The sequence below is a fragment of the Diabrotica undecimpunctata genome, chromosome 3, assembly GCF_040954645.1.
Source record: "Diabrotica undecimpunctata isolate CICGRU chromosome 3, icDiaUnde3, whole genome shotgun sequence".
Classification (NCBI taxonomy): Eukaryota; Metazoa; Arthropoda; class Insecta; order Coleoptera; family Chrysomelidae; genus Diabrotica; species Diabrotica undecimpunctata.
This window is the reverse complement of record NC_092805.1, coordinates 110,521,086-111,097,801: the sequence shown is the minus strand read 5'-3', so window position 1 is coordinate 111,097,801 and position 576,716 is coordinate 110,521,086. Positions and strand designations below refer to the sequence as shown.

Below are 576,716 nucleotides of genomic sequence, written 5' to 3'. Positions count from 1 at the left end.
TTAAAATATACCTCGAAAGTGCTTTAAAAAGATGGAAACAAAAATGCAGGACAATGGGGATACCGCTCACCAATACTATGGTATATACGCTTAACTTTGCAGACGATCAAGTAATAATGGCTCAAGATTATGACGATTTAAACTATATGGCACGAAAATTAATTGAAGAGTATGATATATGGGGTCTAGAAGTAAATAAAAAGAAAACCGAATACCTGTGCATTGGAGCAGAACAAAAAGATCTCATATTAGACGATAACACTACGATAAAGCACTGCTGTGACTACAAATACCTAGGTATCACTATTTCACAAGATGGAACATTAGACAAAGCCATAAGAGAGAGAAATACGTCAGGGAGAAAAGCCATCACAATGTTAAACACCATTTTATGGGACCAATCCATCAGCAAAGAAAATAAAAAGAGGATATATGAGACTATAGTAAAAAGTATCACTTTATACAGCTGTGAGGTATGGCCACTGAAAGAAAGAACACTGTCAACGCTGAAAGCGACGGAAATGGATTTTTGGAGAAGAGCCGCAGGAAGATCTAGAAGAGAAAGGATTACCAACGAACGCATTAGAGAAAGAATGGGAATCAAACGAACAATCACAGATGACCTAACAACAAAACAACTTATCTGGTTCGGACACTTACAAAGAATGGACGAACAACGAATGCCAAAAGAAATACTAAAGTAGCAACCAGAAGGAAAGAGAAAACGAGGTAGACCGAGGAAAAGTTGGAGCGAAGGAATAAATAAAGAACTGAGAGAGAGGGCCATAGAAGAAGATCTATGGAACAACCGGTCTAAGTGGCGATTGGAAGTCGGAAAACGGCGGAGAACGTTATAAACCGACAAGTAGTAGTAGTAGTAGTAAGTTGCCCTATACCTCTTAAGAACTTCCAAAAGTTCTATTTTTAAATAGTTTTCTTCAAAAAATATATGTTACGATAAAAGCCATGTTTTTATTTCTTCTTTACTGGAAGCAGTGTTAGGAGCTTTCTCCGATTTCCTGCTATGATAAGGATTATTATCCATCACCACAACTGTTTTTTCTGGCAAATTAGAAATTGGGTTATGTTTGAACTAATTTTCAAAGCTACTGCAACTCTACAGATTTTAACACTAATCAGATCATTATGTGAAACGTTAATAAATAATATGTTTTCTATTCCTAATAAGTAATTATGTACCTATTTAAATTCCATTATTCATTATAGCAGTCATTAAAAATAAACTGTTTACTAAAAATCTAATTTTAGGACGAAATTGTTGAACATCTTTGATTGTATGTTGTTCATACGGTTGCTGCCATGAAGAGCGGCAACGTTGTCAAGAAAATTCTCATTTAGTTTGCATGGCCGTATTCTTTGTACACTGCATCGCATGTCTGAAGTACGCTTTTTTTAAAGGCAAAAACCCCTCGCGGTAGTAGGTACCTACTCATATTGTGTGAGTAAATAAAAAACACGAAAGACAGTGAAAAATTATCTCAATACAGAGCACCAGCTTCGTTGATTTCGAACGAAGTTCAATTGGTTTTTAATAGATGTCGCTGTAGCGTCTGGTGCACATTATTTTTAAAATGATTGCTAATATGACAGAAAGATTGTGTTTTATTCAGAGAGCTACAAAAGTTCAGTCTGAGGAGTTCAAAAGGACGAAATAAGTATAAGCTAATGGTGGTGCCCTGTATTGAAATTAACTGTCTTTCGTATTTTTTATTTACTCGCGCAATATTAGTACTAGAAATAAGTTCGAGATGGGTTTTTGCCTAGATAAGGTGACATGTTATGGAATGCAATTTTTAGATTCCTTATGACAGTTTACTATTTATCGTCGGTTTGCTTTGTAAATTGTAAAAAGCACATACTTGGCATTTTCAGTTGAAGTAATTTCTGCAGAAGATCTACAGCAAATACTAAATTAGACAGGAATTCCCAGTGAGTATGTGAATATTGTGAGCGATATATATGAAGAGTTGCTACTAGTGGTAGAACTTACATAAAAATGGAGATACATGCAGTAATCATTAAAACAGAATAGATGAAATGTACAGAAGGGAATGCTGGATTAGTATTACAGAAATATTTCAATAAGGCTAACAGGAAAATTCTGTAAGACCACCATAAAACCAGCTATATCGTTTGACACTGAAGGTTTGGCAATTAAAAAGAAAGTAAAACACGAATGTATGTTACCGAAATTATAATATTTAGACGGATAAGTACCTACATTGACAAGAAATATTAAATGTCTTTAGATTATGTCTGTAGCCTTATTTCTTAATTTATAGAATTTTATAGACACAGTTTTACTTCTAAAATAAGTGTTTTAATAACAACCTGAAATGTTTCACAGTTGTCCCACCAATGAAAGTTGTTTACTCTCTAGGATCGATGTTTTCCTTTAACATCCCTAATTATTGTACTGATATCCTGTTTCTACTACTGGACCTGATGATGTGGAATATGGGGTAAAACCCTTTGTTACCATCAAAAAAATGTATATACAAATTTGGATTATGAATACTTGTCACGATTCTTGCACACATATAGCTAATGGGCTCACATCAGCAACTCTTCCATCATTCTCAATTTATTATATAAAAAATATTAGTAAATATCGATAGGGCTTTAAGAAGTCGTAAAATATTAGTCAGTATAATTTATAATACAAATTCTTCATTATTATACATTTTTTTTGTCGTAGCAGTTCTTCGTAATATATCTCTGAACAGATAAATTATAACAATTGGATCTTTACTTAATTGTATATTTTATATTTTATATTTTTTACATTCTCTATTATGCCGACAATACGGTTACTCTGCGAAAATGTTAACGTCAAATTTGGATGGCGTAGTACTCATAACTTAAAGTTTTACAACGAAATGCTCTTTAGATACAGGGTGTTAATAGCATTATTTACACGATATTTATGAAAATTGACTAATAGAAATTACAAGCTATGGCAAACTTAAAGAAAATCTTTTGCCATGTTTGTATTACAATTTTAATTAGTATTACTAATACTAATTAAAATTGTAATACAAACATGGCAAAAGATTTTCTTTAGCATGTCATTTAGCATGTCATTTAAATTCTTCTTCCTCTTTAGTTTACTGGCCTAAAACTATTTGGGTATTTGTCCAGTCATTTAAATTCTAATTGACAGTTCTCAATTTGCTTCAATTATACACAGATTAATAGACATTATACATCATAAGCATACAAAAATATAAAAAATAAATAAAAAATAATAAAATACTTTATTTAATTTTAAATACGTTATTTAAATTTTAAAAATACTGGAAACATAGTATGAGGCTTTGCGCTAGTCTACAGTACCTCTTACTATTCCACTTTTTTTCCTAATGCTTCTGTGAAAATCCATGTCTCAAGGTCGTAAAAGATTGGAGAAACACACAAAAAGCAAAACAGCATATAACAACTCTTGCATTATGTAGAACATAGTTTTTATTTTTTTGATCCGTGATTTGACATCCATTGAGTAGTCTCAACCTTTATTTAGATTACTGGTAAGTAGAAACCATATTTTGGCTCTTCGTTCTTATCTTATTATTTAAGATTACTAACTGGAATGATCTGTGTTGCAATTATCAGGAGATGGCATGATTTTTTCATGATTAAACCAAGTATTAAAGCAATGGTTAAAATACGGACCAAAGACATAACCAAAATACTCATATCTCATATAATCTGTACGCCGATTTTGGCCAGAAACCATATTTTGGCTCTTCGTTGTTATCTTATATTTAAGATTAGTAACTGGAATGATCTGTGTTGCAATTATCAGGAGATGGCATGACTTTTTCATCATTAAACCAAGTGTTAAAGTAATGGTTAAAATACGGACCAAACACATAACCAAAATACTCATATCATTATGTCGAAGCTCTTAATGGATTTACACAAGAAAAACGAAAAAATGTGTACTTCTAAATATATTCATTTGAATATGTATGTATCTAAAAGAAATTCTTAAATAGGAAAAGCTAAAAATGATATTATTGAATAAAGAAAACCATAATTAAGATTTATAATATCGATACATGCTCACAATCAGAAATTTTATTCCATAAAGAGGACACATGTGCACATATCTAATAATAATATTACCTGTAAGTAAATTATTCTTATTTTTAAAATTCATTATCAAGTATCATTAATAAACTTCTCATACTTGCCAATTTCAACAATATTTATGTAAGACAAATTATTTTTCTTGGTGTAATGAATTTTTTGGGAACTACTGAGAAACAAAAATTACTTAATTCATAAGTTTTTACTCGGAGTAAGTTGTCAAAAACAAACAGCATTTATTTATATCTGCTCCAATTTAAAATCTTGAATTAAAACCTGCCATTCTATATCCACCCCAACCCTTCACCCTAAAATCTCACCCTCACTCTTGCTCCGACCAACCGTTCGGTCCTTGACCGCCGGCACGCACCCCTGGCCAGTGTCCGGCATTGTGAGTGTCCTCCACAACGCATGCGTATTTACCCTAATCGATAACACGAGAGGAGAGTGGGTGTCTTTGGGCCGCTATTGGTCCGGGCGTGGTCTCGCGTAATTACCCTGGACCAGGGACACACGATTCCCCTTCCCACGTAGTAAAATGTTGATACGTGCGAGAGATCTCTTCCCCTGACACCCCCTAGATGCTTGTCTACGTGATAAATAACCCCCAACGACAGGAAAACGCTCTCAATACCGAGAAATGATTAATTAGCAACGCCGGGCTATGTTCGCCTGTTCAGATGCAACTCTCTTGTTGTTCTAACCGAGATGTTCGACGTGGGGTTTTATATTACATAGGTAATATGTACCTTAAAATGAAATTAATCTCGCTGAAGCTTTTAAAAAGTTTCACTCTTACTTCAGTGCACTTTGATTATTTAACTTGAACTTAACATTTATCCTACATCTCTAGAAATTTACAAAAGCAAATAGATCCACATCAGAATATTTTTGTAACGTAACTTTACCTATAAACTTTCAATGGTGGATCTTAAAGGTTTATATTACTTACTATTATTATAAGCTTATGTTATATTGATTTATGATATTTGGTAGAATAGTTATTCACGTGAGATTAAGTAATTAAAAAGACTTATTACTATTACTTCTTTTTTAGCATTAAATATTTTAATACTTTGTACTTTCATCGATGATTTACAAAAAAAGTGACATGGACACAGCAGATGTTACTACTGTAGGTCACTTAAACACTTTGTTGTATATCTTATTTGTTTTCTTTTATAATATATTTTTTATCGTGTTGTCGTGTGTGACAATATCTATTATAGATATTTTATACAGCCTACTGTGTTACTGAGTAGCTGTTTCTTGTTAAACACAGGGGACTTCGGATTGTTAATTTAATTTTGTTAGTACGTACATTTTACCTGATAAGTAAACATAAGTAGACAGTTCGCTTATTATACATCTTTCGTTCCTTCATGATACCAATTTAATGTCTCTGCTTGTAAATGCCTAGTTAATGAGTACCATATGTTTTTGGAGTCACTTGGTAGTCTCCAAAAAGTTTTCGCCTTGATTGACAGTTTCAGGTTTTTTAAAGTACGTCCGGGAGAGATGGTCCCTAGGGAGAGAAAACCAATCAGTATATTTTGCAAAGTAGCCGCTAGTGTCATGAGTCGTGACTGACTACTCTGTGTTCTGTGCCGTTGATTGTTCTCGCTTCTATTGAACATTTAAAGATTTATTGAAGACAATACTTTTCAGTTAAGTGAAAAATTTTGTCGTATCGTAGTTTAGTTGCCGATATATTATGGCTAATAAATCATAATAATTGACATATTATGTCAAAAGCACTGTTGCAGTGATACTATAGAGTATAGTCGTTGTTCTAGGCTGACAGAGCTCAATATGGCGGACTGGTTCATCTCTTCCATACAATGAGTAACTAGATCAGATTTTTCTGGCAGAAAAATCTTCATTTTGACTTTCAACTAAAGTCTCTTATTTTCAATGGCGCTACAGCCCAAATCAGGCCTTGGCCTCCTCCAAACTATGCCTCCAACCTTGTCGGTCCCGCGCCGATCTTCTCCAGGTTCTCACGTCTAGCAAATTTTGCGCGTCCGCTGCCACTTCATCTTCCCATCTTTTCCGTGGCCTTCGTTTTGGTCTTGCGCCCTGCATTTTACTATCTATTGCTCTTTTTGGCAATCTTTCTGTCTCCATTCTTACTAAATGACCAGCCCAGCGAAGTCTCTGAAATTTAACGAATTCTGAGATCGGTGTCTCTTTTCTTTCGAAGACTTCTAGTTTTCTTTTTGTCTCTTCTGTCATCACCCATGTCTCGCATCCATAACATACTATTGGTCTGATAATAGTTTTGTAGACCCTGATTTTCGATCTCCAGTATGTGTTTTTGGAGCGAAACACATGATCGAGTGAAAAATAAGCTTTGTTTCCCTTTACTATTTTTCTTTGGATTTTTGGTTCTTCTGTTCAACTAAAGTACTTTACAAAAATAGATCTTCTTCTTTTTATGTAGACATGACTCTGTTTTTCGATGTAATTCCAGTAAATTGTCGTTCCATCGTTTTTGTGGTCTTACTTCTGATCATTTTCCTATTGCGGAACCGTCTCTTTCCGTCTTTGCTACTCTATTTGCTGTCATTCGTTACATGAAAAAAATAGATAAAATAATAATATAAATTGAACAAGGGTTTTATAAATAATTACTGATTACTAGATTTCATGAATTCTCTTGGTATTTTGACTGAAAAGGTTTACTCGGCTTTCATTTTTACCTATACATTTTCTTTTTTTTTTTTCAGAAATATGTATCAACTAGATACGTACGTAAAGCAGTCTCCAGTTGGGCCGAAGATGACATGTACAAGGAAATACAAGTTGTGTAAGAGAAAGTACTTAGTATCAACGAGGCGTCCAGGTATTTTAGGCTAGTATCACACATTAAGATCTGGCTAACAAAATTTTGTCTAATCGTGGTGAGAGTAATACTGCGGAAAAATATTGTCACGAAGAAAAAATGATAGAAAAGATTTAAGTCAAAGGCCAACTTCGCCAGTTTCGGGACCATCCCTCAGAACTTCAGGCAATTCCAATGAAAATTCTAAACGAAATCTCACCGATACCATTGCTGAAGAAAAAAATTATTTTACGCAATGTTAATGCTAGTACTTCAAAGTTATTAAATTCTAAAAATAATATACAAAATACAATTAGGGCTAAGGGAGAAAAGCAAATAAATTAATTTTGAAATAAAATTAAAATAAAATGTTAAAATTGAAAAAGGCAAGAAAAAAAATATATAAACTGTTGCCGATTTTCAAGGGTGCTTCTCAGAAAACAAGAATGTAGATAGGGTTGTCTACGATGATAGTGTTGTCTACGATAATAGTAGTGAAGGGGAAAGTGAGTAGGATGAAGATAGATGTGTAGGTTGTCTCGATAACGCAACTACAAGTAAAGATGACTGGGTTCAATATTAAATATGTTTAAGATGGTCTCATGAAAACTGTACAAAATACGGGGATCTGTGTGATTTTTGTTTGAGCAAACGAAATTTAAATATAAAAAAGTGTATTAACTATGTACTTTAATTAACAACGTACAACAATACACATGCATTTTTATTTTTATGTTATATCAGTAGAACTTTATTTTGTATCCTTGTATACATGGTTCATCTCTCCCATATGCCCGTGGTCCATCTCACTCTTATATAAGGCTAAGATAGACTGCAGTATACATAGACATTATAAATTTGCAGTATAAATATTTGTGCCCCATTACTTGTTCTTTTAGCGAAATTAAATGTTCGTCTGACTTTTGTCCTCCGAACGCTGACATGACAATCTTTTGAAATTATTCGGCGACCATATCTAGGTCCAACGTATGCTTGATTGTCCCTTTAAATCTGCCCAAACACTATTTAAGGTCTGCTTGATATGCCTCCTAGTTTGTTTTATGAGAGTTACGATAAGTTTCCATCATAGGCTTATTATTGCATGTAATTTTAAAACATATCTGTCAATGGTCTGAATAAGACATCTCAACTAATACATCTAATTTTTTAATAGTTCTAACCAAGTGGGTAATGGTCAGTGTTATATCAATTACCTCCTTTCTTTGTGAAGTTACAGAAATTGGTTTATTATGTCCAAAATATGTTTCATAAAAAACTGTAGTACGACACACCTCTTTTATTGGTGTGTGTATATATACTGCCTAGGTCAGATGGTGGCATTCGTCCCACAGCCGATGATTAATTGCAGTCCAATTTTCCTGCAATCTCTCACTACCTGTTTTATCTCCCTTGGTGGTAATTGTTCGGAAGCATCATATGGGAGGTACGCTGATCCAAGAATTATCTCCTTCATACTTCCTCCTTTTATGATCTTAATCTTTACCGTCATTAAATCACTAGCACAAAGATTCACCAACGGCGTTGTTTTGATATGATAACAGTTGTTTGACTATTATACAGGTCCTTAAGACGTCATCAGATGGGCTATATATAACCTCTTCACCAATGTTCGAGGGACCTTTTATTTTGCATTTGTAAACCAAGGCTCTTGTATAAAAGCTATATCGAACTTTCTTATAGCAACAGTTAGTTACGCCAAACCTGCTTTACTCTCCTGGAGCTTCGCCTGCAGGACTCTGATGGTTATGAAGTATGTAACTCTTTTATGTAAGTATGTAACACGTCTTGAAATAAGCAGCTATTAATGCTTTGTTGGAGTTAACATATCGATTTTTTAACAACCAGTTTTCCGTCTTAAGGTTATGATTTTGTTTCCTTAGTAGATTCCTGATAGTTGCTTTATCAACCTTTTTCACGGAAACGCGAGTAAGACCTATTTAGTGCTTGGGATGCTAAAGTGCTTACACTTAATTGAATCCATTACATTTAAGTCTGCTCTCTACCACAGGTTTTCGATAGATAGATCATCTCAATAGTGCATTTTTCTGTATACTCGTTAGCACAGTTCACCCACACGGTCCCTTCATTAAACGATGTTTTATGAATCTGCAGAAGTTGATTCTGACTTCCGATAGGTGCCTTATCCTTAAGCACTGCTCATTCCAGTTTGTTGATGATCAGGTATGCTTGACTCTAATCTAGTTGAGTATCTCGATAGTGTCTGTATGCCACCGCCTTCGTTCTTTTTTTTTTTTCTCCATTTGCTTCTTTTTCTTGTCTGTTCCTTTGATGACTATTGATGCATCTTTCCATTGTACTCTGTGCTCATTGTCCCAGGCATGTTTGCGTATCTGTGATTTGTTAAAGTCTCTGTTGTTAATATATGTTTTATGTTTTATGGAAAACAATAATCGTCAAACAACTATCGGTTATAAATAACAGCTCACTATTTTAAAATAATCGAAATCTCAAATATCAATTATAAAATATAATTATAATCACAATCGATTTCAGCTTAATCCCATATAAACATAATATCTAGACATTTTACAAGAAAGCAGTTTTAGAACTATTAATCTTGGTATTTTAACCATGGATTTTTTTAATCCATGGTTAAAGACGTAACAGCCCTAAATCGCTTCTCAACTGGTAGCGACTATAGACGCGACCATAGTCCGAGCCAAGCTGATCATTGATAGTAGATTTAAAGCAAGAAAGAAAATGGAAAACAATCAGAAATTAGACATGGAAAAACTAAAACAAGAAAAACAGACGTACGAAGAGAGAATAAAGGAAATATTGCAGACCAAGGAAGATATAGATATAGGGTATCCTTCGGAAAACTTTCCTATATACTAAAAAATAGAAAATACCCCCAATATTTAAAAAAAAGAGTCTTCAACTAATGTATACTTCCTGGTTTCACCTGCGGTTTTCAAACTTAGACGTTTACAAAGGAAAACATGGAAAAAATAGCAAAGACCTAAAGAGCCACGGAAAGGCAAATGCTGAACATCAGGCTATCAGACAAGAAAGGAAATACTTGAATCCGCAACAAAACAAAAGTGACCGATGTATTAACGCAGATAGCAAAACTTAAGTGGAAGTTCGCTGGGCATACCATAAGACAGAAAGACGACAGATGAAATAAGATGATTATACACTGGAGACCATATAGTTACAAACGAAAAAGAGGAAGGCCACAAATGAGATGGTCAGATGACTTGAAGAAACACGCAAGCCCGAAGTGGATACACACTGCCTACAATAGAGAGACGTGGAAAAAGAAAGAGGAGGTCTATGTCCAAAATTGGACAGCAAGGGCTGTATAGATAGATATAAAGATCTTGGTATTTTAGGAGCAGTTAATCGGATTATAGTCCCATAATATAAGGGATGTTATAGTCAGTATATTCGTAATAGGTACAACCTTTCTAAGTCTATTACATCAGGTTAAGAATTAATTACATATTAGTGATCAGTTTTGTAAATCATTTTTGTTCTGATATTGCTTTTTAACACTGTCAGTCAAACGTGTATAAAGGATAAAGAGGTATCAATGAATATGAGAAAAGTATATTCTTTATTTTGGGGCAAAACTGTAAATTTAAGTATTAATGTAATAATATATTAATGTACTTAATATATTATATTATTTAAAATTATATTTGAAATATGTCAATTATTGCATAAAGAAAAATTAATAAAACTAGTCTAATACCTAATATATATTATACTCGTTTGTTATATTTTTATCATACAATAAATATTATAACTACTGTAGAAGTGCTAATATTTGAAATGGAACTTTTTTTTTATTTTTTAGCTATTTTAAGAGTATAAAGAAATGAAACTATAGATATTTATATTTTTATTCCAAGTTGCATGAAAATGAATTTCAGATAGATCAAAATTTCAGAACCGCGCCACATCTAGCAATTGAAGAAGAAAACTCAAATGAAGTTGAAATAAAATGAAGAGACTCTTTCATGAAGAATGTCTCAAAAAAATTATGAAGTATTTCTAACTATTTAAAGCTAGTGTTTATTTAAATGGATAATAAAACTTTTAATAAACACTTGTGCCGTACATTATTGTCTTCAAATTGTACTGCAAATGTGCAGTTAAAATTATCTAATGAAAATGTAACTTATTTAAAAAAATTTGCAAATTTGGAATTAGGTACATATTGTAAATTCAGTATTCCTAGAGAGCGGACTCTAAGTAGAAATACTGTCAAATTTAACATTTTTTAAACTGTGTCATAATTACGTGGCATATATTATTCTGGTTCTGATGGATAACTAGATGCTTTTATAAAAGCATTTTCGAACCCTTTTTCCACAATTATGGATTGGAACACTTAATAATAAGTAATATTGTCATATACGTCTATTATTATCCACCGACTAGCAGCCTTAAGAAAAATGATTTCAAAGTAAAGTAATTATCTAATATCTATGTACTTATTACTATAAATAAATATATACTCTATATTTATTATATATACTAAATATTTATACTCTATAATCTATAAACTAATAAAAAATTTTAACTTTTCCAATTTGTTTACTTTGCTATTTCAAAAACAACAGTATGTACCAAACTTTATTTATAATTTTAAATATTGATTTTTTAAATGAGAAAATCACATGTTTAGAAAATTTTTGTTATACTTTTTGTCATTTTTAAAATATGGTAAAGTGTTTATTGTGATCTACTTTGACTCTATTGATGTTTATAGAGGTAATTATTTACTTCACTTAATTAATCAATTAATTATTTTATTAATTAAACAAATCAAAACATAAATAACAAATAAAACTCAGGGCTGAATGATCCTATAAATACTTACTTTTGTGGCTTCAAATCTTTCTCAGTGGTTTCCTTATAGGGATAGACAAAAGGGAATCAGAATAATACGCATATGGATTTCAATTAGAATTATTGAAAAATTGAAATTATAAAAATCGTTTATTTTATCAAAAACGGAAATCGATATTCAATATTGCAAATTTTATTTATTCTCCTATCTTTATTTCATATAACAATTACAAAAAAAAACCTTATTTCTTTTTGTCTCCATTTTTTTAAAATTAATAACTGTGAATCTCTCTACTTCTGCTTTACAGAATGTTCTCGATGTTCAATTTTCTTGATATAAAAACAAGTTTTATTTATCAATATTATTGTATCATAAAGGAAGTCAACTACAATGATTTACAATAAACAAATCTGATTGAAATTTGATGATTTTATAATAGTGAAATATGCAGTTCCATATGCCCTGTGGTGTTTAACACGAAAAACAGTACATTCATATCATAATAGAAAACAACTGAACTTTGCTGATGATTATACACTGTCTTCACCCATAACACGTTTTCTTACTTGCTGGTGTTTCGATCAAAGGAAACTCGTCCACGTCCCCCAAGAATGTCTCTGCCCCTCTGCTAAATTTTGTTCTCATTTCTTTTCACTGCTTCGTACCGTACTCGTTCCGGCCTTCTCCTGATGCAATCTTTCAAATTTTTGAATCACTTAACACAATACTGGATACTTTAGACTCAAGAATTTATATCATCGCTCGACTTTTCCTATTACTCATTCCACGATTTTTTTGATGAAGCTTGTAACTTTTTAAACACAAACCGGCCTTTTTCATTTTTAGTACACTGCACTCAAAACTGGACTTTTCCTTTCAATCGAACAAAACACACTGCCACACTCTCCTCATTCATTCTCCGACTTCCAAATCGTTCCCCCACAATTAATTTTCCATCCAATCAAAACCAACTTTCAATCATGTCGCATTATTTACCCAAAACTACCTCTCTCCTTAATCTAAACAAATTTTCAAATTTACGTATCTTTTTGTCTGTATGGAGTTCCATCAAAGAAATAAAATTCCGTATCCCTATTCTACTTTCTACAACTAATCAAATAAGCGAATAAAGCAAATATTAATTGTGAATAAATTACAAGAATTTAGCTGGCTTTACTCACTACTGTTATCTGTACAAAGATCTTACCTCTGAAATATTGGTGTATTAATCGTAGCCAGTGGAATAGAGTTGTATTTCCCGTCGCGAGGCTTGGCCGAGGCACAAAAAAGGACGTAACCGATCAACTGGATGCGTTTCGTTCGCTGTCTCAATAAGAAGTGTTTGCATTTGTAAGGATAAAAGATCTGCACCTACAACTTCTACGGGGTGGTCAAAGGTTTGTGAGGCAAGTGCATCACATAAATGAACTCTATTGTAGGGCGCTTTTGAATGGCGATAATTTAACTTAATGGTCTAAGTAATATGATACTTTACAGCGTTTTCTGAAGGAATTAACCCAAAATAACAAAGAAAAGTCGAATCTTTGAACTTAAAAACAGACTGTGTTTAAGCCAGTTTAACAATGAGATTTTACTGAATAGCAGAAAATAATATATTTTAGAGCAAAAATAAGTAGTTAGAACATTATGGTGTGGAATGTTTGGAATATGTTTGGAAAGCAGATGACCTCTAGTTACTATAAACGGCATTCTTAGAGCTCGACGATGTATTGGTTGTTGTTTTTGGTAAATAAAAATATCCAGTCAAAAGCTCTCTTAAAGGGAGGGGATGTCGCCAGAGTAAACCAATTAGAACATATATTGTCACTCTGGTCAATTATAATAAAGATAATTATCTTTAATTTCATTGGTCTCTCGACGGAGAAATCACTGAGCTCATGCAAATACTAAATGCATAAAAGCAGTGTATTTTTCGGTCGAGAGACTAGTTCTTAATCTTGAACAAGACCTGATTAAACAAGATTTTTTTCTGAAAAGCTTACTTAAAAAAAATCTGCGTTTTATTTTCTCACCTGTTCCAATCATCGGACTTTCTGGACTTCGTCAACGAAATTCTTGCTGCTCAAAAAGTCTAATAACTTTGGCATTATTTCGCAAGTGAGGATCCAGTACTTTGCTGTTAAGTATTATTTGTTTGAAATAAATCAGTCTAAAAGGGACTTATTATTTCACGAATAATAAACAATTCGAAGTGAGCACTTTGCTGTTACGTGATCATTTGTTTTAAATAAATCAAAATCTGAAAGATTTGGAATTATTTAACAAATTATCAAACGGTCGAAAGATGCTAAATTACCAAAGGTTAGAAATAAATAAAAGTCTGAAAAAACTAACTAAAAAGTTATTTCCCGAATTAGTGAACGAGCTGAAGTAACGTATGGTCCTAAAGTTTTGGGAAAAATTTCAAAAGCATATAACTCTGACCACAATAATCTTATATTTTTATTAAATTATTCAATAATTTAACTTAACTATCCTTATTATAAATCAAAATTTAAATGACAGACAAGGGACCATTATTTTCGATTTGCCTAATAATTCCCCTGACACGTTGCATCATCCTTTGGACGACCTCGGCGTCAGTTTCTCTAATTTTTGTATATATGCGGCGTATTAACTGTTCCTGATTTTGTGCTTCCCATCCGTTATTATAGACTTTCCGACTTAATATTGCCCATAACTCTTCAATTGGACGAGCCTGAGGTAGGTTGGGGGGATTGTCTGCTTTCGGTACAAAGGTACAATGTTGTTGTTGTTGTAATGTTGTTAGTTTCGTACCAGTCCCTTGTGATCTTCGCTTAAAATGACATGAAGCAAGATCTGGCCAAAAGACTATTTGATCATTTGCATGATGTGTGTTCACAAACTGAAGCAATTTAGAGAGACATCTTTGAATATAAATATTTGCGTTTAAGGCTTCGCCTCGAACAACACCAATGTAGGGCTGTGGGATAAAGCCAGCCTCAGAAATTGCACACCATACCAAAATTTTGTCCTCAAATTTTTTCTTACTTTTGAATTTTATTTCATCAGGTACATTTTCGTAATCGTTCGTGTAAAACCCATCGTTACCCTTCATCTCAGAGTTGGACAAAGTAAAATATTTTTCATCGTCCATCACGATCAACTTGTTGACGAAATGCACTCGCCTTAACGCGCGGCAACATCTCGGAATTCTCTCTAATTGATCCTCTGTGTATTTTGGAGCTTTCCTTCTTTTCCGGTAGATAATATTGTTACTCGATAGGGTCCTGTATACTGTAGTCTTTCCAACATGAAATCTTCTGGCAAGTTTTCGCTGTGAGACCCCAATTTTGTCCTTAGCTGCTTCAATCAGTCTTGCCTCTCTTATATGGTTCAAAATCCGCGGTCGGCCACTTTTACGCAAGTTAACACATGGTATCCCTTCTTCATATTCTCTGATTGTGCGATAAATTGTCGATTTGCTTATGTTTTGATCTCGATAAATATTAACAATATCTCGTTTCGACATTAGCCCAACCATATTATAAAAACCTCGACGAATATCAATTTTATAAGACATTTTGCAGAGTATAAACCAAAATATTCTGCTTTGTTTAATAAATGTCAATAACTAATGACATTTCAATTCCATGGCCTTCTTTGTTAAATGCATTTTGCTTCTCAATCAAACCAGGTGAAATTTTTCCCAAAACTTTAGGACCATACGTTAACACTTTGCTATCAACTCATTCGTCCGAAATAAGTAAAAATCTGTAAAGACTTATTAGAAAAGAATTATTTCAAGTAGAATAAACAAGCCGATGTAAGTACTTTACTGTTAAATCATTATTGTTCGAAATAAATAAGTATGAAGACGACTTGGAATTATTTTGCAAATCGTGAAACAGTCGAAATCTTGCTCTTTGCCGATATTCCTCGAGATAGATAGCGTTGATTGCACATTATGACTAGAGGAACCGACATTTCTGTTTAACAATCGAGGTGCCTTCTGAGCTTAGAGTACCCTTTAAGCTTTATTTAAGTAAGATATATGATATGTATGAAATTTCGAACTCCTAAAGTGCTATATATTGCTAGTAGCTCCTCATTGACGTCAGAGCTCCGGTAAATTCCCATTAGTTACGATCTGAACTGTATCAAATTCTTAAATAATAAAAAGATGGAATCGAAAAACCTTCTTTCCTCTTCTTGAGCGCCGCTGGTAACTACCCAGAAATCCAAGATACTATATAGGTTGAACTAACCGTACGACACAATCGGTTTTATATCCCTACCTACAGACCATTTCAAATACAATCTGTCAACAGGATAACTCAAGATCTCATATTGCCCGTGAAACCAAGGAGTTCATACAACAATCTTTCATAGAGTCGCTGAAGTGGCCACCAAGATCAGCTGATTTGTCACCCATCAAACATGTGCGGGATATGGTAGGTCGAAACCTAAATCGATTGCCTCATCCTCCAGCAAACTTGAAAGACCTGTGGTATTCCATAAGAGGAATCTGGATAAGTATTCCTCATTATGATATAGACCACTTAATTCGATCAATGCCCCATAGACTAACTGAGTTTATAGAAAATCAAGGAGGAGACACACATTATTATTTTTTGACAAAAATGACGTTGCAATTTTGTTTATAATTTACCAAACAATAAGAAAATGATAATGTATACTGTCTTATAAATACTAAAAAAATATATTTGTCTCCCTCATTTTCTTGGCCAATTGTATATGTTGCTTCATGCGGTGAAAGTAATATACAAACTTTATCAAGAAACTCTCTTAATTTGTGCATGTACTTATTTCGACTTTTGTCAAATTAATATTCTTGTTCCGTTTGGAAATCATATTTGCACAAATCCTTATTCCCAATTAAGATTTGAAAACAATCCTTTTGTTCTTTCATAAAATCGTATACTTTTGTAAAACATTTAAGAGTAAGATAAACGTGTTCATATACACTATACAGTACAAAAAAAGTATAAAACAGACGACGGTTTTTTTTTGTTTTTTGATTTGACCTTTTTAGCTAGAATTAATTTCTTATTCAAAGTTAAACTCTCTTTTATTTCGTCTTCACGTCAATGCAAAAAAGAGGAATGAACCGCTACTAAAAAGTGTGCTAATTATGAATGAGAATCTCCTCGTAGCGTATCGTAAAGTAAGGTCATGGTTCCTTGCAGCTTTTTCTTATTTCCTTTTTGAAAAAACTCCGCCAGAGTTGAAGGCGTAGAGATGTTATAACCAGAGGCAAACTCGCTCTTTAAAATATTTCATTAAATTAACAAGTATAATTTTATGGATAGCGAATTCGACATTTCAGTCACTTATATTGATTTTATAAATAGAAATTAAATTAGCAATAGGTATATAAAGTTGCTAAAAGTATTTTCAAGATATGTTTTGATAAAATGTAATAACTGTTAAATTTCATATTTCATTTAATAGTATTAGCAGTTAATTGTAAGTAATCAAAATCAAAAGTGACGGACAGAATAGAAATGATGAAAAACAATAAAGTCAAAATTTGTGAGTCATATTGAAAGACGAAAAGAACAGATTGAATACAAAAATTATTCAAGAAAAAGAAATCTGGAAAAAACACAAACCAGCTAGTATATTGACCTAAAATGACTGTGGGTTTAAATTGGACAAGAGAAGTAAAGGGGGAGAATCAAGTGGACAATCACAAAGTAGACCTGTGCCGAATTTTAGACGCATGTCATCTAAGAAATATATGTATTTATGTAGGTACCCATAGTATTTTTTCTGTACCTTTTTGTAGCATAAATGTATTTAAGGCAGTATATGCGTCAGGAAAACAATGATCTGTCAGTCTTTGTATTGTTATTAATACACCAGTAGGTATCGCGATTTCAAGGTTAATGCCTATCTTCAGGTTTTTTCAGGTGTGTACAAACTCAAATTCCGAGGTTAACACAACGTATCTGCAAATTTTTCCACTTAGTGGCAGCGTACAAATGTGCCATCTGATCTGGCGACAACTTCTTCTTCTTCAGGTGCCATCTCCGCTACGAAGGTTGGCAATCATCATAGCTATTTTAATTTTTGAGGCAGTAGCTCTAAAAAATTGTTTTGAGCTGCATCCAAACCATTCTCTTAGGTTCTTGAGCCATCAAATTCGTCCTCTTCCGATGCTTCTTCTGCCATCTATCTTTCCTTGCATTATGAGTCGCAGGATGCCATACTTCTCGCCCCGCATCACATGTCCGAGATACTGTAGCTTTCTTTCTTTAATTGTAAGTTCAACTTCCTTCTCTTTACCTATTCTTCTCAGTACTTCATTGTTCGTAACTCTATCTACCCAGGAAACCCTCATAATTCTCCTATAGGTCCACATTTCAAAGGCGTTAAGTCGTCTCATTTTGTCTAGATTTAACGTCCATGATTCCACTCCATAGTATACGTAACATTTTGTTAGGCGTACTTTAAGAGTTAATGTTAAATCTTTGCCACATAGGACCTTTTTCATTTTCATAAAATTAGAACGTACTTTTTCCATTATTCTGACTTTGATTTCTGCAGTGTAGTTATTATTTTCTGTTATAAGTGTTCCTAGGTAAGTGTAATTTTTTACTCTTTCGATCTTCTGGACTTCTACTGTCAAGATTTCGTTAGTATTATGGTTGTTTTTACAAATTTTCATAAACTTCGTCTTCTTGATATTGAGCGAGAGTCCATACTCCCTACTACACATTACTATTTTACTTATGAGTCTTTTCAGGTTTTGTAAACTATCGGCTATTATTACTGTATCATCTGCATTTCTGATGTTGTTAACTAACACTCCATTTACTCTTATGCCGACTGTTTCATCTTCCAGAGTTTCTCGAATTACCTCTTCAGAATAAGCGTTAAATAATAGAGGTGATAGTATGCAGCCTTGCCTGACTCCTCTCTTTATTTCCATTTCTTCAGATGTCTCTTTTTCAATTCGTACTATTGCTCGCTAATTGTAATAAAGGTTTGTTATTAGCCTTAAATCTCTTTCATCTAGGTTTTTATTTTTTAGAATTTCCATGAGTCGGCCATGTTTTACTTGATCAAACGCTTTATTGTAGTCTATAAAACAGACGTAAAGAGGACGGTTAACATCCAAACATCTCTGCGTCAGCACATTGAAGAAGAATAGTGCCTCTCTGGTACCCATACCATTGCGGAACCCATATTTTGTGTCAATAATATCCAGCTCTAGTTTACTGTGAATTCTGGCGTGGATAATTTTAAACAGAATTTTCAATGTATGTGACATTAAGCTTATGGTTCGATAGTCACTGCACTCTTTGGCATTCACTTTCTTTGGCAAACACACAAATGCTGATGTCAACATTTCTCTAGGGATGATTCCCGTAGTATAAATAGCGTTGAACAGTTCTACTATTATGTCTAGGTTTTTCTCGTTCACCAACTAACTACTGGCGACAACTAACAAATAAATATTAGTGACTATTATTTTCTGTGCTTTCCGCTAGATGAAACGTGCAAAACCTTCCCTAGTAAGCTAATTAAATAGGTATATGTGAGGATATGTCTTATTTATTCTTGGTACTTGAGTTTGTACATATCTGCACAAATCTGTCGATAACCTTAATATCTAAATAACATACGGGTGTTTTCGAATTCAAATAAAAAGATGCAAAGTCTCTGCGAATGACTGACGAGAGACAAAACCTTAAAATCGGAATAACTTACTGGTGTTCATGAATTGAAATATGAAGACAGTTTTAATTACTTAACTGTATAAAACTAATTTAGTATTTTAACTTTTCAATTTTTTTTAATTATGGTAATATATCTTCGCATTAAGGTGAAAAGTTATAACCATAATAGTTTTTCCCCAAAATTTGAAACTCTTTTAGAAAATACCTAATAAAAAAAATATTTGCATTTATTTCGATAGCAACAAAAAGAGTATAGAACTAAGTTTAATCTACACCTATAATGAACTTAAAAAAAATTATAAAGTTTTAAATGAGTTTTTGAAGCGAAGCTTCTATAATGGCGTTGTATTTTACTTTTTTTCTACAGTAAAATTTTGAGGCTAACGTCACAGAAATAGCGTCACAAAATGGCATCATATATTTACTTAATCAAACATATGGTATCAGCTCGGCACCAGCTATTTTTCAGTCGGGGATGGAGAGCATTTTGGCAGGGTTACAAAATAATAAATATTACTTAGATGATATTTTAGTATATGGTGAGTCGCTTATGGATTGTTACGAGAATGTCAGAAAAGTGTTAAAACGTTTACATGACTCTGATGTAAAAATTAATGTAAATAAATGTAAGTTTTACGAAGCTAAAGTAGAATTTTTGGGTCATATCATAGATGCCAAGGAAATATATCCTACTGAAGAAAAGATCGTAGCAATTAATTTAGCCCCAACATCAAAAAATATAAACTAAATTAAAGTCATATTTAGGTTTACTAAATTACCACGGAAAGTTTATTCCGATGATGTCTTCAAAATTAAAACCATTATATGAACTGTGTCAAAATAATATTGATTTTAATAATCACTAGTCACCTTAATGTGATTTAAGCGGGCTAAATTAAAAAGCATGAAAAATTACTAACAAAATACAGACATTAAGCGAAAAGTAAAAAATTAAAAGTATATAAATGTCAATAAAAGATAGTAAAACAAAGAGAAAAATAACATATTGATACTAAAATTCGATTCTTAACGATTCTCGATCCTATCCAACTAATAACAATATATAATCGGCTGTTTAATAACGTCCGATATCATAATCAATTTAAAGTGAACAGTAAATAAATTAAGTGTCCACTTTAAGTGTAACTTTCAGTTTCATAATACCTACTACGGCTCAACTTTAACTTAAATGGTAGAAATCTGTCGACTATACGTTATAACCTTAAAATTGTGACAATCTCCTTTATTTTAAATTTGTTTAAAATGATTTTTTTTTTATTTAAAATGATGCTGGTAATTTCTTTAAATTTGAATTAATCTAAAAATAAATTTATATATGTACGCCACCCAAAAGTTTACAGCTTATAAAAGTTTTTAAAATTTATTATCACATTAACATTGGTGGATAAAAAATCATTAAAAAGTCAAACCAACCAACATTAATGTTCTAGTGTATACAGAAAAAATACTAATCAGCACATATTTGTAGGAAAGAAGCTGTTATGGCAGTCCAACAGTTACTTTTAACATTAATATTTTTTGCTTCTGGAAAATGCAAATACAGTAGCAGTTCAAGTTGAAGAAGAGTTTTATGCCATTCTATTTTTCCAAGATACATAGCTGCAGTTATTTTTACTTTAATACGAATTGATTCTTATGGAGGTGCAAATGCAAAAATATTTCGTTTAAAAAAAGAGTTTTTCCATTAAATGTCCAAAAAATTAGTTTAAAAATTAGAAATATTGTTGCAAAATAGCTGGGTTCGGTACATGATCAAACAACATTTAATACTAGTGACATACAAAGATTTGATGCTGGAGACTTTGTTAGGTTTGTAGTATGTTTTATAGTTGGTTAGTTTGAAATTATATTTGACGACACGGCTAGACAAGATGCTAGAACAGAAGCAGGGAATCTTTATAATGAATCTCCCATACGAACTAGCAATAAAAGGCAATACATCAATGTTTCATAACATCGCCATAGATAATGGAGTCTTGTTTCCTGTAGATCATAATCTAGATCAACAAAAGAACTATTTATTTGAGGTCATAAAAAGGAAAAAAAGAAGACCATTTTCTTCAATGTTCAGGTGAATTATTAAGAATTATGTATTAGACAATATTTTGCAGAACTAGATTCACAATTTCCAAAAAAAATATTTTCTCTCAAACCAATTGTTTTGCTTCTGAAGTAATTTACAATGTGTAAGTTTTACACTTACTTTCACCTTTGTTAAGATAAATTTTATAGGATATTTTGATGCTTATATTGCATTAATTTGTATTTTTATAATTGTACATGTATTAATCATAAATATATTAATTCAGAAATTTCTGTACCTACTGTATTCTTAAAATTTGTGTATAGTTTAAATTTACTTATTTAATATAAATGACATTAAAAGACAACATTTTTTGTGCAGTACCTACTTATATTTATCATAAAGTTTCTTGAGCAAATTTTTGTTTTATTTTAATTCAATTAACATTTTGATTTTTAATTCTTGTTTCTTAATATCTTTCATGAATAGCGTTTCTATCTCTTCTTTGTTCTCTTATCGATCATTCTCCTTATTTAAAACTTCCCGTTTTATTAAAGAAAGCAAAGGAATTATTAAAGTTTATGAGAAGATTCAGGTTTTTTCAATTGAATGTCATTCAAGACATCTTCAATCAACGTAATATATTCTAAATAATTTTCACACTTATTACTTACTCAGTAAGTATTTTACAATACGGACATTTTAAATTTAGGGTAACATAAACAAAATATTTATCTATACAATATATTTGTATATAATACACAGTATTGACGGAAATAAAGTTTATTTTATATTAACCTGCTTTTAAATGCATTTTCTATTTTGTTAATTTTCCTGGAAATATACTGCTCATAGAACCTAGTTCATCACACCACAAGGTATTTAAATGTTTAAATAGATTTCCTAATGCTTATTTAGCTATTGCATATTTTTTTGCAATATCTTCAATACGGATCTGATCGACGCTCGTTCACTCTGCTTTTAAATTGCTCGTTAAAATTCAAACTTTGTTTGGAGGTTCTAGTACACTTTTACAAATGCAGAATATCTTTTTTAGAAGTACAACCACGAAACACATTCAGTAAATTGGGTCATTCCGATTAATTTGTTTTTATTAAATAAATAAAAAGAATTAATTTGAAACGATGTAGTAATTATAATGAATAACTACAAATTAAGTTTATAGCATAGTTTAGGAAAAAAATCTACAGAATAAAACCTTATTTTAAAACATTAATCATTTTGCAAATGCATTTAAAAAAACTGAAAATAATGGAATTCAGTATATTGGATTCAACATAACTTTAGTGCCTTGAGTGTCTTCTTTTAAAATCTCTTCTCTTCTGTAATAGTTACTGGATTTCTATACACTGAAGTATTGTTAATTAAGTTTTCCGTGGTAATGAAGAATTTTCAAAAATATTCTAACTTTTTTTAAAACATGGTGACATAAATGATAAATGTAGTTAAAGTCAAGGTCATGTATCTTATATGGCTTTTCTATTGTTAATCTATTAAGAAAGTTTTGAGTGTATTATGACACGAGAAAATAAGTATTGTGTTTCATGAATAAATCATTTGAACCTACAGGATTCCTGAACAGGAACACATTTTCAATTAAGACTTTTTCATATATTTAGATTCATATATTTCACATATATAATAATCACCTTCAAATCGGAGTCAAATTAGATTCCCAAAAATCAAACACGACCTTAAAAATGTAACTTGCAAATTTCTCTTCTGATGTGAAGTATGTTCGACAACCGGATATTCGGACAATCTTATCAACCTAGCCTTTCACGACTGGCGCGCGGAAAAAATCTCGGAACCGATCTAAACTTCTCAATTTTTCAAAAACTACCTACCCTTTGCGTCAGACGTTCTTTGACTTAAAGGTATTAAGCCGCATTTACACGATGGCAATTGGCAAGACAATTGTCAGAAGACAACTGACTGGCATGAAATTATTGTCTTCGTCTTAACAGTTCAGGCCAATTGCCTTGCCAACTGCCCTCACAATTGGCCCAAAATTCAGTTATCTCCGGGAGTAGACTGAGGACAATGAGCTGCGCCCAGTGAGCCCCCCCACCACACGAAATCTCAATTTTCGCGACAATTGGCGCCGTGTGAACGGTGTAGGCCAGTAGTGCTGTCTTGTTTTTTGCGAATTCCCTCACCGGACACAACAGATGACGAGCAGTCGGCCATGTTTTAACTGCCTACTGCCATGGCAATATTTGGCCCCGTATAAACATCTTCTCGTTCAACTGGACTGGCCTCCGACAATCCGCAACCACGTGATGACAATTGTCCAATGACAATTGTCTCGCCAATTGTCAACGTGCAAACGCGGCTTTAGTGATTGCGAACAAATTGTCCGCTCGCCAGCCGTGTTGTTTTGAAATTTTGAACGTTTGTCAGTTATTGTGAATTTTAAAATGTATGCGTATGAGACAGAACAAGAATGTTTGCAACGTCTAAAGGACGAATTCCTTCGATACGACGACGAGAATGAAAATATTGCGTACGACGATGACGAAGAAGAAGACGGAGAAGAAAATAACATGGAATAAATGAATGGAAATAGTGATAGAGAACAAGAAATTTCTGATACGGAAGATGCTCAAATGATGGTCTGTGGTGGATATTTTCTTCTTGGTAAAGACACAATTACTAAATGGATGAAACATATTCCTCAAAGAAATGTTAGAACAAGTTCAGAAAACTTAATTACACATTTGTCAGGTGCTAAATGGGTTACCAAGAATTTAAAAGGTGAACTAGATATTTTGAAATATTTTTAACGACACAATGATAACCATTATTGTTAAATCTACAAATAAACATACCATACACTCCTAAGAAAACTATAATCGAGAGAGGAACGCAAAGGAAACCGATGCTTTATAAATTTCTGCTTGTATTGGTTAACTTTATTTGGCAGTTATATTGAAAAGTGGCAGGTTAAGCACAGACGCACTTTGGAATAAAAACGGTATAGGAGTTGAGATGTTTAGACTAACAATGTCCAGGTACCAATTTAAATTTTTACTACAACACCTAAGGTTTGATGTTATAGATTCACGTAAGGAAATAAAATGATTAGATAAATTTTGTCCAATACGAGGGATTTTTGAAATTTTTACTTTTAATTGCAAAAACGGTTACACGCTGTTTGAATATATCACCATAGATGAAAAATTGGAAAATTTAGAGGTCGATGCAGTTTTAAACAGTATACAACAGTAAACCAAATTAATAAGGATTAAAAATATTTGCGCTTGCAGCTTCCAAGACCTTTTATACCCGCAATTTGTTATCCAATTTTTGGGCAACAACTACCAGGTGCTTTTGTTGTAAGTAATTCTCCATCGAAAGTGGTAAAGAGATTATGTGAACCTTTAAAAGGAAGAAAACGGAACACTACATTTCAAGGAATGTGTCAGTAGAAGGTAAGCCACTTCACCCCACTTTGCCGTTTGATCCCATTTTTTGGTGGAGGCGTGTATTATGTCACGTTAGGTGTACGTCAGATTACGTTAGGTGTGCGTCAGATGACGTTAGGTGTACGTCAGGTCACGTTAGGTGTACATCAGGTAACATTTTATGTCGAATTACGTCACATTTAACATCGTACGTGACCTGATGTACACTTTAATTGCCTGATGTACTGTCGCCACAGATTCACGACACAGATTGTCACTCTGGCCAGCCAATCATACAGCTCGTTATTAACTGCTTTGTAGAAGATTAACGCGAATTCTCACATACTAAGTGTATAAAAAACAGCACATCTTCCGATCGGGAAGATGTGCTGTTCAGCCGTCATATACTACTTGCCCCGCTAGACATTGTTGGCCCGGTGTGCTATCACGCTACTTTGAGTTTTATTATTTATCCAATAACCTAATATCGTCGAAAATGTCGAATACAAGAAGACTTTATCCAATTTAGAAGATAAATCTTCGATGCACGAGAATCGGCGTGTCGACTACGAACGCTCCCAGGTAGTAAAACACGGCTTTTTAATTGGTTGGACATTGGTCTTAGAACTATTTTAAATTGTGTCGAACTGACCACATCGTTCTTTGGGACCTGTCACGGTAAAGAGCGAATAAAAGCCCCGACGGGGACTTGTAATTGCTTTTCTGATCAGGGTCAAGCTGCGATAGCGCTTCGTCACCAGGAACCTTATGCAAATAGTACTATCGAAAATACTGTTTACGAAAGGTAGTGACACGAAGCGACGGGCAGTAGGAAGAGTCGACACTGCCTGGCATTCTTGTACCTCTCTCGAGGAGAGGGAACGTGGCTACACGAGGTGAGAAGATCGGCATCTCTGTGGAACTTAAGGCATATACCACGTAACAAAATACTGACACACATATTAAGTCGTTGTAAGAAAGAGTCATTGTAAGAAAGTTCGAACTGTTAAAGTATTCTGATTGCCGATGTCCCCTCACCTACCACAGAGACCCGGTGACACTTCTCATACGTAGAAGCCGGAATCCCGGTTTAACTTCACGAACACGAGGATGGAATCGATGAATTTGAGATCCTCCTCAAGAGCGGCGGTCGTAGAGCGTCCAGAGACCCCAGAGAACCTGGTGGACGCAACGACCGTACGACAGTACACTTGACGTGACCTCGCGTACACCTAACGTCATCTGACGTACACCTAACGTAATTCGACGTACACCTAACGTGACATACAAAGTGGAGTGAATTGGCTTACCATGTCGCAAAAATAAAAAGGAATTACCCCATGAATTTTCTAAACCCATAAGCAGATCTATTCGGTCCAAAATGTTTTCTTTTCATGATGATATTACCTTGGTGTCATATGTACCAAGAAGAAATAAAAATAGGACTTCCCCTATCCAGTTTACCTACATCATGACAACGCAATTGATGAGGATTTCATAAAACCCAAAATGATTCTTGACTACAATTCTACAAAGGGGGGAGTTGACAGAGTAAACAAGTTATGTGCTGCTTACGACTGCACTAGGAATACTTGACGATGGCCAATGGTGATATTTTATGTGTAAAATGTAGCCAGTGTAAACTTTGGTCTTTTTCTATTATAACAATAAAGAGATTCGTTTGCCATGAAGACAGTTTTTGCACAATTTAGCATTCGCACTGATTGAACTGCAACTTAACGTTCGTACTTGTCAACAAAATATACCACGTATCATGTCAGCGAGAATAAAAAAAATGACTAAGATAGATCCTTATTTTCCTTATTTTAGATTCCAAAAAAGGTGGACAATTTGTGTGTGGTGAACATACTCTCTATGCTTGCTCAGATTGTTTTGAGAATAATTTTTTTGAATAGATTTAAAATAGGTAATGTATTTTCTTAGTAAACATTAAAAAACTTTTATATGATAATCAGTTTTTTTGATTTTCAATACATTTTCTTCCGACTGTATTTCCGATATTACATATTTTGAAATTTTATAACATTATACTCAGAGTAAATGCTCTAGTTGTAGTTTATCATTTTCAAATAGATGATTAATATCTACTTAAATCATTTCGGAAGTTAGTACAATAAATTTTAGCCAGTAGCTTTAACAAAAATATAAGCAAAAAAAGGAAAGAATTTTTGAAGTGTGTAAACAATTTAAGTTCTAGCCGAGCGCTTTCCGCTTACAAAGCCATCTTCAGAGCTATGATCAAACATTTAAGTATCACTAATAGTAGAGATCATTTATCAAGAAAATTACAAAAAATTATTTTTATTAAGCTAGTTCTATTTATTTTTCGTTGCAAAAACACAAAAAGGACTGTACTGGACACACATTAAAAAATTTGGTTATGGTACGGTTTTTAGAACCCGACCATTTATTGAAGTTGAAGCAGCAAACTATATTCTTAAATGAACCAAAAAAATCCTTTAAAACAACCACAAGAAATCGCAGATTAATGGGGTTTTTAAGAGAATTTTCTTATCTTAAGATATAAGGGTAGGATAACTGAAATACTAAGACATTTTTAATATAGAATTTCGTTCCCTTCCGTACTCCATAATAATCTAGTTATCATTCTGCCAAGCAGACCGATCGAGAATATTTTTTAAAAACCGTTTAGTTTGTCCCATCGACGAGAATATATATATATATATATATATATATATATATATATATATATATATATATAATCAATAACCCTTCTACCCTAAGGTGTTGGGTGTAAAGTCTCTTTTTAGGTTTCATATACAAACTTCCTCCAATTCTTCTTGTTGCTTGCCAATTTCTTCGCTTGCTCCTTGGTGACTCCTCTCCTGTCTAGGATGGCGGCAATTTCATCGTCCCAAGTCTTCATGGGTCTGCCCCTCGGTCTTTTCAAGGTTCTTCTCGCTTCCCACACTTGTTTCATTTGGCTTTTTTTATCCATCCTTACCATGTGGCCGTACCATCTCAGTTGGGCTTCTTCGATTTTCTTCTCTATTGATTGGACTTTAAGGCGTTCTCTTATTTCATCGTTCCGTATCCTGTCCATTCTGGTCACCCCTAGTACTCTTCTTAGATACTTCATTGAAATACTTTGCAGTTTATTTTTTAGTCTGGTGGTGAGCGTCCAGCTTTCACATCCAAATGTTAAGATAGGTACAAAAACTGTGTTGTAGATAGCTATCTTTGGTTTTTGGGATACTTCTTTTTTCGATAGGAATGTGCTCTTAATTGCGTGGTATATCCGGGAAGCGTTTGCTATTCGATTGTATATCTGCTTCTTGTGTACCCCTACTCTCTAGTTGCACTCCCAGGTATTTGAAGGTTTCGACTTGTTCTAAAGTATGGTTATTGATTTTAATGTTTGTATGTTGGTCTGTTTTCCCACATACCATGACCTTGGTTTTACTTTTATTAGTTCTCAGGTTACGTTTTTCAAGTTTACCTCTCCATATCTGGAGGTTTCTCTTAAGTGCGTTCTCGTTTCTTCCAAATACGACGAGGTCATCTGCAAATGCGCACTCCGATATCTGTATCATTTCCAGGTTTCTACGTCCAACAAATATTCTCGATGTTTCTTCTCTAGTTTCCTTCATTACATCATCTAGTACAATATTGAACAGGATGGGGCCTAGTACACCTCCTTGTCGTAAGCCATCATTGACTCTAAACTCTTCTGATTCCATATTATCTGTTCTTACTCTGTTTCTTGTATTCTTGTATAGGCTCATAATAGCTTTTCTGAGTTTGCTGTCTACTTCTCTGTTTCTTAAGCTTTTGTCTATTTCGGTTCGCGGGGTTCTATCAAATGCTTTTTCGAGGTCTATGAAGGCTTGGTATAGTTCCGTGCTTGTATTTCGTGCATTTTGTATTAGATGCTTGAGTGTAAAAACATGGTCACGGATGCTTCTTCCCTTCCTGAAACCGCTCTGTGACTGCTCCAGCTTATGGTCTACTTTTTGTAGTAGTCTTTTCTCCAGTACTCCTTCGTAAACTTTGGAAGGGATACTCAGGAGAGTTATATCTCTGTAGTTGCTGCATTCTCGTCTGTCACCTTTTTTGAAAATGGGTAGAATAACGCCCACTTCCCAGTCTTTTGGGATCTTGTTCTCATTCAATGCTTTATTGCAAACTTTAAAAGCATTTCATTTCCATTTTCTCCCATATTTTTTAGCATTTCCGCAGTTATCTTATCATAGCCAGCTGCCTTTTCTCTTTTGAGCCTGAGTATTATTTCTCTTATTTCTTTTATTTTTATTTCGTTTTGGTTTGGGTTCTCATATAAGTTTTCTTCAGTGTTGTCTATTTCATTATTATAGTTTTTTTGAGTCAGAAGGTCTTCGAAATATTCTCTCCACCTGTTCATAATATTTTCGTTCTCGCAGAGGATGTGGCCATCTTTGTTTTTAATTTGTTTTGGTGTTTGTTGTCTGTTCTCTGTTCTTAGGCTTCTCAGAGTTTTGTAAAATAGTTTTTGGTTAGTGTGGTAGTCCTTCTCCAGCTTATTCCCAAAATCCACCCAGCTCTTCTTTTTTGCTTTAATCACCATGTCTTTTACTTTTGCACCTCTGTTGCTTATATTTTTGATAGCTTTCTGCATTCTGGTTCCCTAGATATTTCTTCCACGCTAACTTCTTGGATTTGACCTCTTCTTTTATTTCATTACTCCACCAATTCGTACATTGTCTGTTTTTATTGATTTTAGCTATTCCGCAGATTTGCTGGCCTCCATCTAGGAGGGATTCTTTAAGTTTTTGCCAAGTTTCTTCTAAGCCATAGTTCTGGTTTAAGTGCTTTTGTAGACTATTGTTCACATAGCTTTTGTATTTCTGTGCTATTTTCTTATCTGCTAACTTGTATGACCTAATAACTGAGTTGGTGAGTTTCTTGGGGTTCTGTCTCTTTTTCTTGGTACCTTCTGCGTGCGTTTTTGTTCCACACCGATATTAGTTCGGGATACTACCAGATAATGGTCGCTATATATTTCTGCTCCCCTTCTGACTCTGACATCTTTAATACATTGTCTTAAGGGTCTGTTTACCAATACATAGTCAATAATGGACTTTTCTCCTCTACTCTTAACTTCTCTGGTATATTTGTGCACATCTTTGTGTTGAAAAAGCGAATTCATAATTATCAGGTCATTCTCTCTACAAAAGTCTACTTCTCTCTTAGACGAGAATAATAATATTTAAATAATAATTCTAAATAATATTTTTAAAATTGAATAATGTAATTTTATTTTATTTATTTTTTTTATAGATTTTAATAAAAATTAAAAAGTTTACATATGTTGTTTAACAGACTTCCCTCTTGGCGAAAAAGGACTAAAGGACTCTTCACTGTGACTGCGAAAAACGAACAGCTATTTTGTTTCGTGGTGCTACTTCCGTGACGCTCGCCTCAGCATTTTACTATAGAAAAAAAGTAAAGTAACATCAGTACCTATAGAAACTTAGCTTAAAAAAACGACTCATTCTGCTCTTTTATTAATGAAATTTCGACTTTAGATAAAATTTTGGACAAAGTGGGAAATCCACAAGTAAACTAAGTTCGTATAGCTGTATGTATACCATGTATCACAAAAACGTATCATTTAAAAATCCTTTGTAAAAGGTATATAATTAAATGCTGTACTGTTTACAAATCTCCTTTTTCAAAATATTTAGTTGGAAGGTGTTCTTTAAGGTGACTGGAACATTTCCTGGAGTTTTCATCTTACAAAAAGTAGGGAAGACCTAATATTTATACATAGGGAGATGAACCAAATATCTAGCTCCAAAGTGCATCTTTTAGTGGCTAAGCACATGTACTGAAGAGCCAAGTTGACCATACCGTCAAATTAAAATCCACAAGAAAACTAAGTTCCTGTAGCTGGCTGTATACCATTTATCACAAAAAATTTATTTAAAAATCCTTTATAAAAGATATATAATTAAATTTTAATTATATGCCTTTTATAAAGGATTTTTAAATAATTTTTTTTAAGTGAGAAATATTCGTGAAATAATAAGAAGGCAAACGTTACATGGGAATTAAACAGAATGTAGGAAAATGTTATCGGGAGTCTCAATTAATCGAAAAAGAAGAAATTGGCGAAAATATTTTCGAATACCCAAGAGGTTTCCGAAACTACAATAAGAAATAATACTATCTGGGCAAAGCGTGACATAAATGGCAGAAAAGTATAAAATATACAGTTTCTATCAATATTTGTATTTTTTGTTGTATTAGGACCGTTTACAAGCCTAGGAAGGCAAATAAAGAACGCTTGGGTAGAAATTTAATATACATTTACCACATTAAGTGTACGTAATATAAATAAAATATGTTTTCATAAAATTTTTACATATTACTTAGTTTCAAAACATTTCTTCCATTTATATTATTTTCAAGTAGGTATTTCACTAATTGGAATTTTTAATTCTAAACTCTAAGATTTTAATACCTACCATCACTTTCGAAAACGATCGGAAATTGTTACCCTTATAAATTAGTTCTCCTAGCTTTAGCGTCATCTATTATCGAGTAACTACAACCCCAACAAAACAATATTGAAAAACAAATTCGACAGAAACCGCGTTTGTAAAAAAAGGTTTCATTTTTTCTCACAAAACTTAATGGTTTGGAAAATACCTATTTACTTGTAATTCTCAAATTATATAATATAAGTTTCGGATGTATTCTTTATGGCATTTTGACATAAATATATTTTATACATATTAATTACAAAAAACAACGATTACTATGTATGTACTGTTCTGTACATTGTAAAATTATAATAAACATAAAAGTTTTTTTATTTTTGAAAAGTGCAATTCTTATAATATAAACTAATGTTTGAAATTAATTTATTTACCTCTTTTAAAATAGAGACATCGTGCGGCCAATGTAGGTATACACTTTGCTAATGATTGAAAACATCTATCCAGTGTTTCAAATACTGTTGTGGCTAATGACGTATCTTGTGGCGGTTTGAAATCAATATATTAAAAATTATGTACATATCAATTACAAGGAATAGCGTGTTCTATATTTATAGTTCGATCACTTTGTAAAATTATAATAATGTTTTAAATTAATTTATTTACCTATTTCGACAGAGTGACATCGTGTGGCCAATGTATATACTTTGCTAAATGTCGAAAACATCTACTTAGTGTTTCAAGTCTTCTTGTATAGATGGCGCTATAAAGGATCTTCTGACAAAATTATGGGATAGACTGGAAACTTTCTCAGTATTAAAATGAATTGATTTGTTCACTAAATTCTAAATATCACACATTTGAAAACATATTTATTAGCAGTTTTTTGTTTTGTATCGTTACAAGGTATATAAAATTTCTTTGTAAGAATAAATAATAGTAAATAATGGTCTAGCTTCTTTATCAATTATATAAACAATTCAATTTGTTTCTCACTTGTGGTTTAAATTTTCCACGAACACGAATTACAAGTTCATGGTCAGTGGTCATAGCCACCTTAAATGTGATGTCGACCATGGGCTTATAGAAAAGCAAAAAAAAGCTGCATATGCAGATATCTATTCCGCAAGATTGGTACCAGCTAGTCAGAATGGTAAGGAAAAAAAAAACAAAAATTTTACAGTGGTGGAATTAAACCACAAAGATTTTTTGAACCGTTATAAAACTTCTCTTTCATTCAAAAAGAAAGACAGACAAGGAAATGTATTTAAATGAACAGAACTGCAGTGGCTTAGGTATGTTAGCGGTAAAGGGAAAAAAAAATTTCTAAGTGTACTCTTAACGAAAAGGAGCCGTTTCGATGTATGGACTTGAAAAAAAGAAATTCCGAAGAAAATCTTAGGCCAGAGCAATGCTATAAATCTTCATTACCAATTTCGACTGAAAAAAAGAAGGACGTTATGGCATTATTGCCATTAATAAGTACGGATTTTCATGAATTTTATAAAAAAAAATTAAAAAAAAACTCGGCAGTGAAGACAACTTTACCAGACTTAAATGAGGAAGATGAGGATTAATCATTATTTTTTTCGATAAAATAAAATTATACTTCATAGTTAATATGTATGTAATTAACTTTTTTTTTAATTAAAATAATTTTAATAGAGTTAATTTTAATAAATATGTCACATAAGTATATGTTAGTATATGTCACATTTAAGCAATTGTTCTGTGACAAAAATCTGAATACTGCGCTGAGACTGAGGTTTGTTGAATATTACGTCTGGTCCCAACTATTGTACGGGGTAGAAACATGGACGTTAAAAGCGCAAATAGTTAAGAAGCTTGTAGCCTTGGAACTTTGGATATACCGGAGAATGTTGAGAATTCCATGGACCGCCAGGATCACCAATGAGGAAGTGCTGAGAAGGATGGGTCGAGACAAAAAATTGTTGAGAACAATAAAAGTACGCAAGGCTACATACCTTGGACACATACTGAGGAATGATAAATATAGTCTTCTGCATCATGCAGGGTAGAGTCGATGGCAAAAAGGGAATAGGTAGAAAGAGGAAGTCATGGTTGCGAAATATTCGAGACTGAACAAACATGACTAGACGAATTATTTCAAGTTGCAAAAGACAGAGAAACTTTTAGAAATGTGGTCTAAATGTCAAAAATATACATTTAGATTTCTTTTTATATGATTTTTATTTTGTTTTAGACAATGAGCGCAGTAAAGAGGAAGAGGGTTCGTCCCACAAGTGAAACCATTGACCTGGCGGTAAAAGAGGTCCTAGAAAAAAGCAATCAATTAGATCAACGGCGGCCGCACATGGTATTTCAAAGTCATATTTGGCAGAAATTTGTAAAACTGATAAGAAAAATGAAGGTAAATATCATCATCAGCCGGACATTGGTAATAAACGTATATTCTCTGTTTTGCAAGAAAACATGCTAGCTGACTATTTAAAAACGTGTTCCAAGATGTGCTATGGATTAACTACCGTACAAACTAGGAAGTTGGCTTTTCAGTACGCTAAAGTAAATAATGTGGCACCTATTATTTGGAATCAACGTGAAAAGGCCACTAAGGATTGGTTACGTGGTTTTATAAAAAGAAATCCTACTCTTTCTATCAGAAAGGCCGAGAATACTTCTTTATCACGAACTACATTTTTTAATTATGAAAATGTAGCTAGGTTTTATGATAATTTAGAAACGGTTGGCCAAGTAACATCGGCCGAAAGAGGCAATTTAGTGACTATGGTAGGTTTTGTGAATGCTTCTGGGGGCACAATTCCTCCAGCATTTGTGTTCCCAAGAGTTCATTATAAAGATTTTATGCTAAAAGATGGTCCAAAAGAGGCTTTAGGTTTAGATAATCCAAGCGGTTGGATAACAGGAGAATGATTTCTATTAGCAATTAAACATTTTATCAAGTATAACAGTCCATCCAAAGAGAAACCATGTCTTATTCTCATGGATAATCACAAAACACATATAATTTGGAGACAGTAATGTTAGCACGGGAAAATAATATCATTATTCTGACATTTTCACCACATTGCAGCCATCGTCTACAACCAGCAGACGTTTCCGTCTTTGGTCCTTTTAAAACAAGATTTAGAATTTCTATGAACGCATGGATGTTGTCTAATCCTGGCAAGACAGTCACAATATATGAAATAGCGTCATTTGCTAATGAGGCCTTTGCTCATGCTTTTTCTATGGAAAATATAATAAAAGGATTTGCTAAGACAGGTATTCATCCATTTAATAGAAAAATATGATGATTTTTTACCATGTTTTGTTACGGATAGACCGAATCCATGCTCATCAACCGATGAAATTGCTGATGCACAATCTTCATTGACATTAAATGAAAGTAATGGTCTTGTCTTCTACTTTAAGAGATGTTTCATTTACTTCAACAGATGTTCCATCTACTTCAAGAGATGTTCCATTATGTATATCCGCAACAAATAAGACCGTATCCCAAAGCTAGGAGTGCCCAGAAAAGGTAAAACTACAATTATCACAGACACCTCCGAGAAGGATAGACTCATGGAGGAAAAAGAAGTAGCTGCTCGTAAAACACGGAAAATATCAAAAGTCATAAAAAAACGCATTCAAAACTTATGTCAAGAATCAAGTTCTGATGACTCAAGTTCAAATATATCGTCACACGACTCAAGCGATGACGACATTTCTCTTAAATTTAACAAAACCAAAGATAAAAATATAATACCAAAAAGAAAATTAAAAATAGTTCTTGAAAAAAACGTAGAACAAACGACAAGCATTGAAGAGGACTTACATCTTGTTGAATTTAAGAAAGCAAAAAATACAAAGAAGGAAACAAATAAAAATCAGACAAAATTCGCTAATGAAAAAAATGAAGAAGATGAGACATGCAGAGTGTGTAATAGAAACTACATTCAAAGTAAGATAGACTGGCTGCAATGTTATATGTGCAAGAGGTGGAGTCACGAATCTTGTGGCCTACAAGGAGTTCGCCATTTCTTTTGTAACAATTGTAATTAATGTTTTATATTTTATTTAATGCTTTTAAGTTGTTAATAATGTTGTTTTTTCATATTTGTTGATAAGGTTAATGAATATTACCTTAGTAATTGGGAAAAGTAAACTGATGTCCTTTTAAAAGCACCATATGTCCGTTTCAATACAACGAAGTAGTGAAACGGACAAATTAACTACTTAGTTTTATGTTCTGTAATGTCAAGATGTTTTAGTTTTAGAAAACCCATTTTTATTATTATTATTAATAGGTTAAGGATGTACTTTTTACTGCCAATTTATTTTTGTATTTGAAACCTCTGCAATAAATATAAGCCCATTAACCAAATCTGCGGTTGTGTTCATCCTCCGTAGTACTTCTTCATTGGTGACTTTGTCTGCCCATGGTGTCTTCAGGATCCTTCTGTATGACCATAGCTCAAATGTATGAAGTTTTGATAGAGTTTCTGCCTTTAATGTCTACGTTTCTACTCCGTACAGAAGCACTGAGTACACGTAACATTTAAGGAGCCTTATTTTTGTTTCTAGGGTGAGGTCATGGCTCTTGAACACAGAGCTCATAGTCAAGAATGCACTTTTTGCCTTTTTGATGCGACATTTAATCTCTTGTGTATTGCCCCAGGACTCATTGAGTATAGTTCCCAAGTAGTTGTACTATGAGACACGTTCAATTCTCATTTGTTTCAGTTATGTTTTCCTTGCTGATGATAATTAGCATTATGGTTTTTCTGGTGTTTAGTGTTTATATCCAGTTCATATGTTCTACTTGTTTCCGTTATTTTGTTCATTAAGTTTTGCAGCCCTTTTACGGTATTGGAAAACACTATTGTATCATCTGCAAACCGCAGGTTATTGAGCTTGAACCTATTTATTGATATGCCTTCATCAATATCTTTTAGAGCCTCTTTAAAAATGTGCTCTGACTACAGATTGAATATCAGTGATGAAATTATGCACCCCTGTCTCACTCTCCTTTTGATGTGATCTGTATATTCTCTTCAGGTCTCTTCCGTTAATCCCTGTCCTCTTCAGCATTTCCATCATTTGTTCATGCCTGACTCTATCGAAAGCCTTCTTGTAGTCAATCAGGCATGCAAAAATATCACAGCTGAATCTCTATATTTCTGAAACAACATCTGCACGCTAAATAAAGCTTCCCTCGTACTAACGGCGTTCACAAATCCAAATTGATTGGGCGCAATTTGTCCCTCGCATTTCAGTTAAATTCTTTTGATGATGACTTTTAAAAACAGCTTCAGCAGATGGCTCATTAGGATTATGATCCTAAACTCTTCACAAACTTTTGCTCTTGGTCTCTTGGCACTCTACTGATATTTTTCCTGCCTTGTATTCGCTGTACCTATCTGTATTTCAATCTACTATCTTTATACTCGTTAAGTCTTTAAGTCTTTATACTCTTTTTAACAATATTACTCGATTTTTGCTATGGTCTTTCTTATCTTTGCTTCTCGACTGGTTTCCTATGCAGTACCAATTTTGGTGCAAAAAAAAATAAATGATGCTCGCATTCAAAGAAATTAGTCATAGAATATGCTACTTAAATATACTTACGTGGGACATTCTTCAATTTAAGCAGAATTAATATACATGTCCTAACCGAGGATAAAAGTAATGAAAAAAAAGTACATTTCTATGAAAAACTTGAAAGAATCTACAGAAACGATGTCTTGGAAATGTAAAGAAATAAATTAGACATAGACAAAAAGTATATAAAAATCAATAAATAAAAAATACTTCTTTTACGAAATATCAAGTAATACAAAGTTTTGACATATATTTTTTATAGATACATATATAAATACATATATATATATATATATATATATATATACATATATATATATATATATATATATATATATATATATATATATATATATATATATATATATATATATATATATTGTTGTACTTTTGAATGTCCATAAGCAATAAAAAACCGATATACAAATTTTATTACTTAAATAAAAATTAAAATTATTGATTTGAATGAAATTTCTTCGCATTGCAACGGATGGTCAACATCGGCGATGGGACAGAAAATTGGGAGAAATAGAGATGTACCTAAATTCCATGCCAAGTACAGTAACAAAAGAAACACCAGAATACATCATGAAAGGCGTCATGCCGATAAGACCGTGGGAAGATCCAGAACAAAGAGAGTATCGACAGGTTATAGAAACGGTTCAGAGGAGATTAAGAAGAAGCAATGAGAAATACATCCAGAGACAGGGTCATAATAGGAAACGAAGACCAGTAACTTTCCAAAAGGGTGACAAAGTAATGCTAAGAGAATTAAGAGTGTCAAATCTTCAGAGCGGTATTTGCGCAAAATTGATGCCTGTTTTCGAAGGGCCATACATAGTAAACAACGAAGATGGAGTAAACAGCTATGAGTTGAAACATATGGATTCTGAAAAGATCAGAGGTATTTATAATATCCATGATGTATATAAATATCACGAATGAAGATTTAAATTTGTATAAAGTAGATAGTAGGATAGGATAATACGTAGCATAAGTACAGCTAGCATACAGGAAGTGCGTTTTAGTTTGCCTCGAGAAAATTTAGTTGCATAGATTGATAAATTTTATCGATTACAAAGGCGGGGATTTGTTGTACTTTTGAATGTCCATAAGCAATAAAAAACCGATATACAAATTTTATTACTTAAATAAAAATTAAAATTATTGATATTTCATAAAGACACGGGCATATAAATTTTCAAACATCCTGTATAAGACAAAATATGTATTTTAAGTTGTTCGAAGAATTGTTCATTAGGCCTCAGAGACAAGACTTTCAAATATTATCAATAAGAAATTTAAATAAGTCGGTTATTGTGGAATGGATTTACCCGGAATAAAAGTGTATATAGAAAGTGTTTAAACAATAGACCGGGATTTGCGGTGGTTTTTCTCCCCGAAAGATTATATCGGTAAAAGTTTATTAACAAAAGACATTGAATTGAGAAACAGGTATCGTTTGTAGCTATTAGTAAGAAATATTTGTAAAGCAGATAGATTTAGTTAGAATAATTAAAGAATGTTGTTTTCTGGAATTACCCGAATGACGTTTTATAGAGAGAGTTGGTTGGTAACGATATACGTCACAGAGGTGGATGATTTTTATTGGTCAAATTTTGGAATGCAAGGAGGTGGTGGTTTTGGCTATGAGATAGGAGAGAGGAAAAAAGTTAGGTAGTCAGTTTTCGTCGTCCAAGAAGGAAGGAGCTTTGTGATTTGTGTTTGTTTGAAGTCCCGAAGACGTAATTTACCGGGTGTGTTTATTTGCTGTGTAAAAGCTGACCAGTGTGAGGAACGGGGTACAGAGAGATAGAAAAACCAAAGGGTATAAGAATATTAATATCAGACGAAGCCGGAAACATTTGGAGTTATAAACAGGCGCGGAGATTGGCTCAAAAGGAGGCTGCATCGACTAACACGAGTTGTTGGGTTGCAGATACAAGGACAGATAGGAGAAAGGTGTACGTCATCTGGACCACAATAGGAGCAGAAGCAGAGAAAGGATTTTTTTTTGTGGCGTGGCCATAGAATTGCAACGGCAGAGAAGGAAAGGTCAGTCAATTTTCATTAGAGCAGGAGTGTGGTTTTCATTTATTAATTAAATAAATTGAATAAATAATAGAGACAGTTAATTTTGCGATCATTTAAAAAAAAAATTATAAAAAGAGCTTATTTATAACACATATTAAAAATCAATGTAAAATAACATTTGGGTCCATGATAGAAAACAACTTCTCATATATTTAAAGTTAGTATATTGCAAATATTACAGGATTGATTGTTATATAAAATTTCATTAAAATAAAGGACATCTCACATATAGTTCAGTTGAAATTCTATGTATTTTATTCAGGTCATATTACCTATCCCAATTAGGAAGCCAATTGGAAAATATTTTGAATCCACGGTCAAAGGTCAATAGTACAAGTTAAATAGCCTGAGATTGTAATTAATTAATGCTGATTTATTGTGATTAATTGGAGATTAGATCTTTTAATAAATATAGACAGGATTTTTTCTAAATAAGCAATATAATACAATTTAAATAGCATAACAAAATGGCCCCCAACGTGTAAAGCTTTGAAAAATATTTCTAGTTGGCAAATTTGAAAGGATAGGAGTAGACGAGCAGATATTTGAAAGTTTATATGCCGTGGATAAAGTGAAATATTATGTAAAATTTGAGGACATAAAGATTTATATATTTTTTTTAAGATACAATTTACCATAATTGATTTATTCGTGATATTGACAATTTATAGGTTACCATAATTGATTTATTTGTGTGATATTTACATTTGATAATTTTACCATACTTGATTTATTTGATTGATTTTGACATTTGATATTTTACCATTTGATTTATTTGTGGGATATTGAAATTTGATACTCGTACTCAAGAGTTATTACATTTGAACAAGAAAAGTCCCGTTTGTTGCAACAGACCAGTAGAATTTTATATTTGGCGGGGATAAAAACATAATAAATGCCAAACACAAGAAACAAGAGCAAAGAGAACAAAAAACAAGAACATAAATCAGAACAGGAAGAATATTCAGACCAGGAAGACGTATTAGACACAACAGTAATGGAGACAGAAAAACAAGAATCGGGAATAGAAAAATTAATACAGATGATGCAACTCCAATCACAGAAGATGGATGAATCACAACAAAGAACGGAACAAAAATTGGACAATTTGGAAGAAAACCAAAGAAAAATGGAACAAAAAATGGAAACGCGTATGGACAAATATGAAAACGAAATAAAAGTCTGTTTAGAAAGAAGCAGGGAAGAAACAGAGAGGAAACTAGAATTGCAGAGAGAAGAAATCGAAACTAAAATGAAGGATATTCAGAGTATGCAAGAAAGGGAATTAGAACAGATAGAAATAAAATTTGAAAATGCGCTACAAGAAGACCGGAAAGAAACGGAAAGGAGATTTAAACAAATTGCAGAGATGGAGATAAGAGGAGTAGAAAGAAAGGAAGTCATCGTACATAGCACAGAAGACGTAAAAGTACGATTTGGCGGGGATATAAGGAAACTACACCCAGTGCCTTTTATAAATAACCTAAAGGAAAAAGTCAAATACATAGGACCGTTTGCAACAGCAAAGGAAACCATCAGAAACCATCTCAAAAAAGAGGCAAATCTTTGGTTTGTCAGCAAGGAAGAAGAATTTGACAATTGGCAAGATTTTGAGAGAAGATTCTTAAATTATTTCTGGGGAAAAATCCAGCAACTACAAGTAAATAAAGAGTTACAAAATGGAAAATACCATGAGAGGATGGGCGTATCAGAAAAGATGTATGCATTACAACTCTATAATAATGCAAAACATTTGTAATATAATTATTCATCAGAACAATTGGTAGAGTTGATATCGCGACACTTTGAAGATACCTTGGAAGACCACATAAATCTCCAAAATTACAAGGACATTGACAGCTTATGTCAATTTTTGCAAATGAGAGAATCACGTAGGCATGAAAGAAGAGAAAGAAGACCGCAAGAAAATTATAGACAAAGAGAAAACCAAGAATATAGAGATAGAGGTCAAAATTTTAGAAGAGATTATACAAGACGAGAATTCATACCTAGACGGGGATACGAAAATAGACCGAACGGAAGAGAGAATTATGAACCCAGAACCCAGAGATGGAATGAAAACAGGGATCGGGAAAATCAGAGTAGAAATAACCGCCCATACCAAGGAAACAGATACAATAACCCACGGAATGAACAGGAATCTCGCGGTAACCGATACGGGAATGATAGACCAAAAGAGAACAGAAGAGAAATAAATAATATGCAAAGAGAAGAAAATGAATATGAGAGAGAAGATGACGGGCGAGAAAACACAGAAGAACAACAGGCGTGTTTTCAAGAAGGCGCTCACTAAAAACGAAGAAACAAACAGGAATTTTTTGTCACCCCAAGGAATTTATTAAACTGGCAGGAAACAATGAAAAGAGAAATGGAGTTAATTTAAAATTTGTGGATGGATTTATAAATGAGAAACCAATTAAAATTATGATAGACACAGGCTCTGAAATAACACTGGTCAACAGAAAATTAATCGAAGAAGTAAATTTAACAAGTCTAATTTATAAAATACCTAGGGTGAATTTAGTGGGCGCAAATAAACGGACATTGGCAACAATAAATGAAGGTATACGAGTAATGGTACGATTGAAAAAAAATATGTATGCACTTCAATGTGTAATAATGCCGAATATGTCACATGACATGATTGTAGGCGTTGACGAATTAACGGAAAAACATGTAGTGATCGACTTCAAAACCAATACGATGAAAATAACAAAGGAAAAAGAAGAAGAACAGGATAAGGAATAAGAGAAACAAATTACGGACGAATCAGAGAAAGAACAAACGGTGGAAATGAACCTGGTGACGAAGAAAGGAAAAGGAAGAAAGAGGGGAAAAGGTCAGAAAAAGATCCAAGAAAAAAAAACCTGGGATTCCTCAAAAGATGAGACGAGCTCAGGAGAAGAAGATGGAAAGATTTTGACAAGAAATGAAAGCAAAACTTGGGATTCCTCAAAAGAAGAGACGAGCCCAACAAAAAAAAAAAACAAAGGAAAATGAAGAGGACACAATGGAGACAGTGGTGTTTGAAGAAGACACAGAGTACACGGTGAATATGTGCGAAAAATTTGATGGGAGAGACAAAAAATTGATATGTGGAGAAGGCAAAGAAAATGATTTGCGTATAATTTAAAGAGACTATGAAACGCTGATAAATGAGGAAAACCGAGTGGCCACAAAATACGAGCACTCATTTGAGGTGAAAAACTTGGGAAATTTTCGATCGAAGACTTATCTAATTCCTTATAAGTATCGGCAAGAAGTAAAGCAAGAAATCAAAAAAATGTTGGAAGATCAAATCATTGAGAGATGTGACTCACCCTATATTAACCCAATTGTGATAGTGAAGAAGAGCAGTGGAGAGTTAAGACTCTGTTTAGATGCCCGAAATATCAACCAACACACAGTATCACAATATGAATCACCGTTAAATATCGAGGCCATTTTTGGAAGAATCACGGGATCACATATTTTCTCAAAAATTGATCTAAAGCATAGTTTTTGGTTAATACCTTTGGCTGAAAAGTATAGAAACTACACTGCCTTTTCAATTGATGGTATAGTATACCGATTTAAGGTAGTTCCGTTTGGATTACAAAGCGCCTGTGCAGCACTTGTACGAGCTTTGCATACCATTTTGAATCACCATGAAGAGTTCATCGTCCATTACATCGACGATTTATTAATTTTTTCACAAGATATGCAGAGTCATGTGGAACATATCAAAATAATTTTGAAAGAATTGGACACAGCGGGATTAAAACTAAACATTGAAAAATGTCAATTTTTTCAAAAGGAAGTGATTTATTTGGGTTTCAAACTTGACACCGAAACTGTAAGTCTAGCCGAGGACAGAGTAAAGCTCATCGACGAATACCCAAGACCAACAAATCTAAAAACATTGCGAGGGTTTCTCGGTACGATAAATTATTTCAAGAAATTAATTCCCGATTTAAGCCAAAAAGAAATTCCTTTAATAAAATTGTTAAAGAAAGGGACAAAATGGAATTGGAAAGAAGAACAGGAGGAAGCTTTCAAAATATTAAAACAAGAATTTGCTAAAGGAACGAAAATATATCACCCTATTTACAATTTGCCGTTTATACTCCGTACGGATGCGTCGATACAGAAATTTGCAGGAGTGTTGTCGCAAATACAAAACGGCAAAGAGGTTCCGATATGTTTTATATCTCGAGTGACTAAAACACATGAGAGAAAATACAGTGTCACCGAGTTGGAATTCGCCAGTGTACTATTTTGCGTAAACAAATTAAGGTTTTACTTATTGGGAGCTAAATTCACCATCGAAACGGATCATGCAGCATTGATACACATCATGAAGAATCGATTGGTAAATAACAGAATACACAGAGGCATTCTGCTCTTACAAGAGTATGATTTTCAATTTCGATACATCAAAGGGAAAGACAACATAATAGCTGACGCTTTAACACGGGACGAAGATACAGGAAAAAAGGAGACAATTACATTACATGTGGGATTGAATATATTGACACAAGACGAAGGGATATTTTCGTTAAATGAGATAAGGACCGACCAGGAAGGCCTAGAAGAAAGAGAAAAGAGAAGAGCAGAGCTAGAAAACGAGATATTTTTTAAAAGAATAGACGGAAAGGAATTATATTTAGTGACACCGACATTGGCAGAAAGAATCATAAAGAAACTACACGAGGAAAATGGACATATTGGCAGTAGAAAGGTATGGCTTGTGTTTAGGGAAAACTACATCAGTCGACAAGATTACCGCATTGCAAAAGAGATCACACAGAAATGCGAAGTATGCCAGAAATACAAGAGCAGGAATTTTAAAAACGAAAATATTGCAAAGAGCATTGTATCCCGGAACAACCTGGACATTATAGCCATCGACATGTTAAGCGATCTAATTGTGACCACGCAAAGGAACAAGCATATTCTGGTGATGGTGGATGTGTTCTCAAAATACGTGAAATTATATAGTTGCCGCACCACAAAAGGGGAAGAAATATTGAGAAAAATAGACAATTTCATCGCTACGGTAGGAACCCCAAGAAAAATTTTACTAGACAATGCAACGTACTTCCGAAATGATCGTTTCAAGGGACAGCTTAGAGAACGGGGAATCGAGACGAACTTTGTAAGCATCAGGCATCCCCAAAGTAATCCTTCTGAGCGATTTATACAAGAGGCAACGAAATTTCTTCGCATTGCAACGGATGGTCAACATCGGCGATGGGACAGAAAATTGGGAGAAATAGAGATGTACCTAAATTCCATGCCAAGTACAGTAACGAAAGAAACACCAGAATACATCATGAAAGGCGTCATGCCGATAAGACCGTGGGAAGATCCAGAACAAAGAGAGTATCGACAGGTTATAGAAACGGTTCAGAGGAGATTAAGAAGAAGCAATGAGAAATACATCCAGAGACAGGGTCATAATAGGAAACGAAGACCAGTAACTTTCCAAAAGGGTGACAAAGTAATGGTAAGAGCATTAAGAGTGTCAAATCTTCAGAGCGGTATTTGCGCAAAATTGATGCCTGTTTTCGAAGGGCCATACATAGTAAACAACGAAGATGAAGTAAACAGCTATGAGTTGAAACATATGGATTCTGAAAAGATCAGAGGTATTTATAATATCCATGATGTATATAAATATCACGAATGAAGATTTAAATTTGTATAAAGTAGATAGTAGGATAGGATAATACGTAGCATAAGTACAGCTAGCATACAGGAAGTGCGTTTTAGTTTGCCTCGAGAAAATTTAGTTGCATAGATTGATAAATTTTATCGATTACAAAGGCGGGGATTTGTTGTACTTTTGAATGTCCATAAGCAATAAAAAACCGATATACAAATTTTATTACTTAAATAAAAATTAAAATTATTGATATTTCATAAAGACACGGGCATATAAATTTTCAAACATCCTGTATAAGACAAAATATGTATTTTAAGTTGTTCGAAGAATTGTTCATTAGGCCTCAGAGACAAGACTTTCAAATATTATCAATAAGAAATTTAAATAAGTCGGTTATTGTGGATGGATTTCCCCGGAATAAAAGTGTATATAGAAAGTGTTTAAACAATAGACCGGGATTTGCGGTGGTTTTTCTCCCCGAAAGATTATATCGGTAAAAGTTTATTAACAAAAGACATTGAATTGAGAAACAGGTATCGTTTGTAGCTATTAGTAAGAAATATTTGTAAAGCAGATAGATTTAGTTAGAATAATTAAAGAATGTTGTTTTCTGGAATTACCCGAATGACGTTTTATAGAGAGAGTTGGTTGGTAACGATATACGTCACAGAGGTGGATGATTTTTATTGGTCAAATTTTGGAATGCAAGGAGGTGGTGGTTTTGGCTATGAGATAGGAGAGAGGAAAAAAGTTAGGTAGTCAGTTTTCGTCGTCCAAGAAGGAAGGAGCTTTGTGATTTGTGTTTGTTTGAAGTCCCGAAGACGTAATTTACCGGGTGTGTTTATTTGCTGTGTAAAAGCTGACCAGTGTGAGGAACGGGGTACAGAGAGATAGAAAAACCAAAGGGTATAAGAATATTAATATCAGACGAAGCCGGAAACATTTGGAGTTATAAACAGGCGCGGAGATTGGCTCAAAAGGAGGCTGCATCGACTAACACGAGTTGTTGGGTTGCAGATACAAGGACAGATAGGAGAAAGGTGTACGTCATCTGGACCACAATAGGAGCAGAAGCAGAGAAAGGATTTTTTTTTGTGGCGTGGCCATAGAATTGCAACGGCAGAGAAGGAAAGGTCAGTCAATTTTCATTAGAGCAGGAGTGTGGTTTTCATTTATTAATTAAATAAATTGAATAAATAATAGAGACAGTTAATTTTGCGATCATTTAAAAAAAAATTATAAAAAGAGCTTATTTATAACACATATTAAAAATCAATGTAAAATAACATTTGGGTCCATGATAGAAAACAACTTCTCATATATTTAAAGTTAGTATATTGCAAATATTACAGGATTGATTGTTATATAAAATTTCATTAAAATAAAGGACATCTCACATATAGTTCAGTTGAAATTCTATGTATTTTATTCAGGTCATATTACCTATCCCAATTAGGAAGCCAATTGGAAAATATTTTGAATCCACGATCAAAGGTCAATAGTACAAGTTAAATAGCCTGAGATTGTAATTAATTAATGCTGATTTATTGTGATTAATTGGAGATTAGATCTTTTAATAAATATAGACAGGATTTTTTCTAAATAAGCAATATAATACAATTTAAATAGCATAACAATATATATATGTATATATATATATATATATATATATATATATATATATATATATATATATATATATAAAAGTAAAAAGTAATGGCATGTCTCGCAAAACAGAAAACCAAAAATGGTATATCGATGGAAGGCAACCCTATATACGTATTTCTGACTATTGGTCGTCTTCAGTACGGTGCAGCCAAGTTAGAACAGGAGCATATTAACTTGGGAAAGGATCACTACAGGAGCAATGCAACCAATTTGTGGCATTAGAGTTAGAAGACCCTGATGGTTTCCAGGGCAACAACTAACACCAACCACGGAGGAATTCATTACATTCGAATGCCATTAATTTTTACTTTTATTATTCACTCGCATTATCCTTTTCCATTTGTTTTAAACGTTTCAACGTTTGGCATTCCTTTCCCCAGGAAGCTGTAGCTTCCTCCGTGGTTGGTGTTAGTTGTTGCCATGGAAACCTTAGAGTCTTCTAACTCTAATGCCACAAATTGGTTGCATTGCTAATGTAGTGATCCTTTTCCAAGTTAATATGCTAGTTTTCTAACTTAGCTGCACCGTACTGAAGACGACCAATAGTCAGAAATACGTATATACGGTTGCCTTCCATCGGTATACCATTTTTAGTTTTCTGTTTTGCGAGACATGCCATTACTTTTTACTTTTATTATTCACTTGCATTATCCTTTTCCATTTTCTATATATACAGTATACTCACTTTATAACGAACACGGTTATTACGACGTTTCGCATATAACGAGGTACATTAGATGTCCCGTGAAATTTCTATTGAACTATAACCCTTTATAGCGAGGTAAATTTGCTTATAACGAGAGAAAATAAGATTGAAAAACGTGTTTTTTACGATTTGGCCCGGCCGTAGCTATAAATAAATACCCTTTTTAACTGCGGGCCGCCCGCAATAAACTTCTTACAATTTATGATTCTTAGTCGGAAATGTAAAATTTATGATTCACAAGTGTCATTGTATTGAGTTGACCATTCACACCTAATAATGTGGGTCCTAATAGACAAGATGTGGAAAGTGTTTTAAAGGTTGTCAGAAACTTTATCCAAGGACAAAACGCAAATGAAGAAGCATAAAACTGTTTCACATCGTTAGAAAATATGATGGATAGAATACTGGACAATTTAAAGCAGTCAAAAATGACAAAATAACTTTATACGCTTTATACATATTTACAGAATACAGATTTTTTGTTTTAACGTATATCATTGACAGTAAAAGTAAACAACTCTTTTTTGTTTTAATGCATTTCATTGTCAATAAAAGTAAACAACTTTGTTTTAAAAACACCATTCAAACAATATTTATTAGCATCTTATATTGCTCCGTATGGCTTCACTATAGAAAGTTAATGTTTTAGAAAACTACATATTCATATGTATGCACAATATTATTGTTGTTGGATATAACGAGATCCGCTTATAACGAGGTAATTAGTCTGCCATTTCAGTTCTCGTTATAGAGGGAGTCTACTGTATATATATATATATATATATATATATACAAATATGTATATATATACATATATGTAATTAAAAATACAAGAATTAGTTAAAAATTTAATTATTGGTATTAATGTATAAATGAGAAGTGCCGATTGACACAGAATCTAATTAAACTGATAGCTTGACCTCAATAAATGTCCTAAACACGACGAAATTTGAAATGTTTAATTCATTTTGCAGAAATATTCTCATCATAATCACAGTGTATTTGCAAAATTATTTCTGATATTTGTATGAGTATATCGGCCAACAGCTGTACTAGGATGTATAAGAGGATACTTTTAGTAAGTGCTTTATTTTCACAATGTTACAGCGAAGTAATGTCAAGGGGTAAGTCCAATTGATATGAATAAATATTTTTAATTTATTAAATAAATTTAAAATAGGTACTTTAGTTTAATTCCAAATTTTGTAAAACTTAAACTATAAAAGTCCAGTACATAAGCAGAAAAAACAGTGTTTTTATATTTAGAAAAAGTTTTTCAACTAATTTTGCCGATTGATTGGCATGTAGGTAAGGTTTTTGTTGGGATAACTTGCCCTACATCTACAGAAACTACTGAACTACTTTTTAGTAATATATTTTTGGAAATTTCTGCCTATCTACATATGTGGCCCTTAAGATATATATCATAGGTGATTGGATAATACCATCTTTGGTTTCTATCTTTGTATCTTTATATACAGTGAGGAACAACATTATAGAATAAATTCATTTTTTCACGAAAAGGTAACTTTGCAGACAAATCCCGAAAGAGGTCGATTTTTATTTATTTTTGGCATATAAATTATACTAAAGTGTATTTTAAACATAAAATAGAGTAGCTTCTAAGAATTTTTATCTTCTAAACCCAAAATAGATACGCGAGTTTAACCTTCTGTGACTGGCGCTCGTTTTCTATGCACTGATAGTGGCGGTGGCCTATGAGTCCGCATACCTTTTTTGCACGTGAAAAGCATGATAAATAGTACATGTAACCTTTACATGTACAACAAAAAACTCTAAAGTACATTTTGGCTTAAAATTCACTATTCTATCGACTGAAATAGTTTTTTCGATAAAATTTTTCAACCCCCGAGTTGGGGTGGTAGCCACCTCTAGAGATAAAACACATGTTGGAATAGGGTAGATTTTGATTTGATCTTATTGATTTTCTACCTAATTGTTTTACAGTTTACTCCTGATGAAGCTATCAAATAAATAGCGAAATATTTATCGTTGGAATTATTGGGTAAAGTAGAGACCACTTTACTCGATGATTAATTCCAACGTATATATATATATATATATATATATATATATATATATATATATATATATATATGTATATATAGCCTAGGCGGACAAACTCGTTAAATTTCCCGTGCTCGAATCGGTATCAAATCAATAAAGTGTTATGAATCACTTCAGCATATACCTGCCTCATCAGACACTTCTTGGGCCGATACAGATTTAAACTCGGAAAGTCCAACGAATCTCTTCTAAAACTTGACCACTGCAGTGGTTAGCGTACAGAGGTGCCACCTGCTTTGGCAGCCATGAACGAAAACGATTTAATAATGTTTTCTGAATAATGTTTTCTTTCCTCTGTGCTATACGAAATGTGTAAAAGATTAAGTTTTTTAGCAAAAGCTGCTATCTCTTTGTTGAATTAAATGGCCAAATATATGGCCTAGGAGGACAAATTTGTTAAACTTCCCGTACTCGAATCGGTATCAATAAAGTAAGCTAACCAGTGCAGTGGTTAAGTTTTAGGAGACATTCGTTGGACTTTCCGAGTTTGAATTTGTATCAGCCCAAGTGTTGATGAAGCAGGGATATGCTGAAATAATTCATAATACTTTATTGATACCGATTCGAGCACAAGAAGTTTAGCGAATTTGTTCTCATAGGCCATATCTATATTTAGCCATTTAATTCAACAAAGCAATAGCAGCTTTTGCTAAAAAACCTAATTTTATATATATATATATATATATATATATATATATATATATATATATATATATATATATATATATATATATATATATATCCCTTTCCAAGTTAACGTGCTTCTTTTCTAAATTGTTGGCTGCACCGTACTGGAGACGACCAATAGTCAGAAATACGTATATATGGTTGCCTTCCATCGATAAACCTTTTTTGGTTTTCTGTTTTGCGAGACATGCCACTACATTTTACTTTCGGAAGAAGCTGAAGCTGTTTGCAATTGAAGATCCTTTTTATGTGAGGGATTGTCCCATTCTTGGATTGGTTTTACAGTTTCTGGTGTGACTTCGCTGTTTTCACTACTTTTCTACATTCTTATCTCTCTTTGATTGTCCTTCATATATTTCTAATTTTCCTTAGGTCGTCTTTCACTTGTTGTCTCTGGTCCTTTTGAATGGGGGCATCCACTCCGTTCTAACTTTTAACGCATTGCTCTTCTCATTATGTGGCCATATCATCTATTGTCTGTGGTTTTATTGCTCTTACTATGTTCTCTTACCCCATAAATTCTTATATTTCGTGATTCATGCATTGTCTTGCATCTTCTTCGTTTTCCCTCTTTGGTCTCAGTATTTTTCTCATAATCTTTATCTCAAAAACTTTCAGTTGCTCTTCTTTTCTTGCTGTTAATGTAAATGTCTCTGTAGCATATACTATCATTTATCTTATGGTCGTTAGGAAAAATATAAATTATATAAATAATTATAAATGTTAATATTGCTTTTTAGGAATTTACATTGAAATGCGCCATTTTTCAAAAACTTACATTGAACCACAATAAGTAAATATTTTTAAAGAAATACCCATGTTTTATGATCTTATCATAGTAACAAATTCATTGTCTTTCAAATAGTACTGGAGTTGCCGATCTCTAAACTTAGTGCTTTTACAGTTTTTTGTGGTTTAATGTTGCCAAACTCCAATGCCAAATGCCAAATGTATGCCAAAATGTTGCCATAACAAAATATATGCATATTGAAGCCGAAAATTCTACTTCAACAATATTGGTGAGAAGTTTCGCGCTAACCTAGTAAAACTGATTTTGTTTGAAAGGTTAAAGCCACCCATACTAAAATTTACCACTAATGTTTGAAAATATTTGGCAATTTATTTGTCTATTTTTCGTAATACTCTTTTAACTTTTTTTACATTAATTGGAAAATTACTGATCGAAAGTTTATCTGTATAATATAGCAACAAAATTAATTGGGTAATATGACTAGAACTGATAGCCTTGGTCCCCCTTGACATAAAATAATTGTCTAAGTCATCAATATAACATGAAAATAAAAACGGACTTTGTGAGTCTTCTTGTAAAACTAGTTTAATAAGGTCATTCATGTTATTTTATTTAATGATAATTTTATTTAAAAATAGGTATATGTTTATTTTCACGTTTCGACTTCCTTTTCGGAGATAGAAACATTAAAATAAACTTTAAAAAAGATCAAAACAAAATTAAATAATGATGATACATTGACAATAATTAAAAGTATCAGTACAAAAGTAAATGTATCAGCTACAATGGAGTTAATAACATTATACAATAAACATTTTCAACTAAATAATGATGTTTTTAAACAACATTTTGGTCAAGTATTGGGCTATTTTTTATCTTCAATATATGCGAATACATTTATTGAAGACTTTTGACAACAATTTTCAAACTAAGCAAACTAAACAAAATTTAAAATGCACAGTATGGAGATATATACAATTGTGTTCTCTATAAACCTTATGGATAAGAGTAATTGGACACATTCCTAATGAATATAAACGATAAAGAAGAGCTAATAAAATTTACCATGGAAAATAAATATAACATTAACTTTCCTGGATGTTTTATTCTAAAAGGTGCAAGCATCCTGAATATAAGACTCCAGTATGTACAAAATTGACATACACCAACAGATATCTGAGTTCAAAATCAAACTAAAGTACCAGTGGCGCACCTAGAATATTCCTGGTGGGGGGTTAGTTGGACACCAAAATTTTTTTTTGCTACCTCTGTTAGTTTAATTTAAAGTACTAAAGATAGCAGTGCCAAAGATTCAGGTATCTGTTATCCTGCCTACCAACTAAAACCACCCTCTCCTACTTGTGCGAAATTGACTGTCGTACGTACCGTACTCCGAAAGTGGGATGGCCGCTGTGAGGCTGACAATACAAGTTAATTCGTACTATGTTAGTACGAATCAACTTGTTGATGTTAGTGTGCAGACTTTATTTACAAATTTTGTGAGAAGCGAGTATTAGGTGGTAAGTAAATATTTTATGGTATGCAGGATTTTTAACAACTACATTACGTTGTATGTATTAAACAAATTGCCAATTTTAATTTTTAACTGAATTATGACTTAGGTCACACTTACCTCGTTTATATTGCCTACTGGGGTAAATATGACTACGTGCACTGAGCCAACTGTGAACTTGCAAAACTATCTTTTAATTTTTAAGATTGAACATGGTGAGAAACTATAAATGGAAGTCGGTTCGAGCAACCAAATATACCCAGAATGATTTAAATCACGCAGTGGCATAGATAAACAGAGGGGTTTGTTCGATATACCGGGCACATAAATTGTATAATATTTCTAAAACAACATTGTTCTATAATGTGACTGGTGCTCGATGAGTTAAAAGCAAATCGCAAGGGAGGGCTCCAGTGATTCCACTCCAAGATGAGACTAGATTGGCCCAAGGACTAAAAACTATGGAGCAGTGGGGATTTGGAATATCCAGATTGGAACTACTAGAGATTGTTCGCGAATTTGTTACCAAAAATGACATAAAGACTACATTTAAGGATAACACTCCTGGAGATGAGTGGTTCTGGAGTTTTAAAAGACGTTACCAACTTAGCATAAAAAACCCCAAGCTGTGGAGTACTCCAGAAAAAAAAATTACAGATGCTTTCATCATCCAAGAATATTTTGATATTCTCAAAAAAACTTTAGTTTAACTAAACTTAGAGGACAAGCCGCAACTCGTGTGGAATATGGACGAAACATCCATTTCTCACGACCCCAAAAAAAACCAAAGTTGTAGGAGCTAAAGGTAAACCAAGTTCCAGAACTACTTCCGGTCCGGGAAGAGAAAACATAACGGTTCTTTCAGCAGTGTCTGCATCAGGGACAAAGGCACCAACACTAAACGTATTCAAGGGAAAAAATATTTGGGACTCCTGGCTACCAGATAACAAGAACTCATTTCCGGAAACTGCTTATGCAGCCGGTCCCAATGGATGGATGAAGAATGACGTATTTTTTAATTATTAAAACAAAGTTTATTCCCGCATTCGGAGAAAATAGGCCGGTACTGTTGATATATGACGATCATAGTACCCATACTAGTATTAAACTAGTTGAATTAGCACGACAGAATGATATTACAATCATCAAACTTCCTCCTCATACCAGCCACCTTCTGCAGCCTTTGGATTTAGCCGTATTTAAGTCTCTATAAGACGCTTAAGATCAACAACTTGTAACCTGACAGAGACATAATACTGGCCTTAAAATTGTAAAAAAAGAGTTTTCTCTGACGATAGGCACTACATGGAAAAACGTAAGCGTAGAAATTATCAAAATTGGTTTTAGAAAAGCTGGTATATATCCATTTAACCGTCATGTAATTTTAGAGGAAAAATATCACCCTAAAAGCTTAAAAAAATGGAAAGAATAAAAGAGTTTAAAAGACCAAACAGTAGTTGTAGCTGAAACCGCAAATACTAATATGGATGCTATTACCGCCTGTAATATTGATCAGTCGGCAAATAAAGACCAGATTGTGAAAAACCATACAACCAATATTTCTGATGCATGCATGTATAATGTAACTTTAAGTAGTAGTTCTTCAACAATAAGTTTTAAGGAGCTGCTATTAAACACTGTTAAACAGACAAATAAGCAAAGTCCTTCGGGCTCAAAAAGAAAAAAAGTAGCTGCAAGGGCAGAAGTCGTTTCTTCCGAAGAAGTTCTGAATAAACTTACAGAAGAAAATAGATTAAAGAACATGAAAGAAATAAAAAAACAAACAAAATAAGAAGACGCAGAAAGAAAAAAGAAGCAAATATTCAAAAACCGAAGAGGATTCAGAAACGAGAAGAAACTTTTAGTAGCTCAGCTTCCGATTCTGGTAGAATATGTTGACTCTGAAGATGATTTAGATCCTGAAATATTTGAAGAAAACGAGCAAATAATTGAGAAAGAAGTGCCAACAGTTGGAGAGTTGGGAAAGACCCAAATCGCGCTGGGTATTTGGGTTGTTGTACACATCTAAAAAACATATTAAACATTTTATTGGAAGAATTGATAACAAGATTGAAAATGAATGAAAAATTTGCTTTTTAAGATATAAAAAGAGTAGTAACACCTTTTTTGACCTGATATAGAAGACACGGATATGATAGTTGAAGACGATATCGTAAAAACTTTACCAGAACCCGTTAAAGACAGAAGAAATCATTTTATCGGGTTGAACCTTTAAATCTTAAAAAGCTTTTAACTTGCTTAAAAATAAATAAATTAAAATTTTTCAAACACTAAAAAATTCTCTTGCAATTTTAAATTATTTACACTTGCCCCAAAAATAACACAAGCTGCTGTAAGCTAAAGTCCATCATCACACTTACCCCAAATTGACGGGAAAGTGTGAACCATAGATACTTAAAAAAAATTTAACATAATTTCCACATCTGATGTTACGAACGTGCCCAAATTTAAGTATATGTTGTAAAGTCCATAAGCTTTCTAGGAAAAAAATATCAGGACTTAAAACATCTCTTAAATCATGCAAAATATGTCATTAAACTCATCTAACTGAAAACTATTTCACACTTCGACGGGTTCACCTTATATGAGGGGTTGGAATTTCTTGCTAATGTTTAAATGGACACAACAGATCAGCATGTAGATGTAATTGATTCGTGGTGTAAAAAAGATGCTAATGATATTAAAAAACTTCTAGACTGGTTTTCATCATATGATCCCTTTCCTAAAATTAATAAAATCGTATCTATTGCTTCTGGAGTTATTGGTGACGATAAGATTAAGTGCCATAAAGCTCGTGAAGTTGGGATTGCTTCCACGTCTAGAATGGCAGGTGAAACATTTATCAATATAATATTAAAATGTTATGAAAAAGTACTCCCACTTTTAGTTGTGAGTAGCACCGTGAAAGTTCACGAAGAAGAAGTAACTATAGACCCTGTATTATTATTTAAACGCATGAGTATCACTAAAGCCTTTGAGAATGAGATTGAAAAATTTTTTGAGCATGAATTAGCCTCTTACCCCTATCTTATCACTTTTCGATGCAACTGGAATGCGTAAAACAACATTTATCAAGTTCAAACATGGCTAAGCAATCAACTGAATCCAGAAGACTGGGGTTGGAAATTGATAGATAATACTCTGGAACCGATTAAAACTTTACTCTCACCTGCTCCAGTCCTGCTCACTCTTGCTCAAATGTCCAATTGAGTACAATGACTCAGCCATATTTGAACAATGTATGAACATCCAGCAAGAGAAAGAAGAAGAAATCAAAGACGACTTGACTGTTGAAGTAGACTTTCAGGAGTATGTATCTGATTAAAATATCTAAAGAAATCAAAACAATAGTTAACCTAATATTCAATAGCAATATCAATAATCAATATCGATAATAAGGTAATATCTGCAACTTGAAGGGTATCATCATCATCATTGGCTCCTCAACCCATGGTGGGTCTTGGCCTGTTCAAGGATAAGTCTCCATTCTCTCCCATTCTTCGCCTTGGCTTTCCAGTTTGGTACTCCCAACATTCTCAAGTCTTCCTCCACCTGATCGTTAAATCGTGCTCTTGGTATGCTTCTTCTTCTCACTCCATCTATTCTTTGGTTATAAATATGTTTTGGCGGCGCCATCTCATTCATTCTCTCTAAGGGACCTAACCACCGCAGCCGGTTTATTTTGATGGACCTAATAATACCTGGTTTGTCAACAGGCAATAAAGTACGAAATTATAGCGTCTACGCCATAATCCGCCCTCCTGTACTCCTCCATAGATATGCCGGAGGATTTTACGTTCAAAGCATCTTAAACGTTCTTTATCGCTCTTTGTCATCGTCCATGTTTTCGGCACGTAGGTGAGGATGGGCTTGATAAGAGTTCTGTATATCACTAGTTTCGTTCTTTTTGTAACGGCATGTTGTTTAAAAAATTTTTAATTCCTAACAGGCTCTATTTGTCAGGTATATTCGTCTGTTAATTTCTGCACTTACTGTATTATTCGGATTAATTTGTGAGCCTAGGTATATAAACTCTCTTACTCCTTCGAAAGTATATGTTCCGATCGTTAGAGATCTTCGGGTTGTGCTGCTTGTATATAATTTGATACTTTCATATACTTCGTCTTACTAGTGTTAACCTCTATAGTCCCATTCTTTTTGTTGCTGCTTCAAGCGCCTTGAATGATTCGACCACGTCCGCCTTTCTTCTTGCAATAATGTCTCTTATCGCTTTCTCTAGTGCAATATTGAATAGAAGGCATGACAGGCAGTCTCCTTGTCTAAGTCCTATCGGAGACTGGAACGTTCTGGAAACTCCGTTTTGCACTCTAACTTTACACTCGACTCTTGAGAGGTTCGCTTTCACCAATTTTACTAAGTGTACTGGTATGCTGAATTCTATCATGGCCTTGTACAGTGCGTTTCTTTCAATACTATCATAGGCACATCTAAAATCAACAAACAGGTGATGAGTATCAATGCCATACTCATATGTTTTTTCCAGAGCTTGCCTTAGGAGGAATACTTGATCGGTCGTTGATCTTTCTTTACGAAACCAACACTGATATTTACCTATTATGTCTTCACAATATCACGATAGTCGGTCGTAAAGAATATATGCCAATATTTTGTGTTACGTTTAGGAGGATTATTCCTCTGTAGTTACTTGACGGGTATTGTTCCCTTAAATTATCCTAAAATTGTCATGACAGTTACTGAGTAGGCCTACAGGGAAAATCACAGTAAAAAAAACGCACCGAGTACACTACCTAGCAGGCGGAGTGGAAATGTATGCATATAATGTATAATGTGACTCTTAAGAATCGCAATATCTCAGGAATGATGACCACTTTTGTAGAGAATTTTAAGATCTACAACTTTGCTTTAAGGTTTTTTGATAAAACTTACCGTTTTCGAGAAACATAAAAAAACCTCAAATTTTGTTGACGTCGAATAACTTTTGTAGCACATATACGATCAATGGGGGTTTTTAAAATTTTATTTGTAATGGTAAACCTAAACTCTAAATTAATATTTGGTTTTCCGGGAGTTTTTGTTATTTTAAATGTCTATATTGACCGGAGTAGTAATTGAAATTACACACCATGATATTTAGAAGTTTTATTTATAAAAACCACTTATATTAATTCACTTTTACATTATAATTACATATATTGCACAATTAATACATATATTGTACGTATATTAAAAGACATTTCTTCATTAATTTAAATTAAATTAACTTAAATTAAAACTATATTTAGATAATTTTTGACACTGGAATCTATATTTACCGATTTAGTTTGTATTTTAGAGGAACTCATCGAAGAATACGCAGAGATAAGTGCTATAAACTACACACTTGCCAATGCACAGCGCGATGATGTTAGCTTCCTATACGCAAATGGATTATCTGGACTTGTTGAATTAACTTCATCTAATGCATCTTATGTGATAAACTTGGCTCATCCAGTTGTTTTCCTTACTCACGGCTATCAACAAAATATATCTCTCCCATGGTTTAATATAATCAGAGATAATTACCTTAAGAGAACATCTGGAAAAGTTAATATTATTTTTTTAAATTGGTGTGAGGCTGCTTCGAATTCATTGGATGTTTCTTTTGCAAATGTCTATCCCATCGGATACTATATCAGTGAATTCGTTGTAGCTACTAAAATTCGTCTAGAGAGTATTCACTTCATAGGTAAGTTAAATGTTTGTTTGTAATTAATACTGAATTCTTATACAGGGTGTCCCCGAAAATAGTGCGTTTCTTTAAAGTATGGATATAATACGCAATTTGGTACTATAATAATATTGTTTATTCTTATAATGTTTATGGGATTGTTTCCATGAAGAGTTCCATATAGTAGAATAGGGGTAGTTTACCCCCTGCCTGGGGTTGATTAACTAGAACTCACTGGATACTCATAATTACTTTATTGGTTCTCTAAGTACAATAATAGAGAGAGTACCCAGTTTTACGGATGATAACACTAGCTTCGACTGTTCACTCTTAATTCTTAATTCTTAATAATAATTAATAATATTGATCTACTCCCGTTATTTTCCAGCTATTTAACTCATGTGTAACTCAATTATTTTTCTTCAGTATGTTATATTTACTGACAGTAAAAGCGTGGTCGACAGATTTAACAATATTCAAACAGTCAAACACATAAACCACATTGAACTGAAAATTCTTAAAATTCTTTATGAAACTATACAATTAGGATTAAATGTAATAATTACATGGATCAAGGGCCATTCGGGAATAAAAGGCAATGAGATCGTTGACAATTTGGCTAAATCAACATATATGCTTGGAGAAAAAGTAAACAGAAATTTAATTCCAGCGACAGATATTGACACCGTTAGTAGACAAAAACTTAAAAATAATTGGCATTTACATTACAGAGAATGTAAGACTGGCTTAAACTTTTATCATTGTAACACTAGGATACCCTCAATAAGATGGTTCTACACAGAATCTAATCAACATTTTATAAAGACCATTAATCGGCTGAGAGCAAATCATGCTCTTACTCCATCTTACATGCATGGAATCGACTTATCAAATAGTCCCAATTGTACTTGTGGTAAAATAGGCGATCTAACACATATTATATTAGAATGTGATTTACAAGTTATTGATATAAACGAACTTTATAAGGAATTAATAAATTCTAAGTGTTGTTTTCCAACAAACCTTAATCTTTTAATATTTTCAAATAATATGGAAATTCTTCATTGCATTTACAAACATGTTAAAATATGTAAATATAAGTTGTAAATAGTATATAGGCATAATCTGTTAATATGATTTGAAAAAAAAAAACAAAAAAAAAGTATACCACAAAGTAAAAAAAAACATAAAAGAAATAAGAAAATAGGAAAAGAACAAAAAAAAGCAAAAAACAAAAAGCAACAAAACAAAAAAAAAAGAAAACAAAAAAAAAACAAGAAAATAATAAAAGAATAAAAAAATAAAAATAAAAATAAAAATATATTAAAACAAAATTTATGTATCCATAAAAATATTAGGTATATGTAGTACTAACATTTGACTATGAATCTGCAATCAATAATGAATAAAAATTCAGTCGATTTTAACAATAAACACAAATAAGTCTGGCTAATTGGCTCTGCCAAAGCGATTTTTCAGAAAAAAAAACTCACGTGCGTTTGTTTATCTAATAATGTTTTACTAATATAATTTGTACACAATATCAACCAAGCTTTTGATTACATTGCAAATTTCACTAGGTCAGCGCGTGTTCCAGTTACACCGATATTTTCAATGTCATAAACAAACAATCGCGTTTGGCAATAAGCAATTACTATTAAAAGGGTTTTAAATTTTTAAACTGAATTGGGTTACTTAGATCTAATGCTTAATTAAATCCCGTTACATCCCTATCCCTCAAAAGCAAAATTTTCCGAGTGCTGTTCGTTTTCAATCAATTAAACTATTTTTACTCTTTCTTTTCGAAAGAAGAAAATTTTTCGTGTCATCATCAACTGATTACTGTACATACATACATACATACATTATTTACATTCACTATTTACATATACATATTTATAGAATTATATACAAATTTTTGGTATATATTTCCTTATATTTAGTAACAAAAAAAACCTCGAACCATCGAACAAAGAAATGAAATTAAAGGTCAATAAACTTTGCTTTCATTTTCTGTGTCCTTTTGATTACCTTAACATCAGCATATTATAAGGTTACCCTGATTGTTCCCTTGTAATATGCTATTTATTATCCTTCATTATGCCTTATGTTATTTATTAGCTTAATATTTTACGTACGTTATTTTACCTTGTGATTTGGCTACTGTTTCGGCTTCTTTATTCTGTATTACGTATCCTTCTATGTATTTGCTTATTTCGCATTATACGTCAATATATCTGTTCCCATTTTCATCCATCTCAAATAGGCTCACCAGGTCTATGAATATCGTATCAAATGCGCTGGTGGCTGTCGATGTGATAATGGGTTCCTTGTTTATGATTAAGTGCTTATGCCTTTGGCAGTCGTCGCATCGCTTCACATATTTCTCAACATTTCTCCGTAATCCATTCCAGAAATAGTATTTTCTTATATTTCTGCACTATACATATACATCCTATTTATTCTTCCATATAATATATATCTATTTTTCCCAGTTTTGTATCTTCGGAATAAAACTTGTAATTTATATTTCTGGATTATTTACATTTATGATTCCTATATGTAACATAATCTTAATCGGTTTATCTATTAATCCTGCTGTAAATTCCTTCGCAACTTCTTTTTCTCTATTATTGTAACTGTTTATTCTATTTTCGGTTCGATCTCCAAATTAATTTCGCCAAATATGTAATAATATTGACATATAGTTTTCAAAATAATCTGATTCATCATTTTTTCGCCTGTGTGCGTACTTAATTTACTCAACATATTTTCTTCTCTTGCATATAAATACAATAATTGTAGGGAATCGTTCTTCATTGTGACAAACTTTTCCAATATTTTTTTAATTTAGTCCATTAAAAAAAATCATAATTCTTATCATTAAGTAATTATTGTCGTGCTAAAGCCGCAGGACTCTTAGCGGGTTGGGATTCAAGTACCACCCTAGGTTATCCCCTTAGCAGCCTCCTGCTTGACGTAGATTTTAATCCTTAAGGTCGAACCATATCAAGTTTGCCTACATTCCTGATAAAAAGATCTACTTCAGGTACTAGATTCGTATTCGCATCGTTACGAAATATGCTCCCTCTGTGCCTCTATTTCTGTGGCATCTCACCTGTGTCCATTGATTATTCTTTCTTCTTTGTTGTGATTGCCATTTTTCTCTGTTTCTGTAAAATCTATTACGATATATCCTCGTATCCTGTCTTTCATATTCACTTATATTTCTATAATTTTTGTTCTTATATTCTTTTCTTCCTTCGAATTTATTTTTATAATATCCATATATTACATTCTTACCTTCTTTCCCTAAATTAAAATCGTATTTGTTCCCGTAATTTTACACTCTTCCTTGTGTGCTATCTTTTGTCGCGTCGATCGATAAAAATTTGGACATTACTTCGTGCGTGGTTGTGAAGTTACATGCTTGCAATATTAATTTAGCTTTTTCTGTGTTGACGTTGCGTTTCATTGTTGCAACTACAGTTTCCGCTGTTCTTTTAGCTGTTCTGCTAATTCTTCAACTTCAGATGCATCGACCTCTCCATCTTTATGTCATTGTCTTTTCTTCGCCAATTTAGCTATTACCGTCTTCGAACCGTCGCCTCTTAGTTATCTCTTCAGTGCCGCTTCTATTCTTGGGATTATATCCTCTGTAATTATGACGTTTCTGGCCTTATTGGTTAATCTTGTCTTTATTAATTTAATCGCTGTTTCCTCGTGTCCTATCGCTATTTTCTCAAGGAGTTCTAGTGCATCTAAAAATGACTGCAGTTTACCTGCGCTTCCATCAAACTCTCAGGGCAACACCTTGCTTGCGACATTTAAAAATTCGTTGATTGTAAGAGCCATACTTATTTCTTGCTCTGTGTCGCTATGTTCTTCCTTCTTTATAGGTTGTTTTTTCTTTGTCACAGGTAAAGAAACTGGCTTAAAATCTTCTACATTTTGAGTATATCCTACATCCGAAATTTCCATGATATTATTATCGTTTAAAACTTTTCTCCATCTCCAGTTAGTCCTTGTATTTGCAACGATTCGGCCGTTTCGATGAAGGTATTTAAATCCTCTTGTCTAATTTGTACTTCTCCATGGTATATACATTGTAACAAGTCTCTTAGTGCTTCGTAAGTCACGTTTGTCAAAATTACTATAGGATGTTGACAGAGATTTGACTTAAAAATTTCCTTAAAATATGGGCTACAAACTGAAAGAACCATTTTATGTGCTTTTATGCATTTTCCTTGCGCTGCAAGCGTTACATCTTCAAAATCTTGATTCTCCCACAATGAATTTATTCCTGAACTCATATTTTCGTGGAAATTGTTCCAACATAATGAAAATTTTTCTGACGCCATGGTCAATTATCTTTAAAACTGTTTATTTTCCTTCCTTAGTTACCTATTATGTTAGAATACCTTATGTGTAACGATAATTGTAAATATCGTAATTTATTGTAGCTAAATAATTAAATAAAAAGTCATATCCGATTTCTTCGTCTATATTATTTGAACAGTTTGTCACCTAAGCAATTTCATGTCGCAATTTAATATTTTCCGACCTGTCACAGTGTATTTTCACGGTCAAATATAAATATTTTTAAAAATATACCTTAAGTAAATAAAATTATATGGCACATTTGTTTCAATAAAAAATATATAATTTGATATATAAACAGTTATTTAGTGTAATTACTATTTAAATGGGAATAAGCCACAATTAAAGGTTAAAATACGTTTATTGACGTTTCAATTTCCACTTCGGAAATCGTTCTCAACATAATTGGTATTTTGAGAACGATTTCCGAAGTGGAAATTGAAACGTCAATAAACGTATTTTAACCTTTAATTGTGGCTTATTCCCATTTAAATAGTAATTAATTTAAAATGCCACAAGAAAATAGCTTCAGAACAATATTAAGAAACAGTTATTTAGTGATAATTTTAAAAATAAATATTCTGTACTTTTAAAAGCAATAAAAAAGTTGGGTAATCAACATTCTGAACTTGACCTACTTAAATTCTTATATTCAACTAATAGGTAATAATTTCTATCTGTTAAACTGTATAATTTATATAAGGGATAAAATAAATTAACTCACATAATATATTTCACATATGGTTTTTGTTAATTCACTTTTGTCCATTTATCCATTCCATTTATTGCCCATTGTCATGAGCTGGGTTCAAAGATGCTTTCGTGAACCTCCTGGCGGGTTTGGTCCGGAATTTGGCGGGAATTTTTTTAATCGCCGATGCATTACTCCATTTTCCATTTAAATTTCTAGTTTATAGTTGCCATTTTTCATTTGTTTCTTCGGATCAGAAGATTCTTTATTCAAAAGGCAGGATCGCCATATAATAATGTTTATTCTTATACTGTTTATGGGATTGCTTCCATCAAGAGTTCCATATAGTACTTAGAACTCTATGGGTAGTTTATCCCCTGCCCGGGGTTGATTAACTAGAACTAACTGGATACTCATAATTACTTTATTGGTTCTCTAAGTCAATAAAAGAGGGAGTACCCAGTTGATGGATGACAACACTAACTTAGACTGTTCACTCTTAATTCTTAAATCCTAATAATAATTAATAATAATGATCCACTTCCGTTATTTTCCAGCTATTTAACTCACGTGCGTTTGTTTATATAATAATGTTTTACTAATGTAATTTGTACACAATATCAACCAAGCTTTTGTTTACATTGCAAATTCCACTAGGTCAGCGCGTGTTCCAGTTACACCGATATTTTCAATGTCATAAACAAACAATCGCGTTTGGCAATAAGCAATTATTATTATTAAAAGGGTTTTAAATTTTTAAACTGAATTGTGTTACTTAGATCTGATGCTTAATTAAATCCCGTTAGAGAAAAAAAATCCTCTAACATTTTTTTAAACTTAACCGTTTCAAAAAAATACATTGTTTTCCATATACCTACATACATTTTTATTTTCAGAAAATTAAATAATCTGGCAACGTCATACGTAGTGAAAGCGCTTCTGAATAAATTCGTTTATGACTTAGGAGATTTAACATAATACAACCCTTGTTTATTTACTATTCAAGGTTGTTCAAAATAATTATTGCTTGTTTTAATAATGTGGTGTTTGCTATTATCTGAATTAATTAAGGTTCTAAATAAATTATTTTTTTACTTAAGTAATCAAGTACTAGAGTTCAACTCCTAAAAAGTAATTAATGCAACTAATAAAAATGATTTGCAATGTTTTTCTAAAATGTATTGAAGTATGGCATAATTTTAAACAAGTTATTAAAATGTCAATTACTTACAATAAAAAACACTTTATCTTTTAACTGAACTGAAAAATGTGTTGAATGCCGAGGGATATAACTGAATTACATAGTTTACAGTGGAAATTAAAAACAACAGACAACGTTTAATGATTCTAATTTTTTTACACTATGCTCGGACTATCAGTAATTTGTTAACTTGTGAACTTAAATAAATTAGATACCTGTACTTACTTGAGAATAAATTATTAAAATAAATGTTTAAAGTGACCTCCACCTTGCATTGATACGACGAATACAATTATTAGTAATGCCATAGTTAACTAAATTATATCGGATAGTGGATTTCATCTTGGTTATCATAAACTAACGATTTTAGATGTCCCCAAAAATAAAAATCCAGTACATTGCAGTCGACATTTCGTGGTGGCACAGAATGGGTCCATTCCTACCAATCCAACGACGAGGATAAGTGGTATCAAGAAGATTTTTAACAGCTCAGGTAAAATATGCTAAGGCTTCGTCGTAAAGGAACCACATTTCACGACGTGTTTGCAAAGGCACGTCTTCAAGAAGTACCGGCAAAACATTTTGTAAGAAATTATAGTAGTCCTCTCCATTTAGTGTTCTGGACAATTCATATGGTCCTATCAAACGATTGTTAATTAATACAGCTCTTAAATTTATGCTAAATTTTAATAAATTAATTAAATAATGGTTCTCGTCACCCCATATGTGGCAATTATAAAAATTATGTTTCTAGTGAAATATGCTTCATGCGCACATAACACTTTAGATGAATTCACGTTTTCTGACGAGTGTATCTTGAACCACCAACAAAATGTTAATTTTAGAGGAAGATCACCGTGTTGTAAATCTTGTACTCTTTGATAGTGGTATGGATGTAGAAGTTGTTTCCTAGATGTTCTATGAACAACGTTTTTTAACATTCCAATATACATAAATTCCCGACATAAATTTGGACAGCTAAATTACTGTTATACCGCGCTTCTCCATAAATTGTAACGATTATTTTGCCTTCCATCTAGGGTATTACTATGGGAGGTTGAAAATTGGGGACATAAATTACGGGGCTAGAGATGGAGTAAGCAAAACAAACCGAAACGTCTGCAAACGGCTACGCAGGGTTTATTTGGAGAACTGGGTCGTGGATAAGTGAACGACAAGGGGACTGGATTGGGGTAACTACAAGAAATAAACAAAAAAGGGTACTTACATAAGTCTCTTGGACAAACAAAACACAAGAAGGTTCTGAAGCTATTTAAAATATGGAAGCCGCTTAGAAGAATCTTCCCGCTGGATGAAAGAAATGGCTCTTCCTTCCTAAATAATACAAAAGTGGTTAGAAACTTTTTTAAAAGAAATAATACTCTTTTTTTAGGTAAACAATTACACATTTATTGTTGTCTCACCACAAACAGTTACAAATATAAATCATCATCATCATTTAACCCGGATCTATCCACTGCTGGATATAGGTCTCCCTCAGTATTTTCCATGTATTTCTGTTTTGTGCTGTTTGCATCCAATTTTTGTCGATCCGTTTTATGTCATCAGACCATCTTGTTGGTGGACGACCTCTACTTCGATGTGCTTCTTGTCTCGGTCTCCACTGTATTATTCGCTGTGTCCATCTGTTATCCGACATTCTAGTTATGTGCCCCGCCCAGTTCCACTTAAGGGTCATAATTCTTTTTATGGCATCTGTCACTCCTGTGTCTCTCCGTCTTATTTCCTTGTTCGTGATCCGATCCCTACGAGAAATGCCTAACATCGATCGTTCCATGGCTCTTTGGGTAACACAAATTTTATTTCTTACTTTCTTGGTTAGTGTTAATGTCTCTGCACCATATGTAAGTACTGGCAACACGCACTGATTAAAGACTTTTCTTTTAAGACACATAGGCAGTTCTGATTTAAGAACATAGCTTAGCTTGAAGAATGCCACCCAAGTGAGTCCTATGCGGCGGCTTAGTTCGCACGTTTGATTATCTCTTCCTATGCGTATCTCATGTCCTAAGTACTTATATGAGGTGGTTTCTTCAATATGCATGCCATTTACTGAAATCTTTTCGCTTAACACAAGATTTGTGATGATGTGTGTTTTTGTGTGGTTGATTTTTAATCCTACTTGTAGGCTAGGTATAGTTTCTCCAGTTGCGATACTGCAGTATCGCAACTGGAGAAATATAAATAATAACAATTAAATACAAAATATCAAAAACAAACTTACTATGTTCTATACGTTTACAAACTCTAGAAGTTGGAGATACTACAAGAACTTACAATTGTTACTGGGCGATAATTGTAGCAGAAATAAATTACTACAAATGAAAAAATATCTTTTTAAGTGAAACTATGCATAGAGGTTAAATTTTTTCTAAAAGAAAAACAAAGCAAAACAAGATCTGTTATAAATAGGTATTTACCAAATGTCAAAAAAATAAAGCTAGCTGTCAGATGTCAATATTAAATTTTAAAATTGAGAACAATTAATATGACAGGTAGGCTACACCCTAACATCTACAATTTTGATTATTATAATTTCTTAAACTGTTATGAAAGCAATTATTATTAGAAAATGTTAATTTTTCCTTTAAAAGTTCAACAAAAAAAAGTTACCTGCATTTCACTAAAATTTCTGGGGTTAGGATCTGGACTTACACTGCATACCAAACAAATGCACCTCCAAACTGCGGAAATATTCTGAAACGGCTTAAGACAAACAAAATAAGGCTAGAAGTTAGGAACTGGACGCAAACTTTGAAACTCCGCTTCTTAAAAAACTGGAACACAGGTGGATATCTTTCAAAGGTATTGTAAAAGCCACAAATATCTTAGATACTCAGAAACAGTGATTACTCTTTCAAAACTGACACATTACATTGAGTATAAATCACTTTTTCAGAACAAATTAGCCGGTTCTTAACGCCGACACTCGCCTGCGTCTTTTCTATTCAAAGATTCTGCCAAACCTGGCTTTACTTCACAATAAGAAGTATGCAACTTCCTTTTCAACCGCTCACTAACTAGATCCCGATAAAAAAAACGAATAACTAAAAAACATTTGCGAATTTGAAGAAAATTCGGACTAACACGGACACCATCTGCCTTTGACAGTGGCTCCAGCGAGAGTGATGTAATTCTCTTCCGCATAAAACCTTCTCAGCGATCTAAGTGGATGTTTATTTCAGGCACAATATTAATCGGAAACGATAAAAGAAAATACCAGAGAAATACGCGTCTGTGATATATAAACAAACTTTAAAATGTATTTATTATCAACTCGTCGAAGCAAAAGGGATTGAAAATACTTTTTTGGCGTTTTAACATATACGAGGTGATTTCAATATATCATCATCATAAGTGGCTCGACAATCCGTTGTGGATCTTGGCCTGCTCACAAAGAAGTCCCCACTCCTGTCGATTCCTGGCAACTTCCCTTCATCTTCTAACCCCTAGAATCTGTAGGTCTTCTTCCACATCATCAATCCATCTCATTCGTGGTCGTCCTCTGCTTCTTGTGCCCTCTGGTTTTGAAAATGTTAATCTCTTCGTGTATTCGTGATCTGACATCCTAGCAATGTGTCCAGCCCATCTAAGTCTCTGCACTTTAACGAATTTCACAATATCTGGATCGGTGTATAACTGATACAGTTCAAAGTTGTATCTTCGACGCCATAGCCCATTTTCATTTACGGCCCAAAAATCTTTCTAAGAATTTTTCTCTCAAAAATACCAAGAAGTCTTTTATCATTTTGAGATAAGATCCACGTTTCAGCCCCATATATCAAAACTGGTCTTATTAAGGTCCTGTATATATTAAGCTTTAGTGCACGTTTTATATTTTTATTTTTTAAATATCTCTGGAGGCCGTGAACAGTTCTGTTTGCTATTGCTATGCGTCTTTTTATTTCGTCGCTTGTCGTGTTTGTTGCGTTTACTAGCGATCCAAGATATGTAAATTCTTTGACTTGCTCAAAGGTATGGTTGTTATTTTGAATTCTTTGTTGGATATTTCGAGGGTTTTTAGAAACCAACATATATTTGGTTTTTTCCTCGTTTACCACAAGTCCTAATTCACTTGCTGCGTCCGCAAGCCTTGTAAAACACTGCACCATGTCTCTCATACTTCTGCCCACTATAACTATATCGTCAGCGAATGCGAGAATTTGCGTCGATCTATTAAAAATAGTTCCATTCATTCTAATATTTAATTGTCTGATTGCCTTTTCCAAGGCAATATTAAAGAGGAGACACGCCAACGCGTCCCCCTGTCTTAGACCATTATTAATGTCAAAGAACGTAGAGTTTTCTCCTTCAATTCTAACGCATGAGCTTACGTTTTGCATTGTTAGTTGGGACAACTTAACTAACTTAGGTGGGATCCCAAAGTCTATCATTGCATTATATAATGCAGTTCTTTTCACACTGTCATAGGCTGCTTTGAAGTCAATGAAGAGATGGTGTGTTTCTATATTATATTCTAATGACTTTTTAGAATCTGCCTATGTGCTTGAATTTGATGTGTAGTTGACTTTCCAGCAGTAAATCCTCATTGATATTGACCAACAATATCCTTTGTAAAATGTTTAAGTCTTTCAGATAATACATTGCCGAAGATCTTATACGCAGATGCTAACAGAGTAATGCCTCTATAGTTCTTACACTCCAGTTGATCCCCCTTTTTATGCAATGGACATATTATTCCCTTCAGCCACTCTTCTGGTACCCATTCATTCTGCCATATAAGTACTATTAGTTTATGGATTGCTGCAAAAAGTTGATCACCACCTTTTTTATACATTTCCGAACAGATGTCATCGATTCCTGGGGCTTTATTGTCTTTGAGTTTTAGGATCGCATCTGACACTTCTCTTCTTGTTGGGTCTTCACTGTGTAGTTGACGTTGTATATTTTGTTCATTTTCTATATTGTACTCTCCTTCAATATCGTTTATATTTAGATGTTCGCTGAAATGTTGTGCCCATCTGTTAAGAACTGAGTTTTTATCATGTAGAATTTCACCGTTAGTGTCTTTACAAATTTTTAATCGTGGTTTAAATTCTCGACGGCTAATATTTAAAGATTTGTAATATTTCCTCGTTTCATTTTTTTCGAATAAACTTTGTATCTCACTGAGAGTGTTCTGTTCGTATTCCCTCTTCTTACGTCGATGGATACGTTTTTCCTCTCTTCTAAGACGTCTATACTCTTCTTTTTTTCTCCGTTTACAACCTGCGTCAATGGTTTTTTGATATGTTGCGTTCTTTCTATTTGTGGCCATTTCGCACTCATGATCAAACCAATGATTTCTTTTTTCTGACTTGGTTTTGCCCAATATTTCAACGGATTTCTGTAACACAATATCTCGTATATTTGCCCATAGTTGGTTAATATCTTCTTCTTCTTCTAAGTTTTTTGTCCTTATTTGGTCTTCTATTTGCTGTCTGTATACATTTGCAATGTCGGGATCTTTTAGTTTATTAATGTCGATTTTTTCTCTCCTTCTTCCCATCTCCTTTTTTAAATTGGATATTCTCTCTTTAAATCGTGTTTTAACTAGATAATGATTACTATCTATGTTTGCTCCTCTAAAAGACCTAACATCTAATAAGTTAGAGCAGTGTCTTGCATCGATGATGATATGATCTATTTGGTTAATCGTTTCATTATCAGAAGATTTCCAAGTTCCCTTATGTATATCTTTATGGGGAAATCTTGTCCCAGCTATAACCATGTTCTTAGACATCGCAAAGTTTATGATTCTGAGACCGTTATCATTAGATTCTACGTGTAGGCTCTCTTTTCCGATGGTGGGCGAAAATATATTCTCTCTTCCGACTTTGGCATTAAAGTCTCCTGCTATTATTTTGATGTTATTTTTTGGGCACTGATCGTACTCTCGGTCTAGTGCCTCATAGAACATGTCTTTTTCATTATCCTCTTTTTCTTCCGTTGGAGCATGGATGCTAATAATGCTAATATTAGCGAACTTCCCGATTTCAATACATACGAAAGAATATAAAAATGCTACAAAATAATCAACATATCCTGGTACTCAGGAATCGAAAACATTTTCGCGGTGACACTTAACACGATTGTTTCAAAATATCTGTTTACTAAAGCTGTGATTGTCTACGTTTAGATTTTCGTACTGCACGAAGTTGACAGATTTCTTTTTACATGCTAAAATGTATTTTCGTTTTTTGGTCAATAGTTATTACATTAAAATCATGAATGTGTTGCTTGTGTGAGTCCATTTCAAAAGGTAAAAGAAATAATAAGTTAGACTTACTCACAATCAATTTAATTTAACTAATCGGACGACCGGTTTCGCTTTCTATAATATGCAAAGCATCTTCAGGTCACGATACAAAGTTAAAATGATGCCGGTACAAAGAGTACCGGCATCATTTTAACTTTGTATCGTGACCTGAAGATGCTTTGCATATTATAGAAAGCGAAACCGGTCGTCCGATTAGTTAAATTAAATTGATTGTGAGTAAGTCTAACTTATTATTTCTTTTACCTTTAGTTATTACATTAATTTACAATTTCAGTTTTCTTACAATAAAATAAACGTAACAAAGTCTTAAAAGCATAAACATGCTTGTTAACTTAATCTGTCTAGTATTGACAGATTTATGTTTATTGTTTTTTTTTTTCAAATAATTATTATACTTTTACAGTTTCTAATCCAATTTCTATATTTTTTTATCTAGTATAATTTAAATTTATTAAATTGTTACATAACTCCCTTTTTTTACCTAAGCAGTAACTAATTTTTTATACAAATAAAAATTTCTGATATTTTTATAATTTATGTTCAGTTGATTGTATATTCTCGGAGCAAAATATTCAATTGAAAGTTGCGTGATTGTTTTTAAAGTGTGAAGACATTCGACAATAAATTTTCTTCTTGTTTCATAATTTGCCACTTTTACTGTAAGAGGAATTTTATCTTTATGAATATTTTTAAGTAGCTCTAAGCAGTACAATTGCCAAACATCAAGAACCTGAGTTTCATGAAAAAGTTGGTCTGAAGGATATGTTTTTCGTTTTCCATGTATTAGTTTAAGAAACCATTTCTGAGTAGCTACTCCACCCCATCCTAAACTCCCATATACAAGATGAGATTGTACTAGAGATAGGTAAAGCATTTTAAGTTGTTCAACATCCAAAAACTCTTTTAAATAGCGGAATTTTGGTAGTAGTCCTCATATTTTTCTTTTAATATTTTTTATTTAAAATTATTTTATGTACTCTGCTTTAAATATTTTTTTGTTGTTTTTTATTTATTTTTAATGAATTAAAAGTTGGCAGAGAATTTTTATATATTGTAAAGCGTATATTTAGTTTTTTCATAATTTAATGTGAGTTTGTTTATTTGCAACCATGTTTTTATAATTTTGAAGTCTTCTTCTGCTATAATTTTAAGATCTTGCCAATTATCGGCCTTATAAAAAATTGCGGTGTCATTAGCAAAACTAATTATGTTTCCAACAGTTTTTAGTTTGAGCATGTCATTAACATAGAGTGTAAAAAGTAGAGGGCCTAAAACAATCCCTTGCGGTAAGCCATAAAATTAATTACTTCAGGATCACTTTTGACACCATCAATTTCTACAAATTGTTTTCTGTCAGTTAAGTAACTTTTTAGGTCAAAACCCATTCTCTCAGACCATACTTCTCAAGTTTTTTCAACAAGATCTCGTGAGATATAGTGTCAAACGCCTTAGAGAGATCGACAAATATGCATTAGTTTATGCATATTCGTATTCGCATAAACGTAGTTTCGTTTACTAGACTCAAAAGCTTCTGATATTGGTAATGTTAGTTTACAAATAGCATCTTGTGTCGATACTCTTTCTCTAAAACCACATTGGTAATCCGATACTATAATAATCCTATCCAAAAAACTTACTTATCTATTTTTTTAAATTTTTTCAAATATTTTGGAAAAAACATACAACAAAGAGACTGGTCTGTAGTTAATCACGTCTTCTTTATTTCCTGTTTTAAACAGAGGTTTGATTTTGCCTATTTTCAGACATTCTGGAAAACAACCATCCTGATTACATGCATTAATAAGAAAAGTTAAAGGAGTAATAATTTCTTTCTTAATTTGTTTGATGGTTTCTGTCTTGATACCATCTCAGCCAGGAGATTTTTTGTGTTTTAAAAATTGTATTGTATTAACCACTTCCTTTTGGTCAACGAGATACAAGTGTACATGTCGCTTAGGATCTATTTCCTCAATCTGGTCATTACAAATGGGTATTTTTGTGCACACCTTTGTCCTAATGTACTGTAATGTGTATTAAATTCATTTGCAATTTCTTTTCTGTCGGTTATTGTTTCTCCTGTTTTGGGTTTAACCGATTCAATTTTTGTATTTCCTTTTATTTTTCCGCACAATAAATTAATTACATTCCAAAGTGATGAAGAAGAGGTCTTATTTTTTTCAATTCGATGTTTTGTATAATTTCTTTTTGCAGTTTTAACTAAAAGTCTTAATTTATTTTTATAATCTGTATATCGTTGTTTTTTTTTAAGTTATCTTAGGGATCTTGGATTAGCTGATCATACAATCTATGTTTTCCATGTACAGACTTTGAAAGTCCGTCTTTCATCCAATCTTTGTTAAAAACGGTTTTTACATCATTTCTTTTTAAAATAATTGTATTTTTGTTTATTAAATTTAAAATTTTGTCGATTAAAAGTTTTACCGCTTCATTTTTATTTGTTTTATTGTAAATATCCAACCATTTTTCCTGCTTCAAATTGTTTTTTAGATTCTTGTAGTTGATGTACTTCTTTATTGTTATTTTGTTTTCTTTGGTTTTGGTTAGACTAGAGATGGAAACTGCGATTGGATAATGATCTGAAGTAGTATTATTTTCAAATACAAATGAAGTAATGTTAGTGTAACCAGCAGGTCTTTTTAATAAATAATATTGTATTTTTCAATTAACTACAACAGCAAAATCCTCATAACGAATGATTTTTGTTTTAAGATGCACATCCATTGGAGAAGATATGAATATATTCTGTTACGATAGAGAGTTTTAAGATATTTAGTTCTAATTATAAATGCACTTACCTATTACTTAAAATTAACCTGTTTGTTAATTTCAGGTTTCGACTTAGGAGCCCATATTGGCGGATTCCTTGGAAAGATATTGTATCTACACACATCCACAAAGATAGGCCGAATTACTGCTTTAGATCCAACTGGCCCTAAGTTCGATCGTGCAAACGTTCCTATTAATTCAAGACTTGACAAATCTGATGCCAACTATGTTGAAGTACATCATTGCGATGTACAAGCACTGGGGGTTACTAAACCATACGGTCATGTTGATTATTATATTAATGGTGGATATAACCAGCCTGGATGTTCTACTGATATAGTTGAAAACAGTAAGTTAAATATTTCTATTATTAAAGCGAAGCTTCTATACTGGCGTTGTATTACTTTTTTCTCTATAGTAAAATGCTGAAGCGATTCTACTCATCATAATATTTATTCTAAGCAAGTTTATATTAAAAACTGCATAAAAAATAACTAACAAAATACAGACATTAAATAAAAAGTAAAAAATTAAAAGAATACCTGTCAATAAAAGATGTAAAACAAGCAGAAAAAATAAAAAATCGATACTAGAATTCGATTCGCAACGATTAAATAATTTCATATAAATACAATATCAGATTTTTACACTTAAATCGGCGAGAAGGGAAAGCGGATAATATGTCTATAAACAGGCATTTTGACATTTTGACAGAAATCCATTATAAGTATGAAAACGCGCCGTTTTGTATAGAAACCGGACATATACTCATACTAATAATGCTTTTATGTGTATTAGAAATTACGGTTTTGTGGAAAAACCGGATATGTACTGGACATGTCCACTTTTTCTACAAAAGCTACAACGCATGTCTATTCGTCTAAATATACATATGTCATTCGGCACTATGCAAGGTGTACAAGATGATAATCTCGAATTAAGAATTAAAAAAAGGCGAAATCCAGAGTGTGGGAAGGCTGTTATCAATAAAAAAGCAGGACAATCTGGACAACAGTATACTGATTATGAAAGTCGTATTATTCCAAGCAAAACGATTGGAGAACCCTGCAGGTATGTTGTTATAACCTCTAATTTTGTTAAATATTTAATTCTTACTAGACGTATTACATTGTAGATGTAAAAAGCAATGCTTTCTTTTTCCCAATGTAGGGAAGAGATTTTCACAAAATTTTCTAAAATAAGACCACAAATAAAATAAATTAGAACACAAAAATGCTCAAGACGCTTATCTTAAGTCCCTTATTGAAATTTTGACAGTTGCCCGACGGCGTCCTAAACAAAACACTGAAGATAACAGAAGAAAACCACATGAACACTCATTTTCGTACAGAGTGACAAGTACAGGAGTTTATTCTGTTTGTAAATCTGTATTTTTAAGTCTGCATGCTATAACGAAACACAGAGTAGATCGAAACACACACACATATTAAGTAATGTCCTTTCAAACTAGCATACTACACTGGACGCGAAGTGAAATATTTGAACGAAAAACTTAATATAAAAATAATGCATTCGTTATTTTCGGAAAAATTTCCAGATGTTCCAGTTAAATATGTATTTTATAGAGCTGTTTTTACAGACATCTATCAGTTATGCTTCGGCAGGCCTAAGATTGACACCTGCAGCAAATGCGAAGAACTAGATTTAAAAATAAAGTCCCAATATTTGAATGATAATACTAACAGGGTAGCAATAGCTGAAAAGATGGTGCATGTACGTCGATCAAAAAATTTTATTTATATGGCCTACTGCAGAAGGTGAAGGTGAATCCGCAGAACTTCGATTAATTCCTTTTTATCTTGGTATTTTGTGTTGTATTGTTTATATCATAATTCATAATAAATAATCCTAAAACAATGTTTTCTAAAAACCGGATGTGTCCAATTGGCCAATAAATAAATATTTATATTCTGTCCCCTGATAATTATTGCCTTCATTAAATTTTGTATCAATATTTATCAGTGATGGATTGCTCTATACAGTGGTACTAATTGTAATTAAAAAAAATTAAAATTGTAATTCAAATTTTGTTAAATACTGGATAGTTCTCAATGGAGGAAGTTTTTTCTTATTTACCGCTAACTTGATTTTTGTGACATGTCCACTTTCTCTTCCCACTGATTTAATTATCACTATTATATTGAAGTGCAACAAAAATAGTTATTAGTACAGTATCAGTATAAAATACCTACTGGAAATTCGTACTTCACCGTTGTCTCGTTCACCGAGAATATCATATTTATTATACAATCACGTTTTGTGAGACGGTGACGAAATTAGTAGCAGATATTTCTGGTCACTGATCACGGTTATCGAAGTTAGCAAGGAATGGTAGTTGCCGGTGATTTCTAAATCACCGATAATGAAATCACGTCCCATTACTAGATCACGTTGTCATATATGTAGCCTAGACTTGGACGATTAGAGTGTTCATATCGTAGTTTATAATTTCTCTAACATCATCTCAACATTCCGACTGTGAAAGACTATACTTCTTTATTGACCATTTTTTAAAAATCTATTTGCATGCCTATTGACTATTTTTTAAATGTCATCTATTATTTAAAATATATATATTCATATATTATTTTAGGCGACTGTAGTCATTTGAGGTGTCCATATGTTTACGCAGAGTCACTAGACATCAATATACTGGTTAAAAAAGGCACGTTTGTAAGTGATGGCGTTTTAATTTATGTACGTCCCAATATCTTCAGCATACCAACTTTCTATGGGGGTTCTGCATGGGCTATTCCAAGGTTTCAAAATGGAATTTATTTTGTCAAAACGTCGCATAGAGCACCTTACCTAAGTTTTTTTTAATAATTTTTATAATGTATTTATTATTTATTTTGATACATGGTGTATTAGACAAAAATTAGCAGACTGAAATTTGACTGCGTTTAATATACTTAGAGTGAAACTTATGTTAAAAAGAATATTATTTAAGTTAATGTAATTAATATATAAGATAAAAATAAACTATTACTTGAATTTGTGTTCTTTTATTTATTGCAATATATTCTAATCTATGCGATAGCACATATAATAATTATGTGGTCGGCGGACAAAAGCAGACAAGTCAATTTTTGAGGAAAAATTTTTATTTAAAAACATCTAAAAAATTATATTTGCAGCTGAAATAAAACAGACATATCAAATAGAGATCTTTGTCATACTCACAATTTTATTCAGTTTAGGGAAGATCTCAACCAGCCAAGTCCTTTTATCTGATTTAGATCGGCCTATACCTAACCAAAACGTTTGACTTAACTGATTAGGGATTAGGTTCCAGGTGCATTTGTCCAGTTTCCAGTTATCAGTGGAATGCTTGCTACAGAGTAGTTTGACGGAATCATGAGACAATGGTATTATGTAAACGATAGTTTTATTTAATTTTTAATGTGGGTATTCATTGCATTGTCTTTTTCTCGTTTCATATCTCTTTCTAATGTTTTCATTATTGGTATAACGTGTGACATGTGGTATGTACATGTCATCAAAATCTACATTCAAAGCTAAATACATACATGAAATGATTAGCTATTGTGAGTCTAAAAGTAACTGATTTGAAAAAATGAAACCAGTTAGGGGTAATAAAATGTTCAAAAAAACGCTTTTAAAAGAAGGTGAGTGATATTTTTTCGTACTCAAAGAGCGCAACAGACATGGCATCTCTTATTCAAGTGAAAGGAACTACTTCACGTCGCTCAAGAACAATAGATCTGTACCAGATTAACCCGGCAGTAGACGGGTGGTCTGAAAATCTCACCAGTGTATGGGTGGGGTCTATCAGGACCAAAATTTAAATTTTTCACAAATCTCAGATAACATTCACATAATGTTTTAAAGTATTTTTTCGGTTTACATGTCTCTTATTTATTGACATTGTGGCATCGTATTTTCGTTTTGTTTTATTTTTCAAAAAATGTAGCAATTAATCTAAAACCTTGCATTTTCTGCTTTGTTTAACTTTTATTAGCACTGATACAAATAAACGTTTTCCAAAATTCCTACATGTTTTTATTAATATACAAATATTAAGCTTCATAAATTTGGTTATAACAAACAATAGAAAAATTCTCTGCACAAAATACAAAAGTTTGAATTTTACCCTAAATTGTTCTCTCTGTACTCTCTAAATATAGTAAACCCAATAATGCTTTTATTTCACACTCATCAGTGTCTTTGGTGTCATATTTATTAGCATACTTGTGTGCGTTAGCTCGAATGAATATGTTAGTATTTTCTATGATGATGGGAAGAATATCACCAAAAAACATCATAAAACATTCAAAAGGTGTAGAAGCATGTCTACCCATTCCTGTAACTCCTGGCAAATGTGTAATTATATTCCTCGCTCGAGTAGGAAAATTTAGGGGTGAAGCTTCTTTTCTCCATTTTGTCAATTCGCATTCGTATTACAAGTATATGAATCTTAACCTCCATAATAATAAGCTGATCTACCCTGTTCTGAAACAGATTCTTCTTCTCTTGATTCTTGGTCTGTAGTTACTTGTTCTGTATCTGTGGCATGATCGCTTTCCAAAACAAAATTTTCGTCTGCAATCGAATCGTCGTCGCTTTCTGCCATATTGTCCACTTCTTTATTATCAGTTTCTACTTCTTCATAGAGTTGTATCAATTTTTCAATTTCTCTTTCATACGGATCCATAATTAACTATAAAAATACTGCTATGAAACACTTACTTGTTTTGATTCTTGATAAATCCAAATACCTAAATACCACCACAAACTTTACACATCACACACCAGTTAACGAATTTGGAATCAATCATTGTTGTCCTCTTAATATAAAAGACGAAAGTAAAGTACTTGTTTAAATTCAAATATGGTTGTATAAATTAATCAATACATTTGTCCTCTCTGTTTTCCTTCTTCTTCTTCTTAAGGTGACGTGCATTTCTGCGTAGGCGTCCACCGTACATCGTCTTGTCAGGTGAGATGTTAAATAGTCAGGATTAAATAATTCTGTCTTTAGCAGCATTGCGAATCATTTCATAGCTGTGGATTCTTGTCCATTGTCGAATGGACCCTGTTTTCCTACGATCCCTATAAGTACCGCTCGGGCTCGTGGAATGCATCCCGCGAGAGACAAGAGTGTAAGTCGTTAAGAGGGAAAAACGCAACCCGACAGTGAACCAATGCACTCGTATTGAGTTCGTTTTGTTCGTTGTTTCGTAAAGTAGTGTAAATCATGGTAATTGGTGGTAAGTTCGCCTAGTTTTACATGTACCTATAAATTGTTTTTGATTGTTTATTGCAACCATTTAAATTTTGATAATTAGTTGCACCTATGAGTAAAAGTTCATTCATCTCGCCAGGGCTATCGAAGGAAATATAGTTGGTGTTAATTTAATTATTATTATTTCTCGTAATAATTAATTGTTTGTTAATTCGACACAGTACTTGATTCAAAAATTCGGGATTTCACGGAGGGGTATTCGTTATTTACATCCAAGGAGTCCCTGAAAGTTATATTGTATCGGGAAGAACTTATTTTTCTAAGTTGCTGAAATTTTTAACAAAATGAGGGTTTTACAAAATACATGTGAAAAATACTAGTAAAATGTACACATACAGAGCAAACAAAAATTTAATAAATCTATTAAAAACCACAAACAAATTATATTTTAGGTCAAAAACCGAAAAGATTGCATCACAAGTATATGAATCTTAACCTCCAAAAGTAACACGAGTGGAGTCTGTCAGGACATATTTTCAAATATCTCAAAACCGAAAAATAAATTTGTTCCAAAAATATCGCCAGTAGTTGGAGTGAGCAACTATTGAAAGGTACTGAAAAGGTCATTTGTATAATATAAATAACAGTTTAAATACAATCATTTTTCAATCTTGCATGGATCAATAGACCACACTCGTCCACTCCCGGGTTAAATGCAGGACATGAACTTTGGTTTATTTTATTTTATAAACGAAAACAATGAACATATCTGCCATGGCTGTCTTCTTAACTTTTTTGATAAAAAAAACACTTCATTTTAACTATCGCCAGTAAAATACAATCTACCATCGTAGGTACTGATGTAGAAGATAAGAGAGGAAAGACTGTACAAAAAAATAAAATTAGTGATAAGAAACGAATAGAAATAAAAAAATCATATACTTTCATTTGCACTATATGAAAGTCACTATTCACGAAAGCACACTTCGAAAAAGTACCTACTTACCGTCTCACATAACTTTACAAAATATGTACGAATACAATTATTCAAACAACCCTCACTTGCACCTCCTATATTAAAAAATATTCGCAGGTATTCAAAAAGCTTAATTTCGGATTTAAAAAACCAATACTTGATACATGATATGTAATTAAAATTTTTTACAGATAACTCGAATGAAAAATAGACCACAGGCCCTACCAAATAAGAGTTGATCAAACATACGAGGTAAAAAGAAAAAAAGTGGAAACTGTCAAAACTGGTCCGCATTTAAGTACATACACTTTCGACCTACAACGGTGCTTCAACTCGATTTAAAATAATCGTAGCATGTGATAAGACGGCTGTGAAGGTTTAATTTGTTGGTTCATGATAACAGCACAGATAAAGCTATTTATTACATGCAGAATTAATATATTGCAGGTAAAGGAGCTACTCAGAGCCTGAGGCAGAACATGTAATTTTTTATTCAGACCCATATGGGGAACAAAATCGTAACTCTCATGTGTCTGACATGTTAACGTGGGCCTTGAACAGATTCTCTTGAAATATTACGGTGGTTTAAGTTTATCGTACTTAAATATGGTAATTAAAAAAAAAAGAGTACATTCAAGCAGTTCTAAATTCACTATTATAGAAATGGCACAAACAGACTTCTTCAATTTCTAATTGTTACTTAAAGGTTGCATGGTATGAAGAAAGGAACTGATGGTTTTCTATTCCAGTGACTGGAAAAAAGAAGGCTTAGATACATGAAAGACTTTGCAATCCTTCAATTCAAAGACAACCTTAATAGAAAGGACTGTTGATTTCAAGAGAAGAGGGGCCAACTACCTTTGGAAGTTCCCATTATAACAAATCAATCACTTTCTGTTTCTAGAGAAATCAAAGAAATAAATTAATTAAAATTTCATGTTTGTTGTTTTATAATTATATTCTTTAATTTTTATTTCATAAATAATATTTGTCTTTTTTTAATTTAAAATGGTAATATTTATGTTTTTTTTTTTATTAAAATGTGCATTTCATTTGTGCCTTATAGGATACGTTAATAAAGAAAGACGTAACTGGACAAAGTAATCAAAATATTTAATATTTATGTTTTTTATTCATTTTGTATTGTATTAAATGTATCTTATATACATAACTGTAATTTATAAAAGCTACATTTTTACTTATGCGTTCAAATTTCAAATGGTTTTTTTTTCACTTAATGAAAAAACTCAAATATTGACTTGTCTGCTTTCATCCGCCGACCTCACAATTAGTAAAGGTATTATAAGAAGAAGGCCTTGTAGTAGACAACATCTATCAGCTGTCCATTGTTAACTGTTAAGTATTCTTACCATATTTGTTAACATTTCTTTCCATTGCTTGGTGAAAGATTTCTGTTATCACACGATTGTAACATATTGGTATATGGACCCTACATTACATAATTTGAGTAACTAACATTATAATTAGTCAGAGAGGTTGTTTTTAATAGCAATGTGCAAAATTTACGTTTTTTTTCTTGGTATGACACATCATCCATACAAATTTCGTCAGCAACATGTTTTGAAGATTATGGACGTACTCCACGTAGTGTTGGAATATCTGGAGCTGTCAGCGGGGCCTCCAAAATTTGCCTGTAAAATTCTAATAAAGAAATTGCCTCAATGTTGCGGTAAAGAAGCCACATGTTTACTATTGCCCCATTCAAGCAAAATCTAAATATCGCCCAATGCCACTTTTAAGATCGAATTCGAATCCTACATACACTTCTTAGCTTATCGAATAAGTCTACACCACCGATTACTTTGTTATACATTTGCATAACGTTTGGTTGAGGAACCACTATATTTTTTCTGATAATTCTGGACCATCTGTTACACTTTCCTGTGGTAAATATTTCTGGAGTTGAAATATTAGTTGCCATAGTAACTTCATTATTGTCATTCCAGCGAACAAGAGTAAGCTGATGTTCTTTGCTATGTAGAGCGTAGGAAGTTACACGAATTTTTTTTTTTTATTTCTTTGAGTGGGACTCTTTTAATCCTGTCATTTGCAATTGTGCCGATACAGTGTATCTTTTGATCTATCAACCTTGTCCATAAAGGTAAAGATGTAACAAAATTATCAATATAGATAACGGATTCTTATGGTAAAAACCCTGTACACAGTTACGGAACTTCCTAACGAGTTACCCTGTAGTTTATCTCCACTTCCAGTATACGGATGAAATTTTGCGAGGTAACCTTTATTGGTCGCAACGCACCAGAATTTATATCCGTAACGGATGGGTTTTCCTCGAATTAACTGCTTCATTGAAGTCCATTATACGGCTCCGTGGCTTTGTCCACTGAGAAACTTCCGTTCACTGGCTGGAGGTAATGATGAAAACGTTCATTTAGATGGTCAATTAGGGGTTGAACTTTGAACGCTTTATTGATTTCTTGGTACAACGTATTATCGTTAAAGTGTAAAAATCTATAAATCTGTTCAAATCTGTTTCGACTCATAGTCTTGCTAACTAGATGTGAGTGAGAGTCCTCTCGACAATCTTAATACATTCTCCTAGAAGGCATTGGGCAGTATCCAGAGAGAATAAGGATGCCAAAATATTTATATAAATCATCAATGGACAAAGCGAAAGGGCAGAATTTTTGTGATTATCAAAAAATAATTTAAACATCGATTGGCTTCAAATTTTGTTGTTTCCATTTATTTAGTATATGGGGTTCCCTATTGTTTTTGAAAATATCATTTATGACTTCTTTTTCCAATTTTGTTCTTCCCACTTACGATGGATTCTTTTCACAGATTTTTTTCTGTTTTCAGAATCTTGTGAAATTTCTGCAACCTGCCTTTTTCTTTTTGTTACCTGATTCCTGAGTTTCAGTCACAGTTATATTTGACAAAACAGTTTTCTCAATTGCTGTATTTTTTCGAGAAACAGCTGGAATATCCATGCTTTGAGATAGTGTACCTCGGCCAATACTTTGAAAAGTGTAATTGAACTCATCACTTCCGGCATCATCTCTGTCAGAATAATGTCCGTCATTTGGATAATGCAACGTGAGTTGAACTTCGTTACACTGGTTAATTTCCTGAGCCAAAGTATCGTCATCTTCTAAACTCTCATATATTTTTAACAATTCCTCTGCATCTTTGAGATTATTAGGATCTTACTTTTTTCGTAATTTTTTTCTAAAACAGAAACAATATTGATTAGTTACCAGGATTGCCCAGCGTATTATGTACCATATGCAATCAAACACCTTCAAAATACTCACCAGTATAAATTTCAATACTATTTATGTCACTATTTGATATTTAGAAACCGTACAAAAGATTTTTCAAAATAAGTCGAAAAAGTCCTAAAATGCAACCAATGAACTATAATATAACCTAAGAAAACTAAGCACCAAACTAATCACTAGACTTAGGCAAATATGCAAATAAAAAAGTATGAAATATGCGCATAAATATGCAGTATTTTATGCAAAAATATGCAGTGTTTTATGCAAAATATGCATATTTATCTAGAATATATGCATGTAATAAAAAATATTTACAATATTTTTTTATTTACAAAATACTTAAATATTATAAATACATAACATATACAATTATTTTAACATATAAATATTATTTTGAATTGTGGTAACAATAGATTATTAAATGATGTTCAAAATTTTCTAATAAAAACTTATAGCTTCTATCTGAATACATATATTTGTAAATAGAAAAACTTCTTTCGACATCAACTGATGTAACTGGGGCATTTTTCAAATTTACTCTAATAGATGGTTCTAAATTAAGTGGTTCGGAAAATGTCCCAGCTAGTACTTGAACTACTTCAGAAAGAACCTGGTAACCACTATGTTTTTCCATGGTTACTTTAAATTTTTGAAAAATTTCCTTTCCTATAGTACCTTTAACGTTTTGACACAAAGACTCAAATTCTTTTATTAAAACTACTCTCTAACAATGATAATTTTGAGGATTCTAATTGAGTTATAGTTTTCTGGACAAAACTATAATTTGATTTTATGAATGACAGTTGCTGTTAGAGGATGTTATTTTGAAAGGCTTGCTTAGCTTCCAATAAAGATTGGCAACTATCATCCGTAAAATGGTTAATTATTTTTTTTTAATCAACAAAATGATCAGCATAGAAATTAGCTTGCTTCCAACCATATTCCCCAACGTGTTAAAATGGGTTGCGGTGGCAGTGGAACAGCAGGAAGCATATCTCTGTACATTGTATTCTTACAGGTGATTTCAGGAATACCTTTTTGACGCTCACTATTAAACTGTTAACTAGTGGAAATTATTTTCTTACTTCCTCCGCAACTCTGTTTATTCCATGCGCTAAACAAGTGACATGTATTAAGTTTGGATAAAAATAAAATATTTTTAAATTTTGTCCTGCTTTCACCACATATGGTGCGGCATCAGATAAAATAAGGAATAATTTATCATTAGGCACAGCAGCAGGAAGAAAAAAGTTTGCTAATGCTTCTTGTAGAAACCGTGATATTGTTAAAGCGTTGGTTTTTTCCACTTGCTTACAGGAAATTAAATACGATTTTGGAAAGGTTTCATCGCTAAGTACACTAATAAAAAAGTGCACAATGTATCTTCCTGACGAGTCAGTGGTCTCGTCCACACATATGTAAAAGTAATTATTACCTATTTCGGCTTTTATGTTGTGGATAACTGAGGAGTATAACAACTTGACATTATTTCTCTTTAGAGTTCGTTCACTGGGAATGTTTTGTTTGCAATAATTTTTTAAAAAAGAACTAAAGTTTTCATTAGATAATTTTGAAAGCGGTATATTAGAAGATACTAATACACGACACAAGTCTTTGTTAAAAATTTCTTGTTTGGTTTGTTTTTTGGAACTTGACTGAAAGCACTTGGACACTGAAGGTTGATATTTTTCACCGGCTGTGGTTTTTACTTTTTTAGTTAAATGTTTCGCGGTTCTGAGATGATGATCTATTTGAAATTTTTTTTTCAGATAAAATATAAAAAAGAATATAAATATTCTATAGTTGTACCCATTTTTAAAATCTAAGATTGTAGAAATAAACTAAAAATGAACCGTTTTTGCATAACAATTAAAATATTTAAATGAAATCAAATAAAAATCGGTGTAGTAATCTGGAAAATGTCAAGAAATGTATGTACAAGAAAGAAGAACCCCCAAATATTTACAAGAGGCTCTTGGTCTTTTCTGTTTACATTTAAAGAAAAAATACTGTGAGCATAAATTAAAAGCACCTAATTAAGTCCAATATATATTGTTACGAACATGCTTTCGGCATGGCCCATGTAACGGTTGCATCTCGAAAACGCTTCGAGAACTTTCGCGATGTATCGAGTGCGAGAGAGAACAACCGGTCACGTAGGCGAATTAGAGGTGGGGCTACTTTGGATTATTCTAGAATAATACTTTTGGTATATATATGTAACGAAGTTATGAGTTAGTTTTAGTTGTTAAGATATTACCGAACTGTAACTGTAAACTTATAAATAAATATATTTATATAAATTCGAACCGCTCGTTTTATTTAAAAACGGTACAATATGTTTTTTTTTTAGCAAAATTAAAGCAAACTATGCTATTGTTAGAAAAAAAAATGTTAGCGACCTTTCAGTAGACTATTGAATGATTTGAATTTTAAATAGGTATCCTATTTTTTATCGCAAGGAGTTTAAAAAATGCTTGAAAAAAGAAAAAATACATCGATTTATTGCGAACTAGCGTTGTGTCGGTACTTTTCTTAAACATAATCTCCAATTTTAAAATCTTTGTTTGTACCACCGTGTAAATTTTTAAAATAAAATAAAAAATAATACGTATGTACTTACAGTTTTGCCACAACATGAGCAATAAACTTTATCCATATCCATAGATAGCTCTTTGTAAGGTTTTATCCAAGTTGAAACATTGCTTATTTTCGGCATTTTCAAAGCTCAATAATTATTCACAATTAAAAATACACATTGTTTACGCCTCCAATTTTACAACAAAAGTGAAACCAAGTGAAACTGACCGTCAAAATAAAAATTTTTACCTAGAGACATAAACTGGCAAACACAAACCCTTAATTCCAGGACAAAACGTGACAAAACTATAAGCTGCTGTCTTTTATTAGTTACTATATCAAGAACTTGAATACCAAGTGATTATAAAACAAAATTAAATATTTGCATTTTCATGCTATCTGTAAGTTTGAATATAAAAATATATAGTTAACACCAAATTTTCAAATTATATGCACTTTATGCTCACTTTTATAAAAATATGCAAAATTGGACATTTTTGCATTTTTTATGCATTATATGCAAAATATGCAAGCGGCTATAAATCTCTAATGTTATGATAAACAGTTACCTTCTATTACTCTGTAACTATATTGGGAAAACGACTAATGTTACTTTTTTTTCCGACTAGTAGATGGCGAAATATGTAGCAGTGTCTCGTGTATTACATAAAATACGGTGGGCATTATTGAGTTAATAGTATTGACACAAATATAAAGGTTTTAAGCAGTGGAAACATGAACATAGCTCTGAATGGGTATACTACATCAGTGGTCTTAGATAGCACAGGAATAAAGCGCCTTACACTAGCTTGCATTGATCGCTTAAGGAATTATGTTGAAGTTGTTGAACCCAGGACTCCCACATGAAGAACATTTGTCTTATAGTGTGCAACTATCGCGCACCAGAGTGTTATAGAGGAGAAAGGGATGGTCTTGAGCATTGAAGCGCGGTGGACTGATTCCTGTTCTTACACGAACTAATATAATTCGTTTCAATGATTGACACCTGAATGTCATTTCAAGGGGTGTAAAGTCTCTTAGGCTGCGGTCAATTAAATTGCCTTGCTCTCATATACTAAACAATTGAGAAGGTGTCACGACGTGACCCGTTTGTGTAAGTAAACTTCTCCATAGTAATCGTGAGCGAAGCATTAGTTGCGAGAATAATTTCAGATGTAGAGTGCTTCATTCTATTTTGCTCATTATATTTCTTCGGCTTTATAAGGTTCCTTTAATCTGTTACTCGAGAAATAGAAACACGTATATTATCAACGACCTTTATTGTAAATTAAATAACCTTTGTATTTAAAAATATATACGTAAACTATTTTTTCAAAATTTTGTAACCCTAGTCTTGGCTAGAAGAATAAATAAATATATCAATAAATTACTTTATATTATAGTGTCATAATAAATATTTCATACATTTATAAATATTAAATACTACATATCTATTCAAAATACACTTTTTAAACATTTTAAAAGCTTTTTTGATATTCATTTCAGGTTAATTGTTGTCAATGTATTAAGTCAGTAAGTATCAGTTTTTAAATAAGTAACTGTACAAAAATCAAGCTTAATCTTTCATAAATACAAATTATATTGGCAATAAAACTATTTACAATAAAGTGGATGATAGCATGATAAAATCAAAAATTAATATTTTAGTAACTTTACAGTCGATTAATGCCAAAGAACAGCACCCGTTAAGATGGTTACAACAACACGCAACACCAAAAATACTTGAGTATCAACTTTCTGCTACTATTAGCAGAATGATATCAAAATCGTCCATGAAATTATTGGAACTAGTGATTGGCATTAACCAATCATAAATATATATTCGTTTCGGATGTTGGCGACCAACATGACCTTCTGTATTTGCACACTGCTGCTCTGAAAAGATTTGTGGTTGTTGTGTTGAACCACGTACATAGATTTTTCAGCCAGAAAATCTTTCGCCTTCCTGGTCCTTGTTTTCGTTCTCCTTTTCCCAGTATAATTAATTGTAGCAACCCATCCTCAAGTTAATTTTACGTAATTAAATGAACTATCATCCAATAAAGTCGTTCCAAGAACGCACCTCAAAAATATTGACAATGCTAATGAAGCAGATATAATTAAATTATGAAAATATTTTTTATTACAAAGTAACAAACAAAGTAATTTGTTTAATTTGTATTTTGAGAACGATTTCCGAAGTGGAAATCGAAACGTCAAAATGAATGTACATATTTAACCGTGGTTAATCCCCACCAAAGACAGTAAATAACATTAAAATGCTACAAGAAAATAGCTTTATATATACTAAAATATTCCTGAAATGATTATCAAATATACACTATTAAAAAATATACCATCTTTTTCAAAAGGCACTTATTTAAGGCAAGATACTTATATAAAGGCAGTAATGCAAATTGGTAAATACTTGATATACTATCGTTGCATATAAATAATGCGCATCTACTCAAATGTTCATGCATGAATTTGTACCATAAATAGCTTTATAAATGTAAGAGATTACGCACGAGATAATGCACGTCAAAAGTGAGATTTGACTACAGTTTTTTTTGCTGAATCAACTATGAAATTCATAATATACTTAAATACCAGCAATATAGTTTATCTGGAGGTATAGTACAGTAAGACATTTTGAAGCGGAAATAATATTAACTATCAAAAGGCAAAAACTTGAGTAATTAGTACATATGATGAGAGGGCAGAAATACTCATTATTACAACTTATTATACAAGGTGGGATTTGAGGAAAGATAAATGTGGGAAGATGAAGAATATTCTAGCTTAAGAACTGTTTAGAGAGGCAGTCAACAGGGCCCGCGTAGCCATGATGGTTTCCAACCGCTTCGATAGAAGATGGAACTTAAAGAAGAAGACAAGCTTTCAGACAGGAAGGCTACCATACCCCAAATATTTCTTGTTAAATATACTCTTTGTATGTTTCAGACATACTTATGTTTATAGAACTTATAAACTACTGCACTGTTATTGGAAAAATAATACTATGTATCACCAAGATTTTTTTCATTGAATTTCTGTACAGTGATATCGATTTCCATTAGTGTTAAAATATTGGCATTTTGAAAACATAACAGTGCCATTATCGCTAAGCTGGGTCGCTTTTTAAAAGTCGCACCTTTGTTGTATTTTATTAAAAACAACATAAAAAATATTTATTCTTTTAGTAATATATTACCAAAGGACAAAATGTTTTGTTGATTTGGAGAAGGCCTTCGATAAACTCAACCACGGCAAACTTTTACAACTAATAAAGGGTATGGAATTAGACAATAAAGACGTAAGGCTAATTAAAAACCTGACTAGCAGCAACCAGCAAAAATCACAATTGATAACAACCTGTCAAAATAAATAGCTATAAATAGAATAATACGATAGATCTGTGTGTTGATGCCTTTAAATTCGTATTCTGAAGCAATATTCGGCAAAGCATTTGAAAACATAAACGTATAAAAATTAATGGAGTTACAATATCAGATATGCGGATGATACAATTTTGATGTCAAACTCAGGCTTATCGACAGATTCAATCTTACTATAGCAGAATTTAACATGAAAATAAACAGTGATAAGATCGAAGTGGTAACCTTTCCTAGATCTCAGAATGTCCACTGTATATTACAATGAACGGTAAAATCTTGTAAGAAGTAAACAAAATAAGTACCTGAAATGCTGGATATACAACCAACTGGATCCGAATCTTAAAATTAAATGCAAAATTGAATAAGCAAGAGTTGTATTCATACAAATGAAAGGACTACTGTGTGACCCACACATCAACTTAGGTCTTAGGATATGACTAATTAAATGCTATGTTTGGTTAACTATGCTATAAGGAGCAGAATCATATACGCTTACAATTCCAGGCATGAACAAAAGAGAGGCATTTTAGACGGGGACTCCTCAATCGATAAGGCAAAGAAACAGAGCTACTCTACACCATCAAAGTCTGCAAATCATCATATCTTGGACACCTAGTAACGAGTCAGAAATATTTCTTTTCTTAATTCGTAATAACGGGCAAAATAAAAGAAAAACGTGGAATCGGGAGGATAAAGCTCTCTTCGATCTGAAATATACTCCATTGCATCTGTAGAGAATAGAGAAAAAATTGCCGAAGTAATCACCAACATTCATTAATTGAATAGGGCATCATAAGAAAAATTCTATATTGGCTTTTCTATGTAGAAAGGCATATAGGAAGAAACTGCATAGATGTAGTATCAATATTTTCAAAATGTACTCTCGACGTAGACATGCTTGGAATTTTAAAATTTACAAATAACAAAATAAGAAACATCAAGAAAGTCCAGATCAATCCAGGCTAAGTCTTTAGGAGAGAATGTGGCACATCCCAAGGGCGAAATATATCGTTTGAAAATTCGCTTGATATGTGTCTAATGATAAACATTTTTAATAAACAATGACTCAAAGAACGGAACTAAATATACCTTTACATAGATATATAACGCTCAAATAATTTTACAATTTATTGTTGGTAAAACAATTGCTGTTTTATCTAGAATTCATGATCATATAACATGTATTATTCACTTATGTTTATTTTCAACACAACTAAAATCATATGCAAATACTCGAAAAAAATGTATATTTATCTTACTTTTAGTCTCAGTTTTGGCGTTTTAAATACTCCAATTTAAATCTTTAAAGGTACAATTTCATACATAATATTACTAATCACACTGATATGTTGAAATAAATATAGGTTTTTAGAAGTGAAAATTGGCACTTACAGGTTCTAAGAACGCAATAAAGGTATTATAATACAAAATACACTTTACTCATCTTTCAGTCTTTAATATACCAGTACGTATTATGTAGGTTAGCAACAAAATAAAAAAATATATTGAGATCAAAAATATTTTAACCATTAATGGAGGGTGAGGTCTGTCATTTCAAACCGTATCTAAATGAATCACATTTCTAAATAAAAATATCCATATAGATTCAATGTAGCAGAAAAATATAGCATTTAGGTATTTATTCAAATATAATAAGAGCAATAAAACATGATCATAAGTAATACTTTTATATGGCTTATGTAAATTGACACAATAAATACTCTTAAGACATACTCATAAGTAGAAGATTAATTAATATGTATTTAATAATACTTAGGCTCTAAATAAAAATATCCATATAGATTCAATGTAGCAGAAAAATATAGCATTTAGGTATTTATTCAAATATAATAAGAGCAATAAAACATGATCATAAGCAATACTTTTATGTGGCTTATGTAAATTGACACAATAAATACTCTTAAGACATACTCATACGTAGAAGATTAATTAATATGTATTTAATAATACTTAGGCTGAACCAATTTAAACCCAATGTACTACTTTCAACATCATCATCATCATGCAACCTCTTCTGTCCACTGCTGGGCATAGGTCTCTCCCATTTTTCGCCATTCTTCACGGTTCTGTGCTTCTTGTTGCCATATATGTACTACTTTGGGTACATCAAATTTAAGGATACCCTCTCTGTTACAATTTACCTGAATCATAACCTTGAAAAAAGGATGTTTAGTCATGGAAGTGACTATAGTGAGAATATTTAGGTAGTGTTTCAAAATTGCACTCCTAACACTGTCAGTTAAATGTTATGCACAACAGATAAACAGATGATACAACGATTATCGGCGAATCCTTCTAAGAATTGACGGAACTGTTGGGAGTGTATGAAGAAACACTTTTAGGCAGCGCCACTAAGTGCCGACAGGTCAATTAAAGTCAATAAGTTTGCGGAATTGATATCAGCTGTACGACTTCGGAGAATGCACGTGTTGTTTGTACATTGTTTTTCTTCGAATATGACTGTTCTGTTTTTCAAAAATCTTTCATTAGTGTACAGTTGTTGAAAGAGTGAACTTGTGCAATTTTTAAATTTAAAAGTATGGCTGAGAGATTTGCTAGATCTGTTCAAATTGTTACTTTGATTGATAATGGAATGAGTTAAAGAGAAATGGCCAGATAGCTTGGAGTCAGTCGTTGTATGGTCCAAGAAACATACCAACCATTCGTAGATCTCAGGAACGACGACCAGGATAAGGCGCGAGAAGAATCACGACGGCCAGAGAATACCGTTCTTTACAACGCACTTATTTGCAAAATTGGTTCTTTACGGCTAGAGCAATCCAAAACCGTTTTTAATATGCTCACTTTTGGGATTAAGCACTCTATAGTGAGATGAAGGCTGAGGAAATTCGGTCTAAGGGCTCGCTGCCCAGCAACAGGACATTAGTTAACAGCAGCATATCGAAAAAACCGACTTGGATTTGCTAGAGACCACGAGCATTGAACGATAGAAGATTGGAAAGATGTTTTGTTTAGTGATGAGTCCTGGTTGGTTCTTGATGGCTCAGAAGGTCGCATCAAAACATACAGAAGACATTTCATTCGAAGGCCGTACTGACCTCGTGTTTATTGATAGAAGAGCGTTGAATGCTCACCGATAAATTACCGAAATTCTAGACGAGCACGTAATGCCTTTGCTGGGTTTGTGGGCGAAAACTTTATTTTCATGTTAACGCGCAGCCACACGTATCCAGAGTGGTAACGCAATACCTGGAAACCGTCGGTGTGCCAAAAATGAATTTGCCGGCGCAAAGCCCAGATTTCAACCAGAAACAGAAAAATAAGAAACAGAATACCTGCTACAATAAATCTTGACCATCTGCAGTTGGTACTCATATAAGAATGGGAAGCTTTTTCTCAAGACAACATCCAGAATTTGATCAATTTAATTCAAGTCGAATGAGGAGTGTAATTCAAAATAAAGGTGGTAATACAGAATATTAAAAATCACTTTGTAATTTTTATAAAGAAAACTGCAAAAATTACAATGTTAATTTTTGAAATTTTCCATTAAAATCTTCATTTTGGGAGAAGTATTTTTTTTTGACATTTGTTACTTAAGAAATGGTTGCATACTGCGATATTTGCTATATTTTTTAGATGTGATACTGAAGGCTGAATTAGTTTTAGACATTTTGATTAAGTCACATAGCCAGTGGATGATGATAAAAGGAAAACTGGAATTATCGTTTTACGAAATAAATAGAACGAAAAATGGTCCGTTAGAGGAAAAAAACTTAGGGATAAGATATTTGTAGTTTTTACGATGAAACAGACACGTTACAAGAACCGCAAACAAGATTCATGTAACAATGATTACGAACCTCGATAATGCAGAAATGTTTTGGAAAATTTGGTCGTGGAAGAAAATCGCAAAGTAAATTGATTAAGAGAGAAAAAAAATGGATTTGGCAACTGCTGTTGACTTAGCATTGCGACTGTAAATGCTTGTAAATTATACTTGTACTCCAAAAATAAAAAACATCGATCTAATGTTGTCAAAAAATATTGCTATTGCTAACTAAAATATTGTTCCAGTGACTTGTGTGCTTCCAATCACATTTAAGTCAAACCAGTATAACTATATTTCGAAAACATTCCAATTAACTAATATCCAACTCTATAGCTAAAGCTCTCATTAAAACTCTTTTTTGAAAACAAGTAATTGTGTTAAGTTGCATGGAAGGTAGAAATAAATAAATAATCCTATAATTATATAGAAGGCACAGCAGAAATCTTCTAGCCAATCTCAGAGGGGAACGAATTTTAGAGAATTTAAAAGAAATATGTTGAAAGAAGCATTGGTCAGTATTGGTGTCTATTTAGAAACCGAAATTAACACCATAATTGGTCAAGAAACGCTTAGCTTAGCATTTTATCAAAAGCTTTAGCTTTTAGTAAAAAGTAAGTTAATAGAAATCATTTTGATTTCATACTTTACAATTTTTATTCACGTTTGCAGGTTTGCTTTAGTGATGGAGCAACATTTCAAATTATGGATTGATAAGGCCCAATTTTTTCGAATATGTCTAAGGGAAAATATGAGAGGAGATGAGTAATAAAAACAATTAAACATCCCACCTCAGGAATGATCTGGTCGGTAATGAGTAGTTTATATGCGGTAGAAGGAACCATGCTACAGGACCGGTATAAAAGAGTTTTGCACACTAGATTGGTTCCACAAATGAATGAATGGTTTAGTAATGGTCGCAAGGTCTTTATGCAGGATGGAGATTTTGTAACACGGCTAAAAGCATTTAAAACAATTTTTGATAGGAAATTAATCTATTCCCATGCCCCGGCAGCTCACCAGACATGAAAGCCCATCTAAAATATCTGAGGGTGCCTACAAAGAAAATTGGCCGAGGGAGTAATAACAAACAAGCTTCAGTTGATACAGAGAATCATTTTTCATTGGCACCATAATGACAATTTGAAGAAATAGCAGCAAGATATATAAATAGCATGCCTAAGAGAATGGCTGCAGTATATATATATATATATATATATATATATATATATATATATATATATATATATATATATATACACATATGTAACTCATACTCATCATTAGTATTAGTCGTGGTATTAGTTTATTTTGCAGGTACGTCTAAAAGATACATATTATTTTAAAATAATAACTTATCAACGACTTTTTTAGTTGTTATAAGTATTATTTTAAAGGGCATATTTTTAAATTTATAATTATAGTACTGTCCTAGCAAATAGGTGGAACTGTGAATAACAATTACAACGTTCATAATCTTATCTGTTATAATTAATAATTTACCTTGAAATATAAATTTATTAGGAACTCATAAATACGTTCTGTTTTTAAATTTCATATTTGTTTCCCCAAATTGTAGAAAATGCCAAACAAATATAATGGAAATAAGTATTTGATAGACAGTTGTGATTATTTAAAGACATTTACGATGCTTTTAAATAACACAGCGAAACTAATATTTAAGCATATCTATGGGATAGGTAGACAGAAAACTAGACAATGAATAGGTAGAAAGAACAAACGAGATTAAATGTCTCAAAAGATAGCAAAGAAAACAAAGTTGTATCGAACTAAAACAAGAAACATCAAAAAAGCAATTACCCAAAAAGTGGTAATAACACGATTTCATAAAAAATTAACGTTAGATGATGTGATTGATGAATTCCACCGTTACTTGATGAAAATTTATTTTATGTAACAATAAAACACTGAAAACTTTGTTTTCAAAACTTCCACAAAATTTATTATAAAATCTTATCACTACAGCTGTTTGGTAGAGTAGCAGTGTTGGTAGAGTCTCAACTTGAGAAAGGCACTCTGCCGAAACAGCTTAGTGATAATATTTTATGGTTCGAACGATTATATATTATTAAAAAGGGTTCTTCAAAAAGGGGAAACTTTTAGGAAACATTAACTAAAGCTGGGAAAAGAAATCGTCAAATCAAAGAAAGGGAGGAAAGCATTTAATGAAATTATAACTAGGAAAAGCATTTAATGAAATTATAACTATGGTTATTGTTAAAATAGTCGCTCAAGGTCAAAATACTTGGGTGTCAAATTAAAAATCTCAATTAGAAGATCAACTTGAGCTTATCTTCAAAATTTGCTAAAGAACGGTTTCCAAGATAATCGGAAAAACCACTTAGGTCATTAATCTAAAAAATAATATGCCTGTACATTTACATTCATTTGCTTGCCATTTGTAGGTACTTGTCCATTCCATAATAAAAGAATTATCTTAGAAACAATCTTAACCAACTTTTTAAAACAGAAACAGTTAAAATATGTTTTTTGATCGTTTATGATACCTACCTGGACAACTTCGAAAGCGACAATTTAACCCTCTCCATTTTAAAAAAGTTAAAAAAGATGGTTTCTAAATAAATTCCCTTATTAAGGAATTGGCAACTAAGTAGCAAAGAAATTGCGTTTTTTTTTCGATTATTTCTAAATTATATAATAAACATAAAATTGGAGGACACGTCTAACTTGATCCACTAACTGAGGGCTTTCATTTAACATATACCTAGACCTTGAATGACCATTATATATATTTTATCTAAAAATATAGTAATCCTGATATCTTTTGTTTTTCCATGCTTCCTTACGTATTTTCAATAGCCATTCCGTTCTTTCTCATCCCAAGTATTTTCACATCCTAAGCATTTTATTAAATCTGGCGACATCTCGTCTTCCTCACATATTTCAAAAAAAAATTATATATAATAAAAAAAAAGGAAGATTTTGCAGACATATTTGTTGCAAAAAATGTCTGCACAACCTTTTGTTTCCTCTAATAGAAACCACTGTGTCAGTTATCCGAGTAGCATATAATTAACTAACATAACAGTATGTCTCCTGATTAAAAACGATAATACTGATTATTTCATGTGCAAATTTCAGGAAGAAAAAAATGCTAGCAAAATAAAATTATTGAAAAAGACTGATATGGTTTTGTACACACTTATGACAAATGGAAGAGTGGAAGAAAAGTATTTTTGAGGTGTGTAAAATATTTTTAATTCCTAACTGAACGCTTTCGCCTTACAAAGCCATCCTTTTTGGAAAAAATTTTGTTTTTACACAAGTTAAAAATACTTTTCTTTTTCATTCTTTCAAAATAAAATTATCTACGAGCCCCTTCCCATATCAGTTGGCCCAGCTATGGAATTTGCAGTTTAAGTTGATTATCATAAACAAATTTTACTCTGCATGTTTTTATGAGTTCCTGTATTAATTAATATGGTATTTTTATTTATTAAAAACAATACCCTCATGGTTTTTTTTATTTATTTTCAAAAATAAAAAAAAATCCACAAAACCTTGGCTATGCATTCACTTATGTCAAAATACGTTAATTCTTTCATAATTACGTTCAATCCACAGGTAACTATGGAAAAATGACATCAAAACAATAATATTGTCAGTTGTTGTCAAATGTATTTTGTGGTATTGTAAAGCTTTTTGCCGTTTGTGGATTGTACAATGTGGATTTTTTAATTCTGGAAAATCCAATTCGGAAAGCGAATATGTTGCAATTGTCACGCTATAGTGTAATAAATATAGTCAGATACAAAACTACAGGTTCGGTCGTCACAAAACCTAGAAATGTATGAAAAAGTAAAATAACCGAAGAAGATCGAAGGACATTAAGACGCATTATAGTGAAAAATCGACGAGCAAATTATATGGAGTTAAGCGTTTTATGTAGTGACGTTATTGGAAGACATGTTTCTAGATCAATATGTCACCGAGAGGCCAACAAATTAGGATTTGGCACTTAAAAAGTAAGTTTTATAATTGAAAAAATTAGTACGAATAATAAATTTCATTTTATTTTAGGCTAAGGAAAAGTCACTCTTAACATTACAACAAAAGAAAAACAGACTAAGATGGTAAAAAGAGCATAACGATTGGATTCAGTCGCAATGGGATTCAATACAATGAAGTGATGAGTCCAGATTTGAAGTGTGTGTTGGAGACTGTAGGAGTCGCGTCATTCGCAGGAAAAATGAAGCTTTCCACCCCGACTGTCTGAAGAGAAAAGTCAAATTTCCTGCATCTGTTATGATCTAGGCCAGCATGTCGTCTAAAGGTGTGGGAAAGTTACATTTTATCGATGGAATTGTAAACACGGACAAATATTTGAATATTTTAGAAGAATCTCTTTTACCGATTATGGAACACCGTTTAACATTAGCAGAAGATTTTATCTTCCAACAGGACGGCGCAGGTTCTCATACCTCAAAAAAAGTTTAAAATGGATTGAAGACAATGGCATACCACTTCTGGAATTGATTTCTAACAGTCCCAAATTGTCCCCGATAAAGACTTTGTGGCGCGAAATGAAAAAAGCTTTGAGAAAACATCCTGCCAGGTCCGTCAACGAATTGAAGGAAAAATTGCAAGAAATATGGGGTTCGTTTACATTAGAATTTTGTCAGAACTTAGTAAAAACTATGCCTCGAAGAATTGTGAATGTCATTAAAAATAAAGGGGATGTAACTCAGTGGTAATCTATCACATTTTTTTTGTTAATATAACATATTCTATGTGTTTTTTAAAATTTATTATTATTTTGTTTAATCAATAGTTTTCATTCCGTTATAAAATATTTTCTATAATTAGGAAATTCAAAAATGTTCGATGATGCATTAAAACTTCTAATCTTTTCTTATCAATTTAACGTTGGGCCAACTGATATGGGAAGGGGCTCGTAAGATTAGGAATTGTTAAACAAATTCTAAATGTAATAATGAGAATAAATACTCATTATACTTTTAAATAACTAATATTTGAAACATAAAATTTTTTATTGATACATATTTTCTATAAATAAATTTTGTAAATAGGTTAATAGTGCCAATGTTCACTTCACATGAATCCTTTTATTTGAATTTCGTTTTTTGACATATTTCGTAACAATTACTCAGTTATAATGTTGGTTTTTATACATTAAGTTACATATTTTACAGAAATACAAAAATTAAACGATATAGTACAATAAATATTCAAATTTTGTTATTAAAACTATTTTTTTTGCACTATTAAGGATAAATTAACGATAAAAAACATCTTACCGATTTTTGGATCTCATAGTATATACAACAGATCTCTCAGATCGCAATATAGAAAAGTTTAAAAGCCAAACAACCACCTTGAAATTTACGATACTTCAAAATCAAATACAGGATATCATACATAAAGGATATTAAATTATTATTATACTATTACTATAAATTATTATATCGAGATAACCTATCTAGATTACTAAATACCTCTTGGACACTTCACATATCGTCGGCTGTATGTAATAGTGGCTTAACTCAGAAATCGACAAAATTCACACGCTAAAAATTCAAATTCAAGACAAAAACCAGAGGGCTTGAAATAGCCTTATTTATTACCTCCAAAACTGACACAATAATAATAGCAAAAATGTCTGCTAGACGTCACTAGTCTCGCTATGACATATTGTCGATTGAGATAAATTGTTTTTGCAGTACTGGCCCTTTTTAGTTGTACAGTGGAAGTCGCACCTTGTCGATATTAAGTTTCTAAGCAATACTGGCACTTTTGAGTTGTGCCACTATAGCAGACAATTGTAGATATTTTCAAACTGTATCAGTGAGAATTTTGGAGTTGTGTCACATTAAATAAAAGGAATAAATTTATTGTTTTAAAAATGTCAGATTCAAAGGGTTATCACAAAAGAAGAAAAATTAATCCTATCTCAACAGTAGTAACTTAAGTAATAATATCAATATTATTTTAATGTATAATTCCAAATAATCGATTAAGTAGAAAACTTTAGACGATTTTTTGAATAAGTACATCTACCGGTTTAAACAAAAAATCAACCGATTTTAGTACTGATGCGGACCCTCATTACGTGAATGATGATGATGTATCGTCTACATTTACAGAAGTCTCTGATGAAAATGTAGAGACTAAATTAGTAGAAGTCGTGACGATCAATAAACCTAAAAGTAGGAAAAGGAAGGCTTGTCCGGACCAATCGAAAAGAAATGTCAGAAACTTTCTTAGAAATGCAGGCCAAAAATACACCAATTTTAACGGTAATTTTGTACAAGCTCGCAGTTTAGGTCCATCTTGCAATCCATGTAGACAGAAATGTGATGAAACATTCACGTTACAAGAAAGAACACAGATCTTTGAAAACTATTGGTCAATCGGAAACACAAATTAACAACGAAGTTAAATTGTCAGATCCATCTCTATAATTAAACCAACATATCGATATGCGGATAAAGGTAACAAATCAAGCCGTGGTTATAATCATGCATTTTATTTGCAAAACCGTGATCAGAAAAAAAAAGAGTGCAAAAGATTTTTTATATCTACCATTGGAGTTACTAATAGATGTATTCGAACTGTTATTAGAAAGACGAATTATAAGCAACGATCAAAGAGGTAAACATAGCATGCATAAAACATTTTGTAACGAAACTATGAATAGGGTATGTAAACACCTTTCTTTAATTCCGACAATGGAGAGTCACTATTGTCGAAGTAGCACCTCAAAAAATATATAGAAAGAGACAAACCATTAACAGATCTGTACAATGATTATAAAGCTAATTGTCAAAGAGACAATGACGAATTTGTAAAAATTGGTTTATATCGTAAACTTGTTAATTATATATTTAACTACGCATTAATTTCTCCTAAAAAAGATCAATGTCAGTATTGTGAAAAATACAAAAATTCTAGCAGTGAAGAACAAATAGCCCTAGAAGATGCTTATATCAACCATCATAAGGAGAAAAGCCTAAGCCAGGAGCTAAAAACACTTGATACAGAAAATGTATGTAACTAACTTACAAAAAGTTCTTGTTTTGACCTACAAGCTACTCTATCGCCACCAAAAGGAGACGTTTCCGTTTTCTATTATAAATCTAAGCTAACATATCATTTCCCTATATATGAACTTCAGAAAAAGGCACTGGGAAATGTGAACTGCTATGTTTGGCACGAAGGAGAAGGCAGTAAAGGTGCCACAGAAATTGGTTCGTGCCTGCTGATGTATTTGGAACAAACATCTATAAAAACGGATTCTGACAATTTGAAATTCATATTTTACTCAGACAATTGTGGTGGCCAAGGAAAAAACAAGTACCTAATTTCAATGTATCAGTACGCTGTAAACCATTTCAAAATTTCTTCTATAACTCATCGCTATTTAGTTGTCAACCATACTCAAAATGAGGGTAACAGCTGCCACTCTTTAATAGAAAGAAATATCACTAAAGCTTTAAAAAGAATGCCTATTTATCTACCGACTCATTACGCTATGCTAATCCGAACTGCTCGTTGCAAACATCCATTCGAAGTACACGAATTATGTCATAATGATTTTTTGACCAGAAAAAGTTAAATACTAAAACAGCGACAATTTTCAATGAATATGTCTAAGTAAATACTTTTCATTTCAACGATATTTGTGAAATTTATGTAAAAAAAGCTCTGATATTCACCACTATTTTAAAACTTCATTTGCATAAGAGGAGTACAGATCAGATGATACCATCAAGAAAAAAACAAGAAAAGGTTTAGAAAGCATGGATATTATAGAACTAGAAAATGCTTACACTGGCAGCCTGCCAATAACTGAAAAAAAGAAAAAAGAACTTGCTAGCCTTGTCACTCTTGTCTTGTGAAGACAAGAGTGTTCCACCAACTCATGCTGATTTCTACCGACATTTAAAGCATTGTTAGTCATAACTTGTCCTATTATTATTAATATCTACTTTTTTTTATTTCGTTCTTCTTATAGTTGTTAATAAATACATTTTCTCATTCAAGTAACTTGTAGTATTCTTTATTGAACCTTTATTTCAGTTGATATTAATAACAAGAAAAATTACTTTTGTCTTTGCCTTAATTAGTCTTGAAAGACAAAATGTTGATGAGCAATAGCGGCACCACTCAAAATAAGGGTTGAATTAAAAAGTCTGTATTACAATTCATTAAATGCTACCTAACGCTACCTACCCAAATAAACCAAATTTTTTTTTTCAAGACAAAATTATTGGCACACAAACTTTAAACCCTTGGTTTGAAGAATTACCAGTTTTCCGTTGTGTCACTATTGCATACAGCCGACGATATGTTTTTCCGAGTTTTAGAGAGAATACAGAATAGAAGGGACTTTTTATAACTTAACTATAATATTTCAGTCAAATGAATGATGGGATATAGATATTCCGTTTATATGAAAAGATACAGGTTGTACTTGGCCATCAAAGAGAAGTTAAATAGAAAGAAGGTGAGAACGGGTTGCATGAGATACATATATTCCCTGCTTTAACATTTTATAATACTATAACATTAAGACTGTTCCTTAATAAGTATATAATGACAATTTTACATAAATTATTAAAAAAAAAACAAATGTTTTTGTTATTATCTCCGGCTTATTGTATTTGTAATAAATATTATAAATTTAGTTAATAAATTGATAATTTAACTACTTTTCACAATAATTATTAATAAAATGCTAAAACTGTCTACTTTTTCATATATAAAAACCAACTTTAAATCATTTTTAACTAAATACTACCCTAAATTCAGTGATACTCAATTGCGAGTTGCGTGTATAATAAAAATAATAACAGTCGATTTAATTTTTTATCCAAACAGCCATCGACACCAAGAATTTTACAAGTAAAGAAAGATCCATAACAGAACCTAAATGTGTTTATCCAGATTGACTTGATTTACGATTTTATAGATTCAATCATAATTAAATACCTATATCCAGCAACTGAATATCATCGAGAAAAAATTTCACGCAACCACGTATCAGCAATGTAAGCTCACTGAAGAAAATATAATCTCCTAACTAAACTTCAAATTCTATAAATAAATAAAATAAATACAATGCATTATGTAAAATTAACCATATATAGCAGATTTGGTTTTGCATTGAACTGATATTAAATTTAACACCTAACTAACCACTTTGGAAGAAATAAAAAAAATAGCTGATATGTAATTCGTTTTCCATGGACGGATGCTACCTGAAAAATTTTAAAATAAAGGAATTAAAAAAGGAACAACAAATGCTAGAAAAAACTAAATGTGTGTGCAATAATTTCAAAAATAGCATTACGAGTATACCAAATTTTCAAAATCAAGAAAAAAATGTACAAAATATTTTCTTTCTCCTTGTATTTATATCAAAGTATATATTATTTTGTATTGTTAATCATCCACAACCATGCAGTGTTAAAGTTTAAAAGAGGGATTAAGCGAGTACGTTATTGATCTATGTTTTTTTAACAGACATCTGAATTGAGGAAATTTTTTAATCTTATCAAACAATACTTTAAATGCTTCTCGAAAGCATTGAGCATCCAAACGAAAATACGGCTTCTATTGGACAGAGTAGGTACCTGCTCTTTTTTTAGAATTTCGAAACTCCAAAGATATTATAAACAGAAAATTCATGTCCATGTCCATATAATTGGTTGCCTAGGTCACTATTAAAGGACCAAGGACCTAGTAAAAATCGACCAAGATTTAGAAATCTTTTACATGTAGCTATATAAAAAATTCCAGACGATATGAAATTAAGAATTTTGAATCTTTTCGTTTCTAGGACATGTGTTGACTTAGATCAAGTTTTTGCTTGTGATGGATGCAGAACTGTACTTTGTATGGGATTTCAGAAGGTACCGGCTCTGTTAAAAGAACTTAGTGAGCTTAAGGAAAGTATAAATAAAATTCTACATAAGGAAAATGTCGCATCTGTTGAACCAGATATGCAGGATATTATTTCCGAAATGCTGGAGAGGCAAAATAGGGCTTCCAATTTAATTATATTTAATGTTAATGAATCTGTTAAAAATAATCAATGGGAACGTAATGCAGAAGACAAACAAACGGTACTAAATATTTTGACTGATTTTAATATTAGCAAAAATAATATTAAACTATTTAGATTGGGAAAATTTGCTAACAGAACGAGACCAATTAAAGTAGTATTAAATACAGCTGAAGATGCTAAAACTGTTGTCAAAAATAAAAGATTACTTAAAGTGCCGGATGTCAGAATTTCCCTGGATCAAACAAAAGCCCAGCAAGAGTATTTCAAGAAAATCAAATTACAGTTAGATGATATGGTCAAGAAAGGTGATAATTCTAAAACAATAAAATTTATTAATAATAAGCCTACAATAGTGAAAAAAGACATAATTTTATCTCAAAAAACTCGTAAGTAGCGCTAGTATATTACAATTTGTATTTTGTATTTGTATTTGTATATTTGTATTTGTATTTGTATTTGTATTGTATTTAATATTGATGTTTTATATTTAAATGCACAGATCTTGCAAAAGAAAATGGACCAAATCAAGTTAAGTCTGCTGTGTTATTGTCCTAAAATAATAGTGGTTAGCGAAGATCGAAGTTGAAATTGAAGATTCTGAAATTGCTTTGTGTGGGTATAAGGTGATACGCTGCAATTGATCTAAACGATCTACAGGGGGTTTTGTACTAGTTGTACTATATGTTCAGGATAACCTTAAGTGTACTGCCGCTACAACTTTTGTTAAAGAAGATAATTTGTGGTATAAATTTATTAAAATAGATATTGGTTCTTACAAGATTATTTTGGGCGGCATGTATCATTCACCTTCTAGTTTTGATGCAGTATTTTTATAGAACTTAGAGCATATTTTTGATGAATTATTTAAAAGTAATGTCAATTTGTATTTTACTTGGCGATTTTAATTTGGATTTTTTAAGTACTAGCTTCTACACCCAGAAAATTAAAGCAATGTTTTTACAATGTGCCATTAAGCAGTTAGTAACTAAACCTACTAGAATTACGAATTTTATTCGTATATATATATTCGATTCGATAGGTATAAAAATAACTCTAGACGTATGTGGAAAACGCTAAAAACACTAATTAACAATAATTGTCAAAAATTCCCTTTTGGCATTGAATTTAAGGTTCAGAATCAGTAATGCATTCTGAGTGACAAAGTATCACTGACTAACTGAGCAGTCATAGTTAAGTCGTTAGATAATAGGAGTAACATTAATGAAATACTAAACTCCAAAATATTAAAAGAGTTTTTTGAGCTTGTGGTCACATTATCTTAAATTTTATAAATACTTGTCTTAGATCATCTAAATTTCCAGATATTAAAAATCAGTACAGTTGTTCCAATACCAAAAGTTAATAATACTATTAAGGCGGATGAATTTAGACTTTTAAATATACTTCCGCCCATTGATAAAAATGAGATCTTAATGAATACTCAGTCAGGTTTTCGTAAAAGTATTCCTGCGAAACTGCACTGCAACTTTCACTTTGTAAATTCAGGTCTGAATTGGACAATGATATAATTATTTAGTAGTAGTATTCCTTGATTTAAAAAGGGCTTTTGAAACTATTGATCGTAATATGCTTCTCACTAAATTAGAAGGCTATGGAGGAAATGTTCTTGAATGGTTTAAAGATTACTTATTGGATAGACAGCAACAAGTGAGGATTGATGATATTGCTTCTTCTGCAATTAGTGTTAATATTGGGGTACCTCAAGGTAGTGTCTTAGGACCCCTTTTGTTCATATTGTATTTAAATGATATAAACTTGTTTGTTAAATGTGATTTATTTAATTTGTATGCAGATGACACCCTACTTGCATGTTTTGATTCAAACTTAGAAAATGCTGTATCTAAAATGAATTCAGCATTGCAGTCTGTTAATAAATATTTAAAGATCAACAAACTAAAGTTAAATGTGTTAAAGATGGAGGCTATGATAATAACAACTAAAAACCAATAATCAAATATTGATATAAATACTATTAATCTTCAAATTGACAATGATAAAATAGAAATCATCACAACAATTAAGTACCTTGGTTTTCAATTGGATAATTTATTGTCTTTTAATGACCATTTTAATTACATATTAAAAAAGATTTCTAAAAAATTATACTTTTTTTCAAGAATATCTAAAAATTTTTCAACTTCAACTAAAATCGGCCCAGTTGCAAAAATTACAAAATCGTGGAATTAGAATCATTCTTGGTGGAAGCAGATATACACCTATAGCAACAATGCTTAGCATGCTGCAGTGGGTTTTAGTTTAACAAAGGGTCTTTTACCTTACAACAGTGTTCATTTATAAAATTTTAAATAATTTGGCCCCCGCTTACTTTTATGAGTTTATTACGCGAAATTGTGATATTCACAATTACCCTACTCGAAGTAATTGCAATTTACACATTGTGACAACAAACGGACGGCTTCAAGAAACTCTTTATTTCTTGATTTCCTGATCGCTGAAAAATTTAAAATTTCTTTAAAATTACCCATATTTAAAGAATTATGGCTCTAGCTTTGCTCTATTACGTTCTAGCTTTGCTAAAATAATCTTTGTAATGCTGTCAATAGTTTGCTTATATTTTCTAACCTTTTTACACCTAAACATTTGTTTAAATATTCTTTCGAAGATTCATGTTTTTTGATACTAGCTGATAAATTTTTCAAATCTGAATATCTCTGACTCACCGAAACATTTTGCTCCAAATTTGAAAGCAGTAGACAAAACCAACAAAAAATTGAATTTCTAAAATGACTACCGCATAACAATTTATGGTTTTCATTAAACGTATTGCTTTAAACGATCTCGAAAATGGTCAATTATCCTTCTTATCTGTGGATAAAATTTAGAATTTGGCAAAGGCCGGCCCACTACAGTAACTTTTAAATCTTTCTTGATTTTGGCGCTTTGAAAAAGGCATTTCAAACTGTATATTAAGTATATATTTAATACCCCGAAGCCAGAATGAAGCCGAAGACGTGCGATTTTATCGCCTTTCGAAAGATCTGACTAGCCGTGCTGTTCGGGTTGCTCCTGCCTAAGTGTAAGACAGAGAGAAATATAGATGTTTATTCTATTCTAAATTACTTCGGAGAGAATAAACTAAAATTTCGGAGAGAATATAAAAAATAGCTTTTTTATTTTAAATAGGTATTCATAAATCACAATTTTCAAATAAGCAATTTATAATAATAAATAATTTATTATTATACATTTAAAGAGGTTAGGCGGCGCATAGGTACCTTGTCTTCCCCGACACTGGATTCTGGGTTTCAATCCAACTGTTAACAGATAACTGCATTTGACTCTCTGGGTTGATAAGCAGTCAGAATTAACAGGCTTCAAAGGAAGCCTTACTATATTTTCCAGAGAGCTAGAATTATCTCGGTAGAAGAAGGCAAAACTACAGCCTACACCCACTACTTTAAAACCATATGAGGCTGAAGGGAAAGGATGCAGGCGGAAGAAAGTACAAAAGGTCCAAAAATGAATAAACTGAAAATTCAAGATCATATAGATCAATTTGCAGAACAACAAAACAGCGTCGGCACTATTGTGCCAAAAAATAGCCAAAATGAGAAGAACATTGACATGGCGTTTATTCAAGAACAGTACTTATACTTTAAATGTTGGGGTTAAATGTTGATTTGAAAAGTGAAAATATGTGTATGATGTAGTAACTAAGTACTATAACTACTACTTGCAACTAAAACGCTTCTAGTAAACAAACACGGACGAGACAAATGATGTCACCTAAAGTATGCTCTAAATGACAGCCTTTGAATAGCTCAAATTTATTCAAGGTTTTAAATTTCACTTTAAAAAATAGTTTTAATGTTTTTAAGTCTATTTATATTTTTTCTATGTTATAAAGATCTAAATTATTAATTTAAGACATAAAAAAACCATCCATATTCATTCGACTAAGTAAACACCAAGAAAAAAAAATACAGATACATGCAAGAGGACAATATTTTAGATATATTTTATTATTATTATATATTTACTAATATTTAATGGTATTTATTAATTAAATTCTAACCTCCAAATTGTACTTGAGTTAAGATTTGACAGTTTTAGATTAATAAAATTTATTATTAAAATTGAATATATATTTACCGTTTTTTCAGATTCTGCTCAAGAAAATGTAACAAACCGAGAGGATGTTGCAAATGATTTGTAAAATGTTGAAGAAAATGGGCAAGATACAGGTCAAGTAAGAAAGCGTAAGCGGAATGAAAATGAATGGAAAAGGACAATTAATAAATCTAAACAAAGTTGTGGCACACAGTATGTAAATAAAAAAAGAAATATTGTCTGTGCCAAGATATTCAAAAACATGGATTGTAACTCTGCAAGGTGTTGTTTTTAAAATGTTAACTCAAAAGAGGGGGATATTATTTTAAAGTCATTTTATGGATTAAATCATAATGTTAAACAAAACATTTCCCTTCAGGGACTTGTTTACACTATGAATATCAAACACTGCTTTGCAATGAATTTCTTAAGGGTGCAAAAAGCAAAATCATATAAATATTTCTTAACAACAAACATATTATATGTGTCGGCAAAAGGTTCCTTATGGACACATTTCAAGTTAGTGATCATTGAATATATAAAGTATCTAGCTGTTCAGAATCATCAGCGTGTATTGACAAGAGGACACCAAGCAATAAAATTGATGTGTCAAAAGTAAAAGAGCATATAGAGTTATTTGCGGAATACCAGAGCCATCACACAAGATACGATACACCTAACAGGAGATACCTACAACCTGACTTAACCATTAAAAAAATGTATAATATGTATGTAGAAAAGTGTGTACAAGAAAACATAGTTCCTGTGAAAGAGAAGATGTACTCTACTCAGTTCAATTTATGATTTAAACCACCATCAAAAATTATGTGAGCTGTGTGATTCACTTCAGAATAAGTTAACTTTTGGGCAGACTGATGAAGAAAGAAAAACGGCAAAATTAGATAAAGAACTACATTTGTGGAAGGCAGGCAGTGCAAGAAAGTGGAGATAAATTGAAGGCAAATGAAGAAAGGTACGTTTTTACATTTGATCTAGAAAAAGCACTTCCTTTCCCAAAATTGATGAGTGCATCAGTGGCTTATTACAAACTGAATGTTTATTTTTAAAACCTGGGCATTCATAGTTTTAATGACAATAGGTTTTATGAACAAATGGAATGAAACTAAGGAGTCTAGAGGGTCCCAGGAAATAGCAGCATGACTTGTAAAGCACCTTAAGCAATATTCTTCTAAACATAAACACATAATCATGTATTCCAACTGTTGAACAGGACAGAATCGAAATATAAAGTTATCCTTAGCCCTCCAGAATCTTGTACAAGACCCTAATATGAAAGTTGATTATATTGATCCCAAATTTCTTGTATCAGGACATAGCTATCTTCCAAATGTTGCTGATTTTGGTGTCATTGAGAAAAAAAACCGAAAAAGAAAGAATTTATTTATGATCCACATGACTGGGCTGATATTGTAAACAATGCTGTGAAAACTTAAAGTAAATTGCCAAAAAGTGAACTGTTTACAAATGAAATAGTTACGGTACAGCAAACATAAGCCAAACTCTATATTTTATAAACAAACATTACAAAGTGAAGATCTCAAATTTTGTCTAATGTAGTTCAAGATCCTTTGTATTCTTAGCAGTGTTCTAGACCAGTGAAGCTAATTAAAAAGAAACACATGTTTGATCTAATGAAATTTATTCTACTGCGGCATCACTCATTCTACAGAAACAATGCCAACAATAAATCAAAAAAGAGCTGCAGCAGCAAGAGAAAAGGATTCAGAATTAATTAATTAATCTGTACACAGTCATGTTGTTCTATTACATGTGGTTGTTTAACTTAAGTCATAAAGATATCCAATTATGTTTTTTATTTTCGGTTGACATTTAATATAAGTCAATACTTTTGGAAAAAAAAGTCATTATTTTGAATAGTCAGTATTTATGAATATAATACTTATGTTCAATAAAGACGCCTCCTCATTTTTCTGCAACTATTTTCACAAACGTCTTATTATCTCATTTCAAACATTTATTGACTTACATGGATTTACTTCTGAGGCATCCATATAAGAAAAAAAAAACAATCATACACATGTACAAGTTATTCATGTCTAGTGCCTCAAACATTCGAAAGGCTAAAATTAATCAAGTTTTTAAAGAGATTTTTTAATAAGAATTAACAAATTCCAGAACACAAGACTCTGAGATAGACGAAACAGAAAAAGGAGTGCCTCTTTTCTTTCTATTGTTCTGTGAAGCAAATTTAAAACTTTTAAAAACGTTTAAAACATTTTAAAACTAAAGAATAAGACTAGAAAATCTGTATAACCATTGACTATTCATAAGAAAATTAAATGCAAAAAGAAACACAACATAGTTTTGCCATAATCATTCATTTCAGCATGTGCTAATATTTCAGAATCAATGAAGATTGATTGAAGAACCGGGTTTTGACTTTAATAATTAGTTCTAGAAACAACAAAAATGGATACATATATGCATTATTTAAATTAATTTATTAAAACATATCAATTTAGAAACTCAAACTTACCTAAATGTTGCTCTTAGCCTAGAGATCACAATACTGCAAGGGAAGTATATTTTAATTGGACTCATTCACACTTTTTGTAGTATTGCTTATTTGATATAAATTAGACAAAGATTTGGCTGATTTCAAAATACTACTATTACTATTGCCATTTTTCATTTGATTTTCTTCTAGCTCTAAAGCTCTCATTAAATCTGGCTGAGACTTTCTACGTTCCTCTCTTAATTCTGTTTCACGTTTTTGAAAATCTAACAATTCTTTAACTATTTTTTCTTCTGCAGACACATAGCCATTTCTAAGGTTTTCACCTTTTTTAATTGTAATTTTTGCAGGTTCAAAAGAATTTTGTAGATCTACAGCATTTATAGTTGAATTATTAAATTTACCTCTGCTTTTAAAAAATTTTTGCATTACACCTCTGGCATTGGTATTTGGAATGAATCTTCTAGTAAATCCATTGGTTTTTGGTAAAGTGCCGTTAGCTGCAGTTGCTGAAATATCTCCCTGTGAATAACTAACCCCATTTAAGCTGGTATGTCCAGTTTTCAGTTCTTTTTCACGTTCTAAGTTTTCTCTGATTTCGTTTTGAATTCTTTCAAAAGTATTGCTAGTAGAACTCATTTCGAAATTTTTTATTAAATGTCTTTCATTCACCAAAATTAGGGTAAAAACATTTAAATATACTTCCGGCACTTTGACATTTCACCTCTAACGGTACGTCAACGAATGTCACCACCACAAATGCAAATAAAAACACAAAAATAAGCTACAGCTGTCATCATAATCTACCAATAGAATTGCGTACTACCTACCTTCAAATGTATGCAACATATTATACGCTCTTGTACAGAAGATTGCAGAAGATTGTAACATTCCACCTTTACTGGATAATTTAAAAATGAATAACGCAAATAATGCAACAAATAAAAAATATTGTCATAATTAAATTACAAATAAAGGTGTACGTATAATGCAAAATATTATTATTGTATTTAAAGCTATTATATGATTTTTACTACTTACCCTTTTTGAAACCTGAAAGCTCCCCTCTTTCATATATCTTTTTAGCATCAGGTCATCAGTTTCTCATATATTGTGTTAGCTTCTTGGTCAGTTATTATTAACCCGTAACCGCTACCCCCGGGTCCTGTGGTCCATCGTCATGTTGATTATTGTTAAAACAATATAAATCTTTGTAGAAATCGCTCGTGTTTCTACTGTTGAGTATTCCGTAAAACTAATGCAATTGAACGGCCAACGAGTGCGCATTGCTTTTTAAAGGCATTTGAACGAATTTGAACTTATTTTGGGTCCGCGGGACCTGTGGGTAGTTTTACCGTTATTGTTTCTGTATAATTTCATAAACAGTAAAGAAGCATTTTAATTTTTATTATTAATTTTTAACTAACAGAAAGTAATTTTTTAGATACAATGGTTAACAGACTGTTACCTATAGGATGATCAGGTAATGAAAATAGTAAAGGATGATAAATTTTGGAGCGATCTTAATAACAAAGATGAAGTTTCGAATGATGAAGGACATTGGTTGCATGCTATTGAAGAGTTAGTTAATTATGTGGAGATGCAAAAGTGATGCTGAAGAAACAGATTTTGAGGAAACAATAACGACACGGACTAGAATTCCTACCACCGAGGAAAAGATCCGTAAAACTATCTATTTTTGGATTTCAATCACAGTTAACCTTAGCATAGTGTGTATATACATCATCATCATCATTAGTCCGTTTTAAGACCATTGCAGGACATAAGCGTCCAATTTTTCCGCAATTTTTCGTCATCTCTCGCAGATCATTTTGCCATTGTGTATGTGGTCTTCCTCTGTTTTGTTTATCTGTTCTTGGTCTTCATTCGGCTAACTTGGGTGTTCACCTTCCATCCTTCATCTTTGTCACGTGGTGAGCTCATTTTCATTAGAATCTTCAAGCTCTCTCCACAAAATATGTACCTCTGGTTCTGTTTCTTAGGTCTTCGTTTGTGATTTTGTCTTTCATTATTACTTATATCAGTGAACGCTCCATCCTCCTTTCTCCTTAGTTTTAAAGCATTGTTTTTTGTACGGACAGTGTTCATTTGGGAAAATCCCAATCTGTCCTATAACTGAAACATTTACTTACACAGTTTTTTATGTGTCTAGTTTGTAGTAGTCTATTAATATAAAACAAAATATTGTCATAAAACCTGGTAAAGACATATTCTATAGTTTGCCATCTACTAGTAAAAGTATAGGTGACTACCTAATAGTCGCAGAAAAATCAATAAGAAAGAATAAACGTAATACCATAATAGTTTCCTTTGCTATAACATCAAGACAGTATCAAGAGAGTTTCAAAAAGAAACGTGCCTTAAAGTTAAACCTGGCCACACCCATATGGAGGCCGACACAATTCATGCGGCCATAGAGGCAGCTAAGAAGAAGACAACATCTGAAATTGAAGTTTCACATGATTGGAGTAATTTCATAAAAAGTGTATGGAAGACTCCTACCCTTCAAGTTGTAGAGATGGAACAAAAAGATTTTTTAAATTTTAGTAGGAAGTTGTACCGTGGATGCAAATAAAGTGGTTAAAATACAACCAAGAAGATGAGTTCCAATGCTTTTACAAAAAAAGTTTTGCAGATGATGAAGCTTTTAAAAAAATTGATTTAAGGAGGGGTTCTACTAGAAATCGAAAAAACGAAATGTAAATTGAGCAATCAGAACAGATTAATTCAGAACCTTTGCCTCTAGCCAAAATTAAAGTAAAAAATTTGTTGGATTTACTACCTTACATTAGTGAATACAACAGGCCATTTTATCAAAAATCAAATTACGTCGATGCTGACACTATTTCAGTTCCAGACACCAACGACGAAGATAGGGTTTAATTTAATTTCTTTCGTATTTTGTATGTTAAAAAATAAAGAATTTTCTTCTAAATCATGTTATTTTACTGCTCTGTTGCAGGACCAATGTTCCTATTCGGCAAAATCTGCACAGGGCCAATGTCCATGTTTTTCTAGGTATAAAGAAAAATAATAAAATAGTATTCAGTGCAATGGAGCTTGGCATTATGTTAATACATATTTAAAAAACACCACAATATTTTATAAACTGATTAGATATTTAAATAAACAACATACTCCAAACCTGTTAACCCAATTTTCTACAAACAGTAAAAATAGACATTGGCCCTTTTTCTATTAAGGTACAGATATATAGTATGTAAAAATACATTTCACGAATAACCAAAAGTAACAATATATTTTCTGTAATATACGAGAACTATCAACTAAATGATCGGACAAACGAAAATTTGTTGAAAACGTTCATCTTCACAACTTTGCTTATTAAACCAAAGAACGAGATCAACAATATATTAAACTCTATCATTAATAACAAAGTATTGAAATGGTTTAGTCTCTATAAATTTTGAATTGCAGTCTTGGCGGCAACTTAAACGAAAATGTTGCATAACATCGTGACAATTAAATGTTCAAGAAATTACTATTTTAATATGGGGTTACATCGTCACGCGCCTTTACAAACGCAGCAATTATGTCTGGTATTGTTCGTACTAAGGATTTACACAAGTCAGGCTCAAAACTATCCCATAATTCACCTAATTTACTCATCAAATCGGCGACGATTCTCTGGGGATCATTACGCAATTTCTGTTTCATCTTATATCACAATGTCTCAATAAAATTAAGGTCTGAACTGTGCGAAGGCCATGAGAACACTAATGTTATTTTCTCCAAATTTATTTTATTTATTTTTTAATTGTTTAAGCTGGAAGGCATGCAGTACCGTCCAGCTGGAATATAAAATTCTATTCCGGGTAGAGATCGTGAGCACTTGGTACAATATGTTTATTTTTATTCATTTTTCAAAATTTTCTGATAATTTAATGGCTGCGTTAATTGTGCCTTCCACCACCTTATATCTTTCTACACTAGGTGATGATATGCACCCCCAAATCACAATTCCTTTGGAAAACTTCAAACAGTTCATATGAGGTAATCTTTATGGAATTTTTGCAGCACTTTTAGGTAAATTCTTTGATATGTATTGAAATTACCCCGTATATGTTAAAACACCGAAGAATATTTTCCATACATTTCTGTTTCCTATCGTACAAGTTAAAACATTAAAAAGTATTTTCAATCCATTTGCGTCGCCGAGGTCTATAATAAACACATTTTAGAGTTTGTTTATATATCACAGATGCATATTTCTTCGGTATTCTTTGATCGAGAGCCACTTTAGGATACTGCGCGGTAAATAAATATTCTTGTTTATACGTTTGGTTTTTACCGAGTTGGGCGAATGAATTTTAAAGAGAATTACATCACTCTTCGTAAAGCCGCTGTCTTATAGAATATAGAATATAGATAGAAAAAAAAACTAGAAACAAATTACCAAAAAAAAAACGACTATGTATTAGAGATCAATACTACTTAGTAATAGATTTAGGATAAGATTGTATAAGAAACAATGACTAATGAAAAATGAGTAAAAATTGTAAGATTGGCGAATGGATTTAGTGTCCGCAGTCATATAAACCCAAACAAACAACAACAACAGATCTTTGTTTTGCTTTGTTTTTTTTAGAAAAAGGTTAACCTCTATGCATAGTTTCACTTAAAAGATATTTTTTCATTTGTAATAATTTATTTCTCTACAAATTATCGCCCAGTAACGATTGTAAGTTCTTGTAGCATCTCCAACTTCAAGAGTTTGTAAACAAATAGAACATAGTAAGTTTGTTTTTGATATTTTGTATTTTATTGTTATTATTTATATTTGTAACTGTTTGTGGTGAGACAGTAATAAATATTTAATTTTTTCCCTTAACCAATTTGTTTATTTAAAAAAAAATTCTAACCCCTTTTTGTGTTTTTAGGAAGAAAGAACCTTTTCTTTCATCCAGCAGGAAGATTCTTCAAAGCGGCGTTCATTTTAAATAGCTTTGAGAACCTTCTTGTGTTTTGCTTATCCAGGAGACTCATGTAAGCACACCTTTTGTTTCATTTTGGTAGTTAGTTCCATTTCAGTCCCCTTGTCGTTCACTTATCCACAACCCAGTTCTCCAAATAAACCCTGAGTGGCCGTTTCGATTTATTTTACTTGCCCTATCTCTGTAATTTCTGTCCCCAATTTTCAACCCCCCATAATAATACCCTATGTGGTAGGCAAAATAATCGTTAGATGCTTTATTTTTACTTCTGTTAACCCGTTTTCGAAAGTCTCCCACGCAAACATTAAATTTCGATTCGTCACGGAATATGACTCTGGATCAGTCATCAATGGTCCATGAAATCTTCGATCTTGCCCAATTGAAGCGGTTGCTTCAATTGCTGAAGTTTTCATGGACCGTTGATGACTGATTCAGAGTGATATTTATGAATCGAAATGTTATGTTTGCGTGGGAGAATTTCGAAAACGGGTTAACAGAAGTCAAAATGAAGCATTCCATTAAGATTGCCTCAAAAGAACTATGAAGTTTCCCAAAGGAATTATGATTTGCGGCTGCATGTAGGAAGATATGAGATGGTAGAAGGCACAATTAACGCAGCAAAGTATCGTAAAGATCATCGTTTTCGATAAATTTTCGTTTGTCTGAACATTGAGTTGCTCGGGCTCGTATAGATAAAATAATAGTACCATTTCACAAACATTTTAATGAATTGTAAAATGTAATATAAAACATATTATTTGATTAAGAAACTGTTTATTTAGTCTAACGTTAATAATCAGAAATTATTCCTATATGAGAATCATGAGAAAAATTAGTGACAATCAAAAAATATGAACATAAAGTTTATATACTTGTAGTTTATAAACATAAAAATTAACAAAAATAATGGGAGTATCAACAAATACATGTTTACAAAATAGATTATTTACTTTAAAAATATCATTTCTTTATGGTCTTTAAACACTACCTACACCTTATATAAATGGTTATAATCTAATCACTTAAGCCAACACATTTCAAAATAGACAATAGAGATCTCTACGTTCAACTTTTTCTTAGTAGGTTATCAGATAGGGGTAGAACATTTCTATTAAATGAAATAATTAGTAGCTCAGTTCTTAGATTTTTTTGTGTAGAATATAATATGGCTTGGTATAAAAAAGTTACTATAGAAGTTCCAGTGGTATTGTGTTTTTTCAGCATGCTGCTAGTATGTGAGTATTGTAAAGAATGTATTAAACTATATATATAGTAAAATTAAAAATAAATTAACTATTTCTAAAATAATGAAGTATATTGTATAGTTTATGAACTTTATCGTAACTGCTACTGACTATCAACTATCTTCTTCTCTATGCTCCAAGAAGGTGGGTATCATAACAATTTACACTTTAGATCTAAGTACAGTAAAGAGATCAGCAGAAGTGCAGTTAAACCTAGCTCTCAAATTCTTTATCCACTAGATGCCTTTTCTTCCACGACTACTTCTATCCTGTATTCTGAAGGATTCCCTGTATCTTCCATGATATGACATGTCTTCCATGACATTCATGACATGTCCCAGATATTGCAATTTTCAAATTTTAATAGTATTTAAATTCTTTTCCTCTGTTCCCATTCTTCCTAACACCTCGACATTCGTGGCTCTATCCACCCAACTTCTTTGTAATATTCTTCTGTATGTCTATAATTTAAAGGTTTCTAATACGTTTAAAACATTTTTCTTTATTGTCTAAGCCTTCAACTCATAAAATTAAATGGAGAATACGTAGCGTCTCTTAAGACTTATCTTTAAAAGGAATTGTAGTGTCCCTGCTACAAAATTCTTTTTTTTTTAGTTTGTGCATTTCTTGTCTGTTCTATTCTTGCTTTGAGTGCTTCTCTGTACTCATATTTTTATTAGTTATTGTTCCCACATATGTATATTTTTGAATTTTTCATGTTTGTTCCCCATGAATGGCTCTCTTGGTGCTGTTGGGCTTTTGTAATCACTATAAATTGTGAATTTTTATGTTTTGGGGACAACACACTTTCTTCACTGATTTCTACCACCCTGTCAACCATTTTTTGCAAGTCCTTAAGACATTTTGCTATTAGAATTGTGTCGTCTGCGAACCGTATACTATTGATTGGTATCACACTATCTTCATTGATTTTTACCATCCTGTCAACCATTTTTTGCAAGTCCTCAAGACATGTTGCTATTAAAATTATACTATTGATTGGTCGACCATTTACTTTTACCATAGTTAGTTCTAGTGATTCCTGGATTATTTCTTGTGAGTATACATTGCACAGAGTAGGTGACAGGATACATTCCAGCCTCACATCTTTCTCAATCTGTATTGCTTCTAAAAAAAAATGTTTTCCTTTACCACAGCTATCTGAATTTAATAGAGAGCGCTAAGAAATCTTGCTGATGTCAATCACGTATACATTTTTCTTTTCAGGTAATTTGGTAAGGTTTCGTAAGAAACTTCTTTTATATGTGATCTCACGTTACGGGAATTGTTTCTACGAAGACGGCATTAGGTAGAATTTGTAGCTAAAGGTCATTTGTATTGTAAATGTTTAAATTCAGTTTTTTAGGAATATTTACAATGCCTCATATTTGTTGCCAAAACCTAAAATCGAAAGTTTTGAAGATTAGGCTCTAATAATGGAAATTCCATAGTGATGGGTCAATGGAATTCATAAGTTTTATTAATCTCATGACATTTCACGCGGGTAACCGTCATTCAAAATCGCCGGTCGCTTCAAGCAATGTTTCTGAGAGAACGGTTCATTTTACAGAAAAATGATAATGAACATTTTTGTTTACAATTATCTCAGCTACAGTTTTTATTTGAAACATTTTTTCTACAGCGTACATCTTAATAAATCGATGATTCCCGTTTTCCCCCGAGGCGGTTGTTTTAGGGGAAAGCCCGAGGGCCGGAGTGGCAAACTTTTTTGCTTGTTTTTTTGTGTCCCAAAATTGACATTCTCAGCAAAATTCAGCTTGTTCGTATGATGTTAAAAGGTTTAGTGGCATTTTTTTTCTGAAGACTGGAGTATTTTATCAAGTATTAGAGTGACCACAAAATGAGCCAAAAATGACCAGAATGAACGTTAGAATTTCTTATGGAGAATTACATGGGAAATGACCTGTTTTGTGCTCCTAACCCTGCTGCCCTTTTACTTAAATAATAGTAAATAACCATACACTGTGTCCGTAAAGTATGGAACAAATTCTTTTTTAGCTAAACAGAGCTAATATACAGGGTGAATTACTTTCGAGTAATGACTTCACCGTCATTTTTTTTAAATGGAACACCCCCATTTTGTCTCAATTTTCGGATTACTCTAGCTGAGCTGATTCCAAAAATGTATCACATGTTGATTCAAATTGGTACAGGGTGGACAAAAATACAATAGTTTTGTGTGTGTTCATAAAGTAACGCGTTAGTTAAATTAACAATATTATCAAAAATACTTCTTGTCTAGCGGACAGAATATGATGAAATACATGACTTTATAAATGTTCGAATTGCAGCCCTTGCTGTATTTGACAGTAACCCAAACGTTGTACAAATTCTTGTTGAACCTTGTTTATTGTGTCTTGAGAAATATTGTTTATTGCTGTCCGAATTCTCTGTTGTAATTCTTGAATATTTGCTGGTTTCGTTTGATATACAACATTCTTCAGATGGCCCCACATAAAATAATCCAAAGGATTGAAATCTGGTGACCTCGCTGGCCATTTAATAGTTCCACGTCTACCAATCCACCTGTTCGGAAAAATTTCATCTAGGTACCTTCTAACATCTACAGCATAATGTGGAGGTGCACCATCCTGTTGAAACCATAAACTTTCATCAAAACCTCCAGGATTACGTCTGCTGGGAAACAAATTACGTAAAGTAGGTACGAGATACCCCCTTTAAAACTCAAGGTACGTTGCCCCGTTTAAATTACCTTCGAAAAAGTATGGTCCGATGAATCGATTTCTTACAATTGCAGCCCATACATTTACCTTTTGCGAGTATTGTGTATGATGCTCACGCATCCAGTGGGGGTTTTCTTTTGCTCAGTATCTACAATTCTGACGGTTAACCTCGCCATTTAACGTGAAAGTGGCCTCATCACAAAAAATAATGTTTTGTACCAAGAGAGGGTCTCGGTGGCCGTTATCCATCATTGCTTCGAAAAATTGTATTCTTCTATGGGGATCATCTTCGTTTAATTCCTGCACAAGTTTGATTTTATAAGGATGCCATTTCAGAAGCTTTAATGGCGTGTCTTACATATCTAAAGTGCGCATCTTCTTCAAAACTAAGTAAAACATCTAATGCTGTATCAGCATTTGCAGAGGGACAACCTGATTTCCGTGCATTTTCAACCGTACCAGTTTCTCGAAATTTCTTTTCAATCTTACTGACTGTTGAACGCGTTATAGGTCTTTCTGGATATTTATCATTAAACAAATTGCACACTTCCATCTGAGTTCGTGATCTGTTTCCATACCCAATCATCATAAGTATTTCAATTTTTGCTTTACACTTAACTCCATTTCTACTTCAAATTAAATCTAAGCAATAATTAAAACATTCACAAATACAGAAAATATTGTAGTACTAAACTGTCACTAAACATCAATAAATTATTAAACAAAAAATAATGACATTTAACAAAAACATAGCCTACTATGTTTCTTTTAAATTGATAAGAAATAATTTCTTTCATATTCTGTCCGCTAGACAATAACTATTTTTGATATTGGTAATTTAACTAACTCGTTACTTTATGAGCACACACAAAACTATTGTATTTTTGTCCACCCTGTACCAATTTGAATCAAGATGTGATACATTTTTGGAATCAGCTCAACTAGAGTAATTCGAAAATTGAGACAAAATGGGGATGTTCCATTTAAAAAAAATGACGGTGACGTCATTACTCGAAAGTAATTCACCCTGTATATTAGAATATTATTTTAACATACGGTAAATTAAAATCAAAAATCGACTGGTTTCAGGATTATTTCTTAAAATGCTCTGTTTAGCTAAAAAAGAATTTGTTCCATACTTTACGGACACAGTGTATATATACAAGCTTTATATCTTTTAAATCGTTTTTTTGTATTATGTTAACATATAACGAACATTTTATTTAATTCTAGCGTAACTTGTCAATAAAGTTTTAGAGTTAATAAGCAGATAAGCTTCGTATGCTATTCACATCACTTAACAGATGACGTAAGAAGTAAAACTGACACTATAAAAATAATTTGTTAAAAATAAACCCAAATTTATTTTATTTAGTTTTTTTCTACTTCAGGATTGGCTCACTAGAAAAATTGAAGGATGCTTATTGATGTACAGTGTCGGCAAAAAAAATCTTTACACAGTGAATAAAACACATAAATCAGGATATATTTATTTTAATTTTACAACTTAATTTTAGTTTGTCATATCACCCTTGTAGTCGATGACAAGCTTAATTCGTTTGGACATGGATTGAGCAAAGTTCAAGAAATATTTTTCTTCCATGGTCACCCAGAATCTCTTCAACTCCTTTTTCAGCTGATTTATGTTACTTGATCGACACTTTTGAACCTTATTTTTCATCATATTCCAAGGGTTCTCGATGGGATTAAGATCAAGCGAGCTACCTGGCCATTCCAATACGTTGATATTGTGATCATTCAAGAACTTTGACACTGTCTTGACCTTGTGAGCAGGAGCACCATCGTGCATAAAGAAGTCACATTCGTAAATTTCCCACAAGTTCAATAAATGTTGTTCTAGAACTGTCACATAGTTACTTGGCCTCATTGTAACATTCTTTGGCAAGAAATACAACCCTGCCCTTCCTTTATTTTCACTAAACGCACCCCTTATTAATACACTTTCAGGATGTTTAACGGTTTTAACTGTGAACTTTGGATCGCACCTTCACGCGGTGTTTAGACGACGAACAAATTTGGAGCTTCCCATTACTAACCTGAACGTACTTTGGTCACTAAACATGACTTTTTTCCATTGCTCAGGTGTCCAATGCTGATACCTTTTACAAGTATCTAATCTTTTTTCTTTATTGCTTTTGTTAGCAAGGGCTTCTTTGCAGCACTTCGAACTTCTGAAGGAGATCAGCATGTTTATTTTTGAGTTCTGTGGTAGTTATGGAAGAATTCAACATTACTTCACGCCTGATGATGGTGTTAGTCCTGAATGATGTTTTTTAGGAGGTCCAGAACCAGGTTTTCTTTCCGGAAGAGTCCCTGAGGTCAACGACGCAGCCGACCGTTTCAATTGATAGATTGCCTCTCTTGAAACACCATTCTCACGTGATACGGTAATTACAGAGTCCACTTTCTTAAGTAACGTTAAAGCACGAACTTTTTCCTGTTGCGTGAGTTTCCTTCGACCCATATTTTCACTTCAATTTAGAATTTAACGATCCCAAACTGTACTCAGTAAATAAAAAGAAGTTTAACACTGACTACTCGCACAAATCCAACTGTGTACAGTACAAACACGCAGAATAAACTAAAGAAACTAAGCGGTCTATGTTACCCCCTCATCCCTCAAATGCTAAACAAGCGCATACAGAATGCATGCAATTTTTCTTTGAATTTAGTGATTTATTTGGCAATGTAAAGATTTTTTTTACATTTGACATATAACGTTACCTTCAGTGACGACTGTATATATTTTTCTATAAGTACATATTTTCAGTTCACAAGTTCACATTTTCACATCGCAATCTATTCACAAAATAAGCAGTTTTTTATTAAGGGAACTGAATTATGTTAAGAGGACTGGATTTCTGTTACAAAAATTATATTTTGAAATTGACGATCAAAAGATAAAAAAAATATTTTTGATTAAAAGATCATTTCATATTTGATTTTTAAAAATTATTACAAATCTTCTAATCTAAATCATATTTCAGCTTCCATTACAACAAACTTCATCTACTATAGAACTTGTTACACAATTTTGGGTTACAACGAAACAGACTGCAGGAATTTAGGAAAGGTAACTGAAAAAGGAGAAACCAGTGAGTTGGAATTTAAAGTTCAAAGAGCAGCCAATATTATTGTAATGGTTACAGAACTACCTCCAGCACTTATTCCTGTATTTATAAATATGCTGGCTGGTGCATGGTCCGATATTAACGGAAGAAAACCAGTATTATTAATGGTTATGGGAGGTAAATATAAATTGGCTTTAGTCTTGTTATCACCCCTTTATGACTTTTCGAGCATTAGGTTAAAAGTTTATATAAACTGTTAACTATGGTTTTTGATTTCATTTTGTTATATCTTTGTTCGTAAAAGAAAATGCTGCTTATTGATAGTTACATAAATTCTGAAACGTCAATGAAATTGCTTTCGTAATATGTCTTTTAAATAATGTATTAGGTATCGATAATTGCGTTGACAAATTATTCTTAATTGCTATTAATTTTCTTTAAAAGTTTATACAGATCATTAGGATCCGAATAATTATGCATTTACATACTTGTATATTATTTGGAAAAGTATTTAGTGCTTACTTACATATGTTATTTTTCATTATTGTTAATATTTTTAACATATTCTAAGAAGTTGATTATGATCGAGAAGGAGTCGATATGGGATGAAGAAAAACAGCAATGATAAGAAAATATCAGAGTAAAATTGACAAAAAACTAGTAGAAAATGGCAATTGAGGAGGTATGAAACCGAAACGGCGAGGAAAAGAAATACGACTATGGAAAACGGAAAAATAAGCAAAAAAGAAAGGCAACAATCCAAGGAAATAATACAAATTGGGACATTTAATGTAAGAAGTACTTATGAGCAGGGATCTCAACAAGCCTCTGTGCTACACTTTATCGAATGCTTTTGCTATGTTTGGAAAATAGCTAAGCATATTTTAGTCTCTTCTAGAGATTTCTCTATAATATTTGTTATGGAATGTATTTGGTTGTTGTTGAGCGTTTATTACGGAATCCAAATGGATGGCAGGAAATAATTTCTCCTTGGTGAAGTATAGGTTGTATTGTAGTAATATCTTCTCAAATAATTTGAAGATAATTGGGAGCAACGATATTAATCTGTAAGATTCTAATTAATTTACTGATTTCTCTGGTTTGGGAATCATAATTAGTTCAGCTGTTTTTTACATTATTAATATATATGCTATAATTTAAATGCTGGTTTGTAGATTTATAAGGTTTGTGAGTTTCATGATAGGTAATTGTTATAGTATCTCTCCTGGTTTCAAGTCAAATCCCGTAGCCTTTTTGGGTTTGATGATATTTTTGATTACTTTAGTTAAGTACTACTTTTTTAAGTACTGAAGTACTCGTATTTAATTATTCAGTACTCTCATCATCATCGTTTTCAGCTTGATCATTATTTTCCATTTCGTGATTTTGGAATACGTTTTCTAAGTATGAAGCGAACAGATTTGTTTTTTGTTTTCCGTTACGTCCCCATGTTTCTATTCTGTTTTCTAATATGTTGTGTTGGTCTATTTATTATTTTTTTGGACATTTTCACAACGAGTAGTCAATGGTTTGGACATCTGTCAGATCGTTTAGGTATTATTTTGTTAACTCGTTTTTAATTATATCTATTTTTTTTACTGTTGGGCGAGGTCGTTTAATATATTCTTATTTTCTACAGTTCTCTTCTTTGCCAAGTTTTCCTGGCTTTTATTTTTCATTGTACTAGTTCTCGACTTTATTTGTGATAATTTTGACTTTTAGTTTTTCTTATAATTTGTTTGGTATTGTTCCATGCAGATTGTTGTATATTTATAGTTAGTTTCACTGCTTCTTCGCGAGTTGTTCATTAGTTTTGATTGTTAGAGATAGTGCAAACACTCCTGACCATGGAGCTGCGCGAAGGCGAGGTCAAAATTCACGTAAAGGCAGAAAGGTTCTATTGTAAACCAAATTTCGTCTACTGCGCCGTGGTCAGGAGTGTTTGCACGATCTCTACGTTTAGGTCAATTCTGTCACTTAACTCCTATCTAAAATTGTTCCAGTAAGTTTTGTTATTAGTAAAACTAAGGTTATTTTTAAGGTTTAAGGTCTGTTATTTTCTCTTAGTATAATATGCCTACCGATTATTAGTAGTATTAGAACCGTTCTTCTATTTTCATAAAATTTGTTGCAACTTTTTTTGAAACGAAAAAGTCATTCAATCAGGGTGTTTTAAGTTTATCAGTTGGCCGATATGTAGGTTTTCCAGTTGAGTTCCATTCCAGTTCCATTTAGCATTTATATTGTCTATTGCTGCATGTAATTATTTACCGTTTGCATTGGTTAACCTTAAACTTCATACATTGTTTTTTAGTATTAAAATCTGCCATATGCGGTCTGCTAGATATGAACGGTATTTGGAGCGTTTTTTTGTAATTTTAAAAATATGCGTCAGACATATTTTCTTGTCAGTCTTTATACAGTTTTCGGTACTATTTTTTTACTATTTTTGGACTTCGTTTCACCATCACTAGGTCTAATTATCAATAAATGACGCCATCACATTTTCTGGAATTGGCATGAGAGAATTAGGAATATTTTCTCTCGTGCTGTCACCCACAATGTAGTTTCTAAATAATTATAAACTGTTTGCCCTTTATCTAGTGGTAGTTTTATGTAAATATATTATTTAATGTATATAACATTTATCGACGTGCTGGATAGCCTACATTTTTGATGAAATGCCCCTGAAGATGCTCTGAGAGCGAAAGGAGCAAGATTTAATAAAAAAACTGTGCTTGATATCTGCCTTTTATTTGATTAAATTTATAGATGTGTTGATAACTGATAATGAACACATGAGAGAATAAAAAACTAATTTTGATGTAATTTCCGTAGAAATTTAGGAATGAGTTAAAGATTTGTGAGTTCGTCAATGTTGAGAAAATTATTATCAAAAGACAAAATTACAAAATTACAACGAACATAGAAACATAGAAAAATAGAGAAAAAGCAGTCACACACAATTTAAGTGAGAAAGAGAGACTTTCTTATAACTAGAACTGTACCATTTTTTGTGTAAACCTCATTAAAAGTGGATGTATTTCAAATGTATATTAAGACAGTTTAGAAAAACTCTGAGTGTTGTCTTCCTAACCTGTCTTAACCTAAGTAACGCGAGAGTAAGTCTGTGAATAATCCTTCAGGGCAAAGTATTCGGAAAGCGAGGAATTGGCAGAAGAAGAATATCATGGTTAAAAAATACTGAGGAAATGGTTCTACACAACAACTAGTCTATTTAAAGCATCAGTTAATAAAATAATTATAGCCAGAATGATCGCCATATTCGAAAAGAGTAGGCACTAAAAGAAGAACAAGAAGCTAGTTTGAAATGGACTCACACGAGCAACCTTAATACTTAATACTTAATAGTCTAAAACACGTTTAAATATAGGTACTGTCATCAGTTATTACAAAGTTAAAGGGAAAAATCCCAGTGGTTGGTTGAATACCATAATATGGTATACAGCCAACCACTGGGGTTTTACATTTTAACACTTTTGCTACTTTTGTAACGTATATAGTTATTTGTGGTCGATATTCATTAATAATTACTGTATTTATTACCATTTTTATTTAATTTTACCAAAAATATTTGTTTACGTATAGACCTAACCAAACTTAACACTGGTAATGTCAAACCATAATTTTTACGTCATTCAGCATGAGCTCTAGGCTACTGCCGAGCCGTGTATTTATATGATTCCACGGCTTATAATAATTAAGATTTTTTTCGACACATCTATATATTTCTACATATAGTAGTTTATGTTTTTATTGTTGCGGTTTTTTTAAATTGGCCTTTATTTGTAATAATTTAGAGATTTTTATTTATTATAATTACATTTTTTGTTATAGGACAAATGTTAAGTTTTATGGTATTTGGAATTTTGACATTTTTCCGAAATTTAACCCAGTGGGCATTTTTATCTGCTTCGATTCCTTCAATGTTTACTGGGGGATTTACAACGTATTTTACAATAACTTTGGCGTACCTTAATGATATATCCACGCCAGAAACGAGAGGAATACGGTAATTAACAAAATTTGTTTATATGTTTAATTTAATTTAGATATTTTAAATAGATTATACATGTTGAATTTTTTTTGCCCAATTAAATTATCTTGATTTCCATTTATATCGACGGTAACTGCGAAAACCAGATAAGTGCCAGAATGCATAAATTGGTTGCTCCCGATATTCTCAAATAAACTATATTATTAAATACCTAAAGCAACTTATGTCACCGCTACTGTACAGAATATACAGCGCAGATGTTCCAAGAACACCAGAAACACTACTCAGCCTTTATGCAGACGACACAGTAATTGTGGCCAAACACAGAAACTTAGAAGTAGCGGTCAACAATCTACAGACAGCATTGGATAATATTGAAGAATGGTGTGTATCCAATCAAAAATAGCAATCAATTCATAGATTGATTGCTGTTGATTGTTTGATTGATTGATTGATTGATTATCTATCAATCAATAGAGAAGACACAAACAATCATATTCTAAAAGAAAAGAAAGGAACTGCAAAGCCAGATAAAGCAAACAGCATAAAGACGAAAATAAGACTGATAAACAGCATCATACTTCCAATAATCACAAGGCTTCGGCCACAAAAAAAAAATTAAAAAATACTAACAAAAATGCGATAGCCACCCAAAAAATTAACATAACCCCAAAATCTGGCACGAAGGGCCCATATCCTCGGGCACTGAGTTGCCGAACTTGGTGCAGTTTGGAGCGAAGACTCGAGGCCCGAAAAAGCAATTTCAGTTCGATGATACATCACTAGAGAAATCAGAAAAAGGGCGCCTTACGCTAGCCTTAATTGATCGGGTTAGGATATCGTGTTGGAATTCTTGTACCCAAGACTTCCAATCGCAGACTTCCAAAGCGCATCAAAGTGCTATAGAGGGGGAAGGGATTGCCTGGAGCATTGGAGCGCGTTTATAGTGGTTCCTGATGTAGTTTATAGTCATCATTCAATCTTCGCTTATCCACTGCTGGACATAAATCTCCCTCATAATTTTCCATCTATTTCGATCTTGTGCCTCTTGCATCCAATTCCTATGACAACGTTTTAGATCGTCAGTCCAACGTGTTGGTGGACGACCTCTGCTTTGGTAGGCATCATCTCTTGGTCTCCATTCCAGTATCCGCTTTGTCCATCTATTATCTGTCATTCGAGCCACGTGACCTGCCCAGTTCCATTTCAGTGTTGCTACTCTCTCTACTGCATCAGCCACTCCTGTTCTTTGTCGTAGCTGGCGATTTGGGATCTTGTCTCGTAGTGAAACGCCCAACATAGCACGCTCCATCGCCCTTTGACACATACGGATCTTTTGAACTGTTCTCCTTGTCATGGTCAACGTTTCGGCACCGTAAGTTAACACTGGCAAAACACACTGATTAAACGTTTTTCTTTTAAGGCATATTGGTATATCAGACGATTTGAAAATATGGTTCAGCTTGCCGAAGGCTGCCCAAGTCAGTCTTATACGACGGAGAAGCTCAACGGTTTGGTTATCTTTTCCTATGCGAATCTCATGACCTAGGTATTTATAGGCCATTACCTGGTCTATGGATCTTGTTCCTACGCATATATCTTCGCTGACTACAAGATTTGTCATCATCTGGGTTTTAGATATATTTATTTTCAATCCCCCTTCTAGCGAGGAAAGGTAGAGCTGATTTAAAAGTTCTTTGGCCTCATCTATCCTATCAGCTATTAGTACAATATCATCTGCAAACCTTAGATGGCTAATCTTTTCTCCGTTTATGTTTATGCCCTTGTCGGTCAGTTTTGCCCTTTTACATATATATTCCAAAAGCGTAGTGAACAGTTTCGGCGATATGGTGTCCCCCTGGCGTACTCCACGTTGTATCGGGAATTTCTGGGTTTGACGATCACCCACTCTAACACTGGCTGTTGCGTTTTGGTATATATGTTTAATTATATTTATATACCGATAGTCAATTCGGCATTCTGTCAAGGCTTCCAACATTTTTTGTTGATTTACGGTGTCGAATGCCTTTTCATAGTCGACAAATATTAAAGCTAGTGGTTTATTATATTCAGTGCATTTTTCTATAAGATTTTTTATTACCAGTAGGTGATCGTTTGTTCCATAGCCTTTTCTAAAACCCGCCTGTTCTATGGGCTGATAAAATTCCAATTTATTTTCTAGTCGTTTCGTAATTATTTTTGTAAATAGTTTATAAATATGTGAAAGTAGACTTATGGGCCTGTAATTCCTGAGGTCGGTAGCATCCCCTTTTTTATGAAGTATGATAATTTCTGCGTTATACCACTGGGTTGGTGTTATTGCTTCCTGCAAACATCTAGTGAATAGTTTGGCAAGGACCTGCCATAATCTTTTTCCAGCCACCTTCAAGGCATCTGCCACTATTTCATCGCCTCCGGGGGACTTATTGTTTTTCATTTCTTGCACTGACCTTCGAACTTCATTGGGTGTTACGTCCGGTAAAATTTCAGATCCCTGATTGATTATCTTTGGTAATGATCCACTCCGGTTACATTGCTGTTCTTTGTATAGTTGTCTATAAAAACTCTCTATCGTATTCATAATTTGAATTCTATCCTCAATGATTTGCCCCTGTTCATTTCTTAATTTGTGGACGTTTTTTCTTCCAATGGACATGCTCTGTCTGAGTACTTTCAAGCTTTTGTTTTCTTCTATTACTCTAGTTATTTCCATCGTATTGTATCGTCTCAGATCTTTTCTAACTTCCTTTTTAATTGTCTTATTAAAAATTCTTAGTTCATTTTGGTTATGATCCTGATTTTCCCTAAGTTTTCTTCTTTCCTCTAGAAGATGTTTTGTGTTGTGGCTTAATTTTTTGTTATTATTTTCAGGACGAGGACAGTATTTCTTTTCAGCTTCTTTCAATATTTGAGTAATATTATTGTTCATTTCATTGATGCTGATATTCTCTAAGTCGTGTGTATCCAAACTAGTCTTAATATTTTCTTCGTAAAGTGTTATATCTTCTGGGAACAGCCACCTTCCACTTTTATTTTTGAGGATCATTTTTGTTCTTTCAACTTCAGTGTTAAAAGTGGTTTTTGCTCTAACTAGTCTATGGTCGCTCCCTGTTAAAAATTTATTCAATACTGTTACATCCTGAACAATATCTTTCCGATTTGATATTATGAAATCAATCTCATTTTTTGTTCTTTGGTTCGGACTCTTCCATGTCCACTTACGTTGGGGTTTCTTTCCGAAGAATGAGTTCATCACAAAGAGATTTTCCTGATGTAAGAAGTCAAGAAGCCTGTTACCTCTCTCATTTCTCTCACCAAATCCAAAGTTTCCCATAGCAGATTCTGCATCATCTTGTTTGAATCCCAATTTGGCGTTAAAATCTCCAATTATCAATGTGTAATGTGTTTTTGAAGTTTGTATAGCTTCTCTGATATCTTCATAAAATTGGTCAACTTCCTCATCCGGGTGACTCGTAGTTGGTGCGTAAGCCTGTATAATTTTAAGTTTGTATCTTGGGTTTAATTTAAAAATAAGATAAATGACTCTGGTACATATACTTTTTATTGTGATTATGTTTGGTACCCATTTTTTATGGATTAAAAAACCCACTCCTCCAACAGATGAATCTTCGTTTCCTCTGAAATGAAACATATTTCCAGACTTAAGTATTATTTGATCTTCTTTTCGACGTCGAACTTCACTTATACCGATTATATCCCATTTTATGTGTTGTAGTTTATTCTCCAGTTCTATCATTGATGCTTCTGTTGATAAAGTTTGTACATTGTAGGCACATATATGCATTTGTCGTTTGTTTTGGTGGCCTGATCTCTTCCGGTGATTCTTAGCACCCTCTGCTCCAACACTATTCTGACCGCCACCTTGGTCAGGGAAATTGGAACCGCCGGGGACTGAGGGCTGTACACTTGATGTATCCATCATGAGGGGAAATTTGGCCTTGAAACGCCGCGCTTTTATAGTAGTTCCTGATTAATACAAATTAATACACCTCGCTCCAATGAATTCCTGAATGTCATTCTAAGGGGTGTGCAAGTCTCTTAGACTGAGTTAATCAAATTGCTTGTTGTCAGCGGTATAACATTTAGTGTGCCTACATACCCACCTATAAATATTAAGAAAAAAAAAAAACAAAATAAAACGACATATTTAATATACTATAAAACGTGCCAAAATACATGTGAACAGTTGAGAAGAGAAAATTACATATCAAAACTATTCTCTTTTTCTGTTCTCAATAATAGGAAAATACAACAAACATACAACATTTTGTTACTTATTTCTCAGTCCAAACATTAAAAATTCGAATACTAATAAGATACTCTACGAAAAATCATACATTTGATAATTTCTTTGGTTTACTTTAAATTTACTTTTATCAATTCTTATCGGTAGGTATAGGTGAGTTACAGATCAGATAAACTTACTACTGAAGGGTGGGTGTGACTTTTTGAACAAACGTAACTGACGGAATTTATAACTTAATGACCTCTGACCTAATGCCGTAAAAAATATTATTACCAAGAACAGGGAAATTTTTTTTGTTTTCGGAAAACTTGTCCCTCACTTTCGGCAATATGGCATTGATACATAAAATTTCAGATCGGTATATGGATTATTTTTTTTTGGAACGCCTTACATTTAGGCTAGAACAGGGGTGAGAAATCTAAGCCGCAACCTTTAATTTGTACAGCCATCCTTTATGTACCAATAAGAATTGGCGGCATAGTTTCTAAAGTTGTAAATTAGTTGTAATGTAAAATATTGTAGGATTGATTTATATGTGATTCATGCTAGGTCATATGACCCCCTTAAAAATTTCCCGTGGACTTGTAGTCTAATAGGTAACTATATTATAGAACTATGACGTCTGGATTAGGCAGATAAATAGTATTGCATTTTAAAGTCTTTCTTTTTTAAGGGAAATCGTAAAATGAATATAACCACAAAATTATATTATGAACTTACAACAACAAGCATCCTTGTTCACTATGGATACGATTAGTTTACCTATCAAGTTCATAGTCTATTATAAGAACTAACTAATAATAACAAAAACGCTGCCACTATACTTTTAAAACATGTGGAGATACTTCACTAACCTAATTTCAATAACCCAATAAGTACACTGAAGTACGCCTTTTACACGGCGGGCGAACTTTCGACACCAAATTGTCTTTGTACCTGGGGTAATCGAAGGGTCAAATTTTATTATAGGAAATTTTGACACCGCGGCGTAAAGCAGGTAGGTAGGTAATTAGCGGCTTAGTATGGCTACTCTAACTTCTTTTGAAGGTGTGAAATCTTGGTGAAATGTTTACCATAAATCAAGATGAACGCCTCAGAGGTCACCAGTTTAATCTTAAAAAGGAGAGCTTCTCTACAAGATCAAGACAGAACTTTACACCAAATAAAATTTGTTAGTGCTAAAATAATGGATTATGGATAATGGATTCAGACCAAATAGAGCCACTACAGATAACATATTCATACTAAGAACGATACAAGAAAAAGCTTATGAATACGACATAGACCTAGATAATATGTATATAGACTTTAAACAAGCTTTTGATAGTGTGAAAAGAGACAGAATGCTGGAAGACCTTTGTAATCTAGGTATACCTAAGAAATACATCAGCCTCATAAAAATGACGTTGCAGGTTTCAAAAGTCGCAGTCAGAGTAGATGGAGAACTGACTCCCCTGTTTAACATCAACATGGGAGTAAGACAGGGAGATGCCCTATCAACCATGCTATTCAACCTAGTTCTTGAGGCAGTCATCAGAAAAACCAATATAACCGGCCATATAAACACCAAATCAGTACAAATTACTGCATATGCAGACGATGTAGCCATCATTAGTAGGAATAAGCCACGACTAATGGAAGTGTTCAAACAAATTGATCCTGAAGCAAGAAAAAGAGGTCTCAAAATAAACGAAGCAAAAACGAAGTATATGACAGTCAAAAGAATAACTGACAATGAAAATAATATCACAATAGACAACTATACTATCGAACGAGTGGATGCCTTTACATATCTCGGCACAGAAATCAATCAGAAGAACTCCGTAAGTAGCGAAATTAATGCACGTATTTCCAGCGGGAATCGTACATACTATGCTAATAAAAGATTGATGACATCGAAATTATTAGACAAAAGAACCAAAATGACTATCTACAGAACACTGATTAGACCCGTAGTAACCTATGGATGTGAAACTTGGGTAATGACGAAAAAAGATGAAGCCCAACTCAGGACATTCGAGAGAAAAGTACTGAGGAAAGTATATGGCCCGGTACAAGAGGAAGATGGCACATGGAGAATCAGGAGAAACGACGAGGTTAATGAGTTAAATGAAGGTTATGACATTGTAAGATTTGTGAAAAGTCAAAGACTGTCATGGCTGGGACATGTGCAGAGACAAAGCGATGCAAAAACAACTAAGAAAATGTTACAATGGAAGCCCATTGGAAGGCGAAAAAAAGGAAGACCCAGAACGAGATGGTTGGATGACGTGGAAGACGACCTGAAAACAATGAACATAAGACAATGGAGAAGAAGGGCACAAGAGAGATCTGAATGGAAGGACATAGCCAGACAGGCAAAGACCCATCCAGGGTTATGACGCCAAAAGAAGAAGAAGAAGAAGTGCTAAAATAACCTTAATGATAACATTGTCTCTGTTTCCTCTACCAACGAGTTCAAAAACAAACTTGACTATTTTATATTATAGTTTAAATATTGTTTTTACTTTTAACCAAAAATTGTAATTTTGTAATTTTTTTTTTGTTATTTAAAAGTAATAGGGACTTTTTCCTCTGTCTTTGCTTATGTATAGTAATAAATAATATATATATATATATATATATATATATATATATATATATATATATATACATATACATATATATATATATATATATATATTTATATATATATATATATATATATATATATATATATATATATATATATACAAATTTTGTTTTAGAATGGCTACTTATGAATCAGTAATGATAATTGGCACCTTCCTAGGAACATTTTGTAGTTCTTACCTGCTATATGCAACTAGTTACGAGACCTGTTACTTATTAGCAGCTGGATTGTTTAGTCTAGCAATACTTTATGTAATATTTCTCTTACCAGAATCGTTACCTTTAAAGATTCGAGAAGTGAAAGGGGTAAGTAAAACATATATTTAAATAATTACTAGTAAGTTAGCATTATATAAAACTATAACACAAATAAACGCAGATATTTGTATTATACTAAAAGTAGTAGAAACCAGTAAGTTTAAAATTAATAACAAAATTCAATCCAAAAAGAGGTTTAAATCTTTGTATGTAGGCATATTTAAACAACCCTTAAAAGGGCTACATTAAAAAAACAAACGTTTTCGGAATAATAATTCCATCATCAGGTTAAAAGCAGGTGAACATGCCTGAGCCACCAAATCTTAGGGTAAAACCCTTTACAAAAATTGAAGTTACCAAAAATGTACATGTTGTTGTTAAAAATGAATGATGTTTAATATTTTATTAGATTTAACTTCAGGCAACATATAACCATGCCTCACGTGAGTACCAGCGTCCGGAGGGTACTTGTAAACCTCTTCAAACGGACTTCAGCTGGTAACATGGTATACAGCCAGCTGCGGGAATTTATTTTCCTTGTGTATTTTGTAAAATTCAATCCCTGTTGTTAATTTTTTATTTTATTGCTATATAGTGTGTGATTTTTCTCTTTTTATCTATTTAGTTCTTTGAAATAGGATTTCCTTAAAATCTTCCTGTAACGTTTTGATCTACGGCTTACTTTCGTCTGTATCTTGATCTTCTCATGAAATGCCCAAAATATTTCATTTTTATTAACTCTGCGTATGACTTCAATATTGGTAACTCTGTCTATCCGCAATATACGCAGCACTCTACGATAGCACCAGCGTTTAAATACCTTCAGTATTTTAATATCTCATTGTTTCTTTATAGCCTCTTCTAGAGTCTCTTTGTAAATGGCTTCATTGTTTATGTTTAATAGCAGCAGTGACAATATACACCAATATAATATGGTGATTTCTTGATTCCAATATAAATTTGTTAGTATTCTGATGTCACCAGCACCAATGTTCTTTGTTTTTAGAATGTTAATTAATTAGTAGTGTTGGATACTATCTAAAGCCTTTTTAAAATCAATGGAATCCTAGCATGTGTTGACATTTAAAGCCTAGTTGGTTATAAATAAATAGTGGGAATGACATGGAAAATACGATCATTCATCTGCTACATAAACTAATTTGTAAGTTAAGAATTAAAATACAAATCCTACAGGAAAATAATGGGAAAGCTGCTATGGGAAAAAATGGAAAGTATAAAGTAAAAGTTACCAAAAATTTCCATGGAGGTAAAAAATGCCGCAAATACTAACAATAAAAATCCATTCATTTTATACATAAGAAATTTTCAACAATCGACCAAATAGAACAAAACAACTTGGAACGTGATCCTACAGCATACATAAGGAATAATACTGTAACATTTACCGTGCTACAATAATATACACAAGGCCTGAATCGCTCACTGTCGAAGAGAATTGGGCGGGGTTTTCTTAAACATATAGATAATATGAAATTATAATTTATTATTGGACGCCACCCCTGGTTTATCCTCAAAGGGGAAGAGCAAAAAAAAAATTAAGATTTATTGAAAGTTTACAAGAAAACTATTCTTTATTATTTCTTAGTAATGAACAAAAAGAAAACATTAAAAGTTACGTTATCCCAAAGGGATTCCAAAATATTATTTTATGTTAACATTATCATAAACAAAAAATCTTTGTATCGTATTAAATTAAGAATTGGTTATAAAGAAAATGAATGTATATATATATTAACCCCAAATTTCGAAATTTGTTTACATTGAAAATAATATAGTTATTTATCAACTAGGAACAATGAAGAAAATAAACCTTTAAATTAAATTAGAACACTTCACTATATTTTCATTTTTTTTTGAGTTCATAATCATTTCTGTTGTCTTGAAAGTAGGTATAATAAAAATTGGTACAACCTTAATCTGCTCTGTTTCTCTTCTTATTTAATCAGTCACCAAATTGATTCAGCTACATACTATATCAAATCACCACCATCCTAGATAAGAGGGGTTAGGGATTCCATAAAAAGATACTGCTACTTGCTACTGGGCCATGATCTGGAATAACTCCATAGCAATACTATCTTGCGACGAGTATTAGAAATATAATATCAGCATTATAGCCTCTCCAATAAGGGTCTAAAAAAATAATATATCTATCTGAAATATGGACAAGAAAAGGATTTATTAACTCACCTCTGAATTGAGACCCACTTTATAAAACACGTCTTAACGGTTGGACGGTCTTAACAGAAAAAGGCGAAGCGCTGTCATGGCGCCTGAATCTGGAAATTGGGCGTGAGTGACAAGTTGAAAAATATGCTCATCTACCGGATATATTTGGGAATTACAGAAGAAACCTTGAGTCGGCTACAAGTAGGTACTTGACAGATAGATGGGGTTAGAAGTTTTATTTAAAAAAAATAATCGAAATATATAATGAGTTTCTTTTAAATCTTTTGAAACGGTTACACAGCCCTCCCCACGATTTCAACTGGGTACCAGCGTGGAATCGGACTAGGCATGGTGGCACACCATACTAACCTTTTCAAAAGTGGAAATAGATATACGGAGAGGTAAGACAAACAGAATGGACAAATGTAGCTACAATCTGGACTCACAGAATCCTTCTTTCACAACTCACGTGGGAACAACTCAAAGATTTCAGAACAAAGCGAAACAGAACGCATAGAATATTTATGACTCAACTATAAAAATGTAAACAAAAAAAAAATTGCATTCTCACTCTCAAAATGCATAGGGTATTTCACCTATAACCAATATCATGAACAAAGCGGAATAAAACAAAACATATCTACAAATCATTATTTGAGACCAAATGCTCGCATTCAATCGAAACAATATAATTAAGATATTATTATTTGAAATTTCATAAGTAATATAAAGCAAAACATACTAGTGTTGTCACCAAGATACAAAACAGATAATTTACTGCGTAGTCGTTATGAGACCTAACACAATAAAACACAAAAAAAAATAATGTTATCGTTTGTTCGGAAGCGTAGAGTCTTTCATCTATGACTTAATCCACGAATAACATAAGAATAATAATACAATCGTATCATTAACGCCATAAGATACAAAATACAAATGTGTCATCGTTTGTTCGGAAGCATAGAGTCTTTCATCTATGACTTAATCCACGAATAACATAAGGTAATAACGCAGCGCGTCATTATAGACACATTTAGAAATACACAAAGAAAAGGAAAGAGTTACTAATAGTTCAAAATTGGGTACATTAAAGTTCTACAAAGACAAACCTTAATAAGTTTACTGGGAGAGGTAGACATCAGAATTTCTGTAAGACACATCTATATTTAGAAACAAAAAAAGGCTGATGTTTAGTTATTAGTATGACAACTAGAATTTGTGATAACTAACGTGTATCATCCGCCTATAATAGGGACAACATTGGTAGGTCAACTTCGGGTAGGGTCAACTTCGGGTAGGGTCTAAATAATTCTAGATTACATAACTAAACAGGTATTGGAGAACTAAAAAAAAGTTTCCTGACGCGGGAGGCTGTTATTCTAGATTTATTACTGAAATACAATTATGAATGGCTTATCATTCCGACGAGTCAACTAGCGGGAATCCGCTTACTTCATCCCTAGCCTTCCTCAGTGTCTGGCCATTCAGAATATAGGATGTTAGACAGCAATAATCTTTTCAAACATTATTTTGGAGGGTTTCGAATAGAGAGTCGAAATTCGAAGGTCTTCACACTAAGAGTAAAACTTAGGCAAATGAACAGATACTATAATGAACTATCATTGGTAACTAGACAGAGGAATCTTGATATCTTTGGTATAGATACCAAAAAAATTACTTGGATTTATAAATCCGTAAAATAAGATAAATTGAATTTTGTATCCACTTGAAGACAACTAAAGGTATGTACAATTTATTGTAATATAAACTAACATAAGCATAAAAATATCACATTCTACCAAGGCATTCTAAAAATAAAATGAGATTAAATTTTGCAAACACCCTTAAAATCAATATAGGTTCTTGGTCGGGGTAGCACAAACTCAAGATCTCGATCAATACAAACTAGAGAGAGAATAATACCGAAGTGGAATAAGATAAGATAAAAATAAAATTTATGTCGAAAAGAAATACGACATATATACATATATATATATATAGACATATTGAACACAATAAATGATCAATATTATAATAATAAAAAGTAAAACAGTTCAACGAACTGGGGTGCGAGCCAAACTGAGTTGCTCTGGAGATCGACGTGCGGAGTCTCCTACACTACTTCCAGAGGCTCGTCTCTTTGCGACAACATCTGAGATACACAAAATTATTAATTGGAATAGGGATAGGTCCACTAATCCACTTGACTATAGCAGGATGCTCCCTGACTAATAGTCAACACCACCGACATAAAACAAGGGTTGTCGAGACAGCTCAAAAAAAAATTGAAACGTGTCAACTTCCTGAAGGGAAAGAAGCACTAAGGGACAGATTTGCCGAAGCAAAGTGGTATTCAATGTACTAAGTACTAGGGTATCAGTGCTGTACTGACCCCACGCCCAAAAAAATTTGGAAAGGAAACGAATCCTCTCCAGGATAAAGTTCACGTTAGCGCAACTCTTCCTGTACACGGGCCACGGAGGGATTGAATAGTCGCTGAAGAAGGTAGCAAAGATTAAGTACGCAAGGCGTAAAGGGAATCAACTAAAAAATTAAAATTTAAGAATGGACTAAACATTTTAGAAGAAAGGTATTAAAATTTTAAGAAAACCGATTTATTCGGTTTCAGACAAATCTGAATTATCCGACGAAATACTGACAGGTTGATAAGCTTCTAGATCTTAATAAAACAAAAAAATATAAACAAAAATCACGACATATTTACATGCAAAATTAAACTGGATGCTCGATTTGATGAATCGACATCAGGTACAGTTCGTTGGCTATTAGGCACAACGACCAATGGCAGATTTCTATAAATATACCTAACCTAACCTAACCGAAAGTGTGGAACAGACCAGTGTTAAAGTTTCTGAAAGCGAAAAGAGGGATGCTTTCAGCTCAACAAAGGCGGGTGGCCTACTAAGTAGCTTTAGCAAGTTTCGCTATGGTTATCCACTAGGTAGACAACCTAAATAGCATCAAACAATAATAAAGTTGACTATGACAGTCAAGACATGAATGAATTTCCAATCACTGGTTGAAAATTAAACTAACGCAAAAGAAGAAAGACAGGATGGCCAATAGTTCCATAAGAATATCCTCTGGGATTGATCACAGTGGAAAATTTCCAAGCAAGAAGACTGGCAAAAGGAGAAAAGAAGAAAATAAATCCAAACCGTTAATACACATCTTGGAGAAGAAGAAAGAAAATGGGTATATGGCATACAAGCCACAATCGCTACACAAACAGTTCAGTCTAAGACTGATGTTTCCAAAAGAAACAAAAAAAAATCGTAGGAGTCTTCCACAAACAAAAACTTACGATAAGACTTAAAAGGAACGGAAGAATTATTACAATCTTCCAAAGAAATAGAAAAATATTACAGTCCATCGTCAATAAAAAAAAATCGTGATGTTGGATGTAACACACCACAACAATAAAAAAAGTTGAACAGTAAAACATTTTTGACACCTAATTGAATCCAATATGGTCGTCATACAAATCACAAAGAAATGTTTACCATTCTTTAGCAGAACTCTAACAGAGTCAAAATAATATAAACTTTAATTCTCAGTGGGTCATTCAACGGTAGTACCAGAACTATTTCAATTGTTAAACAAACGTGGTCTTAACGTCGACATAAAGATAAAAGATAAATTCACAATAGGCGGCAGCGGGTTGTTTCACCTCTGTATATACAAAGAGTCACAATAGACAACAGCAAACTACTTCAACCTCACTTGTGCCATATCATGAACACAAGATAATAAATGAAAGCTTTTGAGCCTTAGCCAAAAGTCTCAAAGCAAAAAGATATATGTGGTCTAATAAACTATTAGAAGACCGCAAAAATGTCAACGACAAAAAAAGAAAGCTGCTGCGTATACAACAGTCTGACATCCACACAAATAACTCAAGATACAATAATACAGGCCACGTGCCTGTACGTCCTACAGGACATCTCGAGAAAAAAAGGTAAAACCACAAATAACAATAAATTCCAGTACCAAAAACATACTTCTACTACATCTGACCACACAAAGACATAAAATTAACATAACAGAAGGAGAATAACAATATTTCCGCTCTATATTCTCAACAAAGACGCCTTAGGCAGAGAGAAACGAAGTCATATCATTACTTCCTTATACATGCAAAACAAAAGAACAATGGACTGTAAAATATAGAAAGCATTTTCCTTTTCAGGAAATAAAATTTTCTTTTCAAAGTACGAAAAAGTTAAACTATGAAAAAATAAATTTTTAAAATAAACGAAAACAAATTAAAAAGAAAATTTAACAGATAACAGATATTATATCAAAAACACCCAAAAAAGTATTCTGCAAAAATCCAGATAACACATTTTAAAATTACGTAGGTCGGGACAGCCTGTATATAGGTATAATTCCCAGCTGTGTGCCGCAAATAAAAACCATGAATCAAGGTTAAGAAATAAAATTCACTTAATTGATTTTTCAAATACCGAACGCTAAGAGCCATTTCGTTTATTTAAAATAAACACATTGAGGAATATAATTATTATGGTTCTATCAACAAATAAGACTGAACTGCAAAGAAAGCCATCGTTTAGATACGAATTAATTTAGGGACATAAACAAAATTCATTTCTCACTTATGGAATGTTTACTTTAAATAGACGAGTCTGAAAATAAACAACTAATATCGTTCACATTAAGAATACCGACAAAAAGAAATTCGCAGAATGATTATATCATTCCAAATACGTTTTATTTTGATCTCAGAAAGTAGACGGAAATATTTCTACGTAATTTTACGAAGACTAAAAAAGAATACATATAAATACTTTGCAAAAAATTCTAAAATAGTAGCAGTGTTGATTTAATGAAAAATTGGATAAAACAAATACACAATTTAACCAAAAAAATGGTTCAAAACATACAGACCTAATTAACCACATATACAGGGGGGTACAAAACAACTAATAATATTGAAAAAAAACTGAAGATACAGGAATATTCAAAAGCCCCACACGCTGTGCGACATTTTGTAACGAAGGTACAAATGGAGCAAATCTAAAACATGCCACACGTTGGAGGGCGCCATTTTGTAACATTTACCGTGCTACAATAATATACACAAGGCCTGAATCGCTCACTGTCGAAGAGAATTGGGCGGGGTTTTCTTAAACATATAGATAATATGAAATTATAATTTATTATTGGACGCCACCCCTGGTTTATCCTCAAAGGGGAAGAGCAAAAAAAAATTAAGATTTATTGAAAGTTTACAAGAAAACTATTCTTTATTATTTCTTAGTAATGAACAAAAAGAAAACATTAAAAGTTACGTTATCCCAAAGGGATTCCAAAATATTATTTTATGTTAACATTATCATAAACAAAAAATCTTTGTATCGTATTAAATTAAGAATTGGTTATAAAGAAAATGAATGTATATATATATTAACCCCAAATTTCGAAATTTGTTTACATTGAAAATAATATAGTTATTTATCAACTAGGAACAATGAAGAAAATAAACCTTTAAATTAAATTAGAACACTTCACTATATTTTCATTTTTTTTTGAGTTCATAATCATTTCTGTTGTCTTGAAAGTAGGTATAATAAAAATTGGTACAACCTTAATCTGCTCTGTTTCTCTTCTTATTTAATCAGTCACCAAATTGATTCAGCTACATACTATATCAAATCACCACCATCCTAGATAAGAGGGGTTAGGGATTCCATAAAAAGATACTGCTACTTGCTACTGGGCCATGATCTGGAATAACTCCATAGCAATACTATCTTGCGACGAGTATTAGAAATATAATATCAGCATTATAGCCTCTCCAATAAGGGTCTAAAAAAATAATATATCTATCTGAAATATGGACAAGAAAAGGATTTATTAACTCACCTCTGAATTGAGACCCACTTTATAAAACACGTCTTAACGGTTGGACGGTCTTAACAGAAAAAGGCGAAGCGCTGTCATGGCGCCTGAATCTGGAAATTGGGCGTGAGTGACAAGTTGAAAAATATGCTCATCTACCGGATATATTTGGGAATTACAGAAGAAACCTTGAGTCGGCTACAAGTAGGTACTTGACAGATAGATGGGGTTAGAAGTTTTATTTAAAAAAAATAATCGAAATATATAATGAGTTTCTTTTAAATCTTTTGAAACGGTTACAATACGAGGAAAGTAACAATACCATACATAAAATGATTATTAGAGATTTAAAAGGATAGGAAATAAATTCAACATGTCAACAACATTTAAAACAACAAACACATTGAGATCTATTTTATCTAAAACTAAACCTAACAATGAACAAGAAAGAACAAAGAACTGTATTTATAAAATTGCTTGTGAATGCGATCAGTTTTATTTAGGTGAAACATCAAGGTCATTAAATGTTAGAATAAGTGAACATTAATATTATATTAAAAATAGAGAATTTGATAGATCTCAAATCTGTAAACACGCATGGGATAATGAACATAGGGTTCAATGAGATGATTCAAGTATAGTCCTAAAAGAAACAGATGGTAAAAAGAGAAAAATCAAAGAAGCGGCTCTAATTATGCTAAATGGGACCAATTGTGTCGCAAATTATTCGGCAGGATGCAGTAGGATCTGCTTACCCATATTGCACGAGGAAGTTAATAAAAAGAAAATTCCAGCATTAGTAAGTTAGTAATATATCGAGGATATATAATTTATGTTTTTTTAATAAAAAACATATAAAATCCGAATTTGGTGTTTACTGAGAGTAAACTAGATGTACGACTAAATACTTACCATGTCGGGATAATGTTATAAGGTTTTTTACCTGTTTTTTTCCTGTCATCATGGCATGTAATTGTCTTTTTAAAGACGAGTTATATGCTATGATTTTTTTCTGACGGATATTCTCAAGTTAAAGTTGATTTCATGTAATCTGATAAACTATTTTACAATAAAATTGTCCCAGGAACGCAACTCATTAATATTGGCAATATCATTTTAAAGTCGTCTACTTTAAAATGATACGTATAGTATATCTAACATAAGTGTCAGTATGAGTCAGATAAAATTAAATTATTAAGAGCATATTCACCAAGTAACAAAAAACAAAATTAGTTTAATTTATTAATGTCTGTATTTTGAGAACGATTTCCGAAAATAGCTTCAATCAATTTTAGAAGAACAAAATAATGTGACAGAGACTACAGGGTTAGTTTACACAGTCACAGAACAACCACTCTGTTCTGTGGATTTGTCTGAGCTGCCACCTAAATCATCTAAATATCAAGTAGTTCAATTGCACCTGTAACGCCTGTTAAAGATATCAACCATCAATTGATTGAAGATGAAAATGATAAATGGGAAACCAAAAAAGAGGTTTTTACAAAACAACTCGTCCAACACCTATTAAACGACCAGATTCACTCCAGGAAACCAACCAGAATGCTGTAAGTATCCTGCGCGTGGCCACAAAATATATGGCGATTTTTGCGATAAAAACTGAAGCTCAGGAAATACTTAACTACCTTAAAGAAAGAAAATTGGATGAAAACCTTTTCTGCGAAATAATGAAAACAAGGACAGATAAGTATAAAAGGTTATTTAAGATTACTGTTGCAGAACTAAAAATACCTCATTTAATGCAGCAAGAATCATGGCCGAACGGTGTAATTTTTAACCATTTTCAGAATGTACAGAGGCACCCCAGTGACAAAAGACAGTCTACGGCGCACACCAAAAGAAATCAGTACTCCAATTAAATACGCAATAAATTAGAATAAGTATTGATGCCATTAATTTTATCTTAAAAGATCATGATGAATGCTTTGCTCTTTGTTTAACTGAGCACTGTAAAACAGAAGAACAACTGAGGGACTACAATGTGAGGAATTTTAAACTGATCTCTTCATATCGTAGAAGCAGTTCACAGGAGCATGGTGGCAGTGCTATATACATCAAAGACACTTGTGACGTGTATTGCAAAAGCCTGTGAAGATATTTCTAGTTTATCAGAAAGAACGGTGTTTGAGTATGCCACTGCTGAGATGCAAATTGATGAAAAGAAGATTGTTATCCTATCCATCTACCGAACAGAAGAGCCACAAGTTTTAATAAAAAAATTAGACCAAATACTTTGTGATTTAGTTGACAAGGACTCCATCATTTTTCTGGCTGGTGATTTTAATTTAGATATGCTGCTTGAGGGTGCGAGTTGGTCAGACACATTAAAAATGCTTTTAAGCTTCTTTGATATTAAACCTTCCATCAAAGACTATACACGCATACAAGGTAACAAAAAATCCTGTATAATAGATAATATTTTTACAAATCTTGACATATTTGATTCTGTTGTATTCAATCCTCATACATCTGATCATACTGCTCAAAAGGTAAAATATTTGAATTAAATATATTTAAGGTAAATATAATAAAAAAACGAATATTTAGCAAGGAGAATAAAGATTTTTTTAAATTCATGTTAGGTAATGTAGACTCGGTATCTGTTTTTGAGATATTTGAGGTAGATAATCAGTGGGATGCTTTTATGAATATAGTTCAGAAAATTTTTATACAATGTTGTCCACTCGAAGAGATAAATACAGCAAATAAAAAAATTCACAAAAGTACTTTAAAATGATGATATAAAACAATGTAAATCTAGGCTTGATGTTTTGCTTACACTGTCTAGTAATAATGTAGATTATAAAGATATTTACAGGACAGAAACACAAATATAATCTTTTACTCACTCAATCTCGAATTTTTTTTATAAATAACGAATTGAAAATAGCGAAAATTAAACTAAAATAGTTCGGCAATTGGTAAAAGAGATTCTAAGTAACTCCCGTTTTCGAGAAAGACATAATCCACATAATAAATAACTTAAAAAACAAGCATAGCTCTGGTTATGATGAAATATCAACCAACTTAACTAAATATGTCTCATCAGAGATTTCTGTTCTTTTTTTTATAGTTAAAGCTTCTTTCAGGCAAGGTAAATTTCCTCAAAGTTTAAAACTCTCCATTGTCAAGCCACTACATAAAAAAGATTATATTACTAAGCTGGAGAACTACAGACCAATAAGCCTTCTTCCATCATTCTCACAAATATTCGAAAAGGCGCTTTATTCCAAACTACAAAACTTTTTTACTACAAACAACTTATTTACAAAAATTACCTCGTTATGGAATACAGAGACTGGCATTAAAATGGATAAAATTATTTCTACCACAGATAGGTCACAAAAAGTATGCTTGAAGAAAAATGGATGTAAGGTTTACTCTGAACCGATCAATTTAAATTTAGGCATACCGCAGGGGAGCGTCTTGGGGCCTTTTCCCTTTTTGGCCTAGATAAACGACGTTCCAAAAGTGGTGGTTAGTAGTTCCTCAAACATTGTAAATTTCGCTGATGACTCAGATGTGATTTTCTGGAAAAAAACATTAGAAATACTCCTCACAATGGCAGAGGCAAACTCTAAGCAAGGCTGAACATTGGTTCAGTGGAAATCAGTTGTTGCTTAACACTAATAAAACAGTTTTTGTTTACTTTAGAACTATTCTAAATCCCGGTACACGTGTTTAAATTCAATGTAGCGTATTAGAAAACATCAAGATGTATAATTATTGTAAAACATAATTTTCTTTTTATATTTTGTTTTTCCCGCTGACTCTGCTCATCACTGCTTGTTATTTATATTATTTTTTTTTTGTTTTAGAAAACTTTCCAAGGAGCCTTCAACTTCAAGTTAATTACTGATAATTTTAAAACAGCATTTAAAAAACGAAAAAATAACAACAGAATCGTATTACTTCTTATCATAATCATACTCACCTTGATATTTTTTGTTGTACAAGGTGAAAGAGCTGTCAAGTTCCCTTTTGTTAGAGAAAAACTACAGTGGACTTTACAACAAAATAACACTTATTCAAGCATAAGTTTAGCTTTGCACATGCTGATAGCTATAATTGGTATATATTTATTGCACCATAAGCTGAATATTCGGGGTGCTATACTAGGACTAACAGGATTAATATCGCTCGCTTTAACCAGTTTGCTCTTGGGTTTCACAGTCAATAATGCTTATATGTATGCAGGTAAGAAATACTATAAACACATATATACAGGGTGTAACAACCAAATGGAATAAATTCGGTAATTAATAAATGGAGTCGTGATCAAAAAAATGCTCGGACACGTCGATGAGTTACGCATATTTTGCAAGAAAACCTTTTTATACAGGATGTATCTACCAACTTTCTTATTTCACATACAATAACCTCTACTGTCTTGGATTTCTTAGACTATTCTAGATATATTGGAATATATCTTTATTTTGGATGTAAAGAATTTGAAATTCGTCATTAAAAGAATGATTATGGTCTACAAGGTAAAGTGCATATGTAGAGTCTGTTTTTCTATTATTGAAAGCCATTTGATTGTTAGATAAAAGTGTGTTTTATTTTTAGATAAAATGAATTTCCATCAAGTAACGGTCGCATCCATCACTTATATATTTTTTTATTTGTGACTAATATTTTCTCAGAAATCTTCTTCATTACAAATATCCTGTTCTGCTTTAAATGCTGTTTGGGTATCACTTATTATTTTATCAATTTTTTTCATTAGCCTATTTGCAATTATTCGTTCATATACTATGCAATTCATACAAATTAGTGGGATGGCCCTGAAATTTTTAGAATTTCCATAACCGCTTTTTTTCTAGATAGGTATCAATACCGCCGCCTTCTATGCTTTAGGTATCTTATTTTTCTTCCATGCTAGTCTAATTATCCTAAGTCCTAAGTAATAATAGAAATCTTTTTTCTTATGTTTTTTAACATTTCTGGTCGTATATTGTCTATCCCTGGGGCTTTTCTCATTATTAGTTTTTTAAGGGATTCTATGGTTTCTTCCAATTTAATTTTGTTTTGTTCTACTTGTCTTCCTTCTTGCTTATCGTGTTCTACTGCCAGTTATTCAATTTCTTGTTATTTCAGGTATTATTCAAAAAATTCTTTATAAAATTCTCTCCATCTTTTTATTATGTTGATTTTTGTTGTGATATTTTATAGTTTAGTAATACATTCGAAGGAGTTCGGTCCTGACAGGTATACTAATTAGTGCGAATTTGTCAGCTCCAAACAAAAACTGTTATTTATATAGTAGTTATTGATTAAAATTTTTTTTATTTTATCAATATAAGTGCATAAGAGTGTGTTCTCTTCCATGCTGTAAGTACTCTTTAAAATTATATAAAACAGAGTCATTTCACAGGAATTTATTGTATTTATCATAAGTCGACTTCGTCGATATAAAAACTCCAAACAAGTTTATTCGTTATCTATAACGACATGATAAAATTTCAGGTCCGTATTTCAGGTCTAAATTAAATTTTAATTTTAAAGAAAAGATGTTAAATCCAACTGACGGGACTTCTGACTACAGAAGCTCCCAAAAGGAAAACCATACTAAAACTTATTCATCTGCTGTGATTGAACAACAATTCCCTACCAAAGATCAAGCTATCATATTCCCAGCTATTGAAAACCTAAAACTTCAAGATTACTTGATTCCACTAGGAATGTTGATCGAGCCCAAAAATATTTTATTTTCCTCACGGCTTTCTAACAACAGAGTGTGTATGTACCTTGCAAACAAAAACATTGTTGAACATTTTATAAATAATTATGGAGGGTTTATCGAAATTAATAATCAACGAGTCCAAGCACGAAAACTCGTCACTCCAGCAGAAAGACTAATTCTGTCAAACGTTTGTCCCACCATTCCGCATGCTTTACTAACTCAAGAAATTGAAAAATTGGGCCTTAAAACCATGTCTCCCATGTCATTTCTCAAGATAAGTGCCGGTTTGCTGGAATTCAGCCACGTTTATAGTTTTAGACGACAAATTTTTATCACACCACCACCTTCCTCAATACCTGAATCCATATTAATAAATTATGATAACACCAACTATAGGATTTTTTTGTCACAAGATTCCTTGGTATGTTTTTCATGTAAAAGGCAAGGCCATACTGCAGCAAATTGCAAAATAACCCAAGAATCAGTTTCTGAAAATTATAAGCAAACTTCTCACTCCCAAACATCTTCGCAATCCACACCTACCCAAATACTTCCAACTAACCCCTCAAAAACTCCAACCGTACAACCAATCATCAATATAGATACAACCCAGTCTACACAAAATAGCTCAAAACGCAGTTTGGAAAAAATAATCACACCTCCTCCAGCGCAAGAGGCTGATTCAGAAAACCCAAGTCTAGATCCGTTTGTTAAACCAAATGATGCTCCATCCAAAAAACCAAAAAAAAGCAAGGAAAAGACACCAACTCACATACTCATGGAACCGGCCAAGGCATTCATCTCAGAGCAAAACCCTCCATTTATTCTTGATTTTAATCAAATTTCCGATCTATTTGAAAATGTTTATGGTGCACAGGATCCAGTCAGCGTCATAAAAAACTACACTAACGATTTAGAAGCTTTAGTGAAAATGCTAACAGCAATATACCCTTACTTCAAACAAAGATCCATTAAATCTAGATGTACAAAAATAAGAAAGAAACTACTGATACATTTACAGATGACCTACTCGGATAGTGAGACATCAGAGACTGAAAGTGAGTTATCTCAGGGATCGAGTCATAAACTTCTGTAACAATCCCAAGTTTCAGTTTTTATTTATTATACACGGGCTTCTCTTCAATTTTGCAATGGAACATTAACGGTTTTTACAATAATCTTCCGATGCTCCAAATAATTCTGGGTAGATACAATCCAGACATAATTTGTCTCCAGGAAACTAACTTCAAAAATGAAAAAATACAAGCTTTAAAACAATTTAAAAGTTACTGCAAAAATCGAACTAGCCAAGAAAAAGCCAGCGGCGGAGTAGCTATCTTTGTAAAAAAGTCAATTGAAACCAATGAAATTTCTCTCCAAACTAATCTAGAAGCAATTTGCATTAAACTTAACTCAAGTCCAAATATTCACATTTGTAACTTATACCTACCTTCATCAACGCAAGTCGACTCAGAAGCATTAACTGAACTGTTACAACAAATTCCCCAACCCAGACTTATTTTGGTCGATTTTAATGCCCACAACTTTTTATGGGGCTCTTCTACTATAAATACTAGGGGAAGACTGCTAGAAGAGATATTTGAACAGTCCAACCTTTCAGTCTTAAACGACGGCAGGCCCACTAGATTCAATATACAGAACGGTGAATCTTCATGTATAGACCTTACGATATGCCAACCAGGTCTGACCCCACAGCTCACCTGGGATAGGCTCGAATTTTTATACAATAGTGATCACTATCCACTTTTTACTGGATGAAAGGGGAATTTCAGCACTACACAAAATATTTAACTTAATTTATGAAACTGGCTGCTATCCTCAACAGTGGTTACGCTCTACCTTTATTCCCCTGCCCAAGAAAGTCAATGCAAAAAGATGTGAGGATCACAGACTCATTAGCCTGATGAGTCACACTTTAAAGATATTCTTAAAAATACTACATCAAAGAGTATACAAAAAATGTGAATGGGACATCAGTGACTCCCAGTTCGGGTTTAGGCAAGGTTTAGGAACACGAGAAGCAATAGTAGCAACACAGGTGCTGGTCCAAAATTGTTACGATCAGAAGAAGGATGTGTTCCTATGCTTTTTAGATTACCAAAAAGCGTTTGATCGTGTCCAACACCACAAGTTAATTCAGATCCTCAAGAAAGTTGATATAGACCAAAAAGACATAAGATGCATTGAAAACTTGTACTGGCATCAAACGGCACAGTTAAAAATAGACAATTCTATATCCAAACAACCCATACATATAAGAAGGGGCGTTCGACAGGGATGTGTGCTTTCCCCTCTTTTATTTAACATTTATTCGGAAGCCATATTTCAAGAGTCTCTGGAGGATGCAAAGATGGGAATCAAAGTGAATGGAGTACTGATCAACAACATACGATATGCTGATGATGGTGTCTTAATTTGTGACAACATAGTCGATCTTCAACAACTTGTCACTATAATCGGAGAATACAGTAAGCGAATGGGATTAGAGATTAATACCAAAAAAACCAAATTTATGATCATCTCCAGAAACTTGGATGCACTTGAAAACTCCACCATAACACTGAATACTAAGTCCATTGAAAGAGTGAGTAAATTTAAATACCTGGGATCGTGGCTTTTTGAAGACTGGGCATCGGACAGGGAAGTAAAATGTCGCATTGAGCAAGCTCGATAAGCTTTCGTAAAATTCAAGAAGGTACTGACTTGTTCAGAGTTCGATCTTCAACTGAGACTAAGGTTTACTAAGTACTACGTGTGGTCAGTGCTGCTATATGGCGTAGAGGGCTGGACACTCAAAACGAGGGATATAAACAGGTTAGAAGCTTTCGAAATGTGGCTCTCTTGCCGTATCCTAAAAATACCATGGACAGCGAAAATCACAAATATAGATGTCCTTAAAAGAATAAACCAAGAACGCCAACTTTTCGAAACCATCAAGAAAAGGAAAACGGCGTATCTAGGTCACATCATGCGAAATGAAAAATACCAGTTCCTCCAACTTATAATCGAGGGTAAAATTGAAGGCAAGAGAGGAATGGGACGCAAGAAAATGTCCTGGCTCCGAAACATAAGGCAATGGACAGGGATTAACGACATACAATCTCTGATACATATTGCAAGAAATAGAGAATTAATGGAAAATGTGATCGCTAACATCCATTAGTGGATTTGCATCTAAAGAAGAAGATCCACTTTTTATTCATAATAACAAAAACCAAGGTGGACAGACATTTACTCCAAAATGGAATTTAAAAAATCCTAACTGGAATCTTTTTTCCAATTTAATCGAAAGCAGTATGACCACATTTAAAAGTACCCCAAATATAGAAGAGACACTAGAGAACCTTGTTACCATTATCACAAAAGCAGCAGAAAAAGCAATAGGAAAGACCACATGCATAAAACAACGCAACCCTGTCCCATGGTGGAATCACGAATGCAAAACAGCGGTTGGGTTGAATCTAGCAAAAGAGCTTTTAACCAATACAAGCGCTACAAAACTGTTGAGAATAAAATTGCTATATATATAGCATATAGCTATATATATAGCTATATGCTATATAAAAGTGCTATAGCCAAAAAGACAATTAGAAATGCTAAACGCCAGTCATGGACTCAATAGGTATCAACGTTAAATGCAAACACTCCCATGACTGAAGTATGGAACAAAGTCCGAAGAATATCCGGATTAAATAGCAATCAGAATATTAAAAGCCTCGAAATAAATGGAAAGGCAGTTACTAGTAATACTGAGATTGTCAAAATCCTTGCTAACACATACAAAAACCGATCCAGTAATACTAATTATAAAAAATCTTTTATTAATTACAAACAGCAAGAAGAAAATAAGGAAATGAGCATTATACCTAACACAGGTGAACCGTTAAACTTACCCATTTCTCAATTAGAGTATACAGAAGCACCTTCAAACACCTTCCAGATAGCGCTCACAAACAACTTCTAAATATGTTTAATATTATTTGGCTACAGCACAAATTTCCAGAAAAATGGCATGAATCCACTGTTATGCCTATACAAAAACCTAATAGTAATAAAACAAGTTCCGAGTCATACCGACCGATATCTTTAACATGCGCCATGTGTAAGTTACTAAAAAAAATTATTAACAATAGACCAAGATGGCACCTGGAGAGACAAGATTTAATTATTCCAGAACAAAGTGGTTTTAGAGAGCAAAGGTCAACCATAGATAATATCATAGATTTAGAAAGTGACATTTCTGAAGCATTCGCACTAAGAAATAAATGTCTAGCGGTTTTCTTTGACATATCAAGAGCTTTCGATACAGCCTGGCACGATTATATAATAAAAAAATTACATAGTTGCAACATCCAAGGTCACTGTTTTTTCTTTATTAAAAACTTTCTTCAAAATAGAGCTTTCAGAGTTAGGACAAACAACACAACATCAGATATAATGTATCCAGAAAATGGCATTCCTCCAGGCTCGGTTATAAGTCCTACGCTCTTTATAGTGGCAATCAATGATATTCTCAAAAATCTAAAATCGCCTATAAAAGCACGCGTCTACGCGGATGATCTTGTAGTTTTTTGCAAAGGTAAAAATATACAAAATATATTTTGTCACACACAGAACTTTATACAACACTTAGAACTCTGGTCACAAAAAACAGGTTTCTGTTTTTCCACTGAAAAAACTCGTTTCATCCTGTTTTCTAAGAAAAATATCACGAACACCCCCAACCTAAGACTATGTGATGAGAACCTAAAACGTGTAACGTCAATAAAATTCTTGGGCATGACATTCGAAGAAACTCTAAGCTGGAAACTTCATATAACAAATTTGATCTTATCTTGTCACAAGCGATTAAATCTTCTAAAAACTCTGGCCAATAAAGAATGGGGTGCGGATCGCCAAACACTTTTAATGTTATACAGAACATTAATCAGATCAAAATTAGATTATGGATCTACTGTGTATTCTACAGCCACTAAGACACTGCTAAAAAAACTTGACAGTCTTCACAACCTATCTTTAGGTATAATAACTGGAGCTTTTCGCACAACACCAATCGAAAGTATTTATTGTGAAGTTGGTGAACCGTCCTTAGAAGACAGAAGACTTTATCTAAGTGTAGCATACGCCGCAAAAATCAGGTCTAACCCAAAAAACCCTACTATTCACAATTGTTTTACAAAAAAATTCCCAAATCTCTTCATAAATAAGCCAAAAACTGCCAAACCTTTCTACGCAAGGATTAGAAGCTATTTAAACCAATTAAACTACACGTTCCCAGAATGCTTTTCCTCCCAATCGTCCTCAATTCCTCCATGGCAAATAAAGAACCCTCAGTGCCTAACCCGCCTCATTTCTTTCGACAATCATTCAACAAATTCAGAGTTAATCAAATCTGCGTTCAACGATATGCTTCACAACTACAAGGATTATACACATATATACACAGATGCATCTAAATCAAATGAAGGTACTGGTGCTGCAGTCATAACCCCAACATCGACAAATAAATATAAACTCCCTTCAGAGTACTCCATTTACTCTGCTGAACTATATGCTCTATACCAGGCCACCATTGCTGTCAACACATCTAATAATACCAATTATATTATACTCACAGACTCTCTAAGTTCCGTACAGTCAATCCAATATGTCTATCCAAGTAATCCTTTAGTCATCAAGATAAAAGAAGAAATCCACACCGCCCAACTGAATGGAAAAAACATTATATTATTCTGGATACCATCCCATATTGGAATCCCAGGAAATGAACAGGCAGACAATGCTGCAAAAGAAGCTGCAAGTAGTGCGGAGTGTACTAAAACATTTACGAGTGCGGACGTGAAAGCGGCGGTTAAATATAAAGTGCGATATATGTGGGAAGAAAAGTGGAAAGTGTCATCGGCCAAGCTACGCGATGTTAAAAAATCGATAAAACCCTGGCCCACATTACCAGCAAGTCGGAGAGACCAAGTAATATTAACGCGACTCCGACTGGGTCATACGAGATTAACTAATAGCAACGTGTTCTCCAACAAACAAGAACCAAGATGTGACAACTGTGATGAAAAATTAACAACCAAACATATATTAGAGAAATGTCCAGCACTAACGCCAAAGCGCATGTTGTACAATATACCAAACAAACTTAGTGATATTTTAGGTCTACAATACAATATTTCAAACATAAAAAGTTTCTTAAGCTCAATTAACGTTTTAAATGCTATCTAAACTAACATTATAAATGTAATACAAATTATTGTTCACTATCATTGTTTCGCTAATAGCCAATTTGGCTGATGCAATTTTTGTTAATAAAAAAAAAAAAAAAAATTACATTCTAAATAAACAAAGTGCTGTTTCTAACAACGTCCCCTAAATTAACTATATTGCGTTAAAATTAAAATGGTAACAATACAACTGAAGAAATGTAATATACCACTTCATCTAAAAATACCATCTGTATAATGGCCCTTATGTAAATTGTGTTAGTAATGCAACTCTAATAAACTTGACATTCTACATCACACCTAGGGCTCGTTCAAGGTTTCTTTAGTGTTTAGTTTCAATTTTAAATATTCTAAGCATTCTTTTTATCTTTAGCTATTTTACATTTTTCATAACTGTCCCTCTGTCTTTTACTTTCTTATGAGTTTTCTCAGCTAAAGGTTTATTTGTGTAAGTCCTTCCTGACATCAAAGCTACATTAACAAAGAGGGATTGGGCCCATTAAAGCTGCAGAGACAAGCACGGCCTTCAGCTAAAGGAAGAGATAAAGTATCTTGGGGTTATACTAGTCTCGAAACTTACCTGGAACTGGCAATTGGAAAAAATAACAAGCGGTGTAGTGTTATGTTTTTTATTAATTCTTCTTATTTAGTGTTTTCATTTATTTATTAAAGGTTCTATTTATAATACTTGCAAATTTATTAAAGTCTTTATAACTAATTTATATTACACGAACAATTATTATACAATTTATAATACGGGCGTTACATTTTAATTTACTCGGCGCGATCTTCAAAATTAACTAACTCTTCCAACAGAATTCCTTCTTTAAATATAAAACTCCGTTAGTTTCGGAATCCCCTAGAAGCAGACATGAATTGACTCGAACATTGGGAAGACCGGTTGTTGGCGGTGCTGACAAGAATTGCCTCGAATAACGGGAACTCAGGCTGGTTTTTCGGCGAAGGGACTAGAGGTTTCTGTCGGCAGGTAAACAAGTTTCGCCGAAATGACTAGAACAGAAAAGATATTAGTCATAATATATTTAGTTTTATAGGCCATGATATTTATTATCGTAACAGTAGTTAAAATATCAACGAGGATCAGGCGTATGTATGGGAAGAACTAAAGATTCAAACCGAACATGTTGCACTGGGTATACAGCATGGTGATCAAAACCTCAACTACCTAAGCAGCGACGATGTGGTGGACTAATACACTTTAAACAGCTGCAAAAGCCAAACTTGGCAATGTGAGAAGACGTGCGTGTATGGAAATAACTGGTGTCATGCGTGCTGCTCCAACAGCAGCTAAGGAGGCTGTACTATGTACTGGTCATTTGGTAATACAAGGAGAAGCAATAATGGGAGACTAGAGATTCAAACAATCACTGAAACTTTACAATTAAGGGACAGGGCCTCTGAGTATCATAAGGATTGTGACAAAGGATATTTATAACGAGTAATCAGATCACATAACAAACAAATACAATCTTAAAAATTCATATTTTACAATGGAAACAAGGAGTATCATAATTAACATTGTAAGATCTGGTATATAGATGGATCCAAAAATACAAAGGATGTGGGGGCAAGAATATACTACAATAATCCAAGAATTATCGAAAGCTTTGGAGGAACTGCACCATTTTTCAAGCGAAGATTTATGCAATACTGCAATGTGCAAAAGGAAATAATGCAAGAGCTCTTAAAAAAGAGCAGATCATATTTTGTCTGACAGTCAAGTGGCACTGAAGGCTCTGACGTATCAGGAAGTGACGTCTAGGTTGGTGTGGGACTGCATAAAAGCACTGAATGAACTGGGAGACTGGACTAAGGTTGAGCTTGTCTGGGTATGAACGACAAACGAGACGATGATCGAACGAATCAAACAAACCAGCAGTAACTCTGTGAATACCAAGAGCAGCAGTTCGTAGGGCTGTAGAGGACTAAATCAGAGAAAGTCATGAGCGATATTGGGAGAGAATCCCAAGACGAACACATAAAAAAATCTTCATTGGTGGACCTTATAGAAAAATAACAGAGGAACTGCTCAAATATGGACAAGAACCAACTAAGAACACCAAGAGAAATGTTAACCGGGCATGCACCAGTAAGAGAATTCCCGTATAAAATAAGCATTTATCATGAAGACCTTAACAGCAGACTCTGCGATGTGGAACCAGAAACTGTAAAACATGTAATATGTGATTGCGAGGCGCTGGGCCGTAAATGATAAAAACTGTATTTTAGAGAAAACATTGGTATATTTAGGACACACCAAGTAAAAGACTTGTAAAAACAGGGTACAAAAATTCTAGACTGGATGTAGGAAACAACAATGGGCAGCAAAAACAATAAGCTTTAGCTTCAGTGATAACGGAGATTTTTTTGATCAGACGGGCTCAGGAAGAACAAAAAAGCAGCACAAACTTACTTATGTATCTTACTTCTGAGCTAACTGCAGGATCCATACTTTTCTAGAGATCCTGATTCGTATATTTTGATTATAAATAAATAAATTGCAAGTGCAATTGCTGTACTTCACAGATTTTTAATAGTCATAACAAAAAATCTCATCCCATAATTATTAGATGATTAGATGGTTATTTTCTTGGTCCCTAATGAAAACAGATTTAAACCCTCCGAACACCTTTTTATTGTCTGTAGCACTTGAATTTTTCAAGTTTTTTTAGCACATTGTTAGTGGCTACAACGGGTAAGAACCCCATACCACCTCTTCTTCTTTTTACTGCCTTTTTCATGTTTACTGCATTCCACGATTGACTATATCCCTTGCACTTTTATATGTAAATCATCGCTCCTGAAACAAATTTATTACAAATTAAACAAATAATAATTATATTACAAATTATTACAATTTAAAAATGATTTAATCTTGTAAAACTTGTTTAATAATACAAACGGATATAATGGCCACGGTGGCAGGCATATTAATCACCTACTGGTCACGCCTGGTTAGCCACAATAAACAAAAACTTTTTACACGAAAGAAGGATTTACCTTATAGGTTAGAATGACTCGTGTTCGAGTGGTCTTTCAGCCCACTAATTAAACACAGATGATGAGAATCAAAAGACATCCTTTTCGTATTTTTAGCAAGATATCAGCTTTGTATAAAATAAAAAACTCGTTTGGTTATTATGCCCGCACTAGCCGTTTTGCCCGTCCTTCTCTTATAATATTCTAAAGAAAGTTGTTAAATCTTATACATTATATTTTAGCATTATTGCCAAATACTTTTTTAATTGTAACATATTTATATTTCAGCTTTACTAATTGGCTCATGTGGTGGTTTTACAATACCAATGTTGCGAACTGAAATAGGTCATGTAATTCCCGCAGATGAGATGGGAAAAGTATTTGGTGTCATTTCAGCACTCCAAGGATTAATTACCTTTGGAGCTGCTTCACTTTATACTCTCTTTTATAATGCAACAATTGGTATCAACACTGCTCTCTACAACTTTATATCGTTTGGAGTATATACGACTGCAGTTTTTCTTGTTCTGTAAGTATTTTCAAATTATACCTACATGGTATGCAATTGACTAATTTTATTGGGAATAAGCCACAATTTTACTTGAAAATAAGTTTATTTGACGTTTCGATTTCCACCTCGGAAATCGTTATCTAGTCAGATAAAAAACTGTTTTATATAAAAGTTTTATTTAAAAATTATTTATAACAGGTAAACAATTAAAAAGACACTTTTGGGCTTCACCATAGAACGTTTTAGAAGTAAACTCTATCATCAATGTATTACCTGAAATAAGTATTATCACGTTAGCGAATGCAAACATAAAGATTAAATTTTGACTATGTTAAAAAAGCAATGTAATAAATACTTACCATGTGTATATGAGTCAGGCCACTAAATATTTGAGTAAAAACCCTTAAAATGGTACAAAATTTACTATTTGTTAAATTTATGTTCAAAAGATGGTAAGGTGTTAAAGTTTTTAATAGATACCTGCATGGCAACATAAGACTGCTAATGGGGGTTGCTGCTGACTCTAAGACAAAGTTTCTTTTATTGTTATTTATTGCTTATTTTATTTATTGTTATTATAATATCTACAATATTTTATTTATCCTTGCTCCATTAGGTACATGTATTTTTGTTTGCTTACTTAAGATTAAAACATTTTTTAAAGTCTTTCAATACATACAATTGTTTTACAATGTTTAAACATAATTTTCAAGGTACATCAACATATTGATGTTTCCTACTGTTATACGGAACAACAAATATAATTTTAAAAACTCTTTAACATATTCATTTAACACATTGTTGGCTATTATGACATCAAGACACATACTACAAGTTACACTGACTGCTTTATTCATACATTCGTTCACAATTTGTTATTTTAATCAGTTTTCATCTAGTACCGTCGAACGGGGTAAAACCGACCAAAATTTGAGGTTGAGGTTTTTTTCATGTTTTCATGATTATTTTTGAATTGAGAAAGCTGCAAAGTATATTTATATGGTCTCATATCTGACGTGCCAATTAGTGGTTTTTCTTTTGAAATCATCCTAATAGTTTTTTTCTCATATATTTTCAAAAGGTGATCGGTTTTACCTCATAGGTTGGGGTAAAACCGATCTGGTGTTGAATTGCGTTTATGTTGCTTTAAGCAAGCTTTAGGGTAAAACCGATCACACAAAAAATTTTTTTAAACTATATTTTATGCAATAAATTGTAAAAATCAACACAAGATTTGTTTACTAAAGAACTTTATTTCATAAATAAATACAAATTTGGGTTTAAAACATTGAAAAAAACTTAAAACATAAAAGAAAACACTTACTTCTAAAAAACAAAAGGAAGACGTTGGTTCTTTGGTGGTACATTGGTAATTTGGTACCTACTTTCTAACTTATTCTAACGTAAGGTTGGAAATCCCCCTGAAAGTAAATGTTCCTCTTCTGAGAGGAATTGCTTGTATTCTTTGTATAATCTGTTCTTTCTGAACTATGGTGATATCCTCGATATCTGGATAAGCAAAGCAAATTTGTTTTTTTGATGAGTTTTTCCTGAAGCATTGAAGTGTAACCTCCTCGTCAGAAATATCTGTAATTTTAGAAGCAAAAAATCGATCTCTTTTGTTCGTAACAAATTTAACGACAACAAATTCTCCAAGCTGAAAATGTGTATCATCAGAAAACCTGGGGTGTGTCCTCTGAAATTTCCTCGTCATTTTCCAACTTTGAAAAACTTAGATCGTGTACTTCTAACCCTTGCTCACTTTCAGAACCTTCACTTTCTTATACAAGGTTTTTCTTTACCTCTCTTTGGATGTTTACTTGAACCTGTTCTTAGTTCTCTCTCTCGACAATGGTATTCGTCCATATTTGCTCGACTCTAGTCTCTTCCTGTTCCCTATTTTCGTTTTCTCCTTTTTTCAAATGTTGTATTTTTTTGAGCACTTGATCTGGATTTAAAGGCACTAGGCTACAAGCTTTAAAGTCTGCTTGGGTGTTTGAGGTTGATTTCAGACCCACTTTTTCTATTGTTTCTTTTAACATTCTTGGAAAAACAATTTTGGGCAGGACACCCCTGTTTTTGATTTTTCAAATTGTGAGCACTTGCCTCCAAGCATTCTTTAAAGGTCGAAAATAGGCAACATCAAGTGGTTGTAATAAAAGTTTGAAGGTAAAAGTATAAACTTTATACGATTATTTTCACATTGCTCGATAACATTGACTGTAAGATGACTAAATAAATTATCCCCTATCATTACTTTAGGGCCTTCTAAGTTTCTGAAGTAAGGCAATGCTATCGATAGAAACCAGTCTTCAAAAGTTTTGCTGTCAAACCAACCATTGATCGTTCTATTATATCGTGCACCAGGAAAGCCTCCATCGGCCCATCCTTCATACATATGCTTTGCCTTGTACACTATATAAGGTGGCAACAGTGTTCCATCACCAGCAACTGAAAACATAACGCTAGTGCTCGTTTTCGACGTGTCCATCACTCGATGAGCGTGTTTTGATCCTTTTCTGACCACGACTTTTACAGCTCCTCATCTCAGGATCATCTGTAAAGTTGGTTTCGTCATATATCACATTTGACGGTGCGACCCCTTTTAAAGACTCTCCAAGATGACGAAAATACTCTTCAACTGTTTCATAAGTGACTGCAGCCCTTACCCTTTTTGTATTCTCTGCCAATTTTACGGTGAGAACCTTATGTCGGTCCATAAATTTGAAGAACTAATCTGGTCCTGGTAAATTGTCTCTGAATCTTTTTTCTCTTCTTCCTGCTCTGTTAAGAAACGGTTGAACCGTATATCGAATGTCAATACTGTGTAGAGGATATTCCCAGTCCGCGCACACTAGTAGACAGTCAACCAGCTTTTTTTCTTCCAGTTCAGAAAAAACTGGTGGCGCTCCAATCTTGAGATGTTGCTTCTTTTTTCGAATTTATTCTTGTAAGGTGGTATAAGGTACTCCATAATTCTCAAAGGCCTTTCTTATAGACATACTCCCACTAACAACAGCTTTCAATGCTCGTTCCATATAAATTTCATTGTACTGTAATTTTCTTGTTGGCCCTAACTTCTTATAGTTGCGAGGCATTGTCTGTAAACAAAAAAAAAAATATGTTAAAATCTTACACCAATTTGAAGAGGAGCTAGGTGATCACCAAACCACCGCCACACTCTGTGCCGCCCGTAACGTTCATATCCATAAGAGTTAGGTAGGTACCATCTATAAAATAACTAGGGAATTGTTGGTCGGTTTTACCCCACAAATTTCAGATTTTACAGAAAAAAATATATCAAAATTAACCCCAAAATAAAAAATCGCATAATTGGCCATGACTAATACTCTCTAAGAATTCCACAACAAAATAACACTTACCAGAAATGTTCTATAGTAATCACTTTTTCTGTAGACGGAAATCTTTCCAAGTTTTGTGAAAAACACCCAAATACGACGTACTTATCCTCGGACAGGTACGAACGCTTGTTTGGCGGTAAATTCACATATACTATAAATTCGGAAAATATTAGGCAAAAAAGCCATACCGATCGGTTTAACCCCATGTGATTGGTTTTACCCCGTTCGACGGTACTCATACAGAGACTTTATCTCAGGGTCAGCAACAATCCCCATTCGAAGACTTACGTACAGGTATACGTTAAAAACTTTATCATCACACCATCTTTTTAATAAAAATGTAACATATAATCAATCTTGTACCATTTTAAGGGTTTCTAGCCAAATAATTAGTGGCTTGACTCATGTACACCTGGTAAGTATTTAACCACATTTCTTTTTTAACCTTAGTTAAAATTTAATCTTAACGATTGCATTTATTTAAGTGGTAATACTTATTCCAGGTTATACACTGATGATGGCCATTTGAGTCCGAAAACATTCTGTGATGTAGCCCAAAAGGGTCTTTTTATTTATATACCTTTTATAAAGGATTTTTATATTAAACTTTTGTGATTTATGGTATACAGCCAATTACAGGAATTTTATTTTCCTTGTGTGTTTTATATAAAACTACCATCTTGAATGTTTTGAAATAAAACAAAAAACATAACTATATAAACATTTATTTATTACTTATATTTAATAAATGTTATTTAATACTTGTGTATATTTTTTTCATTGTATAATTAAGAGTAAAACAATAATTTCATGTCTGTTTTATTTCGATTTATATAATTAATAAATTACTGAAAAATCTTAATATTTATTTAATTAATGTGTTTTAGGATAATTATTATATTGAAGAAACGACAATCAATACAGGAAATTTTTAACACCAATGCTCCATTCACAGCGGAACAAGAATAAATTAAATACCAGGGATATAAATTAGGTAAAGATGTCTATATAAAATATTTTCTATTTACCCGTGAAACTAGATGCAGTTTCCTAGGTGCTGGATTAAAACATCGCTAAGTACGATTTCACTCACCGTCAAAATCGGTGAAATGTGTACAGTACATATAATAATTGTTAATACTGATCAAAGACTGTTATTTTTGTAAAAAACTGACTGAAAAAAATACTGACTTAAACTGAAGGACTGGCGATTAACCAAGTGGTTTTAAATGATAGTTTGATCAATTGGTTTAAGAATGATTGATTCATAAAAAGCTAGGAATAAAAATATTGCCGTATCTTGTATTCTAATTAAGAAAAAAGCGTTAGAAGCAGCCGGAAATTAAAACTTTGAATCTTTAGATGAACGACCGAAAAAGTTTTGTTAAAAACATAAAATGCTTCAAATAGAGGACCAAAACAGTTTTGTTTTGTAGTGATTATATTCATGTTCATCTGGACATTGTTAAGACTTAAGAGAAATGTTACAAATAATATTAAAATACTACCCACCAAAAGATGTCTACTAATTTGTTTTCGGATGTTTTGTACTTGAAATGGCGATTCTTTTATCCAAAAATTCATCATATATTATTTATAAATGATGTAATTCAACGAATTCGAATAATTCCTGGAAATTTGTTATATACCTGAGCAGTTTAATGAGTTACTGACAAACAAAAAATATGAATTTTGCGTCTAAAATTTCTATATGATATATAAAATAACAATAACTAAAACGCGCAGAATAAATTCATAACAAATAATGTTCGATTTATGTAAAATTCTTTTTGATAGGTTACGAATCAAACCGTTAGAATGTCACAACTGTCCAAAATGTGAAAATGGTCACTTTTTAAACGTCATTAACTAAAAACAATTGAACTTAGATATAGCAAATGATGCACGAAATCTATTACCTATCGAAATTAACCATAGTTTTCCATAATCGATTGATGCAGTTTCTGGAGGTCCCACCCTGTATAGCTATCAAAAAATGCAATTTAAAATATATTTGTCAGTTTAATAAACTATACAATTTTTATTAAAATTCATACTTCTTATTATACTAGTTGAAGACAATTATTTGTAAATATATGTATCTTTTTTAACTTTTTAAATATATGTATTTTATAAAAAATGTCTAATGTCTCTCAGTTTTATTTTAATTTGGGTCATAAATTAAAATTAAAAAAAGGTAGTTTTACTCGTAATACAGTCCCGCCGTAATGATTTTTATACGTGACCACTACTTGGAGTTGTTTGTGCTGCCAAGCACATGACGTAAAATCCGGCAAATACGCATTCCCATCTTAACCGCACTACACTCTCCGTGTGAATTTCACTATAGGCTTTTTGTAAAAATATTCACATTACAAGTTCTATAAAGATCTGGAAGAAGCAATAAGACTAACAAAGAAAGAGGACATAAACCTAATAATGGGCGACTTTAACGCCAAGGTGGGTAAAGAAAGATATGAAGACATAACTGGAGAGTACGGCCTTGGAGTTAGAAATGAAAGAGGCGACCTGCTGTGTGAATTCTGCCAGGAGAACGGTTTTGTCGTCATGAACACATGGTTTCAGCTCCCACCTCGTAAGTTATATACTTGGAAATTACCAGGAGACCGTCCAAATCGAATAATTAGAAACCAAATTGACTAAGTTTTAATAAACAGAAGATTTCGTAACGCTATCAAAACAATCGCAGCATATCCAGGTGCTGATATTGCATCCGATCATAATCCGCTAATAGCAGATGTGAGGTTAAAACTAGCAAAAATTAAGAAAACAAATACAAACACCAGCACGCCTATAAATACAAGAGAACTGATGAGAGACGAAAATCTGAAGAAGAGTTATGCAAATCAAATTAATGAAAGAATGCGAATAATAGAAAAAAATGATGATATCGAAGAGATGGTCAATGATATTAAAGGAACGATTATGGCAGTAAACAGGGAAGTTAAAACACACATCAGGAAGAGAAAGCATAACGAATGGATGACGGACGAAATTATGGATCTAATGGAAAAGCGAAGGCAACATAAACAACAACGTAATCAAGACAAATACAAACAGATACACAAAGAAATTCGCCAGAAAATTAAGAAAGCAAAAGAACTTTGGATGGTGGAAAGGTGCAACGAAATAGAACAATTGCAGGAAAAAGGAGATAGTTTTGGACTACATAAGAAGATCAAGGAAATATCAAATATACACAAAAGCCACCACAGAACAAGAATACGCAACGACAAAAACGAATACATAGAGTCAGAAGAGGAGATAGCAATGGCGTGGAAAGAATACGCAGAAAGACTTTTTAATGACGAAAGACCAACACAACCAACGCGCAAACTTCCTTCCGAAAACTTATCAGGGCCATCAATAATGCGAAGTGAAATAGAATATGCAGTTAGAACCACAAAGATGCATAAAGCAACAGGTCCAGATGAAATTAATATAGAAGCAATAAAACTACTAGACGAGGAGAATATCGAAATCTTGGTAAAGCTGTTCAATAGAATTTATGATACTGGTTACATTCCGCGAGAATGGCTGCAGTCATCCTTTGTGATGATCCCAAAAACAGCTAATGCCACAAAATGCAATGAACACCGCTTAATCAGTTTAATAAGTCACTTGCTGAAACTCTTCCTTAGGATATTACACTCAAGAATGTACAAGATACTAGAAGAACTTAGCGGGTCAACACAATTCGGTTTTAAGGGAGGACTAGGAACAAGAGAGGCAATTTTATGTTTGAACACTTTAATACAAAACTATTTAGATCAACGAAAAGATGTCTACCTCACCTTCATCGACTACGAGAAGGCATTTGACAATGTTAAACATAATATCATGATGGAACTACTACATAGGGCCAACATTGACCAGAAGGAGATCAGAATTATTCAGAATCTATACTGGAACCAAATGGCAAAGGTAAGGATTGATCAAGACCAATATACGGATGAATTTGAAATCCGGAAAGGTGTCCGCCAAGGCTGAATACTCTCTCCGATGCTTTTTAATTTATATGTTGAAAATATATTTGCGGAAGCATTAGAAGACAAGGAATTAGGCATTAAGGTGAACGGCATACCAATTAGCAACCTACGCTATGCGGACGACACAGTGATTATAACTGATAAATTGGAAGATCAGCAGTTATTACTCGATAGGGTGAATAGCATAGGTAAAAAATATGGCCTCAAAATCAACATTTTGAAAACGAAATATATGGTCATTAGCAGAAACCCTCCAGAAAACCCGATAATATGCATAGGTGACGATCGCATAAAACGCGTGAAAACTTTTAAATACCTTGGCACCACAATCAATGACCAATCGGATCCACAACAAGAGATAAAAACCCGAATACAAATGGCAAGACAAGCTTTTGTGAAATTCAGACCGCTCCTATGCAATCAAAACTTAAATTTCGAAATACGCTACAGAATGGTCAAGTGCTACATATGGTCCATCTTGCTTTATGGCATGGAAACGTGGACTTTGAAAAAAAACATCTATCAACAAACTTGAAGCATTTGAAATGTGGTCATTAAGAAGAATGATGCGCATACCTTGGGTGGATAGGGTTCGAAACGATGACGTCCTTAAGAGAGCCGGCGTGGAAAGAAAACTCTTTAAATTAATTAAAAAACGCAAGATTGGTTACCTTGGGCACATATTTAGAGGAGCAAAATATGAAATACCACAGTTAATCCTACAAGGGAAGATTGAAGGTAGGAGAGGAGCCGGCCGCAAACAATTATCCTGGTTAAGAAATATTAAAGAATGGACAGGAATACACAATACAGGCGGCTGTGTCACGCCGCCAAGAACAGAATTCTAGTAATGAGATAGTCGCCTACGCACTTTGGTGTATGGCATGTTAAGAAGAAGAAGAAGAAGAAGATTCACATTACCAAATCTCTAGCTATAAGAAAAGTTACTAAAAATCGGTTCATTTTATGCTTATCCAATTGAGATCTTAAAAGATTAAATTATAAAGATCTGAGAATGTAATATGATTACAAATGATACGACTTCAACGCAATGATACCAAATAAAAGTTAACCAAAAACACTTCAGTTTCCAATAAGATGCACTAGATTGTAAAAAACAAAGCCTACGTTAACGCTTTGATAGACGAAAAAAAAACGGTTTAACAGTCGGAAAAGAAAAAAACAATTTAACACATGGAGAAAAGGATTAAACAATTGACATATTGACAAACAGAAAAGAAGAAAACGATTTAACAAACAGAGAAGACGATTAGAGAGTTGTGTTGACATTGTTTTGACTGATAAAAAAAAGAAAATGAAGAAGACAATTACACAGTTGACATATGACGATTGATAGCTATACTCTATCCTCTTGAGAGTGATAGCACGAATCCTCCATCATAATATATCTTTGTCCTATAGGCGCAGCATATTTTACTAATGCGAAAATGGAAAATTGTATCAAACATTTATACATTTATATTTTAAATGGATCACCCAGTATTTTATATCACTTTCGAAAAGTAATATTACCACCCGTCAATTTAGATATTTAAAAATTTTAATGGTATAAAATTGAGTCTGTTACATACAAAGTATTTTCAGATATATAAAAACAAAACAACTTATAAAATAATGATAGTACTCAACTCAGAAAAAAATTCAATGAACGCCGAGATACTTGCATAAAAGTACCTAAAAAGACAACTCATTTTTAAGAAATTGAAGTTAATCCTGGTTATTACGGGAATTTGTAGAGATACCACTCACCATTTTATACAAATACGGTATGTGCAAGTAATATGGCCACCTTAAGAACTTTTGTCCGTATTTGTGGCCAAATATAATTTTTTAAAAAATTATATGTATTATCTAAATATATATTTATTGTATAATTTTTCAAAAATTGATAAAAATATGATATTTATGACTTAATTAAAAAAATACTGCTATTGGCCATATTACCAACATGGTGTCGCTAATATGGCCACTCTACTGAAAGTAAATTTTTATATCTAATTATGAATCTTAACACAAAATAGAATAAAATAGTTTCAGATTTTTTAAAAGTTTTATTACATGTTAAGCAAATACAGTACAGAAACTTAATATTGTCTTATTTTTCACAATCAGGGCATAAGAACGTATCAATTTTGTCTTTAGCTGTGAGACCCATGCACTCTTCGTGGATATAAGTGCTACATACGCTACACAGTCTCATATCTACCATCCTGTCTTCCTTGCATAATTTGCAGAACCAAGATTCTTGTTTTTTTGTTCCCTTTTTCTTAGCAGGCAAGGTCTTAAATTTGTTTTTTGGATTGGGTAATTTTCGTAGCATTGGCGAGACTCTTTTACCATCTGTAGTATGCGTATTGGCTTCAATATTTTCTGAATCACTTTTTCCAATACATCTACCGAATAAATCTTTAGTAACAACTTGGGCTCGACTGTTAATAGCTGGTTTTCTAGGCTTTTTGTTATCGTTCTTTATTGCTGCATTTTCAGGTGTTTCGAGCATAATTGTGAATGAAGTATTTTGGATGTTTGAGAAATCACTGTGATCGTCTTCTGAATCAATAACTTCATCACTGCTAGAATCATGCAAACTAAAGGATAAGTCAGAGTTGCTACTATCAGTGTCTAGAAATGGTTTTTCCGGGCGATTCTTCGGTTGAATATCCGAAGTAGAGGGACGACAAGAGTTACTACTATCAGTGACCAGACATACTTCTTTTGAGTTATTTTTCGGTTGTAATCCCAAAGTAGAATGACAACGGTAATATTTTTGTTGAATGCCTGAAGTTGATGGCATGGATAAATCCTCTGCTTTATTACAAGCGTTAGTTTCTGATAATGGGTTGAATGGGATAGCTTCTGGGTTGAATGGATAAATTCCCGTTGAAGAAAACCCCGATTTTATATTAGATGGTGTCATTGTTTTGTCCCAAACTGTAGAAAAAATTGCCCCAAATCTCTGTTTGGTAATAACACGATCGCTATGAATAGAATAATATTTCATAACTTCATCATCCCAGTAATATTCAAAGGCTCTAAATACAGCTTTGTCCATTAGTTGGAGCTCGTGAGTAGTATTACTAGGTAAACAGTATAGAGTAATTTCGTATCTTTCGGCAGTTTCTACAATAGTGTGATCCAAATGGCATCTTGCACCATCAAATATGATAATACATGGACCAGCAACCTTAAATTTTGAAAAGTGTTGAAGCCAAACTGAAAACGTTTCAATATTCATGCTACCTTTTGCAGTCATTTGAACAACAGCACCTGGAGGTAGTGAGTCAACCCATTCTGGCTTACTACGTTTACCCTTAAAAAGTACCATTGGAGGGATTGCTGTACCGAGAGCATTACCACAAGAAACAATGGTAACACTTTCTCCATGTTCGTTTGCAACAACATGTACTCTTCTAGCCCCTTTTTGCGCCAAAACTTTCTGCTGGTGGTGAAGTGTTAACCTGCAACCTTTCTCGTCTACATTATATATCCGTTCGGGCTTATCAAGTATGTCCATTTCTCTTAAAATACCTTCCAGCTTAGTAAAATGATCTTTTACAATAAATTTATTAAGCTTTTGTGCCCTAGCCGGATTTAAGTTTTGTGCTTTCCTAGGTCTGATTTGAGGATTGCTCTTCATAAAACCACGAAGCCAATAACGACCAGCTATTCCTTTGCTTTCTTGAAAAGGATTTGGGATATTATTGAGTTCTGTAAACCGATATACACACTTACAAAGTACCCTTGTAGTAAGTGGATATCCAATTTGCGAAAGACGGAAAATACGTTGAACTAATGCTGCTTCTTGGGCATTTGTAAGTATAGTCTTTCGCCCTAGACAAGACTTTACTTGTTTTCCCTCTTCTAAATATCGTCGAAGTGTCCGCCTTGGGATGTGATATGTACGGCTAGCTGTGTTAACTGCGGTCCCATTTTCCACCGCTCTTAAAGCTGCTGACAAATTTTCTTCCGTCCAGTTGCCTCGTAGGCCCCTGCGCTGATACTGGGGCATTTTTTATTTCTGTAATAAAAGAAATAATATCAATAAAGCAAACAAAATATTCATTGTAGAGTAATATGGCCACGTAAGATAAATATGGCCATGGCCATATAACCCTACTTTTCACCTGGCCATATTACTCAACACTGTATTTTGATATTTTGTCTAAGCAAAAATAAATCAAAATTTATACAATAAAATAAGAACATGTACATGATTTTGAAGGTATACGAAACATGTAAGTATAATTAATATATTAAAAACTTACCTATTAGATTCAGTTAAGATTTTTTTAAAAATTACGAAATTCATAACCAGCTTCTGCAATGACGAGTTTTCACAACAATGGTGTATGGTTCTGACGTATAGAGAATGTGGCACCATCTGTTTAACAATTTCGGCACTAAATGTGTATTAATATGCTAATATCAAGAGTTCTACCGTTTAAACATAAAAATAATAAGACATTTGTTGGATGGCCATATTACTGTACATGGCCATATTACCTACACCTACCTTAATACAGCAATTCGTTCGATTTGACAAAAAATTAGCCGTCGAATACAGTTTGACGTTTGTTGGAGTGTACGGCTGCATTGTCTTTGCAGCCTACTTGTTTTATCTTGTTTGGTTTTAGCAGTTACTTCATATTGTCCCATTATTTAGTTGTCACTAAACATATTTTACATATTTTGATGATCCTTATAACATAACGGGTGGTATAAAAGTATGATTATTTATCGTTTACAATATTGCGTATATACGATTATTATTATAATTATTAAAAAATAATAAATTAACAGTCAAACATCTAAATTTGTTAAATAATTTAATTTATCCCACTATATAAATTTAGATTATAATAAAATTTTATTTTCAAAACATTTATACCCAATTCCCCGGCACTACATCGGCAAATAATTCGTTTTCGTTTTATGATAACCATCGAACCTATTGTATCAGCTACACGATCTCATAATACAGGGAGGATAGAACGAAAGATAGCGAAAGACACATTTCTAATGAAGAAATGCTAACGAGTCACTTTAATTTTTTTAATGACCCTCTAGTATTTCGGACACATTTTTCAATTTATAATAAGGTGCTGTGCTATCAAGATCAAGAGGACAGAATATAGTTTATATGCTAAAGAGTTCTACAAAGTCCTATTTCAATGACTTTTTTAAGTGCTTTAAAAAATATATTACAAATTTTTTCAGTAAAATTGAACCTTTTCCTGTTATTATAAAAAATCCAAATTAAAAAAAAAAACTCTATGACGCTAAAAAAAAGTTTAACTCTTTTACCCCTGGGCTTTCTTTTACCCGCGTAGTGAGGGGAGAACGGAAAAAAATCGATTTACGAAGAATTTGTACGCCATAGAAAAAAATATTTCAAATAAAAAATGTAGATAAGATAATTTTGAACAAAAACGTTAGTTAGGATTCTTTGTGTAGAATGGATCATACTCTCAGAAACAACGATTGAAGCGATCGGCGATTTTGAATGTCAGTTAAGCGCGCGAAAATCGACGATCAGTAAAATTTATATCAGCTCGATGGTAAAAATTCAATATCTTTTGATCCAAGGGTCCTATAGGCAAAACTCAAGACGCGTTTTAAAGAGTGCAGTTTTCATATGCAGTTTTTGTATTTTGCCGCAAATGAGGTCAATTTTTATAAAGGTGTTAAGTAAATAAATTTTGCGCGATTTTTGCTATTTTTTATGATTCTCATGAGATCAATACAATGTATTCCTTTCATTGACCGGCCACTATGGGGTTTCCATAACTAGAACCTAATCTTCAAAACCTATAGCATGAAATTTTAGTTTTGAGTTTTGGCAACACATGTGAGGCATTTGAAATATGCTTAAAAAATGCTGAATTTAAACTTTCGTATTACAAATGATCTAGAACCTATACCTTTAAAACTGCTCTTTTTTAATTACACTAGTACGTTTTTCAAAAGTACTTAACTTCTGCTATAAATTACACCTAAAGCCGTCTTCTTGGAGGCATTTCCCGTGATGTGCGATCATTTATAATGTAAAGGATTAAATTCTACGTTTTAGTCATATTTCAAATGCCTAAAAAATATTTGTTGTCAAAAATCAAAATCGAATTTTTATGTTGGAAACTGGTTCAGTTGAAAATTGGTCTCCAACAATGGAAATTTGACTACGACCGGTCAATGAGAGTAATAAATTTTATTGATCTTACGAAAATGGTAATGGCAAACATTGCACAAAGTTTTTTTATTTAACAGCTTTATAGAAACTGGCTTTATTTGCGGCAAAATACAAAAATCGATACAAATCGAGTCGATACAAATTTTATTCAACATTGATTTCGCGCGCTGGAACTGACGTTCAAAATCGACGGTCGCTTCGAGCTTTGTTTCTGAGAGAACGGTTTATTCTACGCAAAAAGTGTTAATAAACATTTTTGTTCAAAGTTATCTCAGCTACAATTGTTATTTAAAACATTTTTTTATACGACGTACTGATTCTTGGTAAATCGATTTTTTTTGCGTTTTTATCCCTCCATTAGGGGGGTTTTAGTAGGAAGCCTGGGGGTTAAATTAGTTAACTTTTTGGCCTCTTTTTTTGGGTACCTGAATTGATATTCTCGGCAAAATTCAGCTTGTTCGCATAATTTTTAAGGGTCAAATCTCTGACGACTGGACTACATGAAAGTCTAAAAGTATTGATTTTTCGAAAGAATTTTTTTTGATCAGAATTTAATTTTTTATCAATTCTTGAAGTTATTTTTAATGTAAAGGTACCAACAAACCAGTTAGTGTAGATTCCACCCTCAAGGTAAAAGTACAGTTCGCATATTGTAGATTTTGAAGTTAAGGGTAAAGAGAGCTTAATTCCGAAATTTCATGAAAATCGATGCTTCTGAAATCGGAGATTATATCATATTTTTACCGTGGTACATTGTTTGTTCCATAAATTGAGGATGATTTTTATTTAGCATTTTTGTTTGTAGTTCTGCACTATATTATATATTCCTGAATTGTTTTTACTTGCCTGAGTAAGTTCTTGATATTTGATGGTAACATTTTTGCTTTGGTAAAACAAAATTGTTTGAAAAATGAAAATAACGTTAAGCTATACAAAACTTTCACAATTTAACCTACAAACGATTTTACTCAATAGAAGTTGTATTAAAGGGTCAGACAAACGCAAAAATAGGAATAGGTCAAAAGACCAAAAATGTTTTCTTATCTTTTTACTCAGTTTACTATTAAATGGTGAATCCGGAAGAAAGTAATTAGAATTTAGAATACGGTAGATTTTGTTTTCTCTTTGGAGAATGACCTACTGCGACATGAAGATATATACAATAGAAAACAGTGTTGCCGAATCTATTGTTTTAATTTCCTACATGTCATTTTAGAAATAATATGTATGTATAGGTATTTTAAATATTCTGAATATAGGTATAGGTAAATATTCTGTATAACTTTCAGAAAATAGAATTCAGGATATTATCTTTGAAATTATTATTGTAATTGTAATTGAAATTACAACCATTATATTAAAATCTTGGTATTTCTCTATTTATGAAATATTAGAGATATAGGAATTTGTGCTTTAAAATAAACAAAATATACATAGCAATATTTACGATATTAATCTTGCAGCACTCCCCCTCAATCTGTCAGACCCGAACTGTTTTCATTTCTTTTTAGTTTGGTGCGTAATATGAGGTTATTGTACTATGTACTTTCGCCAGTTAGTTGTTCTATAACCTTGAGATCTTTCATAACAAGTGGAGATATTATTCTTTATTGCAAAAGTTTGATATACCCAGAGCGTATAGTTGTGTAACTGTTTTATACAATAGGCCGATTTTCTTCGAACATCAATTCCAAGCGTATCTATAGTATATCTATAGTAAAAGGAAAATTAAAATAACGTTTCGACAGACAAAAAAATACGATTTAACAATGGAAAAAAAACGATTTAACAGATAGAGAAGACGATTAAACAGTTGACATTTAGACAGATATCAAAAAACGGAGAAGACGATTCTCAAAGTTCCCTGGTTTTTAAGTACTTCAATAGTAGTGTCTCTAATAATACTGGTCATATTACTTTAAATTGCATTAGGACTTCATTTCATGTTTCAACTCATTTTTCGTACCATTTGCCTTAAATAGGCCTCTTTTTTCATCTTATAATATCCAACACTTGATTTTTTGTGGTTCTCTCCAATACATTGGTTTACGCTTTTTTACTTGGATGTATAGCAATACGCTGTACTTATTTTTGTACATATACGTTGTTGATACAGTCTCAATAATTATTACTTAGCAGTCCTCACATTTTTAGTTCTGCATATATTGTTTCATATTCTTACTTGAATTGACCTACATCTGCATTAAAATCATTTCCTATTATGACTCTCCCCACTGATGAAATATTATTCCTAATTGATCAAAAAAACTTTTTTCATTATCAATCAGACCCATTGAGGAGCATACACACACAACATTTAACACTTCTATCAAGTATCAAGTACAAACTTCACTACTCGTTCTTACAACTTCCATTACGTCATCTGTTCCTTCTATATCAGAAATTATACCAACTGTATTCCTAGTGTTACTTTTCCTTACGTACCTACCACAAGCTTAATCCTTCACCTAGTTCTTTCACCCTTCGTCTTTCCACCTCGTTTTTTAAATGCAAGTCAGTTGTACTTTCTTTTCGTCAGATCTTTATGTCTTTTGAGATAAATGTAATATAAGTACGTAGATAGAGTAGATTCTCTTCTTTTATTCTGGCAGACAGATTAAAAGGTATTCAGAAGCCTTTAATTTTAATAAAATAGGCGAGCTGTGTTCTTTAATATTAGATTCTGTTCAAATCTATTACTGTTACCCGTTTTATATCTCTTATTACAAGGATAACTCACTGTGATAAATTCTGGTCGTTCTTTTTTTATTTTCCATAATTTTTAATTGTGCTTTTATTGTATACTCCTCCCATATTTTCATTTTTTTATTTACAATAGTACCTAATCTTAAATTCTGTCATAAACAATATGTAAACATCGGTTTAAATATTTTATACTGGAAATATGCTACATTTAGTCCATCTTGACAACGTTGTATAACTGTGTGTATGTTTGAAATAAATATACCAACAACCGGCTAAGCAAACTTACGGTACGGTCCATCGTATGAACTATCGCAAGAACTATGCACATTCGAAGATCTATGTTAATTTAAAAGCTTAGATATATGCAACGGTGAAACGTATATTAAGGCATACTATACTGTTTTTTGTGATAATAGTGTCTATCAGAATGACTTACTTTCAAAATATAAAGGGGTAAGTTAAAAAAATATAACTGCCGATTGTCCATGAAATATTTGCAAATTTACAACTGAACTAATTAAGGTTGTTAAGTCAATATATCAGATAATTCGATACGTTTAAATATTTTATTTTTAAAATATAATAATTTACAACGTGATTGTGATTTTAACACAGTAAGTTATATTTTCTTATTTTTAAATGAATCTTTATACAAAATATCAACTTACCTACTTCTATTTGAACGTAAGCATGAATTTCTTTGTGTTACTTTTGTAGACAGTCTACAACATTGTTTTTCTACTTTACTTATTTCGCGATTCCTTTTCATAATCGCAATTAATTGTAAACACGTTTTCATTAATTATATTTCCTCTTTAGAATATTAGATTAAAATGGAAGTTTTAAGATTATTTCAATGAAAAAAAGTAAAATTTTTATTTTTTTTATTAGAAATGTTATCTCTCAAAATCACATATGTTGGTCATCGAATTTCCAATTTATTAGATTACTTTTCCCTATTTTTTGTGCCAAGTCCATTATTCAGTTAACGCGCTTACTACTTGCATAATGGGTACAACTGTTCATAATAATAAGTTGTATTATGTTATTTTATTTTAATTTTTCTTATGCTTCTTCAAAACTATTTATTTCCTCATTTGTTGAAATTAACTTCTTTTAATTTAAAACTTTTTTTAAAACCATTTGTTGTAGCTGCGCTATTACTTGTTTTTTTTAAGATTTATTATAATATGATTCCACTCAGAAACGTAAAACGATAAAATAAAAGTGATGATAAATCAAGAAGAACAGTTAACATTCTAGTAAAACAAAAAAAATCTAAGGAACTAATGACTAAATTTATGTGGGACAGATTACAAAGTTGAATAAGGAAAACCAAGGGGTCGAAATAAAATAACGGACAAAATTGACATCGCATCGTGTCTTTAATGTTTATATAGACTGTATATGTATAACAGTATAGTTTAAGTTTAAAAGCACACACACAATTTTTTAAATCTGAGGCCCCCTATATTTTCTCACATTTAGATTCCTCTCATAATCTCTGTTCTTAGAATATGAGGTTTGAGACTACTATCAGGGTATTTAATGAGTTATGCTTAAAGAAGGACTACATAAATAAGTATTAATTTTACACAAAAAGGTAAACAATATCTTCTAGCTTTCAAATTAATTTTAATAGAAATCATTGACAAATATTCGTTTACGGGCTAACCGACAAAAGAAAATTACGATTTTTTCATTTTTTAAAGTCCTTGTTATCATCATCATTCTCTCTGTATTCTACCGATCATAGTTTGTGCCATGTTATACCGGCTTGTTTCCTTATGTCATGGTTCAATCTTAATCTTGGACGTCTTCTTGGCCTCTTGGTTACCACAGTGTAATTCTAGTGGACCATCGATTATCAGTTTTTCTCGCTAAATGTACCGCCCACTGCCATTTCATTGCTAGCTAGTCGGTTATAAGTTCTTGTAGTTCTGCAGGATTATTAATAATCAGAACAATTAGGACAAAATCACAGAATGGAGCCCGATTGGAAGAAGAAAGAGAGGAAGACCCCGAAGGTCATTCAGAGATGAAATCGACGAGGCTATGGAGAAAAGAACCCTGCGAGATGGAGACTGGAATGACAGGGAAAATTGGAGAAAACGGTTGAGTGAAGGAAGACAGTGAAAACTGTGGAAATCCTTAGTAGTAGTAACAATTAGGTCTAAAAATCTTAGATGGCTGAGGTGTTCTCCATCAATGAATAGGCCTTTGTTCTGCCGTGTATGAATTGGTATCAATAGACTGATAAATTGGTATCTCAATTCATCAAAGCCGTAGCAAACCTCTTGCTGAAATTTGTAAATCTTTTACATATTTCGTGTAGCTTAAAAAGACACTAAAATAAACGGATGAAAGATAAAATAAGATTTTTTTATTACGTATTTGCATATTAGAGACACTGGATATATAATCGAAAATGAAGTAGATCACAGGTGAGATGGATAGATGGGCTAAAAAATAACACTAGTTCGAGAGGGATTCCCATGGCTCAAATTACATATTTGGAGTTAAAGAAGAGGCATTGTCAAATATAAGATATGTTTAAGTTAATATATAATTCTCTTTTTAGCCGTTTTTGCTTATCATTTAAGTATTTCTCATTCTCAAATCATTATTTTTAATTAAACTGGATGTCAATTATTTTTGTTGGCCTATTATAACATTTTAGTGGTTTAATTACTTCTTAATTATTGTTAAACACAACAGTATTTTTTGTTTAAATAATGCGAGTAATTACATGATTTTTTTTATTTTATTATGACCTTAAGTTAAATATTTTGAAAATCGTTATTATTTTTTTACTGTAGATCAAAGTTCACCTGTCACCATTTCACTACTTTTCATGGTTTAATTATCATGTGTACCAATGAGATTTCATACGTAAACCACAGTTTTAAGTTTGTAGTCGGTAAATTTGGGTTAAATTTACACAGGTTAAATTTGAAATAATATTTATATTACGCTTAAAAATTTTAATAGTATATTTTTGGAAACCTTACAGTGAGGAATTATTAAAAGCAAATTGGAATTCGAATGAAACTTTGAGTGTTGGAAAATGTATTATGCCAACACCAACACGAAACATAAAAAAAAATCTAAATATCAGATACCAAAAGATAAAAACACGTAGGTATGAATAAAGCAAATCACTAAAATGCATGACATCGATAAAAGTATAATGAAAAACAAATAAAGATAGGCGATACTTGTTACCAGAATGAAAAACACGAGATGATTCAAGAAAATATCACAATGGAGACAATTTGTGGAAAATATTAGCCCAATCAATATAGTGATGATATTATGATATCATCATAATAGCAAATAGCAGGTTCATAGTTAAATAAACGTTGCGTGATTTTGCGATTTTTTACGATTCTCATAAGATCAACAAAATTGATCACTTCCACAGTACACTTCCAAAGTAAAACTTTGAAAACACTTATTTCCAGTAAAAACAGTAATTTTTATTAGGATGCCTCAAGAAAATATCTTCTGAGCAATATATATATATATATATATATATATATATATATATATATATATATATATATATATATATATATATATATATATATATATATATATATATATATATACAGTGTGTCCGTAAAGTATGGAATAAATTCTATATTTCCTAAATGAAAAGCCTTTGTTGAAAAAAATGTTTAAATTGTAGCCCGTGTTCTATTTGACAGTAACCCAAACGTTGTACAAATTCTTGTAGAATCTTGGTAATGCTTTCTTAAGAAATATTGTTTATTTCTTTACGAATTCTTGTTTTTAAGTCTCCGATATTTGCAGGTTTCGTTTTATATACAACATTCTTTAAATAACCCCACATATAATAATCCAAAAGATTGAGGTCTGGCGACCTCGCTGGTCATTCAATATGTTCACGTCTTCCAATCCACCTGTTCGAAAAAATTTCGTTTTGGTACCTTCGAACATCTGAAGCATAATGCGGAGGCGCACCATCCTGTTGAAACCATAAACTTTTATCAAAACCTCCAAGATTAATTGTACTGGGAAATAAATTAACCAAAGTAGGTACGAGATACCCACTTAAAAAGGTATGCTGGCCCGTTTAAATTACCTTCGAAATAGTAGGGTCCAATGATTTTATTTCTTACAATGCCAGACCATACGTTTAGCTTTTGCGGGTATTGTGTATGACGTTCCCGCATCCAGTTGGAGTTTTCTTTTGCCCTTCTTCTTTAGGTGCCGTCTTCTTAGCGAAGGTTGGCGATGACCTCTGCAAAGTCTTCCCTATTTTGGGCTTTTCTTATTAAACTTTGAAAGTCTAATGCTGTCCAATCTTTGATGTTGCCCAGACAGGTCATTTGTCGTCTACCCGGGCCGCGTCTGCCTTCTACTTTCTCTTCTATAATAAGCCCTTCTTCTTCCCTTTTTTTGCCCAGTACTACAATTCTGACGGTAGACCTCGCCATTTAATTTGAATGTAGCCTCATCAGAAAAAATAATATTTTGAACCAAGAGAGCATTTCGGTGGCTGTTATCCATCATTATTTTGCAAAATTGTATTCTTTTATCTGGATCATCCTCGTTTAATTCCTGTACAACTGTGCATTTTACTTACTTTACTTACTTTTACGTACTTTGTACATTGTACATTGTTTTGCCAACATCTAGATCACTACTAATCTTACGAACATAAGTGTGCGCATCTTCTTCAAAAGCAAGTAGAACACCTAATGTTGTAACGTAATTTACAGAGGGACGACCTGATTTGCGTGCATTTTTAACCGTGCCAGTTTCTTGAAATTTCTTTTCAATCTTACTTGCTGTTGTCTGCGTGATGGGTATTTCTGGATATTTATCATTAAATAAATTACACACTTCTCCATACCCAATCATCTTGAGTATTTCAATTCTTTGCTTTACACTCAAATTCATTTCTACTTAAAATGAATTCTAAGCAATAATACAAAACATTCACTAAAATACAATTTTTGTATGTACTACTTAATTCTTATTGAACGTTACTAAAAATAATTACAGTTTACCAATAACTAGAAGTAGGCTACTTTTTTACAATTGATAATAAATAATTTATTTTCTAAGCGCATATCTGTCAAATTATATCTATTAGACCCGAGTATAATACTTTTTGAAATAAGCTCATTTTTATAGATCTAAAAATGTCCTAAAATACAGGGTGTTATATTAAAAAAAAAGAGCCGATTACGTCATCACTGTAATGTGTATCACCTTGTATAATGAAATTTTATTGTAAAATGTAGAACATTAAATTTAAAAAATCGACGTGTTTTAGATTTTTTTAAAAAGGCTTTTCATTTAGGAAATATCGAATTTATTTCATACTTTACAGACACACTGTATATATATATACATATATATATATATATATATATATATATATATATATATATATATATATATATATATATATATATATATATATATATATGTATATTCATCATACGAAAGCTTTTCCTCCTTACATCAAAGGTGTCACTGACAAAATTGACAAAATTCTTAAATCAAGAGGAATAAAAACAGTATTAACCCCTCAAAAAAAACTTATATCTCTTGTCCGATCAATCAAAGACAACATTCCAAATAAACAACACGGAGTTTATGAAATTTCTTGTGCAGACTGCGCCCAATCTTATATAAGCCAAACAACTCATAGAATCCAAAATAAGATTTATGAACATTTCATTTCTGTTTTTTGTTTTTGTTTGATTTTCAATTTTAGCTGTAGGTCAACATCACCTTCATACAGGTCACAAAATTGATCTTAAAAACTACAGAACTATAGCTTTCATCTGCTTCTATAAACTAACAATTATCCGAAAACCATAGAAATTGAAAAAAGGCCAAATTGTCTCAATAAAAGAGATGACGGCATACGTTCATCTTCGACATAAAGACCTGCAAGCAAGCAATTTAATTAAACCCAACCTATGAGACATGTTCACTACGTTCGGGTATAACAATTCATTGGAGCGAGGTGTATTAACTCGAGTAAACTAGGAGTCATTCCACCCTGCTCCAAGGCTCCAGACCATTCCTTTCCCTCCCTATAGCACTCTGATGCGCGATAGGGGCACAACTATCACTCAAAAGCTCTTTAAGTGGGAGACCTGGGTAAGAGAACTCCAACATGGTACCCTAATCGATTTTAAATTCAGGACAGCGTGACGCCCTTTATTCCTGTAATCCTCTAGTGACTTCTCCGCGAAACTAAAATTGCTTGCTTGGCTCTCAAGCCACCGTTCCGGAAAGACGTGGTGCTTTTGGTGTTTTTGTTTTCTTTCTGGCGATTTTGTTTATTTCCTTGTTTGATTTTCTCTCCAGTATCTATTTTATTTTTCTCACTACTTTTATTTTATTTGACTTCACTTTTATTTTGTTTCTTTATTTATTCCATTATTTGTTGTTTAGGCTTTTTGTGTTTCCATCGGTGGAAATCGTCGTGTCCCATGAGCTCTAATATGGGACTAAGGTGGTTTTTATCCTTTATGATTTTCGTCACTTTGACCTGTTGTAGCTCCCTGAATATAAAGCGTTCTGCTACATATCTTGGGACGTTGACGGCTTTTCTTAGGCATGCATATGTAAATATCGGTAGAATGATATTGTTTATTAGTCTGATTTTAGTTTAAGTCCTCAGATTGCTATTTCTGCCTGTGAGTCCTCTGATGGATACATTAGCTATGTTAGCTTTTTGCAATGGGGTGTCTACGTGTTTTTTTAATGTTAGTCCTTTATCCATGTTGACTCCCAGGTATTTTGCCCAGCTTTTACACTCGATGGCATTGTTCTGTATAGTAAGTTGTTCCTGTGGCTGCTGTAATCTCTTTTTGAATAGCAGCGCTTGCGTTTTGTCGGAGTTTATGGCGATTTTCTATCTGATACTCTATTCCACGATTTCGTCCAATGCTGTTTGCGGATTGTTAACTGCTATGTCTACATTTCAAAGTTTGCGGCTATTGAAGTGTCGTCGGCATAAATGCTTAATAGAGCTCCTACTGATCTGGGAACTTCTGCCGTAAATATTAAGTACAGAAGGGGTAACAGGACAGCTCCCTGTAACACTCCAGCCTGCGGCTAATTATCCGAAGAATTTATCAAAAATATTTTAATGTCACTTTTAAGGGCTTTCAAGACTAAATCACTTTTTCGTTTTTAAATATTTATAAATTTTAAAAGTACTTATAGTTCTTCTAAAAATTTAAAACATATAATGATTTGATAAACGTAATTTCTTTCCACTATGTGGTCTTTACAAAGTTAACAATAAATTCTAATACTAAGTAGAAATTTTAAACAAATATGGTAACTGTATAATTTTAATACAGTTTTGGGATTATACTTGTTATTTTAACGTTCAAATGAACACCTAAAGGTTGCAACGCTAGAAAGAACTGAATGTTCTAAATACCAACTGAAGTGACTAAAAAAATAAAATAAAAAACAAATTATTATATGTAAATGTAAATTTTTAATACTGCACATACAATTATAAAAATTATAATCGAAAGTAAATAAAATAATAAAATTTAGTCTATCATTGTAATAAAGCGCGTGTATGGACTTTAATATACGCAACGTCACATCAAAAACTTACAAGTCCCTTAATATTAGAAAATGGTCGATTTTATATTTCAATATCGAATTTATTGGTACAAATAATTTTCACTTAACCCTGTGATAGGTTTTAATTACTTACACAACAGTTGTTCCTTTTTTTAATCGATATAGAATTTTAAGATTCGATGAAAGTGCTCTAAATAATTTGTTCATGATGACGGTCAATAAATTTAGACTTTGGAAGAGATAAAAACATCTTGATTGGACAATCAACCAGTAGAAAAAATTATCTTTTTAGGTGAAGCGAAATTTAATTTAAGATCACCAAAGAACCGAGGAAGGATTTGGAGTAGACCTATTGAACAGTAGACTCATATAAAACAACTATTAAAGCGAAGGAATTATGTCTGGGAAGTTATTTAACTTCCTCTTTTTCTGATTCTTATCCTACGATGTTCGCTAAACTTTTCGTTTAATTAACTTTATCAATAACTGTTCTTCTACAAACTTTCTTAAATTATTAACAATTTGATGGATGCCCTTTCACTCTATGCCTCAGATTTTTTATGATATTGTTAATAATTTGTATCACTTTGGTATCAATTTGTATCAATTTAAAATAGTTTTATCAAAACCTATGTATGCAATGTACGTTTCTTAATTAAATTTAATGTAATTTAACGAAAATGGTAACATTATCATTATTACACCTGTCCTTTCAAAACCATGTTTTTCTTCTTCTATAATGGTTTCTGGTATATTTTTAGTCTACTGTTAATAATTTTGCAACACATTTTATGGATTTCCTTTAATACATTAATACCTATTTAGTCTTCTCAATTGTTACAGTTGCTTTTTTAAAGAGAAATATAACTTGTGACGCTGGCTATATTTTACATATTTTGGATTCCAACACTACCTAAAAAAGTTCTATGCAGAGGAAGATCAAACGACGCTAGAACCGGAAACACCAGAAATTACCGCAAATGAAGAACTTAATATAAATGCATAGGAAGTTCGGAAAATACTTGAAAACCTAAAGAACAAAAAAGTAGTTGGTAAAGACGGAATACCAAACGAATTACTAAAATATTGTGGAGCAGCAATGACAGAAGCAATTAACAACATTAATTAGTAAAATTATAAAACACAATAAAATACCGGAAGAATTGAGAATGAGCGAACTAATTGTACTATTTAAAAAGTGAGATAAAAAACAGCCAGAAAACTACAGAGGAATAAATTTGTTAAATACTACGCTAAAACTTTACTAAAATTTTACAAGTGCTAATAAATCAGAGGATAATTTTCAAAGATGAATAACAGGACTTTCGTAGTGAAAGATTGTATACAGATGCAATATTCGTTATAAAGCAAATTACTGAGAAATCACTAGAGTATAATAGACCAGCATTTCTGTGTCTGATTGACCTAAAGAAAGCGTGTAACAGAGTAAAACTCAAAGATGTAATAGAGAAATTTCCCTAAATATTATAAAAACTATCGAAAACTTTACCAAAACAACAAAATGAAAGTCAGCGGAATAAGACAAGGGGATTCATTGAGCCTCATGCTCTTCAATTTGATCATGGATAAAATCATCAAAAGCGTTAACAAAGGAAGAGGATACAGAATGGGAAACAAAGAAATAAAAATACTCTGTTACACAGACGACGCAATATTGATAGCCCAAGATAAAGATAGTCTGCAAAGACTGGTCCACAGATTACACATAAGAGCAAAAGAATTTAATATGATAATTATGATAATCTCATCTCAGGAAACTAAAACAATAGTAGTCAGCAAAGAACCAACCAGATCTAAAATAGAAATTAATTGCATCAGTATTGAATAAGTTATGGAAATAAAATACCTGGGAATTACACTGTCTAGCTATGAAGACCTGGACAAAGAAGTGAGAGATCAAGTACAAAAAGCAAATATACAGACAGGATGCCTTAATAACAGTGGAAACGGTAGAAATACGAGTACTAAGAACAATTACAGGAAATATTCTGAGAGATCGAAAGAGATGTGAAGAGATTAGAGGAAAATGTAACGTACAATGTATAAATGAATGGACAATGCCTTTTTTATAGGTTAAATCACAAATTTTCATAGTATTGCATCTATTGGTAATAACTTTAAAGTGAGAAGTATCTTGTTCTTCCCTAATAATTTGCTTTATCATGTTGATTATATCGATTATCAAAAGATTATCTTCCAAGCATTTCTGATGTGTTTGCCTTAATCAATTTTGTTTCATTCCGAGCTCTTTAATTTTGCAAGTAGGTACTTTTAATATGCCCATTTTTTTTTCAATTACTGCATCCTTCACTTACTAAGTTAAATTGTTGGAATCCTATGCTGCTTCTTTTTTTTCTTTTTTTTTTTTTGGAAGAAATACACAGTTCAAAGGACGAAAGGACTGATCAACTGGACGTGGTCGAACGGTTGAAATTCCCCAAAGATGCAGTAGAAGTGAGAAAAATAGATAATAATGAATACGAAGAAGTAAAGTTAAATTCAGCTGAAGTACATCCAGAGAATGGTATATCATACAACAAAGAGAAAGATAATATTTATTTAATTTAAGATTCTTAATCAACGGGTGCGCAAAGAAAGTATAAAGGAACTGCTAATGGTAAAAAATGCTAAGAATCAGCTAATTATTGATAAAATAGAAAAGGATCCTAAAATGTTTAAAAAAATCTCTAGTACAAGACAAGCAAAAACATAGTAGATTTGAAGTTTAAAAAAATTATCATTAACATGCAGGAATCAATAAAAGGTATAAAAACATAACAAAATACTAGTTCTGGAACGAATTAGCAACCAGTGCATTTGACACAATATTTATAGATCTGGTAGGCCCATTTAAGATGGATAACAATGGAAACAGATATATGTAGTGGTACAGTGCAAGTCAAGTAAATATATAAAAGGGTATGTAATACAAAATAAAAAAGCCGAAACAGTAGCCAAATAATAATTGGTAGAAAATTTCATTTTAAGATATATGCAGTACCTAGCAGGATAGTAATAGACCAAGGCACAGAGTTTATGGCAAGAATATTTAAAGAGACATGCGTATTGCTGCAAATAGAGCAACTAAACTCCACATCGTATCATCACAATATAATTTGATTTTTAAAAATACTCGTATTCATTTAAATGCGTATTTTAGCATCCAACTGTCGTAATTCCTGACAAATTGGAGAACGTGAGTACAACTTCAACGCCAAAGTTGGGGCCAGTAAAACATCATCTGTAGTTGGATCATTTGGACTAGGAAACTGGAACGATCAGGGAGATACATTGGAGATTTTTGCGGAAGCTAATCAATTAGTAATGATGAACACCTGGTTTAAGCTACACCCAAGGACATTGTACACCTGGAAATCTCGATAGGATTCTGTGGGAAGGATTGTAAGAAATCAGATTGATTACATGCTAGTAAATAAGAGGTATAGGAACAGCTGTACATCTGTCAAAACATACCCGGAGGCAGAAATAAATTATGATCATGTACTAGTTGTAGGTAATTTTAAAGTCAGAATGAAGAAGGTTACAAGTAAGTCGATGAAGAAGTATGATGTTAGAAAACTAAAAGATCCCCATATTGGACTAAAGCTGAGTGAAAACCTCAATACAAAGGTGTTAAAATGCAGAAATGCAGTAACTATAGAGGGAAATTTGACCATCATATAATAAACAGTGAGAGAAATAAAAGATCAACACCTGAAGAAAGATACAGAAAAACGGAAATACTTGAATATATATATCAGAGAAAAAAACAAAGAAAATCTCCAAGAATATAAGAAAATACATACCATCGTCAGAAGAAAGATAAGAAAAGCCAAAGAGAAAAAAAAAACCGAACAATGTCAAGAAATAGAGAAGTATCAGAGTCGAGATGATAACTTCAATGTACATCGAAAGGTGAATGAAATATTTGGAAAGTTCCGAAAACGCAACAGCGGAAAAATAACAGCAATCTTACCGTTACTAAAGAAGATTAAAAGAAAGTATAAGAAAAATACTTGGAAAAACTTTTCCACGACCTCGGAACAACACAAGAAACCACCATTGAAGAAAATTCAGGTAACGAAATCCTACCAGAAGAAATAACGGCAGCCGTCAGACAAATGAAAGATGGAAAGGACTTGATGAAATTCCTGCAGAACTGTTGAAGCTATTAGATGCAGAACAAATAAAAATAATAACTGAAATATTTAATGAAATATACAAGGCAGGAAAAATACCAGTAGAGTGGCTCAAATTGGAGTTCGTACCATTACCCAAAAAACCAGGAGCAAAAGTTTGTGAAGACTACAGGACTATAAGCCTAATGAGCCATCTGCTGCATCATCACAAAAGAATTTATCGGAAATGCGAGGAACAAATTGTGCCCAATCATTTGGATTTGTGAATGCCGTTGGTACGAGGGAAGCTTTATTTAGCGTGCAGGTATTGTTTCAGAGATGTAGAGATATCAGCTGTGATATTTTTGCATGCCTCATTGACTACAAGAAGGCTTTCAATAGAGTCAGGCATAAACAAATGATGAAAGTGCTGAAGAGGACTGGGATTGACGGATTAGACCTAAAAATAATAGCTAACCTGTATAAGAATCAATTAGCGGTACTCTGAGTAGATAGATAGAGTTCCTTCTGGAGCGGAAGTGACGTCACACGTCGATCGTTAAGCGTACGTATCCTCATGGGTCAAGGCCACGCCCCCCTCGTGACGTAGGAACGAGTCTAGGGTCTCGAGGCCACGCCCCTCGACCAATGGTGACGTACGAACGTACCTCGTGTCTCTAGACCACGCCCCTCGGCCAATGGTGGCGTAGGAACGTCCCCCCATGTCTTGCTGACCAATGGTGGACGTCCTCGTGACGTCGGAACGTGTCGTCGACCAATGGCAGCATAGCAGCGTCAGTGGTGGGAATAGCAACACCCCCAGCGACCAATGACAGCTCAGAATTTGAATAAACATCATAGAAATGGCGGTATAGCGATGAGGGACCAATGGTGACATAGTAACGCCCTCCTCGTGACGTCGGAACGTGTCGTCGACCAATGACAGCATAGCAGCGTCAGTGGTGGGAATATCAGGCCAATGGTGGCATAGTAACGCCCTCCTCGTGACGTCGGAACGTGTCGTCGACCAATGACAGCATAGCAGCGTCAGTGGTGGGAATAGCAGGCCAATGGTGGCATAGGAACGTCCCCTAATGTCTTGCTGACCAATGGAGGACGTCCTCGTGACGTCGGAACGTGTCGTCGACCAATGACAGCATAGCAGCGTCAGTGGTGGGAATAGCAGGCCAATGGTGGCATAGGAACGTCCCCCAATGTCTTGCTGACCAATGGTGGACGTCCTCGTGACGTCGGAACGTGTCGTTGACCAATGGCAGCCATAGCAGCGTCAGTGGTGGGAATAGCAACACCCCCAGCGACCAATGACAGCTTAGAATTTGAATAAACAACATAGAAATGGCGGTATAGCGATGAGGGACCAATGGTGACATAGTAACACCCTCCTCGTGACGTTAGAACGTTTTCCTCGACCAATGATGCCACAGAAACGTGTCCTCGACCAATGGTGGACATCCTCGTGACGTTGGAGGCCAATGGTGTGCATCAACGGCCAATGAGAAAGACGTGCATCGACTAATGGTGGAGTCGTACCACAATATTAACGAAAAGACGCCCCCAGTCCCCCCCATTCCCCCGAAAAGACGCCCCCAGTCCCCCCATTCCTCCCGAAAAGACGCCCCCCCAATAATATCGAAGCTACACATCCAACGTAACCAATGAGAACGATGTTCAATCGCTGGTCGGTGACTGCGTTCTATGAATTGACAAAGAGAAGAAGACGAACGACAGACAAAGAGAGCAATTTTTCCTCGTATTTTTTGTAATTAAAACCTACAACCATTAGCGTAAAACTTCTAAATTTTTTCAATTTATATTTTACGAGTTACCTCGTATATATTTTATCGATTACCATAATAACAAAAATTCGTTTATTTTTCAATTTATACTTTACATGATCAGTTGAAATCTTTATAAAATAGATCTTGTTACTGAGAATAATGACATCATCGGATACGCCGGCTATTAAAAATTTCTCACGCGATCACGATATATAGCCGGAAACACGTGCACATTCCAATTCGATTATTTAATGTAAGATAAAATATATTCTCTCATGGAGGCAGGAAGTTAATAATTAAGCCCGGCATGTGATGCATAAATGAATAGTCTTACGAAATATTGCGCAACATAGTTTTAGCGTGGGAGAGGTAAGAAGATATAATTAAACGTGTTCATGTTCACAGCGTTATTTCGTAAAACGTAGTCATTACAACATGAACAGTGTGGAAGTAAGAGCCAAAAGTGAAATGATGCTGCTTAATACTTTGTATAATTTTGAGCATTTAAAAGTATTAGTTGGATTAAGTTCAGCTCGATCATTTGGACCGGGTGTTAAATTAAGCAGCGAGAATAATGAGATATCGTTCGGTATATGTGATTGGATCCAATTCATCGATGAACTTAATCGTAAATATAATCAGTTTTTCCTGATGCCTCTGCAATGCTATTGTGAAGATGAACCTCCAGAATGTTGTGAATTGTTAGCAATTGAAACTCAAGCGACAGATCAACTTAAATGGCTCAATGTTAAGAAACTTGGTGTTACTTTGCAGATATTTGAAAAAGATGTTAAAAATCTTATTGAAGGAAATGAAAAGTTAATTTTACCACGCATTCGTTTTCTCGAAGGACTGAGATTTTTAGATTACTATTGTAATGCGTTAAAAATTGCTACTTCATTCAAAAACGATTTACAACCAATAGACATTTTATATTCATTTTGTGAGGCTTCTTGTGATACTAGTATTGTAAGTTTAGCATTAAGGGAATATTTGTATTATTATAAGGAAGATACAATTAGTGAATTAAATAGCAGTATTTTTGAATAAAGCATTAAAACATTTATTTCTATTTATTATACCAGGGTAGTGGGGGTGACTAAGAATATTATTTATATTGGCTTTTGGAGCGAAAGACATTTATTTCATCGATGACTTCCATACGGTGTAGATTAGAAGAGTTGTACGAAAAAATACAAAAGTTAAAAGCCGATATACAGTGGTACGAAGATAGAACTGCAATTGAAAAACGATTTGCAGAGTTTAATTTGTCAGAAAGAAAGTTACCAAAAACAACACAATACCCGTTAAAAAGAATTCAACCGACAAGATGCCTCCACTAACAACCTCATTCATCATCCTTACAGCTATTGTTAACAATGTCCTTTATACAAACGTTCCAAACAACGTTAAGAACCAGGCGATATGTTTTAATGATGAAAAAACTGATTGTAATCGACCGAACTGGACTCTAATGGATCATGAAGTGGTGAATTATGGACAGCTTCCAGTATTTTTCATAGCGATACCAAAATCAGGAGGAGCATTCTATAAGATCAAGCTAATATCCCCAAATAACACCGAAAGTGATTCAAAATGGTACAAAACTAATAATGATGACATCGATCAATATGGTTTATCGATTATACTCTTAAGTATTATATTCGTAATAAATGCCTTTATAGCGATTAATATCATTAAAAAATTTCTTGTAAATCGTAAATGCGAATCATCTTGCATTAAAATAAATATGTAAAACTGTTAAAATAAAACTAAAATAAAACTTTTAATCTTTTATTTAAAAAAATCCAATTTATATAGGTAATATTTTGTTACACAGCCATTGACGGAGGTGATCCACATTTATCGAGGAGCAGGAAAATAGTCCAGTAGCGTGGCAGTTGTATTTATGTGGAGCAAAGCCTCCAGTGGAGTATGGAGAATCATCAAACTTGCAAACATCAATAATTATGGGACAGACGTCAAGCATATAACATTTGTATCTTAAAAATTCTGCTTGATGTTCTCCGCGAACGTAGATGTAGTCAGCTGCATACAACAACTTAGATTCCAGTATTTTATTTATTTTTGAATATTTAACATCTCCATTAGAATACCGAAGACCATGCACGTTTTTCTCCAAGTACACAGCAGTCTTCTTATCTTGATTACTTAATGTAGCAAACGGTTGTGGAGGTTTAAATATATAATGGCAATGTTTAAAGCCAATTTCAATGCTAAGTTCTTTGGGAACAAACCACCCATCTACGGTGAATCCTTGAATGTCAACTAATGCGATCCTCATGATGGCTGATAGTATACTGAATTGGATATGATTGAATAAGTCAAGTTAAATGATATTTTTGATAACTTCAGTTAGAGGAAAGTATTCGAGTAGACTGTCGTGGACAATTAAACAGTACGCTCGAGTGCCTGCAGGAAAACCTTCATCTGCTTCGATTTCCAACTTAATATCAACGGTTCCCGATCTAAATGACGTATCATCCTGTTTGGAGCAGTCGAAAGTAAACAAAGCATATTTTTTAAAAGCATTATAATCCAAGATTGGATGTTTTGTTGACGAATGAGTATAACTGGGAAAGAATTGGGTATAGTTGTAGTGAGCTATAGCATAATCATTTTTCGCAAAATCCAATTGCATTCTCTCGTTAGGCCAATATTCACCATTAATAACCACTCGTACGCTGGACACCTTAATGTTATCGAATAACGTTGGATTGGCGTGAATGTCATCTCGTTTAGAAGTTTGAAAAGCTACAATGACATAGCGTGGACGTTCAACAGCTGAAGTTGTCTTTACACTCCATATCTCACGTCGGGATCCAGCCGTAAGTGAAGGTAGTTCATTAAGTTCCCATTTACGGAAAGGTATGGTTATCGGCGTATTATTCTTAATCGGAGTCATTAGGTCAATTTTCACATCGTCATTCGGAAAGACATGTTTGACCTTCAGTTCCATGCTGGTAACAGTTAAAGACACTGTTGTTGTTGTTGTGGCATTAGGTTCTTCCACTAAAATACTGTCTCTATCATTACGTGCTCGAACAAATCGAAACACTTGACGACCATAGGTTAATTTATTGTAATCGTTGAAAATGTTGAAAATATGTTTTATCGGAATCAGTAAACTAAAGCTGTCTCCCGATAAATGTGGATTATTGGGATAGTTCCATCCTGCCGTACTGAGATACTTGGAATCGTCAGGAGTGTAACACAACAAACTGCGAATAGTGCTAACTACACCAGGATCTCGAACTATTTCCATGTCGTGTGAACTTTGGATGTATGTACATGTATCAAACAAGAAGGCTCCAGCATTCGGTGCAAGAGAAACAGTTCCAGTACCCACTTTCTTTATACTTCCTTTAATTTCCAAAAGTGTTTCGTGTATGGCAAAAAATGCATCTGATTGATTGATGATAAACTCGACAACGTCGCTATTATTAAATGACTTGATGTAAGGTGTATATGTACGAAATTCTTCTTTTCTAATAGTATCGTCGAACTGAGGTTTCTGGTACAGATCTAAAATAGGTGGTTGAGGTTCCTGAACCTGTCGTCGAATGTATTGACGTTTTGACATCTTTTAGCTGTAATCCAATGGAAACGAGAAAGGCTTTATTGACAGCAGACACGTCACGTCGCTTGTAAGATTTGCGTGAGACTAATGGATATTGATGCGTAGAGCTTTGTTTTATAATTAAACCCATCTATATCGTTTCCTTAAAATCCAAATGAAGTGTACTTTTCTCTCCTCTAAAGTTGACTGGTCTTAAATCTTGATCGAGTACGCTAACGGTAATGTTGGCAATTTCACGTATGCTATTGCTTACTGGTATGTATATAGGATTATGAGGACGTTCGTCAATAGAGAAACCAGGATCAACACTTATCGGAAAATGTAGAACGGTGTGCGCAGGTCTGTCCTCGTAAAAGGCTCCTTCGGTAATGTTGCATTCAAAAAGTAGGCTCGATACTTTTATAATGTTTACAGGTTGGTCCGAAGAATGCATTTTTCCTGGCACCAATATTCTGTTTGATGAGAAACCCAATATTTTGCCGAGACTGTCATCTTTCTCGAAAGTAACAGCATGATCTTGACTAAAGATTTCACACTTGAGCGTATTGTTGTTGGGTCTTAAGATGAACTCATTATCTCGAATCGAATTATATTTATCGATTAATGCGTTATAAATATACGTTTCGATATCGGTAATTTCATAAGATCCAGACGGAATATCGATGCTACACAACTTTTTTCGATCATTTTTCTCGTAGTAGTAAAACTTTTCGCCATCGATGTTTGGAATCGAATTAAATGTATGAAATCCCAACACTGCTACATAATACTGTCGGTTAGGGTCAAGCACAAGAGGTACTTGAGGAGTAAACGAAAACTCGTTGGAAGTACTTGTCAAGGTCAACAATCGAGACATGACTGATACATTTGAATAGGTGTATGAAATTAAATAGCAAAATATGTTAAAAATTCCTTTATTTATTCTTATACTGTTACAAATTTTTCTCATAATATGACACATTACAAAATACACATCTACTTTCCATATACATGCCGCAAACATCACTCCATTCATGTCTATCATAGTCTTTCTTGCAGGGTAAATAATCTTCTAGTGCGCGACGAATATCTTGAGGTAGTTCATACCAAACAACGCTCGTTATATTTTTCATAAAAATGCAAATGGCACTTCTCAATATATCGTTAGATGGTTCCATTGTAGAGAAACTTTAAACAAAGATGTCCACAGTTAATTTGGTTATAATTTTGATATTGGTCGTTATTGTAGAAAATTCTTCCACCGTTCAAGTAGGATACTAGTTCTCGCGGTGGTTTCAAGCAACCATATGAATCAAAGTACTCTATATCGTTGTTTATCTTTCTGTAAGCTACCCAATGTGTACCGGGGTTTGTGGAAATGTCGAGATTAATAATAGCACATTCATGTTTACGAGGGCTACGTGGTAAATTATCTCGCATGAACACGCCGCGGAAATTTGAAATTTTAAGTAGTTTAACAAATCTATTTAAATCCACATTGGTTAAAGGCCTATTAGGTAGCTTCAGCGGAAGTTTTTTGTCTTTTTTAAATATAATCCAAAGCCACCTTTAGCGTTTTTTCGCAGGTATAATCCTTTGCCTAGATGTTCCATTGCATTGTTGTGACGTTTATCTTCTTCTAGTTTCTTTTGAGCATTCTTTGAATCGATAACAGTTTTCGCTATCGCGCTTGCGCCCCCAGCGAGGCTTCCGAGAGCTGATAGGCCTGCAAAGATTGGGATTAAAGGTAAAATCCCACCAGATTTTGGTTCAAATGGAATAATTCTTGGAACACGTACATTTTTCTTCCCACCTACATTCTTAACGGCTGTTCTAGCTGCTGCAAGTGCAAGTAGAGCGGATTTACGCAGATTTGGTGACGGAGGAGCACGTTTCAATGTTTTGATAATTGGCTGTAACACATGTCGCTTAAATGAACCAACACCTTTACCACGTTTCATACCCATACCCAGTTTTCGTTTAGCTTTCATTGCTGTAGTAGTTAACCAGGCAGCGGTTTTTTCACCCAAAGATGCGTCTTTTGCTTTAACTCGTTCCCACGCTTTATTTTCCAACACCCAATCTGCTTTATGTCGATCTTTCAATGAATTACTTTGGGAATATGCGAGATCGTGATCTCTCGCAGCTCGATCTAACGGATTTATCCCCGGATCTCCACGAGCTAGACGTTTCTGTAATTTAGTTCCAGGTCCTAGATATTGGTAACCAGGAGCATGCAATTCAAACGGTAGACTATTGATCAGAGAATTCAACACTCCTTCACCTTGAACGATCAACATTGAAATGAATCGCTTTTTGAAAAATGTCTTTATATAACCATGTGTACAAAATACATCTCAATCACAAGATGAAGGTCATTCAACAAGACAAGACACTAGCAGTGGAAAACTTGGATTTTGTCGACAACGTGACAAGAACCAGCAAACATGGTGCATTGCTACCACATTCATTTCGTGCTATCATATGTGGTCCAAGCGGATGTGGAAAAACTAATGTTATGTTGGCATTACTTTTTGACCTGAATGGCGCTAAATTCAAAAATGTTTACGTTTATTCAAAGTCGTTGTTTCAGCCCAAGTATCAATTTTTGAAGGAAGTGTTGGAGTCTGTGAAAGAAGTAGGTTATTTTCCATTTAAAGATAATGATGATGTTATAAGCCCAAGTAAAGCTAAACCAAACTCAATATTCATATTTGATGACGTATCAACGGATCCACAACAAACAATACGTGAATATTACTGTATGGGTAGACATAAAGACATTGATTGTGCATACCTATGTCAATCATACAGTCGAGCAGGCAAACAACTTTTACGTGATAATGCGAATCTTATTGTATTGTTTAAGCAAGATGAGCTCAATTTGAAACACGTCTTTGATGACCACGTATCACCTGATATGACATTTGAGCAATTTAAACAATTTTGTTCCGAATGTTGGAAGGACAAATACGGTACATTCGTCATTGTTAAGGATTTCGATATTTCTAACGGACGATATCGTAAAGGTTTCGACAAGTTTATAAAACTGTAGGTATGGTTGAAAAACACGCATTGTATAACAATATGTCAGACAAAGAGGTAGCTGCGCGCACGCGTAAAGTTGCCGAACTAGCTCGTGTCATTCGCAAAAAGTATTTGGCATTAAAGTTAGGTAAAACAGAACAAGATGAGTCGCTAAATAAACTCTTTAAGCCCATAGCTAAACCTCTAACAGATATTGCGCAATCGTCAAAAACGTTGCATCATGCTATTAATAACAAGCTTAGACACGTTAAAAAAGAAGAGGTGAAAACGGAGGAAGAGATAAAAAAAGAAGCCAGAGATGACGATGTATTTTCCGATGCAGTATCAATCGATCAAGTTAACGAACATGATATATTTGATCCTAATAATGTTTCGAAAGAGGCTATTGATGAATATATCGAGCAATATCCTCCAATGAGCCATAAGTATATAAAAGAATTTTGGATGAAAGATAATAAAATTGATAAAAACTACGGACCTATTTACAATGATGAAATTGGCTGGATGTTGGGTAAACGACGAATAAACTTTAACAAAAACAAAGGTAGTATACAAGTCATTAGTGATGGTAGTGGGGAAGGAGGATGGGTGCCGGGAACGCCAGGTCTATACCAACTAATTTTCTATGATAACCCTGAAGATTATAATGATACAGATTTAAAGCACTATAAAAGTTTATTAAATAGTACAGAAGTTCATCTGGATTCCAAAGGTCGTCTTAAAGGTGCAACTGGGAAAAAATATCATCATATTATCAAACCGCTATTTAAACCTACCGATGAAACAACAAAGAAATCGCCACCGAAAACTCGATCTACTGCATTAAAGAGACAACCTTTCGAAGGTCTTGTTCGTTTAGCAAAAACGACTCGTTCATCATCGATGACAACGTCTCCTCGAACATCGTTATCTTCACCATCTAGCTCCAAAGGGTCAGGGCTCGTCGATAATTCTCATTTGATCTACAACGATAATCCTATTGAATATGTATATTGGGATGATCCAAACGAACTATGCGACAGACTCAAATTGCTGGTTGCTTCCCAAGAAGCAGGAAACACATCCCACAATAACGAAATTGTTGCCATTATCAACGAATTACGTGAAGCAGATATTATATATTAATGTTTGGATTATTGGAACATCATTTCCAACATGAGTGTTGACAAGTTTGGTCGTCATCATTACCGTTCTAATGAACAAGTTGTTAAAAAGCTACGTGAAGGCTTAAAGCAATCCATTTTGGATTTACAAAACCAGATACATGAAGTACATAAAGACATTACACGAGATCCTCCTGTAGCAGGTAATCATCTTTCCAATAAGAAATATGTAGATGACAGCATTGTTCGTGCGAAAACTTTTCTAAGAAAAGAGATTAATTTGATACAAAAAAATAGAATTCAAAAAGATACTCAACTCGAACAAAAAATCTCAAACTCCATTAGTAAAATAGAAGTTAATTTAAGTAAAAAAGTTAACGAGTTGTCTGATGAGAATAAAATGACTGCTTCGAAAATATCTGATTTATCAAAACAAATGCATGAATTTAAAAATGATCTTGATATATTTAAACAAGAAATGACGAAGAATATTACAGATGCCGCCAACCAAAATGCACAAATTATGATGAAAACGTTGGAAATAGAAAAAAAGATTAAAACGGCGGATCTTAATTCACATGATTTAGATGAGCGTCTTAATGTAATGGAAGATTACCTCTTACATAATAAAGCCAACGGAACAACGAATTAGCGTTAGTTCAAAGAATCGAATCGTTGGAAGCTAGACATGGCATTTAGCGAGGAGAAGATACAACTAGTTAACGAGCTACACAAGCCTGCACGAAAAAATTATCCTCGTCGACGAACAATCATTAAAGGACTAGACGATTTGTGGCAAATGGACCTTGCTGAGATGAGACCTTATGCCAGTCAAAATAAATCTTACAAGCTCATTCTTGTTGTAATTGATTGTTTTTCAAAGTTTGTGTGGACTCGACCATTAAAGACGAAAACAGGGGAGGAAATTACTCGAACATTTTCGGATATTCTCGCTCATACTCGACGATGTCCGAAAAATTTACAAACAGACCAAGGCACAGAATTTTTTAATTCCAAGTTTCAAAATCTCATGAAAAAGCATAGTATTAATCACTATAATACCTTTAGTGTTAAAAAAGCAGCCATATGTGAACGAGTTATTCGAACATTGAAGGAAAAACTTTACAAGTATTTCAGTCTTAATGGAACTTACAAATGGATTGATATCTTGCCTCAAATTACAAAAGAGTACAACAACACGAAACACAGCAAAATTCGACTTAGACCTATTGATGTTAATAAATCTAACGAAAATGAAATTTTACGAACATATTATACTCACTTGAAAATTGCCGGTCCAAGAAAATTGAAAGTTGGTGACGTGGTTCGCATTAGTAAAAATAAACACATTTTCGATAAGGGATATAAACCGAATTGGACAACAGAACTGTTTAAAATTACTGAAATTAAAATAACGAATCCCACAACATACTTGATTGAAGATATAACTGGAGCGCCTATCAAAGGAGCATTCTACGAAGAAGAATTACAGAAAACAAAAAATAAAGACATATATTTAGTAGAGAAAGTACTGCGCAGACGTGGAAATAAGATGTATGTTCAATGGTTGGGATTCGATAGTAGCCATAATAGTTGGATTAACGTTAAAGATATCATTTAGGATCTACTTTTACATACACCGCGTCGATATACACTAAATGAGTGGGGGGTGACAAAAAGTATAAATTTCATAAATGCTGCAAGCTCATGCCCAGTTGTTCCTGCCAGTTCATCAATATGAGTTCTCAAGATAGTGGTTATAGTTCATCAGACGATATGGTGGTAGCTGCTGCTTCACCATCAGATGATATCGATTATTATGCTGAATTAGATGGAGTTTTGGCGACATTCGAAGAAGCAGCCAAAAATGAACCATATTATTTACTAGAAGCATCCTTTCCGCTTGACAAGTGTATAATCAAAGTTGGCCTTTCTCCAGCTCGTCATTTCTCATCAGCCATTATTTTGTGTCAGCACAACAAGAATGCAAGAATTAGTTTAAACACGTTCGAGTGGGATGATATAATCGGAATTTTTAAGCAGAAGATTTGCGATTTCTTTAACAGCACCTCTCAAGATGATTACAATCCTATCGAGTTTCAGTGTGGAGACTATTGTAAAATTAAACAAATAGTGTATGATTCAACCAAGTTCCTTGTTATTGAAAAGCATGGTCTGGAATACTATCTAGATGAAAGGGATGTCAACCAAATCCTAGAAGTAAACAGCAGTCTGGTGTGTCATCGTGTATCGTTATTGGATAATTTACACTTTCATGCTTATTATAGAAATGTTATCGATTTGATACAATCAAACTTTTGCAGCAGAAGCAGTTTATATGGACCACTTGAAGCTTTAACTGCGTTTTGCGAAATTTCCACAGACACTTTGTTAAGTAATGCTTTAAGAGAATATTTATATTATTATAAAATTAAAGTTGTAAATGATTTTATGTAATAATTAAAATAAATGCTATTTATGCAAACATGTCTTTTTTATTTTCACGTTGAATGTCTCACAACGCTGGAAAAGATAAGCTGAGACTTAAAATTACAGGAAAACAATGTATATTTTTTAGAGTTTTTATTTTCTACTTATAATAATTACAAATGTTGATTTTCACTAAATTACAATTATCATTCTACATATTCATTTAACAAATAGCCAATCCATTTTCGTGTGGAGATTGATAAAGCTATAAAAAAATTGGTTATGTTTTCATTTATTAATTTTTGTTTTTACTCAATCATTGTGGTTTCATAATGACCCCAAGGTAAAGTGTCATGAGAATTTTGTTGCAAGTAACGTTTATCGTCATACGGACTTAATGCAATTTTTTCTTGTGTTATTGTAAAAAGATCATGGGCGTAGGAACGAAACGTTGATTGGGAAACACTTTTAGTTGTAAATTCGTTTAAACACTTAACATAATCATCGAAAGTAATGTCATTTTTTACCGTTGAATATTTTACACCCTTAGATTTTTTTGTGACGCCTAAATTATTTGCAAGTCTTTCAATATTTGCATCATCCATATTATTCTTGTATTTATCCCACAATGCATTTCGATCCTCATCCGTCGTACTAATCTTAAACGAATACATTTTAGATCTAAGTCCGACAAAATGAGTCATAATGCGACCGTTTGCCTCATCTTTCATCATTCCGAGAACTTTTTTGTTGACTTGAGGTATTCCATAAATATTATTCTCAGAATAGTCTGATGTATCGAATTTGGATAAATTTGCTTTAATAACATCTCTGTAAACGTCATCACATTTTAATTCATAGATAAAACTATCAGTGTCCCCATACATTAGCTTACAATTTTCAACTCCCATATATGGCAGCATAAAGTTATAATGAAAATCGTACATACACACTTTGGATATATCTAAAATTGACATGCCGATGTACAATGGTTTGTTGAAAATGAGCTCTGTTTTGTTAAGTTCGATTGCCATTAAATTTTCATTAAACACAGTTCTATTATGAAATCTTGGACTAGCAATCAAATTTTTCGCTCCATATCTTCCATCCCATTTTGATACAAGTTTTACAATGCGATGTTTCCTAATGTTTTCCATCGTTTTACCAAATATGGCGTTGTTGGCTAACTTGTACAAGTCTTTTTCAAATGCTGTAGTTGCTGCAGTTCGCAATTTTGTATTAAGATCGATATATGGCTTAAGCCAAGCGCTCTGTTTGAATTTCAACACTTTATGGATTTTTGTTAGTTTGAGTCCTGCATTCAGAGCTTGTTTTAGATTGCGATAATGCAAAGTGTACTCTTTTTTATGGTACAAGGTGGTCATAAGTTTTGGAAGCTTACTTCTTGGTGGCACACGATGTTCGCAACAAAACGGTAAATCTCGATGTAAGTCATGCAAGTGTTCTGGGTATTCCAAATCCACTTGTAGTATGTATCCTGTATCTCCATCGTCAGCAATGGAAAGGACATCAATATTGGTATCGACCCACTCGAAACCCCCATATGGTAAGAATTGAGACATTGCCCAACCATACAAATTGTTGACATCTAAATATAGCACATATTTACTAGGCTTTGATGGATCATAATTATGCATGTATTTGTTATTTGCCTCAGAATACCGATTACTTACTTGACTTATACCACCTCGGATAGCTTTCTCAATAAACATGATTTTATCGATATCATTCAGCAGTTCAAGTTAACATCCAGTATATTTAAGCATTGCATCCCAAGAAAATCCAGGCATGGTATAGTACCATGCAGGATCAAGACTGTATGTACTTCGACATTTTTGTCGAAAATTTTCAAAAATGCAAGTCAGTAACATAATATCAGTTTTCATGTACAACATACTATATTCCAAAATATTTTTAATACCGAATGACTGCCAAACATTCTGAGCATGATGATACATATTTTTGGAGATGTGTTCACCCGATAATGAGCTGTAAAATTTATCAATTGATGGTAGTTGCGTTTCATTCAATTTATTGAAAGACTCAATATATTCGTATGGGAATATGCCTTTTCGTTTCAATAATTCCATTTGTTCGGGAGTGGTATTTGGAAATTCGCTAGCTAAATATCTTAAATCCTCAGGTTGCAATGTGGCAGCCAACTTGTCCAATGATGAATTTAAAAATCTCAGTGAATCAACGAACCTCAACTTAATACTGACCTCAGAATCGTATATTGTAAATGAAATATACTTTTCCTTATTTATTGGTAGTAAGCTGATACTACCATTTTTCGCAAGATCTCTAATCATCATATGCGAATCGTAACCGCTAAGATTATGAAAAAAAATTGGGACAACGAAAAGTTTTTTGAAATTTAAGTTACACACTTGGTGTGCGAGTCCTCGAAAATCTCCGGTAAAATGGTCATGATCACGAACAATTACATCCTTATCTGAAAACGTTTTTTCGCAAATGTGACAATTAGATGCATTAAAACTGGGTGTGACATTCATAGGTACAATATCTTTAATTTTTCCTTGCACAAATGCCGCCAACAACGTCATTTCCTTGGCAAACCACTCCATGCAATCTTCACCTGCGTAACTTCGGTAAAACGACAGAGATTCATCGTAAGAGCATTTTACGTAATAACCTGCACTAAAGGCTTTATGCTGCTGATACTTAATTGTTTTGCATTTTAATGGACTGTTTTTAACTTTGTTCAACATTGACTCAAAATCGGCATAGACTACAAAAGGAGTTGTTTGTTTATAAATATGATTTTTAAATTCAACATTCTGATATGATGGAAAAGAAACTTTACATTCATTAATTTTCTCACAGTATTTTGCATGATCATTTAATCTGTCAAAACTACTAAAATAATTCAAACACCTATCACATAAAAATTTTTTATTACGGTTCTTACTTAACTGCCTGGACATAAGTCGAGACATATCTTTAATCATGCAATAATGATACTTAATTTCTACAGATTCATCGTGAGCCATAGGTGCTTCGTAGTCATTCAATTTTGGAAAATATTTATCTTGTACAATCAATAAATTTACATGTTTAGTTAATTTGGTTTTGCATAGCCTTACCGGCGTTGTTACGTAAAATGTTCTCTCTTTAGCAACATTCATTTCTAACCCGTACACGTTTACAGAAATATTATTTAACTTTTCAAATTTTGAAATACCCTTTATAGTCATAGGTGTCTCTAGCCCATCGATATTTAAGACAGTCGCATAATGTGGATATGAAGATGTACGATCTGAACTGCATTTAGCTGGATAAATCGCTGAAACTATGCTCCAAAAAAAGCATGCTTCATCATCGTTTTTGATATTAATACATGCGTGCTTCTTTTGGATTTGTTCTGGTAGTCTAATGAACGACGAAGCTCCATTTCCCACTTCATATTTATTTATATTGACTTCTAAAGAAACTATTTTTTTCAAAGCCCACCCTGATCCCGTTTCTTCAAATTCCGATAGCTTAGACATTAATTTATCGATTATGTGTGTGTGAAACCATAAAACCAAGTCCGTTCCTGCGTCTATGGCTTCGTTTTTGGTATTAAAATATTTAAATTGGTTAATAGCACCTCCTTGATTTGATTTTCTAATAAATTCTCCACATAATGTCATATTACATTTTATCATATTTAATTTTTTTAAAATGTTTTTAATTCGAATTCTAAATAACTTAAAACAATCCCCGAAAAATTGCATTAAATCTTTGTGTCCTAGATTAATAATTATACCTGTTCTGATTCTACTCTTGAATGCGGAATTTACATCTTCCCATTTAACCCGACGATGTTTAGTAATTCCACCACCCACGCGAAGACCGAAATTTTGAATTTCCGATTTAATTGTCTTTAAATGCCCCGCGTTTGTCTGTAGTTGCCGTAATTTAGCTAATTCCAAGTCCCCACACCGAATCGCTTTAGTAAACAAAGTCAAATGCCTTTTAATGTGATTTAACCAAATATTCGCTTCTCGCGGTGTATAATTTCGAAACAAAACATCACGCGCTTGAATTAAATGTTGTACAATGTCACTACTAAGATCACCAATGTTACTCATGATTAAGTAAAAAGCAATAAATCAATAAATGAAAAACTCACCAATATTTTTTTTTATCCTCTAATTTTCTATTATTTCAAACGAGGCGGCTGGCTGCACCTTTCCAGTGGCAACGTTTCCTCGGAACACCAAGCTGTACTTTCCCTCGCTGAAATGTTCCAAATGCGGCCTGTAGAGTTCAACCACCCTTTGCGGCAAGAACGTCACCTCCTTTTCTAATTCAATAAGGATGGATTTCCCAAATTTCGTATCGACTTCTCTTGCCGCAATTATCTTCTGGGGTACTCCTACGGGTAGGCTGTTTAGCTTTCTAATTGGCTTGATTGTCTTCTCTGTAAGCAGAGAGGATGCATTAATCTTTTTTAGGTCCATCTGCAACAATATATATTTTCTTAATTTAACAGTAACATATCTTTGACTAGCAATTTCTTAATTTAACAGTGAAATATCTTTGAGTAGCAATATTATTTTACAAAAATTCTATCTATTATAATATGTATATTTTTTAATTTAACAATGAAATAGTTTTAACTAACAAAACTTTCATAGAAACAAAAAATTACAAATACCGCACTATTTACAAACATTTTTTTTTTTTAGAACGGAGAATATAACCAAGTAATTTGAATAAAATGTTTAAATCAGAAAAATTATTAAGAATTGGAAATTAGTAAAGATAATGATGAATTCTAAATGATATAAAAAAGGTTAAGTATTATAAAACTTACTTTTGTATATATAATTGCCGGCACTTCACAAACACAGAACTTCTCCGAACGGTACTTTGTATAATTGCTGACGCTGCACAAAACACACAACTTGTCTGAAGGATGATCAGAATTGAACTGACGATATGTAGTGCATCTGCTCTTTATCTAACTGCCTCTCCCACGCTAAAACTATGTTGCGCAATATTTCGTAAGACTATTCATTTATGCATCACATGCCGGGCTTAATTATTAACTTCCTGCCTCCATGAGAGAATATATTTTATCTTACATTAAATAATCGAATTGGAATGTGCACGTGTTTCCGGCTATATATCGTGATCGCGTGAGAAATTTTTAATAGCCGGCGTATCCGATGATGTCATTATTCTCAGTAACAAGATCTATTTTATAAAGATTTCAACTGATCATGTAAAGTATAAATTGAAAAATAAACGAATTTTTGTTATTATGGTAATCGATAAAATATATACGAGGTAACTCGTAAAATATAAATTGAAAAAATTTAGAAGTTTTACGCTAATGGTTGTAGGTTTTAATTACAAAAAATACGAGGAAAAATGGCTCTCTTTGTCTGTCATTCGTCTTCTTCTCTTTGTCAATTCATAGAACGCAGTCACCGACCAGCGATTGAACATCGTTCTCATTGGTTACGTTGGATGTGTAGCTTCGATATTATTGGGGGGGCGTCTTTTCGGGAGGAATGGGGGGACTGGGGGCGTCTTTTCGGGGGAATGGGGGGGACTGGGGGCGTCTTTTCGTTAATATTGTGGTACGACTCCACCATTAGTCGATGCACGTCTTTCTCATTGGCCGTTGATGCACACCATTGGCCTCCAACGTCACGAGGATGTCCACCATTGGTCGAGGACACGTTTCTGTGGCATCATTGGTCGAGGAAAACGTTCTAACGTCACGAGGAGGGTGTTACTATGTCACCATTGGTCCCTCATCGCTATACCGCCATTTCTATGTTGTTTATTCAAATTCTAAGCTGTCATTGGTCGCTGGGGGTGTTGCTATTCCCACCACTGACGCTGCTATGGCTGCCATTGGTCAACGACACGTTCCGACGTCACGAGGACGTCCACCATTGGTCAGCAAGACATTGGGGGACGTTCCTATGCCACCATTGGCCTGCTATTCCCACCACTGACGCTGCTATGCTGTCATTGGTCGACGACACGTTCCGACGTCACGAGGACGTCCTCCATTGGTCAGCAAGACATTAGGGGACGTTCCTATGCCACCATTGGCCTGCTATTCCCACCACTGACGCTGCTATGCTGTCATTGGTCGACGACACGTTCCGACGTCACGAGGAGGGCGTTACTATGCCACCATTGGCCTGATATTCCCACCACTGACGCTGCTATGCTGTCATTGGTCGACGACACGTTCCGACGTCACGAGGAGGGCGTTACTATGTCACCATTGGTCCCTCATCGCTATACCGCCATTTCTATGATGTTTATTCAAATTCTGAGCTGTCATTGGTCGCTGGGGGTGTTGCTATTCCCACCACTGACGCTGCTATGCTGCCATTGGTCGACGACACGTTCCGACGTCACGAGGACGTCCACCATTGGTCAGCAAGACATGGGGGGACGTTCCTACGCCACCATTGGCCGAGGGGCGTGGTCTAGAGACACGAGGTACGTTCGTACGTCACCATTGGTCGAGGGGCGTGGCCTCGAGACCCTAGACTCGTTCCTACGTCACGAGGGGGGCGTGGCCTTGACCCATGAGGATACGTACGCTTGACGATCGACGTGTGACGTCACTTCCGCTCCAGAAGGAACTCTATCTATCTACTACTCTGAATAGATAGAAAATATATAGATCAGGTCAAAATCTTAAGGGAAGTGAGACATTGGCTCATAATTTCACCACTGATATTTATTCCGTACTCGGAGCACATTGTAGAAGAGATTCTAAAAAATATTGATGAAGGCATCTCAATAAATGAAGTCAAGCTCAATAATCTGCGGTATGCAGATGATATAATAGTGTTTTGTAATATCATAGGGCTGCAAAAATTAATGAACAAAATAACGAAAACAAGTAGAACATATGAACTCGATATAAACACCAGGAAAACCAAGCTAATGATCATCAGCAAGCAAACAACTGGAGCAAATCTGCATGTGAACCAAACGAGAATTGAACGTATCTCGCAGTACAACTACTTGGAAACTATAATCAATGAGTCGTGGGACAATACCCAAGAGATTAAATGTCGCATCGTAAAGGCAAAAGTGCATTCTTGACTATGAGCTCTGTGTTTAAGAGCCATGAGCTCACCCCAGAAGCAAAAATATTGCTCCTTAAATGTTAAGTGTACTCAGTGCTTCTGTACAGAGTAGAAACGAGGACATTGAAGGCGGAAACTCTATTAAAACTTCAGGCTTTTGAGCTATGGTTATACAGAAGGATCCTGAAGATACCATTGACAGACAAAGTCACCAATGAAGAAGTACTACGGAGGATGAACACAACTGCGGATTTGGTCAACATAGTGAAGGGCCGCAAGCTGCCGTAATTGGGACATATAATGAGAAATTAAGGCAGATATGAACTACTTTAATGATTTTGCAAGGTAAAATTAAAGGAAAAAGGGTCCCAGGACGAAGAAGAATATCCTGGCTTGCTAACTTGAGAGCATGGTATAGAAACACCTCAACACAGCTATTCCGTATAGCAACCAACAAAGTCATCATAGCCAGAATGATCGCCAACGTTCGGAACGGACAGGCACCCTTAGAAGAAGGGTACAATATTACTGTTTTTCATACAACACTTCGGTGCACTCAGCAACAGATTACACACCATTCGAATTAGTGTTTAAAAAACTTGCAGACTGTCTACAAATAAACAAAATGAAATGGAACTCCTGCACAACTTTGATGACTATACCATGAAACTAAAATATATACTAAAAGTAGCTACATGAGAGGAAGAGAAACACTAACATGTTCAAAACACATTAGAAAAAGTTTAAAATAACATATAAACCAAAAGACAAGGTATTAGTCAAGAACGAGTCAAATTCAAGAGTAACCCTTTACTTTCAGGTTCATATGGCGTTATTGAGAATAAAACATCTAACATTATTGTAAACAAAAATGATAAATACTAAGTTTAAAATAGAAAAAAATTGGGATAAAACTTTTTTGTTACATATAAGAGTGGTTAATTGTGTGAACAAAATAAAAACGAAACTATTATTTATTACTAAGAATTAACATTGACAAGCCACTGTAAGTTTTTTCTTCGTTTGTAAGATAATTAGGTAAGTTATTTATATAAAGGAATTTTTTTTTCCTTTAATATTTTTTGTTCCCGGAAGATGTGGAATATCTCACACAGGGTATTTTTTTAAATATTCAGATTAAATTTAATTATTAAAAAAAATCTTGGAAATTACCATATTATTAACCAAAAACATTTTGTGATTTAGTTCAATATCAAATAAAAAAGTGAATTTAAAATAGAAAGACTCGACCTTGCAGAGTCAGCAGAAATTATGTTGTCACAAATTTAGTATTTAAAGCAACTTTTGGTTCTACGATAGACTATAATTATTAATTATTTTTTGTTATTGACGGAATTTAGACACCGTCTTTTGGTACTCTGTGGAAATGACCGGGGTTATGATGTATTTACTGAGTTAACAATAAAGAATGCAAAAGTACTATTCATATTTTTTAAAAGTACATGTCAAGTCGGTTGGACTGGCCGACGCGGGAGCCCGACACCACAGTAGCAATAATTTATAGGAATTAACATCTTCGACATCAATAATATAAGAGAATATGACTATAGCCACTGGTTTGAGTTTCTTTCTACCGTATATTTTTAGCTAACTTATCTGTTATACAGACAACTTCTTTCGTTTTGTTATAATGAAAAATAGTTTCTGGTTTATATGAGTGTTCTTCACAGTCACCTATTAGTCAAAATCCTCACTTCGAATTAAGATGACCTCAGTTTTAGTGTTGGAACGTAACAAAATAACTGTTGATGTTTGATGCTGATATATATATATATATATATATATATATATATATATATATATATATATATATATATATATATATATATATATAGAGTAAACTCTTAAATGTTGGGGAAATCTGGGGAAATTAATTTGGCTTCTTCAGGGCTGAAAGAGAAGAAATTTAGCTATCATATATTAGCTATTTAAAAAACACTGGAGATCTTACCGTAACTTAGAATTGTAGAGTTAGGATGTTAAAAAAAAACTTAGCTAGTAACAACATAGTGGTTTTTTGCTACTATGTGAAAAAAGTTATCGTTGGAAATGTATGCTAGCTATGAACTTGAAACGCAAAGGTGTACCCAAGGCTGACCGAAAAAACCAATGCAACTACATTTAAAAGAACAGATTTAATTATTTGAGTCTTCGGCAATAATTAAATTTCTGATTGTTGGAAAGTTCACATGTGAAGTTCTGTTTTACCAGACATGCGCCGACATGTCAAAGTAGTTCTTATGATTCTTTATAATGACATAAAAACAGAGTCATGTCTATATACAAAGAAGAAGAATAACAAGAAGAAGACTTGAGGAATGCTTTTTATAGGATGTCGGTTAGACGTTCCCTGGGAATAAATATTAAAATTTTTTGAAGGTTTCTGCATTAATTTATCTCTATTTTTCTCTGATAACTTATAGGCATATTCTAAACATGTGAAAAAAAATCAGTTATTATTCCAAATTCTCCTTACCAACGGTCTATCAAGTCTACGATAACTCTTGAGCCTTGAGCCTTTTTCGCTTTCTTTTTCTGAGACTACTCTGCATTTTTTGTAGTTATTACTAATTCAAAAACTTACACATTGCATATTTACAATGAAAGAAGCAGTAAATCCACAAGGGCCCATACCTTTAGTCCGTACTTGTCATGTTTGCTCTTTATATAAACTCAGAATGGCGCTTTATCAATGAACTGTACAAGTTACTAATCTATACAGAAGTGGTGGCCTGAATCGAGTGAATCGAGTAATTTACAATTAGAAATGAGAAGATCAAATATAAATATAATCTCTAGACATAGCAGCTAACGCTATAGGGCGACAATAAGCAATACGTCATACGAAAGTAGTGGATCACCTCTTTAGAAACATGACAAGTACGCTCTCCAATATAAGCTTGAATCTCTACAGAATTACCCCAAACATTAACTTTGTTTTTAACTTATTTCATTTATCATAATATATTATGCTTAAGCCTCTCTTTTGTAGCTTCGAGGTTTGACTACACACACACATAAACATAATATATATATATATATATATATATATATATATATATATATATATATATATATATATATATCTGTACCTTAGTGCTAAAACAACCAATGTCAAAATTTCTTGTGTTGAGTAATTCAGGTTTAAAGATTTGCCTAAAACTTTCATATTTTTTTACTTCGCTTCAGTTATACTTGGCTCTTTGTGATTTAGGCAACTTTAAGGTGATTCATACCTGATTGTTTTTCTGGGTCTTACCCTAATTTATTTTATTTGGTTAGTTAAAAAATATTGACATTGGTTGTTATTGCATAGAAATATTTACTACATGAAATAAGTAATAATCCCTTAACCGATGACATTGGTTGTTAATGTCAATGTGTTTTTTCGTCAAAATCCGAAGTGTATTGGACTCAGTAATGAAATATAAACAGTCAATTATTAGAAATTTATAGAATAACAATTTTTTTATTAAAAATGAAAAAAACATTGTTTTCTCTATTCTATAATATTAGGTATAGAAGATACATAACTGAAACATTACTTATTATTGAAACCAACGTAACATATTATAATTTACACTAGGTACATACATATTATCAACTTAAGCAAAATCATCTTCTGATTCTCCATTTTCCCTATCACCAGCAGTTTTCAGAGATTGAAAAAAAAGATGAGTGGCGGGGTTGATGTATTTTAACAAACTGCATATGTCATCAATTTTTTTTTATCCAGCGGTCGCGGCTCTGCGTACCTGGGCAGTAAATTCCTATTATTAGAGGACGACCTCTGTCTTCTTCTGTTGATGTCAAAAATTTTAAATTCCTCCTTTTCGTCGAAACTTAATTTGTATTTTATCACCCCTGGTTCGCCTTTATTGAATTGGAGCCACTTTAATTTAAACCATGGCACTTTTTCGTTTTTGTGGATAAAAGTGGTTTTTAACAGCTTCTTGAAATCCAGAAAGTCATTCATGGTCATTTCCACGACATTTTATCTGTTTGCCCACAGATCTGATAAAATTTGCCCAATCGTGAGGCACTTCAATTTTCATGTTTGTCTTCTTTTTCCCTCTCTCAATTAGAGCATGGATCGTGTCGGCTTTCATGTGGGAATGCCCAGGTTCTAAAAATTTTTGGTTTATTGTCATAAGATTGTGTGCAAAATCATTATCTTTATTTTGTGCCAATCTCATCATAAAAAAACTGAACATTACCGCAACATAAATATTCCTATTTTGACCTGGACAGGTGTCGCTGAAAAAGTTTACCACTTCAGTGCAAGTTGGGAGGCTCTGTAGGTAGGCCCAAAGACAAGAGGCTATTTCCTGGCCACCACGCTCCGCAACGGATTCATTCTACATGTAACAAATTGGTGTAGCTTTTTTATTTGATACGGTGTAAAGTGTAAGGTTGTATGTGCATAAGGATCGTTTATAAAAAGACACACTGTTATTTAGAAAGGGAGTAAGTAGACACTTTTCTAAGTCAAAACTGGCAAAAGCCACTTTCTCGTCATGTAGGGACATTTCCTTATCTTTTTTTTTTTCTCTAGATAAGATGTTTCAGCAAGGGTAAGGTGTGCCTCACGTTGCAATTTAAATTTATCGCACTTTTCGCAAGTGTCGTTATAAGGGCGTTTAAATGATAAATTAAAATTTTCAACAAAAATTTTTCGAATGGCCGACTCTTTTATTGTTGAGATAACTCCTTGCTCAATGCAGTAGTCTTGGAACAGCCTAAACATTTTTGAAATGGAAAGGTCACTCGAAAGATACTTTTTACTGGTTCTCTCTCGTGAATAGTGGCTTTCCACTGCTGGGAACATTGATATATGAGCCATATCTCTCTCTTTCTCTAAGTTGCATATTTTGGGCTGCTTTCCATGTTTTCCTCTCTTATCAGGGGGGCACAAATTAGTTCCTGTTTCTTTTTTTTACAACTATCATTCGAATTTTCATTAGACTTATATCAAGAGTATTCAAGAACATCGTCTGACATACCTCAACTCCTGCAGTTGGCGAAGAAAATAAGACATACTTTCTAAAAAATTTTCTTCTGCTACTTTCTCCGTGCGAATGCAATCGTTCTGTTTGTTTTTTGTGTTGTGTAACACTGGAACTCAGAAACTGGTTCTGGGCATCTACTGGTAGTTGATAAAATTACTTAAAAATACGGTTTCTACTTTCTTCGGTAATCAGCTCTTTACATTTTTTTGAGCAGCATGGTGGTTTTAGAGACTTTGCTTTTATCGTTTTACCTGATGTTGTAACGTATTCTTTGCCTCTAGCCTTTGCAACTTATCTCACATTTCTTTTCCAATCTTTTGCATTCCAATCTTCCTTTTTCTTGATGTCGGGTTTTGTTCTGGTCGTTTTGCAAATTCAACTGCTTCTCTAGGCAAACTTGGAGAAGCGTGATCCTCAGATTGTGAAGAGTCAGAATCGGACTTGCCTTCGGGGATGTATTCATCAGAGCTTCCGTCTGATAAATCTAAAAAATAGTTTAAACATAAATGAGTTAACTGCATAAATTTGAATAGCTTTCTACAAATGAAATAATGCAGTACAAACCATTTTTGTCTGATGAATCAGAGACCTCATTATGAAGCTGGCGCAATTAATTTGAGGGGCCAGGTGTAGGGTTTTTATAGTCTATATTCAGCGGCACAACATCGGTAACTGGTTGTAACTCAGTAAAATTTTTGGTTCCTCCATCATTTCATCGCAGTTAATGAATTCTCCTGCAAACATGAAAAGTTGTAACAGGCCTGTTCAACTGAGCATGTGCTCAATAATTTTATCTACCGAATTTATCAGATAATAAGCCCAATACTATTTTGGTACAGAACAAACCTTTTTTCTTTAAGGAATCCAAGTCTTTCTCATGAAGGGGGCCAGAATTAATTTGCATAGGGTCAGAGTTGTTTTCTCTGCACAGCAATGCATTATCCGTTACTGGTTGAAACTCAGCAAACAATTGCTGTCCTAAGTATCCAGTTGAATTTGAGCTTTTCTGATCTGCAAAAATAATATTTATAATAAAACGTTGAGCCTACCTTACACCTAAAAAATTGTTAACCATCTCACTAACTAACTAATGAAAGAGCAAGGCAACTGAGTATAATTGAAAAATAAGTAGGAAGATAACCATTTCTACTCACCATTCTTTGGTTTTGTACACAAAAGTACAAGTTGTGTTCCACGTTTCATGTTTACACAAAACAAAACACAAATTACCTGCTTAGCAAACAAATTTAGAATAAATCACAATAAGGTAAAAGATAAACTTTAAAAAAGTATTTAAAACAAGTTTCGTTTTTCTATAAAAATTAAAAACAACAAACAATATGAATGTTTCATCACGAATGGAATGTCCAATGTCAGCTTATTGACAAACAGTTTTGCCAATCTGACAACCAAAGTCGACATTGGTTGTTATTGCACAAAGATAAACCGATCTGAATCGAAACTAAAGATACCAATGTACACCCTGGCTTGACATTGGTTGTTTTTGCACTAAATTGCGATAAAAGTAAATAACCAAAGTATACGTTGGATGTTATAGCATTAAAAATATTTCTAGATAATGATGACATTGGTCTATCAGTTATACTCTACCTCTGAAATGGCACTAGTTGAGACATTGGTTGTTCGTGCACAATATAAAGGACACCGTATTGCACCCGTTGCGATGAAAAACCGAAAATCTCAATTTTTGACATTGGTTGTTTTAGCACCAAGGTACAGATATATATATATATATATATATATATATATATATATATATATATATATATATATATATATATATATATATATATATATATATATATATATATATTATACTTATGATATTATTTACCATGAAACTTCTGCATGGTCTAAAACCTAAGTGAATGATTTAATATCTTATAACACATTATTATGCTTATAAAGAGAAAATTCCTAGTGGTTGCTTTATACCACAATTTAAAAAAACATACAATAAAGTATTAAACTTTGGTTTATTATTATTATTGGTACAATTTTATAAATTTTATAAATTAAACCAATTACATTATAAGTTTAACTCTCGTTGTGTATATTTTTTTACATTATTATGCCTCTAAAAGTACATCCAAATCTACAATCTTGCCAAACAGGTCCTTAATACGAACTGGATTCCTTAATATCAATAATGATCAAATATTGTAATTTAGCGGATTCCACGACTAAGCGAATGTTGGGTTAAAGATTTGTACACATACATTTTAAGAAACCTGATAATCTTGAAACAGAACCCACAGTGAATACGTACCTACCATACACAAATAGCTTGATATTAAATTTACGTACATATATCTGCTCATGTCTCCTAATATTTTTATAGGTTTTCTACTGTTATTAATCATTTAGTGTTTTCAATATTTATTTATTATATTTTATTGGTTTAAATGTAAAACATTTCATTTTTAATTCGAAATATTTAAATAATTACTTTTACTCCAGTCGTCAGAGACGAAAATGCCACTGAACCTCTGAAAATTTTACGAAGAAGCTGAATTTTGTTGAGAATGGCAATTTTAAGATCTCAACAAAAATGTAAAAAAAAACTGAAAACATTGAATAGCAATAATCTGTACGTCGGCATCGTAGAAAAATAATGTTCTAAACAAGGAATGTAGCTGAGATAATTGTGCTGAGAACAAAAATGTTTATCAACATGTTTATTTTTGTAAAATGAACCAGACTCTTAGAAACAACGCTTTAAGCAACTGGAGATTTTAAATGACAGTTACGCGCGTGAAATCAATATATTAATCAATATCGTAGAAGTATTTTCCGTGACGTAAGATCGTTTGTAATCTAAAAGTTTAAATTCAACAGTTTTTTTTAGATATATATTTCAAATGCCTCATATTTGTTACCAAAACTCAAAATCGAAATTTCATGTTAAAGGTTTTGAAGATTAGGCTCTAACAATAAAATTCTATAGCGATCAATCAATGGAAGTGATAAATTTTATTGATTTCATCATCATCATTCAATCTTTGCTTGTACACTGTTAGACATACATCTCCCTCATAATTTTCCATCTGTTTCAATCTTGTGCATCTTGCATCCAATTCGTGTGGCAACGTTTTCGATCGTCAGTCCAACGTGTTGGTGGACGAGCTCTGCTTCGGTAGGCATCATCTCTTGGTCACGTATCTGCATTGTCCATCTGTTATCTGTCATTTGAGCCACGTGACCTACTCAGTTCCACTACAGTGTAGCTATTCTCTTACAGCATCAGCCACTCCTGATCTTCGTTATAGCTAGCGGTTTGGGATCTTGTCGCAAATCAGGATGACGTTATTATCGTATAGAGTTTATAAGTTCATTAGAATTGCCTGGCTTCCCATATTACAATTTACAATTGAGACTATGATGGTAAAAGTGGTCTAACTCCAAATATTATATAATGGATTTGCATGAACCAAGAATATATGCGTTTTTTTTGAAATTTTATAAAATAAAAATATCTTGTCAAAAGGTTTTGAAATGTTTACAAATTATTAACTAGTAAAAAACTCGAAGATCGTGCAGTATATTTAACAAATAAATAGAAATTTTAGCTTTTTTGTGGATTAGGCCTCTTTTGCACCAGAGTGCCCTTAAAAGTTATGATAGGAATGTAGATTAGACCTAGAGTACAATACAATTAAACAATATCAATGTTAAAAAATAAGCTTTAAAAAAACACAAAGTTACAAAAATACTTAATCTTCCTCGTGAACTCTTCTTCTGGATGTATAGCGGATCTTATTGTTCTGATGCTTGTGTAAAATCCATAATGTATTTCAGTGTTAAATGAAAGGAATTCCAAATGATCTTTTTTTGCTTCAGTTATTGGACGTCCGCCGGGATAAAGATGATCTAGCTGAAGTATTTTCCCAGTTGTCCTGTTTTTGATATCTAGTGAGTAAAAATGTTCTCCTTTGTAACAGTTATAAAGGATTCATAAACTCAAATCTGGTGCAGAATAACTTCTATGTTCACTTTTATTTCTCGTATAATGTGATTTGTATGTGGAAAATTTACTAATGAATTCTTTTACTTCAGTAGTTTTGTCGTCAGCTGTATTATTTGCCGAATTACTTTGTTCTTTTTTATCATGGGGTGCAACTCCAATTTGTGTTTTTTTTTGTAAAATGGTAGAATAGACATACTTTTAAAAGTCTATCTATTCTACCATCTATCTATGTAATAAACAATTTTGGAGTAATTCACAACTTCGTGGGTTAGCCCATTTGTGTTTTCAAATTTTGTCATTTTCTGTCATGCAAAATCAACCTGCTAGAGCGATATATGCTGTAATATACGGAAATGTTGGTTAGACCGGTTTTGCTTTAAAGCTGTAGATCGTTAGAACTGATTGCGATCTATAACTCAATTACCAACAATATGTTGGTTAGACCACTTTTGCTCCCATAGCCTCAATAAGGAGTAGGATCAGTTATCATTATACAACGTAACATTAATCAACCTTGATTGTTCAATGAAACGCAACATACTGTGAAAAGGTCTGATGATAATGAATAATGTCATTAAGGCAACCATCATCAAGAAAAAATACAAAGGGGAGGATGTCTTGATCCTGCGTATACCGACGATTCCAACATACTTAGGTACCATTTGATTTTAAGCATCTACAATTTCCCGTGCCTTTGGCTATTGCAATGATGATCATCAAATCGTTGAAATCGTTGAAAGTTTGCAACGTTTGAAACAATTATTCGCTATCCTCTATTCGAAAACCGCTATTGCTATTTACCCACCCCAAAAAAAAAACAAAAATATTGTGTATTTGTATACCAGAAAAATCAAATTATTCAACTTTTTTCTTACATAATATTCTTTTGAGTATTTTCATTTGGTTTTCTGATCTGATGAAGTTTTAGTCAATCAATTTTGAATTAATTATAATAAATATTTTTAAAAACCTAATTTTTGCGGATGTATTTTTCTACAAACATAAGAAACGTAATTTTATTTTTAGTGTCTTGTGGTTTGTTGTTTAAAATAGAAGATAACGATTAAATTTCTTTCATACTTTTTCATTCATATTTCAATAATTCTATTGTTGATACTTTTGTTATCTTAACTTCATTGAGCTTTGACCTTTAGGTTCAGTATTGTTCATTTGCGTAAAAATAATTTTGCGGTTAACACATGAAATGCAAAACAAAAATTACCTGACAAAAAAATAAATTACTTGTAAAAAGGATACTGATAATATTCAAATAAAACTATGACGGACAGAATTACTAGTGCTATTATAAATGCACTGGAAAATGAGTGATTCGATCTACAATTGTGTAGAAGTCAAGGCTATGATAATGAAATTCACTATCTCAGGCATCCATACGGGTGTCCAAGCAAGGACCAAGAAAAAAAAAATAGTAAAATCATGTTTGTGTCTTGTGCAAACCATTCTCTCAATTTGTTTGGAGTTCATGCATCTGCAATCAACCCTAGCTGTGTAAGGTTTTTGCAACTTTAGAAAGTATTTAATTTCTTCCCGTCCTCTCCACGTAGATGGGGGATTTTAATGGAAGTGATTGGTGTATCTAGTGTATCTGTAGAACAGCTATCTGACACTAGATGGAGTGCCAATCACAAAGCTGTGAAACATATTTTGATAAATTTTTTTTATTTAAAATCCTTTATAAAAGGTATATAATTAATACCTTTATAATATATAATAATAATATATGATATATAATAAAACAATATCATAGAGTCTCAACAGAAAAGATGCGATAAGGGCTCCATGGGATGCAAAGAACAACTTAACATCGACTCTGTCATTTCTAACCAGGCACACACACAAAAAAACCTTTTTACTGCCTTCTCTGACTACAAAAAGATATATTAAATTATAGATATATTAAAAATATATAAAGTCGATAATAATCTCGTGACCTTTTTGAAGCATATAATGGCAGAGTGGAAGACTAAAATTCACCTTCAAATACCTGGTGAAACCAATATCGCTAATAACTGGAGATATCCCTATTAACCGGGGCCTTTTCCAGGGGGACTCGTTTAGCCTACTTTGGTTCTGCCTAGCGATGAACCCACTATCCCAGCTGCTGAACTCCACTGACTCAGGATTTAGCATCAAAAATAACAACACTGATGTGGCGAAGCTAAATCATCTGTTGTATATGGATGATTTAAAATTAATGGCTTCCACTCGAAACCACGATCAGATGCTAAAAACTGTAGAAAATTTCTCAAATAATATCAGTATACATTTTGGACTAGATAAGGGCCGTATACTAAATATAGTCAGAGGAAAGATTCAGTCTGGAGGTTTCGATATGCAAGATGGCCAAAACATCGAGGCAATGGGTAAAAATCATATGTACAAATATCTCGGAGTAAAACAAGCGCGGAAAATTGACCATAAACAAATGAAAACTAAACTAACTTCGGAGTTTCTGCAAAGAGTAAGACAACTAAATCGGTCATATCTTAATAGTAAAAGTTTGTTTAATACATTAAATACGTGCGCCTGTTCCGCGCTGAGCTACTCGTTTGGTATTATAAAGTGTTCAAACCGGATATAGAGGGTCTTCAGCGGAAAGTAAGAACACTTCTCACAAAGGTGCAAAAACAACACGTTTAGTATAGTATTCCAACACGTTTTTAGACTATTTCAATTTATTTTTGACCGAAGAGATGAAGAATGTCATATGCCTTCATACTAATGAAGAAGCTGTTAGGCGTTATCAAGAGTGGAACGAAAAACATCCGAATAACAAAAAAGAGTGGACGGTACTTACCAACAATGAACTGGATAGCTTTTTAGGAGCACTTATCAAAGCTGGTGCTTTAAGGTGTGGGAAAGAATCGACACGAGAGATATGGTCTATAGACACCTCAATACGCCGGTCATTTTTTACAGCCGCATTCGCTAGGAACCGATTTGAAGAATTATCGAGTTTCTTGAGGTTTGATGACAAAGTGACCAGGGTGGAGCGGAAGGAACAGGATAAGTTAGCGGCGATACGAGTAATTTGGGACATGTTCGTCTCTAACTGTGACAAAGCCTTTGAACCATACGAACATATAACCGTTGACGAACAGTTAGTGAGTTTTAGAGGAAAGTGTCCTTTTAGACAATATATAAAATCAAAACCTTGCCGCTATGGGATAAAAATTTGGGCTGCCGCGGATGTTAAAACATCTTATTTATCAAAACTTCAGGTGTACCTTGGAAAACTACCAGGTGGTAGAATAGAGAAAAATCAGGGATTTCGTGTTGTGAAAGATCTGGTGGAACCATATCATGGCAGTTGGAGAGGAATTACAACTGACAACTTTTTTACCAGTGTTCCTCTTGCTCAATATCTTTTATCTAAAAACCTTACTTTACTTGGGACCGTCCGCAAAAATAAACCTGATACACCACCACAACTAAGTTTGACAAAAAGACCTACGGAGTCGTCAATATTTGCTTTTACTAAAGAATTAGCTATGGTTTCGTACATACCTAAAATACACAGGATGGTACATCTTCTTTCAAGTCAACACGATAGTGATATAATTTGTCAAGACTCTCAAAACAAACCCTTGATGATTTTAGACTATAATAATACCAAGGGTGGTGTTGATAATGCCGACAAACTGATCAGGGAATATTCCTGTAAAAGAAGAACTGCTCGTTGGCCATTCAGGCTCTTTATGAATATTATAGACATATGTGCACTAAATGCCTATATTTTATACATTGAAAAAAATCCTGATTGGAAGAAAAATAATTTTTCACGAAGACGTATTTTCCTGTTACAATTAGGGGCTGAGCTTGCTCGAAACAACATGGAAAAAAGAGCGAAATATATAAAACATAAAGCCTATGTAAAATCTGCTCTAAAAGATTGTGGCATACCAATGGTAAACCCAACTACCGAAGTTGCAACTCAATCCGTCCATTCAGCTAAGAAACGTGCTCGTTGTTACCAGTGTCCGCGAAACTGTGACAGAAAAGTGAATACCGTTTGCTCTTTTTGCAAAAAATTTATATGCCAGGTGCACAGAAAAGAAGAAAAAACTATTGTATGTAAAAATTGCAACTAAAAGTTATATGCTTATATTATTATTTAATTTTAATTTTGTTCGAATTGAAAATAATTTGTTTCTAGAAAAGCCGTTAATTTTGTATGAAAAATAAATAAAAATTATTCAAATATGCTTAAAATTATTTTTAACCGTGTTTTCCTTTTAGTCAGTGCTAAATGACGTTACTAAATTGAAAATTTTAGTGGGGTCCCTAGGAGACCCCACATGGGCATTTATGGTTATTTTCATATCACGGGCATTTAAGGGTTAAATATATTGAAATCCCATAACAATTTTGGTGTTATTATTAATGACACTTCAAATTGGTTCAGAATATAATATGCATATTAATTAAAAAGCAAACAGTACATTATCTCCTAAACAAAACATTTGGAAAAAAGTCATTCAACAGTCCAGTTCATGTATATAAACTGTACGTTAGTTTCGTGCTGAAATATTGACAAACTGTATGGTGTGAGGTGTTAATGCACTATAGAAATTTTCTCGAAAATGTTCAGCGGCGGTGCAATAAGATGTTGATTGGAGGCTCAAAACAAATAGATTAAGTATGGCCAGTCTGTGTCTACATCTGAGCAATGTCGACTTTGAGGAGATTTAATTATTACGTTCCAAATAATAAAATTTAATTTTGAAAACCTGAAAAGTATGTTTTTGCTGGGTAGTGACAATTTTCTTCGAGAACATCAATTATAAATTGGAAACATTTTTAACAAAGACCAGAGAATATTTTCACTGCAATCCAATGTGTTATCCAATCGAAGTTATATACCATTAATTTAACGGATTATACCTTTTTAATGCTTCTAGGTATGTGCCATCTACAAAATGAATCATAACATTAAGTTCATAGTTTATAATCTGTTCAATTTTTATCTCTTAATGGTACCTAATACAAAAAATATGTATTCTTAGTTCTTATTGGTCATAGAAGATTCTTTTCTTAGAGACTGTGTTTTTCACCATCTTTTTATTGAACCTACTTACAAGCGCATAACATAAAAAATATTAATGTTGTTACAAATGTATATAAGCAAACGGTTCTTTTAAAAACTATTTTAGTCAAATGTTAAAATTTTTTTAATATAACTTTAAATTTGAAGCCTCCAATAATCGATTGCACTCTGCTAAATACACTGGAGTCAATGTCTGGCAAGTACAATTGTTGTTTAAATAATCGCTCTCCGGGATAAACAAACTGAATAACTTACAAACTATTTGGGCGATCTAGCTGAGATTTAGCACACTCTATTAACTCATTATTTGCCATAAGTTCAATTAGTTATATTACATGTCATTATTCAAAAAACAAAGTTATTAACATTTATATATTATTGCAAAAATAAGTGTTTTTTACAGTTAACTCAGTAATTTTTTTTCTTCTTCTTCTTGTTCTTCTTCTTCTTTTTTATATAGACAAGACTATCTATTTTTTAATGTGTCTCCATTAAGTTGTCGTTCCATCGTTTTCGTGGTCTTCCTACTGATCGTCTTCCTATTGAAGAAACTTCTCTTGCCGTCTTTACTACTCTATTTGTTCTCATTCGGCTTATATGATCGTTCCATTCTACTCTTCTATTTCTTACCCAGTGTTTGATTTTCTTAACCTTGCATCTTCGTCGTATATCTGTACGTCTATTTCTGTACCATAGTGTTTTACCATCAATTTTGCTAAGTGTTTCTGTCCCTGCTATTTCTAACATTCTTTTTGTCCTTTCCCGATATTTTTATTTCTCTATATTGTTTCATTCAGGCAACCTGCGGCTCTGTTTGCTCTATTCACTTGATGTTCCACTTCTGTTTCGAACTTTTCATTGTTAGATAATGTGATGTCTAGATATTTAAACTCCATCACTTGTTTTATTATTTGATCTTTCAGGTCCAATTTACATCTTAGTAAATTTGCTGGTATAACCACACATGTTTTTTTGGGGAAATTATCGTGTAAAAATTTCTGGCGAATATATTAAATTGGTGCAGCATACGCTGTAAATCATCTTTACTTTGAAAGAGTAGTATTACGTCGTCTGCATAGCAGATTATTTCAAGTTCTTTTTCTCCAACGCTCAATTTTTTATATATTGAAATTGAGAAACTCGAAAATTAAAGAACTCTATTTTTCTCTAAAATGTTTAAAATACGTTTTATACGCAAAGGATTATTTTTTACTTTTTTTGAAAACCTTTAAAAACCTATGTAAGATTTTTCATTTCTCAGATACTGGCCTATTCTGCGAAAACGCACAATTGTCAGACTTCATATCCGATTCTTTTAAAGATAAATTATTTAATATTGATTGGGTCTACGTAAACACCCTCTATCATTACAAAAATTTGAGAATTTTTATGTAAAATGATAATATTATTTGTAACTTTATTAATTAAATATTTCTTTTACAGATTTTTCCAAAATGGATGGGAGCGGATCAAAACTTTTACTTTTGGCATTTTTACCAAAATAGCCGAGTTATTAGCGATCATAAGCCTAACAATATATTACTTTGCTGAGTCATTTTTACTAACTATAGCACCTTCGTTTTTAATTCCTCAAAAGGAGATAAGAGGTAAAGTTGTTCTAGTCACGGGAGGAGCAGGAGGAGTAGGAAAAGAGTTAGTAATAAGACTCGCCTATAATAAAGCTAAGGTTATTGTTTGGGATAATAATGAAAAAGGTAAAGTTATAATTTACTTAAACTTAAATATCGAGCCGTCGAAAAATAATAATTAAAGTAGTCAATGCAATATGTTTTCTTTCGTTTAGATTACTTTTACACATATATAAACTATTTGTTCACATTTATTCATATTTTTCTGCTTTCTATTAGGGTTATTTATCAGGATCCAAAGTGTGACGACATAATTATACTGAGTGTTGGGAGTAGACCCATTAGATGCAACTGGTAGTATACAAGTGTCATAGGTTTTGTATTGGTATTTTTCTGTCTCTTAAAATGAAGCTCAACTTACCAAAAGCAGCCCATGACAATTGTGTCCTTCTTTTAATTTCTAGGGTTTAATTTTCCTTTTCGTTTTTAATTGTATGTCCTAGATATATATATATATATATATACATATATATATACATATACATATATATATATACATATATATATATATATATACATATATATATATATATATATATATATATATATATATATATATATATATATATATATATATATATATTATTCTGCAACAAAGTTTCTTAGTGACTGTTTGTATGTCTTTAGTTATTTTCTCAGCTAGTTCATCTATATTGTGTTCAAAGATATTTGCTACTAGTTTCCGTGCTAAATTCCTCTTGGTATTTCTCTTTATTACTGGCTAGGATGTCAGCCGTCGGTAAAGGTTTTGTTGATAATAGTTTTCGTCTTTCTCTCTTTACGTTAATACGTATATCGGCACTAACTAGTCTATTGTCACTGCCGGTGTTAAATTTGTTCAGCACCTCGATGTTTTTACATATTGATCTATCACTGGAAAGGATAAAATCTATTTCATTCTTAGCCTGGCCGTCAGGGCTACGCCATGTCCACTTTCTTTGTATTTGTTTTTTCTAGAATGTGTTCAGCCAAAACATTTTTTCGGTGCTTACGTAATTTGCTAATATCTCTCCTCTGGTGTTTCTGTTGCCAAGACCGACATTTTCTATGTAGTCTGAGTCGCCTAGTATTCGACGCCCTAATTTTGCATTAAACCTATATTTACGATATATTATGACCAGTTTTATTTTGAAACAGTGACAGAAATTTAGGATTCGACAGTCTGTATCTTTATAAATAATAAAATTGTAAACGTTTTATTTGTGTATCACCATTTGAGTGGCCACCAAGAAGTCACGACAGTTTTTGAAGTTATACTTCTATACGCGCGCTCCATGTTGGAAATTTGTACGGGAGTGAATCGGTGAAATCATTACATATGTAAGATAATGAGTAAGAGGGAGACAGAAGATATATTTTCTCTCTCTTCCTGTCTCGAGAATAAAAATGTTCCTATTGTATATATATTTAATAATATGCGTAAGTAAGTTACGTATATTGTCATTTTTAAATACTTATAAATATATCATTTTAATTAAATTTAAATTTAAATTTCATTTTAATTAAAATTAAATTTAAAGTTTTTAAAAAGGCAGTACAAATTGGGCAGTAGTGCGCAAGTGCGTATTTTTGAGACAAAACTAAAATGTATAAAACCCCATTTATTAGAGATGGTAGGCGTTTTAAAGAAACAAATCTTTATTGAAAAAAAACCAAACGTAAAATACAAAACGTGAATCTAAAGCAGAACTCTATTTGGCGAGGTCGTCAGAGAATTCTACTGAATATCTATCGTCCTTTAGAAAAAAGGCATCTTCCGTTGTCTTACGAAAACGAAATGTTGTGAGCAGTCGCTTAAAAAATACGCCTTCGTAAGCATCATTATTTACTCGGCAGAGTTTGGCGACAAATAATCTGTATGATTTTTTTCCAGAAACCTTCACTACAACAAAGACCAAAAAGCAAAATATTTGGTACAACATCAATGTCTTGCTCTTCATCGTTATCGGAAAATTGAATGTCACAAGAATCAATACTTTATTAATAGGAGAGTGCAACTGATTCATCAGATGATGATTCGTCGAAAACTTTCCTTTTGGCAGCACGAACTTTAGCACATTGAGATTTGATCTTTTGATTCTTCAGTAATGCTTTTCTCTTCTTCTCTTTTTCTGCTTCCTTCTGTTCTTCTTATTCTTCTAAAAGTCACTCCTTATTAGGTGTCGATGTTAGTAGAGTTGACTTAAAACTTTTCCTGGTTCGTTTCCTTTTATATTTATTTTTGGGAAGTAAATAATATCTGAAAGTAAAATTACTGACTGTTCTGATTTTGATGACTGCTCTTTCGTGTCAGTAACATTTTCTTTTTCAATATTTGAAGGATCAGGTACAGAAATTCTGACTTCCGATTTCGATGACGGCTAGGGCTCTATCGCATCAGTAACAAGTTCTTGTTCTTCTTGCTGAAACTGGATAAAAACATGACCTTCATCGTCTAAATCTTCACCTAAATCTTGCTCTGTTACTTCCGCTGGCATAAAATCTACGACCGAAAAAATATTTTTATCCAGGGGGTAGATTCCTGTAGACCGAAAGCCCTTTCTTGCTATATCTACAGTAGCAGTTTTTGCAAATGCTGAGACCAGCCACATGGTAAATGGAGAGAACCTATCCTGGATGGGAACTGGACCAGCTGTCAACGACGCTCTCATAATAACCTTTTAATGGTTTTAAAAATGCCTGATCGAGTGGCTGGGTCTTATGGCTGCTATGTGATGGCAGACTTAATAAATGGACGAAATTATCTTTTGAAAATGTTACTTCTTAAAGACTTGTGTGCGATACATGATTATCTAGAATCAGAAAAACGGGGTTCTCCTCTATTGGACTTGTATGCTTTTTAAAATGCTAAAGGTACTTGATAAATGGGAAGTGTTCATGTAACCACTATCAGTAACAGCCATGTCACAGGCAGTGGGGCCCTTCTTTGATTAGAAGAAGATTCATCCGTTTTCGAGCAAATAAGAGAAATGTAGGGACATGGTAAGCAGTTGCACTCATACAGCAAACAGACCTAATTGTTTTTCCTTGCTCGGCAGCTACAGCTTTTGCCACATCTCTCTTTTCAACTTGAGCAACATGTTTGGGCAGATGGTTTGAGGCTGTCTGAATGCCCATTTCATCGACGTTGACTTATATTTTTTATAGTGTTCTTAAAAAGTTCAAAATACTAAGCTAGTTGCACTCTATTGAAGCCCATGATTCTAGCAATACTTATTTTTCGTGGAACTCGTAAAGGTAGTCGGTTCCGTTTCATGCAAGATCTAGTGAAGTCCCGTCGTGATATACAGGTGAAAATGGATGTTCAATACGGTTTTTTATAAAATAAGTGTAAATTAAAAAACGCAATGACCTTCAGCGTCATTCCATAAAACCGTTTGTCGAGTTCTTTACAATGCTGAACTGTTTCGTTTTCTTGGATATTGGTTAGAACTGTTTTAAATCTGCCTAAAGACTGGACACCATTTCCTTTTTTAACCATTGCCGTAATGTCGCTTCATGAAATTCCACAGTTTTTGCTGTCTGACGGATAGAAATGCCAAGTTCTCGAGCTTCACACAAAATAACTTTTGTCAAAGGCTTGCGCTCTGATTTTCTTTTGTAGTTTCTGGAAAACAGAAACCAAAATTTAGATGAATTGAATATTTAATTCCAAAATTAGTAGAAATAAAATTTATTTATGACAATGGGGAAAAATACGCATTCGCAGTTTTGCCCCATAACTCTCGCGTATTTTTGTCCCATTAGGCAACACTGTCAAAACCATCTGTTGCAATTTTAAGGACCTAAAATCGGTTCAAACTGTGCATTAGCGGCAAATATAAACGAGGTGCGTTCTTTTACCCCCAACTACCCTACACGTGTTTGGCCTATTTGTGCATATCGACAGGAGAGCGCGACGCTTACTAAATATTATACGAGAAGACCTATTTCTAAGATAGAAATTCATGAAGCGAGTAATTTTGAAGCTTTCAATGCAAGACAGAATCAGAAACGAAGAGATCAAAAACAGAACCAAAATCACAGGTCTAATTGGAGAAGTAACCAAAATGCGATGGCGTTATGCCAGAATTTGAAAATAGATGGGCTCGTCGAGTAACAAAGTGGGGACCGACAAAAAACGAAAAAAAAACTTCCTGTCTTCGTTGTTTAAGATTCAACTTACTTCTTCTTCTTCTTGATGTGCCTATCCGTTACGAATGTTGGCGATCATCATGGCAATCTGTATCTTATCTGCAGCAGCGCGGAAAAGCTCTGATATAGCCACATCTCAAATGTTTCCAGTTTTCTGCACATATCTTCGTTCAAGGTCCACGATTCAACACCATAAAAAAGGACAGAGAAGACGTAGCACCGCAGCATTCTTACTTTTGTATCAAGAGAAAGGTTGTGACTCTTGAAGAAGGACCCCATCCGAATAAAGGTGGATCTAGCTTTTCCGATGCGTGCTCTAATCTCCTCGTTGTTGGTCCATTCTTCATTTATTATGGTGCCGAAGTAGTTGTAGTGCGTCACTCTTTCTACAGGGGATTGGTTGACGTAGAGTTGACCTTCTATTATTCTTTTCTTGCTACTTATCATAAGCTTTGTCTTCTTAACTTTTATATTGAGTCCATATCGTTGACTGTAATACGTGATTTTGTTCATAAGAACTTGTAGGTCTTCTAAGTTCTTCCGCAAATACTATGGTGTCATCTGCATATCTGATGTTGTTTAGCCGGTAACCATTTAGTAGAATACCTTTTTCAGTTTCCTGCAAAGCTTTGATAAATATTCTTTCAGAGTACATATTGAAGATAAGAGGAGACAAAATACAGCATTCCCTCACTCCACGCATGATTTTCACATAGTCAGTGTGTTCACCTTCAACTCTGAGATTTGCTGTCTGATTCCAGTAGAGACTTCTAATTATTCTTGGTTGTTAATTCCTGTTTCTTTTAGTATTTGCATCATCTTGGCGTGCTGTACTCGTGGTGCTGTGCAACTTACTTACAATTGTCTTAATAATTAGTAGAAATAGTTATTTACGAAAAATAATAATATCATATTATTAGGTATACTATTCCTTAAATAATTTTATTGTGAAATTATTTTTATTTCTCGTTTATCTGTCACAGTACCTAGTATTACATCGGGTATATTAAGCTGTCTACACAAATTCATAATCTTTGAATATATCAAAATTTGATAGTCAGATGTTCATTAGCAACGAAATTATGACACTAAATTATTATCCTTTCAGTTATTATTTCATTTGATAAGTTTGACCCTAATAGTCATAAATGTGCAATAGGTATCTATTTGCTAGATTATGAGAAAGTTTGCATTGTCGTACACGCTTATTTAGCAACATAGTTATAATTTTCCAGTACTAACTTAAGTAATTGAACATTTCGCACACATTGTAGGTAAATATTAATGGTTGCTTATATATGAATGTGTTTAAAATAGCGTTGCTTAGTTTGGTGTTGAACAAAAAAGGATATTTATAATAATTTTTTCAAATATATTTACTATTTGCTACTTAACTACTCCCTGTTATATGGAAGGTGTCTCACAATTGTTTTACAACCTATATGTCAGAAACTACTGAACATTTGTAATCCCAAATTGGAAAATATTAGAGTTTCTGCACTATATATTGAAATAAATGACGAAAGCATGGCGATAAGACGTCAATATATTAAAAAATTACACGATAGGGAGGTAAAGAATTAGCTCAGTTCATATTTATTGTCAATACCAACTGATAAAATTGTAAAATTTATCTTAAGACAGACATAAAGTTGTTAGTATTTGTATTATAACAGAAGTAAATTTTTTGTGAGTTTGAGTGACTTCAAAGTTTAAAATGTGGTGAGATGAAGCAAAATAATACAAAGACTTACTTGCCCTGGAAACACAAGTGCTCTAAAGCCGGTATCTCACATTTCGTATAAGCACTCTTCGCTGGTTTACATCAAAATATATACAGTGAAAAGAACAGAGAATACGGTTATCACCCAATGTTAGTGTGAAATTTATAAATATTTACTTTTTGATAACTACCCCAATGAGGCGGGTCCTCTCAAGATAAGGGTTTAGGTAGTTGTGTCTATTAGTATTGCCAGTAAAAATTTTAATAAGTTGGGAAATTTATACAATGAATATCCAAGTCACTTCAGAGTAAACTTATTACGACAGTGACCGTACCTGCCCCTAGTCAAGTCAGAAGGTTTGATGGGGTGAGTACGTGCTACCAAATACCTTTGAACTGTGTTCAAAACTATTATGTGTTTTCTATTTCTCTTTGCCGATAAAGAACGCAGTACCACGTTCTGTCTGATCGCACCTTAAGGGACATATCACCTGCCGCTATGAAGGCCATACTCTTATTTGCACATCATTATAAGAATGCATCCCTGAAACCGACTTGTGTGTTTGTCAGGAGTTCTTTACACTTTTTACAGAGCCAAACAAAAACTCGAAAAAAATGGTATAGACTATATAGGAACTAGAGACTTCTCTGAGAGTAAAAACAAAACATATATTGTTAAACAAAATTAGCAAAATCAATATGGCAATAAAATTAATAAATTTTAAGAACTTATAATACAAGGTAGATTTATACAAAGAAAAAATAATATAACTCCCACTATTATGATGGACCATTGGATAAAGATGATCCACAAAACTTTACATATAAAAGATTGCACTTCGTTGAAAATCTAACAAATAAGATTACAGAATACAGCCTCTTCAAACCATACAATAACGCCAGAATTGCTAGATACAGCGGTATTAATAAGAATAGGCTATTTTCTCGTGTTAAAGATAAGACATCAGTAATGTATACTACCAATACAATCCATAAAATACCGTGTTTAGGCTGCGAAGGTTGCTATATTGGACAGACAAGCCAATGGTTAAAACAACGTATTACCCAGCATAAAAGCCACTGCCAAAAAGGTAAAAACACATGCGATGTTGCCGAACACTCCATCAAAACAGGTCACAAATTTGACTATACCAATGTTGAAATTCTACAAACATAACTAATTATAAAAACAGGCTATTTCTGGAAATACAAAGTAGATACGAATCAGCTAAGCAGCATCTACAGCAATATTCTGCAATTCATTTAAGTCAAAATTAATTTTTACTACTATTTCACTATACAATTTTTGTTGTTTTAATAATTTTAATAGTTTTAACAATTTTATCTTAATGTTGCTTATCTCTTTGTTTTAATAAATTTGTAGTGCACTTCTGATGAAGCCAACAATAAAAAAATAAAATTGTTTTAATTCCAGACCGACAGAATCTGACATATGTATACCAAAGAAAATTATTTGAATATATATATATATATATATATATATATATATATATATATATATATATATATATATATATATATAAATTAACCTTAAAAGATTGAGGTTACTTCTCTGAGAGCTCTTTACAAAGTTAATAAAACTTTTTAACAATTTTTATTAAATTAGAAACAAAGACTAAGTTTACAGAATAACTATTTAGTAAAAAAACAGATAAGCAGGGAAGATATTGAAGTGTCTCAAACAAAAAACAAAAAGGGAGAACACAACCTAGGTGTCCATTCCACGTGAAATCAATATATTAAAGTCCCTAACCTATAGTTCCAAAATCGATATTTAAAAACGTTTACGGCTTATCCAGTTTTCATATACATCGAAAGTCCTGCACGTTTTTACTAATTATAGATTCATGTATACTCTGGCAAAAAAATAAACGAATTTGGTATGTGAATAATCCTTTTCAAATTCCATACCATTTACTTCCAATTAGTTTATTTATTTGGTTTTAATTACAAATTTGCTTTGAGATCATTTCCACAAATGGACAGTCTATTAAAGATATTTACAGAACAGTATTAAAAAATACTAAAATACAGCTCCTGGTATCAATACAATTACTTTGTCAGAAACAATTAATAATATATAGAATTGCAATGTTGAAACCGCAAAAAGATCCAAATCTAGCAGAATCCTACAGAGGTATATCAATGGCATCCTGGCATCCGAAAAACATTTGAGCATATGCTTAAAAGAAGAATAAAATATTTCCTAGAATCCAACCTCAATCTAGTCCTATCAGGGAAAGTGAATCAATCCCTACACTCCGCAGAGTCCAGGAGCTTCTTGACCCGGGAAGCTAGCATCTGCTAAGGGTCCCTTGTCCAGGGTTACGGATGAAGTCCAGAACGGCATCCAAGGTGACAAAGAAATACTTTCGGTACGCCGAAGATGGCGGAGTTGGCAACCCTTGTTTTGGTAATAATATAATATCACAACCCGCGGCGTCAGAATGGGCGGCTAAAACAAACACTCACCAACACGTCTAGCCAGCTTCGTGTTTAAAGGGTCTCTCACGAAAATGTCATTTAAAAACACTCAAATACCCCAGACAAGTAGTAAAATATTTCCAGCATCTTGCACTGATAAATTATCAGTCTGCCATATGGATTCTGGATGGGAGTGGGGGGGGCAAAATATCGACAAAAACACATAAAACATAGGAACATATAATGCACGTTCCCTGCTATCCGATGAAAAGACTTACTGAACTTGAACTTGAGTGCGAAATGGAAAACATAAAGACTGCTCTTAAAGACCATTAAGGACATTTTACTTTTATATCTGGTGATTTTAACGCCAAAACAGAAATCAAATCCAACCCTACAGAAATACCACTGGAAAAATTTGGCTTGCATGGTAGAAATAAACGTGGCGAAATATTGTTAGGGTTTATGCTGCAATATGAACTATTCTAAATAAACAGTTTTTTTCATAAAGAAACCACAGAGAAGATACACATGGCAAAAGTTCTAATGGAAAAACTCAAAACGAAAGAGGACTTTATTATCAAGGACAAAAAACACACCGTTAAAAACATCACGGATCTAAAAAGACTTGTTACTAGTAGCGATCATAAAATGTTACGAGGTAAAATAGAAATACTCTTAAAGAAGGAGAGGTTTAAGATGATTAAAAAGAAAACAAATCAAAACCATGGATGAGACCATCAATTGTAGATAGTTATCAGCAATGTATTTCCGACATACTTAGTATGAAAAGTCAAAAGAAATTCTGTCCTAGAACTCAAAAAGAAGAGAAGATTAGCCAAAATATCAAACAACTAATACACAAAAGAAGAGAAATGAGAAGCGAGAGGGAAACTAAAGCTGACGAACTACAAAAATTAAATAAAGAAATATCCAAGGCTATTAGACAAGACACTCGAAAATACAACCAAGAACAAATCGAACATACCACTGAGAACAATAGAAATATGAAAGTATTGAGAAACAGGCTAACAACGGGGATAAGGCAGATAATGAAGATTAAAGATATAAATGGTCATCTTACAACCAACAGAGAGGAAACCCTTAAAATAGTTAAAGACTTCTACAAATTGCTGTACACAAGCCAACACAAAGCAAATAGCAAAGAAGATCACGTACGAGAAATATTCATAAGGAAAAAGGGCATTGTCAACCAAGGTTCAGAACTACTACCAGAAATCACAATAAACGAAATAAAACTAGCCCTACAAATCTCCAGGCGAAGATTATGTAGTTACTGATGCAATCAAAATCGGAGGAACTTGCCTACTTAAGAAAATAAAAAGCCTTTTTAACATGTGTCTGTTGGACAGTAATATATCCGACAAATGGCACAATACTGAGGTTATTCTATTGTACAAAGAAGGAGATCCCTATAAATTAGAAAACTACATTCCTATAAGTCTTTTAAGTCACCTATACAATAATAGTAACGAATCGTCTTGAGAAAAACCTTGATTTCGTACCGGATTTGGAACAAAGGATCACCTACAGAGCATTAAAATGGTAATAGAAAAGACAATCAAATATACTTGACCACTCGTTTTGGCTTTTGTAGATTTCCATAAAGCCTTTGATACGGTATAATTTGACAAAATCCTGGAAGCACTACAAGCATGCCGTATTGACTACAGGTATACAAGGTTAATTTACCAATACATAAAAAAAAAACAAATATGTCGGTGAAACTACATAAAAACACGGATCATATCCCAATCGGCAGAGGAGCCCAACAGGGGGATACCTTATCGCCTAAACTGTTAACCGCAGTACTAGAATATGCTTGTAAAAAATTTAACTGGGAATAGAAAGGCCTGAACATTGACGGTAGAAGATTAAAAAATTTGAAATTCGCAGACAACATAGTTTTGTTCTCGGACAACCTCAAGGAGATATGTACAATGCTACACGAACTTCAATTAATATGTGCCAGTGTGGGTCTTAAAATAAACACCTTCAAAACAAAATTCATGGCAAACCCATTACCTCGCGGAAATATCAATATTGAAGTAGAGCGTGTGGAAAAATACGTATACCTTGGACACGAAATAAAGATCACAAGGGACAAACAAAAATGCGAACTACGAAGAAGAATAAACCTAGCATGGGCAGCCTACGGAAAACTCAAAGACATCTTTAAAGGCGATATACCAATTACTTTAAAACATAAAACGTTTGACCAATGTATGTTGCCTGTGATGACCTATGGTGCCGAAACTTTGACATTGACAGCAGCAACTTCTAAAATGCTGCAAATAGCTCAAAGGAAAATGGAAAGTAGAAAGAGGAACAGCAGTTACCGATGTTATTTCCCGAATTGCCACACTAAAATGGAACACGTCGCCCGAATCAGTGATGAAAAGTGGATGAAGAGATTGGTTGAGTGGAGGCCGAGTTTAGACAAAAGAAATAGAGGAAGACTCCCTAATCGTTGGACTAACAATCTCAAAAAAATGTCAAGAAATTGGATTAAAAGTGCTCAAGATAGAGCACAATGGACAAAAATGAGGGAGGCCTATGTCCAGCAGTGGACGCAAAGGGCTGGGTGATGATGAACTCCAAACTACCAAAAGCTCATTCCACAATAGAAAATATTACTCATCTATTCACTGATATTAATATGTTATTTTCATTAAATCGTTCTACCATAGCGTTATTTATGGATATTGAGGGAGCCTACGATAAAGTAAATGTAGGAATTCTACATCAACAAATGGTGAGAATTGGTTTTAGTTGTGAATTTTTATAATAATTCTAATTCTATATAATAAGAATTATCGGTTAAATATTGGTTAACCTTATTTTTGTGATATTAGTCGTGTCTATTTTATTACAATTCAAGATATATGTCAATTTAAGTGAGGCAGATAAAGGAACGGTTGACAGTATACCATAGTTTAAAAAAAAATTAAAAATAAAAAAAAAAATAAATATTTTGAACTATGCAATTACGATAAATTGCATAAAATTTTGTAATGTCAAATGTATAAATTGGATGAATTACTTGACCTAATTAATGAGTGAATATCTAAAACAATTTAACTCCGTAATAAAAAGTATCTGTTGGTCTTTTAAATACCACAAACGTTCAAACTCTTCTTACAGAAACGTATAAACGTACAAATGTAAAGAAGAAAATTAGGTCGTCGATTAGGACGCAGAAAAAGAATGCGCTACAGCCATTTTGGACAGCTGATCAAGTCAATAACCTTTTGGTCAATGTGGTTTATAATAAAAAAATAGACGCCTTGCATTGAATAAATCTTCTAATAGAAAGTGTTAAATACTTTTTTAAATCCAAACGGTAGCGCCATGTCGTTTCTTCAAAATTAGTGACTTGGCCGCAAAATGTCAATGACCTGAAAGGTTTCTGGCCTAAATAATACATAAAGACTATACTAGTAAATCATTTACATTAAAATTATAATATTATAATTGAACTTAAAATTTTTCATAGAAAAACATAGTTTCATAAAAAATATAGTGTATAGTTTTTAATTTAAAATGATATATCCATATCATTAAATGGTAAAAAGATTTGATATCGATAGGATGTCGATATTGCTAGTAAACAATACATAAGTCCGATAATTATACCAACGGAATGATATCATGTGGTTTTTTCTGGTTTTCCTTATGATTTACAATGTAATTGGCACGAGAATTAATACAAAATAAAAAATTCCATCTGAATGCATTCAGCACAACATACAGGTGGTTTTTATATTAATTATATTTCAAATTTAGACCAATCTTAGTAAATTACAAATACAGAGTACTAATAAAGAAAATTCATAAAAACACCAAATAAAATATTTTGTTCCTACTAAAAACTTTAAAGTAGTCTGAGAAAAGGAATATTTCACTAAAATTTGTCACAACAGCTATTTAAAGTATTTAAAGGCATTCGTTGGTAGAAAATGAGCAACAAGGTAAATAAATAAAGGCTAAATTATTCCGGAAAACTTTGTCAGACAAAGTTGGTTAAATTTGTGAACTACTTATGAAATTTGTAGTTACTTGATGGAATAATAATAATAACCATAAATCCAAAAAAACATTATTTAATAATTGCCACAAAGTATTGTCAGCTTGACATATTCACTGTAATATGATCTTAACACAGAATAGACATTAGTAGTTATTTATGTACCGAGGGTATTAAATAGATGTTTATGCCCAGAGGGTGACGATGTAAGTCGCCCGAGGGCGACATCCATTAATACCCGAGGTGCATTCGCCTGTTCCGAGATTACCTACCCAAAAAGGTCAACAACGGATATAGAAGGAGGAATACTTATGGTATAGGTAAGCAACTATGCTAATTTAAGAACCTATTTTCGGGCTCAGGCTAAGACATCTAATTTACATCGACCAATTTTCGCAGTAGATAACACAAAGCCGCTTAAACTAAGGGAACAAGAAATGCACATAGACCATCTGACTAAGCAAGAACTTCTCGCAACTTTTCGACAACTTATCAATGAGATTAGCCAAGAATATGTTGATAACACAGCGTCGAACTATTTGTTTACGTTAGGCAAGATGTCACTCTTAAGACAGAGGGTTTCCTATTTGCCATTCTGGATTAGGTTATTCCAACTAAAAATTAACTCAAAAACAACTCTTTTCCGTCAAAAGAAGCAACAATAAAATGGCTTCAATATGGACGCTACAGCGACATCTGATAATTAATCACGAAAGTAGAAATGCATAGATTTCTATTGACGAAACCACAATGGAGTTACCATTGTTGTCAATTCAAATTAATAGATACTGGAGTTAACAGGTTTTTTATAATATTCGTTATAAAAGTTTTATTTAAAAATCCTTTATAAAAGATATATAATATTTCATCTACATCACAGAACTTTTTCCAAATAAAAAGTCGATCATCCGTGTAATATTACCAAGTATATATGAGTTAAGCCACTAAATATCTGGGTAAAAACCTTTAAAAACACACAAACTTTATTTTTTGTTACATTGTTTTTAAAAATATGTGATGTTAAAGTATTAACCAGATATCCAGCATGGCAACGTAAGACTCGCAATATGGGTTGTTGCTGACCCTTACACCTTCTCTAAATTGGATCTAGATGTCAACTAATTGGAATGACAATTTTTGAACGGATGCATAAACAAAGCAGTCAATGTAACTTGTAGTATGTGCCTTAATGTGACACCAGATAAACTAGATATTAAGACACATACTATAAGTTACATTGTCTGCTTTGTACAAGTATTTGTTCAAAACTGTCATTCTAGTTGGTTGCCATCTAGAATCCATTCAGACAAGGTCTAAGGGTCAGGAACAACCCCTATTGGGAGTCTTACGTTGCTATGTAGGATATCTATTAAATACTTTAACATCACAACATATTTTTAATAACAATGTAACGTAAAATAAAGTTTGTGAAAAACAAACACTGGTAATGGACTTTTTAGTACAAAAACGTTCTGTGATGTTGCCCGAAAGCGTATTTTTGTTATATTGTATATATATATATATATATATATATATATATATATATATATATATATATAAATTAAGGATCACTCGAAGAGTGGTGGGGTTTTCGGTCAAAAGGTAGAGAAAAAAGACAAAGAAGGTGGCTACTTCATCTATTTAATGAAGACGTGTCGCTTTCTAATCAGAAAGCATCATCAGTTCATCTAAAAAGAACAATATGAAAAACCAAACATCCATAAAAAAGTTATTATAAGGGTGTTACCTCAAAAAGATATGTAGCAGTCAATGATATTAAATATGTAAAGAAGCTTACGACAATGGACAAATAAGATTATGTTGTATAAACAATTAATTAAAACTAAATACAGTTTACAAATTAACTCAAACTTGGTACCGCAAAAGACCATGTCTTAATTGTACATGTATATAAAAAATATGTAAAAAACTTAAGTAAAAAACATTAATTTGCAGAGAACTAAAAAGATCATAAGATGCACTTCTAACAGTATATTATTAACTTTGATCAGATAAAAGGCATATATCGAGCACAGTTTAATTAAATCTTGCCCAAGTACTTTCGATCCCTAGATCATCTTCAGGGGCATCTGAAATAAGCCAAGAAACGTTTTTTTATAACCAAAGAAATTGAATAACTTCGATAAAAACTCGAAGTTTTATGGTTGAAAAAAGGTTTTTTATATGATTAACGTTTATAGACTTACTTCGTCAATTGTGGCCTATCCGGCAAGAACAAGATGTCATAAACATAAAATTGTACATTACACTACACTACAAATAGACAAACAAACACTTTAAAATAATTTAAGGGAGGCTACATTGCTTGAAGAAGTCGGAGACAGAATGGCTCCTGATCTAACGGAAATGTTGGGGTGACATGTGACAAATGACAACTTGGATGAGCAGTCACAATCATAGATATGTGATCTGCACCTTTTACAATTCTATGAAACTAAGTATTGACCAAAAGTCCAACTGACACTACTATAGGAGATCACTGATGAAAAATAAAATTATATAGAATATTTTTAAGTAAATTGAATAATCCAGATCTCACACTCAAACATGTCTGTAATAATTAAGGTGTTAGTTTGAGAGCAACTGAAATAGACGAAAAGTAAGAATGCAAGAAGCGGACTAAACAATATGTTAAACAGTGGGTGGTTGACTACAATAAAATGGTCTACCAAGCACTATCTGTAATATAGAAAGGAAGAGATCTGACTATGTAATTAAAATACTAATAATTGAAAATCAAAATGGAAAGCAAAATATATAAATGGGGTGTAATCCAAGTAGTTCAGTTGAACCCACAGTCAATGGTATAACTATAAAATTACTATGGATGTGCTCAGTGCAGGAAGTCTAAACAGTCGAGCTGGGTCCCCTACGAGGTGAAGCTGTAATAAAGTTTTTAAAAATAGGTTTAAATTTAGTACAATTTAAATTAATTTGAGTATTAAGACAGTGAGAGTTTTCATTCGTTTCCCTTGTAATTTCCAAATCTTCCAATAAATCCAACTCCATATAGTTTTTCTTTCTACTAATGTCATGTAAGATAGATGAACCAGTGTTGATGTTAAAATTGTGTTTACTGGATAATAAGTGTTGACCAAAACTTGAAGAGTTTGGTCTTTTCAAATGTTCTGAAACTCTAGTGGATAACTTTCTAATGGTTCTACCTACATAAGAGGCATCACAATCATCACATTTTAATTTGTAAATACCACTTTTGTCAAGTGTGTTCATCCTATCTTTGGTGTTGATTAAGAAGGAACCTAAGGTGTTGTGTGACTTGAAGGAAATTTTGATGTTATCGATTGTAGAAGTAAAAAGTTTAGATATTTTATTGGAAATGCTGCTAATGTAGGTGAAGGAGAAATATCTGGTGTTATTTGAAGCAGTAGGTTGAAGAAAACATTGTGATGAATATGCAAGCTTTTCTGCAATTTTTAGTTTAGCTCTATTTAGAAGCTTATAGATAATGTTAGGATCATAACCATTATTGAAAGCAATTTGTTTAAGAGTGTTAAGTTCTGAATTAAAATTATCATTAGAAAGTGGAAATTTGAGTAACCTATGAATGTAACTGTTGAAAGCAGCCATTTTATGTTGGGTTGGATGATTAGATGTATCATGTATAACATGATCTGTTTGGGTAGGTTTTCTGTAAATATTGTACTCTAAAGAATCTTTATTACGGGAAATAGTCATATCCAAGAAGTTCAACTTTTTATCAGATTCTGGTTCCAGAGTAAAAGAGATGTTGGGATGGAGGTTATTAAGATCATCCAGAATCTGTAAAGCATCATCTTGGGTTCCCTGTATGAGAGCTATACAATCATCAACATACCTTGACCAAAAAACTATTTTGTTGTTGTTGTTAACAAACTTCTGTTCTAAGCTGTCTAAGAAAATGTCAGCCAGAAAAGGTGATAGTGGAGATCCCATTGCTAAACCTGTTGGTTGTTTGTATATTTTTTGATTGAATTGAAAGAAGTCCTGATCCAGACAGAATTTAAGTATAGTTAAGATAGCATCTTTGTCTTTTGCTGATATGTTGCAATTGTCTAGAAGATTGTGTACTAAAGGTAATGTTTCATCTCTTGGTACAGAAGTAAACAGATTGGAAACATCAAAAGAAACTAAATAAAAACCCTCTTCTATCCTAATGTTATTTAACCGTTCTATTAGATCTAAAGAATTTTTGATGGAGAACTTAGGTTTAAAATTAGTGATAGACTGAATTGTGTTGTAAATAAACTCTGATAAAATAGAAACTGGAGTATTACAAAAACTTACTACCGGCCTTATGGGACAATTGTGTTTATGGATTTTAGGAAGTCCATATAACCTAGGTGTTATAGGATTAGATACAATTAACTTTCTGTTGTTATATTTAGTAATAGTATCATTAAACAATTTGACCATTGCTTTTGTTTTATTAATAAAGGTGTTAAGTGGATTTTTTTTTTTTTTCCAAAACTACAAAACTATTATCTGAAAGAAAAGATTCTACTTTCTCTATGTATTGAGTTTGTTCTAAGATTACAACACAATTACCCTTATCAGCCTTGCTGAGTACAAGAGAATCTCTATCAATTTTTTGTTTAATTGATTTTAGCAAATCCTTTTGTTTTTTAAAATTATGGTGATTTCTATGAAAATTGCGTTTGTACTTACATTGTTGTTGTTGAAGTAAGCTAATGCAAGAGTTTCTCAAATATTGTTTAGTATCAGCATTGTTAGTCATACCTTCTATTAGAGTGTCCAGCTCTACCGCAAATCCTCCCAGCACTGAGTCACTTAACCTAAAATTCTGACAAGAAAACTTAAGGCCTAATCCTAAAAAATACAGTTCATCCTCTGAAAAGTTAGTGTTACTTAGATTTAAGACTCTAGGATGAAATTGATGATCTGAAAACTTATGCAAAAGTGTTGAGGTGCTTCTCTGTTGTTTTTGCAAAATCAAACGGTTTAATTTGTTGGTAAGATTTCTCTTCTTGGTGGATTGTAAGCGAGAGACCTCATCTTCTATGTTGTTAAAGGAGTCGTTGACTAGAAACCAAGGATGTTGTTGCAAAATTTGCAAAATGGAAGATGATCTAGGGATCGAAAGTACTTGGGCAAGATTTAATTAAACTGTGCTCGATATATGCCTTTTATCTGATCAAAGTTCATTTATTCGAGCATTCAACCTTATATTTAGTATATTATTAGTTAAATTTAATTTTAACTTTAGGTAACATTATTAAATTGATTAAGATTGAAATATGGTGATATTTAAAAATATAATAAGGTTACCACTCTTAGCTTCTTAGCTGCTGCCGGTTAAATGGAAGCAACAAGTAAGATCCACGCCAAACAACGAAAAAAGACAGTGACCTTGAGGTCAAAATATGACAGAACAGCAAGGCGTATTGAAATAGTCTACGTTGTGGCTGAATAGCCAGCCAACAGGTGAAGATTGATTCAACTTCCAACAGTCCAAGGTTCATAACATTTGGAGCTGAGACTAATAAAGATTCTATGAATCAATTTTAATTATAAATTTTATTAAACTATTTGATCAGAAACAATTATTTCACATATGTAAATGTAACATTGACAAAATAATCAATAAAATGTAAGTTGAATGAATCTAAGTTAAATAAAGTAAGAAAATATTTTATTTTATTTTTATTTAAAAAAATTTATTATGAAAATATGATAGAACATACACCTTAGGGGACAATTTTAAAGTAAGCAACATAATAAGCCTAATTCTGCAATATTAATGCATGATAAAGGCTTGAGTTACTAATGTCCGTTCTCTTATTAAGAGCGTTAGGGTGTTTAAGTATTAAACACATTTCCAAACTTCCACATTTCGTAACTTCCACAAGGTTACATTTTAGTGAGTTTTGATGTGGTGTCTCTTTTCAATAATTTAAGTTTTTCTAGTGTCATTAGATTATAACATAATCGGCTGACATACGAGTTTCTTAGACTGAATGGGAATAATTTTTTTACAATTTGATATAATAAAGACATCCAAAAAATAATGAAGTTACGAGTATTGCTAATTACATTGACGATATATCGATGATTTACAGTAAAAGAGTGGCAGTGTATCTAAACTGGTTAGTCACACAAATAAACGTGCCAGGAGTCAATGAAGTCCGTAGGTTAAAACGTCTATTGCCATCCGATCTGCCATTAACACACAGATAAGTTTAGATTTTAAAAACACAAATACATAAAACTCTCATAGACAAATGTAGACTTAAGTGTAGTTATATTGTAAAGGTAACTCACTGGAGATACACTCTGCAGGTCATCAATCCTTTTTATAAAAAATGCTTATTCTCCTCAGGCGGATTGCAGATCTCTCTAGGACTTACATAAAATAAATTGACGGAGCCCTGTTTTGCATAATTATATAATACTATCTAACAGTACCTTGTTCTCGATAGGTATTATTTCCAATGGGGTCGATTACGTGATTTAAAAATAATATATTGACCTGCAGCTTATTTAGCTTTCTTTGCAGTTTACTCGCTTATTAATATGTAAAGAATTTAAACTAAATCAAAATTGGTCATAATTTTTTTATGTTAGTTCTTAGAAATAGACTTGAGCAAATATGGAAATAAAAATATTGCATATGCATTTATTTTACAAAAATATGCATTGAATATTAAAAATAAAAAATATAAAAATTTAAAATTATAATAAAAAATATCTTATAATATCTAGTCTAATATTTTATACTAACTTATAAAAAAATTTAGATACCTGTTATTATCTTTATTATTATAAGTTAAATACTTTTTCCTGAAATGAAGTAAGAATAAATGACCCAATGCTTTTTAAAATTTTATAATTAAAACTTATCCAAATCACTGTAACCATCCAAAGTTATCATCTTATTTGTAGTAGTAATCTTATTTTTAAAAGAACGTTCCAGATACTCTGTCTTTGTCCTACTAAGTTTTAAACCTTTTTCTTCAAGAGCTTTTCTCTACTGCTCCAATTTTTGTTCTAAATCTTTTTCAGTATTTTCTACTAAAACTACATCATTATCCTAAAATCTTCTTCTAAAGGTGATTTTGTGTGGGTCTTTTCTTATAATGTTGGCGACCAAATTGACCTATCTTAATCTATTCACTGCTGCTCCAAATAGATCAGCTGTCGTTAGACCAGTCCATTCTCTAAGATTGGCCAATCAGGATATTCTCTACATCCGGGGCCTCTTTTGACTTTAATGTAGTTGTAGAATTAACTGTTAAAGTCGGTATTTACAGTACTAATACTTTCTTTGTCTTTTCTTATCCTGTCGAGAATAGTTATGCTAGTAGTGTGGCTTATGAGAACCCTAACATATGCCGGTAGCACAACTTTTCGAATACCTTTAATCGTTTTATGGTCTGTGAGACTCCAGCTTTCTATTTTTTAGAAGAGGATTTATTCTCAATAGTATCCTTCGGGATCAATCAATCCCTAATAATAACAAGCACAAGATATATAACACAATCATTAAAAGTATAATTACCTACAGTAGTGAAGTAATGCAAATAAAGGAAAGATACAAGAGAAAACTTGAGGCAACGGAAATGGATATTGGTACCCAGCAACTCAGATGGTACGGTCATGTACAGAGAATGTCTGAAGAACGTCTCCCAAAAGATGTCTTAATTTGGACCCCTCACGGAACAAAAAAAGAGGAAGACCACGCCTTAGTTGGTGAAAAGTCATCAATAGAGAAATAAAAGACATAGAAGAAGACTTATGGATGAAGTTTTTATTTAGTATCTACGAATCCTGGTATCCTTAATATTGCAGCCCAGGTAGCATATTTTCTTTACTATTTCTAACAGTGTATCGTTTATTGTAATTTGGAAGTTTATGTTGGTGTTTGTACTAATGATCAGTTTTTGCATTCTTGTAACAAGTTTCTTACCTAATCTTGCTACAATATTTTCCATCATTCTGTGGAGCCCCTATGCACTATCTGCTAGCAATATGGTGTCGTCTATATCTAATATTGTTTATAAGTTAGTTATTTATTGTAATACTATCTTTTTATGCATTCAGATCTTCTTTTAAAATGTTTTTATAGACATAGAGTACATGTTAAATAGTGCTGGTGACAGTATAGATACGTTGAACTTCTTTTCTGACTGTGAAGATCTCCAAAAATTTATTTTCTCCTTATTTATATCCTTACTATCAATTTTTGATATTTCAAGGATATCTCGTCAAATATCTTTTCGAAATCGATGAAACATGCTAACACATAGTAGTTCACATCTCCGGCTCTCTGTATTAGAACTTGCAAACTGAAAAATGCTTTTCTCGTTCCGAGCCCTACTCTGAACCCAAATTAAACTTCACTTAGGTGTTCTAATTTGGTGTATATGTGCGAGTGAATGATTGTAAGGAGAACTTTAAATACATGTTTCATCAAACTAATTAATATGTGATCTTTACATTTATTAGCGTTAGCTTCTTTGGGAAGTGGAATGAGCATTGATACTAGTCGATCTTTTAATAAGTGACCAGTATAATATAAGTTATTGAATAGTCTAGTACAAACTTATTTTCCCCTAATAGCGTTAAAATTTCACCATGCACCTTATCAGCTCCTGGTGACTGCCCGTCTTTAATCTGCTTAATCGCCATTTTAACTCCTTTGTTATTTCTGGGCCGTAGAGATTATTTATTTCAATCAGTCTTCTTGCTGTATCTTCGAATAATTCTGGCGTGTATTCTTTCCATCTTCTAATTTGTCTTCAACTGTAATCAAAATCTAGCCTTCGATGTTTATAATTGTGTTGGTTTTGCGTTGTTTTCTGTTGTTCTGTGCCCCTTTTGCCGTGATTCTTTTGTTCTTTTTATTTTCCGTAGTACCGTTGTTTTCCGTTTTATAAACATTCTTGTTTTATTCATTGACATTTCTACCTTTTAATTTCCTTTGCTCTTCTACCATCTGCAATATTTCATTTGTGATCCATTCTTATTTCTTCCCTTTCTTTGCTTTAACATTTTCATGCAAAAGTATGGTACGTTAATAAAATTAATTTGTTTCAGATAATTCTCACTAGGGTATCATCGGGAGCTTTCCATATATAAAGTCTTCTTGGATTTAATTTGAAAATTGTATTCGTTTTAACCATATCCGTTTCTTTGCCGAATTAGATCAACTTTCCTCCTTTTTTGATCCTTGTGCCAAAATCATAAATATTCCTACAATATTCTTGACTATAACTTAACCTATTTTGGTGTTAAGATCGCCCATAATAATAGTTAGTATATGTTTTTTTGTGAGTTTTAGAGAGTTTTCTAGAATCTGACAAAAATTTTCTATTCATTGATCAATATATTCAGCTGCCGGTGCGTAGCAGTATCCAGTAGAGACAGTTAACGAAGAATATAGAATGAAATTAAACATCAATATCAACGAAATAATTAAAAATCAAACTGTAGATAAAGTAGACAAAAATAATCAGCGATTGGATCCATTCTTGGAAAATTAAATGTCACATTATTTCTTTTTTGTTTCTCCTTTGCGTGAATCCGTATTTTTTTTCAGCATTGTATTCCTTATTATTTATTAATTTATTGTTTAACTATTTCTTCCAATCTTAATGGTTTTTACTCATAACCTTTTTTGTTCAATCTTCCTTTTTCTTTTTTGTTGAATTTCAATTATTTTAATAATTCTATATATACGTTTTTTCCTGGTCTGCCTTTTTCTTTTGTTTGTTCTTTTTATTTCTATTATCAAAGTTAAATTATTTTGACTTTTTTCTCATTAGAGGTCCATACCAGCCTAACTTTTTCCTCTAAAATTTTTGCAGATTGTTCATTTCTTGATTTCTTTATCTATCCATTTTGGTCTTTTCAGAAATCTTTCTAAGATATTTCATTTTCATAGTTGTTATTTTTGTTTCCAATATCCACGCTTTACTTGTGTATTATTAAGTGAAAAAGTTCAATTATTGTATTAATGTCATCTCCCGAATAATAAATATTTATTACTCCAGAATTTGGCAATCGAACTTCAACTTATCCTAAAATATATATGTTCAGGTATGTTATTTCCTGTAGAATATTTACTGCCTTGCCAGCTTAGTACATGCTTTGAATATTGTACGTACCAATCCTTTTCGCTTTTGGGACATTATTGGCTGACCGGAGATCTTAGCACACTCTCCCTACTTCAAGGGTGCTAGGGACTTAGGGCCATTTCTTTTGGATTTGCAGCCATTGTGGTGTTCAGCCTGGTGATATCCTTATGAATCTTTAATATGGTACTGATCTCGTAGTTTTTCTCATCTTTACGCCGTTGAATATTCCTAACAGTTCATCCAACTTTAAGGTAAATTTCTGCACCCAGGAAAGAAAAGTGCCCCAACAAAAAAAGGGTAAGACTATATACTAATTACTTTGCAAATACAATTGCAGTATGTCTCATAATACTAGCCATATTTTTCCAAATTGTACTCGTTAAGTCCGTAAACGTTCTCTATTATTATTACTCTAGTAATCTTTTTATTATAACTTTTTCTACTAATTTCTCCAAATACTATTGTATTTATAACTCCTTGATTGGAAGCAGCTTTGGTAATCCTCCGAAGGTAAAACATTCAGCACCGCAATCAGAGCATCCTGGAAATCCTCTACGCTGTCATGATGAGATGCATCTTAATTTCGTCACAGGGATGATTCAGTGCTATAGGGTAGAACGGCAATCTTCTTCTTTTTGGTGTCACCAAAAAAGCAGCGGGTCTGCTGCAAACAAGATGGTTCTGCGTTCTTCAACCAGGATGTTCTTCTTTTTTACTAAACTTTACTTTAAAACTATTTTTCCTTCCAGTATTGAATGTAGGAGGTCATATCTGGATATTCGCATAATGTGTCCGAAGTATAGTAGCTTTAAAGATTTGATGATGTTAGTACATTATTCATCAAAAACTTTTGGGGAGTGAACGGAGAATGGACCAGTATGTTATCTTGGTGTAAGATCCATCCATTTTTAGCGACATGACACATTGAAGAATCCACAACATCATACTGGTGTCCTGTACTAAAAAAAATTCCACTTTCACACCGCCGTCGACTTAACATACTGACAAATGTCAGTACTGACAAAAATCACTAATACGTAAATATATTAGGTAACAATAAACTTTGCACATTTGTTAGACCTTCTGGATTTAATTTGTAACACAAAACCTTATGCACACTAAATAGTTTCAGGACTTAGCGCAGTCGATATACACATTTAATATATAAATTTGCGAGGTTACCGTTTTACTCATTCCTAAGAAGTCCAAACCAATAAGCATATAATCTCTAATAAGTTATGCTTTCCACGACCGAATTAATAAATTATCTTATCGTTAATATTTATATACTGGTATGTTTGTAGTATTTAACTGAAAGTTTGTATTATGGAAAATAAACCAAATATAGCCAGAACTTATGCGTTGGAATACATTTAAGATTCAAAAGTTATTATAAAATAATTATATACTGCATCCTAGAATAATTTATACAATAATAATGCGTTTCTCTCGTTAGACAGCAAACAAATCAAGGTATTCCTTATCCTTTAGTACCGCAGCTATAAGTACTAGTTACCGCTTCATAATTTCAACTTGTATATTTATATGATATAAAATTTAAATAAAGAACATGGTGAACGCTAGTGTTTAATACTTTATCAAATACATTGTAATTATACCTTAGAGTAGGGAATATTTCTCGCCAAAGTAAAATTACCTACTCTAAGGATTATAACACATTTAAAAAATACATTAAAATTTCATAGGATTTTCTGTAAATTTGTTTCAAATGATTATGCAACCAATTATACACAGCAATCACTTACGCTGCATTTCAGGGAAATAAAACTATTATTATGTTATTTTATATTTTTTTTAATTGCTCGAAACACCACTCGCTAACTAGGTAATTAATTAAGAATGATTTATTAGTTCATTACAATTTACACACAGAATAGAGTTTGTGTAGAAAATTTCTCTCTTCAAATTACCAAAGCCCAGTCTGGTTATACAAAAATCATCGATTTCACGGCAAAATTTTTCGCAGATATCTGACTCTATTAAGACAAAGGTGGGGGTTACTAGATAATGAATAGAAGAACAAGTACCCGTATTTTTACCTTGCGTTTTTTTTAAACAATAATTTATGGTCACAATTTGATTTTTTATCTATAAGTTTTTTCCCTTAAATTTTACATAAACAATATTTATTTCATTTTTTTATATCAAGAATATCTTTATTTTCCCGTTTTTTAAATTAAAATTGATAAATAATTTACGGAGATATTTGAAAAAAGCAGTTTTTTGAACTAATTTATGAATTTTATTCATTTTTTTATTAACAAAATAAAATGTTATTAATACATTTAAACATCCAGCAATTACCGTCTTTTAAATTTGTGCGAAATTTCCCCCCGATCGGTCAAATAGTTTAAAAGTTATTTAATTTATTTATCCCTGAGGCTAAATATTTAAACTATTGAACTTGCTCTATTAATGATGCTAGACACATTTAGCAAATTTCATAGGATTCTTTAAAACTGAAACTATGGCGATTGCGTTTTCATCGAAATTATTTACAAAATAAACGTTTGAAAAAGGGGTATGTTTTTTACTTATAAACAACTGTAATTTTAACTTTTGTATTTTTCAAGCTACAGACTTGTACGTACAACCATTGGATAGCTGGTAAAAAAATACATTAAAAAAAAATCTTCTATGACCAATAGGAACGAAGTTAGACTATTTAAAAAAAAAATCATATCTCCATTGTTTATAAACATTAAGAAGTAAAATTTGCACAAATTTTTTCTATGACCAATAGAAACGAAGTTAGGGACTATTTATAAAAAAATCATATCTCCATTGTTTATAAACATTAAGAAGTAAAATTTGCACAAATTTTGAGTCATAGTCTAAACTTTGTACTGAAAATTATAGCTATAAAATTCATCAAATTTTTCGAAACTTACAGCACTTAGAAACGAAGGTACTTTCGAAAGATCGACATACGAAAGTTGAGGGGATAACTGTTTCAGCTCCATTTTTGTTGAGATTGGAACTTCAAATTTAAACATTGCAGCTAAAAGCCCCCTTTTTTTTAATCTGGGGTAGCTCGTCGAAATATGAATAACTATATAGTTGAATAACTACATACATATGCTTTTCTTCAAGCTATCCCGCAAGCAAAAATATTTGGAAAACGAGGTCCAAGAAGAAGAAGAACATCTTGGTTAAAGAACCTCAGAACCTAATTCAACACAACATCTATGCAGCTTTTTCGCGCTGCTGCAAATAAGATAAAGATTGTCATGATGATCGCCAACATTCGTAACGGATAGGCACATCAAGAAGAAGAAGACGTAGTTTTCACTGGCCGGGAAATATGGGAAACCTCGGAAAAATTGAGTCCATTTGAAATTCACCGTAAACACTTACTTTAACTTTTACTTACTAAAACTAAGAAGAAGAAGACGTAGTTTTCACTGGCCGGGAAATATGGGAAACCTCGGAAAAATTGAGTCCATTTGAAATGCACCGTAAAAACTTACTTTTTTTTTAATTTGGTTGGAGTAGTTTGTCGCAGTATTATTAATGATGCCATAATTTTCACCTCCCCGGAAATCTCGGAAAATCTCGGAAAATCAACATATATTTTTTTTTCGTTTTATATCAATAATATTACTTATTTTATACGAATACTATATTTTATAAATTAAATTTCAGGTAATTTTTTACACATTATATTATTATATTCCTTATATTAATTATAGTTATGTTGATTTTCCAAAATTTTCTGAGATTTCCGGGGGTAAAATTATGTCATTTTTATTAATACTGCGACAGACTATTTCAGACAAATTAAAAAACAGTAAGTTTTTACGGTGAATTTCAAATTGACTGTATTTCTCCAAGGTTTCCCAATTTCCAGGCCAGTGAAAACTATGTAGTTATTCATATTTCGACGAGCTACCACAGATAAAAAAAGAGGCTTCTAGCTGCAATGGAAGCCGAGATAATATAAATTTTTCCAACGTGTTTCAATTTGAAGTTCCGATCTCGAAAAAAAAACGTAGCTGAAACAGTTATCCCCTCCATTTTCCTATGTCGATCTTTCGAAAATACCTTCGTTTCGAAGGACTGTAAGTTTCGAAAAATTGGATAAATTTTATAGCTATAAGATTCAATATAAAGTTTAGATTTTTATTTAAAATTTGTGCAAATTTTACTTCTTAATGTTTATGAACAATGCAGATATGATTTTTTTAAAAATAGTCCCTAACTTCGTTCCTATTAGTCATAGAAGGTTTTTTTTAATGTGATTTTTTTTACCAGGTATCTAATGGTTGTACGTACAAGTCTATAGCTTGAAAAATATAGAAGTTATTACAATTGTTTATAAGTAAAAAACATACCCCTTTTTCAAACGTTTATTTTGTAAGTAATTTCGATGAAAACGCAATATTCATTTAACTTCTGAGATAGTTTAAGTCTTAAAGAATCCTATGAAAGTTGCTGAATGTGTCTAGCATCATAAGTAGAGCAAGTTCAATAGTTTAAATATGTAGCCTCAGGGATAAATAAATTAAATAACTTTTATAATCTATTTCTAATGAGTGTAGAGTAATAAAATCTCATGAAGTATTCAAAGCGCTACAGGGTAATCCGTCAATAAATTCCGTCCGCATTGCAAAATTCTGTCGTTTCATAAAGAGCAGGTAGGTATCACCCTGTTTTAAGGGATTAGTCCATTGTTATCGACAGATAAACACTGAGCCAGAGGCGCGCTAGTGGGTTAATTGACAAAAGAATATGCATTCTTAAAAATCATATTAAAGGAAATAAAAATGTAATACAGCAGAACAGTGTTATTAAAAAAATATAAAATGTAACAATAAAATATATACGAACCGAAATCGGGAAATACTCACAAACACACACGAATGAACTTTACATATTGAAACACTTGTGGGGAGTTTAAATCAATTTATTCACAAAAACTACAAAAACTTTACTGGATACGTTATTACAATTCTACATCACTATAGTCTTCATCCGAAGAACTGTCATCATCCCCTGGTGTTATAATTATAGGGTCAACCACTTGATCGACCAAGTTGTCCAGTTCCCACATTTTATCTTCCTCTTTTAAAACATGCTGGATTGCTTTTTGCCAGTTTTCTGATGTGATTTCCATAATGGCTTGATCAAACAATACCTTGACATCTTTCATTTTAAATGTGGTATTGTGCCTTGCAACATATCCTTTAACTTGTGCCCATATAAGTTCTATGGGATTTAATTCACAATGATATGGCGGTAGGCGTAGCACAGTTACTTTATACTTTTCTGCTACATCTTCTACGGCATATTTTATGAAGCGAGATTTATGTTGTTTTACTACGGCTAGTAGTTCCTTCTTTATTGAATTCGTCTCAAACTGAATACCTTTATTTGACAGCCAGTTAATAATTTCTTGCTTTCTCCAAGCTGAAGTTGGTACCTTCTCTATGCGCCTTGAATGGTAGCTTGCATTATCCATAACCACGACCGAATCAGCTGGAAGAAATTTTAACATTTCCCCGAAGTAGTCTTCGAAGACATCCGAATTCATGTCCTCATGATAATCTCCCGTCCGACACGACTCAAAGCTTAACAAACCTTCTTTTAAAAATCCTTCTTCGCTTCCAATGTGAGCAATTATAAGCCTTTTCCCTTTTCCCGAAGGCACTTTAATACCCGTCGAAAGGCCTTCTATGAAAGCTTGGCGAGCACTTGTTACATTTTTATCTTGCCACATTTTTTGGACTATATAACCTTCGTTTATCCACGTCTCATCAAGATAAAAAATTTTCTTGTGCTCTCTGCGGTACTGTTTTATAGTTCTCAAATATTTTCGTCTCCAGCAAATGATTTCATCACTTTCCAGTAATAGTGCCTTTCGATTGTGCTTTTCCCAGGAAAAATTCATACTTTTTAAAGTTTTCCATAAAAGTTTTCTGGATATCAAAGGAATATCGTTATCTTGGCTTATCTCCATTAGTATTTTGTCAAGGGTGGGTATTTCCTTTTTAAAATAAAACGAATGAACTTTTCTTCGAATGTCACGTTTGGTGTCTTCACCTAAGATTTTTATTGGTCTTCCTGATTTTCTCTTGCATGGACTTAACTGGCCTGATATCTTTCTTTCTCGCAATAATTTAAAAATCGTGGACTGTCCAATTCCAGTCATTCGGGCACATCGCTCAACACTTTCTTGCACAGACAAACTAGGGTGATCGTGTTTTATGCAATCATATACATTTAAAATTATAACTTTTTCACTAACAGATAGCGGAGAATTTTTTACACCTCTTTTCTTTGGAGTAAATGTCGCCATTTTATAACTTTTTCACTATTTCTATATCACAATATTACTGTACGTTTAATTGGTGTAGTAACAATTACTAACTCGAATGTCGAATGTCGAATGATAATAATAAAATAAAAGAGGGATTATAATGAAAGTGTAAGTAAAACCTCATTACGCGTTATTAGTCTTCATGTTGATTTATTTTAGTTCTTAGTAATATTAGGAGGTGCGTCATACCCTTATCAGTTTCTTCTAATGCTTTTATTCGTTCAGTAAGGAAGTGAATTTGTTTTTATAAATAAAAATGTAATTAGCTTTAATGACCATATAATGGAATACGAGTTTGAAGAATAAGTTAATCGAAAAATTAAATAAAATTGGTTATCACAAAATATCCAAAATATGATATTTTGAGGTACATCAATTTTTGACGACGAAGTTGACATCCGTCCATTTGCCTACGCCCATGACGACACCGAAATTCAGGCAAATTTTATGACACTTCATGATTTATTACTCTACACTCATTTGAAACCAATTATAAACTATTTGACCGATCGGGAAGAAATTTCGCACAAATTTAAAAGACGGTAATTCCTCGATGTTCGAATGTATTAATAACATTTATGATAATATTTTGTTAATAAAAAATTAATAAAATTTGTAAATTAGTGCAAAAAACTGCTTTTTTGCAAATATCTCCTTATATTTTTCAATCTAACTTATTTAAGTTATTTATCAACTTTAATTTAAAAAACGGGAAAATAAAGATATTCTTGATGTAAAAAAATGATAGTAAAATATAAGAGAAAAAACTTATAGACCAAAAATCAAATTGTGACCATAAATTATTGTTTAAAAAAAACACAAGGTGAAAATACGAGTATTTTTTCATCTATTTGTCAGCTAGTAACCCCCACCTATGTCTTAAACGATTCAGATATCTGCGAAAAAATTTTCGACCTTTTTTTTAACCAGACTGGGCTATATCGTGTTATACAAATTTAGATAAACTTTCGACAAACGCAGCAATGTTGTATTTACCAATATTATTTTAAGAAAATAATTAATTTCATGCTAAACTAACGGCATTAATTATTTTCATTTGTTCTACTAATATACTATTTAGTATTTATTAGAATGTCCTTTCACTAAATAATAAGCTGTCAATTGCAATCTTATTAAGTTACATAAACTTACACAAACGTCCACATTATATAACTAAGTATCGTGTAGACTATTAGTTATGGCCATCTTCGAAATATTTGATAGGTATTCACCTACATACTTATAACAAAAAATATGTAGATTCCAAATGCATCTTTCGACTTTAAAACTTCTGGAGAACTATTAATACAGAGGGCTTTTCAACAATATTACTGCGTCTGATTCATCTTCATATTTGTAAGAGCTTCGTTTAGATAATTTTTTACAATTAGAACACCTTTATGGTTAATAAAGGTGGTCCAGAAGAGAATCAAGCTAAACAAATTCCGGTAATATCAACTAACTTTTCTATTGACAATGTTGAGCTATCAATTTCCATTCGGTCTCCAATCGAAATTAGGTTACTACCAAAAATGGAATGTTCTGAAGTTCGAAAAATAAGAGCTCAAAAATCAGAAAATTTCACCAGTAGGTACGCCCTTTAAGGACACTCTTAAGATATTAGAGGCAGACGCTCAAAGAAAAAATTCCAACAAAAAGAAGGCTTTTAAAAGCAAATAGATTAAAACAGAAGTAAAAATAAAAATCGGAACACTGTAGTGAAAATTTTGCATCCCAAAAGTTGAAAAGAAAGGTGTTGTCTAAAACGGAATCTTCTAAAATAAGTATTGATGATAAAGAACATTAATTGAAATTGAATCAAATGTCAGAGAAAGGCATATTTTGTCCTGCATGTAATAAACAGTTTGTGGAACCACCAAATGAAGACTGGATCCACTGCTTTTAATGTAAAGCCTGGTGGCATGACTCGGTATTCTTCACACTTATTGTGAATTCAGTTAAAAATTACTCGCATAAAAATCTTAGCGACATGACTCATTAGGAATACAGTTCGATGGTCTTCACATTTCCTTGCTTTTTTTTTAGGAAGAGCTAAATATGTAGATGCTAGCCAGTCATGCGGTATTATGCCATGTTCATATATATTGTTGCAGAGGTATGTTAATTTCCTGACAGCATTATCACTTAGGTGTTTAAAATGTTCGGCTGTTATTAGGTCTTCGCCAGGTGCCTTGTTGTTCTTTGCGTCTTTTATTGCCTGCAAAACTTCTTCGGTGAGAATGTTTAATTTTTCATCTGTATCTACTGTTCTTCTATTCTCTGATCACCAAACAAATCTTTAAGATATTGCTCCCATATTTCTTTCTGTTTTTCAGGGTCTAATTCTATTTGCTTTTTCTTGTTTGTTACAATCGATAAGTGTTTGGGCTTCCATATTCCAGCTACTTCTTTAACCTTTCTGTGCAGTTATCTATCTTTATGCTTCATTTGCAAATCTTCTACCTCTTTACATTTTTCTTTCATCCACTTTTCCTTAGCTACATTTATCATTTTCTTAATTTTCCTTCTGAGTTTCTTGTATCTTGTTAGGTTTTTGTTTTTTACCGTCTCTTCTCCATAATTTGTAATATTTCGATTGTCATCCATGGTTTTCTATGTTTACGGTTTTCTGTCCGTATATTTTGGTCTGCTGCCTCCAAGATAGTATTATTAATTTTCCTCTACATGTTTTTAATGTTTTCTTTTATTGTCTTCTCCTTAGTGGGAGCTATTGTCTTAGACTCTAACTGCGTGTCTACCATGTCTTCATACTTCTGTTGCTGACCTTGTCAGCACTACTTCATGCTATTCTCTGATTGGGTTTAGCCTTTTCTACTCTTTTAAGTTTTAATCGGATAGATGCGACTACAGGATTGTGGTCTGAGTTTATGTCACAGCTTGGGTACGTTTTTACATTTAGAATACCATTACGGATCTGTAATAATTAAAGATTCTAAACTTTACATTTTTACTTTACTTTGGTTATGAATAAATTTATATGTAACAGATAAGTCGCTTTTCATTTATTTTAACGTTCCTTGCTCTGTTGAGTTTTCAAAGGTATGATCACTCTTAGTTAACTTACTGCGTACTTTTATAACGATGTATTTTCAAGAGTTCGCATGTACTCATAATACACGTATTTGATAATATTTTATAAAATAATCATAACTGTCATTATTAATTACTCCTATAGCATTCTGCTGCTATTATTTTGTTTAATAAATATTATTCATGCTGTAGAAACTATTTTTAACTATCTGCTCGTAACTAGTTTGGCTGCGCCCCAATGCAAGTATTCCTTGTGCACCACTATTCCTTGACTTATTCTCTTCCCCCTCCCCCAACCACCAAAAACTAACAACAACATTTCTCCGTAATTCTATACTTCCTGGATACTATTTCACTACATACGACATTGTACAAGCTATATCCAATTCTTCTTCTTCCTATGCCGTCCCCATTAACGGAGGTTGGCGACCACATTTTTAAAGGCTTCTCTATCTTTTGCAACGTGGAATAATTCGTCTATATCCAATTAGAGAAAGATTATTCAAAGAAATATAATTTATTATGTACAATAATTTTAAAGTTAATTATTAAAAAATATAATTGAAAGTAAAATTGTTACTAAACATTTCTAAATACCATTAATATAACTGAAGTAAAGATCACATTATATACTTACAATTAATTAACGTACTTTTTAGGACGATAAAATATAGACTACTTACTTTACTGTTTTTTATTTATTCAGTGCCCTATACAGTATACATGATATCGCAAGCTACAATATAATGTTTATGTTCCGTTTCTCAAAATTTAAATAATTTTACTAGATGATGCATTCTTACTGTCAAAGAGCTGCCTACAGCTCATAAGTACAACACTGTACGTTAATTCCTATTCCCTGACAAAGCCTCTACGGCTCTTTGTTTTTAGGAACAGTCTTGTTAACTTTTTTACATCTAAAGACCGAGCTCTTTCATGTTCAATACTAATTAAGCTAATATCACACAGTCTAGTAGTGGACATAGAATTCCGTAAGTAGTTCTTTATTATTTTTAGTTTAGAAAAAGACCTTTCACTACTTGCAATGGTTACGGGTAATGTAAGAAACATTAGTAATAATGTACTTACGTTTGGCACACTTAATGCAATAAATTTATTACTAATTAATAGATAATCATTGATCAAAGCATGAGTCACATCAGATTCATATTTTTTACAAAACTCAGAGGCTGACTTTACAAGTTGTTCGTCAGAAAAATGTAATACATTAACTGGGTTTAAAAAACAAAACGTGTCAGTTATACATACCACAGATTTAAGCCTTTCGTTTAACTGTGAAATAGGAATATCAACTGCTCTCAAAAATACCTTAACTTGAAAGCAATGAACAGAAAGTTCGTCACTAGAAAGTTTGTCAAAAAAAGTCTTTACTTTTCTTTTGCGTTTGGAGGTTATTGATGAATCAATATTCCACTTGGCAGCTAACTTTCTGGCTTAATCCAGGACATCGTCGAATTCTCCTCGCAGTTCGCTCACAGTCTTTAGACACTGAAGGAGATTCTTTGCATCGTCTAGATGAACATCGGATGCCTGTAGGGTTTTCGATGTAATCTGGATTCTCTCTAAAATTCTTCTTTGAAACACTTACATCAAAACAAAATCAAATAAAGACATTTGCTTCATAAGACCATTTGCTACTGCAACTTCATTGTTCTTGTTTGAAGTCAAAATTATTTTTGTTAGGCACTTCAGCACTGCTACAAAATTTACACTGATTGATAGTAAAGCGTCGTATCTCGACGACCACCTAGTAGGACAGAGTTTTTCAAGGTTAACTTGATAACACAGGAGTCGGTTAACTCTTTTAAACATTGCCATCTTGGTAGGCTTTGGCCGAAAAATACGTATATACTGTATATTGTATCATAGAATGATGAAATCTCTGAAATAGGTTTCACACTGTCGTTTAAAACTAAATTTAAAGTGTGACTAGCACAATGAACATACTCAGCGTTAGGAGACTTTGATTTTATTCTGGTCTGCAGTCCTCTGTAAATTCCACTAATGATAGAAGCGCCATCATATCCCTGACCTCGGCGCTTATCAAAAATTATTTTCTTTTCTTTTATAAATTTAACTACAAGCTCCTTTAGGTCTTCGGCTGACTGGTCCAGTACTTGCACAAAGCCTAAAAAGGATTTTATTATCTCAAGTTGATTTAGGTCTGGTTTGTATAAAACATATCTTAAAATTATTGATACCTGGTCAATTTTTGAAATGTCTTTTGTAGTATCTAAACTGAAAGAAAAAAATGGAGACTGTTGAACACCAGTCAATATTTCACTCAAAAGCTGATGAGATGTCAAATGAATATGTTCGTTTTTATTTGAAGGGCTTAAGTATTTTAACCTACTATCTTTGTTTTCCAGGTGATTCTTTAAAATAGGGTCGTATCTAGAAAAGAGAGCAATAATATTCAGAAAATTTCCTGACTCACTTTGAACATTTTTTATGCTTTCAGATCGATGCCCGGTGAAAGCTAGATTACAAGTTAATATTGTTATGATAACCTCAAAAATTCTCTTTATTGCTTTAACCAGTTTTTTTTTTGTCATAGAAAAGCATTTTGATATATCTGTTATTTTTTCTTATTCCATAAGCGATACATGCATTAATATGGCACTTATTCAATTCGTAGTATTTAATTTTTGTTGACAGATTTCTCCAATCATTGATTTTCATCGTAGTCCATGCATTGTTAAAGTTTTTATCAAGTCTTTTAGAGAACAGCCAACATGGTTCACAATACACTGCACTTAAAGACGGAGTGTAGCAAAGCCAAAAGCGCTCAATTTTTTCACCAGTTTTTGTTTCGAAAAAATAATAGTCTTTTGAAAAAGATCTATTTATTTGAATGTCTTTAGGGAATGGTCCTTGAAGTCTACACGATTCGGAGTTCAAAATACGAGATTTCAATTCATATTTATTCATAATATCTTCTGAGAAAAGAGCTATGTCTGTTGTTTACTCCATTACTCATTACAGAATATACCTATGTCATCAGTATTTTGTTGTACTGTGCTACTAACGCCAGTTGCTGGGTAGCAGGAGCGATATATGTAATTATTTAAATCAGTAGGCTTACTCACGTTTTGGCGGACTTCTGAATTTTGGTTATCGGTAAGAAAATTCAATGCGAGGATCTCTTCTGTCGTGGATATTTTGCCTCCACGCTCACTTTTACTCTCACCAACACCATCGTCACCTGATTGACTTTTAGAAGTATCATCAAAATCTCGTTTTTTTAAACATGTCAATTTTTGGTAGTTTTTTCACTTTTTCATCTTCTTGGTTTTTACTTTTTCGGAACTCACTAGGTCGTTTTCTTTTATTTCCGTCCATTTTGTTCAGTATATCATAACGAAATCCAATAAAACGCACAAATAACGTACAAATGTACCGACAAAATTTTTTTTGTATTTTTATGAAACAAATAACAGTACTGAACCATACGATCGTAGAACAAAGACTGACAGGGACACGTGGTCCTAGTTACTAAAATAATACTGAAAGATTTTACCTGAATATCTTTGTAGCTAACAACGATATCGATAATAGTAAACAAAAGAGTCACCAACATTCTGTTGTGACTGTAACGAAATAAAATACCACGAATATTTTTTTTGCATTTATTTTCGGGAAGCTACAGGGAGTTTTGCTTCAACATATTTTTTTTACTAAAATTTTTCCAGAATATTAGTTTTTTGCGCCCCCCTAAGGCCTGCGCCCTAATGCACCGCGTTGGTTACATTGGCGTTAGTTACGCCACTGTCTGTTCTAGTTTACACAATTTGGTATGCATCACGTTATATTTTTGTTACACACACATTTTGGTTAAATTTGTTACCAAATTTTGTCTTTATTTTAGCTTTGGATAAATTAAAAGATATCTGCAGACAGAAGGATCTTGATATTACTACGTATGTTGTGGACATTACACAAAGAGAACTAGTGTATAAATATTCAAAAATCGTCAAAGAAGAATTTGGAGTAGTAGATATTTTAATTAATAATGCAGGGATTGTATGTGGTCAAACGTTATTAGAAATCCCAGACTATATGATCGAGAAAACATTTAAAGTGAATATAATTTCACATTACTGGGTAAGTACTTAAAATAAAGGTTATATAATTTTTCACTGGAAATAAAACATAAACTATAAAAAGCTCCAATTTGGAAGCGAGAACGTCAGCCGAAGTCATTTGCCATTTATTCTCAACCAGATATTTAACACGTTAATCTCCAGTTAAATAAAAAAATTAACCCTCAGGCCACCCAGCGATTTTTTAAATTAACATCAATATTTAGTTGTTTAAATATATCTCAGAAAAGTTAAAGTATTATTTTACCAATCAAACATTTGTTTATCGTTTTTTTGTTGCGGTACAGATTAAGTACCACAGAACCTAAAGAAATATTTTTGTTTGCTGTGGCCATGCGGCATGCAACTAGTGCCGCACTTTCCTGTTGCAACCTGTCTATTCGTAGATTTGCGAGTTAAATTTTACACTGTTTGATCATTTGTTCGATTGAAGTACTTCGGCGCATGATTAACACATTGAGTGCCACTATGGAAAAAAAAAATCTGTCCTTGGGGCCAATTTTTTTTTCTCAATTTTTAAACGAAAATAACCATAAATAATTTTTTTGCTATTAAAAATTAAAAAAAAAAATAAAAAACCTGCAATTTAACAAAAATGGTGACACGTTGGTCTCAAGCGGCCTCAGTTTCAATTTTTGCTTTCGGGCCATATGAGACCAATGTGTCACCACAGCATGCTGATGTAATATATTCACAGATTTTGACTCGCAAAGGTTTACGTCACGGCGCGAACGTTGTTTACAATATCGGATCGGTTCAGTTGTTGTTGAACTTTTTGGTGAGTAAAGATGTCTATTTTTGAGAAAGAACAGCAACGTTTAGAAAAGTTATTGCAATCATGTTTTTCCGATGAAGAGGATGTGAACGATTTTGAACCCGACGGAACATTAGATGAATTTGAACCTGAATCAGAGAACAAGTCTGACTCTGATTCATCAGAATATCAGCCATGCAAAAAGAAGAAATTTTTAACAAAAATATGTGGCTCAAAACGCACTGCCAATTTACACGAAGTGAACTTAGGTGCATCGACATCTAGTGAAATTACCCAACCAGTCAATAAACCACAACACAATATAGTAGATTACCATTAAAGCTGTTATTCAACAAATGCAGGTTTTCTCATCAAGTGACGAAGAAGAGGACCAACAGGTTAGTAATGCTACATATGTCTGGAAGCCAGTCAGTGGCAATTACCTGAAGAAATTTGATTTTGTGACAAACGAAAATGGTACTGGATTTCAAGCGGAATTGTATGAAACTATGTACAATAAGACTCCATACGATTTTTACAAATTTTTTGTAAATGAGGATATCATAAACTTAATAGAAAAATTGAGAATTATATTTCAGATCTCGATTGTACAAAATATATGTATCGATGAAACGTTAGTTCCGTTTAGTGGACGGCTAAAGTTTTTACAGTAGGATCAAAAACAAACGCCATAAGTTTTGCATTAAGTTGTTCAAGGTATGCCTTGAAAAGGGTTATACCTATAACTTTAGTATATATTGTGGTAAATTCAAAAACGAGCAAATGTCAGTTCCATCCAAAATTGTTATGGATCTAATGGACAATTTCGTAGACAAAGGACGCACACTTTACACGGATAATTGGTATACCTCTTGCATGTTAGCAACTAAATTATTAAAGCGAAATACCCATCTTGTAGGAACATTACGTGTAAACCGAAAATTCAACCCAAAAGATGTTATTCAAAAAAAAAACTTAAAAAGGATGAAACGGGGTTGCTCTTGAATGCGAGGAAGGAATTGTAGTACACAAATAGCGCGATAAACGCGATGTTCTGTGTCTAAGTACTAAGCACACGGCTGAGATGGTTCCAGTGAAGAAAAGAGCACAAGACATTTTGAAGCAAAAAATAGTTATAGATTATAATACATGTAAGGCATTTATTAATCTATCCGATCAAGTGAAAGCCTATAATACTTCCTTAAGGCGAAGCTTAAAATGGTACAGACAGCTGGCGTTGGAACTACTAAAGGGAACGTGTCTTGTAAATGCTTATATTGCTCATGAAGAAATAGCCAGTGTCAATATGTTAATTACTAAATTTAGAGAGGAAGTTTTAAAGGTACTATTTCGAGAAGGTTTTACGCCTTAATGAAGAGTCCGAGTAAGCCTCACATATGCTGGAAGATGTTGGCCGAGCCAATAGAAAACGTTGCGTTATTTGTTATGCGAAGATCTCAGAATAATCGGATTCCAAGGAGGCCTTAAGAAAAACGCCACAAAGTTCACTGAAGTGCTCTAATTATAAAAAACATTATTATATATCCTGTTTTTTTTTTGTAGCGCATAACGCAACGAAAATATAAAATACCAAAGCCCTTGTTCCCTTTATTTAAAGTTTTCATGTAGAGTAAAGTTTTATTTTTATGTACATGTACTTCTTTGTAGGTAAATCAATAAATTAAAATTATAGAAACCTTTAAAAATTACGATTTTTATTTAAAACAAAACAAAAAGGGGACTGGACCGTCAGGCCATACGTTTCAAGATCCCATTGATATAAAAAAATACAACGAGCCCAACGCTGGAATTGTAGTACAAAAATGGCGCGATAAACGCGATGTTCTGTGTCTAAGTACTAAGCACACGGCTGAGATGGTTTCAGTGAAGAAAAGAGCACAAGACAGTTTGAAGCCAAAAATAGTTATAGATTATAATAAATGTAAGGCATTTATTAATCTATCCGATCAAGTGAAAGCCTATAATACTTCCTTAAGGCGAAGCTTAAAATGGTACAGAAAGCTGGCGTTGGAACTACTAAAGGAAACGTGTCTTGTAAACAACGTGAGACCACGTTGGTCTCATCTGTCACTCAACGTGTTAAACAAAAAGAATTACTCAGCATAATCAAAGAGAGCAAAATACAATACTTGGGTCATGTGTTGAGAGGTGAAAGATATAAATTACTCCAAATCATATTGAAAGTTTAAATGCAGGGTAAAAGGACAGTTGGAAGACGCTAGGACTCGTGGCTAAAATAATCCACAGAAACCTTTAGTGCAGCAGTCTTTAAAGCTACAATTGTCATTTGGATAGCCAACCTTCGAATGGAGACGACGCAATAAGAAGAAGAAGATTATTTGTAATCATATCTTTGGTGAGTGCAGTTTACATCATAGTGCTATAGAGAAATAAAAAAATGGGTTACGAGAAAGAACAATGTCGAATTCAAATGCTTCTAGACGAGATGTTTTTAGATTATGTTGATAATGCCAATGACGAACTTCCTGATTCAATTTGATCAAGCTCGATCAGATGCAGAAGGACTTATACAACTAGTTCAAGATTTAAATTCTATCGATAATACCATTGTATATAATTGGTGAAGACGATAACGAAGATAAAGATTGTAATAAATGAACAAGTAAGAACGACAATATTAATTTGTATATACCGGATGGCAGCCACATAAAACGATTTTCATTTGTCTAGTCAACGCCCAGCATTTAGTCCCATATACTTCACGGTTATCTTGACAAGGGACCATATGAATTCTGTAAACTTTTATTTACAGATGAGATTGTTACTAAGATAGAAAAAGAAACCAATAGATATTAAGTGCAAAAGAAAACCCAAACAAAATATATAAGTTCTCGTTTGAGATGGTGGCGCCATACAACAACTGAAGGAATTGAAACATTTTTAGGCCTTGTCATGTGGATGGGATTATGTTCCTACCCAAAAATCACAAATCATTGGTTTAAAAGTCCTTTGTACAAAAATTACTAAATCAGCACGCGAGTAGAAATCGTTTTCATCCACAAGGAAACTGAGTTCCTGTAGCTGGCTGAATACCATGTATCACAAAAAAATTTAAGTTAAAATCCTTTATAAAAGGTATATAAATTAAAAACCCAAACGGACTATGTCAACAAGACAAAACGTTTTCGGAAACCATGTTCCATCATCAGTGTCTAGGTGTACATGTTTTGAGCCACTAAATATTAGGGTAAAAACCCGTTAAAATTTATCTGTTACAATTTGGTTTACTTTATTTGGTATTATATTTTAAGATGTTAGAGTTACCAGTGGATATGATAACATGGCGACGTATGACTCCACATGAAGTTGCTGGTCCTGAGACGAAGTGTCTACGAGGACTTAATGATAGTAACTTGATCATCAAGTCCTCGTAGACACTTCGTCTCAGGACCAGCAACTTCATGTGGAGTCATACGTTGCCGTGTTATCATATCCACTGGTAACTCCAACGTCTTAAAATATAATACCAAATAATGTAAACCAAATTGTAACAGATAAATTTTAACGGGTTTTTACCCTAATATTTAGTGGCTCAAAACATGTACACCTAGACACTGATGATGGAACATGGTTTCCAAAAACGTTTTGTCTTCGTGACATAATTTATATACCTTTTATAAAGGATTTTTACTTAATTTTTTTCAATCGTTTTCAATTAATACTATGAGTCACTTCAACAATAATTAATCTATAATTCTGGATCCCAATGATAGAGTAAGAAATTGGATGATTCTTCAATCTATGCTAAAAAGGAGATATAAAGGCGTTATTGTACCAGAAAAAGACCTATGTGTTGATAAGACATTGCCATTTCGGGAACGATTATCTTTTCGGCAGTATGTTAAAAATAAATGCCATAAATATGGAGTTAAGTTGTATAAACTACGTTTGAGAGGATACACCTTTGACCATATCATATACTGCGGTAAAGATACCCGTTCACTGAGATCCTCTGCAGGCGTAGTTTTACATCTCACCAAAACTTGCTTCTCAAAAGGGTCGTAGGATTTACATCGACAATTTTTACACAAGTGTTACTTTGGCTCATAAGCTCTTGAAACATAAAACTTACTTACTTGGAACAGTAAGAAAAAATTAAAACTTGATTTTAAAGAACTTAAAAAAGCAAAATTACAAAAAAGGTGAAATATGTGCCAGAGAAAGTGATACGGGAGTATTGATGCTACAGTGGAAAGACAAACGCGAGGTATACTAGCATCAAACATACTGACACTATGAAAACTGTTAAAAATAAATGGGGAAATAATGTAAAAAAAACCTGAACTCATAGTCGAGTAAAATAACTCAAAAACGTTCATAGATCTTTCAGATCAGATAAAATTTTACAATCATTTACTCAGGAAAGGGATTAAGTGGTACAGAAAACTGGCCTTTGAGCTAATTTTAGAAACCACAGTTGTAAATGCCTATAGATTGATAAAAATAAGAACAAAAATCGAAAATATTTCAACATTTTTGTTTAAAAAGAGAATACGAAACCAGTCATTGCTTTAATTTTTGATCCATCTGTATAAATGATTATTAAATCTGCCCCTAATAAGTAGGTAATTATATATTTAAAAATTGTACTAGATAGACCTGGGGAATTTGAATAAGAAGTTAATACAGGGTTAGTTTGTTCCTTAAAACTTCAAAATCTTCAATAATACAATATATTCATTAAATTAATAGAGTTTCGTTTGTTTTTTTAAAAAATATTTATACACTTTATATTATATATTTTGTTTATTTTCTTTAAATCGTGTTTCTTTTCATTTTTTTATTTTAGACTACCAAAGCATTCTTGCCTGATATGATTAAACAAAAAAGTGGCCATATTGTAACGGTAGGCAGTTTAACAGGATTTCTTGGCACTTATAAATGCACCGATTACAGCGCCACCAAGTTTGCAACTATAGGATTCCACGAGAGCTTAATGACAGAACTTAAAGTAAGTAATTATTATTATTGTCCAGATTTAGCCATGCGGCTCACACTCCCTCTAAGGGGGAAATTCACTCATCCCAGATACCTACGGTGTCAAAAAGGATTGAGCTCTGGTGGGACTCTTTCCGTGTTATCGAGTTCTAGGTGACTTGGTAGGTCGGTGTAGGTATCTCCCAAAAATTTTCGCACGCCTTTGAACGTCGAAAGTAGCAAAGCGTTCTGCATGATCTTATATAAATGTTCATATAGACCCAGCTTTTTTATGTTTTGTTGAAGGTTCTTCGGAATGACTCCAGTGGTAGAAAAAATAATAGGTATCGTCTGGGTACTTTCCATTCTCCATTGTCTCCTTATTTGTATTTCCAGATCTCTGTAAGGCGCAGATTATTGTTGTTAGGTATCATTATCATAGGTATTTATATTAATAGGGTGTTCATTGTTTGGTATTTGTGTTATATATAAACAATATAAATGTAAATATAATATTGATAATATATATAAATAATATATATATATATATATAAATATTATATAAATATATATAATTTAATCATTTTTTTATGTTAACATTAAATTGATTTATAAAATTACAATTTATATATCAGCAGGCAACAATCAATACAAGAGTTAATGATAAGGTTTAAGTGACGAAAAAGGGATTATAAGGTGTGGGTACGTATTGATCAGTCAGGATATCTTTTATAATTTCAAATATATACCGGAAAAGTAAAAGATATAAGGGAGCAATACCTCCGGACAAGAATAATAAAAGATCTTACAAGAGATTTGATTGAAAAAAATTATGAAGTTTATTCGATAACTATTTTAATTCTGTTACATTACAACGCAACTTGCTAAAAGACAAGATCTATATATGTAGAATAGCTTAAAAAGATAAAAAACTTTCCAAATGAACTTAAATTAAAAGGGGTGAAAAAGACTAAAGAATGAGTGAACATGGCGTGCTAGCTTTGCAATGGATGGATAAAAAACCCATTCCTTTTCTAAGCAATTTTCACAAACTTGAAGAAAATGTCATTGTGTGTCCCACAAAAGGATGGGACATCATATATGTGCTTCGTAGCTAAGTCGGATATGTTAGTACCTTGCTACGAATTAGATAGAAAATACAAAAAGTGGTGGCATAGAATTTTTTTTCATTTTCTGACCTACCATTACTAAACTCATATATAATTTGCAAACAATCAACAACTGGTACAGGAATATCATTGAAAGAATTTGAACTTGCTGTGGCCAACGGTTTGATTGGAACAGACTCCCAAATGCCTGAAAGTGGAAGAAGAACCATAAGCAAACCAACAGTTTAACAACCAACTTTAAACAGGTTTAAAAAACAAGTTCCTTTAAAAATAAGAACTGACAAAGCAGCCCATATGTCTCAGCATAGAGCTGAAGTACGTGTACATACTGCAATACCAAGCCAACTTCTCATCATACAAGATGACATTATACTATATGTGATGTAGGTTTATGCCTATCTGAAAACAAAAAACAAAAATGATATAAAAAACCTTTATTTTGTCTATTTTTTGCCCTAATATGTCCTAAAACAAAAATCCGCCCACAAAGCATTTAAATTCGGTTAATATCGTATTCTATCAAACTAGGTTAAACACGCTGTGTAATCTTCTTATATAATTGGTGTGATTTTTAATTTAAATAAATATTATAAAACTTTTATTCTATGTCAAGTTTAAACGGTGATTGTTAGATAATTTTATTTTTGTTTTGCTGCAATGTCTGTTAATATATTTATAAATCAATAGAATCAATTATTATGTCGGTGACCGATTTTAAGCATCTTTTAAAGGCTGATTTATAAACTTTAAGTTGACGTTGGCGCTTGCGTTCGCCGTTGACCTTGGCGCTGGCTATCATATACTGCATTTATAAACTTTCGGTTGGCGTTGGCGTTAAAGATCATTTCTAACCTTACATTTTTGATTTCGTATTATTAATTTTTGCTTGAAAATTAATTAATGGAAAATGAAAATGCTCAGCCTTTGTTAGGTGCCGTGGCACTTATACACGATACATTGTATTCGAGCAGCACTGAGCCTTCGCAATAAAAGACAACGTCGATACAAACGCAGGCTCATTAACCAGAACAGAAAGACAAGATGTAATTTTAATTATTATACAAATATAAAAAACTGGGAAACATAGCAGTTTTTTTAAATATACCAGGATGCAGGTTCCAGTATTTGAAAAATTACTGCAAATGGTAAAACCAAAAATAAATGTAATTTATCGCTCTGATGGAATTCCTAATATATAGGGATAATAAATTAAATTATCAAAACTATTTCACTGTATAAACACAAACATAAACAAATAATTTAGTTTGATTTGTTTGACAAACCTTGTCACTTTTTCGGTATCGCTATTTTCTGCGATGACAAAGATACAGTTTTTTTTTAAGTTCTGTGATCGTGACTACAATCACAGAAGGGTTGGTATATTCTGTGCTACAACGGCCAACGGTAAAAGATAAAGTTGGTTCATCTTGAACGGAACCGAACGCCAACGCCAACGGCGAACGATGTTTATAAATGAGGCGCATAGTGCAAGAGTGGCCCAACTAAAAAAAAAAATGATATTTGAGTTAATAACACCAAGCGTTAGTATTTGTATTAATCTATCGTGTGCAATAGTGGCCCACGTCGATTTGATTAAAATGCCGGTAAAGGAATGATCAAGGTCACTTTGGCGTATTATGATTTGTTGATAAACGGTCGTGTAGTAATAGCCCAACGTTCATGCCTGTCGATGTGTTTCAGTATCTCGTGTGCACTAGTGGCCTATCTCTTAACCTTAAAATTCTGTGGTCATAGGTCAGATTATGATAAATGCAAAATATTGATTTTTCAGGAGAGCCGAAACAAATATTTAAGTATTTTGAGGATAAAGTTACGGTGTTAAATGAAAGATATTATTTATCAACAAGAGTGTACAACGAAAGGTATAATATAGTACGTATTTAATATCAGAAACAGGTCTATGGGAAATAAGTATTAAGAACATTATTTATTTTGTTATAAAAAATGGTTGTAGTTATCATATTATGATCAAAAATATTAAGCAGTTATCATGGTATGATCTTCAATGCTGCGCATTATATAAACTAGTTTATTAAAAAAACTCCTTTATTACTCTTTAAAACATCATAAGAATACAAATATAAAAGAAAAGTTAATAATTAAATACAAGGATCTGATAAAAAAATATAAATAATAGTATTAATCTGAATCGGAACTGGAATCACTAATGTGTGATGTGTCTACTGCATCGTCCGTGGATTTTATTACATTTTTTTAAAATCGTGATACACTGGATCTATATAATGTAATGATGATAAAACATCTTTATGTTTTTCTATAGTTATTTTTAAATTGTTGTTGTATGCCCTCTGGACATCCCACATTGGCAGAGTTGATCGGCTGCCTCTAGTTTGCCTCATATCACAAACTCTAAAGTTGTCTTCTACTCGAAGTGAGTACTTAAAAGAAAAACTACACGGATTTTCTTTCTTAACACGGATCCAAAAAATGTTACGCCATAAAAATGAATCATTATTTTGATCTTTTGTTTTCTTTATTAGAGTTTGCTGCAGCAGGCTTGAAAACGCAAAAATATCATTTTGTGTCATTTCAATTACTGTAAATTTATTGCTGACCATTCTTACAAGCATGTACCAGTTATTTGGGATTGAAATTGTACCGCTATTTATTTTTTTTGCACGTTCTATAGAGGCATGGTCAGAGTCACACTCCAAATGCGTGTGCCCAGGAACTAGAAATTGATGATCAATAGTTTTTAATCCTTGTTTCTGTGTAAGTATGTAGTTATATACTGCAGGTAGTGTGTTATTGCGAGTCTGTCCTGCACAAGTATCGGAGTATATTATAACATGTTCTGTTACTTCAGGTAGGCTCATAATAAACATTTTTAGACATGACCCGATTTCATCTGCGCCACGTTGAGCGATAGCTTCGTGCCACATATAGCAGGAAGTTTTGCCCATATTACAATTTCTTACAGTAAAATTAAAAGTCCATAATTTTCGTTTGTAAAATGCTACACCTGTATTTAAAAATGGTGTTGCTAGGCATTATTGTAAATCGCAAACTGCTACAACGGTCGTGTTATTTGAGGATTTTGCATGCTGTTTGTCTAATGATTTACATTCATAATGAAACTTTGCTTTTTGTTGATGAGAGACATGTTCTTTGTGCAAGCGATTTTTTTCGATATCATTAGTTGTAATTTTTATTTTTGTAACAAACTTGTCACAAGTAGAACACGTATCATTGTGCGGTTTTTTAAATTTAAAATTTAGGCTTTTAAAAATATTACTATAACTAGAAAGACTAACTGCTTTTGTACTAACATGGTCTTTTTCATGCTGTTCTAAATATAAGGAAAACATTTTTTGTAAATTTAAGCCAGTCTCCAGGTATTGCTTTGTTGTGTGACTTCTGGAATAATGACTTTCATATGCGAGGAAACTGGCAATGTGATTATGAACATAAGCTACTGCTGCAGTTGAATGTTTAATTTTTGGTTCATGTCTGCCTCTTTCGTCTCTTCCAATTATCCCCGTGGGTGTCTTTTTTTTCTTCTCAATAATTCCATTTATGAAACCACGATTCTCGCCATATACGGTACGAAAACATTGTTGACATACTTTCTCTCGTCTTCCGTCAATTTCTATACCATACTGTACAGATATGTCTCTTTTCTGTTTTGTGTTTTCAGTTTTAATTCTAACTGGTTTTGATAATAATATGTGATGACTGAGATGTAGACGTTGCATATCCCGTGTATGTAGTGAACGATAGTCGGTAAAAATACTTCCTAATTGTGCATCCGTAAATTTAGTTTTACATTTTAATCTGCATTCTTGTAGTACACCTACAGGCTTACTTAATATTTTCTTTCCGGATTGGTTTGTATATTCTTCTCCCTTTCTAATTTTTTCAGATCTTTCCTTACGTAGTTTTCTCTGCATCATGCCAATACCACGCTTTCTTTTAACCCTAACATTACCTTGCGTTTCTGCCGTCACCGAAGAAGTAACTGTATTTCTAGCATGATCTAACTGATCAGCATCTTGTACAGAATTAGGGATCCAAGTTCGATCCATGACGTCATCATCAGATGAAAAATCTCCAAGTGTTGAGTCGGGCGTAGGCACTCGGTAGCCTGATGGACCAGGAATGGATTGCATGATATCCTGTTGTTAGGAACCCTGAAATATAAAAATTAACTGTTTCTAAAAAAAGATTTTTTAATTAACTTATTATTTATGCATTACCTTCCTACTGGATTGTAGATAAATAATATAAACCTTCCTTTTAAAAAGTATGTAACTTGATAGATATTATTTCATAATAAAGTAATTATAAACCAAATAAAATTAACTTATAAACATACCTTTGTTTCATTTTCCTTTACTGCTAACTCCAACAATTTTTTTGCTCGAGCACTCGTCACATAACTATCTAAACAACTGTTTCCTGTGGCGCGAATACTACTACTAACGTAACGTACTAACAAGTTATCGGTGAGAATTTGATACCATGCTGTTATGAGGATGGGGAAAGAGGAACCTACAGTAATAAACATGATTTTGGTGCTCGTATAAGTACATCGAAAGGACTAAATAATGTTTGATCATATTATGTTAAGTGTACAATTGTCACATTCTGATCAATACAAAACACCAACTCTGTTAGGTCAGACTAAAATAAAATTAGTTGTCAACTTATGATCAAACTACATGTTTAGATTTTGTACTTATCATAAACAGATCCACATAAATCAGTTAGGGAGTGTTGCGAATATAGTTAACATAATCTGACCAAATGAAAAAGCTTTTTTTGCTGGTATATATGTTGTATTAATCACAAATTCGATAAAAATGCACTTATCATTGTCTGACCTATGGCCACAGAATTATTATTTTATTTTTAACACCTCTTGCACGCTTTAATTGTTTGTGTTTAGTTATTTGGAAGTTGTATTATGGATATTCCATCCACATCAGGTAAATATATTATTCATATTATTTTCTTAAGTAATTATTAAAGTAGACATATTGGAATAAGGTGTTAAAAAGTATATATTAATACACGACTGAATTATTGTAACTTATCTCTTTCAGGCAAAAGCAATTTTGATGACAGTGATGTGTCTAGTATTGATGAGCCGTATGCAGGTTCAGGTTCCAGTTACAATCCTTCTGATATGGAGGATTCATCAAGTGAAAAAAGTACAGGTATTTTATTATTATTATAATCGTTTGCAGAAACTAATATACTTTGTTTTAGGTGAAAATGAAAATGTATTGGTGACTGTTGGGAATTTACAAAGCAATTTTCAGTCTAACAATATTGCGAATCCTAAAGACATTCTAAGAAGTATGAAACATGGTACTCGCCAAAAATTTGCAGTAAAAGTCAATGGCAACGTAATATAAGAAAAAAATTACTAAATAGTGGACGTGAGTATACAAACATTAAGGGTAATGTAGTTGCTGCCAAACAGTTTGATGCATCCGACTGTCGTTGTTTTAAAGAATGCCATAAACTCATTACTCTTCAACAGCGTGAAACTATTTTTCAAGATTTTTATGAACTCGCCAATTATGATTTACAGACATCCTACTTATGTGGCCAAATCAAACTTACTTTAAAATTAACCAATACTGCTCAAAGTGACTCCAGAAAATACACAAGACAATATTATTTGACAAGAGAAACAGGACTAGATATTCCAGTTTGCAAGGAGTTTTTTAAAAAAGTCTTGAGAGTTTCAGATGGTCGACTTACACGTGCTTTGCGCAATAAAGAGCAAGGTGGCACACCTTCTAAGGATAAAAGAGGAAAAAAAGACCCTCATAATAAAACAAGTCAGGAGAAACTTGACAATATTTTTCATTTTATTTCGAGGTTCCCAAAATATCAGTCACATTATTGTAGAAATAAAAATCCCAATCTTTGTTATTTAGCTCCTACTTTAAATCTGTTAGCTATGTATTCCTTATACAAACAAGAAACAAATGATCCTGCGTCAAAATTTGTTTTTAGGGATGTTTTCAGAAAAAAATTTAATTTAACTTTTCATGCGCCTGTATCTGACAGTTGTAGAAGATGTGACGAATTTGAACAAAAAATAAAAACAGAAACTTCTGAAGTTACTTTGGCAAATTTAAAGTTAGAAAAAGAATTGCATCTTCGAAAGGCAGAAAGCGCACGTGCTGGGATGGCATTGGATTCGGAATTGGGTAAAATAGCTGAAAATGATGTCACTGTAATAGCGTTTGATCTCATGTCTACATTACCTACACCTCATCTTTCAACTGGGGTATGTTACTACAAAAGGCAGTTGTGGACATACTGCTTAGGTATCCACAACTTGTCAAGTAATCAGGCCCACATGTACGTTTGGTATGAAGCCATAGCATCAAGAGGACCTCAAGAGATTGGATCTTGTATACAGCATTATGTCAAAAACTATTTTAATACGTCAAAATTAATTATTTATAGTGACCAATGCGGAGGGCACAATAGGAACATTAAAATGTCTCTATTTTGTAATTACATTATACAAAACAAGATATCAAAAGTGTAGCAAATTGACCATAAATTTTTGGTGTCGGGGCATTCATATTTAGCTTGTGACCGTGACTTTGGGATCATAGAGAAGAACAAGAAAACTTTTAATGATATTAATGTACCCGGATATTGGACCAAAGTGATTAGGACAGCCAAAAAACAAAAACCATTCACAGTACTAGAAATGACCAACAACGATTTCGTGAGTAGTGTTCCATTATTAAAACCATTACTAATCGTAAAAAGACTGTCGAAAGCGAATCGGTGAACTGGTTAAAAATGCAATGGTTGCGATACTCTTTAACTGAACCACTACAATTGTATTATAAAGAATCTAACAATTCGGAGGTTATTTTTAAACATATAGACATTACAAAGCGCAATACATCTACGTTTATTGGAAAACTTCCACTTTTATACCCAAGAGGCAGAGACATTGAAGCAGCTAAATTTAGCAATTTACAAGATTTGTTAGTGTATGTACCACCTTATTTACATAACTTTTATAACAATCTAAATGTTAAAAATTTAAATCAACCTATACAAAATAAGCAAGTATGGTCTAACAATGAATGTCAAGAAGACGAAATTTATGAGAATATCGAAAACTCAAAGAAATAACGAGCATCTTCTAATAAACGAAACCAACGTCGAACAAGTGGACAAATATGCATACCTGGGAACAATGATTAACTCCACAAATGATTACAATCAGCAGATAAAAATAGGAATAGAAAAGGCTAGAGCAAATTTCAACAAAATGAGAAGAGTTCTATGTACCAGGGATTTAAAACTGAAACTAAGAGTTAGGTTGGCGAGGTGCTATGTTTTTTCCACTTTATTTTATGGAATGGAATCTTGGACCTTGAATGCGACATTAATGAGAAAACTGGAATCATTTGAGCTGTGGGTGTACAGAAGAATTCTGAAAATATCATGGACAGAACACGTCACAAACAAAGAGGTTCTGGGAAGGATGAACAAAGAAATGGAAATTTTAAATTCAATAAAAACAAGAAAATTAGAATACCTCGGACATATTACACGTGGAGAGAAATACACCTTGCTCCAACTGATTATGCAGGGAAAGATCCAAGGAAAGAGAGGCACAGGGAGGCGTAGAATGTCATGGCTGCGCAACCTGAGAGAGTGGTACGGATGTACATCAAATGAACTTTTCAGAGCAGCCGTCTCAAAAGTCCGAATAGCTGTGATGATTGCCGACCTCCGCCGCGGAGATGGCACTTGAAGAAGAAGATACAAAATAATGATGATGGAGAAGATAATGTGTTTTACGCTATAGAAGATTCCGAACAAATGATGGAATAAACGTTTATAAAAAAAATTAGTTAAGGGCATTGTTTTGGCTTTTGTTCACTTTTTGTATGCAAGTATGGTAAAAATATATTTTATGCAAAAACGCACTTTATTTTTTTTATTTATATAATGTTAGTGCAAGAGTGGCCTACAATTTTTTTTTCAAAAAGATTTTGAAAATTTTACTTTTTTGTGATATTTATATAAAATATAAAATGAAATTTACCAACTTAATTTAAGGTGTTGAAATTGAAAACTAAGGTTAATAATTCTTGGAGGAACAGAGCGGTCAAATTGGATAAAACTAAAATCGTCTTTTTCTCAAAATCAGTTTTTACGAGTTAGGCCACTCTTGCACTATGCGCCTCAAATATACATACGAGTTTCCCATTTGACCAAGTTTTAACGGAAACGTCAGCGCCAGCGCCAACGCCACGTAAAGTTTATAAATCAGCCTTTTAAAGTACGTCACATCACCTTCTTACTTCAAAAAGTGTTCTAAAAATTGTAAAAATATATAAAGAACAACAAAGTTACTTATTTTTAATGAAAAAATATTTATTGGTCGTGAATAAGTTTGAAAGTATTTTTTTAATATTGTTCTGAATCTATTTTCTTGTGGCATCTTATAGCAATTACTATTTTAATTGTAAATAAGACACAATTTAAGTTTAAAGTAAGTTTATTGTTGTTTCTATTTTCACTTCGGTAATCGTTCTCAAAATACAAAACATTAACAAATAAAACAAATTTTGTTTTTTGTTACTTTTGTTGCTCAAAAAGTATTTTGAGAACGATTTCCGAAGTGGGAATTGAAACGTCAATAAACTGATTTTTTTTAAGTTAAATTGTGGCTTATTCCCAATTTAAATAGTAAGTACTTAAAGTATTTTTTTTATTAATTATTATCTTGACAACAGGAGCACATTTAAACTAAACAAATGTTGATATCACAAAAACGAAAATTTTACAAATTTTGATTAAAAACTTTCGCCTTTGTAAATAATAAACAACAAAAATGACTATAAAAAATGAAAAATTAACATTTAAACCTTTAAATTATTTTATGTTTTAATTAATTCATTTTATTTTGTTAATAAACTGCATGTGAATATTTTTTTATTTCAAGTTTAATATTGGCTATGATCACATGAAATGTGTTTGGTTGTATAATAACTTTCAGCCACTTCTAGTTGAGGTCAAAACTTGACCAATATAGCACCAAATCAATTACTAAAGGACCCCGGCACTTTTATTATGTAAAATTGTTTGCAGTTACATTGGCTGAAACTTTGCAGAGACGTAGCTTTGGTCATGCTGATGAAAAGTTTTCATTGCCCCAAGACTCAGAAATCAACTGTTTCTGAGTTACATAGCTTTACAGTGTCGGTTTTAATTCCTTTCAGGGTGAGCAAATAAGTGCAACAAACAGTCAGGGGCTGATTCTGCATGAAAAAATAGTAAAAGTTTGCTGTATAAAAGTATGTCCGCAAATGCCATACAATTAAGAATTTTTTATTCAATTTTGGCGCGCATAAAAGTAGCACATAGAGATATTTCAAATTAAAAATCATTTGAATTTCTAGTTCAATTCGTAACAAAGAATCTTTTTGAAGTTATACTTCTATACGCGCGCTCCACGTTAGAAATTTGTATGGGAGTGAATCTGTGAAATCATTACATATGTAAGATAATGAGTAAGAGAGAGACAGAAGATATATTTTCTCTCTCTTCCTCTCTCGAATATAAAAATGTTCCTTTTGTATATATAATTTAATATTATATATATTATATAAAGATATATATATACATATAATATTATACATATAATAAAATATTTATTAATATTATTATTTATGTGATATGTTTTGTATTATTTATTAAATGTTCATAATTATATTAGTCTTTTGTATTTCAAAATAATAATCTCAATAAATCACTGTATGATCCAGAACTGTCAATTTTGAAATATCTTTGTGTCATGTCCTCGGTAGTATAGTAGTCAGTATCCCCGCCTGTCACGCGGGAGACCGGGGTTCGATTCCCAGCTATCACTAGCACTACCCTGCTATACTCCCAAAGCCGCGAGCGGTATAAAACGGGAGACTATTATTATTATTATAAACAATGAATTTTACTGCAGAGTATGTGTAAAAAAATGTTTGCATTCAACTCCTTTCATACATATATGAAAATAAAAATATACATTTTCATCAAAATATTAATTCAATCCTTCATTGTTAGTAAGTTGTTATTAATTCTGTTTCTCTTTCTGCTATGTCTTACCTATAGAATTACATATGCAATGATTGTGCAGATTGACTCCCAAATAAATTGCTAACGGCGAATGTGTGTATAGAAGTGTAACTTCCACCGGCAGTCCCACTGGACTGCCACACCCGTTTTTTATTTAATTGTTTTTCACATCAGGAGCCGTTTTTGTGCAAAAAAATAAAACTAATACATGCCGACATTTATTAGTTATTGTATTTAGCTACTTTGAACATTTAACTAATGTTAATTACGAAATGTCAAATTAGCATTTCATTATTATTAAGCTTTAAGTTTGCTATGGAATTATTGTTAGTAATTAATTAATTTTTACTTTTATCGAACAAAATTGATAAGAAATATACTAATCAATATTATACAAACCATCGAAAATATCTACTTCCATAATCGAATACAGGCAAAGATAAATGGAAAACTAACACAGTGTATACCAGTACAAAGCGAAGTCAGACAGGGTGACTCGTTAAGCCCACTTCTCTTTAATATAATAATGGACTAAATAATACAAACAGTACGTAAAGGTCATGGTTACAGAATAGGGAACAAAGAAATCCAAATATTATCCAGGAAGCAAGGTTTAGATATCTGGGAATAGTTAAAACTAGTTAGTGAGATGTTGAAGAGGAAGTACAACAATAAAGCGGCGGGAACAAACACCTAAGACAAGACACAAAAACAAAAATCTGTAAAACAGCAATTAGACCTATAATAACGTACACGGCGAAGACTTGACACATCTAAAACGAGACGACTACTAGAAACAATAGAGATAAATATATTTCGACTAATGTCAGAGAAAAGTCTGTTGGATCGGGAGAGAATCGAAAACATAAGAAGAGCATGCAATATAGTAGAAGACATAAATGAATGGGTGACAAAATGGAAACAGGAGTCGAACGAACACATTAGTAGAATGACAGAGGATAGGATAGTACGAATAGCAAGAGATAAGTCATTAAATGGACGAAGAAGTATTGGCAGACCAAGAAAAAATGGTGCAATAATTTAAACAATTGGAGAGGCTAATATTGAACAAGAAACAGGCTTTAAGGCCTACATACAAGAATGAAGAAGAAGAAGAACAAAATAGAAAATTTTATGTATGCGGAATTGTCATACTTGCATATTGTCTATGGCCGAAGTAATGGAAATGGTCGACAAGCTCGACAATTGTGTGCTGAGTTGTATACAGAATGTAGAATACTCTAAAAATGGTATATTTAAAAAGCAACCGGTTGACTACGGGTGCCCTCGAGAATAACAAACTGTGGAATTAGAAGAGGCGGTTCTCGAGTTAATTACGGAGTTACCTGAAGCAAGTATTGCCGACATATTGAATGTCAGCTTCATTGTATTTACAATTAAAAAAAAAACTGTATCCGTTTCATATCCAACTTGTATAAGCTCTACTATCTAGAAAGTTTTTCCCACACCTATATTTTTGCCGATGGATTCTTCATCAAATCACTCAAATTTCTAATTTTTTACGAAAAAGCTTTCGATAGAGTACGACATGAAAAAGTAATATTAATACTTATGAATAAGTATATTGACAGTAAAATCATCAAGATAGTCCAAACATTACATTGGAACCGAAGTCCTATAGTTTAAATTGATAAACAAACAGTCAGAAGAAATGAAAATCTGTAGAGGAGTTAGACAGGGATGCGTTTTATTGCCACTTTGTTTAAGTTATATTCTGAAGAAATTTTCAAAAATACACTCAATAATATCAAAGCTGGAGTTATCCTTAACGGATAATTAATTATTAACTTACGATATGCAGATGACACTGTTATAATTGCAACGCGTATAGAAAATCTACAACATCTAACCCAAAAGCTTAAGTATGAATAGTGCTAAGATGGGAATTACTTAGAACAAGTAAAAAAATATCAGTACTTGGAAACTTTGATCGATGAAACCAATGATAATACTGCAGAAATAAACAGAATAATAGATATTGCCAGATCAGCATTCATACGAATTAAGCCACTCTTAATTTGGAAATCAGACTACGTACCATTAAATGTTATATATTTTCAATATATATATATTAAATATTATATGGAGTTAAGACTTGGACATTAACAAAATGCAATTTAAAAAAAATCGAGGCTTTCGAACTCTGGTTATACAGCAGAGTATTAAAAATATCATGGACTGATAGAATTACAAAAAAAGTAGAACTGGGAGGGTTGGTAAAAAAAGAGAACTAATCACCACTATACAAACCAGAAAACTGGAACACATAGGCCACGTGATGAGGGTACCAAAATATGAAATTTTGAGACTCATAATACAGGGAAAGATGTATCAATGAAGATCGTGTGATTAGTATCAATGAAGATCGATTGATTTGTTTATAGCAGAAAGTTCAAAAATAAAAATAGCCATAATGATTGCCAACCTCCGCAGAAAGACGGCACTCTAAGAATAAGATTCTGACAGGGTTACTTTTAAATGGCATTATATAATAAATTTCCATAATAATCCATTATGGACTGATCAAAATCCACAAGGAATTATCTTTGAAACTTATTTTCAAGCATGGGTATTCAATACATTTATGGCTTGGGGTAATTAATGATTACTCAATCGGTTCATATTTCCTCTCACAAACACTTACAGGTGAATTTTACCTTTTTTTGCGTACAGAAAGAGCTACTTATTATTTTTGAGGATATTCGTTTACAGGATAGACAACAATTATGGTTCATGCATGATAATGAACCAGCCCATTTGAGCATTATGTTATGTAATCACTCAAATAGAGTATATCCAAATCGTGGGATAGGTAGGAGAGATACGGAACATTATCCTGCTCAATCGCTAGATTTAAATTTTCTAAACTTTTGCATTTGTGGTTTTCCTAAGTTATTACTTTATTCCACTCCTGTCGAAAATGATAATAATCCGAGGAATCGAATTTATAACCAGCTGTGAAATAATAAGAAATACGGCAGAAAGAAAAGAACAAAGGTTTAAAGATAATGAAAAGAGAACTCACACAAAGTAAAAAAGAAATATACAAGCTAGAAGATAAAGACGGAAAGGCAACAACAGATAAACAAAACATTCTGAAAATAACTAGAGAGTTTTATAAAGACCTCTATACCAGCCAAAGATCACAAGAAAATTTACCGACACGAGTAAAGACTCTCATAAATCAGGGATCGGAAATACTTTTACCCATTACTGTGTCAGAAGTAAGATCAGCTTTAAAGGAAATGAAGAACCATCGATCGCCTGGTGACGATGGACTCGTTATTGAGGCAATAAAAGCAGGAGGAGAAATTCTATTAAAATCAGTAAGCGAACTGTTTAATAAATGCTTACATGCGGGTACGATTCCTAAAGACTGGAACAATGCAGTGATAGTCTTGTTACACAAAAAAGGTGATATTACTAAATTAGAAAATTATAGACCCATCAGCCTCTTGACACATATGTATAAACTCTTTATGAAAATCTTAACAAAGAGACTAACACCTAAACTAGATTTCTATCAGCCCAAAGAACAGGCAGGCTTTAGGAGAGAATATGGCACAAATGACCATTTGCACACCATAAAGATCTTAATTGAAAAATGCATCGAGTACAACATACCACTGGTTCTTGCATTTGTCGATTACGAGAAGGCTTTTGATACTGTAGAGTTTGAAACCGTACTGGAAGCCCTAAATCAAAGCCGAATAGATTACAGGTACACGTCACTAATCAAAAACATCTACGAGAACGCTACATCAAGTATACGACTACACGAAGACACAGAAAAATTCAGCTTAGGTCGAGGAGTAAGACAAGGAGACAATATTTCACCAAAATTGTTCACGGCAGCTCTAGAGTCAATATTTAAGAACACCCAATGGCAAGATATGGGCATCAATATAGATGGAGAAAGATTAAATCATCTGAGGTTTGCAGATGATGTCGTATTAATCGCAGATAACTTACAGGATACGGTTTCTATGCTACATTCGCTTAAAAGTCTGTCTGAAAGAGCAGGATTAAAAATAAACTTTGAGAAAACTAAACTTATGACAAATCTCGTAATGAGTGGAAATATAACTATCGACAATAATACCATACAACAAACAGACACTTACAAATATCTGGGACACGAGATCAAAATAAACAGAGACAATCAAACAAATGAAATACAGAGGCGAATAGGCCTGACATGGGCAGCATTTGGCAAACTAAGCCATATTCTAAAAAGTTCAATTCCCATGTGTCTCAAGCGAAAAGTTTATAACCAATGTGTTTTGCCTGTACAAACTTATGGAGCAGAGACTTTAACACTCACGCAGAAATCTGCGAATAAACTAAGAGTTACACAACGAGCCATGGAACGTGCAATGCTGAATGTGAGCCTCCGAGACCACATAACAAACCGACAAATCAGGCAAAGATCAGGAGTTCAAGACGTCATCGAAAGAACCACGAGACTTAAGTGGAACTGGGCAGGACACTTAGCCAGAACACAAGATGGACGATGGACAAGACGAATTATGGAATGGAGGCCCAGAAATTATAAAAGAAGCCGAGGACGACCACCGACTAGATGGACCGACGACATAAAAAGAGTAGCGGGAAACTGGCTACAAGCGGCCCAGTGTAGAGAACACTGGAAAGAACTGAGGGAGGCCTATGTCCAGCAATGGACGGGATTGGCTGATTGATGATGATGACGGCAGAAATATTAGCGCTAAAACGATAACCACTGAGTCTAAGCGTTGAATCTTGTGTTACGTTTCAGGGAGAATTTGTGGCTTTGCATTTATTTAAAATCTGATTAAGTACTTTCTGTTGCTGTTCTGGTTTAATCTTATTGTATTAGGTAGTTCCTGTTTGTACAAAAACAACACATCATATAAAAAAAGGCAAAAAAATGTTTTGTCACAAAGAGTTCAAGAATGATTTTTATTTTGAAATTTCTCAGTAGCGTATCATTTTTTTCTTAGAATAAAAAAATTGAGACCTTTACCCGTATGCGCGCCAACGATTAATATAACATTCTTAATAGTATGCCAAAAAATTTGCAATAATGACCTCTTAAAACTCACTTAATATCAATTGCATGTTCCAACAGATTTCAGAGGAATAAATAAGCGGTAAGTTTGTAAGCAAAACTTCAACCCCCGTATCTCGGAAAACGAAGTATTTGCGTGCATCCGTTAATGTAGCAAACTGTCATTATTTTTTTTATGCAGAATCTAACCCTGACGTTTGTTGCACTTATTTACTAACACTCGGTATATTATTCAAATATATATTATTTAAATTAACTAAAAACTGACGTTGAGGCTCTGTAACTCAGAATTAATTGATTTCTGAGTGCTGGGGCAATAAGAACTTTTAATCAGCATAACCAAAGCTAAGACCCTGCTGTTCAATCATAACTTAATCCCTTAATTTGTAATCTCACATTATTCTTAACTTCTTAATCTTTTATATATAGTTTCACCGTATTTAATTAAAACGTTGTGAAAACATATCGTGTTATATTTTAATAATTAGTTCATTTACCTACAACGTAATAAATTGCCGAATAATATATTTTCCAATTGAACTTCCCAAGTGTTGCAATTACGGCCTAGATTAAATTGTATTGTAAGCTCATAGTTCAAAGTTTGTTAGTATGATAGAAGCAATAACTTCTGTGCTGAGGTATAAATTATTTGTGAGATTATAAATTGGAGATTTGAGCTCATTCGAGGGCAGTCTATTGTAGAAAGTTACCTAACCATCATCTTTAGTGTAATTATTAGTAGCTGTCAATAAAATCATAATTTTTACTCCACAAATTCAACTTGTTATTGTATTTACCATCGTCGTTCGAGAAGAAGCGGACAAAGGGGCATTACAAACGATTCGACCCTTATATCTACATTCGAATCTGTCCACTGCAAATTTCAATTTAACTTAGCCAATTTAGTTAAAACCATTTACGAGTCTCTTCGGACTGGATTCATTGAATAGAATATATCTTCTAACAGTATATTCGTACAACGTACTCGTAATATTAAGATTTGTTGATGTAGATGGACTAGATTTTTATCATACATATATATATATATATATATATATATATATATATATATATATATATATATATATATATATATATATATATGTTACATTATATAGAATATATATCGGAAACGGAGTATGACCGTGGAATTCAATAATAAATATAGTTCACTAAGATAGTGGAGAGTTATACACATTATCAGTTCATCTACAAAGTTATTTAAATAAGCACACATCCATAGATACAAAAAAAAATTGCACATTGTTTACCTTATAACAGATATGCAACAATAATATGATGGAAGTGAAGAAAATAGTTTCATTTATGAACCATATAGTTGAAAAATACAATAGATTCCGTTTGAGTTAACAAAAACCCGAACTAAGTCAGTTTTATGAAAGTTAAAAAAGAGTTCAAAGAACAGACATGTTAAAAAATAGCTTCAGTGTAAGTTACTAAGCAAAAAACATTATATCCAACATGGATGACAAACAAAGTTCCAAAAATAGCACTGATATTACTTAGTAAAAATGGAAATTAAAGTAGAATATATTTAACTTTTGCTAAAATTATTTAATCGGCTTCTATTAAACAATAATTGGCAAAGAAAAATTCTGCCGGCAAAAGGTACAATGTGTTCACTTCAAAGATTGTATCAGAAGAGATCCACATATTCAACAAGTATAGTTCGAAAGTTAGTTCAAACTGCATGATTTGTTGTTTTAGCATTATTTGGTTTCACTAATAAATATTTTGAGCAACAATTTTTTTGACTTAAATATTTTAGCATAATAATATAGTTATTTAGGTAAAACAATATGCTTTATACTATTGCTTTTAATTTAGAATTCAAAAAAGTGTTTCACTCATTTTTTGGAGAACTGTATAATTGGTTTCATCAATAGGTAAATTGTTGTTAAATTATGAATTTAATTTAGTTATATACGATATATTTTTGAAAAATAGTACGTTTTTTAAAAAAAAAAGAAAATACACTTCTCCAAGAAATTAACGCACCACTTTGAAATATTAAAATATTTTATTAGCGTTAATATAAATTTCCATTGTAATGTTATATTTTTCAAGCCTCTTGTATATGCTATTCGTACACTCTATATTTATTGACTGTGTTTTATCGCTATAGTTTTTTTTGCAACAAAACAAAATGAAGCAAAAAATGTACTTATTCTATAAATATACTAATTTTCAAGTGTCCACGAATTTTATTCGGCTACTGCTTAATTGTTGATTATTGGTAATTGTGTTTATTATGGAGCGTCAATCACGTAATTTAACCCGAGATGAATGTTCCCAAGCAGTGATACTGTCGGAAGAAGGTTGGAGTAACCGAAGAATTGGTTGTCGGTTTAATGTGTCCCACACATCGGTCTCACGGGTGTTAGAAAGATTTCCCGAAACAGGGGATCATACACGCAGACCAGGGCAAGGACGAAACCGGGTAACTACCCCTATTCAAGATCGATTTTTAAGAATTTCTGCTCTTCGACAACGTTTTGTAACACATCGAAGTCTACAAATTCAGCTTCGAGACGTGCCTGCTATACAAATTAGTACTGAAACTGTTTGCCAGCGACTTAGGGAATACAACTTAACACCTAGGATTGACGTCCGAGAACCTCTATTAACTGCAGAGCATGGAAGGGGGAGACTACATTTTGCCAGAGAACACGTTAATTGGTTAGAGGCTGACTGGGAACGAGTGCTATTTACTGATGAATCCAGATTTTGTTTGTACAATAACGACAGACGTGTTCGTGTGTTGCGACGACCCGTCGAACGATATGCTCAGTGAAACTGGGTCACACACCACATTTTTTGGTGGAGAATCCATTATGGTGTGGGGTGGTATTTCTTTGACCGCACGTAGTATGTAGTACCATTCGCTCCTTATATCGGTGAAAATTTCTTACTAATGCAAGATAATGCCAGACTTCACGCTGCACAGATCGTCAGAAATTATCTAGAAGAGGTAGAAATTAACACTATGGAATGGCCAGCAGATAGTTCAGATTTAAATCCGATTGAAAATCTCTGAAATATTCTTGGTAGGCGATTAAGAGCGACACCGATCCAACCAAACAACTTACAGGAAGTGAGAGAGAGGCTGATCCAGATTTGGAGAGAACTAGACCAAAATGAAATACGGCAATTAATTTTAAGGATGGGCCAACGATTTGAGGCTGTTATACGTAGTAGAGGTGGATACACTCGTTATTAAGACTTTTTCATATTTTAGTTTACTTTTGTTATCTTTTTTTTTTTTTAGAATTTTCCTTTTTATTTTTTTTTTCTCCTGTACTTCAACATGTTCTGATGATTAGACAAATTGTTATAATTACTAATAAAAGGTAGAGTCAATCTGGTGATGTTTTATTTTTTATTCTTTGCCCGTTTACAAATAAAATTGATTTATTGAAGTGGTGCGTTAATTTCTTGGAGAAGTGTATATTCTTAAAAAAAATACGAGTAGTTCTTTATTTTATATTACAGACAGTTAATATTATTCTATACCTCCTATACATAATGTATTACCAAAATTTTAACAAACTAATTTATATTTTTAGACCCATGGTCACCACAGAATAAAAATGACTCTGATATGTCCTTACTTTATTAATACAGGCATGTTTGATGGCTGCAAACCAAGAACTTTGCCAATGTTGGAACCAAAAGCTGTTGCCTCCAGAATAATTACGGCAATAAAAAGAGAAGAACTTTTAGTAACAATGCCTGGTTTTGCCAGATATATTTTGCCGCTTAGAAAGTAAGTATTCCTAATATTTTACATTTTTCATCAACTTATGGTACAGTTTAACCCGGGTTGCTCCTTAATATTTTAAGTGAACAAAAGATGTCTAAATAATTTTTATTTCATACATGATTACGGCTAGTTTAAAGAACAGAAACCAGCGAATGGTTAATTATTTTAATATAAGTCTATCATTGTAGATCTTTGTAATCTACTACTATGTTGTAATCTACTACTACTGTGTAGAAAAAAAAAACGGGTGTGGCAGTCCAGTGGGACTGCTGGTAGAAGTTATACTTCTATACACGCATTCGCCGTTAAAAATTTATATAGGAGTCAATCTGCACAATCATTACATATGTAATGCTATAGGTAAGAGAGAGCAGAAAGAGAAAAAGAATTAGTTATATAGGTATATGGTGCATCGTTTGCTGTATATAAACATTTGACCTGTAATAGGAGTATAGTAAATGAAGGATTGCATCAATATTTTAATGAAAATATATATTTTTATTTTTATATATGTATAAAAGGAGTTGAATGCAAAAAAAAATTTACACATACTCTGCAGTAAAATTCATTGTTTATTTTGTTATTAATATAAAAATTACAATACAATAAATACACTGCAACATAATTCAATATAGTAATACAATATAAATAAAAATGTAATAGTCATAAGTATTTAAAACTGCCAATATACATAACTTACTTTACGAAGATAAAAATAAAAAACCAACAACTCGGACTATGTTGTAAATTTTCATTTTATTTTAAAATTTATGTTTTTTGCGTACATTACATATATTTAATAAGATTAACGTGAGGTTTTTAAATATTTCAAAAATAAAAAAGGAAATTCATAATTGGGATTCGAACTCACAACCACCAGCGTATGAACCAAACACGTAAAAGATTAGCCAATTAGACATGACACTAACGGATTTCAAAATTGACAGTTCTCGGTAAAACAGTGATTATTTTGAAATACAAAAGCCTAAAATAATTATAAACGTTTAATTTTAAATAATACAAAACATATCACATAAATTATAATATTAATACATATTATATTATATATAATATTATATATATATATATATATATATATATATATATATATATATATATATATATACAATATTATATATATAATATATATACAAAAGGAACATTTTTATTCTCGAGAGAGGAAGAGAGAGAAAATATATCTTCTGTCTCTCTCTTACTCATTATCTTACATATGTAATGGTTTCACAGATTCACTTTCATGCAAATTTCCAACGCCGACCGTGCGTATAGAAGTATAACTTCAAAATATCTTATGCTAGTCTTTGAGTTTGAACTTTTAGATACCTGCGCATGTATGATGAAAGGCAAGTACCTTGAAATTGGTGATATTTGTTATATAAATGATATTAAGAGAAACGCTTGTATACTTGGGACTTTTCGCAAGATCAATCAGGAAACATAATACGGAATCGAATTGATTACATAATGGTGAACAAGAGATTCCGTAATGGATACCTATCAGTTAAAAGTTACCCCTGTGCTCACATACCGTTAGATCATTTTCCTGTTATTGGTAAATTTAAATTTAGATTTAAAAAGGTTACAAACAAGAATAGTAACAAAAAATGTGATATAAAAAAGACTAAAAGAAGACAAAACAAAAGAGACAGTAGCACGGATTCTTTCAGAAAAGCTAAGTAACATGAAGCAAACATACTATCCAGAAGAATAACTCCAGAATATTATGTAAAACCTTTAACAAGATCAGAGAAGAACATCTAATAGAAAAGAAAGAGGAGAGGAAAAATTGGATGAATGACAATATAGTGCAGCCCATGGAAGAGCACATAGGGAGATGTACAAAAATATTTCGAGACAAATAACAACCGAAATACGGAAGGCCAAAGAAAATTGGTTAAAAACACAATGTGAAGAGATAGAGTTGTTGGAATAAAAACACGATATATTTAATATGCATAAAAAGGTAAAACAAGTAGCTGATCTTCAAAAATCCAACAGCTAGAAAACTCAGCAGGGAAACATCATCACCGATAAAAATCAAGAAATATGCATATGGATTAAATACATACAAGGACTCTTTGATAATGATAGGTCCGAACAACCTCCGTCCTACATATTTAATGACCACTTACCTGAAGCTACTTAACACTGACAGTACTCAACGACTAACAAAAATATTTAATGATATATATATTTAAACTGAGTAATACCAAGATCATGGCTGAAGTCAACGTTTGTTGCTCTACCAAAGAAAACAAAATTCGTATCCTGCAATGATTTACAGAACCATTAGCTTAATGAGCCAAATTTTAAATCGTATATCAAGGATAAGACTATGTGAAGAAAAAATCAGCCGTACACAGTTTGGTTTTCGGAACGCAGTGGGTACGAGAGAGGCTCTCTTTCGCATACAAGTGATATTTCAACGATGTAAAGATGTGAATTGCAATATTTATGCATGCTTTATTGATTTCCTGAGAGACAGCAGCCCTGCTTAAGGCCTTTATTTATTTGAAATCCACTTGACAGATTATTTCCAACCTTTACCTTTGAGTTAGCATTAGCGTACAGTTCCTTCGTCGCATTTATTAAATTCATGCTTATGTTTGTTTTCTCTAACGCTTCCCATAATTTTTAATGTGGTACGCTATCATAAGCCTTTCGTAGGTCTACATACAATAAATGTACTTCTTGATTAACGGCTACTTTCTTTTCAATAATCTTTGTAATGCAAAACAAATGGTCAACAGTAGATCTACCTGCCCCAAATCCTGCCTGTTCCTCAGCCTCTAAGTCTTTATATTCGCTTTCTATTCTGTTTTTAATTACTTTTCCGTATTGTCTACTGATCGAGTTTGTCACGGTAATGCCTCTGTAATTGTCACATTCATTCCTTCTCCTTTTTTTGTGTATAGTGGATATGAATGATTTCTTCCACTCCTCTGGTGTTGTCATTCCATTAATGCAGTTTTGGAACAGTTTGGCTAAACTTGAATATAGTTTGATTGTACCGTGTTTAATTAACTCTGCAGGGATGTTACCTAGACTTGGTGCTTTGTTATTTTTTAAATATCTACATACATCTTTCACTTCTTTCGTTGTTATTCATATAGGCGAAGTTAAAATATTTATATTTTGTGTTTCGTTGCTGTCTTTAAATTGTGGTCTATCTTCCCTTAGGAGTTCCTCAAAATATTGGTCCCAGTCATCCATTGTTATTGTTAACACTATATTTTTCTTCTTATCTTGTCGTATAGATTTTAAGACTCTTTAACTTTCTGTGCTTCTTCGTCCTCCTAGATGTGAATTTATCATGTTACACTTTTGTTGCCATGCTTTATTTTTCTTCCGACATATCATTTTTTCGTACTTTAGCTTGAGACTCCTTGTAGATTATTTTATCCGTTATATTTTTTGTATTTAAGAATTTTTTATATTGGTCTCTTTTCTTCTTTATTTCTTGTTATATTTCTTCGTCAGACCAATATGGAAATTTTCTTTGATTCTGCATTTGGTGCTATTTGGAGCTATTTGGAGCTATTCAAATGCCATGATTTATCAGTACCCATCAAAATCAGGTTAATACGATGTTATATCTTTCCTATACTGTTGTACGCAGTTGAGTCGTGGACTCTTACAGACGCTACCTGCAAGAAAATTAAGGCTTTCGAAATATGACTTTATCGTTGAATCATGAAAATATACTATACCGACCACGTTACTAATCAGGACGTTTTATTAAGAATACAAAAAGGAAAAGAGTTGTTAACCACAATAAAAACAGTCAAAATCGAATAGGTCGGTCACATCATAAGGAACTGGGTCACGTCATAAGATATATGTTGCTGCAATTAATTGCAGCAGAAAAGCATTATTTTCAGAGCAGCATTATGCAAATAACAGATTGTGATCATGATCATCTGAAAAGGATAGGCACTACAAGCAGAAGATCTTCTTGGTATTTACTTTTGCTTTTATTTAATTGTTCCACCAGTTTGAAGACTTCTTACTTTTGTTATTTCTTGTTATTCTGCATGTCTGTTTACCACCGTTTGGTAGTGCTCCTTTAAGTTTAAGCTTGGTCCAAGTCACAGTCTTGTTCAGAGTGCTCTGTTATGTAGTTATCCACGTAATTTTCAAACAATACAGGGGTATAAACTTGGTAAATACCACCCTAAAAAAATCTGCAAAAACGAATAAATCAGAGAATAAGTTTGGCAGATCAACAGCAATCCATACAGGAATATTGTGTTTAAATGTAGTATTCGTCATAAAAGAAATTACCGAGAAATCGTTAAAATTTAATCGACTAACCTTTTTCTGTCTGATCTATTGAAAATATTCGACATCAATTTCAATTGACAAAAGGATATTAAAAACTGTATTAACAACAAGAATGACATAGAGAAATCTAAAATTTTGGTTTTTTCTTGGATTCAAGTGATCAGCATTTCTTATGAAATGTCACGTTGTTGAGAAGTAAAATTTTTCTAATTAGAAATAATAGATGCGATACATAAAAGTGTCCAATTGTCAACACTAATAATATTGGAAAGTTCAACTGAAGTTTGAGCCTTGGCATTGAAAATTAAGGATTCTTTGAACAAACCAAATACGCACTTTTAACTCGTTATAGTTTCATTTGTTAATTTATTCTCTAATAACTTTATTTGAAGTCAAGAGGAAGCGAGGGAATAAAGAAGAGAAAATGTGATAATTTAGTAAAAAAAAAAATATTTTATTAACATTACGTCCAAACCAGGGAAGAAACCTGAGGAAATTACGTCGTATAGGCCAATCAGTCTATTACCAATTCTATCCAAAATATTTAAAAATTGTTGTTAAAAAGACTTCAACCCACCAAACAAATTTAAAAAATCATACCTGATTACCAGTTTGGTTTCCGTCGGGAACATATCACTATCCTACAGGTACATAGAATTATTAAGAAAATCGACAACGACCTAGAAAATAGACGATACTGTTCCGCAGTTATTCTAGATATAAGTCAGGCTTTTAATAACGTCTGGCACACCGTCATATCTACAAAATCAAAAAGCATCTACCGCATAGATTCTACAGTGTGCTAGAATCTTATTTAACCAACAGATACTTCCTATTTAAACGCCAAGAGAAATGCACTGACTTTTACTTAGTTGAATTAAGTGTATTCCAAGGCAGTGTCCTTGGACCTGTGCTTTATCTACTATACACCATAGAATTCCCTAAAACACACTCAACGACAGTAGAAACATTCGCGGTTGATACTGTAATATTAGCATCACATCAAAATACAGCTACTGCTACGACAAACCTACAAAATTGTCTCAACAAGATCGAACTTTTGCTGAACAAATGGAAAATAAAAGCAAATAAAGCCAAATCCAAGTACATAACCTTCACAATGAAACAGGATACCTGCCTACCGGTCACAGTGAATAGTATACAGCTTCAACAAACCAATGACGTAAAGTACCTTAGTATGTATTTAAATCGTCGAATGACGTAGAGAACACATATCTTCACAAAACTTTGGGATTGGGATTAAAACTGCACCAAATGTACTGTGACTGATTGGCAGGAAATCCAGCCAAAAAATGGAAAATAAACTCCTAATCTACAAATCAATTCTGACGCCAATATGGACATACGGAATAAAACTAGAAATAAGATCCTGGGCATAATGGTACGTGCCCAATATGCTAATAGAGCGAGACTTGGAAATATAAGTCAAAACAAAAATAACACGTTACAGTGATAAACACAAACATAGAACCAGTAATTATCGTAATGTGCTAGTGAGTGAACTACACGAAACCACAGGTAAAGTGCGTCGCTTATAACGATTCAAACCAACGGACTTATAAAATATATTTAGTTAGATAATGATAAAACGGATTGTAATTCAATTTATGCGTAAGTATATATTTGAGAATACAACAGGACAAAAATGGATGACATATTATATCGTCACTAACAGAGCAATACCAGAGCATACAAGTGGAGACAGAAAAACATTACGTCCCTTCGAGAAAAATTAAATGAAATCAGAGGCTTTAATAGCCAGACTTATCAATCAACTAAATGTGGTGGATTGATATCAACTTAAAAATATTTTTTAAGTAGTAATTTGCTTTTATCTCTGATTCAGAATATAGGTATCCATAATGTAGATATGTGTTATCCGGAATTATTCGTATTATTTACTATTATTTAATGTAAAATGTTAATTAACTGTAAATATTTGTTGTAGTTGTATACCTCCAAAGCTAGCCTGGGCACTAATAATCAAGGTGATCAGATTTCCCCAATCAATGATGGGTCTACGAGCATTTAATGAAGTCGAAGCAGCTTAAATAATCAAAATGGAATACAAATTAATAAAAGGAAGAATTTTAGTATTGCATACTTAAATAGACTGTTTAGACTTAAAATATTGTTAAATCTTTTTTGAATATTCTAAAGGTTAAGACTAATTTAGATTTGTATCTGTTTAATAAAATAAAAATTATTAATTTGTATGAGTTTGTGCAGTAATATTAGTGTTAGCAAATAAATCACCGATGTGAACCAAACCTTACTCAGTTGTCGTAAGTCCAATTACTCAATTGTCGTAAGAGATGAAAAAAATTATTTAGGTAAAAGTTGGAGCGTAGACAGGACCATACTCTAAAAATATTTTTCAATATACAGGACCACTTATATTGACAGGGTGAAATAAATATATCTTTTTTTAATAGAATACCTGTATATCTTTACATTTTTGTACTCTTTCTAATGCTTCCGGTTTTGCAATATAGGTTTAGCAGCATTATCAAGGAAGTTTAAAAGATATTTTTTTTTATTAATTTCGTAGCCAAATTATCACCCTGTAGAATTGTAGAGATTTGACATCAAAAAAATATATTTATGTTTAAAAGATTTTAAATATAATACGTTGGTCACTAAGTTCCGGGCCAGCCATGAGATGGCGACTGTAATAAATTTTCCATTTCACATTTCGATAGTTCTAACCTTCAATAGAATACTGTTAAAATTTTATGTCATTCGGACTATTATTACCGAGATATAGTGTTTGAAGTGATCTTACTTGTGTGATATTTATAAACAACGGATTAAAAGCAATTTCTTGTGTTGATTTATCACTGTTATTTGATAGGAAAAATACTATTCAAACAGAGAAATGACTTACCAAAAGTATTACCAAAACTCTGCATCATCGATAACAACCATTAAACGATGGTTTGCTGATTTCAAACGCGTTCGTACTGACACCAAAGATGCTGAGCGCCCCGGACGGCCAAATAATGCAGTTATTTCCCAAAACATCGAAAAAATGCTGAAAATTATTATGAAAAATCGCAAAGAGAAGTTCTAAGAAAAAGCTGACACTAAAGTTATCAAAGGCTAGCAGTTTGACTATTATACACGAACATTTGGGTATAAGAAAGCTGTTTTTCAAATGGGTGCCGTTTTTTCTCACACCAAAGCAAAAACAACAACGAAATGATCACTCTCGTCGATGTTTGGAAATGTTTAGATAAAATAAATCGGAGTTTTTGCATTAATATATCACAATGGATAAAACATAAATTCATCACTTTATTCCAGAATCAAATCGGCCGTCATCTGAATGGACAGCTTCTGGAGAAAGCCGCTTAAAGTGACCAAAAACCCAATAAACCGCCGAAAAGGCTATGGCCCTGTATTTTGTGACCCACAAGGAATTATTTTTGTTGACTATTTGAAACATGGAGAAAAAATCACTAGCGACTACTATATTGGTTTATTTGGAGCTTTTAAAGACCGAAATCGTAAAGAAAGGGCCTCATTTGTTCAAGAAAAAATTGTCGTTTCACCAAGACAATGAGCCATGTTAAAAGTCGATAAAAACAATGGCAAAAATGCACGAATTGGGTTTTGAATTGCTTCCGTACCCACCCTGTAGTCTAGATCTGACTCAAAGACTAAATAAATGTTAGCTTCTTCGCTCCAGTTTAGCAAAGCCTCGCCGTTTTGATCACTGTGGCTATACTTTCAGAGTTCATGATGACTGTTAAAGTCTCCAACATAAACTGAAGGGTCTGGGTGGGCGTGAATAATATGCGGAGACCACAGTTTTGTCACAATTACGCCAATTTGTATAGTAACCTTATGAATGTTATTTATATCTAATGTAGAACATAATATGTGTGCATTTTCTATTTTGTTTCGAACATAGGTTGCCACTCCATAAGGAGGATGGTAAGTTGCACCTAATAAATTATAGCCATGAATTCTTCCTCTAGCGAGAATTTGTTCTTCGTTTTATACATGGGTTTCCTGAATTGCGACCACGTCGATATTATTTTCAATGAGTAACTTTTGAAGGTAATCACATTTACTTCTACTTATACCTTCTATTCTTCAATGGCAGATTCGGATGCTTGGTCCGAGTCACTCCTTAATATTTCCAGTATTCACTTATGGATGCGAATAAGATAATTAGAAAGTGAAAAGATAGCCGCCACTAAAATTTTCTACTGGAAAAAATGTTTTTCCAGTGAATTTCATGAAACGGCCATAGAACAAATAATTCTATTCTAAGATAACTAAAGATAATTAAGACACTATTGTAGGTGCACACAAATAAGAAACGTTTCCCCGGCTGCTCGGTTTGGAAGGGATATGTGGGGATTCTTTAGAAAAGATATTGGCCAGTGGCTAACATATGAAGGGTACAGGTCCATAAAGAGATAAGTTACTAAATGTTTATTTCGTACAAAACGAAGTTTAAATTTTAAAACCAGTTATTGATAACTTATTGATGGTTATCATGAACTCTGTTGATAAGATCAGTTACTTGGGTAATTAATGTGACACACACAAGAAATTAAACTTATATTGATATTATGCAAAATAGGACATAAGCTTGAATTGGTCAAACCACCAAACATTATTTGCCAAAACAAAACAAAAACAAAAAACAAAACAAATTGGAATGACAGGTAGACAAAAGTTATTATTATGAAACAAATTTAATTCTTGGGCAGGCTATTAAAAAAAAATTGTTTTGTTTCGTCATTACAGAATCGTTTTAAATATTGTAGGCATTTAAATTTTTGAGACGAGATTGGTATCAAACCTAAAAATAACGTTGTTTAATAATATTATTGCAAGACATTTATTTTTTTATACCTGAATGAGAATATGGAGGAAGTACAAATTAATTTTGTGGTAGCACAAGTCCCTTTCGCTTACTTTCTTTTCCCTTTACTATTGTTGACTCCCATGCTTCATTATAAGACTACCGGTAATTCTCGAATTGGACGGGAACTGAAAGAGGATTGATTTATTTTCACAACGTCAAATGTTAATGGTTTTGCACGAGCACTTCTAAAAATTTCAACTCAATTTAATCTCAGCTCGTTGTTAATTCCATAGAACGTCATTCAACATTGTAAGTGCAAATGTAAGACACTTTTTGCTGTAGATAGAATGTGGACATTAAATGCATGGACGTTCACATGGCTCTTATAGTAAACATCGTTTGTTCTTATGTTTGGGACACTGAGATTTTTTCCAAAATCGAGACAAATAGCTTCGTGAGTCATACTCTAAACTGCACGTATTAACGATAGATCAACGTATATCAATTATTTATATTAACTATATCCTTTTAGATCCTGCCTGATGAGGACTTTCCCCTATTGGCGGTGTATCTTCTTCTTCATGTGCCTTGTCCGTTCCGAACGTTGGCAATCAACATGGTTATTCTGACTTTGTTTACGGCAGATCTGAATAGTTCAGCAGATGACAATCCGAACCATTGCCGCAAGTTTTGGAGCCACGAGTGTCTTCTCCTCCCTGGACCCCTTCTGCTGTCTATTTTCCCTTGAATGATCAGTTGTAGTACTCTATATTTATTATGTCTCATAACGTGACCCAAGTATTCCAACTTTCTTTTCTTTATACTTATTCCTACCTCTCTCTCTTTACCTATCCGGCGTAGTACCTCTTCGTTGGTCACGTGCTCAGTCCAGGATATACGTAATATACGTCGGTAAGCCCACATTTCGAAGGCCTCTACTTTTTTCATCATTGTTGCGGTCATTGTCCACGCCTCCATTCCATGGAGTGTATGTATGCGTAAATAAGAATTACCATTTTACAGGCACTAAGCGCTTTTATAACAAGTCGCTGGCCACTTTTAACTACGTTAAAATTGCTACAAGATGCCACCACTAGATCTATTTATGTAAAATTACGATTTGCCCCCTTTGCACCTGTACCCTTCATATATAATAAATATATTTTTAAAACAACCAAATTTCAAGATAAAAGAGATAAGTTTTGGGCACCACCCGAATTTTTAAAGGATCTATTAGGAAAACTAATTAATAATAGTAAAAATATATACTACCACACTAAGGAATTTTTTTATATTTTTCGGAAACATTTAACTCACTATTATATCTTATTATTAAACAATCTGGAGAATGTCTCCAGACAATAAGAAATTCACCCTTAATTAAAATATACTTATTACTTAAATCTAAATTAGCTAAAAATAGAGTAAAATGAGCTTACCTTATTTCGTATAACATAGGTGATTATTTACAAATAAACATATATGTCAATACATTTATTACACCTTATGTAGTCACAAAACCATATTTAAATGCACTTGTGTAAATCAAGTAAATAAAATATTAATCAAATGTTTGTCCATGTCCATATTAATCTCTAAATTGAAAAGACACTCTTCGCAACTTTAGGATGATAAGAAATTTTGAGGCCAACCGCGAAAATGTGTAGCCTGATGGATAAATCCATACACGGAAAGAAAACATAAATGGAACCTCTTATTAAAATTTTACGCACCCCGTAAATTTTATATTTCCGGGTTGCGTTCCGTATAGTTTATGACAAACCTGTTAAGGCAAATAAATTGATTTCTATTAGATTTTTTTAAATTAATTTCGATGTTCAGTTTGAACGTTACACAGCCCCTTTCATGATTTCAACCTGATTGCAAGGCTTGGAATCGGAGTGTGATAGATTGTGACATTCAAATAAGATTATAAGTAACCATCTAGTCACTAGTCAACTGTATATTACATATATTACTATTATTACCGTTACGTATTACTAGGTATTACAGTAATAAATTAGATAAATGATGTTTAAATTAAATTTTAAGTTATTGTTTTCTTTTCAAAATTATCATGGGACCTATTATATGAAAGATGCTAAAAAGAGGCGATTTCGTTTTTTTTTCTCTTCGCCATGGGGTACAACAATATTTTGGGGTGTACACAACAACAAGAAGAATATACCAAGGCTGGCCTAGTTATTAATGTCGCGAAAACAGAGTACTTGTAGATACAAGTGAAAAAGACATAGAAGATTTACAGATTGATGACAACGTAACAATCAAAGGAAAGGATAAATTCAAATACTTGGGGTTTATAATCACGAAAAAGGCAACAAAAGAGGAAGAAATTACACAAAGATTAGGACAAATAAGAACAGCAATCCGACAACTTAACACAGTATGGTGTGATAGACACCTAAATATGAAGACAAAAACACAGATTTATAAAACATTAGTTCGAAGTATTATGACATATGGGGCTGAAAATTGGATCATAAACAAAAAAAAACAGCAGTAAGATAGTAGCAACAGAGATGAAATGCCTGCGAAGATGCTGCAGAGTAACAACAATGGATAGGAGAAGTAATGACAAAATAAAGCAAAGAACATCAACAGAAACAGACATACTAACATACATAGAACAAAAAAGACTAAAGTGGTATGGACATGTAAGAAGAACTAGTGACAGCAGATGGATAATGAGAATAACCGAATGGATCCCCATACGAAGGAGGAAAAGAGGACGACCCCGAAAATCCTGGAGGAACGAAGTAGACGACGCCATGAGTAAGAGAGGCCTAAACCATGAAAAATGGGACAACAGAGAGAGATGGAAACGGTTGAGCGAGAAAAGGCAGTGAATACTGTAGAAACCCTGAAGATATGTATATATATATATATATATATATATATATATATATATATATATATATATATATATATTATATATATATATACATATATTTATTTACGGTAACAATTGAATTCCCACATGTAAAGTTGTAGGTTCAATTGGCTTCCGCTGGTCAATTGGCATCCGGTATTCGGATGCCAATTGACCTCTTCAAAATAATATCAGAAACGCATAGTGGATGATATTATAAGGCTCTTTACGCGATATGAACCCGGAATCCAATTGGACCGTTTTTTGATTCGTAAATAAATCGTAGTTCGAGGCAAAAAATAAGCAGCGCCACCATCGATTTGTGTATATTGAGTTGAAGCGATATTCATGTCGTTACAGCTTAGCGGTTCAATTGGCATCTACAGGATGTGATACGATTTTGGAAGCCAGTTAGTCACTTAGATTGTCTTAGATTCCAGGTTTATAAAGGTTCGAGTAACATCTGGTCGATTCGCGTTTGAGTTTAATTCTTAGAATGGATATTTTTTGTTTAGTTTTTGGATTTACAATATATTATTGGTTTTATCTTACTTTCTTGTTATCTGCAGTCTTTTATTCTTTTTGAAAGGTTTTATAACCTTATTTCTCAGCGCCATGTATATAATTTTTTGAAGCACATTGCTAAAACGTTGTGTATTAAAAAGCATTTAATGTTAGGGGTTGTAAATGCATTAAAAATGTTGTGAATTTTGAAAATGTGGTTTGGCGCTGTGTTAATAAGATTCTTTCGTTAAGATGCTTAGTTTTTATCTATCTCTGGTTATGCTTTGTCTTTTTTTCTGTGAAAATATTAACTAATATTATAAATGTGAGTGTAAGGTGTTTGTCGGCTTGTTTTTTTTCGCATTCCCTGTTTAACTTTTTAACCGATCATATTGATTATTTTTGCAATTTTGACAGGGACACAAATAAGCACAGATGATACATTTTATTAAAAAAAGTTGTATTTTCAAGGGATACTTCTCGGCAGAAGACGCCATCACAATCGAATCGAGGATAAAAGCTAGTATTTTATATGTAAATGAGAATGCAATCCACTCTTAACTGATCAACATTTAATATGTCATCACAGGTGTTCCGTGTGCAATGCTGCCAGGTCACCCATGTACAGCTTGGAACAACAAGAGCCATTTGCTGATCGGTTTAGGTCACCGAAACCCAACCAATTATGATTGGATCAACAGAAACAACTACTCCGTGGGCTAATACCCCTACCGGCATTGAATTATACTATTGATCCAATGGTCGCAGCACAACACAACCCATCAAGTGTGAAACGCCAAACAGCTGTTTCGGTCCGCCAGACCTTATCAGTGACGCTTGGCTTCTCCATTGGAAAGTTGTCCGTTCTGCTTAAGAGGACAAGGTCCTCTGAATCTCAAATGTAAATGAGAATGCAATCCACTCTTAACTGATCAACATTTAATATGTCATCACAGGTGTTCCGTGTGCAATGCTGCCAGGTCACCCATGTACAGCTTGGAACAACAAGAGCCATTTGCTGATCGGTTTAGGCCGCCGAAACCCAATTAATTATGTTTAGATCAACAAAAACAACTACTCCGAGGGCTAATACCCCTACCGGCATTGAATTATACTATTGATCCAATGGTCGCAGCACAACACAGCCCATCAAGTGTGAAACGCCAAACAGTTGTTGCGGTCCGCCAGACCTCATCAGTGACGCTTGGCTTCTCCATTGGAAAGTTGTCCGTTCTGCTTAAGGGGACAAGGTCCTCTGCATCTCAAATGTAAATGAGAATGCAATCCATTCTTAACTGATCAACATTTAATATGTCATCACCGGTGTTCCGTGTGCAATGCTGCCAGGTCACCCATGTACAACTTGGAACAACAAGAGCCCTTTGCTGATCGGTTTAGGTCACCGAAACCCAACCAATTATGTTTGGATCAACAAAAACCACTACTCCGAGGGGTAATACACCTACTGGCATTGAATTATACTATTGATCCAATGGTCGCAGATCAACACAACCCATCAAGTGTGAAACGCCAAACAGCAGTTTCGGTACGCCAGACCTCATCAGTGACGCTTGGCTTCTCCATTGAAAAGTTGTCCGTTCTGCTTAAGGGGACAAGGTCCTCTGAATCTCAAATGTAAATGAGAATGCAATCCACTCTTAACTGATCACATAGGTGACCTAGCAGCATTGCACACGGAACACCTGTGATGACATATTAAATGTTGATCAGTTAAGAGTGGATTGCATTCTCATTTACATTTGAGATTCAGACGACCTTGTCCCCTTAAGCAGAACGGACAACTTTCCAATGGAGAAGCCAAGCGTCACAGATAAGGTCTGGCGGACCGAAACAGCTGTTTGGCGTTTCACACTTGATGGGTTGTGTTTTTCTGCGACCATTGGATCAATAGTATAATTCAATGCCGGTAGGGGTATTAGCCCACGGAGTAGTTGTTTCTGTTGATCCAATCATAATTGGTTGGGTTTCGGTGACCTAAACTGATCAGCAAATGGCTCTTGTTGTTCCAAGCTGTACATGGGTGACCTGGCAGCATTGCACACGGAACACCTGTGATGACATATTAAATGTTGATCAGTTAAGAGTGGATTGCATTCTCATTTACATTTGAGATTCAGAGGACCTTGTCCCCTTAAGCAGAACGGACAACTTTCCAATGAAGAAGCCAAGCGTCACTGATCAGGTCTGGCGGACCGAAACAGCTGTTTGGCGTTTCACACTTGATGGGTTGTGTTGTTCTGCGACTATAGGATCAATAGTATAATTCAATGCCGGTAGGGGTATTAGCCCTCTAAGTAGTTGTTTCTGTTGATCTAAATATAACTAATTGGGTTTCGGTGACCTAAACCGATCAGCAAATGGCTCTTGTTGTTCCAAGCTGTACATGGGTGACCTGGCGGCATTGCACACGGAACACCTGTGATGACATATTAAATGTTGATCAGTTAAGAGTGGATTGCATTCTCATTTACATTTGAGATTCAGAGGACCTTGTCCCCTTAAGCAGAACGGACAACTTTCCAATGGAGAAGCCAAGCGTCACAGATAAGGTCTGGCGGACCGAAACAGCTGTTTGGCGTTTCACACTTGATGGGTTGTGTTGATCTGCGACCATTGGATCAATAGTATAATTCAATGCCGGTAGGGGTATTAGCCCTCGGAGTAGTTGTTTCTGTTTACCAAACATAATTGGTTGGGTTTCGGTGACCTAAACCGATCAGCAAATGGCTCTTGTTGTTCCAAGCTGTACATGGGTGACCTGGCAGCATTGCACACGGAACACCTGTCATGACATATTAAATGTTGATCAGTTAAGAGTGGATTGCATTCTCATTTACATTTGAGATTCAGAGGACCTTGTCCCCTTAAGCAGAACGAACACTTTTCAATGGAGAAGCCAAGCGTCACTGATCAGGTCTGGCGGACCGAAACAGCTGTTTGGCGTTTCACACTTGATGGGTTGTGTTGTTCTGCGACTATAGGATCAATAGTATAATTCAATGCCGGTAGGGGTATTAGCCCTCTAAGTAGTTGTTTCTGTTGATCTAAATATAATTAATTGGGTTTCGGTGACCTAAACCGATCAGCAAATGGCTCTTGTTGTTCCAAGCTGTACATGGGTGACCTGGCGGCATTGCACACGGAACACCTGTGATGACATATTAAATGTTGATCAGTTAAGAGTGGATTGCATTCTCATTTACATTTGAGATTCAGAGGACCTTGTCCCCTTAAGCAGAACGGACAACTTTCCAATGGAGAAGCCAAGCGTCACAGATAAGGTCTGGCGGACCGAAACAGCTGTTTGGCGTTTCACACTTGATGGGTTGTGTTGTTCTGCGACCATTGGATCAATAGTATAATTCAATGCCGGTAGGGGTATTAGCCCTCGGAGTAGTTGTTTCTGTTGATCCAAACATAATTGGTTGGGTTTCAGTGACCTAAACCGATCAGCAAATGGCTCTTGTTGTTCCAAGCTGCACATGGGTGACCTGGCAGCATTGCACACGGAACACCTGTGATGACATATTAAATGTTGATCAGTTAAGAGTGGATTGCATTCTCATCTACATTTGAGATTCAGAGGACCTTGTACCCTTAAGCAGAACGAACAACTTTCCAATGGAGAAGCCAAGCGTCACTGATGAGGTCTGGCGGACCGAAACAGCTGTTTGGCGTTTCACACTTGATGGGTTGTGTTGTTCTGCGACTATAGGATCAATAGTATAATTCAATGCCGGTAGGGGTATTAGCCCTCGGAGTAGTTGTTTCTGTTGATCCAAACATAACTAGTATTTTATAGTATAGCAAAGTAGTATAGCAAAGACGAGTAGGGGAGCTGCAGAGATTACCTTTAGATATTTATTTAAAACATCATGATTCTCAATCTTCTAAAGAGTTTGAGAAAGTCCTAACAGAAACCGAGAAAATTTTAGTTCACTCTTTAAAACGCATAGTAATAAGAGGTAAGAGAGGTAGAGGCGTACCTGTTCTGTTTGACAAATTGACCAAAAGTGGAGTTGACACTTTAATTAAATATAGGAATAATTTTTTTACCTCTTACAACGAATACCTATTTGGCATACCGAATACTATTAACTGCATCAGTGGATATCATGTTCTCAGAAAGCATGCTTCTAAGGTGTTGAATGATGCAAACAAAATCACTACCCTCACGTCAACTCGCCTCAGAAAACACTTAGCAACAATAATACAAATTTTAAAAATGGAAAAGGGTGAACTAGAACAACTAGCAAAATTTATGGGGCATACCTCAAAAACTCATGATGAGTGGTATCGTCTCCCGTCAGACATTTACCAAACCGCAAAAGTTTCCAAAATATTATTGCTCGCCCAAAACACTAATATTGACCAATATAAAAATCGAAATTTAAATGAGATTGAAGTCGATAACGAGATATTGGAAGACGCAGAAGAAGCTGATAGTGACGAAGAAAATACTAATCAACCTATTCTTCAACAAAATGAAGTAAACATCCCGTCACAAAATAGAATACAGGAGAAAGGTAAACGTATTTTAGTTCCATGGACAAAAGAGGAAAAAGAACTTACGCAAAAATTCTTTGCACGTCATATTAAGAAGAAAATTCCGCCAAAAAAAATGGAAGTTTTAAATTTGGTAGAAAAGTATCCAAATGTTTTTAAAAACAGGAAATGGGACACAATAAAAGTATTTGCACAAAATAAATATAAATCACAATAATTCATTCAAGTGATTACGAGTTTCAATAAAATATTCTATTACAATCCTATAGTTTTAATGTATCCTTCATTACTTTCTTATTGAATTAAACCTAATTTTATTAACGTTTTAAAACGTCGTCATATTAATATTTTCTCTTGGATTTTGTAAATCCAATGAAATGTTGTAGATAGAATTTGAGGTTGGACAAACATTCATTTTTTCTTAGCTGTTCTAGCTTTAAAATAAAGTTTCTAACTAGTCTATGTTTCTAATGGTAATAGTGGGTTTTGTACAATTGCTAACGTATAGACTTTACCTATTTTACGTTTTTATCGAGGCTATTTTTTTTTAAATAAACCCGGTGTGGTCAATGTTGATTATTTCCATACGACATGTGAGTCCTAAAGTAACGGATAAATTCAATATTTTTGTAACTAAAAATATTTTGACGAAATCCTCGTACAGGTCGATTTTTGTTTTTTGTTGTGCATTTTTTCAATATAATCTTTTTATACAGGGCGTGTCGTGTAAGAGTGGCCAATACCAACTTTCTTATTTTAAATACAACACCCTGTATATTATTATATCTTTTGATTTCTAAGAATATTCTAGATAAAATTTATATTCAATCTTCTATTCCTATCTTTAACTGTTTTTGAGTAATCGAGGTTGGAAAAGTGACAATTGCTCACAAAATCTAAACAGTTCGATCTAGAGTAAAATGGTTTTTATATTAAGACAAAAGCTTTTTGTATTTACAAAAAGCTTTTGTCTTTATATTAATTCAGGGTATACAGCCAACTATTGGATTTGGTCCATTTTAATTAGTTTTTGTATTACTATCTTAGTTTTTAATATGCTATCTAGTGGTATTAAATAAAAATAAAATACGAAAATTGTCGTGGTCGGCCCTAAATTTCAAAATTTGTCATTTTGAATATAATCCTATCATCTCTGGGTTTGATACCACTAGATAGCATATTAAAAAGTAAGATAATAATGTAAAAACCATTTTACTCTAGGTCGAACTGTTTAGATTTTGTGAGGAAAAATACACGAAATGTCACTTTTCCAACCTCGATTACTTAAAAACGGTTAAAGATAAGAATAGAAGATTAAATATAAATTTTACCTAATATTCTAAGAAATTCAAAAATATAATAATACACAGGGTGTTGTATCTAAAATAAGAAAGTTGGTATTGGCCACTGTTACACGACACGCCCTGTATAAAAAGATTCTATTGAAAAAAATGCACAACAAAAAATAAAAACCGACCTACATGAGGATTTCGTCAAAAGATTTTTAGTTACAAAAATATTGAATTTATCTGTTACCTTAGGACCTCACTGTATATAAATCACAATGGATCATTTTATGTACCATTATAGGTATGTGCCATGTATAGCCTTGATAAAGACTTAAAATAAAGTAAAAACATTGGCAAATTTTAAACATTAACTAGGTTTTAATTGTCCCTAACCCACTATTACCATTAGAAGCTATTAAGTGGACACTACTCCTAAAACTTTGTTTACGTTGAAAGCTATGTATCGCCATTTTAAAAAGAGAGACCAAGAAATTTTGTAAATTATATGTTTGCAACTGTGTTTCTTACAAAAACCTTTTGTATGTATATAACTTCTTTATTATTCACTTCTAATGAAGTTAAGAGATAAAATACTGATTCTGAATTTTGTTTAAAAGAAGTGTACCTTTAAACATTTGATTTTCAACTTCTTCAAAGTTACAGTAATTTCAACATCTTTTCAATTCTTGAGTACTTCAATTCCCAAGAGATTTCAGTAATTTTATTTTATTTTTTTCTACGTAGGGCAAACACAACCATGAGATATAATCGAGACTCAATATATTTCAAACTAGGTTGATTTTGATAAAATTGGTTTTTGTTAGGTACAGATAATAATTACCTATGTAGTGCCTTCATAACAGGTAATTCTTATTTATATGTTACAGCCTTAAAATAAAACATACATTATGTCGAATAAATTTTGATATATTATTTATTAACAAACGGTTAAAGAAAAACAAATATGTGTTAAAATACGACTCTTTTTTAATTATTGCTTTTCATAGTATATGGACATAATATTTTATCTCTTTTTAATGTAAAAGAATCTGGTTCGTTTTGATTGTGCATCTATTATTATATAATACCACATCAAACCAGATTCAGTGACGTACGAGAAGTATGGGCAGAGGAAAGAAAAATACACACAGTTGTAAGAAGTCAGATACCAAAAAATAAAGGAGAAAGTTATGTGCACTTTGCGTTCGGCAATAATGTGCCTGTTGTCTTAAACATCTTCACTTGCAAAAATTTTCACAGTGAGTGTTATCAAATGGTCGTATACTCTTATAAGTACTTTTGTTTGCTTTCTAAGTATTTTTCATGGACTTTGAATTTGCTAAAATATTGGAAAGTGTCATCGAAAATGCAAATCGAAGAGAAATACGAACAAGAACGAGAAAATACAGCCCATATAGCCCATAATGCGACGTAACAGCCCAAGACATGAAGTTACAATCATTGTAACATTTAATTTTAACATTTAATCCTACTATACCAGAATTTCTTTAGTAATACCAAATAATTCATTACAACAGAGCTCTTTTACTCAGGGAATAATCAGACTAGAAGTTGTTAAAAGACGATAAAACATTTTTAAATTACTGAGCTTAAAAAATGTAAAATAAAAGTATTTAGCAAATTAAATCAAATTTGAAGCTGTCATAATTTTAAAAGAAAAATATTCAATCTCGAAAAAAGCAATAACTACCTGCCTACAATTTATAGATAAAGCGTAATATACTCTAACAAGTTAAATTTTTAAACATCCGTTTCGACAACAAAATATTACAATGACTGAACAGATGAATTGACTCAGGTAGAATTCCACCGAAACCTTTAGGTATTATTGTCGACTTGAGTCATAAACCAATGGATGCTAAAGGTCCAAAGCCAATCGATGCCAAAGAAACCGCAACAGCGATTGATGCCAATTGGTACCGCAACAGAATTCGCTGTATATTGTGGCCCGTGAATATTCACGGATGCCAAATGGGAATACTTTTCGTCCAGAAGTCAATTGGTACTACAAAGAAATATATATATATATATATATATATATATATTATATATATATATATACATATATATATATATATATATATATATATATATATATATATATATACATTGGGATAATGAATAAAAAAAAAGAAAAATATACCCACTTTGTAAGTGGGTATATTTTAAAAAAAAACCTTAAAAGGGCTACATTAAAAACACGAACGTTTTCGGAACAACAGTTCCATCATCAGGTTAAAAATACAGGTTACCATGCCTGAGCCACCAAAATATTAGGGTAAAAACCCTTTAAAATACGTAATGTTGCCAAAGATTGTACATGATATTGTTAATATTATTTGATGTTTAATATTTTAATTAAATTTTACTTCAGGTAACATACACCCATGCTTTAAGCGAGTTCCAGTGTCCGGAGAGTAAACCTCTTCAAACGGACTTCAGCTGGTAACTGAACAAGTAACAGTTACCAGTATTTTCAAAACCAGAGGGCACAAGAAGCAGAGTTTATTTGTAATATTTGGTCATTTTAGATTGTTTTTGATTTACCCAAAAAAAATCATCGTCATCGGCAATTTCGTCATTTAAGCGACTTTGACTTACGCATTGTAGACATGAAAGAGGCCGGTTTTGCCTTATGGGAAAGACTTGAAGCTAATCCATCAGTGGTGTTAAAAATTTGGAGCAGGTGGTTTAATAATGAGACTTATTGTCGTCGGGGGTCTAGACGTCTTAGAATATTGCAAGGCCGTGATATGCGCTATCTTTATTAAGATGTTAAAACAAAATCTAAAAAGCTATAGGACGATGATAAATAAATAGAAGAAAAATAAATTGTCACATAGAAAACTAAATTGACAATTGAAGATATAGGTGGATAAAGGTGTTATGTCACATTTTTTTATTTCTGAGTAAGTTGATAAAATAAATTTTGATCTGGAACGTTTCTATTATGTTTTAGATTGAAATTGGTAAAACTCTATTAGTTAAATGAGTTTAAAGTATTGTCTGTGATATGGTTCAGAAATATTTCAAGATGCAAATCTCTAGAAAAAATATTTTTTTGTGTACATAACACCTTTATCCATTAACCTACAAGAAAAAGTTTATATGATTTATTGTGAATAAAGGAGTTATATAGATATGAAAGTAAGTTATTCTTTATTAAACATAATATTATTCTTTATAAAACATTTTTAACACTAATCAAAACTAAACTAGCACGATTTCCTTGACTTTTTGGTCTTGGGGCTGTTCTGATTTTGGGCAGCTATCTTAATGTAATAGATTCAGGTTCAACTTAAGATGTACCTTTCTTATGTAAATCCACTTCCAAATATGGACTGGACGGATCTAAACAGGTTTTACAAAAATTATAGCCAAATTTTTCTACTCAAATCTATTTAACGTTAACCCTTAGGTTAACTTTTTCGTAAATTGTATTTGTCACTCTTTTCATTAAATGAAGCATGGCTGGAAGTGCTTCGAAATCAAAAAAGAAATGCTCCATATTTACATACACACTGTCTTTAGTACTAGCAGAAGTAATGATTTCACGGTATTGGTCTGGTGTAAAGATATTTTGATGCTTCCGAAGCACTTTCTCAATTCGGCCAAAGTCTCGATCGTAGTCGAGATAACTGTTTCCTACTTCGGGATCTCTCTCTCTCTTGTCGTTTCCTCATTGCTGAGGATCGTGATTTCCTACAATGCGGGCTGTCAATTCTCTCCATCTCTTGCGATTTTGGGCTGCTCTCATGGACTCGGAAAACGTCTCTCCAGTGGCTTTCTGTACTTGATCTGATCATCGGATAGGTGAGCGTCCTCTGCCTCTACGTCCTTCTACGTTTTCGCACACAATTGGTCTTTCTAAGTTGTCATTGTCTCTTCTCGCAATGTGGCGAAAAAACTTTAAAACATTTGCAAGACACTGAGAGGAGAGTCTGGTCTGAATGTTTAGCTCTTCGAGAATCGACTGATTGGATCTGTGCTCCGTCCACGAGACGCGTAGCATTCGTCTCCAGCACCACATTTCGAATGCGTCAATCCTTTTCCTATCCCTTGTTTTTGTTGTCCATGTTTCGGCACCGTAACTGAAGATTGAAAAAATTAGTGTCCGTACCAGTCTCATTTTGAGTTTTTTGGATAAAGAGCGGTCCTTCCATATTTTTGACAGTCGACTCATCGCGTTCTTGGCCATCCCTATTCTTCTGCGAATTTCCGTATGGGAGGAGGCTGCATTGCTTAAGGAAGATCCTAGATACGTGAACTCGTCTACTTTCTTGAATTGATTTAGGGCGCCTGTTGTTTGGAGGATATTCGCGTGGTCCACAATCATGATTTTTGTTTTCTGATTATTAATCTTGAGCCCACACTTGTTGCTTTCGGTTTCTACTCTCTTTATCAGTCTCGACATCTCCTCTTCAGATGTTGCTATCAGTGTCGTATCGTCTGCGAATCTTAAGTTTGAGATCTTTTTTCCTGGAATGGAGATGCCGCCTCTCCATCCATCGAGTGCGTTCCTCATTATGTATTCTCCATATAAATTGAACAGGTCTGGAGATAGTATGCACCCTTGTCGTACACCTCTGCTGGTTTTGAAGGTATGAGATTGCTGGTTTTCAATTCTTTTTTTAACTGAGTTATCTTCGTATAAATTTTTAATTAATATTGCCAAATGATCTGGAACTCCCATCTCATGAACAACTGTCCAGAGAACTTCCCACTTCACACAATCAAATGCCTTTTGGTAGTCTAGAAAACAGATTATTATTGGAATTTTAAATTCGCGGGCCTTTTCTATGAGCTGCCGCATATTAAGGATTTGCTCTCTCGTACCCTTCCCTTTGACAAAGCCTGCTTGTTCTTGGGGAATTTGTTTGTCTAAGTATTGTTGCAAACGGCGTTTAATGATTCTTAGTAATATTTTGCTTGGATGGGAAATCAGTGAGATGGTACGATAATTACTACACTTTGTAGTTGTTCCTTTTTTATGGATTGGTATGCACAATGATGTGCGCCATTCTCTGGGTCACTTTCCGCATCTCCGAATTTTATTACAAAGTTTCCACATTATGTAACATCCTTTGTCTCCCATGTTCTGAAGGAGCTCTCCCGTGATATCATCGCAGCCAGGGGATTTATTCTTCTTGAGGTGAGTTACAGCTTCTTCAATCTCGGATAGCAGAATTTCAGGTTCAGGGTTGTATGCGATGTTTTCGAGGGCTGAAGTGTGGCCTAGATTTACGTGTTCATCCCTGTAGAGCTCTGAACAATAGTTTTTCCATGTTTCCAACACTCTGTCGATATCACTTATGATAATACCCTGTTTGTCCTCTATTGCATAGTTCTTGGGTTTAAATTCTCTCGCAAGAATTTTCACTTTCCGGAAGAGGTCTTTGGTTTCATTTCGATATCCGTGATTTTCTATTCTTTTTAACTTCGGGATACCTATGTTTAATTATTTTAAACCAAATATTTAAAATTAAATATTGGTACAAGCAGGTTATGAAAAAGTTTTTGTTTTGGCCTGCACATGAATCCGACCATATTATCAAATGGTCAATTTCAGGATTCTTCTCTTTTAATAATTTGCAAAACCGCAACAGACAACTTTCAACTTCATTACTGCCTCTATTAGCAATATTCCCTGTCCATGTGAAAAAATAGGATTTGTGTCCTGAATGTTTCCTGCAATGGATGACGAAGTTGGAACATCCACATTTGAACTTAGTTTCAAAACTGTGTCTGTAGAAAGAAGCTTTAACCATATATGAATTATCCAAGTTGTGCTCTTTACAGTCTTATATATACAGTTCGTACAGTTTATTTACATGAAGCAGAGGAGAAAGGTATTTCTTGTACCCATTTTTGTTTCTTTAATAATGCGAATTTTCAGCTGGAATCTTTTGTATATGTCTTCCATTGCGGTTGACCACATCATCACTTATTTTGTGCGGACGATTTTCATGACGTCCTTGTTGATTAGGTGATGGTATAGATTGGCCAAGCCTTAGTGAATTTTGTAGTCTTTCAACTTTTTTTCGGCCGATTTCATATAGAGAGCAAAAAGCAGTTTTATACACTCTTATTACCTTTTTATTGTGTGTTATCCCATATTTGAAGGTGTAATTTTTTAATAAGCTTGTATTAGAACGATGACGATGACGAGCTACTGGTTGCATTGTAATACTTTTAAACAGTAAAGTATTTTTAGCGTTCCTAACCAAAGCATAAAATTTTCTGAAAAACATTTCTCTATCCTCTATATTGAACTTGTTTGTACAAACACTGCTCTGTACAAAGTACTCCAAGCTTGATTTCTTTCCTTTTCATTACTTTTCGTGTTTGCGAAATTTATTCTTGACCCATTTGTCTTAGTTTTGCAGGTTTTGTTCGTTTCCACTCCCTTGAATTACGTGGTCGCTTTTTGGATACTTTTGGTTTTAGTGTAAACACCTTTGTTTTTAAACAAGTTTGCTCTATACCATTAGCAGTGACGTGTCGTATATTTTGTTTATTGGGCGATGAAATCGTTTCGTTTTCAGTTTCTGCTTCAGTAATTTGTGTTGTCTTGCAATGTTGCTCCATTTGTAGAGAAACGGTTTCGCTTAACCTCCTCGATATTTTCTTTATTATATTTATCAGTATTTTCCGAATCATTAGAATTGTTTTCATCGCTGCATGGAGAATACTCACTAATGTACGTAACATCTTGAAAATTTACGTTTATATTACTGGATGATGTAGCAGCTTCTTGAAAACTATCGTTTGTATTATCTGCAAATAAAAAATGTCTCAATACCAATGTAAATATCAACTGTAATATTAATATAGAACCTTTAAAAATATAATATTCACTATTAGTGAAACATCATTATAACATACTTACCAATATTTCCAAAGTTGACTTTTGATTTTCTAATAATTTAAACATGCGTTTTATTCTGGATCCCATAATAAAATGTTAGTTATTTTTTATCAAAATACTTATTTATTTAATAGTACCGACAACATCAAAGCACTGCTCCACTTTGCCATTAAGCCAGCTCTGAACAAGAAACTTCCTCATTTTTACGGGATAAAGGTGTCAAGTCCTAAAAATGTGACATAACACCTCTATTCTCTAAATCTAGTAGAAGTTATGTGACATGACACCTTTATCACTCAAATATCTTTTTAACCTTAACATTTTTAAAAATAGGGTCGAAGGGAAGTCCAAAAATAGCACTCATTGTGTGTCAAAAATCTCATTTTTTCACAAAATGTGACATGACACCTTTATCCACTTATATCTTCAATTGTTTCATATATTTTATTAAAATCTGATTGAATACTTTCTAATTTAATATTTATTTTTGTTGCTATTGTTATTGTTTATCAAAATTTGTTTATAGAAGAAGAGACTTAAATAATATCGAATAAAATCGATTTTCTTTTAAGGTATGTAAGTATAACGAACTAGTTTTATTGTGTAAGAAAATTACTTAACAAATTTGTTCTTTTAAGGAGAAAAACGATTTTGTCTGTTAACCAGGTTCATTCCAGAATTTCAACATTATATCTGTTTATATTTTAATATGCAATGCTTAAACTAATTTTGTTCTAATTTCCTTTTTTGTATTTTTGCAGTGATATTATTATTAAGTCTCAATTGAGACGTAGATGAGGTTTTTTTGTTGGGCACTGTCTTACTCTCATGTTGCATTTTTTATATTTATCTTCTTCTTTGGCTTTTATTCTACTGAATAATCAGACAGTACATTCGTTTTATTGATTTTTGCGACACAGTCCTAAGTTTGGGAATATATCTCATTGCCCTATTAGCATTAGGTATCAGTGAATATAGACATTTCATCTACATAATATCTATATTTTAATTATGTTTTCTGTTTTCTTTTATAAGTAGGTTAAATGGTAATATTGGATAGGTTATTATGAAGGATATAATTTTATATGGTTGATCCGTAGGAATCTGAGAATAATTTTATTACTTTTAGGGTTAATATCGCATAGAAGCATTGGTATGTTAATTGGGGTTTTAATATTAATTTAGATCAATTCCTGATAGACATCGTAATCTTTTATTTTGTTTATTGGGCAATCCCAAAATATGTGTTTTTTTTTTCATATGTAAATTTGAAGGTTACGAATCACGGGTTGTAAGATCAAGTTTGTAGTTTCCTAAAAAAACATTCACGAATTATATGATTTTTAATTTAGTTGTATTTTAAACTCCGATTCTAAAGTTAACTAAACTAAATTGGATTAATTAAACTAGATTAAAAATGAAATATCTTGTATCATATTTGCTAATGGGCTTGATGTTCTGTGTTAGTTCAAATAAAAGCCAGTTGCCTTATCCACCAGGTGTAAGTATTAATTTAATAAAATTTCTAATTATTTCTTTCGGGGCACATCAAAAGTGCATTCATCAGAAAAGTCAATTACAAATTAGAAACAACAAATTGTATAATCTAAAAACAAAACATTTGTTTATTTTTTGTGTTAATAATTTATTTCACTTTATATTATACGGAACAAAAATCATAGAGTAGCTATTAGTACATATATTGTAAAATGAAAGTCCTGTAGTAGATATAATATGTCTATAGTTTAGTGTAATTTATTAGATCTTTTAGCCACACTATTTTAAGTCTTCTTTCTTCATAGTTAGTTGAAGGACTCTTATAAAATATATTTAGAATGATATTCGTTACATATATAATATGTTTAGCTAACGATCTAAAGTTTGTTTTAAGACATAGCATGTCTTAAGAGGTACCTGCAATTTTTTGTTTATTAACCGGATCACACGTTTGATTTTCGAGTTGATGTTTCTTGGATTTAATTTCCATCTTTCTGGTTAGTTTTCGATAGGCATTTTAGAGGCATGACAATTTTATTGTGTCCCTTATTGTTATAAATGTTACATGTGTTCATTTTATTGCAATACCGATAATTTTATGTTTATCTAATCTAAAGTTGAGAGACACATAAATGAATAAGTTCGCAATCTATGAAAAGAAACAAAAGTAACTATTCAAAACAAGAAAAGATTCAATTATATTTTTGTCACATGCTTCCGTTTCGGAGGTGAGAGTCCTGGGAATTTTTTAAATTGATCAGACCAGATGGTAAAATACTATGGGACAGAGCTAGAAGTACATATATTCGACGTAGATGCAAGGTGGAGAACATCAAAGACTGGGTAAGAAATAGAAGAGAATGGAATGATCATATAAGCCGAATGACAACAAATATAGCAGTAAAGACGGCAAGAAACGGTTCCCCAATAGGAAGACGATCAGTAGGAAGACCACGAAAACGATGGAACGACAGCTTATTAGAGGCACATTGAAAAACAGATAGTCATGTCTACATAAATAGAAGAAGAAGTTCTTTTTAAGATGCAGCTAATATCAGGTTGTCGTCTGCGTATCTTAGGTTAATAATTTTACGCCCTCTCACTGCTATTCCTTTATCCCAGTCATAGAAAACTGTACGAATGATATCCTCACAATTTGTATTTAACAGCAGTGGCGTCAATACACATCCTTGCGAAAATCCTGCATCCAACATAAGCTAATCAGAGCCTATTTCTCTGAATATTTTACTCATCTAATGTCAATTTAAGGCAGTCGAATGCTTTTAGTCTACGAAGTTTACACATTGAATTCGCGTGGTTTCTTGACAATGTGACTGACATTTAAGATTTTCTCACAGATTTATTTCTTGATACAAACCCAGATTATTCATTCGGGAGTTGGAGTAGCATACACTTTTAGTCTTTCATTGATGATTTTAAAAAGAACTTTACTTGTATGAAATGTAAGCGGTACTGTTCTGTAATTACTACAATCTATTGGTGTTCTTTTTTTACTTCATTCTATTGAAAAGTTCTTTAGGTTCTTGATGACTTGGGTATTCTTGTATTTCACATCATATGACATTGATGTGGCTATTTTTATCCCTTTTACCCAATTGTTTTATTTGTGTATTTAGTTCTGGGATCCGTTGACTTCTATCTGTGAGGATTTTTGTACAGCTCTTTACCTCTTTCCGTTTTTCTACTAGTTTCATCGTTTTCATTCATGTCTCTGTAATATTTCTTTGGGATTTGCCGAATCTAAAGCGTTAAAAATTCATTGTTTTCTGTCTGTCCAAATGTTTTCTGGACCTCCTGTAGCATCTGGTATCCCACTTTTTGTAGAGCCAATTGAAATCTCCTTAGGTCATTAAGTACCTTTTTGGTTGTGTTTATTGTTTTTGTCATTCTGTGAAACTTTATTTTGAATTCTGCTTTTAGTAAGAGGGAAGAATAATTAATCGAACTATATTAAAAACCAATAAAGGATATACTCATAAGAAGGCGGTGGGAAGTGACTTTGAAGTCAGGTACACAAAAATAACGAACTAAAAAAATACACAAATAATCCACAGAGATAATTGGAAAATATCACACGGCTATAGATAGGCATACAGATGAAAATTGCTTATATTTATCTATCTCTATTTAGACCGTTTATTCTTTATATTTTGGATTTTTCATTTATTTTACATCTTGTTTAAATGAAATTCACGTATTATAAGATAAGAATGACTTAATATAGGTATTATTAGACAAATGTAATAATAAATAGAATGATAGCTTTTGACTCGCTAAGATGCAGGGGAACGGAACCTGTCAATAAAATATGACAATATTTTAAAACTAATTTAAAAAAAAACCTCTCAGCCACAATGACGTGGACAAGCTCTTTATTTATTGTTAAAATGTTAGAGGACTTCGAACAAAATTAACAACTCTGACACTAAATGTTTCTAACAGCTTCTTCGATGTAATTATATTTACTGAAACATAGTTAACATGACTATAAGCGATGCTGGACTGGGTTTACTTAATATGCTTTCTAATGATAGAACCGGATACAGGAATCCAGTAATTTCAGCCGTGGAGGTGGTGTGTTATTGCGTAACTGTTAAGAAAAAGTTCTTAACAAGAATTATCCCTTCGGGGATTCTGTAAAACGGGTGTTTGTTCAATTGAACAAAAAATCTTATTGGGCGCAGTATATATTATATTTAGATCCAGATAGAGGGAATTAATCAATATCAAATGCACTTAGTTTAAGTGAGCAATATTCTAATTCAAAGATTTATTTCTTTTATGCTGTTTGGGCACTAGAAGATTTTTGTTTATTTGCACACCTTTATCCCTCTATCTGTCTAGCTGAAGTAGAAGCCATTGAAATTATTTTTAATATATGTACTAATACTACTATCGGTTCACAGCGTTCTCCGACGCCTTCCGACTCCTAACCGCCATTCTTCTCTATTTAACCATTAGCCTGGAGGGATTTCTCTTTCCTCTACATCTTTTTCAATTCCCTCTCTCCAGCTTCTTCTCGGCCTTCCTCTTTTTTTTTTCTTCCTTGTGGTGTCCACGTCAAAATCTGTTTCGGAATCCTGTCATCAGGCATTCTCTGTACATGGCCGTACCATATTAACTGTTTTGTTTTTATGTCATCAACTATTGTATGCTTGACTCCCATCATTTCTCGTATTCTCTCATTTGGTATCCGATCTCTTCTTGATTTACCTGCTGCTCTTTTCTAGAAGTCCATTTCTGTTCCAACAGTTTCTTTGTTATTTGTTTCATTGGCCAAACTTCACTGCCATATGTGATTACACTTTTAAGTATGGTGTTGTATATGAGTTGTTTGTTCGCTTTAGATATTGTTTGGTCCCACAGAATGCCATTCATCATGGATATGGCTCTTCTACCCTGTATGTTTCTGTCTTTTATAGCAGCATCGAGTGTTCCATCTTGAGTTATTTTTATACCCAGGTACTTGTATTCATCACAGTGTCTAATTTCTACCCCATCGTCTAATATAATGGACTGCTTTGTCTCTCCAATACACATGGTTTCAGTTTTCTTAATATTGACTTCACTTGTTATATTCTTCTATTAGCTTCCGAGTCATGTAACTCAAGTCGTTATGATCCTGAGCAATCAGTATTTGGTCATCAGCGAAACATAAGGTGTACAGTGTAGTCTCGTCGTTGAGAGGGATTCCCATGCCATTATATTTTCTTTTCCACAGCTTGAGTGCTTGTTCCAGATAAATTTTGAAAAGAGTAGGCGAAATACAGCAACCCTGCTTTAGTCCTTTCGTGACCTTAAATCCCTCAGATATCCTTGATCCAGTTTTAATTTTTGCAGTCGTTCTATTATACAGACTTTGGACTGCTTTGATAAGACCATGCTTAATGTTGGTTTGCTGTAGGGTTGACCATAATTTACTGAGGGGTACACTGTCATATGCTTTTTGTAAGTCTAAGTCTGTTTAATATATGTGCCTTTTACAATTTTTGTCAGTCCAATAACATTTTCAATAATACTAGATGAGTCACTTTAGACCTCATTCTATGTCCTGAAGAATTATTATTTGTTAAAAGGGCCGTAGATATTTTAATTCCAGAAGATATTTATCACTCTCCGTTTAAAACAATATTATATTTTAAAGTTGGTAATGAAATGACAACTGGAAAGGAAACCTACTATGATTTCATGATTTCATGATTTTCATGATTTCAAAATGCAAACTTTATAGTTATGCGCCAATGTTTGAAAACTGTCAATTGGGACAATTTTTTACAAGATAAAGAAATTCTTGTTATACTTTCAGTGTTTTATGATAATTTGTACTCTATAATTAGGTTGTGTGTTCCTTTAAAAAGAGAGCGTTTAAAAAAATTTCGCGGTTTTTCCGTTCTTAGAAATTCAATTTATTCCACCCGACGCAACTTAGATACAACAAATTCCCAACTTCTTAAAACCTACAATGACATCCACTCTTTCAATATACATCCATTATTATGGGACACTTTCGATCGTCTTTCTCACCAAAAAGCCCAACACATTTCTGACAACAAAACCGTAACCCAGAAACGCAAACTGGACCAACTTATCTCTCAGCAAAATCCACCGCCCATTTCAAATCAACAACCTTCTACTGTTGTTCACAATTTCTTAGCCATTCACATATCTGATTCAGCTACCAAAGCTCTGTCAAAAGGCTTCAATTTCTCTGTCACTCCTCTTTACATTCCAACTGAGAAAATTATTTGTCAAACTGAAGAAGCTATTTCCTATCTTCCTTCCGACCAAGCCGAAGTTGCCAGACAAGATGTCGCCAGAATTCTCCGTACTTCCAAACCCCCACCTTCAAATATCAGTCTTTCAGAAAGACGTGCCCTCAAAGAACTTTACAACAACCCTGACATCGTCATCCTTCCGGCCGGCAAAGGTAATGCCACCGTCATTCTCAACTCTTCTAACTATTTCGACAAAATGTCCGGTCCCAAATGATCCAACCACATATCTAGAAAAAACGACCAAATCCATTATAAATAAGTCTACTCTGCCTTCAGACCTCAAAAAATCGCTTATACCCAGAAAATCATCCCGAATTCCAAAGATATACGGCCTTCCAAAAATCCATAAGCCCAATGTTCCCCTAAGACCCATCGTCAGTGCATACAAATGTCCCAGTCAGAAATTGACAAAACATCTCGCTTCATCCTTACAACCATTAGCCGAAAACGCCTCGTCCTTTGTCAAAAACTCTTTTCATTTCATTGATCTTCTGAAAAACTTTTCTATTTCACCCTCAGACATACTAGTCAGTTTTGACATTGTTTCTTTATTCACCAACAGTCCCATCGATGAAATCATTTCTATCTTGGACTCTAAACATCATATTCCCCCAGACACATTATCTCTTATAAAACACTGCATGTCTAATACATATTTCACGTTCCAAAATCATTTCTATCGTCAAATCAAAGGTGCCCCAATGGGATCGCCTCTCTCTTCCATAATAGCAGATATATACATGGAACATTTCGAAAAAGTAGCCTTGTCCTCGTCAAATCTCAAACCCACCTGCTGGTTACGGTACGTTGATGACACCTTTGTCATTTGGCCCCATGGTAAAGACACATTAGATCTCTTCCTCTCCCACCTGAATGGAATACATCCCAGCATTCAATTCACGATGGAAGTTGAGTCTGAAGCGTCTTTGCCATTCCTTGATGTTCTTATTCAGAAAAATCTACCTCACAGTTTTTCCTATTCCGTGTACCGGAAACCCACTCATACAAACCGCTATCTCAATGCTCAGTCACATCATCACCCCGCCCAACCTAATTCAGTCATCAACACTCTTATTTCCCGTTCCATAAGACTTAGCGACAACAATCATAGGTCATCCGAAATCAATTCAATAAGACAAACACTCCTACAAAACGGCTACCACAAAACCCAAATCAATAGAAGCATTCAAAAACTTCTAAACCCCATTCCATCCAAAAAAGAAACCTTGCCGCCGCATCAACCCAAAATCTTTCTACCTTTCATTAAAGGTATTACTGACAAGATCAGTAGAACTCTTATCCCTCTTAATATCAAAACCATCTTCACCACTCACTCCAAATTGTCCAGTCTCGTCAGATCCGTAAAAGACCAAATCCCCAATGAAGACCATGGTGTCTACGAGATACCTTGTTCCAGTTGCCCACGTACATACGTAGGACAGTCAAACTAAATCCATAACCGTATTTACGAACATTCTCTATCAGTCAAACATTCCGATACCACTTCAGCCCTAGCCCAACATCATATTCAGACAGGCCACAAAATAGATTTCGAAAAAGCAAAAACCATCGCTCCCATCCGCTCATTAAAAGCGAGAATCATTCGTGAAGCTATCGAAATCGAAAAACGGCCTAACAGCTTGAACACGCGCGATGACGCGAAACGATTGCCGGCAACATGGCGACCCCTGCTTCAGCGACCTCCCGCCCACACCGCTCAGGCCACGTCAGTTTAGACCACGTCAGCGCATACCGTTCCCGCGCATACAGCGAGTATAAAAGCAGCCACACAGGGTAAGACCGGTTATCACTCGACACTGAGGAGTAGGCAGATTGAGACCTCAGTGCCGAGAGACAGTTCTTGCAATATAGAACACGATACTGGTACGTCTCGAGTGAGGGGAGTAGGCAGATTGAGACCCCGAACTCGAACCGAACCGTATCACTCTTGATAATGGCTCCAAAATGGGTGCCGAAACGTCGAGTTTTAAATTCTTAACGCGGTTCTTCCCGAGAACTCAGTAATTTTCATATATATATATATATATATATATATATATATATATATATATATATATATATATATATATATATATATATATATATATATATATATATATATATATATATTCATGGATTCTACAGTATTCACTGCCTTCCCTCGCTCAACCTTTTCCATCTCTCTCTGTTATCCCATCCTCCATCGTTTAGACCTCTCTTACTCATGGCTTCGTCTATTTCGTTCCTGCAGGATTTTCGGGGTCGTCCTCTTTTCCTCCTTCCTATGGGGCTCCATTCGGTTATTCTCTTTATCCATGTGCTGTCACTAGTTCTTCTTACATGTCCATACCACTTAGTCTTTTTTGTTCTATGTATGATAGTATGTCTGTTTCTATTGATGTTCTTTGCTTTATTTCGTCATTACTTCTCCTATCCATTCTTGTTACTCTGCAGCATATTCGCAGGCATTCCATCTCTGATGCTACTATCTTACTGCTGTTTTTCTTGTTTATGATCCAATTTTCAGCCCCATATGTCATAATACTTCGCACTATTGTTTTATAAATCTGTGGTTTTGTCTTCATATTTAGGTGTATATGTCGGTTAGATAGCCAAGCGGGCTGGGCGGCCGGTTCTCATTCGCTTCACTGCGAGTGGTTCAGTGGTTCGATTCCCAGCTCGGTGTATAGAAAACAAAAAGGCTAACGCAGCAGTTTAAAATTCTAAATGAATCTGCGGCTTAGACTAGAATATGCTGGTGTCTGATCGGCTTATGGTGGAGCAGTACGGCAAGAGATAAGGGCTTGCGTCTCAGTGATACTCCTCCATAGATCCCTACCGGAAGGGCGAGGCGCCTAAATATCGGTGTATATATATATTTAGGTGTATATCCCACCATACTAAGTTAAGTTGTCGGATTGCTGTTCTTGTTTGTCCTAATCTTTGTGTAATTTCTTCCTCTGTTGTTGCCTTTTTCGTGATTATAAACTATAAACCCCAAGTATTTAAATTTATCCTTTCCTTTGATTGTTACGTTGTCATCAATCTGTAGATCTTCTATGTCTTCTTTACTTGTAGATAGGTACTCTGTTTTCGTGAGGTTAATATCTAGGCCAGCCTTGGTATATTCTTCTTGTAGTTTCTTCATCATGTAGCTGAGATCGTCTTGGTCTTGTGAAATCACTACTTGATCGTCTGCAAAGCTTAACGTATATAGGTATTCGTTCCTTACCGGTATTCCCATGCCTTCGCATTTTCTTTTCCATGTAGTCAAGGCTTTCTCTAAGCGTATCCGTTAACATTTACATAAGTATATATTGTATACGTATCACTACAATCAAGAGACTTGATGGGTAGGAGAATATAATATTAACTGTATAGGTAGATAAGTTAATTTTATTTTTTTACATTTATTTTCTTACTACCTAATCTAAACTAATACTAGATGTATAGAATATGGATGAAGAATCAATAAAATCCGTGACGTATTTGACGTGAAAACACTTTTGAAATCCAGATCAGTCGAATAGTATTAAAGATCAAATTTGTGACACAAATGAGATCAGATATACTCTTTAGGCACTTAATAACATTAAATTTTACACATTCTAAAATATACTTTATTTCAGATAAACGCCATCATTTACTATGAAACAGGCTGTCCTTACGACAAAAGTTTTATTGAACAACAGTTCAATCCCATAATAGAGGGAAATTTATCCAAATTTGTCAATTTACAATTATTATCTTTTGATGCAAAGGTAAGTTCTTTTACAAATAAATATTATCTAAAAATAAGTAGCACCCTTTTCCACTAAAACTTTTTTGGTGGCGCTTAAGGTGGGAGGGGGGTCGGGAATCATTTTTTTAAATTTTTTTATTTGATAGTATTTGTTCAAGAGTATCCAGTTAAAATTTCAGAGTGATCTGAGCAAAATTATGGGAGTTTTAGGCATTTATGAATGAGTGAGTTGAGTGAGTGAGGTGAGTGAGAGAGTGAGTGAGATGAGTGTGAGTGTGTGAGGTGAGTAATTAAGGTAAGTGAGTAAGGTTAGTGAGGTAAGTAGGTTGGTGAGTGAATGAGGTGAGTGAATGAGATGAGTGAGTAAGGTGAGTGAGTGCTAATTTCAGCAGTAGTTTTGGAAGTAATTTTTATTTTATAATAATATTTTTATAAAATAATTTTATTTTCATAACCCCTATTTCCAAAAAATCTAAACAAAAATATGTTTTCAAAATATTATTTGGAAAATAAAAAATAATATCTTATTTTTAATTAAAAGACGTAATTTTTCCTAGGTTTTATTCTTAACTGATATATTCTTCGGTATAAAATGCTTAATTAACATTGATATTAAAGTTCACGTTTAAACGAATTGTCGTGGTTTCGCCTATCAATCGATTGTCCGACGTCAGATTGATGCGACGGTGGCTCAAGCCTTTTTCTTAAGGCATCTTAATACACTTTACTATTTTTATTAAAAAAAGTCAAAATTTTACTTTAAAATAAGTTTATTTTAACGTTTTGATTTCCAGTTTATATATATATATATATATATATATATATATATATATATATATATATATATATATATATATATATATATATATATATATATATATGTATATATATATATACAAACAACACAGTTTATTAGGGTTGCAGTCAGAAAATTGGCCGGGATGTTAATGAAACACTCTTATGACTTTTCGTCTAGCTTTCGGAATCGTTTTGTTCCTTTTTCAAGACTCTATAATAAGAAAAAAGTGTAAATATTTATAAAATATCACAAATCTTCAGTGCAACTTACTAGTCGTTGAGATTATTTACAAAAGCATAGACACTCAACATTAATAACAACACACATAAAATATAAAATAGTGGACAAAATACATTTAAAATTCTTTAAAATTTAGGTACAAGTAGTAAAAATTTTGTTGTCATCTTTTACACAAAACAAGTAAAGAAGGACATTTTTTGAACACAATATACAATGAATGTAAACAATTTTTAAAATCACATCCAGAAATTTACATTGTTAGGAGTGACAAGGGAAATGTAACAGTGGCAATGTATAAGAATGATTACATTGAAAAAAGTAATAGTTTATTAAATGACACAAAAAGTTACATCAAACTTAAGAACAGTCCAGTGTGCACCCTTCAACAAAAGGCAAACAAACTGGTGTCAGATTTAGCTTCTTCCAAATCCATAACAACAGAAGTTGCAAAATCCTTGAAAATTTACAATGCAGTTGCACCCAGGTTTTATACACTGCCTAAAGTTCACAAACCTACTATTTCAATGAGACCTATTGTCTCTTCCATTGATGCTCCTAATAGTAAACTTGCTAAACACCTCACAGATATCCTCACAATTGCCTATAACGAATCCAATGAATTCTATATTAGAGATTCTTTCACGTTTAGTAACGTCATTAACAATGTTAAAGTTCCAAATAATTATATACTGATTAGTTTAGACGTTGTGTCACTGTTTACAAACTTACCACTAGATGCTATTCTTAACAGCATCAAAAATAACTGGAACAGCATCTCTCCGCATACCAAGATCAGTTTAGATGATTTCATAAGAGTTTTAACATTTATATTTGACTCTAACATCTTTTTATTCAATGGTAATTTCTTTAAACAAATCTTTGGCACTCCAATGGGCAGCAAAATATCCCCCATACTATGTAACTTTGTTTTGGATAAACTTATAACAACGTGTAAAGAAAGGATACCTTTTCACATACCTTTTATTAAACGATATGTTGATGATTTGATTTTATCGGTCCCTGAAAACAAAGTAACTGATGTGTTAAACACCTTTAACGCCCAATGTGAACACCTAAAGTTTACGGTTGAGAGAGAGGCTGATAATATGATTCCTTTTTTAGACATGCTAATCCATCGTGGCAATGATGGCATGCTAAGGACGGAGTGGTATCGTAAACCTTGTTTTAGTAACCGTTTTATAAACTTTCATTCTCAACATCCATCCAAGATGAAAACAAATTTGGTTTTGGCCCTGAAAACTAGGGTTATCAACTTCTCACACATCGAGTTCAGAGACAAGGGACTAAAAAAGCTGAGATCTATATTACAAGAGAACTCTTATCCTATAGGGCTGTTAAATAAACTCATTTTCGGTTCTCCGTTTCCTTCGCATTTTTCTGACAACCAAAATTTTCACAACAATGAGGTCCGACAATTGACATTGACACAGAACACATCAGTGATACCATCCAAAATAACTTATGGTTGCCTACCTTACATTCCAGTTTTGACACCGAAGCTAATGAACATCTTCAAAAATGTTAGTGATTTAAAAATTACAACCAAAAATGTGAAAACGATATCGAAGTTGTACACAAAAACAAAAGATCCTTTCACAATACAGGAGTCATCGAATATTGTTTATTCTATACCGTGCAATAATTGCAACAAAATATATATAGGAGAATCATCTCGTAATTTTCACAGTAGGGTGATCTCACATCGTAGCGATATAAAAACCAAAAAAATAAATGCATGTGCATTGACAGAACATGCATTAACGTTGAAACATGAATTTAATTTCGAGGATTCCTGTATTTTGGCAAAGGAAAAGAACCATTCAAAATGTGTTTTCTTGGAAATGTGTTCCATAAAATCAAGTACATCTTGCATCAATAAAAAGTCAGACATAGATAAACTGAGCAACATTTATTGTTACTTACTGGAAAAACATCCAAAATAAAATTAATATCTACCTGTACCCGTACCCACACAAATTACAGTTATATGCATAACATGTTGCATACCATTAAGACAGGTTTAAAAATTAAAATCACCTAAGATGGGCCTCTAGTATTTTTAAAAAGAAACATGATATTAAATACACCTAATTACTTTTTAATCATAGGATTTTTTCTTTTTGTTCTCTATGTGCCAGAGTTAAAACACACTATATAGTAAAAGATGACAACAAAATTTTTACTACTTGTACCTAAATTTTAAAGAATTTTAAATGTATTTTGTCCACTATTTTATATTTTATGTGTGTTGTTATTAATGTTGAGTGTCTATGCTTTTGTAAATAATCTCAACGACTAGTAAGTTGCACTGAAGATTTGTGATATTTTATAAATATTTACACTTTTTTCTTATTATAGAGTCTTGAAAAAGGAACAAAACGATTCCGAAAGCTAGACGAAAAGTCATAAGAGTGTTTCATTAACATCCCGGCCAATTTTCTGACTGCAACCCTAATAAACTGTGTTGTTTGTTTATATTGACAGTCACTAATATCCAGTAATTCTTGTATATATATATATATATATATATATATATATATATATATATATATATATATATATATATATATATATATATATATATATATTATATCAAAGAATTTAAAAACAGTTAGAAGAAACCAGTTTAAAAAAATTGCTCTACGATTATTCTGGAAGTAAGTCCCTAACAAACTCGAGCTAAAAAATATTTCCGGTTCGTGTTGATGGATTTTAATCTTTCTTTTTATACTTGTTATAAACTCTTTGCGCACATGATGAATATGCCGTTTGTTAAAACGGCATATTTTATTTAATTAATTTAATTACTAATTTACTAATGTTTGTATTTTGAGAACGATTTCCGAAGTGGAAATTGAAAAGTCAATAAACGTACTTTAACCTTTAGTTGTGGCTTATTCCCATTTAAATAGTAATTACTTTAAAATGCCCTAAGAAAATAGCTTCAGAACAATATTAAAAATTTATTGATATAATTTTTAAAAACATTTTTTCGTGCTAGTCAATTTAAATTGTACAATGAGATATAACTGATCATATTCCTAGGTTATTTTAAATAATCAATAGCTATTGACCAGTCTATGTTGGTCCACCAGACAATCCTGAGTTCTTGTTGTGACTTCTTTGGAGGATTCAAATCGTCCTAATAGTTTTAAATTCGACAGAAAGAAAGTAACTATCTACTACACAGGTCTGTTGAAGAAAGCTTATATTTAAGAACAATCGGAGATTGATTCTAAAAAAATTTAAAACAATAAATAATATAAAAAATAAATAATTTATAAAAATTATTTTTTATAGTTTTTTACCGATGGTGTTTACCGGTACTGATCTATTTTGTTGATTGTAGGGGCAGCCATATATGCATGGTTGTTTGGGTCCGCGGGATAGGCATTGCACTGGACAAATTGACTATTCCGATAAATATTTTACACCTATCCCAACCGGTGTTAACGAATGGTGCTTTAAAGATATGATTTGCATTTTAAAAGAATTAAAAAAGCGATTCAGAAAACAGCCTATTAATTCTAAAGAAGAGTTTTGCGAGATTTCTGATCTATCATTTTTCTTTACACCAAATTTGTGTTGGAATCCTCGTACTGGTAAGTATTTGATAATCAGTAAAATTACAGTTATCTACCTTCATCTTCTCTCCGTACCGTGTTCATTACTAAACGTTGGTTATCCATATTAGCTATCATAATATTATTTACCGCAGCTTTGAAGCGAGACGATCAAGACTGACACCAAACTACTCACGCAGGTTATGCCATAATGTTCTTCTTCGGACGGTGCGCTTCTTTAGATCCTCTACGTTTCAGATTTAAGGATTTAAATGGCACATCTCTGTGTAAGCAATCTTTGAATAAAATAACACCAAAATCTTTTTCGTACCTTAACCACTTTGTCTGTAGCCATTTAAATTGTTCATTATTTACATCTTTATGTCTTTGAACCAACGGACCTTTAAGAAGAGAAGAAAAATCTAAAAAGTCTGTTATCTTCATATGAACTACATCAAATTTGGGACTGCTAGATTTTATTAGCTGCATCCAGTCATGGGGATGGTAAATCTGTATTTCGATTTTATTCTTTTTCTTTTCAATTATGCTATGGTCGGTGTCCACTTCTAGATGACTATGCCCCGGTATCATAAACTTATGGTCTATTGTATCGATATTAAGTGTTTGTAGAACCTATGTGAACATTGCACTCACGTGGAAGTTTCTATTTTGACCAGCACATGTGTCAGAGTAGAAGATGACGTGTTTTACGGTTGGCAATAAGGAGGTCTGCAAATGTTTGTATAAACAGGAGGCAATTTGGTTAGCCCCTCGAGCAGCAATGGATTCGTACCACACATAGCACAAGGCTTTTCCAGTTCTGTTGTCATGTATTGTTAGGTTGTAAGTCCACAATTGTCTTTTATAAAAAGCAACTGAGGAACTTAATGATGGTGTCGGCAGACACTGTTGTAAATCAAATGTGAAAGTCTGCACCGTGATGTCATCTTTACTTAGTTGTGTATCAAATCTTTTCTCCTGATATGCCTGATCTGTTGATATTTTATGCCTGTCGTGTTCACCAACAAGTTCGGCTTTAGATTGTTCATCTGTACAAAGTTGTATTTGCATGTGAAATTTATCACAAGAGAAACAAGTGTCAATTCTAGGCTTTTTAAATGATAGTTTCATTTTGTGGAATTCTTGTCCATAGATCTTGATAGAAACTGGATTTTGGTGGCATTTTTTGTACAGTTCATGCATTCTTCGTAATGTTAAGTGGGATGGTAAATATTTCTTCGAAGTAGTGTTTCTTGTATAATGGCTTTCATAGGATGGAAATGATTTTATATGAGTTTTTATCTCCTCTCGTTTTTTATCTGAAATTTTATGTTTGGGTGTGAAATTAATGCCACGCATATCATCAGTCTGTGTACAAGCAACAGATGCTCTTTTTTTAACGCCACTGTCTTTATGAAGTTGTCACTTTCATCCAAAATCTTTAATAAACAACCTCGACAAACTGGTTGACGACTACCATTGACAAACAAAAAATATTTGTAAGTTTTCAGTCTAAACTTTTCCTTTTCTGGATCAAGTGTGCGCTGTCTTGCTGTAGTTTTATCTTTAATTGCCATTAATGATCCCATAAATGCTGCACGTTTGGAATATGATCCCAATTTCCAGTACTCTGTAAATATAGCTTGCCGTATCTCAGCTGATAATCGTTCTTTGCATTTCATTCGACATATTGTTAACTCTTTAACTCGTCTCTCGGGTATTACTTTCCCTTTAAGCGTTTTATATTTCAGACCGAAGTTACGTTTAAATTTTTTTTCTTTTTTCAATATACGTGATTGTGTAGGGTTAGTGCTAAGTTGTGGCGGATGTAAGGGCTGTTCCACGGTTTCTTCATCTGAAGACGTTGAGTCATCGGCCGACGGTTGATACTGAGGATCTTTTGTCGAATCATCACTAGAAAAGTCACTTTCTTCATTACATTTAGTAAAAACACCGGATGAAATTTCTTCTATTTCTCCTCCTTCAATACATTCAGTAAAACGACCTGATGAGGTTTCTTCTGTTTCTCCTCCTTCAATACTTTCTTCAATACATTTAGTAAAAACACCTGATGAGGTGTCTTCTGTTTCTCCTTCTTCAATACATTTAGCAAAACCACCTGATGAAGTTTCTTCTGTTTCTCCTCCTAAAACAAAAAAAAATAATTATAACATATCGGCATACCCCTGTTAACAAACAACCCTACAAATTTCTGCTACGATATAATCATTATCAATGTAAAAGACTTCTAAACCGTTCAAAATTTATAAGAAACGACAAACATATCCAATAGTAAATTTTTCTAGAGTTAAACGAGAGCTAGAATATAAAAAAATACCTATTGTAAATTTTCTAAAATAAAATCATTCCTTTTAGAAGTTGTAAATTAAAAATCGATATGGCACTAACAATCATAATATGATATTAACCTGTGTACTGAATAATTGTACAATGTTTTCTTAGCATTCTATTGCTGCATGATTCATTCATTAGTAACCCAAGAAATCCAAACACACGTACATAATAATTACATACTAATAAAAATATACTTACTTTCGTTATTTCCTTTAGATAAACACATTTTAACCAAACGTCTGGCTCTTTGTCCCAACATGCCGCTGTTTAACGATAACTATTATAACTTAGCTAAACAATGTTCAATATGCAATATCACCACATTCGCACACAAAATGTTCTGTGAGACTACAGCTGAGACCTGTGTTTATCTGAGATTTAAGAACGTTTGACCTCGTAGAATCAACTACGATTTGTGTATAATATGCCTGAGTTTATTAGGTGAATTACATATCTTACAATTTCATTATAACATAAGTCATATATACAGACGCCATTTCGTTTAGGTACCTTAACATAAGTCGAGTTATGTGATTTAGTCGGTATTAGAACTGTAATGTAAGTGTATGTTGAAAAGGTACAATTTTCAGTGTGATTATAAAGGAAGTAGATTGACTTATGTGCTTTGGTCAGTTGATGAGTCGGACCGAAATGCGATCATTTATGTAGAAAACCAAATTTGACAAATTTTGACTTATGTGCTTTAGTCCGCCGACCCGACAATTATGTAGTCGTCTACCGGTGTTTTGCTGAATACCATATATTTAGTTTTTAAAGTATTAAGTTTTAAGCCATAATATTTGCATCCTCCAGGAACACTCTCAATTAAGAACTGTAATTTATTCGCAGAACTCAAGCAACACAATATTGCCCGCATATCTTAGATTACTTATTTTAATTTCGTTGACCCTGATACCGACATCAATTATCATCAAATTAAAAAACAGTTGCGACAAGATTCACCCCTGTCTAACCCTATGAAGAATTTCATTTGATTCAAAAGTATCTAGGCCGATTATGACATTTGCTTGCTGGAGATAGTAGAGATTTTGTATAGGTTTTAGGTCTTTGTCATCTATTTCTACTCGTTCTAGAATTTTTATGAGTTTTTAATGTCTTACTTTATTAAATGCTGTCTCAAAGTATATAAAGTCTATATACACATGATGATTGACATCTCCACATTGCAGCATTTTCGTTTTACCCCGTATATATTAAAGTAACGAAAAAAAAACTTAACCATTTTGCGTCTCTAAAATTGATAGTATAAACATTTTCGAGTCTGTTTATAATAATTATAATTGCTCTTTCGATTGATCTTTGTTTCGCCTTTGAAGAATTTTGTCATCGAAAATTGGTTGGTGTAGCAGTCAATGAAAACAGCTTGGATTCTGAACGAATGAACATTCTTTTCGGTTAGAGTTTCAAAAACCGGCTTAATTCAATGAGTTTTGGTTAGAAAGAAGTGATTTAATCTCGAATTGCTATGTGGCAGTCTTTGTTTAGTGAGTTAGTTAATCACCGTTTTTTTGGATGCTGTATTTATACATACATACATACATTTATTATCGTTTATGTTTTTGATTTGCTTTCAGTTCAGTTTAAAAGTTTATAAATAAATATAAGTTTTATGGATCGGCTAATTGTCATCTTTTAGTTTTTCTTTTAAATAAAGTTAACCTTCATAATTAATTAATAATTCAGAAAAGTTTGGTATTTCATTTCGACATATGACAATCAGCATATTCTTTTCTGGCATTTGGTACATAAAGAAAAATTTTAAAGTCTGTTTTGTTAGAAGGTTCAATGTAACATTTGTTGATAAACATAGTTTAAATTCTGTTTTGTTAGAATGTCAGTGTAAACTCATTGTACATTGTAAGGTTTTTTGATAAACTTGTAACGAATTATTTTGCCTTCCACGTAGGGTATTACTATAAGGGGTTGAAAATTTTGGACAGAAGTTACTGAGGGTGGAGATAGGGCAAGCAAAATAAACGAAACTGATGCGAACGGCACTCAGGGTTTATTTGATGTAGCTGTTCCGTGGATAAGTGAATGGCAAGGGGGTTGGATTGGGGCAACTACACAAATAAAACAAAGGGGTACTTACATGAATCTCCTGGGGCAAATGGACAAACAAAACAACAGGAAGGACCTCTAGTTATTTAAAATAAGGAAGCCGCTTCGAGGTGTCAAGTTATAGCGATTACAACAACTAGTTGTAACTATTGAAATAATTATTAGAAATGCAAAATATATCTTTTTAAATGAAACTAAAAAAAGGGGTTATAAACTTTTTTTCTAAATAAATAAAAAAATGGTTTAGAAAAATAAATCAAACATTTATTGTTGTCTCTCCATAAACAGTTACAAAAATAAATGGCACAAATTACTATATAGATAGTTACAGACATAAATGCCAAAATATAAAAAAAAACACTTACATTGTCTTATCTCTTTAGAAACTCTGTTTACAAGTAGGAGGTGCTACAAAACTTACAAAGAAATTGTTAGAAATAAAGAAATATCTTTAAAATAAAACTTTTCATAGAGAAGTTAACCTTCTTTAAAAAACCAAAACAAATTAATATCAAGAATAATAAAACGAGCTGTCATGTGTCAACATTAAATTTAAAACAGAATAATTAAAATGACAGCTAACCACTCCCTAAGACATAGATTTTTAATTATTACAAATACTTAAATTTTAATGAAAGCAATTATTATTATTAAAAAACGTCCATTTTTACTTTGAAATTTAAACACAAAAAAGTTACCTTGATTGCACTAAATTGCACTTTAAAAGATTTCTGGGTTACATTCTCTGCCACACGGTCAAATCCACCTCCAAACTGTTAAAGATGCTCTGAGACGGCTTCTTAGGACAAATACAAACTTGAGGTTGAAAGTTTGGAACACAAACTTTGGACTGAGCTTCGTAAACAACAGGAACAGGTAGAATTAGACTGCAACTACACATTGATCTTTACAATTAACTTTACACTGCTACACATTTTCCATAACAAAGAAATAAATAGAAAAAATTTACGAATCTCAAGAAAATTCGGAGTAAACGCTGGAAGCAGTTGTCTCTGACAACGCCTCAGCGAGAGTGGCGCAAATATTTTTTCGACGAACCTTCTCAGCGGTCTAAATGGATGTTTGTATGAAACGTAAAAAGTATCGAACGGCTTAAATCAAAGAAAAATATCAAAGAATATGCGTCCGTGATATAAACAAACTTTAAAATGGTTTATTATCGACTCGGGAAGCAATTAATATCCACAAAAAGAGGATTGAAAATACGTAACTTGTACGACAAAAATACATGGAAATTATTGTTCGGTGTTTTAATACATATACGAGAGGATTTCAATATATACCAGAGAATTTAGAAATGCTACAAACTTCGATATTTTTATTTGTAATGACTGTTTATGTGATAAAAATAGGTATGCAATGTTTCTCTTTAAACCAGTTTAAAATTGTTTTTTTTAAAAAGATATTCAGCCTTTTTAGGAGAGAAAAACCTTTCTTTCTTTCCAAGTACCTAGAGGATTCTTTTACACGGGAATCCTCTTGTATAGTATTGCCCAGGACATCTTTTTGCGTATTTTTTGATTTATTTTTCATAGTTTGTCCTCCCAATCCCCCCAAAAAGAAGCCCCTATCCACGACTCCCCTATCTCCAATCCAAACACGAGTAGCAATTCGCAAATGTTTCAATTTATTTGCTTATCCTATCTCCAAGCCCAGTAATGGTTCGGGCTCCCCTTTCAACCCCCAATAAACAAATTATAGATTGTTACACCATATCTAAATCATTATTGTTCTGAAGCTATTTTCTTGTGGCATTTTAAAGTAGATACTATTTTATTTGGAATAAGCCACAATTGAAGGTTAAAATAAGTTTATTGATGTTTCAATTTCCACCTGGGAAATCGTTTTCAAAATACAAACATTTAATGTTTATTTGTACTACACTAATTTCCACTAGAAATTATTAAAATTTGTAGTGAAAATTACACTATGAAAAATTCTCTGATAATATTGCTCTGATCTATTTATTTATTTATTTATTTATTTATTTATATATATATATATATATATATATATATATATATATATATAGAAAAGAAAAGAAATTTAATCTTTGCAGATTAGTTAAATAGTAAACTCTTAAATATTGGGGAAATCTGCAAGAAATACTCTAATGTGTATCAATTGTTTCGCCGAACGTTTTCGCCAAAGAGAATTAATTTGGCTTCTTCAGGGCTGAAAGAGAATAAATTATAATTAGCTACCATATATTATCTATTAAAACATTATTGATCTTACCGTAACTTAGAATTGTAGAGTTAGAATATTAAAAAACTTTGCTAGTAACATAGTGGTGTTTTTTGTTACTATGTGCAAAAAAAGTTTTTTATAAGTATTGAAATGTATGGTAGCTTCGAACTTGACACGTAAAGGCTTACCCAAGGTTAATCGAAAAACCCAATGCAACTACATTTAAAAGGAGGTAATTCTTTGAAATGTCGGCAATAACTAAATTTTTGATTTTTAGATAGTTAAAAGTGAGGTTCTGTTTAATCCAGAACGCAAGCGCTGACAACTTCATTATGAATCTTTATGTCGTTAAGGTTCATTGGTAAAAAACGAATGAATTTAAATCCCAGTAAAGGGGAAATATTATTTTGATTTTCTTTATTTAATTATATTATATTGTTCATGTATTATTAAGTCTTATTGAGACGTATCTAAGAAAAGCAAGGGAATGTTATATATTTTTTGTTAATGAAAATTAATTATAAAGGTATGTTAGTTGTTAATGGATATATCAGTCAAGTTAGTAATCTGTGATATAGTATTGTTCTTGGTATCTGATTTGATCTGATCTGATCAACAAACTTTCGGTACCCCTATGGGAGCTAAGATTTCTCCTATCATTGCAACTTACGTTATGGATTATGTATTAGACTCAGTCATTCCTTTACTATCCTTTAATATTCCATTTATTAAAAAATATGTTGATGATATCATTTTGGCTATACCCAATGACAAGGTAGATGAACTATTAGACACTTTTAATGGTTATGACCCCTACATCCAGTTCACTATAGAGAGGGAAGATGGTAATTGGTCCGTCCCCTTTCTCGACATAAGGATGATCAGGGAAACCAACAACATCAAAATAGATTGGTATCAAAAACCGACCCATTCTGGTAGATACCTTAACTACAACTCATACCATAATAATTCTACCAAAGTCAACTTAATCAAACAGATGAAAAATAGAGTAACAAAACTATCAGATCCTTCATTTCATACAAAAAACCTACAAATCCTACAGAAACTTTTTATTTCAAACGCTTATCCAACACCATTAGTTAATAAGATTTTGTTTAATACTATCCATGACGAAGATATTTCACCTTCCTTCGCGACTAACAATGCTGATCCTGATGTCTTAAGTGGGAACCCAGTCTCGGATACTCCTATAAACAAATATTTTTCATTACCATATTTCAGAGATATCACTCCGGGGTTAACAAGGATTCTGAAAAGTGTTGAAAATAGCTTTGGCAATAATAATAACAACATGAAACTTAATGTAGCTTGTAGATCAGCCCTAACAATTAATAATCTTTATTCTAAGATAAAAGATAAGACTCCCATAGATAGGCTTAGTAATATTGTCTACAACATTCCATGTCTCTCTTGCAACAATTCCTACATCGGTCAAACATCTCAATTATTGAAATCACGTATTACACTACACAAAAGTGATTCTCGACTTCACCCTGGCCGTTGTGCATTAGCCAAACATGTCCATTCCACTGGTCATCTCATGGACTATACTAACACCACAATTCTCCACCGTGAGAACAATAAATCTAAAAGAGAGTTCATTGAAATGTCTTATATTTTCCTTAACGATTTCTCCATTAATGTTAAGAGTGACATCAAGAATCTAAGCGATATATACCACCTGTTACTTAAATCAGATACCAAGAACAATACTATATCACAGATTACTAACTTGACTGATATATCCATTAACAACTAACATACCTTTATAATTAATTTTCATTAACAAAAAATATATAACATTCCCTTGCTTTTCTTAGATACGTCTCAATAAGACTTAATAATACATGAACAATATAATATAATTAAATAAAGAAAATCAAAATAATATTTCCCCTTTACTGGGATTTAAATTCATTCGTTTTTTACCAATGAACCTTAACGACATAAAGATTCATAATGAAGTTGTCAGCGCTTGCGTTCTGGCTTAAACAGAACCTCACTTTTAACTATCTAAAAATCAAAAATTTAGTTATTGCCGACATTTCAAAGAATTACCTCCTTTTAAATGTAGTTGCATTGGGTTTTTCGATTAACCTTGGGTAAGCCTTTACGTGTCAAGTTCGAAGCTACCATACATTTCAATACTTATAAAAAACTTTTTTTGCACATAGTAACAAAAAACACCACTATGTTACTAGCAAAGTTTTTTAATATTCTAACTCTACAATTCTAAGTTACGGTAAGATCAATAATGTTTTAATAGATAATATATGGTAGCTAATTATAATTTATTCTCTTTCAGCCCTGAAGAAGCCAAATTAATTCTCTTTGGCGAAAACGTTCGGCGAAACAATTGATACACATTAGAGTATTTCTTGCAGATTTCCCCAATATTTAAGAGTTTACTATATATATATATATATATATATATATATATATATATATATATATATATATATATATATATATATATATATATTTATATATTTAAAAAATCCACAAATAAAATAATTCCTGCAGCTGGCTGTATAGCACGTATCACAAAAAGAGGTTAATCTTTGATTAACCTCTTTTTTTATTTATATATTTATTTATTTATTTATTTATTTATTTATTTATTTATTTACTTACTTAATTAATATTAATTAATTAATTAATTAATTAATCAATTAATTATTAATGTCACATTGACATTAAAAATTTCAAGCGAAGTTCTGAAAGAATAAACAAAAATAATTATTAAAATGCCTGTTATGTTGTATACGGTCCAAGGAAAAGTGCAACTTGTAACATGGGACTTTAAGGGTCATTCGATACGCGAAGTAATTGATATTATTGTTAATTATTAGACCTGTCGATGAGGAGCGTCAAAACAGGGATAATGATATTTGTGGAAGCTAGTGAACCCTGCAATAGTGTACAAATTGCTAGAAAAGTTAACGTGAATGCGCGAACTGTCCAGCGAGTTCTCAAAAGGAATGGGTATCACTGTTTTAAGATACAACCAACATAATAACTGTTTCCGGAAGATAACTTTAGGCGGATGGAGTTTTGTGAATTTATATTAGATGAACAGAATGAAAATGTACACTTTTTAAAAAATATTTTATTTTCTGACGAATCTTCATTTTTATTATATAAAAAATACAATCCATCCGTTGCAAGGTAATATTCTCAGAAAAATAAGCACCTCAGTGTTGCAGTGCGGACGCAGCATCCGCAAGAGTTAAATGTTTGGATTTGGATGTTAGGCGACCATATTGTCGGTCCATTTTTTATCGATGGAAACCTAAACGGTCCCAAATATTTACAACTTTTACAGAATGAGATCATTCCGACAGTTCGACGCCTTCCCGTTCATTTTCAGAAGGTTTATTTCCAACAGGATGGGTGTTAGTCTCACAAGTCTAGAGCAACCATTGACCTCCTCAATCAAACGTTTCCTGAACGACTGATAAGTACACGTGGTACAATTAAATGGACCGCTAGATTCTGTGACTTAGCGCCTAACAATTTCTTTTTTTGGGGTTTCCTCACAGAAAATATTTATAGGCATCAGTTTAAAAGGGCCACAAACCTAGTCGAATTAAGGGCAAAAATACTTCATTTCTCTGCAAGCATTACACTACCAGAATAAATTACCAAAAAACCTCCGAGGTCATATAAAATATTGTAGAAGAATTCCAAAATCGCCTTGGTTATTGTCAAGAAGTGACTAATGATGGTCAAGTTGAACATTTAATTTAATTGTAAAAATCAATTTTCTCAGTTATGATTGCACAAACTCAAAAAAACTTTATATTGCTGAACAGAGGACTAAAATCCCTTTCTATCAGGGTACCACACGACCCCTTTTGTTATTTAAAATTTTCGAGGTGGTACTTATAATTCAAAGGGGGTACTGGAAAGGGATAATATTTTCATACTGTAAATTGTCAATTTGAGAATAAAAATCGACCTGTTTCAGGTTTTTTTCACATAGTACATAATACCGCTATTATGTACTATGCATATATATATATATATATATATATATATATATATATATATATATATATATATATATATATATATTTCATTTTTACCCACTCATCATGGATGTTAATACACAATTTTCGATTCCAGCCAATAAAGTATCCTAGTTTTGTCACAATGTCATGTTACGATGATAGTAGAGGCACTTGCATTGATGATCTTGATATTATCAAGAAAAATGCTAAGTCTATAAGATGTTTAAAGGATATGATATGCTATTTAAGAAAAATAAAGAAACATTTTGAACTTGAACCAATTGATACGGTTGATAAGTTCTGTTCAACTGCAAAATTAAGAAGTTATGATTTCAGGCACCAGCATTGTAGTGATGAAGAGTTGAGTAAGTGAAAATCAGAAAATTTTAAATGATATTTAAAGTTTTAGTAAACCAATAACGAACTTAATTGCAGATTTTTATTCTCTTGCACCTCTTTTATAACAGTAGTTTCTAGTCTCTCAAGTAGTAGTTTCTATAACTCTCATAATCTTCACATGCTTACTGAGAACTTTTTCCTTATTAGTGGAACTCCACAAAACCTCTCGAGAAATACTATCATATAGTTTTTGACCATTTGATTTTTTTGTGGTTTATTTTTATTTTACTTTTCGATATTTAGGTTTGGCTCCTTTTTTTACTACAACCTCCAACATGAGCCACTGGTGTTGTTGGTTTGCAGCTTTATTATTACTTACCTTGAGGTCTTATACTCACCTACATTTTATTTCTTATCTTTCGAAAGCGAAATAGTTATCTTTTCACTTACGAAAAAGAACAAAATCATTCTCAAATAGATTATGTCAATACAAACAAAAACTGCGTTAGCAGCTATATTTAAGCAAGCAAACTCAGAAGCGATCATGGAATCTTAGTCTCTATTAATAAGTATCTTGTATGTATTATCACTTTAAATCACAATTTCAATTGTAAATTTTAGTTTTTAGTTCCTTAATGTCATGTTCTCCGTAATGTCAACAAGCTTTTAAATATTCTCGCTTTGTCTTGATATTCTTGTCTTGAGTATGTTATGTAAACAATTACTTATTATATGTCAGTTTATTCTATTGTCATTTTAAAGCATTTTCCCTGTTTTCTCGTGATTTTGTTGTACCATAATTCTTTTTTAATTTTATTTTATTGATTTGTTATTAAAATCTCCATGCCTAAGTAGTTCAATTATAGCTTTTTAAAGATTTACTTTGGGGATCTGTAGAAACAATTTTTGGTTATAAGATATATGTATTTTAATATGTTTCAGCTTCGATATGCGAATTTTATTGTTATTTGACTCTCCTTTTAAAATCTATATATTTTTAAAATCGAAAGAATAATTATTTTCCAAAACACGATTAGCTTTAGCTAAGGCTGTAGTGTTTGAATTATGGTTCAATATATATATATATATATATATATATATATATATTTATATTTATATATATATATATATATACATATATATACATAAATATATATATATATATATATATATATATATATTTATATATATATACATATATATACATATATAAATATATATATATATATATATATATATATATATATATATATATATATATATATATATATATATATATATATATTATTTTTACACGAAAGTAAAAGTGAATATTTTTGAAACTGAAATGTTTTTTTAGTGGTAAATTTAGTATAATAAGAGCCCAGGAAGAGATGAAGTAACAGCTGAAATGTTTAAATATGGAGGACCAGTACTAATTAAGCATTTGGAAAAGTTGCTAAAAGATATATGGGAACAAGAAAAATTACCGAAGGAATGGACCGAAGCGACACTGTGCGTTTTTCACAAAAAAGGCGACAAAAGTTTATGCCACAATTACAGGGGAATAGCCCTACTAAATGTTGCATATAAAATACTTGCAGTATATATAAAAGATAAGCTATCTCAAAATATAGATAATGGCATAGGGGAATATCAATGTGGATTCAGAAGAGGGCGCAGCACAGTGGATCACATTTTCCTACTGCGCGAAATACAAGCAGAAAGCTACGAATATGGGAAACCTACAATGGCCCTATTCATCGACTTTAAACAAGCGTTCGATAGGATAAAACGCAAAGAAATATACAAAGCACTACGTGAAATGGGAATTAGTGAAAAACTGATAAGAATGGTAAACGTGACACTCCGAAAAACAGAGAATATGGTTAAAATAAATGGCGAAGAAACAGATAAGTTTGAGGTCAGTGAGGGGGTGCGACAAGGAGACCCACTGTCATCGCTGTTGTTCAGTATCGTCCTTGAAGTTACCATCAGAGAAGCTAGAATCAACAGGTCAGGACTTATATATCAAAGAAAACACCAATGCTTAGCATTCGCTGACGACATTGTACTGATAGCCAGAAGTAAGCAAGAATTAAAAGAAATAATAAAAAGATTAGAAATGAAAGCGAGAAAGAAAGGGATGTACATAAATGAAGAAAAGACCAAATATATGGAATGGACAGAAAGAGATTACCTACAAGAACAATATCTGACAGTAATAACAGATGAAAAAACATATAAATTCGAAGAAGTAGAAATATTCCAGTATTCAGGAGCGACATTCACGAGAAGACCAAATATGAAGGAAGAAATCCAAGCAAGAATTATGGCCGGTAACCGTTGTATTTTTGCACTAAACAAATTATTAAAAAGCAAAAACATATCTAGAAGGGCTAAGATAAGAATATATAAGACTGTAATAAGACCTATTGTATTATATGCCAGTGAAACATGGACAATGAACAAATCCGAGCAAGTCTTGCTGCAAGTCTGGGAAAGAAAAGTCCTCAGGAAAATATTTGGAGGTAAATTATGGAATGGTATATGGATAAAAAGACCAAATATGGAATTAGAGGAGATGTATGGAGAGCCGAATATCGTAGGGATCATAAAGTCACAAAGACTGAGATGGTTGGGATACATCCAAAGGATGGAAAACACGAGACTGCCAAAAAGAATGCTAATGGGAGGAATAGGAGGGAAAAGGAAGAAAGGCAGACCGAAAACCAGGTGGAAGAAGGATGTTGAAAAAAACATAGAAAAACTTAAAATATCAAACTGGAAAAATAAAGCAACAAACAGAAAAGAATGGAAAATAATAGTAACCCAAGCCATGGGCCTTCTAGGCCTGGAGAGCTAAATTATATATATATATATATATATATATATATATATATATATATATATATATATATATATATATATATATATATATATATATATATATATATATATATATATAAATTTAGTCTTCTTTTAAATGACACTTCAAGTGTTTTGATAATATGTTTTTGAGTCTACACAGGTCTCAGAACTTTGCAGCCTCCCAGTTGCGTCATTATTCTTCCAATATTTTTAAAATAGTTTCTGAATCGGTTTAAGTTGGTCTACAATAATAACATTAAAAAAACTTAAAAAAAGGTTTAGGTATATAATTTTATTGTCAGTAAATAATACAAACTACTCAAAATAATAAAAAATAACAAAAACACGACTCAGAATTACTAAAAAGTAACATTTGTTTTATGAACACCTTTAAAAAATTAACAAAACATTCACAATTCAAAACAAGTCATTAAAAAAGGTTCGTAATATTTGGGAATTATATTACTTGATAATAAATTTTCTAGGTCCCTTTTCTTATTTTTAGAAATCGGAATTTTTGAATTGTATGCAGGTCTTTTTTTAACATCTTCTACATTTCTTGTTCCTGTCACTCGTCTACTTTTTACGGTTATAGCATAGGCCTAATTCCAATCCACCTGTTTGTAGCTGGTTTTGTAAAAGAACCTACTACTTTTCTTCTCAAATCGAATCATTTTAATATCTGACAATTTCGGCGAACATTGTTCGCCGTGTATATTTTTCCGGCAGTTGAAGCCGATGTCGTTAGCAAGTGTTTTCAAATCGATGAAGTCATTGTAACTTAATTCTTTTAGTATAAGAGGGTTTCCTTTTTTTTTCGTTTTTAATAATAGACATAATTTGATCGGGAACGTATATCGGTCCTGACTTTTTAGCTCTTTTATCGTAAAATCGTAAAATTAAAACAATTTAATCTTGGTTTATAGTAAAAAGCTGATGTTAGTCCCATAGGTACTGACAGGACAGTTTGTAGGTCGTACATTACCAAAACTGTATTTGATCCTTCTTCTTTTACTTTTTCTTTATCTGAAGCTCTTTCAGTTCTACTTAGTTCTTTTTCCTCTTGATCTGACATACTGACATTCTACTATTTTTTTTTCTTCGTCAGACGCATTTTTAAATGATTCACACTAGTCGCATTGGTCTTTCTTTGGAAAAAAGAAACCAATATTTTTGTGTGTAATCGTCTTGTTTCTTTTTATAGTCTCTGTGCATTTCTGCATAAACCACCATCTGTAAACTCTCTTGATGTGTTAGCCCTTTGGTAATGGCTCTCTGTACAAGGTATAGAGTTTATATGTGATTTTACAGACACCATTATTTCAGGGTTCATCTTTACTTATTGACCATGTTTTCCACGTTTATCTTGCAGTACAATTCCAGACCGAGAAGTTTTTGATTGGATAATTATTTTAATTGTTCTCTCCTTAATGCCAAAAGTGTTAAGCAGGTATGTTTTGCATACACGCATTCGTTTTCAATACAAAAAGACAAATAATCGCGTTGTCTCAGCAGTAATGCTGAAAAAAATCAGCTCTATGGTCTTCGCTAAACTTCTCTAAACACTTCTGAACACAATGATTAGAGCAAGAAGGTCCCGTTGTTTTTTTTTATTAACAATTTTTCCAGTTCTTGAAATATAACTTTTTCCTGAATTCTTATGGAGTTTAGATTTAATTTTTCGCCATTCTTCTGGATTTCTTACTTTTTTCTTACAAATGGACTTCTTGGTCTCTTTTCCTCTTTTATGGTAGGGTTCTAATTTGTTTCACTTTCCGACGATATTTTATTTTCTGATGGTACGTAGTTGCCATTATCTTCTCCAAATACGCTGTTCTCATCATCTGAGGAATGTTGCTCATCATAGACTTTTCAAGACATTTTTCTCAAAGTGATCTTGGTTGATGAGTGAGTTTCACCAAAATATAATGTACTGGGTTATGTTTCATAATTGTAGATTATCTAAAAGTAATTAATAATCAATACAAGTAATTTTGATTAAAAAACTAAAGTACCTACCTGGTCCAAGTTCACAAGGCTTATGTAGGAACATACTATTAGGGTCTAAACTCGAGGAATTCAGATTTAAATTTACTGGTTGCAATTCTGCTAAAATGACCGCATCATTAAGTGTTTCTGAAATATTATTGTCTTCCAATACTGATGGTTCCTCTGAAGTACTGTTCTCTTCTTGTAAATTGTAAGTGGCTAAATGAAGTATCAGCTCAGTCCTTTTCTCATTATTCAAGATTATACTTGCGTTTTATTTCTTCACTGAAATACAAATCTATTATATTGACTGTTTTTACACACACTATTTCACACAAATTTTCAATGTTATTTGATTTAACAATGACATCAATACTGGTTAAGTGCTTATAAAAACTACTATTTAAAAACCATAACGACGTAAATGTGTACTTACGGCTTTATTCATCTAGCAATTTGTCAGAGATATCAAATTTTTTAGGCGAACAATGACACAACTGTCCGTTACGTCGATGTTCCTCTGAGATTACACCAAAACTTTATTTTATTTTGCCACAATCTACAATTATGTCATTGTAGAAATATAAACGAACAAACAGGTTGTCAGTACAAGACCTTCCTGCACGAAATCTACTTAGCTCCTCCTTTGCCGTAACTTGATTCTTCTCTATTCTTTCTTTTATAATCTTGCCGTAAAGTTTAGAAACAGTTTTTTACACTTAAACCTTAGGGTAGGTGGGGGTAAAAGTCCGCACTTTATATATATGCAATATTTGCCACACTTTTGATTGCAGTATACATATTAAATTTGTCAGGCCATTAGGATAACTAATGCCCTTAGCTCTAAATATAAAACAACAGCTAAACAGCTGTAAGAAAAAAAACTATAGCGGAAAGTACAATATTTTACAAATCGGATTCTTGCCCCATTAATTGGGGCAAAAGTCCGCATAGCGGATCTTTGCCCCCTTTGAATAAAAATAATTTTATAAAAATAAAAATTAACAACGTATCAAATAAAAATCTTTATTTTGTCAAAAAACATGATCTAAAAACTTATAAACATACAAACAAGTAAATATATGACCTAAACACAAAAAGATAAAAAATAAAAGAAATTTTTAAAAGCTGAAACACTTTTTAGGTTACAACTAGTGCAACATTAAATCACTTAAATCGGTTGAAAAGCTCACAAAGTCCTTAAATCTAGCAGAACTGCCTAGCAATGGCTTGGAAAGTTTCCTTATAATGTCTGTCTTGTTAACAAAAAACTCTTCTTCAGTTTCTGAAAAACGCATTGTATTGGGTGCCCTTCTATAATAAATACCACTGTAACCCTCATCTACTATTACAGTAATTCGCATAACATACATTCGAAATGAGTCCTTGGTTTTGCCGTAAACTTTTACTATAGCAAACTCTCCTGGACTTAATTCGGATAATTCATTATCAGCATCACTTTCAGAAAAACTTGAATTGCTGCTACTATCATGAAGTGATATTTGCGCGTCCGAGTCAGAAGAATATTCATATTCCTTTTTATTTAGTATATTTTGTTTTTCTTCAAATACTTTTCTTACTGTATTTTTATTTTCCTTAATGCTTTCCTTCCTTTTTTTCTCGTTTATTTTGTATTTCTTCTCCAGCTCTGAGATTTCCATTTGCTCTTTATGTGGAGTAGATGTCAGAAGTGTAGATTTCAATCCTTTTCTTGTTCGTTTTCTCTTTTTTGTTAGTTTTGGCAACGGAATGATATCTGACGGTAACGTAGTAGACATTTCATTTTTCGAGCTTCCGGGTTTTGATTCCCGGTTACTTGAAATGCTAGCTCTATCTGGTAGATTTTCAACATTTCGTTCTTCTGCTTCACCACTTGCTTCTTCTGCTTTACTATTTAGTTCTTCTGCTTTGTCATTTTCCTGACTTTTGTCTTCGTCAAATACAATTCTTAATTGTGTATCTTTATTATTTCGGTCAAGATCATCTACTTCTTCTTGCTCTTGTTCAGTTACTGAAGAAGGTAAAAAATCTTCTTCAGTAAAGATATTTTCATCTAAAGGGAAAATACCTGTCATTTTAAATCCATTAACAGCTTTTTCTATAGTAGCAGTTTTCTCATAGGCCTGCTTAAATAATCCAGCGACGTGGTATTCTGTGACTACTTGACCGGGATTAGATGTGGTCCAATTATCACACAAATCATCATAGTAAGCTTTTAATGGCCTAAAAAAGTTTCTGTCCAGTGGTTGAGTTCGATGGCTGCTATGAGGTGGGAGGCTGAGCAAATGGATGTTATTATTTTTTGCGTAAGTGATGGCTTCTAGAGTGGTATGGGATATGTGGTTATCCAAAATTAATAGCACTGGGCTTTCAGCGGAAGGATTTGTATATTTGCGAAAGTGCTCCAATAATTGAAGAAACTTAACGGAATTCATGTATCCAGAATCAGTTACAGCCAAAACAGAACCAGTTGGAGCGTCCTTTATCAAAAGAGGATTTAGTCTTTTGCGTGCGAAAATAAAGAATGGTGGAACATAGTGTCCTGTTGCACTCATAGAACATGCAGCTGTCACAGTTCTTCCTTGCTCTGCAGCTACATTTTTTGCTACTTCTTTTTTTCCAGTGGGAGCAACATGTTTAGGTAATTTATTTGGCACTGTTTGTAGACCAGTCTCATCCATGTTGTAGATTTTATTCGCTGGAAATTTATATTTCTCCAAGACAGATTTTAAATTTTGAAAATACTGTGTCAATTGATGTTTGTTGAACCCCATGGTCCTAGCTACACTGGTTTTTCGTAGTGTACGTAGTGAAAGGCGGTTTCGTTTCATAAAATTTCTAGTCCAATCTCTACCTGCTAGTTTTGATTGCTTAGAAAATTGATGCTGAATACCATTTCGTTCTGCAAACTGATATGCCAGAAAACGAAGCGATTTTAGGGTGAGCCCATAGAAACGTAAGTCTAAAGCTTTACAATGGTCCACTATTTGCTTTTCCTGTTCTGGACTAAATACAGGTCGAAATCTACCCAAGAAATTAACGCTTCTGTCCGCTTTTAGCCTCTTTCGAATGGTAGATTCATCATAGCCAAGAGTTCTACCTATTTCTCGTGTTGATAGACCCCTTTCCTTTAAATGTTTAGCCTGCATAAAAACATCGTCTGTAAATGGTCTTAGGTTCTCATTTTTTCTCTTGTACGTCCTAAAACAAAAACGTAATTTTTACAAACAAACAAACAAAAACGTAATTTATACAAACTTCTAAAAAAAACTTTATGAAATAAGTAAAATTCTAGATAATAAACAAAAACTTCCTTAATGAGGCAAAAATCCGCATGCGGATCTTTGCCCCTTCCGACATGCGGACTTTTACCCCAAAGTTCACTATTAATTTTAGCTAGGCTTGTTTGGAACAAACTAACCTCAAATTAAAGATTTTGTGTCTTAACATTATTTGCAATAAACCGGCTTACATAAATTAGTTAAAAGACTTTTTAGAAAAATAGTTTAACACATACAATCTTCAAAAGAATGAATAAAAAAATTAGATTAGAACAGCAAAATTTAAAACTTACCTCATATTTTCGTTAACTACCGCCGCACGAAACACGTGTATAATCTACAGCGCTGTTCGAAAGGTACTGACCGATCCATGTGTGAATCAGAATCAAGTTAATATATTCGCTCTGTCATCTAGAAAGCGTGTGCGGATTCTTACCCCATGCGGACTTTTGCCCCCACCTACCCTAATAGTTGGACGTTTTCTTCTGTCGCCTTTATATTCTTAATCTACTTTTATTATGAAGTCAACTATTTATTGGTATTAATTAGTAGGACCATAGAGGCTCCTGGTCAATAATTGATACACTTGTATTTTGTGAAGACTGAGCTGAGTTAAAAATGAAACAACGTTTGATACTGCTGATATTACTTAATTATTTGTAATTTTTTAAATAAAAATAATATTATTATGTCATTTCTTATCGTTTTTAGAATTACATTTCCAAAAGCCAATTAATATTGAAAATGGGACTTTGGACGAAATTGATCTTAAATCAAATTTAAAACCTGTGGAGAAAAATGTTGCTATAACTACCATCAAGTGGGAAGCTAAATCAGTATGTAAGTATTTTACATGTGTGTTAAATATGTTTATAAAATTAACTTCTGGCTGTGTGGGTATGCATCCTAGGGGAAAGAATTATAAACATTTTATTGTCTTTGTAATAAAATAAAATATTAGAATAGAATAAATTAAATTTAAATATTTTTTTGTGCATGTGAAAATTAGAAGGTTTTTCTGTCACTACTATGGTTTATAACAAACATAATTCATTAGTGTACATATACAGGGTGTTAGGAAATAACTGCGGTAAACTTCATGGATTAATTTTGAATAAAAAATAATGACAGTTTGCTATATGAATGTTATGTCTTCAAATGCTCCGTTTCCGAGATACGGGCTGTTAAAATTTTTCTTATAAACTGTAGATTTATTAATTGCTCTGAAACCGGTTGAGATTTGCAAATAAAATTTAATGTGTTTAAAAAGAGTTTATTACACATCTTCTGACATACAACTAATAATTTTATATTTATTATTGGCACTCATACGAGTGCGTCCAATTTTAAAGGAAAAGATGGTACACCACTGAGATATTTCAAATTAAAAATCATATTCCTCAAATCATTTTCCTCATTTAATTTGTAACAAAAATCTCTCTTACCTTTTTTTGATGAGGCGTCGATTTAATTGTATGTATTTAAACAGAGTATAGTATTTTTCATATAAAAATACGTGCTCGTCACAATTTATATAAAGTGACGTCACTTTCCAGTGACAGTAACAGTGATATTTAAAATTTCCAGAACGTTAACCCTAGAGTTCAAATTTTCCTAACCCAGCTAATAATACGAAACCCATACGGAACTGCTCCATATTTCTTTTTTCTAGTCAGAAAAATGTAAACACTATTATATTGGGAATTTTAGAATTACATTGTAATGTAATGTAAATTTTATGAAATAACTCTTTAAGTCTAATATTCCACAAAATAATAATTTTAATTAAATATATTAGACAATTGTACGTAACTGATACGGGAATATTTCAAATTGTTTTACAGTTCAGCGTGTGGCAAAATTGTTCAAAGTGTTGCCGCTTTTTTAGAGTAGGAATTTTGTTTATGGTTTGTTTTCTTACCCAATTTGATCATAATATATTATATATTAATAAATTATATTTATAAATACATATTAAATTTAGATTAATACCTTTAAAAACTAATTATTGTGTCTAAGTGATTATATATATTAATGCTAAAATGAGCTGGTTCACCAACCTGGATGAACCACAAATGTTATCTTAGCTATGAAAGAATATCTTTAAAATCAATAGGTAACTCTTCCTGGTAATATTCGCCTGTTAGTTATTGTGGAAAGAAATACGGACTGATTAAATGATCGCCATTTACTCCAAGCCAAATATCTACTACACTTGAGCTTTAAAGATTTCATGCGGATTTTTCTCAGCAGATAAGTGGTTAACTAGAGCTTACCCACGTTGAATATGAGACAAATTTAATTGATGTTCTTTAATAATTATTACAGTAAGGTTGATTACATTTAATATGTCATCAATTTTTCTAGTACTTGTTTCAGGTGACTCAACAATTAACTCGAAAACTGCTTCTTCTATAAACACAGTTCGTACTTATGGAGGACGCCTGTGGTCAATCGTTTCTTTCTTAAATAAACCATTTTGTCGCCCATTTTGTTGAATACGAGCTAATGTTTTGTGATGGGGTGGGTACCCTATATCCTGAATAAACGCAGCATACAATCGCCGAGGGTGTCAACAATTTCCACTACTTCTATCATAGACCAAAGGCATGTGTGACAACTCCGCATTTGTACAATTTCTTCTTTATTCTTTATTCTTTCGATAAAAGAAAAATTAATTAATAAATAAAATGATATAGCAAACTGAAAGCTTAATAATGAAGAAAGGCTAATATTCCATTACGTATTTATCATTGGAAAAATATGAACAGTAGCTAAATATATATATATTTAGGGATTCTACAGTATTCACTGCCTTCCCTCGCTCAACCGTTTCCATCTCTCTCTGTTGTTCCATTCTCCATCGTTTAGTCCTCTCTTATTCATGGCGTCGTCTACTTCATTCCTCCAGGATTTTCGGGGTCGTCCTCTTTTCCTCCTTCCTATGGGGCTCCATTCGGTTATTCTCTTTATCCATCTGCTGTCGCTAGTTCTTCTTACATGTCCATACCACTTTAGTCTTTTTTGTTCTATATATGTTAGTATGTCTGTTTCTATTGATGTTCTTTGCTTTATTTCGTCATTACTTCTCCTATCCATTCTTGTTACTCTGCAGCATCTTCGCAGGCTAAATAAAATAACTAATAATTGGTGATAGTAATCTACTAGACAATGTATTAAAGAAATGAAACATGCGCGTTAGGACGGTTTATATTTTGCCTAAAAACGTAGCCTTATATGAAAAATAGTGGCAAGAGATATTTTGTTACAGATTGAACGATGAATTTAAAAATGAGTGTTAATTTAAAATATCTCAGTAGTGTAACATTTTTTTTCTTTAAAAAAAATCAGACGGTTGCCCGTATGCACACTAATGAATATAAAATAAGTGAATAAGAATAAAATAAAAAGTGAATATAAAAAAATAAAAAAAAAATAATTATCTTAATCTTAAAACCCACTGAATTTCATTTCCATATCTCAACCGGTTTAACACCAACAAATAAATCGTCAGTTTGTAAAAAAAAACCGGGTGTGGCAGTCCAGTGGGACTGCCGGTAGAAGTTATACTTCTATACACAGGTTCGTCGTTAAAAATTTATATGTGAGTCAATCTGCACAATCATTACATGTAATGCTATAGGTAAGAGAGAGCAGAAAGAGAAAAAGAATTAGGTATACAGGTATATGGTGCATCGTTTGCTGTATGTAAACATTTGACCTGTAATAGGAGTATAGTAAGTAAATGAAGGATTGGATCAATATTTTAATGAAAATATATTTACATTTATTTTCATATATGTATAAAAGGAGCTGAATGCAAAAAAATCTTTACACACACTCTGCAGTAAAATTCATTGTTAATTTTGTTATTAATATAAAAATACAATACAATAAACTACCACTTAATTCAATATTATAATAAAATACAAATTAAAATGTAATATTCATAAGTATTTAAAAATGACAATATACATAACTTACGCATATGTTTAATTTACCATGATAATAATATTAATAAAAAAATAATAATATTAATAAATATTAAATATGTTTACAAATGGAACATTTTTATTCTCGAGAGAGAAAGAGAGAAAGAAAATATATCTTCTGTCTCTTTCTTACCTATATCTTACATATGTAATGATTTTGCGATTCACTCAATATATACGAATACACACAAATTTCCAACGTTGAACGCGCGTATAGAAGTATAACTTTAAAAAATGTTTGTGAAAGATAATAATAAAAAACCAACAACTCGGATTATGTTGTAAATTTTCATTTTATTTTAAAATTTAGCATTTTTGCATATAATACATATATTTAATAAGGCTAACGTGGGTTATTAATTCATATTGGGATTCGAACTCACATATTATACCAGCGTATAAACCAAACGTATTTCAAAATTGGCAGTTCTCAGTCATACAGTGATTTATTGTAATTATTATTCTGAAATACAAAAGCCTAAAATAATTATGAGCATTTAATAAATAATACAAAAGATATCACATAAATAATAATATTAATATATGAAAACTACATGGGAAAAACGCTGTAAGTCAATTTTTTTTAACTTTTGGAAAAGGCGATTTTTATATTCAAAACTTGATAATTCATAAATAAACATGCTAAAATACTGTTGTATTGAGTCTTTGACAACTCATATATACAGAGTATGATACTATAAAACTGAAATTGTCATGTACAGTAGGTAACAAGAGAAATTAAAAAAAAAACAACCAAAGGTCTGGAGGAAAAAGGCAAAAACGCTATAATTAACAAAATATAATATTAATTCAACGAAAGAAAAAAATAAACACAACTAGACTTGTTTAACTTTACTAAAGCTAAACACAATAATATAATCTGTTAAATGAATCAATAACATTGTAAAATTATTAAGATAACAAATAAGTCATGTTTTTTTTAGCTGATCAAAATACATTCTTCCTTTTTCTGAACAAAATTTTGTTAAAAATTGGAGATCTTTGTATTTTGCCATTGCACTGGGCAGTGACTCAGTATAGGATCGAGAAGGAAAAACGAATTCTTTTCCAGTATACGGTGGTTCCCTACCAGTCAGAGTTGATACAAATTTTATTTAAAAAAATTGATTTTGCGCGCGTAACTGACATTCAAAATCATCGGTTGTTCTCAAGTTTCTGAGAAAACGGTTTATTCTACACCAAAAACATTTGTGTTTAAAATAACCTCAGCTACATTTTTTGTTTAAAATATTTGTTTCTACTGCATACGGATTCTTAGGAAATCAATGTTTTCCATACTTTTCCCCTACGAAAGGGGTTTTAAAGGGAAGTCTGAGGGTAGGACTAGAAAACCTTTTTTCATCTTTTTGTGGGTCTCAAAATTTACGTACACAGCACAATCCACCTTGTTTAAATCATTTTTAGAAATAAAATCTCTGACGACTGGACTATTATATTATGATATAAATTGAATTTAATTTATTTCAAATAAATTGTAAATAATTCTTCTAAAATTTAGTAAATAACATAGAAATACTAGATAATAGTTTCAGAACCATAAAAAAATGATACCGTTTCGTAGTAACCTGTTTTGTAATATTCTCTTCTAAAACATTTTGCGTGGTGATTTCAGGTATGGATAGAATAAAGAAAGCGAAGGAGTTCGAAAGAGATCAGTTGAAAGCAGAAAAATTGAAAGTGGACGACAGCAGTGCAGGAACCCATACTGTAATCAATATAAATACGTTGCTGCTAGGTTTCTTTGTTTATCTAAATATTCAATTCTACTATAGAAAAGTAGAATAGACAAGTGTAATTTAGTTTTACCGATAGTTTTAAGTAGTTAAGAAATATGATCATAAACCTGTAATAAACAAAAATAAATATCAGTAATTCTGTATTTTATTCTCTTCCAAAAACAATTTGTAGAAACTATTTCATACCTTAAATAGAACTTATTAATTTTAGTTAACTCTGTCTAGAAATTATTATTTTTATCGCTCTGAATACGTCAAGTGTGTTTACTTAAAAATTCCCTTTTCGTAGTAAATTATTTTTGGGGTTAAGGTCGCGGCAAATTATCGTACACGTATAGTTTCCGGCACGTAGCGTTTCCACTCCAGCAATTGGGCTGCGCGTTCACATGTTCATACATAGAACGTTACAGTTTGGTTCGATGAAGATATGATCTCGCTTCTCTCGACAAAAATTATGTGCAATTGCTCTTTTACTTCTTAACGATGAAGAATGAAAAACTGTGTTAAAAAGAAGGTTTGAAGTACATCCAATGCTAAGAGAAAGGAAGAAGGAATGTGAATACTGGACTTTATACAGAGAATTAATTGATGACGATGAAAAATATTGTGGATATTTTAGGATTCAGTTTAAATATGTTTTAAATTTAATTTCACTTTCAGTTGAAAAACAAAATACTACATTTAACGAAGCCATACATATCAAACCAAAAAGTATTTTTAAAAATAAGAGGTATCACTTCCGTACAAAAGTCCTAATTGTTTATCGCTTCCGTGATTAATTGTCACAAAGCAATAAAAACACATGCATAAATGACAAAATAGCCTCGAAAATTATTTTTTTAATACTCGGTATCAAAATCAAGCAAATACCTAAATAAACAACGGGGGGAAAACGACGATCTGATTCACATTATCCTTACCAACCGGTTACGACTCGTTACGTAGCCGTCGGCATCAGTAAAATATTGTTTTCAAATATACTGAACGGAAACGTTAAGTGTCTCAAACGCTATGTTCCGGACAGTGTGCGTTGTTCATATTTAAAACCATTTAAATTATATTTTTCAAAAACTAAACGCTATGTGCTGGGAAATAAGGGAACAAATACTTTAAACAAAACTATACTTTCCCTTTCCAAAAATTAATTAGCTTAGGGCTAACTTATAAAAGAAATACAACTTTTCTTGGTTCAGTCCGTTTTTAATATGCAGTCCGAGCAATATGCATTTTGATTTCATCGTTTCATCATTGTTTCTTTTGTTTAAAGTTCAGTGGTAACACCTGCATAAAATGCGGTAAGCTAAATACCTATTCTATGTCAATTTATCGTAAATGAATTCGATATATTATAGTGTTTCACAGACCAATCCTTTTTGTCAATGTGGACATCTTATAGCCAAACCTTACAGGCTTTCCTCCGATAAACTGTTTGCACCCATGATGCCCAAAGTAGCGTATCATCGATCATAAGCTATATTTTCTTCTGGGACAAAATGCTCTATGAACGATTTTTTTAACATATCTGTAAGTGATCTTAGTTTGTACATTTTGTCATTTTTATCTATATTATTATTGTCTGCAAAATGGAGTAAACGACAAATTTGTAAAAACCTGTCACGTCTCATGACATCAGACACCAGAATATTTTGCATGTCAGGGCTTCTCTGCCAGTAGCTTCTTTTAGATGGTAGCTTATTATGTCCGCTTACTAAGAGAATTCCCATAAATACTTTCAATTCAGGAAGTGTCACGTTAGGGTTCGGTTGATTTATCAGTAGAGCATATTTTGTTGTTTCAGATAACTATACTATCATTTCTAGCAACTCATTAGTAATAAATAATTCAAACAGTTGCGCACAACTCATCTCTGAATATTTACTGCAATCCCCTTTTGGAAAGTTGCGCGACGTATAATGAAGGTCTCCGTCAATATAAGTTGTAGGTTCTGGCAGATCAATTACTATTCGGGGATTTGTATTAGTTTTTATTTCATAAGAACTATTTACGTTCTGCAAATCCTTATCATAGCTTGCTTCTAGGTCTGATTGTACACTTCCTAGACGTTCAGAGTCTGCAAATACAACTTCCGCACCAACACGAACTTGACAAGGATTCAAGTTATCCGGGTCATTACCTTCGTCTTCGTCACCCAAATCCTCATCCGTAAGGAAATTTGATTCAGGCGGCTCAATAAAAATGTATGTTACATCATCTTCTTCATATGCAATATCTGAAGCTTCCTGTAGTGTAATTCCACTGAAATTATAGAAAGATATATTTTGACTACATAACCGCCTAGTGGGTTCAAATGGGTACAGCAATATTTACATGAATTTTTAACTGCCCCTTGTAATTTTAATACAAAAATATGCACAATACGTTATATTTTAAGACCTTTTAAAATAAGTAAAATCGATTTAATCCTAGTATTCCCAAAAAAAGGTACTGAAAATTTATTTACATAAATCGGATGTCCATTATCAAACACTTTTTACTATAACACAATTTTCTAACTTCCTTAGCTTGTAAAATCTAATAAAACAGTGATGAGTATTCATCAACGCAGGTTCAGACAAGTCTAAATAAAGGATACATGCAGTAAATGTAATGTTGGTTGCCAGTTTTATTATAATTTTATTGTGTTAAACAATACCTTTACAGCTGGGTCCATTATGGTGACTGCAGGCGCTAATGGGTTAATTGACTTAACTGTCAAAGAATCAACTGATTGAGTATATCTATCTAACTACCACTATAACTTATTTTTATTTAAAAAATCTTGTTTTCTGTTACCTCTAAGTTAAAAAAAGTGTTTTGCATTGGGATTTCCATATCCTTTTGAAACTTATTATAAATAATTAAATCATAGTTGATCCATTGAGTAAAATTATTTGTAGATGTTTTAAAATAATAATTATTAAATCAGTGATTTCCTTTATGACTAAATGGTTTTATAGTATATTTAAAGAATAAGCTGGAGTAAATTCTCAGAATACTCATCTTCGAACCTCAAAATACATAGGCGTGCACATCTTCTAACTAAAACGTAATCTTAAAAGAAAAGTTTGCTTTAAATTTATTTGGATATTTAGAACAACGAAATTAATCCAATCCAATACTGGTTTAAAATAAAAAAAAACACATAAAAAGAATAAAAATTCTATTATTTGTGAAACATACAGTTAATATAAAATAATAAAATACAATAAATTATACTGAAACGTAAAATACATTCACAAAAACTGTTAGTTTTTTTTATATTCCTATTAATAAATAATAATATTCTTAGTACTAATAATATTGGAAATAAGAATGAAAATTATATTAGCGATAAAAAATAAATAAAAAATAAACAATGAAGTTGACGGTAATTAGTTCAAATGTAAAATAAACTTCTGAGCTACAGTTTAAAGTTAAGCTTCCTCATATTCTGTTTCAGACGAAGTGTTATCCGATCCGGGATGAATTATTATAGGTCCTATACTGCTATCTATTACATGATCAAGCTCCCACATATTTTTCTCAATATTTATAACGTGATTAATACATTTTTGCCAATGTTCAGTCGTTACTTCGGATATTGATTTATGAAAAAGATTAGTAACATCTGACAATTTAAAAGTTGTATTATTTCGAGCAACGTTACCTTTAACTTCGGCCCATACTAATTCAATCGGATTTAGCTCGCAATGATACGGTGGTAGGCGAAGTATTTCAATTCCTCGTTTTTTGGCTATCTCCTCAATTTTAGCAATCTCTAATAATTCTGCTTTTGTCATTGTATCGTCAAAGATTAAATTCTTAGAAGTTAACCACATTGCAATTTCATCTTTCCTCCATTGAGTAGTTGGTAAACGTTCAACTAATCTAGAGTGGTAACTTGCATTGTCCATCACAATAACTAAATTTTTAGGTATGAATTCAATCATCTGTTCGAAATATTCTTCAAACACGTCTCCGTTCATCTCTTTGTGATAATCATAGGTCTTTTTTGATTCAAACAAAAGTAAACCCTTCTTAAGAAATCCATTCATACTACCTATATGGGTAACAATTAATCGTCGACATTTACCTGTTGGTTCCTTGAAACCAGTTGAATATCCTTCCAGAAATGCTTGTCGACATTTTTTTATAGTTTTGTCTTTCCAAGCTCTCCCTACAAATGCAAAACTTTCCAAAGTTTGTCTCTACTTATTGTGGGTAAATCGGGATCGTCGCTAATGGCTTGTAAAACTTTATCTAAAGTTGGTATTTGTTAAAAAAAATGAGTGGACCATTCTACGAATTGCATTTTTGAAAAATTCATCCACATTCACTTTCGACAATTTTGGTCTTCCAGGTCTCGGTTTGGGTGGCGGTATAAGAGCTGATTTTTCCTCTTTTAAAATGTTATATACAGTTGATTTTGAATTATCCTATTACTTTAGACGAAATTTCAACTATACTATCAACAGTATTGGAAGGATTGTGTTACTTAAAATAATTGTAGACATTAAGGATAACACTCTTTTCGTTAAGTGATAAATAATTCAACTTTTTTTTAACTGGTGTATAATCACACGTATATAAACTCAGTATTCACTCTTGCAAAAAACAACTGTGTTAGATCTCTTCACTCGCTTATAATCGACTGAACAAAAATTTTCTGATATTAATGAATGACTATTTAAAGACCATTAACCATTTTATTAATCATTGGTTTTCCAAACAAAATCGAAATTTATACTATTAAAGATAGCGTTCACATTTATCAGAAACCATCTTTCGCTAATCGACTTTTTCTATCTAAACTATCAAAAGACCATTAACTAAATACCTATGTATTTTAAGAGTTTCTTTCTTTTCTTGTTATTTAATGGGTCATTATCATAACGACAAAAATAACCATAAATAACGTTACTAAAATAAACAGATTTATATAAATATAATATACTTTGAAAATGGTTTAAATATCTAACAAACCGAAACGAATAATGTAATACCCTTAAAGTACGTCTATGGCCAGCTGAATCATCCCTAGCATACACAGTTCTAACAATAGCAGGTATTTAAATTTTACGATAGTCCATGTGACATGGAAAAATTTCTATTTAAGTAGTCAAACCCAACGTAAAATAAGCTACAATATTGACGTTGTACGAAAAGCACACGTACTAAAATATGCTTAACAATTTAGTTTTTTTTCTGAGAATTTACTCCAGCTTATTCTTCAAATATACTATAGTCCTATATAGAAAACTAATTAGTCAACAGGATTAATAAGTAAACAAGTTTAGTAACAAGTTAAAAAACGCTTAGTATTACGTAATACTTTTTTGGTCTAATATCGATTTTTACTACATTGATAGTCACATTAAGAATGATATAATTAATAAATAAATCAGTTTATGAAGGTAGTTGATTATGTATGCGATGGCAGTTCACCGTTGCCACTAGCTCTAATGGATACGAGCTGCTACTAAAATATAGTGTGTGGGTTTACCAGTATCAAAATAATATACATATTGTATTCAACTAGAAAGCAGTAGATCATGTCTATGCAGAATTAAAATAGAAAATTAAAATAATAAATATATTGTAGTTGTATAAGTGTGTATATGTGCGCATATATGTATATAGTATCCTTATATTTAATATTGTAGCAAAAAGTATTTATTATACATCGTGGCTGAATGGATCAAGCAATACAAAGCCATTAAAATAAATAGTTGTATATTAATTGATGCAACGTAACATACAGGAGCTAGGGAGTAAAAGTAAAAGTGACGTCATGATATATGTCATCGATGAAATAACTTATAGATGCCCTATACTATATTATATTACATATAAGTATCTATGTCGCAGCCAGATGGTTAAATTAGCCGTTCGGTAGAACAGCTAGTGCTTTGATTGAACAACGCCATTCACTATATGTCTGAATGTCGATTAGCCGAGTGGCTGACGACCACGAAGATAACGTTTAGCAGGTCAGCTAGCTAGACGACGATCATTCGTGTAATCAAACAGCTAATTGAAAAAGTCATCTAGTTGCACGGCTAGCTCTTTTATTTGATTGAACAACGCGTTATGATGTCTTACTTCTAAAATGATGTTATTTACTTCACAGATGAGGTTATTAATAATTCTCATGTTACATTTAAATTATTTATCGACACAACTTAAACTGCTATGACATTTAGATCAACAAAGAACTTTTTTTTTGAAGCAAGCACATCTCATGATACGGCATTGTTTTTGTGCTGGTTTACATGAGCATTTTTGAAAACCTTGATCCCAAACTTTGATTCTACCGTCACAGCTTCTCGTAAATATGTCGGAGTAGGTATCTAAAATTTTATCATTATAGTTTTTGGTTGTCGCACAAACCAATTTTTAATAGTTCCTGTTTTTGTGCCTATTCTATAAACTCCATTTCTAAAATTCACAATTTTTCCTGGTGTCCAAAGGTCCGCGATCCACTTTCGATATACTTATCAGAACATTACTATCAATAAGTAGAGGTGTCAGTTTTTTCTATTTTTTTTTCAACCAGTTAACTGGTGCTACTAGCGGCGCGGTGGTCAAGAAACAAATTACGTTAATAATATGGCGGCTTTTCAATCAGCCATGCTATTGAACTTTTTAATTGCATTAAATTTGACAAAATAACTAGTCGTGTGATTGAATGGCGTTATTCAATCAAAGGGCAAACACCCTATATTTTGCAAAATGGTAAAAAACAGTAAATTGTTATTTTGATTTAAGAATTTTTACATTAATAATTTGACTTCAATTCATATATTCATCCGGTTTTCAAATTTATGATTTTAAATTTTATAGCATGCCATGGTCGATTGACAGATTAGTACTTTCAAAGTGTGTACACATAATATATATATATATATATATATATATATATATATATATATATATATATATATATATATTTACAAAATATAAAATAATATTTAAAAATGAGTGATTCAAGCAAATTAATAAACCACCAGATATTTTGGAACAAGTTAATGTAACAGTCCAATCTTTATTACCCCCAAAATCCAAAGAAAAGTACGGAAAACAGTATTTTAAACAATGGGTCGAAGAAAAGCATATTTATACTGACTCAGAAAATGTTATGTTTGGCATTTGGAGCAAATGGGGCATTTTTCAATATTAGCAAATACAATAAAAGCATCTACATTGTGATCCAAATATTCGATGCTATGTACCGTGCTTGAAATGTGAATACTAAATACCCAAAATGAATTACTTTCTTAAAAAGACAAAACCAGGGACATAGAGGCAAAAATCTTCTCCAGAGAGGAAGGAAGTAAATAAATTTTTACTAGAAGCTCCCAAAAAATAAATAATTATAATAAACAAATAATGGTAGCTCAACTAGTTGATGCGCCGCTCAATGTTAAATATTGCATTGTAGGTGCAAATTCGAATCGCAGCGTCACCAAATATTTTTTAATTCTTATTCTTTTGTTTTGTAGGTTCTCTTCATTTTCGGAATTTCAGGAGCATGCAGGTGTTACGAGCTCGTTAAAATGGTCACTACAGATGTTAAAGATACAGGTCCAATTTTAATAGTAACCAAATACTAAAACAAATATGCGGAGAACGTTGGTAATCAATGCTTCACCGGGAAATGGCCCTAATTATATTGACATTTATAGGAAATATATATCGTTATGTCCTAAGATGGATCAGTCACGTTTATTTGTCTACTATAGAGCAGGAAAATGTATCAAACAACTGGTTGGAAAAAAATGTATTGCTAAAATACCTACAAAAATTGCAGAATTTTTAAAACTGCCTAATGCTATAGATTTTACCGGTCATAGTTTCAGAAGAACCTCGGCAAGTTTACTTATAAATTCTGGAACAGATATTCTCGCTTTAAAGCAACACGGTGTTGGAAGTCTATGATTATTGTTGAAGAGTATGTACAGCAAGCTCTTGCAAAAAGCGAAAAATTTCGGACCAAATTATGGAAGTCACTGAAGTTGAAGAAGTAGACTGTAATCAGCCAATTACGAGCACTTTCGGGTGATACCAAATGTATAATAACAGTGTTAATAAAAATATCACAAAAACCACGTTGCCCCCAGAACTCACTTCTAGTGCTATTCAAATAATCACTGCTCAAAATTGCACATTTAACATTAATTATAAAAATTGCCCAACAAAAAATTAAACATATTTAGGATGCAATTACGAACATACAGCTATACTGTACCTACTTGTTAGTTTTAGTTTTCTAATAAATTTTATCAGTTAGTTATATAAATAAATTATTTAAGAAAATGAAAAAGACAGAAAAGATTTTATTTCACGTTCAAAGCGTCTATGTACCTATTGATACGTATTTCGCTTTAATAAAGCTCATCAGAATAGTTATTCATAGCCGTTCTTAACGTGAAAAATAAAATTCTCTGTCTTATTAGAAGTAACAATAACATGACTTCGTTATGGACGCAATAGCGACATCTGATAGAAAAATCGGTAAGATAGTTTCGAAACAAATTCAGATTTCTGCTTTAATCTGGAGCCTTCTAAAAATTGCAAGGAATGGCCAAACGATGATAAAGATGTTAATAGAGACATGGGGAATCTAAAATTTGCATTCCACGACATGTCTATTCATCTAAGCAGAAATCCTAACGAATTTGTTTCTCGTACTCATACAGAGTAGATCCGAAGAAAATGAAAAAGACAGAAAAGATTTTATTTCACGTTCAAAGCGTCTATGTACCTATTGATACGTATTTCGCTTTAATAAAGCTCATCAGAATAGTTATTCATAGCCGTTCTTAACGTGAAAAATAAAATTCTCTGTCTTATTAGAAGTAACAATAACATGACTTCGTTATGGACGCAATAGCGACATCTGATAGAAAAATCGGTAAGATAGTTTCGAAACAAATTCAGATTTCTGCTTTAATCTGGAGCCTTCTAAAAATTGCAAGGCATGGCCAAACGATGATAAAGATGTTAATAGAGACATGGGGAATCTAAAATTTGCATTCCACGACATGTCTATTCATCTAAGCAGAAATCCTAACGAATTTGTTTCTCGTACTCATACAGAGTAGATCCGAAGAAAATGAAAAAGACAGAAAAGATTTTATTTCACGTTCAAAGCGTCTATGTACCTATTGATACGTATTTCGCTTTAATAAAGCTCATCAGAATAGTTATTCATAGCCGGCTATGAATAACTATTGTGATGAGCTTTATTAAAGCGAAATACGTATCAATAGGTACATAGACGCTTTGAACGTGAAATAAAATCTTTTCTGTCTTTTTCATTTTCTTCGGATCTACTCTGTATGAGTACGAGAAACAAATTCGTTAGGATTTCTGCTTAGATGAATAGACATGTCGTGGAATGCAAATTTTAGATTCCCCATGTCTCTATTAACATCTTTATCATCGTTTGGCCATGCCTTGCAATTTTTAGAAGGCTCCAGATTAAAGCAGAAATCTGAATTTGTTTCGAAACTATCTTACCGATTTTTCTATCAGATGTCGCTATTGCGTCCATAACGAAGTCATGTTATTGTTACTTCTAATAAGACAGAGAATTTTATTTTTCACGTTAAGAACGGCTATGAATAACTATTCTGATGAGCTTTATTAAAGCGAAATACGTATCAATAGGTACATAGACGCTTTGAACGTGAAATAAAATCTTTTCTGTCTTTTTCATTTTCTTCGGATCTACTCTGTATGAGTACGAGAAACAAATTCGTTAGGATTTCTGCTTAGATGAATAGACATGTCGTGGAATGCAAATTTTAGATTCCCCATGTCTCTATTAACATCTTTATCATCGTTTGGCCATGCCTTGCAATTTTTAGAAGGCTCCAGATTAAAGCAGAAATCTGAATTTGTTTCGAAACTATCTTACCGAAATTATTTAAGATTGAAAAAATGACTTGTTATTTGAGGGAGGTGGAAAAATCATGTATATAAAATGGGAGCAAAGTGCTACTTTTCCTCTCTTCAATGATTACTGCCCGAAGTTTGATTCTTGGGAGGAAAAGAAAAAAACTTTGCTCCCTTGTTATACAAATAGCTATTGAGAATAACTCCATATCTCTAAGATCACTTTATATGACGTTGCCAGGTAATATTGAAAGATTGTGCAATATACTGTATAAAATCAATTTTTTTTAATTATACTGCTCAACCTGCAAAATTATGTGCAGTCTGTTGGCAATATTATGTAATACCCCGAGTAGTAGTATATTAACTAGAGTAGTACAAGTAGTATAGTAACTAGAGAAAGCATTGTAATGGAGGACAAAAAATGGTTGAAATCTCTATTTTTATTCATTTGAATGTAAAAATGTAACACACATTTTCACTAAACATTTTTTTTTTTTTTTAATTTTAATTTTTAATTTCTTTTACCATACGCCTATAGTCTTCTATTATTATGATGGAAAATACCAACCTTGTTCTTGATAAGTTTTATAGTAACGTACAATAATACGCTTACGTTTGCAATAACAGTTATAAGACTATATTCTCTTTGTTAATTTGTCGGAAATTAATTAAGTTTTGCCATTAGGAAGAACAGAAAACTATAAAGGCATACTGCTCAATTGCTCAAAGCAAAATAACAATAATTTGCTAAATACTACTACTAAATACTATATTATAATAATAATAACCAATTTAGACTTAGCTCTCTCCAGAAGGATAAATGAATGCACCCGTACCATAGCCAAACCTTTAATGTGTGTTTTTGCTGCCTTTTTTATAACTTTTTAAAGCTTGTTTAATTTCGAGAAAAAAAATTTGATCCTCTTTTAAACGATATAATCTTTTTTTCGTGGTGGTATTTTTATAAATTTGGCCATAGCTCTGATGAGAGCCGAAAGAGTTTAGTTATGAATTAAATATTTTTTGCACACTTTTAGAGTACTTTACTTTTCAATTTATTCATTTATCATAAGAGTCTACAAAACATATCAGTATTTTCCAATTCTTTTGTAGTTCGTTATTATTTTGATCCATCTAGCCTTTTAGTTTGATGCTTGTGAGTAGTTGTAATTTTTCCAGTACAATTTTCGATCTGTAGCTAGGGGAGTTGGCGATGGTGGATAGTGTGGCGACATCTGGAGTTTTAAATCCATCTGATTTTTGCAGGAATTTTCCATCCCTTAGTCGAATTCTTTTGTAAGTGCCGGAAACTCCCCGTTCACCCTCTCTTGTCAGTTACATACGGTATATTAATTGTACGCAATGCATTTCGTGGTTACTTGGCACTAAGTATTCGGAGACTAGAGAGTAGGATTTGTTAGCATATCTATGTCTCAAACCTCATTTAAAGTTAGATGCCTATCTCTCCGACATGAAGAGATCAAAAATAATCATTTGCATGTGAATGTTTGTCTTATATTGTTTTAATATGGCCCTAATCTGCCAAGTGGCTCTTTAAACCGCACACAAATTAACACCTACTGCCTCAGCCGTTTAATATTTACTAAGACAACTAACACCTAAACCTACTGCTCTTATAATGGTCTGTTGGTGCTAGATACATTTGCTGCGATTAAATTAAAAATAAATCAGCATTATCATTCTAGATTTACAAACCTGTGTGAATCATAGCCTCGTCAAAAACTTCTCTTAAGTCGTTTATATCCACTGGTATTCTTATGTTTCTCGAATTGCCATCGATGTTGATTGATATAATCCATGAAGAAACTTTGTTCTAGATCTTCTTCTCCGCTGACCAATGGATATGGATATATCACAATGAACGTTTTTCTAGCTGGATCAGTTTGTTTCATCTGCATTATCGTCCTATTTTATTATATTGTATTATACTGGGTAACAAGGACGGCTACAAGGAAGTGGGTAGCTCACAAATCTCTGGAATGGTGACGGAATTCACCAGGACAAAGACAGGCGAAACAGTTTATTACAGAACATTCGCCAAAATTTACGGCAGACCTAATAAGCAAAGACAGGAAAACAGTCAAAGCCATAGTAGGTTTTCTAACAGGGCACTGTAAGCTGAATAGGCACTTAAAGCTGATGGGATTATTAGATGATGACCACCGCAAATAGCTACATGGAAGGTACAGTCTCGAAGCTATTAGACTTTTTAAAAATGGTCATGCTAGAGAATGTTATCTAGGACTAGAGAACCACAATAGATCTAAACAGGTCGTAGTAGAATAGACCAAAAGGCCACTTCTCTAAATATATCTATCTATTGGGTAAAAAAGTTCAAAGTTATATCGTCTTCTCAATATTCCATTGTCATTCACTCTTCATAGATTCGTCTTAGTACTTTTCTTTTGAAATATCCTTTTATTTTCATTACTGTTTGCTTGAGTTCAGGTCTCTGAATCATATTTTAGAACGGGTTGTAGGCATTACTGTTTTGTAGAATTTTATTTTTGTATTTGTCGATATAATTGAGGCTTTATAAAGGATATTGAGCACCCGTTGGAATTGTAAATTCTGCGAATTATCTCTGCGAGAGTGATATTTTTAGCGTTGAAGAACGCTCGCAGGTATACAATTACTTATTTTATTGTATTTTGTTCTGTTGGTGTTTATTATTAAGCCCATACTTTTAGTGGCTTCTTTTAATGCTGCATACGCCTCTCGTCCATTTTTTCACGTAAAAAAATTAACACTAAATGGGTGTTTTGCAATTTATATATATTGTTTACCAGACCTAATTTAATAGTGGTTCCCCACTGTGTTTCTGTTTTTACAGTTAAATTTAAAATAACTGAGGTTTACATCTTTCCTCGCTTCTCGTCTAATGCAATATTTTGATGAAAAGCAGATCATATTTTAACATTATCAAATTAGTTGACCTTTAGCTTCAGCCGAACTGATAGATATTGCAGCTTACGTATAACATTGAATAAAAAATGTGGTAAAAATTGGCAAAATAATTTCAATATAACAATTGACTTTATTTATACCTTAAAAGTATTATTTATAACAGTTACAATATGTGGAAAATTTTAGTTGTATTTATAGCTATCATTTTTTAATTACCTACCTCTTTATATTTTAATAAACAATGCTTAAACTAATTTTATTTTAATTTCCTTATTTTTTTTTTTTTCAGTAATATTATCATTACGGTTTAATTAAAGTTTAGATGTGGTTTATTTATCTATTAGGAATTGTCTTTAATCTTATGTTACATTTTGTCATGGGCAGTGTGTGTTAGCAGCAATTATGTAAATTTGAAGGTTACGAGACAGAGGTTGGTAGATCAAGTTTGTGTTTTCCCAAAACAAATATTCCCGCATTACATTATAAATATTCTTTTTAATTTTCTTATACTTAGTTATAGTAAAATACATTTTTGAATTCAGTTGTGTTTGAAACTTCGTTTCTAAAGTTAACTAAAAGAGATTGAATTAATTAAACTAAATTAAAAATGAAATATCTTGTATCATATTTGCTAATTGGCCTGATGTTCTGTGTTAGTTTAAATAAAAGCCAGTTGCCATATCCGCCAGGTGTAAGTATTACGGTATTACTTTGATACAATTTAGTTATTCCTTTCAGGGCACATCAAAAGTGCATTCATTAGAAAAGTTAATTACAAATTAGAAACAATTAATTGTATAATTTAAAAACAAGTCCTTTACTTTTTATGTTAATAATTTATTTCACTTTATAATATGATGTATAAAAACTATAGAGTAATTAGGAAATATACTGTAAAATGAAAACCTTAGTAGTAGATATGGTAGAGTGTTTCAAGAATGCGCACTTAAGGTTTATTGAAGTGTACAATCCAAACCTGCTTTTTAAAAGTACGCATTTAGGATTGTAAGATTGCCCACGTACTTTTATGAACATAGGTCACATTTATAAGATCAAAAACCTGCGTAGGCACTGCGTTTTTCATGCCATCACTCAGCATACGATTTGCACTTAATCCAGTCTTCAGTGATAGGTTCTTTAAATGTTTCGTTCCACCCTGGACAGCTCCAAATTTTCTTATGAGGCGTTGTCTTCTCTGCCGGTCTGAGGTTCACATCTGATTTTCTTTTCCAACTCCCTCCCAGAAGCGCTTGTGGTGGTGGTAGGTTATATCCAGTTTGAGTTTGTATTGCGGCTTTTTTTCTCATTTTCTTCAATTAGTTGGTCCTTATATGGAGAGCTGGTGATAATTTCCGACTTTTTGCTTCTGCGATTTCTGGATCTAACCACAATTTATTTAGGTAACGCGGAAATGGTTGTTAATTTAATATAACTTGATGATGTTCCAGGAGTGTTTTATAAATCAAATGTTTTAGTTTCTGGAGCTATATCAACTTCTTCTTCCAAAGTTATTGCATATGTGTTGGAAACCAGATCTGTAAGCTGAGGGGTATTGTTTTTGATCTGTAAATTCCTTCTCGTACAATTGGGTTCAGATGTAGGCATTTCTCTGATTATGGCATCTTTTTCATTAACATGAATATTTTTCTTAGTAGTGGGATTCTCAAGAACAATAGTTGAACTGTCAAGAACATTGGGAGTATTTTCAGAGGCTGATTCAGACATTTGATGTGGTTGAATCGATTTCAGATGTAGAGTTTTTAGCAACTCCTGATTATACGTTAAACACTTCTAGTTCCGTAGTTGCTGTAGCTGTAGTAGGTTCTTCTCGTTCTGTGACAAAATTTGCCATAAAGACAGCGTCAGTAAATATGTCATTATTAAAGGGACATATCCCTGTCACCGTAAAACCTTTCATTGCATTCGTTATAGTAGAAGCTTTAAATTATGCAGGAGCCAATATTGAAGCAATTTGTCAGCCATTTTTCAAATTCGTTGGAATAAACTTTTTTAGCGGACTAAAAAAACATCTGTCAAGTGGCTGCATACGGTGACTACTATGAGGAGGAAGTGTTAATAATGCGATAATGTTATATTGTTGAAAAAAATCAATTGCTGCAATGGAACAATGGGAAGTGTGATTATCCATTATCAATAGGACTGGTTGGTGTATATATAAATGCGGGAGGAATATATTGTCCACTAGGACACATTGTGCATACAACAGTAATATTGGTTCCCCGTTCTGCGCTAGATATTTTGTTGACACACCTTTTTTCTTTTGTAGAGAAAACTTTAGGAGGCCTGTTTGGGACAGTGAAAAATCTCGAATAATCCATATTGTAAATTGCATGTGGCGGGAATTTATATGTATTCATTACCTTCGAGAGATTTACATAAAACCTCTTACACTGTGGTTCATTAAACCCAATAGCTCTGGCGACGGTGGGTTGCCTCAAACTAACATCTTTGTGTCGTTTCAAAAATCCACGTAGTCAGCCCTTGCCTGCAATTTTTGAAGTTCTATCAAAACGATGTTCTAATTTATTTATTTCAGCTAACTCAAACGCTAGACTTCTTAGAGCTCTAGAAGTTAACCCATAAAACATGTTGTCTATTGTTTTTATATAGTTGCACAACTCTTTTTTCATTTCTGCTGTTAAAGTAATGTGTTTTCCCAGCTTTGTAGCTAAAGTTGTACTTTTTAACCTTTTTGTTAACGTACTTTCCGTCATTTCTATAGATTTTGCCACGCTTCTCTTACTTTCTCCATTTTCAACCCTTTTTCTTGCTGCCTCCATAACCACCGGTGAGCATAAAGCACGCTAAGAAGTTCGTTTTCTGCCAGACATGCTTAAACAAAAAAAAAATACGGTTAATCCGTTATAAAAATACCTGGTTTATAAAGGTCGGTACACATATACCAGCCAAACGGTATGCATACGGTATGCGAACGCTATATTCGTTAATGTGTACGGCAGAAAAAACCGCTTGCGTACTGTTTCATCGTGACTCGTCGCGAACCAAATTGTTGCGGTTTATTTCACGACTTCAAAGGAAGCTCGTCTTTCAGTTTGGACGGCGCTTACTAGACGCAGCGAACATTTTTATTGTGTCATCAAATGAACATTGGTTCCCCGTTCTGCGCTAGATATTTTGTTGATACACCTTTTTTCTTTTGTAGAGAAAACTTTAGGAGGCCTGTTTGGGACAGTGAAAAATCTCGAATAATCCATATTGTAAATTGCATGTGGCGGGAATTTATATGTATTCATTACCTTCGAGAGATTTACATAAAACCTCTTACACTGTGGTTCATTAAACCCAATAGCTCTGGCGACGGTGGGTTGCCTCAAACTAACATCTTTGTGTCGTTTCAAAAATCCACGTAGTCAGCCCTTGCCTGCAATTTTTGAAGTTCTATCAAAACAATGTTCTAATTTATTTATTTCAGCTAACTCAAACGCTAGACTTCTTAAAGCTCTAGAAGTTAACCCATAAAACATGTTGTCTATTGTTTTTATATAGTTGCACAACTCTTTTTTCATTTCTGCTGTTAAAGTAATGTGTCTTCCCAGCTTTGTAGCTAAAGTTGTACTTTTTAACCTTTTTGTTAACGTACTTTCCGTCATTTCTATAGATTTTGCCACGCTTCTCTTACTTTCTCCATTTTCAACCCTTTTTCTTGCTGCCTCCATAACCACCGGTGAGCATAAAGCACGCTAAGAAGTTCGTTTTCTGCCAGACATGCTTAAACAAAAGAAAAAATACGGTTAATCCGTTATAAAAATACCTGGTTTATAAAGGTCGGTACACATATACCAGCCAAACGGTATTCATACGGTATGCGAACGCTATATTCGTTAATGTGTACGGCAGAAAAAACCGCTTGCGTACTGTTTCATCGTGACTCGTCGCGAACCAAATTGTTGCGGTTTATTTCACGACTTCAAAGGAAGCTCGTCTTTCAGTTTGGACGGCGCTTACTAGACGCAGCGAACATTTTTATTGTGTCATCAAATGAACATTGTGTGAATGACGTGTTCCTTCCTAGAGAGACGTGAGAAAACAGTAAACTGATTATTGTACATATTTTTATTTTTGTTAAACAAGCAAAAACGGGAACATAAATCAGTACCCAAATTATAAATAAAATGAATCATTTCGCACATGTGTGTTCTTTGTTGGTTTGTCGCTTTCCATGGATCGAGATAAGTATGCGATCAGTACGATGTAGAATATTTTTCAAGGATCTGTACGCGTACGGTACGTATACCGTTCGGCTCGCATATGTGTACCCACCTTAAGAGTGCGCGCGTACTCTTACAGTATTAATGACTGCGCACTCTTAGAAAACGAGCATGTTTTAACAAATGCTAGTGCTGCCTCCATCTTAGTGCAAAATTGTGAACAACTGTATGATACATACGATTATTCAAAGTTTATTGCAAGCATGGTAAAATATTACCGCGAAATTCTTACAAACTACAGTTGTGTACAATATCAAAAATTTCAAAATATAGTAAGAAAATAGATAAAACTAATTAAAGTTACCTAATTACGTTATTATTGGTGTTTATTTGCCTAAAATGCTTAAGACACATACAAATACTTCGCTTAATCGGTACAAACTACAACTTTTTTCCTTTCGACGACGCACTCCGAAAATCGACGAGAGCGCACTCTTATTGACCGCGCACTTTTAAAACACTGTACCCCTACTAGACTTATGAAATATGTATAGAGAATCAATAAGGTCCGTGACGAATTTTAAGTGTTTGAGATCCAGACCCATCGAGTAGTGTACCTACCTAAAAGATCAAATTCTTTATGAGATCCGATATACCTTTTATACACTGACATTAAGTTTTACATACCTATTCTAAAATATATGTTATTTCAGATAAACGCCACTGTTTACTATGAAACAGGCTGCCCTTATGACAAAAGTTTTATTGAACAACAGTTGAATCCCATATTAGAGGGAAATTTATCCAACTTTGTTAATTTACAATTATTATCTTTCGATTCAAAGGTAAGTTCTTTTACAAATAAATAATATTATCTAAAAAGATTTAGCATACTTTCCAACAAAAACTACATTTTCCTTGTTTAAATAAATTTTTATTATATTTTACAATTTCTACTACATTACATTTGGGATAGAAAACACCACTAACTTATATTAATAATTATACATACTCTCACAAAGCCCCAGGATAAGATTTAATCGATGGGAGAATCCTAAAACATCTACCCAGGAAAGCAGTTCTTATGCTTACTATTATCTACAATAGAATACTGCAGTTAAGCCATTTTCCAATCCAGTGGAAATACGCTCATATTATAATGATTGGAAAGCCAGGTAAATTGCCTGAAGAACCTTTTTTCTATCGTCCAATAAGTGTGTTACCCTTAATGTCCAAAATATTCGAAAGACTATTGCTAAATAGAATAAGCGAAACTGTTCCACTCGAGAATATATTACCCGAACATCAGTTTATTTTCTGTCAAAAATATTCAACAATCCAACAGCGTTATAGAATAGTAAATAAAATCAATAAAAGTTTGGAAGAAAAGACTACGTGTGCCTCACTATTTCTTGATATTCAGTAGGCTTTTGATAAAGTATGGTACAACTGTTTGCTATATAAATTAAAATCTTTACTGCCTAGCGATATGTACCTTATCCTGAAGTCCTTTATTAACGAACGTTCGTTCCAAGTAAAAATCAATAACGATTTCTCAATCTATCACTCAATCCAATCCGGAGTTCCTTAAGGAAGTGTCCTCGGTCCCTTCCTGTACCTAATCTTTACTGCTGACATACCTACTACAGATGACGTCACAGTGGCGACTTTTGTCCATGATACAGCCGTTTTAGTTTCAAATATAGCATCTGAAAAGCTACAAAATTACTTGCACACATTAGAGAATTGGTTGACAAACTGGAAAATTAAAGTTAATAACGAAAAGTCAGCCCAAATGATATTTACAACAAGAAGACGTACTTGTCCACAAGTTAGTCTAAACAATACCCCCATTCATGCTAGAGACGTTGTGAAATATCTTGGGTTCGCATTTGGACCAAAAGCTCACCTGGAAGCAACAGATTAACACCAAAAAACTCAGATCAATATAAAATAAAACAAATGAATTGGTTACTGGGCAGAAAGTCACACTGTCATGAGAGAACAAAATACTGCTTTACAAAGTCATACTAAAACTAATATGGACTTACGGCATTGAACTCTGGAGCTATAGACAGCCTTCAAACACAAAAATGCCTCTTGGTATGTGAGCAATGCAACCATCCACAATGACCTAGGAATATTAACCGTAAAGATGTCATATCACCTCAAGCCAACAAGGCCAAAATTCGTAGTTTACCGCATAGCCAAATTATCAGTGAATTATATCAGCTACCAATGGGGGAACGAAGACTAAAGTGGACTTGGAAAGAAGACCTGGTTAAATAGGTGAAAATGGAGAACTGTCGCTGAACGGTACCCAAATTAAGTCGATATTGTCATTACATTTACTAATTACTCAATGTACTGTTTATAAGTAGATTGTAAATATGCATTTAAAAATAATAAAAAAAAATATTTATACATACACTCATGGACAAAAATATCGAATATTTATGTTATGAAACCATAACTTAAAATAACTACGAAATATCTTGCTAAACTTATTATTTACATCAATATGATGTATTTACTAGGTGGTGCAAGTATTATGACATATTTATTTGGTTTTATTAATATTTATTTCACTTGAGTGTTTTGTTAACAGATAGTTTCCTAAAATTGTAAGATTTGTTTTAAACTTGGCGTCAAAAAGTGGCGGCAAATATTTTTAATTTAATTAACAGTAATTAATTTTTGACACACATTTTATTTCGTTCATTTATTTTTTAAATAAAATACGCTGCTCATGACGTATATGCATGTTTTTTTATATCAAATTAAAGCTAGTTTTTTCTTAATACAATAATATACGATTGCCTAAGAAAAAATGGTCGAAAATTAGGGTTGATAGCTGTTAAAAACGCGAGGTATCAAAGATAAAATAAAAGACAGCTAGCGCGCAACGCTACTGGTTTGAGGTGTCAGTTGTGTGAGTTTTTAAAGCATGCGTCCATCGATATATCGTTGCCTGCGTCGATATCATCGACGAATATCGAATTGTCATCTACAGTCAGTCATTAAATTTTTAAAATAATAAACTTTTTGCATATAATCCAAGTAAATATACAGTATGGCCTGGTGCACTTCTGGCCCGAGATCATCTGTTGTCATATGTCGCTATACGTTCATTAATAATGAAGACGATGTGTAGTGCCCTTTTGGTAGTAAATCTATTTGTATTCATAGTACCCTATTATATCTTGTATGTCGCTATACGTTCATTATTATTGGAGTACTCTTTCAACCATAAAACACTACTAACAAAATTGCTCTCAGTTCGATGTAATAGAGAAAAAAGATACGGCATATGTGGGAATAATGGTGAAGCCACAGCGCGCAGATGAAAGAACGATCAGGGTCCTAAGATTATGGTGGTGGACGCAGCACAGTCAGGTATCAATTATTATTAGTAGGGCCTCTGATCTTGTTGAGACACGTTCGGTATTTTGAAGAGTTGTTTCAATTTAAAAAAGTATTATAAAGTCAAGTTTATTGTTGTGTTATAATGGATAACGAGTTTTAAAGTGATCAAAGTTCTAATGGAGGTGGCGAATTTTAAAAACAACAAAGAAGAGAAAAAGTTATGGCCTTGTAAAAGATGTCATGAAAAAAATTAGGCTAAATAGTCATACTACAGGTGAACACTGCAAGTGCCACAGATTTAAATGCTTTGAAAATATTTCATTAGATGATAGACTAAAAATAATAAGACAGTTTAATGAACTGGATTCGTATGATAAACAAAATAGCTAATTGGGAGGTCTTGTTACGGCTGTACTGGTGCAAAGGCGTAGGAGCAGAAAACCACACGAGGAGGCAAAGATTAAGCAGAGTTCATTTGTGTACAGGATTAGAGTAAAAAATAATGACAGTTTTCGTGACGTACGTGTCTGTATTCAAGCTTTTATTTCTATTCACGGGGTTACTTCTCGAAGAATTTAAACAATCAGAGAATCGTTGGCTTTTAATGGCACTGAAAAACCAGATGGAAGGGGTAAGCATAATAACACGCCTCACCAATTAAGTGACGAAACTAAACTGTGTGTCAATTCATTTCTTCAATCACTAAAGGGTAGTAAGTCACATTATTCTCTAAAAGACACTGATAAAATTTATTTACCGGAAGATCTCAATATTTCAAAATTGTGGTCAATGTACAAAGGTTTAAATTCCACTAACAAAGTTTCCTATGACACGTTTAGAAGTATTTTTAATCAAGATTATAATTTCTCATTTGGTTGCCCGCGAAAAGATACATGTAGTACATATGACTGTAACAAGTCTAAAACACCTGTCTTCGAACAATCTATTGCTACTGCAACTGTGGAAGGAAAAGTTAACCTTGAAAAAAATTTGAATAAGTTGTTAAGTGAGGAAAATCTTCATTTCCGTAAGAGTTGCTGCATTTTATGACTTAAAGACTCAATACAAAAGAAAAACCAGAAAAACTCATGACATGGGAACCATTGCTATGGATTTCCAAAAGAACTTGCACACTCCCAACATCACTACAAATGATGTTTATTACAAGCGACAATTAAATTTTTTCTCATTCAACATTCATGTTTTTTCTTATCAAACATTATTTGTGTTTTATAAATACGATGAAAGTGTTGCTAAAAAGGGAGCTGGTGAAGTGTGCTCGATGACTGACCATTTTGTGACTTCCATTCTGTCTACGACTGTTCGTAATCTTGCAATATTTTACGATAGTTGTGCTGGTCAAAACAAAAACTATACAGTAATACGTTATCTGCATTATTTAGTGACAAAGCAAAAACGATTTTACAATGTTAAAGTAATGTTTCCTATTAGAGGTCACAGTTACTTAAAATGTGACCGTGACATGAGTCTCTTCAATCAAAAATTCTATGTCGAGGTTCCAGAGGAATGAAGGGGAGGTTTTAAACAGTAGTCGTGCGAAACCATCTTCATTCATAGTAATTGACTGTAAAAGATGATGAATTACCATCAACAAGAGAACAACATTCTCACACAAAAATTAAAAGTTTTGTATGAGGACACAAGCCCAATCTCTCGTGTTAAATACAATGACCTACAGTCTTTAACTAAATTTCTCATCAGTACTGAAGCAAAAATCTTCTACAATAACTTGATGTGGGATGAACGTGAGAGCGATGATCAGCATGATGACGTATACTTGGACTTCATGAACGACAATGATGAGTAAAGGTAAATATTTTTCTGCACTTCAACTTATATTATGGACTTTTATCAGATTTATTAGTACCAGATCAGATTATCAACCTTAGCAGATACTCTAAAACTTATACTACAATTGGGTTTTGTTCCAGAATACTGCTTAAACAACCAGAGTGCTGGTGGACACCAAGAGAAAATTTAAATCAAGCATCCATTTTTAAAATTACCAACACACATAGTTTTTTTAGGTTATTATATATCACATATAACATGATGTAAAATTAAAATTAAGTTTTTAGAACAGAAATTAAACCTTATTTTTAAAGGATAAACTTTATTTTTTGTCTCCTGAAAAATGTTGCTAAATGGACTAAAACCGTTTTTCCCCCTGACCCGTCAATTAATATTGTTAGTATTTTTAATTAAATGTTTCGTCTCAAAAACAATATATGATCGACTCATAGGTTGAAATTTCAGTCGGTAGTTCGGATTTTCTTTCATAGATGGCGCTAAGTTTTAAATCTCAACTAACATAAAGCTTTAAAGTATTTTGTATTAAATTCTACCTTAAAAATATTATTAAAATTAATTATTAATTATATTAATTTATATGTAATTAATACAGTATTATTATTTAAACGTATCGTTTCAAGAACAAAATATGATTGGAAATATTTTAGCTCATATTTCTTTCCTAGATGGAAAGAAATATGAACTACAACATCCTGGATGGTGTGACCTGCCATCATAGCGTCTTATTTAGATAGATATGCATAATATCACTTGTCAAACCTTATATTATCCTACTGAGAAAAAAGCTAGCTTTAATTTGATATAAAGAACCATATGAGCAGCGTATTTTATTTAAAAAATAAATGAACAAAATAAAATATTTGTCAAAAACTAATTACTATTAATTGAATTAAGAATATTTACGGTCACTTTTTGGCTGGCAACCTATTATCAATGTAGGTCTCCTTAATTTAAAAGTAGGTAAAAATTTAAGTTTGGTGAACTACGACATCGCGAAATAAGAAAACCTTCCCAGTCTTCTTAGAAAGAATAAAACGCTGTTTAATTCGTCAGAGCCTACGAAATCGCTTATTTGTATCTACGCTTCTTAAAAACAAGTTGTTTAATGCAAGGCAGGTTATTGTTAGTACTAAAGCAGTCACACAAAAGCTAAAAAGTAATGCTAACATAAAACCAAGACGTTCTGCTAAAGTTCCACGGCTCTCTCAAAACAACAAAAGGTGTCCGTTAAAATTTACTAGAGCACACAGAAAAATGTCTTACAGATGATATCAGAATTAAGTTCTGAAAGCCAGATGGTCGAAACTTTATCTATAGAAAAGCTGGCTATTCATTTGGAGTGTACTTTTGGCAAGATAATCAGGTAATTTCCCCTTGTTTGTCTGATCGCATTGTTACGGCCGGTTTAGTCATTATGTGATATCTGTTTGTGAGTATGTGTTATCTGTAGCCCTGATTTAGAAATGATATAGCTGCTGGTCTATGCTATATTCTCAGTTGATCAGCGGGTGCTTGTTTGGTTGTACCGTATTCTTATATATCCTAAATATCTGTAGAAGCATTTTCAATCAGTCATTGGTTCGCACTGTGTCAGAGTTTAGTACATACTAACCCAGTCCGTCTTCGAAGGGGATTTTAAGATCCCCTACTTAATTCAAAACTCCTCCTTCACGAAAGCTGGGAGTGGACAAGCTTCATCAACAATCATATAGATGGAGCTAAAGAAGATACAGAGAATTTAAAGAAAATATTGAATATTATTTTTCCTATCTACATAAAAGAAAAACATCTAGAGTTAGAAAATATACTTTCAACAGAGATCAAATGTTAAACTTTTTAGTTACTAAGAAAGATATTATTTAAATTATTCTTAGAAATAAAAGTAAGACGACGCATGGGATTAAACTGTTTGTAGATCAAATCAAAATGGAAAAGATAATATTTTAAGGAAGTTAAATAAAAGTTAATTGATATGATTAAAAAAGCTCTTTTTTCATGCTAGTCAATTTAGGGTACGGACATACCGAAGATACAGGGATGTGCGCGGTGGAGGTCACAGGTCGCAGTCGAGGTTTATGTAGATGACGGGCAGAATATACCGAAGATACCTTCCTTTCAGTGTTCTTTGCGGTTTCTGAGGTGACAGAAGTAACGACAGTGAATGCATATTTTCAAGTAAAAAGTTGTGGATTAATTGTAATTCTTTAAATAACTAGCTTTCGGCTCATCCTATAAATAAAGAAGGTAGTAAAGAGCGTAGGAAACACCACTCAGACTTATGCTTACATGAAAATAAGTCTGGATACATTTCAGTATATTTATTATACCATCCGTATCTTCAACAAGAGATAAAAACCCGAATACAAATGGCAAGACAAGCTTTTGTGAAATTCAGACCGCTCCTATGTAAAAAAACATCTATCAACAAACTTGAAGCATTTGAAATGTGGTCATTAAGAAGAATGATGCGCATACCTTGGGTGGATAGAGTTCGAAACGATGACGTCCTTAAGAGAGCCGGCGTGGAAAGATAACTCTTTAAATTAATTAAAAAACGCAAGATTGGTTACCTTGGGCACATATTGAGAGGAGCAAAATATGAAATACCACAGTTAATCCTACAAGGGAAGATCGAAGGTAGGAGAGGAGCCGGCCGCAAACAATTATCCTGGTTAAGGAATATTAAAGAATGGACAGGAATAATAGAGGCGAGCTGTGTCACGCCGCCAAGAACAGAATTCTAGTAATGAGATAGTCGCCTACGCACTTTGGTGTATGACATGTTAAGAAGAAGAAGATCTCCGGCGAATGTCACGTAGTTTGAAAACCACCAATAAACTTGTAATTTGGCACACGGCAACGGCTCGATCGCGATGTAAAACAAACTATTTGTTCTGACATCGACATCGCTGTAAACCGCGATGATAGGTCGTGAGGGTGAAACATCCTTGGTAAGTGCAATCTCATAAGAAAGTGAAGTTTTGTTTTGACATCGATGTATCGACCGCGACCGCGACCATGTATCTTCGATATGTTCGTACCCTTAAGTTTCAGAATAATATAATTGATCGTATTTTTGTGTAATTCTAAATTATCGATAGCAACACTGAGCAATTATTTAGACAATTAGTATATGTTGGTTCAGTAGACAATCCCAAATACTTGTGATTTGTTTGGAGCTCACAACTTGTCCTAATAATTTTAAATTCGAACTTGATTTTTATTATGAAAAATTTATTACTTACTACACTTATCTACTTCTAGAATGCATCTTATTCGAAGAAGTTGAACGGCTGTCCCAATGAAAAACATGGTGCTGTAAATACGTTCAAAATATTTTGTGAGGTTGCCGTTTTTACAAATTTGTAGTTTAACCAAGTTTAAAGCAGATACTGTGTTTTACATTCTACCGGAGGTTAAATTCATATTTACAAAAAATAGTACAAAACCAGAGTATATATTTAGAAAAACTTTCAAAAAAAAACTCATATTATCGTTCTTCAGCTGCCCCAAGTAGAAACACTGTATATCCATTTTTTTTTAAATAGCTTTTATTGCATTTTTGGATATGGGGTGATATTATCTACCATTTGACGAAGAAAAAAAAATAAAAAAATTTGCAGAACCACAATTTATGATTGCTATGAAATACTGTATATCACATTCCAACTTCATTTTACCAATTTAAAACACATTATATCCATATTCCCAAGTATAAACACTGTATATACGGGATATACAGTGTTTTTATTTAGTTTTGGGATTTACAGCGATTTACCGTGGGAATCATAGAGTTTACATTTGCCAAAACTCAATACTGTCGATATCATCAAAATTATATTTATGTTGTTTATATTCTCTGAGACCGTTGAAGTTGCAATCATTACACATTTTTTAGTCGTTTGTTAGTTTGTGTCATCAAACATCCCATTTTGCCTAGATGCACTGCGAAGTGTAAGAAGTCTTGCTCTCAATTCAGCGAAGAATGCCGAGCAGATATTTGGAATGCATATTGGGATGCAGATTACACAACTCGAAGGATCTGGCTTGCAAAATGTGTTTCATTCAGACCTGTTTTCCGTAGAAGAGTTCCAGCAGCTGCTAATAATGTGTATAAGAAAAATGAAACAAGGGTATTTTATTTAGCTAAGAAGGATAACACCGAATTTCTGCCAGTATGCAAGCTATTTTTACTCAATACATTTGGTTATACCAGTGATTCGGTTATCAATGAATTAGCATATGCTATCAAAAAGGAGCCGCTTAATGCATATGTAAAGGAAAATCGAGGTAAGAAATCCAGTAACATCCGTAACAGGGACATAATAGTAAACCATATAAACTCTTATAATCCCTGCGTGAGTCATTACCGCCGCCAAAAAGCTCCTTTCACTAGATATTTGCCTTCAAATTTAACAGTTGCTTCAATGTTTAATGACTTCAAATTAAAGCACCCAGGTATATGTCAAATTGAAACTTACAGAAAAATGATGAAGACAATGAAAATATCTTTACACATGCCCCAAATGGATTCATGCTCTGATTGTTTAGAGTACAAAAATTTTGTAGAAGCAAGCAGCACAGGCACAGAAAACTCGATCGAATCTTCTACCGAAAAAACTCAATGGGAGGCACACAAAAAGAAAGCAGATGATGCTAATAGATATTACAAAATTGATGCAGAATTACCAGAAACTAATAAAACTAAGTATTTTTCTTTTGACTTGCAAAAAGTATTATTGTTACCAGTTATGCCAGGAAACAAAGATGTCTTTTTTACAAGTCGTTTAGTTGTTTTTAATGAAGTCTTCGCTTCTTTAAAAAAGAAATCAAATTCCAACTATTCAGTGGTTTGGCATGAAGCATTTGGCGGTCGTGACGCATCTAACATCATCGATGCAATATACGCTTTAATTAAAGAAGAGCGTGATACGAACAATTTTGTTTTTTGGGCAGATAATTGCACTGACCAAAATAAAAACTGGTATTTGTTTACTGCATTAGCGATTATGGTAAATAATGATACCCATACCTCTCATGTAAACAACATAACATTCAAGTATCTTACCAAAGGTCATACACACATGACTGCAGATGGTGTTCATGGCAACATTGAGCAACAAATTAAAAAAGCACCAGATGTATTTGACTTTCAAGATTTATTGTCTGTTATAAGACAATCACGAAAAAATTTAAATGTACTTCAAGTACAAACTTCATTCCAATGGCTAAAAAAGAAACGGCAGCATCGAAAGGGAGATGAAAATGATCCTTTGAAAACATTTTTAATAAATCCCATAGTAGAAGCTAACTTTTCTAGAGGCTCTAGATCCCTTAAATTCAAAACCAACTTCGAAGATGAAAACTATCAGGAGCTTGATTTCCTGCAAGTCAGGTTCGTGGTGTCAAATTTTCCACAAAGCACCAACGTACGAGGTATTCGTAAAAGCAAAAAAGATGAAATAATACAGAAACTTATTCCTTTGATGCCCGAGAACAGAAGATCCTTTTGGCTTAATTTGTCGGTCGCTGAGACAGCAGTGGACGATCTCCTCCATAACCGTGGATTGCAGCAATTAGAGGACAATGACCATTAAAATGTTTTTAAACCAATTATACCTATATTTGTTAAATTAACGTGAATAAAGTATAATTTTTAGTACTTAGTATCATTGCAAATTGGGATATTTTATTTTATATTTTTAGGTTTCCCAAATAAAAACACTGTATGTGTTCAAAACCTAGTCGGGGCATAAAATACAGACATAAAAATATTTGCTAAAAAACAAGAGTATTTTATGCTATATTAATGTGTATTCACTTTTATTTTAAACAAAATAGAAATTTGAAAAGCAGAGCCCTTCACGTTTCCTGCTCTGGTGAACAATTTTCGAATTGGCGCTTACAGTGTTTCTACTTGGGACAGCCGTCTTAGTAGTTAATCTTTTTCAAAAGACGTTATTAAATCTAATGAATCATTATTGACCAGCCATTCCCTCATCCAAACTACTTAGTAGCTATTTAACCCAGATTCCTCATAGATGGAAGCAAATGTTTCATTAAAACATACTAATCTTCTGGCAAAAAAAGCATCTTTAATCCCTGGCAATATGGGAAGCAAAATAACTTTTTGTAAGTCCATTGAGAAAAACTTTACATGTGCTGGTAAGGTTCTTGCAAGAACATCAGATTTATAGAATTTGTTAGTCTCTTTTGTTTTATTAATGTGAATTTTATAATTGTCTAGACTTTCCGGAGATATTTATTTATTTTCTTTGTCTGCTTCCTTTTCGAAGTTTTTGAAAACTACACAATCTAGACATTTGTCCGATTTTAGCATTTTTATAGAAATGTGCATTTTCTTAATGGTAGACCTATACATTTCTATCGAACAATATCCAGAATGTTTTTCTAGAAAGTTTGAAAACATTAAAGTAATTGATAAGTCTCTGGGTAAATACCATATGTTCGGTGCGTTATGTCGTCTATAACAACTTACAATTGGATGAAAGCTTTCAATGCGTGCTTTAATTATATCTCGGTCTAATATCTTTTTTTGGTACTTGCCTCTGTTTTCTTTCACTGCTCTACACAAAGGGGCACGTTTCATTGCATTGCACAATTCGGTAATAACTGAATCGTTTGTATAACCCAAAGTGCGTAATAAAAAAATTACGACAAACTTTAACAGTGTTTCCATCACCTTTGGGTAAATAAAACTGACCCGTTTTATTTTTTTTGTATATATTTTCTATAGAAGTGACTGTGAGTCTGTTAACTGTTTTGATACAAACATGTTTCGAGAGCCATACTCGTCTCTGACCATAGTTAGTCTGCCAATAATCTTTTCATATTTTTTTCGATCTTCATCAGAAAAATCTTTGCATTGAGTATCTTTAAATTTCTGTAAACAAGGAGATAACATTGGATGTTTCTTTGTATCCCGCAAAATTTTATATTCGTCTGGTAAAATAGGTCTTTTAAGGTTTTCTTTCTTTTTTCTTTTAACTACTGGTTCATGCTCTTCTTCAGAATTTGCCAAAAATATTTCAGATTCCGCGTTTACATGATGTATGGCTCCTTCAGCTATTTCCATCTTGAAAGTTCTTGAACATCAAGTTCTTGAAAAACAGGGACAGTAAAACTTTTCTCTCACGTTAGGTTCTGTAAAACTCTCCGTTGGAAGCTCAGTTTAATAGGGAAGAAAATCTGGATCAGCAATGCTGTCATCATCATCCTCATCGATTTCAAATTCATCATAAAATTCTTACATTAAATTCTTTTGGATTCTAAAACAAAAAAATTGTATCTAGTTTGTTTATAAAAGTGACAATATTTGCATTCGAATCGATTCTGATTACCTAGGTATATGATCCTGATTTAAATGCATTACTTATATTTGGTAAAAAAATGTAATTTTTAATTTAGCTAAGAATTACCAAAAGGTTTAAGGTTTGTTTAATATATTCTAGTAAAAGTAGATAAAATTGTAGCAGTGTATTCTTTTTAACTAACTTCTATGTTAGGTTACTATTAGGTGTAATTAACAGCAAAATATACGACAATAAAACTAAGGGTTTTAGTACATAATGTGAAGTAAAAATGGTATGTTACTGAATGTCTTTAATAACAATCGTTTATTCTGCAGCCCTAACCTTGATCATGCACAAAAAAAACTTGACGTGAACAGGTAACACCGGTATTAGTGTTTATCATAGACAATATGAGACGGGTACGCCGACTTGGATAACTATGCGACATATTTTAATACTCTTTAACACTTTTTAAAAAAGATTTTATCTCAACATACATCTACTTACACAACTTTTTTTGTTTGTAGAAACATTTTTAATTGAAGATGTAAAAATAAAATGAAAAAGACAGTATCTGGCATATACTGTCTTTTACACTTCTATATGAGAGATACTGTGTTTTTCATTTTAAAATTAGAAAATTAACGGTAGATACCGTGTTTTACTATTCGAAAATCTTCAAAACCAAGTGATTTACGGGGATTTTAAACCTAAAATATAATAAACAACATTAAGTTATACCCATAAAAGTAAAAAAGTCAATTATGAAGAAATTGTTGGATACTGTGTTTTTCATTGGGACAACCGTGAAGAAAGCTTATGTTTAAAAATGATAGAAGATGATTCTACCTAATAATAAATACGACCTTGTTGTGCTTAACAGTAAACGTTAAGCTTACTTTTAAAACTTTTTTTTTAATTATCGTATTATTACTTACGGTATTTATACCAGCACTTATCTGTTTTGTTGGTTGTAGGTGCAGCCATACAGTCATGGTTGTTTGGGTCCGAGGGATAGGCATTGCTCTGGACAAATTGACTACTCCGATAAATATTTTACACCTATCCCAACCGGTGTTAATGACTGGTGCTTTAAAAATATGATTTGCATTCTAAGAGAATTAAAAAAGCGGTTCGAAAAACAGCCTATTACTTCAAAAGAAGAGTTTTGCGAGCTTACTGAGCTATTCTTTTTCTTTACACCAAATTTGTGTTGGAATCCCGGTAGTGGTAAGTTGTCTACCTTCTTTTTCTCTCCGTACCTTGTCCATTACTAAACGTTGGTTATCATATTGGCTATCACCACAGCTTTTGAAAATCGACGACGAAGATTGACCAGACCACTCACGCAAGTTAAGCCATAATGGTCTTCTTCGACCAGGACCCTCTTTAGATATATTTTGCCCTAAATAATTAGATGGAGAACTCAATATCATTCTTAGTGTCACATAGTGTCCAATTATCGTATTCTTATGGTTTTCGCCACTTCGGTTTTTTTTTAACGTTGTAATACCTCTATATTGGTCACTTTATTAACCCAGCTTATGCGTAGCAGTAGTTTTTAAAGTATTAAGTTATATGTATTCTGTGCATTCTCCAGAAACACTGTCAATTAATAATTGTAAGAGTTTCGCAGAACTCTCAAACAACACAGTATCGCCCAGATACCTCAGATCACTAATCTTAATTCCATTGACCGTGATATCGATATCAACCCTGGTAAGTTTCTCTTTGAGAATATTCTCGGAGTACAGATTAAAAATCAATTGTGACGAGATGTACCCGTATCTAGCTTTATGGAGAACTTCAATTGATTTAGAATTATCTAGGCCAATTATTTTTCATATCTAATTTTATCGATTGCTTTCTTAAAGTCTGCTAAGTACAAATACACAGGATTATTGACATCTCTACACCTCTCAACAAGACCTTGCTCGCTGACTAATACCTGTCTTTTTTTGCGGAAACTAAATTGCATATCACTAGTTTCTCCTTTAATTTTAGCCTAAATTCTGAAGTGAATTATCCGAAGAAAAATTTTTAAAACGTGACTCATAAGACTAATTTTTCCTATAGTCAGGGCAGTTTTTAGCATTTCCTTTTTTTCGAAGCATCACAAATAAAAAGTTAAGCCAATCTGTTGGTATTTTTACAGTCTCGACAACTTTTTAAAAGGCATGTTTCCTTTATTTCCAAGTATTTTAAGTATTTTCGCTGATATTTCGCCTTTTTCTGTAGCCATTTTGTTTTTGGCTAGTTTTACTGCCTTTTTAATTCTTCCATTGTTAATGTATGACCTGTAATACTATTTCTTAATAGAAATATAATGGGGTTCAAACCAAATTTAAGATAGGAATAGGTAATACTAGGAATAATCGAGGAGTAAACGATTTACGAACATAAGACATAGAAATCACTTTGATTGCTGTATAAGATCGAGCAGAATGCTTGTGCTTAGGATCAGAAATAGCTTTACAATACCCCCTAGATCTTTCGCTTCGTCAATAGCTCGTGGACTGTATATGAAGATAACGGTAGGCTCAATCGTCTAATTGGCTTACCTTCAAGGGTTGCTAACTATTGTTTGTTTAATAACAAACACATACGTTCTACACAACTACAATACGTTCAAAGTTAGTTACTAGTACATGATTTATTTACAACTCTCTTTCTTAACGTTCATCTAGCCATTAATACAACTGTTTTAGTTTCAAATAAATTACTAAAATATTAAATAATATATGAATGTCTTAAAAATCACACGTGTTATCTCACGTCCTGATTTTAATTAGCAAATTAAAGAAATAAGTTTCAAAGTCACTGTTTAAATCACAAAAAAAACGTGATAAAATAAATAAATTGGTAATTACATAGCTAAAACATCAAGTTGCCTTTAAACACACCTAGTCTTTTATAAAATTAAAGACCGAGTGCAGATATTACCATCTTTTCCGTTATAGCCTTTTACAAATATTACCTATTTTTAGTAAATAAGTTTGTTTATTTATCAGTTTTCTATTAGCTAGTTTTTTGTTCCATTTAACATTATTTAATAATGTTAAAAATTAATCCGGTTTATAATACCTGTCATTGCTTCCAGTCACACAAATCTGCTGATTCGGCCAGATGGGTATGTTACGATGATCGAATAGAAACATGCCCCAATAACATAGACACAACTAAAGATCCGGCATCATTAGAACTCGGAGTTACATTAAGATGTTTGCAGTTTTTGATGTGCTATTTAAGAAAGTTAAAAAGACACTTTGAATACGCACCAATTGATTCCGTGGAGAAATTTTGTACCGCTTCTCATCTTGGTCTTTATTACATCCCATTTCTAAATTGCAGTGCAGAACAAGTGGGTAAGTCTCTCTAATACCCACCAAGTCATTTTGTTTCTTCTCATCTTTATGTATCTTGGGAATTTTTGTTTTTAAGTAGAAGTTAGAATTAGTAGAAATAAAGCTCCTGTATAACACTAATATCACGTTTGAAAATAATATTATTACGAACAATACTAAAATCAGAAATGACAAAAAACACAATTGGTCAAAGATATCTAAACGAAAAAATACTATTAAGAAATAGAAATAGAAAGCTAATACCATTGCATACAGGGGAAACGATAATGCATGCAAAAAGGAAAAAGACGACTTTTTCGCAATATGGTAACAAAAACATCTACAAATGTACCCAAAAAAGTATCCTTAAAAAACGAGCGTTCCATTATAGACTATTTTATAACCAACAGAGAAAATCTTAAGGCGCTTAAAGTTGTAAAGATAACAAAACCAACCACCGCAAAAAAAGGCCTCAAACAGGGATGTGGTCTATCACCTACACTTTTCAACATATATCTATCTAGATCAGGCTTTAAATAAATGGTGTAGAAAATGCAGAACAATAGGCATACCAGTACAAGAGAATATATTACCTTCACTACTTTTCGCAGATTACCAAGTCATTTTTGCACAAGACAGGGAGGATATGGAGTATGGAGTATGATAAGGAAATCAAAGGAAGAATATGAGATATTGGGACTAAAGATAAATATGTGTTAAATCCGGTGCTGCAGATTTAAATTTAAGTTTAGAAGAAGGGACTATTAAGAGTTGTAATACTTGTGTGATTATTGAACGATCCGTCTAATGTCACATACCTTAAAAACCCTGCTAAAAATCATCCATAATAGAATACACGCTAAGCTGGAGATAAATATTAGTGATTCCCAGTTTGGATTTCGGAATGGAGTGGGCACAAAGTAGGTACTATTTTCTTTTAACGTGCTGACCCAAAGATGTTTGGATGTTAATCGAGATCTTTATGGATGCTTTATAGACTACAACAAGGCATTCGATAAGTACTCATATATAGAAGTACTCAAAAACATGAATCTGGATGTGAGGGATGTAACATTGATATCAAATTTATACTACAGCCAACGATTAAATGTGAAATTTGAAAGAGAAGTACAGAAGAAGTAGAGATAAGGAGAGGGGTCAGGCAAGGTTGCATATTATCGCCGTTATTGTTTAATGAAAAAGAAGAAATCATACATGAAGCTGTGGTAAACGAGACAATCGGCATAAAAGTGAACGGAAGTTTAATTAACAACATTAGGTATGCCGACGATACAGTCATAATAGCCGACAACTTGGAAAACTTAGAAAGAATAATGAACAAAATTTTAAGATATAGTGGAGAATACGGACTTTCTCTTAACATCAAAAAAACCAAATTCATGAAAATTAGCAAGAACAACAATACAAACGAAATATTAACGGTAGGCGGCCAGCAGATTAAGAGAGTAAAAAGATATACTTACTTGGGAACGATAATCACAGAAAATAACGATTATACTGCAAAAATAAGAGTCAGAATTGAAAAAATACGGGCCAACTTCGTGAAAATGAAAAAGATTTTATGCAACAAAGATCTGACATTGGCACTCAGAATAAGGCCAATTAAATGCTATGTACACAGTGTACTGTACTATGGAGCTGTAGTTTGTTAGTGAACGCGTTTGAAATGTGGACATTTAGAAGATTGTTAAGGATTCCATATGTAGATAAAGTCACGAATACAGAAGTGTTAAGGAGAATAGGCAGAGAGAGGGAAATGGAAAATACAATAAAAGAAAGGAAATTGCAATATATCGGACAAGTAATGAGAGACGAAAGATACAACATCTTGAGACTCATAATTCAAGGAAAAGTAGAGGGTAGGAGAAGCGTAGGAAGAAGACGCGTTTCCTGGTTGAAGAACCTGAGAGAGTGGTTTGGTTGCAGCTTAAGGCAATTATTCAGAGCAGCTGCCTCGAAGGTAGATAGCCATGATGATTGCCAACCTTCGTCGCAGAGATGGCACTTAAAGAAGAAGAATACTTTTAAGTATTTATGGGCAATGGTAATCCGATCTAGTACTTATATGAAATATATAGAAATAAAAATACCATGGAGAAAACAAGCCACGAAAACACTTATGGAGTGAGAAAAAAAACACTCTAACCAAAAAAAGACAAGTGAAGGATCTCTTAAATCATAGTGCTGAATATTATCCTATATGAAGCAAAAATATGACCGATGACAACACCAACACAATAAGAACAGTTAAATTGGACTTTTTAAGAAGATGTCGATAAATAACCGAAGAGGATATATTAAGGACAGAGGAAATATGAAACAAAATGGAAGTAGAATGCTGAATTACAAAAATTTTGGAAAACAGAGCCCTGCAGCATAACAGGCATGTTCAAAGAATTCCAAAACACATATAATTGAGCATAATATTGGACTGGGGGCTACCGGAAGGAATACGGAGAGAAATTCCTATTATAAGATAAAAAACTTACATAGAAAATAGATAAAGAACTCAGAGAAAGTGACTGGGAGAATAGAGCGCTGTGAAGAAAGAAAACGGCGAGCTTTAATTGGAAAAAGCCGAAGAAGAAGAAGAAGATGTAAAGGTAACATAAAAAAATTAAGAAAGTGACTATTACCTTCTCATGATGGAAATAATGATATATAAGACACACATAGAAGAAAAAAACGAAAGAAGATAAAGTTAAAGGTTAAAAGACAAAGATGAAAAAAAAAGCAAAAAAACTAGAAGAGCCGTTTGTAGTAAATAAAAACCAAGCTTTAGAAATACAAAATAAACCAAGCAGATAAAAAAGCAAAACGAATCAAAAACGCAAAAAAAGAATATCTGGATGTAATTTAGACATACATAAAATGAAATTATCTCAGTTATTAAAAACTACTTTATGGTATACTGAAACAGCTTCAACAAAAGAAACCACCAACACTGGAAGATAAGATATAGACGGGGAGACAAAATCAAAATTGCTAAATGAAATACTAAGAATAAAACAAACACTAAACATAGTTGTACCAATGTTGAAGAAGGAAGATACAAAAAAACTGCTCAAACAAAATAGAAATCAAACTGACAAGCATACTCACCAAAGTCTTTAAAACGATAACAGAAAAAAGAAAAAAATTGGAAATAGACTTGAAAAAACCTCAGCACGAATTTAGGAAAACAAGGACTACCCATCAAATCATATCAAAACTTCAGGCTTTTGAGCTATGGTCATACAGAAGGATCCTGAAGATACCATGGACAGACAAAGTTACCAATGAAGAAGTACTGCGGAGGATGAACACAACTGCGGATTTGGTCAACATCGTGAAGAGCCGTAAGCTGCAGTACTTGGGACATATAATGAGAAATCAAGGCAGATAGAGCTACTTCAATGCATTTTGCAAGGTAAAATTGAAGGAAAAAGGGCCCCAGGACGAAAAAGAATATCCTGGCTTGCTAACCTGAGAGCATGGTATAGAAAGACCTCAACACGGCTATTCCGTATAGCAACCAACAAAGTCATCATAGCCAGAATGATCGCCAACGTTCGGAACGGACAGGCACCCTAAGAAGAAGAAGAAGAAGAAGAACTACCCAAAATCTTATTTTTATTCTGGCACAGGTAAATGAAACATTATTGAGGAAGGAGAAGACGATCCATGTAACTTAATGTTTCATTGACTTAATGAAAACTTTTGACAAAGTAAGATGAATAGATGGCTGGAACTGTGTAAAAGGAAGGAGAGTAGAAAATAATACGATATAAACAAACGAAGATAGTTTGTTTAAATTTAACATTGTCTATAGAATTTAATTAGTTTTATAAGAACATCAATTTAAAGATAGTTTATTTTAAATTTACATTGGCTAGGTTAGATATATATATATATATATATGTGTGTTTCATAATAGTTATAATAAAGATAATTTAAAAAAGTACTTACAAACTAATTCTTTGAGAACCGCGATAAAAACCCTATATTATTAAAATACTCATTGCTCATCATTCAAACAAAAAACACATCATAACAAATTTGGCACCCAACGCGGTGGCTCTCTATTTAAAAGAATTAGTTTGGGAAGATAAGTGCTCTCATATAATTAAATTAATTATCAGTAGAAAGGAAAAATTATAGATTTCATTTTTAATTATATTTGAACAAGTAAAGTCTCAAAATGTCTCAAGGAAAGAAAGGTACAAGAAGCAAAAAGAATGAAGAAGATTTGGAAGTAGAAACACAACCTATACAAGAGGAGAGTTTAGTTCAAGTTCCACAAGATACTACAGAAATGAATCCAGAAAGAGAGGAAAATGTCAATATGGCAGCTTTGATGTCATTAATGATGCAGATGAACAAGACAATGGAAGAGAATATGAAAAAAATAGAACAGAAAATGGAACAGAATTCACAAGAAGTCAAAGAAGACATGAAAAAAATGGAACAGAAATTGGAAGAGAATTATAGAAAATTAGAAAAGAAAATAGAAGATAATAATAATAAAATTGTAAAACAAATAGAAAAACAAATGGATAAAAAACTTGAAGCTACAGAGAAAAAAGTAGCAAATGAAATAAAAATTATACGGAATGACTACAAGAAAAGGATAGACAATGAGAGGACAGAAGTAAAGAGGATTATTCAAGATAATAAAATAGATATAGAACAGAAAATAGAGTTACAGAAATGTAACTTAGAAGTAAAAATTAACGAAGACAGGAGAAACACAGAAGAGAAATTAGACGATATACAACAAAATATCCAAATAAATAGTAATCAAATAAGAAATGTGGAACAGAGAATAGATGATATTTCACAAATGAGAGACATAGGGAGACCTTACTTAAATTTAACAAATGAGACTGGGATTAAATTCTCTGGTAATATAAAAAATTTGCATCCTAGAGTATACATAAATAGTTTAAAATATAAATTAAGATTTGTGAATAATATTAATGATATTAAAGATTATATTAGAGTGACATTAAATGACAATGCAGCAACTTGGTTTGCTAGTATTGAGAATGATTTAGATAATTTTCAAACATTTGAAAATAAATTTTTAAATTATTATTGGGGTGAACTAGAGCAAGCCAAGTTTAGAGAAATTCTATATTTTGGAAAGTATAATCAAAATTTAAAATCAAATATGGTAGATTATGCATTGAAATTGATAACAGTTGCAAAATATTTAGAACCACCACTTAGAGAGGATGAAACAGTCTTAAATGTATCTAGACATTTTGATGCTGATGTTGTGCAAACCGTAACTGTACAAAATATTCAAACAATAGATAGTTTTATTAATTTTATTCAAAGAATACAAAGAGGCAATATGACAAATAATAATAACAACAGAAAAAACAATAATAACTTTGAATATAATAAAAATGATAATCAACAATATAGACAATCATATAACAATAATTATAGATATGGTAATAATTTACAAAATTTTAATAATAATAACAGTAATCCAAATAGACAGAACTTTAATAATAATACTAGTTATAATAGACAAAATTTTAATAATAATACTAATTATAATAGACAACATTTTAATAACAGTACTAATAATAATAGACAAGATTTTAATAATAGAAGAAATACAGAGCGACCTAACTATAACAGACAGGTAAATTGTGTTCGAAGGAATAGAAGCTGCGAAGACAGGGAACGAAGTAGTACAAGTCAGGAAAATGTGAGTAGAAGTCATAGTAGGGAAAGACATAGGACATCAGATCCAAGTGGTCAGATACAATCTGACAATTCTAATAATCAAAATTTTGTGCAGTAAACTTTCTGAATTACAAGTTAGGCCATTGCTATTATGAAAAACCTTCTGAATTTATTTCTTTAGATGAAGAGAAAATTATTGAATCTATTAATTTAATTTATATAAATGCTTTGGCCAAAAATAAAATGATTAAAATTATGATAGATACTGGTTCAGAAAGTACTTTAGTCTCGGAGAATTTTATTTTTAATACATTAAAACTATCAGATATAATAAAGATTCCAAAAATTAAAATTATTGGTGCAAATAATAAGAAGTTGGGTGAAATTGATAAACTAGCCAATTTTAAAATTAATATTCTTAATAAAGAAATTAATATGCAAGGATTTATTGTCAAGGATTTATGTGTTGATATATTAATGGGAAATGATGAATTGGAAAAGAAGAAAGTAAAGATAGATTTTGAAGAAAAAATGGTAACTTTGGAAGGGCAAATAATTAAATTTATGCAGAAAGATGAGGTAGAAGAAGGAATAAGAGTTGATAGGATATTATTAAAAGAAAATAATGATGTTTATGAAGAAGAAATGTATTTTGATGATAGGGAAATGTCCCAAAAGAATGTAAAGAATAATTATTGTAGTGAATATTTAAGGAATGGAAATTTTAAGCAGATGGATGCCTACGAGGCGGAGTGCGTAAAATTGGAAGCAAGGAATAATGAGTACATAATGAAGAATAATTTTATTTGTAAAGAAGAAGATGTGATAAAAGTTTTAAATTGCACTGAAGAATATAAATCAATAGTCATTTCCATATTGCAGCAACACAAGGGACTTGTCAATAAAGAAAATAGAATTGCACAAAATTATATCCATAGTATAAAAGTTAAAGAAGAAAAAGATTTTAAAACAAAATCATACCCAATACCATATAAATACAGAGAAGAAGTAAACAAAACAATTAATAATATGTTAGAAGATGGAATCATTGAGAAAGCAGACACACGTTTTATAAATCCCATAGTAGTAGTACGAAAAAGATCAGGTGAAATCAGGTTATGTTTGGATGCAAGGAATATTAACAAGATTACTGAAAAGCAATTTGAAGCACCAATGAGTATAGATGGAATATTAGGAAGAATTACAGGAATGTCATTTTTCACTAAAATCGATTTACAGCATAGTTTCTGGTTAATACCTCTAGAAAGAAAAAGTAGACAGTATACAGGATTTCAGATAGATGGAGTAGTATATCAATTCAAAGTAGTACCATTTGGACTTCAATCATCTTGCAGTGCTCTATGTAGATGTCTTCATGATATTTTGGATCAATATGAACATTTTGTAATTCACTACATTGATGATATATTATTTTTTTCTAAAACGGCTGAAGATCATGAGAAACACCTAAAAATTATAATAAATAGATTAGACAAAGTTGGACTAAAAATAAATCAAGAAAAATGTACATTTTTTCAAAAAGAAGTCATATATCTAGGTTATAAACTTAACACTAAGGGAATCGAAATGGATCCAGAACGGACACAAGTCATTCAGGAATATAAAACACCACACAATTTAAGAACTTTAAGAGGATTTATTGGAATAATTAATTATTATAAAAGGATGATACCAGATCTAAGTATAAAAGAAATTCCATTACTTGAACTACTGAGAAAAGGTGTAAAATGGAGATGGGATCAGAGAAGAGAACTAGCATTCCAAGAAATTAAAAACATTTTTCTGTCAAATTTAAAAATATATTATCCTGACTACACACAGCCATTCATATTAAGAACAGATGCATCCATAGAGAGATTATCAGGGGTATTATTACAAATACATGATGGGGTCGAATACCCAATACAATTCATTTCAAGAATCACAAAGCCACATGAAAAGGGTTACTCAGTTTCAGAATTAGAACTAGCAAGTATAATACACTGTGTCACAAAATTAAGATTTTATTTGTTGGGTAATGAATTTACAATAGAAACAGATCACCAAGCTTTAACGTCTATATTAAATAACAAATATGGAAACAGTAGAATACATCGGTGGAGTCTAATACTTAGTGAATACTGCTTTGAAATCAAATACATTTCTGGAAAATCCAATATAGTGGCAGATGCTTTATCAAGGTTAGAAAATACATCACAAAAAGGGCAGCGAACAATAAAAATTGGATTAAATCAATTAGTAGACAGTACTGGATTATATTCTAGAGAAGAAATTATAAGAGATCAGATCAATTTGAGTGAAAAACAAAAAGTCCTTAAGAAAGATGGAGTTTATTATAAAATAATAAATGGCATAGAAGTATATGTAATAACTAGAACTTTAGCAAAGAAAATATTGAAAAATTTACATAACAATTATATGCATATTGGTTCAAGAAAGCTATGGATGCTATTTAGGGACAATTATTTTGCAAAGAATGACATAAGTATAGCAAAAGAAATTACTACCCAATGCCCAATATGTCAACTAAACAAAGAAAAGAATTTCAAAAACCAGAACACATATAAATCTAATGTTGTATATGAAAAACTAAATACAGTTTCCATGGATTTTATTTCAAATTTAGTTCTCAGTCCAACAGGAAAAAAGCATATACTAGTGATAGTTGATTTATATACAAAATTTATTAAACTATATCCCTGCTCTAGAACAAATGTTAAAACATTAAAATTATATATTAATCAATTTTTCGAAGAAATAGGACCATTTAGAAATTGCATAATAGATAATGCTACATATTTTAACAACCAAAAATTTCGGACATTTTGTGAGAAAAAGGGAATCAACATTCATTTTACAAGTATCCGACATCCTCAGGCAAATCCCGCAGAAAGATATATTAAAGAAGTTATAAAATATTTAAGGATACTGTGCCAAAACCAACATGAAACTTGGCAGCAACATATACCACAAGTAGAATATTTTTTGAATAATACACATAATTTGAATACAGAGGAAGTACCAGAATATTTAATGTTTGGCCATATAGGAAACAGAAAGTGGATTAGTGAATATAATCAGGATATGTTAGAACAAGTAATGCAGAAAGTTAATAACCGAATTAGGAGGAAAGCTGAAAAATATATCAGAAGACAAAATCGAAATATAAAAAAACCAATCACATTTCAAAAAGGAGACCAAGTGTTAATTCGTTCACTTAGAAAAAGTAATGTTAAAGAAAACCGTTGTAAGAAATTACAACCAATGTTTGAAGGTCCATATACAATTGAAAATCAGAATGGACTAAATAGTTATGTGTTAATAGATGCAGAGAACAGACTAAGAGGCATATTTCATATCAACGACATTTTTCAATATCATGAAGAGATTGAATAATATTTTCTATACCTTTAGCACAAATATAATAACACTAATAACTTACTGATATATCCATTTTATTCAATAGACTTGATTTGTTAAATGGTAGATGGTAGATTTCATTATTTTGAATCAATTTGACATCATACTTGTTGAATTTTGTATATATGGAAATTAATTTGTACCCTAAAAATCATAATTTGGGTTTAGACACAAAATTGATACTATAATTGCTATAAAAATGTCTTTCTAATATAATAAAGTGGAAAAACTTACCAATTTATATTGATGAAAGTTATTTTGAATGGAAATAATTCCTAGATTTTGTCTATAAATAAACAGAACACCATATCGATTATATTTTTAATTAAGGTTATATTTTATTCTCTGATAAAATCCATTCTCCATTTGACATGACAGTTTGACCATAGAATAGCCGAACTGTGATCCGTTGTTCTCTGCTTTGATATAGACAGCGAACAGGGATGTATTTAACACATTTTAAATAAAAAAAAAAATTGATATATTAAATTTAATAAGGTATGAGAAAATTAATATTTAAAAAAATAATAAGTAAATTATTTATTTTAAATATTATTTTTGGGGTATTGTGACGATTGGGGTTTATAGAAAATAATTTATAAGTTATATACTACATAATATTAGATATTTGGTTGTTTTAAATAAGTTATATACTAGAGAATTTTATAAAAATATATTTATGTGAGGGCATTTTAAGAAATTAGCATATAATAATTGTAAAAAGTTGTATTTTAGTAGTTATGATTTTGTAGATATTTTTAAGTGAGCCATGTGACTAGGCAACACACTATACCCTCCATTCCTAAGTGTCATTTTAAGAATTTTACGAATATAAGTGGGGTTATATTGTTTGAAATGTGTATTTTATTAAATTAGAGTGTTAGTTACTAATTTGAATGTTTATTCTGATCTGAAAAACCTAAATGTAAACAAAATTATTAATAGAAAAGAATGGAATTCTCTGGATCTCCGGAGATGGCCATGTTTGCGAAATGGTTTGTTCCAGAAAATTCAGACATGTATTAAATAGAACATGATATCTTACGAGATGGTTCTAGAATATCCAAAAGATATAAATACCCGTGATTTGGATTCAAGATGGAAGTTTTTAGTCTGAAGTCAAGCAGTCGGCAGTTTTTGAGTTTTTAGTCAGAAGTCAGGCCAGTTTATTATGAAAGTTAGTAGAAGATAGACACAATTAATTAGTGAAGTCAATTGTTCACAGTTTTAGTAAGTCAGTCAAGCAGTTTAATAAGAAATATGAAAGTTAGTTGGAGATAGTCCAATTGTTTAATATAGTGAGTTAAATGAAGATTAAAAATTATGCATATATTTAATGCACATTTATAATTATACACAAATAATTATTGAAGATTATAAAACTATATTAGAAGAATATTGGATGGACATTGGAAGGAATTAAAATTATATTATGATTGGAGATTAGTATAAATCAACTTATAATAATTGGATATTGGTATATTGAAAAGAAGAATAAATATAAATGCTGTTTGCTGGTTTGGTTGGTGGTGTATAAATGCTGGTGAAGAAAACTATATCTTAAATTGGTAGAAGCTGATAATTGGAAAAAGTAATTTCACAAAAACAAGGATAACCGAAGTACGAAGACATTCAGTGGTGATTAGAATCTATATAGTGGAAAACAGTTCATTTAGGCATTCAGTGAAAGAAAGGTACAAAATTTTGTTAATATAATTTAGTTAGTGTCATAACAATTTCAATTTTGAAGATAGTTTGTTTAAATTTAACATTGTCTATAGAATTTAATTAGTTTTATAAGAACATCAATTTAAAGATAGTTTATTTTAAATTTACATTGGCTAGGTTAGATATATATATATATATATATATATATATATATATATATATATATATATATATATATATATATATATATATATGTGTGTGTTTCATAATAGTTATAATAAAGATAATTTAAAAAAGTACTTACAAACTAATTCTTTGAGAACCGCGATAAAAACCCTATATTATTAAAATACTCATTGCTCATCATTCAAACAAAAAACACATCATAACAATATATATATATATATATATATATATATATATATATATATATATATATATATATATATATATATATAAACTAAAGAACACTCGAAGAGTGGTGGGTTTTTCGGTCAAATTGGAGAAATAAAAGACAAAGAAGGTGGCTACTTTATCTATTTATAAGAAGCATCATCAGTTCATCTAAAAAGAACAATATGAAAAACCAAACATCCATGGAAAAGTTATTATAAGTAGGTTACCTTAAAAAGATATGTAGCAGTCAAAGATATAAAATGTGTAAAGAAGCTTATGATAATGGACATTAAATATTATGTTGTATAGACATATAATATATAATATATATAATTGGAACTGAATATATATATATATATATATATATATATATATATATATATATATATATATAATATAATAGATATAATTGGAACTGAATACAGTTTACAAATTAGCTCAACTTAACACAGCAAAAGACATGGGGTAATGGTACATGTATAAAAAAAATATGTGAAAAAACTTAAGTAAAAAACATTAATTTACAGAGAACCAAAAAGATCATATGATGCACTTCCAACAGTATATTATTATCGGAAAATCTACTTTTAAATAATTTTTAAATGTTTAGTAAACCAATAATAATTTTTTATCATCAACTAACTTGTAGTCTTGCTCTTTGCCTATTGTAATTCAGTGGTTGCCAATATAAAATGATTTTATTTCATCTGCAATCATTGGACCTCAGGCTATGTAGAGCTTATTTAAATTTTAGGTTTGCTGCTGAAGATAAAACATCAATTTAATAACATGATTAAAACATTAATTTTGTATATTAAATGTCGATTTTTGAAAGTGGTATGTAAAAATAGATATTGATGGGTGTATTTTTTATTCTTTAGTATACAGGGTGTCCAGAAACTCTCCTAACAAACGAAGACCAGAGATTCCTCAGATAATTTTAAGACGATTAAATCATTCACCTAGTTCGAAAATGCTTCCTAATGGAGATAGTGTCACCTCGGCGGAACAATTAAGGGTCTAACCACCTTCTGATATCCGCGGGTGCTCTGTAGAGGGCTTCGAATATACTGTCGAGAGCTCCTCTACCTAAGTCCATTTTCGGGTTATGGACTTGGAAAATATTTATCTTCGGTGTCTTGCCTTGAAAAAGGCAAGATATTTCTTACATGACAATTTCTTCGTCGAAATAAAAACACCAAGTTAAGTTGAAACATATCTCAGCCACAGAGTATGGAAATTAAATGCAGGAAGCAAAGCCCCGAGAGCACTGAGCTCTCGGAGAGCCCGTGGGGGACTGACCTGAAAATCGCCAATATTTATATGCGCTGTTCGAGCGATAAATAGGGATTTCCAGGTCAAGAGCCAATGGGAAAATTCGAGGCGGGGCGATGCGCATCGAAATGCGTACTAGTCGCCACAGACTATCGCATTGGATGACATCCCCCCTCCTCTGGAGACTCTGCGGCTGGGAAAAATATTTATTGAATAAAAAATACAATAAAAATACATGTGAAAATACACAAGAAAATATGCATAAAAATACAAGTAAAAATGTTCAAAATAATTCACACAACACTGCACTACTTACAGGGGGAGGTCGGTGGTGATGACGGCATCTCAAGCTCCTACAGGTCCATCCTCGGTCGGTGTGCCAACTCCTCCAACGGGTTCGTCTTCTTTTCGGTCGTCCGAAACCCATCTGCCATATCCAACGGGGTTTCGTAGGGTACCAGTGTGCCGAAGCCTACGTGGTCGTCCGACCACTTTCGGTAGGGGGCGATGACTGGGTCTACTCCGGGACTTCCATCGGCATCTGGGGCTTCTAACTTCGAAGAAGCCTGGCTCGTCAAAGGTGTCTACACGTCGAAGGAATCAGGTCTGCAGAAAGCCTCGATGTCGGAGTGTTAGAGTATTGCTTTCTAACACTACGTGGTTCTCCCCATTCTTCTCTTGACTTCAACATATGTTGAAGTCAATGGTGTGTTGCCTTCTGTGAATTCGAGCTGGGTCGTAGGTTCGGATTTTAACCACGTTGTCGGGCGCCATATCACCTCGGCGGAAAAATTAAGGGTCTAACCACCTTCTGATATCCCCGGGTGCTCTGTAGAGGGCTTCGAATATACTGTCGAGAGCTCCTCTACTTAAGTCCATTTTCGGGTTATGGATTTGGAAAATATTTATCTTCGGTGTCTTGCCTTAAAAAAGGCAAGATATTTCTTACATGACAATTTCTTCGTCGAAATAAAAACACCAAGTTAAGTTGGAACATATCTCAGCCACAGAGTATGGAAATTAAATGCAGGAAGCAAAGCCCCGAGAGCACTCGGAGAGCCCGTGGGGGACTGACCTGAAAATCGCCAATATTTATATGCGCTGTTCGAGCGATAAATAGGGATTTCCAAGTCAAGAGCCAATGGGAAAATTCGAGGCGGGACGATGCGCATCGAAATGCGTACTAGTTGCCACAGACTATCGCATTCGATGACACTAGAGCTCTTTAAAGATGGCTGCTTATAATTAGTTTTTCTTTAGATACCTTCTGAACGCTTTTATATGTAAACTGGTACGATTATTTATCCTCCAGAGTTGAATGTATTCTAATAATTGCCAATTTATAGTACCGATCATAGGCGTCCGTTTTGGGTAGGTCAACGCTTATTTTAACGCATAACTTTTTTGTTTTTAACTCTTAAGCATTCTTGGTACTAATTGAACTATTCAGAGCAGCAGCATCTAAGATCAGAATAGCCATTATAATTGCCAACCTCCGTCGCGGAGATGGCACGCGAAGAAGAAGATTCTTGGTTCTAGATTATTAGATTTTCATGTATTCTAGTACTAAAAGATACTATTATTTTAGGTCGGTAGGGTACACCGTTTTCGAGAAAACTCAATTTGAAAATTGTTCGTTTTTATTTCATGAAAGTTAAATTAATATTTTCTGCACTCGTTGGCTGTGAACTGTCAACAGAAGTATAACCTACGTTTTTCATTGTCAAATTGTTGTCAGTTCGTTTCGAAGTTTCTCTTTTAGTTTTTACTTTGTGGCATTCAAAGACAACAATTTCAATTCAACAAAAATAGTTTTTATTAATTAGAAATACGCTGATATACATTTAGTTTATTGCAAAATGAGGTGTAAAGGAAATGATATTCCGCAGGAAATATCTTAAACAACAAAAATATAATATGCTTTTCATTTTATAAAGATACAAGCACTGATACAAATAGATTTGGTTACAAAATCAGAAAAATCAAAATGAAGATTTTTTCAGATACATTTTCAGATTACAAAAAAAGGAATTTTTAATTAATATAATGCACATTACTATTTGTACGTTGGTGACAATCCCCACGTTGTTCAAGAATTTAACCCATGAAGGACTGGAGTTGCCATATGGCAACACTGGTATTGACGTACGAATCTTATTATTTTGAGGTTATGTTAGTTTGTTTTGTTTCCAAGAACGTGCCGGTCTGCAGAAAATAAGTGATTTGAAGATATACACCTAACAAAAACTTAATTCGTTGGTGTTTGTGAGATTTTATAGTCACCGTTTTTGATAGTTGTAAAAATGGATATAAGATTTGTGTAAGTAGCTCAATTTGTCAATTACTTCTGAATAACTATTACATCTAAGTGGCTAAAGTAACAATTATGCTCTAATAGAAAGGTCATTTTCCCTCTGTGAATATTTGACAACCCTTGAAAAAAAGCGATCTTTTACAATATTTTGTTTTTATTCATCGCGTTGCCATATGGCAACACTAGTATCTACAGGCATCTTGTTTTTTCAGGCGGGGTTTCTCTCTACAAGAAGCTTTGAACATGATTTACGAAGATGACGTCAACGTTAGAAATATTTATGTTGAGCCCCCAAATATTGGAGACCTCACTGATGAAGATTCTGGCGAGGAGGATGGGGGAGGATTCATCGACAATCTGTCTAGAAAACAGCTGGAAGCAAATGTTGAGGTGCAAATATATGGCGAAGAAGCAGACAAGGAGGATGACGACATCGAAGAAGATGCAGTTCAAGCGATGGATATTTCCCAGGAAAGCAGCAGAAGTTTCATCCCACAAACTACCTCTCAAGTGAAGAAAATTGAATACGAGTCCCTAAATTGGATAACGGGTGATTTGGTCGACAATGCCGCTAGTTTCCCAGAATATAGCTACGAACCATTCAATACGTTGACACCTGTCGAGATGTTCGAATTATTTTTTGACGAGGATATAATTAGTTACATTCTCAACCAATGCACGAGTTATGCACTACAGAAGAACTTTCCCGACCCCAAAATTTCCGCAGGAGAAATGAGGTGTTTATTTTGAGCTGACTATTTACAGAAAAAATATAAAGAATATTACGTCCCTGAAGGCGAATTAAATTACGACGAATCTATGGTGAAATACTTTGGACGCCACTCATGTAAACAGTTCATAAAAGGAAAGACGATTCGTTTCGGATACAAAGTTTGGTGCCTCAACACTAAAAGTGGGTATCTTGTAAGCTTCAACATGTACCAAGGAACCGATCCCAAAGCAAATAATCATTATTATAAAGTTTTTGGAGCATGTGCGGCTCCATTCGTCACAATGCTCGATGAACTGCCCAATGATAAATCAAGATTACCCTACAAATTTTTCTGCGACAATTTATTTACGAGCCTCCACCTTTTGAAACATATAAAGGATCGTGGCTATAGCCTTACCGGAACAATACGGGAAAATCGCATTCCCAAAAACTGCCCTATAGAATCGAAAGCTAATATGCAGAAACGCAAAAGGGGTGATGTAGAGTCGATTCTCGAGAGAGAAACTGGTATTATAGTTGTAAGATGGTTGGATAACAGCGTCGTAAGTGTAGCGTCAACATGTTATGGGGTGGAACCACAATCGCTCGTGAAAAGATATTCACAAGCTGAAAAGAAAATCATCCAGGTTCAAAGTCCATGCCTGATTGGTAAATCTAATAATGCAATGGGGGGCACCGACCTAATGGACGAAAATATAAACCGCTTTAGAATAGGAATGAGGGCAAAAAAATGGTACTGGAGCTTGATTACCTGGATGCTAGATGCGACTATACAAAATGCGTGGGTGCTACATAAAAAATCCGGCAACAAGTTGACACAGTTAGAGTTTAGGCGTGAAATTGTGCAAGCCTATCTGACCAAATACGGAGTGCCTGCAAAACAAGGTGGCCGACCGTCTAGTTCACTCTCAAGTCGTTCCTTTCATAGAGTATCTGATGATATTAGATACGATGGAGTTGGGCATTTACTGGAACCAGTACCAAATAAAAAGAAAATTAGGTGTGCAGGTGAAGAATGCAGGTCGATCATGAGAACAAGATGCGCCAAATGTGAAGTAGGTTTGTGCACAAAGTGTAATGTTAAATTTCATACACAGCTATAGAAAGTTTTTTGCCGATTATGTCTCAATTTCATAGAATATTTTTTACTTTTATTTCATTCGGTTAATGTAGCCATAGGAACCTAGCGTTGCCATTTGGCAACAGGCAATATTTTTAGGTTTTAATATATTTAATAATTATTTTTGTCTTTTTCTAAGTAAGTTTTGTCCATTCATAAGAGTTATTTGTATTATTTATGTAAAATAAAGATTTTCGAAAACTTCGTCCTTCATGGGTTAAGCATTAGTACAGCTTTAGCGTAAACGTCTGGATAGGAGTAGTTGACGATTATCTACTTGGACACGTAGAATTGCCTGTTTTTTTAATGGTGCTGATTATATACATTTCCTGCAATATGCTTCACCTGATTTGTTAAATGATCTGCCTTTAAATATTCGTCAAAGCTTATGGTTGCTACATGACGGCTGTCCGGCCAACTTCCAGGACTGTATGAGACTTTCTTGATAATAACTACGAAGACCACTGGATTGGAAGAGCCGGTCTAGTTGCTTCACCAGAAATTTAGAGAGATAGGAATTTATTAGTTTAACGAAAGGTGTGGGCAGTCCAGCAAGGTGGAGTTTTTCGACCAGGTCTATATGACAGACCTGATCAAATGCCTTCTGGACGTCTAGGAATATGCATATGATGTGATTCCTTTCGTTAAGTTATCGTGAGATAAAAGTTGTTGCTTCAACCAATGCATTTTGAGTGGAGTGTCCAGCCTTGAATCCGAATTGGTAGTCTGGAATGGCAAGGTGAACGTCTATGAATTCTACGAATGTTTCCCTAAGATCCTCTCGTAGACTTTACCTAGGGTGCTCAATAAAGAAATAGGTGCCTGGTGAAACAATTTTAATTACAAAGTATATTTTAATACGTATCAGCTCCAATATATGTATTTTATTGTAATTTTACTGTCTTTCTAAAATCTATATCTTTTTAAAATCGATAAAATGTTTTGATTTATATGTATTTTCATATACCGTTTTTTGTGCAATAATTCGTCTATTTAAATACTGATACTTCTTTTCAAAATATGTATAATTAATAGACTTTTTTTTATTGATAACACGACTCAAAAGTCATTTTGGTATCGGAAAAGTAAAAACATTGTATGGAACAGGTAGTTTTTGATAGTCCGGTTATGTCTTCCTAGCATGCCGCTAGACTAAGAATGAAGCAGTATCGTTCTGGTCTTCTTAATTCCCAGCAAAGTGACCATGCTCCTCCAAACTTCCGATTCGAACATGCTCCCCTAGTTGAAATGAAGCAAAAGTGAAACTCTATGTTAAAAAATTATTCGAAGAAATCACCTAATTTATTAGAAGAATTTTTAACCAAGTAACAAAAACAGTAGTGGGAAACGACATTATCAAGCAGGGTCTCAACAACTATGATTGTTTCTTGGTTGGGTAGTACAACTACTTCTGGCCATTTGAAAAAATATTCTGTAGCAACTATCAAATACTTTTTTTTCTAATGTTGTTACTATAAATGGTCCCAGAATGTCAACAGCAACTAGTTCCTATTAAGTCCCGATGATTTATAGTCCAGTAATAACTATCTCGGACTCTCGCTAGAGCCCTATTGATTCCAAGATGCTTCCGGAGCGGCTATAATGGAATTTTTACAAGCACGTCCTTTACACATGTCCTTGAGACAACAACTAGAGGCACTGTTCTTCTTCCATTTGAGTATGATGACGTCATCTTGCAGATACATGAAGTGCCACTGAAGTCAATAGCGCTTCACTGCTTACAATAGGGTTTAAAGCAAGGCTGCTGCATAGCACCTACAGTTTTCAAAATATACTGAATGAGGGGCCCTCAGTGTGGAGAAAAAAAATGCTGCAATATTTTTTTTTTTTTTTTTTTTATTTAACATCCAATGTTTATTGCAATCTGTCTCATTATAAACAATAAGCAATATGTATAATATATGTACAATAACATAGTGGGAAGCTGCCCAGTGGCGAGCACCCAGGTAAAAGATAACATAAATATAATCTATGATATATCAGCTAATTTGTACTTAACAAACAGAGTTTAATACAGGTAAACATCACTGACACACATATGAGAGTTACAAGGCAAAAACACAAATTAAGGAAAGATTTAGAAAACACCTGAATAGAAACTTGTTATTTCACCGCACCATGACACTATGTTCTATTTTTCCTGATTTACTAGAGGTCCAAAGGGTCTGGTCGTTTTAATCTTCTTACGTGTGAAATGTTGAGCAGATCCGTGGCCAGCGGATTTGGATGGCAGGATAGTCTGTTCTTGTATACAGAGTTTACAGCAGATATTGCTTCGCAAACTGTTTGTAGCTGTAAATCGTGATGTAATCTGTGGTTCGTGATATACCAAGGGGCATTACAGATCTGGCGCAGTACTTTCGATTGGAAACGTTGAAGTTTTTGTATGTTGGTATTACTTGCTGTACCCCAGATTTGTGCTGCATATTGCCATACCAGTTTTAAAATACATTTATATATCAGAAGTTTGTTCTCCAGGCTAAGATTTGATTTTCGACTCATGTACCAATACATTTTCCTGTAGATTAAGCTGAGTTGAAGGCGTTTCTTCCAGATGTGGATGCCCCAATTAAGTTTGCTATCCAAATGGATTCCTAAGTATTTAACGACGTTATTAACTGGTAGTGGAGTGTTGTTTATAGAAACTGGTGGCGCGACACCTTTTTTTAAAGTAAACGTTATTTGTGTTGATTTTAAACTGTTAACTTGGACTCGCCAAAGCTTAAGCCAGCTCTCTAGTTTAAGTAGGTGATTTTGTAATACCTGGGCTGCTTCAGTTGCTGTAGAATTTGAAGCCATGATAACTGTGTCATCGGCATATGTAGCGATTGTTGTATTGGTCGTCGTTGGGAGATCTGATGTGAATATTAAGTAGAGGGTGGGTCCTAGTATGCTTCCTTGTGGAACTCCGGAACAAATTGGAAACAGGTTAGTGATTTCCCCACCTCTTTTGACTTGAAAGAATCGATCTGTCAGGTAGGATCTTAAAAGTGAACTTATGGGATGAGGAAATATACATTTAATTTTGGAGATAAGACCTACATGCCAAACTTTGTCGAATGCTTGAGAGACATCTAGAAATGCAGCAGTACAGTAATTTTTTTGTTCAAGCGAATTTCTGATAGTCTTTACCACCCTATGAATTTGTTCGATAGTACCATGTTGTTTCCTAAACCCAAACTGATAATTCGGTAAAACATTACTGTCATATAAAATAAGCTCCAGTCTTCTCAGCAAAAGCCGTTCAAATACTTTAGATATAATAGGCAACAAGCTAATAGGACGGTATGAAGATACTTCCGTGTGATCCTTATTAGGTTTTGGAATCAGAACAATTTGAGCAACTTTCCATTGGAGTGGAAAATAACCTGTTTTTAATATTGAATTAAATATATAAGTAATTAAACTTACGCCTTCGTTGGGTAGATTTTTTAGTACTAAACTAGATATTAAGTCATATCCAGGTGACTTTTTAATTTCCAGATTATCAATTATTTCTTTGATTTCAGATTTCTTAACAGGTTTAATAGGTGGAGCCATTTGATATGGTGCATTTACGACTTCATGGATAGCTTGTTCTTCTTCAACTGAGACTTCCCTCTGATGCGGTTGAAATACCTCGCATAGATGATTTGCAAAAGTATATGCTTTATCTATGTCAGTTTTAGCCCAAGTGCCATTTTGTTTCCTGATTGGCATATTCATTTGTTCGTTGTGTTTAAGTTTTTTTGTTAGTTTCCACAGCGAATAGTTTGTATCATCTGCAGGTGAGAGGTTCTTTAAATATTTGTTGATTCCACTGTCTTTATGTTGGATCAGTTTTCTTTTAAGTAGTCTGCAAGCTCTATTCAGATTTGTTTTATCTTCTGGATGCCTAGTGAGCTGCCATATCTTTCGCAGTTTTCTTTTTTCCAATATGAGTGTATTTATGTGTGCAGGATAGGACTCGGAATTGTGTTTGTAATAAATTTCTGGGGTGGACGTCCAAGCAGCTTGCTGAATAACTGTAGTTAAGTGAGCAACTGCGTTTTCTATGTCACTATCACTTTTAAGAGGCAAGTTTAGATTGATGGATGTTTTTATTTCTTCTCTATATCTGTTCCAGTTTGTTCTTTTATTAGAGAGTGTTAAATGTTTAGAACAGTTATGAATTTGGCTTTGTAGATCTATGAAGAAAGGGGAATGATCTGATGAGAGGTCAAATGAAGGAGAAACTTGGAGGTAGGTATGTGATATTCCTTTTACTATAGCAAAATCAATAAGATCAGGAATTTTTTGTCTATCAGTAGGCCAATACGTAGGCTCTCCAGTAGAGAAAGGAATTAAATGATTCTCATTAATACTTTTTAATAATTCTCGTCCACGTGAGGTTACGATTCTGGAACTCCATTTATGATGTTTGGCATTATAATCTCCAGCAGAAAATGCTCCATGCTGCAATATGGCCATACCAATCGAAGACGAAAGATTGTACACGATACACTTCGCTGACTACCAAGCCATTCTAGCTGAAGACGAGAGTGATATAGACTATATGCTTAGAAAACTAGAAGAGGAGTACACCAAATTGGATCTTACAATAATTATGCAAACACCAAGTATTTAGTTACAGGATCCCCTCCTCTAAACGCACACACACACCTACACACACACACACATACACACACACACACACACACACACACACACACACATACGCACACGCACACACTTTGCAACTTATGGTATATAAATGGCATCTTATCCTAGATGTTAATATAATTTTTGATTCCAGCCAAAAAAATATCCTGGTCATGCCATATGGTTATGTTACGATGATAGTAGAGGTACTTGCCATGACGATCTTGATATTATCAAGAAAGATCCTACGTCTGTCAGGTGTTTAAAGTTTATGATGTGCTATCTGAGAAAACTAAAGGAACATTTTGAACTTGAACCTATTGAATCGGCTGATGATTTCTGTTCAATTGCCAATTTAGGAAATTATTATTTCAACTACCAGACTTGTAGTCATAAGGAGTTGAGTAAGTTAATCAGAAAATCTACTTTTCTAATCTAGAACTTTTAAATGATTCTTAAAGTTTTAGTAAACCAATAATAAGTTTTTATCATCTGATCAACTAACTTGTAGTCTTGCTCTTTGACTATTGTAATTCAGTGGTTGCCAATATAAAATGATTTTATTTCATCTGCAATTATTGGACCTCAGGTTTTGTACAGCATATTTTAATTGTAGGTTTGCTGCTGAAGATAAAACATGTATTTAAGTTTTTTTTTCTTTTTTATTTGTCTGACTTTTTCTATGTTTTGTATGGTAAATGTTGATTTTTGGTAACTATATGTAAAAACAGGTATTGATGGGTGTATTTTTTATTCTTTAGTATACAGAGTGTCCAGAAACTCTCCTCACAAATGAAGACCAGAGATTCCTCAGATAATTTTAAGACGATGTAATCCAATTCACCTTGTCTGAAAATGTTTCCTAAGGGAGCTAGAGCTCTTTAAAGATGGCTGCTTATAATTAGTTTGTCTTTAGATACCTTCAGAACGCTTTTATATGTAAACTGGTACGATTATTTATCCTCCAGAGTTGAATGTATTCTAATAATCCAATTTCTGGTACCGGTAATAGGCGTCCGTTTTGGGTAGGTCAACAATTAGACCCTAATTGAAAAATTATTTTTCTAAACTTACCCATAAAATGTTTCTGTATCCATTCTAATTTTCTCAGCGTAAACAATGGAGACAGAAAAAAAGTCAAGTGCACATGTGTCCTTCTTGAGCAGCTCTGATCGACTGTTTATTATTCCTAAATTCCTATTACCACTTGAAAGGCGATTGTATTAATCGTTATTGCCCTTGAAAATTTACAAGCTAACAGAAACGACATTATAATTTATTAGGGTATATTAGGTACTCAATGATGCCAACTTGGCTAATTTCGACAATTTTTTTCAAAAAGTACTGAAATAATTCAAGCGCAGTATAAACTATTTACTAAGGTAGTCAACTGCCTACCTTACTTGAAAAAATAGTAGCAATAGAATAATTTTTGCGGACTTGATGACAAAAACCGAAAAACGATTAAAAAAATTGAATTTTTGTGCTTTTTACTTTTTTTTTAAGAAAATAAACCCAAATCTAAGTAAAATTTTGTGATAAACTAGCAAGTCCCTTAGCTTTACAATACATAATATGTAGTGGGATTTACAAAAATAATTGCAGAAACAATCCCAAAAAAATGTTTTAATAGGTGTTCCCAAAATGGGAACGGTGGTTTCTGAAAGGTTAAACACACATTTAAACACAAAAATAAACAAAAATATTCTATATTATAAAATAAGATTCAACAATTTTAGATTTTAATCGTACTTAATAAAAATCCGAAATATTTTATTATAATAATTTTCTATAAGTTGTAAATAAACAGGTTACGGTGGTAAACTTTAGGTAAAATTTTTATTGTAATGTTGTAGCATCATATTCTTTGGATTAAAATAAGATTCAGCTTGTGGGCAAGAAATAATCAATGTGTTTAGAACGTGTTTATGGATTTTTTAAACAGACTTTTGCAATATTAAATCAAAATTGAATTACGCATTTTGAAACTCTTTGATTTTTTATCACATATATATATTTTTTAATCCGATGTCCAACCTATTAAAAATGGACTCGAAAAACGCTAAAATTGACTTTTTTGTAATTTTTAATTGTTTAGTTGCATTTTATGCTTAAAGTAGATAAGAATTTTACGGAAAAATCACAAGAATAACTTTCTTCTATTTAAATAACTTTCTAACGTATTAAAAAACTCAAATTATTAAAAAAGAAATTTCAAGGCAATTTTGTAAAATTTGTTTAGAATTTATTATAAAAAATAGATTCCCGTGAAAAATTTTCAGTAAACTTTTAAAAGTGGCAAGTATATTGACGTCATACTCGACATCGACTGACGACATCTCTCGATTAAAAAAAGTTTCAGCATGTGTGTATGAAATCGACCTTTTTCGACAAAAGCCACCGTTTACTAGTATCACCAAGATGGAAGGAAGGCCCTGGAAAACTACGACCGCTTGTCCATTCCTACGGTGCTTTACAGAGGTACTTCGACCAGTCAATTCGAAGTGCCCAATGCGTAGAGTCCATCTTTGGTGAAAAATGTCCAGCCACGAGTCTAGGTTCGTAGAACGTGAGCAGAGAACCGACAAAGGGCTCCCAGGTTATAGGAGACCCTATATGGAAACCGGAGTAAGACTAGCCTATGACTTGCTTCACTTCCATGTTTCTTCTCGGTTTTATTTATCTTTTCTTTTGTATGTTTCTATTGTGGTTTGTTTTATTGGGAATTGGTTTTATTGATTGTGGAATACAACAAACCAGCATACAGTCCATCTAATTTACAAATCGTTGCACGTCATTATCTACGTCAGAGATCGAAGTTGACATAGTTGCCAAAGTATAAAAAAATCCTGAATCCATTTTAAATCAAATAGGTCACATAATTATTATTATACTCTTTACAACGACTATTTAAATTCTTACGTGATATTTTTGATATAAAACACACTAATTTTGTTCTAAAAAGAACAGATTTTATTAAATAGGTAAAATATAAAACAAGAGGTATTTACTTTAAAATTCAAAATAATAAAGTACCAAAAGTGTCAATACCGCAACTATCAAATGAGTGTTACCAATTTATACCAAAATATCACCTTCGTTCGATTACAGTTACAGTGTGTTCCGAACAAATTTTCTTCATAAAAATGCTTTATAATGCATTTATACAAATTAAATGAAACATATTATTGTGTATTTCTTTAGGTTAACATTAATAGAAATCTTTAAATATTATTTCTACGCGTATATAATAAAATATGTCTAGTGGCTGTAATGTCAGTGTACTCGGCAAAGTGATTCTAAAAAAGAACACACCTACCGCCTAAATATTTCGTGTTGGTATCATGTGACGTCACGGGCTATGACGCCGATGACGTGCAACGGTTTGTAAATTAGATGGACTGTATATGTGTCTGATAGATTTGAAGAAAGCGTTTGATAGAGTGAGAATTCGGGACGCGATACATTTATTATATGAAAAGGGAATATCACTGGATTTAGTAAAAACCATTGAGAATATATATATATATATATATATATATATATATATATATATATATATATATATATATATATATATATATATATATATATAAACATAACATAGCTATGGTAAGATGTAAAGGAAAACTATCGCAACCTATCAAATATGAAACTGGCATTAGACAAGGAGATTCGCTGAGTCCATTAATATTTAATCTGATAATAAATGAAATCATAAAGAAAGTTAAAAAAAAAGGAGAGGATATAGAATGGAAGAAAAGGAAATAAGGATAATGCTACGCTGACGACGCCATAATAACAGCCGAAAATGAAGATGACCTACAAAGATTAATTAAAGAATTCGAAGATACGGCGCCTCATATACAACATGGAGATCTCAACAGAGAAAACTAAAGCGATAGTGATATCAGCGGGACCGAGAAGATGTAAACTAGTCGTAAATAACAAAATACTAGAACAAGTGATGGAAACTGAATACTTAGGAATAAAACTGTCAAGCTACGGAAAAGTGGAAGAAGTACAAAAACAAGTGAACATGGCAAACAGAGCAGCAGGATGTCTCAACAACACAATCTGGAGAAACAAATACCTTACAACGGAAACGAAAACCAGGATATATAAATCAACAATAACACCAATAATGACGTACACAACGGAAACAAGAGCAGATACGGCGAAAAAACAAAGACTACTGGAAACAACAGAAATGAAAGTCTTACGAAAAATAACAAACCAAACTCTAAGAGACATAGTAAGAAGTGAGGAAATACGAGCGAGATGTGGTATAGAGGAAATAAACGCGTGGACCAAAAGAAGAAAAGTGGAATGGAATCGACACATCGAAAGAATGGCAGAAAATAGAATAGTACGAATAGCAAGAGACAAATCGCCAAATGGAAGAAGATCATTGGAACGACCGAGGAAAAGATGGTCAGACAACGTCAATTGAGGCTAAAAAACCGAACTAAAACAGGCATGTTGCCTATTTATAAAGTAGGAAGAAGAAGAAGAAGAAGGCTCTGGATAGCTGTGTTATGTCTCACTGGTGATTTGCGTCGGTGGATGTTGTTCCTTCGGAGGAGGGAGATGTTGAGGGTGGTCGGAGGTGAAAGGGTTTGAGATAAAATGGTCCTTCTCGGAAATTGTTAGTAAATTAATTAATTAATGAACTGAATGGATGAATGAAGCCTGAGTTTTAAAAATGTTCTATATTTGTATATTTCGATATGGGCATTTTCAGATCAATTGGCCACTATTAAAAATTGTAGATGTTTTGAGATGGGGCGATGCGCATCTGAGTGCGTATTACTTCACGACTAAGGCACGCGATGACACTAGATGCAGATGGTCGATAATAAATTATTACACTCCTCGCATTTTGTGAAGACTACGCAAAGTTAAAAAAAAAATTACCACTGCTGATATTACTTAATTTTTTGTAATTTTGTAGATAAAAATAGGACTATTATATCATTTTTCTTATCCTTTTTAGAATTACATTTCCAAAAGCCAAACAATTCATTTGAAGATCAATCTTTGGACAAAATTAATCTTACATCAAATTTAAAACCTGAGGAGATAAATGTTGCTATAACTACGATTCAATGGGAATCTAAATCACAATGTAAGTATTTTATTTGTGTTAAAAATTTTATGAAAAAAGTTTTACCTTTAAATACTTTTTAAAAAATTAATTTCTAGCTAAGTGGGTATGCACCTCAAGTCCAAAAAAATGTTAATAAACATGTTATTGTCTTTGTAATAAAATAGAATATCAGAATAGACTTCAATTCAAATATTTTTTGTGCATACTCGTATACAGATTGGACCGCTTTTCTGCCACTACTATGATTTAGAACTAACAAAATTTCGTTGATGTACATATTTAGCTGTTTTCTTAAGCCTTATCCGGGCAACACATTTTACTTACGTAACCGGGCAACTCGGGTCCTTTGGGCCCACCACTGTTCTTGAATGTACTATTCATATTTACCCATATATTTATAATATTCTTTTTTGATTTTTTATTAAAGTTAAATTTAAATGATCTAGGTTAAAAAAAGGTGCTACTATAGTATGCGGTCTATGTCGAGGGTGCGATCTACCTGAAGGATTTACACAACATAATGAAATGCAAGACAACTTTTGTAGAAAAAATATTTATTCACAAGTAATAAACATTTAGAGACAAAGAAAAACTTAATTAAAAATAAATAAAAACTTTTATAAATCTACCAGGTCATTTTATCTGAAAAGAGGGTTGATCTTTACGCATATGTACATAAGATTACGGTGTTGTTGTCTTTAATTATTTTGTAAAAACTCTTCTGAGAAAAGATTATGTTAATTAGTAGCTCATGTATAAAGTACGGACAAAAACAATCTTTACAAAATAAATAAAACGCATAAGTAAGAAGAATATTGTTATTTTACTTTTACAAATTAATACTTCGTCATATCAATTTACTATTTTAGTTGGGACTAAGCCACAAGATTAGCTTATTCCCAACTAGAATAGCAAATTGATATGACAAATTAAATTATTATTAATATTCGGTTAAAAAACAACAATAAAAATAAAAAAAAAACATAGATTAGTCGTTTATTTTTCTTTATTGGAATACTTTTTTTGTTATACAGTGATCGTTACACACATTTCTACTGCATATTTCACAAATGTGTTTTTGTTTCCTGACATTTTTTTTTGTTCACACCTGACAACTTTTCCTTGTTAAAACTAAAGGTTTTTCTAGTTTTTGCTTTTGTATTGTAGCCATTGTAGTCTCCTTGATTTTCTTCTCAGAATTTGAGGCAACACTAGTTGTTCTGCTGTCGTTGTAAGAAACAATCTTCGCTTTTCATTTTGGTTTTCGTTCCATTTTGGATGTAAATTTGTCCAAGTAATAAATGAGGCTACCCCAGTCACGTCTAAAATATTCATAAAAAATGCAAAAAGCCAACGATTAGTTCGTCTTCTGCACATATATTTATGAACCATTTGGTCTAGCGTATAGACACCACATTTTGTACTATTATAATAAAGTGTATCATATCTGTTTTTATGTTAACATCATCTGCACAGTAGGGATTGTGATACATGGTAGACAGGAATAGGACACTTCTTTGTTTTTTCGGAACGTAAGACACAAGAGATGCTTTTGGAGTATTTCCGAAAATTGAAGATTTCTCTAAACGGTTCTTGTTTGGTAGAAATTCCCGAGGAACAAATCTTTTATTTTTTTTACTGTGCCCACAAGAGTTAGTGAATGTGCAAGAGCAAAATCAGTGAAATAGTTCCTATATCTATTATATCTATCCTTATTATAATTCCTCTTGGAATTATAATAAGGTTCAACGAGTTGCTTTACAACTTGAGATGCAAGACCTTTGACTACAGTATTTTTGTTTTTTCCTGTATATGGTATTCCAGCTAAAGGGTAATATGTTTCCGAGTCACAGACCCACCATATTTTCATGCCATACTTATCTGGCTTTAAAGGCATATACTGCTTGAAAGAAAACCTACCTCGATACAGAACAGGTTGCTCATCTACCGTTATGTTTTTTCCTAGTAACTAGTATTTCTGAAAGTTTTGGTTCACTTGATTTTACACATCGCCTATTGCTGCTAATTTGTCGTTCCTTCTTAACAAATCTTAGCAATCGAACAAATCTTACCAAATTTTTTAATCGTTTTAACCCCATGGTAGTTTTAAATATATGTAGTAAGTCCATAAAACTCACTTCAAAGTATATCTATATTATGGATGTTGGCACTCAGGTGCCCTGCAGTTAGTAGTAGTTTAATAAAGACATATAGCTCTGTAGAGTCGCAATATTTCCAGTTCTTGATCCCCAGGACTTTTTCTGCTGCTTTATTTGTACACTTCACTATTTCGTTCACAATTTTTTCGTCCACAAACAAATTTCATTTCAAGTACAAATCGTCTGTGTATCTGTTGATACGTATTTCGTTTTAATAAAGCTCATCAGAACAGTTATTCATAGGCGTTCTCAACGTGAAAATTAATCTTTTCTGTCTTTGGGAAGCAACGATAAAATGGCTTCGAAACGGACGCAATAGCGACATCTGATATTAAATCCGTAAAATAGTTTCGAAACACAATTCAGATAACTGCCTTAATCTGGAGCCTTCTAAAAATTGCAAGACATAGCCAGACGTTGATAAAGATGTTAAAAGATGTTAAAAGAGACATGGGGAATCTAAAATTCCCCATGTCGTGGAATGCAAATTTTAGATTCCCCATGTCTCTTTTAACATCTTTTAACATCTTTATCAACGTCTGGCTATGTCTTGCAATTTTTAGAAGGCTCCAGATTAAGGCAGTTATCTGAATTGTGTTTCGAAACTATTTACGGATTTAATAGAAGAACAAGGTTCAAATAATATTTGGAGGCTCCAAAGAATACTCAGAAAAAATAGAAAACCAATCCCTTCACTACACGGAGAAAATGGAATCGTATACACCACTGAGGATAAAGCAGAGGTAATGAGGAATACTCTCGAGATAGAGAATACACTAAATTACCACCCAGACGAGGACATCGACTTCATGGAAGAAGTCGAAGTACAAAGAGAAAGACTCGAGGATCCAAATGATAACATTTCTCCTGCATCACCGAAGGAGTTAAACGAGCTAAATAAAAACAGCTCGCCAAAAAAAAAGCACCTGGACCAAACCAAATAACGACAGGGCTCTAAAATACTTACCGGCGAGAGCCATAGTATATCTAACAAATATAATAAATGCAATGCTAAGATTCAAGAAATTCCCAAATAGATGGAAACTGGTCCATGTGATAATGTTACGAAAACCAGGAAAAGACAGCACATTTCCGCAAAATTACAGGCTAATAAGCTAACTACCTGAAATCGATAAGATTGTAGAGAGAGTCCTACTCAGCAGACTCCAAGCCGAAACAGACAGACTAGACATAATACCAGAAGCGCAATTCGGCTTCAGATCAGAGCACTCCTGAAACTACAATTACTCAGATTAACAGAGTACAAAGCAGCTGGATTTAACGATAAACAATATATAGGAGCTGCCTTCCTAGACGTAAGCAAATCTTTCGACAGAGTCTGTCATAAAGGATTAATTTATAAAATGAGAAGATACGGTTACAGCGGGGCAATGACGAGACTAATCTCTTCGTATTTGAGCAATTGTAGTTTCAGAGTTCGTATAGGACATGTCCTGTCCGAACTCGGGAACCCGGAGGCTGAAGTACCGCAGGTAGCGGTCCTGTCAATTCTGCTATTCACAATATACACAGCCGACGTACCTAAAACACCAGGAACTTTATAAAGTCTATATGCTGATGACGCAGCGACTGCGGCCAAACATAGAAACATAGACATTGCGGTAAACAACCTGCAAACAGCAGTAGACGATATCGAAGAGTGGAGCTTAAAAGAAAAACCGCATACTCCGAAAAAACGCAGGCAGTATTCTTCAAAAAGAGGCACCAGCAACAAGAGGAACAAGTGACAGTGCAAAACAACCCCAGCGAGTGGAAAAGCGAAGCAAAATATCTAGGAGTAATCGTGGATAAAGGCTTATTATTTAACAAACACGTAGACGCCACAATACAAACAGCCAACATGGCAAAAGCGTCAATAAGGGGACTAGCATGAAGAAAAAGCAGACTGCGACTGAAATCAAAAATAAGACTAATAAATAGTATAATTCTTCCTATACTAACATATGCATCTCTCGTGTGGGGACACATATTCAATACAACAAAAAAGAAAATACAAGGGGCATATAACAGCAGCCTAAGAGAAGTAGCCAACGTACCGAGATACGTTGCAGAAAGATTCCTTTTTAGAGAAAAACAACAACACATAAGCCGGATAGTTCGTAGCTCTATAAAATCGTGGAAAAACGCAAGTACAAACTACAAAAATCACAAAAAACGGGTTCGGCCCCAAAAAATTAAAAAACTACTAACAATATCCGGCGAAAGTCACAAAAAAATGTTAACAAAAACCTTAAAAACTCGGGCAAGTAGAACCCAACACCTTGAGTACCAAGTCACCGAACTGAGCCTAGCCCATAGCGGAGATTTGAGGCAATTTTAGTTTCCCGGATAAGTCACATAAGGAAAACAGGAATAAAGCGACAAACGCTATTCTGAATTTGATTCGGTTAGGAAACCATGTTGGACTTCCATTTCCCAGGACTCTTACATGAAGAGCATTTGGCTGATAGTTGTGCCCCTAGCGCATCAGAGTGCTAGAGGGGGGAAAGAGATGGTCTGGAGCATTGGAGCGCCGTGGAGTGACTCCTGTTTTAACTCGAGTTAATACACCTCGCTCCAATGAATTGTTACACCCGAAAGTAATTCTCAGGGGTAGACATGTCTCACAGGCTGGGTTTAAGTAAATTGCTGGCTTGCTTGATTGGCAGAAGGGGTCCAATAGAGTGGCCGGCCAGATCACCGGATATTATGTTTTTCGATTTTTTTTTTGGGCATACCTAAAATTGTGACAGAATGCCGATTATTGACACCGAAGGTATTTGCAAATGTAGGAAGAGGCTTTGAAAATTGACTGTACTGTCGCTGGAAAGATCGCTGGATAATAAAGAATCCACCCTAGGTATATTCATAGACATTGAGGGAGCGTTTGATAAAACCACATTCCCAACTATCACCCAACAGCTCAACGTCAGGAATGTTCCCCGAATAAGCGAATGGATATTCAGTATGCTCTCTAATAGAGCAATAAGCATAAATGTAGAACACGTTTCTGTTAGAGGCATGGTTACGAGGGGGTGTCCACAGGGAGGGGTGCTATCACCACTACTCTGGAACATGGTTCTAGATACCCTGGTTGACCAACTCAGCAGCAAAGGTTTCTACACAATAGCCTATGCAGACGATATTGCTGTCCTGCAAAGCGATAAGTTTGAGAACACACTATGTGAGAGATCACAAGTTGCTTTCCGATTAATAGAAACATGGTGCAAGAAACACTCATTATCTATAAATCCTAAGAAAACAGAGATGGTCCTCTTTACCAGGAAAAGAAGAATCACGGGCTTAATACCCCCAAGGATTCTAAACTACAGTCTAAATTTTTTTGACGAGGTGAAGTACCTTGGTATTACCCTTGACAGGAAGTTAACATGGAACACACTTGGATGGTAGAGCTAAAAGAGCATATATTGCCTATGAGCAGTGTCGACGAACGGTCAGACGCACCTGGGGCCTCACGCCCAGGGTGATCGCCTGGGTCTACACCGCTATCAGTAGGCTAATGCTAACTTACGAAGCTATTGCTTGGGTACTAAAAGTGCTACAGGCAACAGCGATTAACAAACTAAACCTTATTCAGCGGATGGCTTGCATAAGTATAACAGGTGCCATGAAAACAACACCAACTCCTGCAATGGAGTTGATCATTGCCATCACGCCTCTAGATATATATGTCAAAGAGGTGGCGCTAGTGACAATGATGCGACTGCGCTCAGCTGGTGCAAACCTTGATGTAGGAATGGGACAATTGAGAACTCGTTTCTGGCGGGGAGAGCTGGATGCGTTACCACTGCTACAGGCAGGCTGCGACTCAATTGAACCAAAGTTTGTCTTTAACAAACCCTACAAAATTGAAACAAGACAGTATATGGAGACAAACGTGGCAAATGCCTATTGCATATACACCGATGGCTCCAAAATAAAAGAAGGCTCAGGATGCGGGTTATACCAGATCATTGAACCTAAGAATAAAGTGGGGTATGGGCAAAAATGCCAGCGTAGTTCAGACAGAACTGACTGGTATCTCCATAGCCGCAAAAGAGATAACCCAAAAAGGTATAGCAGGGAAAACTATAATGATCTGCACAGATAGCAGACAAGCGCTACTAACCTTAAATAGACCACTTGTCACATCAGGTTTAGTAATGGAGTGTCACGAGTCACTAACTCAAGCTTCGGATGGTAATACCATCATCCTGAGGTGGGTTAAAGGACACAATAGGAATAAAGGCAACCGCATTGCTGACCAATTATTTAGGAAGGCGGCAGGCCTAAAAATCTTAGGACCTGGGGATCTTTTTGGTTGGTCAACTACAACAATCGCGGAAATTGTCAAATGTCACTCCCATACGCAAACCGTGAAAAGATGGGAAGAAGGGAAAGGATGTAAACTTGCCAGGGAAACACTAAGTAACCTTGAAGGGTCAACATCAAAAAAGTACTTGGGAATGACCAGGAAAAATCTACGTTTGGCAGTTGGTTTTTTAACTGGTCATTGTCAACTAAGCAAACACCTCCACACACTGTGGCTAACAGACACACCTCTATGTAGGAAGTGTGAACGAGAAGACGAAACTGTAGAGAATGTCCTATGTGAATGCCCAGAGTTATCGTTAATATGAAGGTACGCGTTCGGCGAGTCCTGGTCCACACCTGTCCACATAAGAGAGATGTCTCCTGGTACTTGTCCACCTTCCTAGAAATGGCAGGATGGACAATAAGCTAAGGGTGACAGCTCCCTGGGAGGATGCACAATGGGTCAATTGTGGCCTAAGTGCTGTGAAACTTAACTCGCCCTCCCTACTCTACAGATACAGATAGACTATTACTGTTTTTGGCTATTACTGATGTTCAACCAATAAATTACCTAAATCCAAAATTATCTTCAAAGTTATTTTGTTAATTCGACCACACTTGCTATAAATTTTGCATGAAAATTCGTCCCCTTTCCAATAAGAATTCCCGTTTTTTTTTCTAATTTTAAAGAAACTCTTGGTTTCTGAGTTCGGGAGGAGGGGGTCAAATTTTCATTGGAACACACTGTATATTGTTATAAGTCAAAAATGACGTTTAATCTTTTGTATATTTTATTTATTGCATAGTGTTATCACTTAGTTCTCTGGTCTATAATATAAATATAAGAAAAATTAAATTAAAAGAAGAGATCGAAATGTTAAACACAATGTATTTTTAAATAATTGTAATTGGAATTAATTCTTATTAAATATAGTATGTAGATGATATAGAAAAACCAGAAAAGATTATTTCTGCACCCATACGAAAATGCTATTTATCGTTTTTTAGTAACCTATTCTTTTAATATTCTCTTCTAAAATATTTTGCCTGGTGTTTTCAGGTATGGATAGAATTAAGAAAGTGAAGGAGTCCGAAAAATATCCGTCGAAAGCAGAAAAATTGGAAGGGAATGACAGCAGTGCTGGAACACATACTGTAATCAATATAAATACGTTGCTGCTAGGTTTCTTTGTTTATCTAAATATTCAATTTTACTATACAAAAGTTGAATAGACAATTGAACTTGTAAAGAAATATTCATATATCATAAAACGTATCATAAAACATGTATTAACTAAAGATACATTTCAGTATATCTGTATTTTAATAATAAATGAATTTTATTTTAAATAAAGCTTATCGTAGGTTGAATATTCATATAACCTCTTAAATACCCATCCTTAAGGTCTTCGGTTTTGTGTTACTTACTCTTTAGTTTGCAATAATACCTACACTCTAGCAAACAAAATATGAAATTAGTCTTCCAAGATCACGCCACTAATAAATAGGAGTCTGCTTTTCGGGAAAGCTTTTAAAAACGATTTAGTTCAATAAAAATTACTTCGTATTATTAAAACTTCGCATTACAAGAATTAAAGTATTTATTAGACTTTCTTACATAATGGTTAAAGGCAGACTTATATACATACAAGAGTTAAAACTAGACTACAAACATAAAAATGTTACAGATTATAAAATTATACTTATAAAAATATATAAGAACTAAAGTAACCGACATCACGGAAAAAATAGCGACATTGAGATAGCAATGGGTAGTAAATGTAGCAAGACAAGACACCAACAGATGGTCTCCTAAAGCAACATTCTGGAGACCTCGAGAAACAAAAAGAAGCGTGGGAAGACCCAAAAAGAGATGGATAGACGATATAACAGCTGTTGTAGCTGGAAAGCAGTGGATGAGAATTGCAAAAGATAGAAAAGCGTGGAAGCAATTGGAGGAGGCCTATGTCCAACAATGGATAAATGAAGGCTGAAGAAGAAGATACAGATCATGACATTGTTTTATGGACCATACAACACAATGCCAATTACTGTGACATGTTACACGTTTCCACCTCTATATTCATTTCACAGTAGGTACGAATTGTCGTAATTGTCACTGTTGCGTAGCGCAACCTAAAATTATGGTCCAAATGACGAACACCCTTTTTTCAAAACAAACAACTACTTTGCTTTTGGTTTTAAGTCGAGTTGTACCCAAGAATGCACGATAGATGTTGCTTATATTCTTTGCACAGAATTGCGAGATTATCACGTACTCCCTTGTCAATTTTATTAGAAAAAACATCAGTCATTGTCACTGTCATATTTGATTAATTAAAAAATAATTCGCTCATTTTTCACCACAGAATGTAAGGTAACACATTTTAATTATTTATTATCATTCGAACCAGATCGAAGGTACTGCCCTGACAGGCAGGGAAGCAACATTTCAGGAGGAAAAATAAAATCCCCCGGTGTTCTACAATCACATTGACATTAAAAATTTCAAACGAAGTTCTGAAAGAATAAACAAATGATTAATAAAATGCCTATTACGTTGTATACCGTCCAAGAAAAAGTTCAACTTGTAATGGTACTTTCAGGGTAATTCGATAAGCGAAGTAATTTATTTATTTATTGTTGCCTTCGAAAATAGACCCTCACCAAGTGGTTCAACAGTTAAAAATGACATTAAACATTTTCAAACTTCGGGATGTGTAAACAGTTGTAAAAAGTATCATGAAGCTAATGAACCACGTGTTATAAGACCTTTCGATGAGGAGCGTTAAAACAGGAATATTGATATTTGTGCTCTTGTGGAAGCTAGTGAACCCTGCAATATAAATTTCTAGCGAAGTTAACGTGAATGCTCGAACTGTCCAGCGAGTTTTAAACAGGAATGGGTATCACTGTTTTAAGATACAACCAACACAAGAACTGTTTCCGGATGATAACTTTGGGCTGATGGAGTTTTGTGAATTTATGTAAGATAAACAGAATGAAAATGTACACTTTTTAAAAAATATTTTATTTTCTGACGAATCTTCATTTTCATTACATAAAAAACACAATCCATCCTTTGTATGATTCTCGGAAATCCAAGGTATGATTCTCGGAAAAATATAGCACCTCAGTGTTGCAGTGCAAACGCAGCATCCGCAAAAGTTAAATGTTTTGACTGGGATGTTAGGCGACCATATCGTCGGTCCATTTTTTATCGATGGAAACCTAAACGGGCCCAAATATTTACAACTTTTACAGAATGAGATCATGCCGGCAGTTCGACGCCTTCCCGTTAATTTTCAGGATTTTTATTTTTAACAGGATGGGTGTTCGGCTCACAACTCTAGAGCAACTATTGACTGCCTCTATCAAACGTTTCCTGATCGACTAATAAGTACACGTGGTACAATTAAATGGCCCGCTAGATCCTGTGACTTAGCCACAGTTAAGCCTTAATATCAGTTTGAAAGGGCCACAAACCTAGTCGAATTAAGGGCAAAAATACTTCACTTCTCTGTAAGCATTACACCAGCCCTACTCCAAAACACGAGGAGAAATCTGTATGACAGATTTGGTTACTGTTTAGCACAAGGAGACGAAATATTTGAGCCCTTAATTCATTAATCTGCTTTCCTAATTTTTATTTTTTTTAGATATATTTTACAAAGTTTGTAGGTTCTTAATAAGGTGGTATTTTTATGTTTAAGTTTGGAAGAATTTTATTGTTTTTTTTTTATTTAAAAGTACAAACGATTCTTATTCTGATTTTTTTCTTCTTTCTTGTCTTATTGTTATAAGCTTTGTCCATTTTTTTAGATACATCATACGAAGTTTATAGGTTCTTAATTAGGTGGTATTTTTTATGTTTAAGTTTGGAAGAATTTTATTGTTTTTTTTGTATTTAAAAGTACAAACGATTATTCTGATTTTTTGTCTTCTTTTTTGTCTTATTGTTATAAGCTTTGTCCATAAAATTTGTACAATTTTCAGTAACAATAAAGCGTATTACTCATTTACTTACTTATTTATTTGTATTGCTATTAAGGCTAAAAAATAACCAAAAAATTAGTTTTAGAGCATTATAATAAATATACTCTAGAGATGGGATTGCAATAAATCTTAATTCCTATGGTCAACAAAACAATGTCGTTATCTGTATATTTAATTGATATAAACATTTTTGCACAGATTTTTTTAATAAAAGTTTTGAGAAATAACAACCATATCTTGAAAGACTTTATGCGGAATTTTTCTCTGATCCTTAGCCAGAAGTTGAAGTTGAAGATTGCGATGCTAGTTTTTAAGGAGATTTTGAAGAGGTACAGTACTACGACACCGACATGGAAGAAAAAATTGAGAAGCTAATCTCAGAAATCTTGAACGTTTTACAAAGAGTGCCGCATTTCATTGGTTAGAATGGAATGACTAAATGGAAGAAGCATGTCGAAAATCTCCAGATACATGATGAAAATCGCATCAAAGATTTGGGATTTGGACTTGTTTTTTACTTAAGAGATTTTGAACACAATCGTAGACAATAGAAATACTTTTATTGAACCATGTTCCTATCTATAAGTTCAGTAATTCATTTTCCAATAAAACAGATATTTATAAATTAAGGCACTATTGGGTCTTTTATATGTAGCTTGGATATTCAAAAATAACCACAGAAACTCAGAACATCTCTTTAGGACAAACGGCTCATCGCTAGACATTTCTAGGTCCCTTGCATTAAAATATGAAAAATTTGCAGCTGTTAGAGAATTCTTCGATTCCTTTAATTCAAATTTACCTAAAAAATTTTCATCCTCAGCACATTTACGGCAGATGAAAAACTGGAAGCTTTTCGTGGCAGGTGTGGCTTTAGGGTATATATGCCCAATAAATCTAATAAATATTGCATAAAAAATCTATGCATTAGTAGACGCAAAGTTTCCTTAAATCGCAAATCTAGAGGTGTACGTTGGACAATGCCACTGGCTCATATAAAGTTAATACGATCAATATTTTCCCCGTTCTTCATCTTTGCAGTCCTATCTCTGATTCTCACAGAAATGTAACAATGAGCATTTTTTTACGAGTCTCAGCTTGACCGATCTTCTTTTGAACGAACATCATCTGACTATAATAGAAACTATGATTTGGTGCTACCAACGTATGGTAACGCTCTCATATATAACACTGACATAATTATTTTCCAGAGGCTAAGAAAAGACAAAGAAAGTATTACTACCGTAAAGAACAGAAAATTGGCTTACTTCAACCATATAATGCGTAATAATAAATGCCTACAGTTGATCTTACAAGGCAAGATTAAGGGCATGACAGGTCCTGGACGCAGAAATATATCCTGGCTGGCCACTCTTGGGAAATATACTGGTTGAACGTCAACTGATCTATTTTGGGCTGCTGTGATAGAATAAGATAGGTCAATATGGTCGCCAACATTACTAGAAGATATGCACCAAAATAAAATTTTCAAAATAACTATAGCAGTCAATACAGAGAACGTATTGGACCTAACGGTAAAGTGAAATTTTGTTACACAGAAAATCATACATGTTATAAGCATATACACATATTGTATATGAAAAGGTTAAAAAATAATCAAGACGAAAGACTTTAAAGTCCGTTTATAAAAAGGTTAATAAGGCAATAAAAGGTTAAAAGTAAAATTTTGTAAATTATCAAATTCTGAAAAAATTCAAATCTAGAAGAAATCAACAATTTTTAAGCTAAATGAAAGCATTCACAATTGAGTGGAAAATTAGATTTGGTGAGTAAGCACGACAATTTAAAACTCAAAATTTAGGAAGAGAAAAGTAATAAATTTTATCATTATATGTATGATATTTATCGTATTACAGTGGAACCTCGATTATCCGTCTCTCTATTAACCAAGGTCCATACATACATATTGACTACATAGTAAAAATTTAGTCATCAATTCATTTTGATTGAGCATTGCGATGAGCCAAACGAAATTCGTTGAAATGTACACGTGCAGTTATGCCACCACCGCATTTTTTTTGTGTAAATGTAGGTAATTATAAATGATATCGTGCTTTTATAGTTCTATTTTTAAAATCGCAAGCCGAAAATAAAAACGCACAGCACAATAATTATTACAATCAATATCTGTGTGTCACTATCACCATAATTCAGTGTGATTAAAATTCGAACATTGATTGTGTCATTTAGTCGTTTGATCAATTAAGTTTTGAAAAATGGAACCTTCCACATCTGGAGCTCAAAAAAAAACGTGTTATTTTGTCAATTGAAAAAAAAAATAGAAATTATTACAGAACTAAAGAAAGGTGTTTATGCTGTTTCAATGAGTAAAAAGTACGATGTTCCGAGAACAACAATCAATGATTTAAAGAAAAATTCTGAAGAAATTGAAAAGTATGATTAGCAAAAATGGAATCGTTGGATGGCCGGGTGAAAGATCGTAAGACAATGAGAAAAGCCACAAATGAATCACTCGACACGGCTCTGTATTTGTGGTTCTTTCAAAAAAGAAGCAAAGGTGATACCAAGTCTTCAATGCGGATGAAATTGGTTTAAACGACAAATAATTGCCAACGAAAACACTCCCTGCACTGTCTGAAAAATATGCACCCTGATTTAAAACGCAAAAGCAACGAATCACAGCAATGATGTGTTCAAATGCAAGAGGTGACCATCGCCTTCCTTTATTATTGATTGGTACAGCAAAAACACCACGTTGTTTTAAGGGCATAAATATGAACGCGCTTTCCATGAAATATTCGCAGACTGGTTCAAAAAGGTATGTACTGCAAACCAAAATTTGTTTATCTATTTTTCTAACGTCTTGTTTTCTAGGTTTTTATACCGGACGTTCGACAATACTTGCAAATAAAAAATTTGCCACTAAAGGCGATTCTCATTTTGGACAATGCACCTGCCCATCCTGAAGCCGGTATGCTGCAAAGTGACGATGGAAATATCACGTGCTCTTTTCTGACTGCGAATACAATATTATTGATACGGCCAATGGATCAAACGGTCATTGAAACATTTAAAAGAAGATACAGAAAAAAATTTATTCAGAATCTAGTTATGGAAGAGGAATATTCTTTGCCAGAATACTCGAAAGAATGCTGTGGATGCTTGGGCTGATGTTTTGGAAGTAATACTGAAAAGAGCGTGGAATAAATTATGGCCTAAATCAACTCAAGATGAAAATGCCCCCGTGACAACCGAGCGTGATGCGGTAACAAATGAAGTTATGGCTGGATCAACTTGTTTTCGTTGCCTAAAGATGACATAAACGAATGGTTAATTTTTGATGAAACGGCTATCAATTACTGACAGATGATGTAATCGTTGAAATGGCAACAAAGGCGGATGAAACTGAGTCAGAAGCTGACACAGACTTTGACGGTGTCGATGTTGATGATGCTATTGCAACTCACAAAGATTTGCGTAAAGAAGCTAGAGAAGCTGCATCGCACATACAACAATTCATCGAATGGTATTCTTGGCAAGAAGAAGCAAATAAGGTAGATTTAATGATTTTACGTCGATTAAGAAATTCAGTCGTTGCAAAATGTGAAGTAACAATAAAACAAACAAAGATTTCGGAATATTTTAATTCAAATTGATTCGACTGTACCAACATAAATCTCGCTGATATTGTCAAATAAAACATACAAATAAAGTTTGAGAGTTATACTATTAATTTTTTTTTAATGTTCTGTTAACCGTCTTTTCGATTATCCATCATACCCTTAGTCCGGTGCCCTGACAGATAATCGAGGTTCCACTGTACTCATTTTAGTCCTGGAAACGAAGGTTTTCACTTTTTTTTTCGGAAAATATCGATTTACTTGAAAATTTAAAAATAAGTAGAGGATATTCCAAAGATCAAAATCTATATAATGCCAAAAGGCGCTTTTACCATGGGGGTAGTTGTCACCCCATCTCGGTGGTAAAATTATTTTATATATATTGACTAGAAAAATTGACAGAAAGATTAATTTTAAGCAAAAAATGTTTTATATTTTTTTTTAAATAAATTAATAGTTTTCGATTCATTAGCTATCGAAATCGAAAGTGTTAGTTTTATTACAAAGAACCAATATTTTTAATCATTTTTCTTCTAATAACTCTACTTCAATAACTAATAATTTTTTGATTTATCAAAAAATCTGTAGTTAATAACAACGTACCTTTTAAAAAAATTAACAAAACTGTTTTTTTTTTAATTTTCCTTAAAACTAATATTAACCGAGCATCGAGTTAGAATCTATGGAGAGGGCATCACGTGAATAAAAACGACCTCACTTCGGTCATATTGTTAAGATTGCTTTGACACTTTTGACAGATCTTATATGTTTATTTACGTTTGTTGTTTTTCAAATATTTTTAGTTTTATAATACTTTTATAGAAACTGTAATAATATATTGTGATTGTGCATAATAATGGTTTCTTGTTCTCAACGTAGTTGCAGTAGCAGAAGCAATGTTAATAAAAAATCTTCAGGAATAACATTCTACAGGTTAGTATACAAATATGTAATCAAAGTAATGGCCCGTACTTCAGAGAATAAATTAATAGTATTTGACTGTATTAATTTATCTTTATGTATAATATATCGTGTTTTTAGTGTTTACCGCGGAATAAATAAATCATAGTTTATTAAAAATGTATTGCACTTTTTTAGATTATGATTAAATCTTCTGAATAACTAGACACATTTTTATAGTAGTTTTAATATTATTGAGTCCGGCCATGATCCCACCGCCATATTGGTATCACCGTTAGCCACGCCTACCTACGCCGTTTTTAATACACACGTTAATATGCTCATAGCTTCTCCATAGATTCTAACTCGATGTAACCGAGCTATGTATGTATATTATAGGTTAGCTCTTCTTCATCGAATGCTAAATACTGTAGTTTTTAAGTCGAATGACGGGAAAACTAAGAATTTTTCGAGAATAACTTAAAGAAACTGATTTAAAGTATTTGAAAAACCTTATGTTTTAAAGAAGTCTTTAGCACAATAATTAAGCGACTTATGATAAAAATAAAGTCAGTCCCTATTTTTTTTAGCGAGAAAATGAGAGGAAACAACCCTCTAATAAATATCCTAATTAAAATTATTTATTGGTCTTATTCCATCTTCTTTATTTATGTATTAGTAATAAATTCTAGAAGTTCCACTGACTTTGAAAGATTAATTAAAAAAAATTGTGTTAAAAGTGAACAACGAATATTTTTGTAGTTTGGAAAAAATACCATTTTTTTCAAAATAGAAATATTAGCGGTAGAGATAAGAAAAAAATGTTTATTTATAAAATGGCAGCTTTTCTAATTCCCAAGAATTTGGTTTAAGAAAATGTCTTGTTCGGCAAGAATTAAGTGAGCTATTGACAATTAAAACTTGTACTAACATGCAAAAACTACCTTTACTAACCCTTTCAAAGCCACCCCTTTTTGAAACTGAGGGTTTTAAAAGAATTTTTTAATGCTTTTTTATAAAACTTTTTATGGTAAAAAATAAAATATTTATGGTTAAAAAACCAAAAAATTTGTTAGGAAAAAAATGAGGAATTCAATTGGAAGCATAATAATGTAAGTTAACGGTGTTTTTTGTATTCTGTACGTACGTGCTTACGTACAGTCCATCTAATTTAGATAACGATTTACGTCATTATATACGTCACAGATTGAAGTTGACATAGTTGCCAAAGTATAAAAAAATCCTGAATCCATTTTAAATCAAATAGGTCACATAATTATTAATATACTCTTTACAACGACTATTTAAATTCTTACATGACATTTTTGAAATAAAACACACTAATTTTGTTCTAAAAAGAACAGATTTTATTAAATAGTTAAAAATATAAAACAAGAGGTATTCACTTTAAGATTTAAAATAATAAAGTACAAAAAGTGTCAACACCGCAACTGTCAAATAGGTGTTACCAATTTATGCCAAAATTTTACCTTCGTTCAATTACAGTTACAGTGTGTTCCGAACAAATGTTCTTGATAAAAACGCTTTATAATGCATTTATACAAATTAAATGAAACATATTATTGTGTATTTCTTTAAGTTAACATTAATAGAAACTTTTAAATATTAGTTCTACGCGTATATAATAAAATATGTCTAGTGGCTGTAATGCCAGTGTACTCGGTAAAGTGATTCTAAAAACGAACACACCTACACCCTAAATATTTCGTGTTGGTATCATGTGACTTCACACGCTATGACGCCGATGACGTACATCGTTAACTAAATTAGATGAAGTGTACTTACGTATTTGTATTTTGTTACGTTAGAAACTTATATACACGCATACATTCATTCATATTCTACTTATGGAACTGCAGCACCAGGTCAAAGTTGAAACATCTGCTGATGTATTTACTTGTGTAAGTAAGTATCTTTTTCATTTTGGAGCAGCTTGCCAGAATTTTTCGACGAGATGAATACACACCACGTGCTGCACCAATTTATCATAAATATGAATGTTAGGAACTAGGGTCCTATAATCACAATCCGTGTTAAGTTGTTGTAGATATTTATTAAGAGAAAGATTGGCGACCGGTGACCTTACAAGTTATACAGCATCATCAGGCCTTCAAGGAACTAAACGCTGAAATAGATGATATAAGCCAATATTTGGTTGTATTCAACCAAAAAAATTCATTAAAAGTACTACTAAGAATATATAGGACTTAGTCAACTGTCAGTTATATAAAAACATAAAAAATATAAAAGATGGTCAGCAATAAATATGCAGTATATATTGACACAAAAGTGTATAAAAGTCTATACAGTCGTAGTTAGCGAAATACCATGAAGTGTGTTTCAAAGAACCAGCTTTAGTCTAATGTTAACTAGTGTATATATTGCATAGTTGTTTATACATTATCATCATCATCACCCAGCCTTCATTTATCACGTCCACTGCTGGACATAAGCCTCCCTTAAACTAATCCATTTTTTACGATTTTGTGCTTTTTATTGCCAATTTTTGGTAATACCCCTGATGTCGTCAGCCCAACGAATAGGTGGTCTTCCTCTACTACGTTTGTCTACTTTTAGCCTCCAATTTGTAATTTTACTCGTCCATCGTGAGCCGTGCATTCTCGCTACTTGGCCAACTATGAAGGCCATGTAGCGAGTTCCATTTCAGTTCCGCTATGCATTCCACAACATCAGCAATACTCGTCCTTAATCGCAGATCTTCGCTTCTTATTTGGTCCCGCAACGTCACTCCCAGCATAGACCGTTCTCATGATACTATGACTTCCAAGATAAACCCACTTCGCAATCGAATTTTGTACGTCGATGCGCATGACGTCACTTGGTGATAAAAGTTCCACTTGTCGGTAAAACATATATGGAAAGAGAGGGTTTTTATTTAAATATTTAGAATATTTAGGGGTGTTTTCCTCCTTCCTATATATATATTCTGTATATCTCTTTTATATAATAATAGATAATAAAATTATATAAAAAAGTAGGAACTAAACATCCTTTTGGAAGTGGAAATTTATATACAACGGATTGATTTATTAAAATAAAAATTTATTACAACTGATAAAATAAAGTACACTGTAACAATTTACAAGTATATTTAACAATTTATTTTACAGTTTTTAATATTTTCTTCTTCTTAACTTTGGATTTTTCTTTAATATATCTATTAAATTTTCTAATTTTAAAATATAATTTACACCTAAAATAAAGATGTTTGACATCTGAACTTACGTTTACTAACACAGCCAAATTCATTAGCGATTTTACATAATTCTTGGTTAATTTTAATGACCCTTTGTTTAAATTGTTAAAAATATGGTCCAGTTCATTACATTTAATTAGAAAATCTGGATATGGTTTAAGTAAAGCTCCTTCGGAAAGATGGTTTACCCACGAAAATGACTTTTCATTGCTGTCTGGAACGGCTGTTTCTGAACCCAGGGTTTCAATTTTCTTTAATTTAAAAGCAATAAACCCTGCCAAGTTTTCTAAACCATCCCATTCTACTTCTTGAATATGAATTTCAATATATTTATCCTCAATAATCCGCATTTTTCGGATCAGCATGTTCATTATCATTAGGTAAATTCAAGACCTCAAACATTTGTGCAGTAACAATTTCAAACTCGTGGACATCGTTTTCATATACATTAAGGTTTGACATATCACGTTTGACAGATACACTCGCAATAGCAATATTTGGAATGTGGTCCATTCTAGCAGTGTTGGTCGAACTGGAAATAATCTCATCATTTCGCCCCATAAGATAATTTCTTAATCTGTATTTGAACTGTAGAGCAGTTGGATGATCATTTAACCCTCCAATGGCTCGATGATGGAGAAAGGACCTTCTAAAGGATCCTAATTCAAATGATATGTTAATAAATATTTTATGTCAAAATCGACTTTCATATCGATAAATAGTTCCTTCAAAGACTTTATACTAATTATTATACCTCGTTGAAAAGGTAACAAGATATTAGAACAAACTTTTCTAAGATTTCGCATGGTTTTCTCCATTTCGTCCAAAATTTCATTTTGTTGAATTAAAGCTAAACCATACGCTTTACAACGATCTCGTAAATCACTTTGAGGTACTTTTGAATTAAATACATCAAACCAGTCATTGGTGAGTTTAAATAACTCCGAACATTCAAGCCAGTTGTTTTCACTCTTAAAAATTCCCAATAACCCCAGCCTAGAAATTGCTTTCGATACTGTGTGCGAAAACAATTTGGTAGCTTATTTAACTTTTTGTCGTTGAGCGCCCTTAACTGTTAGGAAATCAGCATTAATTGTATGTGCATATTCAAATCTAAATTTTGTGTATTGTGGAGTAAATCTACAACTGGCTTGGATGTTATAAACTTTTCATTTAAGATAAATCCATGGTCAAGAAGAGCACCTGCAAACACATGCACTCTTTTTTTACTTATTTGATTTGTAAACAATGTTGTTTCTTCCGTTATATTTAAAGACTTCCACAGTCCCCTATTGCTTCCTCCCAAATCAGAGTTAAAAGCATAAACAGGATAACCTATATTTTCTAATTCTGAAATAATTTCAAATAAAAGAGTGTGTGTAATCTTTTTATCATATTCGTAGAATATCGGATGTTTTCAGTTTCCGCATATTCCACGAGCCATGATCACTTGCACATATTGGCTAGGTCCTAAGGTTGTATCATTCTTTTTATCATAGTCATAAGAACTTTGAATTTTCATCAAAAAGTATGACACATACTCTTTCCATCGCTGAGAGAGAATTGTTTTTTATTAGAGTCAGCACTGTGTTAAGTATTCCTGAAAATTAAAATAATACTTATTACTCATATAAAATTAACTACTGATAAATATTTATAAAGAATCCTAGAATTATAAATACCTGGTTGGATGTGTATTGTGCTCGCCCATCTTCTTAAAGTGGAAACTGCAGGAAGAGGGTAGCCTCTTTTTCTCAATAAACGATCGGACCTTGGACCTCCTGCATGCAGTGAAATCGCCGAATCAATATCTTCAACTTTCCACTTTACTTTCTTGGTAAACTTTAATTTACGAAGTTGCCCTTCTGTAAATATTTTTTCAGTTTAATTCTTTTCTTCCCTTTCTTTGTAAAGTAATTGTTTTAAAAGTTTATTCTCAGTTTCGAGAATTCCAATGTATTCAACTGGATCATTTTCAGTAAAAACAAAGATTGTTTAAATACATTTAATATTTTATTATTCCATTTACTACCTTAACGTTTGAGTGAAAACAGTGCTGTTTATTTTAGTAATGTTCTCTTTGTCTCCTTCATTGCCATTGTCGCATTGTATATGTACTTCCAATTGTGTTTCTACGTCGAGTGATGGAGCCATCAACTTCAGGAATTCCCTATTCTGCCTTTTTTCTACCCGTAAACGTAATCGTTTTTGATCAGAAGAAGTTTGCGCTCTTGGTAATTTCATTAAATAACGAGAAGGTATTGCATCACGTTTTAATTTCCACTTAGTCTGAGGCAAACCCAACATTTCTTCTTTCATACAGAAAACGCTTTCCAAAAAATGGTTCGAACATATTCTTGCAGTGTTTACATTAAACTTATGTTGCTGATAGCATTTCACAACCCATTGCTCGCGAACTTGTTTCTCTTTTGGAAATCTAAAGAAACGACAATCCGAAATTACTTTGCTTTTTTTATTGTTGTGGCTGGAACAACCCACCACTGCACAGAACACCATAATTAAAAGTTTAATTTAATATCCTTAAATATATTTTATCTAAAAGTGCACACATTTATTTGTCAACGTACTAGATAAACGATAAAACAATACTAAATCTGACAAAACTCAATACAAAACAGAACATTTCTGGTGATATTTGTCGCCAAGTGACGTCAAACGTGCAAAAGGGATAGATTGATCGCGTGCGCGTGGGTTTATTTTTAGTTAGTTCATAGTATCATGAACCGTTCTATTCGTCTTTGTGCCAGCGCCACTCACAATTTTGAAGCCGTAGTCTTGGTTAGAGTCATAGTTTCCGTCCCATAGGTCATGACCGGTAATACGCATTGGACCAATACTTTCATTTTGAGGCTAATTGGTATGTTGGACCTAAGTCAGTCTTACCTGTCTAGCAGTTTTCCGAAGGCTGCCCACGCTAAAGTAATTCGTCTTTGGATTTCGCATGTTTGGTTATCTCTGCTGATTCTTATTTCATGATCCAAATACGTATATTTCTCTACCAGTTCTACAACTTTGTCTTGAATAGTTAAATGGTTATTGGGAACCATATTTGTCATAAACTTAGTTTCGGTCAAGTTCATTCTGAGGCCCACCTTTGAACATGCAAAGTCCAATTCATTTAACATATCAGTGGCTTCTCCTAAATTATCTGTGATAAGGACAATGTCATCTGCGAAACGGAGATTACATATGTTTATACATATGCAATACAAAAGTATAATTACACTTACATATTAGTACAAGGAATTATCTAAATGTGTCATCAGTTGGTTGACACTTATACTTATTCAATATAGTTTTAGTATAGTATAATTTTGTGTATTAATAGTTATGGCAATATATCGATCTGGGAGAAAAATTGAATTGACTGGCGGTGGCTTTCAAAAGATGGATCGTTGCATTCATTAAAAATAAAAGAGTTCGCCTGTTCCTTAAGTTCCTTAAAAATTATATTTTGTCACTGAAGGAAAGGTTGCGGTACTTCATGTATCTGCAGAAAAGTGGGGTTTTTGTAACCCAACTTGCTCTGGTCGTTCTGGTGATAATTGCAGAATATTACTCCAACAATAGACGATGCCCAAGAAGATGGTGAAAGAAGCACACGAATGACAAAAATGAAGTTTAAAATTTAATAATGTATAATATGTGTGCGATATGATTTATAAATGTTATATGATTTGCAAATATTTTGAATGTGAAATTGTAATATTATAATTGTAAGGATATATTAAAGGGTTGTATTAATATTATGTTTCAATTATCATTACGTAACTTACATTTGTATACATTTTGGCAATGAGGGTCACCTTTATCCTGAAAAATGAATTTTCATAGGATTTCAATATTTAAAAATTATACTAGAGCACCAAAAACATCATTATTCAATTCATCTTAAACAAATTTAACTGTTTATAAACTATTTTAGAGAGGTCGGAGTATAGAGTAGTTTTCATCCTTAAAAAATAAATTTTAAGGAAGATTGTTGTATCCAAGTGTATACTTGGAGGACCAGAAAATCAATCCAGTACCTCGAATCAAGTGTTTAAGCAAACGAGTACAAGTTGTGATGCTCCAAAAATAGAAATTTCTAATAATGTTAATTGTAAAATTTCAGTTGTTTTTAATCCATAATGTGTTTGAATTTGTAAATTTTATTGAATAAAAAAAGTTAAAACATTTTATCTACTCTTGCTGTTAAAGTGTCACTTTATCTACCATTGCGGTTAAAGTGATACTTTATCTACTAAAACAGTTGTTATAGCAACACTTTAACATTAGATATGAAAAAAAGGTTTTTTTTATAAATTTGAGCATTTAGGAACAGTTTTCACCTACTTCTAAATGCTCAAATACTACTAATTACTACTAAAAATTAATTTTTAAAGTCTAACAATAAAACACTGAAAACTTTTGTTTTTAACACTTCCATAAAATTTATTTTAAAATTATTATTACTATAGTTGTTTCGGCCAGAGTGCCTTTCTCAAGTGAATTTTTGATATGTGTTTACACTTTATAGTCTTTGACTGAACAAGTTGAGGAGGAAATATCTGTTTATCTTAAGCTGGTCATTCAGAATTATGTCAGTATTTTTTAATTTGTTGATTTCCATAGATTCTAATAAAGATAACTTAAGGTCTTTATTTTAAATGTGAAGAATTTGAAATTCGTCAATAAAAGAATGATTATGATCTAAAAGGTGAAGTGCGTACGTTAAATGTGTTTTTCTATTATTGAAAGCGCTTTTATGTTCTGCTATACGTTTGATAAAAGTTCTACCAGTTTGATCGATGTAAGTTTTTGGGCAGTCGCCACATTTAAGTTTGTATACACCGCTGTATACTGAATTTTTAAAGGTCAACTTTTTAAATAGTCAACTATTATAGTTAGAGTCTCAGACAATTATTTAATTTATCTGAACCTAATTTCACACTTTTTAAGCTTTTTTATAGATTTTGGCAATAAGGGGTAGTTTTCACCCTTTAAAAATAAAACGCCCCGGTTGGCACAATATAGATTTTGAAGTCTAAGTATAAGTAACTTAGGTTGAGTTTACCGAAAGTACAAGCTGATTATAGACGCAAATGTCAAACATGGAACAAAAAATTTCGGTATAACAGTGTTTTACCCTTTGATAGATTTGGCAATCGTCAAATCAGCAGTTGCCAGATTACAATAGATGTTTACAATTAATCTCGAAAGAGACAACAATTTACTCGTTATTGCTTCATATAAATTAAAAATTGCAGAATTCATAAAATAGTATAATCAAAATGTACTTTTTAAAAGATTTATCTCTTTATATTTGAAGAATACAACATATGCATTATAAAAACATGCCAACACTGCCAAACCGAAATATTTATGACATTTGCGGCTATAATCGGCTTGTACTTTCGGTAAACTCAACCGTAACTTAATCTCAATTTTTAATGCAAATCCTATTTTTCTGAAAAATTTCTTTTCCAGGACTATTTATGTGTTCATTTTATATAATATACCAATAAAATAATATGTATTTTTGTGAGCTAATTCAATTGTCATAAGACCTTGTAAAGTAAAAATACTGATATTCTAGATATATTGTTCTGAAGCTATTTTGTTATGGTATTTTTATGCAATCTATTATTTTTGTTGGGAATAAACCACAATTTTACTTTAAAATTGTAGTTTATTTGACGTTTCGATCCCCTTCGAAAAGCGAAATTTTTTTAAGTAAATTTGTGACTTATTTCCAACAAAAATAATAGATTCTACATATAGTTTCAAAAGGGTCTAATGAACAATATTATTTTCAATTGCATGACTTTCACTTTTATTGATACTACTTACTACAATAAAAAAATATAATTTAACTTTGTTTTGTGTATTTTTGTGTACCTGAGCAAATGTTTCTTGCCATAAAATATTGGTGTGTGCGTAAGCAAGGAACGTGATAATGTTTAACTTATATTATTTGCCTGTCAGATTGGTACTTGGCTATTTAATCAGTCAAAAACATTTAAACAATTTAGAATTAAGTTATTAACTAAAACTTCGAGTCGAAGTTAAATCACTAATGCCGGTCTTAATTCGAAAATAGTCCAAATTTAACAATATGTTCGAAATGCTGCTTCTTTTTAATATTTTTCATGCGGTACACAGCAGTGTTTAGATTAAACAATATCATCCATTTGTTGTTTAAATAAAAGATTTGTGATATGTTTGTTATTTAATTCAAATATTAGATTTAAAATTTAGTTATATTTTAATTTAGATTCAAGTGATAAGATAAAAAACGTGCGAAGATTATTATAAATTAAGCAGTTAGTTATAAGAATTGTTGTTCAAATTAACAATACAAATACGAAGTGTGTGATACAAGCGTGGCCTATATTATAAAAGGATAGTTTTAAAAAGGATTACGTTATCGGTGATTTCTTTAATATTTGTTGAAGGGTACGTCATAGAGAAATAAAGTTAATAAACAGGTTTTGTCATGCTGTAAATAAAATAACCACCGTGAGTGGTATACCATGTTATTTAATTTTTTAAATTTAAGTACTTTGCTTTAAGAAATTAGAGAAGTTTTAGTAATTGGATCAATAAATAAATTATACGAACATTCATTATTTTGTAGTAGCTATTCCCAATATAGTCGGCGTGCCCCTAGTTGACGTGGTAAGCCTAAACTGATGGCGCTAGCATATGAAGAGGTAATTAGAAGAACTATCAGCAAACAATTTTTGATATGGGTACATATATATGTATGAAAAGTGACGTAAAGATGATAAAAAGGAAAGGGGGAAAATATACCTAGTTCATATCGATAAAGGGGACTCCGTTAAGATAGACAGACAAAGTGCCTTCACTCCCAGAATTTTTGTTTTCATTTTGCCCAGCGCAATTTTAAACCTACACTTCTTCCCTTGACCCCTTACAACCAAAAACGTCATTTTGTCATTTTTATTTATTATTATTGTTTTTAATAGGTTGGGTTCAATTTAAAAATTTCAAAAAATGCACACGCATAGTTGAGCCTTTTAAAAAACTTGTATAATTTTTATAGACCCATAACATTTTCAGTATTTAATCAAAAACTACATTTCTAATTTTTTTCCAAATCTTTTCGTCAAGTGCGCCATCTTTAAAAACCAAAAAACTGTTTTGTATGGGTTTTTTGGAATTTTCTCCATTTTATAGATTCAAAATAGATCAAATCAAATCAAAAGGTATATTTGTGATTTTAGCCGTCGAAGAAAATCAGGTTTTGTTAAGGTATTATGTTGAAATGGTAATAATATATAAAATTACCTTGCTTTCAGTACAGGAAACTTATATTATTCTGTCAAAGAGTTTTCTAAACTGCTAAAAAAGTAAAACAGTGAAAACTTTTGGTTTGAACACTTCCACAAAATTTATTCTAAATTATTATCACTACATGTTTCGGCAGAGTGCCTTTCTCAAGTGAGCTATTTTGGTTGAATTATCTCTTTGTTTATGTTTTGTTGTCTTGTTTAGGTTGTTCACCTCTTCAGGACCTGGTTTGTTTTTTTTGTTGCGTTCGCTTTTGTCGCTGCATTGGTTCTATTGGTTCCACTGGTGGTTCGCTTCGTTGTATGTGACCTGCGGAGGAGGATCCTGGATCAGAAGCGAAAGGGTTGTTGAGTTAAAACGGTTCTTTTCAGAATTTTATTAGTGAAAGATATATGGTTATAAATAGACTGAATTTAATTAATAAGTATATAAATTGTGTATATATAGACAGGTATCATTGTGCAATGGGATCGGGAAACCAGAGAAAATCGATCCCTCCTTGTCTAGCAAGCTCGAAGTGAGCATTTACTGATTATTACGGCGATAAAAGAGTGAAGTTGCCTCCAGAGTGTCAATGTATTCATCAGGGAGTTCGTTGCTGGCAAGGGCCAGTAGTTTAGGTTGGGTTTAGGGCGTCTTTTGGATAGATTGCCGATGGATGGACAGGTAGTTTTTAAGATGTTTTGGCTCTAAAGTTTTGGCCACGGATAGTTTTGATTGTGTAACTTCTGCTCAGAGAGGAGAGCCTCTCATTACGGGTAGTCACGTCGTTTGTTGTTTACTTTACGCAGAATTCGCCATTCCAATCCCAGCAGTCTTTGTGCGAGGTGGCGGTTGAACAAGATATATAAAGATTAAATCTATATTCAATCACCGGCGGCCTGATAAATGTTTTTGTATGTATGTATGAGTGTACATGGGTATGTCCGTCCAAAGTTACTCAATCTGGAGACGGAGTTGGAGTCAGTCGCCCCAGGGTCTAAGGTTGTTTCTTCCGGCTATATTGTATGAAGTGAATCTGCTGAGTCTGGGGTGTCTAAAGAGAATCATCTGAGTTTTATTAGGGTTAGGTGTTACTCTCCATCTACCGCACCACCTGTCGACCAGGTCAAGGTGATTTTGAGCAAACCTAAGTAGTGCATTTATATCTTCTGCTGTTGTTACTAGAGCAGTGTCGTCTGCGTAGAGGTAAGTTAGGTTGTAAGTGTAACGTGGGTTTGTGAAGTCGCTGTTGTATATGGTGTATAGTATAGGTGCCAACGCTGAACATTGTGGAACTCCTACTTTAGGAGTAAAAGAGTCTGAGAAATGACCTCGCATTTTTACCGTGATTTTACGTTGAGTAAAATATTAATGGATAAGTCTAACAAATGGGAGAGGCAGGCCGATGTTCAGCAGTTTCTTGACCAGTTCAACATGTCAGACTTGGTCAAAGGCTTTTTGAACATCGAGAAAAATGCCTAGAGAGAGTTTGCCGTCGTTTAGACTTTGTGTGAGTTGAGTGACGATCTCTGTCAATACCGTTGTGGTGGAGTGACCTTCTGTAAAGCCGAATTAAAATGTTGGGATGATGTTGTGTTCTGTGGTAAAGTCAACTAGTCTCTCCTTAAGAATCCTCTCGAAGACCTTAGCCAAGACGTTTAGTATAGAAATCGGCCTATAATAGTGTAGATTGTGTATTTGTTTATTGTGTATTTTTGTTATGCGTCTAACACTTTATAGTCTTTAACTGAATAAGTTGAGGAGGGCAGAACTGTTTGCCTCAAGTTGGTCATTCAAAATTAAATCTGTATTTTTTAATTTGTTAATTTCCATAGATTCTAATAATGATAGCTTAAGACAAAGTGTTCTCCCCTTCTCAACTTATTCAGTTAAAGACTGTTACACAAAAAAAATAGCACACTTAAGAAAAGCACTCTGCCGAAACAGCTTTAGTTATAATAAATTATAATAAAATTTGTGGAAGTGTTGAAAACAAAAGTTTTTAGTGTTTTATTCTTAGATAAACTGAACTTCCATCAAGTAACGGTCGAATTCATCACATACTAAAAGAGTCTTTTAATTTAGATACTTTTCTTACAGTCTATAAAGAAGTATTTTTGGTAATCGAGAAACCTTTAAAAATATCTTGAATCCCTATACCACTTATAACTTATTATCGAGTTGAAGTCAGCAAAAAAAGTACATTCTATAATAATTCTTTTTAACATAGCTACATAATTATAGAGATACAACTTTTAGATGTTGTTATTTAATGTTGTAAGTTTTTATTTGCATTTGCAAATATTTCTAGATTTATTTGCTTTACATTTTTTTTGACGTGACAACGTCTTAAATTAGGTTGTGGCTCGGAGTCACTCATGAAAAAGTGTCACTCATGAAAAAGTCACCGAACGAGAGAGAGGCCCGCCGGACCGGCGAATGCCTTGCGTCTCTCTCCCACTCAAACATGATCGGTCCGCTGCGCGCGCAGCACTAGAGAATTAGGCGCGTTGAATCACATTACAGCAGAAACACTTCCTTTCATTTCATATTTCTCCTATCATCGTCCTATCCTCAACAAAATCACTCAAATAGAAATTAGTTAAGTTTAAGTTTACATGTACAATGTTTTAGTAAACAAAATATATTTCTATAGTTAAAATTTGTGCAATTCTTATTTTCATTCAATTCCTTGTTCCTATTGTGCAATTTAATAATATTCATATCAATAAATATTCTACCGAGAAAAAGACGTTGTCACGTAAAATCTTCGCCCGTAAAACCGACTTTACAGGCAACCGATTTTTTTTTTTTCACAATTCCAATTTTTTTACAAATCACAATTTGAATTTTTTTCCAGAAAGTATTAATTTTATCTCTTATACCCAATATTTCTTCCATAATCGAACAACCAAGAACACTTGTTTAACAATACAGTAGAAAAACTTTCATCGAGAAAAAGATAAAAAAAAAGAAAAATTACACGAAGAACAAGTAGAAAAAATGGTTAAACAAGAATATTAAATGTTTGCGACCAAAACTGGGAAAAACAAATAAATTCCATTAAAACATCAACACACCCCTATACATGATTTTTGTTGATTTTGAACGTGCCTTTGATAGCTTGTCTCACGCTGCTGTATGGAAAATTTTAAAGCTAAGAAACATCCCGCAAAAAATAATTTCTATTATAAAGTCACTATATACTGATGCGAAATGCAGCGTGACACACAATGGGATCAACAGTGACGAATTCGACGTACTTACTGGAGTTAGACAGGGATGCGTGCTTTCTCCGTGTCTTTTTAACATAGCTATAGACTATGTTCTCTCCAAACTAGACTCCGATACAAGAGGGATATAATGGACGTTAACCACACGCCTAAGCGATCTAGAATACGCTGAGATATCTGCCTATTAGGTCAAAGGTTCCAAGATCTGGCTTACCAATTGGAAACACTTTCCACTGAAGCCAATAAAATAGGTTTGAAAATCAATATTAGTAAAACCAAGTCCATGAGAATAAATGCAAGGAACAATCGACACTATTTACTATCGACAATATGCAGATTGAAAATGTGAAAAACTTTACGTATCTTGGAAGTGTCATAACAGAAAACGGAGGTACAGAAGACGATATTCGTATGAGGATACGAAAAGCTCAACAAGCTTTCAGTACGCTCAACCCTGTTTGGAGATCTGGCGAGTATACTACAAGGACAAAGATCCGAATATTCCGATCAAATGTCATGTCTGTTCTACTCTACGGATGTGAAACCTGGAAAGTGACAAACACCCTCACAGACAAACTGCAGGTCTTTGTTAACAAATGTTTACGAAGAATTGTTCGTATATTCTGGCCTAACACCATCAGAAACGAAGATCTGCTACACCTGACCGAACAAAAGAGGGTACAAAATGAAATTAAGTCCAGAAAGTGGGGTTGGATCGGTCACACACTCCGAAAAAATAGTTCCAGTATCGCAAAGACTGCCCTAGAGTGGAATCCCCAAGGGAAAAGAAAAAGAGGTCACCCAGTACAAACTTGGAGAAGATCCATCATGGACGGGATAAGAGGCCAAGGAAAGTCTTGGAATCAGGTGAAGGCCTTAGCGCAAAATAGAACCCGATGGCGCGTTTTCACTGAAGTTCTATGCTCCACTTAGGAGTTCAAGAACCTTATATATATATATATATATATATATATATATATATATATATATATATATATATATATATATATATATATATAAATGACATACATAGATAAAATAATAGATAATTAGATCTGTATCAAGAGAAACAATGTTTTGTATAAAACTTAGAGGTCGTTGCTTAAATAAATTAGAATAATAACAAAGGAACATATGCAATATTTTCATTGTGAATAAATTAGCAATAAATTTAAATATTACGAAAAATAGCTGGCTTAACTCATTGCTGTTAAATGTACAAGGAAACAAACACTTACTTTTGAAATATGGTGCATTAATTGTAGCAAGTGGTAGAGTAATACATGCGCGTCGCGGCGCCGGCCGAGACACGAAAAAGGACGTAACCGATAAACTCTAGATGCTTTTCGTACGCTGTCTCGATTTATAAGTGTAGTTTTTCTTAGCATTTGTAAGGATAAAAATCTGCAACTACAAATTCTAAGGGGTGGTCAACGGTTCGTGGGGCAAGTGCATCCCATAAATCCTCTATTGTATGGCGCTTTTAAATGGCGATAATTCAACTAAGTGGTCACAGAAATTTAATATTTTACAGCTTTTCTGTGTTTGCGATGTAGTTTCCAAATAACAAAGAGAAGTCAATTTCTTTAAACTTAAAAACAGATTTCATATAATAATATAATGTAATCTTTTAATAAATAAGTTTAGTAAATAAGTAGTTAGAATATATAATTAAACAAGATGCAATAATAAAAATATTGAATGTAAAATATGTAAATATATACTAAATACTTTCCCAAAACATTTTGCCGCTCCAAATACGAATGTTTTTAAGAACAGCTGAAAATATAAGTGTAAAGGATAGACATGAAAAGATCGATGTACTAATAAAAAATTAAGTAAGAATAAAATATGGATTGACAAATAAGCGGCGGGCATATTTTGACCACAGGACATTGTTGGATGCCATCTGAAACTATGCTCACAATGACTCACAATGACCTGAATCGTATCGTGGTCTATTGCAGAGTGATGTAATTCTCTTCCCCGCATAACTTTCTCAGCAATCTAAGTGGATGTCTATTTGACGCGCAATATCAGGTGGCATTCACGATCAAAAGAAGGCAATTAAAGTTGTTATAGACAAACCAGAAATGTTTATATTACAAATCCCAATAAGGCAAAAGAATTGAGAAAATATTTCGGTGTTTTAACGTATACAAGGTGACTTGAAATGCTACAAAACCAGCTATAATGAACGGAATTTAATGTTAAGTAGATAAAAAGAACAACAATAACAATCTTCTTCTTCTTTTTATGTAGACATAAATCTGTCTGTTTTTCAATGTGCCTCCAGTAAGTTCTCGTTCCATCGTTTTCGTGGTCTTCCTACTGATCGTCTTCCTATTGCTCGTACAGTTTTTGCATCTACGTTGTATATCTGTACTTCTAGCTCTGTCCCATAGTGTCTCACTATCAATTTTTCTAATTGTTTTCGTCTCTGCTGTTTCCAACATACTTTTTGTCCGCTCTGTGTCAGGTCGTGTTTCTGCCTCGCATGTTATTATTGGTCTGATGAGTGTTTTGTAAATTCTGTCTTCCATTTCTTTTCCAATATTTTTATTTCTCCATATTGTTTCATTCAGGCAACCTGCGGCTCTGTTTGCTCCACTTGATCTTCCACTTCAGTTTCGATCTTTCCGTAGCTAAATAATGTGATGTCTAGATGTAACAATAAAACACTGAAATTTTCAAAAATTTCTACAAAATATATTATAAAAACTTATCACTACAGCTGTTTCGGCAGAGTGCCTTCCTCAAGTGATCTATTTTTGGCATGCGTTTACACTTTATAGTCTTTAATGAAATAGGTTGAGGAAGGGAGAACTGTTTGTCTCAAGTTGGACATTCAGAATTATATCTGTGTTTTTTAATTTGTTAATTTCTATAGATTCTATCAAAGATAGCTTAAGGCCTTTATTTTGAATGTGAAAAATTTTAAATTCGTCATTAAAGGAATGATTATGATCTAGAAGGTGAATCTTCACCTTCCTATTTAAAATAAAGGCATTCAGCTATCTTTGTTAGAATCTATGGAAATTAACAAATTAAAAATCACAGATATAATTCTGAATGACCAACTTGAGACAAACAGGTCTCCCCTCCTCAACCTATTTCACTAAAGACTATAAAGTGTAAACGCATGCCAAAAATAGATCACTTGAAAAAGGCACTCTGCCTAAACAACTGTAGTGATAAGGTTTTATAATAAATTTGGTGGAAATTTTTGGAAACAAATTTTTCAGTGTTTTATTGTTACATAAAATGAATTTCCATCAAGTAACGGTCGAATCCATCAATGATATCTAGATATTTAAACTCCATTACATGTTTTATTATCTGACTTTTCAGTTCCAATTTACAACTTAGTAAATTTGCTGTTATAACCATGCATTTTGTCTTTTTTGGTGAAATTAACAAGTTCAATTTTTTGGCGATTATATTAAATTGGTGCAGTATACGTTGTAAATCATCTTTACTTTGAAAGAGTAGTATTGCGTCGTCTACATATCAGATTATTTTAAGTTGTTTTTCTCCCATTTGGTATCCTTTTTTAGTTCTTACTTTTTTTATTATTTTATCGATAATCAGGTTGAACAATAGAGGACTCAGGTAATCTCCCTGTCTTATCCCATTTCCAGCTTTAATAGGGTCGGTTAGTTCTTCTTCTACTTTTAATTTTGTTGTATTGTTTTGTTAGATATTTTCGATCATTTTGATTATTCCTAGAAGTATCTATCTTGCGTACAATAAGTGGACAACGTCCTTTAATTTAACCCGGTCAACTGCCTTCTTAAGATTCACGAAACATAGATATGCCGGTTTGTTGTATTCTAATGATTTCTCTTGCACTTGCCTCATTATAAATATAGCGTGGGTGCATGATATTTCCGACCTAAAACCTTATTGTTCTTCTGTTAGTGTTATAATTTTATTCAGTGTATTTGTTATCACTTTGCTTATTAATTTTATTGTTGTGTTTAATAAATTAATTGCTCCGTAATTTTCCGGGTCTGATTTGTCTCCCTTTTAAAGAAAGTTATTAGGATGCTTAATAGCTGTTTGGTCAGATCTGGTTCCCCGTACTTTAGGAGTTTGTTCGGTATTCTGTCCTCTCCTGGTGATTTTCAATTTTTTAATTTCCTTAATGCTTCTATTACCTCTTCCTCCCTAATATGTATTTCTTCGTTTGTCGTCACCGCTGGTATTGGTGGTTCATTATCATCACCTTTAGCAAATAGGGATGGAAAGTAGTCTACCCATGTTTCCTTTTAAATGTGTTTCATTTTTATTAGTTCGTTCATCTCTTTTCTTTGTCCTTTGATCATTCTTTATATTTCTTTTTTTGTTTCGTAGAAGTCGTGTTTCGCCTTTTTTCAGAAGTTCTGCAAGTGTTCCTTTTATTTGTCTAACTAAAGTATTCGTTTCATTTCTGATTCGTTTATAGTGGTTATACGCCTGTTGTGTTTGTTGTGTTCTGTATTGTAAAAACTTTTCTTTACATTTTGTCTTCACTTCCCCTCTAAACCACGGTGTTTTCTTTTTTGATATTTCAAACACTGCATGTGGAGATTGTGGGGTGGTTTGAGTAGTTACCACAGCCGGTCCCAAGCCCGGATAATAAGTGGAGGATGATTGGCAAGGTTAGTGTCCTACCAATCGTAAAAACGAATACTGCTCAAAGAAACAATGTACAAAAATGAATGTATGTGACAAAATGTATTACTGGAACTCTAAAGGTGCATTGCTGTGATGCAAATTTCTGTAAGGGGTAGGAAAGGAATATGAAAGAAGATCTGGTGATGCACGCTTATGCAAAATATGCCTGTGAAGGGGATTGCTATTGTTATGACCTAAGATAGAAACTTATTATAGAGTAATGTTATTAGGGAAGTTCACCTTGCATGGAAATAAAGGCAAAGATAATGATAATGAAACACGCCATAAACTTAGTCGTGAATATTAAGAAATTAGAGGTATTCGTGTCCTCGGAATTAAAAAATACGTGCATGGTTCATAATGCTTGAGAACCATATCACCACTTCATTGGATCGACGATTAATGATTTAAAACTACATACTAATAATATAAACTTACATTTTTCTATATAGAACTCTTTAGGTCAAAATGTTCTAGTATTTAGAGTTCAAGCCATTTACCCGATTACTAAAAAATGTTGTCCTCTTAGTCTTTCTTCTTATGTCTTTATCCATATTTGTTTACAACTTCTTCTTGTCCTGTTCTTTTATCTTATAATATCTAATGGAAATTTTTTTGAGATATCTAATTTTTGTTTATTCATTTGTACATGAACATAACATAGTTTAGGTATATGCACTATTGTACATATTGTAGCTGAGCTACAGTTACATATATCTAGCCACTAGGAGATGCATGGGTTGGTGTTGAATGAGTAGATCAATAACGTTTGAACAAAAAAATCAGATACTAGTTTCCCTGTGTTATTTTACTGAAAAGCGATTTTATTTAATAGGTTTTTGTACATGAGTACTAAAACTTGTGATATTTATTTAATATATTTTTAAAACAATCAACTTATTGTTGTCAAACATAATACCAAAAACAAATTTAATTTAATGACTAACTGTATTAACAATTGTAATAAGCGTAGTAACTACGTGTCATAAAGAAATGTGAATAATGTTAAAACAATAAAAATACATATCAGGCTCCCAGACTAATCAGTTCAATATAATTTTTATGACGACCGTGATAACCAACTATAAGAAGCCGGGAGTTAGCATTGCTCAATCTTAGGTGGAAGTGTTGGCAAAAAATTAACTTTTCTTATTCAGAGACAAACGTGATATCTATATAAAATATATTGTTGTTATTCATCATCTGTTATCATGAAAAATGTACATTTAGTGGTTTGTTGTGTATTTTTGGGAAGTTTAGTAATGTGCGAAATAAGGTAAGTGAGTGATGGTCTTCAAAATAAAAAAAAAACATAATAAAATAGTTGTAAATAAAGTTTTATATGTGTTTTAGTAATAAATAATTAAGCTATTTATAATGTAAGTTGTCAATACTACTCAACTAAAATAAACTAATTTACACGTGTATTTCAATTTCAATTCAATTTCAATTTCAATTAATTTACAAGTGGAAATTATCAAATAGCATTTCCAAAATCTAAAAAATGCTGTGTTAAAAAAATGCTCATAATAAAATATAAATTGAATATTTTTTATATCCAGTAAATGATAAGATATACAGAGATCTGGTATAAACATTGAGTATTTGTCGTAATTAACTAAAGAGTTAGTTTAAGTTCTTTTATTGGCATTCTTTAACTACCACACAATCTGCGAGCATTGGAGACATTGTAAATTATACAAATAAATACCTTTTATTTGTATTTTATGGCTCTCTCCTGGTTTAATACTTATTTCATCAATATTTCTTGCCACTAAGCATACCACATTCATAAGGCAATTTCTTGGCGCATGTCGCAACATCTGCGCCGGTATTTATTCACTTTTAATCTTACTTGTTCTCCTTCTTTTTCTTCCTCTTTATAAGCAATTCTGCTTGTTCATTGGCGGATTAATACCTCTATGGAAGATTGTCACTCCATTTTTGGCGCGGTGTCCGATACTTCTGCTGCCGATTGGTTACTTATCTCTTGCTATTTTGACGATACGGGTCTCCTCCATTCAGCTTATGTTGTTATTCCAGTGTTTTTTCTATTTTGTGTCCATTCATTGTCTTGACTTTTCTTTCGATCTCTCAGTGTATTTCCTGTAATTCTTTTCAGTACTCTCATCTCTGCCGTTTCCAGTAGCCTTTGCGTTGTGGCTGTCTCGGGTCTTGTTTCTGAGGCATATGTCATTATTGGTCTTACAATAGCTTTATAATTTCTTGACTTCATCTCAGTGTTAATGTGTCTGTTTGGCCATATAGTGTTATTAAGGCATTCTGCCAGTTTATTTGCTTTTTGTACTTGATCTCTCACCTCTTTGTCCAGGTCTCCATAGCTAGACAATGTAATTCTCAGGTATTTTATTTTTAATACTTGTTTAATAATACTGATGCCATCAATTTTTATTTAACATCTGGTTGGTTCTTTACTGACTACTTCTTCTTCTCATTGCGCCGTCTCCTTTCGAAGGTTGGCGATCTAAATGGCAATTGTAGTTTTGGAAACTGCTGCGCGAAAGATCTCTGCGGATGAGCGGTCGAACCATCTCCTCAGGTCTTTCAACCACGAGTTCTGGCGTCTTCCTACTAATCTTTTGCCCTGTACTTTTCCTTCCAGTATAACTTGAAGTAATTAATATCTTTCGCCTCTCAGCACATGACCCAAGTATTGCATTTTCCTCTCTTTGATTATTCTTAGTAATTCTTTTTGTTTACACATGCGACGAAGTACCTCAACATTAGTAACTCTTTGTACCCATGGAATCCTCAACATTCGTCTGTATATATACATCTCAAAGGCATCTCTTCTTTTTTCTATTTCAGAGTCCATTGTCCAACTTTCACAGCCATACAGTAAGACAGAAAAAACGTAACATCTGATCATTCGGATTCTAAGCTGTAGACTAAGGTCTGATCTAATTTATATTTAAATGGGAATAAGCCACAATTAAAGGTTAAAATACGTTTATTGACGTTTCAATTTCCACTTCGGAAATCGTTCTCAAAATACAAACATTAGTAAATTAAATAAATTTTGTTTTTTGTTACTTAGTGAAATAATTCTTCTAATAGTTTAATTTTATCTGACTCATCTATATTGACAATTCAGACATACCTTATACATTTTAAAGTAGAAGACTTTAAAATGATATTGCCAATATTGTTGAGTTGCGTTCCTGGGACGACTTTACTTATAAGATAGTTCATTCGATTACATGAAATCAACTTTAACTTGAGAATATCCGTAAGAAAAGATCATAACATGTAATTCGTCTTTAAAAAGACAAATACATGCCATGATGACAGTAAAATTCTCCTGTTAGTGATTCCATAGTAAATTATGAGGGAAAAACCAGGAAAAAAACCTCATAATACTATCCCGACATGGTAAGTATTTGATCGTGCATTTAGTTTAATATAGATGAGTCAGATAAAATTAAACTATTAGAAGAATTTTTTCACTAAGTAACAAAAAACAAAATTTATTTAATTTACTAATGTTTGTATTTTGAGAACGATTTCCGAAGTGGAAATTGAAACGTCAATAAACGTATTTTAACCTTTAATTGTGGCTTATTCCCATTTAAATATAAATTAATTTAAAATGCCACAAGAAAATAGCTTCAGAACAATATTAAGGTCTGATCTTGTAAAAAATGTTTTAATGCTCATGAATGTTTTCCTTGCTTGTTCGATTCTTGATAGGATTTCTTTTTTTGGATTACACTGACTATTGATATTTGTTCCCAAATATTTTATGGAATTTACCTGTTCTATTATTTGACCCTTGGCATACACCTGTACGTTTATTGGTGTCTTTGAAAATACTAAAGTTTTAGTTTTGGAAACGTTTAGATGTAAACCGAACATTTCGCTGTGGTGAACTACCGCATTTATTATATTTTGTAGTTCTTGTGCGTTGCTTGATATTAAGACGGTATCATCAGCGTATCTTATGTTGTCTATGCTGATTCCGTTAATCTTAATTCCGCCTTGGACCTCGTCTAATGCTTCTCTGAATATAGACTCCGAATACAAATTAAAGAGTAGCGGTGATAAGACGCAACCCTGTCTCACTCCTCGTCGGATTTGTATGTCTTCGGATGTTGTGTGCTCTGACTACTATTGTTTTAGTTTTCTAAGATCAGATTGTCATATTAAATTCTTTTGATCTTATGTTAAATCTGTGGACCAGTCCTTCCAGACTATCTTCATCTTGGGCTGTCAATATTGCGTCGTCTGCGTTACAGAGTATTTTTATTTCTTTGTTTCCCATTCTGTATCCTCTTCTTTTCTTAACGCTTTTATGAGTTTTTATGATATTTAGGAAAACTTCTCTATGATACAGAAGATGGATTACATATTTGAGTCTTACTCTGTTAAACGCTTTTTTAGGTCAATCAGACACAGAAATGCTGGTCTATTATACTCTAGTGATTTCTCAGTAATTGACTTTATAACCAATATTGCATCAAAACAGGATCTTCCACTATAAAAACCCGTTGTTCATCTATTGAATTTATCCTCTGATTTATTAGCACTTTTAAAATTTTGGTTGTAAGTTTTAATTTTGGTTTTTGGTATCCCGTCTTTAGCTGCTGCTTTTCTTGTCTTAATGTTTTTAAGTATTTCCGAACTTCCTATATTAGTGGTATTTTCTGGTGTTTCCTGTTCTAGCGTAGTTTGTTCTTCCTCTGCATAGAGCTTTTTTAGTTAGTCAATCCACGTATCGTGTTCTATGTGTTTTGACTGCTTAGTTTATTAGTTGCTTTACCTTCGTTCTTTGACCTCTTATGAAGCGCCATATTTCCTTGTGCAGACCGTAAAAATGATGTTTCATTTCTTTCGAAAAGCGTTTCAAGTGATCGTTAACATATATCATCTGGGTATTAGGAGACAGTTCGAGAAATTACTTATGTACTTGCATCCAGAATATATCACGAGCGATATCCTGAATGGAGGAAGCCAAACGCAAGAGCTTTTGAAAAATTAATAGATCATTTTGTTCGAACTGGGTCAGTTGTATATGAAAAAAAAAATGAGAGAACCAAAACTGTTCTAAGTGAAGAAAATAAATATAATATACTGATAGCTACTATTAAAGATCCCCATAGCAGTACGTGAAATTTGACGTCAACATGACATTAGTTAAACTTCGGCTTCAAAAATCCTTCGTAAACATAAACTGCATCTTTACCGCATACAGTTATATCAAGAATTGACAGTCGATGATTATCAACGCAAATTACCCTTTTATCAATGGTCTCAACAGCAAATGCAAGGAGAGCGATTTTTTTTTTCGATTTTCTGCTTTTTGGAGATGAGACTAGATTTCACAACAATGGGACGATTGTTGGCGATTATGTGATTGGCCCACAATTTTTTTGACGGTCGTATGAATGGTGCCATATATCTGGATTTTCTAAATAATCATTTGCCAATACTACTGCAAAATGTACAGCTTAATATTTGATAACGAATGTGGTTTTTACACGACGGTGCTCCAGTTCACCACAATGCTCCTATTCACAATCATCTAAATAATTACTTCCATGAGAGGTGGATAGGCAGAGGTGGACCAACTGTTTGGCCACCGCAATCAACGGAATTCTCCAAAATTGTTTTTTTCATGTACACCAGAAGCCTCCAACAACGCCAGATGATATGAAAAATAGAATAATAAAAGCTTTTAATAAAATTGACTTACAAATATTAAGAAATGTGGCTCGGTCATTTGAATATCGGTTACAAACTTGTATAGACGCTGAAGGTGGACATTTTGAACATTTACTTTAGACTTACTTCCTTAATATCACAATTATTGTTAAATTTATTACATATTAATATTATTGTTTATATGTTTTGTTAGTTACTTATTGATTAAAAATAACTTTGTTATATTATCACTCAATACTCAATATTTATTTCTACTTACGAAAATTGAATGTATTCCCGAAATTTGAAGAAAACTAAATATCTCGGAAAATAATGAGTTTAGGTATAGGGAATGCTATATAAAAATGAAAGAGTATTATAGATACAATATTTCTAAAAAATACTTTATTATATAAATTAAATAATTGTTTGTGCATTACTTCTTTATATACATGGTATTAATTTAATAGGGATTTTGAAATAAATATGGTCATAACTTGTTTAATACTCTGTATAGTAATGCAGAGCCCAATATTATAAGAACAAAAATTATGAGAGGAATATAAATATGAAAAAATATATAGAGTGTCCCATTTAAACATTTCTATGTTTTCTTTAACTCGTAGTTATTAATCACCCTGTAGAATTCCACATATTTTCAAAGCATGGGTAATACCATTACCTACATTTTTTCCAAATAAGTATGTTGGTTAGATATATATGTATATATAATAGAAGATAGGTACCTACCAAAGATTTGTAAGGTTGCGGTCAAAAGGCCTTCTCGCCGCAACCTCACAAATCATTTCAAATTTTACTGTATTAACCGGTCACAAACAACTCGCATATATATGTATATATATATATATATATATATATATATATATATATATATATATATATACATATATATATATATATATATATATATTTAAAAATAAATTTATCTCTCGTAGTAGTGTAAATAAAACCAACGGAAAGGTGGTGTTATCTGAATTCACGATAGGGCAATGTACCAAATTAAAAATGTGGTATTGCCAGCTGTTACTTTCCTTATAAACATTTTATTGCGTAAACAATACAAATTTATGATTGTTAATTTTTCAACAAACTTTACAACAAAATAAAACCTTTCTTATTCCCCTCACTTGTAATATACTATAGGATATTAAAAATATCACAAATTACGACCATAAATCTCTGGCAACTGTGTCGGACTTGATTTTAGAATTAAAGCATTTAACAAAACGAACTTTAACGTTTTGAGTGGGACCAATCGAATATTTACATTAAAATTTAATTTGTATATGAAGTTTGTATGAATTGTAAATCGTCAAAACGAATTTTAAAATTAAACGTAAAATTCAATTTTTTAATAGAGAATATTTCTTTAATGTTTTATGTGTTCTTCTAGTTCTTTTATTTTGGTTTTAGACAAAAAGCCCCTTTTATCTTTATTCACCTATCACTTTCGTGTTAAGTATATTACTTTAGCTCTTTCGGGGCAGATCTATACTCCAAAGTACTACTAATGATCTATTCAATACATTATAATTTTAATACCCCTTAATTAATAAATTGAAACCGACAAAGTTCGTCAATGAATATATTGAAAAGAAGTATGTGAATGGATCTCTCTGGCGGATCCCATTTCCAACCAATATTATCCAACCAGCTTAAATGATGCAGTCGCTACTAAATAAAACTAGCTTGTGTCAGTTTCTCAATATTTACCAGGAAAAAATTACATACTGAAATTAAATTACTAAAATTTTTCTAAAATAGCGTAAGCTATATTTTGGGTTTAAAATATACCATACTTAAATAACATTAACTATTTAATTATTTTATGTATGATTTTGATGTCACACAAAAGTTTGATTACATTTCAAAGTATTTAATCGGCAAATAACAAAATTATTTAAGAATGATTCACCGAACTACGATTAGTGAAAGAAATTTAATTATTACTCACCACACAAGTGGATATAGCCAAAGAGACATATCCAAATTGGTAAATAAATTTTCAACAGTTTAGCACATTATTGAAGGTTACCAAAATAATAAGAGAGTTGAAAATAAATCGGTTAGCTCAAAATAAGATTGTTACCGAACGTGAGGAGAAATATGGATTTGTTGTCAGAGAAATAGCAAATAATCCTACAAAAAGTGCACCAAAATTGAGAGAGGATGTGAAAAGATAGTTTGGAAAACAATGTAACCCCGAAATTATTAGGGATATTACGAAAGAATAAGCTACATGGTCGAACTAGTAGAAATAAACCTTTTATTAGCCAAAGAAATAGGCATATTAGATTCGTGTTCGCTAGCGAGCAAAGATTTGAACTTTTGGAATTCAGTAACACTTGCTGATGGAAAAATATCGGTGTGGAGAAAGCCGAATGGAGGACTAAAAGTAAAAAATATGAAAGCTACGGCAAAGCACGGTGGAGGTAGAGCGATGATGTGGGGGTGTGTCATCTGCAGGAGTAGGTATACGTTTTATTGAAGGGAGTATGAACAAATACATGTACTTGGATATACTAAGGCAGCATCTCGCCGCTAGGGCTCAAAAATTAGGTATTAATAACCATTACCGGTTTTATCAGGACAACTATCCAAAACACACGTCATATCGGGTTTGTACTTGGTTGCTTTATAATTGCCGAAATGTCATTAAAACACCAGCCCAGTCACTAGATTTGAATGTTATTGAAAATTTGTGGTTGACATTAAAAAATAAAGTAAATAGTGCCCCAATATCAAATAGAAATAAATTGAAAGTAAAAATTATTGAAGCCTGGGACACAATTTCCGCAGAGTACACTAGAAAAGTTGGTCGAATCAATGCCTAGATGACTGCAATCTGTAATTGATAATGACGGAAGACCTACAAAATTATTTTTTAATGCGTAGTTTGTTTTCTGTATTAATTTTCTTGTTTTAAAGTTTGACTAATTTGAGCTGTAACATCAAATTCATACATAAAATAATTAAATATTTATTGTTATTTTAGTATGGTACATTTAAAGCCCAAAAAATAGCTTATACTATTTTAAAAGACTTGTAGTAATTTAATTTCAGTATGTAATTTTTTTCTAATGAATATTGAGCCACTGACCCAAGCCTGTTTTATTAGCTTAACCCAAAAGCTACTGCATCATTTAAGGTGTGAGTCACTGTATATATATATATATATATATATATATATATATATATATATATATTCATCTAATGTTATTTGAGTAAAAAATTTAATTTCTTATTACCAGTTTACTTCTTTAATTTACCACATACAGCATTATCGTTTACAGTATAAAGTTGCCTTTTTCATTATGCAGGGTTCTGTCAAAATTGGTATAAAACAGGCATCCTAAATTTTCACCTAATTCCTTTTTTTCACGTCGACCCTCTATGTGATTCACTATTTTAGAAGAACATCTGTATTAGTATTTCTCATACCTATCTCTAGCAGTTTTCAAACAAATTATTTTATACACTTTTGTCACAAAAATTTATTTTCTTATAGACCATGTTGTATTAATTTACAACTTTAATATTGTAAGTTAATATGTGTATGATCAAAAACTTCGGAAACTGGAGTACCTTGGTCATATAATGCGTAATGAACAAAGATACAAGCTATTTCGGACCAGACTTTAACGTAAGGTGAAGTTAACACTAAAAAGTGAAGTTAATTGCAGTTAGTTTAATTAGAAATACTAATTACAACAATATTTAATCAGTGACTTTTAGTTTGAATCTTTAAGTTTATTATTATTTTTTTTTTTTTTGGTAAATTCATTGACCTACATTTTTCATAACCTTTACGGTGGTTGCAAGATTTCTGATCAATTGTGTATATGATATTCAAGGTTGATGTCACGCTTAAAATATTTTCTATTTAAATAAGATCAACATTACAAAAAATAAGTAGAAATAATTAAAGGTAATTATATTGACTATTAAGGAAGATAATATTAATTGTTCTAAAATTTTCCACAAAACAAAAACAATTATTTAAACCAAATTTTGTTATATAATATTTATATTTAAATTATTATTTTAAATAAATATTTTTGGTGTAACCATAACTACTACAGCGTTCAGTTAAATTCAAATAGTGAACTGCAAGTTCTAGACTTCTTCTCCCATTTAACGAAGATACTTTTCAAATGTGGCGTCCGCGGTGTGATAATGATTCTGCAGGTAAAGAGCCAGTGGAACTCTCTAATCAATTGGAAGATTTACAAAGCTGTGTAGTAAAACGTAAGCGACATGTTCAATACCTCTCTGATGATGCCAAACGTATGCTGAAACATGTGTATGAAGGACTGTGTTCTAAATTATCTAAATGAGAGGCAATTGTAGAAACATCCTTTTTGACCAGAGTGCTCAAACCAACCTGCTACAAGATTATAGAAGAAAAATCTTCTTCTAGACAAAAGAGAAAGGATTGTGGCAAATTCAAACAAACAGAACTGCACTTAATTGAACCTATAACCAGAACAATATACAAAATGTATACGGCTATCTACTTAACTCCTAGCGGAGTGATTGCCGCCTTCTTAGGGCTCTTCCGACTTATTTGTCCCGGGGAACCAGTCCGCATTAACATTTTGGTTTTACAATTGGTTGTGTGACTTGGCGTCTTCTACAATATATCTTCATTTTTTCCTGTTTTTGCTTATGGTTTTCCAATTTCTAACTCCCATCTTATTATATATATACAAGGATTTCCACAGTTTTCACTGTATTCCTTCACTCACGCGTTTTCTCCAATTTTTCCTGTTTAGCCAGTCCCCTTCCTGTAGTTTTCTTCTACTCATTGCTTCGTGAACTTCATCTCTGAAAGATCTTCGGAGTCTGCCTTTCTTTCTTCTTCCTATCGGGCTCCACTCTGTTATTCTATTTATCCACCGATTTTGGTCTGCTCTTCTGACATGTCCGTACCAGGTTAACCTCTTCTGTTCGATGTAGTCTATTATGTCGGAGTTCATTCCCATTCTCCTCTTAATCGCCATGATATTTATTCTATCTCTTTTTGTTACTCTGCAGCTTCTCCTTAGGAATTCCATCTCTGTTGCTCTTATTTTGTTTTTGGTTTTCTTATTTATTGTCCAATTTTCACACCCATAAGTGAGGATACTTCTTGTCGTGGTATTATATATTTTTTCTTTGTTTTCATGCTGATGTTCTTATCCCATAGTACCGGGTTCAATTTTCGTATGCAGTCTCTTGTTTGTCCTAGTCTATTTTTTATATCTTCCTCCGTTGTTCCTTTGTTTGATATTATGAAACCTAAATACTTATACTTGCCTGTTCCTTTAATTTGTTTACCTTCGTCTATTTCCAGCTGTTTTATTTCTGTATTCTCTGTTGTTAGATATTCAGTTTTCTTTAGGTTTATCTCCCATCTTATTAAGGTCCGCAATTATCTGGTTCTCCCATCTCGTCTTTGGTTTTTCTCGTGGTCTGCCTGATACTGATCTCCATTTAGCAATTTTCTTGATAACTGCTTCTGGATTTCTCCTTTCTAGATGTCCCATACATGTCTCTGTGCCTTGATAAATTTAATGATTTTTTGTCCTTTCAAAAGCTCTGTTATTTCATGGTTCATTAGTTTTCTAAATTCATTATTACCTAAGTTTAGTGGGCCTCCTATTCTACGAATGATTTTTCTCTCTAAGATCCTTAATCTTTCTTCATCTTTCTGTATCTAATACATTACTTCAGCACCATATGTGATTACTAGTCTAATTGTTGCTTTGTACCATTCTTTTTTCCTTTTTATTTCTTTATATCCAAGTTCCTTCTATATTGTTAGAGTTTGAGACTTTAAAATTTGCTTCCAACTCTTAAGAACAATCTTTCTGAATAATATCTAACTCTAGTTTCCCTACATTTCACAGTAAAATACCACAATGGTCACTCACTGGCGCTAGTGTCTTACTCGCTCTTGTTCCCGTAAATTTTCCAACGAAATTACGTGCCTACTATAAACAATTTATTATTTTTATAATCTATCTAATATACCAATATAATTCTATCTTTTATACTTAGCTTTCATAACTTACCTTCCATTATTTCGCAGTGTGCTTTTAATTAAAATCTTTGATTTTTTTGCGAAATAATATAGTGTTTTTTGTTGGTACTTACTTAGTGACTTTATTACGGATTACAGAAGCTGTACATAGGGTGTGCCAAAAGAAGCGGGACGGTCGAATATTTAACGAGATTTACATCGAATCAAACAAATTGAAAATAGATTTGGTTTGTTTCTGCAAAATTAAGTAACTTTTATTCATCATCTACCAACAATTCGAAAAAAATGTTTCTTATAAAGTAACTTATTTAAATCCAAATCTGCAATAAAAAATGGAGGTTCCCAAAATGGAGGTCCCCATTTATGATTTTAACCCTTAAATGCCCGTGATATGAAAATAACCATAAATGCCCATGTGGGGTCTCCTAGGGACCCCACTAAAATTTTCAATTTAGTAACGTCATTTAGCACTGACTAAAAGGAAAACACGGTTAAAAATAATTTTAAGCATATTTGAATAATTTTTATTTATTTTTCATACAAAATTAACGGCTTTTCTAGAAACAAATTATTTTCAATTCGAACAAAATTAAAATTAAATAATAATATAAGCATATAACTTTTAGTTGCAATTTTTACATACAATAGTTTTTTCTTCTTTTCTGTGTACCTGGCATATAAATTTTTTGCAAAAAGAGCCAACGGTATTCACTTTTCTGTCACAGTTTCGCGGACACTGGTAACAACGAGCACGTTTCTTAGCTGAATGGACGGATTGAGTTGCAACTTCGGTAGTTGGGTTTACCATTGGTATGCCACAATCTTTTAGAGCAGATTTTACATAGGCTTTATGTTTTATATATTTCGCTCTTTTTTCCATGTTGTTTCGAGCAAGCTCAGCCCCTAATTTTAACAGGAAAATACGTCTTCGTGAAAAATTATTTTTCTTCCAATCAGGATTTTTTTCAATGTATAAAATATAGGCATTTAGTGCACATATGTCTATAATATTCATAAAGAGCCTGAATGGCCAACGAGCAGTTCTTCTTTTACAGGAATATTCCCTAATCAGTTTGTCGGCATTATCAACACCACCCTTGGTATTATTATAGTCTAAAATCATCAAGGGTTTGTTTTGAGAGTCTTGACAAATTATATCACTATCGTGTTGACTTGAAAGAAGATGTACCATCCTGTGTATTTTAGGTATGTACGAAACCATAGCTAATTCTTTAGTAAAAGCAAATATTGACGACTCCGCAGGTCTTTTTGTCAAACTTAGTTGTGGTGGTGTATCAGGTTTATTTTTGCGGACGGTCCCAAGTAAAGTAAGGTTTTTAGATAAAAGATATTGAGCAAGAGGAACACTGGTAAAAAAGTTGTCAGTTGTAATTCCTCTCCAACTGCCATGATATGGTTCCACCAGATCTTTCACAACACGAAATCCCTGATTTTTCTCTATTCTACCACCTGGTAGTTTTCCAAGGTACACCTGAAGTTTTGATAAATAAGATGTTTTAACATCCGCGGCAGCCCAAATTTTTATCCCATAGCGGCAAGGTTTTGATTTTATATATTGTCTAAAAGGACACTTTCCTCTAAAACTCACTAACTGTTCGTCAACGGTTATATGTTCGTATGGTTCAAAGGCTTTGTCACAGTTAGAGACGAACATGTCCCAAATTACTCGTATCGCCGCTAACTTATCCTGTTCCTTCCGCTCCACCCTGGTCACTTTGTCATCAAACCTCAAGAAACTCGATAATTCTTCAAATCGGTTCCTAGCGAATGCGGCTGTAAAAAATGACCGGCGTATTGAGGTGTCTGTAGACCATATCTCTCGTGTCGATTCTTTCCCACACCTTAAAGCACCAGCTTTGATAAGTGCTCCTAAAAAGCTATCCAGTTCATTGTTGGTAAGTACCGTCCACTCTTTTTTGTTATTCGGATGTTTTTCGTTCCACTCTTGATAACGCCTAACAGCTTCTTCATTAGTATGAAGGCATATGACATTCTTCATCTCTTCGGTCAAAAATAAATTGAAATAGTCTAAAAATGTGTTGGAATTTTTACTATAGTTTGTTAAGCCTGGATGTACATTAATAATATTTTTTTGTTGCCTCTTGGATCTCACGAAAGGTAGGCTATTCCACTGCATTCCAGATTTGGATGTGTATGTTGGACCACTAACCTCACTAATATTATCGTCCACTTCGGTAGGTTCTGCATCTGATTCCTCGTCACTGTTGACTTCTAAATTGTCCTCAGTTTCCGAAACATTTTCCTCAAAAACATCTTGCTCTTCGCTATCTGATTCGTCGGTAATCTCATAGTCGAAATCGGAGTCTGATATCACTTCTTCTATATTTCGGATAATTTTTTCATGTTCTTGGTCGCTTATTGTCATTTTCATTCTCTTACGGTCCATTTTTCAAAGTAAACTGACGAAAAATGTTAAAAATAATAAAAATATTCTGGTGCCTCTAAATGCCCAATCGGGGTCACAGCGAGACCCCACTTATCTAAATCTCTCTTACAGACCACTGCACCTCACGAATGTTCGTGGTATACTAACAGAAAACGTAGGAAACACGTCCACACAAATACCTGATTGCGCGGTTGCCAAATGTTTCAAATAAAGATATTATAGCCAAAAATGTATGTCTGGGGTCCCATAGTGACCCCGATTGGGCATTTAAGGGTTAAAGTTGCTCCCTTCCCGCTATAAGTGGTGTGACTGGGTGGTCATTAGATAGATTTTTGAAAAATATTGAATACGTATTTTGTAGTTTTTCGATCCGATCTTTATTTTGCAAAATATTCGACGGCTATGCTTCTTTTGGTACATCCTATATAACTTCGTGAACATAAATTACAAGTTGACTATCATAATTTTTATAGCTTATTGGTAAATATGTTGATTTTTATGATTTTCTCTGATCATTCTTTGATATGTTTTCTGACGTGGGTTTATGATATCTTTGAGAGAAATGTTTATTTAATTTATTTAATCTTGAGTTTCTTTCATTTTGTTTGACAGTGTAGCTGTGTTCAGTATTTTTTGTTTTTCTTTGTCAAACTTTTATATGTTGTTATCTAATTATTATCTATCGTTTATCTTCTTCTTCATGTGCCTTGTCCGTTCCAAACGTTGGCAATCAACATGGCTATTCTGACTTTGTTTACGGCAGATCTGAATAGTTCAGCAGATGACAATCCGAACCATTGCCTCAAGTTTTGGAGCCACGAGTGTCTTCTCCTCCCTGGACCCCTTCTGCTGTCTATTTTCCCTTGAACGATCAGCTGTAGTCCTCTATATTTATTATGTCTCATAACGTGACCCAAGTATTTCAACTTTCTTTTCTTTATACTTATTCCTACCTCTCTCTCTTTACCTATCCGGCGTAGTACCTCTTCGTTGGTCACGTGATCAGTCCAGGATATACGTAATATACGTCGGTAAGCCCACATTTCGAAGGCCTATACTTTTTTCATCAATGTTGCGGTCATTGTCCACGCCTCCATTCCATATAGCAAAACCGGGAATACATAACATTTCAGAAGTCGAATTTTGAGAGGTAGGGTGAGGCTTTTAGAGGTGAAAATTTGCTTCATGCTAGTGAACGATGCTCTTGCCTTTTCTACTTTTATACGTATTTCCTTCGCTTGATCCCAATTTCAGTTAACTGTTGTTCCCAAGTATACGAATCCACGTGTTCAATTCTTTCATTGTCTAATATCAGTTGCTGTGGTGGTTGTTGGGTTTTGCTTACTAACATCCATTTGGTTTTTGTGATATTTAGTCTGAGTCCGTATTGTGCACTTGTTTTTTGTATCTTACTCATTAGGCAACTCAGTTCCTCCATGCTACTTGCTAGAATCACAGTGTCATCAGCATACCTTATGTTATTAATTATTTCTCCATTTATCTTTATGCCTTCTGTGCTTTCCTCCAGCGCTGTCTTAAATACTTCTTCTGAGTATATATTAAAGAGAATAGGAGACAAGATACAGCCCTGTCGTACCCCTTTCTTAATCTCAATTTCATTGGTCAATGTAGATCCTACTTTCACTTTAGCTGTTTGACCCCAATAGAGACTCGCTATTGTTCGAATGTCTCTGTAGTCGACTCCGATCTTATGGAGAACTTCAATTATCTTTTCGTGCCTTACGTTATCGAATGCTTTTGCGTAGTCTATAAAGCATATGTACACGTCTTTGTTCATATCTCTGCAGCGCTGGATGAGTACCTGTAGACTAAAAAGTGCTTCTCTTGTCCCAAGAGAATTCCGAAACCCAAACTGCGAATCTCCAATTGTTGGAGATCAGGCTTTGTTATCCTCGCATTTTTTGCTTATTCTGTTGTAAATAACCTTGGTGCATGCCTTCGAAATGTGGTTAATTAGACTTATCATCCGATGTTGATCACAAGAATTTGCTTTTGGTTTTTCGGTATGGCAACAAAAGTTGACTCTAGCCAGTCTTCAGGAAACTCCCCGCTGTTATAAATATTGTTAAAGAGTCTGACGAGTGAGTCTAGAAATTGACTGTTTGTTTCGCACAACATTTTCAATACTTCCCCGTATACGTTATCGTTGCCTGGTCTTTTGTTATTTTTAAGACCCTTTATAGCATTCTCCACTTTTGATTTTAGAATAGAAGGGCCAGTATCATCATTGCTCAGTGTATACCCACTAGGACGGTCATCATTTACAGTTGTTCCACATAAGTTTCCCAGATTCTAACTATTTTGTCGGGGTCTAGTTGTAGATTTCCATTTTCATCGCACAGAACTTTCGATAAAATATTGTAGCTTTTCTTTGTTGTGAGTTCCTTTATCTTCTTATACATATTGTGATAGTCGTATACCTTTTCGCACTGTTCGATTTCTTCGCATCTCTCCGAGAACCATTTCTCTTTAGTTTTTTCTTATCTCAGCTCTTATTCGTCTATGGGTTTCACGGTATTTAGCAGTATCTTTAGTTTTATATATCCGTCTCTCTTCTATCATGTCAAGGATTTCTGCAGTCATCCAGTCTTTCTTTTTTCTCTTATCAGGTAGTAAAAACTTAGTGCTTGAAGTCCTAATCTCTTCTTTAATTTCACTCCACTTTTCCAGCGGTTTATTGTTATTTTTAAGGATTTTTGATATTTCGGTATTTAAATTCTCCTGCATCTGTTGTTTAATATTATTGTTGGAAAGCTTCCTATATCGTTTATCTATATGTCTTTAATTTGCACTTTTCTATCATTTATATCCTTACCCAATACCAATAAATTAGATTACAAATAAATGGTGATGTATTCGAAAAAAACATGAAACACGTTGATTCGTATTTTTAGTTCCGCCTTTTTTTTAACAAAAACTTTTTATACATGGTGTAGGTATCATGTAGCAGTGGCAGATAGCAACTTCCTTTGTACCATAATAATTTCCAATGAAGCTGCTGAATTGAGCAACGTGGTCTTTATTAAATATTGATGAATAAGAATTTTTGCATTATCTACTTCTGTTACCTTTTTAGGCACACCTAAATGGTGCTTTTTCGATATATTTTACGTACAATATCCTACATCTATATTAAGTTGCTTTTAAATAGTAAGAAAATATTAAATATTTTTAGATTTAAAAATTAATATTAAAATAAGAAAATTATTACCCTTTAACCAGCCGCGCTCTGGAATCGGGCGTAGCTATAAACACGTTGATAGTTTAACTAGGCGAATGGTACATTTTCATATTAATAATAATTGGCCATAGTAAATGCTATCGAGGCTTTTTAGTAGTCCACAAAACAGATGTATGTAAGAATTTTCTATTCCTTTGATTTTTCGATAAGATTGACAGAGTCAATTTTGTAAATTTTTTAGAAACTTTTTTTGAAAGAAATCAGTAGGGCATGTAAGGGTTGTCCATATTGGTTGACTTAGGTAGTGTTCGACTTGTAAAGTAGTTGTCCCTATATTTTTATTTAAGTTAAAAAAAATTGCATCTAATCTGGATCAAAATTAATTCATCGTTTTTTACATTTGTTATGCCCAATAAATTTTACTATTTCATTTCTTAAAATATAGTTTCTAACTGGCTTATTATCTTGTTATCTGTTATTATTAAAAACACAATAAATTTATATGACATTGTGAGTATATGTGGTGTTGAGATTATTTATTCCTTATTATTAGTGTTGATTTCGTAAAAGGTTGTTAAACAAAAATTAGTCACATTCATTGCATTGAACATTCAAGAGATTAACAGTTTTTTTAAATCGTAAAATGCATTGTCTAATACAGCTGCAGTTTAACATATGAATCATCTTAATAACTCTGATTTGTTCCAGACGAGACGATTTGTTTTAACCAAATCCTAGTTAAGCAATTTAGTTAATTGCTAATTAATAGAGTTTTGGCATTTATTCGAAATGTAGATATTTCTAATTATTGAGATAAAGCTAAACAATTGTCCAATACATAGTTTCTATATGGTTTTTTAGAGCTCATGAAAACTTAACTCATGACAACTAGAATCATGCTTTATTTTAGAATGAAACACGAGAGAGTCTAAAATCATCAGATAGATGTAAGCGTGTTTAAAGAAGACCACAAAAGAGTTTTACCACTCAAAATGCTAGGGCTACGGACACGCAATGTTATCTTCTTTAAAACTTTAGAACTGTAAAAAATAAAGACATACGATTCGACAGATGCGCCCTTTATTAACAACCACTATCAATTCGACCCTAACTTGAGATAAATATCCTGCCTCCTCGGTTAAAAGTCTAAATTGTTACTAAATGGCAAACTACTACTTTAGAAAAATGTGCCAAATTATCACATATAACAATCATACAGAGATTTCAATCAAAATTTCTTAGATCAGTTACTAATGCACCATGATATGTCAGCAATCTAATCATCTAGAGACCTAACATGACAAACGAACTATAGTTAGGCCGCCAAATAGAGAATTATCACGTGTACGCCATGCGCTGGTTACGAGTTGCAGTTCCCAACGTCACAAGTTCGATTTACACTAGGTCAAGAAGAGAGATAAAATCCGCAGAGAATGCGGTAAAACCCATACTATACATATTCAAAACTTAATTCTATTTGTCACTGTAATATTGGAGTTAATGATATTTACAATTTATTATTGATTATGTACCTAGTATGAATAGTGTGACTAACTAGTCCGAAAAATCATATCAAATTGAAATTTCTGTATTTTAATTATCGTCGTTTGAAAAGACGATTCAAAAACAATAACAATTCATGTATACATATGAATCATCTGTATTTAGAGGCATGCTGCATACAACGATGTAACGATTGCTGATATATGTTTTTTTTTTCGGTTTTTTCAACCATTTTAACTAAACAATCTTCTTGATTTCGTTGGCGCTATTTAAAATCAATCGCATCGAATGATTCATTTCCAAACCATTACGTGCTTTGATCCAAAATCAACTATGCTGTGTTGCAATATGATTTTATGTAAAAATTTATGTCAGTAATCGGTTTGAAGCCGCAAATAATGTAAGTTAAATAATCAATAAAATAAAATTGATGATATTAAAGTTCTATAGTTAAAAAAAAATGCGCCGATTTTCATTGAAAAGTCCCGGATTTTAGGTATTGTTTTTCAGCTTTGACCCGAATTCGAGTGAATTGGAGTTTTTTCAAGTTAGGCGTTTTAAATAAAAAAAAAAAATTAAAATATGTCAAAAAGAGGTTACCTTTATTCTTAATTAATAAATTAATTACTATCGGTGTTCTCGGATGAATATTCGTCGTCACCTAAATTAATAATCAGTGGTTCTAAATGCTGTTCTACAATAAAATCTAGTTCCCACATCTTGGAAATGATGCCATCTACATGGTTGATAGCATTTTTCCAGGAATCCGATGTTACATTACTCAGTGCTTCGCTGAAAAGTACTTTTACGTAATTTAATTTATATGTGATATTTTTTCTTTCAACTTCACTCTTTACTTGTGCCCATATTATCTCAATGAGGTTTAGCTCACAGTGATACGGGGGCAATCTAAGCACACATCTACCTGAAGACTTAATAATTTCATCTAATACATACTTTTGATCTATGGGATGACTTTTACTAACTCAGTAAAATGAGTAACTCAGTTTTGACCATGTCGTCAGTAAATATAATATTTTTTTGTCGCAACCATTCTTGAATATTAGCTTTTCGCATAGCACTATTTGGTATCTTTTCATATTTTCTGCTATCGTAGGACGCATTATCCAGGACAATAATTGCCGTTTTAGCTAAAGTTGGCAAAACCCTTTGCAGCCACTCTTCAAAAAGGTTGGAATTCATGTCTTCATGGTAGTCATCATTTTTTTGGGATTCAAACTAAAGCAGTCCGTTTTCCACAAATCCAGTTTTAGATTCGATATGTAAACCAATAAGTCGTTTGCCTCCCAGAAGGATGTTTCAATCCTGTAGAAAGGCCTTCAACATAATATGCTTGTCGTGCACTGGTGATTGACATGTCAGTCGAGACTCTGTCAACAGTATGACCAGCGTTCACCCAAGTTTCATCCAAATAATAAAGTCTACGGTCTTCCTGCATATATTGTCTTATGGATCGCAAGTATCGTCGCCTTCATGATATAATTTCATTTTTTTCCTTTAAAACACTATTTCGACATCTTTTCTTAAACCTAAAACAAGAATGAATCAGTCCAGATAAAAGGTTTATTATTAGAGAGAGAATTATACTTCATTGATACTATGTACCAAAGGCCATCGACCAAAGTCTTTCAGCCAGTTTATTATTATTTATATGAGATTTAATATTAGTTAGTTGGTATTAAAATTGTACTCACCGAAAATCAATTAATTTCAAAACTTTTTTGAAAGCAGTTTTTTTTTAAATTTGGAATGTTCGGGTTTTCTGAAATTATTTGCATAATTTTCTGAACCGTTGGAAGCTCATTTAGTAAAAAGAAACTGTAAACAATTCGTCAAATCATGCTCTTATGTTCATTGGTAATTTCATCAACACATTTTTCTTCAACAGCAAATTTTGTTTTTCAATAATCGAATCATAATCGAAATAATAATCTAACACAAACTGATTTTATTAAATACGGGAGCGTTGTGTACACGGCTTCTCCCGTTCAGTTTTAAACGCATGTAAGTCTGCAGACAACCAATCACAACCCTGCAACTCTCTGACACTCAGTGATCACGCGGCCTTGGGATTCTATCTGTACGGCGGCCCAACTTTAGTAACGAAAGTAATGAATTGATTATAATAAGCTACAAACGACTTCAGCGAACATGCCCGTAAGATGTACTACAACAATGTAATAATCCATAGAGCGAAACGTCAGTGCATGTTTCTTCTTAAAAGCTTAAGCATACAACATATTTACTTTAAATTCTTACGTAGAAGTTAATTGTAAATAAACAAATAAATAAGAAACAAACTCACCTTTTCGTATAAATGACCGGACGAAATAGAAACAGAAGCATTATCAGAAACTGTGACAATATTAAAAAAAGCAGCCACACGTCGATTTTTGACTAAAGCGGGAAACATTTATCCGCTATTCTCGAGTATTTTATTTTGACCCCAAAATCAATTATGCTTTGCTTGTTTGTCAGTATTTAGACCATTTCCCACACCATTAGACTGGGAGAACAGGTAGCATCGAATAGCCTCCTCGATCACCAGATTTGTCTTCCCTCGATTTCTTTTTGTACATGGGACATAGGAAATAAATGGAAATGAAACTCACTAAAATGCAACCTTGTGGAAGTTCAAAGTTATTAATAAATTCACTAAAGTGAATGTTTTAATGTGGTATCTCTTTTCACTAATTTACCTCTTTCTAGTGTTATTACCTCCTTAAGAAATCACTGGAACTCCATCCAACCTAACTGTCCTGTATCCTAGGATGTATTTGCAGAACTTTTGCAATTAGTATTTGACACTAATTTTTGGGTCTTTAACGACAAATATTATCTTCAAATATTTGGGACACCTATGGGTTCCTCAATCTCTTCCATCCTAGTTAATTATATACTGGATGATTTAGTATCTGACCGTTTGGGTCTTTTAGATTTCCAAATCGCTTTTATTAAGCGGTATGTTGATGACTTATTACTAGCCTTACCCCCAGACAAGATTCAGGCCACCTTGTCTTTGTTCAATGAGTTTGATCCTCACTTATAGTTCACTGTTGAACTTGAGGACTCAAACACAAATAGTATTCCCTTCTTAAACATGCGTGTCATCAGAATGGGCGATAACACCTTAACCACAAGTTGGTATAGGAAACCAATGGCCTCTAATAGGTTTCTCAACTACCACTCTTGTCATCCTTTAAATATAAATTAAACCTAATTAAAGCTTTAAGCTGCAGGCTAAATAGACTAACACATCCGGTTAATCGAAGGGAATCCCTTCAATTACTTAAAAATATTCTGATTGGGAATTCATATCCATCCTCCCTTATTAATAAATACCTTTTCTTACAAAGCTATGGTTCCTCTTTAAATGACATACTCAATGGTGACCAACTTAGAACAATATCAAATAATTCCATTAATAATACTGTTCTGCCTAATACTGTACTTGGGACTCCAACTACCCAGTACTCATCTCCACCTTATTTTCCTCAAGTTACTGAAAAACTCGTTAAACTGTACAAACAGAATAATGTACCTGTTAAAATTGCAGTTAAGAATGCTAAGACTGTCAGAAATTTGTTTTCTAAAACTAAAACACCCTTGTCCCTTCTGGAACAAGTTAATGTCATCTATCATATACCTTGTGCTGAGTGTGACTCATGTTACATCGGTCAGACAGGGAGATCACTGAGAGGGCGTCTTACGACACACCGCAGTGATATCAACTTATCTAAGCATACTTGTGCTCTTGCTCAGCATGCTATTAACTCTAAGCACAAAGTGAACTTTAATGAAATTAAGATTCTTGGCAATGAACGCAATCTCGTCAAAAGACAGTTTTTGGAAATGTGTTCAATACAAAACACCCTAATGCTCTTAATAAGAGAACTGACATTAGTAACTTGAGCCAAATTTATCATGCATTAATTTTACAGAATTAGGCTTAATATGTTGTTTACTTTAAATTGTCCCCTAAGGTGTTTTTTTTATCATATTTTCATATTTAATAATTTTAACTAAAAATAAAATAAAATAAATTTTTCTTTCTTTATTTAACTTAGATTTATTCAACTTACATTTTATTAATTATTTTGTCAATATTACATTTACATATATTAAGTAATTGTTTTTTGATTGACTTGTTTAGTAAATTTTTTAATTGAAACTGATTTATAGAATCTTTTTCATTCCCAGTTCCAAATGCTATGAACCTTGGACTGTGGAAGTTGAATCAATCTTCACCTTTTGGCTGGCTAACCAGTCACAACGTAGATTTTATAATATATGATATTTTGGATTGACCTCGCTTGTTTGGTTCATTGGTTTTCTCAACCAATCACTGGTGGGAAAATGGTGATCTTAACCACCATTTCCTTTCATTTTTTGATTTTTTAATGACAAGTTGTCTCCCAAATTTATCATATTCTTTAAATGTACCGCTCTATTGCACTAGAGATTGGTATTTCGCCTTGCTGTTCTGTCATACTTTGACCTCAAGGCCACTGTCTTTTCACGTTGTTGGCGTGGGTGTTACACCTGTTACTTTCATTTACCTGCGGCACCTAGTACGCTAAAGACTGGTAACTTCATTTTACTTTTAAAGATTATATTTCAATCTTAATATATTCAATAATGTTACCTAAAGTCAAAATTAAATTTAACTGATAATATACTGTTGGAAGTGCATCTTATGATCTTTCTAGTTCTCTACATATTAATATTAATGTTTTTTACTTAAGTTTTTTACAAAAAATTTTTATATACATGTATGATTATCACATGTTCTTTTGCTGTGGTTTGTTAATTTGTAAACTGTACCTAGTTTCAAATAATTGTTTATACAACTTGATCTCAAAATGTCCATTGTCGTAAGCTTTTTCACACATTTAATATCATTGACTGCTACATGTCTTTTTAAGGTAACACACATGTAATAACTTTTTTACGGATGTTTGGTTTTTCATATTGTTCTTATTAGATGAACTGATGATGCTTTCTGAGTAGAAAGCGAAACGTCTTCAATAAATAGATGAAGTAGCAACCTTCTTTGTCTTTTATTTCTCCACTTTGACCAAAAAACCCACCAGTCCTCGAGTGTTCCTCAATTTATATTGGATTGACGGTCGTACCCCTTTTCTCGATATACATAGCGAAAGCCGCTATCGATTTATTAAATTAAATGGCCAAATATATGGCCTAGGAGGACAAATTTGTTAAACTTCCCGTGCTCGAATCGGTATCAATAAAGTGTTATGATCATTTCGGCCTATCCCAGCCTCATCAGATACTTGGGCTGATACAAATTCAAACTCGGAAAGTCCAACGAATGTCTCCCAAAACTTCACGAAAACGCCGTGAACGAAAACGATATGATAATATCATTTTCACGGTATATATACATATATATGTATATATATATATATATATATATATACATATATATATATATATATATATATATATATATATATATATATATATATATATATATATATGGTAGGTATAGTAAAAAAAACATAATGTCAGGTCAGAAGTGCACCAGATCATACTTTATATTTAATTAGTTACATGCAAGAAGTTTATTATTTTAAAAATTTAATAAGTGATAGTCTTGTATAATAATTCCCAGTATTTACTAGTATAAATTACAAAGCTACAAATGAATTAAACAGGTCACCAAACATTAAATATTTATAAATATTTTGTATTTCCCTATAGTATACTTAGATGTTTTTTCCAATATTTCAATATCACAACTCAGCGAAAAACTGTATAAAATTAAATATTTACTTCCTTAAGTTATATTAAGAATCTTTAAACGTATCAAAGAGTAAGCAGAATTACCAAAAATGTAAAAATATCAGAAAGAAAAGGAAATTACAATTAATTTACCTATTTGTCATTTTGTATAAATATTAGCATTTCGGTATTACCATTTTAAATAAAGTGCACGTGAACCATAAATTCCCTTGTTTATTTTTCGTGAAACATAATAGGTTATAAAATGGTTACCATTTAATTCTTCTTTCAATATTATAATAATATTAGAAACAACTAATACGATAAATATTTTGAACAAAAGTATTTTTTTTATTTTACATTTAGATAATTTATTTATACTTGTTTTTTATTTTATTTATAAATTGTGTTTAATATATTAATATCTTTGGAGAATTTTACCAAATGTTCAATTTTACAATTTTCTCATAAGATTTCACTTATTAATCCGATGATGTGGTTGGCTCGTCTCTCAAACTGGTATCTAAGAAACTCTACAAGCATATGCTTAATTAACACTGAGTGTTACATTAGAGTTTATTGTTCCTTAAGTATTATAAAGGAGTATTAGTGTAATCAATTATATGCCGGTAGGTAAGTCGGGTATGTCCTACACGAAGTCGAGTAACAATTACTTGAGTTCTATTGGGAATTTGATATTTCCACGGTTTTACAGATGTTTTCACTTCACGAGTTTTGATGTTTAATCATTGTCCCACTGGTTGTGCCACAAATTTTCGACCTTCACTTTAACAAATGATTTTAAATTATTTAACAATTACATTTTTCTCACTTCAATCTCAGTTTTATTGGTTCACCCATATAAATTATGGGCTTGCTTGATTTGGACGCTAAATTTAAAATTCGACACTGAAAAATAAAATTACCTGTTTCTGCATACATGATTTGGACACTGGGTGTAATTGAAATGTAAATGGAAAGTCAGGTAATAAAATTCTAGAGATTAAGCTTGATAAGGTTTATTTGTCACTTTGAAATAAATACGACATACATTTTACGAAATGGAATCGATCGATACAGTTAGTTTGATACTCATGTATCCTATTTCTAACGAACATAATTTTTTTTCTACTCTTTGGATATTTAAGTCTATTACTTTCACTATTACAGACACTATTAATTTTAATGTAAGTTTCAGTTTGAAAATTTTTTAAAACATCAATAAAATTAAAAATATTTGGATGAGCATGGTAAAAATTATCATTAAAACGCGAGTGGAACGATTCACAAGCATTAGTTGTTAATTGTAAACTCTCACTCATCGCAGCCCACATCTCCGACGGAAATGTTGCGTGGTCGCCAATGTAGTTGTCCAATAAGTAGTCGGAAAACTTTTCAATTTTTGAATCCTTTGGTTGAATAGCCATAAAATCATATATGAAAGATTCTTCGACTTCTGAGGGAGGTAAAAATGGCAGCCCAAAAATATATTTCAGCCATTTAGATATTTCACTGTTTGCCAATTTATATTCCCGAATTAAGCCACAACCACCGATACTACGATACCAAGCTTGCATAAGATGAAAACGGCACCTTTTAATGTGCACATTTGGAAATTCAAAACGCGCAGCATTGTGGATAGCAATTTCAAAATCGGAGAAAATGATTTTTGGATTGAATTTTAGACCAATTACTTCACATTTGCGATTCAAAACATTAAATAGTTTTATATAGGTTTGTTCCGATTTATCGGGAAGTAAACAATAACACAATGGTATATAATGTCCATTGATAAATACATGTATGGTAAAAAATTGCTTGAAATATTGAGCACAGTAACTAAATGTACCGTCCATATAAATCGTTTCACTGCCGCACAGAAAACGCATGTTAGTGTTACACGAGAAGATGATAATGTTAGAACTTAGTTCAACCGCAAATATAAAATTCTTGTCTTTAAGTGTTTTGATATTCATAATATTTACCGCAGCAACAGTTTCTTCTTTACTTTTGGGCAGTTTCGGTTGAGCAATTCGCTGTTCACTGTATATTTGATTTCGTATAAAATTAATGTCTTTAACATCCATGTGGCTCAAGCAATCTACATTTTCTTTCAACGCACTATGTATGATTTTGGACGGCCTTTCGGTCAAATTATCCTTAGCCTTCCTTTTGGCACTGCTACGCACAATCTGTCTATTAAGCGTCTTGATATCACACTCGTGATTATGTTCTAGATTACTTCGGATCACTAACTTTTCTGGCCCTTTCGTGAATATCTTCGCTTTACACGACCGTTTTACGCACCTCCAATACGTTTCTCCCGATTTTAGTACTTTATCTTGAGAAAAAGTAAAACTGTTCACTTTGAGCAAAATTTTACCACGATTACTTACTAACGTTGAAATTTCCATGTTCACTTTTCACTATTCTCTGACAAACTAATAACTAGTAACTAAGTAAATTTCAATGACCATCATTAAACCCTATTTATATCTAATATCTGGTACCTACGATAATCCTTCCGGCAGCGTCCAAAACAAGGGTACTTTTAAGACCCTCAGGTCCCTCAGGTACTTCAGCGTCGAAAACATGCCCGCCCTAAATTATACAGTATGGTTACTGCTTTGTGTGGTAGCTAGTTCTTTTTTAATTAGAAGAGCAATTGGAGATATTAATTGTGTAAAAAGTTGGTTAATGATATTGATGCAACTGAGGGAATCGGTAATTATAAAAGCTGTGGATATATTACTGGAGTAAATACGAGCGAGAACTGATAGATGGCATACAGCTTGTCAATATGCATACTGCTTTAGGGAGTTTATATATACTCAAGTTTGGAGTAACAACAGCTACCCCAACTTAATAGTTATTTTAGAGGCGCCTTTGTATCCGTGGTAAATGTAAACTTTTTTAAATGAAAAGACTAATATGTTTCTGTACATACTTTTGACAAATCAAAAGTAAAAAAGGGAAGTATTTTTAAAGTGAGAAAAAGACTTTTATTCCTAGCTGAGAGCTTTCGGCTTACAAAACTATCTTCGGAGTTATGGTCAAATATTTAAGTATCCTATAATCCGATTTCTACACTAGGAGACATCATATGGTAAGAAGAAAAATGCTGGTTCTATTTTATTTTTTCTTTCCTTTATCAATGAAACAACAAAAAGGACTATACATTGGACTCCACAAAAACACATTAAAAAAATGTGGTTATGGTACGAGTGCCAGAACCATGTCAACCATTTTATTGGAGTAAAAGCAACAGATAGGTCTATTACTGGCATTACCAAATGCCGAAGATGCTTTAGTTTTAGTTTTATCATAAATAAATTAATTTGTTTATACTCCAGTCGGTAGAGACGAAAATGTCACTGAACTTCTAAAAATCATACGAACAAGCTGAATTTTTCTGAGAATGTTAACACGTTGCGTACGGCGTGAGACAATACGTGTCTCACACTCGATTTGATCCTTGGACGGCGTGGCACAAATGGTGTACCACATGGTATACTTTCACTTAGACAGCGTGTATTACAAAACGGTTCATGCGACTGTGCTATTTAAGCAGGAATACAAAAAGAGCCGTCCTAGCGAGAAGCTGATATACGCCGGAGTTTGTTTTGATTTTATGGACCTATTTTTGGTAAGGTGAATAAAAAAATGTAAATAGTAAAAATTCTGTTTTAGTGGAAAGCTATAATAAGCATATGAAACATCGGAATATTAGTAAATTATAACAAAACAAGTAAAATTACGAAAAAAATATTATTTCTTGTTCATCTTATGTTCCTGAAAAAAACAAGGAATACAATAATTCTTTTTACACCCATTGCATTGCCAAACTGATCGGGAACAAGTATTCGCTGCAGTATTCCTGTCATTTGATTCTTTTAAGGCCTTATAACACACAACACAACGGTTTCGTTTATGGTGTACCAAAACGTGTTCTAGTTGTTCTATATCATCTACTTTTTCGTTCTCCATCTGGTCCACACGATGTTTACCGAATAATAACCTTGCAGCTAACAGCTCTCTGTATTCCGTTATTTGAATTGTTTTCTGTGTTACCTCCTTATATATTAGAAAGGAATTTACTAATGCATAGCCAAAAATCAGTTCAACTGCTAATTTTCGGTACCACTTATTACCTCGTCTAAGGCAATGAGAGTAAGACTTGAGTTGATCTGATAAATCAATGTAGCTCTTGCACCTGTTGTAACTAACGACAGCAGTTGGTTTCTCTATTTCATTGCGTCTATTCTTTATTTTAGTGGTGTCTGCTTGATGTTTTGTAGTAAGCATCATCACATCATATTTGTCTTTCCACTTTAGCATTACTATACCAGTAGAACTTTCTTCAGCATCAGTTTCATTTTTTTAAATTTAGTATTAACCACTTTGGGAGAATTGAGTTTACGATTAGCTCTTACAGTGCCAACTAGATGTGTATTTCTTTCTAATAACTTGGTTGCAAAACTTACACTTGTGTAATAGTTGTTGGTGTATAAAGTACGCCGACAGTCAAGTAGATTATCCATCAAATGCAACACAACTCCTGCGGAAGCACTACCATCATCAGTCTTATCATTACCAGAATAAACTTTGAAATTGTATGTGTATCCACCTATAGTACATAATTTGTACAGTTTTAGGCCAAGCTTGTGCCGTTTGTTCTTTATATATTGCCTAAATTTCAGGCGTCCTCTAAACGGCACAAGTGTCTCATCTATCCATACTTCTTCACATGGCACCATTACTGCTTGAAACTGTTCAATTGCTAATTGGCTATGCCAAAGCCATTATACAATAAAAAAAAAAAACTTCTCGAGAAGTGGAGTAAATTTTCTTAGCCGATCATTTACTACAGATCGGTCATTATTGTCGCTAAAGTGCCACATATTTAATAGCTATTCAAAACGATCTCGAGACATTATACTTTTTATCGAATTTGTATACAAAATGTCGTTACTCCAGTATGCTTTTATTCGAGGATATTTGACTAATCCCATCCACATAATAATGCCAAAAAATTTTTCCATTTTAGAAGTATTTGTGGGAACCCACTTCTTTTTGTGTTTCCTCTTATTTGACGGTGTAGTATAATTTTGTAAAACCTACTGTGCATATAAGTTGGTTTGTTCAGCTATATAATTTATTATGTCGTCAGTAAGGAAGATCTTGAAATAATCATATGGTTCTTGATCTATATAATTCTCGTAATACGAAGATTTTATTCCGTCGTTTTCTACACTGTAATCGAATGTTTTCAGCGATGTTTCATCAACTTCCCTCCACTGAAATTGCTCGCTATGACACACTTCTTCAGTAATTGTGGCCATATCAATTACTTCTTGTATAGTTACATCAATAATATTTGTTTGTTGTTCAACAGTCCTTGTTTCTTGGATTGAAATAGTTTTATGTGAACCAGATTCCAAATCCATCTACAAAAAGTTTACCTGTTTATTGTTGACAAAATAAAAATAAAGTTAAATAACTTACGGTTGCAGAAACCACATTAGAAGTACCTTCGCCAGATTTTTCATCATTTTTCTTGGCACGCTTTTTGGAAACTGTCTCCTCGCAACCATCAGAAGAATACTCATTGGAAGATTCAGGTTCATATTCTTCTGACAAATAAACATCGGCAAATTTGCTTTTATTGTCCTCATCAGACATAATCTCATCCCAAATGGCTTGCAGACGGCTCTGTTCTTTTTCATAGTCTGAAATGGCACGATAACAACACTCCGTCAGAAACAACTAATAACAACTAAGACTACTTCTAACTAGACACAGAATACAAACGATCTGCAAATTCAGTCACCCCACTACTGTTCCAAGAACCATAAATATGCATTTGGCGCGAAATATAGCGTGTGGTACGCGTAACAAACCACGCCGGCTGGAATAAACAAATTAATCCTTGGCCGGTGTAAAACAAACGTTGTGCCACAAAGTATATTCTAAAAAAACTTATGATATATCGATAATCAAACAAGAAAAATTACTGTGGCGTGTTAATTAGAAAAAATTGAATCTAGATACATAAAAAAAACGCCGGTTGGGGGTATATATTTTTTTGTACAGCCGTACGCAACGTGTTAATTTTGGGACCCCAAATAATATGCAAAAAAATACTATTCCTACTCCCCCTAAAACCACCACCCCTCGTTGGGAAAAAAACGAAAAAAATTTATTTACCAAGAATATGTGTGTGAATATAAAATGTAATTGCCACAATTTTGAACAAAAATGTTTATTAGCACTTTTTGTGTAAAATAAACAGTTCTCTCAAAAATTTTGTTTAAATCGACGCAGCTCATTATCATCATCTTGGTGCTACAGCCCTTAGAGGGCCTCGACCTTCTCAAGCTTTCTACGCCATTCTATTCTGTCCATCGCTTGCGTTTTCCAGTTGCCAACTCCGATCTTCTCGGCATCTTGTGTTACCCCGTCCATCCACCTCAGCTTTGGTCTACTCCGTCTTCTCATTCCCACGGGTTGCGCTTTTAGAATCTTTTTTATCATGAAATCGACGCGGCTACGCGCATGAAATCAATATTAGATTTGTATCAATTCGACCGTAAAAATATTGATATCTTTACATGTTCTTTTTCATTTTCTTCTTCTTTTTATGTAGACATGACTGTCTGTTTTTTAATGTGCCTCCAGTAAGTTGTTCCATCGTTCTCGTGGTCTTCGTACTGATTGTCTTCCTATTGGGGAACTGTCTCTTGTCATTTTTACTACTCTATTTGTTGTCATTCGGCTTATATGATCGTTCTTCTATTCATCTACTCTTCTATTTCTTACCCAGTTCTTGATTGCATCTACGTCGTACATCTGTACTTCTAGCTCTGTCCCATAGTGTCTTACCATTAACTTTTCTGTGCTTTCATTATATTTAAGTGTTTTCATATCTGCTGTTTCTAACATTATTTTTGTCCTCTCTGTTTAAGGTCGTGTTTCTGCCGCGTATATCATTATTGACATACGTCTTCTTCTTCATGTGCCTTGTCCGTTCCGAACGTTGGCAATCAACATGGCTATTCTGACTTTGTTTACGGCAGATCTGAATAGTTCAGCAGATAATAATCCGAACCATTGCCGCAAGTTTTGGAGCCACGAGTGTCTTCTCCTCCCTGGACCCCTTCTGCTGTCTATTTTCCCTTGAACGATCAGTTGTAGTACTCTATATTTATTATGTCTCATAACGTGACCCAAGTATTCCAACTTTCTTTTCTTTATACTTATTCCTACCTCTCTCTCTTTACCTATCCGGCGTAGTACCTCTTCGTTGGTCACGTGCTCAGTCCAGGATATACGTAATATACGTCGGTAAGCCCACATTTCGAAGGCCTCTACTTTTTTCATCAATGTATTGTCCACGCCTCCATTCCATATAACAAAACCGGGAATACATAACATTTCAGAAGTCGAATTTTGAGAGGTAGGGTGAAGCTTTTAGAGGTGAAAATTTGCTTCATGCTAGTGAACGATGCTCTTGCCTTTTCTACTTTTATACGTATTTCCTTCGCTTGATCCCAATTTGAGTTAACTGTTGTTCCCAAGTAGATGTACGAATCCACGTGTTCAATTCTTTCATTGTCTAATATCAGTTGCTGTGGTGGTTGTTGGGTTTTGCTTACTAACATCCATTTGGTTTTTGTGATATTTAGTCTGAGTCCGTATTGTGCACTTGTTTTTTGTATCTTACTCATTAGGCAACTCAGTTCCTCCATGCTACTTGCTAGAATCACAGTGTCATCAGCATACCTTATGTTATTAATTATTTCTCCATTTATCTTTATGCCTTCTGTGCTTTCCTCCAGCGCTGTCTTAAATACTTCTTCTGAGTATATATTAAAGACAATAGGAGACAAGATACAGCCCTGTCGTACCCCTTTCTTGATCTCAATTTTATTGGTCAATGTAGATCCTACTTTCACTTTAGCTGTTTGGCCCCAATAGAGACTCGCTATTGTTCGAATGTCTCTGTAGTCGACTCCGATCTTATGGAGAACTTCAATTATCTTTTCGTGCTTTACGTTATCGAATGCTTTTGCGTAGTCTATAAAGCATATGTACACATCTTTGTTCATATCTCTGCAGCGCTGGATGAGTACCTGTAGACTAAAAAGTGCTTCTCTTGTCCCAAGAGAATTCCGAAACCCAAACTGCGAATCTCCAATGTTATCCTCACATTTTTTGCTTATTCTGTTGTAAATAACCTTGGTGTATGCCTTCGAAATGTGGTTAATTAGACTTATCATCCGATGTTGATCACAAGACTTTGCTTTTGGTTTTTTCGGTATGGCAACAAAAGTAAAAAAAAAATCAGAGTAAAATCTTTTGATCAGAGTGTCCTATCGACAAAAATCAACAACCGTTTAAAAGGTGAAGCTTTTTTATGCAATTTTTGCATTTTTCCGCAATTAATACAATTTCTATAAAAGTGTTAAATAAATAAACGTTGCGAGATTTTTGCCATTTATTTCCTAAATATGCCTAAAATACGCTGAATTTTAACTTTACACGTTACAAAGGATCTAAAACATTTAAAACTACTTTATTGGGATTGCACAAGTACATTTTTCTAAACTACCCTATTTCAGCCACAAATTCAGCAATCGTCTGTAATGTGATAGTTTAAACTCAGTGTTTTTTAGGCATATTTCAAATGCCTCACATTTGTTGCCAAAAATCAAAAATGAAATTTGATGCCATAGGATTTGAAGATTGGGCTATAACAATAGAAATTACATAGTGACCGGTTAATGGAAAAGTGTTAAATTATAATGGTCTTATGAGAATTATAAAAAATAGCAAAAATAGATCAACTTTTCTTTATTTAACACTTTTATAGAAATTGACTTTAAATTGCGCCAAAATTCAGAAATTGCATAATAAAGCTTCTCTCTTCACCCTTAAAAGGATTTTTAATTTTTGTCGATAGGATAATCTAATTAAAAGATATCGAATTTTAATTTCGCGAGCGTAGCCGCGTCGCTTCAAGCGAAATTTTTGAGAGAACGGTTTATTTTACACAAAAAGTTCCAACAAACAATTTTGTTCAAAATTATCTCAGCCACATTTTTTATTTAACCCTAGAATACTAACGTTTACAAACGATACAAATAAAAAACATTGAAATATTAATAATTCAAACATAAACAACAAAAAATAGATACTTTTGACACAGAACAGAATCTTGTAATAATATGTACACGAAAAACCTGTGCATATAATAAACATTACAATTATAGAAACGATAACCTTCTATTGATGTACACATTCCATACAGATTTGTCCGTACAGAAAGTCCGTTTTCCATCCCCTTGGAGACCTCGGCGGTCTTCAGCAACATGCGTTAAATTTAAAATCATGGAAAGACTCTCTTTCAGACTTCTTGATAAAGTTGGTACTGTTTGGAGTCTTATTTGTTGCCACAGCTTCGTTAATTGTTCATGAAGTTTCAGCATAAAATTTAATGCTGATAATGGCTCCTCTTTTTTTTTTTAGTTGCATTGTGATGGTAGATTACAAAAGCGTTTACTCCTGCAATATTCATCATATTGTAAAATATGCATAGCGATTACCTTCTAGTCTTCCTATTACCGCAAATGTTCTGAGACATTTGGTCAAACGTATCTACAGCCCCTTAAGTTGAATTATATGTATGGATTTGCATACATATAATTGCAATGTTTTCAGAAAAATGCATAGTTGAAAGTAGAAGAACTGTCTTATTTTGCTTATGTTTATAAGATAATAAAGTCATGTTTTCATCGTACACAAACATACTTGAACCGCACTTCCAAGTTTTGTTATCGAGCAATTCAGGAGGTATTTCTCCTTCATTTTTCCGGAGTGTTACGACCATGGTCAAACTGTAAGAGGAAGATAATAATTTATTCGCAAGAGGGATGCTGGAAAACCAATTGTCCATTGTCACATTACGTCTACTTCCATATAAAGGTCTCGTCAGGCTTCTGACAAAATGTTCTGCTAAAGGAATGCCGTTGGTTACAGTAGATTTACCCAGATACGGTGTTGCATTTATTACATATTTCGTAGCCACATCGCAAACCATGAGTATTTTTATGCCGTATTTACTAGGTTTGTTTGGCATATACATGCGAAATGGACACCTGTCACGAAATCCTAGGAGTTGTTCGTCGATTGTCACATATGAACTAGCTTTATAATTTTTGACACAGTTTTTAATAAACAAGTTCCAAATTTTAGATATTGGAGCAAAACTACTTTCTTTTTTATATTCTTCTCTTGTCAAGAAGTTATCAAATCGTAAAGAATTGATCAAAAAATTAAACCTTTCTTTACTCATCGTTGCTTTATATCTATGGCCACAAGAAATGCTATCAAACAAAACGTCAGCTGAGAGGTGATTATTTTTTAAAGCCGCAAATAAAAATAACAAACCTAACAGTGCTTTCAGTTCAGGCAATGTCGTTTCTTAAACAGTAGCTTTTTTGTCTGGTACTTCTCTCGTAACTCTGCAATTTTTTCGTTTGTACGTAGCACGAACTCGTCCAGAATCTGATCTGTAAAATATAAATTAAAACATCTATGGGTTCTATAGCATCTTTAGCTAAATTGTTTGGACCTGGATGGATATAAACAATATTTCTGGATGCGACTTTACGACCTCCATCATTTATTGGTAAATTACTCCACTTATAACCGTTTTTACCTACTAAAGACTGTTTATCCCATATTATAACAGACGATTTTTGTTCAATACGGTTATCAGTATATGATGACGGCTGATTCTGATGACGGCTGCTGCGTAATTTTAATTATTTTACGAGAGCATGCATTTCTTGTTTCTTTGTGAGTTTCTGCTGGTGTATCTGCCCAGGTGTTAGCTAGTTTTGCGAAGACATTCTAACTCCTCTAGATCATCTTCTGTATCAGTTAAATCACTGAAGTCACTTTTATTTATAATTTCCTCCAATTCTTTCTCAGTAAGAGATCGCTTTAGATTAACATTTGATTTTGCAGACATCTTATTTATACGTTAATAAAAATAACACGTCACAATTACGTACAAAACTTTTTACGCGGATACTAACCACACGTATCTTATACGTACAGAGTGTTATAACTACTATGATCAAAGCCAAACCCAAACTAATATCAAAGCGAGTACTTATTCATTTGTTTTATTGACCATGAAGTGAGGATAACCCCGAGATCGCGTTAAAATAAATGATTGGTTAAAGTCTTCGTGAGCGAGATAATTAACCTCATTTAACTGACTGGGGTTAAAGTGATGGGGAATGTTTCAAGGTTACTCATGTACGTTTCCGGGGCATGGTTGTTCTCCAAGTGGTCAATCGTTTCATACTTATCGGTGTAGACTAGCACCTTTACACATCCCCACATAAAATAGTCTAACAGTGTTAAATCGCACGATCTTAGAGGCCAATTCACGATCCGAAACTTGAAACTATGAGGTTACCAAACATTTCCTTTGTTGTGCCATCCTATTGAAACGACAGCTCCAGCACACCATGGTTATTCAATTTGGGACTAGATAAGGCAGTAATTATGGCTCTCTAGCGGTCACCATTGACTGTAACGTTATGACCAGCATCGTTTTTGAAGAAGTACGGTCCAATGGTTCCATTGGACCACATAGCACACTTAACAGTCAGTTTTTCTGGATGTAATGATTTCTTTACATACATTTGAGGATTATCTTAACTCCAAATAGGACAATTTTGTTTGTGAACGTAGCCATTCAACCAAAAGTGAGCTTCATTGATAAACAAAATTCGCTTACGAAAATCAAAATCAACGGCAATCTCGTTTTGGACGCACTCACCGAATCTATGCTTTGCTAGGTGATGATGTACCTTCAATTCTTGCATGAGTTGAATTTTGTAAGCACGCAAAGCTAGATATTTCCTCAAAATTTTCCATAAAGTGGATGGACACGTATCCAACTGTTGTGTACGATGGCAGATAGACTAATTCGGATCTTTCTGTATGCTACGCTCTACAGCAGCAACAACTTCTTCTATACGACGTGTCTGTGGATGCATATTATCAGTTAGAGTAAACGTGTGTAAAAACGTTCCATGGTTAATCGAATAACTTGCTCTGATGGACTATTATGTTGACCATAAAATGGATGTAGTGTGCGATTCGTATTTTGAACAGAACCACAATTTTCAAAATAAATTTGTACAATTTAGAAGCGTTGTTCAGGCGTCAAGTCTATTCGTGCTGAAAAGCCAAACCAAATTGAACAGAAACCACTTGACAGCTGTCAAAATGGCCGACAGTTAAAACAGTGTTACCAACTTACATTTCTATACTTCTAAAAAAACACCCTTTATAAGAAACGTCTTGCCGACTCTTTTTCAACGCCGTTGCCTGAATTCAATTTAAGTTCAATAGTTACCGAGATATTCTATTTGTTTTTAAGCCAAAAAATGTTTTGTGATTTTAAAACATTCCTGAGATCGTCCAAATAATCCGATTTCAATTCCAAAAAGTACGTTAGATAGGTTAAGTACGTTTTCGTAAGTAAAAAATTGGAAAACTTCTATATGGTCTAGTTTTTGTTGTAGGTACAAGATTTTTAAAAAATCCATTTTTTTTTAAATTTAGATTGTAAAGTTATGCAAAATCTATTAAATCAATTTAAATAAAATCTAGAGGATTAATTTAATCTATTCTAAAGATTTTTTAGACGAATTATAAAGGTTGTAAGTTATTAAAAAACACTGAATAACAAAAGGTTTTCCCCCTCTTTTTTGTATTTATTGCTATTTTTCAGCAATGGTTATAAATTAAAACATTTTGAACTAGCCGTTTTTTATAGAAAATTTGATTGTCTGTATTTTATTTCATTACGAATTTGCTCCAAAATTAACAGTTTTAAAGTTGTAAGTAAATAAGGTAGAAAAAAATCAATATTTTTCGGATTTTTTAAATATTTTAATTTTTTTATTAATGTTTTTGTCTTATTTGAGGGGGAGGAAAATCAATTACTATTACTGAACTTATCACCAACTACTTCTGCAAAAATCCGAATGACACCTCTCACATCCACCTCAAAACAGATCCGCCCTGGTCTAGTATATATGTAAGATTTTTGTTAGTGTCTAGTATATATGTAAGTTCTTATGTGATATCTTGGCATATCTGGTTGCTCGGTCTAGTCTGGTTGGTCGATTTATGTTTTATTTAATTACTAAATTTCTATTGTGTCTGCTGGAAAGATATATTACGAACTCCTGTTTATACGTCCCTTTTTAATTAATTCAAATATTTTGCACTTATCTTAACGGAATGGATCCAATATTAACCTAACAATGTTGAAGCCTTGAAGAAAAGAAAAAGCAAATATTATACTAAGATTAAGATATTAAATAGTAAATTTGGTATTAGATAAAGTGCGAAGATGTCATTTAGTTATAGACAAGAAAGTAATATTTTTTCTGTATATATGTATTACTTTTTTTATTTACAAAAATATACCCTCTTAAACCATTAAGGGTTATTAGCGGGGGAACATGCACAAATAGTAAGATGAATATTATTACATAAAAATAGTTTACAATTTGCTAGATAGTTTATTAATTTTGAGATAATTTAATTAATGTGTTAAACTTGAAGTCAGCACATTTTTTAAATCGTCACTCAGGGCACACACGATCCTTTCGTTCTTGTACACTGGACACTCGATAAGTATATGTTTCACTGATAACTGAGTGGTGCACCTAGTACATACCGGAGCAGCCTCCTTGTTAAAGATATGTTTGTGCTTAAGTAGAGTATGTCCTATTCGAAGTCGATTAATGATGACTTGGTCTTTTCTATTACTTTATTATATATATATATATATATATATATATATATATATATTAATATTATTATATATTTTGGTCGGTTATTGTATCACCTGCCAGGAAGTCCACTTACTCATTGCCACTTATTTCCATATGGAAAGTTATCCAGATAAAGGAAAAGTTTTTTGTTAAGCCTGTAGATGAGATAATTCTTCTTTAATCTTAAGAAGTATAGCGTGAGTTATATATAATTCTTTTAGTTTAAATAATGCGCTCATTGAATCGGTAATACATATTAACAAATTTGCTTTGTTGGGTAAAACTACATTTTTTCATGGCCTGGTGAATTGTCGTAAGTTTTATGGTATATATACAATATAAGCTGCATCAGATTTGGAAGCATCAGTGAAGATTTGATGGGTTGTTGGATGTTTGGATATTAAATTTTTAAAAGATTGCTGGATAAGGAAATGATGTGTGGAATCTTTGAGGACCTCTTCTAGAGACGTATCTATTTGTGGATGTTTGATCATTAAGGAAGGGAAAATAACACAAATAATCATAGTAAGACTAAATTGTTCTAAATTAAGACCAATACGTTTTATTCGCTCAGGAAATGGTAGTGTCTTTCTTTCTATGCTCCTGTAATGACCAGAAGATACATTTATCCTGCAAAACAATATTGAGTTGGTTACGTTGCTTTTAATTGCAAAAATTCTGGTAACGTAATTGCTGGTTTCCTTCATTAGCTTAAGGGGAGTTCATTAGCTAGAACTTGTAATCTACTTACTGGACTAATTTTTGTGGCACCTAAAACTAATCTTAAGCATGTAATTTGAATATAATAAAGTTTTTTTTAAAGGTGTTCTATTAGCAGTATCGTAGCATAAATAGCCGTAGTCTAATTCACTTCGTATTAATGATCTGTATATAGTAATAAGGTTATTGTATTAGCCCCCAAGAGGTATTCAACAACATTTTTAGTAGGTTAATTTTGGATTGGCAAGAACGTTGCAGATCGGTTATGCGGCTCTTCCATTTTAACTTACGTTTAAAAGAAGGTTCTAAAAAATTGATTTCTTCTATCAGTTTTAGAATATTTCAGTTTAATGTTAATTGAAAATTAGGATAATTTTTTCTTTTGCTAAAAATAAAAAAACGTGTCTTCTCACTAGAGAATATGAAACCCGTGTTTTGAGACCAGCTTTCAATTGTGTGTAAGGCAATTTGTCATATTATGTATTCCCAGAAGTACATTGTTTGTTTTTAGATAAATTACCAAGTCATCTGCATACAGGCTAGTAAATGCAGTTAGCTTTATTTGACTTACAATACTATTTATTGCAATTAGAAAGAGGGTAGAATCCTTGTGGAGTGCCGTTTTAAAGTACTCGTCTAGAAAATGTAAATCTATTACTTTTTTATATTTACGAAGTGTGAAGATTAGAGTTGCTAAATTTTTGTACCAATAATATCTCCTGAGATTACTGGCATCACAAAAAAACAGTTAGTTGTTAGTGTTAGTTTTCTAAGAACTTCGTAAGTGTTACAAAGGGAGGAAGAATAAAACCACAAAGTATAAATCCGAAGATTTCTTGGTTGATGAAACCAAACTTCAAATTGTTTTCTCTAGTCTGTGCCTTCTATAAATTGCCAGGCAAAACAGATCTACAAATTGCATTCCACAACATATATCCCCATCTAAGAAAGAATCTTTGGTAAACCGATGTATTGTACCCATAAAGAGTAAATAGAAATAAAAGAAAAGATAATTAAGATTTGATTTCACGTATAGTGCCTCTGTATATTCGTTTATACGTTTTTGAATCTACCAGGAATTATTAGAGTGAATGGTACAGAAGCTCTAATAATAATTTAGGAAAGGAGGAACGACAGAAGAATAGTTCTAATCTTAAATCTCTATTAATTTCGCGGAAGGTAAGAATATTTAAGCAGAAATGATATTTTATCTTTGAATCTCTAGCTAGTAGTATGGGAAAGGTGCCCACAAGCCGTCATCCTTGTGTGATTAGTTATGTGTGATGTGTATTGTGTGATTCAATAAGTTAAAGAAAGAACCACAACGTTGATTACTTAAACATGTCATTTTCTGTAGTGTATTTGGCGATGTTTGGAAAAAGTATGAAATTGACTTAAGAATCTCTAGCTTCTACCCTACGATTTTCAGCTCCCGGATTTCTGTATTTTTCTGCGGACTACTGCGCTCTCGTCTGAATAAACAAGCTCTTACACACGCTATGTCGATAACCAACTTAACAGTACTATGCATACGGTAACTGGATCATTAAAATGCACCCCATTTTAATAACTTCCCATCCTCTCGAAAATAACTCCAGCTCATACTCCTAGACGATCCGCCCTAAGATAATATGAAAATTCGCTGATAAACTACACTTAAAGATAAACTAAGATATTTCGAATTTAGAAAGAAATAGGCTGAAATCTATTTGCCTCTATTGAGTTTACCTCTATTAATTTTCAAGTCCCATCTATTCCTTCAATAAGACTATTGTTGGAATGGATCGGAAGAGAGCATAGAACCACATATTCATAAAGTACTTCATCCTGATTTTGATTTAATCTAATCGCGGGTGTCACTAAAAAGAACTAAGGGTGTCTGGGTGCGGTGGATGTGCTGACATCCTAGAGAAGTGAGGCAGAACACATTACCTATGAATGCCTTCTCCAAGCATATCCGGGTCTATAGATTTGCACTCCTTAGCTGTCAAGGATCATCAAGATAACGACTTTTTCTCCAAATTTTATTTAAATTCATTTCACCAATACTAATCAGTCTCAATAATCATCAGAATGATCAGTGTTTTGATCAATTTGATTCTCAATAAATATATATAACTATAATAAACTGTATTTATAAATACATAAACTAATATATAATATTAGCTTAATAGCTTTAAAAACTAATTATTTTTGTGTGTGCTAAAATGCCTAAACATCTAAATAGTCGTTGTCGAAAACTGGTTGCTTGTTTAATAGATTATTTTTACCATTGACTGCTATGAGAAAGGTAATTTAAAGAATTTAAAATAAATAATCTTGTATTACAATGTATTATTATGTATTTAAGCGTGTTACAGCAGCCTTAAACCTAAGTTTATCTACTTTTAGTATTATTTCTCTAGCCGTTAAAAATAATGAACTTTTGAAATGACCTCCTAAAAACTGTATCACCAGAAGACTAAAACTAATACAGAAGAGTTGAATTTTAGTGGTATCCGTGATGTTATTTACGACATGTAAAAATCAAGTAATAGTATTACATAATAAAAGTTACTGATTTATTTATTGCCTCAGTATTTGGGTTTAAAATTATACATTTTTATGTGATCCTTTATTATATTATGGATTAAACTTATCTTGTTTTTTTCACATTATTGAAAAGTGAAAAAAGAAATTTTAAAAATGTGATTATTTTCTTCATTTTAAAAATCCAATTCTAATCAATCAAATCAATACAAAACTAGTGTATTCCTTAATATTTGACGTTTTGAAAATTCCACACTTATTAACTGTTCTGATGTTTTGGCAACGCTGTGGGGTTCTTACGTCGTAAAACTTAAATGACGTGCAATCTTTTTTATATGAAAAATTCTATAAGCCAAAAGTCCATTTAAATTCTCTATCGTAACTCTACATTTTATATCTCAACTGTGAATCAGTGTTTATTATATTCTAATAAATCTCTAAGTTTTATGTTTTTATGGAAAGTTAGTTATACTGCATATAATATATTTTACTGAATATAATTTTAGTCATTTATTTAAATTGCGGCTAATTATACTGACACGATACCACACAATATGAAAACTATTATATTATGTTCTTATAGTGTGGTAAACGTATATAATATATTGTTACGACTACTCCGTGAGATTTAATTATTTAAAAAAAGTCCCTTAATAAAAAAGAAGAAGTAATGAAGAAGTCTAGTATTTTCGAGATGTCATCGAAAAATCCTAAAATGCCCAGAGAAATATGGAATATCAGAAAATATGTATAAACAGATGTTGTTGACAGTTTGTAACAATAGTACCTATTTTGAGTTTTGAAGATTATAGTTTTCAGTCAGTTAGAGTATTGTAAACAAGTTGGTGTTAAATAAAGTGATTTTCAAGAAGTGTAACAATATTATTATCTGAAGAATTTATATATATATATATATATATATATATATATATATATATATATATATATATATATATATTCAGGGACTCTACAGTATTCACTGCCTTCCCTCGCTCAACCGTTTCCATCTCTCTCTCTGTTGTCCCATTCTCCATCGTTTAGGCCTCCCTTTACTCATAACGTCGTTTACTTCGTTCCTACAGGATTTTCGGGGTCGTCCTCTTTTCCTCCTTCCTATAGGGCTCCATTCGGTTATTCTTTTTATTCATCTGCTGTCGCTAGTTCTTCTTACATGTCTATATCACTTTAGTCTTTTTTGTTCTATATATGTTAACATTGTTAGTTGTCGGATTGCTGTTCTTGTTTGTCCTAATCTTTGTGTAATTTCTTCCTCTGTTCTTGCCTTTTTCGTGATTATAAACCTCAAGTATTTGAATTTATCCTTTCCTTTGATTGTTACGTTGTCATCAATCTGTAGATCTTCTATGTCTTCTTCACTTGTAGATAGGTACTCTGTTTTCGCAAGGTTAATATCTAGGCCAGCTTTGGTATATTCTTCTTGTCGTTTTTTCATTATGTAGCTGAGGTCGTCTTGGTCTTGTGCAATAACTACTTAATCGTCTGCAAAGCTTAACGTATATAGGTATTCGTACTGTACTGGTACTCCCATGCCTTGACATTTTCTTGTCCATGTAGTCAAGGCTTTCTCTAAGTATATTTTAAATAGGGTTGGAGATGTGGAACAACCCTCCAGGAGCCCTTTTGTTGTGATGAAGTCTCCTATGATTCTTGTTCCCATTTTAATGGACACTTTATTTTCTTTATACAGAGGTTTTGTAGCTTCTACGAGTTCCGTCTGTATTTCTAATTTGTACATTGCCTTTCATAGTTCTGACCTTGGTACAGAGTCATACGCCTTTATCAGGTCCCCAAATGTATATCTCTATTTTTTGCTTTTTTCTTTTCCAACAGTTGATCCAGTGTGTATATGTGGTCTATGCATGATCTTCCTGCCGTGAAGTCTGCCTGATCCTCCCCGATTTTGCCTTTTATCGCTTGCTCTGTCTTTTCTCGCAGTATCTTCCCATATAATCTTCATATTGATGATATTACGCTTATTCCTCTGTAGTTTTCGCATCGTTTTCTATCTCCTTTCTTAAATATAGATGTCATATATGCTTTCGTCTATTCCTTTGGGAGCTGTTCTCCATTTATGGCTTTCTGAAATATCCATTGTATCATCCGGTGTAATTTTTTTGATCCGTATTTTACAAGCTCAGGTGAGAAGCCTCCAGGTCCCGGTGCTTTCTTATTTTTGATTGCTTTTATGGCCGTTCTCATTTCCCTATCTGTTATTTTTATTTCTTGTTGTGGGGATCTGCTTCGTCTTCGCCTGTTTTCTTTTCCAATGAATTGTAGTCTTTGCTCTGTTAATAGTTCCTTGTAATAGTCCTTCCATTCTTTATCCTCTTTATTTCCCAATTTAATTTTTTCTTTTTGAGTTTTGTTTCAATCCTCTCACTACTTTCCATGACTCCGAAGTTCTTGTACCTCCTATTTATGTTTCAATATTTAAGCAGGTTCTTTCCCATTCTTCATTCTTTTGTTGTGTTATTTATTTTTTCACTTCTCTATCTTTTTCTCTATATTCTTTATAAACTTCATCGTTGTTTGTAGTCAGCCATTTTCTGTATAGTTGCTTTTTTCTTCAATTATTCTTTTTGTTGGTTCATTTATTTCATAATAATGCTGTTTATTTGTTATATGTTCTTTTTCTCCAAGGGCTTCGAATGCTGCTTGTTTTATACTCGACTTTATATGCTCGTATATTTCTTCGATGGATGTTGTCGTATCTAAATTCTATTAATTTTTGGTCTAGACGTTATTGGTATAGTTCTCTTATTGATTGTTCTTGGAGAGAAAATCTAAGAATTTGCCTCTTTCAAAAACCAACAGCTTTATTTTAAAATTTAGTGTTGTCAATATTCATATAAAGATTGAACTAATTGACCGCATAGAACCTTGCCCCACACCTCTTCTCACGGCTTTTACGTGAAATATTGTGACCATATATGCTTGTTGCAATCTTTAATCAAAAGAAAAAACTATACACTAGCTTATAATTTACGTAACAATTTATTACCCTTATAACGCATTATTTGTGGTACTAAATTTTAACGAGACAACAATTCGGCAAGTATTTATCAGTACAATGCAACCTTACAAAATACTTTTTGCATAGTTGCTGCACTTTTAATCTGCGATAATTATACCACATAATATTAATGTCCGTCTACCTTGTCCCTGTCCCATTATTTGTCTACTTGTTTTTTCCTTGACACTTTTGAACTTGACTTGACGGATCTTTTAAAGTAAAGTAAGAGAGTAGTCGTGTTAATTAAAAGTATTCTAGATATTTACATAGAATTTTTAATTATACATGGTTCCCAACAGAAAACATTACGTAAGAGGGGACACTTTTGCACTGTTTTTTCTACTTGCTCTCGCCTGTGGTCATTAACACTTAAGCCAGGAAGAACAAGAATATTAATAAAAAAAGTGGGAGATCCTTGCTTTATACTATGTAAAGCCCCTTTAAGAAGTAGAATCCTAAATTGGATTCCATTGGGGTAAACGATTTCTAAATACTATGACGACGAGTTTGCAGAATCCTCGGAGAGGACGATGTCGTTTTTCTGTTTGTTTCTGCTTGTTTCTGTTAGGGTTTGCTTAAGAAGAGTGTATGGAGTTTTTTGTCGAATGCGGTTCGGTGATTAATTTAATAAATAATTTAAATTTAGAATATATCGTAAATCAAACAAAACTTTTTATAATTGTAGTTCTTCCTGACGCAACCGGGAGGATAGTTCTAGCAATTACCTCGCCTAGGACAGGTATCATTATCATATATGAAATGAGGTTTAAAATCACAGAAAATCAAACTGTTCTTGTCCTTTTAATTATTTGATAAATATTGGAAATCTAGGAATTCGTTAAACTTAAGTTCTTTGGTAATGTATGGTAAGTTGATTAGCCTCATATGTCCGTAGCCGCAAGACTAACATCTTCTAGGAACTTTAGTCGTTTTCCTTGTCATAGAAACGACAGTTCTCACTATCTGATTTGCTATTTTTTTGCGATGTTATCTCAGAGGGCAGTGACCAGTGAGAAGGTCAATGATCATTTTGATAATTTTTTAACTCCTTTTGAGAACTCGGTTTGTTGCAGTAGGCGACACTTTTATGAGCCTTTTTCCTTGCCTTTGCCCGTATGAGTTGGACCAATGTTATTTTAGTTTTTAAGTCAGCTTGGGTGTCTGATAAAATAAAGACTTTTGCTCTATGAGTTTCTCGGTTGAGACATTATTGTGGACTAATGTCTGTAGCATGTATTTCTAGCAGAATTATAGTTGGGGCGTTTCCAAGAGATTTTGATAGACTGAAATTGGGTCCAGTAACTTCCACTTCTGCCCTTTTATCTACCGTAGGTCTACTTCTATTCCATACGAGTGAACCTTCTTCCAGTTTCGGTTCAACTTCTTCACTTATTTGGTGGTTTTTTATGAGCACTTTAAAGGGTGTTTTTTAGTCGAATTTAACTGGAATGGCATCTATCGGCCTCTTCTTAGAATGCAATGGAATTTCTTAAAAGAGTTTTAGGTAGCCAACTAGATATCCAGATTTCCTTATTTGTGTTTGTCGTAGTTTTAGTCCGGTGGTTCCTGCCTCCCTTCTTATCCAGAAATGCAAGGGAGAAAGGTTCGGCATCGCCTCTAGAGCTGCAGTTGGGCATGTTGACTTTGCCCCTATGATTCCCAGACAAGCTAGCCGTTGCACTTTTTGCAACTTGGCGGCGTTAGATGTTAGTTCTTGTGTTTTTGGTCACTATACGAACGATGCGTATGTGACCATCCGATTATATATGACCAGAGGGTCATTGTCGGTTTTAGGCCTTAAGTCTTTCCAAATATTTTGCAGCAGGTCCAACTTGCCATAAAGGCCTTGGATAGGATTTTTTCAATATGACTATTCCAGGTGAGTTTTTGATCTAGGGTCACCCCCATATTTTACTTTTTTGGAATAGTCTAATGTGACGTCTTTCATAATTGGAACCTGTAAATTATATTTACGTCTCCTTGTGAATGGTATTAAAGTCGTTTTGTTGAAGTTGACATTTAGGCTCTCCTTCGAGCACCAAATTTTAATTTAGTTAAGAGCAGTTTGCATGAAACTAGATAAAGTCTAATCATGCTTGCTCCTAATTTTAACAACTAGGTCATCGATCGAAGTAACCTTGAAACAAACCTTGTACTCTAACGAACTAACTGTACGAACTCTTGTAACCTAAGAAAGTCATCCACGACTAGAGACCATAGCGGGGTCGATAGTACTTCCCTTGAGGTCACAGTCACAGATTCTCCCTTAATACTAGCAGTGATTTTTCTGGTTTTTATCATTGACTGAATCGATTGTATTATGAGGCTTCAATGCTCCTCTTCCAATAGATTTAAATGAGGCATTATCGCATACTTCCTCTATATCAATGAAAGCGCAAAGAACTTAGCTAAGCCAAGTATTCACAACATAAAGAGGTTGACATTTTTTGCATTTAACTGTATGAGCATGTATCACCCTCCAAACTGTCTTGTTTTATATTTAATTAATTGAGTCTACGCAAAATAAAATGCTTTGTTGTGTTAAGGATTTTCGTAAATCATTAAATTGTACATGTACAAAGATGATATTGGCAAAACTGTAATTTAAATGTAGCGAAAAAAAAAAGGAATAAACTTATCATCCAAATTAATGGTATTCACTAGTGGAAAAATGCTCAAAAAAAAATAATACAAGAGAGTTCAAAAGTTACTTACATAATTTAAAAAAAAAACTTCGGTATGGGACATGAAAATCATTCGTCGTGTCTAAATATAAGAGGAGTATATATGATAAACAACACCCCAATACTGTCTTTATCCCTGAAACTCACACTTCAGGCATTGCTCGAATGGAGCAATATTATTTAGAAAAACCTGTATTGTCAGCACTACCTTCCAAAGATTCAAATCGGTCTCCTCAAATGTATCAAAATGGCTTATCGGTCAAGGCTAAAAAGTTTGATAGCATCATGCAAATTGTCAATGATTTGTCCACCAGGTGCTAAAGATTATTTTCTAAATCTAAAAAAATTGTTAGCGAAGACAGTGACTCAGAAGACGATACTTATACTATGTATATTTCAACAATATATGGAAGAGGGTGACTCACTCTAAAAAACGAAATCTGACACCATGAACTGTTAAAGAATTCCACAATTCCAGTGGCGTAGTTATTTCATTATTGTTTTATGGTTAAATATTTTTCATTAGAAATTAATTACATCGTACTGTCTCTGTAGTACCTTTGTCATTTCGTGAATTTCTTACTTCCCCAGGTTTAAACATAATATTTTTCTAGGATTAAATTACAATCTATTGTAAAGAGAATTATATTTTACATTTTTTCCAAACAGAAGATTGTTTTCAACAAAAAAACATTATAAAGTAGAAAACTACGTTAAAATGTAAATTTGTATCAATTTGGCCAAGTTGGGGATGTAGACGTATTTTATTTGCACCTACGACAATTAGTAGATTAAATTTCTTGTCGTAATCAAAGCAGTATAATGAACTAACTGAATATAATGTATAGGTATATGTTACGGTTAAAACGCGAATATTGGATAATACTAGAATTACCCGGATAGAATTAGAATTATCTAATTATAGAGGATAAAGCTACATATTTATGAATATTTTGTTGTATTCTGAATTTATCCGCTTAATACTATATTTAATAATATAAGTTTTCAATGCTTAGATATATCTTTTGAACAATTATTCTGTATTAGAATATTATTAAAGCAAATACATATAATTTAAACATAAGTAGTGTTACTTATACCAAATTTTAAAATGTACTTATTTATGTATTTAACATTGGATCTATTTAGAATAACCTGAATAAATCAAGTTATCAATCTCCTTTGCCTTTTATCCAGCAAATTTGGATAATTCGCGTATATCCGGGTAAAACTAGTTTTACCCAATTTCATGGTTTGCCCGTAACATATATACAATAAATATTTTGGTGTATGTAAATTTATATATTTTAATTTTTGACATACAATTTCAAAATATTGTTAACAATAATTAGTCACGTGTTTGATTCAAAGACTCACAGTATCTTCAAGAAAGTGAAAAAAAAAAAGATATTTTATTAACAACATAAGTAAACCTGATATCCACAACTTAAATTTTGTTCTGAAAGCTATCATCCAGAAAAAAAAATTAAGTTTTCTTTAAACAATGTTTTTGGCGTATGACTCATTGGGTGGATAAAGGTGCTAAGGGGAAATAACTAAAGTTAGCAGAAAAACAAGTAGGTGAAGAAAAAGAAAATTTATTTTGGGTTTAAAATTCAAATCATATTGGACTTAAAATTAGTGTAAGAAAAAGATTTACATATTTATAGTAGAAACCCTCAATTTAGAAGAGTGATATCATAGTTTAAACGCCGAATATCCTCAAATTTAAATGTACACAGCGGCTCTCGAAAACTGCCTGTTTTCTCGATTGCAATTTGCGTTTCCTCATAAGAAATTACAGAATATATAAAGTAGTATATTTATTTGTGCTTCTCTATAGTAGACTTGACCAGAAGTTGTCGTACAGTGTAGCCAATTCTTGTTCACAAGTAGTAATTATGGTCATACAAAACCTGTATTCTTCCACGCAGCGATTATTACTGTCATAAAAATACCAAAAAACCTGATTTTTTCAATAATAAAAATTAAGCACAAAATTGTAATGAAATAAATTTTATTTATATGTTCCGTTTCGTTACATATCTAAATTTATAAAATAAAAATCGATATTTTAAAACAATATTTTTCAATCGTTTGGCAACTTTGGAATTAGCGACGGAACTCCGTTTCTGGAGTTGGACGAAAAACCGAGTTGTTCCAAGAGAAGACTGCAAAATTCTGATGTTGATTCCAAAAATGAAATGCCGCAAAAGAGACGGAAATGTTAACGTCCGAAGAGAAGGTAATAATACGAAACGTTGAAGGAATTGTCGGCAGAAAAATGGAATTAAATGTTAGCCAAGCGGTCGACATTTGTAGCAGTTTAACAAAAGTATCCGTTAGCTGTATTTATCGTGTACTTAAAAATACATCGGAAAATAAAAAGCAAGAAAAAGGTAAAACTAGAGGTAGGAAAAGCATTGTTTTGGATGACGAGACAAGGAATATTATACGTCGAAAAATTCATTCATTTTATTTTCGGAGTGAAATTCCAACACTGAAAAATATTGCTCAAGAGCTCGAAAACGATGACTCCTTACCCAAGATATCTCGTAGAGTCTTAACCAGGACCATGCGTGAAATGAACTTTCGATATGTAAAACTCAACAGAAAAAGTATGCTATTAGAAAAAAATAAAATTATTGTGCGGAGAAGAAAATATTTAGAAGAAATACGCAAAATTCGCAGCACTGGCCGCAAAATATGTTATTTGGATGAAACCTGGATTAACCAAGGTTGGAAAAGGTCATACAGTTGGAAAAGTTTGGCAAGATTTAAATGTCAAAAGTAAACGTGAAGCATTTATAGAAGGCTGATATACAGGATTAAAAGCTCCATCAGGAAAGGGACGGCGTTTAATCGTCACCCACATAAGAAGTGATACAGGGTTTCTTGATGATGGTTTTCTTCAATTTGAGTCGAAAAAAAACAGGTGATTATTAAAGAAATTGAAAGAGGGGATTCAAGAATGGCTTACAGAAAAGGGGATTGCATACGAAGAATCAATCCTCAAAATTTAGCTAGTTGACATTGCACGGTTAAGGAAAAGTGAATATCTTAAATATGCTGTAGATGAAACTTCAAAAGATTATGGTGTCAAAGTTCTGCGTCTACCACCTTATCATTGTGAACTTAATCCCATTAAACTTATCTGGGCGCAAGTGAAAGGAGAAGTAGCACGCAATAAGAAAACGTTCAAATTAAACGAAATTAAGAAACTTTTGATTCAAGCAATCCTTCATGTAACTCCAGAGAAATGGGCTAAATGTATAGGCCACATAATTAAAGAAGAACATCGTATGTGGGAACTTGACACTCATATCAAAGTTTTACTAGAGCCAATTATAATTACACCAGGTGGTGAAGATAATTTCAGCGATAGCAGCACTGCATCTTCAGGTTTAGACAGCGAATAATATTTTCTAATAGTTTAAAAAGAACATCAGCATAAAAAAAACCAAAAACAAAAAAAACGAGAAGAACATAGTAAGTGTGTATAGTGTTTGTGTTTAAACACATCAAACATTATTTTTATTTTGTTTTTATAGAATTTTATTTTGTTTTATAGGATTTTATTTTGTTTTGTTTTATACTGTTTAAGTGTTTTGTTCATTTTATTTAATAAGACAATATGGCTCTTGGCGAACACCCATTTAAAAAAAGTATCGCGCCATAAGACATACCTCTAGGGTGGTGTGGAAACTGTCTTAAATTTTGTTTTAAAAAAATTTCATTGTGTAACTCTTTAAGGACGGGTCACGTCAAAAGACGTTTTAGCGTAACTTCCGCGACAGCCGGTTGGTATCAGTAAACTTTCTGCAAAATTACTTCTTTTTTATAGCTTTTTGTTTGTGGCATTCTGTATTTTTAGGGGAATGTAGGGAATGAGCCACAAAATATTTATTCATATGTTTATTTATTGACGTTTCGATCTCTATATCCAGAGACCGTTTTCAATTATACAAATGATAGTACTATTTATTTTCTATGGCTTTTCGCTTGTCGTTCTCTATTTTTAGAAATAATGTTGGGAGTAAGCCACAATATATTTATTCAAATGTTTAATTTACGGACGTTTCCATTTCTATAAAGAGACCGTTTTCAAACATACAAATGACAGATATATTTATTTTTCTATAGCTGCTTGTTTGTGGCATTCTGTATTTTTAGGGAGAAGGTTGGACATAAGCCACAATATATCTATTTACATGTTTAATTCATTGACGTTTCGATCTCTATTCCGTTTTTAAAGATAGAAAAAAAAGAAAATAAACAATATAAGATTATAAAAATATCTAATAATAAACAAATAAAATAAATATAACTATCATTTATATCTTTGAAAGCGGTCTTTGGATATAGAGATCGAAACGTCAGAAAAACTTGTAAATAAATATATTGTGGCCTATTTCGAACATTAATATTTGAAAAATAAAATATAATTAATGTTAAAATAAAAGAAAGTGTACGTCACTGGATTTCCAAACGGCTTTCCGCATTTCTGGGCCTTTAAACGATGACTCACTCTCTCAAATAGTGAAATTATACTTTAGGACAATATTCACACGTATACACACATTTTCTTAAATTTATAGTCGTTGAAGTGGCAAGCATTATAAGGAAAATAACTTTGTATATAATGTATTTCATATTTAGTTGTTTAGTTATAAATAGATATAAAATGTATTAATCTTTCTCAGTTATTAACTAAATTAGATGTATATTTGACCAAAGAAATAATTTATTGGTATAAAATATTTGTATTTTCCACTTTATTTTCCTTATATAATTAGTGTAATTCAAACCGCAATGACCAAAGATATCACCAACAAGTATTTTAATTTAAATTGTAAATTTAATTTAAAAATAACCCAATAAACATCGAATGTTCCACCGATATTACACAATATTAACAAAGATAAGAGTTTTCAGCAACCGTAAATGTATAAAATCTATATCGTTACTTAATGTATAACTTTTCATTCAAAAAAATATTATTACAAAACCATATTATTCCAATGGGGATCTACATATATAAAAATATCTTGAGTTTGTAGTTGTAATTTGAAGCTTAGATTTTTCGAAATGTTTCCGGAAGAAACATGGTACATGGTGTATAACTAAAATTTAAATATACTTTAGCTGTGAGGAAAAGTTGTGAAAAAGTCAGGAAAAATATTAGAGCGAAGTTGCCCAAGCAAAAAAAAACGGGTGTGGCAGGCCAGTGGGACTGCCGGTAGAAGTTATACTTCTATACACGCGTTCGCCGTTACAAATTTATATGGGAGTCAATTTGCACAATCATTACATATGTAATGCTATAGGTAAGAGACAGCAGAAAGAGAAACAGAATTAGGTATATGTACAACATTTGACCTGTAATAGGAGTATAGTAAATGAAGGATTGCATCAATATTTTGATGAAAATTTATATTTTTATTTTCATATATGTATGAAAGGAGTTGAAAGCAAAAAGATTTTTTTACACATACTCTGCAGTAAAATTCATTGTTTATATTGTTATTAATATAAAAATACAATACAATACACTGCAACATAATTCAATATAATAATACAATACAAATTAAAATGCAATATTCATAAGTATTTAAAAATGACAATATACGTAACTTACTTACGCATATGGCAATTTACCATGATAACAATATTAATAAAAAAAAAATATTGTTTGGTGATACCAAAATACAATATTTAATTGTTGTTTGTTGTGTATATAAGTACACATTTGAACTTTCTTGAGATATTTACAACTCCCTTGCAAATTTCCGATTCACTCCCGTGCAAATTTTCAAAGTCGAACGCGCGTATAGAAGTATAACTTCAAAAACCAACAACTCGGATTATGTTGTAAATTTTCATTTTACTTTAAAATTTAGCATTTTTGCGTAGGTATATTACATATATTTAATAAAATTAACATGGGGTTTTTAAATATTTTAAAAATAAAAAAGGAAATTCATATTGGGATTCGAACTCACATACACCAGCGTATGAACCAAACACGTAAAATATTTGCCAATTAGACATGACACAAACGTATTTCAAAATTAACAGTTCTCGGTCATACAGTGATTTATTGAGATTATTATTTTGAAATACAAAAGACTAAAATAATTATGAATATTTAATAAATATTACAAAACATTTCATATAAATAATAATACTAATAAATATTATATTATATATATAATATTATATATATAATATATATAATATTAAATATATATATACAAAAGGAACATTTTTATTCTCGAAAGACGAAGAGAGAGAAAATATATCTTCTGTCTATCTCTTACTCATTATCTTACATATGTAATGATTTCTCCGATTCACTCCCGTACAAATTTTCAACGTGGAGCGCGCGAATAGAAGTATAACTTCAAAAAATTGAATTTTTTCTTACAGCAATTAGAAAAAAATAATTTATTAACGGGTAAATTAGGGTAATATTTTTGGACTCTCCTTATATTGTATTAATTAAAAAGTAATAATAAAAGTGGAAATTAACAGCATATAATACATTTTTTTCATGTACGAACCCTAAAAGTTAAATGTTTGAATAAATAAATTTTGAATAAAAACGCTATTTTACACAACATAAATTAAGAAACCAAGGATCTGTATTAACAATACCTATAATAAAAGTCTATCATTTGTAATAAATATTGAAGTGGTTTTGGTTTCTATACATATGAATTACACCGTTGACGAATAAAGAAACAAAAATATTACATAATGTGGTAACTAAATGTTCGGATTTACCTAGATATCGCGTATAGAATAAATAACTTTGATGTTTGCCTATTATTAGTTGTAAGTTACTTTAAATTTACTTATAAAACACGTTTTGCAAAAATTTTGAGAAATTTCATGAATTATAGGTACTTAAACAAATATAAAACGCTATAATTTGTTTATAAAAAATTGGAATTTGAGGGAAATATTAGATTTTTCTTATATTTTATCTACAATTTATTTGTAGTTTTTAGTAGACATTTATTTACAATTGTGTTTTATCATACACATTTTTCCTAAAATAATTAAGCCTTTCCATTGCATGTCAGTCGTAAGTATAGAACAGTATCAGATGGTAAAAGACACAATGAATGTAAATTATTATTTTTATTTATATATATATATATATATATATATATATATATATATATATATATATATATATATATATATATATATATATATATATATATATATATATATATATCACCTAAGAGACCGCTTTGCAATTAAATGCTGGTAACTTTATTACTAGGGGACCAGATAAGCGGCCATATATTTTACACTGCCTTTATGAAATACATTTTACTGCTCTGTTGTTTCAATCAGCACTGCTCAACAAGTTATCGTTTATTAATTTTAATATTTTATTGCAATAGTACGAGTACGGGATATTTACTTAAACAGTGAATTTATTACATGTTAATTTTTTTTTAATTTCTTCTGACGTATTGTATAATGTAGGTTTACTCAATAATCAAAGTTATGCCTTTACAAGAACATATTATTTGAAAAATAAGGAGTAAATACCATGTGTCATAATAATTGTAATCTTCTTTATACACACTTTAAAAATTTGTTTACTAATGTATTTCTTAAATCTACACAATCATTAAAAATTTATTCATGCTGTTTAAATATATCTTCCTGTTAACGATACTGTCATCGACAAAGTAGATCAAATTCAGACGTCATCATATTTCTCTTCTGTTTATCGTTAAAAATTAATGATGGTCGTGGGTTGTATTGGTGTTATTTAATAATTTAACAAAATACATAATCAGCAAAAATCTTATTTAAAACATGCGAACGGTTTTTGCAATCACAATCAATGCAGTGTTTATGCTTGTTTAGCATTGGCTGTTAAATCATTTGTGTTTGATTGTTTTGTCTGTTGTACAACCCTCGTTCTTTTTAGGGTGTAGTAGGTGTATATAAGTACCTATTTTTTATATTAGTGCAGTGAAGCGGTACTTTAAAGCAAAATGAGTAATTTGGAAAAAAATAAAATACAGTAGAAACGTCGAGTGTTATCTCCAAAAGAACGGCGTTTAGTTCTAAAAGTCGAAAGAATAAATGTTTTAAACACATTAAATGAAATTTCATATTATTATACAACTACTTTATTAATCTATTAAAAACACCTTACGTTATTTGTAACATTGTATCAAACAGCTTTTATTAGTGATCCAAGACCCGAAACATAAAAATATTTTTAATATTTAACAGTATTTTTTAATTTTTTTTGATTTAACGTGTAAAACTGTCGGAAATATTGTACAAATCTGAATTATTAACGCTTTACAGAAGGTACGTTTACGAGAAAACTATCCAAGCAATTTATCATTTGCAACTTTTTTTACAAAATGCCTTTAACCCATAGTGATAGGATTGAAATATTAGTGATGATTGGTATTGTCGATAAGATGCGGAATCAACAAGAAGTATGCCGATTTTTTCATGAGAGCCACCCAGATCGTGAACCTATTTCACAATCTATGGTAAGCAGAATAGAGCGAAAATACAAAGAACTAGACCATATGGGGGATGCAGCAAAGCAAGGTAGACCAAAAATTAATGAAAATATTCAGCAATACATACTATTGGCGGCAGTAGAAAATTCACAATGTACAGTGGGAGAATTATCTAGGGATTTTAGAGTTGAATATCAAACGTTTTTAAAAAGGTAAAATACCATCTTTATAAAGTACGTCTTATCCATGAATTGGCTGAAGACGACTTTAATCGAAAAACTGAATTCTGCGAGTATATGATAAACCAACCTAACAATTTCATTGATAACGTTTTATTTTCGGACGAGGCAACGTTTTATTTGAACGGTCATGTTAACCGGCAAAACACCCGTTATTGGTCTGATAAAAACCCACTCTGGATGCAAGTGTCCCATATGCAAAGACCACAAAAAACGTATGGGCTGGTTTTGTGAGAACAGTAGTCAGTGATTTATCGGGAACGTAGAGGAGAACCTACCCGCTACCTAATATATATATATATATATATATATATATATATATATATATATATATATATATATATATATATATATATATATATTTATATATATATATATATATATATATATATATAAAAATATATATTTATATATATATATATATATATATATATATATATATATATATATTTATATATATATATATATATATATATAAAAATATATATATTTATATATATATATATATATATATATATATATATATATATATATATATAAAATTAATGAAAGCCACCATTCATTCAGAAGTTCGTAAAGAAAGTAAAAAAAGAAAAAGAAACTGACTTTTTACTAAAAGAAACAATGGCCATATTTATTAATCTCTTTCTTATTAGTTTTTGTTAGGTGTCTTAAATCTATTATTAAATATATCTTTGAGACAATTTGTAAGTTATAAATACCAAATATTGACACCAGTTTTATAATTAGATCAAGCAAATATTGTTATCTATGTATATAAAACATTTAACTAAGAGGGACTGTTGTATCACCTAATATATAAACTAAAATTTAATTAAAACACAATAAATTAAACACGTCATAAGTTTTTAGTGGGATTCAGTACACAATGAGATTGAAATGACGTATATACTATAATTTATTGGTAGTGACTAGACAATTGTCGAAAAAAGCAATCCAATATTAATAGAATACATATCAATATTCTTGTTTAATTAAAAAATATTTGTTATTAAATACACCTGCTTATAGTTCAGTCAGACGAGAAGAACGTGATTTTTACAGGTGGAGAGTGCAAATTAAGTTAGTTATAAAGCTGTTAAATAAGTTATATAGAAGTTTTGGGGAACCTGACGTTGTAATTAGGCCAGAAGAGGTCCAGTGGGAAGATGAGCCAGACGAGGACCAAAACTTAGGTATCAAGATAACATAGAGGATGATCTAAAATCCATCGGAGTAAAAGCATGGAGAAGAGTTGCCAGAGACAGGGGCGAATGGAAGATTGTTCTGAAGAAGGCTTTGGCTCATAACGAGCTTTAATGCCACTGATGATGATGAAAGCTGTTAAATAAATAATTGTTGCGATTTTTGCCATTTTTTATGATTCTCAAGATATCAATAAAATTTGTCGCTTTTATTGACCGGTCACTATAAAATTGCCATTGCTAGAACCCGATCTTCAAAACCTATAACATGTAATTGTTCTGCGTCCTCGATTCCTTTGTCATTAAACCTTTCTTGCATAATATTTTGTAGGAATGTTAATTTTGGTGTCTGCATTAGGTGACCCGTAGTATTTCAATTTTCCCGTTTTGATGATAAGTTTTGATGATATGTATTATACCATTTTTTAAATTCACCCTGTTCACCGAAAATGATCCATAATCTTTTTGTGTGTAAAAAGTATTATTCTTAATAACTTTGGAGTCTGTTTATAATAAGCAGATTGCTTCTTCGAGGAGAAATATTAGTTGTCCCACGAGGAATTCGTTTGTACTCAGTTTTGCCTATAGAGTTTAAAATAAAATGCTTATTCTTAAAGCGGAGAGATATGCAATAGATAAATAAACGTCCACCCGTCCCCCATCATAAGAGAATGAATGTTGTCATCACTTCACTTCCATGTTACCAACCGTCAAGATAAGATGTAGGGCCCAGCCCGGAAGGGTCGTGTGTTTTTTTCTGCAGTTTCTCATCTCATTTCGAGAAATAGAAAGCAGCCAAATAGAGATGAAATAAGTATTGAAGATTAATTAAGTTAAAAGTTTAGAGTCATTTATAATTTTAATTACATATGTATTTAGTGCAGTGCAGTGCCACGTTTTCTTGTATAGGGCATTTCTTTAAATTTTTGGTATACCTTAATAGTCCTTGTTTTTTTGTGTGTACAATGTACATCCTTAAAATTGGTATGTTTAATACCCTAGTGATTAAGGAAAATTGTTATATTTTTTTGTTGTTCAGCCAATTGGCAGGTATTTTTTATTAGGTAGTAAGTTAAAATAGCGATAATATCATAATAATTCTGCTATACCTAAGGTAATGTCAAAGTATTGCCAATCTTTGTTGTGATTTTAAATTTACCTTTTAGCTTTACCCAGTTTTAAAGATATTCCATTTAACTTTAGGAATGTTTGAAGCACATGAAGAAGCCGTGTGGTCTGGTAATGCTTTTCCTCTGTATGACCTTAGATTCCGACTTCCCTGATCAGTAATAGTATTTCTTGTAATATTTGCCATTATGATATAACTAGAGGTATTATATGAGTTTTTAATATCGTGGTACCCCGTTGCGTTATACGTCCTTATGCCGTTCTCTTCTTTTGATTTCTATCTACGTTGGTCTTCCAAATGGATGTTGAACGTCTTCTAAGACGTGGAGGTGCAGATTTGGATTTTTCTTTTACCGAAGACCTTAGGGCATCACTTAATCTACTTGAGTGCAGAAAAATATACCTGGCAAAACGGACCTATAACAGATATTTGATCTATTAAACATTTATTTATTGCGCTAAATAGCTTATTACAAAAATGCCATGACCAAAGAAAATATGCATTTGCATGCTTCGTTGACTTTGAAAACGCTTTCGATAAAGTACAGCATATAAAATTAATGCAGATGTGAATTGTGTCATTAAGAATCTGTACTGGAATTAAACTGCTATCTTAAAAATTGGAGACCATTACAACGACGAAATTTTCATACAACGACGAGTCAGACAAGATTGTATTATGTTCATAACATTTCTCAATGTTTCCTCGCACCAGCTATTTAAAAAGGCCCTTGAGAGACAGCTATATGGAATCAAAATCAACGATGAACTACTTAATGTAATGAGATCGGACGATACAGTAATTCTGTCAAAAAATATTGGTCTCCAAGTTCTGCTTGATCGTATTTACGAAGTACGAGAGGAAGGAAATGGGCAATAAAATAAACTCAAACAAAACCAAATTTTCAGTCTTCAGCCGTAACCTACATGCAGATGCAGAGCTTCAATTAAATGAAGTCCAAGTTGAAAAAGTTCACAAGATTACATAGTTGGGAACTATCGGTAACGGACCAACTAGATCCAGACATACTACTTTTATGAAAATTTATACATTTCATTACATATTTTAAGTATGAACACTTAAAATATTAAGTATGAATGATGCTGGAGATACCGTGGACAGCAAAAAAACTATCGAAGATGTACTAAGGTGGGTCAGCAAAGATAGAGAATTGCTTAAAGACTGTTTAATATTAGACAATGATATGAGACATATAGTGAGGCCAAATTGATATAAAATACTACAACTGATCCTTAAAGTTAAAATAGAAGGCCGTAGAGGTGTAGGAAGCAAACAGATTTCTTGGTTAAAAAACATTTGTAAATGGACTTAGAAATCATGTGTAGGACAATTATTCCATGTGCAGAAGATCGAGAAGCCTTCACAATGGTGATCGCCAATGTCTGAGAACTCTGATAGGGTACGTGAAGAAGAAGATAGGGTGTTCAAAAGAATACTCTAGTTAATTTAAATAAGTTAACCTAACCAACAAAACATACATACATTTTTGTAACGGTAAACGTTTATGAAAACAATTCGAACGTCCAATTGCATTTCATAAATCTGGTTCAAGTGTCCTATCCAACCTCACGCCATATTTATTTAGTACTCCAATGTATAGTTATATACAGTGTGTAAAAGCCAAATGGAATAAATTCATTATTTAGGTTACTGTACATATTTATAAAAAATCCCGAAACACGTCAAATTATAACTTGACATTCTTTAACGTGAAAATGCAACCTACCTTCAACCCCCTTAGAATGACAGGTACAACCCCCAATTTTGATATATCGATTGAAAGGTCTCTTCATTCTCTATTCAAAAATGTTGTCGCTTTCAAGTTTATTAAGATTAATTAAGATAAAATAAATTAAAATCATGTGGTTACCGAAATTCGCTACAATACAATCAAAAACTAAAATGTAATGCAAAACGTAATAAATTGTCGAACACGAAAAGGAACTATGAATGTTAATGAGGTAGATGTTCAAAATGTTCACCACGAACGTCTTGGCAACATCCTAATCTCAAATAAAACTGTCTTCTAACATTATTTAACATAACAGGCGTGATCGACCTAATCGCAAGCATTATTCGTTCTTTTAAGTCATTTAAATCAGAAGGTTTAGTTTTGTACACATGGCTCTTTACATATCCCCATAAAAAGAAATCTAATAATGTAAGATCAGGTGATCGCGCTGGCCATTCAATCGATCCTCGCCTCCCTATCCACCGATTGGGAAATATTGTATCGAGGTACTGCCGGACATTAAGTTGGTAATGTGGTGGTGCTCCATCCTGCTGAAAGCATATCGTATTCGCTAGAACTTGAGGGTTTCCTGGATCAGGCTATAAATTTGCCAACGTTGGAATGACATAATTTTGAAGTAGTTCCAAATAATTGTTGCCATTCAAGTTGCCCTCAATGAAAAAGATACCAATGATATTGTTTCCTACAATCCCTGCCCAAACATTAACCTTTTGAGGGTATTGAGTGTGTTCTTCTCTCATCCAGTGAGGATTTTCCGTGGCCCAGTAGCGGCAATTTTGCCGATTAGCATGACCGTTAAGTGAAAAAGTACACTCATCAGAAAACATAACGTCTTCTAATTGGATAATATTGTTATCCAACATGTCCATCATTTGCTCACAAAAAAAAGTTCTCCTATCAAAATCGTCTTCCATGAGCTCCTGAGTAGGTATCATCTTATAGGGATGTAATTTATTTTCTTTTAATATGTTTACTATCGATGTATGGCTAGCATTGAATGTAGTGGATGCCTGTCTACTCGATGTATGTGGATTTTCCTGAAACTCAAGCAACACATCTAATTTGAGTTCATCACTCAGTGCATTGGCAGCTGCTTTTTTTATCTGCCTTACATGACCAAACTCTCGAAACTGCTTCTCTATTTTACTTTTGAGTATTTGAGTTTTGAGTATATTTTAGCGAATTTCGGTAAACACATGATTTTAATTTATTTTATCTTAATTAATCTTAATAAACTTGAAAGCGACAACATTTTTGAATGGAGAATGAAAAGACCTTTCAAACGATATATCACAAGCCTATACTTCCTATTTTAAAAATTGGGGGTTGTACCTGTCATTCTAAGGAGGTTGAAGGTAGGGGTTGCATTTTCACGTTAAAGAATGTCAAGTTAAAATTTAAATTTGACGTGTTTCGGGATTTTTTATAAATATGTACAGTAACCTAAATAATGAATTTACTCCATTTGGCTTTTACATACTGTAGATACTGCTTTGTAATTACTTTCTCGGTTTAGAATTAATTAATTTAAATTTCCTGACACTGGTCTCAACTTTTTGGGCTAATTGAGTTCTTTATGTCTATTATTTTTCTTCAAAGCTAAAGCAATATATTAACAATTTATAGCCAATGGTTGACATATATTTTTCAGACTCAAAGAAAGGAAGAACCTTTCCAAAAGATAATTGATTTGGGCAGCATAAACCTAATAGTGACAATACCTTTTTATTATGCATATGCGTATTTAATAGATATGCATTATTCTGGCTAAGAATTACATTATTAGTATCCAAAAAAAGGAATATACTTTTTAAATTAATCGATATTTATTACTATTTGTTCAAGGGTAATACATATGATGTGTTGATGAAATATGTTTTTTATACTGTTGTGTAGGTTAATTACATTATTTATTTTTATGAATGAAAATTGACGACTTGATGTAACTTAGTGAATTATACTGTTATTGTTCCTTTCTATATTTTTTATTATTCACTGAATTTGCTTTCTTTCTTTCGACTATTAGTTATTCAGACAATTTTGCAAAAATGCTTAATATTTTTTTAAATAATAGCTGATAGATCAAGTAATGATAAAGTCTGACAAATATTAAATGAAACGATAAATCACAAATCATGCGTCGTAAGCGGTCAAAAGTAGTCGAAATCACGTGTCTATCATGTATTCTCGGAAATTTTGAATTCGACCATTGGCAGCGCGTAGGAAAATATGTTTCCCTGCTGGTCACTTTGTACATTGTAACAAGAGACTATTATATGTCTACTTATAATACTAAAAGTAATACATTAGATCTAGTTTATAAAATAAGTTTTCATTCACATTAATAATGTGTAGAGTGAGCGGATGTGCGGAAGTCGACTATATATCTAAAGATATAAAATACTCAAATTAGTATATTCTTCTTATTTCAGAACGATATTCAATTATTTAGGCTGTCTGTCAATAGTAAAGTTAGTGCAAACACTCCTGACCATGGAGATGCGCGAAGGCGAAATCAAAATTCACTTAAAGGCAGAAAGGTTCTATTGTAAACCAAATTTCGTCTACTGTGCCGTGGTCAGGAGTGTTTGCACTCTTCACATTTTTAAGTGTCACCTCGAAGGAACAATTAAGGGTCTAACCACCTTCTGATATCCCCGGGTGCTCTGTAGAAGGCTTCGAATATACTGTCGAGAGCTCATCTACTTAAGTCCATTTTCGGGTTATGGACTTGGAAAATATTTATCTTCGGTGTCTTGCCTTAAAAAAGGCAAGATATTTCTTACATGACAATTTCTTCGTCGAAATAAAACACCAAGTTAAGTTGAAACAATTCTCAGCCACAGAGTATGAAAAATAAATGCAGGAAGTAGAGCCCCGAGAGCACTAAGCTCTCGGAGAGCACGTGAGGGACTGACCTGGCTGACCTGAAAATCGCCAATATTTATATGCGCTGTTCGAGCGATAAATAGGGATTTCCAGGTCGAGAGCCAATGGGAAAATTTGGGGCGGGGCGATGCGCATCGAAATGCGTACTAGTCCACAGACTATCGCATTTGATGACATAAGAGTGCTAGCAAACTCAGTTTCTTGTTAAGTTTGTATGTACGTAATTTCTTTAAAAAACATGCCAAAACGTGTTTATTCGGAAGAACTTGTACATCGAGTCATGCATGACATGAATCATATTGTTACAAATACAATACTCTCCGTAATTAATTCTACGTATTGCGTTTCGGCAGTAAACAGAACGAAACGTAATTATCGAGATTCGAAGGTCTGAGAAAAATTTAATACTCTTGAGTGTCAAATAGCCGAGAAGTCTATTTAATAACGGAAATAATTAATGTCCTGACATTATGTTGAAATGTGTCAACACAGCAAAATAAAGACACAAAAGATGAATCAACAGCTGAATCGGCAAATTTCCGCAACTACACAACAAAGCAAATACTTTCATTTTATAAGCGTCAATAAGAAACTCGAAATTCCGTCAAAAGAAGAACTGAAATTCAAAGAAAACGTTTAACTTGCATGGTATGGAACAGCAATGATAACACAACCCAACAAAATGAAAAAAATTCGTACTTGAGAAATTACGAATTTTAAATATGTTTGATGCTCTGATTTTAAAAGTGACTTCTTTTTCATAGTAGTTTTTTCTGGAATCGATGGTATAATGTTACCTTCGATCGAAAAGATATACACAAAGGTACCTGAAAATCACCAGACGGACTTACAGTACATATGATAGATCATTATATTTGAGACTCAAGAAACCAATCCAACATAATAAACTTTCGCACCAGAAGAGGAGCAGATGCGGGTTCTGATCACTACTGGATCGAAAGTAGGGTAAGGGCCATAATTTTAAATGTTTAAAAAAGGAAATAGGTTCTAAACATGAACGATACAATGTAGAAGGCCTTAAAAATGCAAACATAAATAGGGAATATAAACATCAAACTAGAAGGCAGACTAAAACACGAAAACATAAATAAAGATTGAGAAGGGTGTAGAAACATCATGAAAGAAATAGCTGAAGAATTACTAGGCATGAAAGGTAAACAAAGATGACTGTTTTGATAAAGAATATCAGAAAAAACAGAGCATATTTAATCATGCAATAGAGGTACAGAAACTGACAAGCAGAGAAGATAAATGACTACGCAAGGAAGAGAAGAAAATCCACCCCAGAACGAGAGAAAAACTATAAACAAAGAACTTCAAGCACTAAAAGATCTAAGTAAGCCAATAAAGGCGAGAACACTTTACCAGAAACTGAACAAAAGCAAACAGGAATTCAAACAAAGCAAGTAAAGAGATGACGAGGGTAATACATTGACAGAACAGCAAAAAAAAACTAAGAAGATGGAATTCCTGAATGCGACCGAAGATGTTTTAGATTGTATTGATATATTAAATGTTCGTTTGTAATACTCCATTTAACGCTTTTTTATAAAAAGATTGCTTTTAGTTATGTGTTCTTAATATACCATACGCTAAATAAAAAATAAATTCTCCGTTACTGACATGCTTATTGGTAAAACTTATAGGGACAGCTAAATTATATGATAACTTACGATATCTCGCGTATGATTCATTTTATTATTTCTTTGCTGGAGTATAGCAATATATTGTTTTTTTTTTTTGTTGTAGTAACAGCAAGTATGTAACAACTTCCACACGATCCGCAGTAATGAGTATACCAAAGCAAGAATCAATTATACTAACAACAATTAAAGATCAAAATAAAACGTTGGACTTATCAACTTCAACCAAAATTCCCATAATAAGGCAAAATGAAATCACAACTCCAGAGAGCTCTACTCGTACAGAAACCACTAACACAGAACCTGTCATAGATTTAGAGTGTCCAGAATTATCCACCATACCCAACTTACATAAATATACACAAGAGGAACTTATTTTACTATTAACTGATGGCTGTCGATATGATAGACTTATAAAGCCACCTGGAGAACAAATAGAAGTATTTTTCCGAATGGATATAACTCACATTGAGTCAGCAGATCATTTGGTAAGTTCTATCGCAGATCTATAGTAAATGTATCACGATCACAGTTTAAAACTTACTTTATTGGTCTATAACCGTTTCATTAGGTTATGTTTGGTTTTTTACTATTCTTGAAGAACGCTTTAATACCTCATTAATTATTAGAAAATAATCTCCTTTATTTAGCTTGACGTCCATGGAATATATCGACAACAAAATCCTTTTGTTGTCGCTAACTTTCTTAACGGCTCTGCAGTCTCTGCAAGTCATTTTGTTTAGACTAGCTTTCTAAAAGATTTAACTTTATAAACTTTTAAGGAAATACTCTCAGCATGACATTCCTCACAAGCCAAACACATCTACAATTTAAAAACTTTTTTGTGAGAAGTTAAATCAGATCGCTTTTAACCCGTGTGTGGTGTTTAACTCGCTTTTAACTACGTACAACCTCGTTTTCGGTCATAGGGCCAACATTTCGCTTATTAGTAGCGAAGTTAAAACAAAGTGCTTACTGAAGTGATTAAAAGTTTAATACAAACGTCTCACAGCAAAGGCATATTCTAGGAAATTTTACAATAAGCAATTCATTTTCAAAATATAATTCTTTTCTCTTGTTTCCCAAATCATAAATAGTAATCTTTTGTGGTCTTATTCGGATATTTAAATAGTGCTAGTAAGTTTATATAATTATTAGTTTATTCATATTAATTTGTTTTATTATTAATTTAATATTTTAAGGATACACTCTAAGGTAGAATTAATATAGTCATAAATTAATTTATATAAAAAATAACGTCTTTCCATTCCATCCGAGTATCAATTTTGGGCCTAATTTATACCAGCGCTTAAACCCATTTAGTCCTGAAACTTTTTTTTTGTTTAAACCCGAATGTATACATTGAGTAGTGATTAAAAAGGCTTAAAAAGTCAGGGAAAAATAAACAAAAAAATATCCGACCTCCAGATTGGCCACAATTTGGTGTTCTTTTAAAAGGACAGTATGACTAAGTTACTTTAAATGAAAAAAATTTTTTTCCAAAAATATTTATTTATTAGCAAGTACAATTTATATTCATTGAGTGTGATAATTATAAAAGCATTCTTTAGGATGAAGGACAACATTAGACTTGTATTAGTGGTATGCATTCTGAACTGACATATTGACACAATGAGATATCAAAGGAAAATATCACTTTTTTCCTCGTACAGTTGTTCGATACTGAGCAATATTTTAGTCGCTTCTGTCAACTCCACCCATGTTTTCGTTGTACAGCTGTATGGGCTTAGGTTGATTTATGTACATATGCTTCTTCTCGGATTGTGAAAATCGTTTTACTTTATTTAGAGGGAAAACTGAAGACACGTTCGATGCAAAAGTAACGACACTATTATCATTCCAATTACATATTATACTCATCTACCATGGAATAATCAAAAGCACCTCTCTCCAGTTTTTTCATCTCTTTTATTGTTTTTAGGGGACATTTTGGAATTCTATTTACTCTTGTGGTACCTGTACCTTTTATGTTTCTGACCTTCAATTCTTTCAGGAGAGACAAAGATGTGAAGTAGTTATCAAAAAACAAATGAAATGGCGCAAATGGCATCTTCTGTAAAACATCGGCGTATTTGAGAACAACACTTGACCCTAAACCTAAATGACTATATGTTGGTGGTAGAGTTGAAGATGCTCCCTGATATTGATCAAAATATATGATATATCCAAGTCTCGTTCCTCCAACCCAAAACTTGTAGCCCCAGCGAATGGGCTTCCCACGGATGAATTGTTTGCAACTATGGCGTAAAAAATAGGGCACCATAGCTTCATCTGTTCTGTGGTTTTCTTCTATTGGAGCATATTCGAAGAATTTTTTGTTCAGAGATTCGAAGATTGGCCTCATTTTAGAAAATTTACCTTGCTTATCCAGTTGGGTGTTATCATTGCAGTGAATGTTTGTCATAATATATTGAAATCGATCTCTGGATATAGCTGAACAAACTACTTTATTATTTGTATCATCAGAATTTTGCCAATACATTTTTCTTCTAGCAACAGAGCAATAACCACTAAGCAGTAATATACCAATGAAGCAAAACATTTCATCCGTAGATATATCACCTACAAAATTTTTTTGTTGGGCATATGAATTACTATATTCCGTAATTTGCTTAACTATATCAGCCATAAACAATTTATCCAAAATATCGTTGGTGGTGAACGCTGATTGTTTACGGATTGAATTGGAATCCATGTAGAGAAATTCGATTGTAAATCTCGTTTTGAGTACTTGAATTTTTTAAATTTCTTAAGTTTGTGTTCAACAAAGTCTGCTAATGACTTATCATCATCTGAATCAGATTGATTTGGTAGATTAACTTGACACTCTGCCCTAAGTTGACATCCAGGTAAATTCTCAATATCAACAATATCTTCTTAACCCGAATCCTCATCGGTAACGTCATCGTTAGCATTTTCAGGAGGCAAAATTGCAATGCTATCTGGAACGTCAATATCTTCTTTTTCTATTTCTTCAAGTAGCTCCGCTAGCGTAAGGGGCTTTTTCCAGTACGAACGACTGAGAAAAATAAAAAAATATTTATTAGTAATACAGAACACTATAGACGTAAAACAGAAATAGCATACCTAGCTTTATCCATTTCAAGTGGCTGAAATCACTCCCACACAAAAACTTCCTGACACACTGGAAATTATTTACTAAATGATTCATAATAAGATTGGATGGGTAATATGATAATTTAGGATTGTAAAACTAATACGGCATCTACATTTAAAGATTAAATTTGTAATGTACTAGAAGAAACCTTCTGGCCTTTATAAAGGACGGTAGGTTCAAATGGGTTTTAATTCAACATATAACGTATATCCAAAGTTTTGGCACAAAATATTTATCGGATTTTTTTAATGAAGAAATTTATTTAAACTCTAAACTAGTTATCATAAATTACAACTCAATATTTAACTAAACTATTTTATTAAATAATGTTGAGTGGTCATTCTACACTACCAGTCGCAAATTTCTTCCAATGTCTGTCATAAGGTCCTGGACGAAATTCAAATAATTTTATCTCAGTTTCTCGTTAACTAGAAGCCTTTATTATTCTTCACCTTGGGCTTTCCAGCCTCCATGATAAATCTTTCTTGACAGTAATGCCCAAAAATCCTATATTGGGTGAGCCTGCGACAAGTTTGGAGGGCTGCTGTATTTAGGAACAAAAGGTATGTGGTAATATCGAAGCCAGTTTTGGGTATCTTTTGAGTAATGTCATGATAATAGGCCTGTCTAAAACATAATATCTTAATTAGCATAATGTTCGTGGACAAACTGAAGCAATTTAAAAAGAAAGTTATTAATATAGCTCTGAATACTAGGGCGGTTCGAAAAGTACTTAGCCTACAAAAGAAAAACAAACATTTTAAACAGTGAAGACTTATTTCTTAACAAACTCTCCATTTAGCTTGATACGCTTGACCCAGCAATGATCCAACTTATTTAACTCGTCTGAAAAAAAAAACGGTTTATCGAGGTCTGCAAAGTAGGCTTTCGTGGCGACGATGACCTCCTCATTCGACTTAAATTTCTGACCGGTGAGTGAACTTTTCAAGTTTGAAAACAAAAAGAAGTCTCACGTGGTCAAATATGGTGGATAAGGTGAATGATGCAATAGTTTGTGGCCCAATTCGACCAAATTCGCATTGGCGATGGCAGACGTATAAACCAGTGCGTTGTCTTTCTTCTAAAAAAAACTAAAGTACTGTTGGAAGAGTACTTTTTTCTTAAACATATTTTTTTGTCTGCAATTCTTCGTCGAATCGGCCAAATAATTCGGCGTAGTATGGCCCTGTGACCGTTTTGCCTTTCTCCAGGTAATCGATGTAGACCATTTCTTGTGAATCCTAGAAAATGATCATAAAAGTGACCATCACCTTTCCGTCTGATGGGACAGTCTTCGCCTTGTTTCGTCGACAATTACAAAATAACGTAGAAGCTTCTTCAGATTGCGCGAAGGAGATTTCGCTCTTTTGAGATGCCTATTGTCCCAACTACCTCGCGCACCTTTAGTCGGCGGACTGGCAATATAAGATCGTGGATTTTTGTCACTTTATTATCCGTGGTAGCTATTTTTGGGGCATTAAGGCGTGGCCTATCAAAAACTGACGTGCAACTACATTAAAACTCATTAAACCAATTTTTAACGATTGCCATCAAAGAAGAATAGTCACAGTACACAGCATCCAAGCGCTCTTTGATTTCGCTACGCCGTTTCCCTTTTCAATATCAAGAATCGATTGGCTGCGCCGTTTCCCTTTTCAATATCAAGAATCGATTCACCGACCGATATTGCTCTTTTTCCATTTTTCTTAAATCCGCGGACACGTCCATTTTCACACTCTATGAAAACAAAACCATTAGTACAATTTGGCTGAAATTTTGACATTATACGTCAATAAGAATGTATTACACGATAGTTGATTTCTCTTGAGTAGTGGCGTCATCGGGCGGTGAGGCTAAGTACTTATCGGACCGCCTACGTATTCAAAGATTCACCCCTCAAAGCAAATATTTTGCTTTATGTTCTAATATCGTCAGAGTATTAACCTTCGTTGTCCGTATAAAATCCATCGCTTCCTTTCATTTCATAATTTCTCAAAGTTAAACATATGACTAACAAAAGTCATCTAAAATAATGATTTTTTTATTAGCAAAGTTTACCATCGCTTCCTTTTATTTCATAATTTCTCAAAGTTAAATATATGACTAACAAAAATCATCTAAAATATTGATTTTTTTATTGACAAAGTTACCTGCCTCAGTTGACGACAACATCTTGGTGTACAAAGGAGTTTGAGAGTATTTTAGGTACGTTTTTTTTTGTTACTTAAGATCATCTCTCCTTAATTTCCACGATATCGTACTCTTAGAAGATCTGTATTGATGAGCCAGTCTTCTCGTTAAAATTCCAACCTATTTTTTATCTTCTCACCAATCTCTCTGACCTCTGTGCAGTAAATGCACGAGCTCTTCCACTGTTTGGGAGGTTCAGACATGATATTACCTGCTCCCACTGTGCTATTGTTTTATAAATGCTTCTGCGAGAAAAGTTTTTGTTCTAGAATATTCGACAGATTTCGGCTTTGGATACCCGTCCAACCAACTTGTAGACGCGTTTTCTTATTTTTAATTTATATGACATTTTAAGCCAAAAATTTCACAATAAATAAATCTCTACTAACAGCAAACAAAGTAAACAAACTCTTGTTTTCAAAGGCAACTTGATGTTATTTTGATTTTCTTAGAATTAAAGCCAATGAATTTTGTGCCAAAAATTTTAGGATATACGTTATTTCTTACATTATACTCACTCTAATATCGAAGGAAATGCTGAAATTACGGATCCAAGATAGGATTCGACCAGACAAAAGAAAGAAACGACATCTATACCTCACAAATTGGGGAGAAGAGAAATCAAAATTTGTTGCAAAAAATTTTTTTACACAAAAAGATCATGTTTCTTTACTTTAAAGTATTATTTTTTACTTATAAAAATATCACACGACTTGAAGCGACTCATTTTTCCTTAGTTGCTAATAAGATTTTAGTTACCAAGTAAATGAAAAGATTATATACATATATTTTATTAAAGTTGGATTCACATGTAATAGCCAGTTTTGTTACATGTAAAGGAAGTTAAATAATTTTAAAATTTTAATGTTAATCAACTTGATACTAAAACTCTGTACCCGGACCTTTTTTTATTAATTTTCTACACCACTCTTTTCGGTTTTGTGTTTGGTTATTTCTGTTGGAAGCACAAATCGTCCTCACATTCTGCATTATATCATATCTCCACCTTATTTTTGGCCTACCACGCTTTTATTTTATAAGTAACACTATAGTTATCCCCTCTATCATTTTTTTGCAAAACAAACGTGGAAACGATAAAATTATAGAATAAAAAACTAACACTCTGTATAAAACAGAACAACACTAACAAAAAAGATCTTCTTTCGAAGAAGGAATGCTAAAAGAATTAATAAAGGAAGTCAGACACATACATTTTACAAAGTAACATTATGAGAAGCGTTGCACTTAGTAAAATTAGTTTCCGGAAAAAGAAATAGCATATTTCTAAATATATATTACATGTATATAAATAAAGTATCTATCCTCTTATCTCACTTACTCCCATGCTAGTGATATCTAGCTTGTCCATTTCCAGGAACAGATTTTTCAGCATACTTACGCTCATACAAAGATAGTAATCCTATGCGACTGAAATGGAGTTCATGAGAAAAAGCTGCAGAGTGACAAAAATGGATCGCATCAGAAATGAGGACAAAAAACGAAGAATGGTAGTAGAACAAGACATACTTAGCTACATCGAAGAAAAACGTTTAATTTGGTATGGACATGTGAAAAGAACAGATCATACAAGATGGATAGCAAAGATTTCGGATTGGAGCCCAATAGGAAGGAAGAAAAGAGGTAGACCCCGAAGATCATGGATGGATGAAGTGGACGAGGCCATGGAAAGACGAGACCTCAGAGATGGAGAATGGCAGAACAGAAAGGACTGGAGACGTTGGCTGAAAGAAGGAAGGTGGTGACAGCTGTAAAAATCCTTATATAGATAGATCCTATGCGAGATATTCATTTGCACCTTCTGGCTGGTAATGGTCTGTTTACATGGATTTCGCTGATTAATCAGCGTTACTTTTACATTATTCGACCATCTAGCATTCTGTGTTAAACAGAGGACTCTCGCAATTTTATTAAGTTCTTCCGATCTTAAGCTTCCAGCTTAAGATAGTTCCCAGAGATTCTTTTCACGTCGTTTGTTTATCGTGTAGGTAGTCTACTTCTGCTTCTTCTATCTACTCCATCGCCTGTTATTCATTCTGGCCACATTGTCTGCCCAGTTCTACTTTAGCCATACTATGTGCTCTACGACATTTATGTTTCTGAGAGTTAGTAAAAGTAACCACCGTTCCCGTCTTCTTTGGGCTACTTTGAGTTTGGTTGCTGTAGCCTGGGTAAAGGAAAGTGTTTTGGCCTCATAAGTCATGACTGGGTGTACACATTAGTTGAACGTTTTCTTTTTAATTAATTTGGCATGTTGATCTATGTCTGATTGACCTCCATATGTGACCCATGCTTAAGTCATTCTTCCAAGCAGTTATTGCTATTTCATTGCAGCCGACTTTTGGATTTTCGCTTGGTACCAGATTTGTCATGTATTGTGTCTTTCCAAAATTTATGTTTAAACCAATTTCCTTACACGCGGGATCTAACTCAGTAAGCATAGTTCCAATCTCATTTATTTTATCATCAGAATTATGTCGTCAGCAAATCGCACATGGGAGAGTATTTCGCCGTCGACATTAGTTTCTTGGCCGTCTCACTCCAACTGTTCGACATCATGTTACGGGACTGCGTTAAAGAGTTTTTAGAGATAACTTGTCTCCTCTTTTGATTTTTATACATTTTGTATCTTTGTGTAATTTTACTGTTCATATTTCCGATCAGTTTGGAGTACCGATAATCTATACGACTTTCCTTTAACGTTCAGTGAAGATATTCTTTAGTACCAAAGTTTTTCTTAAAAACCTGCCTATTCCTTAGGTTGGTAAACATGTAATTTTGTGTCTAGTCTATTTGTTATTATTTTTGTAAATAGCTTGTAAATGTAATTTAGGTTTGGGGTTATGAGTCGGTAAATTTCAAGATCTGTTTGACCACCCTTTTTCTGTAATAAAATGGTAACTGCACTGTGCAAGTTTGTGTGTGTTTCGCTTTGGTGCAGACAAGTTGAACAGATCATTTATATTCTTTATAAGTTATTCTTCCCTTCTTTCCTTCTCCTGGAGCTTTATTTCTTTTAACTTTCTTCAGTGCGTTCCTTATTTCGTCTGTTGATATATCAGGCATCTCTTCCGATTCTTGCTTGACTACTCTTTGTTCTGAATTCCTAATTTTTCTGTTCGTTGATCATCAAGGTTTTTTCGACTTTTATATAATTCTATATAAAACTCTTCTACTACCCTTAGTAATTTTTCTCTGCTAGTGATTATAGTTATATATTCATTCTTTAATTATTTCGTTTTGTATTTTTTATCATTTGATAAGTTCACTCTTAAAAGTTTGAGATTTTTGATATCTTCAATCGTATGTTGAAATCATTTACTTTTATGCTCATGGTTGGGCATTCTAATATATTTTTATATATTTTTTTATCTCTCTAAATTAGTGGTGTTCTTGGCTCCTACTATTTTTTATTTTTCTGTTTTTTGTCGTGGAAAAGTTTCTCCACGTATTCTTTCCATACTTTCTTTTTATCTTCTTTGGTTATGGCAAGGTTATTGCCTTTCTTCTTCTTCTTCTGGTTCCTATCCGTTTCGGATGTTGGAAATCATATTGGCAATCATGACCTTGCTCGCTGCGGCTCGAAACAGCTCCGTTGAGGTTTTCTTAAACCATGTTCTTAAATTCCGCAGCCATGATATTCTCCTTCTACCGGGTCCTCGCTTACCTTTGACTTTACGTTGCAATATAGACTGCAGCAGGGAGTAACGGTGCTGATTTCTCATAACGTGTCCCAGATATTGCAATTTTATGCGTTTGATCGTAAACACAATCTCTGGTTCCTTCTTCATTTTTTCTAGAACTTCCTTGTTCGTGATCCTTGCTGTCCATGATATTCTCAGCATTCTTCTATAAAGCCACATCTCAAATGCTTCAAGTTTTTTAATAGTGGTGTCTGTAAGCGTCCATGCCTCCGCCCCGTACAACAACACAGAGAAAACATAGCATCTCAAATGTCTCATTTTTGTATCCAGGGATATGTTGTGACTTTTGAAGATGGCGCTCATTTTGTTAAAGACCGTTCTTGCCTTTCCTATGCGGCACTTTATTTCCTGTACATTGCTCCACTGTTGCTCCATTGCCTTTATCATCTGTTATTTTCCCGCTGTTGCGTTTTCGGAACTTTCCGGAATTATTTTGCAGATCTTGTACCACAAAGGTTATTGGAAACAGTAGAAATGAAAGTACTTTTTGATTAAAAAATTCGCACAATTACAATGAAAGTTGTGATTGTTTGTAAGAACAGAGGGGCAAAAGCAGCTATAGATCAAGGAACAGTTAAAAAAACAATATTAGTACAATCTATAAAACTAAGGAATAATCTGAAATACACACCATTAAATATACTGTCATAAAGCCTATAAAAATACGGGCCGATTAGATGGCCTCACAAAACGACAAACGGGAAAAGCAGTGATTTTTTTATAAACTACTGTGAGATTTAAACAAGAACAAAAAAATTAAAGATACGTAAAAACTCTAACATTTACACTCTGAAGAATAATATGATTACTGAAGGGTAAAGGTGCCATTGAAGCAACTTGCAATAAACATTAGTATGCTAAAAATAAATAAATTTAAGTCGTAAATAATTTATCAAAATGGATCAGTTATTCGTTAAAGACTTTGACCTTGTGTAATGAAAAAAAAAACACAGTACCTAAATGGCAAATACAAATATTTAGAAATTCGCTCCCATGTAGTCTTTTACCATACTTTCCGCAAAAAGAAAATTTGTTAAATTCATTTTAAATTATATAATTGTCCCACGGTCATAATAAAAGATTATAATCTATAGTTTGTAGTTGTGCAGGCAATTTGTATTTTATTACCATTTTCAGAAGTCTCAAAATATCCGATTTATGGTCAAGAGGAGTTCTAAGTGGCCTGCTTACCGTATAGATGTACCAAGTCGTAGTCACATAAGCGTAAGCAAAGGTATTACTGGTCGCATGTGGTATAGCACGCTTAATTCGTAAATAAAATGCACTGAAATTATAAGGCTAATGTTAAGGGATTGCCACTTTTCGCTTTTAATTGGTTCTGGTAGTAATAATTCATAAACTATCCCTTATTGATAAAATTATTGTTAATTGTGGCTAATTTATATTTTTAATGTCATACATAATATTTTACAACTGGCTTTTTGATATGATCGTAATTAGAAGAAACCCTCAGACTACTAGCTTCTACTGGTCGTTGTACTTGTGGGAGACTCATTACTATAGTGTAGTTGATATCCTATTGTGGAGGGAAAGTTAGGTATTATAATAAATAAATAATTCAATTCCGTTAAATGGAGTAGACTAAATAAACTTTACTCATCATTTTCTCTTTTTTTTTATCTCGAGGCGAGGTCGGCTTTCTTAATTATTCCATATTTTTCCATATTTGGTAATACCACTATTGATTCCCCATAAAGACGTCTTTCAGCTTCACACCAGATCTTAATTCCTCCCTCCTACTTTTTCCGGGTACTTGCTGCTTAACGACTTTTGGTTGGTGATTGTCATTTCGGCATTGAACCTGCCATAACTATCCTATTCTCTGCTTTCTCATTTTGTATTAATTGGTGTCACAGCTAGAGTTCGCCTAATATACTAGTTCTTCATTTTATTCTTTTTTGTCGATCTACCTAACCATTTTCATTTTCTCTGTTTCGTAGTTCATCTTTCTTTTTAGCTGTCCAACATTCATTGTCGATTATAGCAGTTTTGTTGTTCTTTTCATTTCATCCATTATATCCATTTCACTTCAACTCTACTAAATGTAACTTTTATTTTTCCATTAAAACGTAAAACTTATCCTAGCTACTTAATACTATCTTTTTTGCAGTGCCTACCCGTTGCGGGTAGGTACTGTTTAGAAGGCAAAATGTCTCAAGGGCTCAGAAGTACATCGTGGTTGAAGAACATAAGACAGTGGGCAGGAATGACTATTTAGAGCAGCTGTCAACACAGTTGTATGGACAAACGTGATTGCCAACATCCACAGAGGATAGGCACCAAAAAAAGAAGACGTTACGGATATTGGCTACAAAAATGGCTAGTCTTACTTTATTGACTGTTGCTCTAAAAAGTTGTGTAGTCGTTAAGTTGTACCAATCTCAGAGATTACGCTTTCCTGGGCCTACCTTACCGTGATGATTTGGCGTAGGCTGTACCGATGTTCGTTACACATTACGTGGCCCATGTATTCCAGTTTGGGTGGTTTTATAACTATGCTTAGTTTATAGTCGTTTCTCATTTTTTGCAATACTTCAATATTAATAACTCCATCCATCCAAGAGATTCTCAGCAGTATGCTTCTGCATCCTTTGATAATCAAGTAAGCACACATATACATCGCAGTTGACGTCTTTATATATTTAAAAGAGTACTTAGACTGCAAAGAGAGCCTCATGGACGCCCAATACGGTTCTAAACCTGAAATGTGTGTTTGTCATGTACACCTTGTCTGACTCACCAGCAGATCTTAAATAAAAAAGAAGGAAAAACGTGTGCTTATGTTCGCTTATACCAACCTTCTGAGACAAATACTGGTGATTAACTAAATCAGTTATCGGTAAAATAGTTTCGAAACAAATCAGTTTTTTCTATCAGATGTCGCTATTGCGTCCATAACGAAGCCATTTTATTGTTGCTTCTTAAGACAGAAAAGATTTATTTTTCACGTTGAGAACGCCTATGAATAACTGTTCTGATGAGACTTATTAAGTCGAAATACGTATCAACAGATACATAGACGCTTTGTGCGTGAAATCAAATCTTTACTGTCTTTTTCATTTTAAATCAGTTATCTGTATGTTTTTACTACTCCTACAGCTAAAAAAGTTATACGAGCTTTACAAGCCAAAGAGTTACGGGCAACTGGGTTACCAGAGTAGTCTGGGTCTAGGTTACCAGAGTAGTCTGGGTACGCCTACAATTCGAATACCCTATAATAGTTTCTGAAGAGAACAACTGGAGTTGGCGAACAAGACTTGCGAATTATCTCAGAACTATACTGGCACCAAACGGCAACAATTGAAATAGAGCACACTACATTCGAAGATATAACAATCCGACGAGGAGTGAGACAGGGTTGCGTCTTATCACTGCTACTGTTTAGTTTATATTCGGAGCCTATATTCAGATAAGCATTAAACGGAATCAGCATAGACAACATCAGATATGCTGATGATACCATCTTAATAGCAAGCAAAGCACAAGAACTGCAAAATATAATAAATACGGTAGTTCACTACAGCGAAATGTTCGGTTTATATCTAAACGTTTCCAAAACTAAAACTTTAGTATTTTCAAAGACACCAATAAACGTACATGTGTATGCCAAGGGTCAAATAATAGAACAGGTAAATTCCAAAAAATAATTGGGAGCAAATATCAATAGTCAGTGTAATCCAAAAAAAGAAATCTTATAAAGAATCGAATAAGCAAAGAAAGCATTCATGAGCATGAAAACATTTTTTACAATATCAGACCTTAGTCTGCAGCTTAGAATCCGAATCATCAGATGTTAGGTTTTTTCTGTCTTACTATATGGCTGTGAAAGTTGGACGATGGACTCTGAAATGAAAAAAGCATAAATTCCTTTGAGATGTATATATACAGATGAAAGCTGAGAATTCCATGGGTACAAAGAGTTACTAATGTTGAGGTACTTCGTCGCATGTGTAAACAAAAAGAATTACTAAGAATAATCAAAGAGAGGAAAATGCAATACTTGGGTCATGTGTTGAGAGGCGAAAGATACGAATTACTTCACGTTATACTGGAAGGAAAGGCAAAAGATCAATAGGAAGATGCCGGAACTCGTGGCTGAAAGACCTGAGGAGATGGTTCGACCGCTCATCCGCAGAAATCTTTCGCGCAGCAGTTTCAAAAACTACAATTGCCATTTGGATCGCCAACCTTCGAAAGGAGACGGCACCATGAGAAGAAGAATAATAGTTTCTGGGTATCCAGGTTTAAATATTTTCGATCCTTGTGACTCCATTTTTGTAAATTTCTTTTAGTCGGTAAGTTTTACGCACATAAATGCAAGCAAAGGTATTACTGGTGGCATGAGGTATATCACGCTTGATTCATTCCTACATAAATTATTCTGAAAGAAACTGTAAGGCTGCGGTAGAATTTAGAAATTGCTATTCTTTGCTTTTAATCGGTTCTGGTAGTTATCTTCTTCTTCTTCTTCTTCAGTGCCTTATCCGGTCCGGATGTTTACGATCATCAAGGCTATCATGGTTTTGTTGACTGCTCTGTGAAATAGTTCCGCGGAGGTCATCCCTAACCATTGTCGGAGGTTTTTTAACCACGAGATACGACACTTCTTTTTTTTTTTCTCATGGGCTGTAGGACCTCAAAGTTGGTGACATGGTCGCTGGTAGTTATAACTGATTTCTTTTTAGGTAATTACATCTTATTGTTTATCTCGGTTTTTATAGGCATATGAGTGTACGCAAAGTATTACTGGTGATATGTGTATAAAGAATGACACGCTTAATTGTTATCTAATTTGTACTAAAACTGTAAGACTATTGGTAAAAAACTGTAATATTCGCAGTTTTGGCTTTGTAGGTTTCTTTTACCTATTGGGTTACTGACTTCATTTTGAAGTGTATGTTAATATTGAAAAATATTATTTCATTCGTATATATGAATGATGGTATCTGCGGCTTTAATTCTATTTTGTGAGTGACTATGAATATTACATATTTGTATTTTTTGAATGCTGATTATATATATATTGTTTCTATTCATTAAAATTTAACTGTTTTCGTATTCTTGCATAAACTTTAACAAATAATGTTAGATACCATAAGGCTAATAGATATCTAATACATCCTAAACCATCAGGATCTGGTGAAGAAATATGTGGATAATACATAAATATATATTTATTGTTTGTCTTATGCTGTTAGGTGTTAAGGGTTGATGCATCTAACTTCTGATAAATGTTTTCCATTATTTTTTGGTCTGTACTATTTGTTTTCTATCCTATCATAATTTGCCCGTACATATCACTGTTCAAGACCTTCATCGGGTGTTTTTTTTTATTTTTCCCTATTGGTTTTGTCCCCCAAAATTTTCTTTGCTTAACTATTATTGTCCATATAAACCGGGCTATTTTTTCTGTATTTTGTCTAGCAATGTTAGATAAGTAGAACCTCTACTAATACAGAGATATTTGGTCTTTTGGATGTTGACTATTAAACCCCCGATTTTGTACTCTTTAATCAAGTTGCGAATCACCTACTACAAATTTTCCCTACAGCTTAATATAACTGCTTAGTCAAAAGCAATCTGTAACTTATATACGTTTGTGTATTCCCATTCCTTGAATTTTTTGTTTCCATTGTTTTAAAGTTGTTGTCACATAGATTTTGAACGTCGTAAGTGATATATCATGACCACCATCAAATCTCGATAGTTACAATTCTTTGGACATATTATGCGAAATGAATCCAGATATGCTCTCCTTCAAGCCAACCTGCAAGGAAAAATATTTGGAAAACGAGGTCCAGGAAGAAGAAGAAGAACATCTTGGTTAAAGAACCTCAGAATCTGGTTTAATACAACATCTGTGCAGTTTTTCCGCACTACGGCAGATAAGATAAAGGTTGCCATGATGATCGCCAACATTCGTAACGGATAGGCACATCAAGAAGAGAAGAAGAAGGTGATATATAACATCGCTCTCTCAAATATTTATTTACTAAGAATTCGTCCGATTTACATATATTTTCCTATTTTTACACTTGATTTTATTCCATGGTATAGATTAGGTAGACTTGTAATAAGAGTGTGATTTAAATTTGTATCTTTTAGGACTTTCCAGAGTTTTATTGTTGGTATTGTATCGTATGCTTTGTGTAACTTGAAAAATATTACATGTATGTCTCTACAATTTGCCATTTTTTCTGTATGATTTGTTTTAAACAGAATAAATTATCGTAACATGATCTTCCCGCACGAAATCCGGTTTAGTTCGTCCTCTTCTTGGACTTTAATTTTCTGTTCTAAAAGATATCTTAGTAAACGTCCATACAATCTGCTGACTGTATTGAATAGTAACAAAGCCGTTTCCAGAAATCCGAATCGCTGCCTATATGTGTTATTATGAGCCTCCATTCTTTACCCACTGGTGTTTTTAACCTGTTGAAAACCCTTCAATGAAGGCTTGTCGACGGCTTTTAATTTCAAAATCTTGCCCCACCTTTGACACAGTATGACCTTGATTTAGCCAAGTTTCATCTAAATAGTACACTTTACGCCCTTCACGACGATGCTCTCTGATTTTTGTGAGTAATATCTCCGCTACAAGATAATTTTATCTTTTTGTATAAGAACACTGCTGTTGCTTTTTTTAATATGCACTAAGCAGCAAAATTAACGCACCACCTTAAAAAGGATGTCATAACCTGTACTTTTTACGTTATGCCAACAAAAACGTTTTGTATTATAAAAGTACATATCGCACCTCCACTAAAAAAGAGTAAAAAACGTTCTTTTGAGAAAAATGATGTAAAAGATTTTAGTTCAGTTGAACATGTATTTGTCAGTTCCATGACTAAATGAAAGCTGATATGCTATTTTATTGTAAACTGGAATATATTAGCTTAGTGTTATTGGTGCATTATTTTTCTCAGAAAATTCAATTTTTGCAGTTAATAGTAAACAAATAGAAACATGCCGATATTGTGACACTTTTTTAGAACAAGATATTATCATCTTAAAAATCACGTTGTTAGAGTATAATAAAGCAAACACAAAGAAAAACAGAAAAAAACTTTTTTGTTGTTTATTGTTACGAAGAGTTATAGAATGCTAAATAACAACTGGAAATGTGATTATTCTTTACTAAATCCAAGAGATCTTTTTTCTTATTGTCATTAATGCTAAGTACACTTTTGTAGGCCTGTTGTAAGGTACTTGGAATGGTATTATTTTTTCTTGGGCAGAGATCTACTTGCTTGAACTCTTCATCTTTATAGCAGGTTTGATAATAGAGAGTGGTAGGATTTCCTTGATTTAACTTAGAAACCTTTACAAAGCAAAGATTTGATGCTTGTCATGCCTATATCCTCACACAATTTTTTAATCGAATAAAAATTAAAATAACCGAATTCATTTACATGGTAAGGTTCTTTCTTTTTTTGCCACACGAATGATTTGTGCATACTGACTTGTCACATAGATAAGACCAGATTTTAAACTTTTCTTAATATCCTTCTCAATAGTTGAATGAACAGAGTCGCCTTCATTCTATGTCCACTTATCAATATCTATGGGTTATTGAACGTATTTTAGGATATTTCCAAGAGCATAAATATACATAGCAATTAAAAATATATGTTGGCCACAACAATTATCTAAAAAGAAAACGAAGTCAAGCCCAGCTTCATTATTAGAAGTGCAAAGTTTTTTTTTCTATGAAATTATGTACACATGATCCTATTTCATCACTCCCCCTATTTCCATGCCCTTCATGCCAAAAGTATCATTCCGTTGAACCAGTTTTCAAATCAGACACCGTAAAATTATAGCAATTCAACTTCGATTTATAATCAAAAACAGAGACAGTTCATTGCTGCGTAGGAAGAACTGCTTGCAAGTCATAGACTGATACAATGTAATTGGGATTAGCCTTCGCCTTTTCTTGGTCCTTTTCTTTTCTCGATAAATCTTGTTCTTTGTAATACATACTTGTGTTCCAATATTTTCTTAGCTTCTCCTATGGCATTTTCATATGCATCACACAACCCACAGCGATCTTTTCTGTGTATAAAGAAACTAATCTTAATCTCTGTGTTTAAAATTTTTGAGAACATCATTAAATTTGCGTGAGGTAGATTGTTTTCCTGTCAATTTTGTTTATAGTCATTAAATATATCAGTTAAATTTTTTTCACCTTTGATGTATTTCCTATTGGTTTGCTTGCGAAGATAGTGGCGGCTCTCAAAACGAAGAATCGATCGAATGTGCTTACGAACTCCGTCTTTAATCGATGGATCCACTTTTTTATGGTTTTTGTGTTTACCTCTTAAGTCTACTTCCAGTAACCCTTTTTCAGCTTTGTCAACGACCGTTCTTGTAATTCGATTGTTGATATCTAGCGTAGCCATAAAAAAGTATTTGCATACGCGAACTTGCTCATTATTATTTATATGAAAATAGTATGCATTATTATATTGTCTAGGCCTCTCTGCACTGCTGTACCTGTACGCTGGTTTGACTGGTTTCATGCATTTGTGAATGAAATCCCTCTGTCTATTTATATTTTCCAGTGCCCAATATTTTTTTAAAATATCTTTCCTGACATTTTCATCTATTTTATTAGAGCATTTTAGCCGGCATTTATCTCCACAAGCAGGTCTGATACTCCTGGCAACAATAGGTTTTTGTGTTTTAAATCTTGAGGTATATGCTTGGCCAGAGTTTCGTAATTTCTTGGCTTTGTTACTTAACCAGTTTTCAGCTACTGCTACTCGCTTTTTCCCTCTTTTTTTAGGGCTGGCAATTTTGGAGTCTGCTGGATGAGTGTTTGTTGATTGGGTGTCTGCTAGTTGAGTATCTGGCACTTCAGGTCCTGATCCTTGTAAGTTTGTTGCTAGAGTGTCTGCAACTTCAACGCCTGGTACTTCAATGCTTGCTGCTGAATATTTACTGCTTGAAAGTCCGCAAGTGGAGTGTCAGCTACCTGGCTTACATTGTGTGAATTCGACAAGTAACCATTACAACCTGGGCTATCACTACTGCTTTAGCTAGAACTATCACTTGATGTAGAAGAGGAGGACGAACTAGAGCTACTAGAATCTGATTCATAGTTTGGACCTTTTATGGAATCATCATCATTATCGCTTACGAAGTCCGAGATTTGAAGTTCGTCTTTCCGTTCTGGTGAAAGGTCAACCAGTAATAATGGTATACTAGGCTTATTATTATCGTTATCCGTAGCTATAACATAGTTTGCATTATCATAAGAAACAAGTGCAGCATTTTCCTCTTCTAAAAGATGTCTCTCTGAGATTTCTGAAAAAGAAGAAACATTATTTATAGCTAAAATAAAAACTTTAAGTACGTTATTTAGGCATGCTATTTTTTTATTATTCAATATCAGATTACCTGAGCTTTGCACTTGATCTGGTGCATAACGCTGTGATTTTATTTTCTTTACAAGCGCCATAATTCTTCTTATCCTTGAACTCAATGAACTTTGCATGTTATGAAACCAGCCTGTTTGCTGCAACAAAAATAATAATAAATAAAAAAAAGGAAGAATAACACACAGTCATAAACAAGAAAATAACAGTCAATAATTCTAAAAAGCATCATAATTAAAAAAGAAACGTCAGTGGATTTGAAAATCGTATGTACCGGTTCTGCAAAACAGTAATATTCCAAAAATAGTTTGAAAAAATATACTTACATATTCAAAAAAACTGGCTAAACTCAAAATGTAATACTCTTCCGCACCATGCAAAAGCTCGTTTACAACTTCGAAAAAACTGTCACAACACAAAAAAGAACAGTATTTTACTTTGCAATAATCAGATATAACTAATAATTCACATAAAAACTGTTACAATTCTAAATGTGACTCTTTTCAGGATTAAGCACTACGTGTAGACTGTTATAAAGTCAAAGGTGACACTGTAGCGGAATGCATGCTGAGCTAACCTGTAAAAAACAAAAGTGTCACATCACCATCTCGCTATAAATAGTTCTAATATAAGAGTGACGCTTTTATGGAAGAAAGTAAGACTTATTTTAATACTTGTAGCATGGTCATCTCAATAATGGCGATTTTTGAGTTGTGACTCTTTTTTAGCGGAGGTGCGATATCTTTTTTATTATCGAACATAAGCGAATGAATTTAAAAAAATGTAAGTTAAGCTTAGGACTACAATAGAGTTTTAATTTTAAAATTTTATAAATGCTAGAATATTAAACAGGGTGTTTCGAGCTTTGAGAAAAAACACTATATAATTATTACACCCGGTATACAATGACATTTACCTCTCTAGCTACAATATTATCACAGCAATATTTTTAAAGAATAAGGCTATAACATATCAAAAAATCACTCAAATCGGAAATCACGTTTAGGAAATTCGAGACATCAAAAATGTCCCAATTTTCAGGTGGTGCATTAATTTTGCTACTCAATGTATTTGATGTTAATTTGCCCCAATGTTTACAATAAAACACGTCGTGATATTTTGGGTATTAAATTATCGTTTATTTTGACTTCAACTTTGTTTATGGTTGGGATTTTGTTGGGGGAAAAGAAAGAGTGGAATTTCCTCCGAATAGCATATTTGGTGTCGTCTTTAAGCTGGATGCTTTTTCTACCTTTGGTTTCAATATTTTCAAGAGACACATTATCCAATTTGCCTTCACATTATTTAAAATTTTTTAGAATTCTGTATACAGTTCTCGTCGACCCTTTAGTCAAATCACTACACAGAGTTACTACATCGTTAACCAACATACTTTTATTCCTGTCATGGAGTCCACAATACACGTATATAATAGTTTTTTTTGCCATCAAAAAATTTAGGCATTGCTTCGTTTACTTTGACTGCGCTTACCTTCAATATTGCTCACAGTACTAAAATATGTGTTCACTGCTTCGATATTCTAATGAAATAATTAGACCGATTTCAGAATTTTATCTCACACCGGAAGATATACTAAAATTTTAAGACTTCCTGTCTTCGCTGTAGAAAAAAACTACTGTGTAAAAAATGTAAAGTATTAATAATGTTTTTACGTGAGTCATGTCCTGTTAACTTCGATACCGAAACAACTGAATTCCTGATTTGTCGGCTTTTATCAACACTAACCTAAAATTATTTATTGTAATTAAATCAAATGTCAATAATAATCATATTCCTATATTAAGGTAATACATATTATAAATAGGTATTCCTTTAATACAAGTAGCTTTGTCGTAACTTTTTATAAAATTTTTTGAACGCCATTGGAAGACCTTCAATAGGGCTGAAACGTTACTATTACGTCTAACAATTTACTGCCTACAATTTTGAATCTCGATTATATATACCGATTTGCCGTGATTAATCTATCAAGTCTGCTATAAATAGTGTTGAACTAATTACTTTTAGGGATGCTAAAATGAGAGTAAATCTTATAAATGTTTGACTAAATGGACACAGTCCAAACCTGTGAGTCAATACATTATATCTTGGCATTATTATTTAAAACTTAACAGTATAAATTAATGAATTACAATATTTAATTAATAATATAATTATAATTAATATTAAAAATTAATTAACATATAAATAAAAATGAAACATTAAAATTAAAGTTAAAATTCTGCTTTACTTATAAATATCTTTTGTATTTTAGCAACTCAAAGCTCACATTTTGGTCCAAATGAGATATAAGGATATTAGATTAAGTTATTCTGCTTTGAGTCCAAACAAACGATTTATTAGAGGAGGAGAGGATTTAAAAGATAGAATCTGGGCACCACATTTGATTCTGTCTAACGAAAAAGAATCGAGTCTTATGGGTTTAAGTGATAAAGATATATTTATACAAATAAACCCAGATGGAGAAGTTGTATATGGATATAGACTAAGTACCTCATTCTACTGCTGGATGGACTTAAAAAAGTTTCCGTTTGATCGACAGACATGCGATCTTACATGGGTTAGTTGTGAGTAACATAGGTTTTATAAATTAATTTGTTAAAATTATTATGAAATAATAATTGTAACATTAGGTTATTGTTATGTAATGGAGTTTATATAAATTACATATTTATGTATAGTCTAACCTAAGAATAGGAGATGTGCTATTTGTATCAGTACTTTTATTAAGTAACAACGCGGACATTATTATTGTGTATGTATGTATTTGTGTGTGTGTATGTTTAGACTGTCTGGCCGTTGTTAGCATCTATCCATAAAAAAATGATAGAACCTTTACCCAAAGATGATACAGCTATCGTTTCTATAAAGTTTTTTAAACTTACTTGCAATTTCGCCGTTTGATTAATTAATTTGTACAAAGACCAATTAAGTATGAAATTTTTGCGAACTACCAATCCAGCGTAAAAGCTCGAGAATAGCTTAAAGGGTTTTGTGTTAATTAGATGCGACGCACGGCATCCTCAAAGACCATTTTTATAATTTGTTAGCCGATATTATCAATATCCGCTGTTTCTGTTATAATATCAGAAGTAAAAACATGAAAACGAAAAAAAACACAAATTTTATTTTGACAAAACTAAGATCCTAAAAAGTAAACAACAGAAAATAGAGAGAGCTGCTAGACTCTATAGAAATTAATTTCAAATTAAATCATTTTAATTGAATATCCCAACCAACTTTTACATGCTTGATAAGTCAAAGATTATCTTTAAATTTTATTATTTCTTAATATTATATCTTAAAAAAGACATGGATATCCTGCAGAAACCTCGAACAAAGTTAATAAAAATGTCATAGTATCATAGACAACATTTTTTGATTATAAGTCCAAAAAAATTACTATACATGTATAAATATATATATATATATATATATATATATATATATATATATATATACATATAGGTATATACATAAACGACCAAATACATTATAAATAAGTCTACTCTACCTCCAGACATCAAAAAATCTCTTATACCCAGAGAAAAATCATGCCGAATTCAAAGAATATACGGCCTGCCAAAAATCCATAAGCCCAATGTCCCCTTAAGTGCATACAACTGCCCCACTCAGAAATTGGTAAAGCATCTCACCTTTTCCTTACAACCATTAGCAGTAAACGACTCGATCTTTGTAAAAAATCCTTGCCACTTCATTGATCTTCTGAAAAACATTTCTATTTTACCCTCAGATATACTAGTCAGTTTTATCAACATTCCCATTGATGAAACCATTTTCATCTTGGACTCTAAACATTAAATCTCCCAAGACACCGGCTGGTTACGGTACGTTGATGACACTTTTGTCATTTGACCCCATACTGAAGACACATTAGATCTCTTCCTCTCCCATCTGAATGGAATACATCCCAGTATTAAATTTATGATGGAAGTTGAGTCTGAAGCGTTTTTACCATTCCTTGATGTTCTAATTTAGAAACACCCGCCTCACAGTTTTTTCTATTCCGTGTACCAGTAACCCACCTATACAAACCGTTATCTCAATGCCCAGTCACATCATCGCCCCGCCCAACTTAATTCAGTTGTCAACCCTCTTGTTTCCCGTTCCATAAGACTTAGCGACAACAATTACATATCATTTGAAATGAATTCAATAAGGCAAACACTCTTACAAAACGGCTACTACAAAACCCAAATCAATAGGAGCATTAAAAAGATCTAAACCCCATTCCATTTAAAATAAAACCTTGCCCCTGATCAACCCAAAATCGTTTTAAGTTTTATCAAAGGTGTCACTAACAAGATCAGTATAACTCATAACCCTCTAAACATCAAAACCATCTTCACTACTTTCTCCAGTTGTCCAATCTCGTCAGATCCGTAAAAGAAAAAATCCCCCATGGTGTCTACGAGATACCTTGTTCCAGTTGTCCACAAACATACATAGGACAGACAAATCGGCGAATCCATAATATCAGTGACCTTGGTTTCAGCACTTCATTGCTAGCTGCATTTATGTCGCAATGAATAAGCTTTTCTCTGTTAGTTTATTCTTCTGAATATATTTTCTAGAGTTACAATGAAGAGCTTTGGTAATATTGCATCTCCTTGTCGGACGCCTCAGATAGTGGGAAATTCTGGAGTGGTTTCATACATTTTTACCTAAGCTTTTGCTTGTCTGTTTATATTTGCTAAAGTCTCTACGTACGGTTTGTCAATGCCTTGGTTGGTCAAAGCTTTTATTACTACCTTGGGATATCTAGAATCCAAAGTCTTCTCATCTGCTAGCGATATTTCATATTCTTTAGCTCTACTCATTAGTTCTCGAAACGTGTGGATATATTTCAGAGTACTGAATCCATTTCTGAAGCCAACTTCTCTTGGCTATGTAGCATCTAATGCATTTGTTAATCTGTTGTTGATGATCTTTGTGAATATATTGTATATGATTGATACTAGACTTAAAGTTAGTAGTTTGTTGATATCCTCTTTGTTACCTTTCTTATGAATCAGAATTATGATTGCTGTATTCCAGTGTTCTGGTATGCATCTTGATCTTAGGCAGTTCGTAAATATGCCTGCTTTTCTAGAGAATTATATGCTAAAGATTTTCCAGGGTTTTTTTTTGCCAGCGTATTTAAACAGTTTCACTGTTATGACATCTATTCCAGCTGCTTTACTGCTTTTAATTTTTGTAATTGTCGATTCTACTTCTTTCGGAAGGACTTCTGGTACATCTTATTGGTTACTTATTGCTTCTTTAAGTGTTCCGGGGGCTTTGTATAGTTGGATGTAGAATTTAGTAACCAGTTGTATTAATAAATTTCTGTCTGTAATTCTGGTCTTTTTGTTTGCTAGAGCAATGATTCGCTTCTTCCCAATGATTAATGCTTTCCTTGTTTTCTTATAGATTTTTTTTTTGTTTTCGATTGTATTTTCTACCAACCTTTCAATGTATTTTCTTATGTATCCCTTAATACTTTTCCTTATTGTGTTACAAAGTTTTGTGTATTGTATTCCTTATAAGTTGCTACTTACTTTAGTTTCACTTCTTTGTTTTAGCAGTATTTTGGTTTTATTATGACAGTTTATATTTATTTTGTTGTTGCGGGCCTCCGATTTCCTTGACGCTATCAAGGATGATTTCCATTAATTAAGATCTGTTGAGTTGGTCATGTAATCTTTCATCAATAGTTGTCCTTCCGTAGTGATCTGAGTTTTCTTTTAGACTGTTAATATTTATACTGGCTACTGTTGGCTTTGTGATTTTATTCTTTCTAGTTTCAGATCTAGAACTATAGGGCATTGTTGTTTTATTTTGATAACGGTTTAGACTCTGTAGATTCTTAGCACCCTAAATTATTTAATTACCTTTTGCTTCCTGGCTTAATCCCGAAATATACCCAGTTCAGAGCCATTTGGGACTACAGAGAATGAGGGCCATAATTTGCATGTGACTTTCATGTTGGGGGTTGTGAGGCGTACCTTTGCCTCAGTGCGGGTTTGTAATGGTTCGCTGGTGTATTCCAATTATAAGGCGCAAAAACCCGCCTTTCTCCCTCGTCATTCTATATGCTCTGCATTCATCTGCTATATTACGTACTCCCATAATACGCCAGAATTGCGCGACTTATGACTTCCTGGACGTAGGAGGTAGGCTTCGTTGGCAGAGCTGGCTAATTTTTTAGATTATCTGTGACCCATTCGTCACTATCAGTTAGGCATTTACCAATGAACCGGTTCCAATGAACTTTTGTGAAAGTGTATTGTTTGACTAACTTAAAATATTTTTTTAAGTTTATCAAGATTTTTTGAGACTTCACTTCAATGGTTGTAGATAATTTAATCTAAATATAAATTAATATATTTTCTTAAGTTATTCGGTTAAAGACATGATGTGCAATATTGATTGGAAAATTATTAATAAATCAGTCTATTTGTAACTTAATGCATGTTCGTATCTTATCTACTTTGATAAAATTATATTAAAATTGCTTTTTATAAATGTGTTTTTACAATTAAAACCTACATAAATATTTTTCTGCATAGTTAATTAAATTAAAAAGTTATTATCTAGTAAAAATCGAATATGCAGCGGTGTGTTGCGTTACAATCCTATTTTACACTATACCCGAAATTCGCAAGTTGTAATATTATGCTAAAATGAATTAATGAGTATAATCAAAACAATGATACATCTAACAAAGTTCCTACTCTTGTTGTAAAATTCATTTTATTCTTTTGATGTGATGGAAAAAAATTGACATATAAGCGAAACCTAGGCGTTGCCTTTATTTTTAAGAGGTATTTAACCTTCACTCCATCTTTTTATATACCATAGAGTTAATATTGACCCAGAAATTATAGATTTTTGAATATTCCTCCTAGTTAGTGTCCAATTATTATTTTTCACAAATGGTATATCCTCTATTTAAAAAGTGGTTGTAAAATTGGAAGAACATTATTGTTGTTGGCAAAGGTGTGACAAATGACAGAGATCTGCATTATTAAAATGTATAAATTTTCGAATTAAAATCGGCCTGTTTTAACACAAAATCTTATAAGTGTACCCAAATATCAGGATGGACAGTTTTCAGTAAGCTACTCTATACAATCATAAAAATACTAAAAAAATGGCGATACTGTTTCTTTAAAAATTTAGACAGGATATAAAATATTTTATTGTAATAAACAGATACTAAAAAATAAAAATTCCACCTAAAATACTACCTCGCATAGAACATAAGAGATTTATTACAATTTTACAAACGTACATCTAAATTATTAATATACAGGGTGTTTCAAAGAGGTATGTCATAAATTAGATCACGCATTCCGGGGACAAAAATAAATTGTTTGAATCCAACTTGCCTTAGTACAAAAGTGTACACAAAAATGTTACAGCCCTTTGAAGTCACAAAATAAAAATTTTCTTTTTGCATTATCTCCTAAACTACTTGACATTTTGTAATAAAAATGGACACGTTACTTTCTTTTTCTGAAAGCATTTTTTCATAAAAAAAGAAACAACAAAATCTAAGCTCACAGAAAAATTTTAAGGGGGTGTGCAGCCCTAAATCCCCCCAAACTTTTGAGTACGTCCAAATCAAATGAATTTTGTGGTATCATTAGTTTAACACATTATTTTTAAAAATTTTTTGCCTCCTATCACTTTTTTCAAAAAATAGTTTTTATTAAGTTACGGCCATTTTCATTAACCTTTAAAAAATTACGTGCAACTAAATAAACAGCTTAAATGAATTAACAAGTACAAAAAATGTCTATAACCTCTATAAATATGATATTACAATAAATGTTCAAAATGACCCCCATTTTCTTCAATGCACATTCGGTATCGTTTTAATAGGGAAAACCGAATGCGCTGAAAAATCATATTTTTCTGACGAAAAATGGGGTTAAGACCTGGACTTCTGGGTGGTCAAGAAATAGGTGCGTCACGACCCCTTTCAATCCACTGACCAGGATACTGCCTGCAAAGGTATTGCAATATTCACTTCTTCCAAATACTCTTGTAAATCGTTTGCCAAAAACTGCAAATAATTATCACCATTTAAATTGTTGGGAAGAAATACTGGGCCTATTAGATTGTTATCCACAATTCCTGCTCAAACATTAACTTTGAAAGTCCTTTGGTGATTAGTCGTTTTTTTGGCGTGAGGATTTTCTTCGGCCCAAATGTGCTCGTTATGATGGTTTGGTATTCCATTTCTACTAAAGGTGGCCTCGTCAGTAAACAAAATATTTCCAATAAAATTAACATTTCGAATGAATGTTTTCCATTAACAAACAATCGCAAATCCAATCCTTTTAGGATAATCTTCAACCAATAACTCTTGAACCGTTGTTAAGTGATAGGGTTTAAGCAGCTGATCCTTCAAACGCCTCCAAACCCTTACGTGAGGAACATTTAGTTGAGCAGCTATTACCCTTCTACTTGTTCCAGGGACTTCAATGATTTCTAAAATGTCTTCATCAGTTGCATCCATTATTAAACGACCACTATTGCCAGCAACTTGCGGTTGGAATGTACCCGTTTCCCGTAAATGACGATCAATGGTCAGAAATAATCGTCTATCGGGTGTATTTCGATTGGGGTATTTTACTGCATAACGCCTACGATACTCCGGATAGTTTATTAAAATCATAATTTGATCTGATCCAACTTACCTAAAGTTAAATGCATATCTGCCATTTCCTGAAATATGTAGGCCATTGTAATATCAAAATTTTTAATATTAATCTTATTCACAGAATAAATGATAGCTTCAAATTATTGACTATTATTGATGGAACTGTTTGTAATTATTGTATCCGTAAAAACTAATTGTAATTTTATGGCCAACTAGGAAAAAACTAGTTTTTCGAAACAGTGGTAAGAGGCAAAAAAGTTTTAAAAATAATGTGTTAAACTAATGATGCCACAAAATTCATTTGATTTGAACGTACTCAAAAGTTTGGGGGGATTTAGGGCTGCACACCCTCATAAAATTTTCTGTGCGCTTAGATTTTGTTGTATCTTTTGTATGAAAAATGCTTTCAGAACAAGAAAGTAATGTGTCCATTTCTATTACAAAATGTCAAGTAGTTTAGGAGATAATGCAAAAAAAACAATTTTTATTTTGTAACTTCAAAGGGCTGTAACTATTTTTGTGTACACTTTTGTACAAAGTAAGTTGGATTCAATCAATTTATTTTTGTCCCCGGAATGCGTGATTTAATTTATGACATACCTTTTTGAAACACCCTGTATAGTCTATCCAGACCTTACGAGACCTTACGAAAGTAAACGACCAAGAGCAAGACCACAGATGAGCTGGGTTGATGACATTAAAAGAATAACCAGAACATATTGGAAATATGTTGCTCAGGATAGAGACCGATGGAAGGAGTTAGGAGAGGCCTATGTCCAAACATGGACGACAGAAGGCTAAGAAGAAGAAGAAGTCTATCGACTCACGAGTCACCCTTATGAAGTGCTCTAACCTGCCATTATGTGATATTGTGGGGCACTGTTATGTGTAGTGTCTTAAGGGTTGTAGTTGTACACAGTCACAATTCTGAGTGATGTTGTTTCTAGATTTCAGTTTTTCCGCTGTTTTTTTCTGATGCTTTTGAAGGATAAAGTTCCATGGGCGCTCACTTCTAGGTGCTTTGGCATTTTATTTAAGCAACTGTGGTGTAGTTTAATTATTCTTCCTGTATGCTTGTAATTTCTGTTTTCGTGGTGTAAAGTTGGAGCATTAATTTACAGAAATACTTTCCTACTGTGTCTAAATCTGTAGTAAGGGTTTCCTCAATTTCTTTAAATAGTTTACTTCTTATTACACGGAACCAGTCATCCGCGTAGCCAAACTTTCTCGATGTTATTTCAGGTATATCCGCGATGTCCAGAAGTACAGGTGAGCTAGCACTGATCCCTGGGAGAGTCCATCCTCTAGTTTTCTAGGTGTTCCAATATCGGTTTGGTTGAATTGTTTGCTCGCTCAGCATACAATCCATTATTTCAGCAGTGGATTTACTAGAAATTATTCGGAGAATCTTGCAAACCATACCCTCTCTCCAAACTCTATCATAGGCCTCTACTAGGCCTATAAATCCGGCTGTAGTTTTAAGTTTTCTCTAAAACTCTGCCTCAGTGAAGGTGGTAAGTAAAAGAACTGGATCTATGTAACTTCTCCTTTGATCAGAAGCCTACCTGTTTGATTAGTATTGCTTTAAGGAGTTTTGTGCCGATTCTATTGAGAATAAGTGGTCCTAGTAACTTAAGCGTTGCTGATAATAGGGATATTGGCGTGTAGTTTTTGGGATTATTATTACTTGGCTTGTCAGGTTTTAATATGGCAACGAACTTTGAGAGTTTAAGTTCTTTTGATATGTTACCATTCTTCACGATATATGTGAAAAAGTGAACCATCAACTTTATGGTATATTTCTCGGTGTTTATTAAAAATTCGATTAGGATAATATCAAAACCTAAGCCTTACTTAGTTTTACTTCTTTGAGAATTATTGTTATTTCTTCGTTTGTGAAGCGACGAGCGTATTCAGTTTCTGCGACTTCGGATTTTGAGGGCTTTAAATTCTTGTTTTACCTTGATTGTATGTGATTTATCTTTTGGTGCTCTAAATATCAATATCAGATACGATTTTGATGTTAATTATTCTTGTGTTTCTTGTTAAGGAAGTCCCATTTCCCAGTTATCTCAGTAGTGTCCATGCTTGTCGGCTTGTTGTTTGAAAGTTCATTTTAGTCACAAAACTTTAGACTTAAGGCGTTTATCTCGCTACATCCAGGCTATCAAGCAGTTCATTAGCTATTTCTTGGTAACCACTTCTAAGGAGAATTAGGTGTAGCTCATTGCTGTTTTTGACCAACCAGAGATGTATTCCTTACCATAACCTCTTGATATGTATCTTTTAGTCACGCTTATTTCAACTCAGATAATTTTTTTGCAGTTTCTACTAGTAGGTGCATCTAATCTAGAATTTCATCCAATTCGGTAAAAAGCCAACTCCACAGAGATTTATTTAGGTTCCACTTTGGGTTTCTACCTTCTCTTTGAGAAATAATCACGGGCATACAATCTTTATCTATTATACGTAATCTAAAAAAACAAAACACTGAAAAAGGCCGTGAGAAGAACTATATTTCCGCTAAATGAAGCTGCCGTGTGCTTTCCCTGATTCTGGTTCGGGAAAAATTCCGTCTTTAATAAAATCTGCTGCAGTTACAGACGATACGTCAGGAAAAAACAATTAAAATGTCGCAACAAGACATATAAACGCCTCTAACAGTGTATCTTTACAAAAAAACCGACCATTAAAGCTTACACTTCTCATACTTGTATAAGTAACTGTTACTACTAGTACTAGTTTCACTACTATTAATTACTATTTAAATGGGAATAAGCCACAATTAAAGGTTAAAATACGTTTATTGACGTTTCAATTTCCACTTCGGAAATCGTTCTCAAAATACAAACCTTAAAATGCCACAAGAAAATAGCTTCAGAACAATATTAAGAAATCACTACTATTAGTTTTGTATCTCATTGTAATTGTAAAGATGAAAAAATATAGTTATTGTTTCATTTGTGAAATACTTCTTAAAAATTATAAGCAATGTGTAGTGTGTCTTTCCTAGAATGTATGTTTGTATTACGAAAAGAATGTGTATAAATATATTTTAATTTTTTAGGGGCATATAATGCTACCGATCTAGCTATAGAATGGGAAACAGTTTCTCCATTTACGATAGGAAAAAATCTTCATTTGACTGAATTTATTATAGAGGAAAGTTGGACAGAATCGCATATTTTGCCAAATCAATTTTATCAAGGTGGACAAGGTAAGTTCAAAACATTTTATCAAAATTGTTTGTAAATGCCTTGCTAAGATCGGTAACTTATTCAGCTTAAAAAGTACAGAGTAGTGAGTTTAAATCCGACCAGAGGTAGTAATTAAAAAAATAACAGCTTTCGTCTTTCTTGTATTAATACTAACCCAGGATACCACCATCGTTCGGATATAGCTATTGTTTGCAAACACAATGAAGTCGACTTTTGCTAGTAAGCAAAAAGTACAGTACACAAAAATGGTACTGTCCTAACAACTGAATATTTTTATCTGTTAAAAAAAATTAAAATACGATCCTCTTCTTGCCCGGAATCAAATATAAGAAATTCATCACCTGTTGCTGTACGTTTATATTCCATTGGTACAACTTTGTCTTCTCTTATACTTGGAATAGCTGGACCTTTGTTTCCTTTTGCACGAATATTTCGGATACTTCTCTTTAAAGATGATATACATGGTAAAGCTGCCTTCGTGACGTCACTTATTTCACTTGATTTTTGAGACATAATACAGTGTGGTGGATCACGAAAATTGCTAGCAGCAGTAAGAATGTCTTGTTTGAATAACGAAACTTTTACTTGTGCGGCATTTGCTGTATGATTATGTTCTCTAGATTTTTTAACTACTTCATCGATTATCATATATCGCAAAGAGAGGCAAATATGCTTGTATCTTTTTTCCCTGTAGAACTGGGGGAACGATTCTAGATTGTAGCATGCTGTCTAGGTATTATATGTCTATTAGTCAGACAGGATTTGATTCACCTCTTTCTAGACTTACGAGATACCATTGATAGAAAACAGCATATAAAATTTATAATAAGGTATAAAATGTTGTACATAGAACAAACAATTTACAATGATATTGTTGTATCGGTTTTGAATTTGGAATTTACAATATTTCTACTTGTATATGTCTATTAGGTAAGTATTATATATAACACTACAAGTTATATAAACTGGTATTAATGCATATGATAAAAAAGAACTAAAAATAAGGATACAATTACAAAACATATAATGATAAATTCGGTAACGTATTCCTCTTGTTTCTGTCTTTTGATATGTGTATTATAATTTAAAACGCTACAAAGTTTTTTTTGGTTAATTGCACTTTTTGGCAAATAACTAATTTCCAACTGTTCTTTACAAATAATGTTTTTGGAATTATTCTTCATAAAATAAGGCTTTTTATTTTTTGTAACCTTAAAATAAACAATTTTTATTGTTCTCCTTCTGGAAATCTTAAGAGGAAAATTTTTAGGATATAGGTTTTTTGACACCATAATGACATTTAAATTAACTATCAATGTTACTTTCTCGTCTTCTTTCTTTATTCTTGGCTTGAATACGACACGAGTGCAAAAGTAAAGAAAGATGAAGAAGAAGTTTTGCTGTAATATCAAGATGAGCCAAAAATTAAAAAATTTCCTTTTTTTTTTCAATCTATATTCTCTACACTTAGGCGTAAGTCTTATGTCCAGGACAAATATGACATAATAGAGATAAGTTTCTCCACTTATTTTTTCTATGTACCATGTCATTTATCACTGTCCAAAATTTATTAAGAAAAATAAAAAGTCATTAAGAAAACATCTTTATAGGTATCGGACAAATACAATAAATATGAAAAACTACGTGAAAGAATCGTTCTGAGAACTAAGAACAATAAATAGCGAATACGAATTAGATGAAGTTGAGGCAGCAATGCTAATCCTTCAAATATAAAAAAGTTTCTTGTCCAAATAAAGTGCAGTCAGAAATCATTTAAATTCTTTTGAAATGAACACTTCAAAAAAATTTTATTTAAAACATTTCCTTTATAAAAGGTATATTATTAAAAAAAACCCTTTCCAGCTATATCGCAGAACGTTTTCGGAATTACTATTCTATCATCAGTGCTGTCCTGAAATAAGAACAACCACTTAATTACAGCAAAGGCGGAAGTTAAAATTTTGACCAAGGTGATTAAAAAAGTGTCGTTAATACTTACTGAATGTACATGTTTGAAGCCAATAAATATGTGGGTACAAACCCTTTAAATATAGTTTGATAAACTTTGAATAACATCTTTGATATTTGTAAACTATGATGTTTAAGTTATAAACATAGTTACATTGTCACGTAGGACTCCACTGGGGTTGCTAGTCCTTAGACGAAGTGTCTGTGAGGACTTTTTGATAGCAACTGATCAAAATGACATATTAGAAGGCTAAAGAAGCGAAGGGACGTCCTGTCCAGCAAAGTTTAAGAAGGCATCTTCCATGTAATCTGCCTGTATAATTTTCCAACCTTAGTACTGTTCTTTAGTGTATTGTAGACTAGTATTGTGCAGTAGTTAAGTTTTCCAAACCCAACCGTAGATAAGTAAAAGAAAACTGTCACTGGATAGTTTTGTTACTGTTATTAACATTTGCCAACTGTAAAATTTACAGATTGCAAATTAAGTGCGATGTTTAACAAAAACATGTATATTGCTGGTGATGTGATATTAACCTCCTTAGTATTGCTTTGGCTGTAGACTTCTAATATTGTAGGCAACTTTATGCTGTCAGTGTTTGAAAGAAGTCACTGTCACTGCCATATTAATTTCTATTGTTTTTGTTAACATTATATGTACAATTTATGTTGATTAAAACCTTATATCCTAGGTTTTGCTTTATCATTTCAATTTAATCAACATAAATTGTACATATAATGTTAACAAAAACAATAGAAATTAATATGGCAGTGACAGTGACTTCTTTCAAACACTGACAGCATAAAGTTGCCTACAATATTAGAAGTCTACAGCCAAAGCAATACTAAGGAGGTTAATATCACATCATTCTCCCACACTATAATCTTCCAAATACCGTGGTAAATGACGAATTCTTTTAGATCTTCTAGGTAGTGCTGAAGGAGGCGATAAGCTCTGTTCAGAACTCATTGGGGGTTCTTCAAGAAGTAATGAATCCGGTGGAGGGGGAGATGTAGATGTATCTGCCAGGGGCTGCATGTTTTGCGTGGTTGTATTGGATGAGGAATCATTAAGACTCGAATGTAACTCATGTGGGTCTTCTACGAACACTGATTCTTGACCTGGTATATCTAGTATTTCCCCTTCACCTCGTCCACACGGAGCCAGATGACGATTAGACACTGTGGTTCATACGCACAGAAAACCTTGAAGGGACATATGCCTATCTTGATGATATAACTGTTTGTGGTAAGACGAAGGTAGAGCATGACAAAAATCTTGAGAACTTTCTGAAGGCCACAGACAAATATGGCTTGACACTAAACAAAACCAAGAGCAAATTCAATCAAACAGTAATAAACTTACTTGGTTATACTATAGGACCAAACCATGTCATAAAGCCCGATGCTAGCAGACTACAACCCTTATTAAAGATGCCTCCACCGAATGACACTGCATCTCTCAGAAGGGTATTAGGTATGTTTGCCCATTATTCAAAATGGATTCCCAAATTTTCCGAAAGGGTCCACACATTAGCTCATGTCAACAATTTTCCATTGAACGAAGATGCTTTATCTTGTTTTGAAAATCTGAAATCTATAGTTGCAAAGTCATCTGTTCACGCTATCAACGAAAATATGCCATTTGTTGTTGAAACTGATGCTTCAGAACACTCAATTGCTGCTACCTTGAGTCAGGATTCCAGACCCGTTGCTTTCTTTTCAAGATCACTTAACTCTAGTGAGCTGAACCATTCTGCTGTGGAGAAAGAAGCATATGCTATTGTTGAATCTCTAAAGAAGTGGCGCCATTTTCTTATAGGAAAGCCTTTCACAATCATTACTGATCAAAAGTCTGTAACATTTATGTTCAACACGAAGCATTCCAGCAAGATTAAAAATGAGAAAATACAAAGATGGCGACTTGAATTGGCACCTTATAAATATGACATTGTGTATCGACCAGGAAAAGACAACCAAGCAGCGGATGCTTTATCGCGCATCTGCTCTTGTGCTACTACCACGGCGGCAGGTGCATCAAAACTCAAGTCACTTCACAATGCACTTTGTCATCCAGGGGTAACACGTATGTTTCATTGGATAAAATCAAAGAATTTGCCTTTCTCTCTCAATGAAGTCAAGACTATGACTCGTGACTGTGGGGTATGTGCTAAAATTAAGCCGAGATACTTTAAAAATGAGGGGCTTTTTCCAAAGCTTATAAAAGCCACATCTCCCTTCGAACGCCTTAGTATTGACTTTAAAGGACCAGTGCCTTCGAATACCAATAATCATTATATTCTTACGGTAATAGATGAGTATTCCAGATTCCCATTTGCTTTCCCATGCAGTGACATTAGTGCCAAAACAGTAATCAAGAATTTAAATAACTTATTCATGATGTTTGGAATGCCTGCATACATTCATTCGGATAGGGGGGCTCAATTTCTGTCAGCTGAAATCAAAGAGTTTCTCAACGCCAGAGGAATCGCTACAAGTAGAACTACTGCTTATAATCCTCAAGGAAATGGTCAAGTGGAGAAGTTGAATTCTACTGTCTGGAAAGCTATTCAACTGGCCTGTGAATCACATGAAGCACCTATTGAGAATTGGGAACAATACCTACCTGTCGTGCTGCATTCCATTCGTTCACTGTTGTGTACCGCAACTAACTGTACGCCGCATGAAAGGATGTTCGTGCACACACGTCGATCTCCAAATGGGAATACAATACCGTCATGGCTAGCAGAATCTGGGCATGTCTTGATGAAAAGGTTCGATCGGAAGAACAAGTACCAGCCTATCGTAGAGGAAGTGGAGGTAATAGAGGCAAATCCTGAATACTCTTTTGTTAAACTGAAAGACGGACGGGAGACCACAGTGTCTAATCGTCATCTGGCTCCGTGTGGACGAGGTGAAGGGGAAATACTAGATATACCAGGTCAAGAATCAGTGTTCGTAGAAGACCCACATGAGTTACATTCGAGTCTTAATGATTCCTCATCCAATACAACCACGCAAAACATGCAGCCCCTGGCAGATACATCTACATCTCCCCCTCCACCGGATTCATTACTTCTTGAAGAACCCCCAATGAGTTCTGAACAGAGCTTATCGCCTCCTTCAGCACTACCTAGAAGATCTAAAAGAATTCGTCATTTACCACGGTATTTGGAAGATTATAGTGTGGGAGAATGATGTGATATTAACCTCCTTAGTATTGCTTTGGCTGTAGACTTCTAATATTGTAGGCAACTTTATGCTGTCAGTGTTTGAAAGAAGTCACTGTCACTGCCATATTAATTTCTATTGTTTTTGTTAACATTATATGTACAATTTATGTTGATTAAAACCTTATATCCTAGGTTTTGCTTTATCATTTCAGCTGGTCATTAAAATATTGGCATTATCAGCAAAACTAAGACAGTTAGAGCATTAGCCTTTCATGATAGTTCCTTTATAATTCTATTTTAGTTGTTGGATGGCGTATTCTGCTATGGTTTGTTTTTTAACCAGGAGGAGTAATTCAAATTTACCGCGCCGTAATGCTTGTTTGTAATTTGTCCAACCGCAGGCAAGTTTACTCCACTAAATGATGACATTTTGACACTAATGGCATTTATGAAATTTTAAAATTCAAAATTTATATCGACGATTTTTTGGATTTTCTGCGTTATTCTTTTAATTTTTAGATTTTTCGTTTGCATTTATATAAAAAACAGTTATTGTCAGAACTATTTAGTGACGTATTAGTGTTATTAATGTAACAATATGGATTCAATGCGAAGTACTAGTGGTTATTATCCTTCTGCACCTAAAAAACGCCGAGTAAATTTTTTGTCATATATCATCAAATGAAAAATAATGCATTATAAACATGTACAAACAAATAAAAATTGATAATCCTGGAATGAAAATAACAGCCAGGGTAGCAAAAATAAAACAGGCAACAGGTTAGTTTTGCAGAATAGTTATTGTTAAAATCAAGACTTACTAAAGTAATGCGCTAATTAAATAATAGAATATATCGCTTTCGTATACGTTCCGGACGATTTTCTTCTACAATGTCATAAATAAACTTTAAAAATTCTTCAAATTTTTCATAACAATCCAACATTCTTTTATTGAAATTAGAAAAATAACAAAATATATATTGGAAGTGAATTGGAAACATTTATTATTCAAACATAAACAAATAAAGTTAGGTTAGAATCAACGGGTGAGGTTGTCCGATACTAATTACTAGATTACGGAAAAGCCGAGATAATCAACCAAAAAAGATGTATTTGGTGACTTTTCTAGTAACTTTTTTGGGTGTGAATCTGTCTTTTTAGTTTACTCCTGATTAAAAAACAAACCATAATAAAGTGAAAAGCTTCGAAGGGATGTTGACATCTTGTTAAAATTCTGATTGCACCTATTTGAATTTAATTTGATCTAATTGATGCATGTATAATAAAAAGGGTATAAATCCCGTATTAATTCTTAATATTTCATTATGACTGATAACTTCCAAAAATTAAAAGTGAATAGGTACATTAAATTTGATGTACCCATTTCTCTTTAATGTACGTAAAATATTTTCTATAAAAATTTACACTAAAAGCAAATGATCGACAGTGGTAAATTATTTTCTGAATCCGACTTATTCCATCGATTGATAAAAATCCATCTTAGATGTTCATTAATTGGAAATAATTTTGCTGGCTTTTACCTCGTCTATGCCAATCTCTGGAGGGTCTTCCGATCCCACGTTTATTATCTTTCTTCTGATTCATTCTTGTTGTACATGAGATCAAAACGAGTATACGTTAAATTTTTTGATGGGCTTAATAATTTCATTCTTGTATTCGTCTGTCTTTTATCTTTCTGAGAAGAATTTGAATCATAACGCCTTTATTCTGTAGTTACTTTATTCTGCAGAACGAGATTACGATACTTTTTAGCATAAGATTTACTTTTTGTCAAATAGGCAACTTATTATTGTTAAAAATATTTTTCTCTTTTTTAGGTAAAAGTGGAAATTATAGTGCCATAGTGTTTAAATTTAATCTTAGAAGAGAAGTCGGTTATTATATAATGGATTACTTTCTGCCATCTATACTATTGGTATGTACATCGTGGGTTACGTTTTGGTTACAAGCTGATGCTTCTCCTCCCAGAGTTGTATTGGGTAGGTCACTAAATACTAATTTTATTTTATATTTGGTACTTAAAGTAAACCTTTTTTATACAAGCATTTATAGAGATTTAACTGTGTACAACGAAACGAACCAAAATAAATATGCTAGTGCAAAAGTAATTTTTGTGTCATACTAATTCGGTATTATTTTTTTAATGTATGTTTATTTGTAATATTCTTCTTGTTACGATATTAAAACGATATTGTATACATGATTTCTATTATGGTATGCACTAAAGATAGTTAAACATGTAAAATAGCACAAAGAAAACAATATTGCCAGCATGTAGGTTGGTAATTTGTCTTTCGCTTCAATCACCTTCCAGGCTTGTCTATGCTGTCTTGGTATACCAACTTCTTCAGCAGTTTGATGCATTAATAGAAGCCAATACTTTTTGTTGACAAATCACCCAACAACAGAGCCAGAAACATCGGCCACCAATTCACGGTTGATAATGCTACCTTTGAAGTGGTGGACAAATTCACATACTTAGGCTCCCTGGTCACCAAGGAGAACGTCATGATGAAAGAAATCAAGCGAAGAATAATCCTAGCAAACAAATGCTATTTTGGACTGAGTAGACATATGAGAAGCAGAAACTTAAGCCAAAAAACAAAAATAACCATATACAAAACCCTTATACAACCAGTGTTGACATATGGGTCGGAAACATGGACCATTTCCAAGGCAGATAAAAATCTTCTGCTTATATTTGAACGAAGGATCCTGAGAAGAATATTTGGTGGCATCTGTGAAAATGGTGTTTGGAGAAGGAGGTACAACTACGAGATATATCACAGATATAAACATATATTTGGTGGTAAAGACGTAGTATTTTTTAGAAAAATAGGAAGACTAAGATGGTCAGGACATCTAGCAAGATCACAGCAGAACAACCCTCCTAGAAGAATCCTTATGTCACAACCTGTGGGAAGTAGAAGTAGGGGTAGACCAAAACTCAGATGGAGGGATGGTGTAGATGAGGATGGTAGACAAATAGGCACAGCAAACTGGCAACAGTTGGCAACGGATAGAACTGACTGGCTTAATAGACTTGGGAAGGTCGAGGCTCTTTTATAGGGCTGTAGCACCAATGATGATGATGATGAATACTTTTTGTTGGGCAGTTTATTCTTTCTTTGTTGCTCAAGTTAAAAGGACAAGTTAGAAAATGATCTACAGTTCACTCCATTTGTTTTTGGTACCAAAGTTGTATGTTAAGTTTTAAAATAAACAGGCTGCTTATTTATCAGTTACAAAATTGCGTTGGCGATGTTAATTAAGAATCAATAAAGGAAAAAATAATTTTTTAAATATTAAATATATTATTTCTTGTTACCACTACAACGTACAAGTACAACGTACAAAGAATGTTAAGAACTATTTTACCGGTAAACTTGCTAATAAAACTCTTTGATAATATTTGCTTAATGTTATAGAAAATTAAAAAGGTTTATTTTTTATGTAAAAAAATAAGCGACGGGTGTTAAAAGGTAAAAAATTATCCGATCATGTAAAAAAGTCATGTTTTACGACTATTAAAATACTTCAATAAAAAACAAAAGTATTCCCAATAAGGGTATCTTTTTGTACTGGTGTAGTGGTCAAGAGCATAAATATGCCGAAAACCACGAGATAGCTATCATAATAAAGATGCGTACGAAAATCTTTAGGATGCCATAATAGCTGGAAATCAGAAAGAAACTGCCCTCAGTCCCAGGTAGCCCATAAATGTAGAGAGGATGCTAAGAATCCTCCGGTCAGCCAAATCGTTATGGGTGAGCACTGCCTCAATTTATTGGGAAATGACTACACAAAATAGAAATGGTGTAGCCATAATAGTTAATAGAGAAATAGCTAAGACAATGATCGAATTTATACCCATACGTGATAAAGCTATAGGTACTATGGAAGATTAGCTCCGGACTCTTTAACATGAATGCCATTTAGATCCATGCACCTACCCCCGAATCTACTGAAGTAAAAATAGGAAATTTGTATTAGATTCTGGAATAGTCTCTAAAACTGACCAAAAACCAGGAACTTAATGTTATGTCTTAATATTATGCCTTAAAGTCATAGGCCAAAATAAGACAGGGTAAAGGGAAACGAGAAAAATAGAGGAGGAATGTTAATCTAGTTCTGTCGTGAGAATACATTTTTAAAATTACATTCACAAAAGCTTTATACACAAAGAGCTGAAGAAAACCAAATTGATTGTTTTCTGTTATTTCCAATGTACTATATCTTTACGATTTACGAGTGGGATATGTCAATCAGCAAGAAATAAGGTTTGTTGTTCTTCATTTTTTTAAATTTCGCCTTCTTGTGTTCTCTCCGTATTTAATTCGAATCCTAGGTATGCGAAGCTCTTCATTTCTTTAACATCGTCCTCTATTCTGATTTATGGATCTCTTCGCTCTTGTCTTGGCGGGTATTATTGTCTATGTTTATTTTTAATCGAGATTAATTGTGAATATGTTTCTATCGCTACTTTCACTCTGCGGGGCATGATGTTAATATTATCAGCGTAGTCTGAAAGTTGTTTGTTAGGAGAGCAACTCTTATATATTTAAGAGCCAGATGAAACATCGGTGGATTCAGCCTATCGCTTTTCACCCTTTTTTGTTTTCGTTTTTATTAGGGAGGTGTGGAATCTTCAAAAGACATCTCAGTCCAGGACGGCGCCTGACAGATCTTAGTGCAGGATTCGTTCTTCGTACTCAAGCGAACGGGAACAATAGTTCCCGAGATACTTTAGCCGAGTCTACACCGAACGCCTAAAGCAGGTGGCTAAGCCAGGCCCTTCTATTTCATCCAGCGATCGGGAAGGAAGACCGGCATCACTTCCGAAGCACTACCTTCATTGATCCACAGACTGTCTGCAAGGAGGCTTCCTGTCACTTTTCCCTGTATTCCCCTTTTTTGGTCCCAAAACTGGGTTTTTTAGAGGAACCCCGTTCCAGTTAGCGCGTGGAAGACCCTCAACGCTTCTAGTACGGTATCACTCCCAGCCGGGCATTTCCTCCTTTCTCACAGTCTAACCCATACAGTCTATCTCACTTTCTACCTTTAACTTACAGCATCTTTTATTCTTACCTTCGCCGTTGGTCCAGCTGTCTTTTTTCCCCTTCTTTTTTCTTGATCGCTGCACGGATATAATTGTGTATACTAGTGCAACCTGCTTTATTTTTAATCAATATCTCAATCATTTCTTTTACTGTAACAAAATCACACCAGTCTCTATTTCCATTCTGTTCCTTTCCACTATCCATCTGGTGCACTCTAACATCGTATGTGTCATAGTGTCCGAGTGTTCGCAGTATAGACATTCATTCGTGTCAGCCTTTCCGCACCTAGAGAGGTAGGCCTTAAAGCACCCGTGTTCTGTGGGCACCTGGGTTAGGAAATGATCCAGTCGCCTGTGACCACAGTCCACCCACTCTCTTATGCTCGGGATCAGCTTCGTTGTTCACTGAGCCATATCCTCCGTGTTGTTTCATTCTTCTTACCATCTTTCAATTGACCTTATACTTACGTGTCTTCTCTCAGCCATAGTAAGGTTTAGGTATCTTCTCTCATACAGCTCTTTTCACTACCAACACATACAGCGACATCTAGTGATAGTCCACAAGGCTGCCGCAGACACAGTCCCGTAGGCGTATGCCACTCGCAACAGATTTTATTTTGTCTACTCGTGGCATGAGCCTCCTGTTGGCCGTTATCTTTACCGCACCACTCCGGACTGATGCCGCGTAGAGGACGATCGACTTCACAACACCATGTAAGGTCCTCCTTCTTTCGGATTTAAGTCCCTCAATATTGGACATCACCCACCCCAACGCAGCCGCACTATTAGCAGCCTTCCGTGGCACCCCCTTCACGTGTTCCCCTCAGTTTCCATTCTGGTGCAACGGTTTTTTTGACTTCGGTTTTCTCTGCCGCGAGTTTCAATCCGTGCTGCCTCATCCATTTGTTTACGATACCGCCTACGTTCCGAACCTTGAGATTCGCGAGAATTCCGAGAATTGAGATCTGGCTCATCGCGCGCGCACAGCAGGGTCATTCGCGAATGGGAAAGGGGTTGTACCGTCTCCGTATTCATAGTTGATAACCCCGGTATATGCGAGGTTCTATAGCGTCGGACCCAAGACAAATCCCTGAGGCACCTCGGCCGTCACGTCGACGCTCGTGCTTTTCTCCACCATAATCCTTTTCTCGGACATATACTCCGCCACCAGATTCATCAGATAAACAGGATATTCTCTCTTCTCCATTGCCTTCATTACCTCGTTCATGCATTTAATGCATTCAATACGCTGCAGTGGAACGAGGTAATCGCCTTTCGCCCTCGAGGTACCGCAGTCGTTCGGATATAATTGGCGTTTCTTTGTAAAGACGATGAATTTGACTTTACTTAATATCAAGGCATTTACACAATATACACAATGTATAAAAAAGCCCATAAACTTGTTTTAGACCTTACTTCAAAGCTTTCAGTAAGTTCACTCTTTATGCGGACCATTTCTGTTGATGAGCCAATGTGGATTTTCCAACTCAGATGTATTCCAAGGATATGGTGAAGCTATTCAAGATGTTATTAACTCTTTTTCGGGAGTTTTTCTTTTAATATTCTTCTTTTTGTCTATGGTATTTTTTGCTGCTTTTAATACTTTTGTCGTTAATTTTTTCCAATTTTCTTCATTGTCTAGGTTATTTGTGTTTATTAGGGTTTGGAATATTTCTGTATCGTAGTTCTGCTTAAAACTTCGTTACCTCAGTTTTTCAATATCCATCTGTTTCATTATTTATCTCTACATAGCTTTGTTTCCCTTGATCCTAGATTTATCCTGCAGGTGTTTCCCTGTACAGGAAAAAATTACTTCTCCAAGTCCGCCTCCCACTCCCCTTTTATTCATATATCTTATATAGATTACATTCATATCATTCTTCACTTTGAATTCTAAGATATTGTGCTTGATGATATTATCAACTGTTAAAAGTTTTAAAGAAAAAACTTTTTCTTTAATTCCTAATTTTAGTTTATCATTGTTTATTTTAATTTATTAGCTAATTACATTATTTTTATTTTTAATATTTTATTAATTTATTTTCATTTGGCATTACAGGTACTTCAACTATGCTTGCTTTTATTACCTTAAACGCCAATTTAAGCAAAAATTTACCCAAAGTTTCATATATAAAACTGAGCGAAATTTGGTTCTTAGCATGTACAAGTTTTATATTTTTTTCACTCGCTGAGTTTGCTTTTGTAAACGTAATATGGAGACGAAAGTAAGTAATTGTTTTATTTTTGGTTAACAAAATTCTTCCTTATACATTGATAAATTTTTGGATTTTATAACAATATAGCTGACTCCAAATAATCTTTTACTTTACGTATTTTTTTATTTAATAAATATAAATCACGAATCGTAAAATTACTTTTGTAATTTTACGATTTACTTTACAATTACTTTAGTATACTTATAAAAATAACTATATCATGGCATCCTCATCTACATCACCTCAACCTAGTTGTGCACCATACCATCAATCTCTATAACCTAAAATTACTGTTCCGTAAAACCAACCGTCAGTATTTTTCCATCAAGAAATCAAGCGATCTACAACACCAAATGCAATGATGCAATGAAGCAATTGACAACACCAAAATTAAAGACTATCTTCACAGTTTAAGCCTAATAGTTCGACCAATCAATATTATTTTTTGTTTAAGGCTATCTAATAGAATATGCATTTACTTAGCAAATGAAAAATTTCTGTATGATTTTATTACCAACCACGGAAAATCAAAATTAACCACAAATGTTACAAGCACGTCTACTAATCACTCCCAGAAAACGACTAGTACTTTCTAACGTATCTGTCTATTCCGCACTTAATCTTAGAATCTAAATTGCAAGCAAGTGTCAACGTTTTGTCGCCCTTATCATTGTTACGGATAGGGATTTCAAGTCCTGAATTCCAGCATATAATAAGCTTGAAGCGGCAAACCTACATATCCCATTTAACCAACCATACCGTTATCACTCATGAGGAGACATCATATAAAATATCGTATCTTTAGATAACCAGACTTACCAACTATGCTAAAATATCAAGCATTTAGCAAAACACTGTCCACCAAAGGTATCTGTATCATACGAGAGAACTTCAATATCTCAAAATACAGAAGCAGGTGAAAACCCTATTGAAAAAAGTAACAATTAGGTGACGAAAATAGTAACTAGTGACATCAAAAAGAATCAAACCCCACACACTGAACCCCACATCAAAAGGTGTGCAATAGGAAATAATAAGAACAAAACTCCTAACCAACCAAATATATACAGATTCAGTACCAGTAAACAGCACAGTTTCTGAGCGTTCGACATATTCTAATTCCTTTATCAGAACATACTTTTAAATTACCAAAAAACAAACAGAAAAAGACTAAATTAAACCAAAACAAGAAACCAAAAAAGACGTTAGAGGAAATGCTAAAACCAACAGAAGAATTATTTAGAGATCACAAATTCAGTTATCCCTTACACTAGAAACATCCATTAGATTTATTCGAAAACTGTTCAGAATCTTCAGACCCACTAAGCATTGGAAAGATGTATATACTCCATTTACTTAGCTCGGGCATATTTTGACAGATTCATTGTCGGAAACCTACAACACAACAATTCCTACTTCTCAGTATTAATAGCTCAAGTATACTACTATTGCAGACTTCTTTCTTTGAAAAAAGAAGAATTATTCTAAATAGTGGAAGTGTATACTAAACCCATAACATTTTTATTGTCGGTAATTTGTAAAGTTCTATTTTATATACTATTTAGTTTGTTTACTATTAATATTAGCTATAAGTACGTGTGCTTGGTTGTATAGTAATTTCCAGCCAATTCGAGTCTGTCAAAAAGTAACTAACTTCGCAAAAAAATAATTTCTAAATTCACTAGATAGTTCGGACTGGAGATAGCGAACCGAGTATATCAATCAATGAAATTTCTGAAGTCACAGATCTACTGACAAAGGTACACCCTAAATTAATGACTGAAAAATTAAAAGTAGATGCACCCGAATAAGAAATAAAATTCTTCGACAAATTGATCCAGACTTCCTCCATATCGAGGCTGAGAGCGACACCTCTATACAGACACCTCTTTATATAATAAAAACATTCACTAGTTTAATACAATGGAATCTAAATAGGTATTACCATTTATAAATGTTGCAAATACTAATCTCAAACTACAGATCAATGATTCTATATTTACAAGAAACTAATTAAAAAAAACACTGTGCATAAACTAAAAAACTTTAATTGTTTCTTTAAAAATAGACAACATGTTAAAATAGCCAGCGGAGGAGTAGCAATCTACATAAAGAACGATATTAATAGCACAGCAATACCACTAGAAACAAACATCGAGGCAATTAAAGTAAGAATCATAGACGTAACTACCTTTTCTGTATGTAACATATACATTCCCCCCAACCAAGAACTTCACCATAACGAAATATTGGACATCTTAGAGCAAATACCTATTCCAATTTCCTATTGGAGACTTCAACGCACATCTTGTTAGAAAAATAGAATCCCTTCTGGAATAATTCAACCTCAATCTACTTAATGATCCACAAGACACCCGTTTCGACATCTATATGCGAACCATCAACAACGCATATGCATTCATGGGATGTATTACTCTAGCCATACGCCAGTGGTCACTATCCTATTATTATTCATAACGAACAAGCATCTACAGCAGAGGTAAAATAGAACTTACAAAAATTACAAAAATATTGGGAAAATTACCTTCACCAGTAAATTCCATCCAGTTCCTTGGTGAAACCATGAATGTAAACAAGCAATACAACAATCCAGCGTTTAATAAATTCAAACGACAGAAACAAAATTCTTTGGAATTCAAACGATTAAGAGCTATAGCCAGATTTCCTATCAAAAAAGCAAATCGCGAATCTTGAATAACATACGTTTTAACAATTGACTAAATCTATTAGAGGAAAATATTATAATATATAAATCTCAAAATAAAATATCAAACACACTGGCATTAGTTTATAAAAAAAAATTCAAGCGACGCAAACTATTCACCAAATTCCTTAAAGAATAAAAGAAATAAAGAAAAATGTACCATATATTATGAAGATCAAAACAAAAAAAAACCTCATCTACTCATCTAAAGAACACTTACTCAGCATCTACAACCTAATCTTCTCGAAAAATTGATTTCCAAAATCCTGAAAAAAATTAATAATAATTTCTATTCCTAAACAAAGTATATCAAAATCAGATACCGAAACATATAGGCCAATATCTATTACTTGTCTTCTTCTTCTTCTTCTTCCTCTTTATAATAATTCTGCTTGTTCATTGGCGGATTACTACCTCTATGGAAGGTTGTCATTCCATATTTTGCGCGGACGTCCGATACTTCTTCTGCCGATTGGTTGCTTATCTCTTGCTAATTTGACGACACGGGTCTCCCCCATTCTGCTTATGTGGTTCTTCTTCTTAGGGTGCCTGTCCGTTCCGAACATTGGCGATCATTCTGGCTATGATGACTCTGTTGGTTGCTATACGAAATAGCTGTGTTGAGATCTTTCTATACCATGCTCTCAGGTTAGCAAGCCAGGATATTCCTCTTCGTCCTGGGGCCCTTTTTCCTTCAATTTTACCTTGCAAAATGCATTGAAGTAGCTCGTATCTGCCTTGATTTCTCATTATATGTCATATGTCCCAAGTACTGCAGCTTACGGCTCTTCACGATGTTGACCAAATCCGCAGTTGTGTTCATCCTCCGCAGTACTTATTAATTGATGACTTTGTCTGTCCATGGTATCTTCAAGATCCTTTTGTATGACCATAGCTCAAAAGCCTGAAGTTTTGATAGAGTTTCTGCCTTCAACGTTCACGTTTCTACTCCTTACATTTGGTTATTTCATTTTTTTTATTTTGTATCCATTCATTTATACACTGTGCATTACATTTTCTTCTGTCTTCACTTCTCTTTCGATCTCTCAGCGTATTTCCTGTAATTCTTCTCAGTACTCAAATCTCTGCCGTTTCCAGTAGCCTTTCACATTTAATAGTCACTCACAAGTGGACTTCAGTTCAATACCCTCAAAACTAAAGCAGTGTGTTTTACTAAAATACACCAAATAAAACCAAACAACTTATACATCAATGGAGGACAGCTTAAATATCGTTGCCCTAGAGTTACACTGTTGTATGTGTAGTAAATCTAGTTTTGAGAAAAACGGAATACAAAATTTTGATGGTTGTAAATCTGGCCCTTGTAAAAATAAATATTTAAGATGAGTACAGACGTAAAATTTGGCTACAATGTGTCAGGTTTTAAGCAGGGCCATACTGAAAATTAGGGTTTTCTCCAAAAATGTGGATATTGAAAAAAACATACAACTATGTTATACTACTGAAAAAATTTATTGCTGTAATGTTTATTACATACAACTTTGTATTTTCAAACACTTTTTAAAAAAACAAAATTTTAATTCTATTTATTGCAAATAAATAAATTAAAGTTCCTCAAAAATATATTATAACATTATAACACTATAAACAAGTAATAATAAACAATTATTTTGGAAAGATAGTCAGTCATGTAATAATCTTTATCAACTTGAGGCATCCATCTAAACATACTTTTTATAGCTTGTATTTTTTGTTGCGGCATGGATTTATTTAGCGATAACCGAGATGGGGGTTGCATATTAATACTACCAGCTGCAGCTCTTGTAGGACGAGAATCACGAATAACAACTTCCTCTCAATTTTCATGTAAATAACTAATTTTATATTTTACCTCAAACACAGATTGTGTAAATTTCAAGGCAACAACCTGACTAAAGGGAATTGATTTGTAATTATATGTAGCAGCACATGTTTTATAATCTTTGAAATCATTGTTTTTTAATTGCAGTATTTTATACGGCTTTTTTGAATTTACTTTTAAGAGAATTCGTAATATAGATACTGGCGAATAATACTCTGATCTTTTTAAAACCCGTTCTATACAACTGTGCACAGAATCTATTTCTTGGTTGCATGAATGGCCGGGCGTTGAAAATTTCATTGTAATTGTATCTATGTTGGGATGATCTTGGATAAAAAGAGAAATTGCAACAGACATGATTGAATTCCTGTTCTGGGAGACGCAGCTATCGCTCCACAACAACAAAGAACTTAAATTTGGATTATCCAAAAATACTGCTTCCAAAATTTTTATCAGAGCACTTGCCAGATCGTTACCAGTTCTTCCCATTAAACCCTCGTGCCACAAAGAACAATATACCTGCTTTGTGCTTGATAGTATTGCTGTCAGGTTGTAAACGTTGAGTTTGCTTTTATAGTAGAAGTTGCTGACTTCAGCATGTGGACAACTTAACACATTTTGCAGATCAAAAACTAGAAATGTAGTCTGAGTCTCTCTATCCTTGTTTTTATTCTCACGGCACGCAATTTTATTTTGAATGTGCCTCTCAAACGCCGATTTCTTCTCCTCCGTTAAAGTATCATTTTGCGTCTGAACCTTCACCTCCTCACATAGATCACACCGATCTTTTTTAGGGACGTGAAAGTGTAAGTTATATTGATTAGAAAATGTACTGCGATAAAATGATTCCTTAACTGGTTGCTTACTGGAAGATATACGGACTTCAGTGTAGAGTTCATACATTTTTTTAATAGTAAGTGAGGAGTCTAAATACTGACGTTGTGAGTTTGCTCTACAGTATTGTGATTCTACATGTGGGAACGACTCGATATGCATCTTTACAAAATTAACGTCTTCTTCAGGGACCCTGAATTTTGTATGTTTACCTTGTGCCGGGACATGGGGTATATTGGATAAGTATATCTTTTTTCTCATGTGCGGTGTATATAGATGTTTGACTTATGGCTAGGGTAGTTAGGTAAAAAGTCTTGCACACCTGAATTAGTTGACTACCTACTTGGAAATGATACGTAAATGTGTGTTTTCTTCTACTGTTTTCTTTGCTTTTGTTCTTTCTGTGACGCTCAACACTGTATATTTTGGTTGTGGTTAATATAAACAACCTCTTCCCAGATTCATTTAAAGTATAATAAAGGTCAAAAAGGCTTTGTCTCTCACTTTCAGATATCACTTTTTGACAGTTATATAAACATCTATTTAGACAATCTTTCGTGGTTTTAATTCGTTTGGCTGGAACAATTTTATTCCTTACTGACAAGTACTCCTTTCCGGCTTCATGGGCTGCCTTTCTAATGTTGCACTTCCAGGAAGCTGGACGTCTTTGCCGTTTTCTTGTCAATGTTTTAGAGATTTGTGGTATTTTGTTGTCTTCAGTCTCAGCAGTAACGTGATCTACATTTTCATGCGCCTCATCACTCGACTCTTCACTTGAACTTGAAGGCTTGTATTCTTTATCTTTGTCAGAATCGTACTCATCCGAATCAAAAAATGGTGGTTGGGCATTTCTAAAAAGATAAAAGATATAATCAGAACTAAATTCGTAAATCATTACTGGGTTTATTCTTTGATATCATTTTCGTATTAGAAGATTATATCTATTAAAAGAAAATAGTTCTAGGCAATCATTAACATTTAGACGTTTTCTCTGAAAATTAGTTTATTTACAATTTAAATAGATAATTGATATATTAAAAATATACCTTAAATCCGCCAGTCTGTCATTTTCATAGTCGATAGTATCCATCATTATTTTATAATAACTGGAATCTGCAAAACATAAATACATAAATAACATAAATAATTGTTAGCACAAAGAAAAATAACCTCACTTTTTGAATACTCGAATATTATACAAAATGCAATGAAATGCATGCGTAGGTATATCACACAGCATTTATATTATGTTTATAGGGATACGTTAGAGAAGGTTTGTATAATTTCATTTATAATTGCTTTCTACAACACTTAGAGTTTTATAGAAAACTTACCTTAGTAAAACTATAAGCTCCAAAAACATAAATATTTTTAATATCACAAAGTTGTATGTGACCCATACACTTATGTTGCACAAATGCTGCGTGACACAAGAGTGTAAGTGACACATACAACTACGCAACTGCAAAAACACAGTTTCACTTCCATAGACTCTTGTATTTCTGGTTGTCTACATAGCCATAGTTAAGATACATCTCTGTAACTTTAGAAAAATAAAGTTTAATGAACATACAACATTGTTACACTAATATCTCGGAAATGAAAAAATTGCGACATACAATAGTGTAACTCTAGGGTGACGATATGTAGACGAAGTTAGATTTCTCGATATGATCTTTATCCAAAAACTAACTTGGAAGATACATTTAGAATATTTAAAGAATTTATAATAAAGTGAAAGACAAAAAAATCTTTGTTCATTAAAAGAAAGCCAAATTGACAGTCAACTTACTGACTCGCAATCAAAAGACTCTTAGGCTGATAGTGGAGCTGTTGACTGGACACTGTGGTAAGTATTTGGACGTACGTGCTTGGCAGTAGATGAAACTTTTCGGTTCTGTCAAGAAGAGGAAACCGGTAATCGTCAGTGTAAAGGCCTCACAAGACTTCGGTATCCAGAATTTAGAGAGTAAACTATAAACATCAGTCTATATAAAAGGACCACTCACAAGGCTGTGAAAGCTCATTAAGAGAATCAGGCTGGTTGAGGCGCTTTAAGTGACAAAGTGATGGTGAAATGATTGTAAAAAGTAATATTATAGAGTTATCGGAAAATCAATGGAGATACATGCAGAAGAATTAGGGTGGGATGGGTAAAGTGAAAAGACACGAGTGGTGTGTCATGTGACAGAAAAATTTCTGTAAAACTTAAGGGAAAATTTTATTAAACTGTTCAATAATTGAACTATATTGAACTATAAATGTTCAATATATTTAATTTAGATGACTGTGACAGCTGTGTGTCTGCTCAGCTGTTGCTATCAAGGTCAACCTCGAATTTAAGATATGTATTGTGTGTACGATGAATTTTGCAGGGCGAGCTGTGCCATGTTTTGCGCATAACCAATTGAGATATCACAACTTAATATGTAATATCTCAATGAAAAATTTTGATCAGCGTTTGTACATTATTAATTGGCGACCTGAAAAGTATCGTTATTCATTCAAAAAAAGTTGAAGGCGAGTAATCAAATACAAAAACTACAATGCTCATAAGCTGATAGATACATAACTAACAAATTTATATATTTTAGGAAAAAAGTAGAACTGAAAAAAAATAGCAGCAAACATATATTAAAAGGTGCTATAACTCCCAGTCTAGCGAGAAGACATGTAAGAAAAGCAAACTCAATGAACAACCTTCATAAAACAAGATCGTGTAGCAGCCTTGATAAAGAACAGGAGGAAAAAAACATACAACAAAATTATTTAACCGTTCATGTAAGTATAGGTATATATTTTTAATTACCAAATCTTCCATTTCGTTTAATTTCATTTAAATTTTTGTATTTTAATTGTTAAAAGCAGTTAAAGGTATGATTTCATTTATGTAAAGATTTTTGAACTTAACACAATTTAGACATATAGAAATTAGTTTTTCATCTTCCTTCTAAAATATTGAAACACTAACTTTTGTAGCTGCGCTAAAGCTGATTCGCCAAATTAACTCCAAGTGATTGTATTTTTTTTTAAATTGAGTTAAGTTAATAGACTGATACCATGCACCGCGCGGCAGCATGTGGCAACGAGCGACTAATCATATAACCTCAATTTATAACACTAAAAGTAAGGTGTTAATTTTTCTGCTTTTAGATTTTCTAACGTTTATAAAATATGTCTAAATTTATGACTCTTTTTGATTAATTTTGTATGCAGTATGAAGTTCAGTACTGTCTGCGTTCAGTTTGCGAGTCTTGTGTTAAAATAATTCGAATAAAAATAGAAGTGAAGCCTGAGAGACTTGCACATCCCTTAAGTATTACATTAGGTGATTGGAGCGGACGACTCAATGTGTGAGTCCTGGATACAAGGCTTCTCATACGAAATCCTACCCTGAACAATTCAGGCCAGCGTAAGGCTCTCTATTTCCACTATAATAGTCGCTTATCATCGATCTGTATTGCTTGCTCGGGCCACGAAACGCTCGAGGATGTGGACCCCTCTTGCCCTTATGATGTTAGTATTTTTGTGGACTGCGCCTTTTGTTAGTGTTTTATTAATTTTTTGGGTGGCCGAAGCCGTTTTTTGAATAATGACTCTGAGTGTGATATTAAACCAAGTTTAGAAAATAATTAAGATGTTCGGGCGATTTCGTATTTTCTCTATAAATGTTTTTTATTGTTGGTATGAAGTTTTGCATTATTCCGTTGTGTAATTAGATTATAGTATATTCCGTTGTATATTCGAGCTGAATTCTATCAAAGGATTTCTGTAAGTCTGCGAGACACAGCAATGCTGGTCTATTATTTTCTTTATTTTATTTAATAATATTTATTTTGTTCCTTATTTTTTTGTAACCATCATATACTTCCTGGGTGCCTGATAATGGAATCTTAAATATGCATCTCGTTTTCCTTTGCATTTTCGTTTCACTTCCTGTCTAAACCATGGTTTTCTATTAGATTTATTTTATGTTTTGCTAATGCTTAGTAAATATTAAATCATGATATGTTTGACCATGATATAGACTATATAGTTTAATAAAAGGAGTACTAGCTCCTTCTTTAGCAGGACTATCAGTAATCTCATTAACCGTAATTCCTTTATGCGCTTGCACACATAACAAAAGTTTTTTGTTGTGATTCGCCAGTTGCTTAAGAGGCTGTTTGCAGTTCTAATTTGTTAGAGATTCACAAGTTGTAGACTTCAGTCATCAGTGGAGCTTGGCTGTCATAATCAACAAATATTTTGATCGACGTAATGTGTTTGTTGAGGTATTCTCGCGCATAAAAATCTAGTTCTTGTAATTCTACTGAAAATATTGTACAAGTATATCCGAAAGCTATTGATAGTCTCTTAGGACCATTGACCTTTATTCTTTCATATATTGTTGGTTCATCAATATAGTAAATAAGGGTATCAAATTTACAAAAAATTTTTAGTATTACTATTCAAAAGCTAGCAAATCATCATCATTATTCTGGCTTAACAAGCCTGTATCGGCCTAGCCTTCACTTACCAGAGTACCGTTATGCAATTGTCGTCGCATCCTTCAGCTTTTGCACATTTTATTTTTTCTATCCAGTTTATCTCAAAAATTAGTAAATATAAATGATAAAATGAAGGTATCATAGTAGTATTTATTTAAATTCCTTTATAATAACCTATGGACTAAAACATAGTATATTGCTGTGAGCTAAAGTTGTAAAATTTGATTTTTGCCTAGAAAATTCTGCCACACACTCCCAGAAAAAAATAATTAACTGGACTTTAATTCATATCAATATTGGCACATATCATATATTTGGCGTAGTCATTTTTGTATCGGCTTAAAATTGAATGTTTGGTATTTATATAACTTTTGTTTGCAGAGTTTCCCAAGCTCTTTAATTATACCGACTATAACGCATAGCCAGGATGATCTCATGGATGATAGCTCAGTGACTACAGTTCCTGTTCCCGAAGCACAAAACCAGCATACCTATCACCTACCTGCTCATTTCACCACTATGACTCCACAAGAAGTAGCTATGTGGATAGACAAAAAGTCAAGAATTGTCTTTCCAGTTGCATTTTTAATTTTTAATGTATTTTATTGGTTATTTGCATATATCTTGTAATAATTATATTTTTAAAATATTTTAACTGTGATCTGAAGTTTACACATAGACTGCCAAAAATGTTAGTTATTAGCTATATTACTTTCCTTGTACTTGTTATAATAAAACCTTGACTTGTGACTATTATTATTTTAAGTTGCATCATATTTCGCCGCTCAAACCAAGACTAACAAATGTCATAATTTTAGTTCTACTCAGTTCTCTAGTTCAGATCATAGCTAAGTTAAAAAAGCATTTTTGTCTAAAAACGTCTAAAACTGTGTGCAGGTTTAAGTTCTATCGTCGAAACCAACAGACTGGTGACACAATATCTGTGTAATTGAAAGAATTACGACAATTGGTAGAACCCTGTGGTTTCGGAACTGGCCTTGACATAATGCTACGCAACCGACTCATTTGTGGTATCGCCGACGAATCGCTACAAAACAAGTTGCTGGCCGCATAAGGCCTAGTATAAGGAACAAACATGTGTGTTTGTTCCTTATGCTACACGCAATACAAAACTTAAAGACGCGCAATACATATGCCTTGCACAATAGGTGGCTGTGGAAAGTTTAGCGGTGCGACGAGAAATAGAGTCGAGCGCAGATGTAAACACGGTAAGGTTTCGTAAAAATCAGCTGGGCTAGTTCAAACAAAAATGACCTAGTCATGAGGGAAAAAAATATTTTCGGTGCAAAAGGGACCATTCTCTTGAAACTTGTGAAGACATTAAATTAACCTGTACATATTGCAGGAAAGTTGGACACATCGAAATAACTTGTTTTGGTAAATAAAAAGGATCAAATTCAAAAATGCAAAGTACATCAGACTGCCGTGGAATCTACGTCCAATATCGAGCCGGTTTCGGGAAACAGTTTGTTTATCAAGTAGTGCCTATAATTTTTCGTTAAATAACGTAACGTTTTGTAGCATTACCGGTAAATATTAAGTAAGCGTGCTACTCAATGACAAAAAAGTAAAAATGGAGGTTGACTCGGGCGCGAGTTTTTCAGTGGTGAGCAAATTAACCTACCATAAAATCTTTAGTGAAAATCGATATAAAATAAATCAATCCAGTGTTATTTTGCAGGACTATCAAAACACAATGATACTCACCCTGGGTAAGTGTCAAGTGGAGGTCAAGACAGGTCAACGATCAGCGTTACTTCCTCTTATAGTCACGGAAAGCAACCGTGCCAGTCTACTGGGCAGAAACTGGTTTAATAGTTGAGGTTTAACCAAAACTGGAGTAAATCAAATTTTATCCATGATTAATTATTCAAAAAAATAACCAGATGTATTTAATACAGATTTGGGATCTTACCGGATTCCCCCAGTAAGTTTTTCGTTAGACAAAAATGTAAAGCCAATTATGCTTAAAGCGCATTTGCACTAGAAGACAAAATCGAAATTGAACTGGACATGCTCTGAAGAGAGTTTTAGAGTCAATTACACATCCAAAACGGTGCACCCCAATTGTGACTGCAAAGAAAACGGGAAGGTTGTCCGTTTTTGGAAAGTTTTTGCAAAACTGGACATGGCGCAAGCTTATGCAGTAAAGTGTCAATCGCGAAGTTATACGCATAAGGGGCTTCTAAGTACAATCGTTAACAGTTCGGTATATCCGTGGTTCCACAAATTTTTAAAAAATTCATAGACTCTAAATTAACTGGTATTCCTGGTGTTACTACCTTATTACTGACATTTAATAGTCGGTAGCTTAGAAATAAAGTTAGAGTCAACAGTGCGCGCGGTATTATCGCGTTTCCAGGAAGACGGAGCTGCATTTACGCAAAGAAAATGCGTTTTTCGAACAAAAATTATAGAGTTTCTTGGTTTTCAAAGTAAAGATACGTCCACTAAAGACAAAATCGCGGCATAACTAATGCAACTGCGCCAACCAGTAAAACCGAGTTGCAAGATTGTATTGGAATTTTAAATTTTTATCATGTTTTTCTAAAGACAAGGCGATTGCGAATCCGTTACGTGCATTGCTCCAAAAGGACCTTCCCTCGCCTGCCTGGTTTCAATGAACAAAAAGCTTTTGATTTATTAAACGACATTTTAGCCAAAAAAACCAGTGTAAGGAACAAAAAGATTTATTTTTGACGTATGATCAGAGAATAACCGAACACGTGTGTGTTCGGTTATTCTCTGGTATGATGCCAATCCTTACGGGGTAGGTTGTGGCTTAGTCAACGTGATGATGAGGGACGTGAATATTCAGTGGCGTACTATAGCCGCACTCATATCATCTACTGAAAAAAATTTGGACCAAATCGACAAAGAAGCACTGGCCATAATATCGGATAGTAAAAAATTCCATGAATATGTATATGGCAGGAAAATAAGCATAAGAACGGACCATAAACCATTGTTTCAATCCTAAAAAAGGTGCTCCTGAGATAATTTCACCCAGAATGCTTAAATGGGCTTATGATTATGAATTATGTTACATACCAGACTCAACAATTCAGAATCTTAGGAGCATCAAAAAAACCAAAATTCACATCGACATTATTCTGAGTTTATTATATTATAATAATAATTTTTAATATTATATCGTCTTTTTTTCGTCACAAGAATAATAATAAATCTGGGCGTTGGGAGACCACACAACTTCGAACTAAAATCTAATATAGTTTCCCTTGTATAAATAACTATTTCAGCTGTGGCAAGGCTAAGCGCTAACTATATTTCTACTTCCTCACTCCAACACTGGAATTAGAAGTAGGTTGTAAGCATTGTAAGACACATGTCATATCCTGTCATCACATCACCAATCATAACAACGTTTTCAAGGTTAACAACAGTACCGTTTATTATTGTTTTTGTTTAGAAGAGAAGAATTAAATTGTTTTTAAGAAGCTTAATGCCTTAGTAACTATATATTTAATTATTTATTCAATAATTAACTCTGACTACAATGTCTGCATATGTTTTATGTGGTACTTCCAGTGGAGGACTTCCTATATTATCCAGGAAAAAGGGAAATTCGGAGCCGGTAATTTTTAAATAATTTTTGCATTTCATTGCTAAAAAGTATTATTTTAGCTTCCATTTTCTATAACAGGATCGTTAAACGGAATCCACATGTTTGGAAAACCATTTGGCATAGATGTATTAGAGACATTAACTGATGATTATGCTGTTAGTTGGAAGGAGTTTGAAGACAGGTAATTTTGTAGAGAAAACTTTTTACTAAGTTTGGTAGTAAATCATTAAATATTATTAAGTGTCCTTTGATTATATTTATTATAATAGTATAGTGTAGGGCATATTAAATAGTAAACCAATTAAAGAAAGTAAAAAAGAGATAGTAACTGAAGATAAAGACTAAAATAGCTGAAAATGTTAACAAAAATACATGAATGCTTCTGGTCTTTTCTGAATTCATGGTAATCAAAAATAAATTAAAAAAGTTTTTTTTAGGTGATTCCGAGCATCACTATACAAAAATATCTCTTTTTTACTTCCTTTAACTGGTTAAGATACCTTACACTGTGTTTTCTGGAGACCCCATTTCATACATGTACCTCTTTCTACACTTACGTTTCTGGTTTTGATGCATGTAATGCATCAAAACCAGATGTAATGTGGTCAACAATTAGTACAGTAAATTTACATTAATCTTGTATGTTGGTCCAGCACAACCTTAACCTTAGGAGTGTTAAGACCATAGGCATATAATACAATAATAGACTGACTGCTGCCATACAGTTGCATTCTCCTAGTGCAACAGAGAAAACTGATGCAAAGCAGTATCTGCATCTCTTCCTATGTGACTTTCTCATTGGCCATTTAGGTCACATTGTCGATAAACCTGGCAAATTAGAAAAAGAGGCAAGGACTGCTTTGTGTCAGTTTTCTCTGTCACACTGGGGAATGGGCTATTGCAAAGATCAGTCTATCTTGTTTTGTATGTGTATGGTTAAGGCTAAATATCAAAACTGTGATTTGCACCAAAATGAAGACATTTCTACATCATTTTGACATTGACTCTAGTAAAAAAGAGTCTAAAATGCAAAATATCTTAGTCATATATTTATTTATTGAATATCCCCCTATTGAATATGATAATATCAGCAGAAAAAACCAAATGTATTATATCTAAATACCCACTACAATGTAAAATCAAAATTGATAAGAAAATAATAAAGCAGAAAGCAAGGTTTAGATATCTGGGAATAGATATAACTAGTTATGGAGATGTTGAAGAAGAAGTATGACAAAAAAGCTTAAAAGCAAGTAAAGTGGCAGGATACCTTAATGACACAATCTGGAAGAACAAACACCTAAGACAAGACACAAAAACAAGAATCTATAAAGCAGCAATTAGACCTATATTAACATACACAGCAGAGACAAGACCTGACCCATCTAACACAAGATGACTAAGTACTAGAAGCAACAGAGATAAAAATACTCCGACGAATATCAGGGAAAAGTCTGTTGGATAGTTATTCATTAGTAGAATGGCAAAGGTTAGGATAGTATAAATAGCATGAAATAAGTCACCAAATGGACGAATAAGTATTGGCAGACCAAGAAAAAGATGGTGAGATAATTTAAACAATTTAGGAGGCTAATATTCAAGAAGAAACAGGTTTTAAAGCCTACATATAAGAAGGAAGAAGAAGAAGAATATCCCCATTATAAAATAAAAGTAATTAACCTAACCTAAAAATAAAAACACATCGAGGGTTACCTAAATGTAGAAATCTTATAAAGTCAAAAATTGGCCGTTTTTAGATTTATGGGGATTTGGATTGAAAATATTGTTCCAAATGTTCTGGCAAAACCCAAGATTCGTGAAAACTATGTTTTGGCATATTTTTTAAAGGCAATACTTAAATAAATATTAAGAAAGAAAAAATATTTATTAAGCATTGACATTTTTCGCTCTTCTGAAAAGTTGTAAATTTTGACTTACTTCTGAGGTTTCAATATTTAACCATCGATATCTTTGAAACTTTAAAACATGATTAAAATTTGGTTGTTTAAGTAATAAAAACCCTTTCCACATTATGGGTCATAGTTCCATTTAAAAATCTATAGGTGGTTACAACCTGTGATACAGGGTTAAAGTTGAAGAATTATTTTTGTATAAAAATTGGTCCCATGTAGTATAAAAATCAACTTCAGGTTTTTGTCAAATCATTTATTTTGTCAAGATTTAGGGGGGTACAAATTTTTAGGTGTACACTATGTATAATAACTCTGTGAAAATAATATAGAATAATGTTTTTGTAGCATAATTATAATTGGAGCAGCAAGTGGATGTTCAATAGATATTTTAAACAGACTATTGGAAGATGTTTTTAATACAATAGTATTAATAGTTGGCATTAAAGAATTGAAGATGCAAAGAAATATTGAAAGATTGAAAAGGGAACTTAGAATTTGCTTTCCAGTAATTGATCGGCTTTTGGATTCATTAGATTGTGGAGATGCTAGTAACAAACATTCCTCTGATATTGTAGGATTTACTGAAACAATTTTGTGCACAGAGAATCACTTAATACAGGTAATTGTTTTATTTATTCAGATTTGTTATAAATATATATTATTTCTGTGAAAAATTACTATTTAAAAATGTAAGCAAAGTGGGTCTAATGTTTTTCCTTCTTATTTTCTTCTAGTAGAGTACTAATATTGTTACAAAATCATTTAATTTAGACAATTTCTTGATTTCAAAACTATCGATAGTTTAACAATCACCTGATTTAGAAACTACCTGATTTAAAATCACTTAATTTAGAAACTAACTTAGATAGTTTTAAAATAATTTGATTAATAAACTATGGATAGTATTGTTCTTGTGACATCTTAAAGCAATTACTGTTTTAATGGGAATAAGTCACAAGTTTCAGTTTCCACTTTGGAAATTGTTTTTTAAAATACAAACGATTTCCGAAGTGATATACTATGGATAGTATTTAAATCACCTGTTTAAGGTAATTAATTAATTTAAAAATTAATAATGTTTTTAAAATCAACCTTAAACAGTAACTAATTTAATATTAGGTAACAGGTCTATCAAACATCCGAATTTGAGATCATAAAACCGCTAGAAATGCGAGAGGTAGACGCTGAATTTTATATAGGAATTAGATGAACATGATGAACATAATACATGTGGTATTAACCATGATTTTTGTTATACATATACACGAAATTGGTATTTAGTCCACTTAATACGAAATGCATATCTAACCAAGGAACACACGTAGGTATTTAGTGCCTCAAACAAGCTTTTACTGTTAAGAAGTGAACGAAACAACTTTGATACCCTAGTTCCACGAAAATAACCACTTTCAGATTTTAAATCCAATTATTTTTACAGATAACTAATTGTATGTAGACTACAGATACAGGTTTTTATAGTATACATGTAATGCTAACATTTAATCAATTAGAAAACATAATCTTTATCGTTAGTTACATTAATTTTTTTGTTTAGATTGTTTTAGATTCGTTTACCGAATGTGTCGATTCGATGTTTAGTTGCATATTGGTTGATGGAAAAATAGTAGCTGCAACAGAGAGTTGGTGGTCTTTGCATCCAGATGAATTGAGACTTTTATCTTTATTTGCAGTATCAGACAATGCAACCGATTCCAAGGATATTCCTGTGTTTTTGCCTCATAAGAGTCCTACAGTAAGTGCTGATATTTTATACAATGATTATTGTTTATTTCATTTCACATTTCCTCCATCGGATCATGCGAAATCGTTATGATGTTTATCTATTTACAAATTTTATATATCTTTGAAATCCTTAAAGTATAATACCGACATACTTGGGACAGACACAGGGCTGATAAGAAGCAAATAAAGGGACTGAATGATCAGGAAATAGACGAAACAAGAGAAAAGTTAAAGACGAACAAAAATGCATCAAAAAATGGCATCACGGATGAGATATTACACACAGTACGTAAATCTTTCAGCTGGGCATAGGTAATATACATTAAAGTAAGTTTGGCAACTGCGCTTTGTCGAGCCCACTGCTGTTGTCAAGGTCGCAGATGTTTTAATTTTTAGTATCAATTAAGACCCTATTAGGTGTGTATCGAGAGAGTTAATTCTGCCATGTAAATAATTTAAAGTTATTACAATGCAGTTAAAACCTTTGACAAATTTTATTGTGGGCTATGCCTACCGAAAAAGTATTATTCTAAAACACAAATAAATAATTTATTTAAAGAAATTGAAGAACAAGCAAACATTCTACTATTAAATATAACAAGTAAACTAAATAAAAGTTTCAAATATACCACTTTCTTTTGCAAGACAATAACCTAGTGTATTATAAAATGTTTGTCTTACGTTTGCAAGCTGTTCTGACGTAATCGTAGCACATACATTTCTTATTTTATTTTCTAAATCAACTAGAATATTGTGTCCTCTGGAGATCGTTGCCATGGTGGACTTAATATGTAGCCAGAAAAAGAAATTCATGGGAGCCAAATCGGGAGATCTCGCAGGCCATTTAATTTGCCCTTTCCGCTTATAATGCGATCCAGAAAAATTTAGTTTAAATAATTTCTCACGATACGCGCATTATGAACGGAACAGCCATCCTGTTGATACCAAACACCTTCTAAACGTACATCTGGGAGATTCTGAATAGCTAGATTGTTATCTTGTAAAAGAGCAAGATATTTAGTTGAATTCAGAACTCCCTCTATGAAAAATGGACCAATTACATGGACATTCAGTACATCTTCACAAAACACCATTCTACGAAATTGATCTCCGGGAAATAACTTCTGAATTTTCGAATATTTGAAACTCTTAAAGCCATATTTTTTTAAAACTTTATTAACTGTGGTATGCGAGACCTCCAACTCCTCGGCGACACTTCTAGTGGTTCTGTAGTTTTCCAGCTTTCTTTTCGGAGACATATCTTTTCTTTTCTGACATTTTGCACAATTTTGTAAACTATTTGCAATTATTTGTGTACAAGGTATGGGTCTATTTTCGAAAGTATTAGCAAATAGATCTACACATTCTGACAAAGAATTGCCTTGATAATACCATTTAAATATTAGAACCTTTTCTGGAGAAATGTAAATAAACATTTGAAAGCAACACTCTTCGTTTCACGGTTCCAATTGAAAATAAATGCGTACAGCTAACAGATTCTAAAAGGTGCCGATTATCGAGTTATCAGTCGCACTGTAAGCTATCGCATTGTGGCTTACCTTATGTATTACTTACCTCAATGTATATTACCATAATATTATTATGTCCAGTTGAAAGATTTACATACTGTATATGACTTGCAGACTATTGGCTCCAAAAATAAAAAAAGGACTTTGGACATACGAAAATGAAATGATAAGTGAATATAAAGGACGATTCAATGAAAGTAGATCAACAATCAATCAAATATTCACAGCGAAAGATACAATATAAACTATAGAACTAAAAAGAAGTATACAATAGTTAGAGCAAAATCTTTGGGTTGCACATATATTGTGCACAAATACTTTTACTATCTACGGTCGTACTGCAGCTAGTTGGCTTATTGTACAACTTCCATTTAGTCATGACCGTAATTTCAGGTTTCTGGAGCCCTATACCAGATTGTATAAGTCTAGATGATGGGTATCGATTTTAGAGTCACTCGATAGCCCCCGAAAAGTATTTTGCGACTACGATGTAATGACACAGTTTTACAAGATATAGTGAACTTTTTCAAGTCTTCAATCACATTGCATGTAGGCGTCCCTTGACTGGCGCATGTCCAGTAAGGATGGCTGTTATGACTCTGAGCTGATTCCTGCTTATTTTCCTCAGCACTTAAGCTCTATTCGCACATGTCCGTTCAATATACATATTGCCATGTGCTTTACCGGTGAGTGAGAGTTATGTTCTCTTCGGATCCAGATTTTTTCCAGATGCTGTTTGGCACTCTCATAGGCGGCTCTAAACCGAAGTATTCTGTAGCTGATGCCCTCCCGGTAAGTTCATAATTTCTTTCATTTCCGTGTATTCCCTGACGACCTGGAATAGTAGAACATAACAGTGTAACACTGTTATGTTCTACCAGTCTGTTGAGTTCTTCTCGACATTCCCCCCTATTCTAGAGTTCACCTTATTGCTTATAAGAACCATGGCTTCTTGGCTATCTGTGCATATACTGTTCCGCTTCAGTTCGAAATACAGAGGTTTATTGTTGTAGTAGAATAGAAATATTTAAATTTCCACCACTACTGAATATTCCTCCACCCAACCCTTCTGCAGTTGTAGACCCGTCTATATACCAGGTATAACCCTGCAGTCTGGGTCGAGTGTTTGCTCTGTCACATCCCTCCCGTGGGGAAATTTCCACTTGGAAAGGTACTTTAGGCCTGTATCTGGGTATTATACAGTCAGAAATCAGGTATCTCTGATTTCATGTATAATGTTGCTATGTCCTGATTTATCTGTTACGTTGCTTACGTTTTCCCGCAATCTATAATATCCAATTCTTGCCTCCTCTGTATAGCTATGTGTAAAGAGGGGGATCCAGAAGGGCATCCGTAGCTGCTGTTGGTGTGCCCCTTATAGCCTCTGTGATTTGAAGGGAAGGAACCTTTACACCCTACATAGTTTGAGGATGGCACCTTTTGGCTGCACTTTTGGCCATCATTCCAATGATGCATATATACTGAGAGCGTCAGGCTATCAGTAAAGTAGGTACCGCCCTATTGGCTGTTCTTTCTAACTGCTGATTCTAACTGCTGCATTAGACTTGAGTCTAATATTACCCCATATATTTTATTTCACTTACCAGATTTAGATGTTTACCATGTTTAGAGGACTAAATGCCTCCTTCCTTGTAAACCCAGGCCTCTCGCATTAAAGCTACATTGATTGAATCTTGTCATAGACAGATTACATAACAGATTATTAGAATCAAGCTTTTCATCAAGCAAGGAATGAAAACAAATCGTAGTAAACTTAAGATCCATTGTAAGCTGGAGACAGGATTGACGTGTAATAATGCCAGAGGAAGTCCATTATTTGGTATTGGTTCTTTTTAGTGTTAAGTACTTAACTGATTTATAATCTTAGATACGCTGACAATACTGTTATCTTATGCGATAGTCAGTCTCCAGGGCATTCATGAGTTGTTGCATTGCGTAAACACGATAGGAAGAGAGGTGGGTCTACAGCACGACCGGATTCACTTTGTATTTGAGATTTGGATGCGCAATAGTGCTGACGCTCGGAAAACCAGAGCGATTAGTCGTAGGCCAAACGTCTAGGAGAAAATGTAATTGTTTCCACAGTTGGTACAGTCGGTGAAATAATTTTTGAATATGGATTTTAAATTGCTAGTAAAACATAAAATTCTAAGCGCACAAAGTGCGACAAAACATAACCAAAATAAAACTTCGAAAGACAAATTCACAATTGGTATTTACAGGAACAAACAGCACCCACTCTTAAACGCTTACATCTAAAATTTAAAGAAGATTTGCGGTTTGACGGTGGTAGAGAGAGTTTGCGTCTAATTATACATGATTTTTGTTTTCAATGGCACAAAATTCAAAGTAATAGAAAGTTACTTATGGAGCGACTTAACATTTGAGAGCTACGAACAATTTTCTTGAGACATATTAAACATTACCGTGAGGAGGGTTGACCAATTTTCTATATGAATGAAACATACATTCATTCTTCCCACAATAATCAACAAGCTTGGACAGATCACAGTAACAATGGATTACGAAAACCAGTGTCGAAAGGGCAACGATACCAAGCGCTTTGCTTATTTTTAACTCAATAACCAAGTCGGGTAATTTTCATGACGACATGATTTTACTAATTACAAGAAATAACTTGAAACTCTGTTGTTGAAAGTTGTTTTTTTAACAACCTGGAAAGTTTAATTTATGAAATTATAATTTAATTTTATGTCTCTTTTATAATTAAAGCAAAATTTGGTTACCATAAAAATATATAGCGGCTACAACCACCCTTATTTATATAATACCACCTTAAAAGAATTTTAAATCGTAATTACTTTATATTATTCTAATAAATAACAGCATAAAATAGTTAATGACATACTTTTGTCGCAATAAGTTTGTCTATATTGAAAGAAATTAGTTACCGATTGATTATCTATCGCAATGAACAAACACAGATAAATTTGAATCTACAATTTTAATAATGTAAGTTAAAGCTTTTTTTATGTTGTAAATACAATGATGTATTTTTCATGCAAACATATTTTTAACAGAATTTTCTGAATTTTATTTTGGAACGTCTCGCCAAGTAAAATACCTGCACGGAGTGTACATTCGTTTCCTGACTCGCTTAGGAGTTACACTGTTGTCATGACAAAATTTATGATTTCAGTCGCCAACCTTACGACAATATTTATTTACAGACAGATCAAAAAAACATCAAGAGAGTTACTAACTTTAAATATTTGGGATGCTACATTGCAGACCAACTAGACCCAAGTATAGAGATCAACTGCAGAATTGAAGCAGCTGGCACAACGTTTCAAAAAATGAAATCTTTTTCTGTGATCAAACAATGATCAAATGCTATATTTTGTCAGTGTCAGACATAGCACCAAGATTTGTACTCAAGAACATTCGCGATTGGATAGGAATACGCAGTGCTGCAAAACTATTTTGATTAGCTAAAGACCGTGGAAAGTTCGCCAATCTAGTTGACAACGTTAGGGGGACCTAATATGGCAGTGAAAGAAGAACATACCTACCTCGTGATTTTAAAATGTTTTCTTTCAGTTACAATTTCATTTCTAATTGCATTGCCAAATGTAGAAATAAATATATTAGTTTATGAGTTTATTATTAACAAAAGTTCAAATAAAAGAATGCATGAAAAGAGCCATAAGAGATGAAGCCAAAAATGTATGTAAGAATGGAGTAAGCAAAACGTAAAAAACTGTAAGATTAGCAGTAAAAAGTTATTATGGCGAGTTAGAAATCTCTTGATTTATTTATTTTTACCCCAAATGCGATTAAAACAATAACATAACTTATTTTACCAACTTTCCGGTACTTTTCGAAACATAATTGTTACTTTTAGATACAAATGGTCACTTGTGTGTTAGGTAAAGTATACAAAAACATTTCAGGTAGCCTTTCGTTTCGTTGTTTGCACCTTAATACCGGAAGTACAAATTTGCTGCCTATGCGGTCCAAATCCACCTCTAAATGAAATAGAACTTTCAGCGACACAGTGTTTCAGAAATTCAACTGATATTTTAAATTCTGCTGCACAGTGTGTCCCCAGGAACTTTCCATCATCGTATATCATCGACACTAACATACTAGGGTAAGTTTTATAGTAAACCTATTAAAAATATATTTCTTTAAAACACATTTTCTATGAAAATTTTTTGCGTATTTAAGATTAGCTGTGGCTATTAAATAATTAGGGAAAGCGAGATGCGTTTGAAATATGTCTAAAAAACTCTGAATGTAACCTTTCACGTTACAAACGATCTAAAACGTTGAGAAACTGTTTCTTTTCGATTACACAGCTATGTTTTTCGAAACAGCTGACCTCTTTAATGAAGTACAAAAGTTGAAGAAAATTAATTTTTTTTAAAGTTCAGAATCGGTATACGGAAAAAAATCTTATACAGAAGTAAAACACTTCACATTTGTATTTAGGTATAAAACATATAATTAAAACTTTTAAAAAAAGTGTCATCAAAATTTTTACAGTCGCATAACGTGAAGTTTTCGATCTATAGAAAATGTCACACCGAGAGTGCAGTACGGCTAATATAGGAATGCACAATTGCCGGATTTCACGCCTTGTGCTTGGCGATACAAACAGGTCCAAGTGGTAGTCACAGAACCCAGATCTCTACGCCGGGCTCTGTTATTTATTATAAAATAATATATTGATAAAATAATTGCCTTCAAGTAGCCAAATAAGAGGCATGAATTTGAATAAAAAGACCTTAAGTTTTTAGCGAGAATTTTATTATAAAACTGTATACTTTATTAAACTAACAAATGTATTTTAAATTACATTTCTTGATAGCTATAAATATACCGGGTGGAACCTCCGGTAACTCGATTTCCGTGCACCCAGCCCAATATCCAAGAAAAACTTTTTCTTTTGTAAATAGGTGAAAAATTATCAGGAACGGGAATCACTGCGAAATTTTAACACCTACTATGAAATTTTTTTTTGTGGAAATCTGAAGTGCAGTTTTTGTCCTTGTTAAAACATAATGCAGTCTCGCATTTTTTACACACAACATAAGTTTACCTAGTTCCTTGGCATAGCAACCTGGTAGTTTTCAGCGAAACCTTGTGTTATTCCATATGGGATAATGGTTTTCCTTGCCCACACTTGACCAGATGAGCAGGTATAAGGTTTATAATGTAAGTTATTTAACATTATATTATATTTATACTTTATTAAACTAACAAATATATTTTAAATTACATTTCTTGATAGCTATAAATATACAGGGTGGAACCTCCGGGAACTCGATTTCCGTGCACCCAGCCCAATATCCGAAAAGCCCATACTCTGATTGGACTGGTAAATGCATTTTATTGGTTATACAGTGTAAAATAATCGAGGTTACTCACAGATATTCAATTAATTATACTAAAGTGGTCCTCTACATCCGAGATGTCGGATTCGCTTTCGCTACTCTCCCCTGTGTTCGCGTGTATTATCAATTGGTCTACGTCATCTTGCAGGTTGTCCGCAGTCCACATCTCAGTTTCCGTTTTCTCAACAACATGAGTGACATAATTGCGCCAATTTTGCTCTGTGACGCGTGCGAAACCGTCGTCGATCAACTGGCGTACCTCGTCGTTTTTAAAAGTGGTATTATGGGTAATTCGCAGTGATATGGAGGAAGCCTTAAAATATAAACATTATGTTGTGAAGCATACTCATCAAGATGATACTTATCGTATTGATCTTTAAAAGCACGCGCTGCTTCTAATAGCTCGGATTTCAAATAACATTCCTCGAAAAAAATGTCTTTTTCCACTAGCCATTCCTTGATTGCAGCTTTATTCCAGGAATTGTTAGGGAATCTCTCTTTACGGGAGTGGTACGATGCATTGTCCATTACAATGACATTCCTGCGACCATTATTTGGTAAATTTGATATTAATGCCTCCTTAAACCACGACTCAAAATATGCGGCATCCATTTCATCGTGATAGTCGCCATCATTTTTCTTTGCCAGAAAAACACGCTGTGTGCCAGGAAGGAAACCTCCTGAAAAACCTGCATGCAATAAAACATATCGTGGACCTCGTTTAGTAGGTGCTTTTAAGCCAGTACTTAAACCTTTGAGAAAAGCATCACGACTGTTTTGTATCGTAGTATCGCACCATTCGTAATTTATAGATTGGCCAACATTAACCCACGATTCGTCCAAATATATGATAACGTCGTATAGTTCTCAAATAATTATGGCGCCAATGAATAATATCCTCTCGCTCCACCATGATGCTTCTTCGGCCACGTTTCTTATAAACAAATCCAATATCTTTCAGAAGTCTGTATAAAGTAGAAAGAGACAACGGCTGTATATTCTCATTACCTTGTATGAAGTTATGTATATGCTTTAATAATGGCGGCAAATTTTTCATGAAAAATTCACAATGAACAATTCTCCGTAGAATACTTCTTACACCCTCGTCATATGTGAATATTCTAGAATTTGATTGACACACTCGTTTTTTACGTTTTTTTTTGGCGATTTCAACGTTCCACTCTGTTCTTTTTCTTTTTTGAAATTGTAAATGCTTCTTTCGCTAACACCAGCCATCAACGAAGTACGTCTTACAGCAGCACTTACATTAAGTTGTTCCGTATTTTGTAAAAAACCCAACACATTTAACACTACGAGTTTAGCGCAACCGTTAAATAATTCACCGGATTTAAATTTATGGGACTCCATGCTCTCTGTTGAAACTCGGACTAAATTTTGAAGTGTAGTTTCGTTTTCCAAAAGCACTTTCACCCCCTACCCATCCTTAGGATGGGTAGGGGGTGAAATAGGGAGAGCTTGGAGTTTATCAAATACTAATTATGACAAACAAGTTTATGGCCATATTTAGGTGATTATGTTAATGATGGTAATTTGTAGCAGAAGTTTAACAAAAGAAATGAAGACCTATTTATAGAAACAACATAACTGTATTTTTAATATTTTACATACAATAGAAAAAATCTAATTTCTATGAAAGAGTTGGAAATTTGAATATTATATATAATATCTATAAATAATATCATTTCCAAGTTTCCAAATTCTTTCCTAGAAATTATGTAGGTTTTTTCTATTTTATGTAAAACATTAAAACTACAGTTATTGTATGTTGTTCTTGTAAAGAGGTGTTCAAATGTTACTCTTATGAATATGATTCAATTGTATATCTCATGTTGACGTTTTATATGCAAAATTCATAGTTTTCGTTGTCAATAACTCATCAATGCCTTTTTATTCTACTGTATACGTATACATGATATAAAATATTTTACTCGTACTGCCGGCAGATGCATTTTATCCAAGCCGGTCCTGTGAGACAATGAGCAATCAACAGCTGGAGAAAACCGACAACCCTGCGCGTTTATTCTCCATAAGAAAAGCATTGCCGTATCTTACCCGTACTGCACTCTCAGTGTGACATTTTCTATAGATCAGATCATCTTCAGTGCCTTCTTTTGTAATTGAAGCTAACACTAAAATTGTAGCTGTGACATCAATATATGGTTTTACATTGTTCCAAATTTAAATTCTAATGTGACTCTAGGTCACTGACATTGGATAAAAATTTAATACTTAAAGAGCTACATGTTTTTTGCTCGACTTGAACACGTGGTTCTTGTCAGTTAAAACGACACAGACCAACTGGCTGAGGTGACAGGAAATATAATTCAAGAAGACAGCATTAACATGACGAGGTATGGGTATGTTCAGACTAATGTAATTTTAAAAAAATTTTAAAATTATAAAATTTTTTGTAATAATGCCTAATATCGTATTAATGAAAACCTTTAGTTAGAATTAAATTTATTTAAATGATAATATTTATTGTCTTAAATCTGCAAATCTCTATTATTGAAAAAAAGAACAAGTTAGTTATTAAATAAGTTATAATCTATGACATCATAAGTAGTATGAAAATTGATTAAGGTAGAAGATGAAAGGAAGTGATGTGGTGCTGTACACATAATAGTGTAAGAAATGGTATAGGAAGTAGTATATATTAAAAGATTAAGCTGAAATCCAATAAAATTGAAGTTAAAAAATTTTTTGATTGGGTAATGGTGGTTGCCTAATGACGATAAGGGACCTGGTGTGTAAATATCTGAAAGTTTAGAAAGTTAAATAGTAAAATGAATAAGCCTATTAAGAAAATGTATGTGATGATATGATAACAGAATATGATATTCTAACTATTATTATATTGTAGTTTTGTTAGTATGAATATTACCCTATAGTGAAGTATGTTAAAATGGATATAAATGAAGCTAAGAAAAATGAATGAAATTAATAATAAAAGAAAGAGGAAATGTAAAATGTTGGTTGAATAACATAAGACAGACAAAAGAAATTGAATACTATGTTGCTGTGAACGGCATGAACAAAGTTAGATAATTAAAATATGTAAATGGAAACCAGACAAAATGATATGTATGTGAATATGTATTAGGGAAAGAATGAAATAATAGAGACTATGTGTTAGAGAAATATGTAGTATAGGTGGTAATGGAGTCAACAGACTGAAAGTATCGAATGGATGAGTGAAGACAAATGATTAAGTTTAATTTTAATGATGAAGTTTAAGTTTAAAGATTAATGTGAAGAATAATGGTGAAGAACAGTTCAAGCAAGACAAGTAAGGTGACCCAAGAAGTAAGAGACATGAAAGAATATGTGATGAAGTGAGTCGTAAAGGGACTGGCGGGAGGACGAGAAATAAGAAACTGCAATGGGATAAGGTGGTGAAAGAGGAAGGGGTTTGATGAATAAAAATAAAGAAAATGATGAGGGGACAAATTGAGGTATAGTATGTGTTAATGGGTGATTAGTGAGGAAGTTATAAAATGTTAGATGCTAGTGGGGTGGTTGGGAAAGAAGGAAAACAGAAGCAAAATGAAAAAAGATGATGTTTAAAGGCAATTATTGGAATGTTGATTTTGAATTAAAGGAATAGTTGTCGGTGTATGGGAGTAAAAGGTCGATTTAGGGTAGTTTGGCGGTTAACACAATTGGGACTAGTCCTCATGTCTCTGGAAATCTCAAGGTCCTCATACAGGTCCAACCTTAACGTGTTTCTATCTAGGATGTTGTGAATTAATTTGACCCCATCAGGGATGTTAAGATGATGATTGTTGACTTTAAGGTGATGAGAAAAAGCTGATGTATTATCTCTTTTAGAGTGTTCTGCAGATTTAGTTGAAAGTGACTTATAAGTCCTGCCAATGTAGGAGGCATCGCAATCAGAACAAGTCAGTCTGTAAACTCCACTACAGTTCATATAGTGTATTGTATCCTTAGTATTTGTCAAGAAATGGTTAAGAGTATTTCCAAGTTTAAAAGATATGCGTGAGGTTTCTGAAGAATTAATTATAATACGTCTGATATTTTCAGATAATTTGGGAGTGTGATATGGTAAAGACGTGTAAATTGGGGTAGAAGAAGAAGATTGATTAAAACCAAAATTTTGAAGCAGTCTAGATTCTCTTTTATGGATGAGTTTATCTATTATAAAAGGATCATAACCATTGTTGACAGATATTTGTTTTATGATGTTGAGTTCATATTTATTAAAAAATTCAATAGACATAGGTATTGAATATAGTCTGTGGATGAAACTTCTGAAAGCAGCTAATTTGTGTGATGAGGGTGATTGGAGGAAGAATTAATGACATGATCGGTTTGGGTGGGTTTGCGAAAGATACCAAAGTCAAATTGATTGTTGAGTCTGATAATAGATAAATCTAGAAAGTTAATCGCTTGAGAAGATTCAAGTTCCACGGTAAATTTGATATTTGGGTGGATTTGATTGATTTTAAGAAGTAGTTGTTGAGCTGAGTCATGATTACTTGAAATGAAGACTAAACAGTCATCAACATAACGGAACCAGTGTGAAATTTCAGGATTTTTTATGATGTGGTTGGACTTGTAGGGGGGAATACCAAGAAAATTGTTCCATTGAAAACATTTTTGGAAAATACTTTTTTTTTCGTATACCGATTTTGAACTTTGAAATTCAATTTTCTTCGACCTAATTTTTTTGGTATATTTAAAAGAAGCGTGTTGCCGAGTCTTTTCAATGCCGTTTTCTAAATTTAATTTAAGCTAATAGTTATCGAAATATTCGATTTGTTTGTAAGAAAAAAAATTGCTTATTTTTTTTAGTTTAAATGCTTTATTTTAAAACATTCCTGAGGCCGCTCAAATAATCCGATTTTAATTAGTACGTTAGAAAAGTAAAGTGCTTTTTTATAAGTAAAAAAATTGGTAAACGTCTATATTTTTACCTTATTACCTTCGACTTTGATGTGGTACAAACGAACCGACTATGATAGGAGGCTTTGACAACGCCAATTCTAACAATTTTTGTGCTCGGGACATCGATAAAGACAAAAAAATCTCACTTGAAATTTGGTGCCGGTTTTCTTACAAAAATTGATAATACCAAAGTAAAAAATAAATACACGAGAAATTTAAACTGATTGAGTGTGTACCTGGTTACCTTATGAGATTTATAATGCACGTTAATACGTAAAAAAGACACACACATTCCACGGACCTTACGTGTTACTGTCAGATGTACCTAACCTCACTTACATTGGAGTTACACAGTTTTTTAAAGTCAAAAGCTGATACGGAGTTACGAGGTTTTCATTTTCGCTTAGATTTAATTTCTAGATTTAGGTGGAGTTAAAGGATTTGGTCTAAAGACTGATAATTTAATTTACAAACAGAGTAAATTGAGTAAAAATGGAGTTACGAGGTTTGCTAATTAAGGTGACGTTATAAATCTTCAGTTTTTGTCCAGTCCAAAATCTGTTATTAGTTTTTATTATACTCAGTAACTTATGTGATATAGTAATTTATTATATTGTTTTTACAGACAACTTCTAGTAAACACATCCACTAAGAAATATATGATATCAAAGAGTCCACAGCAATTATCAAAGAAAACCACAACTAGTTCTCACCGCTTGGATATACTACGAACATTCTTCTACAGAGCTGTCTTAAATAATTTAATAAATTGTAAAGATTCTTACGACAAACTCAATAATTCAAATTCATCTGATGAATCATTCAGTTTAGAGCCGAATGAAAATATTGGTATAGAAACCTATTGGTGTTCAGAATATCACAAATGCCATGCTCTTAAAATCGGGAGTAATGTTTTGTGTGTCTTATATAATTCGACTGTTCCTACACATGCTCTTAAGGCGATTACAGAAAAAACTCTAAAACTATTAATTTCTGACAAACAAGTTTGTTGGTAATATTTTGGTTGGTAATATGCAGTTTTATATTTTTTATACTGATTTTTACTCAGATAGACTCAGATTATGTGTATATATTATATTATATATTTTAATAAAATTGTTTTATTATATTTCAAAACTTTTTTTAGTAAATCCCATAGTTTCAATGGAATAATAATATTCTTTTAAGAATATAAATAGCCCAAAGTTTTTAACAAAGGAAGTAGACACAAATAATCATTGATTCCTACAAGTATATATTAGAATTCTAATAAAATAAGCAACTTATACACTGTGGAAACCATTTCTGGAAAAATTTTATTTCGGTCCTTATTTTAGAAAATTATAAAAAACGGTGAGACTTGTCATCTATTAATTTCAAATGTGCGCTTTTGTCAAACATAAATTTAGATATACAGGATGATTCACGCAAGCTTAGCATAGTCAATAATCCTTATTTTTAATGAAACACGTCCTGTATATTTTTAGGTTTTTAAAAGTCACTTACCAACCTGATCTCAACGAAATAAATCATGTAGAGTCTATTGTGAATAATACAATAATATAATGACATTTTGAAAATGTATAATTTTCTTTAAAACATTAAAATAAATGCTCCAACTATTCTTCACCTTGTTGCTAGGAATAATACAGTCTCCTATAAAACTCTAAACTTTGTTTAAAGTTTGAAGAGGAATATTCCATTCCATATTTCTGCAGTTATCCTTTCTTTGAAGTCTGCAATGTTGTTGGCTGTGTTGCATATACTTTGTTCTTGAGATAACCTAAGGAACCTGAGGAATTGAAACCCAAAAATTTCACAAAAAAAAAATTAAACAAATGACACGTTTATTCATTTAGAAATGATCATATGCTATACATACTTAACTAGAAGCTGTATACGCATAGCAATAAATTAAGTTGTATTTACTTTTACGAAAAAACATTAATCTATTACAAGAAATATCCGCCAGGTAGCCACGTTAAGTTTGATAACACATATTATTTCTTACATAAGATCAGTTATCGAACCACATAATTTATCTACAAAATGGTAATACCCACCAACAATTAATGAACTCAAAAATGACTAAAATAGAAAAAAGTAGACACACTAAAAGAACAACGCAACAAAAACCA

At 32.9% G+C, this 576,716-nt stretch overlaps 8 protein-coding genes across 12 annotated transcripts; 7 read left to right on the top strand and 1 right to left on the bottom strand.

Annotated features, from left to right (window-relative positions):
- Window positions 1-48,083: 48,083 nt before the first annotated feature.
- Window positions 48,084-76,247, top strand: LOC140436043 (lipase member I-like). The gene is made up of 4 exons (XM_072524756.1): window positions 48,084-48,253; window positions 57,504-57,896; window positions 73,303-73,587; window positions 75,853-76,247. The coding sequence occupies exons 1-4, from the start codon at window positions 48,157-48,159 to the stop codon at window positions 76,080-76,082; spliced, it is 1,005 nt and encodes a 334-aa protein (XP_072380857.1). The 5' UTR covers window positions 48,084-48,156; the 3' UTR covers window positions 76,083-76,247.
- A 24,569-nt stretch (window positions 76,248-100,816) lies between these two features.
- mdu (mitotic spindle positioning protein meduse) lies at window positions 100,817-109,902 on the bottom strand. Its single transcript, XM_072526615.1, has 2 exons — window positions 109,179-109,902; window positions 100,817-101,759 (listed from the first exon to the last, which is right to left on the bottom strand). The coding sequence occupies exon 1, from the start codon at window positions 109,794-109,796 to the stop codon at window positions 109,230-109,232; it is 567 nt and encodes a 188-aa protein (XP_072382716.1). The 5' UTR covers window positions 109,797-109,902; the 3' UTR covers window positions 100,817-101,759; window positions 109,179-109,229.
- A 5,280-nt stretch (window positions 109,903-115,182) lies between these two features.
- Window positions 115,183-161,295, top strand: LOC140437231 (probable peptidoglycan muropeptide transporter SLC46). Its single transcript, XM_072526614.1, has 7 exons — window positions 115,183-115,368; window positions 121,091-121,351; window positions 125,033-125,207; window positions 132,207-132,396; window positions 144,258-144,636; window positions 155,662-155,902; window positions 160,134-161,295. The coding sequence occupies exons 1-7, from the start codon at window positions 115,299-115,301 to the stop codon at window positions 160,213-160,215; spliced, it is 1,398 nt and encodes a 465-aa protein (XP_072382715.1). The 5' UTR covers window positions 115,183-115,298; the 3' UTR covers window positions 160,216-161,295.
- An 11,151-nt stretch (window positions 161,296-172,446) lies between these two features.
- LOC140437230 (short-chain dehydrogenase/reductase family 16C member 6) lies at window positions 172,447-287,039 on the top strand. The gene is made up of 6 exons (XM_072526613.1): window positions 172,447-172,623; window positions 218,498-218,769; window positions 254,449-254,684; window positions 260,269-260,430; window positions 280,298-280,497; window positions 286,769-287,039. The coding sequence occupies exons 1-6, from the start codon at window positions 172,598-172,600 to the stop codon at window positions 286,869-286,871; spliced, it is 999 nt and encodes a 332-aa protein (XP_072382714.1). The 5' UTR covers window positions 172,447-172,597; the 3' UTR covers window positions 286,872-287,039.
- Window positions 287,040-307,065: 20,026 nt separating this feature from the next.
- Window positions 307,066-345,435, top strand: LOC140436039 (uncharacterized). 2 transcript variants are annotated; one of them, XM_072524752.1, is made up of 5 exons: window positions 307,066-307,245; window positions 315,667-315,798; window positions 331,200-331,449; window positions 340,255-340,383; window positions 345,169-345,435. In XM_072524752.1, the coding sequence occupies exons 1-5, from the start codon at window positions 307,162-307,164 to the stop codon at window positions 345,339-345,341; spliced, it is 768 nt and encodes a 255-aa protein (XP_072380853.1). In that variant the 5' UTR covers window positions 307,066-307,161; the 3' UTR covers window positions 345,342-345,435. The 2 variants fall into 2 exon arrangements, with proteins under 2 accessions (XP_072380853.1, XP_072380852.1); XM_072524751.1 differs by lacking the exon at window positions 331,200-331,449 and adding an exon at window positions 320,189-320,441.
- A 13,148-nt stretch (window positions 345,436-358,583) lies between these two features.
- Window positions 358,584-412,393, top strand: LOC140437229 (uncharacterized). 3 transcript variants are annotated; one of them, XM_072526612.1, is made up of 5 exons: window positions 358,584-358,793; window positions 363,006-363,137; window positions 399,594-399,843; window positions 404,436-404,567; window positions 412,083-412,393. In XM_072526612.1, exons 1-5 carry the CDS (start codon window positions 358,710-358,712, stop codon window positions 412,253-412,255), a joined length of 771 nt encoding a protein of 256 aa, XP_072382713.1. In that variant the 5' UTR covers window positions 358,584-358,709; the 3' UTR covers window positions 412,256-412,393. The 3 variants fall into 3 exon arrangements, with proteins under 3 accessions (XP_072382713.1, XP_072382711.1, XP_072382712.1); XM_072526610.1 differs by lacking the exon at window positions 399,594-399,843 and adding an exon at window positions 377,905-378,169; XM_072526611.1 differs by lacking the exon at window positions 399,594-399,843 and adding an exon at window positions 375,782-376,034 and having other exon boundaries at window positions 358,599-358,793.
- Window positions 412,394-439,001: 26,608 nt separating this feature from the next.
- LOC140437228 (pH-sensitive chloride channel 2-like) lies at window positions 439,002-556,226 on the top strand. 2 transcript variants are annotated; one of them, XM_072526608.1, is made up of 9 exons: window positions 439,002-439,225; window positions 502,913-503,294; window positions 512,995-513,081; window positions 523,534-523,846; window positions 533,021-533,170; window positions 540,148-540,309; window positions 545,449-545,614; window positions 553,581-553,767; window positions 555,858-556,226. In XM_072526608.1, the coding sequence occupies exons 1-9, from the start codon at window positions 439,161-439,163 to the stop codon at window positions 556,104-556,106; spliced, it is 1,761 nt and encodes a 586-aa protein (XP_072382709.1). In that variant the 5' UTR covers window positions 439,002-439,160; the 3' UTR covers window positions 556,107-556,226. The 2 variants fall into 2 exon arrangements, with proteins under 2 accessions (XP_072382709.1, XP_072382710.1); XM_072526609.1 differs by lacking the exon at window positions 512,995-513,081 and having other exon boundaries at window positions 439,005-439,225.
- Window positions 556,227-558,861: 2,635 nt separating this feature from the next.
- On the top strand, window positions 558,862-575,707 carry fy (fuzzy planar cell polarity protein-like protein). Its single transcript, XM_072526604.1, has 6 exons — window positions 558,862-559,092; window positions 559,143-559,264; window positions 561,342-561,615; window positions 562,552-562,749; window positions 568,204-568,403; window positions 575,204-575,707. The coding sequence occupies exons 1-6, from the start codon at window positions 559,015-559,017 to the stop codon at window positions 575,592-575,594; spliced, it is 1,263 nt and encodes a 420-aa protein (XP_072382705.1). The 5' UTR covers window positions 558,862-559,014; the 3' UTR covers window positions 575,595-575,707.
- Window positions 575,708-576,716: the final 1,009 nt, after the last annotated feature.

Excerpts from the sequence above, each read along its gene's own strand:
- LOC140436039 (XM_072524751.1), top strand. The coding sequence starts at position 307,162 with ATGAAATATCTTGTATCATATTTGCTAATGGGCTTGATGTTCTGTGTT. Across the intron at positions 315,799-320,188 it reads TATTATCTTTTGATGCAAAG|GGGCAGCCATATATGCATGG; the intron begins GTAAGTTCTTTT and ends TGTTGATTGTAG. Across the intron at positions 340,384-345,168 it reads GTGGGAAGCTAAATCAGTAT|GTATGGATAGAATAAAGAAA; the intron begins GTAAGTATTTTA and ends TGGTGATTTCAG.
- LOC140437229 (XM_072526610.1), top strand. The coding sequence starts at position 358,710 with ATGAAATATCTTGTATCATATTTGCTAATTGGCCTGATGTTCTGTGTT. Across the intron at positions 358,794-363,005 it reads AGTTGCCATATCCGCCAGGT|ATAAACGCCACTGTTTACTA; the intron begins GTAAGTATTACG and ends ATGTTATTTCAG. Across the intron at positions 378,170-404,435 it reads TTGCAGTGCAGAACAAGTGG|AATTACATTTCCAAAAGCCA; the intron begins GTAAGTCTCTCT and ends TATCCTTTTTAG.
- LOC140436043 (XM_072524756.1), top strand. The coding sequence starts at position 48,157 with ATGAGTATATCGGCCAACAGCTGTACTAGGATGTATAAGAGGATACTT. Across the intron at positions 48,254-57,503 it reads CAGCGAAGTAATGTCAAGGG|AGGAACTCATCGAAGAATAC; the intron begins GTAAGTCCAATT and ends TTTGTATTTTAG. Across the intron at positions 73,588-75,852 it reads TACTGATATAGTTGAAAACA|GCGACTGTAGTCATTTGAGG; the intron begins GTAAGTTAAATA and ends ATATTATTTTAG.
- LOC140437230 (XM_072526613.1), top strand. The coding sequence starts at position 172,598 with ATGACTTACTTTCAAAATATAAAGGG. Across the intron at positions 172,624-218,497 it reads TACTTTCAAAATATAAAGGG|ATTTTTCCAAAATGGATGGG; the intron begins GTAAGTTAAAAA and ends TTTCTTTTACAG. Across the intron at positions 218,770-254,448 it reads TTGGGATAATAATGAAAAAG|CTTTGGATAAATTAAAAGAT; the intron begins GTAAAGTTATAA and ends TCTTTATTTTAG.
- LOC140437228 (XM_072526608.1), top strand. The coding sequence starts at position 439,161 with ATGAAAAATGTACATTTAGTGGTTTGTTGTGTATTTTTGGGAAGTTTA. Across the intron at positions 503,295-512,994 it reads TTGAGTCAGCAGATCATTTG|AAGTCTCAAAATATCCGATT; the intron begins GTAAGTTCTATC and ends TACCATTTTCAG. Across the intron at positions 513,082-523,533 it reads CAAGTCGTAGTCACATAAGC|CAACTCAAAGCTCACATTTT; the intron begins GTAAGCAAAGGT and ends TTTGTATTTTAG.
- fy (XM_072526604.1), top strand. The coding sequence starts at position 559,015 with ATGTCTGCATATGTTTTATGTGGTACTTCCAGTGGAGGACTTCCTATA. Across the intron at positions 559,265-561,341 it reads TGGAAGGAGTTTGAAGACAG|CATAATTATAATTGGAGCAG; the intron begins GTAATTTTGTAG and ends ATGTTTTTGTAG. Across the intron at positions 561,616-562,551 it reads CAGAGAATCACTTAATACAG|ATTGTTTTAGATTCGTTTAC; the intron begins GTAATTGTTTTA and ends TTTTTTGTTTAG.
- mdu (XM_072526615.1), bottom strand. The coding sequence starts at position 109,796 with ATGAGTTCTACTAGCAATACTTTTGAAAGAATTCAAAACGAAATCAGA.
- LOC140437231 (XM_072526614.1), top strand. The coding sequence starts at position 115,299 with ATGGCTTGGTATAAAAAAGTTACTATAGAAGTTCCAGTGGTATTGTGT. Across the intron at positions 144,637-155,661 it reads TAATGCTTATATGTATGCAG|CTTTACTAATTGGCTCATGT; the intron begins GTAAGAAATACT and ends TTTATATTTCAG. Across the intron at positions 155,903-160,133 it reads ACTGCAGTTTTTCTTGTTCT|GATAATTATTATATTGAAGA; the intron begins GTAAGTATTTTC and ends AATGTGTTTTAG.